Source organism: Callithrix jacchus, chromosome 13 (assembly GCF_049354715.1).
Source record: "Callithrix jacchus isolate 240 chromosome 13, calJac240_pri, whole genome shotgun sequence".
Taxonomy (NCBI): domain Eukaryota; kingdom Metazoa; phylum Chordata; class Mammalia; order Primates; family Cebidae; genus Callithrix; species Callithrix jacchus.
In genome coordinates this window covers 62,570,605-63,147,320 of record NC_133514.1, presented here as the reverse complement: position 1 = coordinate 63,147,320, position 576,716 = coordinate 62,570,605, and the positions used below count along the sequence as shown (strand labels likewise).

The following is a 576,716-nucleotide window of genomic DNA, read 5'->3' as shown; positions in this document are numbered from 1 at the left end:
TCAGCTCACTGCAACCTCCATTTCCTGGGTTCAAGTGATTCTGCCGCAGACTCCCAAGTAGCTGGGATTACAGGTGTTTGCCATCACACCCAGCTAACTTTTATCTTTATATTTTTAGTAGAGATAAGGTTTCACCAAGTTGGCCAGGTTGCTCTTGAACTCCTGACCTCAAGTGATCCACCTGCCTTGGCCTCCCAAATTGCTGGGGTTACAGGCGTTGAGTCACCATGCCTGGCATAACAACTGTATTTAGATGGTGGATGGATGATTATTTATTGTGCTTGTTCTAGTTGTGTTTGAAAAACTCAAAATAAGAAGTTAAACCCAAAAGGCACATTTGAGAAATCATACTTGGAAAGGGAAATAGGAATTGGGGGTGGCTGTAAATCCTTCCCAAAATTCAGGTCTGCACTTCTTCCCAGGCAATTCTTGGACACTTGGCAAAAGTCTTGATTGAGTAACCACTCAAGGGAAGGCAGAGGGGATTCTGATCAGAGGACAGAGCAAATGTAGAGAGAAGGAGGAAAAGGTGTCGTTCATTTGGGAGTTACTCGCTTATATATTCAACAAAAATTATTGGCCTCTATTATGTGGTCATCGGTGCTGGGAATTGAGTGGTGAACGAGTGAGACAACATTCCTGCCCAACTGGAGCTTACATTGGAGTGAAGGGAGACAGGTACTAACAAATAAACAAACAGGTGAGCAGAGTATATGGAATATGGGATAATCAGGAGTGGATCTGCGTTTTGTGAGGTCTGAAGCTTACACAGATTTGGGGCACATGTCAAGAAAATTAAAACCAAAATTATCTTCCATGGCAAATTTTGCAAAATGTATGACCATGAGAACACATGACTAGGGCCAGTGCCAGGGCCGTGGAAGGAGCCTCCGTGAGTGAGGGCTCTGGCTTGAAGCATCAATAGCTTTGCACTGAATCTGCTCAAGTGTCTTGGTTTGAATTTCTCCAGAAGAAGAACTGGGATGAGGATTTCAGTGTTTGTGGTTGATATGGGAAGTAACTCCAGGAATCACTAGTAGGTGATGAGGAAGTGAGGTAGGAAAGGAAAATGAGTCAATGCACATGCTTAATCCTAAACGGAGACTGGAAGACAGCACAGAACAGGAAGTTCAGTTTTTTTTTTTTTTGAGACAGAATCTTGCTCTGCACCCAGGCTGGAGTGCAGTGGCATGATCTCAGCTCAGCTCCTGAGTAGCTGGGATTATGGGCCCGTGCCACCATGCCTGGCTAATTTTTGTATTTTTGGTAGAGACGTGGTTTCACTATGTTGGCCAGGCTGGTGTTGAGCTCCTGACCTCAGGTGATGTGCTCACCTCAGTCTCCCAAAGTGCTGGGATTACAGGCATGAGCCAGTGCACTGAGCCAGGAAGTTCAGATTTATCTCATTTGAAAGTCAAGGACCCTGGGCATAATTGTGTATGCTTCCTTCTGTTAGTCACTGGTTGAAGTTTGCCTCCATGGGCATATTTTGGAGGCATTCCAGCCTGCATTCAGGGGTATGGGTGCTAGCAGCTGGAAGTCAGACTGGCTGCATTAGGAGGCCGGAAATACGGGTGTCGCACTGGGGGCATTGCTGTTGTCCAGCATTTATTTGCACCACTTGGATCCATTCATGCCCATGATTGGTTCATGGCATTGTGTCACCAATTCCTCTGGGATGACCAGTCAAAATTCTAAAAACTAGACTTACAACAGGAGGCAGGAAGTTCACGCTACAGCTTCCTCTGCTGCAGTTGGTACCCAGATTGGAACTGATATTCACCATTTCCCTTGTCCCCCAATCTAAATTCCCCTCACCCTTGGCTAATCTTTATGCTAGTCTCCATTGCTTGTCCAGTGGGAAACCCAGACCTTTTGCTGTGAGGGACCTGAGCCCTTAACTCCTGTGTTCTTGCCAGGCATAGTTGCTGTGTAGGGAAACAAGGGATGGCCTAGGAATCCCTGAGTTCCAGACATACTCTCCCCTGACTCCATTAGGTAGAACAATCTTACTTCCTCAGGATAGCCAGGGGAAACTGCTGCTGTTAGTATATAACTCCCACACTGCTTTCTGATTCACTAGCATTAGAAGCCCCAAATGGCAGTCGAAGCTCCAGGTTCAGTGGAACCTTACTTAGTCCTTTGGAAGAAGTGTAACCCTTTTAGGGGACAAGGACCTGAGGTCCAGCAGAGTCTAAACTTGCAGGGACAGCCACTGCTCCTATGCTTTGAGTTCCAAGACCTGTGAACTCAACCTAACGGTGACATAGCACTACCTCATGACCATTGGTTTAGTGCAATTTTACCCCTTTGCATGTATAGAGAAGAAATATGGTGCCACAAAAGCCCATGCAGATAAAAACAGGTTGCCTAGAAGGAATGAAACAGAGGCTTAGACCTCTGTGAATGCTGGAAGAAAACCAGATCAATGCCCAATGCCATCACTGCTTGTAGAGAAAAGTGTCCAGTTAGAGAAGGTTATGCTTGGCCAAACTGTTGTCTGAGAAGATTAAAGAAATATGTAACCATATATGCAAAAGCTCTGATATAGCTCATTCATAAAGTGATAAATCAAAATTGGCTGGGTGCTGTGGCTCAAGCTTGTAATCCTAAAACTTTGGGAGGCCAAAGTGGGCAGATTGCTTGAGTTCAGGAGTTCAAGACTGAGGGATCTGTGGGGATCACTCCTGTGTGAGGCCCCTAGGAAATGGGCCTTGCCATACGGTGAGCTTGAGTCCGGACACAGATTCCTGGTTGGGGGAGTCGAGCTGAGGGAAAGCAGGAACCAAGAGAGGGACTATGCTATTCAAAATAATTAACAGACATTACTTTATGGATATGAGGACTTGGGAGGCATTGTGTCCACTTTCAGCTCCTTATGGTTTATTGCTTCATTGTATTCATATTGGACCCTTGTTACATTCGCTGTAAAATATTATCTTAAGTATTTATACTTGTTAACTTACTTGCTGGGTGTAACTTACTTACCTTGACTTACTGGGCGTAACCGACTTACTGGGCGTAACCTACTTACTGGGCGTAACTTACTTACTGGGCGTAACTTAGTGGGCTTAACTTGCTTACCTTGTGACTTAAGTATTTTGATCTGATGTAAACAACATTAAGCAGAAAACTATATAAGGGAACCTATTGCAAAAATAAAATTGCTGCATGGGCATAGCACATGTAGTCCTCCAGACTTCGCTCTTTTCCTTTCTCCTTTTTTTCCGCACATGCTCTCTTCCAGGTTTGGTACCCTCTCGCTGGACGAGATTCCCGGGCTTGCGTTCAGTTCACAACACAAGACCAGCCTGGGCAACATGGCAAAACCCTGTCTCTACTAGAAGTACAAAAAATTAGCCGAGCTTCATGGTGAAGCCTGTAAGCCCAGCTACTTGGGAGGCTGAGGCACGAGAATCGATGAACCGAGGAGGCAGAGTTTGTAGTGAGCCGAGATTGTGTGACTGCACTCCAGCCTGGGCAACTGAGTGAGACTCCATCTCAAAAAAAAAAAAAAAAAAAAAAAACAATTAGATGAAATGTAGAATTTAAGAAATGAGAGACGGTGAGATGGTGGCATAAAGGACTGATGTGGATTTGTCTCACAGAGTTAAATTTTTCTTTTGATTCAGCAGGTTGGGAACACTTATTTTGTAGAATCTACAAAGGGACATTTCAGGGCCCAGCATGAAACCCAGTTACATTTAGAGTTAGCTACAAAACCAAATACACACCTTATTGAAAACATTGAAGAACTAAGTAAATGGAGAGATATATTACATTCAGAGACGGAAAAACATTTCCAGAGTGAAGAGTCTAGGCATGTTTTTGCTGGGTCCTGGGCTCAAGGTCTCCCAAGACTGAATTCAAGGTTTCAGCCAGGTCTGTGCTCTCACCTGGAGCCCAGGGTCTTCATCTAAAGCTCATTGGTTGTTGGCAGAGTTCAGTTCCTCAGGGTTGAGGTGGTGGTCCCTGCTGTCTTGTTGCCAGCCTTCTCATGTCCTGGGTGCTGCCTGTGGCTGCTTGTCCTGTGGTCCTCTCTCCAACACGGAGTTGCCCCTGTGAGGCCAGCAGAAGAATCTCTCTCATACTCTGAATCTCTCCTTCAGGATGGGCCCAGGGACTTTGAAGAGCTCATCTGATTAAGTCAGGTGCACCCAGGATAATTTTCCTTTTTTTTTTTTTTTTTTTCTGAGACGGAGTCTCACTCTGTCGCCAGGCTGGAGTGCAGTGGTGTGATCTCAGCTCACTGCAACGTCTGCCTCCTGGGTTCAAGTGATTCTCCTGCCTCAGCCTCCTGAGTAGCTGGGACTACAGGTGTGTGCTACCATGTCCAGGTAATTTTTGTATTTTTAGTATAGATGGAGTTTCACCATGTTGGCCAGGATGGTCTTGAACTCTTGACCTCGTGATCCACCCAAAATGCTGGGATTTCAGGCACAAGCCACCACACTCGGCTGATAATTTTCCTTTTGATTGATTCAAAGTCAGCTGCTAAGAGCTACTTGAGTCAGCCTACATGCACCAGTTCTTGGGCCTCAATCCCCTCTTCCTGCTGTCCCAGGACTGGGTGGCTGAGTTCCCCATGGAGTTGGAGTGGCTGCCTGCCAAGGACTTTCAGACCAATGTCTACATCAAGCACGCTGTGTCCCTGGAGCCATACCTAATGGAAGGCGGCTACAACAGGGTGTTCCTGGCCAAAGGTAACATCCCTGCCAAGAGTGACACCTTCATCCACATCCTGCTTGATGCTATCAGGGATAAGATGGCTAGGTGCATTTGAGAAGACCTATGAGAAAACCCTTTTCACCAAGGCCACCTGGATCCTCTTCTTCAACACACCCAAAAAGATGACAAACTACACCAAGATTTGAGGGTGGGTCCTGGGCCCCAACAACTACTACAGTTTTACCAGCCAGCAGCAGAAGCTGGAAGACACCACCCTTCCCTCTATGGAACTGGCCAAACAGGTTGAGGATGCCTGGCAGCCCACCGGGCACTAGGGCGGGGCAGGGCATGCGTTATTTAAAACAGTTACAGTGCAGGGTTTCCTCTAATAAAGGTGGATTGACATTCTGTTGTTCAGACCCTTATCTCCCCAATTAGGATGGTGGAGAGCCAAGTTCTTATCTCTGAAGAACTTAAAAGTTTTGGGGCCCTCAGGGGGTGGAGTTAACACCCTCCCACAGGGTCAGCCTCTGTCTGGTGGCCACTGATCAGGGTCTCAAACACTGACGTCACTGTAGGGCCCCAGTAGCACTGTGGCCTGCCGGAAAGCATGGCCCCAGGTAGGGGGACTGTTCCAGTCAGCTGTGGACACACAGGAATGCTGGGCCAGGGTACCAGATTTTTTTCAACAAAGTAGATGAAGTGTCCCATTTGAAAAAAATGAATTAAACAATTTTTCTTTTTTTTTTTTTTTCTGAGACAGAGTTTTGCTCTTGTTGCCCAGGCCAGAGTGCAATGGAGCAGTCTTGGCTCACTACAACCTTCCCTTCCATGGTTCAAGTGATTCTCCTACCTCAGCCTCCTAAGTAGCTGGGGTTACAGGCATGTGCCACCATACTTGGCTAATTTCATATTTTTAGTAGAGATGGGGTTTTATCATGTTGGTCAGGCTGATCGTAAACTCCTGACCTCAGTTAATCTGCATGCCTTGGCCTCCCCAAATACTGGGATTACAGGCATGAGTCACTGCACCTGAGCACAATTTTTAAAAAAACAAAAACAAAACACAGACCAGATGCAGTGGCTCACACCTGTAACCCCAGCAGTTTGGGAGGCAGAGGCAGGTGGATCCTCTGAGGTCAGGAGTTTGAAACCAGCTTGGCCAACATGGCGAAACCTCGTCTCTACTAAAAATACAAAAATTAGCTGGGCATGGTGGCAGGCACCTGTAATTCCAGCTACTCAGGAGGCTGAGGCAGGAGAATCACTTGGACTCAGGAGGCGGAAGTTGCAGTGAATCGAGATAGTGCCACTGCATTTCAGGCTGGGCAACAAGAGTGAAACTCTGTCTCAAAACAAAACAAAACAAAACAAAACCAAAAAACTCTCCAAACGCGCGCACACACACACACACACACACACACACACACACACACAAAGTAACCTGCTAAGGGGCTTTAAGGGGCTTTAATTCCATCTGCAAAATCCCGTTGGCCACTGGATGTCACATAATCATGAGAGCAACTGTCCCATCATAGACTCAAATCATAGTCATATTCAAGGGGAGAGGGTAATATGGAGTCTGTACACCAGGGAACAGGAATCTTGGGGGGCATCTTAGAATTCCACCTCCTGCAGCAACATTTCTTCTCACCGTGAACCCACAGCAGATTTTCTGTCTATTCCATAAATACATTTGTGGTTAGAATTTGAGGAATTTCATACAAAACTATGTTGTCGGTTCCCCCTGCGTCCTTTGGAAAAGAGTAGCCTTGAACAGAATGGAGAGGAAAAGTGAGATTATTCAGGAAGGAACCCCCAGAGAAGCCACAGAGGATCAGGATAGGGCCATGGAGTGCTAAGTCTTCCTCTTGGGTTGAGTGTGAGGCTGAAACCAATAATAAAACTTGTGACAGACTTTGGCTGCTCTATTCATTACACAGAAGAATAACATTTCATTAGGTGTTGTCATTCACAGTGGAATAAGTCTTCATTCTCTTTAGGGCTTTTGGCAGTTAGATTTTTGAGTTACTTTGTAAAAATTTAAATTAGCTATTTTTAGTGATGACTGGTAGAAGGAAGATAAATCATCAGTCACAGAATTTTTAATGAGAAAAGTAATTTCAGTATTCTTTTTGGGGAAGCACTTTTGGGCAAAAGTTATTCATACAGCCCTTTTGTTATTTTTTTTATTTTATTTTTTAAATTTTTTATTGCATTTTAAGTTTTGGGGTACATGAGCAGGACATGCAAGACAGTTGCATAGGTACACACATGGCAGTGTGTTTTGCTTCCTTTCTCCCCTTCACCCACATTTGGCATTTCTCCCCAGGCTATCCCTCCCCACCTCCCCCTCCCACTGGCCCTCCTCTTTTCCCCCCAATAGACCCCAGTGTTTAGTACTCCCCTCCCTGTGTCCATGTGTTCTCACTTTTCATCACCCGCCTATGAGTGAGAATATGCGGTGTTTCATTTTCTGTTCTTGTGTCAGTTTGCTGAGGATGATGTTCTCCAGATTCATCCATGTCCCTACAAACGACACAAACTCATCATTTCTGATTGCTGCATAATATTCCATGGTGTATATGTGCCACATTTTTCCAATGCAGTCTATTATCAATGGGCATTTGGGTTGATTCCAGGTCTTTGCTATTGTAAACCGTGCTGCAATGAACATTCGTGTACATGTGTCCTTATAGTAGAACGATTTATAGTCTTTTGGATATATACCCAGTAATGGGATTGCTGGGTCAAATGGAATTTCTATTTCTAAGGCCTTGAGGAATCGCCACACTGTCTTCCACAATGGTTGGACTAATTTACACTCCCACCAACAGTGTAAAAGTGTTCCTTTTTCTCCACATCCTCTCCAGCATCTGTTGTCTCCAGATTTTTTAATGATCGCCATTCGAACTGGCGTGAGATGGTATCTCAATGTGGTTTTGATTTGCATCTCTCTGATGACCAGTGACGATGAGCATTTTTTCATATGACTGTTGGCCTCATATATGTCTTCTTTCGTAAAGTGTCTATTCATATCCTTTGCCCACTTTTGAATGGGCTTGTTTGTTTTTTTCCTGTAAATCTGTTTGAGTTCTTTGTAAATTCTGGATATCAGCCCTTTGTCAGATGGGTAAACTGCAAACATTTTTTCCCATTCTGTTGGTTGCTGATTCACTCTAGTGACTGTTTCTTTTGCTGTGCAGAAGCTGTGGAGTTTCATTAGGTCCCATTTGTCTATTTTGGCCTTTGTTGCCAATGCTTTTGGTGTTTTGTTCATGAAGTCCTTGCCTACTCCTATGTCCTGGATAGTTTTGCCTAGATTTCCTTCTAGGGTTTTTATGGTGCCAGGTCTTATGTTTAAGTCTTTAATCCATCTGGAGTTAATTTTAGTGTAAGGTATCAGGAAGGGGTCCAGTTTCTGCTTTCTGCACATGGCTAGCCAGTTTTCCCAACACCATTTGTTAAACAGGGAATCCTTTCCCCATTGCTTGTTTTTGTGAGGTTTATCAAAGATTGTATAGTTGTAGATATGTTGTGTTGCCTCTGGTGCCTCTGTTTTGTTCCATTGGTCTATATCTCTGTTTTGGTACCAGTACCATGCTGTTTTGATTACTGTAGCCTTGTAGTATAGTTTGAAATTCGGTAGTGTGATGCCCCCCGCTGTGTTCTTTTTGCTTAGAATTGACTTGGCTATGTGGGCTCTCTTTTGGCTTCATATGAAGTTCATGGTGGTTTTTCCCAGTTCTGTGAAGAAAGTCAATGGTAGCTTGATGGGGATAGTGTTGATTCTGTAAATTACTTTGGGCAGTATAGCCATTTTTACGATATTAATTCTTCCTAACCATGAACATGGAATGTTTCTCCATCTGTTTGTGTCCTCTCTGATTTCGTTGAGCAGTGGTTTGTAGTTTTCCTTGAAGAGGTCCCTTACGTTCCTTGTGAGTTGTATTCCAAGGTATTTTAGTCTTTTTGTAGCAATTGTGAATGGCAGTTCATTCTTGATTTGGCTTTCTTTAAGTCTGTTATTGGTGTAGACGAATGCTTGTGATTTTTGCACATTGATTTTATATCCTGAGACTTTGCTGAAGTTGCTTATCAGTTTCAGGAGTTTTTGGGCCGAGGCGATGGGGTCTTCTAGGTATACTATCATGTCATCTGCAAATAGAGACAATGTGGCTTCCACCTTTCCTATTTGAATACCCTTTATTTCTTTTTCTTGCCTGATTGCTCTGGCTAGAACTTCCAGTACTATATGAATAGGAGTGGTGAAAGAGGGCATCCTTGTCTAGTGCCGGATTTCAAAGGGAATGCTTCCAGTTTTTGCCCATTCAGTATGATATTGGCTGTTGGTTTGTCATAAATAGCTTTTATTACTTTGAGATATGTTCCATTGATACCGAGTTTATTGAGGGTTTTTAGCATAAAGGGCTGTTGAATTTTGTCAAATGCCTTCTCTGTGTCAATTGAGGTAATCATGTAGTTTTTGTTTTTGGTTCTGTTTATGTGGTGAATTACGTTTATAGACTTGCGTATGTTGAACCAGCCTTGCATCCCGGGATGAATCCTACTTGATCATGATGAATAAGTTTTTTGATTTGCTGTTGCAATCAGCTTGCCAATATTTTATTGAAGATTTTTGCATCTATGTTCATCATGGATATTGGCCTGAAGTTTTCTTTTCTTGTTGGGTCTCTGCCGGGTTTTGGTATCAGGATGATGTTGGTCTCATAAAATGATTTGGGAAGGATTCCCTCTTTTTGGATTATTTGGCATAGTTTTAGAAGGAATGGTACCAGCTCCTCTTTGTGTGTCTGGTAGAATTCGACTGTGAACCCGTCTGGACCTGGGCTTTTTTTGTGTGGTAGGCTCTTAATTGCTGCCTCGACTTCTGCCCTTGTTATTGGTCTATTCATAGTTTCAGCTTCCTCCTGGTTTAGGCTTGGGAGGACACAGGAATTTATCCATTTCTTCCAGGTTTACTAGTTTATGTGCATAGAGTTGTTTGTAATATTCTCTGATGATGGTTTGAATTTCTGTGGAATCTTTAGTGATTTCCCCTTTATCATTTTTTATTGCATCTATTTGGTTGTTCTCTCTTTTAGTTTTAATCAATCTGGCTAGTGGTCTGTCTATTTTGTTGATCTTTTCAAAAAACCAGCTCTTGGATTTGTTGATTTTTTGAAGGGTTTTTCGTGTCTCAATCTCCTTCAGTTCAGCTCTGATCTTAGTTATTTCTTGTCTTCTGCTGGGTTTTGAGTTTTTTTGATCTTGCTCCTCTAGCTCTTTCAATTTTGACGATAGGGTGTCAATTTTGGATCTCTCCATTCTCCTCATATGGGCACTTATTGCTATATACTTTCCTCTAGAGACTGCTTTAAATGTGTCCCAGAGATTCTGGCATGTTGTGTCTTCATTCTCATTGGTTTCGAAGAACTTCTTTATTTCTGCCTTCATTTCATTGTTTACCCAGTCAACATTCAAGAGCCAGTTGTTCAGTTTCCATGAAGCTGTGTGGTTCTGGGTCGGTTTCTGAATTCTGAGTTCTAACTTGATTGCACTATGGTCTGAGAGGCTGTTTGTTATGATTTCAGTTGTTTTGCATTTGCTGAGCAGTGCTTTACTTCCAATTATGTGGTCAATTTTAGAGTAGGTGTGATGTGGTCCTGAGAAGAATGTATATTCTGTGGATTTGGGGTGGAGAGTTCTGTAAATGTCTATCAGGTTTGCTTGCTCCAGGTCTGAGTTCAAGCCCTGGATATCCTTGTTGATTTTCTGTCTGGTTGATCTGTGTAATATTGACAGTGGAGTGTTAAAGTCTCCCACTATTATTGTGTGGGAGTCTAAGTCTCTTTGTAAGTCATTAAGAAGTTGCCTTATGTATCTGGGTGCTCCTGCATTGGGTCCATATATGTTTAGGATCGTTAGCTCTTCTTGTTGTATCGATCCTTTTACTATAATGTAATGGCCTTCTTTGTCTCTTTTGATCTTTGTTGCTTTAAAGTCTATTTTATCAGAGATGAGAATTGCAACTCCTGCTTTTTTTTGCTCTCCATTTGCTTGGTAAATCTTCCTCCGTCCCTTTATTTTGAACCTTTGTGTATCCTTGCATGTGAGATGGGTTTCCTGGATACAGCACACTGATGAGTTTTGGCTTTTTATCCAATTTTCCAGTCTGTGTCTTCTGATTGGTGTATTTAGTCCATTTACATTTAGGGTTAATATTATTATCTGTGAATTTGATACTGCCATTTTGATGCTAAGTGGCTGTTTTGTCCTTTAGTTGTTGTAGATTCTTCATTATGTTGATGCTCTTTAGCATTTAGTGTGATTTTGGAATGGCTGGTGCTGGTTGTTCCTTTCTATGTGTAGTGCCTCTTTCAGGAGCTCTTGTAAAGCAGGCCTGGTGGTGACAAAATCTCTGAGTACTTGCTTGTTTGCAAAGGATTTTATTTTTCCTTCACTTATGAAGCTCAGTTTGGCTGGATGTGAAATTCTGGGTTGAAAGTTCTTTTCTTTAAGAATGTTGAATATTGGCCCCCACTCTCTTCTGGCTTGTAGTGTTTTTGCCGAGAGATCTGCTGTGAGTCTGATGGGCTTCCCTTTGTGGGTGACCCGACCTTTCTCTCTGGCTGCCCTTAGTATTTTCTCCTTTATTTCAACCTTGTTGAATCTGACGATTATGTGCCTTGGCGTTGCTCTTCTTGAGGAATATCTTTGTGGTGTTCTCTGTATTTCCTGCATTTGAGTGTTGGCTTGTCTTGCTAGGTGGGGGAAATTTTCCTGGATGATGTCCTGAAGAGTATTTTCCAGCTTGGATTCATTCTCTTCGTCCCCTTCTGGTATACCTATCAAACGTAGGTTAGGTCTTTTCACATAGTCCCACATTTCATGGAGACTTTGTTCATTCCTTTTTGCGTTTTTTTCTCTAATCTTGGTTTCTCGTTTTATTTCATTGAGTTGATCTTCGACTTCAGATATTCTTTCTTCTGCTTGGTCAATTCGGCTATTGAAACTTGTGTTTGCTTTGCGAAGTTCTCGTATTGTGTTTTTCAGCTCCTTTAATTCATTCATATTCCTCTCTAAGGTATCCATTCTTGTTATCATTTCCTCAAATCTTTTGTCATATCTTTTTTCAAGGTTCTTAGTTTCTTTGCATTGATTTAATACATGTTCTTTTAGCTCACAAAAGTTTCTCATTATCCACCTTCTGAAGTCTAATTCCGTCATTTCATCACAGTCATTCTCCATCCAGCTTTGTTCCCTTCCTGGTGAGGAGTTTTGGTCTTTTCTAGGAGGCGAGGTGTTCTGGTTTCGGGTGTTTTCCTCCTTTTTGTGCTGGTTTCTTCCCATCTTTGTGGATTTATCCACCTGTCGTTTGCGTAGTTGCTGACTTTTCAATTGGGTCTCTGAGTGGACACCCAGATTGTTGGTGATGAAGTGTTTCTGTTACTTGGTTTTCCTTCTATCAATCTAGCCCCTTCACTGTATGACTGCTGAGGTCCACTCCAGGCCCTGCTTGTCTGGGGTGCACCTATAGCAGCTGCGGAAAAGCGAGGGATGCTACCAGTTTCTTTTCTGCTATCTTTGTACCAGAATGATGCCTGACAGATGTTAGTCTTTTGGATATAGAGGGGTCAGGGAGCTGCTTGAGGAGACAGTCTGTACTTTGTAGGAGCCTCATTGCTGAGCTGTGAGCTCTGTTGTTCATTCAGGGCTGATAGGCTGAAAAAAACCCTTTTTTTCTCAGATGCTCTGTCTGGGGGGGTGTTGAGGCTTTCCTTGTGAGTGTCCACCTCGCTGTCCTGCCCAGCTAGGAGGCAGTCAAGTCACTATTTGCCTGCCGAGGCTCCACCCTGCTGGTGTGAGGTTCGCCCTGTTGCTGCAGGCTCTGCCCTTCTCCTGCCGTCTCTGCCCTGTTGCCACCGGCTACTCCCTGCAGCGGAGTCTCTCTGTTGTACCGGGTTGCCTCGGCAACGGCAGGCTACGTCAGCAATGGGCATGTACCTCAGTGAGGGCTGATTGCCTCGGTAATGGTGGACACCCCTCCCCGACGGAGCTGCGCTTTAAGAAAACCTCCTCAGCGGGAGGATTTGGAACCGCCTTTTTATTTTATTTTATTTTTTTTTTTGAGACAGAGTTTCGCTCTTGTTACCCAGGCTGGAGTGCAATGGTGCGGCTCACCGCAATCTCCGCCTCCTGGGTTCAGGCAATTCTCCTGCCCCAGCCTCCCGAGCAGCTGGGACTACAGGCAGGCACCACTGTGCCCAGCTAATTTTTTGTAATTTTAGTAGAGACGGGGTCTCAATCTGTTGACCTCATGATCCACCTGCCTCGGCCTCCCAAAGTGCTGGGATTACAGGCTTGAGCCACCACGCCCGGCCTGGAATCGCTGTTTTGTCGCACTGCGCTAGCCCAAAAGCTTTGTCCCTGGGATTTCCTGATCTGGCTCACTGCCCAAGTCCCGTTCAGTCTCAAGTTTAGCCCTCCCAGGTCTCAGTTTGCCGGTTCAACAGGGCACCAGTAACAGTGCACTTTTGTATGGAGCGCTGTGGAGAGCCTCTGCGCTCCAGCGTGGGCTGGAGCCTCAGCGGCTGCCGGCTACACCAGCCGAGACCTCTGCCTGGCGTCCCGCATCTCTTTTATACCTGGGAATTTCCCCGTTCTGCGGGCAACTAAGATTCGTCTGGAAATGCGTCCCCGACTCATCCTCTCCGCGCATCCAGTGAGAGCTTCAATCCTGGGTTGTTCTCACAGCACCATCTTCGTATCATCGAAGCCCTCTTGTTATTACTTCAAACATTAACTTGGGTTAGAAGAAGGAAGATTTGCTGCTGAGTTTTGTGTTTGGAATTGTGTACCTGAAGCATGGGGAGTGTCCGATTTACTTGTGTGTGTGTGTGTGTGTGTGTGTGTGTGTGTGTGTGTATGTGTGTCTGAGACAGAGTTTTGCTATTGTTGCCCAGGCTGGAGTGCAATGGCATGATCTCAGCTCACTGCAACCTCTGCCTCCCAGGTTCAATCAATTCTCCTGCCTCAGTCTCTCGAATAGCTGGGATTACAGGCATTTGCCACCAAGTCTGCCTAATGTTTTGTATTTTTAGTAGAGATGAGGTTTCGCCATGTTGGTCAGGCTTGTCTCGAACTCCTGATCTCAGGTGATCCACCCACTTTGGCCTCCCAAAGCACTGGGATTAAAGGCATGAGCCATTGTGCCCAGCCTGATTTATCATGCATTATAATTTACCTTTTTGGTAATTCATTTTCTCATTTATTAAATTAATGAATACATTTTTTGAAGTGTGGTTTACTATTATAAGTAATACAGTGATAGTAGAATGGGTCAAGCCTACTAATCCTGGGTTAAGTGAGAACACCTTCATTTTCATAATCTCCTTTTCTATGGACATTGAGCTAAATGCCAGGCTTCTTGAATTCCCCCAGAATAATTAGCAGGCTGGTTTGTAAAAGATGAGATATACCGAGTTTTGCTGAAAGTAGCAATTTATTAACAAATTTATTTTTATCTTTTTAAAAATAGAGACAGGATCTTGCTATGTTGCCCAGGCTGGTCTTGAACTCCTGGGCCCAAGTGATTCTCCTGCTGTGGCCTCCCAAAGTGCTAGGATTACTGGCATGAGCCACCACATCCAGCTTGAAAGTAGAAATTTAGGAAAAAAGCTTGGGAAGCTTTTAGTGACTGAAAAATGAATTGGTTTCATGCTTCTGAGAATTTATAAATGAACTAACGGAAAATGAAAACAATGGTTATAAAGATTGTCGATAAAAAGAAAAATGAATTAGAGTTATTGAGAACTTAGAAACTTTTCTGCATCTTTGTAGTCAGGAGAAAAAAAGGACTTAGAGACTAGTTTTGATTATATATATGGTGTACGTGAAATAACAAACATATTCCATTTTTATTCTTATAACTGTCTATAAGTATAGAACTAACTGTAAATAACACACCTGGCTTTTATGAAACATAAAATTCATCAATAAGCTTTAAAAGAAAGAAAATCATGCTTGACATCGACCTCATGATAGCGTAATATCACCTGATGCGCACACGCTGACAATGCAGTTGTTTACTGACATTCCATCTTAAAAACGAATCATAGAGGATTCATTTCTGGAGGGATTAAGCATAGTTTGATTAGATTTCACCTCAGCAGAGGAATCCTATGTGGAAGCCTCCAGGAGGCATGTCTTTGAAACTTTTGAAAAACAGCATTAGTTTGTTCTAGTTTGTCGGGGAGTGGGGGGCCACAGCTCTGTCAGATTCCTTCTCACTGCCAGCAGGTTCGATTTTTTTTTTTTTTTGAAACAAGGTCTTGCTGTGTTGCCAAGGCTGGAGTGCAGTGGTGAACTCGTGGCTCACTGCAGCCTTGACCGCCCCTGGCTCAAGCAATCCTTCCGGTTTAGACTCCCAAGTAGCTGGGATTACAGGTGTGCACCACAACACCCAGCTAAGTTTTGTATTTTTTTTGTAGAGATGGGGTCTCACTATGTTGTTCAGTCTGGTCTTGAACTCTGTGACTCAAGTGATCCACTTGCCTTGACCTCCCAAAGTACTGGGATTATAGGGGTGAGCCACTTCGTCTGGCCTCTCATTTTAATAGAAGCAGGAAATCTGGGCTTTGTTTTGTATAAGATGTTATGATTTTTAAATGTTGGCTCGATTTTTATTAAAAGTGTTTCTGGGCCCCAAGGAAGCCTGTGGGCGGCCCACTGGGGGCTAGATGGAGAGAGGTGTAGTTGAGGCCTTGATACTGATGTGAAATGGAAAGGTCTGGATCTGTGTTGCTGTGCTCCTGACCTGCCTGGTCCCATGGAGGGAAGCCTCTACCTCTTCTGGACCCCGACTTCCATTATTCAAGAGGGGTTCTAATGACATCATCTTGAAAGCACTCTCCTCTGTAACACTCACACTTTGAAGAATCATTTTTTTTCTATTTTGTATTCGAGACATACTGTTCAATATTTGTGTATGTGTGCGTGTGTTGAGAGACAGGGTTCCCCTCTGTTGCCCAGGCTGGATTGCAGCTGCTTGGCTAATTTTTTTTTTTTTTTTGAGACGGAGTTTTGCTCTTGTTACCCAGGCTGGAGTGCAATGGCACAATCTCGGCTCACCGCAACCTCCGCCTCCTGGGTTCAGGCAATTCTCCTGCTTCAGCCTCCTAAGTAGCTGGGATCACAGGCACGCGTCACCATGCCCAGCTAATTTTTTTTTATATTTTTAGTAGAGACGGGGTTTCACCAGATGGTCTCGATCTCTTGACCTTGTGATCCACCTGCCTCAGCCTCCCAAAGTGCTGGGATTACAGGCTTGAGCCACCGCGCCCGGCCCTTGGCTAATTTTTAAAATTTTGGAGAGACAGAGTCTTGCGATGCTGCCTAGGCTGGTCTGAAGCTCCTGGCCTCAAGTGATTCTCCTACCTCCTCCGAAAGTGCTGGGATTATAGGTGTGAGCCACTGCGTCTGGCTCAATGTGTTTCTTGATGAATCTTTTATTTGATACGTGAATCTCATGAGTTATGCGATTTCTCACATTTTTCTTATGCCCGTTTTCTTTCACGTAGATGTTCTCAGAGAAGTAGCACGCTCTGTGAGAGCTGTAACTTCTTATTCTTTTGTTTTGACAGTTTTCTAATAAGCTACTAGTTGTAGCTTGTTACTCTTTTGTTTTGACAATTACAAGGATTCATTTCTCATAGTCTAAGAAATGAAGTCCATATGCTGTATACAAAGAGAATTAGCATTGTAATTATTTTCTCTCCTCTCTTCCTTTTCATTTTGTGTGGAATTATCTCTTAGGCCATGGCCAGGCAGCAGAAAATGAAGCTCAGGTTAGCAGGATATAGTGAATTTTAGCTTCTCAGGCAGTCAGTGTGGTAATTTCAGTCCCCATTTTGACTTCACTTGGAACTGTATACAAACTCTAAAAATTTTAGTGTAACTGTAGTAATTCTAGTTTTGCAGGTTAGGCTGCAGAATTTGATTCATTAAGGTTGATTTATTAGGTTCTTGGAATTATTTTTGAACAATCTGGGCTTGTGATGCCATTTAAAACTGCAATACCATTTTAAAACAACACTGAGATGTAAGAAAAACAGTAGGACACAGGCAGCCTCGTTGTAAAATTCCATTCAGTGTTGCTAGTCTTTTGTCAAAGTCTGTCTACTTCACATATTTGTGGTGAAAATGTATCCATAGCAACCAAGATCATTGGTTTGCTGTATAAAAGAAGACCCCAGACTGTTCTATTTTTAGTTTTATATAGCTTTTTTTTTTTTTTTTTTAATCACACAGAGGTCAAAGCGTGACCCAGACTGTTCTAACATCTAACGATTCAGCTGCTTGACCCTGAGTTTGCTTTTCCTTCCCAATGATAAGGACTCAGATGGCAAGACACAGCGGTGAAAGTGCATGGGCCACACCATTTTTATAAGACGTGGACTGTGCTTTGGGCCCTGTGCATGGTGTCTCCCCTTCCCAGCTCTCCCTTTGTGTCTTTCAAGAGTCTATTTTTGCAAGGCTGCCCAACAGAAGGAAATCTGACATTTCCTTATGACGCTGGGGAAAATCAAGGGAAAATAAAAATGCTCCTAGATCATTTAAAAAGTTTGGAATGGGCCGGGTGTAGTGGCTCACGCCTATAATCCCAGCACTTTGGGAGGCCAAGGCGGGTGGATCACCAGGTCAAGAGATCGAGACCATGTGGACAACAAGGTGAAACCCCGTCTCTACTAAAAATACAAAAATTATCTGGGCATGGTGGTGTGCGCCTGTAGTCCCAGCTACTCGGGAGGCTGAGGCAGGAGAATTGCTTGAACCCCGTAGGCGGAGGTTGCGGTGAGCCGAGATCGCGCCATTGCACTCCAGTCTGGGTAACAACAGCAAAACTCCGCCTCAAAAAAAAAAATTTTGGAATGAAATTTGGAGTGATATTGAGTCTCACCTGAAAGTAAAATATATATTTTTATGAAGTACCATTATTGGAAGAAAAATGACAATGAGAAAGAGAAAAATGAGAAAAGAATAGTTAGCTCCTAAGATGATAGTATTTGGGCATATTTGAGAAGTAATAACAGTTGCTGGTGTCTAATTTTTATTCTGATATTTCTTCAACCAAAGGGAGTTCCCTGCCTTTATGGTGGTTCTTTTTCCATAAACTAGGTTCAGGAAATTTCCAGAATGAGGCTACCATTTTCTAAATTTCTTTGTGATACTAAATCCCTTCCCCTTTTCTCCTAAAGGAAAAGGTGGCAGCAAATGTCTCACTTTGAAGCTACCAAGGAAGCATCTATTAATTTTGTAAATAAGAAAAATAGCAATGATAATGAAGAAAAACCTTCCTTTTTTGGCTCTTAGGTTTTGCATAGCCATTTCCTGGGTCAGCTTTGGTTCTCTTTAGTGCCTGTATAATTATAGAAATTGCTTCTAGAATTGGTCATTCACACGTATATTAGAAACCTCTGCACTGACAAGTTATTTAAGATTTATTTATTTATTTATAAATAAGTTAAGATTTTTTTCACGTTTTCTTTTTTTTTTTTGAGATGAGTCTTGCTGTGTCACCCAGGCTGGAGTGCAGTGGCATGATCTCTGCTCACTGCAGCTACCACCTCCCAGGTTGAGGTGATTTTCCTGCCTCAGTCTCCAGAGTAGCTAGAACTACAGGCACACACCACCATGCCTGGCTAATATTTGTATTTTTAGTAGAGACAGAGTTTCACCATGTTTGCCAGGCTGGTCTTGAACTCCTGATCTCAGGTGATCCACCTGCTTCGTCCTAAAGCGCTGGGATTATAGACGTGAGCCACTGTGCCTGACCTCACCCTTTTTTTTTCTGACTGACCATCAAGCGACATTGGCAATTCAGGCAATGCTTTGCATTTCTGACCTGCAGGATAAGGACGAGCAGCCCAGGGAAGCTCATTCTCCACAAGGCTACCCAGAGTTCCCAGGAAACACTCTGTTCCTTCCTGAAATGCAAAAATGCCTGAGATGTGCAAGGAGTTTCTCAGAACTTCTCTTGTAGAATGAAGATCCATTTTTATAATCTCTCAATTTATGAAAGCCCAAGGTCACTTTCAACACGAGGCATCATCCAGTAACTGCTGGCAAGTGTCTGAAAGAGTAATCTACACACAGAAAGTGGGAGAGTCTTAGACTGCCAGTGTTTGCACTCATGGTTTTTGTGTTTTAAAACCCAGACACGATTTGTTGCATTCCTTTCTTGTGAATGAGTTCTTCTTAAGGCACTGACTCAAGCAGTTCTTTTTAATTTTTTTTTCCTGCCTGAAATTACCAAATTCACTCTTACGCTAATCAAATAAAAGTTTGTTAAAAATTACTTTCTGCTTTTTTTTTTCCCTGTGGAAAATCATCGTGTAGAAAACTGCAGGCTACTCTTATGCAGAATAAAATGCATGAACGACTTGGGAGATAGAGTGTAAAGAGCAAAGTTTGGCCATTAACTTGGGATCCACCAATCAACCAAGACTCCTTCAGGCTTCATCCCTCCACCATCAGTCCTCAAGGATAAGGAGATTCTTTTTAAAAATGTCACTTTGGGCCAGGCGCAGTGGCTCCTACCTGTAATCCCAACACTTTGGGAGGTCCAGATAGGTGAATAAGTTGAGGCCAGGAGTTCGAGACCAGCCTCGGCAACATAGCAAGACCCCTGTCTCTTCTAAAAACACAAAAAGTAGATGGTGGTGGCGGCATGTGCCTGTAGTCTCAGCTACCTGGAGGCCAGAGCAGGAGAATTGCTTGAATCTAGGAGGCAGAGGTTGAAGTTAGCTGAGATTGTGCCACTGCACTCCAGCCTGAGTGAAAGAGCGAGACTCTGTCTTGGAAAAGTAATTTTGGCTTACATCTAAAGAACATGAGTCTAAGTAAGCACAGCACAAGAACAGGTTTTTTGTTTTTGTTTTTGCTTTTTTTTTTTTTTTTTTTAAGATGGAGTCTCACGAAGCTGCCCAGGGTGGAGTGCAATGGTGCAATCTCGGCTCACTGCAACCACCATCTCCTTGGTTCAACCAATTCTCCTGTCTCAGCCTCCCACCATCGTACCCTGCTAATTTTTGTATTTTAGTAAAGACCGAGTTTCACTGTGTTGGCCAGGCTGGTCTTGAACTCCTGACTTTAGGTGATCCACCTGCCTCGGCCTCCCAATGTGCTAGAATTACAGGTATGAGCCACCACAGCCGGCCAAACAGGCGCTTTTATAAAGTTCAAGTTCACATACCCCTAACAGCCAAGCAAACCTGGAGAAGAATATCTGGTATTCCCTTTTTCTCTAACTATATTCAGAAATAATCAAGTTCCTCTTTGGTGCAAGATGTTGATTTTAGTATATACAGACTGGTCAAATAAATGCTGTATTTTCTCATTTCATTTTTGTGTTATGTTTTCTGTCTCATAAAGGTTCCTGTAAAACGCTGCACTTCAGATTGCTGCTATAAATTCTAATTTTGTCACCGTTTACACAGGAAGCAGCTGAAAAAACACCCAATAGTGCAGTGTAAATAATTGAGATGCTTATTTAAAGTGAAAGATATAAAGGTTGAGGTTTCTTTTCAACAAAATAAATTGTTTCTGGTCCCAATTGGCTTTATCACAGATGATTCCTCTGTGCTAGATGGAGTGTAATCTGTGGATCAGACGCGTCCTTGTAGTAAGGTAGAAGTAATTTCAGGACCGCATCTTGGTCCCTCCCGATCATCTAAAAAGATCCGCCAACCAGAAAGGCCAAGGACTGAGCTTTTGGCCGCGTGAGTCCTTCAAAAGGCCACTAGGTGGCAGTGGTACACCGTAAGTGCCAGAACACGGCGCGTCCTGATGCTTTCAGGGCTGGGAAATGTTACTGTAGAGAGAACTCTGGTAACTGGAGTTTGTCTCCAGGAGCGGCCCAGCAAAGGCGGTCTCTCTGTGTTATAGATCTTGTAACCGAATTTTCTATTTAGCTTTTGTTGAGGCTGTAATTCATCAAGTCATCAAACTATTGTTTGTCTTTCTAAAAGCTGTGATGGCTTTTTTGAAAAATTGGCAAGGAACTTGTAAAGCCAAAGTTCAGATTTTGTAAAGATTATTAGCAACATTTAATTTCATTTGAATTTATCTATCATCTATCTATCTATCTATCTATCTATCTATCTATCTATCTATCATCTATCTCATCTATTTTTGAGATGGAGTCTTGCTCTGTCATCCAGGCTGGGATGCAGTGGCACAATCTTGGCTTGCTACAGCCTCTTGGGTTCAAACCATTCTCTTACCTCAGCCTCCTAAGTAGCAGGGATTATAGGCACACACCACCATGTCTGGCTAATATTTGTATTTTTAGTTGAAACAGGGTTTCACCACGTTGACCAGGCTGGTCTCAAACTCCTGACCTCAGGTGATCCACCCACCTCTGCCTCCCAAAGTGTTGGGATTACAGATGTGAGCCATTGTGCCAGACCTACAATTTTTTGGGGGGAGGGTCTTGCCCTGCCACACAGGCTGGAGTGCAATGATGTGATCTCAGCTCATTGCAACCTCCCGCTAACAGGTTCAAGTGATTCTTCTGCCTCAGACTCTAGAGCAGCTGGGATTATGGGCATGTACCACCATGTCCAGCTAATTTTTGTATTTTTAGTAGAGACAGGGTTTCACCATGTTGGCCAGGCTGGTCTCGAGCTCCTGACCTCACATGATCCACCTGTCTTGACATCCCAAAGTTCTGGGATTACAGGCATGAGCCACTGTGACCAGCCAATCTAATTTTTTTTAATTAGCTGGGTGTGGTGGTGCACACCTGAGGTCCTAACTACTTGAGAGAGGCTGAGGCAGGAGAATCCTTTGAGCCCAGGAGGTCGAGGCTGCAGTGAGCTTAGATTGGGCCACTGCACTTTAGCCTGGGTGACAGAGTGAGACCCTTGTCTCAAACAAACAAACGAAATGCCATTTGTTTTTTGTTGAATGAATAAAATTTTGCTAAAACTGAAGACACTTGATGGCTGAATGGAAAAGTAAAAATCTGGTGGCCCAACTGGCATTCAGGTGGCCTAGGCTCCCCCACGGAATCTGAATAAGGAGCTGGCAGGTTGCTGGGTGAGACACCTGCCTGCTGGGCCTCTTCTAGCTGCAGTATGAGAGATTTGAACTGGAGACTCCAAGGTCCCTTCTAATTCTGGAAGCCTTTGATTATCTTATTTTAAGCAGTTGCAAAATAATCAAGTATAGGAAATCTTGAGCGCCATCTAATTTGATTTCAATGTCTTCATTTCATAAGATGGTATACACACAGACACAGACACACACAGACACACACACACACACATACACACACACATGTGAATAATGTTCTTTTTTAATACCAGAAGTGATTTTTCATTCCTGGAATTCCAAGACACAGAGTGAAAACTCTGAAGTTTTAGTTAAAGAAATAACTAAATAGTTCAAGAGTTAAAGAGTCTGGGCTGGGCACTGTGGCTCACCCTTGTAATCCTTGCACTTTGGGAGGCTGGGTTGATCACTTGAGTTTGAGACAAACCTGGACAACATGGTAAAACCCTGACTCTACTAAAAATACAAAACTAGCTGGGAATGGTGGTGGGTGCCTGTAATCCCAGCTACTCAGGAGGCTAAGGCAGGAGAATCGCTTGAACCCAGGAGGCAGAGGTTGCAGTGAGCTGAGATCGTGCCACTGCACTCCAGTCTGGGCAACAGAGAGAGACTCTCTTTCAAAAAACAAAACAAAACAAAACAACAACAAAAATAACAGACTTTTTCATGCCTTTTTTTTTTTTGACACTGAGTCTCGCTCTGTTGCCCAGGCTGGAGTGCAGTGGTGCAATCTTGGCTCACTGCAACCTCTGCCTCCTAAGTTCAAGGGATTCTCCTGCCTCAGCCTCCCAAGTAGCTGGGATGATAAGTGCCCGATAATTTTTTGTATTTTTACTAGAGACGGGATTTCACCATGTTGGCCAGGCTGGTCTTGAACTCCTGACTTCGTGATCTGCCCCTCTCGGCCTCCCAAAGTGTTGGGATTATAGGTGTGAGCTACTGCGCCAGGCCAAAGAATCTATTATGATAGCATCTTAGTGCTGTAAATGTTTTAGAAACATTAGCCTTCTACTCACTATATTTGAAATCACTACAGAATTTCTGTATCACATATCTGACCTTGAAGAATTTGTATACAATTTTCTTTTGGAAACATGATATATTTTGCAAATGTCATATGTATTCCCTTTGAATTAACATCATTGCTTTTCTCTTATATAACTTACTTATTGGGAGAACCAGTTATGGGCTCTGCCTTCATGTAGATTACATTTTTCTGGTCAGACAATTAGCCAAGTAATTATAAGAATGTGTAGTAAGTGATCTAAGTGGAGAAATAGAAGAATCTCTGTGAGAACATAGCAATGGAGATGAAAATTACTATTTATAGCAGCTTCATAAGGAAAGAACTGTATGTTACATTAGATTGTACACAGATGTTTATAAAAACTCCTTTAACAGAAAACAGAAAAAAAGCATTTTGTGTCTGTGCAAAAAAATTTTTTTTGTTTGCCTTTGGAAACCTGGAAACATATATAAATTTTTTTGAACAAATCACTCATAGTCTCTAGTGTAAAGTTATGAAAATAAATGCTAGGGTTATATTTTTCTTTTAGCTTTTAAGGCATGTAAGTAGTTGTATCTAACAAAGCTTTGTTTTATTCTAGCAGGTGTAGCTAAAAGAAAAACAACTTTAAAAACTAAAAAAATTTAAAAAACTCTAAATATCAGTAGGCTTTTCATTCTCTGCAGAACCTTTTCCCCCTGTTCCTTATGGAGAATATCCTTCCTTTAGGAGATTTATGATCCTAATTAGAAACTCATAGTTACCCCCAAATTGACATTTAAAAAGCAACAGTTTGCATTTGCAATATAGACCATTTCAGGTTCATGGTAACTTTTGCTTATTTAAGAAATAAATATATGGAGATTTGTCATTCACACTGAAAAAAATAAGGGAGAAAATATTCACAGAATGAATGATTCATAGTTATTTTTGTTAGGGTGAAAAACCATTTCTTGAGAAGGACAATAGTTCAATGAACAAATGCCACAGTGCATGGGATGACACAGGCTATACTTTTATCTGAATGGAGGAGGAAGTAAATTTTTTTTGTTCAAGGACAGTTTTGATGCAATTGAAATATTACAAAGTCCTACTCATTGTTCATGAGTAATTTGATTTTAATAATGATTCTTTGTGTGAGATGTGCATATTCTGACAATGAACTCCCCTTTCTACTCCCCAAATAGAATGTGTGAAGTTTCCTATTATTCCTTTTCTTTTTTTCTTTCTTTCTTTTTTTAAGACAGAGTCTCACTGTGTCTCCCAAGCTGGAGTGCAGTGGCATGATCTGTGCTCACTGCAACCTCTGTCTCCAGGGTTCAAGAGATTTTCCTGCCTCAGTCTCCCAAGTAACTGGGACTACAGGTGTGCATCACCATACCTGGCTATTTTTTTAAATTTTATTTTTAGTAGAGATGGGGTTTCACCATTTTGGCCAGGGTGGTCTCTAACTTCTGGCCTCAAGTGATCCTCCCGCCTTGGCCTCCCAAAATGTTGGGATTACAGGCATGAGCCACTGTGCCCAGCCAAAATCTCCTATTATTCCTTATGAACATTTCTGTATTACTTCCACAGCTTGGCCTTCTTCTAAGTGCCAAATTCACTTTTAGAAATCACAATCTACCCTGACCCTTTCTCCCAGGGACAATTTTCGGGGTGTTAATATTGAATTGGAGGAAATTTGAGGTAAACACAGCAGTGAAAATCATCTAGTCCTTTATTCTACAGGTGGAAAACTGAATCTTGAGAAGTTTAGTTCCATATCTGACAGGTTCAGTGCTCCAGCTAGAACTCAGGAAAGACGAGAAGGAACAAGAAAATGTCTGTTTATGAAGACTTGACTGTGACAGCCATGGACACTCCTGGCTTAATTTTTGTCCTCACAATAATCTTATGTTTTTGGCAAATTCCTAATCTTATTCCACCACAGCATTATTGAGAAATAATTGACAAACAAACTTGTGGAAGTTTAAGGTGTACAACCACTGATTTGATATGCATATGCATTATGAAATGACCACCACAATCAAGTTAGTTAACACATCTGTCACTTCACCTGCCTACCATTGGTTTTGGTTTTGTTTTGTGGTGAGAGCATTTGAGATCTATCTCTCAGCAAATTTCAGCTATACAAATTCCATGCATTAAGTACATTTGCAATGTTGTCCAACCATTATTGCTATCCATTTTCAGAACTTTTTAATCATCCCAAATGGAAGCTCTATGCCCACTAAATAATAACTTCTTATGCTCCTTCCCACCAGCCCCTGGTAATTTCTATTCTAGTTTCAGTCTCTATGAATTTGCTTATTCTTGATGTTTAATATAAGTAGAATAATAAAATATTTGTCTTTCTATGTCTGGCTTATTTCACTTAGCATAATAGTTTCAAGATTTGGTTGATAGCATATACCAAGATTTCATTTCTTAATTATTATTTGTAGAGACAGGGTCTCACTATGTTGCCCAGGCTGGTCTCGAACTCCTGGGCTCCAGCTACCTTCTTACCTTGGTCTCCCAAAGTGCTGGGATTCCACATGTGAGCCACTGCACCCAGCCTCATTCTTTTTTTATGGCTGGAAAATATTCTGTTGTATGCATGTACCACATTTTGTTTATCCATTCATCTGTCAGTGAGCATTTGAACTGTTTCCACCTTTTGGCTACTATGAATAATGCTGCCATGAACATGGATGTACAAGTATCTGGCATGTAGTTTTATCACACCCTCAGAGAGTGTATATTTCCTCCCATTATTCTTCTCTTCAAACTTTTTTTTCTAGCAATTCTTTCATGTTAGTATTTTCTGGTTAATCTGAAAATAGTTTGCTGGGTTTCTGCCCTTTAATTTCCAATGCTTTCAATATTTTGTTTTGCATAATATCAGAATTAATATTGGTTCAGTATTGATACTCCCCATTAAAGTATTATGGCTTTCCTTTCCATTATTCAGTTTTAAATAATTGTGCCCTCAAGGGAGCTTTCAGCATGTTAATATTGCTCTGCTGCATTCTTTTTTTTTGAGACAGAGTCTTGCTTTGTTTCACAGGCTGGAGTGCAGTGGCAACATTTTGGTTCACTGCAACCTCCATCTCCCAGGTTCAAGCAATTCTCCTGTTTTAGTCTCCTGAGTAGCTGTGATTACAGGCATGTGCCACCACACCCAGCTAATTTTTGTATTTTTAGTAGAGACGGGGTTTCACCATGTTGGACAGGCTGGTCTCAAGCTCCTGACCTCATGTGATCCACCTGCCTCGGCCTCCCAAAGTGTTGGGATTACAGGTGTGAGTCACCGTGCCTATCCCCTCTGCATTCTTTAACATTATTCTTAGGTATGTCCTTTGATGGTTATTTATTTGTATTGAGACAGGGTCTTGCTCTGTTGCCCAGGCTGGAGTACAGTGGCGCGCGATCTTGGCTGACTGCAACCTCTGCCACTTGGGTTCAAGCAATTCTCCTGCCTCAGGCTTCTGAGTAGCTGGGATTACAGATGCATGCCACTACGCCCACTAATTTTTGTATTTGTAGTAGAGATGGGGTTTCCCCATATTGGCCAGGCTGATCTTCAACTCCTCAAGTGATTGACCTGCCTTGGCCTCCCAAAGTGCTAGGATTACAGGCGTGAGCCACCGTGCCTAGCCTTTGATGGTTATTTTTAGTGGAATATTTACCATTTTATTTTCTACTGCTTATTGTTGGTACACAAGCCATTAATTCTTGCATAGTAATGTTGCTGCTGATACCATACTTTAATGATATTTATATGATAAATTCTAAACTGTTAGTTAATGTTTTAAATTGGTAGTATGCTTAGGATCCTTTTCTTCATCGATTGCTTTTGTACTTACTAAATATATATATATTTAACAGAAAGAACATTTGCTTTAAAAGATTAAATTGTTTCTGTACATTATCCATATGTAGGGAGTAGCAGCATTTATCTTAGAGGCAGATGGTTTGTTTTTTTCTTTAGGCAAAATCTTAGTGGATCTTTTGGTTATAGAAGTCTTAGGCTGGTAAAGATTGAAACAAGGAAAATGAAGCCGTTCTGTCTAATAAAATAATATCATGAACATTCTTAAATTCCTTTGCTACATAAAGAGGGAGGTATGGGAAACCCCAAGGTTGAGAAAAGAAAAACCATGGGGAAAAATGGCCCCAGTGGGGAGCAGAGTCCCATGCAAATATGGCTGCTAAGAAATTCCCTTTAAGGGAATGTCTGAGTGACAGTGATATCTACTATTAAGTTATAAGTTGGTTCCTGTTCTGTGCTCTGTTGTGGTCTGTTCTAAAATAAAATACATTAGTAGAAAATCTGAGGTAGAGTAAGGACGACAGATTGGGAAATGATTGCACTGAAAGATAGTTTATTACTCATAGTTCCCAAGAAGAAGGGGGCAGGGGCAATGAGGAAGGCAGGAGGCCTAGGCAGGGTGACTCAGGCATGTTATGCCCCAAACGAGGCACGCTCAGCATATGCACATAGGACAGATATGACAGCAACAAGTTCACAGGAGCTAGAAACATGGTCAGTACATAGTCCTTCTCAGTCGTTCTAAACCTTCAATAAAGTTCTATCTATGTAACTAGCTTATGTTAATAGTACTTTGGAGAATAAAGGAAACAGGGCTGTTTTTCAGGTTGCAGATGTTGCTACAGGAAGTGAGTAGTAGAAAATCCAAGTGAGAGGGGACCAGGAGCAATACAACCACTTCCCACCAAGCACTCTTACAAGTACTGAGGAAGGCTGCAGACATCATGTGGGATGGAGGCCCAAGTCAACTTATTTGGGGAATAAATACCTCGAGAAGGCTGGAGAAGTTGGAAACACCCAGTTTCAGGCTCTTGGGTTATGAGGGCAGAAATTCTAGCTTTAAAAGCTTGGGTAACTTTAGGAGATGGCTTGAGGGATGGTATGTTCTTAAAGGAGGGATCCTTTACAAAACTGATTCTGAGGTCATGGGCATGAATTTTGGGAATCAGATGAAAATGATGCATTTTCTCTCCATAGAAACGTATAATACTTTATATATCACATCAACCGCTAACGGAAGCTCTAGAGCCCATCTATAGATGTTGGTCCATGAACCTTGAGCGAAATATCTCTGCCTTAGAAGTTACAGTAAAAGAAACAAACATGATTTATTCGCTTTAAATTGGTCACGACACACATGGTTCAGTTATGCATCTTTACTAGCACTACATGTTTTGATTGAGATAACTACTTTTTCTTTAATCAACTCTATCATCTGGGTTCTTACTTATAATGTAGTAAGAAACTAGGTTAACTTAAAAGTTTGTTGTAAATGCCAGGACAGTTTTCTAGTATTTATTATTAAGGAGTTATTATTTCTTTCTAAAATAAGTTGAGACTCATTTTCTTATCCTTCCTTCTATTTAAGAGTGTGTATCATATTAGAAAATGTGGTTCCTTAAGTTCTGAGAAGAATCAAAGGAAATAATTACCAAAATGGAAACTTTGCCAGGTGCAGTTTTGCACACTTGTAGTCCCAGCTACTTAGGAGGCTGTGGCAGGAGGGTGGCTTGAGTACAGGAGCTCTGAGCTGAAGTGCGCTATGCTGAATGGGTGTCTGCACTAAATTTGACATCAATGTGGTGACCTCTTCAGAACAGATCAAAACTCCTGTGCTGATCAGTAGTGGAATCACACCTGTGAATAGCCACTATACTCTAATCTGGGCAGCATGGTGAGACTCTGTCTCTGAAAAAAAAAATTAATTAAAAAATAAAAAAGATGGCTGTCACTGTGGCTCACGCCTATAATCTTAGCACTTTGGGAGGCTGAGGGGGATGGATCCCTAGGTCAGGAGTTCAAGACCAGCCTGGCCAAGACGGTGAAACCCCGTCTTTACTAAAAATACAAAAATAGCTGGGTGTGATGGCAGGTGCCTGTAGTCCCAGCTACTCAGGAGGCTGAGTCAGGGGAATTGCTTGAACCCAGGAGGAGAAGGTTGCAGTGAGCCGAGATCTTACCACTGCACTCTAGCCTGGGAGACAGAGAGAGACTCTGTCTCAAAAAAAGAAAAAAAGACAAAGGGAGATTTTATTTTGAAGTAATGGAAAAGTTTTTTGAATAGTTCAAAGGAGAAATAAAAATCACATAATGAAATAGTAAAAGATGGCTTGACATTTCTCTTAAAATTTTAATAAGTAATTTGATAATTTAATGTTGGTTAATACCTGCTTTGGGACCATAGTCATTTCACTGGTAAAATGATACCAGAGGGACTAAAACAAAGCAGTCTACAAGAGTTTCATAAGACACATTTAAACAGTCTCCATTTATCTAAAGGCGTCATCTTAAGTCACATTAGGTATTGTATAATAAAGAATTTGTCATGGCATTAAACATGCACAGTATGTTGGGAAAAAAAACAAAAAGAATTTGTCTACTGTTTGCCCCAGGTTCCTGGGACAGAGCTTTTAAACCACTGGAATCTTCTCAGTGATAGGAGTGTCTACTTTTCCTACTGGGCCCCTCAGACCCAGCCTGAGTTTACACTAATAAGGTGACTTACGGTGGGCCTGTAGTTTTGGAATGGGAACTGGCCATGCTAGAAAGATGAACTATGTGGTTAGAGAGTTGGAGCTCTGAGCCAAGTGGTATCAGTCCAGCTTCCAGGAAGGGGAGTGGGGCTGGACGTTGAGTTCAGTTATTTGCCAATGATGCAGTCAATCATCCCCAAATAATGAAACCCCAATAAAATCTATAGATGCTGAAGCTCCAGTGAGCTTCCCAGTTGGTGAACAAACACATTGATGGGCCAGGAGGGTGATACATCCTGATTCCACAGGGAAAGGACCTGGGAGTTTCATGTTTGAGACCCTCCCAGCCCTCATTTTACAGGTCTCTTCTTTTGGTTGGTCCTGATATGTACCTTTTATAATAAAATGGAAGACAATAAGCTAGGTGTGGTGGCTTACACCTGTAATCCCAGCACTTTTGGAGGCTGAAGCTGGTTGATCACTTGAGGCCAGGAGTTTGAGACCTGCCTGGCCAACATGGTGAAACCCCTTCTCTACTAAAAATACAAAAATTAGCCAGGTGTGGTGGCACATGCCCATAATCCCAGCTACTTGGGAGGCTGAGGCATGAGAATCACTTGAACCCAGGAGGTGGAGGTTACAGTAAGCTTAGATCATGCCACTGCACTCCAACCTGGGTGACAGAGCAATATTCCATCTCAAAAATCTCCTCCACATTTCCCCCAAAACCCCCAAAACTGAAGATAATAAATACAGTGCTATCCTGAGTTCTGAGAATTGTCCTATTAAATGATCAAATCTGAGGGAGATGAAGAACTTCCAGGTTTTTAACCAGGTGGACAGAAGCATGGGTGGCTGTGGGACTCTGGAGCTGGTGGCTGGTGTCTAAGTGGGGAGGTTCTTGTGGAGGACTGTGTTCTCAGCCTGCGAGTTCCATGTGATCTCCAGGTAGCTAGCATTGGAATTGCGCTGCAGAAGGAGTTCAGATGAATGAAGAAAAACTTCTCAGCTGGGTGCAGTGACTCATGTCTGCAACCTCAGCTTTTTGGGAGGCTGAGGCAGGTGGATAACTTGAGGCAGAGTTTGAGACCAGCCTGGGCAACATAACAAAACCCTGTCTCTACAAAAAATAAAAAATTATCTGGGAGTGGTGGCACACACTTGTAATTTCAGCTATTTGGAAGGCTGAGGTGGGAGTCACTTGAGCCTAGGAAGTAGAGTCGTGATTGTGCCACTGCACTGCAGCCTGGGCAACAGAGCAAGACCCTGTCTCAGAAAAAAAAAAAGGAGAAAAAAGAAAAGCTTCTTAGCTGTTTGAGGTGGCTCATGCCCGTAATTTCAGCACTTTGGGAAGCTGAGTCAGGAGGATCACTTGAGTTCAGACCAGGTGGGCAAGATAGGGAGACTCCATTGCTACAAAAAATAAAAAAATGAGCTGGGTGTGGTGATGCATGCCTGTAGTCCCAGCTACTCTGAAGGCTGAGGTGGGAGGATCACTTAAGCCTGGGAGGTTGAGGCTTTCATGAGCCATGATCATACCACTGCACTCCAGTCTGGGTGACAGAGTGAGATCCTGTCTCAAAAAAAAAAAAAAAAAGGAAAAGAAAAGAAAAAAGAACTTCCCTTGGTGAGGTAGTTAGATACTGAGACTGGCTACACACTGAAGAGACAGTCATATGTCATGTTCAGGAGGATTGTTTGAGGCTACGAATTCTAGACCAGCCTGGGCAACAGTGAGACCCCCGTCTTTATAAAAAAGAAAATACTAGCTGGGTGCAATTGTGTCTACCTGCAGCCCCAGCTACTTGGGAGGCTGAGGAAAGAGGATCATTTGAGCCCAGGAAGTTGAGGTTGCAGTGAGCTATGATCATGCTGCCACTGCATTCTAGCCTGAGTGACGAAGTGAGACTGGTCTCCAAAAAAGAAAAAAGAAAAGAAAAAGAGTATTTGTTTTGTGTGCTTGGGTAGTGGGTGAGATGGTTTGGCTGTGTTCCCATCAAAATCTCATTTTGAATTGTGTTTAGCGCCCCATAGTTACCATGTGTTATGGTAGGAATCCAGGGAACATAATTGAATCATGGGGGTGGTTTCCTTCATACTGTTCTCATGGAAGTGAATAAGTCTCATGAGGTCTGATGGTGTTATGAGGGGAAACTCCTTTCACTTGGCTCTCACTTCTTTCTTGTCTGCTGCCATGTAAGATGTGCCTTTCACCTTTTGCCATGATTGTGGGGCCTCCCCAGGCACGTGGAACTATGAGTCTATTAAACCTCTTTGTCTTTATAAATTACCCAGTCCTGGGTAATTTATCAACTTTATCAGCAGTGTGAAAATAGACTCATAGAATGGGTAAATACAAAGCATGAAAGAACTCCAGAAAGCATAGAGCAAACAGAATCTCTGGAGATTGATTGCCATGAATGCTAAGCCAGCTCTAACCACATATATGAACTAAGTGAAGTTTGTCTTCAGTGCCATTTGGGGACCTGGCCTTCACTCAAACCACCATCCTCCCTCTGTTCAGTTTCCCAATGCCATCAAGCTATCCAGGCAGACCAGAGTCCTCCACACAGTTGTCTTCCCAACTTTAAAATATGTTCTTTCCCTTCCCTGCATCAGAAGTAGCTTTCAGTTATCATACTGGGAAGATCTGATAAACTAACTCTCCCTAAGCTCTACTCACTGATGAGTGAAAAACATGATTCTTCCATGAGTATTTCTCCAGTCCCTTTTATGAGAGTTAAGCTGTGATTGAGAGATTTCCTTTTCATTACCTGTTATGTTTCCTAAAATCCTACCATTAAGCTGATTCCTAAGCATGTGAAGATTTTTGGCTTTTAATAGACCTCTACTAAAATATACTTTGGCACTCTACCAGCCAAAACCAGCTAGTTGAAGAGGTGGGAAAAGAATGGGTAATAAAGATTGAAGGAGGGCATGGGTGATGTGTGGCTGTGGAAGCAGAGGCAGAAGCCTGCCTTGTTGGGTGGAGTTAATTTCTAAAACTTTGATTTTTATGGTCTTAGACATGGCCATGTGGAAGGAAATCTGGAGAAAAAGATACAGGTAACTGTGTGACTGCCTCATCCACCTAGAGGAAGGTGGTCTTGGTCCAAGATATAGGAACAGAAAAGCAGTGGGAATGAGGCACAGTGGAAAAAGCAGGGGCTGGTTCTGGTCTCACCTTTGCCATCAGGCAGCCGCATGAACTTGGTGCAGTCATTTAACCTTCCTGGGTCAGAATCTTCAAAGGTGACATACGGGGGTCAGACTAGATGACTGATTTCTAAGGCACCTCTGGGTAGAAACCCACTTTTTGATAATCATGGATGCAGTGAATGGGATTCATTTCTTCTTTGCAAGGACGGTACAATACTGTAGGGTTTGAGGTCCTCTGCCTGTGAAATCCCTCATTTCTTAAAAGATCCCATCTCAGTCTCCTGTTGCCAGTCATATCTTCTTCAAGGGCCACCAAACTTAGCATATGTCATCTTTCTTTTACTTTGATAGTGATCATTTTGCCTTAAACCTTTCAAATCCCTTTTATTGCCTTTGGCTTTAAATTTAGTACAGCTTCCATGGGACTTTGGACTTAGGTCATCTCCCAGGGAGGGACACTGTGGGCAGCAGTGAATCCTGGAAGCAGGATCAGAAGCAAGACAGAAATAGCAGAGGTGAGTCTGGGGTTTAGATTGAGAATAGATCAAGTGAAAAACTTCACCTTAGGGGTGAAGAGCAAGTAACAAATCAGGAGCAAGCATCGATTCAGAAATGCAGGCACAGACACAATATCCATAGATCAAGGAGCCTCTAAACCACAGAAGACTTCTCACATAATCCCAGATGCACCAGGACCCAGTGTTTGGCCTTTTCAGGACATGGCCAAGCTGATGTTGAAAGGCTGCAGAGAGCTGGGGGCCATTATCCTAAGTGAATTAATGCAAGAACAAAAAACCAAATACCACATGTTCTCACTTATAAGTGAGATCTAAACATTGGGTACTCATGGACATGCAGATGGCAACAATAGACACTGGGGACAGAGTGGGGAGTGGAGAGGGGGAAAAGGAGTGAATAATGAACTATTGGGTACTATGCTCCCTACCTGGGTGATGGCATCACTTGTATCCCAGACCTCAGTATCACACAGTATACCCATGCAACAACCTGCATGTGTACCTCCTGAATCTAAAAGTTGAAATTATAAATAAAATAAAATGTTTTTCTAATTTCTAGATCAAAAAAAAAAAAAAAAACCCAACCACCGACCAAACAAAAAAATTGAACGTAAAAGAAAAGCTGCTGCAATGTAAGAGCTGACACTCTGGGTACATTCTGCTCTGCTGGTTGTGAAATAGAGTTTATAGAGTAGATATAATGTATGTGTGCTTGTGTGGAAAGGGGTAGGGAGGGGTGAGTGACTGGCCTATGTGGTCATCGTATCCTGAATACTTAGATATTAAAATATCTTCAAAAGTATCCTGAATAGATGGTTATTTTATCATAATTTCTTTTGTAAAGTGAAAGCAAGTTTATTGAGAAAGTAAAAGAATAGGCAGGGGGCAGTGGCTCATACCTGTAATTCCAGCACTTAGGGAGGCTGAGGTGGGTGGATCATCTGAGGTCAGGAATTCGAGACCAGCCTGACCAACGTGGAGAAACCCTGTCTCCACTAAGAATACAAAATTAGCTGGGCATGGTGGCAGGCACCTGTAATCCCAGCTACTTGGGAGGCTGAGGCAGGAGAATCGCTTGATTAAGGAATTTAATCTTGCGATGAGCCAAGATTGTGCCATTGCACTCCATCCTGGGCAACAAGAGTGAAACTTGGTCTCAAAAGAAAAAAAAAAAAAGAAAGTAAAAGAATAAAGAAATGACTACTCCATAGAGCACTTCAGAGGGCTGCTTGTTGCTCATTTTTATGGTTATTTCTTGATGATATGCTAAACTAGGGGTAGATAATTCATGCCTCCCCTTTATAGAGCATATAGGGTAACTTCCTGACATTGCCATGGCATTTGTAAACGGTCATGGTGCTGGTGGGAGTATAGCAGTAAGGATGACCAGAGGTCACTCTCCTCATGGCCATTTTGGTTTTGGTGGGTTTTGGCTTGCTCCTTCACTGTTTTATCAGCAAGGTGTTTATGACCTGTATTTTGTGCTGACCTCCTGTCCTATTCTGTGACTTAGAATGCCTTAAGTGTCCGGGAATGCAGCCTGGTAGGCTTCAGCCTCATTTGACCCAGCTCCTATTTAAAATGAAGTTGCTCTGGTTCACACATATCTGACATTTCTGCCCTTCTTTTTATAAGAGAACCCTTAATCCTAAGGATTGCAAAAGGATGAAGGTCCTTCTTCTGTAACTTCTTCAGGCTGAATAGGGGCGATGATATTCCTGCCAAACTATGCGTCTCTTTAGGGTAGATTGAAGCTCAGTCAGAAAGCATCAGTATGGTAAGGTCCATTCATAAGTCTTGAGTTTCAACAAAAGGTGATATCTGGAAGATTAATAAGTGTTTAAGAAAACATTCAGTAAGCTTGTCCTGTATTCCTACACAGAGTGTAACAGCAATATATCCCACAAGAGTAAAGCAAATAAGTAAAATTATTCCAGGTAAAGTAAATTAGAAATCTTTTTCATGAACTGGGCAACTGTTGGAACTAAGCTGATGTGGGGGTTGCTAGATGATTCCAATATGTGCCCAGGATTATCTAGATTTTTACATTACCAAACCTCTTGTTTCTTCTGAGTTGCAGTCAGAGATAACTGGTTGGTTCACAGGAATAAGCAGGGTTGGCTTAAATTGCAGAAACAAACTTAAAAACAACTAATGAGACTAGAATTTAATAACAAGTGTACCACAGTTCTTGAAACATAATATTTCTCTCTCCAGTTTCCCATTTTGACTAAAGACAAATCATGGGAAGACTGATTGGCTTTATTATACTTGGCCTGATTATTCATATAAAATGCAGCAAGAATACTTATTTTTCACATAAGCTCTTTTTAAATTGGCTTCGGTGGATCTCTATTCCACAGAAGAAATTTCAGGTAAGACTTTTTGAAAGCTGAACCCATGGGTCTGTACCCTCAAATACCTATGAGATAGGTAAATTTCTTTCCGCTTGAGGTCCCAAGATAACTTGGGGCTCCTGGACTTGCTAGAAAGTGACATTCTTTACTTTCCACAGGTTAGAAACCCTGTACAGAAACTGTTGTAGGCAAGGTATGAGGCTAATTCCCCATGAGGCTTTTATTGGCTCTATAAGTTAAGTTTAATTCCTTAAAGGAAAACACACCATTACAGTCAAAGCCTTGGTAAAATAACCAATTTCTCCAATTGTGTCCTGTTACAAAAGAAAACAGATTCTTACTGCACTTATGCAAATAACTATATTGTCATAAGTTAAGAATATTCACAACTAGCTTCCAAATTTTGGAGAAATTAGGTAGAGAGAAACAAATATGCTCCAAATTTTGTTCATGGCTGTATAATTTACTCACTTGCTACAAGCTGTAAATAGCTCAAAAGAAAAGTTTCCTTGACTCTGAAAACCAAAACAAAAGATTAGAAACATTTTAAGAAAAGTTAAACAGATTTACTTCAGTTTTCTCTTTAGCTAATCCTGTTCACTTCTGTTCTATTTGATATTCAGGAACATTCCACCTCTTCATGAGAGTTCTGAAAGTTTTTTCCTCTAATGTTACAATTTGCAAAGGTATTAGAAACCTGCATTTAAGAACACCTGCTAGAGTTCTATAGTTGTTTATCATGATTTTCATCATGATTTTCTTACAAAGGAATTTGTATGATTTAATTTACAAAGGAATTTAACATTTATACCATAGTTTATGTCAACATTGTGCCAATTGGGGCTTTCAAATTTTGCCTAATTGGATTATGAAACCAACATTTTTGGGGATAACAAGAGTAATTCATTTAACTCCCACAAGAATCTATGAGATGGGTAAGGGGAATGAGGAAAATGAATTTCAAAGAGGTTAAGTAACTTGTCCAAGAGCAATTAGAGGAAACATAATGGAACTGGGATTCACATATAAGCCTGTTAGACCACCTAAAACCCAAGAAAATTTCTCTATTATATGTGCCATTATCAATGGGGAACTAAAATGGTTTTCTGTTAGAATATTGTAGCTATTGCAGCATGAAAGGACAAATCAAGGTTTTCTTTATTTTCATTTTCTGCCAAAACTCTCAACTCATTATATCTGTGGAACTTTTTTTTTTCTGGTGAGGGGGTGATACAGCCAAAATAAACAACAATCTTTATGCAAAACTGTCTTTAGCATTTCCCTAAGGTAGGACATAGGTTAGAGAGAAAAGCCTATGAATACTAAGAGGCAGGGGTCTGTGTGTGAAACTCTCCCCTATCCAAGAGAATGATCTAATGGAAAAAGTATGTTTGTTCAGTGACAGTAGAGCGTAGAGTTGAAAAGGGTCCTAGTGTTCTGCCTCCCATCTGTGGGCTGTGTGTGTGTGTGTGTGTGTGTGTGTGTGTGTGTTATATAATAACATTTGACTCCAGGTAAGCAAGTGGTGTGTGAGTGCGTCCTTTCCCAAGTAAGGCCTAGGGGAGACCCAAGCTTTGCAGAGGAGCCCTTTCCCACCAAAGCTTGGCATGGCGGTGGCAAATGCCTGTGATGGTAGTGGCCAAGATTGGCTGAGAGAAGACAGATGGAGTAGAAGTGGCTGCCAATCATGATGAAGGGGCGCTGTCAGCAAAAGCTGCGTGGCCCGTTTGAAAGAAAAACCACAGCTGGCATAATGTCCCCGACTAAAGACCCAGCAAGGTAAGTGCTAGTAGCTCCGTGGAGGCACTGGATACTGGAGAGCCATCAAGAACCAGAAGCTGCCTGCCCTGGGGCTCATGCCTGCAATCACAGCACTTTGGAAGGCTGAAGGCTTTGAGACTAGGAGCTCATTTGAGCCCAGAAAATTGAGACCAGCCTGGGCAACATAGTGAGACACTGTCTCTTAAAAAAAAAAAGCCAAGTGTGGGGGCACATGCCTGTAGTCCCAGCTACTCAGGAGGCTGAAGCAGTAGAATCGCTTCAGCCTGAAAGGTCAAGCCTGCAGTGAACTGTGATCACATCAATGCCCTTCAGCCTGGGCGACAGAGTGGGACCCTGTCTCAAACAAAAGAAAAAAAACAAAGAAAACACAAAAAAACCCAGTTGCTTCTCCCACTTAAATATAGGCACTACCACAAGCTCTCTAAAACTCACACCCTTAGGTGAAAGTGGAAATATGGTCCTTGGGTTTTCCCGGGAAAAAAATTCTGACTTAAATAATAACATCAATGTTTTGTAATCATTGACTTTACTGAATTTACCTAGAAATTATTAGATTAAACTTTCTGCTAATAGTAATGGAAGCTCAGGGAAGCAATTAATTCTGTTATAAGAAAATAAAAATACAATTTTATGTACTTTAGTCCTTGATTCTAAAAACCCATTCCTCTATATATAATAATGCAAAACATATCCTAATATTTTCCGCCTGCCTCCGTGTTTTCCCACAGTTTTTTTTTTTTTTTTATTTCCTCCCACACGGGTTGAATTGCTAGGCTGCCCCTGTCAGCTTTCTTGGGTTTAGAGGTCAGGAGCTCCAGGGGACTGCAAAGGTGTCAGATTGTTAGTTATTATTGTAATAACTGTTCAGTTAACTAAAAGCTTTATGAATTTGTATATTGAAAAGTTTCAGATGGTTGCTATTTATTTTAGCTTGCTCCTTTTGCAATAAAAGCTTTCTATTTAATTATTAATTTAGCTATTATTCCTGGCAATTCTTGGCTATAAATAAATGTTTTCAAAACACTATCCACAAAGCACTAAAGGGTTTTTTCTAGTGGTAGAGCTGTTCTATTTGAGACTGTTGATGCTGTAAGTAGTGTTTAACCATGAATAAATATTACTGATATAAATTAAATTTAAATAGTAGTTTCTTCATGATTTTGGGAGGGTTGGGAGCAAATAATATAATTTAGACAAAACTTGTGATGCCTTAATTGTAATTGGAGGACCAAAAGAATTATGTTATTTACCAATCATAATGAAAGCAGAAATAACCATTGGAGATTGTGATGGCTAGTTTTATGTGTCAACTTGGATAGGCTATAGGATTTAATTATTCAATCAAATACTAATCTAAGTGTTGCTGTGAAGGTATTTTGTAAATGTGGTTAGCAGCTACAATTAAGCGGGTTTAGGTAAAGGAAACTATTCTTGTGTGTGGGCCTCATTCAATCAGTTGAAAGCCGAAGAGCAAAATCAAGGTTTCTCTGAGAAAGAAGAAATCCTGCCTCAAGGCTGTAGCATTAACTCCTGCCTCAGTGTCTCCAGGCTGCTAGCCTGCCCTGTGGATTTTGAACGTGCCAGCCCTCACACTCTTCTGGAAACCTCTCCCTGTCACTCCTGCCTCCGTGTCTCTGTCTCTGTGTTTATGTGTGTACGTATGCATGTATGTACCCATCCATTCTACTTACTGCTCTCCTACTGGTTCTGTTTTTCTGGAGAACTTTGCTGGATTGGTACAGAGTTTTCTTATTGAGAATGGCTCTAGAGGAACACATTTTAATAATGAGTTTTCCGGATTGGTATAGAATATGATTAGGTTTAAATGCAGTGGTAAAAACGACATTGATAATCTGTGGCATAATGTGGCAATAGAGATATGCAAAATGTTACCACTGGATACTCCTAATCAAATAGTTACAAGAGGCAAGGTTGTGGGTGGCCATGTAATTGAAGCCTTAGAGTATTTTTGTCAAAGGTAGCAAATTGAGATTGGTTGTGTGAGGGATGACTTTTATGGGTCAACTTGACTAGGTCAATGTCTAAACATTGTTTCTAAGTGTGTCTGTGAGTGTTTCTGGATTAGATTAACACTTGAATCAGTTGACTCAGCAAAGCAGATTACCCTCCTCAATGTTGGTGGGTATCATCTAATCTGTTGAGATCCTGAATAGAACAAAAGGCAGGGGAAGAGAGAACTTATTCCTTCTTTGCTTGGTTGTTGAGCTGAGACTTCAGTATTCTGCTGTACGTGGACTGGAATTTACACCATCACTTCCCGTGGGTCTCAGGCCTTTGAATTCACACTAAACTACATCACTAATTTCTGGATCTCCAAGTTGCAAATGGAAAATTGTATGACTTCTCAGCTTCCATAATTGCATTAGCCAATTCCTTATGACAAATATCTTTCTCTTTCTATTTCTCTCTGTGTGTGTGTGTGTGTGTGTGTATGTGTGTGATACTCCATACAGTGATGTTTTGGCCAATGATGGACTGCAAATACAGTTGTGGTCCTGTAAGATTATAACACCATTTTCACTGTGCTTTTCTATATTTAGATATTTTTATATGTATTGCTATTATTTGAGATGGAGTTTAACTCTGTCACCCAGGCTGGAGTGCAGAGGCACGATCTCAGCTCACTGCAACTTTTGCCTCCCAGGTTCAAGTGATTCTTGTGCCTCAGCCTCCCAAGTAGCTGGGATTACAGGTGTGTGCCACCACACACAGCTAATTTTTGTATATTCAGTAGAGATAGGGTTGGCCTATTTGGTTTCAAACTCCTGATCTCAAATGATCTGTCCACCTTGGCCTCCCAAAATGCTGGGATTACAGGTGTGAGCTACTGTACCTAGCCCATATTTAGATATTTTAATATACCCAAATCTTATCATTGAGTTACAGTTACGGTACTTAGTATACCAACATGACCTGCAGGTTTGTAGCCTAGGAGCAATAGGCTATGCCATGTAGCCTAGGTGTGGAGTAAGCTATATTATATAGGTCTATGTCAGTAAGCTCTATGATGTTCACACAATGTCGAAATCACCTAACAATGCATTTCTCAGAACATATCCCTGTTGTTAAGTGGTGTACATCTGTGTATATATATATCCTATTGGCTCTGTTTGTCTGGGGAATGCCAATACAGGCTGCTTGCTCTTAATCGCACTGAAGAAAGTGGAGAAAGAAGAGGATGAGGTCAGGGCTTTAAATTCCCAGCTCAAGTTCTGCATAAATGACCTGAAAGTTTCCGTGTCCTGAAAGAAACCCGTATCTCTTGTAGGCTCAGAGCTGAGATTTCTGAAAACCAAGCTCACAATGTCATCCTGCAAGTGGCCAAACTACATCACAAATTGAATTTCAAACCTTGCCAAGTGTCTTCTGTTGAAGTGACTGCACTGATTGGGAAGAAATGGGATCCTGGAAATGGGAATGGAACATAGGGAAAGATCCTGATGAAGCTGGGAACATTGAACTTCTACCTTCTTCTGAGTTTTCTTTACCAGGGTAAGCAGCCTCTCACCCCTCTCAGAGGAGGCTGGACCTGCTTTGCCTGAAGAACCTGTAATGGTCTCCCTTGAGCTTGTTGACTTGCAAGACACTGCTGATTCTTCTGCATGTTTTTTGCAATTTATACAGACAGAAATCAGGTGAATAGATAGTGAACGTGTAGGATAATTATTGTGAAAGGAACAGAAAGCTGAATCAGGATGAATTTATTGCCATGGGCCCACTAAATAGAAATTCTGAATTCAGTATTGTAACTCAGGGAGTTAGAAAGAGCTCTAACAGTTTGGTATGTTGGTGACTGAAACATGAACTGAAAGGCGAGCCTACTCTAAGTGAAGATGAAATGCCAGAACTACCTTGGTACACGGCAGAGGAAGGCATCCAAGGCTTAAGGAGATTGGGATGTATATTAGTCAGGGCTCTCTAGAGGGACCAGACTAATAGGTTGATGTACATGTGAAAAGGAGTTTATTAAGGAGTATTGACTCATAGACAATAAAGTGAAGTCCCACAATAGTCCATCTGCAAGTCGAGGAGAAGGAAGCCAGTCAGAGTCCCAAAATCTCAAAAGTAGGGAAGCTGACAGTGCAGCCTTTAGTCTGTGGCTGAAAGCCCAAGAGCCCCTGGCAAACCACTGGTGTTAAGCCCAACAGTCCAAAAGCTGAAGAACTTGGAGTCCAATGTTTGAGAGCAGAAAGCATCCAGCACAGGAAGAAAGATGGAGGCTGGAAGACTCAGCCAGTCTAGTCCTTCCACTTTCCTCTGCCTGCTTTTATCCCAGCAGCTGATTAGATAGTGCCGACCTAGATTTTTTAAAAAAATTTTTTATTGCATTTTAGGTTTTGGGGTACATGTGCATAACATGCAAGACAGTTGCATAGGTACACACATGGCAGTGTGTTTTGCTTCCTTTCTCCCCTTCACCCACATTTGGCATTTCTCCCCAGGCTATCCCTCCCCAACTCCCGCCGCCCTGCTGGCCCTCCCCTTTTCCCCCCATAGACCCCAGTGTTTACTACTCCCCTCCCTGTGTCCATGTGTTCTCATTTGTCATCACCCGCCTATGAGTGAGAATATGTGGTATTTCATTTTCTGTTCTTGTGTCAGTTTCCTGAGAATGATGTTCTCCAGATTCATCCATGTCCCTACAAATGACATGAACTCATCATTTCTGATTGCTGCATAATATTCCATGGTGTATATGTGCCACATTTTCCAAATCCAGTCTATCATAGATGGGCATTTGGGTTGGTTCCAGGTCTTTGCAATTGTAAACAGTGCTACAATGAACGTTTGTGTGCATGTGTCCTTAGAATAGAACGATTTATACTCCTTTGGATATATACCCAGTAATGGGATTGCTGGGTCAAATGGAATTTCTATTTCTAAGGCCTCGAGGAATCTCCACAGTGTCTTCCACAATCGTTGATCTAATTTACACTCCCACCAACAGTGTAAAAGTGTTCCTTTTTCTCCACATCCTCTCCAGCATCTGTTGTCTCCAGATTTTTTAATGATCACCATTCTAACTGGCGTGAGATGGTATCTCAATGTGGTTTTGATTTGCATCTCTCTAATGACCAGTAATAATGAGCATTTTCTCATATGATTGTTGGCCTCATATATGTCTTCTTTTGTAAAGTGTCTGTTCATATCCTTTGCCCATTTTTGAATGGGCTTGTTTGTTTTTTTCCTGTAAATCCGTTTGAGTTCTTTGTAAATTCTGGATATCAGCCCTTTGTCAGATGGGTAAACTGCAAACATTTTTTCCCATTCTGTTGGTTGCCGATTCACTCTAGTGACTGTTTCTTTTCCCGTGCAGAAGCTGTGGAGTTTCATTAGGTCCCATTTGTCTATTTTGGCTTTTGTTGCCAATGCTTTTGGTGTTTTGTTCATGAAGTCCTTGCCTACTCCTATGTCCTGAATGGTTTTGCCTAGATTTTCTTCTAGGGTTTTTATGGTGCCAGGTCTTATGTTTAAGTCTTTAATCCATCTGGAGTTAATTTTAGTGTAAGGTGTCAGGAAGGGGTCCAGTTTCTGCTTTCTGCACATGGCTAGCCAGTTTTCCCAACACCATTTATTAAACAGGGAATTCTTTCCCCATTGATTGTTTTTGTCAGGTTTATCAAAGATTGTATGGTTGTAGCTATGTTGTGTTGCCTCCGGTGCCTCTGTTTTGTTCCATTGGTCTATATCTCTGTTTTGGTACCAGTACCATGCTGTTTTGATTACTGTAGCCTTGTAGTATAGTTTGAAATTCGGTAGTGTGATGCCCCCCGCTGTGTTCTTTTTGCTTAGAATTGACTTGGCTATGTGGGCTCTCTTTTGGTTCCATATAAAGTTCATGGTGGTTTTTTCCAGTTCTGTGAAAAAAGTCAATGGTAGCTTGATGGGGATAGCGTTGATTCTGTAAATTACTTTGGGCAGTATAGCCATTTTCACGATATTAATTCTTCCTAACCATGAGCATGGAATGTTTCTCCATCTGTTTGTGTCTACTCTTATTTCGTTGAGCAGTGGTTTGTGGTTTTCCTTGAAGAGGTCCCTTACGTTTCTTGTGAGTTGTATTCCTAGGTATTTTATTCTCTTTGTAGCAATTGTGAATGGCAGTTTGTTCTTGATTTGGCTTTCTTTAAGTCTGTTATTGGTGTATAGGAATGCTTGTGATTTTTGCACACTGATTTTATATCCTGAGACTTTGCTGAAGTTGCTTATCAGTTTCAGGAGTTTTTGGGCTGAGGCGATGGGGTCTTCTAGGTATACTATCATGTCATCTGCAAATAGAGACAATTTGGCTTCCATCTTCCCTATTTGAATAGCCTTTATTTCTTTTTCTTGCCTGATTGCTCTGGCTAGAACTTACAGTACTATATTGAATAGGAGTGGTGAAAGAGGGCATCCTTGTCTAGTGCTGGATTTCAAAGGGAATGCTTCCAGTTTTTGCCCATTCAGTATGATATTGGCTGTTGGTTTGTCGTAAATAGCTTTTATTACTTTGAGATACGTTCCATTGATACCGAGTTTATTGAGGGTTTTTAGCATAAAGGGCTGTTGAATTTTGTCAAATGCCTTCTCTGCGTCAATTGAGATAATCATGTGGTTTTTGTTTTTGGTTCTGTTTATGTGGTGAATTACGTTGATAGACTTGCGTATGTTGAACCAGCCTTGCATCCCCGGGATGAATCCTACTTGATCATGATGGATAAGTTTTTTGATTTGCTGTTGCAATCAGCTTGCCAATATTTTATTGAAGATTTTTGCATCTATGTTCATCATGGATATTGGCCTGAAGTTCTCTTTTCTTGTTGGGTCTCTGCCGGGTTTTGGTATCAGGATGATGTTGGTCTCATAAAATGATTTGGGAAGAATTCCCTCTTTTTGGATTATTTGAAATAGTTTCACAAGGTATGGTACCAGCTCCTCTTTGTGTGTCTGGTAGAATTCGGCTGTGAACCCATCTGGACCTGGGCTTTTTTTGTGTGGTAGGCTCTTAATTGCTGCCTCGACTTCTGACCTTGTTATTGGTCTATTCATAGTTTCAGCTTCCTCCTGGTTTAGGCTTGGGAGGACACAGGAGTCCAGGAATTTATCCATTTCTTCCAGGTTTACTAGTTTATGTGCATAGAGTTGTTTGTAATATTCTCTGATGATGGTTTGTATTCCTGTGAAATCTGTGGTGATTTCCCCTTTATCATTTTTTATTGCATCTGTTTGGTTTAGCTCTCTTTTCTTTTTAATCAATCTGGCTAGTGGTCTGTCTATTTTGTTGATCTTTTCAAAAAACCAGCTCTTGGATTTATTGATTTTTTGAAGGGTTTTTTCTGTCTCAATCTCCTTCAGTTCAGCTCTGATCTTAGTTATTTCTTGTCTTCTGCTGGGTTGAGTTTTTTTGATCTTGCTCCTCTAGCTCTTTCAATTTTGACGATAGGGTGTCAATTTTGGATCTCTCCATTCTCCTCATATGGGCACTTATTGCTATATATTTTCCTCTAGAGATTGCTTTAAATGTGTCCCAGAGATTCTGGTATGTGGTGTCTTTGTTCTCATTGGTTTCAAAGAACTTCTTTATTTCTGCCTTTATTTCATTGTTTATCCAGTCAACATTCAAGAGCCAGTTGTTCAGTTTCCACGAAGCTGTGTGGTTCTGGGTTGGTTTCTGAATTCTGATTTCTAACTTGATTGTACTATGGTCTGAGAGACTGTTTGTTATGATTTCAGTTGTTTTGCATTTGCTGAGGAGTGCTTTACTTCCAATTATGTGGTCAATTTTAGAGTAGGTGTGATGTGGTCCTGAGAAGAATGTATATTCTGTGGATTTGGGGTGGAGAGTTCTGTAAATGTCTATCAGGTTTGCTTGCTCCAGGTCTGAGTTCAAGCCCTGGATATCCTTGTTGATTTTCTGTCTGGTTGATCTGTGTAATATTGACAGTGGAGTGTTAAAGTCTCCCACTATTATTGTGTGGGAGTCTAAGTCTCTTTGTAAGTCATTAAGAAGTTGCCTTATGTATCTGGGTGCTCCTGCATTGGGTCCATATATGTTTAGGGTCGTTAGCTCTTCTTGTTGTGTTGATCCTTTTACCATTATGTAATGACCTCTTTGTCTCTTTAGATCTTTGTTGCTTTAAAGTCCATTTTATCAGAGATGAGAATTGCAACTCCTGCTTTTTTTTGCTCTCCGTTTGCTTGGTAAATCTTCCTCCATCCCTTTATTTTGAGCCTTTGTGTGTCCTTGCATGTGAGGTCCGCCCTGTTGCTGTAGGCTCTGCCCTGCTGCTGTTGTCTCTGCCCTGCTGCCATGGGCTATGCCCTGTGGCAGAGTCTCTCTGTTGTGGCGGGTTGCTTCAGCAATGGCAGGCTGCATCAGCAATGGAAGTGTACCTCAGTAGGGGCGGATTTTCTCAGTAATGGGGATGCCTCTCCCCCACCAAGCTGCACCATCCTGGGTTCAGCTGTGCCTACAGTGAAACTCTCCACCTGGAGTGTTTGGAATCGCCGTTTTGTTTGTTCCACTGCGCTGGCCCAAATGCCTTTTCCCTGGAATCTCCTGGCCTGGCTCACTGTCCAAGTCCCGTTCAATCAGATGGATATGCCAATCTGCTGTCCTTTCTCAGATTGCTGGTTCAACAGGGCACCCAGACCAGTGCCGCTGTGCTGCGGCACTGGCCACCAGCTGCACCAGCCAAAACCACTGCGCTGGCATCCCGCATCTGTCCTCTACCTGGGAATTTCCCCGTTCTGTGGGCAACAAAGATCCGTCTGGAAATGTGGCCCTGACTCACCCTCCTCGCGTTCACCGAGAGCTTCAATCCTGGGTTGTTCTCACCGCGCCATCATGAGTCAGTCCGCCTGCCCACCTAGATTGAGGGTGGGTCTGCCTCTCCCAGTTCCCCAACTCAAATGTTAATCTCCTCTGGTAAAACCCTCACAGACACACCCAGGAAGAGTACTTTGCATCCTCCAATCCAGTCAAGTTGACACTCAGTATTAACCATCACAGGATATTAGAGTGGATTTATCATGTAGGACCGCCTGCCCTTCTTGTGGGGAGGGATTCCGAGGGCACACCTTTCATTATAACTGTGAGAAACAAATTTGTGAAGAGAACCCTAATGGCTTTGAAGTATTCTGTTAGGTGACAAAATCACCTAGCAATGCATTTCTCGAAACTTATTTCTGTCATTAAGCAGTGCGTGACTGTCTTTCTTCCACGTAGGTCAGAAATTGCAGTGGAGATTACTGCCACTCAACTGGGATCCTTAAATGAAATGGACTTTGGAAGAGCTGAGACCAAGCTGTGGCAATTAATGCCAAAGACAAGATGGGTTTAGTTTCTATAAGGGACGGCAAATTTCAAGCAGGAATCAGAATAGTCTGATTCATGGAGACCCATGGCATTGGCTAGCTGGACATGCCATTCCTAAATACAAAAAATAGAGGCCAGGTGCAATGGCTCATGCCCATAATCCCAGCACTTTGGGAGGCCGAGGCGGGTGGATCACCTGAGGTCAGGAGTTCAAGACCAGCCTGGCCAGCATGGTAAAACCCTGTCTCTACTAAAAATACAAAAAATTAGCCAGGCATTGTGGTGGGTACCTGTAATCCCAGCTACTTGGGAGGCTGAGGCAGGACAATTACTTGAACTCTGGAGGTGGAGATTGTACTGAGCTGAGATAGCTTGCATTCCAGCCTGGGCAACAAGAGTGAAACTCCATCTCAAAGAAAAAAAAAAAAAGATGGGCAGTCTACTAAATTGCTACGTGATCTGTATAAGTGCAAGGGTTCTAGGTCAACATAACAGAAGTTTCATTTGAATCTCTGAAGCAGAGAGTCAGAGTCCCTCAGTTGATTCCCAGATTTGAGCCAGTTTATAGAGTAGAACCTCTTGAATGAAGAGCGAGCAGGTCCCTTTGAGGAAAAACCTCTACATGTGACGAATATCTACACTGTTACTGTTTCTCCCAGCCTTCCCAAAAGAGATGCATGCCTTTTACAAGGGTAATTGTACACTGAAGAAAAAGAAATATCATACTTTTTCAGGACTACTGGACACGGACTTGAAACTGACACTAATTCTAGGAGGCCCAAAATATCCCTGTGGTCCACCAGTTAGAGAAGTGACTTATGGAGGTCAGGTGACCCATGGAGTTTTAGTTTTGGTCCATCTCACAGTGGATTCAGTGGGTCCCAAACCTATCCTGTGGCTACTTCCCTAGTTCGGAATGCATAATTGGAATAGAGATACTCAGTAGCTGGCAGAAACTCCATATTGGTTCTCTGACCTGTGAGTGAGGGCTCCTATGATGGGAAAGGTCAAGTGGAAGCACATACAGTTGCCCCTACCTAAAAAAATAGGAAACTACAAGCTATACTACTTTCCTGGAGGGACTGCAGGATTACTGCCAGCATTCAAAGTTCTGCCCACTGGGGATTACCCTTCGCTACTCTTTTTCGGGGTTGTCCTAGGAAGGGGCTCTAGTGCTGCAGCTGTCCCCACTTTCATATCTGCATATCTGTTATTTCCTGAGTTTTTAATGATGGTCCTTTGAAGACTCAATTCCAGCATTATCTTGGTGGCATTACCCTGCAGGACTGGAGTAATGTTCTCCAGGAGGCTATGTATACCGTAAATCAGCATCCAACATACAGTACCATTTCGCCTATAGCCAGAATTCGTAGGAATCAAGAGGTGAAAATGGGAGTGGCATCACTCACTCTTAGCCCTAGTGTTCCACTAGCAAGTTTTTTTTTCTTCCTTTTCCCATGACCTTATGCTCTGCTGGTCTAGAGGTCTTAGTTTCAAAGGGAGGAAATCTTTGACCAGAAGATGAAACAATGACTCCGTTGAACTAGAAGTTGGGACTGCCTCTGGGTTACTTTGGACTTCTCATGCATTTGAAACAACAGACAAAGAAAGGCACTACTGTACTGGATGGAGTAATTGATCTTGATCATGAAGGGGAAATCGGGCTGCAACTACACAAGGAGTTAAGAAGGAGTATGTCTGGAATACAGAACATCCCTTGGGGTATCTCTTAGTACTATTGTGCCCTGTGATTAAAGACAATGGCAAATTACAACCCAATTCTGTCAGGTTGCTAATGGCCCTGACTCTTCAGCAATGAAGGCTTGAGTCAGCTTACCAGGCAAAGAACCATGATTAGCTGAGTTGTTTGCCAAAGGTAAAGTGAATATGGAAGGGTAGTGGGAGAAGGTAGTTATAATTACCAACTATGACCACGTGACCAGTTGTGGAAATGAGTACTGTGTTAAGAGTATTTGTTCCTTATTTTGTTATGAATGTGTTTGTGTGTATCTGTCTGTTTATCTACATCTATAGCAAATATCTGTGTTTTCTTTCCTCCCTTATTCCCTTACTGTACAACATTAAGATGTGTTAATAGTAGTTAAGTTAAAGGATATCAAGGAAAAGAGTGAATATCACCCTAAGGACTTTGCTTCCTTTTCTGAGGAAGGGATAGCGCATTTTTAATGGTATGTTTTGGATAGCTGTATCATGTTAGGCAAAAGTATGTCTTTGTAGTTGTCCTTATTTGGGGATTAAGTATGGGTTAATGTGTATGAATGCCAAATAAAAAAGGGATAAATGGCTTAATTTAGTGTGTCACTTGAATAGACTATAGTACCCAGTTATTTAATCTGATGTTAATCTATGTATTGCTGTGCAAATATTTTGTTGACATAGTTAACATATATAATCATTGGATAATGTGGGTAAGCCTCATTTAATCGGATGTCAGGGGAGCAACTGTAGTTTTCCAGAGAAGGAATTCTGCCTGAAGACTGCAGCAGCAACATTTGTTCAGGAGATCTCAGCCTGCCAACCTGCCTTACTGTGGATTTTGGACCTATCAGCTCCCACAATTACATGGGCCAATTTATTAAAACATAGTGTATTGTTTGGGGACTCTGGAAAACTCTGAGTGATACAGTAGAAGGGCATTTTTTCTCTATTAAGAGTTAATCTTTAATGTTGTCATTTATGAACAAATTTTTAAGAATACATTATTTTAAGGGAGTAAAAGTCTTTATGAACAAATTTTTAGGAACACATTATTTTAAGGGAGTAAAAGTAGTTGCTATGCATATTTCACATGCAAATTCGTCATTTAAAAAATGCACTTCTAAGGCAAGGCGTGGTGGCTCATGCCTGTAATCCCAGCACTTTGGGAGGCCAAGGCAGGCAGATCACTTTAGGCCAGGAGTTCGAGACTGGCCTGGCCAAAATGGAGAAATCCTGTCTCCTACTAAAAATACAAAAATTAGCTGGGCATGGTGGCACATGATCATAAACCCAACTACTTGGGAGCTGAGTAACGAGAATCGCTTGAACCCGGAGGCAGAGGTTGCAGTGAGCCGAGATCGTGCCACTGCACTCCAGCCTGGGTGAAGGTGTGAGGCTCTGTCTCTCTCTGTTTCTGTCTCTGTCTTTCTCTGTCTCCCTCTCTCTCTCTCTCTCTCTCTCACACACACACACACACACAAACGCACACACACTATAAATGCACTTCTTTTTTTTTCTTTCTGCAATGGAGTTTCTTGTTGTCCAGGCTGGAGTGCAATGGCACATTCTCGGCTCACTGCAACCTCTGCCTCCTGGGTTCAAGAGATTCTCCTGCCTCAGCCTCCTGAGTAGCTGGGATTACAAGTGCCTGCCACCATGCCCGGCTAATTTTTTATATTTTTAGTAGAGATGGGGTTTCACCATGTTGGCCAGGCTGGTTGCAAACTCCTGATCTCAGGTGATCCACCTGCCTAGGCCTCCCAAAATACTGGGATTACAGGTGTGAGCCACCATACCTGGCCTTAAAAATGGACTTCTGTACATACACAGGCTTTGACATTTTGGGGGTATTGAAAGATGATTTGGGCTTATATCTGCTACAACTAGCTCTTGCTGCTTGAAAAGAACAATTTTATAAAAGGGTCTAGGCCTAGGATAGAAAATAAACTTCATTGATATGACAACTTTGATGGATTTCAGATGCCTAGAATGCTGTATTGAGAAGGTTTATGACTCTGAGGAGGAAAGAGTGCCATGATTAATCACCTATGTCTGCCATAAGACGGTGAGGGGAAAGAGTGATAAATGATTCATTAACTTATTAGTATCTGAAATTCTCTTGTTAATTTATTTGTTTGCTTGTTTACTTCTGCCAACCTACTTCTAGGATGTAAGCGCCATGAGAGCATGGGCCTTGTCTGCTTTCTGTATGGATCTGTCTTCAAAACCTAAACATGTATCTAGATTACAAAATGTTCAAAAATATTTATAAATAAATATTCAAAAAATAGTTGTTGAATGTATTTTCTTTTCTTGATCTGGCTTATGCTTGTTTTAATAAGCAATTTAAGTAAGAGCCAATATTTTGTAAGCTCTTGATTCCAGGGTTGGCTTTATGAACCTTTTCTTTTTTGTATGAATTTAAGGGTTACAAGTACAGTTTTGTTTTGTGAATATATTGTGTAGTGAAGTCTGGACTTTCAGTGTAGCCATCACTTGAATAATATATGTTGTACACATTAAGTAATTTTTCATGTCTCATCCCCTCCCACCATCCCACCATTCTGAGTCTCCAACATCTATAATTCCACACTGTATGTCCATGTGTACACGTTGTTCAGCTCCCACTTATAAGTGAGAACATATAGTATCTGACCTTCTGTTTCTGAGCTATTTCACTTAAGATAATGGCTTCCAGTTCTGTCCATGTTGCTTCAAAAAACATGATTTCATTCTTTTTTATGGCTGAGTAGTATTCTATTATAGAGGCTATATGAATCTTAATAAATATTGATTAAATGAGATAAAATACATGAAATCACGGTAGCTGAGTCATTTTAAGGTACTCATTAAATAATACTTGAATCTGAAATCTGCAGTGTTGCTGCATTCTGATCATTCAGATAGAATGGTTTATTAAATGTCTATTACTTCCAAACATTGGCTTCAGTAATCCCACATTTTTATTTAAGGGGAATCAGGAAAATGAATGTTGCAAATCAATATGATAACTGCTTTAATAGAGCTAAGTTTATGGTGATTCCAGAGATAGTACAAAAGAAGGAATAATCAACTTTGCCAAATTTAGGGAGAATCAGTTCTTAGGGAAGTTTTCATAGAAGAGAAGATAACTTGAGGGATGAGGAGCGCACTCTGATAGGGGAAGCATCCTTTGAAAGAGCACAGAGATGTAGAATGAAATCCTAGGTTTATGAAATGCTAATATATTGCAGATGCCTAGCTAGTAGAACGGGGTGGTTGGGGACTGGGTAAGGACTAGATCTGTTCTGTTCAAGGTAGTAGTCACTAGCCTGTCAAGTGTTTGAAATACGGCCAGTTCACATTGAGACGTGCCATAAATAAAGTACACATTGAATTTGAAGAGTTAGTGAAAAAAGTATAAATGACCTCATTAATAACTTTTCAATTTTTTCAGATTTTAAATGGTAAGTGATGGTGGCATGGTGGCTCACCCCTGTTACCCCAGCACTTTGGGAGAACAAGGTGAGAGAATCACTTGAGCTCAGGAGTTCAAGACCAGCCTGAGTAACATGGTGAAACCCTATCTCTACTAATTAAAAAAAAGAAAAAGAAAAAGAAAAAAATAGTAAATGAAGATTGTCTAGGCTAACATTTGAGGATTGGCTCTGCTGCAAAAGGACCCTGAATTTTTCATAGCAGTGAACCAACTTCAAGGAAATTATTTCCAGCTTCACAGTGGTGGGAATGGAGAGAGTTGGATCCTGGGAACCTGGACCACATCTGTCAATTATTTTTCCCTTTCCTGTGATTTGCATATAAGCAGAAGGCTAGAAACCGGAATGGTATTATCTTTCATGTGGAGCCCTCTTTTTGGCCTCTGGGAAGGGTGTTTCTCTTAGTGTGTTCTGTGGCTGAATTCAGTATTCAGGCCCTGCCTGATGGGCTGAGAAACTGCAATTCATTTTTATGAATTGCATAATTCATAAAATTTATACTGCCCCTGGGGCCTCAGGTTCCAGGAGCCAGTTACAGGTGACTTTAAAGGTAACGTGAGTCTGGTGTTCAACAGGGGTTGGTCTTGCGCTCTCCCTGTGCTCATTGTGCTTTCACAATAGAAAGGAATTAGGTTTTAGGAAACAAACTTTTTCCACTCTGTTGATCCTACAGATTCAACTATTGCCAACAAATACTTAGGCTTGGTTTTATGGCTAATCTATAGTCATGGCCATGTGGTGGATATTTAACCATTGCATATAGGCTTCGAGGGATTTCATAACTTTTTTTTTTTTTTTGAGTCAGGGCCTTACTCTGTGGCCCAGGCTGGAGTGCAGTGGTGCTATCATGGCTCACTGCAGTCTCAACCTCCTGGGCTCAAGCAATCTTCCCACCTCAATCTCCTGAGCAGCTGGAACTATAGGTGTGTACCAACATCCCCCACTAATTTAAAAAACAATTTTTTTTTTTTTTGTAGAGACAAGATCTCACTGTATTTCAACTTGGCCTCAAGTGATCCGCCTGCCTTGGCCTCCCAAATGCTGGGATTATAGGCATGAGCCACATTGTCTGGCTGATCTCATGACTTGTAAAATACAATAATTTTATTAATTCTTATTAATCTATAGGTTATTACTACTATAACTTGACATAATATTGATTTATCTAATTTTGAGTAGGAATACATTTAACAGGCAGAAATAAAAATTTTTATTGTGGTATAACTTAAGGTGCACAAATCTCAAGTCTACATGTTGATAATCTTTTACTTATGTTTAGGTATGTGACACCATCAACCAGATTAAGGAATAGCACCATTCCAGAAGTTTCCTTCCTGTCTCTACCTTGTCAATATCTTTCCTTTAAAGGAAACCACTACACCTTTGTCATTGTAGGTTAAAGGCAGGCATGATTTTAGCAACTTTTAAAGCATTGTAGATTTTTCGGTATCTGGTCAATTGTGTGTTGTTAATTTCAGAGTGGCGTGGCTTTAAAAAAAAAAACAGTGAAAGCAAGGAGATAGCAGTCATAAAATCATCTTTTGTATATGTGTTCATGCCCTATAAGACTTTGGGGGAAACTCTAAGAGAAATAACATTGTAAGTAGAATGACATTTGATTTCTGCCTCTTCTATGTATTGCAATTTAATTGTTGGGTGGAATCTGCTATGTGGTATGAGAGTAAAGTAAATGATGTGTGTGTGTGTGTGTGTGTGTGTGTGTGTGTGTGTTATGTTATTTGTAACAGAAAGATATATGCTATTTTTTCTTTTTTTTTGGAGGCAGGGTCTCAGTCGCCCAGGCTGGAGGGCTGTGATGTGATCGTGGTTTACTGTAGCTTCAACTTTCTGGGCTCAAGTGATCCTCCCATGTCAACCCCCTAGTAGTTGGAACCACAGGCATATGTCACCGTGCCCATTAACTTTTGTATTTTTTGTAGAGATGGGGTTTCGCCAGATTGCCAAGGCTGGTCTTGAACTCTGAACTCAAGCAACTGCCTCGGCCTCTCAAAGTGCTGGGATTAGAGGTATGAGCCACTGCACTCAGCCTATTGTGTTATTTCTATTGTGGAACTGAAAGAGAATAGTCTGGGTAAAATCTGTATTAGGAAAATGCACGGTTTGCAGGCCACACAGTCTTCACAAGCACAGTGATTTTTTTTCTTTTTTTTTAATTGTGAGCCCACAACGAACATCGTAGGCACAGTAATTTTTAAAAACAATTTGCAAAGCTGCTGAAGCTACCATTCATACCTACTGCCTTAGGTAACAACACAGCACTTACCTACTGTGAGTGGCAATATCTTACCTACTGAATCAGTCTTCTTTAATTGGGATACTTGCTAGAAGTTTCAAAATAAAATATTCCTGGGAGCTGTGTGCATCTGCAGATATTTTCTGAATGAGGGCAGTAGCAGATAAGTGGAGTGGATCTGACTTAAGGAACTCAATAGACCACTTATGAAAATGCATGTTGATGTTAGTTATTTTGATTGCAAACTTCTTGATGGCAGGGATGTTTCTTTCTTCCCTTCCTTCCTTTCTCTCTCTTTCTTTCTAACTCTCCCCTCTCCTCCCCTTCCTTTCCCTTCTCTTCTTTCTTTTTCAGAGTTTCACTCTTATTGCCCAGGCTAGAGTGCAATGGCACGATCTTGGCTCACTGCAACCTCCACCTCCCGGGTTCAAGCAATTCTTCTGCTTCAGCCTCCTATCTGGGATTACAGGCATGAGCCAGGAAGCCTGGCCTGATGGCAGGGGTTTTTTAAGTCTTATGCTGCTTCTCTAGCCCCTTCAATACTTGATGTTGTTAACTGACAAATGCTTGCTGATATTTGTATTTTGACTTGGCTTTAGAAGATGTAGCAGAGGTCTACTGACTACAGTTGTACATATAGTGCTGAACTGTTGACCTCAACCTTCCAGTTGCTCTATGTGCAGCCTACACATAATATTACTGTATTTAGAGTTCTACCTAATTCTGGGCTCAAGAGATGGGACGTTTGTTTCATGTTTTTGGGGAGCTTGTTCTAAATGTAAAAGTTTGCACAGCATTTAGGCTGCATTAAAAGAGGACAGTTAAAATTATTTCCAACTCTAAAATACGTATTTGTTTCTAGAGAGGGTGCATTTGGAGAGGAAAGATGAATGGTCCTGCCTTCAGAATGAGGCTGACATGAGGCTGACTTTTTTAGAGTGGCGTCTTTCACTGAATTTAGAACCTGTGTATTTTGAGACACCTTCAAGATGCTTCATCTTAAAGGTACCGTGATCTCCTTCTTTTATTCTCTATTACTCTCAGTCATGCAGTTTTCCTAGAGAGATTTTATTTGTTTTGCAAATAATAAAATCTTGCCTTTCGGGGACAGCCTTATTTATTAGGTGTCTGTCCTGTGAATCTCTAGGGAATGACCATCACACACTATTGCCCAAGAGTACGCAAACCATACAGACAGCTCCATGCAGATCCACTCAGCCTGTGCCACTACGAGCTGGTGCAGTGGTTTGTTGTTTTAACACACTAGAGAAGCATAGTAAAATTGCAGACCATTCAAACAGTATGAGAGTTAACAATTGGCCTAATGCATGACGCCCTGTAGCTACTGCTGTTCAGCATGTTTAACACAGTTGTCATCTGACTTGGTTCTGTTGTATTTGTGTATTCCCTTTTTTCCCAAAGTGCTTCCTAATATGTTTTAAAGTATTAATTCTGTGCAGTAATCTAGTGAGGATGATCAACCCTTCTTTTCTGTTTAATAAAAAATAATGAAAGGCCAGCATGGTGTCTCAATGCCTATAATCCTAGCACTTTGGGAGACTGAGGTGGGTGGATCATCTGAGGTCAGGAGTTAGAGAGCAGCCTGACCAACATGGCAAAAGCCTGTCCTTACTACAAATACGAAATCAGCTGGGTGTGGTGGTGGCTACCTCTAATCTCAGCTACTCAGGAAGCTGAGGCAGGAGAATCACTTGAACCCGGGAGGCGGAGGTTACACTAAGCCCAGATTGCATCATTTGCACTCCAGCCTGGGCAACAAGAGTGGAATTCTGTCAAAAAAAAAAAAAAAAAGACAGAAAATGGAAGTTGAGGGTGAGGGTGTGTATATATAGAGGTTTTGCCTACGCATGCAGGCAGGAGACTGCCTGTGCTTTGATGAGCTTTACAGCAGCCAGACTGGCTGGGCACAGTAGGGGGCTCTTGAGTATTTCCCAGCATCCCTTGGGATGCCCTTCTTTTGGAGAGGGGAAGACTCTATCACCCGTACTCATTTCCTAGGGCTGCCCTAACAAAGAACCACAAACTGGGTGGCTCAGAACAGCAGACATTTACTGTCTCAGTTCTGGAGGTTAGAAGTCCAAGATCGAGGTATTGGCAGGGCCATGCTCTCTCTGAAACTTGTAGTCAAAGAATCCTCTTTTGCCTCTTCCAGCTTCTGGTAGCCCAGACGTTCCTTGCCCTATGACAGCACAGCTCCAATCTTCGCATAATCTACTCTTGCACCTGTCTATATCTGTGTCCAAATTTTCCCTTTTTAATCTTTTAAAAATTTTTTTGAGGTGGGGGTCTGTCACCCATGCTGGAATACAGTGGTGAAATCTCCACTTACCGCAACCTCCACTGCCTGGGCTCAATTAAGCCTACCCCCTCAGCCTCCTGAGTAGCTGGGACTATAAGTAGGTACCACCATCCCTGGTTAATTTTTGTATTTTATTTGCAGAGTCAGTGTTTTGCTATGTTGCCCAGGCTAGTCAAGAACTCATGGGCTTAATCAATCTACCTGCCTTGGCAACCCAAAGTGCTGGGATTACAGGCTTGAGCCACTGCACCCAGCCCAAATTTCCCTTTTTTATAAGTACACCAGTTATACTGAGTTAGGGTCCACCCTAATGACTTCATATTAACTATGTTTGCAAAGGTTTTATTTCTATATGTGACCACATTCTGAGGTATTGGTGCATAAGACATCAACTTGTCTTTTTTTGGAAGACATTCAACCCATAATACTACCTCTTGGAACTTCTAACTAATGGCCTCAACATGGCCCCTGACCAAGCATGCTTCTAAATATTGTTCAGCCCTGGGAACAACTAGCCCTGAAACCTGGCATGGAGGAGATGTACTTTATAGTGTGTGTGTGGGAGTCAGGAGAGAGTCACGAGGTATCTGGACCTCCTTGGTCCCACAAAACATAACAAGAGAATTGGATCATAAAGGAGCCAAACACTGACTAAACCACAGGCTAGATGTTCTGCCTCTGAATAATGTGGGGTGAACTGTGCTTCCAAGATACAGCTTAACCTCATTCAGCACAAATTTGATTTCACACATTCAATTAATTTTATCAGTAAAGATTACACATGAGATGATTCAATATCTATGCTGGAAATGGCCGCTGCTTAGAGCCAGGTTGCTCGCCTCTCCCTTCTGCTGTTTCCTCTCGCACTTGCTTTGCTCAGCTTGCTTCCTTAATATGTTGGTTTGGTTCTCTTTTTTCTGTCCTAGTTTGCTCTCAGCTTTCCTTCCAAGTGGAGGTCAAAAATCAGCATATGAAAAGAATTCATAGATGCTTAGCTCCATGTAATAAAAAGAAACTTTCACAAAGAGGAAGTATGTCTTTGTTGGAAACATAATAAAAAGAAGTCATGCACTATATTAAAAAATAATTTCCATACATTTTTTCTCTTATAAAAATATACATTTAAAAAGCTTTCTGAAAAAATGAATCAACATAGAAAAATAAAAACAAACCGTATTCCTCCTCATAGTTCCAACACTAGTCATGGACATTGTTAATGTTTTGGCATAGACCCAGAGGCACAGTATGAATGTTTTGCTTTTAAACAATTTGTATTGTATTGTACATGTGGGTTTATCTGCTCTCTCTCTTTTCAGTAACATATTGTAAATATTTTCTTTTGTCATTAAAAATTTTTTACAGCATCATGCCATTTTATCATTCCACAATAGAAATTATCTTCCATGATAGGAAAGTACAAAGAATCTAATAAATTTAATCAATGCTCTTACAGGACATTTCATGATTGTTTTAAAATATTCTTTATTATCATCAATGGTGCTATGCATAGAATTGTAGTTAATCTTTGAACAGATTCATGCTAACTTATTTCTTCAGTGTAAATTCATAGAAGTAAAATCAGTGGGTTAAATTTATGCATAATTGAAAGACTGCTTTCTGGAAAAGTTGGATCAATATACACTCCTACCAGCAGTGCTTGAGAATGCATGCTTCCTAGCACGCGTGACAGTATGACACAGTAGAATATAAAACATTGTTTCAATGTGATAGATTAAAAACTGACATCTTGATTTGTACTTATATGACATTTGGTGCTACGTCAAATAGATCAAATGAATAAATATTAAGTACATAAATACAAAGAAATAAAAATGCTATTATGCAATTTCCAATGGAAAGAGTAAGGTACTGGGAGAACTGATCATCCCTTTGAAAACAGAAAAAAATTCTCTCGAGGATTTTTTGCAAATTTGTTGGCCATTCATATTTCTAATTTTATGAATTGCCTGTTTATGTCATTAACCCATTTGGCATTTAGGTGTGTTTGTCTTTTCTTTATGGATTTGTGTTCTATTTAAAAAACTCCGTTTCTTGATTTTTCATAAATGGTACAATTTCCCTCAAAATTTCATTTGTTATTTAAGTTTGTGAATTTTCTTCTAATATAAAGACATGAAAAACATTTTAGTCAATTTATCAATATCTCCTTTTATGGTTTCTTTTTAACTAGCAGTCTTAAAGTTTCCTTTACAATCCTAAAATTACTATTTTTTCTAGTACATTTGTGGTTTTTACATTTAAGTCTTAAATCCATTTGAATATATTTAAGGTTGTAGGATAGGAAGTAGACATCTAAGTTCTCTCTTTTTTTTCAAATGAATAGTCAGTTGTCCCAGCATTCTGCCCTTTTCATTGGGGATTATAAACTAGTACTTAGTTTTGTTTATATTTAACTACTTTATATTTATTTTTTATTCTATTATTTCATCAGAATCACACTGTTTTAATTGCTGCAACTTTACCACATTTTAAAATACCCGTTAGTGCAGCTTTATTTGTTACTCCTCTTTTGAAATGTTTTTGGAAATGATACTTACATGTAACCTCTGCATCTATTTTAAGATTTTTTGTTAAAATAGATGATTTTTTTTCTTAAATGACTGACTTAAAACTGGTGTTCAGTTAAAAAATCAAATGCTGTTGGGGAAAACTATGCTTCCTCTCCCCTTCCTGATGATTGCAACAGTACAGCAGTTCCAAGGAGGCCAACTGGGAAGAGAAAGCATGCTAACTTTGGAAACAGCTAGTCCCAGCTTTGAAACCCGGTTTTGTCATTTGCTAGCTGTGTGCTCTGGGCAAATTAATTAATCTTTAAGAATCCCAGTTTAACTGTGAATAAAAATAGGGATAGTAATACCAAATCTATCTCACAGGGCAATAAGAGGATTAAATGACACAGTGTTTGCTAATACAGAGTGTTTCATTGTCATCAAAGAAAGAGTTTAATACATGTTAATTTCCCTTTCCTTCTACAGACCTAGGATGTTTTGTTTGTAAAACATTTTTATATATATCATCTCATTTGACTCACAAAGGTCTTGACTCACTGGTAATCATATGGTTTCTGTCCTATTAAATTATGTGATGATTTAATAAGATACGATGATGATATAATGGATATTAAATGATGAACCTAGAAAATATTGAGTTTTTTATTATAATTTTTTGTACTAATATAAAAGTTTATTCAATATATTTTGTTAATTTTTAAACATTGCAGAACAATGCAAAAATATATATTTTCATTTGTATCAAAAAACAAAGGAAGGAGAAAAACTGCACATTTGAATGTTTAGAAAATTTTGAAAGCTACATAAGAAAACTATTCATATTGCTTTTTTCTTTCTAAAGATGATGAGAAGAAAAATTTCTGTTTTATTATAGTTCTGCTGCTTTACTCCTTGGAAAAAAGTGTACAGTTTCCGTGTATTTATTTTCATTATAATTGAAACTAATTATTTAAAATTGCCCATTTACTTTTTTTTATATTATAAAAAGTTTTTATATTTACGTTCTTGGGTACATGTGCAGAACGTGCAGGTTTGTTACTTAGGTATAAACGTGCTATGGTGGTTTGCTGCACCCATCAACCTGTCATCTACATTAGGTATTTCTCCTAATGCTGTCCCTCCCTTAGCCCCTCCATGCCCCAACAGGCCCTGGTATGTGATGTTCCCCTCCCTGTGTCCATGTGTTCTCATTGTTCAACTCCCAGTTTTGAGTGAGAGCATGCGGTGTTTGGTTTTCTGTTCTTGTGTCAGTTTGCTAAGAATGATGGTTTCCAGCTTTATCCATGTCCCTACAAAGAACATGAACTCATCCTTTTTAATGGCTGCATAGTATGCCATGGTATGTATGTGCCACATTTTCTTTATCCAGTCTATCATTGATGTGCATTTGGGTTGGTTCCAAGTCTCTGTTATTATGAACAGTGCCGCAATAAACACGTGTGTGCATGTGTCTTAATAGTAGAATGATTTATAATTATTTGGGTATATACCCAGCAATGGGATTGCTGGGTTAAATGGTATTTCTAGCTCTAGATCCTTAAGGGATCACTACACTGTCTTCCACAGTTATAATATTTTTAATTAATTTTAAAAAATAGAGATGAGATATCATTATTTTGCCCAGGATAGTCTCAAACTCTTGAGCTCAAGGAGTTTCTTTTAAGCACATAAATTAATTTTTAATTTTTTTAATTTTAATTGTTAGAGATTCAGGGGTATGTGCAGGCTTGTTAATAAAATCATTTTAAATAATGACTTAGGGTGGCAATAGTTTTTACTTTTTCAACAACCTGCTATGTGTAAACAAGAATACATGGTACATTGTTGATGCACATATTTTTAGAAGCATACTTTGTTTATAAAGCAAAACTCATGAGTATGTGATATGTTTGTAGTCTAATTTACCCAGTTTCAACTGTGTTAATAGCTTTGATCCCTATTACATTAAACATGATTTTTAATTAAAAAATTAATAAGAAACTGACTTTATTCTCAAGTCATAGATTAAAGCTAATATTAAATTAGTAATTTGTATTTATAACTATCCTAGAGAAAATAAATATGCCAGTATAACATACTATGGTCATTAAGACTGTCTGGAGTCATTGAGACTTGAATTTGAGGCTCAGCATTACAATGTAGCAGTGGTGTTTGGATAAGGTACCTGAGCTCTTTTAGCCTCAATGTCTCATCTGTAAAATGGAGGTAATAATGGTGCCTACAAAGAAGTTCGTTGTGAGGGAAAGGAAATAAGTAGTCAAGCACTCAGCCCAGTAAGTGTTTATTAAACAGTTATTGCTGTTGCTGTTATTCATTGGTGAGTAGAAAAACCATACAGTCCCTTTGGAAGGAAGGATTTAAAATAATTTAAAGAAATAATTGTTAAAAATTTCAAGCAGTACATTCATGACAAATGTAATAGTATTCCAAGCAGACGATAGTTTAAAAAAAATTATGCCTGTGTTTATTTGGGTTGAGACAAAGGATTATTTAAAAAGTATTTGCAGGCTGGGCATACTGGTTCATCCTCGTAATCCCTGAACTTTGGGAGGCTTGAGTACAGGAGTTTGTGACCAGCCTGGGAAAACAGGGAGACCATACCTCTGCATAATAATAATAATAATAATAAATTAACCTGGCATTATGGTGGCATGTGCCTATAATCCCAGGTTCTCAAGAGACTAAGGCAGGAGTTTCACTTGAGTCCAAGAATTTGAGATTGTTGTGAGCTATGAATGCACTACTGCACTCCAGCATGGGTGACAGAGGAAGACCATGTCAAAAACAAACAAACAAGAAACAAACAAAAACCCACAAAAAAACTTCAAAGCTATGATTACTGTACACTGCTAGTAATAATGATAATAAAAAACAAAGGCTCCAAAATTATTACAAGTAAACCTATATTCACAGGTAGAATGCCAAGTCTGAGCTCAAAAGGCAGAGGGATGCTAGGAGCTCACAGAGCAAGATCCTCTTTTGATTTTACACTCAAAAACCTTGTTTTATTTTGCATACAAATTTCTCTTTCAATGTTTTCAGAAGTGATCTCAAAAGCTTGTTTAAGATGTTGGTTAAATATCCTAACCAATAAGATACTGGTTTCTGTCCAAGCTTTTCCTTCTGCATTTAAGCCTTATATGAGTAGAGGATTTAGATTCAAGCAGAGAGAAGATTTTCTTCTCCCTGGCTTTTTAGAGGAGGTGCTCTGGAAGTCTGGGGAGAATTTGGAAGTTGCTACACAGTGAAGTCTGGGGTATAGCTTTTCGGTACCTAGTAAACTAATGTTCAGAGGATAAGGCTTTAGTAGAGCCATATATGTAAGATATTTGGAATCATCCAAACCTGTAGCAAAGCTTAAATCCTGGTTTCTGTTTCTTGAGTGTCTGCTTCATGTCTTAAAACAACTGGCAAAATTGCTTGGCCTTGTGAATATGCAATTCTGTTCTTGGGTTAGAGAGAGAAGCTTTACTCGTGGTTTGGAAATGCTTCGTTTCTTAATTGTTTTCAGTGTGTGTGAAGCACTACATTTGGAAGGTCAGCGAAGTCACAACACATTATAGGTAAGCTCATCAGCTTCTTACTTCACAGTGAGTTCAGAAAGGCATGATGCATGCAGTCCAGTAAGTGATGGTCATGATGTTCTGGTTCAGAACATTTGGGTTTCCCTACAGGTGTAATCGGTATGGAGTGAGTCATTAGTCATTGCATTTTCTGGAAGAGTCAGAAGAGAAAAGTTCAAGTGAAATGAAATACAGTGTTATAATTCATTTTTGTCACTCACAGGAGAGGACGATGTTTTGCATCAGGCTTGTTCACTGAAAAAGCTTATTATAGCCTGGTTCTTATACTAAGTACTGGCTAAAAAAGAATAGAATGAGCTGGGTGTGGTGGCTCACGTCTGTAATCCCAGCACTTTGGGAGGCTGAGGTGGATGAATCACAAGGTCAGGAGTTCAAGACCATCCTGACCAATATGGTAAAACCCTGTCTGTACTAAAAATACAAAGGTTATCCAGGTGTGGTGGTAGGTGCCTGTAGTCCCAGCCACTGGGGAGGCTTAGGTAGAAGAATTGCTTCAACCTGGGAGGCGGAGGTTGCAGTGAGTTGAGATCATGCCACTGCACTCCAGCCTGGGTGACAGAGTGACTACATTTAAAAAAAAAAAAAAAGAATAGAATGAGAATGTACAACTTTTCCAACCTTGATTTAGACTATTTATACATTTATACTGGGAAGGTGTGAGGATGCCTTGAGCAAACATGTCCTTTTATATGGCTGAGAAAATCGAATGTTGTAGGACATAGAGATAGTGGTGGTAAAAGGTAATGGTATAAGGTATGTACCTAAGGAAAGGGAATGTGATGGGAAGACCCTGGGTACTATGGGTGACTGAGCAGAAAGAAAAGTAGTGGAAATCTCATCCAAGTGACCAGGAGCTGCACTTCACTGGGCTGCTTAAAGGCAAAAATACATTTAGCTCACCACTGATTTGCAATATGGGGGTGGAAGGTAGCAGCATTTAAAAGATGTTGAAGATTCCTATGCAAGAGAGGCAAAGCCAACTTCCAGGTGGTGATGGTTCAAAGGCAGGAACCTGGCACATACACAACAATACAAACACTATAGTATTTGCTAATGTTGTGAAGCCATCTGCAATTCAAACTCCCAGTAAATATACTAGACATATTCCTCCTGTTTAATACAAAAACCCACTTCTTTAAAGACTAGAGTTCTTTAAATCAAATGTTGATTCAAGGTTCAAGGTTCAACAAAGACTGATGTGTTAGCAACCAGGAAAAACAATTTGGGGAAGTGTTAGTTTGGCTTTTAACTAGTATTTACCATTTCTAACCAAAACCTGTTTTAACATCTGAAGAACCATCAGGATAAAAGTTGATACATTAGCGACTTGAAATTCAGAGTTTTATTAATCATTTCCAACAAATATATCTAAACAGTATCTTTGGGCAGGTCAGGGGCTTAGCACCGTTACCTTCAGTTGCTGTGCCTCAGGGAGGATGCTGGTTAGACCTCCCACCCTAAGATTTCCATTGTTCTTCTAACTTTCTAGCTGAACATGATTCCCATTAACATAACAATCTCATAGCCTGGAAAGAAACTTTGCCAGCCTGGGAAATCTACTTTGCTGGCCTGGGAAGTCTTCTGGTGACCACCAAGGGGAGGGAGTGGAGGAGTTGGAAAGATGACTTGAAATTCCTCTGTGTTATCTGTAAATAGACAGTTCAAACTCTTCATTCAGTCTCTTCTTCCTCCCAGCCCTCTTTTTCATCATTTTCAATTATATATAGGAGATTGGAAGGTTTCTCTTGTGCTTTTAACCCCACTCACCTAAAATCCCTTTGTGAGGGAAACTGGGTAAGAACAATAAAACTGGAAGGCTCTGCTGCCCTTGTCTTGCTCTTCCCCAATTTTCCTCTAGCTCTTCCTCCCTTTCTCTCTCTCTCCTCCCACAAAAGTGCTTTAGTTGGGGGTCCCTGGGATCCACCCTCCAGCTCCTATCTGCTCCTGAAGCCAGGCTGGGATCTGCACTTGTAATTAGCATGTCTGTTCCACTGAGCCACAGTCTCCCACCTGGCCACTGCCTCAAGCCTCCTCTGTGCTAGCCGGGGCGGTCTCTGGGCTTCGGGCTAAGTGCCCTCCTCCTCGATACTCTCCCAAAGTCGCAGACACAAATGCCTCCAGGACGCTGTGTTAATGCTTGGCTGGAGCCTCTCAAGGTTAGAATCAAAGGGGCGTTTGGTCTTTGAGACTTCAGTCATCCCATATTCCCCCTACCCAATAGGAAGCAGAAGGGGCCCCTACTCTCATCTAGCAGCTTCTAGTTCCTCCTATCCATTGGTCTTTTCCCTTGGCCCAGGGGCTCAAGGCCAGATTTTCATGAATAGAAAAGCTCCCCTGCCGAGAGATGTCAAGCACACCCAACTAGAGACAGCCTTGAGCAACAAAAGATCGGCGGGTGGTCCTGTGGGAGTTTGATTCACCTAGGCAGCTATAGGAGGGATTGGGTGGGTCTTTTGATTGTGTTGAGCAATAGGTGGGTCTTGAAGCTTGATTTTCTGGAGTTCAGTGACCAAGAATCTCAAGTTCTCTGTTTAGTCTTTTGTTCTGGGGAATGGGTTCAGGTCTGAAGGCCTGTGATTTTTGGGTGCTAAGCCCCAAGTTCTGAGTCGAGAGTATCTAAGCTGAGAAGATCACAGGGGTCACAGCCTTGGTAAGTCAGAGGCACAGTTCAGCCTCAGTTGGCCCAGGGAGCCAGCAGTTAGTCATCCTTCCCAGATATTTAATCGTGTTTGTGGTTTTCCCCCTTTAATAGGCCGTGAAGTCAGCAAACTCCCCACATGGTGGCTCCCTTTACTAAAGTTGAGTAGTGAATCGTACAAGGAGTCTTGGAAATTTTCAAATATCTCTACAGATGGAACTTATTTCAGAATTCATGTGGGAGGAAAGAGTAAGGATTTTAATGGGGTTCACCTTTGACGTGAAGCAAGGTGGAAGACAGGAAAGCCACAGTGGGGAATAGCTTTGGGCGCTTTAGTAAGAAAGACATCTCTGCTTGATTATCCAGCAGTGTTCACTGCAGGCTCTTTGTGTGCGAGCTTGCTGCAGAGGCAGAGCTGAACATGGAACACACGCATGTAAACATGCCAACATAAATCAGCAAGCATATGTATCAGAGAAAAAGAGACACATTCCCATGTAGATGTAGTTTGAAGCTTTATTAAAGGCAGGCAATCCGAAGCACAGCCAGGAAAAAACTAAGAGGAAGCAGACAGTTTTCGGTCATTCATGGCCAGGAATAAACAAAACTTAGTGTTCTTAAGAATGAGGAAGTATTAAATCTCAAATAAGAGCAGGAACAGCATTTAGAATGAGAAACATTATATCTTGGAAAAGCATGCAGAACTAATATAGCTTATTTAAATGTTAGATCCAAATCATAGTAACAGGAAACTCTCCCATTAAACTAGAATTTTCCCTAATTTTTGTGTAAGATCCAAATAATTAAAATGCACACTAATGGTTATTGATGGCTCTATTTCCTTTTAAAAAAAAAGAAACAGACTTGAGTTCTCTTACTGGAGTAGAAATATATGAATCTTCTTAAATTACCCAGGAACTTGGAAGCCTCTGAGTGGATATGGTCTTCCCTTATTGCTTTCCTCTTCCCACATCATTTTCAGTCAAAACAAGTCTAATCGTTTCCAGTGCAGGGATTCCTGTTAGAAACCTTCAGCAAGTGAACTTGTACTGGGAACCTTCATGCTTTCCCAGTCTGTCTGTGGTTCCCAAACAGAGCTCAAGTTGTAAACAAAGTGGAAAAAGATATTTCTCACCCCCAAATTCTTAAAATTTCATTTTTTGTGGAAAGCACAATTTTACAACATCAATTTTTAGGATCTGTAAGAGCCACAGAAGGGGTGAAGGTAGCCAGTCAGTCAGTCTAGAGATCCAAAAGCCAGCACTAATGGGGAACAGAATGCTTTTTCCTCAAATCCAGACAGGGATGGAGAGCATTCTCAGTATTAGGGCATTTATGGACACTACAAAGGGAGAAAGGATGTATCTGAATGGTGGGGTGATTTAGGCAATGAATTGCCTCGTTAATAGTACTACTGCCAAATCTTCAAATTTAGAGGCTCTGGTGAAAAATTAAACCAGTGGTAATTTTCAACGTTTGTAGCATCTGTGACGGAACTCTTCAGCACCCGGAGTCTGGACAGCTCCGCAGGCCGCGCTCCGGAGGCAGCTTGAGCTCTCATCAATCTACTCATAGCTGGACTGTCAACGGCAGCCAGACTCGGGAGAGATTTACTGAAAAATCCTCCAAGACTTCCCTTTAAAAACAAACGACTTCTACATTTAATGGTCTATCTGAAAGAACATACGCAAGAAATTGGGAGATCTAAATTAAATTTATTAATAGGAGCGCTTGATGATGCTTAATTCCAGAGGCCAGAGCTCTGATTGCTGGGGCTTGATGAAAAAGTAAAGAGAAATTGTCATTACATAGTTAAAAAAATAACTTCTACCATCTTCAAAATTCTGTAAATTCTTTACCAGTCCTTGAGAAATGAGTGAAATCGAAAACCATCAAAATAACTGGACTTCTTAAAAATTGAATTGTATGAGTGAAAGGTGTTTATGAGAAGTCGATGACTCCGGATCTTATCATCCAAGAGGACAGCACAGAATAGTTAATATGTTCCTTGAGGGACTAGGATGCTGACGTCTTTTTCTGATACCCGATCATTACGTGCCTGAAAAAAAATAGGAAGTCATTTCATGAATAAAAATCGGAGCGCAACAGTGCAACAAAATATTCTGTACTTAAAGGCAACAGGCAGACAGGTGTTGACAAAGAAGTCTTTCCAAAAACCGTGTTCGGATAGATTTTTGCTAACTGCACGGATAAATACGAGCAGAAGGCCGGTCAACTCTGTAACCACCGGCAGCAGCAGAAGAAGCCGCAGCTTCAGAGGCAGCCTGAGAGACCTCAGAGCAGAGAAGGCGCTGCCGACCCCCGCAGCTGCTTGACCAGCGGCTCCCAGGAAGGCAGGCTAGCCACGGGCCCTCTCCCTCTCTTCTCTCTCTCCTCCCCCTCTTCTCTGACATTCCCTCTTTTTCTTAATCACCTGTTTCTTCCTCCCGGTGGACTTACGGCCACTTTGCTAGTCCGCCCTTTACCTCATCGCCCCCTCTTTCTTTCTTCTATATCTCTCTCTTCGCCCCCTTCTCTCCGTGTCACGCTCTCTCCTAGTTCTGCGCGTCTACAAACTTTTGAACAGAATACAAGCCTCGGCAAACAAGTCCTGCAGCTCCTCCTGCTGCTCCTGCTCGTTCCTGCGGCTTCTGCTCAGACACCGACGCCAGACGGTGATGCCTCTCGGGTTGTGACTCCAGCGCAGAAACTTGAAGGAGCCCTTTGCCCCCCGTCCTACTTGGCAGCACACCCTCTCCTGACAGCGGTAAGAGTTGAAGGATAAGGGAAAGAAAATCTTATCAAACCGACCGTCTCACTCGACCGCTGATTCTTTCGCTGGCATCGCGTCAGGGTAGTTAGTTTTCCTTCAACCAGGTCTGGCTAGTTATTGGGCTCTGGGTATATACATCTATATATTTTTCTAACTATAGCAAGCAAGAAGTGGCAGGGCGCGCGCTGGCTGTCGTTAAGTGGTGTTCAACACTGGGAGCCGGGGCTTCGCTCCGTCCCTCCCCCAGCTTCGAGAGTTTTTTGGGGGTTGGAGGGTGGAAGGCTAGGAGCTTTCTTACAGTTGTGTGCCCTCTTTCCCATCCTGCGCAGAATGACCATGTGTAGCGGAGCGAGGCTGGCCCTGCTGGTCTATGGGATAATCATGCACAGCAGCGTCTACTGCTCACCTGCCGCCTCCGGACTCCGGTTCCCCGGGATCAGGTAGGTGCTGGCTTCCCTGCCCGAGCAGGAGCTGGGGCTTTCCTGTCACAGACATTTCCTCACGGTCTCCCTCCTGCAGTCCTGTGGGTCCAGACTACTAGCGTCGCCGTCTGCGCCCCCAGTGCGCCCCCACCAGCCTCGGATGGACTGCGGGTCCCCATTCTAGCCGGAGGGTCTGGCAGGTTTCGCGACGGTTCGGACCCCTCCCCTAGCCAAGGGCCGCTCAGGGTCCAGGGTAGAGCCCTTGAGCTTCTGGTCACTGGAGAAACCTCCCCTCCCCCAACCTGGCCTGCAGGAAGGGGGCAGGGCACAGCCCCTGGCTTGGTTTGTTTGACCTATTCTTAGGATGAGTTAGTAGAACTTCTGCGCTGGAGCCTGGCCGGGGGTTGAGCGTTAAGCTCCCTCGGACTTTGCTTTGTTACTGCTTGTTCTGCACTATCCAGGCGGGTTCTCTCTCTCTCCTCCGCCCTTTCTCTTAATTTGATTCCAATTCTTTCCCCTGAAGAGGTTTCTTTCAATTGATCCGTGTTCCAACTGCATTTTGAATCCCAGGCTCTCTTGGGGGGCGTGGGGGGGGGGGAGGGTGTTGGCCCGGTGTGATTGAGGAAAAGCGACTTAACAGAGGGAAGAACAAGATCGAGACTGCGAGGGAGGGGGAAAAACTGACGCAAGGGAGGAGGAAGAGAAAGTCAGCAGGCAGGCAGGGCCAGGAGAGCAGCCCTGCCCGGCCCAGGATGGAGGAACCTTGGCTTTTTTCTTAACCCGGGGTTTCTAATGGGCAGGCGCTGCCCAGGTTCCCGGAGGCAGCCCCAGAGTCGCGGGCGGGTGTGCCGGACCTTAGAAGCGCCTTAGGCAGGGCAGGGTCCGCACTCGCGGCGCCTGGGGCAGCGAGGAGCGCGCGTTCTGCAGGCGAAGCTGCCTGTCTTCTGCGAACCGCGCCTAGTGACATTAGCCTTGCAGGGCTGCTGACCATTGATTTGCACGGAGAGATGGGTTCTGGCTTTTGTATTAGGATTCCAGCATCTGGGCTCGGGGCAGGGCAATATCCAAAAAGACCCAAAGATCGGGGTACCCGGGACAGGGCTGAGACGCAACGCGGAGGAAAGGCTGGGTGCGGGAAGTGCGGAGGGATGTGCTTGCTTAGCCCTGGCTTCTCCGAGGATGGAGAAGAGGCGAGTGAAGTAACGAAGTACGACTTCAACCCCGCCTAGAGAGTGCTACTAGCGCTGGCTGCATTCCAAGTCTCCAGGGGTCCAAAGCGAGAGGGATTTGTTTTAACCCATCTCTACCCGTCCTGTATAAAGAATGGAGGCTGAAGATAAGGGCGACTGCGAAGTCGCCGGGCACTCGCTGGCTCTCAGTACCCTGTTGAACCCCTCCTTGTGCTCCGAGGTTGAGATGGGTCCCCGCCATCGCTAACAGATTAGCACGAACTATTCTTTTAGTGGCCTTAAAACACCCTCGTTTCACCCTCAGCTATTTTCAAATTCCCGTGTGCCTGGCACTTTCTCCGGGCGAGAGGCACCGGAGGGCGCGGACATGCCTCAATCTGAGCCGCCGCCAAACCCGCTAAGTTTAGGGGCATCTATTATTCATGTTCCTGCCAGATCCTCTCCTGCCCAAAATAGAAACTGAGGTTCTCCGTGACCTACATCTGCGCCGGGAAGGGCTCCCCTGGGCTCGAAGGCTGGGGTGGGGGTGGCTGCAGAGTTGGCCGCCTCACACCCCATCCTCTCCTCTGCTTTCTGGGCCTCCCTGTTTGGGTCTTCGCTTGGGTCAGCGCCTAGTCTCGTAGGACCTTTCCCGTCCCCGCCCGTTGCTACTTTGGGGAAGCTTGGACGCCAGGCGGGGAGGGGGGCGGTCCTTTTCAGTAGCCAGGTTTGTGCGGTCGGTGGAGACGCCTCTGTTTCCTAGTGCTCGTTGAGGCCGTGGCCCTGCAGGAAGACGCTGCAGTGGCACCCGCGAGAGGAGGGGTCGGAGAGCCGCCTGGCGGGGTAGGAATGGTTGGGTATGTTTCCCTTCTCCTTACTTCTGCTCCCACCTCCCGTCCTGGGAGAAAAGACAAATTTTCGTGGAAGACTTTACCAACTGTGAAAATCAGTGAGAGCCCATTTCTTTTGGTCCTCGCCGAGCTGGGGAGGGACTTGTACTGACCACTCCTTCTGTCCCCGGCCACCCCGCAGGCCAGAGGAAGAGGCGTACGACGAGGACGGAACCCCGCTGCAAGACTTCTACGACTTGGAGTCGCCTGGCGCAGGGAGCCCCGCCTCCGCGCTGCGCGACGCCTTCACGCTGTACTACCCGGTGGAGAGGAGGTGAGATTCGCGCGGCCTCGCGCACACCAGCGGCTGGGCGCTTGGGACGGCGGTGGCGGGAGGGGTAGTGTGGTGACCCACCGAGGATTTTTTTTTTCCCATTACCTCAATCCTCTCCCTGGCCATATTCTATTGTAGCTGCAGAAAATTAGCTGCGGGAGGGTCTTTGTGGACCTGAGGGCCGCATGGGGACCGAGGGGGCTGTGGCCCAAAGAGTGGCGGTGAGTGGCGTCAAGGAGCCCACACTCCACATCTGCCATTCCTCCAGCCAGGACTAACTCCCGATCCTAGCAGTCACTCTCGGGATCATCCCGGGAGTTATTCTCGAGTTCTGCGCCTCTGGAGGTTTCTCTGTCAACCTCCCTGACAGCCGAGGGGGCGCGCACACCCAACAGGGGGGTCTCGAGCCCACCTGGGGGCAGAATCAGTGACCCAGGGCCGCACACTTTGCCTCCTGGTTAGAGATGTCGCCCACGGGATTCTTAACAAGGCCTACCGCAAAGTGCTGGACCAGCTGTCCGCCAGGAAGTACCTGCAGTCGCTCGTGGCCAAGGGCGTGGGGTAAGATTTGCGGAAGGGTTAATCCGCGCAAGGTGGCTCGCGCGCGCCGGGGTGGGTGCCTGAGCGGGGCGCGCGCTGGGCGGGCGGCGCGGCTTCCGCGGCCGTGTGTGCACGTGGGTCCCAGGGTGAGTCTGCGTCCCAGGATCTGGGGTGGGTACCGGCCGAGGGTCGCTGGCGAGGTTTTGAAGTGGCACTTTAAATTTGCCCAGAGAGCTCTGGAAGAGGGAAAAAGGGAACGCGTGCCAGGGTGTTTGATCCGTTTTGAATGAAAGGAAAGAGAAACCAAACCAAACCTCTCAGTCATTCAAAACCTTCAAGCTTCCAGGGAGGGAGGTTTTGCTGTAATTTCCTCTAAGCATGATTTTTTTTTTGGCCGAGGGAAGGGGAAAGGGGTGGTTGTATTTACAGAAAATTCAAATCGAAAAAATAAATCGCCAAATTTGGACACTTAGGAACCAAACCGTTTTGGCTCACGCCGGACAAACCGAGAGCATAGGGCTTGCGTGAGGAGTATCGCAGCAGAAGGCAACATTTTAATAAAGCCCATGGGAAAACATTACATTTTCGCTGTGAATAATTCATGCAGTGAAAAATATTGCCTACAGCCTGTCGACTTATATTATTATCACGTTTTTCAACTTGGCGTGAGGAGGGATAGGAGTGGTCATGTTTGACTAGGAATTGCAGGATCGATGCAAACTCCAGGGCAGCAGCCAGCCTGGCGTATTGAGGGTTCTCTGGTTATTTTCTCTGTACGTCGAGGGAGAGGAAGAGTGAGGACAATTTGGCGCAAACGCACGGATGGTCACATCTCAAGGGGCAGCACTGGGAGAAGGATTAGGCTTAAAACACGTGTCGTCTGCCTGGATCTCATCCCGGGCCCCTTCTGTAGGGTTTCGTGCCAGGAAATCCTGGGGAGGGAGGGAGGCATTGAGGGGCTTCGATCTCAGCCCTCCCTACGACAGCTTCCTGGCAGAGGGAGGCGGTGAGGTGGGCAGTGCAAGCCCCGTGCTCTCCCCAAGGCTCCCGCGTGGGATGGGGCCCGCCTGCTCCCCGCAGCGATTGAACCTTTGTCTCCCGCCCCGCCACCCTCTTCCCGACCCCTTTGCTTGCAGTGGGAGCCTAGGCGGCGCGGAGGACGACGCGGAGCCGCTCTCCAAGCGCCACTCGGACGGAATCTTCACGGACAGCTACAGTCGCTACCGGAAACAAATGGCTGTCAAGAAATACTTGGCGGCGGTTCTAGGGAAAAGGTATAAACAAAGGGTTAAAAACAAAGGACGCCGAATAGCGTATTTGTAGCGCTGAGTTACCAACTGCCCTGTGTATACAGCCCCGACGCAATGAAAAGTCCTTTTCCAACTGACTGAATAGTCATCGCTCATGTGTTCTATCCAAACATGTATTTATGTAATGAAGTAAAGCCATTAAATGAATATTTTGATAATAATATTGTTTTTCTTTTACAAAGCACTAGAGAATGCACAGATATACTTTGTGGACCAATTATTGATGTATATTATAAATATATATAAAGAATATATATATAGAGAAGTATAGAGAGCAGTTCATACAAAGTGTGCACAAGGATTGAAAATTCGCCTGAGCTGTTTATGTTTTTATAAAAAGAAATAGAAAAATAGACAATCATTGTTTTGAATATTACTCCTATTTTTGTAAACTGGAATTAAAAGGATAGTATTTTTATCCATGACAGGCCTGAAGATATTAATACTGACCATTTGCTACTGTACATAAACAACAATGCCCTGCTCCAGGGAGATTTTGGGGAATGATTTGGAGAATTGCTGAAGGACATTCTTTTCCAGTGAGTCTCTGGGGCAGGCTGCTTCAATCTCAGCCTAACTCAACTGGGCACTGTCCCCCTGGTTGGGTGGCAATTCCAATATTTCTGCTTTCTTTGATTCTCCTTTTATGTGTAGTTGTCTCTCTTCAGACTCAGCCCAGAAGAAAATTCTCCTGATAAAACAACAGTTCCATCCAAATTGTGCTTCTCCTCAGAATCCACACCACTCCCTGGGAGAAGAGTTGAGGAACTGTACAGAAAAGGGAAGCTTCGATAGACCGCTCTATTTTCTGTACTTCCTGAGTTGCCAGGGAACCTAGTATCCCCAAATTAGGGCAATTGGAACTAAGTGAAGGAAATAGAGGTAAATTGGAAGTGGCAGAGCATCAGGCTGTAGGAGGAGGACCCGGGAAAGGGACTGGTTCTAGGCTGCCCCAGGTCTGGGAAGCTGAGGGCAAGTCCAGTCCCAAATGGTCCTGACTGACTTTGCGCGCTGGGTATTGGAAATGGATGCAAAGTACAATGTGTTTTTCTCCAGTGCTGTCCATGCTTCTCATCTTGTGAAATGGCCAGGATCCTCCCCTTTGAAACCTGCTCTGTAGGAGCCACCCCTTTCCTTTGTGGTTTTATGGGGACCTCTCCTTCCTACCCTCCTGCACTGTTTCAGTACTGTTTACCATTTTTCATTCACTTCTCTTAAACTTGTGAAGCTTTTCACCTTTTTTTTTGTTTGTTTGATGCAGGCACTTATTGTAAAGTTTAGGAACCCCTGTGTAGCTACTAATAAGTAATTATGCACTAAATATGAACCCGTTGTTTCTTGTTTATTGAGTTTGTAGGTAAAATGTATTTTTCTACATTATTGCTTATTGCTTAGTAAAATTTATTTCATAAAACCAACCTTTGTCATATTAGAATGTGTAGTGTTCACATGTTGCTCAGTTTTGCTAACTGATAAATCATTTAAACCTCTTCTTCATATGTATGAGTACTATCTTATATCTGTGGTCAAGAGTGAGGTAAGCAAGCTCCAACAGACCCTGAGAATCTACCCCTGTATCCTTTCTTTGGCTAAAGAAAGCATGTCTATTTCCTGTCAATTCTTTGAACATATAGAGTAATCTTTATAAACAAAAGAACCTTCACCCAGCAACCAGATCAAGCAGCAACAGACAAACCAGCGAACCAGTCTCCCAAATTTCAGGCACAAGTTTTTGTTTTTTAAAAAGATGAAGAAAAAAAGAACAAGATAAGATTAAATATTAGCTTGTAAAGTTTAAAGGACCTTTCCTTTTCCTTTATGGATTTGATCAGTATGAAGTCATAAATCAAAGAAAACAGAATTGGATTTGCATTCCCAGGCGGGATGGATGCTGCCAGGAGATCACATTGCAAATAGCGAAAACAGAGGCATTCGATCTATGCCTGAGTCCTGTGTATAGGATCAATCTTCCTTTAATTCTGCAGTCTCCTCAGGCAATGTGACACGGGATGCAGTTTGCAGCTTTAGTGCCTTTCTTCGCCTTTTAAATTGCCACGAATCACAGATGGCTATTTAGTGGCCCTACAATGCTGCAACACATCAGCTTGCATTTTAGTCTTAATTATTTGTTTCTTGGATAATGGGCAGAGTATTCTGTATTTGTGTCAGCTGTTAGTGGTGAAATAGGGCTCTAGTTAACCTTTTATTTATGAAGTCCAATTTAGTGTTCCCATGGCTAGTTGCAAGCATTTTACAGTGATCACCCAGTTTAATCTTTTGTATACTTTTTAGAAATGCCAAGAGCCTTACTAAACTTAAGCAGATTTATGATATAGTGATCATTTAGGTAGATGTTAGTCTTGAAGCTCTTATTTTGTGTGCAACTGATTATAAAAACATCTTAACCAAGTATTATTACACACATGATATCTATAACTAGGACTTTGATAACTGTTATATAAAGTGTGTAAAATTTGTATGAATAAATTTTTGTAAACAATGCAACTTGGTCTAATGTTTGGGAAAAAAGATATTCAGGAAATAACTACTTTAAAATCTCTTAAAGTATTATATTTCTTTAGCAACCATAAGGTTTTTTTAATGTCTGGAATATTTATCTAAGACACCTTGAATTTTCATGAACTGCGCTTTAATACTTGATGGGCTTCTGGATTCTGCTAAAAATTTTAAGTAGCTACTTAGAAGGAGATGCCTAAGAAGATTTTAAGCTCATAAACAGGCATGATATTGCAACATTATAAAACACACAATTTAGATTAATTTCCAATCCCTAGTGTGTATGTACATTGCTCAACATTCAGAAAGTTACTAGGCAGTAGTGGGAGACAATACTGGAGCATTAGTTATACATCTAAAATAGCAATCTAACACTGTTCTTTTATTTTTTATTTTAGCAGCCGGGTCTCTCTATGTTGCCCAGGCTGGTCTGAGTCTCGCTCAATTGATCCTGCACCTCAGCCTCCTCCCAAAATGCTGAGATTACAGGCATGGACCACCATGCCCAGCCTAAAATAGGGATCTAACATTGGTCTTATACATAACTCTGCAGACTAAACTGATCTTGATAACATTTTGTAGAAAATGATCTAAATAATCAGATTCGGAGGTTTTAAAATGTGTTTAGAGACATACAAACAACTGTCTCAGATTAACATGCTTTAGGTAGAAGGAACATGAACATGAGAAAGTAGAGAGTTAGATAGCTTTAAAAGAAAATGTATTTGAAGCCCAGGACAAAACACAAAAAGTCATGTGTGGATAATATGCTTTCTTAGTTCATATTTACAAACTTTAGAGCAAAGCTTTGGTTTGAAATTCCCTCAAATTCCCTAGTGGGGTGTGTTTTGGTGCCCTTGACTATTTCTGGCTTAGAAAATGTATAGAAAGTCACATAAGTGACATATCACTTAATTTAAAATGCCAGGGTTTCTTCCTAAAAGCTAATGGGCTCAATTATTAAAGATGTCACAATAGAATTAAAGGATAAGTGAAGATTCTAAAATTATCTTCAGAATTTAGCTCAGTATTTAAGGCTCAGAATCAAATAAGGAGGAGCCCACAGTCTAGAAATCCTATTTGTAGTCAATGAAAAAATGAATCTAGTACAGTTCATATTTACATTGGATTTTACTGGGTAAGGAGTTTTTCTTCTCCATCTTTAACTGTCCCTTATTGTCCTTGAAGACACTGGTGTGATAAGTGGAAAAAGGAAGAATAATAATTTATTTGGTCAGGGCTAGGCTAATGACTTGTCAAGAATGTAAAAACATACCCCAGACTTGACTGACTTCAAGTGAAGTTCACGTATTTAGCAACTTGCTGTATTATCTTCTGTGATAACTCAAATTACAGCTTTCAAAAGGAAGACTTCATCTATTTGGGTATGCAAGAAGCCATAACAGGTGCCTTAATGCTATTAGGGCTGGGAACACACTGATTCAGTACAATATACACTTATTGAATACCTGAAATCGACCACCACACTGGTCGAGAGAGCTTGACTAACACCTGGGAGCTCAGGTAGTATTTTTTTCAGAGTGTTTTTCTGAAATGGGATCATTTGGCGGGGCTTAATAATGTAAATTGTAGGGCTCTGCCAGATCCAGTGAATCTGCATTTTAAATAAAAACTTAGATTACTGTGCACTAACATTTGAGACTGCCTAGACTTAGAACTGGTGACATATGTAGGCATATATATGTGCTGGGCTGAATTTTTTTTTCGTATTAAATAGGCAACCACTCATGTTACCTGCACACAGTAATAAATACATCATTATGCCATATTCTTTCAAGATGGTCATTAAGCGCTTTGACAATTGCAGTATTTCCTTTAGGTCACTAAAGCCACTAGTCAGCATTATTTTACTTGTACAATCTGGTTGGACCTCTCCTACAAGAGCTTGCGGAAAGAGAGTGATACTCTAAGTTGGGTCCAAAATACTCAATCACAGGACTAAGAGATTATTGCCATAATGAAGAGAACTTGTGTAGCTAGCTGGCCATAATTCTGGGGATCCAGAAGTCAACTTTCAATTGCATTATATCCCAATTTGGTTTGAATATATTTATCACTCCCTAACTGTTTACAAGATGATTTCCCTTTGATGGCTCACTATAACCTCGAACCCAGCCCTACTGTTCACATGATTATAAGATTGGAACCCAAGATCAAGTCATTCCTCTTTTCTTTTTTTTTTTTTGAGATGGAGTTTCGCTCCCGTTACCCAGGCTGGAGTGCAATGGCGCGATCTTGGCTCACCGCAACCTCCGCCTCCTGGGTTCAGGCAATTCTCCTGCCTCAGCCTCCTGAGTAGCTGGGATTACAGGCACGAGCCACCATGCCCAGCTAATTTTTTGTATTTTTAGTAGAGACGGGGTTTCACCATGTTGACCAGGATGGTCTCGATCTCTGGACCTCGTGATCCACCCCCCTCGGCCTCCCAAAGTGCTGGGATTACAGGCGTGAGCCACTGCGCCCGGCCCATTCCTCTTTTCTTTTGTTGCCAACCTTTTTTGTAGAAGGGAGATGCCAGCTGCCCCTGCTGCTGCAGATTGCATCACTGCTGGATTCTTACACTGGTTTGTAGTTGGTCACTCTGGTCATTTCCCTTGCAACCATATAGTTTTAGCTCCATCTTAGTATCATGTCCCTCTGATCAGATGCTCCGGAGTAGCTTCCATTGTCAAAAGGTTTAAGGTAATCAGTAGTCAATTTTAACCCTGTGTTCTGCAACACTATCTTTCCTTTTTTTTTTTTTTTTTTTTTTTGAGACTGGGTCTTACTCTGTCACTCAGGCTAAAGTGCAGTGGCATGATCTTGGCTCATTGCAACCTTCACCTGCCGGGTTCAAGCGATTGTCCTGCCTCAGCCTCCCTAGCAGCTGGGATTACAGGTGCCCACAATGTGCCCAGCTAATTTTTGTAGTTTTACTGGAGACTAGGTTTCACCATGTTGGCCAGGCTGGTCTTGAACTCCTGACCTCAGGTGATCCACTGCCTCGGCCTCCCAAAGTGCTGAGATTACAGGCTTGAGTCACCATGCCTGTCTATTTTTTCTTTTTTTGAGATGGAGTTTCACTTTTTTTCTTTAAAAAAAATATATATATATATATTTTTTAAATTGCATTTTAGGTTCTGGGGTACATGTAAAGAACATGCAGGATTGGTGCATAGGTGTGTACATGGCAATGTGGTTTACTGCCTCCATCCCCATCACCTATATCTGGTATTTCTCCCCATGTTTTCCCTACCCAACTCCCTACCCCACACTGTCCCTCTCCTGGTCCCCCTCCACAGACCTCAGTGTGTGAGCCTCCCCTCCCTGTGTCCATGTGTTCTCATTGTTCAACACCCACCTATGAGTGAGAACATGCGGTGTTCGATTTTCTGTTATGGTGTCAGTTTGCTGAGAATGATGGTTTCCAGGTTCATCCATGTCACTACAAAGGACACAAACTCATTGTTTCTTATGGCTGCATAGTATTCCATGGTGTATATGTGCCACATTTTCCCTGTCCAGTCTATCATCAATGGGCATTTGGGATGGTTCCAAGTCTTTGCTGTTGTAAGCAGTGCCACAATGAACATACATGTGCATGTGTCCTTACAATAGAATGATTTATAATCCTTTGGATATATACCCAGTCATGGGATTGCTGGGTCAAATGGAATTTCTATTTCTAGGTCCTTGAGGAATCACCACACTGTTTTCCACAATGGTTGAACTAATTTACCCTCCCACCAACAGTGTAGAAGTGTTCCTATTTCTCCACATCCTCTCCAGCATCTGTTGTCTCCAGATTTTTTAATGATTGCCATTCTTTTTTTTTTAATTGCATTTTAGGTTTTGGGGTACATGTGCAGAACATGTAAGATAGTTGCATAGGTACATACGTGGTAGTGTGTTTTGCTGCCTTCCTCCCCTTCACCCACATTTGGCATTTCTCCCCATGCTATCCCTCCCCAGATCCCCCAGCCCCACTGTCCCCCCCAATAGATCCCAGTGTGTAGTGCTCCCTTCTTAATGATTGCCATTCTAACTGGCATGAGATGGTATCTCAATGTAGTTTTGATTTGCATTTCTCTAATGACCAGTGATGATGAGCATTTTTTCATATGTTTGTTGGCTTCATATATATCTTCTTTTGAAAAGTGTCTGTTCATATCATTTGCCCACTTTTGAATGGATTTGTTTGTCTTTTTCTTATAAATCTGTTTTAGTTCTTCGTAGATTTTTGATATAAGTCCTTTGTCAGATGGGTTGATTGCAAAACTTTTTTCCCATTCTGTTGGTTGCCAGTTCACTCTAATGATTGTTTCTTTTGCTGTGCAGAAGCTCTGGAGTTTAATTAGGTCCCATTTGTCTATTTTGGCTTTTGTTGCCAATGCTTGTGGTGTTTTAGTCATAAAGTCCTCGCCTATGCCTATGTCCTGAATGGTTTTGCCTAGGTTTTCTTCTAAGGTTTTTAATAGTGTTAGGTCTTATGTTTAAGTCTTTAATCCATCTGGAGTTAATTTTAGTGTAAGGTGTCAGGAAGGGGTCCAGTTTCTGCTTTCTGCACATGGCTAGCCAGTTTTCCCAACACCATTTATTAAACAGGGAATCCTTTCCCCATTGCTTGTTTTTGTGAGGCTTGTGAAAGATCAGATAGTTGTAGATGTGTGGCTTTGCCTGCAAGGCCTCTGTTCTGTTCCATTGGTTTATATCTCTATTTTGCTACTAGTACCATGCTGTTTTGATTACTGTAGCCTTGTAGTATAGTTTAAAGTCAGGTAGGTTGATGCCTCCAGCTTTGTTATTTTTCATAGAATTGACTCGGCTATGTGGGCTCTCTTTTGGTTCCATATGAAGTTTAAGGTGTTTTTTTCCAGTTCTGTGAAGAAGGTCATTGGTAGCTTGATGGGGATAGCATTGAATCTATAAATTACTTTGGGTAGTATGGACATTTTCACTATATTGATTCTTCCTAACCATGAACATGGAATGTTTCTCCATCTGTTTGTGTCCTCTCTTATTTCATTGAGCTGTGGTTTGTAGTTCTCCTTGAAGAGGTCCTTTACGTCCTTTGTTAGTTGTATTCCTAGGTATTTTATTCTCTTTGCAGCAATTGTAAATGGCAGCTCATTCTTGATTTGGCTCTCTTTAAGTCTGTTATTGGTGTATAGGAATTCTTGTGACTTTTGCACACTGATTTTGTACTTGAGACTTTGCTGAAGTTGCTTATCAGTTTCAGGAAATTTTGGGCTGAGGTGATAGGATCTTCTATACATACGATCATGTTGTCTGTGAATATAGACGATTTGACTTCCTCCTTTCCTAATCGAATACCCTTTATTTTTTTTTCTTGCCTGATTGCTCTGGCTAGAACTTCCAGTACTATATTGAATAGGAGTGGTGAGAGAGGGCATCCTTGTCTGGTGCCTGATTTCAAAGGGAATGCTTCCAGTTTTTGCCCATTCAGTATGATATTGGCTGAGGGTTTGTCATTAATGGCTTTTATTATTTTGAGATATATTCCATCCATACCTAGTTTATTGAGAGATTTTAGGATAAAGGGCTGTTGAATTTTGTCAAAGGTCTTCTCTGCATCTACGGAGATAATCATTTGTTTTTTGTCTTTGGTTCTGTTTATGTGCTGAATTATGTTTATAGCCTTGCATATATTGAACTAGCCTTGAATCCCTGGGATGTAGCCTACTTGATCATGATGGATAAGCTTTTTGATGTGCTGTTGCAATAGGTTTGCCAGTATTTTATTGATGATTTTTGCATCTATGTTCATCATGGGTATTGGCCTGAAGTTTTCTTTTCTTTTTGAGTCTCTGCCGGGTTTTAGTGTTAGGATTCTGTTGGTCTCATAAAGTGATTTGGGGAGGATTCCTTCTTTTTGGGTTGTTTGGAATAGTTTCAGAAGGAGTGGTATCAACTCTTTGTATGTCTTGTAGAATTTGACTGTGAACCCACCAGGACCTGGGCTTTTTGTGGTTGGTAATGTATTAATTGCTGCCTCAACTTCAGCATTTGCTATTGGTCTATTCAGGATTTTGATTTCTTCCTGGTTTAAGCTTGGGAGGATGCTAGTGTCCAGGAATTTATCCATTTCTTCCAGATTTACTGGTTTATGTGCATAGAGCTGTTGGTAGTAATCTCTGATGGTGATTTGTATTTCTGTGGAATCTGTGGTGATATCACTTTTATCATTTTTTATTGCATCTATTTGATTATTCTCTCTTTTCTTTTTTATTAATCTGGCTAGTGGTCTATTTTGTTGATCTTTTCAAAAAACCAGCTCCTGGATTTATTGATTTTTTGAAGGGTGTTTTGTGTCTCTATCTCCTTCAGTTCTGCTCTGATCTTAGTTATTTCTTGTCTTCTGCTAGCTTTAGAGATTTTTGATCTTGCTCCTCTAGCTCTTTCAATTTTGACGATAGGGTGTTGATTTTAGATCTTTCCTTGCTTCTCATGTGAGCATTTCTTGGTATATATTTTCCTCTAGACCCTGCTATAAATGTGTCCCAGAGATTCTGGTATGTTGTGTCTTCGTTCTCATTGGTTTTGAAGAACATCTATATTTCTGCCTTCATTTCATTGTTTATCCAGTCAACATTCAAGAGCTGGTTCTTCAGTTTCCACTAAGTTGTGCGGTTCTGAGTTAGTTTCTGAATTCTGAGTTCTTTTTTTTTTTTTGAGATGGAGTTTTGCTCTTGTTACCCAGGCTGGAGTGCAATGGTGTGATCTCGGCTCACTGCAACCTCTGCCTCCTGGGTTCAGGCAATTCTCCTGCCTCAGCCTCCTGAGTAGCTGGGATTACAGGCACATGCCACCATGCCCAGCTAATTTTTTTTTGTACTTTTTTTAGTAGAGACGGGGTTTCACCATGTTGACCAGGATGGTCTTGATCTCTTGACCTCATGATTCACCCGCCTCGGCCTCCCAAAGTGCTGGGATTACAGGCATGAGCCACCATGCCCAGTTTGAATTCTGAGTTCTAATTTGATTGCACTGTGGTCTGAGAGACTGTTATGATTTCCATTCTTTTGCATTTTCTGAGGAGTGATTTACTTCCAATTATGTGGTCAGTTTTAGAGTAGGTGTGATGTGGTGCTGAGAAGAATGTATATTCTGTGGATTTGGGGTGGAGAGTTCTGTAAATGTCTATTAGGTTTGCTTGTTCCAGGTTTGAGTTGAAGTCCTGGATATCATTGTTAATTTTCTTTCTGGTTGATCTGTCTAATATTGACAGTGGAGTGTTAAATTCTCCCACTATTATTGTGTGGGAGTGTAAGTCCCTTTGTAAGTCATTAAGAACTTGCTTTATGTATCTGGGTGCTCCTGTACTGTGTGCTTATATATTTAGGATCGTTAGCTCTTCTTGTTGCATTGCTCCTTTTACCATTATGTTATGCCCTTCTTTGTCTCTTTTGATCTTTGTTGGTTTAAAGTCTATTTTATCTGAGACTAATTGAAACTCCTGCTTTTTTCTGCTCTCCATTTGTTTGGTAGATCTTCCTCCATTCCTTTATTTTGAGCCTATGTGTTTCCTTCCATGTGAGATGGGTTTCCTGGATACAGCACACCAATGGGTTTTGACTTTTTATCCAATTTGCCAGTCTGTGTCTTTTGATTGGGGCATTTAGCCAATTTACATTTATAGTTAATATTGTTATGTGTGAATTTGATCCTGCCATTTTGATGCTATCTGGTTGTTTTGCCCATTAGTTGATGCAGATTCTTCATTTTGTTGATGCTCTTTACCATTTGGTATGTTTTCAGAGTGGCTGGTACTGGTTGTTCCTTACTATGTTTAGAGCTTCTTTCAGGAGCTCTTGTAAAGCAGGCCTGGTGGTGATGAAATTTCTTAACAATTGCTCGTTCATAAAGGATTTTATTTCTGCTTTGCTTATGAAGCTTAGTTTGGCTGGATGTGAAATTCTAGGTTGAAAGTTCTTTTCTTTAAGGATGTTGAATATTGGCCTCCACTCTCTTCTGGCTTGGAGGGTTTCTGCTGAGAGATCCACTATGAGTCTGATGGGCTTCCCTTTGTGGGTAACCCGACCTTTCCCTCTGAATGCCCTTAGCATTTTTTTCTTCATTTCAATCCTGATGAATCTGACGATTATGTGCCTTGGGGTTGCTCTTCTTGCGGAATATCTTTGTGGTGTTCTCTGCATTTCCTGGACTTGAATGTTGGCCTGCCTTACTAGGTTGGGGAAGTTTCCTGGATAATATCCTGTACAGTGTTTTTTCAGCTTGGAATTATTCTCTCCATCACATTCATGTACACCTATCTAATGTAGATTAGGTCTTTTCACATAATCCCATATGTCTTGGAGTCTTTCTTCATTTCTTTTTACTGTTTTTTTCTCTAATTTTGCCTTCTCATTTTATTTTATTGAGTTGATCTTCAGTCTCTGATATTGTTTCTTCTGGTTGGCCAATTTGGCTATTGAAACTTGTGTATGCTTCGCTAAGTTCTTGTGTTGTGTTTTTCAGCTCCATCAATTATTTTATATTCCTCTCTAAGCTGTTATTCTCATTAGCATTTTGCTGAACCTTTTTTCAAGTTTCTTTGCATTGGGTTAGAACATGATCTTTTAGCTCAGAGAAGTTTGTTATTACCCACCTTCTGAAGCCTATTTATGTCAATTCATCATACTCATTTCCCATGAAGCCTTGGTCCCTTGCTGGTGAGAAGCTGTGATCCCTTGAAGGGGAAGAGGCATTCTGGTTTTGGGTATTTTCATCATTTTTGCACTGGTTTCTTCCCATCTTTGTTGATTTATCTACCTGTGGTCTTTGTGGACTTTCAGATGGGGTCTCTGAGTGGACATCCTTTTTGTTGCTGATGAAGTTATTTCTTTCTGTTTTATAGTTTTCCTTCTAACAGTCAGGCCCCCCTGCTGTAGGACTACTGGAGGTCCATTCCAGATCCTGCTTGCCTGGGGATCACTTGCAGAGGCTGCAGAACAGTAAGGGTTGCTGCCAGTTTATTCTTCTGTTATCTTTGTTCCAGAAGGATGCCTGCCAGATGTCAACCTGAACTCTCACTTATGAGATGTCTCTTTGGTTATATGAGGGTCTGGGAGCTGCTTGAGGAGTCAGTCTGTCCCTTATGGGAGCTCAAGTGCTGAGCTGTGATCTCCATTGTTCTGTTAAGAGCTGCTGGGCAGGTACATTTACGTCTGGTGCAGTGGAACTCATAACCACCTTTTTTCCCAGGTGCTCTGTCCTGGGAAGGTGCCAGTTTATTTATAATTTCCTGTCATTCTGATGTCTTTTTTCAGAGATGCCCTGCTCAGCGAGGAGGTAGCCTAGTCACAGTCTGCCAGCAGAGGCATTGCTGAGCTGCCATGGGCTCTGCCCAGCTGCTGCGTGAACTTCCTTGCAGTTTTGTTTATAGGGGTATAGTTAGAACTGCGTCAGTAATGGCAATCTGCCTCAGTAATGGCAGACTGCCGCAGTAATGGTGGACTGCCTTGGTAATGGCGGACTGCCTCAGGAATGATGGACTGCCTCAGTAATGGTGGAGTGCCTTGGTAGTGGTGGACTGCCTCAGTAATAGTGCCTTCCCCCTGCAGAGCTGGACTATCCCGGGTCCAGTTGTGCGTGCTGTGAAACTCTCAATCCAGAGCGTTTCAGATTGCTGGTCTTTGTAGGGGTGGGACCAGTTGAGCCAGATCACCTCGCTCCCTGTTTCAGCCCCATGTATTTCAGTTGAACAGATGATTCTGTCTCCTAGGCGTTCCAGTAGCCAGTTGAAACTGCACCCGGGTTTGTGTGAGTTTTTGTGTGGAGACCCGCTGTGCAGGCTGAAACAGCTGTGCTGGAGACTCATGGCACTTTTCCTCCCAGGAATCTCCTGGTCTGTGGGCAGTAAAAATTCATTTGGAAAAGCGGTGATCACTCACCCTCCGAGTTTTCACTGGGAACTGCAATCCTGAGCTGTTCCTGTTCGGCCATCTTGGATCATCCCCCAAGATGGAGTTTCACTCTTGTGGTGCAGTGGTGCAGTCTCGGCTCACTGAAGCCTCCACCTCCCGGTTCAAGCCATTCTCCTGCCTCAGCATCCTGAATAGCTGGGATTATAGGCATGCACCACCACATCTGGCTAATTTTTGTATTTTTAACAGAGATGAGGTTTCACCATGTTGGCCAGACTGGTCTCAAACTCCTTACCTCAGATGATCTGCCCACCTCCTGCTCCCAAAGTGCTGGGATTACATGTGTGAGCCACCATGCCAGATCAATCTTTTCTCTTTAAAGAAACAGGTTCTCATCAGTTTTTGAAACACAAATGCTCCCTATCTGCTCCCCACAATCCCCCCCATGACCACAACGTCCTTTCTCTATCATCCAATCTCAATATTCTGTAATGTCCAACTCAAGTTCTCCTTTCCTAGGCACCTCCTTTAGCCTCTCAGAGTCACGGTCATCTTCACTCCCCTTTCCTGAGACCCCACACTGTTTTTCCATGACTGTTATACTCTGTATTTCCACTTCTGGTTTTTATTCCACACTGCTCTGTCCTGTTCCCTAACTGTTTTATAAGAGCATGGCTTGTCTCCCAACTGGATGACCTTCTAGAGGGTGTGGATGATAAACTGCACTGTAATGCCAACACACTTCTGGGAACATAAAAAATATCTTTTTTGAGTGATTGGAATAACTAGAAGACCTGTAGAAATCACCATGATATTTCTCCCTTATTATAATAGGACAGCTGCAAAGCATATATAGGAGTAAATTAACTTTTTTTTCTTGTTAGTTTGGAAGAAGCAAAGATCTGAAAAATTAACTTATCAATTAGATGATAATTAGATGCTCTAGTTTCATCATGAACGAAACTATATCTGCCTCTAGGAAAAGCTACATAGAAAAGAATGCCAAATTAGTGTGTTTCTATTAGTTAGGATAAGCTACTAAATTAGTTAAGTTAGTTAAAATTCACATACAGGCAAAAGGCCATAATAGAGTCAAGCCACACAGGCTTTTACTTTTTTCATTCTCGTAGAAAAGAGAAGAGTCATATTTTCAAACTAAAAGAGAATTCACCTTATGCTTCAAGACAATAATACATTTTTTCTAGAATGAAGGAAAAGGGATATATTGAGAGGCACACTGGAAACCGGACTGCTCTCAAAGTGATAATTAACAGAGCAGTTATCTACAGCTGCTGAATAAACTTCCCGCATCAACTGAAATGTAATTTGAAACATGAGTTCATAGATAGGAAAAAGAACATAATGAAAAAACATTTTTAAACAGTTTAGCATTATAGCAGGTGATGTCATCTGGTCCAAGTTAAATTTTTTCTTAATTATGTCTTTGCTGTATATTACAGAATCCTAATTCAGAGAGGAATATTGCCCATAAACTACAAAGAAAATGCTATTATGTGTATCTGTGCGTATTTCCCTTTTTCTTGTTAACTACCCTGATTTTTGCTTGGTTAACCACACCTACCTCATGAATGATATGGATTTTTACAGGGACAATAACTCCCCACTTTTAAATATAACTAATTGAAATAATTGCATCTCCTTCCTGGCCAGAGTTCCTGGCGTGGCATGTAATCCATTGTAGAATAGTGGGGTTAGAAATGATTTTTTTTTTTTTGATGCTTCTGGAAAAGAAGTCTGGAATTTCCTCTGGAATGGTGTGATATGTAATGTAGTGCACCATATAAGAAGCCAGCCTTACAATGGACCTGTCACCATGTAAGACACAGAGGAGTAACAGGAAAAGTCAGATTCCTGATGACATCATTGAGTCCCTGAATCAGACTAACCCTGAAGCTAAAACTACCAATGGAATTTCCTGTTAAATAAGTCAGTAAGTCCCCTTCATTGCCTTAGTCAGTTTTTTGTTTGTTATTTGTAGTATTACTTAGGACCCATGTTGCAAGTAGCGGAAAACATAACTCAAACTGGCTTAGTATGGTTTTCTCAAAACACAGAAGAGAGTTAAGGTTCCAGCCGATAGGAATCTCTACAAGTTCCAGTGCCACAGTGTTCCAAAGATTTCACATCTTCCACTAATATTTTACTCTGACGTTCAATATTAAAATATTGCAGAGCACCTGGAAGTAAACCCTAGTCACTGATTTTAACTATAGTAAGAAATATCCTTTGAAGCGCTTTCACCATCTTTTGCTGTCAACTGTACTACTTCTTTGAACCACAAGTACCTTAGAACAGCTCTTCTCTGAAACATTTTTTGAAATTCTGCTGAGTAGAAACTACTATCCCGTCACTGCTGTCATTCCTTAACACCCATGAAAATTGTGACCAAGCTCGAGGCTCCAGTCTTTCAATGTCCTGCCTACCACTTCCCCAGGCTCCCTGCCCCTTTCTCTCTTCACTGTTTCTCCTCTCATCCCAGATCAGTTTAATGACCCTGCCTGCCCACCCCCATCCCGACCGTTTTTGCCACACTCACGTTAACACGCCTCAAAGTTGAATCAACCCAACCATGTGCTTTCTCCCAGTTGATGAAGGCTATTGAGGAAAGTCTTGGTTCTGTTGTGATCCCCGCTTACTACAAATTTATGATTACCTATGTCTGTAGGATCCATAAAGCGCTCCTTGCTAATCAGTCTTATTTCCTATTCCTGTGTTTGTTTGCTTCACTCTTCAGTATCCTTGGCCCATCCTGCCCTGGTGACCTCATTGTTAGCTTTGCCTGCCATTTTCCAAAAACAAACAAATAAAAAACAACACTTCCCTATTTTCCTTTCCTCTAGCTCCAAGTGTTTTTTCCCTTCAAATTCCCACCTCAATTGCCGAGGTTTGTATTTCCTCTAACACTAAATTGCAATTTCTTTATATTCAATTGTCCCATACTTGCCAAATGCAATATATTTGCAGTTCCCGTCTTATCTTATAATTATATAAAATATTTACATTATAATTATATAAGTAAAATATTTATATTTGTAATTTATAGAAAATATATGTTATATAATATATAATATATTATATATAAATCTATAAAAAATTATCTTATATATTATATAAGTATGTATTTTTATATTGAATAAAGAGATAAATAATTTATATAAAATATACAAATTATATATTTATATAATAAATTTATATTTATTTTATATATTTATAAAATATATAAAATATTATCTTATAATCTTTTTATAGCATTTCTCATTCCTAAAACTTTCTTTTCATTTATTCTTGAAACTTGGATTTTTTGTCTTTTCCCTCTCATACCTTTTTGCCTCTTTTTCAATCTTTTATATTGCCTCCTGTAGAAAGTAAGAAATTCCTCTTCAAAGTTTCTCTTTTGGTTAAAAAATAATAATAGTTCCTTTTCTTTCTTTTTTTTTTTTTTGAGATGGAGTTTCGCTCTTATTACCCAGGCTGGAGTGCAATGGCGTGATCTTGGCTCACCGCAACCTCTGCCTCCTGGGTTCAGGCAATTCTCCTGCCTCTCAGCCTCCAGAGTAGCTGGGATTACAGGCACATGCCACCATGCCCAGTTAATTTTTTTGTATCTTTAGTAGAGACGGGGTTTCACCATGTTGACCTGGATGGTCTTGATCTCTTGACCTCGTGATCCACCCACCTCGGCCTCCAAAAGAGCTGGGATTACAGGCTTGAGTCACCACGCCGGGCCCTTTCTCTTTTTTTTTTGAGAGGGAGTTTCAATCTTGTTGCCTGGCTGAAGTATAGTACTGTGATCTCAGCTCACTGCAACCTCTGCTTCTCAGGTTCAAGCAATTCTCCTGCCTCAGCCTCCCCAGTAGCTGGGATTACCGGCATATGCCACCATGTCCAGCTAATTTTGTATTTTTTTTTAAAATTTTTTATTGGATTTTAGGTTTTGGGGTACATGAGCAGAGCATGCAAGACAGTTGCATAGGAACACACATGGCAGTGTGCTTTTCTTTCCTTCTCCCCTTCACCCACATTTGTCATTTCTCCCCAGGCTATCCCTCCCCACCTCCCCCTACCACTGGCCCTCCCCTTTTCCCCCCAATAGACCCCAGTGTTTAGTACTCCCCTTTCTGTGTCCATGTGTTCTCATTTTTCATCACCCGCCTATGAGTGAGAATATGCGGTGTTTCATTTTCTGTTCTTGTGTCAGTTTGCTGAGGATGATATTCTCCAGATTCATCCATGTCCCTACAAACGACACAAACTCATCATTTCTGATTGCTGCATAATATTCCATGGTGTATATGTGCCACATTTTTCCAATCCAGTCTATCATCAATGGGCATTTGGGTTGATTCCAGGTCTTTGCTATTGTAAACAGTGCTGCAATGAACATTCGTGTACATATGTCCTTATAGTAGAATGATTTATAGTCTTTTGGATATATACCCAGTAATGGGATTGCTGGGTCAAATGGAATTTCTATTTCTAAGGCCTTGAGGAATCGCCACACTGTCTTCCACAATGGTTGAACTAATTTACACTCCCACCAACAGTGTAAAAGTGTTCCTTTTTCTCCACATCCTCTCCAGCATCTGTTGTCTCCAGATTTTTTAATGATCGCCATTCTAACTGGCGTGAGATGGTATCTCAATGTGGTTTTGATTTGCATCTCTCTGATGACCAGTGACGATGAGCATTTTTTCATATGATTGTTGGCCTCATATATGTCTTCTTTCGTAAAGTGTCTGTTCATATCCTTTGCCCACTTTTGAATGGGCGTGTTTGTTTTTTTCCTGTAAATCCGTTTGAGTTCTTTGTAAATTCTGGATATCAGCCCTTTGTCAGATGGGTAAACTGCAAACATTTTTTCCCATTCTGTTGGTTGCCGATTCACTCTAGTGACTGTTTCTTTTCCCGTGCAGAAGCTGTGGAGTTTCATTAGGTCCCATTTGTCTATTTTGGCTTTTGTTGCCAATGCTTTTGGTGTTTTGTTCATGAAGTCCTTGCCTACTCCTATGTTCTGGATAGTTTTGCCTAGATTTCCTTCTAGGGTTTTTATCGTGCCAGGTCTTATGTTTAAGTCTTTAATCCATCTGGAGTTAATTTTAGTGTAAGGTGTCAGGAAGGGGTCCAGTTTCTGCTATCTGCACATGGCTAGCCAGTTTTCGCAACACCATTTATTAAACAGGGAATCCTTTCCCCATTGCTTGTTTTTGTCAGGTTTATCAAAGATTGTATAGTTGTAGATATGTTGTGTTGCCTCCGGTGCCTCTGTTTTGTTCCATTGGTTTATATCTCTGTTTTGGTACCAGTACCATGCTGTTTTGATTACTGTAGCCTTGTAGTATAGTTTGAAATCTGGTAGTGTGATGCCCCCCGCTGTGTTCTTTTTGCTTAGAATTGACTTGGCTATGCGGGCTCTCTTTTGGTTCCATATGAAGTTCATGGTGGTTTTTTCCAGTTCTGTGAAGAAAGTCAATGGTAGCTTGATGGGGATAGCGTTGATTCTGTAAATTACTTTGGGCAGTATAGCCATTTTCACGATATTAATTCTTCCTAACCATGAACATGGAATGTTTCTCCATCTGTTTGTGTCCTCTCTGATTTTGTTGAGCAGTGGTTTGTAGTTCTCCTTGAAGAGGTCCCTTACGTTCCTTGTGAGTTGTATTCCAAGGTATTTTATTCTTTTTGTAGCAATTGTGAATGGCAGTTCGTTCTTGATTTGGCTTTCTTTAAGTCTGTTATTGGTGTAGACGAATGCTTGTGATTTTTGCACATTGATTTTATATCCTGAGACTTTGCTGAAGTTGCTTATCAGTTTCAGGAGTTTTTGGGCCGAGGCGATGGGGTCTTCTAGGTATACTATCATGTCGTCTGCAAATAGAGACAATTTGGCTTCCACCTTTCCTATTTGAATACCCTTTATTTCTTTTTCTTGCCTGATTGCTCTGGCTAGAACTTCCAGTACTATATTGAATAGGAGTGGTGAAAGAGGGCATCCTTGTCTAGTGCCGGATTTCAAAGGGAATGCTTCCAGTTTTTGCCCATTCAGTATGATATTGGCTGTTGGTTTGTCATAAATAGCTTTTATTACTTTGAGATACGTTCCATTGATACCGAGTTTATTGAGGGTTTTTAGCATAAAGGGCTGTTGAATTTTGTCAAATGCCTTCTCTGCGTCAATTGAGATAATCATGTGGTTTTTGTTTTTGGTTCTGTTTATGTGGTGAATTACGTTTATAGACTTGCGTATGTTGAACCAGCGTTGCATCCCTGGGATGAATCCTACTTGAACATGGTGAATAAGTTTTTTGATTTGCTGTTGCATTTGGCTTGCCAATATTTTATTGAAGATTTTTGCATCTATGTTCATCATGGATATTGGCCTGAAGTTTTCTTTTCTTGTTGGGTCTCTGCCGGGTTTTGGTATCAGAATGATGTTGGTCTCGTAAAATGATTTGGGAAGTATTCCCTCTTTTTGGATTGTTTGAAATAGTTTTAGAAGGAATGGTACCAGCTCCTCTTTGTGTGTCTGGTAGAATTTGGCTGTGAACCTGTCTGGACCTGGGCTTTTTTTGTGTGGTAGGCTCTTAACTGCTGCCTCGACTTCTGACCTTGTTATTGGTCTATTCATAGTTTCAGCTTCCTCCTGGTTTAGGCTTGGGAGGACACAGGAGTCCAGGAATTTATCCATTTCTTCCAGGTTTACTAGTTTATGTGCATAGAGTTGTTTGTAATATTCTCTGATGATGGTTTGAATTTCTGTGGAATCTGTGGTGATTTCCCCTTTATCATTTTTTATTGCATCTACTTGGTTGTTCTCTCTTTTCTTTTTAATCAATCTGGCTAGTGGTCTGTCTATTTTGTTGATCTTTTCAAAAAACCAGCTCTTGGATTTATTGATTTTTTGAAGGGTTTTTCGTGTCTCAATCTCCTTCAGTTCAGCTCTGATCTTAGTTATTTCTTGTCTTCTGCTGGGTTTTGAGTTTTTTTGATCTTGCTCCTCTAGCTCTTTCAATTTTGATGATAGGGTGTCAATTTTGGATCTCTCCATTCTCCTCATATGGGCACTTATTGCTATATACTTTCCTCTAGAGACTGCTTTAAATGTGTCCCAGAGGTTCTGGCATGTTGTGTCTTCGTTCTCATTGGTTTCGAAGAACTTCTTTATTTCTGACTTCATTTCCTTGTTTACCCAGTCAACATTCAAGAGCCAGTTTTTCAGTTTCCATGAAGCTGTGCGGTTCTGGGTTGGTTTCTGTATTCTGAATTCTAACTTGATTGCACTATGGTCTGAGAGGCTGTTTGTTATGATTTCAGTTGTTTTGCATTTGCTGAGCAGTGCTTTACTTCCAATTATGTGGTCAATTTTTGAGTAGGTGTGATGTGGTGCTGAGAAGAATGTATATTTTATGGATTTGGGGTGGAGAGTTCTGTAAATGTCTATCCGGTTTGCTTGCTCCAGGTCTGAGTTCAAGCCCTGGATATCCTTGTTGATTTTCTGTCTGGTTGATCTGTGTAATATTGACAGTGGAGTGTTAAAGTCTCCCACTATTATTGTGTGGGAGTCTAAGTCTCTTTGTAAGTCATCAAGAAGTTGCCTTATGTATCTGGGTGCTCCTGCATTGGGTCCATATATGTTTAGGATCGTTAGCTCTTCTTGTTTTATCGATCCTTTTACCATTATGTAATGGCCTTCTTTGTCTCTTTTGATCTTTGTTGCTTTAAAGTCTATTTTATCAGAGATGAGAATTGCAACTCCTGCTTTATTTTGCTCTCCATTTGCTTGGTAAATCTTCCTTCATCCCTTTATTTTGAGCCTTTGTGTATCCTTGCATGTGAGATGGGTTTCCTGGATACAGCACACTGCTGGGTTTTGGCTTTTTATCCAATTTGCCAGTCTGTGTCTTTTGATTGGTGCATTTAGTCCATTTACATTTAGGGTTGATATTGTTATGTGTGAATTTGATACTGCCATTTTGATGCTAAGTGGCTGTTTTGCCTGTTAGTTGTTGTAGATTCTTCATTATGTTGATGCTCTTTAGCATTTAGTGTGATTTTGGAATGGCTGGTACTGGTTGTTCCTTTCTATGTGTAGTGCCTCTTTCAGGAGCTCTTGTAAAGCAGGCCTGGTGGTGACAAAATCTCTGAGTACTTGCTTGTTCGCAAAGGATTTTATTTTTCCTTCACTTCTGAAGCTCAGTTTGGCTGGATATGAAATTCTGGGTTGAAAGTTCTTTCCTTTAAGAATGTTGAATATTGGCCCCCACTCTCTTCTGGCTTGTAGTGTTTCTGCCGAGAGATCTGCTGTGCGTCTGATGGGCTTCCCTTTGTGGGTAACTCGACCTTTCTCTCTGGCTGCCCTTAGTATTTTCTCCTTTATTTCAACCTTGTTGAATCAGACGATTATGTGCCTTGGGGTTGCTCTTCTTGTGGAATATCTTTGTGGTGTTCTCTGTATTTCCTGCATTTGAGTGTTGGCCTGTCTTGCTAGGTGGGGGAAGTTTTCCTGGATGATGTCCTGAAGAGTATTTTCCAGCTTGGATTCATTCTCTTCGTCTCCTTCTGGTACACCTATCAAACGTAGGTTAGGTCTTTTCACATAGTCCCACATTTCATGGAGACTTTGTTCATTCCTTTTTGCGTTTTTTTCTCTGATCTTGGTTTCTCGTTTTATTTCATTGAGTTGGTCTTCAACTTCAGATATTCTTTCTTCTGCTTGGTCAATTCGGCTATTGAAACTTGTGCATGCTTCGCGAAGTTCTCATATTGTGTTTTTCAGCTCCTTTAATTCATTCATATTCCTCTCTAAGTTATCCATTCTTGTTATCATTTCCTCATATCTTTTTTCAAGTTCCTTAGTTTCTTTGCATTGATTTAATACATGTTCTTTTAGCTCACAAAAGTTTCTCATTATCCACCTTCTGAAGTCTAATTCCGTCATTTCATCACAGTCATTCTCCATCCAGCTTTGTTCCCTTGCTGGTGAGGAGTTTTGGTCCTTTCTAGGAGGCGAGGTGTTCTGGTTTCGGGTGTTTTCCTCCTTTTTGCGCTGGTTTCTTCCCATCTTTGTGGGTTTATCCGCTTGTCGTCTGCGTAGTTGCCGACTTTTCAATTGAGTCTCTGATTGGACACCCAGATTGTTGATGATGAAGTATTTCTGTTACTTGGTTTTCCTTCTACCAGTCTAGTTCCTTCGCTGTACGACTGCTGAGGTCCACTCCCAGCCCTGCTTGTCTGGGGTGCACCTCTAGCAGCTGTGGCACAGCGAGGGATGCTACTCGTTTCTTTTTCTGCTATCTTTGTCCCAGGATGATTCCTGCCAAATGTCAGTCTTTTGGATATAGAGGGGTCAGGGAGCTGCTTGAGGAGACAGTCTGTACTTTTTAGGAGCCCAATTGCTGAGCTGTGAGCTCTGTTGTTCATTCAGGGCTGTTAGGCTGCTATGTTTGATTCTGCTGCAACAGAGCTCATTAAAAAAATTCTTTTTTTCTCAAATGCTCTGTGTTGGGGGGTTCGGGCTTTATTTTTCGATGTCCATTGAGGTGTCCTGCCCAGCTAGGAGGCAGACTAGCCACTGTTTGCCTGCCGAGGCTCTGCCCTGCTGTTGTGTGATTCGCCCTGTTCCTGCAGGCTCTGCTGTGGTCTCCACCATGCCCTGTGGCAGAGTCTCTTCATTGTAGCGTGTTGCCTCGGCAATGGCAGGCTGCGTCAGCAGTGGGCGTGTATCTCAGTAGGGATGGGTTGCCTCGGCAATGGGAGGCTGCATCAGCAGTGGGCGTGTATCTCAGTAGGGACGGGTTGCCTCGGCAACGGCTGGCTGCGTCAGCAGTGGGCGTGTATCTCAGTTGGGGAGGGTTGCCTCGGTGGTGGTGGACGCCCCTCCCCCACAGAGCGTCTCGGACCATCTGCTCGGGATAGTTTGAAATCACGGTTTTGTTCGTCTCACTGGGTACCCCAAACGCACTGTCCCTGCAATCCCCTGGGCTGGCCTACTGTCCAAGTCTCGTTCAGTCTCAAGTCCAGCCCTCTCAAGTCTCAGGTTGCCGGTTCAACAGGGCACCCGGACAAGCACGCCCTGTGGGGATTGCTGGGTAGGGCCGGCTGCTGCTGCCCCGGCTGCCGGCTTTGCCAGGCAGACCTACTGCCTGGCGTCCTGTGTCTTTTTTATACTTGGGAGTTTCCCCGTTCTGTGGGCAACAAAGATCAGTCTGGAAATGCAGCTCAGACTCACCTATTTGCGGATTCAACGAGAGCTCCAATCCTGGGTTGTTCTCACAGCGCCATCTTGAGAACCCCCTCAATTTTGTATTTTTTTACATAGCAGAGATGGGATTTCTCCATGTTGGTCAGGCTGGTCTTAAACTCAGGACCTCAGGTGATCCACCTGCCTCAGACTCCCAAAGTGCTGGGCTTATAGGCATGAGCCACTGTGCCTGGCCAGAAATAATAATTTCTTTTAAAGACCAACTTTATTCAAAGCCTTTTTGCTTTTTGCTAGTAACTCTTTGTTAAGCCCTATCCTATGTGGCTGTTAGATATAAAAGAATAAGTGCATTCTATGTCCTTGTACTTTAACCAAGATGTTTGTGCTAGACATGCTCACAGGCACATAGTACATTCTATGCCCTGTATTTTAAGTTTTTTTTTTTTTTTTCCCAGTTTGGCTTTATCTTTCTTTCTTTTCTTTTTTTTTAAATTTTTTATTGGATTTTAGGTTTTGGGGTACATGAGCAGAGCATGCAAGACAGTTGTGTAGGTACACACATGGCAGTGTGCTTTGCTTTTCTTCTCCCCTTCATTGTGGAAGACAGTGTAGCGATTCCTCAAGTTTTTTTTGTTTAATGGATATGAGATTTCTATGTTGCCCAGGCTGGCCTCCAACACATAGCCTTGCCTCCTCAAGCACTAAGTCAAATAGCCTGAGCCACCACAGCTCCCTGTCTTTGTACTTTAACCAAGATATTTTTGCTAGACATGCTCACAGGCATGTCCCAGCTTGTAGCCTATGCCCCTTCCTTATTTAGAAATGTTATTACTTTTCTAAGTCCTTTCACAAGCAACTTCCTCTTTTCCTTTGTTCTCCACTGTCTTTACCTTAAAAAGAATTTTAAGTTGTTAGCCAATCAAGTTTAGCTTAGACTGTGAGATCCAGCTCCAATCAACACAGATAGGGCACAGCAGTAAAGACTCAATGTGTAAGGAATAAGTATTCCTGCCTTTCCTTTGTTCACTGTGCTTTTGCAGCAAGATTGCTGATGGACAGCATCCTTTCTGCAGAAAGTAAAATTGCCTTGCTGAGGGATCTTTTGTCACAATGCTGATTTTTCTTTGTGGCACTGAGCATCTGTTTCTAACACCTCCTCTTCCTTCCCTAATGTAGATGGCCTCAAGTTCTGTCTTTCTCCTTTTCTCCTAGGGCTATACTTTCACCCTGAATAATCTTATCTATTATGATCTGATGGTTTGATGACTTACAATCTTACAGGCTTTGTGAGAAAGTTCAAATGCCCAATCGATGTATTTACTTGGATGTCTAGTGAATATCCCAAATTAATACAATTATCCCTCAGTATCCATATGGAATTGGTTCCAGAACCCCTGCAGAACCCCAAATCTGTGGATGTTCAAGTCCTTAATATAAATGGTGTGGCATTTGCATGCAACCTGTGCATATCCTTCTGTATACTTTATTTATTTATTTCTCACTCTGTTGCCCAGGCTGGAGTGCAGTGGTGCGATCTCAGCTCACTGCAACCTTTGCTTCCCAGGTTGAAGCAATTCTTGTGTCTCAGCCTCCTGAGTAGCTGAGACTATAGGCATGTGCCACCATACCTGGCTAATTTCTGTATTTTCAGTAGAGATGGGGTTTCACCATGATGTCCAGGCTGGTCTTGAACTCCTGGCCTCAAGTGATCTGCCTACCTCAGCCTCCCAAATTGCTGGGATTACAGGTGAGAGCCACTATGTCCGATTTTAAAAATTATCTCTATATTACTTATAATACTTAATAGAATGTAAATGCTGTGTAAATAGTTGTTACACTATATTGTTTAGGGATTAATGACAAGAAAAAAGTCTGTACATGTTCATACACGTGTAATTTTTTTGGAATATTTTCCATTTGCAGTTTGTTGAATTCACAGATGCAGAACCCATGGATATGAAGGGCAGATTGTATGTTCCCAGATGAAATTATTGCCCACATTTATTCTTCTTCTTTGTTTTTGGCATCATATCCACTACAGTTCCCAACTGATGTATTGCAATGTGCCCTTCCTTTTCCTCCCCTTTACTCCATTCATTTAATTGGTTATAAAATTTTAGAATTTTTCAATCCTATTTTCTGCAGAACTCTACATTCACATAATTTTTGGCTGTTTTTGCAATAGCCTCTCAAAACTTGGCTCTAGTTATTCTCCCCTGATTCAGTCTTCTTTGCTTCCAGACAGATCTAAAATAAGACTCTGGTCATGTTACCACCCTATGCTGGCTTGATAAATGTTTATGGCTTCCTATGACCTACTGGATGAAGTCCAAAGTCTTTAGCATGTATTTAATAGTTCTCCTCACTCTAGCTTCTTGCTCTCATCTAACACTTTTTGTATGTGGCCTCTCTCTCTAGAATGGTCCTCTATTCCATAGAGGAAGAACCAGCTCCTTTCTCTGTTTTTCTGTTGCATTTCTTCTTACTCCTTGTTTAGCATATAGCTGCAGGCATGTATTTTGCTGATAGGATGAGGACCATAATTATGGTCCTATTCTTAGGGCCTGTAGCATTTGGCAGGTAACAGGCTCTACATCACTATTTGTTGAATTAAAATTAATTCTATGAAAGTTGGTAAATAGTAATCTACACAGACAACAGAAAAAAATTTAATTTAAAATACGGCATAGAGAGTTTTTTTTTGGTTTGTTTGAGACACAGTTTCATTCTGTTGCCCACGCTGGAGGGCAGTGATGTGATCTTGGATTACTGGAACCTCAGCCTCCTGGGTTCCAGTGATTTTCATACTTCAACCTTCCAAGTAGCTGAGATTATAGGCATGTGCCATCGCACCCAGCTAATTTTTGTATTATTAGTAGAGACAGGGTTTCACCATGTTGGCCATGCTGGTTTCAACTCCTGACCTCAAGTGATCTACCTGCCTTGGTGTCCCGAAGTGCTGGGATGAGAAGCATGACCCACCATGCCTGGTTGCATAGAAAGATTTTGGTAAGATATTAGGAAGGATTTGGGCTACAACAAATGCTTGTTGAATGATTAAGTCAAAGCATATTCCTTTGAATACTCAAAATGTTTGCAGAGGTTGTCTGAGTTTTGAAAGATTCTTTTCTTTTCCATTTTTCTTCTTCTCTTCTGATCTAAACAGGTGACAAATTTTATGCTGTCCAATGACAGGCAGGAATGGTAACATAGAACTTGCATGTAGCAGGTGCTTATTGAAAGTTGTAGATTGACCAAATGAGTTTTTTTTCTAAGAAAATACAGAGCATTAATATAAAACTCAAATTCCTTGGAGGGACTCAAAGACCTCAGGTATATTTGTCCTGTCCATTGCCATGGGTGTTTCCAAAATGTAGGCTTTGATGAGAAGCGGTAAAGAAAAGAAGGCATTCAAACAATAGATATGAGACTCTCTTGAGTGGTTAGGAATTTTCCATCTCACTTGTAGATGCAGATGTTACTGGATGATCCCCTGCCAGGATCTCTTCTGGCTATTCCACTTTGAGTGTAAACAGGGTTCATCAGAGAAATGTAGTCTGATTTATTTATTGTCATAAACTTTCTTAGATGTGCAAGCCAGATGCTTGGTCATGGAGTGAGCTGGGGAAAGAAATGATGCTCTTAGCGTTAATTAGATAGAACCTGTCTTCGGAGTGTGATTTTGTAGGGGGCACATCTTGCTCACATAGTTTTCATAATTATGTAAGGAGCTGATGATCCCATTATCAGACTCTTTCTTCTAATCATGAGATTATTTAATTGTGCTTCAATTAGAGAGAAGGAAGGAGAAGAAACAAAAATGCAAGCCGGTTCAATCTGCTGATTGCAAGGCATCCTGGTAGAAGAGCTGATGAAAAAGGAGATTGAAACTACCAAAGCAAGGCCCCTTGATTTTTCATAAATTAATCAGTGCATATCATCAGTAATGGAGAGAAGATCTTTCCCCCCCTCCTTTTTAGTTTTGGAGACAGCTTCCAGGGTCTTACTCTGTTGTCCAGGCTGGAGTGCACTGGCATGATCGTGGCTCACTGTGGCCTTGACTTCCCAAACCTCCCACTTCAGTCTGCTGAGTAGCTGGGACTACAGACGTATGCCACTACAGCCAGCTAAGTTTATTCATTTTTTTGCAGAGAGGAGGTCTCACTATGTTGCCCACTCTTATCTCGAATTCCTGGGCTCAAGCAATCCTCCCACCAGTGCCTCCCAAAGTGCTGGGATTATAAGCATGATCTGATACACCTGGTGCAGGATTCTGTCTTGTCTTATGGGATCTTGTTTGAGATGTAGTAAGGAAGGACCTCTCTCTCTCTATTTTTTTAAAAAATAATTTAAAGTTGTTAATTAGTGTTAATGAATAGTTTATATCCCTGACATTACTATAAAAGGCATCCTACAATAAGATTTAAAAAAAAAACACTTAAACAAACTGAGGGAGTAAGGGTTTGTCTGATTATACCTTGAAATAAATATATTTTTAAGTCATTCTTAATCAATTATCTCTGTATAGATCACAGTCATTTAGGCTAGACTTAAGTCTCCATTTTCATTTAAGTTATTTAAAAACTACATTCAACTTTATTGCCAAGTTGTTGCAAGGATACTCAATTCAAGTCTCTGAAAGCATCTGTTTTTTCTGATTCCTTTAGATGATCCTGAAAAATTTCTTCAGCGAACTGAGGTGGTGGCTTGGTAAAAAAGAGCAGTCATCACTTACAGTTTCTAGCAGTCACCATTACTGTGACAAGCACAAAGGATCCATTTTTAGCAAATAATATCAGGAGACACCAGCCTAGAGGAAATTTGATGAGCATAGCTTTCCAGGTCTTCCCAGTTCCTTGAGGGAGATGTATTTTGGTGGGCAGCAATGGTAATTTGCCTGCCCACAGGTACATCCTGGGTCCTGTCGGGTAGAGGAAAGCCCAAAGTGAGGGATTTCCAAATCTCTTTTACCCTCAAATACAATGCCCCAACCTCCCAGCTTAATTTCTTTATATGGTTATAAAAGCAGCTTTTAGCAAACCACCTGTGTCTAACATCCTGACATTTTCTTATTTTATTACATTTGCTCCATCATGCGCAGATTATATAATAATGATTGGACACCACAAATTATCCAGTCAAATAGAGTGAACTATGTATGTGTGTAAACAGACACAATTAGTTCTGGGAAGGACTAGCTACATAATTTGTGGAGACCAGCACAAAATGAAAATTTTAAAAAATTATTAAGAATTTCTAGATAGGAACAGCAGAGTATTAAATGAAGTGTGTGCCTGTTCTTAGCACAGGGTGTGGTTCATACAACCATCAAGCTGGCCTTCTTTCTAGGTGTAGGGATGGTGAGCACAGCAGACCTGTCCTGAGCCTATACCAGAACCCTGTCTTCATTTGCTCTTACTTTATTCTCATTGTGTGTTTGTATTATTCTTTTGACGTGCACATAATTTTACTGTCAATTCAGTTTTCCATTTGTAAAGCAGTAGAGGAGAATCAGGTTTAAAAAACTGTGGTTAAAAACATGACATGAGATCTCCCTTCATCAAAATTTTAAGCATACCATATGTACAGTGCTGTTTACTATAAGAACAATGCTGCACAATAGATCTATAGAACTCTTTTATCTTGCATAACTGAGGTTTTATATCTTTTGAACATCTCCCCATTTTGCCCTCCCCTTAGCCCCTGGCAACCACTTCTACTTTCTGCTTTGGTGAATTCGACTACTTTAGATACCTCATATAAGTGGACTCACATGGTATTTGTCCTTTTGGGTCTGGCCTATTTTATTTGTCATAACGTCTTCAAGACTCATCCATGCTGTAGCACATTTTTCTTGTTTTTCATGGCCGAATAATATTTCATTGCATGTCTATGTCATGTGCTCTTTATCAGTTGATCTGTTGATGGGCATATCAACATATTGTTTCTGTATTTTGGCTATTGTGAATAGTGCTGCAATGGGCATGGAAGTACAGGTATCTCTTATCTTCACTGTGTTTTTAATAGGTCTGTATTATCACAAACAGTGGTCCATCCTTTTGGAAATAGAATTCAATTATTAAGTGAATATAATTGGATTTACAGGTTTTGCAGGCGACTCTCTATTAAAATGTCCACCTTAGGTTACCTAGCTTACACTTTGGGCATTAAACCAACATTACAGAGAACAGAACTCACTCTGGGGCTATGTGAGATGGTGCAGGCCCTGTGGTGGATGCTCTGCGAGGGTCAGTGACACATGACCCTGGTGCTATCTCTCCCACCTCCAAGGGCTGTGTTTCATCAGCACCGTAAAGAAAAATATCACTCTGGAAGGGATGTTTTGAGACTGAGTAAACATTTGCCAGCAGGGCCTCAGCCCCTCCAGGCACAGAGAGGCCTGGGGCATTCAGCTGTGGACATGTCTCTATTAAGAGCTAAGGCTTTGGTGAGTGTGTTAGCAATGCCTCCAGCAGCAGGAGCAGCAGGCTCTGTGCTGATTCTGAAGTCTGTTTTCTTCTTTGCCTAAATCGTAGTTGTTGGGTTTTAGTTCTCATTCTTGATTAGAACGTTTCCTGGGCTTTCACTTCCACAACCTTGTTTCACTTCAGGGAGAAAAAAATGGAAAGTTCAGGTTGCAGTAGTTTGTCTTTGTGAGGGGCAAGCAGCTTGATTTTATATGCACATGGAAAGCAAAAGCAAGAGTGAAAACCGGACGAGTGATTCCTGCCCCTGCTGTGATAAGTTTTCTAACAAGCTCCGGGTACTTCTGGCTTTCTGTTGGTCTTTTTGCTTATCAACCCTATGAACTGGTGAATGAGGATGATGCTTACCTTTATACAGATGATAGTTACCTTTATACAGATGCTTACCTTTATATAGATGCTTACCTTTATATATGTGTGTGTGTGTGTGTGTGTGTGGAGATTTTATATATATATATATATCCTCCTTTCTTGTTGTGGTGCTAGATTGAGCATTCTTTCTGTACTAAACTTTTGTGATGCTCTAGTCATCTGTGATAATGAGAACTGGCTGCTCTTACTGCATTTTAAACTTGTGAACTCCTGTGGCTCTCTCTTCTCCAGCAGTGCTGTTCAGGAAGGTCAGTACAAGGTTACGAGCAGGAGCAGTCAACACAGCCCACAGAGATACACCAGGGAGGTGGGCAGCAAATGGAGCGCACACTGAATGAATCAGCAACGCGGGGCTGTTATATATTAGTGATATTTTGGCATGAACATGACCCTGGCTTTTATTGTGTGGTCTTCTTTCAGAAGCTGGGAAACCAGCCTTTTATTGGTCTGTTCCTCAGAGTATTGAATCCAGCACATTGTACTGTGGTCTTTACATCTTAAGGTGAATATGGCAAAATTGGAAAGGGACCACAGATGAGCAATGGAATTGATTAAAGCCGTGAAAAATGGGACTTAAATCTTAGGAGATGTCTGAGGAGTTGGGGCTGCTTTAATAGGGGAAAAAAAACCTGAAGGAGTTCTTAGTAGGCGTGAAAATATAAATACATTGTTTAAGTGCCACTGATGATCATTTTTTGAGCAGATATAAGGAAGTGGATGGAAAACATTTAAATCAGACACAAAAGAACCCTTTTGGTTTTTTTTTGGAAGGAGTTTTGCTCTTTTGCCTAGGCCAGAATGAAGTAGTGTGATCTTGACTCAATGCAACCTCTGTCCACGGGGCGGAGAATCAAGCAATTCTCCTGCCTCAGTCTCCCAAGTAACTGGGATTATAGTTGCTTAACACCACACCCAGCTAATTTTTGTATTTTTAGTAGAGACAAGGTTTCGCTATGTTGGCCTGGCCGGTGTTGAACTCCTGACCTCAGGTAATCCACCAGCCCTTGGCATCCCAAAGTGCTAGGATTACAGGTATGAGCCACCATGCCTGGCCAAGAATACCTTTTTAATAGGAAAGATTACTGAACACAGAATGGGTTTCTTAAGAGAAGTGAAGAATGCCTCTTTTTCACTATTTACCGACAGACTAGATGACCACACAGACTGGGTATTTGATGTGTAGGCTGAGACTGAGTAAATATTTGCCAGCAGGGCCTCAGTTCCTCCTGGCAGGAGGCACCCTTGAGACCTCTCCCACACTGTATTTTCTGTAGTCTCAGCTCACCCTCTGACACATAGGAAGATTTCAGCAATGTACTCTCCTGATTTAGAGGGGTTCAGATACTTTGCTTACCTGTCTTAATATCGGCCTCCCTCTTCAATTTCTCCTTTAGCCATTTGTTCCATGTTTCAGGGTATACCAGTTTTCCTGATAGAAGCAGCCTGGCTGACTACTGCTAGGTTTCTTGGGTCAGTTCTGGCCACAGTAAGTGGAAACTCAGTAGTGGTATATAACTATGATTGTGTGTATTGCAGGGGACAGAGTCATTTGGCATAGCCACTGACACACATAGGTGGGAAAATATGATAAAGAGACTTACTGACACCAGCCATGGTGGCTCATGTTTGTAATGCCAGCACTTCAGGATGCTGAAGTGAGAGGATCATGTGAGGCCAGGAGTTCAAGACCAGCCTGAGCCACACGGTGAGACTCCATCTCTACAAAAAATAAAAAGATTTAGCTGGGAATGTTGGCACATGCCTGTAATCCCAACTACTCAGGAGGCTAAGGTGGGAGGATCTCTTGAGCCCGAGAGGTCGACACTGCAGTGAACCATGATTATGACCCTGCACTCCAGCCTGGGTCAAAGAGCAAGACTCTATCTCTAAAAATCAACCAACCAACCACCCACCCACCCACCAACAAACAAAACCACTGGAGTTCGAAGACCATGGTTCACAATCCAGTTCTGCTGCTTACTAACTGAGTGAGCTTAGATGAGCCACTCAAATTTTTTGAATCTCATATTTGTCTCCCATAAAATGAGAATGAAAATATTGATGCCCAGTTCACTGGAATTTTATGAGATTCTAAGAAGATGAGGAAGTGCTCTGTGAACTGTAAATTCCTGTGCAATGGTCCATTTTGCTTGGCTGATGTTAGCCTTTAATCCCACTTCCCTGGCTTCTGCTCCCTGCTCCCTGGCACCTGGGATCAGGCTGATGGACTGTCCAGGTATCTGATTTCTTCCTCTCAAGCAAAATTCAGGGTTTTTCAGGTCTCCCTGTATGTAGTCTTTCTTCTCATCATTCTTTCAGGCTTCTAATCACAAAGGGGTGAGCATAGGTAGGCAGTAGAGGGCTGACCAGATAAATGAACCTTTCCAGTCACTCATTTTAAATGGGCAACCTTTGCCAGGTACCACAGTGTCCTGATCCAGGTAAAATGCGTGTGTTCATTAAGAAGGCTCTTAAGGACTGAAGGTACTGCTGGTAATGACTGGAAATTCAGGCTTATGTGGGAAGCTTTTCGGGGAGCGTTTCTGGTCAACAGGCCCCATCACTCTCCAAGTTACACCAGGCAGTACTTGCCTGTGAGGCTCAATGTGGATGGAACTGCCTGAAGAGAAGCCAGGGCCTGAGAGAGGGTGGGTCTTCCTGTCTTCCCCTCAACATGTGTGCATGCACATGCATACACAGTCTTTCTGAGGAGAACGATCCATCCATAGAGGTTGGGCTGGGGGCAAGTCAAAGAGTTCAATTCTGAACATTTGTCAGTAAAATAATGCTGCCTCTTAAAATAGCTCAAGGATGTTTCTGTGCAAGGTGCTATTCGTGGATATTTGCATATATATATATATATATATATATATATAAAACCTATGTCTATGCAGAAGGTATATCTTTAGCTGCACTATGTATATAAACACATATTCAAGCACATGCCCAAATATAAGTCATCATGAAACAAAATGATTGAAGTCACATAAGTTATAATATTTATGTCCTGAGGATGGCTAAACTTAGCTACAACATCTAATTTGCAGTGACGTCTTTCTTTAACAAGTTTTATAAGAGGGATGATTTAAGTCAAGGAAGAGCAGTGACTCATTCACATGGTGGGCCAGTGGCTGAGCTATGTTTAGAATAGAAGGGATGCTAGGATCTTCTGGGACTTAGATTTTTACCATTAAGTCATTTTGCTCTTCCACACTGTTTTTATCATTCACTTAGGTAAAACCAGGAACTTGTAATGCAATAGTAAAATTCTCATTTTCCTTATTTAATTAGTTCACTTTATATAATTCTCTGTTTTAGGTTCTTCTTTTAAGACTCCATTCAAATAGTTTGGGCTTACTTTGGTTGTTTTGCAATTTCTGGTATGAGATTTTACCAAGTAGTTTTTTACCTTTCAATTATGACAAAGGCAAAGGCCTTCAGAAATTACATATGGAAACGTCGAGACAGGTGGGAAAAGTAAGAAATTCTCTTGCCCCAAAGGAACAAAAGAGTAAATTCTTTTGCCCCCAAAGGGAGGAGTTAATGATCTGAATAATACAATGCTTGACATTCATTCAAAAAACATTTAAGGCAGTGCATGGCGGCTAATGCCTTTAATCCCAGGACTTGGGGAGTCCAAAGTGGGCAGATCACTTGAGGTCAGGAGTTTGAGACCAGCCTGGCCAACATGGCGAAACCCCATCTTTCCTAAAAATACAAAAAATTACCCACGCGTGATGGTGCACACCTGTAGTTCAAGCTATTTGGGAGGCTGAGGCAGCAGAATCACTTGAACCCAGGAGGTGGAAGTTACAGTGATGTAGTGAGACTTTGTCTAAAAAACAAAACAAAAACAAAAGCAAAAACATTTAATACCTGAAGGAGTTAGGTACTAGGGCTACCAGTGAGAGAGAGATTACCCTCAAGGAGCTCACATTTTTTTTTTTCTGTGAGAAAGATGGAAATGTAAACAAGTAATTATGAGGTAAAAAGAGAAAAAAGTAGTTATAAAAATTGCTGTGGGAACCAGGATGAGGGACTAACTAAATTAAAGAGGCTGGGATCTAGACAGTGTCAGAGAGGAGCAGATTGGGGTTTGCAGAAGTCAGGGTAGGGGAGCCATTCCAAGCAGTCACTCATATGTGCAAACACTTGGAAACAGGTGTGTGTGGAGCAGGCAGGCTGAAATGAGTCTTCTTTGGATTTTAATAGCTAGGACTGTTTAAATGAACCAAGATTGCCTCCACCTGGAATTGTTCCAAGGGAGGTGGGGTGGATGGGGTAGAGGGAAGGTGTCTGAAGGCCATAACCATGTACGATGTTAAAACTTCTCTGATTCTTAAGGTTTTCCAAAAATAAGGATTCAGATACTCTTGCTTCTAGTAAGGTGATGGGTAGGTCAAGACTTAACAACTTAAGTGTCTAATGTGCCATGGTGTAGGGCAGTGGTTTACAAACTTGACTATACTCTGGAATTACTTGAGGGAACTTTAAATAAATCTTTACAGCCAGACTGCAATGTAGACCAATTAATTAGAATACTAGGGAAAGGGAGGACCCACCCTTAAAGCTCTCCAGGTGATTCCAATGTACAGTTAAGATTGTACAAAAGTGGTATAGGGCAAAGTGGTTTGCAAAGTGTGGTCCTTAGACCAGTGGCATCAGCATCACCTGGGACCTTATTAGGAATGTGGCTTTCTGGTTCCTACCTGATGCCTAAGACATTAAAAAATCTGAAGGTGAGTCTTAACCATTTGTGTTTTAACAAGGTTTCCAGATGAGCATGCTAAACTTGGAGAACTCTTTGTCTGCGGAGATCATTTATTCCAATAACTTCATTTTCCTAATCAACTCAGCAACTTCAAGCTTCACTGATTTTTCAATTGCAACTACTGCTGTCATAACCTTACCTGGCAACAAAAGGCCCTTTTCTTTATGACTCCCTTGTCTGGGTAAGAATCAACGATTTTCCACTTGTTCCACTTGGACAGATTGAAAGTTTCAAAAGGACCTTTACTGAAGGAAAGCAAAAAAGGAAACAAATGCTATTTGAATGCATAAAAACCATTGATTGCTTAGTGTATTGAGAACTGAACATTAAAGTCCTTCCACTTATTAATTCATTAAAAAATGTGCATTGAACATCAGAGACACAAAGATAAAATTAGAAATACCTCTAACATGAAGGGGCTCAGGGTTCTCCGGAAAGACAGATATAAATAAATGTGTGTAAAGAAACATGAGAGGTGCCACTGTGGAAATCTCTTCTTCACAGGACTCATCAACAGAGTTGAGGCCAGGTTTTGTGGGATCCAAAGTTTGCTCATTTTTTTTGATGGAATTTTTTGAAGAAAAGAATAGAAAGTTATGAAAATACATCAGCTGCAGGCCTTGAAATGGGGTCTGAACCAGCAGCTTCTAGAGCTTCTGAATAAATGTGCCTCTGGTGTCACAGTTGAGGTGGCAGCCTCTTCAGGACGGGGACTGTGTTGATCTGTCTCTGAGTTTAGCACTGTATCCTCTGCATTTAGCACTGTATCCTCTGCATTTGACGTTGGTCTTGTGAAAGGCCTGGAGAGACTTCCTTTTTCCAGAGTTCACTCTTCTCTTCGACGTGGTTTCCATGAGACCTGGACTGTCTATACTGATGTAATTACCTGGTTCTGTCTTTCTCACTAAAGCCTGGACCACTGGGTGAGAAAGTTCTAACTTCAAGATCCCTAATCCGAGTATTATGTTTCTGTGTTGGAATGTCACTGGAACATCTTTCAACCATGGAGAAGCTTCTGGACTCTGAAACGCTTTCACTTTCTTTTGATCTAAACCTCACGGTCATGTTTAATTTAGTGACACTTGTTCATAAACCAGGTGGTGATAGTTGGTTACACCAATTTGTTAAGCTTGGCTTTCTCATTAGTGTCTTTGTAATCTGGCTTGATGTTCATATTCACTGTATGACTCAAAATGGTGAACTCCATTTCTTCTCAGCACAGAGGATTTATGTCCATTTTTTCTTAATTGTTTAGTTTTGATTATTATGGCTACATAATAGTTGTATACATTTATGGGGTACCTGTGATGTTTTGATACAGGCATGCAATGTTGTAATGATCAAATCAGGGTAATTAGGATATCCATCAACTCAAGCACTTATAATTATGTCTGTATTTTTCATCCTCATTCAGAGGATGCTACCCGTATCTGCTTCTCCCCTCTGTGATTGCCTAGTCACTTTCAGCATTTGGTTTAGGGAGCATATCAATTTAGACCTCCTTTGCATAACCACAATGCATGATGTGACCCATGATGCTTGACTGAGCCCAACTTATACTCAGAGCCTTTGCTTCTGTCATTTTCCCAAGCATTCCTCACAAAGGCTACTTGGTATGATTTCCCATTGCACCAACCTCACCTCTAGGAATATAGTTCTTTAACGGCAGAGGCATGGTTCTCTTGCAAGTTTGGAACTGTGGTCCACTGGGATCTTCATATTTGCTTGTCTTATTGCTTTGGGATTTTTAGATAGTTTTGCTTAAATTGCTTAAAATTTGCTCTGTTTGTCCCACTTCACATTTTTTCTGTATTAAACATTAATTTGTTTCTACTTTAAAAACAATTACATTCTGAGGTGCTGACAATATTCTCCTTTATTTAGGTAATGGTTACATGGGTGAATTCAGTTTGTAAAAATTAATTGAACTGTAGGGTTATGAAATGTGCACTTCTCTGAATATAATACTTTAATAAAAGTAGAAAATCTGTTTGTTATAAAATATCAAAATGTGCATATTTGTACACAAAAGATTTGTAAAATTTAGTTTTATAAGCATAGAACTATTGTATTATAAAATTTTTAAAGGTTCTCTCTTAAATTGCTTTCAAAGGAGTGTATCAGCTTATATTTCCACCATCAGCACTAAATCTTTTTTTGTTTTTGAGACAGAGTCTTGCTCTGTTGTTCAGGCTGGAGAGCAATGGGACAATCATAATGCTCACTGCAGCCTCTAACTCTTGGGTCTTGCTATGTTGCCCACGCTGTTCTCAAACTCCCGGCTTCAAATGATCCTCCTGCCTTTGCCTCCCCAGGTGGTAGGATTACAGGTGTGAGCCACTGAGTCTGGCCAGTACTAAATCTTATTATTAAAAAAAAATACTTTGATAATATATAAATAAAACTTACATTATTCTAATTTAAATTTCTTTAAGTATCCATAGAGTTGAACATGGACCAATTTAGAAATTTTAAATTATAAAAATAATCTCTCTTTGTGTATGTACATAAACACATATATATGCAGACTTGAAGTAGATATAAATATACATATGTATATGTAAATGTTTATGTTGTCCATATCCATATACCCATTGTAAAAAAATTGGAAATGTAGAAGACTAGAAAGAAAAAAATTAGGCCAGATTAACTTTAGGCCCTGAGTGCTATGACCATAATATCAGAAATTTCATATTTAAGATCATGTAGTCAAAGTCATGATAAGGAAGCTGGGCTCAAAATTATCTCTAATTAGAACCACCTTATTTTTATCCTTAAATAGAAACATAGGTACTTTTTTTTCAGATATGGGGGTTTGCTCTGTCTCCCAGGCTGGAGTGCAGTGGTATGATCATAGCTCACTGCAGCCTCAAACTCCTGAGATCAGGCAGTCCTTTCACCTCAGCCTACTGCGTAGCTAGGACTACAGGCATGTACCACCACCCCCCGCTAAGTTTGCATTTTTTACTTTTTGTAGAGATAGAGTCTCATTACATGACCCAGGCTTCTGGGCACATTTTAGTCTAACTGAAAGCCATCCTGAATGAGTGGACACTACTATTGTGTGTCTGTAAGTTATATCTACAAACAATTACAGCTCTAAAGATGAAGTGATTCTCTTAGATATAATTTCTCTATCTGGAATACCAGTGCTTTGGGGAGGCTGAGGCGGGAGGATGAGCTTAGGCCAGGAGTTTGAGACTCTGTCTCTACAAAAAAATTAGCTGATGGGAGAGTATGTGCCTTTTGTCTTACCCTCTCAGAAGGTTGATTAGAGAGGACCACTTGAGCCCAAGAATTTGAGGCTGCAGTGAGCTATGACAGCGCCGCTGCAGTGAGCTATGACAGCGCCACTGCACTCTAGCCTGGGTGATAGAGCAAGACCCCGTCTTTAAAACAAATAAAGAAATGGTTAAATGAAAAGTGCAATACAATTATAAAAAAATTCCATTAAACACTCGATGTTGAATATTTTACTTATACTTTTAGTTGTATCTTACCAAAAAGGTTACAATTTCTCTGTTATTTTGAGCACCTCAGAAAGCCTTCCATGTTATTACACATTCTGAATTTTGTTTATAAAACATTTCTTTTTTTTTTTTGAATGACTCTTCATTCCTTGGTCACTTCTTCAACTGTTAGAAAACATTTCCTCTGGGAACAAGCAACAATGGAAAGTCTGATGACTCTAATTCAGGAGTGTTTGCGTCCCAGGAGGCGCATCTTATCCCAGGATGTATCACTGTGTTTACACTTTTCAACCTTAATTGTTCTCCATCTTTCATATAGAAGGACACAATGTCTATTGCTCCCTCTCAAAGTCTCAGAGAATACTAAAGCTATGTGTGTCAAGCCTTGCTAAGGCTGGAACATTTCTCAACCAAATGTTTATTCCCAACCATGCTTTTAAAGCAAGTTCTTGGGCCAGTTAACACCAGCCTATCTTAGGTTGGTTCCCCAGAAGCAGACCCTGGAAAGAGGATTCTTGGAAGATGATGTAATTACTAGGAAGTGTCCCCTTGTGAGGTTTTGAGGAGTGTGACTCGGAAACTAAGCAAGGGCACAGTGTGAAATAAAATCCTACAAAGGGGAACACTGGAGTCTGTCTCTTTCAGGTTGCCAAGAAGTGCAGTTTTGCGCTCTGCACCTGACAGTCATGGGTTAAGGGGTCTCTGCCAACCCCTCACAACCTCTGACACAGATTCCCAGGCACTTGTGACAATCTCTGCAGGCAGCAAAGTGGGTTGACAAAGGAGACACAAATGCTTGCAGTTGGGAATCAAAGTGCACTGGGAGCTAGTGAGCATGAAAACGGTAAAGGGATTTGAAGACAGATGAGAGGGTCATGGACAGCCTCTGCAGCTTCAGCCTGCAGATCATATGTGAAGGAAAGGAGCTGGGAAGTGTATGTTTTCATTCAGATGAGCTGACTCTCCATAGTTTTAGTTCCACAATCTCTAGAGACCACTATCTCCCATTGCCGTCATAGACAACATCTGGGAGGACTTTCGGGTGTGGGAGGGAAGTAATGACAATGATAATATAATTGAAACTCATATTTATGTTATATGCCAGGTTAGTGCTTGCACATCTTTCTTCATTTGCTGAAGCCCATGAAGTTTTAAGTAGCTTCTTCCAGGTCATTCGATTAGGTAGTGGCAGAGTTGTGTCCTAAGTGGTGGACTGAAAGGAAGTTCATGTTCCTAGTCTCTGTGCAAAGCTGCTCCTGACATACCCTCAAAGGCCTGTGGATCAAGGCTCTGCCTTTGTCTTGCAAAGGAGAGGATCCAGAGGACAGGATTTTCAATAATGATGATGACACAATGCTTTCTTAAGGCACCATTTCCTTAACAACACTTACTATGACTTGTAATTCTATGTATTTTTGTTTACTTGTCTGTGGTCTCAGTTGCCTCAGTGTGTCAGCTACATGAGGGTAGAGATCAAGCTGCTAGGCCACCGAGGATCAGCATGTTGGGAGTCAGTGAGTGGACAGCTCAATCTCTCCCTCCTACTCTTAGACTGTGGTCAACCTGAGACAGTCAGGCTCCTTGTGACTGTAAACAGAGACAGGGACAGGCTCCTTCCTCTATTTACCTAAGTGAATTTAAAGATTAGATTTTCTACACGATGGCTATATGAACCAGGCCATTTAATTTATTTAGTTTTCTTGAGACAGGTTCTCAGGGTCTCACTCTGTCACCCAGGCTGGAGTGCAGTGGTGCAATCATCACTTACTGTAATCCTCAACTCCTGGGGTCAGGTGATCTTCCCACCTTGGCCTCTGAGTTACTGGGATTACAGGCATATTCTACTATGCCTAGCTATTAAATTGCTTTTTTAAAAAATTTTTATAGAGATGGGGGTCTCACTTTGTTGCCCAGGCTGGTCTCACAAGAGATCCTCCCTCCTCAGTCTCCCAAAGTGCTGGGATTACAGGCATGAGCCACTGAGTTTGGCCCCTGGACACATTATTTAACCTCTCTGAGTATCAGTTTTCCTGGTGAAAAGTGGGGATAGTTGTACTTACTTCAAAAAGATGTTGAGATGACTCAATGTGATAATTATAGAGAGGGTCTGGCCTATAATAGGACATACTGAATGTCCATATTGAATGGGGAAAAACACAACTGCTGTGAGGGTGGCTGGAAGAGGGGCTTTGTCATTTTCCCTTTGAATTAGAACCGGAGATTCAGACTTTACAAAGGGCTCCTGGCTTTGTGTCCCACAAACGTTTTTGTGTCTGGACTGTTGGTTAGGCCTAGGTAGGCTGTAGACGTGTCTGAGCCCCATGTGGAGGCACAGGGCTCAGATGCCCTAGCTGCATTGAGAGTTGACAGAGCCCTACCCACTGCCATTCTTTGGATAGACGGGTTTCACTGAATGTGTTGTACCTCAGCCCCATGACTTAGATCCTGGAGAGAAGCAGCTTCCTGAAGGCACTTCTATTAACCACTTAATATGCTTAGGAGCCAGTAACACTGGCAGCATCAGGTTATTAACCAGAAAGTATTTCTCAAGTAGGTTGAAACATATTTGTTTCGCTACTCTTCCTGTCCATTCAGAGCTGATGCCTGTTGTCATGGTAACAGAAACAAGAGCAAGTAAGAGTTTTGAGTGCCCTAAACGCTTTTGTGCAAGAAGAAGGCTGAGGTTGATCTGAAATGTGGACTTGAAATATCATTTTCATCTCCCTCTATATATAGAGGGCAGATGTCATGATTGTTTCTGAATCTATTCCCTCAAAATAAGCACACTCAGTTACTGTATTTGAAGATTAAAGGAGAGAGAATGGGAGATGGAGAGAAAAGAGGTTCTCCTTTTTCCCTCTTGTATTTTCTTAAACTATTTCATCCAGGGATATGCTTCGGGAAAGTTTTTCCCTCTCTCTTGGGCTCAGGGATTCTTAACAAACATACACAATCAATTCTGAGAATATTTATAAGTTTTTCTTCCTGTGGTCTCTGTATTTTAAAAATATGTAGGCTAGATTATATTTTTTAGAACATAGATCTGATTTAACTAAACAAACGAAAATATGGGATTTGGTTTGAAGTTTAATAAAAAGCGAATTTTACTTATTTTTTTTTTTGATTGACTCAAACAATGCTCCATGTTCTAGGAATCTCTCCCTCAGTCTAAACCCCTTTTGCCCCCTTTAAGCAATGAGGTTCATATCTTGTGCCTTCTTAGTTCTGTCCCTTTCTGTCCTTTTCTTTTCAAGGTGCACAGACACAGCCGATAGTCCTTTACAAAGTACACCCCGGTCCTGGCATGGTGTGCACCTCCCCGGCCATACACTCGATCTTCACCCATATCCCTATGCAGTCTTTAGGACTCAGCCTGCTTCCCTCAGTCCCATCATGGGGTTTAGACTCCCTGATTTCAAGTTATGCCCTCACTCCTGTGTGTCTGTTGTGGGTTTGTTTGTATGCATGCATGCACGTGTGTGCTGAAAAACATCAGTTCCTCCTATTGGTCATCTCTATGACTAATAAAATAAGAGACTGCCACAGAAAACCTAAGGTTGGAGACCTGAGGGTAAGGTGGGGCTGGGCAAAGGTAAGAACTAAGAGCCTAAGACCCAGAGGAGGTGGAGCTTGGGGGAGGACTGTGGTGCTGGAGGCAGGAGAGCTCAGAGGCAGAGACCAGGCATTGTGCGGGCTTCTGAGCCCGCTGGCAACCAGGATTCCATCCTTCCCAGCTGTGGAAACTTGGACCATTTATTGAACTTCTTTAAGCTTCAGGTTCCTCATCTGTAAAATAAAATAATTTTAGTACCTATCTGATATGGTTTGGCTGTGTCCTTACCCAAATCTCATCTTGAATCACAGCTCCCACAATTCCCACCTGTAGTGGTATGAATCTGGTGGGAGATAATTGAATCATGGGGGTGGTTACCCCTACTGTTCTCATGGTAGTGAATAAGTGTCACCAGATCTAATAGTTTGATGAGGTTTCCCCTTCCTTGGCTCTCATTTTCTCTTGTCTGCTGCCATGTAAGATGTTCCTTTCACCTTCTGCCATGACTGTGAGGCCTCCTCAGCCATGTGGGACTATGTGTCCACTAAACCTTTTTTTCTTTATAAATTACCCAACCTTGGGTGTGTCTTTATCAGCAGTGTAAAAATGGGCTAATCCACTGCCATAGAGTTTTTTGAGTATTGGTTGAAATAACATGCATATAAATTACTTGATGTTATACCTGGCCCATGATAAATGCTCAATATTATTATTATTTGTTAACAGTACTACCCGTGTAGATTAACTTTGTCAATTTGTATAGGCTGCCTTTTAAGAGAACCTTTTCATCTGGACCGAGTATGTCTCCTGGTAAAGTCTGAGAGCATAAGAAATTTCAAAGGTTTAAATAGGCAGTTCTTACTCATGATACTTTATTAAGCACATTTGGTATATGTGGATTTTTGAAGTTCAGGAAAAAAATTTGAGGAAAAAATGCCTAATATTTGCAAAAGCCAGGAGCATGAGTATAAATGAAGGTTCACAAATCATAGCTCTAAATACTGATAAGTCATCCCTCAAGGGACCAAAATGTAACTCTGTTGTAACTTCCCATCTTGACACATGCATCTTCATGACAACCTAGAAGTCAGCTTCAAGTTGAGAGTTTTTGGACTCCTTGGTCTGTGAAGGAATGTGGTGGCACAGTGAGAGCAAGCCCTGATTCTCGGCCTGAGACCAGTCCCTTCCCTCCCTATCCCTGGCTCTGTCCTACATGCAATGGTGTGGGCCTCCCTCCCGACCATGTAGAACACTCCTCAGGCTTAGTTGGGAGCACTCTAGCCACGAGCTCCACCCTCTGGAGGAAGGACCCCGGAAGTGGTGTTGCACAGGCTGCAAAAGCAGGCTTTGGGTTGTTTGACCTGGGAACTTTGGGGTCCTAGATACTCAAAGCATAGTCTAGGAGAAGGTGTCGGCTTCAGGCCTCGTGGACTCCCCATGAGGAGGGGTACAGCTGGACAAGCACCAGAGTGGTGACAGCTCTTGCCTGGGCCTAAGGGATGCACTTTCCTACCTCTACTGATGGAAAAGAAGTCTAGTAACTTAAACATTAAAAAATTCCTGCACAAACATAATGAAGGGCTAATAAATGTACATTAATAGTCTACATTTAACAAATAAATCTAGTTATGTATTACTATGATTTTATTCTGGTACAGAGTTGCTTTTGTAGTATCAGCATCTCAGTGCTTGCTTGTAGTTTAATAAAGCATATTTAAAATCAATTCCATATGTTGCAGAATTAATTAAAAACATCATTTGTATTTCTGCTGTCTAAAACATGAGTCACAGATTCACAGATTTTAGCAGTTCATTCATTCAGGCAACAAATATTTATAGGGTGCCTGTTCAATGAGTACTTGCCAGGTACTGTGCTAGGCACTCTACGTATTATTAATAAAATAGAGAATGACTGGATTTGCATTTTATAAACAATTGACACAGGCATTAAATTGGAGATTCAGGCTCAGAGATGGAAAAGTTTTTTTCTCTGGAGAGTATGAGGGTAAATATCTGGTTAGGAAACATTTCTTCATTTATAATATGTTCTTATTTTCCAACAACACCACTTTATTTCCACTTGCTTAAAAAATATGAATTATAAAGTTTAGAAGTATTCTTCTTAAAAATGGCTCTTCTCTGTGGATCTCAAAACCCGCCCATCTGCACTTGTGTTATGTCTCTCTGGGTCATATTCTAAGCATGTAGACCTGGGATGACTCTCCTATTTGTTCCATGACCAGACTGCGTGATGCAAGGGCACAGGTGGGGAGAGGTGGATCCATAATGGTGGCCTTATCACAGGCATTTAGGTGAATGCCAGTGTCTCTCTCCAGAGGTGAAGGAACTGGGATATGGCAGTAACTTTGAAGGTAAATTCTTTTGATTTGTAATGTTTGGGGGTACATAGTAAGTGTACATATTTATGGGGTACATGAAATGTTTTGATATGTGCATGCAATGTGAAAGAGTACATCATGAAGAATGGGGTATCCATCTCCTCAAGCATTTATTCTTTGATTTACAAACAACCCAATTATACTCTTTAAGTTATTTTATTTTGTTTTGTCGAGACAGAGTTCTGCTCTTGTTGTCCAGGCTGGAGTGCAATGGCACGGTCTTGGCTCACTGCAACCTATGCCTCCTGGGTTCGAGCAATTCTCCTGCCTCATACTCCAAGTATCTGGGATTACAGGCGCCCATCACGCCCAGCAATTTTTGTATTTTTCATAGAGACGGGGTTTTATCATGTTGACCAGGCTGGTCTCAAACTACTGACCTCAGGTGATCCACCCTCCTTGGCCTCCCAAAGTGCTGGGATTACAGGTGCAAGCCATGGTGCTCAGCCTCTTTACTTTAAAAAGTATAGTTATTATTGACTGTAGTCATCCTGTTGTGCTATCAAATAGTAGGTCTTATTTATTCTAACTATTTTTGTACCCATTAACCATCCCCTGAGGGCAGATCTTAATGCTTGACACTTAGATGATGCTCAATAAATGTTGGTAGGGTATTGTAACCCCACACTGCGCCAGAGAGTCTATCATCAAGGTTTAATCCTTTATTTACTGTAACATCAGACTACCAACATTCTAATGATCACAAATCTCGTTCCTGCTTTGTTTTTACTTTGTGATTGTGTGTGTACATGGGAAGCATTGGTAGTGAGAAGAAAGAAATAGTCTTAAAATGAGTATTTGGAGGTAAATAAGAAACTGAGTATGGACTTTCATAGAAATCATAGCCTTATATTCTAGCCAAGTTGGAATTTTTACACTACTTATTTGACATGAGATTTGGATAACATCTTGGTGTGACGTTTGAAATATTACCCGCATAAATGTATGCCTCTAGTTTATTGAAATCCTGTTGATCTAGCTATAGGAGAAAAAGGCCTGAAGATCCAACCACCTAGGGGGTCAATGACATCATCCTTAAAGCATCTCCTAGGAATGAGGAGTCAGTTGAAGGTCTTTGTATCACAGGTGGTAGCCACCTTCTTTAAACAGTGTCAGTCTCCCCACAGTACTAGAATTCTTTCATTTCTTTTGGTACACAGGCTGAAATCTGTATTTCATCTATTAGGAATATATGTGGGCAAATAAGTTCTGCTTTAAAAATATGACTACTCTGGAAAATTGATCTTAGAAGGAACACTTTCAACCCTATCACTTTCTTTCTGATACCTTGCAGACATCATCCACACTGGAAGAGGGAAGTTTGGTGGGAGACAGGGAGGGTTATTGGTTTCTTGGTGAGAGAGAGAAAAGCAGGTCCAGGAGAGGTCCTGAGTGCAGGATTCTGGGATGGACCAGGATGACTTAAGGGAGACAAAGGAGAGAAGGGGAGAAAAAGAGAGGCAGGGGGGCAGTAAAATTTTTCCAATTTTGATATTTTGTCATAAACCAAATTATCTAAAAGGGTTTAAAGTCATTCAATACTTTTTTTCCAGTAGAGGAAGCATACGAATGAAATAGAATATTATACATCATCTAAGGCAATCACAATTCTCTGTGTGTAAATTAAAACAACAACAAATTTATTCAGTGTGTATGTTACAGTGGTCTCATTTAGGTAAAAGAACAGAGTAAGCCCCAAAAAGATCCCATGGCTGTACCCAAGGCCACTCAACTAACTGAACCAGACAAGACCCAGACCCCTGTTCTTGTCCTTGACTGGGCAGCCTTTTTTCTCCATCACCCTGAGTCTTTGCCATTTAAATAGGGTTCCTGGAATGCATACACTCAGTGTTTGTGAGTCCTGTGTGTGTGTTTATGGTAGTAGCTACTGCACTGTCTTGTGGTTGAAGAGAATCTTTCAGATACTGAGAGTTATTTTAAATCCTTGAGAGGGAATGGTTCATAAGAGAAGAGTTTTCTTTTCAAGTACATATCATGTGATGAGCCAAGATGGGCCAAGTGCCTCTATAACTTCCTACTCAGTGAGTAACTTCCTACTGCAGTGAGGAACGACTGCAAGTGTTGAACCTTGCAGAGGGTTTCAAACTTTGGGAAAGTAGTTTTCTAGTCTTCCCAAACTATTTTTGTGCGTAAGAACTCAGAACTAAAGATTTTTTTGAAAGAAACCCAAAATTGTAGTGATTTGCAGCAAGGTGAGGTGGAAAGAGCATTACAGACCTCGGCAGGCAGACCCAGCTTTAAGGCATGGCTGCATTGCTCACCTGCTGCATGAGGTGAGCAAGTCTCTTACAGTTTCTGAGACTCAGCTTTCTCATCTGTAAAGGCAGACGCTGGATGCTATTTCACAGCCTGACTGTGAGAATAGAGATAGGATATGTAATATACATAGCAAAGTGCCTGGCACTTGGTAAATGCTCAACAAATGTTCATCTGCTCGCCTCCCTTTTCTCCTTTTCTTCAGGTGGTTGCAGCACCGAGTAAAAGGAAGAGTTTGCAGTTACTTCGTGAATTTGAGGATGCACCATGATTTGAACCATTGAACAGATTTTTAGAAAACAACTTTTAAAATGAGGCATAACATAATATCTCATAATACCTTTGCATAATAAAAGTGTGCAAAGCATAAGTCTACAGTTCAATGAATTGCCACCAAGTGCTCAGATACATTTAGCCAGTGCACAGATGAAGAAATGAGCAGTGCCCCAGAAGGCCTTCTTCCACTAACTTCCAAAAAGATAGGTTGTTTTGTCTTTTTTTGAATTGTATATCTATATAATCATGCAGAATGTGTTCATTTTTATGAGGTTTCTTCATTCAATGTTGTATCTGTGAGTTTCATCTGTGTTTTTGCAGGTAGCCATAGTTTGTTCTGAATCATTGAATTTTCAAGCTGTTAGAGATCTTAGAGTTTCTAATCTTTCTCCATTGACCAGAACAGGGAAGAGAGGGTCAGAGATGTTGGATAATTTGACTAGCTAATAGCAGAGTTGTAATTGGATCCCAAGTTTCCCAATGTCTAGCCCAGGGTTCCTTCCTGAAGTAACTGTAGCAGTAGCCTACACAGTTTAAATTCATAGTTCAATTATATTTAATTGTGGCATTCTCTGTCAGGGTGAAAAAAAAGATGCGGGGAAACTATTGTTGGCATGTGTGGACATGTACAAGTCCTACAGCTGGTAACTCACCATCATCTTTGGATCTGATTCTCCTTTACTAGACTGATCTTTGTTCTCAAGGTGTGAACCAAGTGTCCCTCTTAGGGCATCAGGGCCAGGAACAGACAGTTAGAAATATCTATACCTAAATCTTCCTGTATTAATAAAATGTTATCCAAATTTTCAAAACTTCTGTAAGTCTATAATTACTATTGCTTTTTATAGACATGGATTGAATCTACCTATCTAATGCTTTGCATCTGCATCTACTGTTTAAAGCTAACTTACTTTTGTTTAAGCCTAAAAGTTTATTGACATGACTTTATAATGCCATATATTTTCATATTTATAGCACCATAAATTATATAGTATGCACACATCAGTATCATTCAGGGTGCCCCTAATTTGAAGCATTCTTCTAGAGGCCCACCATTCTTCATGCAGCTCCCCAAACCTGCCATGATGCTCACAACCGTAACACTTGCCCAACTAGGATCAAGCAGTATTTAAAAGTCAAAGCTAAAGTTCCTATGTGTTGGCCGGGCATGGTGGCTCACATCTGTAATCCCAGCACTTTGGGAGGTCGAGGTGGGTGGATCACCTGAGGTCAGGAGTTCGAGACCAGCCTGGTCAACATGGTGAAATCCATCTCTACTAAAAATACAAAAAATAGCTGGGTATGGTGGTGAACATCTGTAATCACAGCTACTTGGGAGGCTGAGACAGGAGAATTGCTTGAACCCAAGAGGTGGAGGCTGCTGTGAGCCGAGATTGCATCACTGCACTCCAGCCTGGGTGACAAGCAAAACTCTGTCTCAAACCAAACCAAACAAACAAACAAAGAAAAAAATATATATATACACACACATATTTCCTATGTGTTGACTGTGTGCGGCGTGCCTTGTGTCATCAGCACAGTTTGCTGCCATAACTTAGAGAGGACAGATCTATTTGATTGGCATGGGGAAGTAAAGGGAATTTCCAGCTGGAAGCTGTATTGCGGTGGAGGAAGGACAGTTTTCTCTGAGCAACAGAATAGACTAGACTGCATCTTTTATAACACAAAATCCTATTCAAAACCAGCTTCCTTTCTTTAATCACTGTCATTCCTTACTAGAGAAAAGGTCATGAGCCCTTGTGCTATGGAAAATGTGGCAGTGGGAAGAACAGCCAGGGGGACCTTAATTTCCCCCACTCATTAGTAATTGAAAGCCTGGCCTCTGGAGTTGGAATGTTGGCTCTTCCATTTACTCACTATGAACTTGGGCAAGTTATTTCTCTGTGCCTCAGTTTTCAAACCTAAAAATTCCTCATGGGATTTTTTTCTGAGGGTTGAGTAAGTTACTTTGCGTAAAGTGTTCGAAATAGAGCACTAAATAATAATCATCTTAATAACAATTATTCCACCTAAATAGAAATGCCCCCTCCCTAAAAACAAGAGCAAAGGAAAGGAATAACTTCTACTTGACTCTAAATATACAATTTGATTTACTTGATTATATAGTAAAGTAAAATTGGGTGTCAGTTCTGTTTTATTTTCAGGTCTAGTAGGCTAGAAATGTCTTCTATCAGAATAATGAAATATAATTTTACTATAACAAAATACAGTTGTGCATTGCTTAATGACAGGGATATGTTCTGAGAAATGCATCATTGGGAGATTTTGTCATTGTGTGAACATCAGTGTGCTTACACAGACCCAGATGGAAGAGCCTACTTGACACCTAGGCTACATGGTATGGCCTTCAGCTCCTAAGTTATAAACTTGTACAGTGTTTTTCTGAATACTGTAAGTGACTGCAGCACAATGGTAAGTATTTGTGTATCTAAACATAGAAAATTTACAATAAAAAATACCTTATTATAATAATCTTTTGGGACTACTATTGTATATATGGTGTGTCATTATACAGCTCATGACTGTAATAGGGAACCCCTTGGAGTGCCTTACTTCAAGATATTTTGTTGGGTTTGGCTTCTATTTATGTTTTATTAAAGAGGCATTTAGTAGCTGTGTGCCTTTGAGCAAATTACTTCACCTTCCTGAATCTCAGTTTCCTTATTTGCAAAATGGCAATAGCAATATTCACCTTGAAGGGTTATAATTGGGCGTAAGTGAAATGACACATGCAAAACACTCATCTAATTCTTTGAATCTGCCACGTACAGTTTAAAGCTAACTTATTATCAAGCATTTATTGAGCTTATATTGAGAGCACAGGCTGGCTTCAACAACAATTTACCTGATGATGTTGAACATATAAACGTTCAATTGTATGTATGTCGGTGAATGTATGTAAACATATATACTAAATACAACTTTAAAAAATATATCTAGATGAGGTCTCACTGTGTTGCCCAGGGTGATCTCAAACTCCTGGGCTCAAGTGATCCTCCTACCTCAGCCTCCCTAAGTTCTGGACTGCAGGTGTGAGCCACTGTGCCCAGCCAAAACATATATTCTGGGTTTGGAAGGCAGCTCTGATTTTACACACTCTGGCCCCATTGTCTAACCCTGATGTGTCCTTATTTTTAATTCAAAAACCTTTTACCACATGTGAATTACTGCTTAATCAAAGGACAATTTTATATACCACCCTAGTAATTAGCTCAAAGTGTTCTGGGAATATCTTGAACTTGGTAGATTGGATCAGGGAACTAGAGGCTATTGAACTAGCAACCCAGACTGTGGAACTAACCCCTGAAGAATTATCAAGTCACACACACACACACACACACACACAGTGGAACTGACCCCTGAAGAATTATCAAGTAAAATATGTACACACACACACACACACACACACACACACACTGTGGAAATGACCCCCGAAGAATTATCAAGTAAAATATATGCACACACACACACACAGTGGAAATGACCCTGAAGAATTATCAAGTAAAATATGTACACACACACACACACACACACACACACACAATGGAGATGACCCCTGAAGAATTATCAAGTAAAATATGTGCACACAAGCACAAGCACACACACACACACACACACAGACTGTGGAAATGACCCCTGAAGAATTATCGAGTAAAATATGTACACACACACACACACACACACACACACACTAGTTACTAGTTATATAGAAGAAAGAGGTTTTAGAGTAGTCTAATCTGTCTGACATTTACTTTATGGTTCTGGGTAAGTCTAACCATAGACCCACAGTCCTAGGTTTTAGTTTTCCACCTATAATTCAATGATAATATTATTGTTGTGAGGATAACTTGGTAAAATGAGTGGAGTACTCTACGAACCCAAAGGGGAAAAGCTGTAAAGCTCACAGCAAGTTTAAAAAAATTACTATAAGAATTTACTATAAGAATGCATCAGAGGCTGGAAATACCTAATCTGAACTTTGGATTATATCCTTAGAATTATCAAATGAATAGTAGACCTACTTGATACAACTAGAAACATTTTATTACTCTAGGCAGTGAGCAGTGAATCACAGGATCTTGCTTTGTTCCCCAAGTGCTAGTGGTTTAAGCAAAATCATTAACACCGTGCCAAGTTCATGGCCTTCTGCCAATGCCATTATGCAGTCCCTGAGAGAAATAAGGAGAAAGCTCCTTGGGATAATAAGGTTAGTAAGACAGGCACATCACCAGGCAAATAAAACAATTTAGTTATCTGCTTCAACAAACACTTAGGGGACTGGGTCTATGATTTTGTCCTCCCCACTCCCATCTGTTTGCTATAGTTCTCTGCCCAGCTCTTCTGCTTCCATTAGGGGTAAAAGGATATTTCTCGAGCTGGAGAAAACTGAGAGACCTTTTCTGTCTCCTGCATCTGTACCCCTGGACTCATTATAGCCCACTGCGTCTGGTTTTGTGTGCTTCTGCGGTGGGCCCTGTATTAGTTTACTGTTGCTCTTCAACAAGTTACTCCAAAATTACATTTACTATTTCACGGTTTCTGTGGGCTAGGAGTCTAGATGCAGCTTGGCTGGTTCTCTGCTCAAGATCTCACGAGGCTGTAATCAAGGGGTCATTAGGGCTGTTTTCATCTGGAGTTCTGAGACTTCTAAGTTCATTGGTTGTTGGCAGAATTCACTATTGTGTGGTTGCAGAGCTGAGGCCTCCTAGGGACTGCCCACTGTTCTCTGCCACATGGCCCTCAACAGGTGGCATATTTCTTCAAGGCCAATAGGAGGTGTCTGCTGCTGCTTTGATTCTTCTTATTTTCTTTAAAAAAATTTAAAAATTATGTTAAAAGTTTTAAAAAGTTGCCTCAGTTTAATTTAATTTTTTTTCCAGTTTCAGTGGGTACATGTGCAGGTTTGTTATATGGGCAATGTGTGATGCTGAGGTTTGGGCTTCTAATGAACCTGTTGCCCAAGTAGTGGACATAATACCCAATAGGTAGTTTTTCAACCCTTGCCTCTCTTCCTCATTCCCATCTTTTCAAATTCCCAGGATTTATTGTTCCCATTTTTGTGCTCCCAATTTTCTAATGGCTTGTCTGATTTTACATTATACCCATTTAGGATAATCCCCCTAGTTTAAAGTCAACCAGTTCAGGAATAATTACATCTGTGAAATCTTTCTACAGAAACACCTAGAAGATGTGTATAGCGGGGGTAGGAATCTGGGGCTGTCCTAAAATTATCATACCACAGGATTCTTGTTGAAGTCTGTCTACTTGCAATGACCCTCTTTCTTGGAGAATGCTCGAGTATCGATGTTGATGACATCCTTGGCCTCAGATAATTGGGTCCCAGATAGTTCATAGTGTGACCTGCCTCTTAAAGTAGTAAGGGAAAGATACAGGTCTTTATTTTTCTGGGATCACCCCTATTTCTCCTTATATTACTATAAATTCCAGTTCAAAAATATTTGGTTTTCTTTGCATGTGAGCACTTACCTTTTAAATTTCTTTTTATTTATTATTATTATTATTTTTGAGACAGCATCTCAGTCTGTCACCTGGGCTGGAGTGCAGTGGTTCAATCTCTGCTCGCTGCAACCTCTGCCTCCTGGGTTCAAATGACTCTCCTGCCTCAGCCTCCTGAATGTTTGGGACTATAGGCCTGTGTCACCATGCTTGGCCATTTTCTGTATTTTTAGTAGAAACAGCGTTTCACTATGCTGGCCAGGCTGGTTTCAAACTCCTGACCTCAGGTGATTGGCCTGCCTCAACCTCCCAGAGTGCTAGGATTACAGTCATGAGCCACTGTGCCTGGCCACATTTTAAATTTCACAGTTTGAAAAAACCGGAGGAATCCACTCAGGGTTATTTTATGTTTAAAAGTAACGGTTTATTACCAAGAGATGCCCCAGTAACACAGAGCATTAACATCCTCTGTTAAAAAGGCTCCTTTATTCCTGGAAGTAGGTTATGCACCAGGACAATCTGGTATATCTTCAGGAGTAGCTTCTTTTCCTGCTGCTCCTGAAGCATGAGGCCTTTTATTGGATGCCTTTTATTTCCTTCTCTTGCCTGATTGGCCTGGCTAAAACTTGCAGTGCTCTGGGGTTTTTTTTTTTTTTAAATTTGAGACAGTCTTTCTGTGTCACCCAGTCTGGAGTACAGTGGCACCATTTTGGCTCACTGCAACCTCTGCTGCCAGGGTTCAATGATTCTCCTGCCTCAGCCTCCTGACTAGCTGGGATTGAAAGTGTGCACCACTATGCCTGGCTAATTTTTAGTAGAGATGGGGTTTCACCATGTTGGCCAGGCTGGTCTCAAACTCTTGGCCTCAAGCAATCCACCTGCTTTTGCCTTCCCAGAGTGCTGGGATTACAGGTGTGAGCCACCGCGCCCTGCCTTGTTGAATAGGAGTTGTGAAAGTGGGCATCCTTGTCCTGTTCCAGTTTTTAGAGAAAAGGCTTTCAGCTTTCCTTGTTTAGGATGTTAGCTGTGGGTTTGCCATACATGGCTATTATTATGTTGAAGTATGTATCTTCTATGCCTAGTTTGTTGAGAGTTATTATCATAAAGGGATGTTGAATTTCATCAAATGCTTTTCCTGTGTCTATTGAAATGATCATATGACTTTTGTCTTTCATTCAGTTGATGAGATTTATCACATTAATTGATTTGCACGTGTTGAGCCATCCTTGTATCTCTGGGATAAGTCCCACTTGATTATGGCATATTATCTTTATAATGTGCTGCTGAATTCAATTTTCTAGTGTTTTGTTGATAATTTTTTCTGTCTATGTTTAGTCTATGTTTATCAGGGATTATTGGCTTGTAAGTCTCTTCTTTCTCTTTCCCTCCCTCCCGCCCGCCCGCCCTCCCTCCCTCCCTCCCTCCCTCCCTCCCTCCCTCCCTTCCTTCCTTCCTTCCTTCCTTCCTTCCTTCCTTCCTTCCTTCCTTCCTTCCTTCCTTTTTTCCTCGTGTGTGTGTCCTTCTCTGGTTTTGGCACCAGGATAATGCTGGGCTTGTATAATGAGTTAGGGAGAATTCTCTTCTCTTCAATATTTTGGAATAATTTTAGGAGAATTATTCTTAGTTCTTTTTAATAAGTTTGATAGAATTTGGTAGTGAAGCCATACACTTCTAGGCTTTTCTTTTTTGGGAGATTAAAAAAATTACTAATTCAATCTTGTTACTCATTATTAGTCATTTAGATTTTCTATTTCTTCTTGGTTCAATATTGGTAGGTTGTAAGTGTCCAGGGATTTATCTGTTTCCTCTAGGTTTTCCAGTAGTTGAGCATACAGTTGTTTCTAAAAGTGTCTGATACTCTTTTGTATTTCTACGGTGTGAGTTATAATGTCTCTTTTTTCATTTCTGATTTTGTCTATTTGGAGTTTCTTTTTTTCTTGGTTAGTCTAACTGGTGGTTTATCAATCTTGTTAACTGTTTCAAGAAAATAACTTTCCATTGTGTTGATTCTTTATATTGTTTTCTTTTTCAGTTTCCATTTCATTTAGTTAGGCTCTGGGCTTTATTACTTCTTTCCTTCCATTAATTTTGGGTTTGGTTTGTTCTTGTTTTTCTCTTTCCTTGAGGTGCATTGTTAGGTTTATTTGAAATCTTTTTACTTTTTTGAAGTATGTATTTGTTGCTATGACTTCTCTCTTAGCACTGCTTTTGCTGTATCCCATAGGTTTTGATGTGTTGTGTTTCCATTTTTCATTTGCTTCAAGAAATTTTTGATTCCCCTCTGAATTTTTTCCTTTACTCCACTGTCATTCAGGAGCATGCTGTTTAATTTCCATGTATTTATAGAGTTTCCAAAGTTCTTCTTATTATTGATTTCTAGTTTTATTCCATTGTGGTCTGAGAATATACTTAGCATGATTTTGATTTTAAAGAAATTTGTTGAGACTTGTTTTTTGGCCTAACATATGGACTACCCTGAAGAACGTTCTATGTTCTATGCGCTGATGAGAAGAATGTGTATTCTACAGCAGTTGGATAAAATGTTTTGTAGATGTTTGTTATGTCCATTTGGTCTAAACTGCAGTTTAAATCCAATGTTTCTTTATTAATTTTCTGTCTAGATGATCTAGATAATGCTGAGAATGGGATTTTGAAATCCTCTGTTATTATATTGAAGTCTCTCTCTCCCTTTAGATTTAATAATATTTGCTTTATAGCTGGTGCTCTGATGTTGGATGAATATAGATTTAGAATTGTTATATCCTCTTGCTGCATTGATCTCTTTGTCACTGTATAATGATCTTCTTTTTCACTTTTTACTGTTTTTGACTTAAAGTCTGTTTCATCTGATATAAGTATAACTACTCCTGCTCATTTTCAGCTTCCATTTGCATGGAATATCTTTTCCCATCCATTTACTTTCAGTCTATATGTGGCTTAACAGGAGAACTGAGTTTCTTGTGGGCAGCAAACAGCTGGCTCACTTTTCTTTTTCTTTCTTAAAAAAAAATTCAGCTTATCTATATTTTTCAAGTGGGAGAATTTAATCCATTTTCATTCAAAGCTCTTACTGATATATGTGGACTTATTCCTGTCATTTTGTTAATTGTTTTCTGGTTGTCTCCCTCTTTCCCTCCTTACCTCCCTCCTTTTGTCCATTCCTCACTTCCTTTCTCTCTCTTTCTCTTTCTGTTTATCATTATGGTTTGGTGGTTTCTCTAGTGGTAACATTTGAGTTCTTTTCCTTCTTCATTAGTATGTTTACTCTACCTGTGAGTTTTACACTTTTGCACATTCATGATGGTAGACATTATCCTTTTGCTTCCAGGTGTAGGACTCCCTTAAGCATTTCTTGTAGGAATAGTCTGGTGGTGATGAATTCCCATAGGTTTTTCTTGTTTGAGAAAGACTTTATTTCTCTTTATTTATGAAAGCGAACCCTGCTTTATCTATAAGCCTTATCTGGAAGTTTCCCCCCACACCAGCATTTTGAATATATGATCTCATTCTTTTGGGCCTGTAAGTTTTCTGCTGAGAAATCTGCTTTTAGGTTGATGAGGGTTCCTTTATATGTGACTACATGACTTTTCTTCTGCTGTTTTTAGAATTCTCTCTTTGTCTTTTGATAGTTTGACTATAATGTGCTATGAAGAGGCCTTTTTAAATGGTATGTATTTGGTTATCTCTGAATTTCCTGTATCTAGATGTCTAAATCTCTTGCTAGACTTGGAAGTTTTCACCAATTATTGTATTAAATAGGCTTTCTATGCCTTTGGGCTTCTCTTCACCTTCTGAAACACTAAAAAATTAGAGTATTTAGTAATTTTATGGTGTCCCATATGTTATGCAGGCTTTGTTCATTCTTTTAAAATTCTTTATTCTTTTTTTCTGTTTGATTTGGTTATTAAAAAAAAACACTGCCTGTAATCCCAGCTACTTGGGAGGCTGAGGCAGGAGAATTGCCTGAACCCAGGAGGCGGAGGTTGCGGTGAGCCGAGATCGTGCCATTGCACTCCAGCCTGGGTAACAAGAGTGAAACTCCGTCTCAAAAAAAAACCCAAAAAACCTGTCTTCAAGATCTGAAATTCTTTCTTCTGCTTCATCTAGTCTATTGTTAAAACTCTTGAATGAATTTTTTTCCAATGTTTATTTTAGTTTCAGGGAATAAATGTATAGGTTTATTACCTGGATATGATGCTGAGGTTTAGGGTATGAATGATCCCATCACATCATTGGGTTACTGAGCAATAGTTATTCAACCTTAGCCCCCTTTCTACCTCCCCACTCTAGTAGTCCCCAGTTTCTACTGTTGCTATTTTGTTTTTTTTGCCCATAAGTACCCAGTGTTTATCTCACATTTATAAGTAGAAACATGTGGTATTTGGTTTTATCTTCCTGCATTAATTCACCTAAGAGAATGGCCTCCAGCTGCATCCATGTTACTGCAAAGGACATGACTTCATTTTTTTTAGGGCTGTGTAGTATTCCATGATGTATATGTACCGTATTTTCTTTATTCACTTCATTGTTGATGAGCACCTAGATTGATTCCACATCTTTGCTATTGTGAATGGTGCTGCAATGAGTATGCAAATGCATGTAACTTTTTGGTAGAAAGATGTTTTTGGGGGAAATATACCCAGTAATGGGATTGCTGGGTCAAATAATAGTTTTGTTTTAACTTCTTTGAGAAATCTCCAAACTTCTTTGCAGAGTGGCTGAACAAATTTACATTCCCACCAACAGTGTACAAATGTTCAATTTTCTCTGTAGCCTTGCTGGCATCTGTTGCTTTTTGACTTTTTAATAATAGCCATTAAATGGATTTTTAACTTAATTAATAGAATTCTTCAGTTCCAGGATTTCTGTTTGGTTCTTTTAATGATAGTCATTGATGAATTTCACATTCATAAGTTTTTTTCTGATTTATTTGTATTATTTGTCTGTGTTCTCTTATAATTCACTGAGCTTCTTTAATATCATTATTTTGAACTCCTTCTCTAGTATTTCATAAATTTCTTTTTGATTGTAATCTATTAATGAGAATTATTGTGTTCCTTTTGAGTGACACATTTTCTTGTGTTTTCATGTTTCCTGTGTCCCTACATTGATATCTGCACATCTGGTGTAACAGTTGCCTTTTCGTATTTTTAACTTTCCTTTAATAGGGTAGTACATTTTTGTGAAGATCATCTATGTTGTTGGTTAGGTGGGGTACTTTAGCTTTGATTCTAGGTGCATACACCAGAGTCATTTCTTCAGCTGCAAGCAGTATCAGTGGTGTCTCTGATTTCCTCAGTGGCTGAGTCTGCAGTTATTAGTGAAGGCTATGATGAGGTTTTGTTGGAGATGAGAAAGCCAGGTAGGTTAGTTCTTGGGCCCTAGCTGTAGCAGTGGCAGCCAGCCTGCGACCGCCTGTTTTTGGGCTCCCAGTTGATGCATGTGGACACCAATGTTAGCAGGTCTAAGTGGGAGATTCTTGGATCTCCAGGTGTCTTGCTTAGGTGCTGGCAGTGGCAGTGGTGGGCTGGACCTCACGGTGGGTTCTGAGGCCTCTGGGCAGTGTGTTTGGAGTAGCAGTGGCTATAGAAGTGGTGGGACAACCCTGGGGCTCCCAAGAGGCCCAAGCTTGTGTTGCCAGTAGTTGTGATGGGCTGGATGGGCCAGTCCCCAGGTCCCCAAAGTGGCACATGAGGGTGGATGCTACTGTTTTGATAGTGGCAGGCTGGGTTCACCCAGCCTCAGACCCTTGAGAGGAGTGCACAGATGCCAGCAGTGGTGGACAGAGCGGGGTGATCCCTAAGCCCCTGGAGGATGTGTTTGGGCACTGGAAGAGCAGTACCAGGCCAGGTGGGCCTGTCCTCTCTATGGGTTGTGGTGGGCAGGGCAAAGAGATTCCCAGACCCCTCAGTGGAGTTTGTGGGTGGTGGCAGCAGTGGTGGTGGTTGGTGGGGAAAGCCTGCCTTCAGGGCGTATGCAAGTGCATGGCAGCCCTGCTGCTGGGGAGGGTAGGGTTGCTATTAGTAGCAGCAGCTGCAGGCAGTTGGCTCAGGCTCTGGGGAGAATGTGCTTTGGGCCTTGGTGCTGGCTATCATGGTGTCAGTGGTAGCAGTGGGGAGTGGCAGCAGCAGGGAGAGCCAGTCTTCAGGGTGTGTGCAAGTGCACTGTGGCTCTGCTGCTGGGGGTGGGGGTGGGGTTGCTGTCAGTTGTATTGGCCCCAGGCGGGCAGTTCAGGGCTCTGTGGAGCATGCACATTGGCTCCCTTTGTTTTGGAGGAGGACTCCTGAAGGTGCTACACTGCCCATTCTCCAGGTGCAGGACACTGTGTGTGCTAGAGTGCTAGGGACCCAGCCACTCCACAGAATCCAACCAGTGTCACACTACTGCAGACCTCTGGGTGGATGTGTGGGGATGCCAGTAGAGCTCCAAAGATGTGGAGATGCAGTGTGAGCCCCCTATCTGGAGCAATGTCACTGCACAGTCCAGGCAGCTCCCTATACTAGTCTCAGGGCCTTGTGAGGGCAGGGGATTCTCCCATGGCTAGGGCTGCAGGATTCCATGGAAATGTAGACTCCTGGGTATCTGTCACTTACCGTTTCCCTGCAGTGGAGACCCTCTATGGGCTCCCAACCAATCCCACTCAACAGGCTGTCTAGCTTCCATCTCCTTCCATGCCTTGAGTATTTTCTGTCATTTCTCTGTTGAACTCCAATGGCCTCCCTTCAAATAGATGCTCTATTTGAAGTGTAATTTTCTTCTTGCCATTTTTGTTCTTCTTTGTGAAGGAGGTGAATGCCGATGCCTTTCTTCAGGCATCCTGAAGCCCCTTGGTTATTTATATTCTTTAGCTTTTAATTGTTTTCAACTAGAAATTGAGGCTAATGATAACACAGTAAAGACTGCATGAGAATATAATAGCATAAGTGTGGAAATCACTTAGCCCAAGTCCTGAAGTTTGGTAAGCCCTCAATAAATCGTTGCTATTGTGATGATTCTAGGAATTTTATAAGACACAACTTTGGGGTATATAAGCATTTCCCCCTGGGAACACAGGAGAGTGGAGTGGCAGTTTATGTCAACAGTGGATGAAAAAGGGCTGTGCTTCAGTACTCACTGTTGAGGCATTTATAAGCCTGCCCCTTTACTTCTCCTAATCTCCCTGTTTCCTCTGGCAGAAGGGCCCAGAATCAGGATAAGCTGAATTGGAAAATCCAGCAATAGGAACAAGAGCTGGCTGCTGCTGTTCCTGGATGTAGAAAGGAGAGAAGCTGTTCAGGGAGCTCTTGCTCCTATGCTCAGGGGGAAACATACCCAGGAAATTACAAGTGGGTTGCTCATTTATGTTCGGGTTAATGATGTAACCCTTAGAGATTGCTTGAGTTGCCTTCTCAACTCAAGGTACACACTCCCCTCAGTTCATAATCACTTTTTCGGAATGTTGATTGTATAAAGCATAAACATAACCCTTTGCCACTTTCAAATATTCCACAAATGTTAACTAATCCATTTTATGAAAGAAGAGATTTTTTTGGCTATGTCTTCGTAGCCTAACTTTCTGGAATCAATAACAGTTAGTCACAGAGCCAGGAGACACATTTTGTTAGGCTTATTAGCATACTTTTCTAAGGCCAGAATTCCAGATGTAGAAAGGAACAGCTGCCAAACTCAGCTCACCTCAACTGACCACCAGCTGGGGGCTTCCACCTCCGCTCTTGTAATAGCATTAGGAGAGCTCTTCATCTGCTAATCCCCAGAGAGAAGGCATTGTGGTGTGAAGCAGAGAATCCCAGACTTGGATTCCATAGAGAAGCAGATTTTAAAAAGGAAAAATTAGTTTTCTAAGTGAGGTATGTAAAATCCTCTATTATCTTTTGTCACTATCATTTCATAAAAAAGGCAGGAAATTTTAACAGAACAAAATAAGGAAGTTATTCTTGGGGTATAGGACACCTTTAAAAAGAGAGTATGTTCAACTTCATGGAATTCTACACTGTGTTTTCTACTGTTTGCCTCCAACAGGCTCTCATAGACTGGGCCTGGGAGGTGAGCTAGGAGTGGACCATTGCGAGAGGCCCATACCTTAGTGGTTGTGGTACTCAGCCCTAGAAGGACAGGGGTCAGGGCTATTTTATCACTATGCCTTGTGCTTCATATAATGCTTATCACATATTAGGGACTTAATAAATGTTTGTTGAACAAAGTAACAAATATGATTATCTGCCTGTGACCTTGGCCAAGTCACAGAATCACTGGGGCTCCAATCTGTATAATTATCTGTACAATCTTATCTGTACAATTGGAGAGTCATATTACATGGCTTCCAACTTCCTTTCCATTCAAACAAACAAAAATCTAGGTTTAGAAAGCATTAGTAGGGTGTTTTTGGTTCCACTTCTGTTTTTAAGGATAATTCAACTTTTTGGACCACGATGACTTTTTTGGAGGTCTTTTGCAATGTTTATCTACCAAATGAAGGCATTGACTCTTTACAGGAAAATCTTGCTTTTCACCGGCCACAGTTGAGGAAGGAATCCTTGATAACTGAGTTGTTACTTTAAAAAAATAAGTGTTGCGGGATGAGGGAAGCTTGCTATAATTTTTATTTAGAGGATTAGGAATCAATATTAAATAATTGTTTTGTTTTTTTTTCTTTTCCTAGAGAGCATTTCTGAAAAAGATAATTTCATTACCCATTTTGTTATTATTATTTCTAAGTGTCCCATGGTCACTATATGTAACTGAGTTTGAAGGTCTGATAAATCTTTGATGAATAATACAACAGTCCCCCTAGCTTATACATATTTCAAAGCCAGTTAAATCCCAGGAGCCGGCAGTGGGTGAAGGGTTGAATACACATTATGTGTTTCCTTCCGCATTCCTACTCAATCCACTTTCTTTAGTGGAAAGCTTCTTTCTGTCATGATCAGCCAGAGGTGAGGAAGAAAGGAGAGATGGATTTTCATTAAGAATAGAGCTTTGTATAAAATTTCTTTATCTGTTTGAACATCTGATAGAAGCAGGGCTTTGAAAATGATCTCAGATCAGATTCTATATGCATTTTGATTTTGAATGATGCTGAGTTATGCAAACGTCTTCCCTAGTTACAGCTAATGTTTAGCTAAAAAAGAATTCTTCAGACAACATTAATATGGGTTGTCTGCTTCCTAAAACAATAACCATGGTCTGCATCCTGTGTGTTTCTTTGGGAATATAGCTAATTCATTTTTCAATTAGGAAATTTCATATTCCTTAAAGGTTTTTTTTATTAACATTTCATGGCATTGTTTCTAGCTCAGATATGGATAGAACATAATGACACTCTTATTTGACATTAGAGAATTTAACTAGATATTATGATATCTTTAGCCTATTGTTTCAAGTGGAAGTACTGTTTATTTAGACACTGACAAATTAAGAGTATTTTTTAAAAGTGCAATCTATCATTTTTGATGCTATTTCTTTCTTTTTCCTTTTTTTTGCCATTTTAAAAAATTTTGTTTATTACTGTTTACCAATGGGAAAATGCAGTTTATTTACACCAGCAGCCATAGGGGAAAGGGAAATACAGTTAGTTAGCTATCTGTATAGGATGGACTACTTATGCAAAAATAAGAATCTCCAAAACAAAGGACAGTGGTGAGCTTCACTTCCCTCCCTCAATGATCCCAGCATGCAATAGATAATGCCAGGCAGTGGTGTCTGGGCATGCGATGGTGGGAACAAATGTATGGAAGAAAAAGCCACAAACCACAGAAATTTTAAAGAACCCCTTTCCCCCATAACACACACACACATGCACACACACACACTCAGATACATAATATGGACTGCAGGGTGATCAACATACTGAAGCAAGAAGGGGAAAACAGGAATTCTGCTGTTGAAAGGAAGGTAGATGGGGAAAGGGAGAGTTCCTAACCACTGTCAACTATATGGTAGGGAGCATCCTCTCCCCAGAAAGGAGTCTGTATCCTCTGGGCACCTGTTGGATGAGGCCCACCTTATACCCATGCAGGGCAGGGGGCTATTGCCCTATTGGTAGAGGGGCCAAAAACAAACAAACAAAAATACGAAAAACAAAAAGGGAGTAATGTGAATAAACTATTACTCCAAACTACTTCCTACTTCCTCCTCTAACCAGGAGAAAAGGCCAGAAAGAAAACAGTAATTTCACGATTTGAATTCCCTATCTGAAGGTAGAGGGATTGGACCATGGCCTTTCTCCATCATCCCACTTCCAAGACATTGTTAGGAAGTAGGCCACAGTCTCATTTAAACTCAAAGAGATCCCCTCTGGGCTTTTTTCAAATCACAGCCTCCTTCCAGCACAGCCATGATGCTTTTCTATAGTTCAGTCCCATCCCCAGGGTGGGAGGCAGCTAGTGACCTGGCTTAATGACCAAGTCACACCCATGGACTGGCTGGGTAACCAGTAACCCAGAGTAGGAAATGACCACCCTCCTAAACTTATGTCCACAACATAATACATCCAGACATGAATCTTGCAGTTTGAGAGATTGTGCACAGTTGCAGAGGTCCTCTCTACCTCCCCAGGGGAACATAACCGAATCCTCAGCCTGACTGGACAACCAAGTTGTCCATGTGCCAAACTTATGCCACCAGTTTGGAGGGCAAGGAAGAGGGCACTGCTTAGCCAAATGCGAGGCCTTCTCCTCAAGTCAGTTGAAATCATTGCAAAGGCTGGATCTTTGCATGGGAAAGAGGTGGGAAACAGGTGGTTTGGACCATTTCTTCTTGCTGGAGTCAGAGCTACAGAGCTTCCCTACCAAACCTGAGAATTCTTTTTCTTGGATTTCCCAAATTGAAATTGTTAGTATCCAGATCTTGCACCTGACATTTACTTGTCTCAGAGAAGCCCATATCAGAGGCTCAGATATCAAATGAGCAGTTCCACTGCAGGCCACTGATTATGGCCTGATGAACTGCAATGTCCAAACTGTCCAGGAAGTCCTTGACATCAGACAGACAGAAAAGCTGAGGAACCAAAAATTTTATATGCTGGGCACACACTGCTCACCCGTGCACTGGGGGAACTACAGAATCTTGCGCATATCCTGGTATGTTAGGAGATCAACAGGCACTGCATGGCCCGCAGGCTGTGCAGCTCCTCCTGCCCAGGGCTTCAGAGCTGGCTCCAAGTGATACGCTCCAGGTGATACACTTTAAAAAAGGATTCCTGTGGCCGGGCCGCGGTGGCTCACGCCTGTAATCCCAGCACTTTGGGAGGCTGAGGCGGGTGGATGACGAAGTCAAGAGAGCGAGATCATCCTGGTCAACATGGTGAAACCCCGTCTCTACTAAAAAAGAAGTACAAAAAATTAGCTGGGCATGGTGGCGCGTGCCTGTAATCCCAGCTACTCAGGAGGCTGAGGCAGGAGAAGTGCCTCAACCCAGGAGGTAGAGGCTGCGGTGAGCCGAGATCTCGCCATTGCACTCCAGCCTGGGTAACAAGAGCGAAACTCCGTCTCAAAAAAAAAAAAAAGGATTCCTAAATTATCCTCTTTGGGTTTTTAAACGCTAGGATCTTCAAGGGGAATTAGAACTTTTGTCTGATTTTTTTTTTTTTCTACTTTTTTCTCCTTAGCTTACTCCTCCAAGCCACAGGACCTGTCTATGTTATTGTCCTGGCCACTCTCAGAATCTCATTTTGCAGCTACTGGAATTCCGGAGGTGAGCGCTGCAGCTGCCGATCAGGCCCATTCCCAGGTTCTCCCGGAAGGGAGCAAAGTGGAAGGCGGCATGCGCCTTTGTCTTCTGCTGGCTGAATGCCAAAATGCTCCATGCTACCAGCCTCTGCGAACTCCAGGTAGGAGTAGCCACACTTAACTGCTCGGTGCACCTCAAAGTAGAATCCCAAACAAGAATCCTCTATCAGGTCTACGTAAATCTGAGCGATGGCCTCTAGCTTGTTAGTATCCAGGTTGGCCAAAGAAATTTCCTCCATTTTAATTTGTAAAGGACTGCATAGAGGGTGCTCGTTTTACTCACAGCAGCAACACGGCTGGCCGCGCCTAGTCCTAGAGGCCTTTCAGGGCCGAGTCCTCTGGTGGCGGGTAGGTGGCGTCTGCGGCGCAATCCCAAGTCCTCCGGTTTGTTTTGGCATCTCCCGGGTTGCGGGGTCTTTAGCTGTGCCTGGCCCAGGACTCTCCGCTAAACCGTCTCAGCGCCTCACCCAGCCGCCGGCCCCCCCCCCGCCACCCCCCACCTTTTTTTTAAGATGGAGTCTCGCTCTGTTGCCCAGGCTAGAGTGCAATGGCGTGATCTCAGCTCACTGCAACCTCTGCCTCTCCAGTTCAAACAGTTCTCCCTGCCTCAGCCTCCAGAGTGGCTGGAGGCGCCTGCCTCCATGCCTGGCTACTATGGCGCCTGCTACCATGCCTGGCTAATTTATGTATTATTATTATTATTATTATTATTTTTAGTAGAGACGGGATTTGGCCATGTTGGCCAGGCTGGTCTTGAACTCCTGACCTCAGGTGATCCACCTGCCTCAGCCTCCCAAAGTGTTGGGATTACAAGTGTGAGCCACTGTGCCCAGCTGGTGCTATTTCTTTAAGATGGAATGAGGCTTACTGTTTGCAAAGAATGTCCAGCCTATCTTGTGTCACTCTACTCCTAAGGGAAGTCTGTCTCCACCTTTGATGGCTTTCACTTGGCTTGGTGCTAGACTACTCTTGGACACATTTTCCTCAAGCTGGAATTAGAACCCAGTCTCTATTGATGTCACCATAGACTCTGATCTGTGTCTGTGAGGATATTTGTGAATGGGAGGGAGACAGAAAATCACCACTGGGCTTCCCTCACTTCTGCATCCACACACCTCTCCTCTATTCTTAACGTGAAAACTATGACTTGCTGGCTCTTTGATGCCCCGCCCCTGGGAGGACCTGCAGGCTGCATGCTAGAATTAAGACAGCCCAGCAGGAGGATGGAGTTTTTAAAATGTCCCCATCGAGGAGGTCTCACTGATTTCATTTACAGTCTGCTCAAGCAATCTGGAGCTGGGAGAAACTTCTTCTTTACTAAAGATTCCCATTCAACCCAGCCTAAAGCAGAAAGTTCTGTATTAATTTTTCCTTGCTGCTGTGAAGTGTGGCACAGCCTTGGGTGGGAATAGACCAAAGAAAATGAAAGCTGGAAAATGCTGTTCTTATCGATGTTCAGGCACAATTAGGTTTGTTGTTCGCCATCTCTGCCATGGGGCTTCCTGGGCAACACTTTCCTCACCTTCTTCCGCCACTGAGAAAGTCCTGACAGGGTTGAAGCAGGTGGAAAGGTGAAATGAGCTTTTATTTTTATTAAAAAATAGCTCTAGGTGAATTATTAAGGTTGCGAAATAATTAATTGAAAGTTCTTCAGAATTCCTTTTGGTATTATATGAAAAAAATGATTAAAAGGCTACGTTTTCTTCACAGATGACAACTTAAAGTATTTGTTTATTTTCGAACCCATACTGGCCATTACTCCATAGAACAAAATATCATGGCATTAACCCCACATCTGCAAGCCTACACCCACTGTTTGGGTAGTTCCAGCTACAAATGGAACCCCAGGCCTCTCGGGATTATTCAGGCAGATTTGGCGTTTTGAGTACTAGGAATTTAATGGACTGGATGGCTAACGTGGGGAAGGTAGCTATTTGGTCTTCATGGTGTACTGGGTGTTATTTTGTGAGATAAGATTATTTAGACAACAATATATTTTTGCCTGTTATAAGCAACAGTAATAACTACCAATTTCAATGGCAAATAAAATGGCAGCTAAAAGTACTTACTTTGTGCTAGGCACTGGTGCTGACTGCTGTGTAATATTTTTCTTTCTTGCTTGCTTTCTTTTTGAGACAGGGTCACACTCTGTCACTCAGGCTGGAGTGCAGTGGCACAGTCATAGCTCCTTGCAGCCTCAGACTCCTGGACTCAAGGGCTCCTCCCATCTCAGCCTTCAGAGTAGCTAGGACTATGGGTGCATGCCCTCACACCAGGATAATTTCTTATTTTTTAATCTTGTAGAGATAGTGTTTGGCTATGTTGCCCTGCCTGGTCTTGAACTCCTGGCCTCAAGCAATCTTTTTGCCTCAGCCTCCTGTAGTGTTGCGATTACAGGTGTGAGCTACTGCACCCAATCTCAATACTTTATTTCTAACAGTTCATTATAGTAATTCATTTAATTCTTCTAGTAACTCCATTTTTTAATCCCCATTTCACAGGTGAAGAACCCTAGGTTTGGAGATGCTAAGTTACAGAGCTGTAAATCACACAGCCAACCAGTGACACAATTTGGGCCCTGGCAGTGTGCTGTCATACCTACATTCTTTAAGTACTAGGTAGGTTTCCAGACATTTGATGTAAGCTGGCTTGAATTAATTTTCCCTAATGTTGTCTGAATAACTTTTACCCATTAGCTAAATTTTATTGTAGATTCCCTGGTATTTCCTAGTGTTCAATCCTCCAGATTCTTAAATGTTATTGTTATGTGTAGAAAAATAGATACTGATTTAGTCATCCCATTAGACCTGCAACTTTCATAAAAATTTCATCTTGATCCATAGCTAGAATTACATGTTTTACAATATGATCTAGTACAGACATACCTATATATGTAATGAAAACATGACTGCTGCTTTACCCTTACTAAGTGGGACATTTCTGTTCTATTTTACTAAAAACAGGTCTCTAGAGAGAGACTAAATTTCATTTCTCACTAGTGGGTCAGAGCCCACACTTTGGAAAAACAGTTCTTTAGCTGGATAACTTTTGCCATTCTTTAGAAATTGTCTGCACAGTGCTATGAGTCTCAGCATGCCTCTAGGTAATTTTTCAAATTGTGAGGAATTGCCAAGGTGAAATCGGCAGTAGGGGCCCTGAGGAATGTGGCGTTCTCTCTGTGAAAAAGTCAAGACTATAAACCTGCCTTGATTTGGAGCCCTGAGAACTTCAACCTTAGAATCGGGGTCCCAGCTAATTCTTAGCATGGCACAAAGTCCCACGAGCCGGTGAATAAAGGCTTGGAAGCCTGTTCTATGTGGGGCAAGGGTTCTTTAAGAGTGTTCGAGGATCTTGGATTTTTAATAGTTCCTTAAGCAGAAACACCTCTCACCCTTCAGCAGTATGTTGAAGAGAACTCAAGTGTCTCATGAAGCTTGCAGGCTTGAATTCAGCTGCTGAGAAATGCTGCAGTTGTTGACTTGCTAGCTGTCATGGCGTCATGGGCCAGCTGTCACTAGCAAGCATGATCAAAGTGAGGCATAAAAGTGAAAGTTAGGAAAAAAATATAACAGTTGGGCACAGTCTTTTTTTGAAATTCTCAGGCACCAGTATTTTTTTAAAATTTATTTCTTATTTCCCTGTTTGTATGTAATGAAAAAGGGTTTAATAGTACTGGCAAGTTAGCATTTATCTAGTGTCAACTGTAGCCTCAGTGCTTCCTCATTACCTTATGTGGATTGCCTCATTTAGGACTTAGAGAAACCTGATGGGGTAAATGATTATTCCTGCCATTTTAACAAGGTGAATGTTGAGGTTTAGAAAGGCCAAGTAACTTTCCAAAGATTACATAGTTAGTAAGTGGTGGACATGGGATGGAACCAAGACAATCTGAATCTAAAGTTTGCACTGTGGACAACCAAACTTCAATCTGGTGATTTGGATTCTCTTCACTGGTGTCTGGGAGGTGAGTTTCACAGGAATGGAGGAGAGATTGGTGTGGGATGTGTCTGTCTGAGGTGATGGGGACTCAGTCTTTCTATCTGTATGTGTGCATCGTCTTTTCTGTGGGTGTCTACTGGCCTGCTAGTGAAACTTCCAGTATCTTGTTCTTCCAGATTCTCAGTGTCGGTAGAACAGGTGAACATTTTTGGATGCTGATACTCAAGTGCTTGGAATTAGTAGTACTTTGATGGACTGTAGAGGTGGCCAAGGAGAGACCGGGAAAGCAGACCGGTTTTTGAGGAGCATGTCTAGAAGCTGGCAAAGGGAAATGATGGGGATGATCTGGCAAAGCACAGGGACAGAGCAGTGGGTGACAGGTGATGGAAATATGCCGGAAAGCTTGAAGACAGGGAGGGCTACTGGGAAGGCTGAGCAGCCAAGAGCCGAAGAGCCCAGCCCTGTGTGATTCTGGGACTAGACTTCAGTTCCTAGGAGGCATGGCAAAGGCAGGTGAGTACCAGGGATAGAAGAACTGAACATTACTCCAGATTGAATATTGGTCTACGGATTCTTAAATTCTCTGAATAGTAACAGAACTGGCCAAGAATCAGCCTAATCCTACAGCCGAGGGCTAATTGGTTCCAAATGTGGAAATGGAAACTTCGGAGATAGGTTGCTTTATTGTCATTATGTTGAAAATGAAGACACCAAGGACTTTGCCCAAAGAAGCATTTCTGCGGAGCAAAGTGCACCAGGAGGCAAGGTTAAATGTTAAAAGCAAAAATATTATGAAAGAAAAAAAAATCCAATAGTTTCTTTTCTAGATTTTTATTTTTTGAGACAGAGTCTCAAGTTGGAGTGCAGTGGTGCAGTCTTGGCTCACTGCAACCTCTGCACCCTGGGTTGGAGCAGTTCTTACCTCAGCGTCCCGAGTAGCTGGGATTATAGATGTGTGCCACCCTCTTGGCTAATTTTTGTAATTTTATAGAGACGGGGTTTAACCATGTTAGCCAGACTGGTCTTGAACTACTGACCTCAGGTGACCCACCCGCCTCGGCCTCCCAAAGTACTGGGATTATAGAAATGAGCCACTACACCCGGCTGATTGTTTTTCCTCATGCAATTCACTAAGTTACCATATTCTTTTTTTTTTTTTTTTTTTTTTGAGGAATGACAATGTCCTGGCAGGGACTGAAAAATAAATGTGTGTGTGCGTGTGTGTGTGTGTTTGTGTGCGTGTGTGTGTGCGCGCCTGCGCTCAGGTGCAGGAAGACATAAAGAACTTGGAAAGTGATTAGGAAGCTTTTCCTTAAAAGGCAGCCTCCAAACAATTTGAAAGTGAGAACAGTAACAATGATTTAATAATCATTAACTCTTTTAGGTATACTCAATGAATGCAGAAGATTAAATTATTTTAAGAGACTTGAAATTATTTCAACTTATTTGGCTGCAGTGTATTTCATTGTGTTGCCTAGGGCAAATGACTATGCAAATTCCAGTTGTAGCTTTTTGAAAGGAGGACACTTTTTGACTAGTTGGACACTGATGATTGATACTAAGGTCTTTGGCTGTGGGGGGTGCTCCCTTAGCTTCTTATCAGAATCCTGTAGGAAAAATCCTGGATCAAATATTTCTATTGTGGAGGAGATTTCATCGATAGTGCTTTTCACTTGTTCTTTATTTTATTTTATTTTATGTTTTCTCAAGAAGATGGCCACACACAGAGAGAATTCTACTTTTAATTCATAGAGGAACATTGCCATCTGGATGAAAGATTACATTCTGAAGGCTTAATAAGTGAGTTTTATTTCCAACTTTGCTTGTGACTCAGTCTCTATGATGCTTTTCTACATCTGTGAAATGCAACAATTAATCTCCACCTGTGTCACAGTAGTTAGAAAAATGTGTTACAAAATGCCTGCAGTATACTTCCAGCTTCTTTTGGAGAAATATAAAATATTACCCTTGTGTGGAATTGATAAAGCTTAGTATATGAGTGTGCATTTTTATAGCATTACAGCATGATATGTGGAGATGAAACTGACACATTTGGATTATAATATATACTGACATAGATTCTCTGGATAATAAAATAGTTTCCCAAGGGAAATTGTAAGAATCAAGAACAAAATAATAATAAATATTTATATGTAGCATTCACAAATTCTTAAATATTCTTTGCATGAATATCCTAGGCCTGTTTTTTCCAAACTATATTTATAATGCTATTTTTATTGTTTATGGTAATACATTTCATGAGAAATTAAAAGGTAGTCATTGAAGAATATGTTTGGGCCAAATAAGTTTGAGAAATGCTAGGTTGAATAAACCAAGTTCAACAGATTTCTCTCTGCGCATTTTGCTTCTCCAAAAGCGCAGAATGATTTGTAGCATTTCAAAACTTCTTTGACAAGGGAATACAGTTGGGAAAAAGTTGTTATGGACCAGAAACAAATTAAATATGCTTATGTTAAAAATAACTGCTCAGTTTTTGGTTAAGTGTCCTTGGCAATTAGTAATACTGAAATTAAATTATCTCATACTTATGTAAGTTAAGATAGTTTTAAAATAATATGTCAGTATCTTAATAATTGTGAGATTTTTAACAGCCTGACTACATACATATGTGAGGATACTGACTATATGCTATATAATTCTATGTTCACAAATATTCTATATATTTGTATAAATTATATATATTCTATTTATATATACATATATAATTATATTCTATTTATGATTATATATGATTCTATTCATATAGATTATATGTGTGTATACATGCATATATGAACAGAGTATAATCCTAGTGAATTGTTTTCTGGGCCTTCTTTCTGTCCATGTTGAAATTCATCCTTCCTTTTTCTATGTGTTGTATAGAAATGGAAAGTAGAGGATTTTAGGGGAAGAAGCAATAAATATTATTAATGGAGGCCTCATAAGTCATGCAGGTTATGTGAATTTCTTAGTTGTGAGGTATTAAAAGAAATCATTTTTTGCTCCTTGAAATTAAAGAAAACTTTGTAGAAAGCCATGATATTCAAGGTTGGTTCAGAAAGTAATAATAGACTTGTCAAGGAACATTAATATATCCTAAAATATTCTGTCATTAGTTGTTGTTTGTATCTGGCAAGGGTTATGAAAGCTCTGGCTGGAGAAAAATGTTTTTGACTTGGCTCTTTGGAGAGTTGCTGATTGAAGTTGCTACGGAATTTAATGGCGACCCCTGGAGGCTAGCATCGGAACTGTCACTGGCATAATTTTATTGTTTTTAACTTCTCAAAAAACTTTTAACTTTTTATTTGAAAAAGAAAGCAAGGGTTCTTTGGCTGTCTCTGTGACGGATGCAGAGGGTACAACTGCTCGGTGGCCCAGCCCCCTGTGATCTGCAGCCGCGTGAGGGTCCTGTCATCTCGTCTTTCCGTTGCTTCTTCCTTCAGGGCACCAGGGACACCACCGAAATGGTTCCATCTGATGATTGTGTTGCTGCAGTCTCTTGGGTTGTGCAGGGATTGTTTTGAGTAGGATGAGAAAGCTCTTCTTCTCAAATGAACACTATTTCACTAATGAGAATGTGGTCAACATTTAAAATCTCTCCCGGGGAAGGAACTGGGAAGAAAACATTTTTTTTCCTTGGGAGTTTTGTGACTTATCTGCCAGGAATGTGAAGTGTGGGGGAAACTCAGACATTTTACTCCAAAAGCCATTTCCGAAGCCCTTATTTTGGAAAAACATTTTCTATCTGACAGTTCGTGCTGCTTTTGTCTTTTCATTTCAAAATATGAAATGAGGAATAGTTTATGTAAGTGCCACTGCCGTTCACTCCACAGAGAGCTTTTAATAAGAATAAATTGTTATTTTTGGAAATATTTTGGATTCTTTATCCAAAGGAGATAAATATTTTTTCTTCAAAATAATATGTATGTATTAAAGACAAGCATTATATATCCCGGAAAGAAAAAGCAATCAAGGCCGTAAACTTAAATAATTTTTATTATTTGCTAGGTTTCTTTGGTATTTAGATTTTTTTTTTTCTTTTCAGAGACAGGGTCTTTCTCTGTTGCACAGGCTGGAGTGCTCATAGCTCACTGCAGCCTTGAACTCCTTGGCTCAAGGGATTCTCCCACCTTAGTCTCTTGAGTGTGCTACCACCAGTATGCTCCGCTATGCTTATTTTTAATTTTTTTTTTTTTTTTGGTGGAGATGAGAGTCTTGTTATGTTGCCCAGGTTGGTCTTGAATTTCAGGTATCCAGCATAGATCTTTATAATGTTTGCCTTCTTATTCGAGTATCATAGGCATGATGCATGGAGTCTGCATGTAGGACAGAGTCCTGGCTCTGTCACTTTCAGTCCAGTGATCTTGAACAAGTTATTTGTGCTCTCTGTTATCCGTAAAAGGAGAATAAAACTATCTGTCCAGTCCACATTTTAGAATTCACATTGTGTTAAAATCATATATACTGAGACAATGGTTAAGGACCAAGCCACTGTGTGTTTGTATTGTTGTTATTTTTCTAATGCTTTGGGTAGTGTGGAAACTGACTTGGTTTCTAGTGTATTTGGCAACAGCAATAAGTAGTAGAACGGTGAAAAAGGAGCATTTATGCTGTTGGAGATGAGCATGCGGGTAATTTGGAGCCGTGTCCCAGAGCGAATTGTCTTTGCTGATGAAGGAAGCGTTTGCACCTGGCAAGAGAAAAGGATGGGGGACAATTTAAAAAATCCTGCAGACAACAATGCTAGAGAGTAACACCTTGTTTTAGCTGCACAGATGAACAGAGTTAAATCCATTCCTGAGGAGCTATTGCTGGCAGAGTATGTATAGGCATTTATCTTAAGATGAGTTTGGCATGGGGCTGCAGGGGGGCTGGTGTCCTGGGGCATGCCAGAGAGCACTGGGGAGCAGCAAGTTGACAACAGATTGGGAAGTGTGCCCCGTTGAGGAGCATCCTGACTGAACCAGTCTCTTCTTTTGCCCCCCAAATACAAGACTGCAGGTGATCAAAAGCAGGCTATATTTAAATAATTGGCAAACAAAAATTGTAAAGTTTTTGTATTGAAAGGTCAGTGGTGGTAAGACAAAATGTCTTGTAAATTAAGATTTTAAGAAGTGCATTAAAATGTTTTAAGAAGCCCTTTGAGGACTTCTGTATATGACACTAAAATTTTTTATATCATGTTAATAAAAGTTATTGACTTGGTAAAAAAATAAATAATTGTCTTTAGTCAAAGCCTCTTTGGACTTACAGAAGAAATAAAGGCAAGGAGATTTAAAAAATAGCACCAAGCAACCAGATTTCATTGTCTATACTGACTATCCAGTGATGCTGCTTAAGAGAGACACAGTTCTTAGCTGTTGGCTAAGCAGGGATTTAATTTGATAAGAAATGGGCAGTTAAATAGTTGATTTCTTCCTTGTCTGGCAACTGCTCTCTATTTGCCCACATTTTATAAAAGAATTTTGTGCTACTGGAAGTGTGAGGAACTTGGCACAGCCTTTACTACGTATTAAGCTCTTAATACATACTTATTAGCAATATTATTAATTATAAGCATTTCCTGTCATTACCAGTGCATGTAAGCTGAAGTGGAAGGGCAAGGGGAGCTGGCTTTGGGGACAACTAGATCCAGCATATCAAACACCATCTCTCTCATATCTGCCCTGCTTAGCAACTTTATTCTCTCCTGCCAGCTGCTTTTCAGCTCGTCTGGGGACATGGCAGCAGGTAGCTCTGTCTTCTCACTTTGGTTGTAACCAGACAGATAGAGACACAATTCTCCATCAGCTCAGATGAAAATATAGTCAGGCAGGGAAGAACCCTGATTGGTCTGGTGCAGCTAATGTGCTCATGTTTTGGACCAATTACCAATCAGTTTCATTGCAATATTTTATAAGTTGTAAAGACACATGAGAATACATAGCATTTAAATTTTTAACATCATTATTGTTTCTATCATCTTCTCTTGCTTCTGTAACTGGCTCACCACTACTTCAAAATTTGGTACAGATGTGCCCTTTCCAAGAGACCTCCTTTTGCCCACCTCCTCAGGAAGGGTGGTGTAGTCCTTCTTTGTGTTCCATAATACTTGGTGTTTTCCCTTGTCTTTGCATTTATTGTGCTAGGTTCACTCCTCTACTCTGAGCCCTTTGAGGGAAGAAAATGCTTCTTCATCTGTAAAATAATAATTTTGTCAATAAATATTTATTAAATGCCCATTGTGTGCTAGAAGACAGACATTTTTGTGACAGACACACAATTAATTATTAAGTATTATTGGGTACTTAATAAATATCTATTGATAAAATTATTATTTTGTAGATGAAGCATTGAACTAAATTCATACTGAACCAAGGATGCCCCTTGGAAGAAATTATTTAAAATAAACCCATGAACAGGGTCTGTTACCCTATAATTTGTCTCTGCCAATCCTATGACTATATACTAACTGCACTGAGGCAAAATTATCTGAAGAACAAAGCCAGAGTTAATGTTAGTTGAACACTTATGTGTTGGACTCTGTTCTAAGTGCTTTACATGTTTTAACACACAGTCTTCACAAGAGTACCTTGTGACTATTATTATTCCCATTTTACAGAGAGGTAAATGAGGCCCAGAGAAATTAAGTAATGTGCTTAGGGGTACCTAGCTAATACATAAATGATGGGAAAGGACTTCAAGTGTAATTAGTATGGTTCGAGAGCCTAGTCTCTGAATTACAGGCTACTAGTGTGTATTGTTTCCTTAAATGAATTTTACTCATGTAATATCCATACAGGCACACCTTTTTGTTGGTGGTAAGGGGGTAAACTCTCAAATTCTTGCTTCTCTACTTTGAACCAATCTCAATCACTCTCTCACATTGGCACCACCACCATCAGTATTAAAAGAAACCTGCTAGCTTATTAAGTGTAGAATACAGTGCTAGGTACAGGAACAAGAGGTTCATGACATAGCCTTTGCCTTCAAAGAGCTTGAAATCCTGGTAGAAATATGGCCAATATACATAGGAAGATAAATACTTTTCCAGATAGTCTGTGCTAAGTGCAAAATGAAATACAGATAATGAAGTGTTTTGGAGTAGTTATGATACTTTAAAAAACGGCAGAAAAATCTGGATTGAAACCCATGAGATGAGGTACACCCCAGTAGACTCTTAATTCCTCAAGGATCATGGCAATGTCTTAGTAATCTTGGGATAAACACAGTGTCTGCTGCTGTGCAGAGCAGACCCTCGTCTGTGTTGTGAAGCGAATTGGATCCTAGCTGTGTTACTTACAACATGGTAGCAAGCCAGCTACCCTATCTGTGCCGCAGTCGACTCATCTTCCTATTCTCGCTGTGTTAGTATGAAGCAAGCTAATCTTGTGAAAGTTGGTAGCAGAGTTCTTAGCACCCAACAGTGTGTGCCCTCACTAAGTATTTAGCACAAATCTAGGAGCTGAGGAGGGGGACATAAGCTTAGGCCCGTTCCAATGGCTTTGGGAAGTAATCCTGTGGTCATTTGATGAGGAGTACACTAGGGCTTTTCTTCAGAAGCTGCAATATGGTATACTCTATGGTGATTTCTCTAGTGACGAAAGTCTTTACAGGGAGGCTTGTGGGTGCAGTTGCTGACTCAGCTGGGTTGTCGGAGGGCCCTGGAGATGTAAGCTGCTGGGATGAACCCAGACTTACATTCAAGACAAGCCACTGTTAAGTCAGCTGCCAGTTCTTCACACTTCTCCAGCCTGAGCAAAGCATTGCACTGAAAAGTTGGCCCACAAAGCATTTCTGGTGAATCCCAACTGGTTCATAATTTGTATATGAGACTGCAACCAAGAACATTTCACGTTCTCTTACATTCTGTTCTTGCAGGCTCCTGCGCTCTGTTTTGCTTTTTCTCACATTGTTGAAGTTATGACACCCACCTTTTTTTAAATTTTCTGCATGAGATCCTCTTCTTATAGGCATCCATAGAGTCTGGAGTTATGATTAGTGACAGGAAACAGACTCACTGCATTTTTCACTCTCCTGCCACTCCGTGGGGTGGCAGCAGGAGGGAGGCATGCTTTCTCTTTGTGGGCTGAAGCCTCCTGGTTGATAATTTTAGACCAGAGACCTTAGCCTCCCACCTCTCAGTTTCATGGTCAAGTTCACTGAGTCTGGAGAAGTCTCTCATGGTGTCTCTGGAATATGAAGTGACCCCAAGGACCCTTATCCTCATGTTTCTGTTGAGGCACACAGCTTCATTTCTACTCTATGCTTGGCAGACTCACTATCTTTTCTGCCTTCTCTGTTGCTTGTGTTGCAGACAGAAGATAATATTGGAGAGGTGGAAGAGTCAGTTCTGAGTCTCTGACAAGAGGGCTGCCACTGCCAAACTGTTGAACTATTTTAGGTTTTGTCTTCTGGGAAGCACAGTTGCATCATGGTCAAGCACAAGGGCCAGAAAGCCTGAGAAGTGTGAGTTTTCATTTCACCTCCACTTATTAGCAACACTTTTGGGCCTCAGTTTCCTTATACATAAGATGAGGCTGGTAATCTGGTCAAACTTTCAGGATGAGGATTATAGGCATTTAAGAAACTCAGGAAACTGTCCGGCACATATGAAGCATTGATACTACTGAGGGATAGCACTGAACAAGTAAAACCTAGATAGAAGTTGGAAGATAGAGCACAGTGTTCTTGTATCTTCTGAGCAGATGGGTAAAAATACTGGGTAAGAATTCAGTGTGGTGGCTGTTGGAAAGTCATCACTGGATCTTCTTGGTCCAGCCATTCCCTTTGCTTTCTGTTTTTGGTCTGGACCACCATTTTGCCTCCATCATTCTTAGATACAGCTGAAGCAACAGGCTTATGGTCAGGAAGTGATAAGGTGCAGAGAATTATTTGTAACCTCTGAAACACTGCAAAAGGCACTGCCTCATCTCCATTGGAATCCTCAAATATTAAGAAGGGAAAGGAGGCATTTGAATGACATTTTAAAGAAAACCTGTTTTGCATCTGTAGATTGTAGTCTCCTAGACGGTGGAGATTGGGCCTTGGGGCCCTGGGCTGCCCTATTTGTGGAGTGATTGGCATGTTTTGTAGGCACACAGCATGATGATGACGGATTAAACTGGAGCCCTACCTGTGTCTACATCCTCTTTCATTGCCAAGACTGAATCTAAGTGTGCATGGATTCCTTGACATGTCCTCTCCCACCGATGATGAGTGAATGGAAGGCTTTGGTTCTCCTGATTACATTATAGGATTAACATCTGTCCCGAGAGCCCTGGCTAGCTTGGCAGACAGTGACACAAATTACAGTTATGGCATCTTGGTAGCTTCTAGCACCTATTGCTTGAAAGAGGAATGGAAACTAAGTAAAATATGTAAATACTGAAATCATAGCCATCTTCCTGAGAAGCGAAAATGTTTGGTGGGTTTCCTGCAGGCAGGGACTGACCCACGTATGGAGGCATTCTAACACACCACTCATATGCTGAATCAGACCAGACTGAAATCTTGGACTTCACACACTGCTATTTTTAGAAATATGACATCATTACAGAGCAAGTTCCTCTGGTTTGATTGCTGGGCTTTTATCTTAGCCTTTCCACATTTCTTTATTATTATTATTGTTAATTATTATTATTTTGAGATGGAGTCTTGCTCTGTTGTCCAGGCTGGAGTGTAGTGGTGCGATCTTGGCTCACTGCATCCTCTGTCTCCTGGGTTCAAGTGCTTCTCCTGCCTCAGCCTCCCAAGTAGCTGGGATTACAGGCATGCACCACCACACCTGGCTAATTTTTTGTATTTTTGGTAGAGAAAGGATTTCACCATGTTGGCCAGGCTGGTTTCGAACTCCTGACCTCATGTGATCCACCTGCCTTGGCCTCCCAAAGTGCTGGAATTACAGGCATGAGTCACCATGCCCAGCCACTTATTTATTTATTTATTAATTATTTAAAAAATTATACTTTAAGTTCTAGGATACATGTGTGGAGTGTGCAGGTTTGTTATGTAGGTATACACGTGCCATGGTCATTTGCTGCACCCATCAACCCGTCATCTACATTAGGTATTTCTCCTAATGCTATTCCTCTGCTAGCCACCCTCACTGACAGGACCCTTCCTGTGTCCATGTGTTCTCATTGTTCAACTCCCACTTATGAGTGAGAACATGCAGTGTTTAGTTTTCTGTTCCTCTGTAAGTTTGCTGAGAATGATGGTTTTCAGCTTCATCAGTATCCCTGCAAAGGACATGAACTCATCATTTTTTATGGCTGCATAGTATTCCATGGTGTATATGTGCCACATTTTCTTTATCCAGTCTATCATTGATAGGCATTCAGGTTGGTTCCAAGTCTTTGCTATTGTGAATAGTGCTGCAATAAACATACATGTGCATGTGTCTTTATAGTAGAATAATTTATGATCCTTTGGGTATATACCCAGAAATGGGATTGCTGGGTCAAATGGTATTTCTGGTTCGAGATCCTTGAGGAATCACCACCCTGTCTTCCACAATGGTTGAACTAATTTACACTTCCAGCAATGGTGTAAAAGCATTCCTATTTCTCTACATCCTCTCCAGCATCTGCTGTTTCCTGACTTTTTAATGATCACCATTCTAACTGTTGTGAGATGTTATCTCAGTGTGGTTTTGATTTGCATAAAAAATAACCAGTGTTGATGAACTTTTTTTCATATGTTTGGTGGTTGCATAAATGTCTTCTTTTGAGAAGTGTCTGGTCATATCCTTCACCCACTTTTTGATCGATGTCAGATAGATAGATTGCAAACATTTTCTCCCATTCTGTAGGTTGCCTGTTCACTCTGATGATAGTTTCTTTTGCTATGCAGAAGCTCTTTAGTTTAATTTGATCCCATTTGTCAATTTTGGCTTATGTTGCCATTGCTTTTGGTATTTTAGTCATGAAGTCTTTGGTCATGCCTATGTCCTGAATGGTATTGCCTAGGTTTTCTTCTAGGGTTTTGTGGTTTTAGGTTTTACATTTAAGTCTTTAATCCATGTTGAGTTAATTTTTGTAGAAGGTGTAAGGAAGAGGTCCAGTTTCAGTTTTCTGCATATGGCTAGCCAGTTTTCCCAACACCATTTATTAAATAGGGAATCCTTTCCCCATAGCTTGTTTTTGTCAGATTTTTCAAAGATCGGTTGTAGATATATGGCATGATTTCTGAGGCCTCTGTTCTGTTCCATTGGTCTATATATCTGTTTTAGTACCAGTACTATGCTGTTTTAGTTACTGTAGCATTATAATATAGTTTGAAGTCAGGTAGAGTGATGCCTCCAGCTTTGTTCTTTTTGCTTAGAATTGTCGTGGCTATATGGGCTCTTTTTTGGTTCCATATGAAATTTAAAATAGCTTTTTCTAGTTCTGAGAAGAAAGTCAAGGGTAGTTTGATGGGGATAGCATCAAATCTATAAGTTACTTTGGGCAGTATGGCCATTTTCACAATATTGATTCTTCCTATCCATGAATATGGAGTGCTTTTCCATTTGTTTGTGTCCTTTCACAGTGGTTTGAAGTTCTCCTTGAAGAGGTCCTTCACATCCATTGTAAGTTGTATTCCTAGGTATTTTATTTTCTTTGTAGCAATTGTGAATGAGAGTTCACTTATGATTTGGCTTTCTGTGTGTGTATTATTGGTATATAGGAATGCCTGTGATTTTTGCATATTGATTTTGTATCCTGAGACTTTGCTGAAGTTGCTTATCAGCTTAAGGAGATTTCGGGCTGAGATGATGGGATTTTATAATTATACAATCATGTTATCTGCAAATAGAGACAATTTGACATCCTCTCTTCCTATTTGAATACCCTTTGTTTCTTTCTCTTGCCTGATTGCCCTGGTCAAAACTTCCGATACTACGTTGAATAGGAGTGGTGAGAGAGGGCATCCTTGTCTTGTGCTGGTTTTCAAAGGGAATGCTTCTAGCATTTGCCCATTCAGTGTGATATTGACTGTGGGTTTTTCTTAAATATCTTCTATTATTTTGAGATAAGTTCCATCAATACCTAGTTTATTGAGAGTTTTTAGCATGAAGTGGTGTTGAATTTCATTGAAGGCCTTTTCTGCATCTGTTGAGATAATTGTGGTTTTCGTCATTGGTTCTGTTTATATGATAGATTACATTTATTGGTTTGTGTATGTTGAATCAGCCTTGCCTCCCAGGGATGAAGCTGACTTGATTGTGGTGGATAAGCTTTTTGATGAGCTGCTGGATTTGGTTTGCCAGTATTTTATTGAGGATTTCACATTGATGTTCATCAGGAATATTGGCCTGAAATTTTCTTTTCTTGTTGTGTCTCTGCCAGGTTTTGGTATCAGGATGATGCTGGACCCATAAAATGAGTTATGGAGGATTCCCTGTTTTTCTCTTGTTTGGAATAGTTTCAGAAGGAATGGTACCAGCTTCTCTTTGTAGCTCTGGTAGAATTCAGCTGTGAATCTGTCTAGTCCTGGGTTCTTTTTGGTTGGTAGGCTAAAAATTACTACCTCAATTTCAGACCTTGTTATTGGTCTATTCAGGGATTTGACTTCTTCCTGGTTTAGTCTTGGGAGGGTGTAAGTGTCCAGGAATTTATCCATTTCTTCTAAATTGTCTAGCTATTTGCATAGAGGTGTTTATAGCATTCTCTGGTGGTAGTGGTATTTCTGTGAGATCAGTGGTGATATCCCCTTTATCAGTTTTTATTATGTCTATTTGAGTCTTCTCTCTTTTCTTCTTTATTAGTCTGGCTAGAGGTCTGTTTTATTAATCTTTTCAAAAACCAGCTCCTGGATTCACTGATTTTTTGAAGGGTTTTTTGTGTCTTACTTTCCTTCAGTTTTCCTCTGATCTTAGTTATTTCTTGTCTTCTGCTAGCTTTTGAATTTGTTTGCTCTTGCTTCTCTAGTTCTTTTAGTTGTGATATTAGGGTGTTGATTTTAGGTTCTAGCTTTCTTCTTTGGGCATTTAGTGCTATACATTTTCCTCTAAACTCTGCTTTATCTGTGTTCCAGAGATTCTGGTGTGTTGTTTCTTCATTTTCATTGGTTTCAAAGAACTTAGTTATTTCTGCCTTAATTTTGTTATTTACCCAGTAGTCATTCAGGAGCAGGTTGTTCAGTTTCCATGTGGTCATGCAGTTTTGAATGAGTTTCTTAATTCTGAATTCTCATTTGTTTGCACTGTGGACTGAGAGATTGTTTATTATGATTTTAGTTCTTTTGCATTTGCTGAGGACTGCTTTACTTCCAGTTATGTGGTCAATTTAGAATAAGTGCGACGTGGTGCTCAGAAGAAAGTATATTCTATGGATTTGGGGTGGAGAGTTCTGTAGATGTTTATTAGGTTCACTTGGTCCAGAGCTGAGTTCAAGTTCTGAATATCCTTGTTAATTTTCTTTCTCATTGATCTAATATTGATGGTGGGGCGTTAAAGTCTCCCACTATTATTGTGTGGGAGTCTAAGTCTCTTTGTAGGTCTCTATAACTTGCTTTGTGGATCTGGGTGCTCCTGTATTGGGTGCATATATGTTTAGAATAGTTAGCTTTTCTTGTTGCATTGATCCTCTTACTATTAGGTAATGCCCTTCTTTGTCTTTTTTGATCTTTGTTGGTTTAAAGTCTGTTTTATCAGAGACTAGGATTGTAGCTCCTGCTTTTCTTTTCTTTCCATTTGCTTGGTAAATATTCCTCATCCCTTTATTTTGAGCCTATGTGTGTCTTTGCATGTGAAATGTGTCTCCTGAATATAGCATACCAATGGATCTTGACTCTTTGTCCAGTTTGCCACTCTGTGTCTTTTAATTGGGACATTTAGCCTGTTTGCATTTAAGGTTAATATTGTTATGTGTGAATTTGATCCTGTCATTATGATGCTAGCTGGTCATTGTGCCTGATAGTGGTTGCTGTTTCTTCATAGTGTCAATGGTCTTTAGAATTTGGTATGGTTTTGCGGTGGCTGCTACTGGTTGTTCCTTTCCATGTTTAGTGTTTCAGGAGCTCTTGTAGGGCAGGCCTGGTAGTGACAAAATCTCTCAGCATTTGCTTGTCTGTAAAGGATTTTATTTCTTCTTCACTTTTGAAGCCTAGTTTGGCTGGATATAAAATTATGGGTTGAAAATTTTTTTCTTTAAGAATGTTGAATACTGGCTGTCACTCTCTTCTGGGTTGTAGGGTTTCTGCCAAGAGATCTGCTATTAGTCTGATGGGCTTCCCGTTGTGGGCAACCCGACCTTTCTCTCTGGCTGCCCTTAACATTTTACTCTTCGTTTCAACCTTGGCAAATCTGATGATTATGTGATTTGAGGTTGCTCTTCTCAGTGAGTATCTTTGTGGTGTTCTCTGTATTTCCTGAACTGAATGTTGGCCTGTCTTGCTAGGTTGGGGAAGTTCTCCTGGATAATATACTGAAAAGTATTTTCCAACTTGGTTTTATTCTTCCCATCACTTTCAGGTAGGTTTGGTCTTTTCACATAGTCCCATATTTCTTAGAGGGTTTGTTTGTTCCTTTTCATTCTTTTTTCTTTAGCCTCATCTTCATGCTTTATTTCATTACATTGATCTTTAGTCTCTGATATCCTTTTTTCTGCTTGATCAGTTCAGCTATCGATACGTGTATATGCGTCACGAAGTTCTCGTGCTGTTTTTCAGCTCCATCAGATAATTTATGTTCTTCTCTAAACTGGTTATTCTAGTTAGCAATTCATCTAACCTTTATTCAAGGTTCTTATCTTCCTTGCATTGGGTTAGACATGCTCCTTTAGCTTGGAGGAGTTTATTATCCACCTTCTGAAGCCCGCTTCTGTCAATTTGTCAAACTCATTCTCCATCCTGTTTTGTTCCCTTGCTGGTGAGGTGTTGTGATCCTTTGGAGGAGAAAAGGTGTTCTGGTTTTTGGAGTTTTCAGTCTTTTTGCACTGGTTTTTCTTCATCTTTGTGGATTTATCTATCTTCGGTCTTTGTTGTTGGGGGCCTTCAGATTTTTTTTGAGTGTGGATATCCTTTTTATTGATGTTGATGCTATTCCTTTTTGTTTGTTAGTTTCAGGCCCCTCTGTTTCAGGTCTGCTGGAGTTTGTTGGAGGTCCACATCAGACCGTGTTTGCCTGGGTATCACCAGTGGAGGTTGCAGAACAGCAAAGATTGCTGCCTGTTCCTTCCTCTGGAAGCTTCATCCCAGAGGTGCACCAGCTGCCAGTGGAGGTCTCCTCTATGAGGCATCTGTTGCACCCTGCTGGGAGATGTCTCCCAGTCAGGAGGCATGGGAGTCAGGAACCCACTTGAGGAGGCAGTTTGTCCTTTAGCAGAGCTTGAGCACTGTGCTGGGTGATCTGCTGCTCTCTTCAGAGCCAGCAGGCAGGAATGTTTAAGTTTGCTGAAACTGTGGCCATAGCTGCACCTTTCCCCAGGTGCTCTGTCCCAGGGAGATGGGAATTTTATTTATAAGCCCCTGTCTGGGGCTGCTGCCTTACTTTCAGAGATGCCCTGCCCAGAGAGGAGAAATCTAGAGAGGCAACCTTGTATAGCAGTTTTGCCAAGCTGTGGTGGGCTCCCCCCAGTTCAAACTTCCTGGTGGCTTTGTTTACACTTTGAGGGGAAAACCACCTACTCAAGCCTCAGAAATGGTGGACACCCCTTCCCCCACCCAGCTAGAGCATCCCAGGTCAACTTCGGACTACTGTGCTGACAGCGAGAATTCCAAGCCAGTGGTTCTTAGCTTGCTGGGCTTCATGGGGGTGGAATCCTCTGAGCTAGACCACTTGATTCCCTGGCTTCTGCCCCCTTTCCATGGGAGTGAATGGTTCTGTCTCATTGGTGCTCCAGGTGCCACTGGGGTATGAAAAAAAAACAAACAAACTCCTGCAGGTAGCTTGGTGTCTGCCCAAACAGCTGACTAGTTTTGTGCTTGAAACCCAGGACCCTGGTGGTGTAGACACCTGAGGGAATCGGTCTGTGGGTTGCAAAAACCATGGGATAAGCATAGTGTCTGGGTGGAATGCACCATTCCTCATGGCACAATCCCTCATGGCTTCCCTTGGCTAAGGGAGGGAGTTCCCCAACCCCTTGTGCATTCCAGGTGAGGCGACGTCTCACCCTGCTTCAGCTCACCCTCAGTGGACTGTGCCCACTGTCCAACCAGTCCCAATGAGATGAGCTGGATACCTCAGTTGGAAATGCAGAAATCACTCACCTTCTGCATCGGTCTTGCTGGGAGGTGCAGACTGGAGCTATTCCTATTTGACTATCTTGCCAGCCACCTCTTTATTTTTAATACTGATAAGTTTCAAAATTGAAAATTGAAGAGAATGGGAAGGGAATTTATGGTAAAGGAGAACCAGTTTACCTCTACCCTTGTGCCCTGGGGAAAGTAGGAAGACAAATCCCTGAGAATTGGAGAATTTCATGCCAGTGTGAAATTACTGTGCTCTGTCCAGGCCTGAGGTTTCTCTTAAAACCAAGATTGTCCTTAAGAGCCTAGCATACATGTTTAATCCCTTTACTGTTATGTAAGATAAAGTGACCATATATCTGACTCATGCTTGAGAGGAAAGAAGATGATAAGGGATTCTATCTTATCCTTTCTTTTTTGTCCTGGTCTCAGCAAGTGAGGGAAGATTGGTCTGTTGGCTTAGTCTGGACATTTTTCTCATTCCAGGTCAATAAATATTGAAGAGCTACTATGCATCAGGCACAATGTTAGACTTAGAGAAAACAAAAATAAATGTGATAACCATTTTTAAGAGTTTGTATTGCAGGAAGAAAGAGAGGGAAAGGAAAAGATGGGGAGGGAAGGGATCAAGGCCAGTTCTTTCCTTAAGGATACAGAGTGATATGTATCTTCACCCGAAGTGGCTGTCTGCAATATCTTCAATACTCTCCCCTTAGTCCATAGAATAAAGCCTTTTCCAAGATCCCTTCAGATATAAAAGCACTGTGTCCTTAACAAGCCCTCAAGAACATTTCAATAAATGGGATCTTTCCTGCAGGTTATGGCTTCAGCTCTTCCATTTACTGCATATATGACTAGTGCAAGTTACTTTAACCTTCAAAGCTTCAGTTTCCTTGTTGGTAAAATGGGAATAATAATGGTTTTTAAAAATTAAAACATAAAATATTCTTAGCACATTCAAAAATTTTGAAGTTGTTATTGCTATGATCCTTGAGGCACTTTTGGGTAGAGGCTGTTTTTTCACATTTAATGTATTTAAGGATTAGATAGTGTGGTAGGTGTCTTTCTTCCTCTCTTATGACATAGTTAGACTGTAACTACCCTTTCCTTTTATAAATATTGCAGTCCTTTGGGGCTAAAATCATCCAGGTGTGCCACTTTCTCCCTCTCCTCTTCATTGTAATTTTCTTACTTTTTGGGAAGTAAATATCTCTCTCTCTCTCTCTCTCTCTCTCTCTCTCTCTCTCTCTGTCTCAAGACTTTAGAATCTGGCTCCGAATCTTTCTACTTCAACATCTGTTTTCATCCTAGTTGACTTAAACATCCACAATGAAATCTATTCATCATTCCAACCCTTTAGTTTTTGAGCACTTCATCTACAAGGACTTCCTCTTCCACTCTTAGGTTGAGCAGGCCTCTCCCATGGCTACACTCTGATGGCTGTCATCACTGGAGGCTCCCACATCTGTAGAATCTCTAAATTGAATACTCTACTCCTGAGAGTCCTTGTTGTATCTTCCCCACTCTCCTGCTCACATCCTCCCTGCATCTTCAGTCCATTGACCCTTCCACTTTCTCTCTCCCCACCAACCCTTCTAGTGTCCACATTCTCTTTGTCCAGCTTAGACTTCATTATTCACATGACCATTTCTTTTTTGCAGATATTCTCCTGTTTGTGTTTCTGCTCAGCTGACAAAACCCCAGCTCTGGATGAACCCAGCCACCAACCTTCTCCAGGTATACTCTCCCTAGTCTTCTTTTTTGAAACAGAATCTTACTCTGTCACCTGGGTTGTAGTGCAGTGGCTCAATCATAGCTCATCGTAGCCTCAAACTCCTGGACTCAAGCAATCCTCCCACCACCTTCTGAGTAGCTGGGACTGTTGGCATGTGCCACCATGCCCAGATAATTTTTTTTTTTTTGTAGAGATAAAGGTCTCACAACGTTGTGTAGGCTGGTCTTAAACTCCTGGATTCAAGCAATCCTCCCACCTTGGCCTCCCAAAGTGCTGGGATTACAGGAATGAGCCACGGCTCCCAGCTCAGGTCTGCTCTTGAATGGCTTGACATGGTTGGAGAGTATCTCACGGCCTAGCAGATGATAACACTGTGCATTCACAATCACCAAACATAACTGGCTTCTCCTCATGGCATGGCAAGCTCAGTACTACTACTTTTTTTTAAGTAAACTCCATCTTGCTTTCCTGAAAGATTATTTTATACCTTTTTCATTCTCCTTAAAACTGCCCACTCTCCCTTGATCTCATAACATGTTCTTGCCTCATATTTAGAAGCTCTTAGATGGAAATGCCCTCATGTTCCCTTCACATAATCTGCCCAGCAGCCTGTGTCTACACCCTCTTTTCCCAACAGTTCTGATGGAGGACATGCCCCTCTTCCTCTCCAAGGCTAATTGCTCCACGTGTGTTTTGAATCCCATTCCCTCTAGCCTTTCCCATCTATTTGGATCTATCCGATCAGTATCAAAATATTTTGTTTTATCTCCCATGAGGAACAATCACAAAGACAGCAGCAACAAAGACAACAGTGACAAATGACAACCGCGGCCGCCCCCTCCTATCACCCTGGCCTCTCTCCTGTGACTTCTTCCATAGCCATCCTTGCCCAAGCCTGGTCTACTCCTGCCACACACTTCCTCACCTCTGTTTTTCCCACCCTCCCTCTGCAGCCTGGCTTCTATCCTCACAGCTCCATGACATCACTACTTCCTATGGTTACTTGGGTGTTGTTAAATCCAATGGACTCATTTCAGCTCTCATTTCTCTTCATTTGGAACAACAATTCAACATGCCTTTATGGATTCTTTCTTACTTCCCTGCTACAAAGCACTCTTTGTTTTCCTCCCATCCCATGGTTTCTCCTTCCCAGGCTTCTTGACCTCCATGGGAATGTTAAGCCGTCTTGTTCCTCTATATGTTCCCTGGGCAATCTCAGTCACTCCTGTGGTTTTGCTCACAGTTCATATATGTCTGTACCTTCCCAGTTTGTGTTGTAGTTCAGACTTCTCTTTTAAGCCATAGACACATCCACTTTAGTGGCTGCAGACATTTTAAACTTGAATCACCTAATATTAAGCTCTTGATCTTTTTCTTTTTCTTTTTTTTTTTTTGCCAATCAGTTTGAGCTTATGAGGTTGCTCAGGTTAGCCTTGAACTCATGACCTCACCTTCACAAGTGCCACGACCTCCGGCAGGAGCCACTTTGGCTCCCAACTCTTGATCTTTTTCTACTGCCCCTTTTCCCACCCCCGATATACTCTTATTTTGGTGTACTCCTTTCTGTAGGTAGTACCCCTGTCTACTGTTGCCCTGACAGCCACTTGAATTTCAAGTTTGTCAAATCTACTTCAAAAATACATATAAAATCCATCTCTACATCCTAGTGTAAGCCAATAGCATTTCACGTTAGAGTTGCTGCAATAGCTTCTCAATAGCTCCCCATGTCTTCTTTATAGGTTTCTGATTTATTCCACACACTGTAGTCAGAATGACTTTTTAAAAGCAAAAGTGTGATCATGTTATGGTATCCCACTGCATTTAGAATAAAATACAAAATTAATAACATAATAAGACTCTGCCAGATTAGGTTCCTGCCAACTCTTGCCAGTCTTTGCTTCGCGTCTGCTATTCCAGCTACTGAGACCTTCTTCCATTTCTGAGAATGTGCCCAGCTCTTTCCTGCCTCAGAGGTTTCTCATGGGCCGTTCACTCTGGTTGGTGCTCTCTTTCCCTGACTGGTTTCTACATATACCTCAGGTCCCAGAAATTAGGTTTGCATAATATAAATATTCTCATAGCACTCTCTGCTCTTCCATTATTGCACTTATCATGATTCCTATCTTCATTTAAGTGGTTATTTGTTTATCTATCTCCCTTCTAGACTGTGAGTTCTAGGAAGGCAGGGACTACTCAGTGTTCCCACCCCTTTATCATCAGCCCCTAGCACAGTCTGGCACATGGCAAGGGCCCAATAATTTATTCTGAATCCATGAATGGTTCATTAAAATACTCAGGAGGTGGTTATATAAATATTTGTTTGTTTTCTCATTTATTGACTCAATTCATTCATCACATAGCTGGGTATTTTTGGATCCAAGGAGAGAATAAATTGTTCTCTTCAACTTCCCTCAACTCTTTTCTATCTTAACAACTTTAATCTGGCTCCTCAGGGAATCAGTCCCCGGCAGTGGTCACACTTGTCACGTCTGTCTGGTTCACTGGATGGATTAGGTTTCAGGAAAGCATTCTCTTCTCGCCGTGTCTTGCACTGCTCTGTTCTTGAATGTTCTTACTGTTCTTAATTCTGTCACAAATAATATGAACTCATCTGCCAAAGGCAAGATCAGATGGGTCTAGAGGGTCATTTAGATGATCTTTGCATATTTTGTTAAACAAATATTTACCAGACAACGACTATGTGCTAGGCTTTCCTAGACTTTTAGCATGACAATCTTTTATTCTCATAACAACCTTTTACATAGGGTTTTGCTATTTCTACTTTATCGATAGAAAAATTGACTCTCAAGGAATTAAATTGCTCCTTATTGCAGAGCTAGAACTGTTTTTTTTTTGTTCTGGTATGATGTTTGTATTTTTCAAAATTGAATTTATGTTTAAAAATGAGCACAGCCAAGTATTGAATTATACTTGATAGTTCTTTCAGAGGATTTAAACACACATACTAAAAGATTCTATTTACAGGAGTGAGATGCTAGTGACCCAGAGATCCAGCCAATTGTCCAGAATTTAGCTATGCCCTGTGTTTTGGAGGGAAATGTACAAGATTCATTCTGTACCAAGTCAGGCAGAAACATGGTACCGCCCTTCTAGACAGACATCTGTTCAAATATAAATTTCCTGTTTATTGAGGCTTCTGCTCTATTGAAGTAAAGGTCTTGATACGGCTGAACAAGTCAATCATTATAAACCTTGTTAGTGTGACAGCCCCTTGTGTATTGTTTAACTGGAAATGAAACACAAATACAACCAAACCCCTGCAGTATCCGCTTCACGGTGCATAAATCTACTGTGCATCATGTCATTTGAAATTTGATGGCAATCTACCAAATGGCAGAAGAGACTTCATCCTCAGAGGGCCATGCAAATGATTCCAGGCTCTGAACAATAAGGTGAGAGGACACAGGCTGTCCTTGGTTCCCCTCCCCCATATCCTTCCCAGAAAGCATTCCCCAGGGTAATTTCTTAGTGGCAACTGGTGAATTATCTAAATACAAATGACCAGTGTTCAGTTCCACATGTAGATCTGGCTTCAGATGTACTAAATAGGATTGAATCGTTCTTCCTGCCTTCCACTACCCAAGCTGAATTATTATTGCTTGCAGCAAAACCTTCTCAGACCCTTATTAAGCCATCTTAATTGCTTTCCTCAGCTTTCTTTCTCTTTTATTCAAACCTCAGAGGTGAGAGATAATCTGCTCTTAGTTATGCTAAGATAAAGATGCTCATCTTGCCCTGCTTTCCCTTCCCCCATCCCCCATTTATCACACATGTATGCCATACAGAAGACTGCATTTTCATTTTGGAAAGGTTTGCTGGTAATACTCCTGCACTGAGGTTAAATTATTTTCATACTGATAATCTTTTCTTGGGCCATGACCCAGAAGGGCTGATTCAAACAGCTCTTCTGGGTCATGGCCCAGCCTTGTCAGGACTGCTCCTGAAGGCTGGGCCCAGGTGTAGGAAGGCTGGAACAAGCTGGTGCAGCTCCATTAGCAGCTCATGGGAGGAGGCGGCTGGCTGCAGTCTGGAGAGGTTGGGCCTAGTGAGTACATAAATGGGGTTGCCAAGCCAAGCAGTCAGAGCGCAGAAGGTGGCAATGAAGCAGAGTTAGGAATGTGGCCAAATTGTGGAGGGTCTGCTTCCAATAAAGCCATTGTCTACTTCACCAATTCTTTCAGGAGCATCTAAGGAAAGTTATTAGACCCTTAAAGTGTGTGACAATCTTTTTATGTTCAATGGCTTTCTTGGAAACATTTAATGATCTTTTTGCCCCTTATCAAACATAACTTCCCCTTTATCATTGAATACCTCATTTTTGAGGAAAAGAGTGATGCTGGTGGGCTGGAGAGGTTCGCAGACCCCAGTGGGACCTTGACCCAGTCAGCATCAAGGCTCTTGACACCATTGTGAGAAGGAATTCAAGGATGAGTCAGAGAATAGAGAAAGGATGGAGATTTATTGCAAAGTGAAAAGCACACAGGAAAGGGAAATGCATGTGTACTCAAGAGAGAATTGCACAATGGGGCTTGAGGTTTCTATATTTATGGGTTTTTTAACCAAAGGGTGGAATATTCATAAAAATTCCTGAAAAAAGTAGAGATTTCTCGGAACTGTGGTGCCACACATTTTTACACCAAATATCAGTGTTCTTGTGTAATAGTCTGTTTTTGCATTGCTATAAAGAACAACCTGAGACTGGGTCAATTATAAAGAAAACAGGTGTAATTGGCTCATAGTTCAGCAGGCTCCATAGGAAGTAAGGCTGGAGAGGCCTCAGGAAACTTACAATCATGGCAAAAGGTGAAGAGAAAGGAAGCACATCGTACATGGCAGGAGCAGGAAGAAGAAAGGGGGATGGTGCCATACACTTTTAAACAAGCAGATCTCGTGAGAGCTGACTCATTATCATGAGACCAGCAAGGGGAAAGTCTGCCCTCATGATCACCTCCCACCAGGTTCCTCCTACAATATCGGGGATTACAATTTGACATGAGATTTGGGCAAGGACTCAAGTCTAAACCATATCATCTTGGAACTGTCATGGCACTTCCAAACTTCCAATTGGTTTTCTGTTTCTGTCTTAATTTGCTTAGGATAATGGCCTCTAGCTGCATCTGTGTTGCTAAAAAGCATATGATTTCATTCCTTTTTATGGCTGCATAGTATTCCATGGTGGATGTGTACCACATTTTCTTTACAGACCACTGTTTATGGGCATCTAGATTGATTACACATCTTTGCTATTGTGAAAAGTGCTGTGATGAACATGTGTGTACATGTATCTTTATGGCAGAACAATTTATATTCCTTGGGGTATATGCACAGTAATAGAATTGCTGGCTCAAATAATAGCTCTGTTTTAAATTCTCGGAGAAATCTCCAAACTGCTTTTCACAGTGACTGGGTGTGTGATTGAGTCACTCAATGTGTAAAATGAGGACCTAGGTGAAACCTAGGTCAAATCCAGTGTCATGTTGGGTCCAGTTGGTCTTTGCCAGCTGATCCACACCGTGTTTTTCATGGTTTTACCAACCCATAGCTTCTGCAGCTATTTCAACAGTTTCCTTTTGCTTAGTCATGTGAAACTGCTGCCTGGAATTTTCTATTTTCTTGCAACCACTCTGTATTATTCTTGTCTCAGAAGGAATTTATCAAACACAGTCTATTCTTATTTCTCCTTAAGAAAACATCTATGTAACTTTTGAGGGAATAAAACACGGAAAAGCATATTCTATACAACTGTTTGATTATATTTTAAAATATATTCTTATGATAAGCTCTTGAAACATCAAAGCAATGTATGAAAACATTCTTGAACCATTTTAGGTTAGGCATACCTTATGAATTAAAAATAGCAGTTTCTATCTCTTGTTGATGAAGAGAGAAAATAGTCTCTCTTTGGAAGGCAAACAGTTTTTGTCCTGGAGAACATTTGGTTTTATAGGAAAGCTGTTGATGTCTCAGAAGAAACAGATTATTTTTCTCTCAAGATGAGGAAATTGCTTGAAAAGTATTTTTTATGATATAGGAATAGGTGAATCTTTGTAGATTTCAAAACCATAGTATTCTATAGGAACATACATATGCTGTGTAAGTTTACACAACAGCAAGATGTCCTATAGATTTAGTAATCTTTTCATTATTCTTGGGGCCAGAGAATATGTTATTTCAAGTTGAGGATGGTTTTCATTAAACAGGGGGAAGAACAGAGCATTAGGCTTTCGTTTTGAGGGTGCAGCAAGACTTTGCAATTATGATGATCATTAGTTTATAAGTCTTGCTTCTCATGTCACTCCATTAATTCTTCCTCTGCAGCATCATTACCTATAATTCTTGGCTATGTAATTTTCTGGTGTTTTTCTTATAGCTTGTCTAGGACACTGATGTGGGACACATTGTAGGCAGCTATAAAGAGTTGCAGGATACCAAAGAAAAAGAAGACATGGTGTCTGCCCTGATGAATATTCATCTCTCGCTGGGAAGGCAGAATATATGCTCATGAAGGACATTTAAAGGCAAATATATAAGGATATGTTTTCAGCATTTATACGTTAACATCAAATAGTTATAGCTACCATTTTCAAGCAATTATTATGTACAAGCTAGAAACTTTACAAAACATTATGTAGGACAGATTACTATCTCTGTTTTGCAGAGGAGGAAGCTGAGGCTCCGAGAGGTCACATGACCTCTCCAGGATCATCCTAAGAAATGATAGAATTGAGATGGGACTATGGCTGGGTCTGACCCCCAAGCCTGGTTTTGTGCCCAGTACTGCATCTCCACAAGCAGCAACAGTGTCTGTTTCATCCACGGCCTTGTGTCAGCGTCTTGCACAATGCTGAGCACAAAGTAGACACTCAAGAATGATTTAGCAGATTCAGTACTGCTGAAGCACACACAAGATTTATCCTGCCTGAAAGCTGTAAACTTGTCATTGAATCATATTTTTTTTCCCCTAAAATAGCCTTTATATGGTTGGGTACAAGATTTATTTCTCCTTAGGAGATATGTTTCTGTTTTCTCTGTTTAGCATCTTTATTTTATTTATTATTATTTTATTTGTAGAGATTGGGTCTCACTGCATTGCTCAGGCTGGTCTCAAATTCCTGGGCTCAAGTGATCCTCCCATCTTGGCCTCCCAAGGTGTTCGGATTACAGCATAAGCCACTGCACCCAGCCAAGCTCCTTGATTTATACCTGTCTTTAGCAAACTGTGAGCAAATTTTGGACTTAGGGAGGGTAGTGTTTGGATGGTACTGTCTGGAGCACCCCCAGCTCTGTGGACATGAAGTGCCTGGCTCTGCAGCCAGAAGCTTGGCTGCAGTGAGGCTAGGAGTGCTATTCACTGGATGTCTGACCTCCTCAGGGGCTCTGGCATGGAGGGAGAGAAAGGGGGGGCCTTTATCCCCTGAGCCAGAGAGTTGCACTGCTTGTGCCTTCTTAAGCACAGGCTGGGAAATGCGACTTATTATTCCTCATTAGAAGATCACTCTAATTTACAGGCCTTAGAATGAAGTTATGTGCATGCTGCACTTTTGAACTCATTACTGAGTATATTAAATCATATCAAAATGCTGTTCCTGCAGCAGGTGTACTGGTGGCTCAGAGCTCAGACAGAGCTTTGGGTATGAAATGTCAGTCTGGCAACTTTATTCCCTCTTCTTCTATTGTCATGTTCCTCCCCAATTTGGAACATCTGTTCATATTTGTTTATTGAGCCCTTGGGGCTCACTTATCCAAAATCATGCTTAACTTCATGAAAATGCCATTTTAAGGATAGTTTTTTGCCACCCTGTGAAAGATGAATGACATATCATGAAAAAGAACTGGGGTGAGAGGAATCACATTTTAGCCCTTTTCATTTGCTGCAGGTGATTAGAGGACACAGACTGTACTCAGAGAGGGAAAGTCATCTTGGATTCTTGTGGGTTTTGCTGCTCCCTGTTGATGGGCTGGACTTTCAATGTAGTTTTAAACTCAGCTTCTGGTATGAGGAAGCCAGAACTAGAAAATAGCAATGATAGCAAGGGTGGAGAATGCTGCTGCTGGGGGTGGTGCATAGAGTGTGCTAGTCTGTTACAACTGCCATAACAGAGTCTTATGTATCGAGTGGCTTCAACAGCAGATATTTATCATCTCCAGTTCTGGAAGCCAGAGTTGGAGATCAAGGTGTCTGCAAAGTGAGTTCTTTCTGAGAGCTGTGAGGGAGAATCTATTCCACACCTCTCTCCTAGCTTCTGGTGGTTTGCTGGTAAGGAACATTGGTGGTGTTCTTGGCCTTGTAGTTGCTGCACTGCAATCTCTACCTGCATTTTCACATGGCATGCTCCCTGTGTGTGTATCTGTGGGCAAATTTCCTCTTCTGATAAGGACACCAGTCATATCAGATTAGGGACCATCCAATGACCTCATTTTAACTTGATGATCTGCAAAGACCTTTCTCCAAATAATGTCACATTCTGAGGTACTAGGGTCAGAACTCCAACATTTCTGTTTTTGGTGGGGTGATAAATTGAACACATAATATAGGGGTAGGAAAATGTAAAAGTAAACATTTTTTTATAAGGGGAAAAATTATAATGAGTGCCTACTCTGCCCAGCACTGGTCTGAGTACTGTAAATGTTGGAATGACGTGCCTTCTGCAGGCTTTGTTGACATTATTTCTGATGTCATTCTTTTGTCTCTGTTCTTACATGGTTTGAAAGCCAGCACAGACTTCTGTTGTCCCTCCTTCCTTCTTCCTCCTTCCCTGGAACTGCAGGTTCCTGTCCAGTGGCCTCTGCCAGCCACTGGTGCATGAGCAGTATTGACCAGCAGTGTTTATATTCACTCAGCTGGGCAATTGGAGTTTATCAGCCATTATTGTTTTTTTTTTTTCCAAAATAACTTATCTAACAGCCGATAAAACTCAATATAGAATGTGTGGGGTTCACTTTTCTACCTCCCAGGGACAAATTGGCTATGATCCACAGTAAGCTTTCTCTGAAAAGGTTAGCATTTGCTGATTAGCTCAACCTCAGGTACAAAGATAGGCTTAATAAAGGCTTTGCAAAGATTTGTTTGTTAATGTGTCCTCTAGGGATTTGTTGACATTTATCTGTTAATAGAGTGACTTTTTACATAGGGCAAGATACATAACATGATATAGAATTTATAAGATAGTCTAATATCAAGTGCAGTGTATGAATTCCTTCCGTAACACCTCTGCTAAGCCTATCTTGAATAATCCCTGAGATAGGCAGTTTGCTACCTGAATAAGGAATTTATTTCCATAGGTAGGCATATCAATTTCTAAAAGTAGAATTTATTTCCATAGGTAGGCGTATCAGTTGTTTAAATTTGAATTTAAAAAATTGAACCACAACTCACTCAATATGAAATAAATAGTTTGAAAGATATTATAACTATTAAGAAAATTGAACTCATCATTTAAAAACTTCTCTTAAAAGCATCTCCAAGCCCAGATGGTTTTGCTGGAGAATTCTATTGCATGTTTAAAGAAAAATTAACATGAACTCTACACAGTCTATTCAAGAAAATAGAAGAATAGGTAACACTTCCCAATTTATTTTATAAAGTTAGTGTTACCCTGATACCAAAACCAGACAGTACAAAAAAGAAATTTACACACCAATATCTCTCATGAATACAGATGCAAGAATTATTAACAAAATGTTAGTAAGCAGAATTGAGCAATATATGAAAAGAAATTATGCCCCATAACCAAGAGAAGTCTATTTCAGGGATACAAGATTGGTTAAATATTTGAAAATCCATCAATGTAATCCACCATATTAACAAGCTAAATTTAAAAATCACATGATCGTATCAGTCAATGTACAAAAAGCATTTGACAAAACTCAAACCCAGTAATGATAAAAAGTACTCTAAAAAAAAAAAAGTATGAGTAGCAGAGAACTTCTTCACTCGAAGGGCATCTTTAGAAAGTACAGATAACATTTTAATTAGTGGCCATTGTTTTCCTAGTTAGATTGGGAACAAGGCAAAGATGTTCACGCTCACATTTCTGATTCAACATAGTGTTGGAAGTTCTAGCCAGTGCAATAATGCAAGAAAAGAAAAAGCCTTAAGGTTGGAAAGGAACAAATAAAACTGTTCCTATTTATATATGGCATAATTATTTACATTTTTTAAATCCCAAGGGACCTATTAAAGAAAAAAAAACACTTGTAGAAAGTGGGAGCTAAACGATGGGCACTTATAAACCCAAAGAAAGAAACAACAGACACTGGGGTCCACTTGGTGGGGAGGGTGGGAGGATAGGGAGGAGCAGAAGGGATAATTACTGGGTGCTGGGCTTAAGGCCTGGGTGATGAAATGATATGTACAACAGACTCCCATGACATGTGTTTACCTATGTAACAAACCTTCACATGTACCCCTAAACCTAAAAGTTAAAAACAAACTAAAAGAAAAAAATTGAAACGAAATTTACTTAGTATTTTATAATTTATCATGACAGAATGCCCACCTAATTGTTCTAATTTTTCTAAGGATCCTTAAAATTTGAGGTCTAATTCACATACCAAAAAAATTCACCTTTTAAAAGTATACAGTTCAGTGGTTTTTAGTTTACTTGCAAAGTTGTGCAACCATTATCACTGTCTAATTCATCTCTCTCACAAAACTCTGTACTCATTAGAAGTCACTCCTCATTCTCTCCTTCCTTCAATCCTTGAAAAATGACTAATCTCCTCTTTGTCTCTATGAATTTATCAATTCAGGACATTTTGTATAAATGGAATCATATAATATATGGCAATTTGGGTCTAGTTTCTTTTACTTAGCATGGCATTTCAAGGTTCATCTAGGTTGTAGCATGTAGCATTTAGCATGTACTACATTTCTTTTTATGGGTGAATAATATTCCACTGTATGGATATACATTGTTTATCCATTCATCAAGTGATGGACATTTGGGTTGTTTCTACTTTTTGGCTATTATAAAATAACGTTGCTTTGAACATTTGTGTACTACAATTTTTTTGTGAATGTATATTTTCAATTCTCTTGGGTATATACCTAGAAATGGAATCACTGGGTCATATGATAACTCTATGTTTAACTTTATGAGGAACTACCAAACTTTTCCCACAGCAATGTTGCCATTTTACATCCTTATGAACCTTGTCTAAGGGCTCTGATTTTTCCACATCCTTGCCAACACTTACTATTGTTCAGCCTTTTAATCATAGCCATTGTAGTGAATGTGAAATAGCTTCTCATTGTGGTTTTGATTTGCATTTCCTGAATGGCTAATAATGTCAGACATCGTTTTATTTGCTTATTGAGCATTTGTATATCTTTTTTGGAGAAACGCAATCATTTAAAATTTTCCTCTTGAAAAACATTTCCTTGTTTATTCATTTAGTAAACATTTACCGAACACACATTTATGTGTCAGGCATGTACTACACAGTAGGAACACAGAGAGACATGAAAGAAATTTCAGACTGAAAGGTGGAGTAATCAGATATCTATCTGCATAAGGACTTCATCCTAAAGAAAGATTGTCAAGGTCCATGAGGCCTCTGGTGAGAAAGCCCATTCTGAAAGAAGGAGGATGTCTACAGCTCATCTGCCTTCTGGTTAATTCTCCATGGGTTTGGGTTCTCACCCAGAGGACAGGAAACCATCAAAAATGCTTAGAATCATTTAACCAAAATTTCGGTGATGAGCCTACAGAAATACTGCCTGTCTAAAGCAAATGGCAATGAAGAGTTCAGTTCTCTTTACTTTTGGAGCTCATTGAACAAAATCCAGAATGAATGCTGAGGATTGAGCAGAAGGCCAAGCCAGCAGGAAGCTATAACTGGCCTGACCCATGGGTGAGGGCATGGGAATTAGCTCCTTTGGTGGATTCTAGAGGATTCTACAGGTGATCTATGTGGTAGCTTCAGTGAACAGCACAGCACTGTTCTCTTTATACTAAGAAAGGCATAAATAAAGTGCCCATTAGTTGGTATCTTGAATAGCTCTCTCTCTACACATGCCCAAGGTTGTAACTGTAGCCCCAACTTGGATCAGACAGTTTATCTGGACTCTTCTCATTCTCCATGTCAGATGTTGGTTCTCTCCTAAACCGCACCAGCACTGTTCACTGAAGCTACCACACAGATCACTTGTAGAAAGGATCCATATTCTTTTCTTCTTTCTACTCTGTGGACCTCAGAGGCTTAGTTTCATGTTTGTGGCCTCATGGTTTCAAGATGGCTGCCACAGTGCTAAGCATTATGAAGGGCCTTATAAGCCACAGAAGGTATTACCCCTTGAGCTGGGCAGGATCACAAGAGAAGGAAAATGGTGGAGAGCACAAGGTGACAAAACTTGCTGAGTGTCCCGAAGGGACTCATGAGTTAGGAAAAACTTGAAGGAATATGGAGGATCTCTGAAGAGTGTAGGAACAGAGGCAGAGAAATATTAGTTTGAATTGTTAATTTCACCCTACTTTTACTCCTATGCTTGGGGAAGTACAGGTTAAAAATGAATAAGACTGAGGAAGGTGGATCACGAGGTCAAGAGATCGAGACCATCCTGGCCAACATGGTGAAACCCCATGTATACTAAAAAATCTGGCACTAGACAAGGATGCCCTCTCTCACCACTCCTATTCAATATAGTACTGGATGGAAGTTCTAGCCAGAGCAATCAGGCAAGAAAAAGAAATAAAGGGTATTCAAATAGAAAAGGAGGATGTCAAATTGTCTGTATTTGCAGATGACATGATTGTATATCTAGAAGACACCACAGTCTCAGCCCAAAATCTCCTGAAACTGATAAGCAACTTCATCAAAGTCTCAGGATACAAAATCAATGTGCAAAAATCACAAGCATTCCTCTACACCAATAACAGACTTAAAGAGAGCCAAATCAAGAATGACCTGCCATTCACAATTGCTACAAAGAGAATAAAATACCTGGGAATACAATTAACAAGGAATGTAAAGGACCTCTTCAAGGAGAACTACAAACCACTGTTCAATGAAATAAGAGAGGACACAAACAGATGGAGAAACATTCTATGTTCATGGTTAGGAAGAATCAATATTGTGAAAATGGCCATACTGCCCAAAGTAATTTATAGATTCAATGCTATCCCCATCAAGCTACCAATGACCTTCTTCACAGAACTGGAGAAAACCACCTTAAACTTCATATGGAACCAAAAGAGAGCCTGCATAGCCAAGTCAATTCTAAGCAAAAAGAATTAGGAGGCATCACACTATTGGACTTGAAACTATACTACAAGGCTACAGTAATCAAAACGGCATGGTATTGGTACCAAAACAGAGATATAAACCAATGGAACAGAACAGAGGCCTTGGAGGCAACACCACACATCTACAACCATCTGATCTTTGACAAATCTCACAAAAACAAGCAATGGGGAAAGGATTCTCTGTTTAATAAATGGTGTTGGGAAACCGGCTAGCCATATGCAGAAAGCAGAAACTGGACCCCTTCCTGACACCTTACACTAAAATTAACTCCAGGTGGATTAAAGACTTATGACATAAGACCTGGAACCATAAAAACCCTAGAAGAAAATCTAGGCAAAACCATTCAGGACATAGGCATAGGCAAGGACTTTATGACCAAAACACCGAAAACATTGGCAACAAAAGCCAAAATAGACAAATGGGACCGAATCAAACTCCACAGCTTCTGCACGGCAAAAGAAACAGTCATTAGAGTGAATCGGCAACCAACAGAATGGGAAAAATTTTTTGCAGTTTACCCATCTGACAAAGGGCTGATATCCAGAATTTACAAAGAGCTAAAACAGATTTACAAGAAAAAAACAAAAACAAGCCCATTCAAAAATGGGCAAAGGATACGAATATACACTTTACAAAAGAAGACATAAATGAGGCCAAGAAACATATGAAAAAATGCTCATCATCACTGGTCATTAGAGAAATGCAAATCAAAACTACATTGAGATACCATCTCATGCCAGTTAGAATGGTGATCATTAAAAAATCTGGAGACGACAGATGCTGGAGAGGATGTGGAGAAATAGGAACAGTTTTACACTGTTGGAGGGAGTGTAAATCAGTTCTACCATTGTGGAAGACAGTGTGGCGATTCCTCAAGGACCTAGAAATAGAAATTCTATTTGACCCAGCAATTCCATTACTGGGTATATATCCAAAGGACTATAAATCGTTTTACTATATAAATCGTTTTACTATTGTAAACAGTGCTGCATGAATGTTCATTGCAGCACTGTTTACAATAGCAAAGACCTGGAACCAACACGAATGCCCATCGATGATAGACTGGACAGGGAAAATGTGGCACATATACACCATGGAATATTATGCAGCCATCAAAAACGATGAGTTTGTGTCCTTTGTAGGGACACGGATGAACCTGGAAACCATCATTCTCAGCAAACTTACACAAGAGCAGAAAATCAAACACTGCATGTTCTCACTCATAGGCGGGTGTTTAACAATGAGAACATATGGACACAGGGAGGGGAGCACTACACACTGGGGTCTGTTTTGTTGAAATAGGGGAGGGACAGCGGGGGGTGGGGAGTTGGGGAGAAATAGCATGGGGAGAAATGCCAGATATAGGTGATGGCGAGGAAGGCAGCAAATCACACTGCCACTTGTGTACCTATGCAACTATCTTGCATGTTCTTCACATGTACCCCAAAACCTAAAACGCAGTTAAAAAAAAAAAGCAAAAAAGTTAGGCGGGCGTGGTGGCATGTGCCTGTTGTCCCAGCTACTCGGGAGGCTAAGGCAGAAGGCGGAAGCATCACTTGAACCTGGTAAGCAGAGGTTTCAGGGAGCCGAGATTGCACCACTGCATTTCAGCCTGGAGACAGAGCAAGACTCCATCTCAGACAAAAAAAAAAAAGAATAAGACATGGTCCCTTCCTTAGACAATCATAGAAAACAGAGGGGAAACCAAAAAGCAATACACAATTTCAATGCAATGAGATAGTTACTATGAGAGGTATAAATAAAGTACCCATTAGTTGGTACCTTGAATAGCTCCCTCTCGACACATGCCCACGGTTATAGTTGCACCTCCCAAATTGGCGCAGATAATTTATCAAGACTGTTCTCATTCTCCATGTCAGATGTTGGTTCTCTCCTGCTTTCTCCCATTTCTATCCTATTGAGTTTTACCCAGATTTTATCTTTCTGTCTGGTTCCATGTAAGTGAAGTCTCATTTACATAATTTATCTGATTTTTTGAATCTGGCCCCTCCAGTCTCTGGGGTGGTCCTCTCTACTGCAGCCCATGCTTTTCCTGTTCTCCCACCTGGCCTAGGGTTTTGGGATACTTTATGTATGCTAGTGTCCCTGAGGAGGAGAAGTTTAAGGGCTCCAAAGATGAAGGAGAATTTTGAGCAAGCTTTGAAGGGAATGTTGGTTTTTTTCTTGTGGATATGGAATGAGAAGATAGTCACAGAAGCTTGAAACAGTTTGGTATGTTTTAAAGAGCCAGCATATACCTTGGGATAAGCAAAGGGTACTTGCAGGAAAGCAATGGGATGGGGGTATTAAAAAATGGACATGGGCCAAATTATGAACAGTTAAGAATATTGGATTGTACACTGAATGTAAGTGGAGAGGACTGAAAGAGTTTTAGTAGGGGAGCAATTAGGTCAAGGTTGTGTTTTAGAGAGCTCATGTTGGAAATGCTGTGGAAGCTGTGCTGGGAGTCATGAGACTGAAGGGAGGCTACTGCAATTGTCCAGGGGAGAGATGATGGTGGCAAAGATGTGACATTAGAAATGGAGAAAAGTATAGGGATTTGAGATACCCTAATAAAATAGAGCCATTGGCAGTTGGGAGTATGGTGTAACTATATAAAGATACAGAATGTGGGAGGAGGAATTTTGCGGCAAAGTGGGCAGAACATTTTGTTCTCTTGTCTATACTGCATTAAGAACCTTCAGATGTTTGAATTAGCCATCATAATTATTTTTGCCTTTTATTACACAGTATAAAAATAATTTTTCCATTCCCTTTGGACATGTCTATATTTATGTTCCTTCTCATTTTAGTTGCTACTGCTACTTGACTTTTCCGTGTGCCTCTTAAAATGTAAGACCCTGACCTGAGAAAAACCTACTAAATAAGGTTGGGTGTGGTGGTTCATGCCTATAATCCCAGCATTTTGAGAGGCTGAGGTGGGAGGATTGCTTGAGTCCAGGAGTTTGGGACCAGCCTGGCCAACATGACAAAATCCCATCCCTACAAAAAATACAAAAATTAGCTGGGCATGGTGGTGGGAGGCTGAGGCATGAGAATCACTTGGACCTGGGCGGGAGGTGGAGGTTGCAGTGAGCCGAGATTGCCCCACTGCATTTCAGCCTGGGTGACAGAACAAGACTCCATCTAAAAAAAAAAAAAAGGCTTCTGACTCACTAGGTACAATTCCTTGTTTGAAATATTTCTTTTGATGTCCATGTAAAAACCATTGTTAAGTCTGTGCAATTTAAAATAATAATTACAATCACATTTTGTGTAATGCAAACTTCTATTCATGCTGAGTTAAAGAAATGACATTATTATGCTTATTTTTATGTTGAAACACCTGATATTTTTCCTTAAAATGGTAACTTTCTAGACACCAGATTCAGGATAGTGCTTACCTCTTGGTGGGGGCAGGGTGGAGGTGGGGATGAGGGAGAAGGGTACAAGGACCGCTCCAGCTATATTGGTAATGTTTTTTTCTTAAGAAAGATGGCAGCTTAGGAACAGAAAACCACATACCACCTGCTCTCACTTATAATTGGTGAGAACACCTGTACACAAAGAGAGAAACAGCAGACAGTGAGGGCTACTTGAGGATGCAGGGTGGGAGGAGGGAGAGGACCCAAAAAAATAACTATTGAGGCCAGGCATGGTGGCTCACCCCTGTAATCCTAGCACTTGGGGCCAAGGCAGCCAGATCACCTGAGGTCAGGAGTTTGAGACCAGCCTGGCCAACGTGGCAAAACCTAATCTCTACTAAAAATACAAAAATTAGCTGGGCATGATGGCAGACACCTGTAATCCCAGCCACTCAGGAAGCTGAGGCAGGAGAATCACTTCAACTCAGGAGGTGGAGATTGTAGTGAGCCGAGGGCTGCAGCCTGGGTGACAGAGTGAGACTCTGTCTCAAAAAAAAGAAAAAAAAAAAAAAAAAAGAAAAAAAGGAAAAATAACTATGGAGTACTAGGCTTCATATCTGGGTAGCAAAATAATCTGTACAACAAACATCTGTGACACGAGTTTACTTAACAAGCCTGCACATGTGCCCCTGAACCTAAAACAAAAGTTAAAAATTTAAATTTAACTTAAAAAATAACCTAAAAAAACTAAAATAAAAGTTAAATAAGAGCTCTTTTTAGATCTAAAGAAAGAGCCTTTAGATTGGATTTGCCAGATTTTTCTATTTTATTGGTTCTCTCAAACAGTCCTTGGAATAAAAAAGGTGCCAGCTTAATGTTAATTGTGCTAGTCTTTATAACTTTGTGTCTATTTAATATTTCATAACTTACCATGAGTATTTCTATACACATACAAACTTCAAAAAATAGGAGGAATAAATTGGCTGAACAATCTTATTTTTAAAAAAGTTTTAATCAGGAAATCCTGAAAGATTCTTGCATTTTTAAATTCACCTATTCATCAAGAAACACCGAACACTTATTGTGCTATGTGATGGAGCTATAAAGACTGTTAACATGTGGCTCCAGGCCCCAGGAGATCTCCCCTTAGAGTGGGGTAAATAAACATGTAAACATATAGCTATATAATACTATGACCAGCAATACAACAGTTATTTAAAAAGGGGCTATGATAGTTAAAGTTTCGTGTGAGTCACACATGCAGCTAAGTATGTTAGAGCAGTCGCAGATGGCTTCACAAAAAGAGTCTCTAAGCCTCCCTTTTTCTTAATGATTTCAAAAGCGTACTTCCAAGGAGCCTCAACTCACTCTCTGCGTTGGGAGCTTATGGGAATTGTTTATTCTGAGGCCCCAAGGGTTGATGGGAGAGGAGATCTTAAATAGTACAGATGCTGGTCTTGTTTTCATGCTGACTGTGTGCCTCTGAGGCTTTGTTTTTTTTTTTGATGCATCTTTTTGTAAATTTCTCTCATCCAAGGTGGTTTACCTTGAGGAGGCCTTTATTCAAGTCACATTGGAAGACTGAGAGGACAGTAGCTGCTGACCTGGGGTATGTAAAGAGGAAATATCCGCTTCAGTGATTGATTTCTGCCTTGCCTTGTTTCTATGTTTTCTACTTTAGTTCAGAAATACAGAGAAGGGGTAGAGAGTGGAGGAAAGGGAAAATCACTTCAGGGATTCGGTTAGACTCATCATGGCACTTGGACGTGACTTGCCTCCAAAACGTTGTCTGAGCATTTTCACTGGAGGACGTAACACTTGAGGGTTTCATAAATTGAATTTGGTACTGATGAAAGACCTGGCTTAGAATCTTGGTGTTAGGTTTGTTCCTCAGAGGCGGAGCTGGCCAAAGGGCTGAGTGAAAGGATAAGTTAAATGAGAGGAGTGCCCTGGGGCTGAGGTCCCCTGGACATAATGAATGTCCTATGCATCTTAATAGTTGCGGATTGCATTACAAAATTCACTTACAAGGAGGCAGGGATAGGGACAGGAGCTGATCACAGGCTGAATTGAAAACATTCACTCTTGCTTCCTCAACGTTATTTGTGCGTTTCCTTTAACTTTCATTAGACTGTTTTGCTTGTCTGCCTTCCCACCACCAGAAATTCCTCATTCCTTTCCCTGCAATCTCCAGGTTAGAGAGCAGTTTGGGGACCTCATTAAATGTCCAAGACTTAAGAATTTGAGATGCTTGACTTGAATAGTCTTGGAAAAGTAAAGCTGATGGTAATTCAGAACTTTTCTACTGCACAATACTCAGGGCTACTATCTCATTCTTGGAGATTATTACAACTATTCCTTAGCTTCTGTTTTTCTTGACCCACTAATAATTTTCCCAACAACTACCAAGGCTGTTCTTTGTAATTGACATTGTATAACTGCCATGGAAATAACAGGTGATCATTCTTAACAATTTAAATTTGATAAGTAGATACCGTTTCTTTTTAAAATTGCTGAAATTTGAGCAGAAGTCCCAAATAATACCTTCACAGTTAAAGAGAAATGCAGTTTAAGAGGCAAATATGTAAGGATTTCAGCAAAAGCAATCAAGAGAAAAAGATGACTCATTACTTCTCCCTGCTTCTATTTGTCTATCCATTTGTTCATTAGATAAATATTTATTGAGTACCTATTATGTACTAAGCATTGAGAGAGGTTTCAGGGATAAAATGGTGAACAAAAAAATGTCTGAGCTCTACCTAGTGAGAAAGACAGATGTGGAATAATCACCTACATTCATCATTGCAAAATGTAATAAGTGCTATAAGGAAAATGTTTGCAATACTAGTGAGAAAGACAGATGTGGAATAAATAATCACCTACATTCATCATTGCAAAATGTAATAAGTGCTATAAGGAAAATGTTTGCAATACTATGAGAACTTGTCATACCAGGACTTGATTTAGCCTGGGGGTCAGAGAAGGTTTTCCTGAGAAAGTGTTTTTTGAGCTGTGGCTTGAAGAAAAACTAGGCGGTAACTAGGCAAAGAAAATGGAGTAAAACTCTCTGCAGCTGCAGAACAATATGTGCAAAGGTCCTGTGGATGGAGGGAGCATGTGCATTTAAAGAGCTTGGGGAGGCCAGTGTGGCTGGAGCTCCAAGAGAGGCATGAAGCACTGTGTTGTGAAGCTGGTGCCCGATCATGTAGGACCTTGTAGTAAGAGTCAAGGATTTTGAGATTATACTAAAAGACTAGAAAAATCATTTGAGGGTTTTAAGCAGGGAATGGCATGATCATATATACATTTTGAGATATTGCTAATTGTAATATAGAGAATGGATATTGGACAAGAGAGAATTTCAGGGGGCCAGTAAGAAGGCTACTGCATAATACAGGTGAGAAGTCGCAGTAGATTGGAATAGGTAGTGGGGATAGAGACAAAGATTGGTAGATGGTTCAAGTTATTTAGCAATAAAATTGGGGCCAGGTGTGGTAGCTCACACCTATAATCCTAGCACTTTGAGAGGCCAAGGTGGGCAGATCATTTGATGTTAGGAGTTAGAGACCAGCCTGGCCAACATGGTGAAACCTTGTCTCTACTAAAAATACAAAACTTAGTCAGGTGTAGTAGTGGGTGCCTATAATCCCAGCTACTTGGGAGGCTGAGGGGTGAGAATTGCTTGAACCTGGGAGGCGGAGGTTACAGTGAGCCAAGACTGTACCACTGCACTCCAGCCTGGGTGACAGAGTGAGAGTCTGTCTTCGTGGGGGGGGGGTGCAGGGGGGTAAGACAGGAGTTGGTGTAAATTCGTAATTGAAGATGAGGGAGGTGGAAGGTATTAAGCCTTACTCCGGTTACCTGGTTTGTTGTACTTATTAGATGGTCATACTTGCTGCTATGATAAAGATCACTGGAAAAGCATCAGATTTGGGGTGAAAGTTGTGAAGCTTGTTTTGCATATGGCCATTTGCCGTATCTTTGAGACAGCCAAATGTATAATATATGGAGTAGACAGTTGTATGCAAGTCTGGAGCTCAGAGGAGAGGTCTGGCTGGGCCATGTCAAATTGTTGATGTACAGCTTGCTATCGAAGCCATATTTTGGTGAGATATGGTTTGGGGTTGATAAACTAGCTAATGAAATTTAGCTCAACATGGTCACATGGAAGTTTACACTAGTTTAACATTTGATGGAAACTTACAAGTTACCTTTAAAGTTTTGCTTCAAACAGTAAAATAATTTTTATTATTTCCAATATAACACCCTTACTATTAAAATTTTTTGGAAAGGCTCAGCCTCTCTTGTCCCTCCCTAGTTTTGTAAACAGATGAGAAAAAGTAAGACCTCAGTAGATGAAAGTGGGTTTTCTTTAGTAGCAGAGCTGGGATAACAACCTTAAATGCCCTAATTATTTATTTAATATCATGGTCATAAGTTGTTTTTAATCTAGGACTTTTTTTTGACATGGAGGAGTAAGATCTGGAATAACAGAGAACCTTTCTATTACTATTATTTTAATTATGAACAGGACCATTTAAAAATATATATTTTATTGCGTTTTAGGTTTTGGGGTACATGTGAAGAAGATGCAAGATTGTTGTATAGGTACATACATGGCAATGTGTTTGCTGCCTTCCTCTCCATCATTTTTCCCCATGCCATCCTTCCCCAGCTCCCCACCACCCACCTGCTGTCCCTCCCCTAGCTCCCCCCGACAGGCCCCAGTGTGTGATGCTCCCCTCCCTGTATCCATGTGTTCTCATTGTTCAGCACCTGCCTATGAGTGAGAACATGCAGTGTTTCATCTTCTGTTCTTGTGTCAGTTTGCTGAGAATGATGGTTTCCAGGTTCATCCATGTCCCTACAGAGGACACGAACTCATCGTTTTTTATGGCTGCATAGTATTCCACGGTGTGTATGTGCCACATTTTCCCAGTCCAGTCTATCATCGATGGGCATTTGTGTTGGTTCCAGGTCTTTGCTATTGTAAACAGTGCTGCAATGAACATTCGTGTGCATGTGTCCTTATAGTAGATTGATTTAAAATCCTTTGGATATATACCCAGTAATGGGATTGCTGGGTCAAATGGAATTTCTATTTCTAGGTCCTTGAGGAATTGCCACACTGTCTTCCACAATGGTAGAACTGATTTACACTCCCTCCAACAGTGTAAAACTGTTCCTTTTTCTCCACATCCTCTCCAGCATCTGTTGTCTCCAGAGTTTTTAAATGATCACCATTCTAACTGGTGTGAGATGGTATCTCAATGTGGTTTTGATTTGCATTTCTATAATGACCAGTGATGATGAGCATTTTTTCATATGTTTATTGGCTTCATATATGTCTTCTTTTGTGAAGTGTGTTCATATCCAGTTGTGAATGGCAGTTCGTTCTTGATTTGGCTCTCTTTCAGTCTGTTATTGATGTATAGGAATGCTTGTGATTTTTGCACATTGATTTTGTATCCTGAGACTTTGCTGAAGTTGCTTATCAGTTTCAGGAGATTTTGGGCTGAGATGATGGGGTCTTCTAAATATACAATTATGCCATCTGCAAATAGAGACAATTTGACTTTCTCCTTTCCTAATCCAATAAATTGAATTTGTTTCTTCTTTTTGCCTGATTGCTCTGGCTAGAACTTCCAATACTATATTGAATAGGAGTGGTGAGAGACGGCATCCTTGTCTGGTGCTAGATTCCAAAGGGAATGCTTCCAGTTTTTGCCCATTCAGTATGATATTGGCTGTGGGTTTGTTGTAAATATCTTTTATTATTTTGAGATATGTTCTGTCAATACCTAGTTTATTGAGAGTTTTTAGCATAAAGGGCTGGTTGAAGTTTGTCAAAGGCTTTCTCTGCGTCTATTGAGATATCATGTGGTTTTTGTCTTTGGTTCTGTTTATGTGGTGAATTACGTTTATAGACTTCTGTATGTTGAACCCGCCTTGTATCCCTGGGATGAAGCCTACTTGATCATGATGGATAAGCTTTTTGATGTGCTGTTGCAATCGGTTTGCCAGTATTTTCTTGAAGGTTTTTGCATCTGTGTTCATCATGGATATTGGCCTGAAGTTTTCTTTTATTGTTGAGCCTCTGCTGGGTTTTGGTATCAGGATGATGCTGGTCTCATAAAATGATTTGGAAAGGATTTTCTCTTTTTGGATTGTTTGTAATAGTTTCTGAAGGAGTGGTACCAGCTCCTGTTTGTATGTCTGGTAGAATTCAGCTGTGAAACCATCTGGGCCTGGACTTTTTTTGGTGGGTAGGCTATTAATTGCTGCCTCAACTTCAGCCCTTGTTATTGGTCTATTCAGGGTTTTGACTTCTTGGTTTAGGCTTGGGAGGATGGAAGTGTCCAGGAATTTATCCATTTATTCCAGATTTACTGGTGTATATGCATAGAGTTGTTTGTAGTAATCTCTGATGGTGGTTTTTATTTCTGTGGAATCTGTGGTGATATCCCTTTTTTTGTTTTTTATTGCATCTATTTGATTATTCTCTCTTTTCTTTTTTTACTATTCTGGCTAGTGATCTATTTTGTTGATCTTTTAAAAAAACCAGCTCTTGGATTTATTGATTTTTTTGAAGGGTTTTTTTTTGGTCTCTGTCTCCTTCAGTTCTGCTCTGATCTTAGTTATTTCTTGTCTTCCACTAGGTTTTGAGTCTTTTTTTATCTTGCTCCTCTAGCTCTTTCAATTTTGGTGATAGGGTGTCAATTTTAGATCTTTCCTTGGGCATTTATTGCTATATATTTTCCTCTAGACACTGCTTTAATTGTGTCCCAGAGATTGTGGTATGTTGTGTCTTCGTTCTCGTTGGTTTTGAAGAACATCTTTATTTCTGCCTTCATTTCATTGTTTATCCAGTCAACATTCAAGAGCCAGTTGTTCAGTTTCCATGAAGCTGTGCGGTTCTGAGTTAGTTTCTGAATTCTGAGTTCTAACTTGATTGCACTGTGGTCTGAGAGACTGTTATGATTTCTGTTCTTTTGCATTTGCTGAGGAGTGATTTACTTCTAATTATGTGGTCAATTTTAAAGTAGGTGTGATGTGGTGCTGAGAAGAATGTATATTCTGTGGATTTGGGGAGGAGAGTTCTGTAAATGTCTGAGTTGAACAGGACCATTTCTTAACAAAGGATTATTAACAGCAGTACAGTGTAGACCCTGTGTGACATAAGTAGTATAGCACATGAAATCATCCTTTTATCTTCCCTTCTTTTGTCCTCTAAAGTTACTAAGTTACCTAATTTCCCTAATAACATTCTAATATGGAGAGGGCCGGGTCATACTTGGAGATTTCTGTTATTTTGGACAAATTTGTAGTTTCATATCTAGTTGAATTACTTATATGCATCCATGTACTTCTACAGTTGGAAAAGAGCAATGTTTTCTATCTTAGTGCCATGTTAGGGAAACAGGAGTTAAAGACAGTAGTTCCCTTGCTCCTCCCTAGAAATTAAAGGGTTCCAGAGCACCTAAATGAGCTGCTACAAGCCTAAGTAATAGGAGCATACCTGGTAGGAAAAAACGAATTGAGAAGAAAGATGAGTTCTTCAGTGCTTTTTGTTTTTCTGGGACAGCCAAGGTGGGAGTTCTTAGAGCAAGGAACTTCCAGAAATCACAAGCAATGATCTGACCTCAAGTATTGCTGCTGAAACCAGGGAACAACCTGGTCATGGAAAAGGCTAGCTCATTGGAAGTGTAATTAATCTTTCTGGCAGTTTCTTGCTTTCAAAACAAGAATGAATCAGGGATTTTATCTGAGGTTAGCAATGAGTCATCTTTAAAGAAAAAGTCGAACCAAACTCTGGACATCTGGGGCCACCTTGAAAGATGGGATTCTGACCTTTTATAATAAGTTGTGTCTCATCAATATTCATATTTAATGAGGAGAAAGTAGATCAATTCAATTATATTTTTGCTTATCTATTAATAGATAATGATGCATGCAATTTAGATGGTAAATGAATTAGCATTTATCAAGTACCATTCCAAGGAGAGAACTTATCCAACAGACACAAGTATTTCTGATGCCCATATTTTGGTGCATATCATAGGTTGGATTACCTGTGAAGCAGATACTGAGATGAAGATGAACAGTCAGGGCTCATTAGGGAGTGCCCTTGTGATCGACATCTGTAGAATGAAGGTAGCAGCCTTGGGTGGTAGGTGAAATTGAGTTATGAGACAGTTTCAGCAGAGGCTTCAACCAACTCTTTGGGGAGACCTGAAGCTGTGATGACCCTTTGAAATTGTCCTGCGTTGGGCCAGAGCCCAGGCCATTGTACTCCCATGTCAATCAGTCATTGGATGCTGCCCATAATAGAATAAGGGTGTGACCTTAGGTGAGGCGGTTCTCTTCAGCCAAAGTAGTCCACATAGTGGCCTGATAGCTGAGAGCTTCTGCCTTTGGCACTCCCAGAAGGTGAGAGTGAGTTTTTTGTTCCTGATGGAGGATAGGCAGCATATCACAGTGGCCAACACAGTCCGCTCCTTGGGCCATGTCTTAGTCCCTTTGCATTGCAATAAAGAAATATCTGACTGGGTAATTTGTAAAGAAAAGAGGTTTATTTGGCTCACAGTTCTTCTGCAGGCTGTACAGGAAGCAGATGGCACCAGCATCTGCTACTGGTGAGGACCTCAGGAAGCTTCCAATCATGGTGGAAGGGAAAGGGGAGTTGGTGAGTCACATGCAGAGAGAGGAAAAAAGAAGAGAGAGGTGCCATAATTTTTTAAACAACCAGCTCTTGAGTGAATAAAGAAACGACTCATTGCCATGGGAATGGCACCAAGCCATTCATGAAGGATCTGCTTCTATGATCCAAACACCTCCACAAGACCCCACCTCCAACACTGAGGATCAATTTCAACATGAGATTTGGAGGGGACAAACATCCAAACTATCAGGTTATTTTGATCCACTTCTTTGTATAAGTTCTAGAAGCAGACACTCTAAGATTCCAGGGGGCCTCTGTCTCTTGCAAATTTAGAAGAAAAGGGTAGTTGGAAAACTATAGTCCCTGCATTTGTAGCATGTCTTGGGGCACAACTGACACTTATACTTACTCTCCTCTCCTCTTCATTCTAGATTACCATCACCCTTCGTTAACACCTCGGCTGAATTAGGGCCTGACTTATTGGTGTGACCCAGACCTTCCTTCCTGAAGGATCTAAGCCCTTGGTCATCATGTCTTCCTCTGGTTGAGGTTCCTGCACTTTTACATTTACCATCAAAATAGGGCAAGGAGGAACCAAGCAGCACTCAAGTGGATCATCCAAGTGTCAAATATATTCCTTCCTCCTTATGGTGTAATAACAGCCCTACATTCTTCTAATAAGCAGGGCCAATTGCCCCTACTAAGATGACGGTCTTTTTTGGTGCCTGCTAGTCCCTCGGTGTGAGAACCTAAAGTTGCCCAGGTTGAAGCTGAGCTATCATTCAACGAGACTCTTGTTATGTCCCCTGGAAGAAGCATTTTCTCTTTGGGTACCAGGATTTTTAAAACCACAGAGTCCCAAGTTGTGGGGGCAGGAAGCACAAAAAGCCCTAAATGGGACTTTGAGAACAGTAGTATTTGGGACTCCTGCTCCTAGTCTTTGGTTTTCAGACCTATATATTCTGCCTCCTGGGGACGTGGTAGGTAGACTATATACCTATGAACATTACTTATTTAAAATGTAAACTGCACACTGGAGGATAGCCCCCTATCCTTATAAGGTAGTATTTGTGAGTTGGCACTTCCACTGTTCTTTCAACAGGCTGTTCCATCATTTCATCAGTCTGTCAGCTTCTAGGTGTTACAGCATTTTATATGAGAAGTAGATTTTATGGTTGTTGCCCTCTCCTATAGCTCCTTGGCTGTACTATGGCTATCTTAGTTGGATGCAGTATTACGTGGGATACTTTGCCAGTGGATGAAATACTCAGTAAGCCTTCAGACAGTAGTGCTGGCTGGGGCCTCACGGTAGGAAAGGTAAACCCCAGACTCAGAATAGATACCTATTCCTATGAAAAAGAGTAACTGCTCCTTCTATGGAGAGAGGGGTCCTATGTAGTCAACTTATCACCAGTGGCTGGTGCTGGACTGGGGACTCAGCATTGTCTTCTGCTGTTGGCAGGTTAGACATTCAGCTGTTGCAGCAGCTAGATCACCCTTGGTAAGTGAAAATTCATTCTGTTGAGGCCACACATAGTCTCCATCCCTGCACCATGGCCACTCTTTTCACGTGTCCATAGTGCCTGCCATGGGTGGCTATTGAGAGAGGCCAGCTACTTGGTTATTTAGTGCCTCGTCTGTGATGAATTACCTCTGATGGGCATAGATATGTGATGTAAAGACCTTCATACTTTGCCCCATCCTATATGTCCATCCACATGTCACTACCTAGACCTCCCGATCTTCTACCCTTTCTTCTTCCAGGTTCCTGACCAATCAGCTAAGTCATTTAACATTGTCTATGAGTTCATGTGTAGTCTCTCCTTGGGACACTTCTCTTCTTACAAAGTGGCTGACCATGTCTACCACCCAAAGCTCTGCTTGTGGGAGGAGCTTCCCTTGCCACTGTATTTCAAGGCAATTCTTGAGCAAGTTGTAGTGCAGCCACCATCCATTTTTGTCTTTCAGCCATATATTGAGCTCACCCATTTATGAACCAAGCTAGGGCTTTTTCTTCTTCTATCAGCTGGTCAAAAGGGATCACCCATGTGAGCACAGGTGTGTGCTGAGGGACAGACTCTGATACAACAGTGGTGGATGACCTACCTGCTTGTACAGCTTGATCATGCTCTCTGGTGCAACTGTGTTGAATCACACAAGTACCATTTTCATGTTATAGTGAATTGCTGCTGGATCTGTCCAACCTATGGCTGGATGATTCAGACATATGCAGTCACAAGGGGGCAGTTCTGACTACATGGTCACTTGGTGTCCCATGGTCAGACACTCCATCTCCACCAGTGCTTAATTAATCATTTTCCAAAAGGTGCATAATCAATTCTGTGACAGGTGGCAAGCCCCAGAACCCTATGGATCTGTGTTATGATTCTTTCACTGATACTGGCCATAAATGCACATGGTATCTTTGCTGACCACTGAAGCATCTATTACCATAGGGTCTGCTAGAATATATGGCTAAAAGATAGGTTGCTTGACCTCCAGCTTGGACCTTCTATATACTGTATATCCCTTTCCTGCTCCAGTCCCAATGAAAAGCTGACAATTCTTCCTGCTCTGGACTTGGTAGATGTTTTGAAGCAATATTCTCAGGAATAGAATATGCTGCCTTCATAACCCAGAGACGATGGTCTTTTCTGATCAGGCCTGTGCTGCTTCTTCATGGTGGGAGATGCAAGTTATTCATATTTGTCTTTTACTTTGCAGATGATGTCCTCATCTGCCCCAGTCCATTAGACATCTAAAAGTTTTAGTGATATGTTGGGGTTCTGAGTCATTGGAGGGCATATTTCTCACACCTGAGAGTTCATGTGTCTTACCATGGCCTCCGGTGTACCTGCTGTATCTTGTCATCTGCTCTGGTTTGAACATGCTGTCAATAGAATGGGGCAGTGCCATGCTATCTCAGAAATCCAGTCAGTCCAGGTTTGTGAGCTTATACTATGGCAGAGGGAGGGTGGGAGAATTAATGTAATTCTGGAGTAAGGTAGTAAATGTTTATTGTTGTTCATTTTAGAGGAATGCAGATGGTTTCTGATATTCTTTTCTAGTAGGAATGGAAAAAACGCCAGATTAATGGCCACATCCTATGTGCCTGAAGCCGCTCTAGCAAAGATTTCACTCGTGCCACAGTACACAATTGGGGCTATTACTTGGATGAATTTATGGTAATCTGTGTAATATTTTGGGATACTTGTAGTTTTTGCAGGAACCAGAATGATCAATTAAATGCGTAGATGATGAAGTGGGAATCCTTATCACCCTTCATCTTTCAGTTCTCTCAGTATAGCACTAATCTCTGCCATTATCCCGAGGAGAGAGTGTTATTTTTGATTTTCTGTCTTAGTGGTAGTGGAGACTTGCAGTTTCAAAGGTAACCTCTTGGCGTTCCACACTGCCCTAAGTCTCACTCCACACGTGAAGGAGCAAATGTAAGGGTTCTGCTGATTAGCAAGGGTGTCCATTCTAGTAATGCATCTGCGGACCAGGAAAATGACACCGGTTGGGTCAGTGAACCAACTGTGCTCACTATGAACTGGACCTGGGTTAGGACTCCATTTATCACTGGATCCTATGTGCTTCTACATGGGGGGTCATGATGATATCTCAGTTTTCTGGATTTCTATATCAATCTCATAGGATGCTACAGGAAGATGGTGTGTGACTTTCTTCGGCTGCCACAAATCCCTGTAGGAAATACCAGCTGAGGGCATACTCTTTGCAGAAACCCTACCAGTGGGGGAGTAAGTTCTTCATTCCTGAAGGGAGACCTGGGAAGTGCATCACAGTGTTCCCACTAAATTCACTCACCCTCCATCCCCACCATCAATATTCTCCTTCTGTATTCTGCTAGGAGTGTATAGAGAGTAGTTAGTGAGGCTGAGCTTTGGAGCCCCTCACTTGTATGGGCCCCTTCCAAGGCTTTGAACCTAATTCTGTATTCTTCTTCTTGAAAAGAGTCCCCCAAATGTAGATGCTTCACAAAACTCAATTCTTCCCATGATTCTGCTTTATTTGCTTTCAGTTTGAGAAGAGGAAGAGAAAGGACATTGACATTTGAGTGCTTATATTGTCCGAAGCGCCAGGCTTGGTGTTTTGCAAGTATTGTATCATTTAAGTTTGGGAATGTTATTGCATTTCTCCAGGGTTCACAATCTTTGACTTGACTGATACATATATTTTTCTTTTGCCTGGAAGGTCCCTCCTCATTTTGCTTATATTTGGAAATCTTTCTTCTTCTTTTGTATTTAACTCAAATACTGTCTTCTCTGTGAGTACTTATTCATCCCTAAAAAGGGCTGGGTGTTTCTCATTGCACCTTGTGGATGTCCCTCACTAAGCTCTGCTCTTGGATCACAATTGCTGTTTACACCTGTGCCTCCCATGCTCCTTGCTGAGTTCTGAAGTGGCAGATGTCGTGCTGTTCACTGTTGTGTCCTCAGGGCCCAGCACAGCTCTTATTATAGTGCATTAAATATCAGTTGACTGCTTGAAATGGCATCGATTCTCTAGTCCAGAAAAGAAAGTCTCAAGAGCATCAAATTCCCTTTCTTTTGAAGTCTGAGCTCATGAAGCAACTTCTGTCAAAGAAGCTTGATTTCCTTGTGTCTTGATAACAGGGTGAACATGTTCTCAGAGAAAAGAGACAGGCATATTCTATAGTAAGGGGCATACTTTCACTGCAAAAGGACAAATCAGCATTCCAGTTTGTCAGTCAGACTTTTGAGAATATTTTACCAGAGTTAGTCCTTCAGAACTGGCACATTTCTAAGTTAATAGATAAGATTGTATTTTAGAACCTAAAATAAAAGTTATAGAAGCTGGACTCTATATGTTGTATTACCAGTCTATATATTCATTAGAATTTCTTGTTACAAAATGGGATCATCCTATGTATTCTGGTTTATAAATTTAATCACAATCAACAAACAAACATAGCATCATTCTTGATGGTCAATATTATTCCATTAAATAAATATGTCTGAATTTATTTGATCAATCTGCTTAATTTTTATTTATTTTTTATATATATTTTATTGCGTTTTAGATTTTGGGGTACATGTGAAGAACATGCAAGACTGTTGCCTAGGTACATACATGGCAATGTGGTTTGCTGCCTTCCTCCCCATCATCTATATCTGGCATTTCTCCCCAGGTTATCTCTCCACAACTCCCCATGCCCCGCTGTACCTCCTCTAGTTACCCCCCCACAGACCCCAGTGTGTGATCCTCCCCTCCCTGTGTCCATGTGTTCTCATTGTTCAACAGCCACCTGTGATTGAGAACACGCAGTGTTTGATTTTCCGTTCTTGTGTCAGTTTGCTGAGAATGATGGTTTCCAGGTTCATCCATGTCCTTACAAAGGACGTGAACTCATCATTTTTTATGGCTGCATAGTATTCCATGGTGTATATGTGCCACATTTTCCCTGTCCAGTCTATCATCGATGGGCATTTGGGTTGGTTCCAGGTCTTTGCTATTGTAAACAGTGCTGCAATGAACATTTGTGTGCATATAGTAGAACAATTTATAATCCTTTGGATATATACCCAGTAATGGGATTACTGGGTCAAATGGAATTTCAATTCTAGATCCTTGAGGAATCACCAGACTGTCTTCCACAATGGTTGAACTAATTCGCACTCCCACCAACAGTGTAAAAGTTCCTATTTCACCACATCCTCTCTAGCATCTGTTGTCTCCAGATTTTTTAATGATCACCATTCTAACTGGCATGAGATGGTATCTCAATGTAGTTTTGATTTGCATTTCTCTAATGATCAGTGATGATGAGCATTTTTTCATATGTTTGTTGGCTTCTTTTGAAAAGTGGCTGTTCATATCCTTTGCCCACTTTTGAATGGGCTTGTTTTTTTCTTGTAAATCCCTTTTAGTTCTTTGTAGAGTCTGGATATTAGCTCTTTGTCAGATGGGTAGATGGCAAATTTTTATCCCTTTCTGTTGGTTGCCGGTCTACTCTAATGATTGTTTCTCTTGCTGTGCAGAAGCTCTGGAGTTTAATTAGGTCCCATTTGTCTATTTTGACTTTTGTTGCCAATGCATTTGGTGTTTTAGTCATGAATGCCTGTGCCTATGTCCTGAATGGTTTTGCCTAAGTTTTCTTCTAGGGTTTTTATGGTGTTAGATCTTATGTTTAAGTCTTTAATCCATCTGGAGTTAATTTTAGTGTAAGGTGTCAGGAAGGGGTCCAGTTTCTGCTTTCTGCACATGGCTAGCCAGTTTTCCCAACACCATTTAATAAACGGGGAATCATTTCCCCATTGCTTGTTTTTGTGAGGTTTGTCAAAGATCAGATGGTTGTAGATGTGTGGTGTTGCCTCTGAGGCCTCTGTTCTGTTCCATTCATCTATATCTCTGTTTTGGTACAAGTACCATGCTGTTTTGATTACTGTAGCCGTGTAGTATAGTTTGAAGTCAGGTAGTGTGACGCCTCCAACTTTGTTCTTTTTGCTTAGAATTGACTGGGCTATGCGGGCTCTCTTTTGGTTCCATATGAAGTTTAAGGTGTTTTTTTTCCAGTTCTGTGAAGAAGGTCATTGGTAGCTTGATGGGGATAGCATTGAATCTATAAATTACTTTGGGCAGTATGGCCATTTTCACAATATTGATTCTTCCTAACCATGAACATAGAATGTTTCTCCATCTGTTTGTGTCCTCTCTTATTTCATTGAGCAGTGGTTTGTAGTTCTCCTTGAAGAGCCCTTTACATCCTTTGTTAGTTGTATTTGTAGGTATTTTATTCTCTTTGTAGCAATTGTGAATGGCAGTTCATTCTTGATTTGGCTCTCTTTATGTCTGTTATTGGTGTATAGGAATGCTTATTATTTTTGCACATTGATTTTATATTCTGAGACTTTGCTGTAGTTGCTTATCAGTTTCAGGAGATTTTGGGCTGAGATGATGGGGTCTTCTAAATATACAATCATGTCATCTGCAAATAGAGACAATTTGACTTCCTCTTTTTCTAATTGAATATATTGAATTTATTTCTTCTTCTTGCCTGATTGCTCTGGCTAGAACTTCCAATACTATATTGAATAGGAGTGGTGAGAGAGGGCATCCTTGTCTAGGGCCAGAATTCAAAGGGAATGCTTCCAGTTTTCACCCATTCAGTATGATATTGGCTGTCGGTTTGTTGTAAATAGCTTTTATTATTTTGAGATATGTTCTGTCAATACCTAGCTTATTGAGCATTTTTAGCATAAAGTGCTGTTGAATTTTGTCAAAGGCCTTCTCTGCATCTATTGAGATAATCATGTGGTTTTTGTCTTTGGTTCTGTTTATGTGGTGAATTACATTTATAGAGTTGTGTTTGTTGAACCAGCCTTGCATCCCCGGGATGAAGTCTACTTGTTTGTGATGGATAAGCTTTTTGATGTGCTGTTGCAATCGGTTTGCCAGTATGTTATTGAAGATTTTTGCATCTATGTTCATCATGGATATTGGCCTGAAGTTTTCTTTTCTTGTTGAGTCTCTCCCAGGTTTTGGTATCAGGATGATGTTGGTCTCATAAAGTGATTTGGGAAGGAGTCCCTCTTATCGGATTATTTGGAATAGTTTCAGAAGGAGTGGTACCAGCTCCTCTTTGTTTGTGTAGTAGAATTTGGCTGTGAACTCATCTGAACTTGGACTTTTTTGGTGGATATGCTATTAATTGCTGCCTCAAATTCAGCCTTTGTTATTGGTCTATTCGGGGTTTCGACTTCTTCCTGGTGTAAGCTTGGGAGGGTGCAAGTGTCCAGGAATTTATCTATTTCTTCCAGGTTTACTGGTGTATGTGCATAGCATTGTTTGTAGTAATCTCTGATGGTGGTTCTTATTTCTGTGGAATCTGTGGTGATATCCCCTTTTTTGTTTTTTATTGCATCTATTTGATTATTCTCTCTTTTCTTTTTTATTCATCTGGCTAGTGGTCTGTCCATTTTGTTAATCTTTTCAAAAAATGAGTTCCTGGTTTTACTGATTTTTTTGAAGGGTTTTTTTGTGTCTCTATCTCCTTTAGTTCTGCTCTGGTCTTAGTTATTTCTTGTCTTCTGCTACGTTGTTTTTTTTTTTGATCTTGCTCCTCTCGCTCTTTCAATTTTGATGATAGGGTGTCGATTTTAGATCTTTCCTTGCTTTGCATATGTCATTTATTGCTATATATTTTCCTCTAGACACTGCTTTAAATGTGTCCCAGAGATTGTGGTATGTTGTATCTTCTTTCTTATTGGTTTTGAAGAACATCTTTATTTCTGCCTTCATTTCATTGTTTATCCAGTCAACATTCAAGAGCCAGTTGTTCAGTTTCCATGAAGCTGTGCAGATCTAAGTTAAGTTTCTGAATTCTGAGTTCTAACTTTATTGCACTGTGATCTGAGAGACTGTTTGTTATGATTTCTGTTCTTTTGCATTTGCTGAGGAGTGATTTACTTCCAATTATGTGGTCAGTTTTAAAGTAGGCCTGATGTGGTGCTGAGAAGAATGTATATTCTGTGGATTTGGTGCTTAATTTTTAAAGGTTATTTCTACTCTTTTGTTATTAAAACATATATCATTTTTATACATCTGTATTTGTATTTATACATATGTATCTTTGCCCACATATGTATTTACTTTAGATACATTTTTTAAAGTGGATTTGTTTGGTCAAAGACTGTAACTATTTTAAAAGACATAGATGTATGTATGTATGCATATTTATTTTATTATTTTGGCAGAGAATTTCATGACCCACGTCTGTAGTGGAGATTTGTTTCTTGGAAGCAGGTGCCCCCAGCTCTCCTCAGTGGGCCCATTTGCTTGATTCTCACCCATGGACTCAGAGCAGTGTGTGTCACTTCCAGGACAATGTTGTTAAAATGTAGGTGTGCCTTTTCAAAGGCCTCCGTCTTCTCTGGTCTCTCAGCTGAGTGCTGAATTATGGGTTAGCACTGGAAGCCACACTCAAGGTGGTGGAGGCTGTCAGTCAGGTTCTACCATCCTCTCTGTCAGTAAGAGAATGAGGGACCCCTACCACTAATTGGAATTGTCCACCTGGGACCCTAGGTAACTGAGAAAGAACTTACTGTGTTAAGCTCCTGACATTAGGGGTTCAGAGAAACCATTGTTTCTTATCAACTGTAGCTACCTTGTCCTCCAAGAGAGTTGCTCCTTCACCAATAGTGTAAGAAGATCCCATCCTTGTTCCCTTCAGTCTCACTAATACTTTTGTAGCACTTAAAAATTGGCAGCTTCATAGCCAGTGAGTGGTATATCTCAATGTTATTTGATCTTGTAAGTCTTGAGTCCTAGTAAATTTGATGTATTTATTGATTACTTGTATTTCTTCTTAGCCCAGACACCTGTAACTTCAAAAATTCCTGGAAGGCCAAAGAAAATAAAAAAAAAATCTGAGTTTTAAAAGTTCTTTTACTTTAATATCTATGAACACTTGAAATACCACTTTAAGCCAAAAAGAAATCTAGGCTGAATAAACATGGAGTAAGAGAGTAACTTCATTATAGTTCATTTGGGGATGACAACAGTTTCTCAGTGGGATTGTGAGCCAATCTGATGGGATGTGTATAAATAGAAAGAAAAAAACTTAACATAAGTTGTTCAATTGTTTTAATGAGTCTTGAATCCACTGGATTAAGTGAAAATTCATATGATTTAATTGAGTGACTCTAATTGGTGAAGAGAAGGGAATCAAATAGGCTGTGCAGTGTAGTTATTCAAGGTCCTTTTTTTTTTTCTCATTTTCTTCTGATGGTTTGCTCTTCTTCCTTGGTGCTCTGTGGGCAGATTCTAAAAATAGTCTTGTATTTATGGAAATATACTACAACAGATTTAGGGACTGATCTGTGTATTTGGATTTGTTTTTATGTTTTTAAACCAAGGTTTATTTTGTTCTTTGAGTTAGATCATTGAAAACAAAAATAGCCTATGATAAATCATCATGTTTGTTGTTAAAAACCTAAGTTTATAAGAGGATGAGATTGTCTGCAGAGGTAATAGGAGGGAGAGGAGAAAGTCTGGAGGAAGAATCAGACTGGCTTGGAAGAAGCAATGTGCTTCTGCTGGATGGAAGGTGCAATTCTCCCATCTGGGCCCTGTGGGTCTAAAACCAGGCCCACCTTCATGGTGGTAACTGATAAGGCAGCCAGATGGATCTCAAAGAGATGGCTGCATGGCACACTGTAGAGGTCCTGACTTCAGGCTTGGGATTTCTAGCCTTCCATTTATCTTCCTATTTTCCTACGTCTGGGAAAGCACAGAAGCCACAAGAATTTCCTGGATCTGAGAGAAGATGTAAATCTGGGACAGTGGGTATCTCAGCAATAATTTATGAAGACAGATGACCTTGACATGACCCAGGAGACAGGGGCATCACCACCAAGCTGCAGGATGGTGACTGAGCAAGAAATTATGTTTGTTTATTAAAACCTGAACCACTGTGCACACCTGAGTCAGTAGACAGAGATTAATGTCCATTCTAACTGCATTACCTGGGGCCAAACATCTTAGATCATTATGTGCTCATGAGGAGTCATAGTTTTATTTAATCGCATTTGTTCATTTACTATAATTCGATAATATTTCCTATGAGCACACATTTAAATAATTATTCAACTAAAATGATGTTTTCGGAGTTAGTCTGGCAAAGGGGCTTTGGAATCAGAAGACTCCAGTGATATATGATCCCTCAGCACATGGTTCAGATTTGAATTTCATCATGACTCAGCAGAAATCAGTGCAGATTTATTATGCGTATTTAACTCTGGGTGGAGTTACGTGCAGAATATATTTCTTAAAGTCATAGAAAGTAGTACAAAGTGCCATTGAGCTTCAGTCATAGAACACTAGATCTCAGATTTTAGAAGACCCTGGAGTTTCTCCCTGAATCTTTGTGTAGGAGTGATGAAATTTCAGTGGTTGTATTCAGCTTCAAGTTATTATACTTTGAAGAGGAGAAGTAAGAGGGGATGTTCCTGGGGATAGGAACTGTGCTGGCCCTGGTTTGGCCAAAGCCTGGATTCTGGAAGGCTGAATATCTTATGAGAATGGACCTTCCCACCAAGTCATCTTCTCTATCTAGTTCGATTTGAGAGATAGAGCCACACGGGTGATGGCAAGGCTCTCTCAGTGGTTTCTGAGTTGCTGCCTTCTTTTCTGTATAGCTGATTTTGATAAGTATTTGGGAACTGAGTCTACTAATGCAGATCATGTTACCAGGCAGAAAAACCAATCTCTGGTTTGTTCCCCATTAATGGTCTGCAACATTTTCCGAGTCATGGCTGTTGTCAATATTTCCTGTGAGTGAGGGTGGCTAAAATCCTGATGTGATTCCAATTGTTAGGAAAGCAATTTATGGGAGTAATGTGAATATGTTGTAGCGAGTTTGTAAACTCAGATGTCTGTGAAATGTCTGGAATGCCTAAACTTGATTAGACCAACTGTGTTGGGGTGTTCTGAGGCAGGAAGACATCACATGCTAGCTTTCAAGCTATGTAGACATAGGTGGATACCCATAAAGGGACTGCAAAAAGAGAAGCCCTCAGTCAGCTCTGCCTGCTCCCCTGAGAAACAGACTCACGAGGATGAGATGCTGCCACTCAGAAAGGGACCTGGAGCCAGCCATACTGTCTTTTTGACTGGACGCTTTGGCCTTAGTGTTACAACCTTGATGCAGGAGGAACTTATTCCTGGATACCCAAGGACCTCTATGGCCAATTCTGTGCCATTCATGTAAGATTGGTTGGTCATAGAAGGGTAAAAAATGTTTCCTAACAAGGTAAAAAATAGGAGTTGTGTGCAGTGGGAATGGGAGTAAAGTACCTATATTTGTTAAGAATTTGCATGCCAATAAACTGTGTGATTCGAGCATTCAGTTACAGTGTCTTTCATCCTTTGCAGCTGAATCCATTGCACGTGATACCAGACCATTCTGACTATGATTGCATGGAAGCCCACCTTGACCGAGGTCCTTCTCACCTCTTGGATGACCTCTATGTGGGCTCTGCTGCTGTAGCAGCTTCTGCCAGGTCATGGTAGTGCCAAGGGGCTTGAAGTCCTGCTTCAGATCATCTTGGGAGTGTTTGTCTTGTATGAATTGCAGTTCTTTTGCAAAGATAACCACACAGTGACTGTAGAGGCATTAACCACCTTTCACACAGGTTCTGCCTGGCTGGGCTAATTGCAGCACACACCCCAGGCTGCACAGAAAATCACCTTGTTGGTGTAATTTTGCAAGGAGATCAGTGTACCTAACCTTTGTTTCCCTGAAAGGCCACACCTAAGGCAGGCATAGGTCTATTTGGGAGTTCCCCTTGATGCAGGGGAATTCTGTTAATCACCATTGCAAAGGGAGAGGAGAATTACCTAATATTGTCTTGATCATCTCTTTGCATGCATCTGCTGTGAAATTAAGGATTTTAAACTGACCTGGGGAACTGGGTTGATTTGGAGCAGCTCTGAGCTCTACTCTGATCCTTGAACTATGTTTTTTTTTTTTTTTTAAAAAAACAAACTAGAGTCCAGGAGTTTGAGACTAGTATGAGCAACATAGTGAAACCCTGTTGCTACAAAAAAATTAGCTGGGCATGGTGGCATGCGCCTGTAGTCTCAGCTATTCAGGAGGCTGAGGTGGGAGAATTGCTTGATCCTGGAAGGTTGAAGCTACAGTGAGCTGTGTTCGTGCCACTGCACTCCAGCATGGGTGGCAATGCATACTCTGTTTTAAAAAAAATCAGTCTTGCATTTGACCCTAAAACCAGAATTTTAATATTAGGTCTTCACAGGGACCTCTGTGTTTTTTACATTCTTATTTCGTCCATTTACTGATTAAAGCAGGTATTTATTCTTAATTTTTAAAAATATGTCTCAGCAGATAATACCACAAAGCAGATGATCCAATAATACTTCAGACCCTAATTCTTTAAGAGGGTTTCAGAGGAAGCTGGTTAGTGAGAGTAAAGCCCCTATTTCTGATATAATAGATGTGGTGAGATTCCTGGGTAGGCAGCAATTCTTGTTCTAATAGACCAGGGAGTGGTAGGTGTGGGAGGGGAGGAGCTGAGTCAGGAGAGGCTAAATTAACACTGCAACCTCAATGGCTTGTTGCAGTGAATAATTATTTCTTGATCTTACATGGTATTTTTCAGGCCCTGATGCTCTACAGAGCAATTCCATTCCAAGTAGTAATCTAGGAATCCCATCTTCTTTTTAACATCTTTGTTATCTTGGCCTGTGGATTCCAGTCCACAGAGCCAGGGGAAGGAAGAGCTGGAGGCTTGAGCCTGAGTTTTTTTTACCACTTTGCCTAGAAGTTACAATGGTACCTCAGGTTATTGGCCAGGATTTGTTACCTGACCCTTCCTAATGGCAAAGATGCTGGGGGGAGTAGACTCATCCCAGGAATGAGAGTGGATCCTGGTATTTGTGATCAATAGTAATGTTTACCCAGTGGAAGATATACCATAAGGTGAAGGCTCCTGCTGTGAGGTGGAGCAGCTGCAGGGGCATCTGCCTACAGTTTCCTTCCCACCAGGGACCATGCTGCTGGTTTGGCATCTCTAGCAGGGGATGCCCACCTTGCATGTATGACCAGCTACATCTCTCCATGAGAGCTTCTGCCACGGAGCAGAGGGAAGTATTTGGTGCCACTCTGTCTCCTGCACCCAGGAAGTTTGTTTCTTATTTCTAAGATTCCTTAAATGTTCTCGTTTTGCTTAGACCATTTGGATGGGTAAGCAGGATTCTGAAAAGCTGCTGCTGATTCCTCTGGCTCATTTAGAAGCCATCTGGAAGAGGCCTTAGGGCCAAGGCAGAAGTGTTGTTTCCCCAGCCTCAGAGAGCCGTCCCTGGGGAGCAAATACACATATACTCAGGCTATAAATCACTTCTCTGTTGGTGCTAAATTAACTTTTAAGCCTTCTAAACTCCTGAACCAGCTGATACCAGGAACCTGGTAGCAGGATGCTGAGCCCTGTGCTCAGCATTGATTAAATATAAATTGCGTTTCTTGCAAGATTTAATGCATACATTAATACAGACGGCAGTGGTTCCTAAATGCTGGCCTGTGACTGGCTGAATCAGAATCACCCAGGACACCAGGTAAAAGATTTTCAGGCTCTATCTCAGACCTGCTGAATTAGAATTGTCTGGACTGAGGCCCAAGAATCTTTAATTGAATTAAGCTCGTCACTTACAGGTACAGTGCGGTTTGTAATGGACTCACTACAGATATGGAAAGGGCATTGGAAGGTTGAAGCTCTGTTAGCTGAGTTCCAGTCTTCATTCCGATGCTGTGTGATCCTCAGCAGGTCTCTGAACCTTTCTGGTCTGTTTTGTCATATGCATCATGAGGGGATTGAACCTATTTTATTGAGTGAAATAATACTCAGAGCCTCAGTATATAAGCAGATAAAAATAGGGCCGCTCTGGTGGAAGGAGTGGTTAAGTTAAACTTTTGTTCTCAAAATGGTCCTGCAGGGCTGCCAGGAATCCTAGGAATTTCTGTGATGTAGTCTGAAATACTTCTGGGAGTGGGGTCATTAAGACTTTTTTTAGTGCTGGAAGCTTTGAGGTTATGGGAGTGGGGAATATCTCTCTGTCTCTGTTCCCTGTCTCTCTCTATGCCTGTGCCTTTCTCTGTTATTATCCCCATCTCTGTGTGTCTCTCTTTCTCTATTCTTGTCTCCTTTTCTCTCTGCTTCTGTCTCTACTTTCGGTATCTGTTTCTCTGTTTCTATCCTCTCTGTCTTTGCTTCTGTATCACTCTCTTAGAAGAGATGAAAGCTCAGGATATACATTTCTTTCCAAGTTCTCAGGTGATACACGGTAGAGATTTGAGAGACTGTCTGAAACTCATCTGAAGGAGCAAAGCTGTTCTTGTCTGTAGATTTAATTAAAAAAAAAATCTTTAATGGAATTTTCAGGTCCAGGTCATGATGTTTTTGAAGTTGAATTTTTCAACTTACAGGTTTTAACATTCTTAACAGATTTGACCAAAGTCCTGGTTGGTAAAATAGGCATTTGCTTAATAAAAATGTATGATGTGGTATAGACTGTGAAAGCAGGCTTTTGTTTTATTATTGCATTTAACCACTCAAATGCCCACTGGATTCCTGATTATTTCTGTTTTGGGGATGCCAGGTATTTATTATATTAGAATTATATTAGATTAGGCATGACAGAACTCCTTTAGTAAGAACCTTAATTAGGCTCCAGAATTGTCCTGGTTTAGCACAAGACTGGATCCTACAAGATCTGAATTTAGCACATTTAGCAGTTTAATTTTAAAAATAAAGTCACTATTTCCAACATCAGCAATAATGACAACTATCATGTGACTTCTAGCTTACTTAATATTTTCACTCGTAAATACTTTAGGATACAGTTTCTAAACATTCTGACAGTATAAGCACATGTCATTCTAAAACATAACTATAATAAAATTGAGCAAAGTTAATTGACATTAAGATAATACTGTTTTCGATTATTAGTCCAGATTCAAATTTTGCCACCTGCTATTCGTTTGTTCATAATAATACCAATGTGAATTTTCATATTCATTTTTGAACTTGAATGTAGCAGCCCTGTAGTTGTAGTAAGAATAAAGTGCCATGAGATAATCAATCTATATATTCATCCATCATTCCATACGATTAAATAATAATACTTGGGAATATAGGAAAGTAATTTCTAGGGGTGTAGATAAAACATTCTTTACCCTGAAGATAGTCCAGAGGTATGCATGGAAGTGAGGCAGAAAATCACAAATAGAACATGTTATGGTGCAGAAAACCACAGACTAATATAAAAAGAAGGGGCCTGATTAACAGAAATGAGGTGATCAGAAGGAGATGGCTTATGGATGCTAAATTGAAGCCTGTCTTTTTAGTGTACAAAATAGATGGAGACTTCTTATGGGCATGTGGATTTGTGTATCTGGAGAGAGATTAAGACTAAAACCATAGTTTGGCAAGTATCATAGAGAGGGGAAAATAGAAATCTTGAAGGGGGTACATTTTTTAAAGGGATAGACATAAAAAAGTAAGGATAGAAAGTTAAAAAGAAGACAAAAAAGAACCAGAAAGACCAAACACAGAGTCTTATATAGGAGCTACTCTTCTCATCTAAGAAATTTTTTAAATCAAATTATTTGTTTATTAGAAGATTGGGTAATTGCAATTCATATTTTGCTATGCCTGAAAACTTTCTGTAATCCATATTCTGCTTTGGACTAGAGGATCTGAAGAAAACAGTCCATGCACAAATTTAAATAGAAAGTTAAAAATTCATAGTGGCCTTTTTCTGTTGAAATTACTATATGAATCACTATTATTTGAGAAGTTTTTTCTGCCTAAAATAGGTAACATCCTGTAGACTTGCTTTCACTATTCTATTAATTGAACTGCTGGCATGTTTATGTTTTGAGATCTATTCTAGCACTATTAGATTTGCCAGATGAAAAATACAAAGACCAGTTCAACCTAGGAGATAATCAATTTTTCATGCTCATTATCATTTAGATGAGTCTCTTATAAGGGAATGGTTTCAGCATGACGCATTTTAATGCTGAGTAACACCTCTTTCCTCTGGTAGTGAAGAAGAAGACTTATATATGCTCTCAGCGAAAATGTTAAGATCTTAAATTACAGAATAAAGAGGAAATCAAAAGGAAATTTGTGAAAATAAAATGAGAGCCAGAGAAATGATAAAATTTATTGCCAGAAAACTTTTCAGTTTCATCAATGTTTTTATAGTTCCTTAACCTTCATCATTCTTTGTATACCTTCTGCCTGTCCTGAAGGGAAAAAGAAAAGCATTCAAAGCTTAAGCACTTTATTAAACCTTTTATAGCTTGACACCATTTGGAACCATTTCAGTATTTCATTTTGAAAACAAAGATATGTCTTTCTGAACAATTAAAATGAAAACAGACCCAATTACAGTGGTTTCAGTAGTCTTGGCTGAAGGTGAGGTTCTGACAGCTTCATGACACAGGGCTTTATCCACATAACCAGTGAATGGCCTTAGAGACCTGTTATTGGAAGGGTAGAGGGTCCTGTGTTTCCAGTGCTCTGATGAATTAATTTACTAACACTTACTAGATCTTACACTTACAGTGGGAATATTCCAAGTAATCTCCCCTTCTCTCATTCTGAAATATTTAAGAAAGGTGTTAATATTGCATGGCCTGTCCCTTAAGGAGTATGATTTAAAAGTTACTTCATAGCAGTGCTTAATTCTTATTTTTTCACATGGATTTTGGGCTTTGGCTCTGGCTACCCAGACTATAAGCTTAAACTCATATTGCTTCTTTTACTGTGAGCTCACACTGTTCCATCTCATGGGGAGTTACCCAGCGAGGTACGTATGCATGTGGCTTGCAATGCATGTGATCCCATCAGACATATGTGCCCATATAAGGGAATATGGAACAGAAGAAATGACTTTTTAGAAATGTGAGGACCGTAATGGGGGAACAAACAAATACTGCTGTCTTCCTCCAATATCAGTTGGACTTTCTTTTTTTTTGAAGTATGGAAACTTTATTCTTTTTGCCATAAAAGCCTCTGGCAGTGATAAGCATTATTTCCAAGACGGTACATAGCTCCAGCTAATGTGCTCAGCTTCGATTTCAGCATTGCTCATTAGAACAACAATGCAAACCAGCTGTCCCCTGGTGTTTGGAGAAGAAAGATCCAATTAACTGGCCATCATCCACCTGGTTCCAGATTTAGCCTTCTCCTTGAGTCTGTAAGAGCAGCCAGTTTGCATGAATTTTTGTCATTAAATGCAAGCTGGGGGTGAGGAGCCATGAGGAGGATGCATATTCTCTGGACTGCTGTGGAGGGTTAAAATAAAGCATAAGGCCCTCTAGAGCTTGGACATGTGGAAAGGCTGCAAGGAATTAATTTACCAAGGTGTCGACCTTAAAACTGTTCCTTATTTTGTATATGTCAATGTGAAGTCTGGAAGTACACAAGGTCTCAATGAATGTGAACATAAAACCATTTTGGGATGTAATAACCTTTGCTTGGTTTTCCTCTTTAGTAAGAGTGACGTTTAAAGTGTGAATCACCCATCTATATTATAAATTAACCAAGTACCTATGCAGGAATATCCAGATTTTCCTTGGTGTATTTGTCAAAAATATCCTGATTAACTCAGAAATAAAAGCAATGACTGGAGCCCTTAAGTCATCATTATTTTATCTTTTGGAGTAAAGCACCTAATTGCTGTCTGACCATTTAGGCCCTGGAATAAAACAGCTAATGATATGGCTGCTGGAAATGCTACAGGCCTACGTCTTTCTAGAGTAATATCACATTCTCAATAGAGCCGTCAATAAAACAATCATTTCTCAGCACTGAAGACCGAAAAACCTGTTGCATTACACTTTCCAATCTCTTCAAAATCACATTTTAAAAATCCATTTTGTTGCAAGAAGATGAATCTCATCTGATTTATAAGCTGTGGCCTCAGAGGAAATATGGAATACTTGGAGTTGGAGCCAAGGAACAAATGTGCCCAGTTGGAAGCAGACACTTCCTGAATTTCGAGCAGCTCCTGGGACGTGCTTTAGGATGTGTCAGTTTACAATTTTCAAGTCATGTGGCAAACCATCATCTATTTGGCAGCCCAAGTACAAGGTATAGACCTTGTATCTTCCATTGAAGGCTTATATTTTAGGTTTACCTATACCTACCCTTCCTCTGTGGTCAAGAAAGCATATGTGTGGATGATTATCTAAAAATCTCCTTCCTTACCACTTCTAATTTTTAAAAAATTTGTGAATTTTGACTTTTCAGACTGTCAAATGATCTTAAAATGGTCTGATTTTAGATAGGTGTTTAGCTTCCGTCTCTTTCCTCACTCTTAATAAAATTACAGTGTATTTTAGAACAAAAATCAAGATCCCTCTGATGTAGAAGTTGTTGCAACCTGCACAGTACACCAGGGAGAGAGTTCTTCCTGAAATATACTGAGTGGAGACATTGCTGGAGAATTGCAGAATTCAGTCCCTGTGATTTTTAAAGTTAGAAATTTACATCCTTCCCCTGACCAAAAGCAAAGAACTTGTTGATACGGGATTTCTATGACCTTAAAAAACTGAATAAAGAAAATGAAGCTCCCCAAACTATAATCAGAATCTTAATGTTAAAAAAATTATTCTTCTAAAAGAAGTTAATTATTAGGCATTGTGAATTAATGGCCTAACATTTGGTTTGAGTAGGTTTGATCAATATCTTAAATACCTTTTGGTAATTCTCAAATATTCTTTTCCTGCCCCATTCTTACTACTCAAACCTTTTGATCTTGAAGATATTTTCATCATGTTATTCAGTGACTTCAGCATCTATCTGAAAGTTGTCCTCTTTCACACCTCAATCCTCTTCAGTGGCTCTAATTTCTACATAACCAACCTTTTTAAAACCATGCCTTCGTATTTTCTTGATGTTCTTATCTCTCGTCACCTTCATATCCACCTTAAGCTTCTCAAAACAAAAACTATTCCAAAGCTTGAACCTTAAAGTCTGAAATTTTCTTTTATTTTAATCATTTTCTTACTATCTTAACTACCTCTGGTTATTCTTTGATTTTTTTTTTTTTTTTTTTAATAGAGACAGTCTAACTCTGTTGGCCAGGGTGGTCTTGAATTCCTGGCCTCAAGCAATCCTCTGTCTTAGCCTCTGTAAGTGCTGGAATTACAGGTGTGAGCCACTGTGACTGGCCTGCCTATTCTTACTGGTGGAATTATTTCTGCTCATTGTGATGGTTGATGTTTTGTCTGTTCCTCATTACCTGATGTTTTAGACTTAATTTGTTTTTCCCTATCAGCTCCAATCCTATGTTTAGCCTTAATGACTATGTCCTCACCAGTATCCCCAAATTCCTCACTTCATGTCACCAGCCTCATTTTTGTCTTTGTTTTGGATTGTTCCTTAACAAAAATTGCTAGAGAAACTCAGGATGTTAACTCTGAGTAAACTCACACTTATTGTTGGCAGGACAGACCAATATCCTTAGTAAGGTCTACAGGATGCTTTGTGAGCTGCTCCGTCTGGTGTTCCCAATTTCTCCTGTTAGCCTTTGATTCTGGCCACACTGGCCTTCTTTTCAGTCCTCAAACATATTTCTCTTCCTCTGGGTTAAGGACCTTTGCTTAGAATAGTCTTTCCTTTATCTTCCCCTGGTTAACTCTTTTTTTTTTTTTTTAAATTTTTTATTGCAGTTTAGGTTTTGGGGTACATGAGCAGAGCATGCAAGACAGTTGCGTAGGTACACACATGGCAGTGTGTTTTGCTTCCTTTCTCCCCTTCACCCGCATTTGGCATTTCTCCCCAGGTTATCCCTCCCCACCTCCCCCTCCCACTGGCCAAATATTATGCAGCAATCAGAAATGATGAGTTTGTGTCGTTTGTAGGGATATGGATGAATCTGGAGAACATCATCCTCAGCAAACTGACACAAGAATAGAAAATGAAACACCGCATATTCTCACTCATAGGCGGGTGATGAAAAATGAGAACACATGGACACAGGGAGGGGAGTACTAAACACTGGGGTCTATTGGGGGGAAAAGGGGAGGGCCCTGGTTAACTCTTAATCAGCCATTAAGTGTTGGCTTAAGTATCACTTTCTTAGGTTAACTGGCAGTTGAGATTAAGCCCCCACTTCCATCTCACCGCTCTAGTATATCCTAGACCACATACCTCTATTACAGTTATATTACATTTACTTTTGTGATTATAGATTTGATGCCACTTGGATGAACACATGAGCTATGAGTGTTTTGGCTTTTCCTTGTGCCCTCAATGATTGTACCGTATCCAATAAATGTCTTCTGTGGGGTAAGCATAGGAAATACTTTACAGGTGACACTTTTGTAAGTAGTCACTCCTGAAGTAAGTGATATTTAGACATCTTAAAATATTAGAATTTTTTTATATTGAAGTAAAATCTCTTTTTCTAATTCTGTTCCTTGGGGTCATTCAAATAAGTGAATTTCTGACATGCCATCAAACACTTTAACAGAGTAGAAATAAGATTGCTTTGGTGTAAAATCTAGTCGTAGCTACCGTATTTGGGCGAGTTTACCTCGTGCCTGGCACTCTGGTCATCTGTAAAGTAGAAATAATAATAATTGCTTTACCCAGTTTACTTTAAAGAGCATTTGAGCACCTATTATGTTCCACTTAGTGCATTAATGCCTGGGATAAAAGATGAGTAACAGTATGCTATACATGGAGGAGTTTACAGCTTACTGGAGAAGTCCAAGAAAAGATCCCAGGCAGCCTCTTACTGAGAAATTGACTTGAGTTTGCCCATTCTCATAGTAATATACACTCAGGAATGTGTTGGGATTCAGATTCTTCCCAGCTGCTCACTCAAAGTGAGCAGACAGGCATTAGCCAGAGCTTCCAAAATAATTACGACCCAGAAATTTGTCAAGAATCTCTGAAGATGGGGTATGTGGATGAACTTCTTGGAACAATCTCAAGTTGTATCACTGGCTGCTGGCGGCTTTGCTGGGGACTTCACTGGGGACTCATGGCCATGGAAACCTGCCTGCCTCCCCCTCCCACACCTAGGACTGTACTGTTTCTCCTATTCTGTATAGCCATCCGTGCACTGACACCTTTCCCTTTTTATATAAATAGACTAAATATTATCTTTTGCCTGTACTGATAGTGTCTTTCCATCATTCCCTTCATCCTTGTATCAACAACATAAGGAGATGCACATGTGTGTTGATTATTTTTACAAGGTAAGTGATATGACAGGGAATGGCAGTGGGAATATAACTTAGTACAACCTTTGTTTGTAAATTGGTGTTACCTACTCAAGTTGAAGATTTAAAGATGTGCATTTCTATGACTACATTTCCACACTTAGCTATATACCTAAGAGAAGTGTGTCCATATGTTCACTGAAAGGCATACTAGGACGTTCATTGCAGCACTGTTCCTTATAGCCCCAAAGCAGAAACTGCCCAAATGCCAATCAACAATAGACTTAATAATCAACTGTGTTGTATTCATACACTGCAATACTACACAGCAATGAGAACTCACACTTTACAACAAAAAACTACAATATGGGTGCCTGTCACTTGCATCAGATGCAAGACTAGGCAACATAAATCTAGGTGTTAGAGGGCAGGATAGTGACTACCCTTGTTGGGACTCGTTACCAGAAGAGAGAGCTCACGATGGGACTCGGTGGGTGCTGATAATGTTGTTTCTTGATCTGGGATAGTTCGTGAAGATTCATTGAGCTTTACATTTCTGACATGTACACTTACTTGTGTGTAAGTTTCTATTTCAATGTAGTGTTTAAAAAGAGTTGGTTCTATTTTGTCTACTTATTGAACTAAAACCAGCTTGGAATACAAGAATAAAACATGGAAAATTACCATCTAGGTAAAGGCACTGTCCTGTTACACATTTCAAATTGGCTCTTAGTTTGAAAAGCAATCATCAAGCTAGTAGGGGGTGTCTTTGAACTGATGTTTCACAGATGATACATCTTGTAATTGCCCAACTCTTGGGATGAACTGACCTGGAATCTATTTTCCTCTTGTTATAGTTGTTATTTTTCTTTTAACATGGATTTGATAATCTTAAATAGAAAATGTTTCACTTTTTATTGTGTAAATTACTCTTTAGAAAGGACAGGTTAGCCATAGGATTGTTATTGCTGCAGAAAATTGCTGGCTATTCCTTGAAAATCCTGTAAAATGAGACACTGGAGAATGAATAAGCTTTTAAATGTAACAATTATATTTTTAACTTTAAAATTGTTGCACTGTCACATTTTTCAGGACATGGAATATTTAAAAAGTCCAAGTAAAATTAGGACATTCCAGATATTGAAGATAGCTTTAAAAAACATGCAATGATTTTTTCTTTTTATCACACATTTTCTTCATCATTTACCTACAGTAGTTAAAAAAAAATCTTGTCCTAATAACCATCACCAACAGCCTTCACAGGAGACTGGATTAACACAGTGGTATGAACATGAACTCCAAACCATAGTCATAGAGAGGTTCTTTATACATAGACCAGTGGTAAGTTCTTGGCAAGAGAACTTGTTCCCTTGTTCTTCTTCACCTCTTGCTATATTCCTATCTAGGGGATTAGGTTTTCACAGGGCCAAGGAATTATGGTTTCTTCTTCTGGAACCATGTCCCAGATAGGAGGGGCCATGGAATTCCCAGCACAGCCCTGAGCTGCTTCCAGAGCCTGCACTGCTCTTCCCAGTCTGTCCTCCTGTACTTAGATGTCACTGATCTGTTGACTTCTAGGTCCAAAGGATGGACAAGGAGCAGCTATTTCCCTGGGGTGGGTTGGTATGGACTGAGCTTGGATATTTATTCTGGGAAAGCCACAGGCCTGTGTTATGGCCCTTGAGCATAGAGACAGGAGTAGAAATAGAATGTTGGGAAGCCCACTGATGGGTTATTTGGGGGCCAAGGCCTGGCTCTCACTATACCCACCACCTCCTATTGAGGAACTCCAGGGACTTGGAGATTTCTTCTGTATTTTGATCTGGCCTTCGAAGACATGAAGTTATGTATGCTAAGGTATGAGGATAGAATGCATTTTATTTAAGTTTGCCAGCTTGATTTGTGACATGTATGTAGTCTGCACATGGTATATGGACCTGCATGTGTAATCTTGTCCTGAACCCTCTGAATGTTAAAAAAGAGTCTGCCTGGACACAACTCATGAACTAAAGGAGAAACAGTTTCAAAATCCACATTCAATGGTAAATTTTCACAACAAATGTCTAACTTCCTTTACTAATGTAGAGCACTTTTAATGATTTTAGAATGTATACCTATGTTGATCAGATCAATTAGGTTGCAATATTTGACCATTGAACTTGGCACAATTAACTGACCCACTATGTGCACCATCAGCCCTGTTGACCTGATTGGAGAATGGCAAATGAGACCCTCTGGACAAACAGAGCCAACGACTGCAAATGGATCTTCATTTGGATAAGATTACACAAAGCCCTTTTCAATTTAGAGCTAGAATGATCTGTCACTCATAGATTTCCCATCATTCAAGTAATCGTGATTTAGCAACAGGTATATGAATGTCTACTCTGTATGAGGCACTGGAATCCAATGATGAACACTACCTCTGGCCTCAAAATGCTCTCAGTCTGAGGGAGAAAGGCTATCTCATGAAAAGCATGTTAATTGCTGTGGCCAAGACGGATCCATCAGGCCAGGAGAGCACTCACTGACGGCTGTGTGCTCTGTGTGCTTCAGAATGTTATGTTCCAGCATCATTCACAAGACCGAGGACACAACATCAAAACTCTATGCCAACAACTTTTTACAGCAGCAGTCTTATTTTAAAAATCTACATTTTGTCTCTTTATGTTTGGAAATCTCTTTTTCCACATCAATTAGACCTTTAATTTGACTCCTACTCTCTATTTCAACAAAAGTACATAATGTTGGGTAAATGTCTCCCTTTCTCCACTAATTTCACCTTGTGGTTAAAATACTTGAATAGTCAGAACAAGCCCATTGCTTTAAAAGGATACTTTTTGGTTTATCAGTGCTTAAATTAATTTCTTAATCTGGAATAATAATATAGTATGCCCTACCTAATACAAATGTGCCTTACCATGATAGGCAATTGGCTAATGGGTAAATTCAGGTGTATGAAAATACATTAAATAGTCCTGAGATTTAGGTCTCTCAGAATGTTATAGCCATGATAGTGGCTATAGTCACATTTTTTTCCTTAATTGTTCCCAAGAGAAGGAGTGAATGGGTACGGTTTGCTTTTCATGAATCTGAGTGCTTGCTGTTCTTAAGCTGTGAGAGTTTTCCGTAAGGGCTCATGTCATCTGAACAGAGGACCACCGATTTGAGATGAGTACATTTTGTGTTTGAAAAGAATGAAACTGAAGGATGGTGGATTACATTCTTTATCCACTTTGACTGTTTTGAGAATGCTGAGTGTATACATCCTGCTTTTCCAGAGGAAGCTGTGACACAGTTATGAAGGAGGGTAGCAAGCAACCAGCTTGTTACCACCTACCACCCTCTCAACTGCAAGAAATGAATGTCCATAGTTATTTGACTTAATCCAAAATTGTTTTGAGGGTAAAATATAATGAAGTTCAATAAGCACTTGTGCCTTGAGTTTTAATAAAATGTATGGATTTGGGCTGGATGATTATTCAATCGATTTGGATGAGGAGTTTCCTTGAGGAAAAATAGATATTTAGAATCATGCTGTGTATACCAAGCTGAATCCTACTATTTTCACTTAACATTTATAATAAGTGTCTCTCCATCCCATTTAAAGCTTTTGAAAATTAGTCAGGGGTATGTCATCATTTGATCACTTTATAATTGATAATTGTCAGCTATAGAAATTGGAATTCTAAAATATTTTCTATGACTTTCTATGTAGATTTATCTGCATCTTTTATTTTTTTTCTTTAAGATATTTTCTTAAAGGAGAAATTGCTGGATCAAAAACATGGCATTTTACTGTATGTTCTCATTTATAGTGGGAGCTAACCATTAAGTGCACATGGACACAACGATGGTGAACAGACACTGGGGCCTACTTGAGGGTAGTGAGTAGGAGGAGGGTGAGGATAGAAAAACTACCTGTTGGGCATGGTACTGGTACCAAAACAGATATATAGACCAATGGAACAGAACAGAGGCCTTGGAGGCAACACCATACATCTACAACCATCTGATCTTTTACAAACCTGACAAAAACAAGCAATGGGGAAAGGAGTCCCTGTTTAATAAATGATTTTGGGGAAACTGGTTAGCCATGTGCAGAAAGCAGAAACTGGACCCTTCCCTGACACCTTACACTGCGATTAACTCCAGATGGATTAAAGACTGAAACATAAGACCTAACACCATAAAAACCCTAGAAAAACATCTAGGCAAAGCCATTCAGGACATAGGCATCGGTAAGGACTTCATGACCAAAACACCAAAAGCACTGGCAACAAAAGCCAAAATAGACAAATGGGACCTAATCGAACGCCACAGCTTCTGCATAGCAAAAGAAACAGTCATTAGAGTGAATCAGCAACCAACAGAATGGGAAAAAATTTTGCAATCTACCCATCTGACAAAGGGCTAATATCCAGAATCTACAAAGAACTAAAATAGATTTACAAGAAAAAAACAAGCCCATTCAAAAGTGGGCAAAGGATATGAACAGATGCTTACAAAAGAAGACATACATGAGGCCAAGAAACGTGAAAAAATGCTCATCATCACTGGTCATTAGAGAAAAGCAAATCAAAACTACATTGAGATACCATCTCATGCCAGTTAGAATGGCCATCATTAAAAAATCTGGAGAAGCTGGAGAACATCATTCTCAGCAAACTGACACAAGAACAGAAAATGAAATACCGCATATTCTCACTCATAGGTGGGTGATGAAAAATGAGAACACATGAACACAGGGAAGGGAGTACCAAACACTGGGGTCTATTAGGGGGAAGAGGGGAGGGACAGCGGAGGGGGGAGCTGGGGAGGGATAGCCTGGGGAGAAATGCCAAATGTGGGTGAAGGGGAAGAAGGCAGCAAAACACACCGCCATGTGTGTACCTATGCAAATGTCTCGCATGTTCTGCAAATGTACCCCAAAACCTAAAATGCAATTAAAAAAAAGTATATTCACTAAAACAGCATGGCACTTGTATAAAAATGGGCACACAGACCAATGGACCAGAATAGAGAACCTAGAAATAAAGCCAAACACTTAGATCCAACCAATCATCTACAAAGCAAACAAAAACAAAGTGGGATTTTGGGAATTCTCTGTACCTTCATTTTATCTGTAAATCTAAAAGTATTAAAAATAAAATTATATTATTAAGAAAAATCTGGAGACAACAGATGCTGGAGAGGATGTGGAGAAATAGGAACACTTTTACACTGTTGGTGGGAGTGTAAACTAGTTCAACCATTGTGGAAGACACTGTGGGATTCCTCAAGGACCTAGAAATAGAAATTCCATTTGACCCAGCAATCCCATTACTGGGTTTATATCCAAAGGATTATAAATCGTTCTACTATAAGGACACGAATGTTCATTGCAGCACTCTTTACAATAGCAAAGACCTGGAACCAATACAAATGCCCATCGATAATAGACTGGACAGGGAAAATGTGGCACATATATGCAGTGGAATACTATGCAGCCATAAAAAATGATGAGTTCATGTCCTTTTTAGGGATATGGATGAACCTGGAAACCATCATTCTCAGCAAACTGATACAAGAACAGAAAATCAAACTCTGCGTGTTCTCACTCATAGGTGTGTGTTGAACAATGAGAACACATGGACACAGGGAGGGGAGCATCACACACTGGGGTCTGTCGGGGGGGGAATAGGGCAGCGACAGCAAGGGGTGGGGAGTTGCGGAGAGATAGCATGGGGAGAAATGCCAGATATAGGTGATGGGGAATAAGGCAGCAAATCACACTGCCATATGTGTACCTATTTAATAATCTTGCATGTTCTTCACATGTACCACAAAACCTAAAATGCAATTAGAAAAAGAAAAACTACCTGTTGGATACTCTGCTTATTACCTGGGTGATGAAATAATCTGTATAGCAACCCCCTATGACATGCAGTTTGCCTATATAACACACCTGGACATATATCCCGAATCTAAAAGTTAAAAACAAAAAAACCCCCAAAATATGGAATTTTAAAGATATATGTTACTAGATTGTTCTCAGTAATCATGCCAATTATGTTGCTGCCATGGATCACCTGAGGTCAGGGGTTTGAGACCAGCTTGACCAACATGGAGAAACCCGGGCTCTACTAAAAAAATTCAAAATTAGGCAGGTACAGTGGTGCATACTTATAATCCCAGCTACTCAGGAGGCTGAGGCAGGAGAATTGCTTGAACCCTGGAGGCAGAGGTTGTGGTGAACCAATATCTCACCATTGTACTCCAGCCTGGGCAACAAGAGTGAATCTCTATCTCAAAAAAAAAAAGTATAAAATCTAATCCTGCTTTGTGTGTTATCATTAGAATTCTTTTCACTCTTTTGATAGGTAAATATATTTTGTCATTTGCTTTTATATTTCTGGGGTTACCAATGAGGTGCATGGGTTTTTATATTTGTTAATATCTGTGGTTCATTTTGTGACTTGTTTCTGTTCATGTTCTTTGTCTCTCTTTTTTGTTTCAGTCCTGTTTTTTAAAAATCATCTTTTGTAAGATATATATTGGGCACCATTTTGATAGTGTTTCCTTTTAAAAGCCAGTTTTATTGAGGATAATTTATATGCAATGAAATAGTACAATGAATTTGATCATTGAATGGTAACTATCACCATAATCAAGATACAGATTTTGTTCACTCCAGAAAGTTTTCTCTTACACCTTTACAGTGAACTCACCCTATGCCTAGCCTCAGGTAGCCTGGGATCCTATATCTGTCATTATAGCTTCATTTTATCTGTTACAGAGTCAGAAAGTATATTTTATTTCGAATTGGCTTCCTTTGCTCAGCATAGTGTTTCTGAGATTCATGCATGCTGTAGTATATACCAGAAGTCTGTTCTTTTTTATTGCTGAGTAGTATTCCATTGTATGGATATACCACAATTTGTGTATCCATGCACTTACTGGTGGGCATTTGAGTTGTTTCCAGTTTTGAGTTATCATGAATGAATCTTTCATGAGTAAATCTTTGTGTGGACATATATTTACATTTCTTTAAGGTAAATGCCAATGAATGAAATTATTGGGCCATGTGGTAAGTGTGTGTTTACCTTTATAAGAAACTACCAAACTATTTTTCAGTACCTGAACCATTTTACACTTCCATCACCAATGTTTGAAGATTTCAGGTTGTGCTACATCTTGTGCTACAAGTGTGCCAACACTTGTTATTTCCAGAATTTTAGTTAATATTTTAGTGAGTGTGTAGCGTATCTCATTCTTGTTTTAATTTAATGCATTTCTGTGAAGACTAATGATGTTGATCTTCTCATGTACTTATTGGCCATGTGGCATTAACTTTAGCAATTCTTGATTCAATTTTATTTTTGATATGCTTAAAATTTCTTTATAGTAAGTATTACAAATATGTGATAAAATTTTAGGTAATATGGAAAAGTCTATGATAAAAAATATATTAATTTCATTCAAGCTTGTCTTAGTTTTCTCAGTTTTTTTCTAAAGGCAACCACTATCACAAGTTTATATGATGCCTTTTGTTTTGGAATATTTGTAATACTTATAGACTCTATCATATCTTATAAATACACAAGTGATACATTTTTAACCTTTTACTTGGATATAACATGTAGAAAAATACACATATCCTAAGTATACAGCTTGAGAAATTTTTACAAACTGAACACAGCTGTATAACCAGCAACCAGATAGAACATCACCAGCACTGTGTATGCCATGCCAGTGGAATACACTTCATCACTTCTCCAAGGGTAGCTACCATCTTGATTTTAACAGTATGAATTATTTTAACATTTTTAATACTTTATATAGATAGAATTACTGCATACACTCTACCTTCTTTTACTCAACATTTTGTTTTTGTGACTCAACCATATTGTTGAGTGTATTTGTAGATTGTTCATTCATTCCTACTGTCATTTTGTATTGCAATGGAAGGATATATAACTACCTATTTATGACTACCTATTTACTAATTTTATTGCTGATGGATATCTACTTGTTTAAAGATGTCTTGCACATATTCTATTGCACATCTTTTGGTGAACATCATGTGCACTGTATGCAGTTGGGTATGTATGTAGCAGTAGAATTTCTGAGTCATAGGTAACATAACCATACAGATATACCAACTCCCACTCACAGAGTTCTGGTTGCTTCTACATCTTCAAAATCCCAATGTATTTTTCCTTCTTAGTATTTTGTGAATGTTTTAGCTCATTCTGTTTTTTGTAGTTTCTCATGAGTTTTTCTTATTGTAATGTTAATTTGAATTACCCTTAGGAGTAATAATATTGAGAACCTTGTTGCATGCTCACAGGCCAGGTAGATACCCTCACTTGTGAAGCCGCTATTCAAGTCTTCTGCCAATTTTGTCTACTGGATTGTCTGACTTTTATTTATTAACTAACTTGTAGTGCTTTAACTCTAAATATGAGTCTCGTGTCATGAGTTATATGAATATCTCGGTCTGGGCTGTTTTTCACTCTTAATGGTATTTTGTTCATGAATAGAAAGCCTCAATTTTTTTATATACTCCAATACATAAATATTTTCTTTTATGCTTTAGTGCTTTCTCTCTCTTCTTTAAGAAGTCTTTTTCTCTAAGTTTGCAATGATCCATGTTTCCTCTAAAAGCTTACTATTTAAGCTTTCATATTTAGATCTGCTATTTTTCTTCTTTCCAAATTTTGAATTAACATTTTGTTGACTTATTAAAAATAATTAGTGTTTATTATTTTTCTATTCTTTGGAAGAAGTTTTGCTAAATTGATGTTTTCCTCCTTAAATGTTAGGAAGAATTCAGTGGTAAAACTATTTGGGCCTAGGTTTTATGTGAGTGTGAAAGTTAAAATAATGGATTCACTTTTGTTAATGAATATCAGGTTATTCAGATTTTTCTCTTTCTTTTGACAGTTTTAATAAATTATATTTTCGGAGAAATTTTTTTTCTCCTCCAAATTATCAAATTTCTTGGCATGAAGGTTTTGAACATTGCTGTCTATATGTTTTTCATATCTGTAGGATCTATAATGCTGCTTCTTTTTCATTCCTGATATCAATAATTTGTATTTTTATGTTTTATTCCTGGATCAGTCTTAGTTTTTTTTCTATATTATTAATATTTTCAAAGAACTGACTTTTGGCTTTGACAATTGTCTGCCTTTCATGTTTGTTTTTAATTTTATTCAAATTAATGTTATTAATTTCTGCTTTTATTTTCATTATTTCTTTACCTCAACCTTTCTTAGGTTGGATTTGCTATAAGATTATATATTTTTGAGGTAAGTTTTTCATTTACCTGAAATCATTTGCAATGTATTTACAAAAATATATTACAAACACACTCTTGCTCTCTCTCACATGTATTTCTCTTTCCAAACTCAGTGACAGTGAATTTCTTTCACAACCCAAATGTAAATGTGGGAGATGAACAGAATGGAATATTTTTAAAAGTTGCCACTGAGGAATACAGCTCCTGGTCAAAAACCTCTGCATAACCTTTCAGGCCCAACCTTAGACAATTTACAAATACCTTATCTGGCAGGCCTCATAGGGGACAGCTGCCATCCCCTGAGACTTGGTGACACCCAGGGTACTGCAGTCTGAGAAAGCAGTGACAATCAAGGACTCAATCCTGGCTAGCCATGCTGTTATACACAGCTGCATTCCTAACCCAGATGCCTCCTTTTGGAAGCCTCTTTATCCAAGGCCTTCAGCAGGACTTCTTTATTGGGGAGAGGGAGGAAGAGACCCTGAACACATTTCCTCTACTCTGAGTCAGTACTTAATGCTTTTCTACTGTCCCGCCTAGTTTCCCCTATTGCCCAGGTTTGTAAGACTTCAGGGCCTTTTGTGTGGGACTCCCTTGGCAGAGAAGTGACCATCACATTTATGCTGATCCTCCTGACCCTGAACTGGTGCTATTCTGAGGGAGAAAATTAAACAGGGGAGTCAACACTTTCTTTGATTTAACCTCTTGCTTAGGCTATTGTGATATGAAATGAAAGGCTTGCCTATTTCTTTTTTAAAAAACAGTTTTTTAAAATTTCAATTTAATTTTTAAATTTTAGATTCAGGGGGTACATAGGTAGGTTTGTTACATGGGTATTTTGCATGGTGCTGAGGCTTGTGCTTCTATTAATCCCATCACCCAAATAGTTAACATAGTCTCCAGTGGATAGTTTATAAACCCATTAATGTTATTAATTTCTGCTTTTATTTTCATTATTTCTTTACCTCAACCTTTCTTAGGTTGGATTTGCTATAAGATTATATATTTTTGAGGTAAGTTTTTCATTCACCTGAAATCATTTGCAGTGTATTTACAAAAATATATTACAAACACACTCCCCTTCCTGCCTTTAGAAGTTTCTAGTGTCTATTGTTCCCATTTTTGTGTCTGTGTGTACTCAAATGTTTAGTTCCCATTTATAAGTGAGAACAGTCACTATTTTATTTTCTGTTTCTGCATTAATTCACTTAGGATAATGGCCTCCAGCTACATCTATGTTGCTGCAAAAGACATGATTTTGTTTTTTTTGTGGCTGCATAGTATTCCATGGTGTATATGTACTATATTTTCTTTAACCAATCCACTGTTGATGGGCATCTAAGTTAGTCCCATGTCTTTGCAATTGTGAACAGTGCTATAATAAATATAACAATTTATTTTCCTTTGGTTATATGCCCAGTAATGGGCTTACTGGGTCAAATAGTAATTCCATTTTTAGTTTTTTGATAAATCTTCAAACTACTTTCCATGGTGCCTGAACTAATTTATATTTCTACTAACAGTGTGTTAAGTGTTCTCTTTTCTCTGCAACCATGCCAACTCCCTGTTGGGTTGCATGTTACTTTCACTTGAAATTGTGTTAGCTGGCTGCTCTGAAACCTGACTCAGCTCTTTCTAGCTCAGGTCAGCGCCTAACAACTACTCTAATAATCTTGGAATGTTTTAGAACTTTTCATGCAGACAATTTGAAATCATAGGTACATGCTGAAAAGTAAGCTGAATCAAGCTAATTTGGTAGAGATTGACAATATTCATCTTGTTCTTCTGGTACAGATATCAAATTTCTCTCCAGAGAATTTTCCCCCTCAAATAAAAATATCTCCAAAATCTTTTCGTATTCAGGCAAAGAATTAAGAATTTTCATTAGCTCTTTTCTTCTCCTAAGGAATGGAAAAATTTAAAAAAATATTTTTCCTGAATATTGATTTGAAGTCTTGCTTTAAATGAAAAATGTCCTGGTTCTCAAACTGTGTAAGATTTAGGTGGAAGGGGTTTGGTGCTACACAGAGTTCTGAAGGGAATTAGACAGCAAGAGGAGACATACTTGACTGTTCCTCATAGTACTAATCTGCTTTATAATATTTGGGCATTTATACAATGTTTAAGCTGTGTTTGTGTAGTATAACTGATTGTTTTAGATTTTCAAGATATATATCTCTAAGTTGGTTGTTATTAATATCATGTATACTTTTCTACCAAACTTTGTTTTGTTTCTAGCTTTGCTTTGTTGTTATTACAAAATCCCATAATAATATTTCGGTAAGAAATGATCTAGTTTGCCTACTGTTCAGAATTTTACATTGTACCACTATCATTTTTAGATGAAAAATATGGATGAAAAATGGTGCTCCTCTTTGCCCCCTCCTGTGCAGCTGTTTTTTGTTGTTTAGAGCCTTGCCTTGAGGATCTAGAATATTGTTGCTCCATCCTGTTCATTCAGCATCCCTTGAGAGGAACTGAGGAAACACTGAGGAATGTTTTTTGTGGGAGTAAATTAGTTGAACCATTTTAGAAGACAGTGTGATGATTCCTCAAGGATTTAGAACTAGAAATACCATTTGACCTAGCAATCCCATTATTGGGTATATACTCAAAGGATTGTAAATCATTCTACCTTAAAGACACATGCATACGTATGTTTATTGCAGCACTGTTCACAATAACAAAGACTTGGAAACAACTGAAATGCCCATGAATGATAGACTGGGTAAAGAAAATGTGGCACATATACCCCATGGAATACTATGCAGTCATAAAAAGGAGGAGTTCATGTCCTTTGCAGGGACATGGACAAAACTGGCTTTCCTCGTTCCCCAGCCTGTGGAGTCTGCCCATTGGATTCACACCCTCCCCTGAGTTCTGACCAGGAGACTTCTCAGTTAGCTCAAATTGTTACAAAGTTCAGCTGGAGATTTCCTTCTCCCTGCGGCCTTTTCCCATCACCCCTGGCCACTGGAACAGGTGCTAGTATCCATGGCTGAGAGACCCACAGACAGTTCACATCATAGGACTCTATGCAGACAACCCCCAGTACCAGCCCAGATCCTGGGTAGACTTGCTGGGTGGCTAGACCCAGAAGAGAGATGGTAATCACTGCAGTTTGGCTCTGAGGAAGCCACATCCATAAGAAAAGGGGGAGAGTACTATATCAAGGGAATACCCCATAGGACAAAAGAATCTGAAGAACAGCTTTCCACCCTAGACCTTCGCTTTGACAGAGGCTACCCAAATGAGATGAAACCAGAAAACCAACTCTGGTAATATGACAAAACAGGGTTCTTTAACACCTCCAGAAAACCATACTAGGTCACCAGCAATGGACCCAAACCAAGAAGACATCCCTGATATGCCTGAGAAAGAATTCAGGAGGTTAGTTATTAAGCTAATCAGGGAGGCACCAGAGAAAGGTGAAACCCAATGCAAAAAAAATCCAAAAAATGATATTGGATCAAAAAAATCGAAAAAAGTGAAGGGAGAAATATTCAAGGAAATAGATAGCATAAATTAAAAAAATCAAAACTTCAGGAAACAATGGACTCACAGGCATGCAAAATACTCTGGAAAGTCTCAGCAACAGAATTAAACAAGTGGAAAAAAGAAATTTGGATCTTAAAGATAAGGTTTTTGAATTAACCCAATCCAACAAAGACAAAGAAAAAAGAATAAAAAATAAGAACAAAGCCTCCAAGAAGTATTGGATTCTGTTAAATGACCAAACTTAAGAATAATCAGTATTCCTGAGGAAGAAGAGAAATCTAAAAGTTTAGAAAACACATTTAGTGGAATAATCAAGGAAAACTTCCCTGGCCTTGCTAGAGATCTAGGCATCCAAATATAAGAAGCACAAAGAACACCTGGAAATTCTTCACAAAAACATCATTGCCTAGGCAAATTGTCATCAGGTTATCTAAAGTTTAGGCAAAGGAAAAAATCTTAAGAACTCTGAGACAAAAGCACCAGATAACCTAAAAAGGAAAGCTTATCAGATTAACAGAAGATTTCTCAGCAGAAACCCAAACTAGAAGGAATTGGGGCCCTATCTTCAGCCTCCTCAAATGAAACAACTATCAGCCAAGAATTTTGTATCCATAGTAAGCTTCACATATGAACATAATAAGCTTCATATATGAAGGAAAGAGACAGTCTTTTTCAGAAAAACAAATGCTGAGAGAATTTGCCACTACGAAGCCTCCACTAGAAGAACTACTAAAAGGAGCTCTAAATCTTGAAGAAAATCCTGGAAATATGTCAAACAGAACCTCTTTTAAGCATAGATCTCACAGGACCTATAAAACAAAAATGAAATTTCAAAAACAAAAAACAAGAAACAAAAAAGCAAGATTACAGGCAACAAATAGCATGATGAATGGAATGGTACCTCACATCTCAATACTAACATTGAATGTAAATGGTCTAAATGTTCTACTTAAAAGATACAGAATTGCAGAATGGATAAAAATTCACCAACCATCTGCTGCCTTCAAGAGACTCACCTAACACATAAGGACTCATGCAAACTTAAGGTAAAGTGGTAGAAAAAGACATTTCAGACAAATGGACATGAAGAGCAAGCAGGAGTAGCTATTTTTATATCAGACAAAGCAAACTTTAAAACAACATCAGTTAAAAAAGACTAAGAGGGGCATTATATAATGACAAAAGACCTTGTCCATCAAAAAAAAAATCACAATCCTAAACATATATGTACCTAAGACTGGAGCTCCCAAATTGATAAAACAATTACTAATATACTTAATAAATGAGATAGACAGCAACACGGTAATAGTGGGGGACTTGAATACTCCATGGACAGCACTAGACAGGTCATCAAGACAGAAAGTCAATAATGGATTTAAACTATAACTTGGAATAAATGGACTTAATAGGTATATACAGAACATTCCATGCAACAACTGCAGAGTATACATTCTATTCAACAGTGCATGTAACTTTCTCCAAGATAGACCATATGATAGGCCACAAAATGAGCCACAATAAATTAAAAAAAAACTGAAATTATACAAGCACACTCTTAGACTGCACTGAAATAAGACAGGAAATCAACTCCAAAAGGAACCTTCAAAACCATGCAAATACATGGAAATTAAATAACCTGCCTTTGAATAATCAGTGGGTCAAAAACAAAATCAAGATGGAAATTAGAAAATTTTTTGAACTAAAGAACAACAGTGATGCACTGACACAACCTATTAAAACCTTTGAGACACAGCAAAGGTAGTGCTAAGAGGAAAGTTCATAGTCCTAACTGTCTACACCTAAGAGTCTGAAAGAGACAAACAGACAATCTAAGGTCACTCACCTCAAGGAACTAGAGACACAAGAACAAACCAAATCCAGACACAGCAGAAGGAAGGAAATAACCAAGATCAGAGCAGAACTAAATGAAATTGAAATAAAAAAATACAAAAGATAAATGAAACAAAAAGCTGGTTCTTTGAAAAGACAAATAAAATTGATAGACCGTTAGCAAGATTAACCCAGAACAGAGAAAAATCCAAATAAGCTCAATAAGAAATAAAGCAGGAGCTATTACAACTGACCCCAAAGAAATACAAAAGAGCATCCAAGGCTACTATGAACACCTTTATGCACATAAACTGGAAAACCTAGAAGAGATGGATAAGTTCCTGGAAATATACAACCCTTCTAGCTTAAATCAGGAAGAATTAGATACCCGGACAGACCAATAATAAGCAGCGAGCTTGAAATTGTAATTAAAAACTTACCAACAAAAAACAGTCCAGGACCAGACAGATTCACAGCAGAATTCTACCAGACATTCAAAGAAGAATTGGTACCAATCCTTTTGACACTATTTCACAAGATAGAGAAAGAAGGAACCCTCCCTAAATTATTCCATAAAGCCAGTATCACCCTAATACCAAAACCAGGAAAGGACATAAGCATAAAAGAAAACTTCAGACCAATATCCCTGATGATTGTAGATGCTAACATCCTTAACAAAATACTAGCTAACTGAATCCAACAACATAGCAAAAAGATAATCCACCATGATCGAGTGGGTTTTATACCAGGGATGTAGGGATGGTTAACAAATATGCAAGTAAATAAAAGTGATACACCACATGAACAGAATTAAAAATGAAAATCACATGATCATCTCACTAGATGTAGAAAAGCATTTGACAGAATCCAGCATCCCTTTATGATTAAAACTCAGCAAAATTGGCATATCTCAGTATAATAAAAGTCATCTATGACAAACCCATAGCCAACATAATACTGAATTGGGAAAAGTTGAAAGCATTCCCTCTGAGAACTGGAACAAGACAAGGATGGCCATTCTCACCACTCCTCTTCAACATAGTCCTGGAAGTCCTAGCCAGAGCAATCAGACAGCAGAAAGAAATAAAGGGTATTCACATTGGTAAAGAGGAAGTCAAACTGTCTCTGCTTGTGATGATATGATCGTTTACCTAGAAAATCCTAAAGACTCCTTCAGAAAGCTCCTAGAACTGATAAAAAAATTCAGCCAAGTTTCTGGATACAAAATTAATGTACACAAATCAGTAGCTCTGCTATAGACCAGCAGCGATTAAGCTGAGAATCAAATCAAGAAATAAACCCCTTTCCAATAGCTGCAAAACAACAACAACAAAAACAACATAGGAATATACCTAACAAAGGAGGTGAAAGACCTCTACAAGGAATACTACAAACCACTGCTGAAAAAAATTATGGATGACACAAATAAATGGAAACACATTCCATGCTCATGCATGGGTAGAATCAATATTGTGAAAATGACCATATTGCCAAAAGCAATCTACAAATTCGATGTAGTCCCCATCAAAATACCACCATCACTCTTTACAGGATTAGAAAAAACAATCCTAAAATTCATATGGAACCCCAAAAGAGCCTGCATAGCCAAAGTAAGACTGAGCAAAAAGAACAAATATGAAGGCATCACACTACCTGATTTCAAATCATACTTTAAGGCCATAGTTACCAAAACAGCATGGTACTGGTATGAAAATAAGCACATAGACCAATGGAATAGAATAGAGAACTAGAAATACACCCAATTACTTTAGCCAACTGATCTTCAACAAAACAAACAAAAACATAAAGTGGGGAAAGGACACGCTTTTCAATAAATGGTGCTAGAATAATTGGCTAGCCAGATGTAGGAGAATGAAACTGGATCCTCATCTATCACCTTATGCAAAAATTAACTCAAGATGGACTAAGGACTTAAGTCTAAGTCCTGAAACTATAAAAGTTCTAGAAGATAATATTGGAAGAACCCTTCTAGACATTGGCTTAAGCAAGGATTTCATGACCAAGAACCCAAAAGCAAATGCAATAAAAACAAAAAAAAAATAGCAGGGACCTAATGAAACTAAAGAGCTTTTCATGGCAAAAGAAACAGTCACCAGAGTAAACAGACAACCCACAGAGTTGGGTAAATCTTCACAATCTATACATTTGACAAAGGACTAATATCCGGAACTTACAATGAACTCAAACAAATCAACAAGAAAAAAGAAACAATCCCATAAAAAATGGGGCTAAGGACATGAATAGACAATTCTCAAAAGAAGATACACAAATGGCTGACATATGAAAAAATGCTCAATATAATTAATGATCAGGGAAATGCAAATCAATACCACAAAGAAGTACCACTTTACTCTTGCAAGAGTGGCCATAATAAAAAAATAAAAAAATAGAAGATGTGGGAATGTAAACTAGTCCAACCACTGTGGAAAACAGTGTGGAGATTCCTTAAAGAACTAAAAGTACAACTACCATTTGATCCAGCAACCCGACTCCAGGGTATCTACCCAGTGGAAAAGAAATCATTATATGAAAAAGATACCTGCACATGCATAGAAGCACAATTCACAATTGCAGAAATGTGGAACTGACCCAGATGCCCAGCAATCAGTGAGTGGATAAAAGAACTATGGTATATATCATATATATATATATGGTGTATATATATGATATATATGTGTATATATATCATATGGTGTATATATATGATGTATATATATAATATACATGATATATTTATTATATATGTGATATACATGATATATATCATATATATATTATGGAATACTACTTAGCATTAAAAAGAAAAGAATTAATGGCATTCGCAGCAACCTGGATGTTATTGGAGACTATTATTCTAAGTGAAGTAACTCAGGAATGGAAAACCAAACATTGTATGTTCTCATTTATAACTGGTAGCTAAGCTATTAGGATGCAGGCCTAAGAACGACACAATGGACTTTGGGAACTCAGGGGAAAAGGGTGGGGAGGAGTTGAGGACTACAAATAGGGTGCAGTGTATACTGCTTGGGTGCTGGGTGCACCCAAATCTCACAGATCACCACTGAAGAATTTACTCATGTAACCAAACACTACGTGTTCCCCAATAACCTATGAAAATAAAAAACAAACAAAACAAACAACATTAACCAAGTTGTAGGTGTCAGTACCCTTCTCCCAGGCCACTTCAGTATACATGTTTTTCATTTAGTATATTCTTGGTTTCTGAAAAATTTAATGGACATCCATGTTAGGAAAATGGATGTATGTATTTCTGAGAGACAAGATGAAAATAATTGGACTGTAATGCTTGATTTTAGGATTCCCCGTTCTAACATTTCATAGTTTGGCTTTCAATATTTCGTCTACAGGGGTAGGAGTTGAGGGAGCAAGCAGTCTTGATTTGTAGCTTGTTTTTCTTTTGGGGCTGAAAGAATAATGGGAGCCCTATGGATCCCACAGGGAGAAGGTGGGAGGGTTTCAGAATTCACACTGGAGAAGGACGGGCTGCAGCAATGCAGGGAAACAGGAATGAGGTCTAAGCTGTTATTTTCTCATTTGAGAAAGGAAGAGACAGGAGCTGCTTCTCTCATTTAACCCTTAAGTTTGCTCTGGCTAAGTGCCTTGTTTAGAGAAAACACTGATGTTGTTTAGTCAAAGCATAACAAATGTGCATATAGAAAGTTATTGAGCATGGAATAATTGTTTTTTTGGTTTTTACTTTTAAGGTGGGTAGCCAAGGCTGTGAAAAACATCTCCAGAGGAGGAGAATATATAATGAATTTCTAAAATGAAGGAAGATTTAAAGAGACTTTAGAGACTACTTGGCCTCAACTCAAATTAGAATACTTTGGGGAGCTTTTAAAAAAACCCAGCTAAGATTTCCGATCTAATCGACCTGGGGTGGGGCTTGGACGTTGTTGTGTTGTGTGTGTGTGTGTGTGTTTTTTAAGTCCCTTAGGTGATTCTAATGTGTAGCTGATTTGAAAACTACTGATGAAGTTCAAACTTTTGGTACCTACCTTTTGCTGATACTTTTAAGGTTTGGATGTAGGAAGATAAAGTGACACTTGATGCATGTTTCTTGGCTATTCTGGGCACAATTAAGGTTGAAGCACAAACTCGAAAGTATTTGTCACGAATTACCACCCAAAGAGGAACCTCTCCATGAGTATTCTGTGCTCGGAGGAATTCTTTCTATAAATGGCTTGCTTTTCTGATGTAAAACAGAAACGATTTGGAACTTTTTAATTTTCTAACTTTTTTTTTAGAATTTTACTTTAAGTTCTGGAATACATGTGCAGAAAGTGCAGGTTTGTTACAAAGGTAACAAAATGTGCCATGGTGGTTTGCTGCACCTATCAACTTCATCATCTAGGTTTTAAGCCCTGCATGCATTTGTCCTAATGCTCTCCCTCCCCTTGCCCCCAACCCCTGACAGGCCCCAGTGGGTATTGTTCCCCTCCCTGTGTCCATGTGTTCTCATTGTTTAATTCCCACTGATGAATGAGAACATGAGGTGTTTGGTTTTCTGTTCCAGTGTTAGTTTGCTGAGAATGATGACTTCCAGGTTCATCCATGTCTCAGCAAAGGACATGAACTCACTCTTTTTTATGGCTGCATAGTATTCCATGGTGTATATGTGCCACATTTTCTTTATCAAGTCTATCATTGATGGGCATTTGGGTTGGTTCCAAGTCTTTGCTATTGTGAATAGTGCTGCAGTAAACATATATGTTCATGTGTCTTTATAGTAGAATGATTTTTAATCCTTGGGTATATACCTGGTAGTGGGATTTGGAACTTTTTTCTATGTGAATTGAAGTGATCATATATAGACTCCATGGGGGTGGATTATACAGAATCTAATAATAATTGAAGAGGTCTGTTTTCTTGCACATGTATGAATTGCCATCTGTGGTGGTGTTATGTGCTGATATTGTGTTGTTAGACAAAAGCAGCCCTCTATGGAGGGGACTGTTGATATATATTGAATACCTGCTTTGAGAGCATTTAGCACATACAAAAACTTTTCTGCAGTCAGTCACATGGATCATTTGAGGGTCCTGGTGATCCATTCTGTTCAGGATAGCAAGGCGATATTTAACAAACATATTTTTAAATATTTGTATTTGGATCCCCAAATCAGTTGTAAATATATATCGTGAACTGAGCCGGCTTGACATCTATTTATGTAAACAAGATTTGAGTTGATCGCAGCTAATTGAAGCCAATGGTATAGTGATCCCTCTAGTCTATCCCTAAACCAAATAGGAATGAGTGGGAGCTAGAAATAATGTCATATGAAGAACAGCAATAAAAATGGAATGACTCTGAAGGGCTTCATTGCCATATGAGAATTATCCTGTGTTTTCCCAGAAAGCCAAATAACATGAGTAAGAACCAGTTAGAGTGAAGCTAATTTTGACTCTTTGCAGTAATTATAGCTAACATTTATTAATACTTGCTATGTGCCAACCCTGTGCTAAACATTCTAGGTAGTTTATTTCCTTAAATTTTAACAGTAACGATATTTATCTAAATATAGTTTGCAGATGAGTTAGGAGACTGAGGCTTTTAAGAGGTACCTGGATTTTGGAGTCAGGACACTTGGGTTTAATTCCCAGCTCTCTCACCTCCTGGCCTTCTAAACTTGAACAATTTATACATTTTCAGGTTTCTGTACTTTAATTTATAAAATAGAGATACAAATTTTTACCTTCTCATCATTTGCCATGCATTAAATAGTTATCATTATTATTCGACCTAATTTGGCGCAGCCTGTACTATGTGGTTGGGGATGACCAGCACAGGCCTGATTGTTATGATTTGATGAAGGTTGATTAAGGAAGAAGAAATCCGACTTTTAATTAGGCTTTTGGCTAAACTGAATCATGTGTGAGGTTTTACCAGGTTTTCATCATATCCTTAAATGAATAGGAAGGGTCATTTTTGGTTGGCAAAACTGATTTAAAAATCAGTTTAGTTACTTTGAAAGGTGTCCTTATTTTCATCAAGGCGAGGGTATACTTACTATCTGTAACTAGGGGGCTTGTCCTCTCAGAAAAGGAGCCCATTAGTCTACAGATTTCATACCTTAAAACTGCCCTTTGAGTCAGGAAGCTTGTTTACAAATGCACATTATTTTGGCCACATTAGAAAAAATTGAAATTTGATGTGTCCCTGAGACTAGATTCTAAATCCCTGATGCCTTCTTTAAAATCTTATGTGCACAAACAGGGGCCAGGACTCCTACTTTCTAGTTATAAATGAGGAGCTTCCTGATTATCTCAGTGAAAAGAGATTGCTTAAGGATGATTGTACAGTTTATACCACTGTATATTTTAGCTTTTAAAATGAGTTTTTAATAATAAGCTTAGATACATTAGATAACTTTTCTTACACATTATATACCTTTATAAAATAACAAAAAAAAAATAGCTGTCATTTCTGCCAAGGTTGATGGATTTCAAGTACCAGTATACATCATGTAATGATCAAGTAAGGGTAATCAATATATCTATTGCTTCAAACATTTATCATTTCATTGTGGCGAGAACATTCAAAATCCTTTCTTCCAGGAATATAGGAACATACGAAACATCATTGTTAACTATAGTCATTGTGCAATGGGACACTGGAACTTATTCTATCTAGCTATAGCTTCGTATCCATTGACTAGTTAATCTCCCCCCATTTTCCCCCTCTTTATACCTTTCCCACTTTATGATATCCACTGTTCTGTTCTCTGTGACGTCAATTTTTTTAGATCCTCCCTATGACTGAAATCCCGCAGTATTTGTCTGTGCCTGGCTTATTTCACTTAACACTGTCTTCCAGGTTCATCCATGTTGCTGTAAATGACAGGATTTCATTCTTTTTTAAGGCTGATTAATATTCCACTGTGTATATATATATATGCTAAATTTTCTTTATTTATCTGTTGATGAACAATTATGCAGATTTTATATCTTGGCTATTGTGAATAGTGCTAAAATAAATGTGGGAGTGTAGATGTCTCTTCAACATACTGATATCATTTCCTTTAGATACATACCCAATAGTGAGATTGATGGATCATATACTTCAATTTTTGACTTTTTGAGTAACCTCTATACCGTTTTCCATAATGGTTATACTAATTTGTATTCTTGCCGACAGTGTGTAAGTGTGCCCTTTTCTCCACATGCTTGCCAACACTTGTTATCTTTTGTCTTTTTGATAATAGCCATTATAACTAGAGTAAGATGATATCTCATTGTGGTTTTGACTTGCATTTCTGTAATGATTAGTGATGTTGAGCATTTTTTTATATACCAGGTTAGGCATCTGTGTGCCATTTCCTCATTTTAAAAATTGGATTTTTTTTTTTTTTTGCTTTTGAGTTTTTTGAGTTTCTTCTGTAATCCAAGGGATATATTTCTTTTGAAGACATTATTTTTCCATAGAATATTTCTGACTCTTAGGGAAAAAAATCAATTGAGAAGCTTTTAAATAAAAGAAAGCAATTTTATTGAGTTTTCCAAAAAGAGATAAAATGCTCAACTCCCTTGCTTTAAAAAGACAGATATTAGCTAAACCTTTATGAACACAAATAAATATATAAATAATTACATTTAATATTCTGGTGAAATAGGAAACAAGAAAATTGAGAGGGGAGCAGGAATAACGAAATGGAGACAGCAGCAGAAGATAGAGAGAGGTGAAGAGGAGAACACCCTCAGATAAAGAGAGTAGGGCACAGAAAGGGAAAAAGAGATAGAGACAAATAAATGGGGAAACATGTCAGGCTTGGAGGTAAGTATGTGCATGACTTGGTAACTATTGAGCTCCATCGTGAGTATGCATTTTTGTCTAGGGAAAAATCATGGTAGTTGGAATAATATAATTGTATTTCAGGGAAAGGAGGCGCTAAATCCCTCCAGACCTGTAATTTAGGGCCTCAGTATCCAAGTTAGCATCATTGATGAATTTATAAGTCATTAAAAAGACAGAAAATAAACTCAGTCCTAAAGCCTACCCTCTTTACTCAATGGATGGCCTCATTGGAGTTGGAAAGAGTGTTACCTGAACAGAGTCAGGGTTCCACTAGAATGAAGGAAGCAAGCAGTGGATACTGGTGGGCAATTCACAGTGTTCACTACGAATAACTACAATGGGCAGAGTGCTGGGTCTGACACCAGAGGAAAAGAGAAACACAATTTCTTCTATAGGTTTGGAGAGAGAGACAAATACCTAAGCATGGTAAAATGTCATGAATGTCAAACAGAAGTGCAAACCATGACCACACCTTTTTTGGGCGGGAGGTGGGGTTTGGAAGGGTGGGAGAGTTAGGTTTTCGGTTGTCTTGCAGAGTCCTCTTCCATGGCTTATACTCTTTGCTGCTCAGTGACCCTTAGTGGGGAGCCCAGTGAGATGACCATGGTAAGGGTATTTAACCTTCATTGTCTTGGTTGCTGCCTCCGTTGGAGGGCTGTCCCACACAGCCATTCCTCTGTTCCCTGATTCTTTCTTCTCCTTTCTGTTTTCTCTTTAACTTGTTCCCTGTAGGTGTCCTCAGTGCCCTTTTGTTGTCCTGATTCTATCTTGGGATGTTTCATGAATTGCGCTTCCATTCATCCATCTCTCATATAGATTAATTTCGTTCCACATATTCTCTCCTTTAATTTTGCTGATTTCACTGCCTCACTTGTCTGATGGATGCCAGACTTTTTCTTCCACTCTGTTCTATTGGCCTTGCTGAGAAATGAGGTGAGGAGGATCCCATAAATGGCCCAGTGGTGAGGGCAGGAGGGAAATCATAAGGGATTTTTACTTGGTTTGGCAGCTGGCTTCCTCCCAGAGCCTGATTATTGGCACCACTTTTCAGATATTTGATATTTTTTCTACATTTAAACAAAAAATTCATATTTCAGCATTATTAATATTTTTGTATTAATTAGAACATTTGAAACATTTCTTCCTGATATTTCTCAGGAATGACCTAGCTTTATGATATTAAAGTAGCATTTACCTGCCCTTCTTCTCTGGCTTATAATATAAAGTACCTGTCCACAGGCTCTGAATGAATACCTCACACCCAAATTACTTCTCTCCAATTCCTACACTTAATGCATGACCAGTGACAGATGGATAGGAGTGGGAACTAAAAAGAATGACCTGCCGTGTGGCGACACAGGACTTTTCTAGGAAGGAGGAAGCAACTGGACTGGCCTTTAAAAAATGAGGTATGTAGTTAACAAAAAAGTGTGGGGAATGAGGAGTTGTGGAGATGAGGAAACAGCTGGATCTGAAACATGGAGGCATAAAAGTGTATATTCTGTGCAGGAAAAGTTACACTTGAAAACTGAAATGCGTTTTTACAAGTTGGTGATTGTCTCATTAAATCTTTTATTCTTTATCCTGGTATAAAATACTTCCTCATGAAAATATTTTTAAGTCTAGTAGGGCAGGGATCCCCCAATCTTATTTTTAATTCTTGACTTGATTCTGTAGTTAGGAGCAACAAATGAAATTGGGTTTAATTATATTGGTTCTTTCAGTTTAAAAATAAAGGTAAGTGATGTAGTGAATCAGCACCTCAGAGTGGAGATAGGGGTTGCTGGGTGGGCGTACAAAGTAATTTTTGCTAGGGAGAATTATGGCTAATAAAGGATATTTGATTTTAGTTATGTCTTAATTCTTCATGTGCCAAATTAAAGTTCCAGGCTAAGAAATTAATTTTATATCCTGGTGATTTCCCCAAAGTATCCATCATTATATGGTAATTCTCTTAAAGCCTAGTGATATAAAACTACAAGTCATCCTAATTCTACATATTAAAATCTGATTGTGTTTCTCTGCTGTCTTTTATTGCTTCTCATCCTTCTCTCTTGCCTATCTAATATTTTACTGCTAAATGAAAGGAAAGGAACTAATAGACACCTTGCCCTTATATTTCATGGAAAGATCAATTAAGATGCTCGTGGGAAATTTGCTACAACCCTTAGGTTTGGAGACAACTACAAATTTGTTCCTCTGTCCTGCCTTTTAATGATTATAGAATATTTAAAAGATATGTATCTAAAAGCAAAGGGACACTACCTTAGCTCAGGATAGTTTCTTGGTTCCATGTTTTGTGTGTGCAGCATCTCACTGGGGAAAGAGATGCCAAAAATAATGTGAAGCCTATGGGTGTTTGTGGTCAATCAAAGACTAGCCAGTATTGCCTTCATGTTCTTTGAAATCTTCAGAGGAACTTTTATCAAATATGACAGGCAACATTTCTTATTCCCTTGACCTTCTTGAAAAAAATGTGTTTATATTCTACCTTTACATCAAAGGTCTAAGTCATCAAATATTATAGTTGGAAGAAATCTTAGACATCATTCAGACCAGATCATGTGACAAGCTTAGTGACTTGGAGGGAAATTCAGATTTGATTTTGCATAATGAATTTAGAAAAAAAAAACTCCACAGAAGTCAGGAAATGGAATCATAGATATAAAAATAAGTTGCTCTCAGTGTAAAGCACAGCTTTTCTCCAGAGAGGCTTCGATTTGGAAAGGCCAAAAAGAACAGTGAGAAGACCTGGAACCAGAGGAAGTCTAAAATCATGGAAGCTTTTCAATTAAATTTTAGTTTTAATTTAGAACATAGCCGTAGGGGTGTCAGGTTAGGTATCTGATATCCTAATATGGATGGCTCCAAGGGATGACTGGGAGAAAGTGGCGACCACAGTAAATGCCACAAAGGTAGAAATGAGTTTTCAGAAATATTTCTTTTTCCTATTAATCTGTTTCACTACTGAAATTCAAGAATGCTCAATTTTTTATCTTTAGAAAGATAGCCATGTTCATGTGTGCCTTATTAATCATATTGGTTTATTTCCCCCTCCCCCAAATTGACTGTATAACAAATTTTAGGTTATGAAATTATTTTCATCGTGACTGGTGCATTGGGAAGGCAATATTCTCTCAGGGGAATTTTTTGGGCTCAACATGAAATGCAAAACAAAGCAAAAACTCTAAATATAAAATATTTTATTGTCCTTTGGAATCATGGACTACACTGAACTAAAATCATGTAAAACGTTGATGACCTCAAGTCTCCAAATGCAAATATGCTGCCAGAAATTTTATTCTCTTGGAACTAAATTTATTGAAGGAAATGCACCTCCAAATGACCCTGCCTGGATTCAGTCTTAGTGACAGAACAGTACGAAGGGATGTTGCTGTGTAACAAATTGCTATAAACTTAGAAGCTGAAAACAACACTGATTTGTTATCTCACTGTTTTGTGGGTCAGAACTGGGGATGGGCTCTTCTGCTCAGGGTCTCACATGACTGAGATCAATGTGTTCATGGGCTGAGCTCTGGGGAAGAATTTGCTTATAAGCTCATTCGGGTTGTTGGCAGGAACTGGTTCCTTGTGGCTGCAGGTCTTAGGTCCTCGTTTCCTTGTTGGCTGTTAGCCATGGCTTCTTGCTGTTCCCAGGGCTACCTACATTGCTTCTCATGTGGTCCTCTCCATCTTCAAAGCCTTAACAGTGCATCAAGTCCTTCTCACTCTCAGACTTTCAAACTTCCTTTCTCCCATCATCTGGAGAAAACTCTTTACTTTTAAAGGGCTAATATCATTAGATTGAGCCCACCAGATTAATCCCTCTTTTGCCATATAAGGTAATACAACCACAGGAGTGATGTTTAATTGTATTCATGGGTTCTACCTATACTAAAAGAGAAGGAGATTAAGCAAGAATGAGGATCACTGGAGGCCATTCTTATAATTCTGCTTACCACTGCAAGAGGTAAGCTTGGATCCCTATAAACCAAATAAATATTTCCTCCAAAAACCCTAAGAAATAAGTTAAAAATAAAAGTGTTAGTTTCTGCATTATGTCTGTAGCTAAGGCATTTTCAGAAGATCTATACTTTAAAAAGCTTTAAGCTTTTAAATTTGTAACCCAATTTAATTTTAGTTTAATGTATATGGCTTTCTGATTACAAATGGCCTGTAGTCATATATGTATGTATGCATTGATGCATAAATAGGATTTGTTGTTTGCTAGGATTTGTTAATGCATATATATATGCATAAATATTTAGGAACAACATATAATAGTAACATCAATAACTACTGCCAATGTTTTGGGCATATTATCTTAATGCTTTTTTCCTGTGCACATGTATTATATTTAATTTTTAATCATAGTTGTAGTCACACTATATTTTTGCATTCTCAGTTTCCAGTTTTTAATATTTCTAAAAATTGATACATAATAGTTGTACATATTTGCAGGATATTTTGTTACATGTGTAGTATATGTAATGATCAAGTCAAGTATTTGGGATATCCAGCACTAGTTTTCATTGTTTTTACAATTATTTCTCTTACCATTTAACACATTACATACATGTACTATTAATATTTGCCTACTAAATGCTTCTTGTTATTCTGTTTATATTTTTAACAGCTTTATTCAGGTATAATTGACAAAAATTATGGATATTAAATGTATGTGCTATGGTTTGTATGCTTGTATCTTCTAAAACTCATGTTGAAATGTAAGGCCATTGTGATGGTATTGAGATGTGAGATCTTTGAGAGGCGTTTAGGTCACAAAGGCTCTACTCTCATGAACTGACTAATGCTGTTATGGTGAGGGTGGGTTCACCCTCTTTTACTCTGCCGCTTGCCTTCTCTTTGCCCTTCTGCCATGTGATACCTTCCACCAGGTCATAACACAGAAAGAAGGCCCGTGCAAGATGCCGCTACTTTGATACTGGACTTCTAGCTTCCTGACGTTATAGCATTACAAAATGAACAGTTTGCGACATGATGATTTGATATACATTGTGTAATGATTACTACAATCAAGTTAATCAGTGCATCCATTACTACACAGTTACCCTTTGTGTGTGTGTGTGTCTGTGTGTGTGTGGTAAGAACATGTAAGACATACTCTTAGCAAATTTCAAATAATACAATATTATTACTATAGTTATGCTTTACATTAGGTCCTCAGAACTTATTCATCTTATAACTGAAATTATAAACTTATAATTCATCTTATAACTGTTTGTACTCTTTGACCAACATTTCCCCATTTACCTCATGCTCAAGCCCCAGGCAACTACCATTCTACTCTTTGCTTTTATGAGTTTAAGTTTTTTAGATTCTACATATAAATAAGATCATACAGTATTTGTCTCTCTGTGTCTGGTTTATTTCACTTAGCATAATGTTCTCGTTCATCCATGTTGTCCCAAATGGCAGGATTTTCTTCTTTTTTAAAGGCTGAATAATATCCCACTGTATATATTCATACTACATTTTCCCTACCATTTGTCTGTCAACGGACAGTTAAGTTTTGTATCTTGGCTATCATCATAATGCTGCAATAAACTTGGGGTGCTGATATCTTTTTGAGATATAGATTTTGCTTCCTTTGGGTATATCCTAGTAGTAGGACTGCCATATTATATAATGGTTCTATTTTTATTGTTTTGAGCAAACTCCATATTGTTTTCCATAAGAGAGGTACTAGTTTACATCCTCACCAACAGGGTACAAGGGTTTTATTTTCTTCACAGCCTTGAAAACTCTTGGTATATCTTATCTTTTTGATAATAATCATCCAAGCAAGTACGAGGTGATATGGTTTTAATTTGCATTTCTCTAATGTTGAGCCCCCTTTCATATATCTATTTGTCATTTTTATGTCTTCTTTGGAAAATTATCTCTTCAGATCTTTTACTTATTTAATTTGTTTGTTTTGACTCTTGATTTGTATGAATTCCTTGTATAATTTGGGTATTAACATTTTTTCAGCTACATGATCTGCCAATGTTGTCTTGCATTCTATGGGTTGCCCTTTCATTTTGTTGATTGCTTTCTTTGTTGTGCAGAAGCCTTTTGGTTTGATTTAGTCCCATTTGTTTATGTTTGCTTTTGTTCCTTTGTGCTTTGGATGTCATATATAAAAATTTTTGCCAAGGCCAATGTCAACACGCTTTTCTTCTAAGTTCTGGTCTAGAAGTTTTATGGTTTCACATCTTATATTTAAGTCTTTAATCTATCTCAAGCTGATTTTGTCAAGTTTTATTTTTTTTTGCATGTAAATGTCTAGTTTTCCTAGCACCATTTATTGAAGAGACTTTCTTTTTCCCTATTGTGTATTTTTGGTGTCCCTGTTAAAGATTAGTTCACTATCTATCAGTGAATTTATTTCTGGGTTCTCTATTCTGTCCCATTGGTCCATTTGTCTGTTTTTAATGCAAGTACCATACTGTTCTGATTACCATAGCTACGTAATATAGTTTGAAACCAGGGTCTGTGATGCCTCCAGCTTGTTCTTTTTGCTCAAGATTGCTTTTGCTTTCTGAAGCTTTTTGTTAATCCATATACATTTTTAGAATTGCTTTTTCTATTTCTGTGCACAATGCCATTGGAATTTTGGTGGGGGCTTCATAGAATCTGTGAACTGCTTTGGGTAGTATGGACAATTTAATAATATTAATTCTTTTAACCCCTGAACATGGGATGTCTTTTCATTTATTTGTGTCTTCTTTAATTTCTATCATCAATGTCTTAGGATTTTCAGAGCACAGATATTTTACCTCCTTAGTTAAAATTTATTTCTAGGAATTGTAATGCTTTTAATGCTATGAAAATTGGATTTTCTTAATTTCTTTTTAGGTTGCTGTTAGTGTATAGAAATGCAACTGATATTCGTGTGTTGATTTTGTTTAATAACTACTGAATTCATTTATTAATTCTAACAGTATTTTGGTGGAGACTTTAGGATTTCTATCTATGTGATGATGTCACTGGAAACAGAGACAATTTAACTTCTTCCTTTCTCATTTAGATGCCTTTTATCTTTTCTTTCTTGCCTAATTACTCTGGCTAGGAATTTCAGTATTGTGTTGAATAAAAGTAATGAAAGTGGGTACCTTGCCTTGTTTCTGATCTTAGAAAAAAATTTTTAGCTTTTCACCATTGCATATGATGTTAATTTTGGGCTTATCCTATATAATTTGTATTATGTTAAGATACATTTTTTCTGTGTCTAATTTATTGATGGTTTTAAAATCATAAATAGATGTTGAATTTTGTCAAGTGCTTATTCTGCATCTACTGAGATGATAGCATTTTTTTTACCCTTCATTTTGTTAATGTAGTATATTATACTTATTGATTGTGTATGTTGACCATCCTTGCATCCCAGGAATAACTCCAACTTGGTCATGGTGTATAATCTTTTTTACACAATCCTGTTGAATTCTATCTGCTAGTAATTCTATTGAGGATTTTTGCATCTATGTTCATCAGCAATATTGTCCTGTAGTTTTATTTTCATGTAGTGCCCTTATCTGATTTTAGTGTGAATGTGATGCTAACCTCATACAATGAATTTGGAAATGTTCTTTTCTTTAGAATTTTTTGAAAGAGTTTGAGAAAGATTAGTCTTAGTTCTTTAAATGCTTGGTAAAATTCATCTGTGAAGCCATCTGGTCCTGTACTTTTCTTTTTTGGGAGGTTTTTGGTTACTGATTCAATCTTCTTACTCATTATTGGTCTGTTCAGATTTTCTATTTTTTCATGGTTCAGTCTTGGTAGGTTGTATGTGTCTAGAAATTTGCCCATTTTTCCCAGGTGATCCAATTTGTTGGCATATAATTATTCATAGCAGTCTCTTATAATCTTTTATATTTCTGTGATATTAGTTGTAGTATCTCCTGTCTCCTTTATAATTATATTTATTTGAGTCTTTTTTCTTTTCTTCTTGGTTAGTGTAGCTAAATATTTGGCAATTTTGTTTTCATATTAAAAAAAAACCCATTTTATATTAAATTTTATATTAAAAAAAAACTCATCATTTCTGATTGCTGCATAATATTCCATGGTGTATATGTGCCACATTTTCCCAATCCAGTCTATCATCAATGGGCATTTGGGTTGATTCCAGGTCTTTGCTATTGTAAACAGTGCGGCAATGAACATTCGTGTGCATGTGTCCTTATAGTAGAACGATTTATATACCCAGTAATGGGATTGCTGGGTCAAATGGAATTTCTATTTCTAAGGCCTTGAGGAATTGCCTCACTGTCTTCCACAATGGTTGAACTAATTTACACTCCCACCAACAGTGTAAAAGTGTTCCTTTTTCTCCACATCCTCTCCAGCATCTGTTGTCTCCAGATTTTTTAATGATCGCCATTCTAACTGGTATCTCAATGTGGTTTTGATTTGCATCTCTCTGATGACCAGTGACGATGAGCATTTTTTCATATGATTGTGGGCCTCATATATGTCTTCTTTCATAAAGTGTCTGATCATATCCTTTGCCCAATTTTGAATGGGCTTGTTTGTTTTTTTCCTGTAAATCTGTTTGTGTTCTTTGTAAATTCTGGATATCAGCCCTTTGTCATATGGGTAAACTGCAAAAATGTTTTCCCATTCTGTTGGTTTTCTATTCACTCTGGTGACTGTTTCTTTTGCCGTGCAGAAGCTGTGGAGTTTGATTAGGTCCCATTTGTCTATTTTGGCTTTTGTTGCCAATACTTTTGGTGTTTTGTTCATGAAGTCCTTGCCTACTCCTATGTCCTGGATGGTTTTGCCTAGATTTTCTTTATGGTGCCAGGTCTTATGTTTAAGTCTTTAATCCATCTGGAGTTAATTTTAGTGTAAGGTGTCAGGAAGGGGTCCAGTTTCTGCTTTCTGCACATGGCTAGCCAGTTTTCCCAACACCATTTGTTAAACAGGGAATCCTTTCCCCATTGCTTGTTTTTGTCAGGTTTATCAAAGATTGTATGGTTGTAGATATGTTGTGTTGCCTCCGATGCCTCTGTTTTGTTCCATTGGTCTACATCTCTGTTTTGGTACCAGTACCATGATGTTTTGACTACTGTAGCCTTGTAGTATAGTTTGAAATCCGGTAGTGTGATGCCCCCCGCTGTGTTCTTTTTGCTTAGAATTGACTTGGCTATGCGGGCTCTCTTTTGGTTCCATATGAAGTTCATGGTAGTTTTTTCCAGTTCTGTGAAGAAAGTTAATGGTAGCTTGATGGGGATAGCGTTGATTCTGTAAATTACTTTGGGCAATATAGCCATTTTCACGATATTGATTCTTCCTATCCATGAACATGGAATGTTTCTCCATCTGTATGTGTCCTCTCTGATTTCGTTGAGCAGTGGTTTGTAGTTTTCCTTGAAGAGGTCCCTTACGTTCCTTGTGAGTTGTATTCCAAGGTATTTTATTCTTTTAGTAGCAATTGTGAATTTTTTAAAAGTTTATTCAACCACTGTGGATTTTTTGATTGGAGATTTTAATACATTTACATTTAAAGTAATTATTGATAGGTAAGGTCTTATTCTTTCCATTTCTAATTGTTTTTTATTTATTAAATCTTTTATTCATTTTCATATCTTTTGATATATTTCCTTGTGAGTTGTTGATTTTTTTGTAGTCGTATGCTTGGATTCCTTTCTGTTTATCTTTTGTGTGTCTACTAGTGGTTCTTTCTTTATCTCTCTTCCCTCTCTCCCTCTTCTTTCTCTCCCTCCTTCCTTCCTTCCTTCCTTCCTTCCTTCCTTCCTTCCTTCCTTCCTTCCCTCCCTCCCTCCCTCCCTCCCTCCCACTTTCTTTCTTTCTTTCTCTTTCCTTTCTTTCTCTCTTGCTACCTTTCTCTCTTTTACTTTCTTTTTCTTTTCTTTCTTCTCTCCCTCCCTTCCTTCCTCCCTCCCTTTTTCATTCCTTCCTTCTCTCTTTCTTCTTTCTTTCTTTCTTGCTTTCTCTTTTTCTTTCCCTCCCTCCCTGCCTCCCTCCTTCCCTCCCTCCCTCCCTCCCTCCCTCCCTCCCTCCCTCCCTCCCTCCCTTCCTTCCTTCCTTCCTTCCTTCCTTCCTTCCTTCCTTCCTTCCTTCCTTTCTTCCTTCTTTTTTTTCTTCCTTCCTTTCTTTTGAGACAGGGTCTCACTCTGTTACCCAAGCTGGAGTGCAGTGGTGCAATCTTGGCTTACTGCAACCTCTGCCTCCCAGGTTCAAGCATTTCTCCAGCCTCAGCCTCCCAAGTAGCTGGGACTACAGGTATGCATTACTACACCTGAATAATTTTTGTAATTTTAGTAGAGATGGGATTTCACCATGTTTCCCAGGCTGGTCTTGAACTTCTACGCTCAAGCTATCTGCTGGCCTTTAACTCCCAAAGTTCTGGGGTTACAGGTATTAGTCACTGCACCTAGCCATGGCTTTTTCTTTATGGTTACCATAAAGTTTACATAAAACATATTACGTTATAACATTGTATTTTAAGCTGATAAGAATGTAAATACAATTTGCATTAAATGACTCAACACTCTTACTTTTCCTTCCACATTTTATGCAATTGATATCACACTTTAAATATTTTTACATTGAATATCCATTCACAAATTATTGTAGCTATAGTTATTTTTAATACTTTTGTCCTGTAACTTTTAATCTAGACTTACAAACTGATATACACACTAGCATTAGAGTTCTGGATTTGACTGTGTATTTACCTTTATCAGTGAGTTTTATCTTTTTAAGTGTTTATCCTTTTTATGTTATTATTATGATGTTTAGTACTAAGTGTCAACTTGATTGAATTGAAAGATACAAAGTACCGTTCCTGGATGTGTCTGTGTGGGTGTTGCCAAAAAAGATTAACATTTGAGTCAGTGGACTGGGGAAAACAGATTCACCCTTAATCTGGTGGGCAAAATCTAATCAGCTGCCAACAAATATAAAGCAGGCCAAAAAAAAAAAAAAAAAACACTGTGAAAAAGAGAGATGGGCCTAGCCTCCCAGTCTACATCTTTCTCCTGTGCTGGATGCTTCCTGCCCTTGAACGCTGGACTCCAAGTTCTTCAGTTTCGGGACTTGGTCTGACTGTCCTTGCTCCTCAACTTGCAGACAGCCTATTGTGGGACCTTGTGATCATGTAAGTTAATATTTAATAAACTCCCCTTTATATAAAATAGGAGAGATATGTATATCCCCTTTATATATATAGGATATACATGTGTATATATGTGTGTGTATATATATCTCCTATTAGTTCTGTTCCTTTAAGAGAATCCTGACTAATATAGTTACTTAGCATTTTTCCATTTATGTGAAGACATCTCTTTAGCATTTCTCCTAAGACACATCTAGTAGTGATAAACTCCCTTAGCTTTTGTTTGTTTGGGAATGTCTTTATCTCTCCATTTCAGATGAACAGCTTTGCTGGTGGTATTCTTGGTTGGATTTTTATTCTCTTTCAGAACTTTGAATATACCATCTCACTCTTTCCTGGCCCCAGGTTTTTGCTGAGAAGTCTCCTGATATCCTTATGATGATTCTGTTGTATACGATGAGTGCCTTTTCTCTTATTGCCTTCAAGAGTGTCTCTTTGTCTTTGACTTTTGACAATCTAATTATATGTTTTGGCATATATTTCTTTGGGTTGATCTTACTTGAGATCTTTTGAGTTTCGTTAATGGGAATGTTCATATCTCTCCTGAGATTTGGGAAGTTCTAAACAATTATTTCTTTAAATGAGCTTTCTGCTCCATTTTCAGTCTCTCTTCTTCTTTTGAAATTCTTATAATTAGCATATTTGTTTGTTTAATGATGTCACATTTGTTCCTAACGATTTTTTACTAATTTTATTTTTTTCTTTTTGTTTCTCTAATCAACTAATTTTTAATGCCCTAACTTTGATTTCAGTGTTTTTTCTTCTGCATGATTGAGTTTGCTCTTGAAGTTATTTATTATATTTTTTAGTTCTCTTATTGTATCACTAGGATTTCTGTTTGGTTCTTATTTATGGTTTCTATTTCTTTATTAAAATTTTTATTTCATTCATGTATTGTTTTCCTAGTATTGTTTAATTATCTATGTTCTCTTGCATTTCATTGAGCTACTTTAAGATGATTATTTTAAATTGCTTGTAAGGCAATTTATATATGTCAATTTCTTTGGGGATGGAGCTTTATTTGTTTCCTTTGGTGGTGTATGTTTGCCTGATTCTTTATCATTCATGAAGCCTTGTGTTGGTATCTGTGTATCTGAAGTAGCAAACATCTTTTTCAGTCTTTTGGCCGGTTAAGATCTTCTGTCAAATGTCTAGGCTGTTGGGATTATCTTTGGGATCACAGTTGAGTGGAGTTGGAGTTGAGTCACATGGCTACTGCTGGTTCTGCACTGGGTCCATGTTTGACAGGCCTGTTACTAGGGGCTCCAGCAGGTGTGGGTCCTGTCTGGTTCTTGGGCAGACTGACCTGCCTCCAGGTTCTTGGTCAGTAGGGTTGGTGCTGAGACCAGGCTCTGTTTCAGGGTCCGCAGTTGATTTTGCTGATGGTGGACCTGTTACTAGATATGTAGAAAGGTATGCTTTCCTCTGAGTCTAGGGGAGTTTCTACTGGGTCTCTAGGTAGGTACTTGAAGAGACAGAGCTGGCTCTGGATCAAGGCTGAGAGGGGTCAACTAAGTTACACAGCTGCTTTAGGATCCAGAGGTGACTCTGAGAGCTTCAGTCCTGCCTCCAGAGGCAGAGAGGAGTGTGCCTCCAGGGGTTTCTTGGGCAAGCAGGATTGCCCCTGGACCAAAGCCGAATGAGGCTAGAGCCAAGTTACAGGGCTGTTTCAGGATCTGATGTGGGATCGAGGTTGGCAAGCTTGTTTATTGGAACACAGATGAGTGTGAGTTCAAGCGGGTTCCTGAGTGGGCATGAATGCTCTCAGACTACAGCTGAGAGGGTCTGGATCCAAGTTACAGATCTTTTTCAGGATCTACTGTGGGACCAAGGTTGGCAAGTCACAGAATAGTCTGACTACCAGTGGGTCCCAAGGAGGGCACCACTGCTTACAGACCAGAGCTAAGAGGAGCTGGAGCCAAATTACAAGGCAATTTCATGGTCTGCTGCTGAGATCATGGGCCTACCATCTGAGACTCATGTGGGTATGACCCCTCTCGGATCCCTTGGCAGTGGTTCTAGTGGCAGGACCAAGGTAAGTGAGGTTGTATTTGATACATAAGGAGATGAGGCTGTTTTTTTCACATCTGTAGCCTGTATTATGGTGAGTGACAACCTGTTCTCAAGGCAGCCATCTTAGGTCTTGGGCTCCACCAGGGTTCTCAGTCTCCTACCAGGGATCTCACAGTGACACTTTTGTCTACATATGGCTGAAAATTCTTGTTACTGTAGGGGGTAGGGGATATAAGCAGGGGACCTGCTATTCCATCATCTTTCTGACATTCCTATTAATCCATTTAATATATGCACTTCTTGATGTAGAGTAATACTTTTATAAAGTTGAAAAAACCTGCTATATTTTAAAGATTTATATACCTAAATTATTTCTATGATAGTAAATTTTTGTGTAATGTGTTTAAGCAGATGTATACAACTGCTTTGTCAATCACTTATCTGTACAGAGGGAGGAAATTCCCAAGTGAAGATTTAAACTTTCTTCTTTCAAGTTTTAAATTATGTTTTTCTTTAGGATGTTATGGTTAAAAATTTAATCAGTCTTTGATCTCTCCTTGGATGAAACAGATTCATCCAATAATAGCACAGTGAAATATGTGGTTTAGTATAATCTCTGCTTGTACTGCAAACAGAAGAGAAATAAAGGATCTCTAGACACAAAATTAACTGCTCTGTATCAGGTTGCATTGCCACTTAAAGTGAATTTATCTTTGCATTATGACTGTATTTTCCATTATTTGAAAACTTGAGGCATGTTCATTTTTAGTATTGGGAGTTTCTATTTTCAAGCTGACCACCATTATTTGTTATTTGTTGAATGTTAACTTCAAACAAAGGCATTGACTCTTTTTGGGGAAAAAGACTGATTCCTTGTAATAGAGATAGGCTTTTATTTTCATTTTCAAAACACCTCTATGCTCCAGATTTAATTTTGAAAATGCTATAAAGATATAGCTCATGTTACTGATTATTTCACTAAATGGTTAAATGTTAGTGTTCCAATTTGGCAGTATAAACATTTGTGAATCCTAAAACTGATTCAGAAAATTTCATAGAATCACAATTTTAATTGGGCTACCTGATCTTATTAATTCCATTTCACTTCATCTTCTTAATCTACCTAAGTATATTCCCAGTCCTTAATATAGATTTCCAATTAAAAAGAGGGAGAATGTTTTGTGTCTTTTATATTTATTCCCTAATTGCTTTTAGCCTCTCCAAAGGTTCTGTTTTGTCCAGGTGGTTGTTTTGAAGCATACTGTGCTTTCAGAATCTCTTGAAATATTTACGGATGATGAATCTGCAGCCAAAACACTCAATAAACAGCACCTGCAGAACTTAGACTTTGTCTAAATTTGGAAGTCAGAACTGAGGACTGGTGATTTTGATAGTTCTAGGGAATACGACTTTTGGAAGAGGATTTCAGAAGTTTGAAGTAAAAGCTTAAATCATATTTATAAGCTAACTGCTGGAGTTCTTATATAATGCATTTTTTCATTTTATTATGGTTACTTCTTTTGAAATTTAACACGTTAGGTTGCCAATCTTTTTGGTAACTAAGAATTTAGTAAATGTTATAAATTTGCAAAACTGTAGCTTGAAGTTAACTTGGGGCTGAAAGTAAGGATCTCCTGTACTCATTATCTGGTAGGTTTGGGCCTTGCCTACGCTACTGTCACCCTCCATCCAGGTGTAATGATAAGTGTTTAACAATTGCCTCACCAAAAATAGGTGAATAAACTTTTAAAAAGCCTGATTTGTAGCATTTGCTGATATTCATGTAAATATGTCCTCTGGCTGATAGAAAGGTATCAAAGATTTAACTGCTGGCTTTCACAATTTCTGAAAATTTAGTAACTGACTCTCATGAGCTCATATAAACCTGCTACAGCATACTACTACCCAAATCACCTGTCTCAGGAGTCCACAGTTCCAAGAATTTTCATCTTTATTTGTGTATAACTTGGTATTTTTCCCCATGTTGTTACTATATTAGATTCATGAAAATGCTGAAACTTTAAGAAAGTTCTCACTCTTCTAATTTGTATGCAATAGAAACTGCCAATAGCAACTTCCCATAAATACCTTAGAATGGCTCCTTTGCATTGAAAGCAAGAAATTCTATTTATAAGGAAAGCATGATTCCTTATCTATTTCTCTCTCCCCTGAAAGAAAGAAATGAACATGCATATGCGTGAGAGAGGAAAGAGGAATTTTAATATAAAGATAAAATTTAGTCTGATGCTGTTCATTTGTCTTTATAGCCTTATATGAACTTCTGAAGTATAGGCACTTTGTATCCTGGTAGAGTAGCAGAAACTTCTCAAAAAGGTTTCCTGGAGGAATGACAAAGCTGCTTGCCTAACCTGAAGACAGAGAGTCACTTAAACTCTTCTAGAAGTTGCAAGAGCTCTCTGAGGCTGTTTTACCTAGAGATCTTAAGATAGTGATTCATAATAAGATTAAAAAAATGATGGGAAAATGGCCTTATCAGCTCTCTTCCATTCTGTCATCTCCCACCACTCTTGTAATGAAGTGGACCTCCTATAGATTTGGGGCTGCAGTCTTCTGCTGTGAATAATCAGGCCATAATCAGTAAAGAAGCTGGGGGATAAGAAGTATGGAGCCTTTTTGGTCAATACTGGTTATATTAATCAGAGCTTTCTAGAAGGACAGAGCCAATAGGATAGATATAAATCTATAGGGGAGTTTATTAAGGAGTCTTAACTCACATGATCACAAGGTTCCAAAATCGGCTGACTGTAAGCTGAGGAACAAGGAAGCCAGTGTGAGTCCCAAAGCTGAAGAACTTGGAATTTGATGTTCAAGGGCAGGAAGCATCCAGCAAGGGAGAAAAATGTAGGCTGGGAGGCTAAGCCAGTCTAATCTTTAAATGTTTTTCTACCTGCATTATAATCTGGCCATGCTGGTGGTTGATTAAATGATGCTCACCCAAATTAAGGGTGGGTCTGCCTCTCCAAGCCCATTGATTCAAGTGTCAGTCTCCCTTGGTAACACCCTCACAGACATACCCAGGATCAATACCTTGCATCCTTCAATCCAGTCAAGTCGATACTCAATATTAACCATCACACTGGTTAAGTCAATTGAGGGGAAAGAATGAAGACTACCCGAGACTCTAAAAATAAAGTGTCTGTTCTCTTGGCTTTGTTTGTCATTTATTTTCTAGTATTTAGAGGATTGTGACTTATTTCACCTGGGCAAATAATTCCATTGTGATTACTTTGTCAGGAGCATTCAGATTTCAGTGATCATCAGAGCCATAACTACAGTCTTTAAAATAATAAAAAATAATAAAAATATGAATATCTTTGATTATATTATCTTGGACAAAAATTCTTGGGTGTACGGGTATGCAGATAGTTTCTCAAGTTGTGCTTTCACCATGAACTATCTATTTTCTTTTGTCAAATTAATATACAAAGAAAGTGGATTTTTTTGGTGCATTTAGTACAATTTGGGGAAACTTGGAGTTATATTGGCATAAAAAATTTTAGAAATTCCTATTTCCTTATTTTCAGAAACCATTGCATGTACCATCAGAGTTGAATTAATTCATGATTATTGAGATGAGAAATAGTCTAATTTCTCTGTTCTTCAGGCATAGAGTCCTGTCAATTTAAGGCAAGGTAATTCTAATTAAATATGAGGGAATAATTAGGTAGGTTGTTGTGAACTAGTTAGTAAAGGTTGGATAAGTTGCAGTTTGAACAGAAACCAAAGTTAATCATATGGGAGATTGAGATTATTGGTATGTATGAAGTATTCTTACATTTAGAGTAAATTTGGTACAGTCAAAATTCATAAATATGAATAGTTTGTAACACTGTCCTCAGGCAAATTTTAAGGTTTGAATATGGTGGTCGGGGGGGCATGGGCACAAATATTTATTCCTCACAGTTTGTTAATACAGGGAATTATTTTGATTGATTCAAAAAGGTTAAACCAGTTTTGCGTTCTGGAGATAATCCTCCCTGGGTCATGATGTATTATCTTTTTTATATATTATTGGATTCAGTTTGCTCAATTTTAAGAGTATTTACGTGTACGTTTGAGAGGAATACTGATAAATAATTTTGTTTTCTTGTAATGTTTTTGTTCTTCTAGCAGAATGACGCTGGTTTTACAGAATCCATCAGAAAATACTTCTGAAAGAGTTTGGGTACAGTTCATAATTGTACCCATTGATAATTGTACCCAAATTGTTTCTTTTTAAAATGCTCATAAGAATTCATTAGTGAAATCACCTGGGCCTGGAGTTTTCTTTGTGATGCAGGTGATTTCTGCATTTCTAACTGAGGTACCTGGTTCATCTCATTGGGAACTGGTTAGACAGTGGGTGAAACCCACAGAGGGTGAGCTGAAGCAGAGTGGGGTGTCACTTCACCCAGGAAGGGCAAGGGGTCGGGGAACTCTCTAGCTTAGCCAAAAAAAGCCCAGAGGGACTGCACCATGAGGAACGGTGCACCCTGGCCCCGATACTACACCTTTTCCATGGTCTTTACAACCCACAGACAAGGAGATTCCTTCCGGTGCCTATGCCACTACCCCGGGTTTCAAGCACAAAACTGGTGCAGATACCAAGCTAGCTGCAGGAGTATTTTTGGTCATATCCCAGTGGCATCTGGAATGCCAGTGAGACAGATCCATTCACTCCCCTGGAAAGAGGCTGAAACCAGGGAGCTGAGTGGTCTAGTTCACCAGATCCCACCCCCATGGCATCCAGCAAGGCAAGATCCACTGACTTGAAGTTCTTTCTGCCAGCACAGCAGTCTGAAATCATCCTGGTATGCTCGAACTTGGTGCAGGGAGGGGCGACCACCATTACTGAGGCTTAAGTAGGGAGTTTCCCCCTCACAGTGTAAACAAAGCCACAGGGAAGTTCCAACTGGGAGAAGCCCTCTGCAACTCAGGAAAGCCAGTGTAGCCAGACTGCCTTTAGATTCCACCTCTCTGGGCAGGGCATCTCTGAAAAAAATGGCAGCCACCCCAGTCAGGGCCTTACAGATAAAACAGCCATCTCCCTGGGACAGAGCACCTGGGGGAAGCGGGAGTTGTGGGTGCAGCTTCAGCAGACTTAAACTTCCCTTCCTGCTGCCTCTGTGCAACGGATCTCCCAGCAGAGTGTTTGAGCTCTGCTAAGGGACAGACTGCCTCCTCAGGTGGGTTCCTGATCCCTGTGTCTCCTGACTGGGAGACATCTCTCAGGAGGGGCCAACAGAAATCTCATACAGGAGAGCTCTGGATAGCATCTGGTAGGTGCCCCTCTCTGACAAAGCTTCCAGAGGAAGAAACAGGCAGCAATCTTTGATGTTCTGCAGCCTCCACTGGTGATAGCCAGGTAAATGGGATCTGGAATGGACTTCCAGCAAACTCCAGCAGACCTGCAGCAGAGGGGCCTGACTGTTAGAAGGGAAACTAACAGAAAGTAATAGGCCTTCAATAAAATTCAGCACCCCTTCATGGTAAAAACTCTCAATAAACTAGATATTGATGAAATGTATCTCAAAATAATAACAATTTATGAAAAATCCACAGCCAATATCATACTGAATGGGCAAAAACTGAAAGCATTCCCTTTGAAAACTGGCATAAGACAAGGATTTCCTCTCTTACCACTTGTATTCAACATAGTATTGAAAGTTCTGGCCAGAGCAATAAGGCAAGAAAAAGAAATAAAGGGTATTCAAATAGGAAGAGAGGAAGTCAGATTGTCTCTTTTTGTAGATGACATAATTGTGTATTTAGAAAAACCCCATTGTCTCAGCCCCAAATCCCCTTAAGCTGATAAACAAAGTCTCCATGAAGGCATGAAGATTTCTCATTCTTTGTGACCTCAAAGAATGGTGCTTTGCATACAGTAGGGGTCTAATAAATCTTGGTTGAATGTATTTAGTAATCTTAGGTTTGTTATGTTTCCTTTTGGATCAAATGTTTATTATATCAGGTATTACTTTTGCTTTAAAAATGTAGTCAAATCCTTTAAAAATTTTATTACTAATTTCTAATTTTATTGCATTATTGTCAGTGTGGCCTATATATATTACCTATTAAAAATTTATTGTTTTTCTTACAGCTGCCACTGAAATTAGAAAAATACATTTTCTAAAGTTTTAAAAATACAATTTATTTTTCATAAACATTCTAGAGACAGTTTAAAGGATACTATATTCTTTGCAGGAAATGAAATGCTATGAACCCATAAGAATATATCTCTCACTATGCTTAGTGTTCTGCTGATTTCTTCTTATATTTGCATTAGGCTTTGTTTGATGTGTTTTAATTATATGTTACTTAGTGCATAATAGTTCATGTCTCATGCCTTTTATCAAAACAAAACAACCATATGTATACTATTTACTTACTGGCTTTTATTTTTTGGCCTGAAACTCATACTTTTATATTAATATGATCATTGATTGTTTTTAGGCAAATTTCTGCCTGGTACTTGGGTGATAATGAGAAATTGTCTGAACTTGAAGATAAGATTGGTTTATTAAAGCTTTAAAATACTCATAAGAGTACAAAGTGATAACACAGAATGTTAATTTAATGAAAGAATAACTTACAAAATAGAACGTCTTTATTTTTTGGGCTGTTAATTTAGATTCATGTCTTATTATCAGACTTTATGAAACAGTGACATGCACAATAATTTACTCCAAAAAAGATGTTTTAGTTTAGTAATGCCCCTTCTTGTGCATCTCTGTATTTCACAGACCTTTAGCAGAAAAGCCTAGAAATGAAATGTTAGAAAACAATCTTAGTAGAAAAGCCTAGAAATGAAATGTTAGAAAACAATCAATTTTTCACTGAAAATGAAATTGAAGGATCTCAAAAATCAAAATAAATATATTGGAAAATATGTGATGAACATATAATATACTGTTTTTATAGGGCAAGATATGTTTGCACTTGATTTAATGGAGGGGTTGATGTTTGCACTTGATTTAATGGAGGGGTTGATGTTTGATTTGGCTGATTTTATTTCTACCGACAGTTCTAAACATAAAAATAAATGCTCATAAAAGTGCAATATTAGCACCTTATATTACTTCCTAGCAGTTCTTAGAATATTCTGAGACTTAAAATTTTTTTGACTTAGAATGAATCAGGCCCAGTGCAGTGGTTCATGCCTGAAATCCCAGCACTCTGAGAGGCCGAGGCAGGTGGATCATTTGAGGTCAGGAGTTCAAGACCAGCCTGACTGACATGGCAAAATCCTGTCTTTACTAAAAAAATACAAAATAGCTAGATGTGGTGGTGCACATCTGTAATCCTACCTATTCAGGAGGCTAAGGCACAAGAATTTCTTGAACCCTGGATATAGAGGTTGCATTGAGCCAAGATTTCACCACTGGACTCCAGGCTGGGCAACATAGCTAGACTCTGTCTCCAAAAAAAAAATGTGAATCAAATAACCTATTTTTGTATTGTCAATAATCTCTAAACAGAAAGTGATGGAAGTATATGTATTTCTCTAACACTGACCAGTAATTTTTATGAGCACTTTCTCTAAAGTTAGAAAAACTGTAAATGTAGTAAATAGCCATTTTTGAACACAAATGGCTATTTACTATCTACCGCTCTAAAAATACTACTGTGAACTCTTTCAATAATTTGTAGTCCTACTCTGTGTATTGGTTGTTTTTAAAAAGCTTATACTTGTCAAGAATAAAAAGGCTCAAAAATGAGAAGGGATTTAAAAGATATAAATTGATTAAAGGAACAGATATATAAATATAGTGGCAATACAGTAGCTAGTAATCATATTTTAACCACCTCAATTCTGAAATATGATTATGGTTCTTAGAAAGAATAGAGGGAAAAAGTCCATAAATGAAAAAATAGTTGATACAGAGTTCACATATTCTATCAAATTCAGAATAGTTGATACAAAGTTCACGTAGTCAAAGTCTATGTATTTGACTCTACAGAGTCCTCATGCTTCTATTTAGGGTCTGTTTTTACTTTAGACAAAGCACTAACAAGCATTTCAGAAATTGATAGAGCCAATAGTATAAACAATTAAAGAGAGTTGGTGGGTAGCTTGACAGCAAGAGAAGATATTGAAACCTATAAAGCACAATACACACATTTTTTTCAGTGTGTTGTATTTTTATTTAAATAGTACTTGGCATATATACACCATGCCCCACATTATTAATCAGCACATTTTTATTTTCACTGTCTTGAGATTTAAAAAGATATTGATGTATCTGTTTTATATTTAGAATATAACTTGATCAGCATCTATGTTTTACAGAAAACAAAAGAAGTTTGGATACATTTAGGAATGGTATTAAGACAATGGAACATTCACAACAGAAAAGTCCCACGAGTTAGTAACTCACAAACTGGTCCTCCCCTGGTTCTAGAAAAGAGCAATAAAGATATCTTATTGGGGAATGATCCAAGACGGCTGATTACTAACATCCCGGGATTGCAGCTCTCAGGGAAGGAGCGGAGAACTAGAGGACGCCACACTTTCAGACAAATTCTGGTCGCTCACGGAGCAGAAGATCCCCCAGTGGAGGAAACACATGGGTGGCCAGCGCGACTCTCGTGGCCGGCACAGCAGTTCCGCGGGCACCTCGGCACGGCAGCTCTTGGAGCAGAGTAAACAGGTTCGGAGGACCCACAAGGGCCCCCAGCACGACACCAGAGCCTGGCTCAGCGGCTGTGATGGCACCTTGGTGCGGCAGTGCTCGGCTCAGAGTAAATGGGACCGGTTCCCCTTCTGACCGAGATTTGGAGCCCCGGGAAGGCAGAGTCACCTACTACGGACACAAGAAGGAAGCCAGACAGGAGAATCCTGGGCAGAAAAGCACCATCAGTTTTAACGCTGCTGCTCTGGCCCTGGGAACTAACAACCTGGATGCCCACTCAAGAGACCTAATCTGAAAGTTGGTAAATTCAAAGAAAGCAGGAGGATAAATTTATAATGACGGGAAGAAACCACCGTAAAAAAGCTGAGAACACTCAAAATCAGAATGCCTCTCCCTCTAAAGATGATCACAGTTCCACATCAACAATGGAACAAGGCTTGATGGAGAATGAGCGCATCCTGATGACAGAATCACTCTTCAAGGAATGGATAATAAAAAACTTTGGTGAGTTAAAAGAACACGTTGTAGCCCAATGTAAAGAAACTAGGAACTTTGAAAAAAGGTTTGATGAAATCCTATTGAGAATAGACAACTTAGAGAGGAGTATGAGTGAATTAATGGAACTGAAGAATACAATACAGGAACTCCGAGAAGTATGCATAGGTTTAAACACTCGAATTGTTCAAGCAGAAGAAAGGATATCAGAGGTCAAAGTCCAACTCAATGAAATAAAACGTGAAGAAAAGATTAGAGAAAAAAGGATAAAAAGAAATGAGCAAAGTCTCCAAGAAATGTGGGACTATGTGAAAAGACCAAATTTACGTTTGATAGGTGTACCTGAATGCGACGGAGAGAATGAATCCAAGCTGGAAAATACCCTTCAGGATATTATTCAGGAAAATTTTCCTAAACTAGCAAAGCAGGTCAACATTTAACCCCAGGTAATACAGAGAACACCACAAAGATATTCCTCAAGAAGAGCAACCCCAAGGCACATAATTGTTAGATTCACCAGGGTTGAAACGAAGGAGAAAATACTAAGGGCAGCCAGAGAGAGAGGTCATGTTACCCACAAAGGCAAGCCCATCAGACTTACAGCAGATCTCTCAGCAGAAACTCTACAAGCCAGAAGAGAGTGGGGGCCAATATTCAACATCCTCAAAGAACAGAACCTTCAGCCCAGAATTTCATATCCAGCCAAACTAAGCTTCACAACTGAAGGAAAAATAAAATCTTTTATGAACAAGCAAGAACTCAGAGATTTTATTACCACCAGGCCTGCTTTACAAGAGCTTCTGAAAGAAGCATTACACACAGAAAGAAACAACCAGTATTAGCCTTTCTAAAAATACACCAAAAAGTAAAGACCACCAACATAAAGAAAAATTTACACCAACGAATGGGTAAAACAGCCAGTCAACATCAAATGGCAGTAACCCTAAATTTAAATTGACTAAATCCCCCAATCAAAAGACACAGCCAAAACCCAATGGCATGTTACATCCAGACCTGTTTCACATGCAAGGATACACAAAGACTCAAAACAAAGGGATGGAGAAAGATTTACCAACCAAATAGAGAGCAAAAATAAATAATAAATAAATAAAAAGCAGGAGTTGCAAATCTCGTAGCGGATAAAATCGATTTTAAAGCAACAAAGATACAGTGGTAAAAGGATCAATGCAACAACAAGAGCTAACGATCCTAACACCCAGATACATAGAGACTTAGACTCAATGAGACAGAAAATTAATAAGGATATCAAGGACTCAAACTCAGATCCAGAACAAGTAAACTTAATAAATTTTTATAGAGCTCTCCACTTCAAATACACAAAATATACATTCTTGTCAATACCACATCACACCTACCCATAAGTTTAAATGAAACATTGATTGGCCATTAATAATACCCAATTTTTTTCAAAATAAAGCAATATTTCCATTTATTCTCCCTCTTTCTCTTCCTCTTTCTTCCTCTCCTTTACTTATTTTTTTTTTCTTTCCTTCTCTAAAAAAAAAAAAAAAGAAATCAACTTGTAAACCTCTAGATCCAGGTCGGCAATGTCTCTCTCATTGCTTGATTTCCTTCCTTCCCTTCCCTCCCTCCCTCCCCGCTTCCTCCCTTCCTTCCTTCCTTCATCCCTTCCTCCCTACCGTCCTTCTTCCCTCCCTTCCTGCCTTCCTCCCCCCCTGAAAAAAAAAATCTTATCATAGGCAGGGTATGGTGGCTTATGCCTGTAATCCCAGCACTTTGGGAGGCCGAGGAGGGTGGATCATGAGGTCAAGAGATAGAGACCACTCTGGCCAACATGGCGAAACCCTGTCTCTACTAAAAATATAAAAATTAACTGGGCCTGGTGGCACATGCCTGTAGTCTCAGCTACTAGGGAGGCTGAGGGAGAAGAATCATTTGAACCTGGGAAGCGGAGGTTGCAGTGAGCTGAGATTGCGCCACTGCACTCCAGCCTGGCGACAGAGTGAGACTCCATCTCAAAAAAAAAAAAAAAAAAAAAAAGATGTCTATCATATTAGGGTCCAAATGCAAATCTAGTCTAAAACCTTTTAACAATTAATTGGTTCAATGATAGTGTATTTAATGAGCAGAAAAAATTCAAGAAGACAGAAGTACTCAATTACAGCTTGAGAAATCTGACAGGATTCAAGGACCAAGGGCAAATATCTATTTAAAAAATTCCTTTGTGTTGGAATACTGAGAGTTGAATTTATTAAGTAAACAGGCCACCATTTTACAAATATGAATACAATATGATTCTAACTCAGGCCTGAGTTAGATTTTTGGAGCTGGAAAATTGTACCTTTATATTTCAATATGTCTATTAAATAGCATGATATTCTTAATAAATGTTTCATGATCTAAGAGAAGTATGATTTTCACTCAAATCTGGTATTTCAGTTTTTGATCATATGAAGATGTCAGAATTAAAAAAATGCTTTAAAATATTAGATACATAAATTAAAGGCATTGTCCTTTGAGAATATCATATTATTTCACATGTTACTTTATGTTGTAACAGTTTTTAAGGACTACTCTGAAACATAGAGAAAGGATGAAATCAACCTTTAGCATAATCTGGGAAATCTACTTTTGTGGAATACTTCACTTTATGATGGTAGACAAATTCACATTGTGCCTCTCAGAATAATGTGCTCTCAACTCAGCTGTCATTCCATTATGCTTTAGTATGCAGATTTTCCTGTTGCCTTCACCCCTTTGAAGCCCAGTCAGGTAAAAACAAACTGGGACTTGGAGACTCAATTAATAGAGATAGTTTGACAAATTGCACTAACAAAAGAGCTGTGGTAAGTCTTTGCCCAGGACTCAGACTAAATCATAATTTCGATTTGTGAATGTGGACAAATGTGAGCGCTAAAATAAAATTAAAAACGTACATTTTACATTCCTAACTATAGAAGGAACAGAGAATTTATTTTTTATATCTGTAATTTTACTCAAAAATGTATTTCATGATACAGTTCTTTGTGTTATATTGATTTATAATTTTTTAATAAATTTTTGATTTATAAAAACTGGTTTATAATTTTTTATTTTCGGTGATACAAACATCTTAGTGAGCTTTCTTGAACCACTGGATATGGAACATCACAGAGGTGTAATTCTGTATCTAAAAGCTAAACTGACTAGATTTTCAAATCAGAAAATCTAGTCATCAATTTATTCTCTGATTTTCAAAAGAGAATAAAATCTTATTAAATGTTAGGACACATTTTGAGCATAATGAGGAATGCTTTCTTTTTTTAAAATTTTTTATTGCACTTTAGGTTTTGGGGTACATGTGCAGAACATGCAAGACAGTTGCATAGGTACACACATGGCAGTGTGTTTTGCTTCCTTTCTGCTCTTCACCCACATTTGGCATTTCTCCCCAGGCTATCCCTCCCCACCTCCCCCTCCAACTGGCCCTCCCCTTTCCCCCCCAATAGTCCCCAGTGTTTAGTACTCCCTTCCCTGTGTCCATGTGTTCTCATTTTTCATCACCCGCCTATGAGTGAGAATATGTGGTATTTCATTTTCTGTTCTTGTGTCAGTTTGCTGAGAATGATGTTCTCCAGATTCATCCATGTCCCTACAAACGACACAAACTCATCATTTCTGATTGCTGCATAATATTCCATGGTGTATATGTGCCACATTTTCCCAATCCAGTCTATCATCAATAGGCATTTTGGTTGATTCCAGGTCTTTGCTATTGTAAACAGTGCTGCAATGAATATTCGTGTTCATGTGTCCTTATAGTAGAACGATTTATAGTCCTTTGGATATATACCCAGTAAGGGAATTGCTGGGTCAAATGGAATTTCTATTTCTAAGGCCTTGAGGAATCGCCACACTGTCTTCCACAATGGTTGAACTAATTTACACTCCCACCAACAGTGTAAAAGTGTTTCTCCACATCCTCTCCAGCATCTGTTGTCTCCAGATTTTTTAATGATCGCCGTTCTAACTGAAGTGAGATGGTATCTCAATATAGTTTTGATTTGCATCTCTCTGATGACCAGTGATGATGAGCAATTTTTCATATGATTGTTGGCCTCATATATGTCTTCTTTCGTAAAGTGTCTGTTCATATCCTTTGCCCAATTTTGAATGGGCTTGTTTGTTTTTTTCCTGTAAATCTGTTTGAGTTCTTTGTAAATTCTGGATATCAGCCCTTTGTCAGATGGGTAAACTGCAAAAATGTTTTCCCATTCTGTTGGTTTTCTATTCACTCTGGTGACTGTTTCTTTTCCCGTGCAGAAGCTGTGGAGTTTCATTAGGTCCCATTTGTCTATTTTGGCTTTTACTGCCAATGCTTTTGTTGTTTTGTTCATGAAGTCCTTGCCTACTCCTATGTCCTGGATGGTTTTGCCTAGATTTCCTTCTAGGGTTTTTATGGTGCCAGGTCTTATGTTTAAGTCTTTAATCCATCTGGAGTTAATTTTAGTGTAAGGTGTCAGGAAGGGGTCCAGTTTCTGCTTTCTGCACATGGCTAGCCAGTTTTCCCAACACCATTTGTTAAACAGGGAATCCTTTCCCCATTGCTTGTTTTTGTCAGGTTTATTAAAGATTGTATGGTTGTAAATATGTTGTGTTGCCTCCGATGCCTCTGTTCTGTTCCATTGGTCTATATCTCTGTTTTGGTACCAGTACCATGCTGTTTTGATTAATGTAGCCTTGTAATATAGTTTGAAATCCGGTAGTGTGATGCCCCCCGCTGTGTTCTTTTTGCTTAGAATTGACTTGGCTATGTGGGCTCTTTTTTGGTTCCATATGAAGTTCATGGTGGTTTTTTTCCAGTTCTGTGAAGAAAGTCAATGGTAGCTTGATGGGGATAGCGTTGATTCTGTAAATTACTTTGGGCAGTATAGCCATTTTCACGATATTAATTCTTCCTAACCATCTGTTTGTGTCCTCTCTGATTTCGTTGAGCAGTGGTTTGTAGTTCTCCTTGAAGAGGTCCCTTACGTTCCTTGTGAGTTGTATTCCAAGGTATTTTATTCTTTTTGTAGCAATTGTGAATGGCAGTTCATGCTTGATTTGGCTTTCTTTACGTCTGTTATTGGTGTAGATGAATGCTTGTGATTTTCGCACATTGATTTTATATCCTGAGACTTTGCTGAAGTTGCTTATCAGTTTCAGGAGTTTTTGGGCTGAGGCGATGGGGTCTTCTAGGTATACTATCATGTCGTCTGCAAATAGAGATTATTTGGCTTCCACCTTTCCTATTTGAATACCCTTTATTTCTTCTTCTTTCCTGATTGCAATGGCTAGAACTTCCAGTACTATATTGAATAGAAGTGGTGAGCAAGGGCATCCTTGTCTAGTGCCGGATTTCAAAGGGAATGCTTCCAGTTTTTGCCCATTCAGTATGATATTGGCTGTTGGTTTGTCATAAATAGCTTTTATTACTTTGAGATACGTTCCATTGATACCGAGTTTATTGAGAGTTTTTAGCATAAAGCGCTGTTGAATTTTGTCAAATGCCTTCTTTTCATCAATTGAGATAATCATGTGGTTTTTGTTTTTGGTTCTGTTTATGTGGTGAATTATGTTTATAGACTTGTGTATGATGAACCGGCCTTGCATCCCTGAGATAAATCCTACTTGATCAGGATTGATAAGTTTTTTGATTTGCTGTTGCAATCGGCTTGCCAATATTTTATTGAAGATTTTTGCATCTATGTTCATCATGGATATTGGCCTGAAGTTTTCTTTTCTCATTGGGTCTCTGCCGGGTTTTGGTATCAGGATGATATTGGTCTCATAAAATGATTTGGGAAGGATTCCCTCTTTTTGGATTATTTGGAATAGTTTCAGAAGGAATGGCACCAGCTCCTTTTTGTGTGTCTGGTAGAATTCGGCTGTGAACCCATCTGGACCTGGGCTTTTTTTGTGTGGTAGGCTCTTAATTGCTGCCTCGACTTCTGACCTTGTTATTGGTCTATTCATAGTTTCAGCTTCCTCCTGGTTTAGGCTTGGGAGGACACAGGAGTCCAGGAATTTATTCATTTCTTCCAGGTTTACTAGTTTATGTGCATAGAGTTGTTTGTAACATTGTCTGATGATGGTTGGAATTTCTGTGGAATCTGTGGTGATTTCCCCTTTATCATTTTTTATTGCATCTATTTGGTTGTTCTCTCTTTTCTTTTTAATCAATCTTGCTAGTGGTTTATTTTGTTGATCTTTTAAAAAAAACCAGCTCTTGGATTTATTGATTTTTTGAAGGGTTTTTCGTGTCTCAATCTCCTTCAGTTCAGCTCTGATCTTAGTTATTTCTTGTCTTCTGCAGGGTTTGAGTTTTTTTTTAATTTTGCTCCTCTAGCTCTTTCAATTTTGATGATAGGTTGTCAGTTTTGGATCTCTCCATTCTCCTCATATGGGCACTTATTGCTATATATTTTCCTCTAGAGACTGCTTTAAATGTGCCCCAGAGATTCTGGCATGTTGTGTCTTCATTCTCATTGGTTTCGAAGAACTTCTTTATTTCTGCCTTCATTTCATTGTTTATCCAGTCAACATTCAGGAGCCAGTTGTTCAGTTTCCGTGAAGCTGTGTGGTTCTGGGTTGGTTTCTGAATTCTGAGTTCTAACCTGATTGCACTATGGTCTGAGAGACTGTTTGTTATGATTTCAGTTGTTTTGCATTTGCTGAGCAGTGCTTTACTTCCAATTATGTGGTCAATTTTAGAGTAGGTGTGATGTGGTGCTGAGAAGAATGTATATTCTGTGGATTTGGGGTGGAGAGTTCTGTAAATGTCCACCAGGTTTGCTTGCTCCAGGTCTGAGTTCAAGCCCTGGATATCCTTGTTGATTTTCTGTCTGTTTGATCTGTCTAATATTGACAGTGGAGTGTTAAAATCTCCCATTATTATTGTGTGGGAGTCTAAGTCTCTTTTTAAGTCATTAAGAACTTGCGTTATGTATCTGGGTGCTCCTGTTTTGGGTCCATATATGTTTAGGATTGTTAGCTCTTCTTGTTGTATCGATCCTTTTACCATTATATAATGGCCTTCTTTGTCTCTTTTGATCTTTGTTGCTTTAAAGTCTATTTTATCAGTGATGAGAATTGCAACTCCTGCTTTTTTTTTGCTCTTCATTTGCTTGGTAAATCTTCCTCCATCCCTTTATTTTGAGCCTTTGCGTATCCTTGCATGTGAGATGGGTTTTCTGGATACAGCACACTGATGGGTTTTGGCTTTTTATCCAATTTGCCAGTCTGTGTCTTTTGATTGGAGCATTTAGTCCATTTACATTTAGGGTTAATATTGTTATGTGTGAGTTTGACACTGCCATTTTGATGCTAGCTGGCTGTTTTGCCCGTTAGTTTTTGTAGATTCTTCATTATGTTGATGCTCTTTAGCATTTAGTGTGATTTTGGAATGGCTGGTACTGGTTGTTCCTTTCTATGTGTAGTGCCTCTTTCGGGATCTCTTGTAAAGCAGGCCTGGTGGTGACAAAATCTCTGAGTACTTGCTTGTTCGCAAAGGATTTTATTTTTCCTTCAGTTATGAAGCTCAGTCTGGCTGGATATGAAATTCTGGGTTGAAAGTTCTTTTCTTTAAGGATGTTGAATATTGGCCCCCACTCTCTTCTGGCTTGTAGTGTTTCTGCCGAGAGATCTGCTATGAGTCTGATTGGCTTCCCTTTGTGGGTGACCCGACCTTTCTCTCTGGCTGCCCTTAGTATTTTCTCCTTTATTTCTACCTAGTTGAATATGATGATTATGTGCCTTGGGGTTGCTCTTCTTGCGGAATATCTTTGTGGTGTCCTCTGTATTTTCTGCATTTGAGTGTTGACCTGTCTTTCTAGGTGGGGGAAATTTTCCTGGATAATGTCCTGAAGAGTATTTTCCAGCTTGGATTCATTCTATTTGTCACATTCTGGTACACCTATCAAACGTAGGTTAGGTCTCTTCACATAGTCCCACATTTCCCGGAGACTTTGTTCATTCCTTTTTGCGCTTTTTTCTCTGATCTTGGTTTCTCATTTTATTTCATTGAATTGATCTTTGACTTCTGTTATTCTTTCTTCTGCTTGGTCAATTTGGTTGTTGAAACTTGTGCATGCTTCGCGAAGTTCTCGTGTTGTGTTTTTCAGCTTCTTTAATTCATTCATATTCCTCTCTAAGTTATTCATTCTTGTTATCATTTCCTCGAATCTTTTTCAAATCTTTTTTTGAGGTTCTTAATTTCTTTGCATTGATTTAAGACATGTTGTTTTAGCTCACAAAAGTTTCTCATTATCCACCTTCTGAAGTCTAATTCCGTCATTTCATCACAGTCATTCTCCGTTTAGCTTTTTTCCCTTGCTGGTGAGGAGTTTTTGTCCTTTCTAGGAGGCAAGGTGTTCTGGTTGCGGGTGTTTTTTTCCTTTTTGTGCTGGTTTCTTCCCATCTTTGTGGATTTATCCACATGTCATCTGTGTAGTTGGTGACTTTTCCATTGGGTCTCTGAGTGGACACCCAGATTATTGATGATGAAGTATTTCTGTTACTTGGTTTTTCTTCTACCCATCTAGCCCCTCCACTGTACGACTGCTGAGGTCCACTCCAGGCCCTGCTTGTCTGGGGTGCATGTATAGCAGCTGCGGAACAGTGCGGGATGCTACCAGTTTCTTTTTCTGCTATCTTTGTCCCAGAATGATGCCTGCCAAATGTCAGTCTTCTGGATATAGAGGGGTCAGGGAGCTGCTTGAGGAGACAGTCTGTACTTTATAGGAGCTCAAGTGCTGAGCTGTGAGCTCTGTTTTTAATTCAGGGCTGTTAGCCTGCTATGTTTAATTCTGCTGCAGCAGAACTCATAAAAAAACCCTTTTTTTCTCAGATGCTCTATCTCGGGGGTTTGGGACTTCTTTGTGAGTGTCTGTTGTGCTGTCCTGCCCAGCTAGGAGGCAGTCTAGTCACTGTTCGCCTGCCGAGGCTCCGCTCTGCTGGTGTGAGGTTCGCTGTGTTTCTGCAGGCTCTGCCGTTCTGCTGCGGTCTCCGCCCTGCTGCCACCAGCTATGCCCTGCGGTGGAGTCTCTCTGTTGTAACGGTTCGCCTCGGCAATGGCAGGCTGTGTCTGCAATGGGCGTGGACCTCAGTAGGGGCTGATTGCCTCGGTAATGGTGGATGCCCCTCCTTCATGGAGCTGCACCATCCTGGGTTTAGCTGTGCCTTCAGGGAACCTCTCCACCTGGGGTGTTTGGAATTGCCGTTTTGTTTGTCCCACTGCGCTACCCAAAACGCTGTTTCCCTGAAATTTCCTGGCCTGGCTCACTGTCCAAGTCTTGTTCAGTCTCAAGTTCAGCCCTCTCAAGTCTCAGATTGCCGGTTCAACAGGGCACACGGACCAGTGCACATTGCACGGAGTGCTGTGTAGCGCCACTGTGCTACAGCACCAGCCAAAGCCTCTGCCTGGTGTCCCGCATCTCTTTTATACCTGGGAATTTCCTTGTTCCGTGGGCAACAAAGATCCGTCTGGAAATGCCGCCCTGACTCATCCTCTTAGCGCATTCACCCAGAGCTTCAATCCTGGGTTGTTCTCACCACGCCATCTTGAATCCCCTCTGGAATGCTTTCAAATTACGTTCCTATTCTGTGAAACCAATAGTGTAAAGTGCCATTGTAGTGCATTTTATTAAGACAATAAATAGATTCTCTTATCTGAAACCTTAATTCAGTTTACTACAGAATGTAACTAAGTAAGAATTATAGGTTATACAACACACACAGTCACACACACTTGAAAATAAAAACCCAGCATCCTTTTGGATTGCATTGTGTTTAACTGGTCTGTCTTCCCTAGCAATGAACATAGTTAGCACCCAGCTCTTACTAAGAGTTCCTTAAAGGTTTGCTAAGTTATTTTATTTTATTCTTGAAAGCATTTTTTCCATGGGATAGGTAAATATTTGAGTACATTGAAATATAATTTTAAATAATGATAGCTGGGGTGGGATGTTTGCGATCAACTAGCTCAGTTGCCACTTAATCGTCCAGTTCAAGTGCCATAATTTCGCCAGTAATTTTAGAAATTTTAAACTCTGTATGGCAATTTTCTCTACCTAAAAAAAAAAATTCTTCCAAATGTGATTATAGTTAGGTTGAATTACATAAATAAAATAAGATACTAATTTATGTGGACAGACTCCCTTGTAAACCTTTGTAAAAAAATTGACTTTTTCTTTACACCATTGTATAGTATTATGTTATCATAAGCACTTTTACAGATATTTGTTAAAATTCAAGGAGCCATAAGAGTTAATAGTCTGAACAGTTTCCCCAACCAATAAGATTCATTTCCATTTCCTGTGCATATCATGATGACACTGAGCTCAGCCTGCCTACTGATTGAGTTAGTTATTTAAATGCTGAAATGGCTTCTTAATAACTTCTTTAATTATTTAGCTATTTAACAGAGCTCTATCTTGTCTAGAAAATGATGACATTAAAACTGTTAACGTGATTCTGAGTGCTGGCATTATTTCTGGTTAATGATAATAACTCATATTTTTAGTAATGCTTTCTTATTTATATTTAACTCATTTTCTTTGCCTTTGTGTTACCTCAGTTCAAAAATCACAGCCTTGTCATGTTGACACAGGCCATCTTTAACCACCAAAAGCACAGCTCAGCCCCCAGACTCATTAATTTTGAATTAGGCAAGGTTGGCAACATCCCTGCACAGATGAATGGCTTTTGACTAAATGTGCTGTGTTCTCCTCAATAGGAAACAGCTTCCCCCACTGAACAAACACTGCCACTTTTATTACTGATCATTAATGGTTAGACATGAAGCTGGCTGTCCTCTTGATGTTACCCTAGTGATTACATATTCATTTAGTACATGCACTGTTACAGGCTCTGTGTCTTATCTACTTGTGATCATTTCTAGATAACAATATGCAGCCAGATTGTTCCTGAACCCTGACTCTCTGATATTGCTTGTTTTGTGTCACCTTGTTTGTTAACTCACTCCTTGATTACACGGCTCTTATGCCTAATACATTTTTATCACCTTGCAGCAAATTTCTAGTATCCTTATAGCCAAAGCTCATGTATCTGCTTTGTCAGAATCAGAGTCAGTTTGGTAGTGACTTCATCAGCATCTAGCAGTACAGTAACAAGTTTCTTCAACAGGATTGGGGAAGGAAACGTTTGGCTATATTCTTAGTATTTTTTTTTTTTTTTTGCATTCCAGAGACTTGGCAAAGGGAGAAGCTATGCCCACTAAGTCTGTTTACAGCCAAGTGTTTTTAGAATCTTAGAATTTTCTTTTTTGGAGTTCTTCATACTCTGGACCCATTGGAAAGCTGATAAAACAGATTGTCTGTAAGAGAGTCAATATAAAAATAGTCTGCAAGGATGCATGCCACCATCTGTGTTTTCTTATCTAGAAATTGTATCCCTGTCTCAGATTGACTTCCAAATTAATATGCTTATAAATATTAATTGATAGGGACAAATAGAAAAAATGTAAATGTGTGTGTGAATGTTTTACACACACACACACACACACACACGTTCTAATATATACAGAGTTTTGGATGAGAATTTCTTCTGAATTGGCAGATGAATTCAGTCTGCAGTTTTCTTTTCAATCTGTATTAATTAAAGTACATATAAGAATTTAAAGAATATTATCTTCTTGACTGGCATAGTGGCTTATGCCTGTTAGTCTCAAAAGTTTGGGAGGCAGAGGTGGGAGGATTCCTTGAGGCCAGGAATTTGAGACCAGCCTGGGCAACATAGTGAGGCCCTGTCTCTAAAATAATACTACTAATAATTATCTTTCATGATAGCAGTTTTGTAAGTTGTAAGTCAAAGGTTAATGATGGAGACATATATCAACCCTGATATCCTTGGTGAATCACAAAGCACTCAGAATTGCATTTACTTCTGGATTATGTATGAATGTGTAAATGATATACAGCTACCATGTACCAGAATGCTAGCTACTCCTAAGCATAGAGGGAGTACAGAGGGGAAAATTATTCATTAGGCAAAGCAGAAAATGTTAGGCTGACATGGCATTTAGGAAAAAGCTGTACTTGACCAAATAAGCTAATATTTGAAGGAAAACAAATAGGCAAATATGATCACATTTGGCTCAAATTATTGTTCTAGTAAAAATGAGTAACATTTCTCCTTTAAATGCTCCCGCCCCCCCCCGCTTTTGGTAAGAAATCAGTAGCAGAACATCCCAGAAGTTCTCTTTGTCTTGATTTATTGACATTGAAGCTCCATGCCTGGAGCAAAATCTCTCTGCAAACCTTGTTACATAGAGCTTATTATAAGTTTTTTTCATGTGTTTTTCTAATTAAAAATGGTTTTCCTTGGTCTAATAGTTGTAGGATGAAAATATCTAAAAGTGAAATGTGATAATCTCCTGGACCTTGTTTCATTTCTTACATTGTGTAAAGTACTTTTAATTGGACAATTTAGGAAAGATGTTTCTGGTAGCTGTGGAATGAAGCAACTAGAACATCCACAGAGTCTTGTTCAGTTGTCTAGATGGAGGCAACCAAATTAGATTAAAGGCTAATGTCTTCCCTTGTTTTATCCTTCCAATTTAATGTTATGGGTTTAGTGCAAAGTTAGCTTACAAGTAGACCTAGCCTGGTGTGGAGGAGTCAACAGCTCTCTATTGGGTGTTGATGCAATCATGTTAGAAGCACTATCCAACCAAGAGGAATTTCTGCTTGCATAGAGTCCTTTTAAAAGAAGGATAAAACCCTGAGTTCCAGAATTGGAGTGGAAAACTTTTTTTTTTTTTTTTCTGAGACAGAGTCTCACTCTGTGGCACAGTCTGGAGTGCAGTGGCATGAATTGGGCTCACTGCAACCTCCGCTTCCTGGGTCCAAGCGATTCTCATGCCTCAGTCTCCCGAGTAGCTGCAATTATAGGTGCACCACCATGCCTAGCCAGAGTTGAAGTCTTAAGAGGCAACAGAGCAAGCTCAGTACATGGTAGTGGGTAAATTACTCTCATCAAGTCACCTCTTAAGAACAGGTTTAGGCCAGGCGCGGTGGCTCAAGCCTGTAATCCCAGCACTTTGGGAGGCCGCGGTGAGTGGACCACGAGGTCAAGAGATCGAGCATTGCACTGGTAACAAGAGCGAAAACTCCGTCTCAAAAAAAAAAAAAGAACAGGTTTAGAGAAAAGAGATATAGTGAGAGTAGGAAAACCCTGACTTCTGGAAGGGGAGCAGCTAAGGGGTCCATACTGAGGGAGGTGCTAAAAAGAGCCTGAGATACACTAAGAGTATTTCCATGTATATGTTTATTCATATTCAAATATAGCAACTTCTAATATGTATTCTCTGGTCAGAAAAGTAACTGAAAAAATTCTATCAAGTAGGTTGATGTGTGTGTGCGTGCATGCGCGAGTGAGAGAGACAGAAAGAAAGAGAGAGAGAGAGAGATCCAGGTAGGATATCTCTGTGTAAACAAGTTAAGGAAATGGTTCTGCAGAACAAATTCTACCTCCTCTTGTAAATGCAGGACATAAGACATACAGGTGGACAAGCCATTTGAGAACCTGCAATGCCATCTCTGAACGAGCACCCCAAATTGTGCAGCTGGGGCCTGGTGCCTCATATACATACAACTGACACTTGTTCTGGAAAATGTCCCTAGTCTCTCCCCATGGATATGCCCAAGTCTGCAGAACAGCCCAGAGTTTACTTGTGCAGAAGCTGGAGCAGTAGCTGGAGCCCAGTCTGTGGTCCTTCTTAAGGCTTGCTTTAAGCAGTTTTTTTTTTTTTTCCAGTTGCTGTGTTCTTCCTGAACTATCTCACACCTAATCTTCAACTTGATGCCTGTGACCACACTATGACAGCAGTCTCCAGCCTGTTGCACATTAGAATCACCTGAGGAGTTTTCAGAAATGCTAATGCTTGGGTTTCACCCCGGAACACTTGAATCAGGGTTTCTGGTGGTGGGCCTAGGATTTGGGTCTTTAAAATCTTCCCAGGTAAGTCTAATGTGTAGTAAGGTTGAGAATCATTGTGTGTATGCCTCTAAAAATTCTGTAGGCATGGGTGAAACTAGTTACTAGTATTCAAGGATAAGGTCTTGGTTACTGAAAGGAGAAAAAAGTATATTAACATTTTGAAATTATGCCTATAAATGGTATTTTTGTACTTAAACCACTAAAATTTGTTTTTAAATTGTGGGAAGTTTTATTAAAGAAAATTAATAGATAACGAGTGGTTAATTGCTCATAGAAGGAAAAAACCTACATATAGCTTTTAGATAAATATTTTATAAGGAGATTTATATATCATAGCTAAAGAAGGGGTAATGATTTTATATTTAGATTAACTAAAGATGCCTTACATTGAATTCATTAAATATTAACAGTATCAAAGTGACTAATTGCCATAAAACTACATATTTTACACTGTATGAATGGGATGTGCACACAAACCGATTTGTCTAAATGACTTTATTATGTAAAAAAAAATCACATTATGTCTGGAAAAAACTTGCTAAGACATTTATTTAAACTTTCTTATATTCCTGTTGTTGCTTAAATGTCTTTAGAAAAAAAAGTGTTTAAAACTACATTTAATAGGCTGGGCACAGTGGTTCATGCCTGTAATTCCAGCACTTTGGGAGGCAAAGGAGGGCAGATTGCTTGAGCTCATGAGTTCAAGGCCAGCCTGGGCAACAGGGTAAAACCCAACTCTGTCTCTACAAAAAATATAAAAAATTAGCTGATCATAGTGACACATGCCTGTAGTCCGAGCTACTTGGAAGGCTGAGGTGGGAAGATCGCTGGAGCTCAGGAGTTCGAGGCTGCAGTGAGCTGTGTTCAAGCCACTGTAATCCACCTGGGGCAACAAAGTGAGATCCTGTCTCAATAACAAATAAACAAAAAACAAAAACCAAACCTTTATTTAATAAAGCATGGAGTTTGTTTTAAAGGCAATAAACGAATACCATAATCATATCATAATCTGTTTATATTAAATTTAAGTATTACACCAATATAAAATGTTCAGAGGTATTGTTCGACATAGGGCAATGAAGTAAAGTAGGTTGAGAGTAACCATTCTAGTAATTTTAGGAAAAATAAAAAATTTCGAACGTGTCTAATGTTGAATGAATTCTTTTTGGAGGTCCATATGTAAGAATATTCCTTTCTTTATGAGATGTCTTATGAGGTGAGGAGAGGAGTCTGCAAGTCTTCTGGTTCCTCTTGGCAAAAGGAGTTGGATGGGAAGGGGAAAGGAGTGAGAGGTCAGTTGGGGGCTCATTATCCATGGAACAATGGTAGGAGTAGGGAGCTGTGTAGGCCTGCCAAGAGCTGGCAAGGTACAGAGCCTAACAGGCAGCTCAGCTGTGAGTGAGCAACCACTGACAGAGTTTTTACTCAGGGCTCAGGCTGGGGACTCTAATGTTGTCAATCCAGGCTGGAAGTGAACACAAGAAACAATGGACAGGTGACCAGGTTAGAGTTTACAGATGGGGCTCCAGTAAATGACAATATAAGACTGCTTAATGGGAACTGAGGCAAAAGCCCAGTCTTGGGACTGCAGCATACGAAGTGGGCAGAAGTCCTCCTCTGGAAGTGGTGGGGTCCTATTGGAGCAATGAATGGACAGCAAAGGGTGCTTACTGAGCAACAGCTTGTACTTTGCCAAGATCAATGGGAGGCAACTAATACTGTGCTCGAAGGTGGGCAGATTGTTTTTGAGGAACACAGAATGGAGCCTTCATGACCTGAGGACAGATGTGCGGGTCTGGAGAGGCCGGCTATCAAGGAATTGAGGCAGGGCTGATATGTCCATGACATCTGGCTTTTGGCTCACAGCTGAAGCTGCCTTTAGCAGCTGGTCCTTATCGGCTACTTGACCCAAGGCTCTCCCATGCCTTTCCAAGGGCCAAACCATTTTTCTGACTGCAGGTCGCCAGAGGAGTCTCTACTTTGTGTTTTCCAGGTTTTCTTAGACATGCTACATATTATTTGAAGAGGGAATGAAATAAATTTTCCTCTGCTCCCCTTTTATCTCGTAACAGTAATTTTCAGGGGCTCATGAGAGACATGAAAGCAAATAATGAGAACATCCGTGCAACATGTATATTGAATAATTACTATGTGCTGTCCCTGAGACTATAAAGATGAGCAAAACAGATGTAGTTTCTGCCCCCTACAGAGCTTGAAATCTCATCAAGACACAGACAATTATCAAATAAACACTCAACTATATAAAGTCCTTATTACAATCCATGGTAACTGGTAACAGAAAAGCATCACCTAATATGAATATATATTCTTTTTTTTTTCTTTTTTTTTATTGCATTTTAGGTTTTGGGGTACATGTGCAGAGCATGCAATACAGTTGCATAGGTACACACAGGGCAGTGTGTTTTGTTTGCTTTCTCCCCTTCACCCACATTTGGTATTTCTCCCCTGGCAATCCCTCCCCACCACCCCCTCCCACTGGCCCTCCCCTTTTCCCCCCAATAGACCCCAGTGTTTAGTACTCCCCTCTCTGTGTCCATGTGTTCTCATTTTTCATCACCCGCCTATGAGTGAGAATATGCGGTGTTTCATTTTCTGTTCTTGTGTCAGTTTGCTGAGAATGATGTTCTCCAGATTCATCCATGTCCCTATAAACGACACGAACTCATCATTTCTGATTGCTGCATAATATTCCATGGTGTATATGTGCCACATTTTCCCAATCCAGTCTATCATTGATGGGCATTTGGGTTGATTCCAGGTCTTTGCTATTGTAAACAGTGCTGCAATGAACATTCGTGTGCATGTGTCCTTGTAGTAGAACGATTTATAGTCCTTTGGATATATACCCAGTAATGGGATTGCTGGGTCAAATGGGAATTCTATTTCTAAGGCCTTGAGGAATCGCCACACCGTCTTCCACAATGGTTGGACTAATTTACACTCCCACCAACAGTGTAAAAGTGTTCCTTTTTCTCCACATCCTCTCCAGCATCTGTTGTCTCCAGATTTTTTAATGATCGCCATTCTAACTGGTGTGAGATGGTATCTCAATGTGGTTTTGATTTGCATCTCTCTGATGACCAGTGACGATGAGCATTTTTTCATATGATTGTTGGCCTCATATATGTCTTCTTTCGTAAAGTGTCTGTTCATATCCTTTGACCACTTTTGAATGGTCTTGTTTGTTTTTTTCCTGTAAATCTGTTTGAGTTCTTTGTAAATTCTGGATATCAGCCCTTTGTCAGATGGGTAAACTGCAAAAATTTTTTCCCTTTCTGCTGGTTGCCAATTCACATTAGAGACTGTTTCTTTTGCTGTGCAGAAGCTGTGGAGTTTCATTAGGTCCCATTTGTCTATTTTGGCTTTTGTTGCCAATACTTTTGGTGTTTTGTTCATGAAGTCCTTGCCTACTCCTATGTCCTGGATGGTTTTGCCTAGATTTGCTTCTAGGGTTTTTATGGTGCTGGGTCTTATGTTTAAGTCTTTAATCCATCTGGAGTTAATTTTGGTGTAAGGTGTCAGGAAGGGGTCCAGTTTCTGCTTTCTACACATGGCTAGCCAGTTTTCCCAACACCATTTGTTGAAAGGGAGGCCTTTCCCCATTGCTTGTTTTTGTCAGGTTTATCAAAGATTGTATGGTTGTAGCTATGTTGTGTTGCCTCTGATGCCTCTGTTCTGTTCCATTGATCTATATCTCTGTTTTGGTACCAGTACCATGCTTTTTTGATTACTGTAGCCTTATAGTATAGTTTGAAATCCGGTAGTGTGATGCCCCCCACTGTGTTCTTTTTGCTTAGAATTGACTTGGCTATGCAGGCTCTCTTTTGGTTCCATATGAAGTTCAAGGTGGTTTTTTCCAGTTCTTTGAAGAAAGTCAATGGTAGCTTGATGGGGATAGCGTTAATTCTGTAAATTACTTTGGGCAGTATAGCCATTTTCACAATATTAATTCCTCCTAACCATGAACATGGAATGTTTCTCCATCTGTTTGTGTCCTCTCTGATTTCGTTGAGCAGTGGTTTGTAGTTTTCCCTGAAGAGGTCCCTTACGTTCCTTGTGAGTCATATTCCAAGGTATTTTATTCTTTTTGTAGCAATTGTGAATGGCAGTTCATTCCTGATTTGGCTCTCTTTAAGTCTGTTATTGGTGTAGATGAATGCTTGTGATTTTCGCACATTGATTTTATATCCTGAGACTTTTCTGAAGTTGCTTATCAGTTTCAGGAGTTTTTGGGCTGAGGCGATGGGGTCTTCTAGGTATATTATCATGTCGTCTGCAAATAGAGACAATTTGGCTTCCACCTTTCCTATTTGAATAGCCTTTATTTCTTTTTCCTGCCTGATTGCTGTGGCTAGAACTTCCAGTACTATATTGAATAGGAGTGGTGAGCGAGGGCATTCTTGTCTAGTGCCGGATTTCAAAGGGAATGCTTCCAGTTTTTGCCCATTCAATATGATATTGGCTGTTGGTTTGTCATAAATAGCTTTTATTACTTTGAGATACATTCCATCGATATCGAGTTTATTGAGGGCTTTTAGCATAAAGGGCTGCTGAATTTTGTCAAATGCCTTCTCTGCATCAATTGAGATAATCATGTGGTTTTTGTTTTTGGTTCTGTTTATGTGGTGAATTACGTTGATAGACTTGCGTATGTTGAACCAGCCTTGCATCCCTGGGATGAATCCTACTTGTTCATGATGAATAAGTTTTTTGATTTGCTGTTGCAATCGGCTTGCCAATATTTTATTGAAGATTTTTGCATCTATGTTCATCATGGATATAGGCCTGAAGTTTTCTTTTCTAGTTGGGTCTCTGCCGGGTTTTGGTATCAGGATGATATTGGTCTCGTAGAATGATTTGGGTAGGATTCCTTCTTTTTGGATTATTTGGAATAGTTTCAGAAGAAATGGTACCAGCTCCTCTTTGTGTGTCTGGTAGAATTCGGCTGTGAACCCATCTGGACCTGGGCTTTTTTTGTGTGGTAGGCTCTTAATTGCTGCCTCAACTTCTGACCTTCTTATTGGTCTATTCATAGTTTCAGCTTTCTCCTGGTTTAGGCTTGGGAGGACACAGGAGTCCAGGAGTTTATCCATTTCTTCCAGGTTTACTAGTTTATGTGCATAGAGTTGTTTTTAATATTCTCTGATGATGGTTTGAATTTCTGTGGAATCTGTGGTGATTTCCCCTTTATCATTTTTTATTGCATCTATTTGGTTGTTCTCTCTTTTCTTCTTAATCAATCTGGCTAGTGGTCTGTCTATTTTGTTGATCTTTTAAAAAAACCAGCTCTTGGATTTATTGATTTTTTGAAGGGTTTTTCGTGTCTCAATCTCCTTCAGTTCATCTCTGATCTTAGTTATTTCTTGTCTTCTGCTGGGTTTTGAGTTTTTTTGATCTTGCTCCTCTAGCGCGTTCAATTTTGACGATAGGGTGTCAATTTTGGATCTCTCCATTCTTCTCATATGGGCACTTATTGCTATATACTTTCCTCTAGAGACTGCTTTAAATGTGTCCCAGAGATTCTGGCATGTTTTGTCTTCGTTCTCATTGGTTTCGAAGAACTTCTTTAATTCTGCCTTCATTTCGTTGTTTATCCAGTCAACATTCAGGAGCCAGCTTTTCAGTTTCCATGAAGCTGTGCGGTTCTGGGTTGGTTTCTGAATTATGAGTTTTAACTTGATAGCACTATGGTCTGAGAGGCTGTTTGTTATGATTTCAGTTGTTTTGCATTTGCTGAGCAGTGCTTTACTTCCAATTATGTGGTCAATTTTAGAGTAGGTATGATGTGCTGCTGAGAAAAATGTATATTCTGTGGATTTGGGGTGGAGAGTTCTGTAAATGTCTATCAGGTTTGCTTGCTCCAGGTCTGAGTTCAAGCCCTGGATATCCTTGTTGATTTTCTGTCTGTTTGATCTGTCTAATATTGACAGTGGAGTGTTAAAATCTCCCACTATTATTGTGTGGGAGTCTAAGTCTCTTTGTAAGTCGTTAAGAACTTGCCTTATGTATCTGGGTGCTCCTGTATTGGGTCCATATATGTTTAGGATCGTTAGCTCTTCTTGTTGTATTGATCCTTTTACCATTATGTAATGGCCTTCTTTGTCTCTTTTGATCTTTGTTGCTTTAAAGTCTATTTTATCAGAGATGAGGATTGCAACTCCTGCTCTCTTTTGCTCTCCATTTGCTTGGTAAATCTTCCTCCATTCCTTTATTTTGAGCCTTTGTGTATCCTTGCATGTGAGATGGGTTTCTTGGATACAGCACACTGCTGGGTTTTGGCTTTTTATCTAATTTGCCAGTCTGTGTCTTTTGATTGGTGCACTTAGTCCATTTACATTTCGGGTTAATATTGTTATGTGTGAGTTTGACACTGCCATTTTGATGCTAGCTGGCTGTTTTGCCCGTTAGTTGTTGTAGATTCTTCATTATGTTGATGCTCTTTAGCATTTAGTGTGATTTTGGAATGGCTGGTACTGGTTGTTCCTTTCTATGTGTAGTGCCTCTTTCGGGATCTCTTGTAAAGCAGGCCTGGTGGTGACAAAATCTCTGAGTACTTGCTTGTTCGCAAAGGATTTTATTTTTCCTTCAGTTATGAAGCTCAGTCTGGCTGGATATGAAATTCTGGGTTGAAAGTTCTTTTCTTTAAGGATGTTGAATATTGGCCCCCACTCTCTTCTGGCTTGTAGAGTTTCTGCCGAGAGATCTGCTGTGAGTCTGATGGGCTTCCCTTTGTGGGTGACCCGACCCTTCTCTCTGTCTGCCCTTTGTATTTTCTCCTTTATTTCAACCTTGTTGAATCTGACGATTATGTGCCTTGGGGTTGCTCTTCTTGCGGAATATCTCTGTGGTGTTCTCTGTATTTCCTGCATTTGAGTGTTGGCCTGTCTTTCTAGGTGGGGGAAATTTTCCTGGATAATGTCCTGCAGAGTATTTTCCAGCTTGGATTCATTCTCTTTATCACATTCTGGTACGCCTATCAAACGTAGGTTAGGTCTCTTCACATAGTCCCACATTTCTTGGAGACTTTGTTCATTCCTTTTTGTGCTTTTTTCTCTGATCTTGGTTTCTCATTTTATTTCATTGAGTTGTTCCTCGACTTCTGATATTCTTTCTTCTGCTTGGTCAATTCGGGTATTGAAACTTGTGCATGTTTCGCGAAGTTCTCGTATTGCGTTTTTCAGCTCCTTTAATTCATTCATATTCCTCTCTAAGGTATCCATTCTTGTTATCATTTCCTCAAATCTCTTTTCAAATCTTTTTTCAAGGTTCTTAGTTTCTTTACGTTGATTTAAAACATGTTCTTTTAGCTCACAAAAGTTTCTCATTATCCACCTTCTGAAGTCTACTTCTGTCATTTCGTCACAGTCATTCTCCGTCCAGCTTTGTTCCCTTGCTGGTGAGGAGTTTTGGTCCTTTCTAGGTGGCGATGTGTTCTGGTTTCGGGTGTTTTCCTCCTTTTTGCGCTGGTTTCTTTCCATCTTTGTGGATTTATCCACCTGTCGTCTGTGTAGTTACTGATTTTTTGATTGGATCTCTGAGTGGACACCCAAATTGTTGATGATGGAGTATTTCTGTTACTTGGTTTTCCTTCTACCAGTCTAGCCCCTTCGCTGTATGACCGCTGAGGTCCACTCCAGGCCCTGCTTGTCTGGGGTGCACCTGTAGTGGCTGCAGAACAGCGATGGATGCTACCAGTTTCTTTTTCTGCTATCTTTGTCCCAGGATGATGTCTGCCGAATGTCAGTCTTATGGATATAGAGGGGTCAGGGAGTTGCTTGAGGAGACAGTCTGTAGGAGCTCAAGTACTGAGCTGTGAGCTCTGTTGTTCATTCAGGGCTGCTAGGCTGCTATGTTTAGTTCTGCTGCAACCTAACTCATAAGAAAACCCCTTTTTTTTCCTCAGATGCTCTCTCTGGGTGGGGGTTGGGGCTTTCCTTGTGAGTGTCCGCCTCACTGTCCTGCCCAGTTAGGAGGCAGTCTAGTCACTTTTTGCCTGCCGAGGCTCCGCCCTGCTGGTGTGAGGTTCGCCCTATTCCTGCAGGCTCCGCCCTTCTGCTGTGGTCTCCGCCCTGTTGCCTCTGGCTACGCCCTGTGGAGGAGTCTCTCTGTTTTACCGGGTTGCCTCGGCAGCGGCAGGCTGCGTTAGCAATGGGTGTGTACCTCAGTAGGGGCTGATTGCCTCAGTAATGGCTGACGCCCCTCCCCCACAGAGCTGCACTTTAAAAAAAAAACCTATTCATTGGGAGCGTTTGGAATCGCCGTTTTGTTTGTCACACTGCGCTCCCCCAAACGCTGAGTCCCTGGGATTTCCTGGGCTGGGTCACAGTTCAAGACCCGTTCAGTCTCAAGTTCAGCCCTCTCAGGTCTTAGTTTGCCAGTTCAACAGGGCACCCGTAACAGTGCGCTTTTGTATGGAGCGCTGTGGAGTGCCTCTGCGCTCTGGCGCGGGCCGGAGCTGCACCGACTGCCGGCTATGCCAGCGGAGACCTCTGCCTGGCATCCCGCGTCTTTTTTATACCTGGGAATTTCCCCGTTCTGTGGGCAACTAAGATCCGTCTGGAAATGCTTCCCCAACTCACACTCTCTGTGCGTCCAGCGAGAGCTTCAATCCTGGGTTGTTCTCACAGTGCCATCTTGAGTCCTCCTGAATATATATTCTAACTGGGGATTAAAATGTCATAGTCAGTAGTAGGGCTATTAGTTTTCTATTGCTGTGTAACAAATAATCACAAATATAGTGGCTTAAAACAACTTATGTATTATTTCAGTTTCCATGGATCTAGAGTCTGGACATGTTTATGCTGGATCCTTTGTTCAGAGTCTCACCAAGGTTTGGAGATGTGGGAGCTGCAAGGTCCTCTTTTTGGAGCTTGAGGTCCTCTTTTCTGCTCATTGTTTATTGGCAAAATTTAGTTCGTTGAGGTTATAAGTTCTTGCTTTGTTGCTGGCTGTCAACTGGGGGCCATTCTCAGATCCTAGAAACTGCCTGCTGTTTGCTACATGGCCCTTTTTACAATATGGCACTGTGCTCCATCAAGGTCAGCAAGATAATCTCTTTCACACTTCTAATCTCTCCAACCTCTTTTAGGGGCTCACCTGATTAAGTTAGACCTACCCAGGATAATTTTCCTTTCGATGAACTCAGTGTCCAATGATCAGGACCATAATTCATCTGCCAAATCCTTCTGCCATTTAAGGTAATGTAATCATGGGAGAACTGTCCCATCATATTCACAAGTCCTTCTCACACTCATGGGGAGGGTATTGTACAGGTATGTGTAATAGGGGGCAGGATTCTTGGGTCTGTCTTCGAATTCTGCTAACCACAGTGGAAAAGAGTTTGATTGGGACTTCATGTTGAAAAATAAAATGAAAACAAAATAAACCTTATAAACATTTCAAAATTCATGTTAATTCCACCTATGAGCTCATTCTTAATGAAAAATAAGAAATCAGTTGTTTTAGATTAGTGTGTCTGACAAAATTGTCAGCTGTCATACAATTTTTTACTTCTTAAATACAGGCATACTTCATTTTATTGCACCTCTATTGTGCTTTGCAGGTACTGCCTTTTTTACAAATTGAAGATGTTGATCAAGTCTACTGCCATCGTTTTTACAATAGCACATGCACACTTTGCATCTCTGTGTCACATTTTGGTAATTCTAGAAATATACATATATATATATATTTTTATTTTGAGATGGAGTTTCACTCTTGTTGCCCAGACTGGAGTGCAATGGTGAGATCTTGGCTCACTACAACCTCTGCCTCCTGGGTTCAAGTGATTCTTCTGCCTCAGCCTCCCTGGTGGCTGGGATTACAGGCACCTGCCACTGTGCCCAGCTGTTTGTATTTTTAGTAGAGATGGGGTTTCACCATGTTGGCCAGGGTAGTAGTATTATTATATCTGCTATTGTCATTTGTGATCAGTGTTCTTTGATGTTACTATTGTAATTGTTTGGCGCACAATAAACACTGACCATATGACTGTGAACTTAATCTATAGGTGTGTGTGTTTTAACTGCACTACCAACTGGCCAGTCTTTCATCTCTTTCCCTCTCCTTGGGCCTCCCTATTCCCTGAGACACAACCATATTGAAATTAGGCCAGTCAATAACTTTACAATGGACTCTAGGTGTTCAAGTGAAACAAAGAGTCATGAGTCTATCTTTTTAAATCAAAAGCTATTATAGAAATGATTAAGCTTGGTGAGGAAGATATGTAAAAAGCCTAGGTAGGCTGAAAACTAGACCATTGTGCCAGTTAGCCAAGGATGTGAATGCAAAGGAAAAATTCTTAAAGGATATTAAAAGTGCTACTCCAGTGAACACACAAATGGTACAAAGGGCATCTGCCTTATTGCTGATAAAAAGAAAGTTTGAGTGGTCTGAATTGAAGATAAAACCAATTTGGCTGTTGAAACTTGTGCATGCTTCACAAAGTTCTCCTGTTGTGTTTTTCAGCTCCATCAATTCATTCATATTCCTCTCTAAGTTGTCCATTCTTGTTATCATTTCATCAAATCTTTTTTCAAGGTTCTTAGTTTCTTTGCATTGAGTTAGAACATGTTCTTTTAGCTCACAGAAGTTTCTCATTACCCACCTTCTGAAGTCTGATTCTGTCATTTCATCACACTCATTGTCCATCCAGCTTTGTTCCCTTGCTGGTGAGGAGTTGTGATCCCCTGTAGGAGGAGAAGTGTTCTGGTTTCGGGTGTTTTCCTTCTTTTTGCACTGGCTTTTTCCCATCTTTGTGGATTTATTCACCTGTCGTCTATATAGTTGCTGATTTTCAGATTGGGTCTCTGAGTGGACATCCAGGTTGTTGATGATGAAGTTATTTCTGTTTCTTAGCTTTCTTTCTAACAGTCTGGCCCCTCTGCTGTAGGACTGCTGAGGTCCACTCCAGGCCCTGCTTGCCTGGGGATCACCTGCAGCAGCTGAAGAACAGTAAGGGTTGCTACCAGTTCCTTCTTCTGCTATCTTTGTCCCAGAATGATGCCCGCCAAATGTCAGTCTGATCAGTCCTTTGTGAGGTGACTCTTTGGATATACAGGGGTCAGGGAGCTGCTTGAGAAGACAGTATGTTCTTTATAGGACCTCAAGTGTTGAGTGAGCTGTGAGCTCTGTTGTTCTTTCAGAGCTGCTAGGCAGGTATGTTTAAGTCTGCTGCAGCAGAACTCAGAAACTGCCTTTTTTTTTTCTAGGTGCTCTGTCCTGGGGAGTTAGGGCTTTATGAGTGTTCGTTGTGCTGCTGCCTTTTTTTTTTTTCAGGGCTACCCTGCCCAGCAAGGAGGCAGCCTAGTCCCTGTCTGCCTGCAGAGGCTTTGCTGAGCTCCGCCCTGCTGCTGTTGAGCTTCCCTGTAGTCCTGTTTATATGGGTGTGGTTAGAACTGCCTCGGCAATGGTGGCCCGCCTCTGTAAGAGTGGACTCTCTCTGGTGTGGTGGGTTGCCTTGGCAATGGCAAGCTGCCTCAGTAATGGGGGAATACCTCTGTAGGGGTGGAGTGCCTCGGTAATGGTGGACGCCCCTCCCCCACTGAGCTGCACCATCCTGGGTTCAGCTGTGCTTGCTGTGAAACTCTTAACCCCGAGAATTTCCAATTGCTGTTTTTTTTGTTCGTTTTTTTTGGGGTGGGACCCACCGAGCCTGATCACCTGGCTCCCTGCCTCAGAGCCTTTTTTTTTTTTTTAAGTTGAATGGTTGCCTCTATCCTAGGTGTTTCAGTCGCCTGCTGAAAGGGTGCCAGGATCTGTTTGATTTCCCGTGCGGCGACCCATTGCACCAGCTGAAACAACAGCACTACCCAGGAATCTCCTGGCCAGCTTAAAAGGGCAACCAGACCAGTGTATTTTGTATGGAGAGCCACCAAGCTATGGCGCTGGCGAAACAGCTGCGCCAGCTAAAACAGCTGTGCTGGCCGAAACAGCCACGCTGGCGACCCATAGGGCTTCTCTGCCTAGGACTCTCCTGGTCTGTGGGCAATAAAGATCTGTCTGAAAATGTGGCATCCACTCACCCTCTGCAGTTTCACTGGGAGCTGCAATCCTGAGCTGCTCCTAAAAGGGCCACCAGAAGACAAGAAATAACTAAGATCAGAGCTGAACTGAAGGAGATAGAGACAAGAAAACTCTTCAAAAAATCAATAAATTGAGGAGCTGGTTTTTTGAAAAGATCAACAAAATAGACAGACCACTAGCCAGATTAATTAAAAAAAAAAGAGAAAATAACCAAATAGATGCAATAAAAAATGATAAAGGGAAAATCGCCACAGATCCCACAGAAATTCGTACCATCATCAGAGAATATTACAAACAACTCTATGCACATAAACTAGTAAACCTGGAAGAAATGGATAAATTTCTGGACACTTGCATCATCCCATGCCTAAACCAGGAAGAAGTTGAAACCATGAATAGACCAATAACAAAATCTGAAGTTGAGACAGCAATTAAGAGCCTACCACACAAAAAAAGCCTGGGTCCAGATGGGTTCACAGCCGAATTCTACCAGACACACAAAGAGGAACTGTTACCATACCTCCTGAAACTATTCCAAATAATCCAAAAAGAGGGAATCCTTCCCAAATCATTTTATGAGACCAACATCATTTTGATACCAAAACCTGGCAGAGACTCAACAAGAAAAGAAAACTTCATGCCAATATCCATGATGAACATAGATGCAAAAATCTTCAATAAAATACTGGCAAGCCGATTGCAACAGCACATCAAAAAGCTTATCCACCATGATCTAGTAGGATTCATCCCAGGGATGCAAGGCTGGTTCAACATACACAAGTCTATAAACGTAATTCACCACATAAACAGAACCAAAAACAAAAACCACATGATTATCTCAATTGATGCAGAGAAGGCCTTTGACAAAATTCAACAGTACTTTATGCTAAAAAACCTCAATAAACTCGGTATTGATGGAACGTATCTCAAAATAATAAAAGCAATTTATGAGAAACCCACAGCCAATATCATACTGAATGGGCAAAAACTGGAAGCATTCCCTTTTGTCTCAGGATACAAAATCAATGTGCAAAAATCACAAGCATTCCTCTACACCAATAACAGACTTAAAGAGAGCCAAATCAAGAATGAACTGCCATTCACAATTACTACAAAGAGAATAAAATACCTAGGAATACAACTAGCAAGGAATGTAAAGGACCTCCTCAAAGAAAACTACAAACCACTGCTCAACGAAATAAGAGAGGATACAAACAGATGGAGAAACATTTCATGTTCAAGGTTAGGAAGAATCAATATCGTGAAAATGGCCATACTGCCCAAAGTAATTTACAGATTCAATGCTATCCCCATCAAGCTACCAATGACCTTCTTCACAGAACTGGAAAAAGCTACCTTAAACTTCATATGGAAAAAAAAGAGAGCCCACATAGCCAAATCAACTCTAAGTAAAAAGAACACAGCAGGAGGCATCACACTACCAGATTTCAAACTATACTACAAGGCTACGGTAATCAAAACAGCATGGTACTGGTACAAAAACAGAGATATAGACCAATGGAACAGAACAGAGGCATCGGAGGCAAAACAGCATATCCACAACCATACAATCTTTGACAAACCTGACAAAAAAAAGCAATTGGGGAAAATATTCCCTGTTTAATAAATGGTGTTCGGAAACTGGCTAGCTATGTGCAGAAAGCAGAAACTGGACCCCTTCCTGACACCTTACACTAAAATTAACTCCAGATGGATTAAAGACTTAAACATAAGACCCAGCACCATAAAAACCCTAGAAGCAAATCTAGGCAAAACCATCCAGGATATAGGATTAGGCAAGGACTTCATGACCAACACACCAAAAGCATTGGCAACAAAGGCCAAATTAGACAAATGGGACCTAATGAAACTCCACAGCTTCTGCATGGCAAAAGAAACAGTCATTAGCGGGAATCGGCAACCAACAGAATGGGAAAAAATTTTTGCAGTTTAACCATCTGACAAAGGGCTGATAACCAGAATTTACAAAGAACTCAAACAGATTTACAAGAAAAAAACAAACAAGCCCATTCAAAAGTGGGCAAAGGATATGAACAGACACTTTACAAAAGAAGACATACATAAGGCCAACAAACATATGAAAAAATGCTCATCAGTGGTCATTAGAGAGATGCAAATCAAAACTACATTGAGATACCATCTCACTCCAGTTAGAATGGCGATCATTAAAAAATCTGGAGACAACAGATGCTGGAGAGGATGTGGTGAAATAGGTACACTTTTACATTGCTGGTGGGAGTGTAAATTAGTTCAACCATTGTGGAAGACAGTGTGGTGATTCCTCAAGGACCTAGAAATAGAAATTCCATTTGACCGAGCAATCCCATTTCTGGGTATATATCTGAAGAATTATAAATTGTTCTACTATAAGAACAGATGCACATGTTATTCATTGCAGCACTGTTTACAATAGCAAAGACCTGGAATCAACCAAAATGCCCATCAATGATAGACTGGACTGGGAAAATGTGGCACATATACACCATGGAATATTATGCAGCAATCAAAAACGGTGAGTTCGTGTCCTTGGATGAACCTGGAGAACATCATCCTCAGCAAACTGACACAAGAACAGAAAATGAAATACTGCATGTTCTCACTTATAGGCAGGTGTTGAACAATGAGAACACATGGACACAGGGAGGGGAGCCCTGGACACTGGGGTGTTTTTGGGGGAATAGGGGAGGGACAGCAGGGGGTTGGGAGTTGGGGAGAGATAGCATGGGGAGAAATGCCAGATGTGTGTGAAGGGGAGGGAAGCAGCAAATCACACTGTCACGTGTGTACCTATGCAACTATCTTGCACATTCTTCACATGTACCCCAAAACCTAAAATGCAAGAAAAAAAGAGATAAAACCAGCCACAACATTCTCTCAAACCAAAGCCTAACTCAGAGGAGACTCTATTCTCTCTTCAATTCTGTGAAGGCTGAGAGGTAAAGAAGCTACTGAAGAAAAGTTGAAAGCTAGTACAGATTTGTTCATGAGGTTTAAGGGAAGATGCCATCTCCATAACATCAAAGTGCAAGGGGAAGCAGCAAGTGCTGATGTAGGAGTTGCAGCAAGCTATTCAGAAGATACGTTCATTGGTAAAGGTGGCTACACTAAACAACACATTTTCAATGTAAATGAAGCACCATTCTATTAGAGGAAGATGATATCTAGGACTTTTGTAGCTAGAGAGAAGAAGTCAATACTTGCTTCAAAGGACAGGGTGACTGTCTTGTTAGGGTCTGATGAAGCTTGTGACTTTAAGTTGAAGCCAATTCTCTTTTATTATTCTGGAAATGCAAGAGCCCTTAAAAATTATGCTAAATCTACTCTGCCTGTGCTCTAGAAATGGAACAACACAGCCTGGATGACAGCACATCTGGGAACGTGGCAGCATAATCTTAAGCCTCTCTCAGTAACCCTTTCTTCTTCCATTTTTTCTTACAGATATTTCCTGCAATACATTTCTTACATTTTATATCCTATCTTTGTGCTTTTTTTCTGAGGTACCCAGACTAAGTGGAATGAATTAATATGTGGAACACTCTTAGACTAAGGCTTGGTGTATATTAGGTCTAGATAAATTTGATATGTTATCATTAACTTGTGAAAGCAGAGCATTGCCAGCTGGAAGAACAATAAATGCCAAGGCCCTGACCTGGGAAGGAACTTCACAGATTGAAAGGACAGAAGGCAAAATTGTGTCTGAATCATAGTAAGAAGAGGAAAGATGGAAGTGGTACCAAATGAAGGAGGTCCTTGTAAAGAGGCTTTAAATGACCTGAAGTCGGTAGGAGATTCACAGGATCTTATATTGCTTTAGAAACATCACTCTGGCTGTTATATGGAGACTGGACTACAGGGAGTAAGAGCAGAGGCAGGAAAACCAGTTAGGAGACAGTTTCAGCAGTTCAGGTGAGAAAGAATGGTGGTCAGGACTAGGATAGAGGAGAGGAGCTAGTGAGAAGTGGTCAGCCTCAGCATGCATTCTCAAGGTTAATATGAGGAAACTTATTGATGAATTGCATTTGAGGTTGAAAGAGAAATCAAGGTATCTTCTACATTTTGGACCTGAATGCTTAGATAACTGTCAATGCCATATCCTGAGACGGAAAATGTTTGGGGGTAAAGGATGGGGATGTAGTTACCGAGGTGGAAATTAGTAGTTTTATTCTCACCGTGTTGCACTTGTGATTCCTACCAAGGAACGATAACCAGGTTGAGGTTTATTTTGGGAAAGGCTAAGAACATTTCTTAAAAAGTCTTGTGAGACATATTGCTAGATAAATTTCCACAAGGGGTTTCTAATTTATGCTTTTATCAGTAATGAGTGAAAAAGTCTGTTTTACAACAACTCCTCTGTGGGCTACTAAGTCCAGAGGTGAGGCAGGAAAAGCAGATGGTTTTTTGTTTTTGTTTTTTTGGCAATCTCTAGCTAATGACTCTACTTGTTGGAGACATTGGAGGAGTTGATGGAGGCTGCCCCTTACTTGCCTCCCACTTGTGTAGTTTTAGGGTGCAGACTTTCGGATAGATATTAGTGCTTTTTCTAAATCTTTTTTGAATCAATATGGAAGTTTGTTGGAAAGTTGTGTGTGATTCTGGACTATATTGAATTTTTATTATTTATTTTGGGAAGTATATTTGTATGGGCATCTAAACATATACATACACATAGATTTTGAACATATTAAAAAATAATTTTAGAAAGAACTATCATTTGACCTAACAATCTAATTACTGGGTAAATACCCAAAGGAATATAGATTTTTTCACAAAAAGGCACATGCATATGTATGTTCATCACAGTACTTTTCACAATAGCAAAGACATGGAATCAAACTAGACGCCCACCTGCTGAGGACTGGATAAAGAAAATGTGGTACACATACACCGTGGAATATTACACAGCCATAAAAAGAATAAAATCATGTCCTTTGGGGAAGCTGGAGGCTATTATCCTAAACAAATTAACAAAGGAACACAAAACCAAATATCTCATGCTCTCACTTATAAGTGGGAGGTAAAAACTGACACAGAGAGGGGAACAATAGATACTGGGGCTTACTTGAGAGTAGAAAATGGGAGCAAAAGACTGTTTATCAGATACTATGCTCACCACCTGGATGATAAAATTATTTGTCCACCAAACCCCAGTGACATGAATTTACCCTGCATATATACCCCTTGAGCCTAAAATAAAAGTTGGAAGAAAAAAACAAAAAACAAACAAATAAAGTTACCCCTTAACAAAACGAGGGAAATGTTAAAAAACTTGGGAGAAAGGATTTTTGGTGTTTAATCCCTCTATTTTATATTTTTAAAATTTTTATTTATTTATTTATTTATATATTTTTTATTATTCTACTTTAAGTTCTGGAATACATGTGCATAACATGCAGGTTTTTTACATAGGTATACATGTGCCATAATGGTTTACTGCATCCATCACCCCTTCATTTACATTAGATATTTCTCCTAATGTTATCCCTCCCCTGGCCCTCCATCCCTCAACACGCCCTGGTGTGTGACATCCCCATGAAGTGTTTGATTTTCTGTTCTTGTGTCAGTTTGCTGAGAATTATGGTTTCCAGCTTCATCCATGTCCCTGCAAAGGACATGAACTCATCCTTTTTAATGTCTGCATAGTATTCCATGGTGTATATGTGCCACATTTTCTTTATTCAGTCTATCACTGATGGGCATTTCGGTTGGTTCCATGTCTTTGCTATAGTGAACAGTCCCGCAATAAACACATGTGTTCATGTATCTTTATAATAGAATGATTTACAATCCTTTGGGTATATACCCAGTAATGGGATTGCTGGTCAAATGGTATTTCTAGTTCTTGATCCTTGAGGAATCATCACACTGTCTTCCTCAACGGTTGAACTAATTTACACTCTCACCAACTATGTAAAAGTGTTCCTATTTCTCCACATCCTCTCCAGCATCCCTTGTCTCCTGATTTTTTTTTTAATTTTAATTTTAATTTTTTATGGCATTTTAGGTTTTGGGGTACATGTGCAGAGCATGCAATACAGTTGCATGGGTACACACATAACAGTGTGTTTTGTTTGCTTTCTGCCCTTCACCCTCATTTGGCATTTCTCCCCAGGCTATCCCTCCCCAGCTCCCCTTCCCACTGGCCCTCCCCTTTTCCCTCCAATAGACCCCAGTGTTTAGTACTCCCCTCTCTGTGACCATGTGTTCTCATTTCTCATCACCAGCATATAGGTGAGAATATGCGGTGTTTCATTTTCTGTTCTTGTGTCAGTTTACTGAGGATGATGTTCTCCAGATTCATCCATGTCCCTACAAATGACACGAACTCATCATTTCTGATTGCTGCATAATATTCCATGGTGTATATGTGCCACATTTTCCTAATCCAGTCTATCATCAATGGGCATTTGGGTTGATTCCAGGTCTTTGCTGTTGTAAACAGTGCTGCAATAAACATTTGTATACATGTGTCCTTAGAGTAGAATGATTTATAGTCCTTTGGATATATACCCAGTAAGGGAATTGCTGGGTCAAATGGAATTTCTATTTCTAAGGCCTTGAGGAATCGCCACACTGTCTTCCACAATGGTTGAACTAATTTACACTCCCACCAACAGTGTAAAAGTGTTCCTTTTTCTCCACATCCTCTCCAGCATCTGTTGTCTCCAGATTTTTTAATGATCGCCATTCTAACTGGCGTGAGATGGTATCTCAATGTGGTTTTGATTTGCATCTCTCTGATGACCAGTGATGATGAGCATTTTTTCATATGACTGTGGGCCTCATATATGTCTTTTTTCTTAAAGTGTCTGTTCACATCCTTTGCCCAATTTTGAATGGGCTTGTTTGTTTTTTTTTCCTATAAATCTGTTTGAGTTCTTTGTAAATTCTGGATATCAGCCCTTTGTCAGATGGGTAAACTGCAAAAATTTTTTCCTATTCTGTTGGTTGCCGATTCACTCTAGTGACAGTTTCTTCAGCCGTGCAGAAGCTGTGGAGTTTCATTAGGTCCCATTTGTCTATTTTGGCTTTAGTTGCCAATGCTTTTGTTGTTTTGTTCATGAAGTCCTTGCCTACTCCTATGTCCTGGATAGTTTTGCCTAGATTTCCTTCTAGGGCTTTTATGGTGCCAGGTCTTATGTTTAAGTCTTTAATCCATCTGGAGTTAATTTTAGTGTAAGGTGTCAGGAAGGGGTCCAGTTTCTGCTTTCTGCACATGGCTAGCCAGTTTTCCCAACACCATTTGTTAAACAGGGAATCCTTTCCCCATTGCTTGTTTTTGTCAGGTTTACCAAAGATTGTATAGTTGTAGATATGTTGTGTTGCCTCCGGTGCCTCTGTTTTGTTCCATTGGTCTATATCTCTGTTTTGGTACCAGTACCATGCTGTTTTGATTACTGTAGCCTTGTAGTATAGTTTGAAATTCGGTAGTGTGATGCCCCCCGCTGTGTTCTTTTTGCTTAGAATTGACTTGGCTATGTGGGCTCTCTTTTGGTTCCATATAAAGTTCATGGTGGTTTTTTCCAGTTCTGTGAAGAAAGTCAATGGTAGCTTGATGGGGATAGCGTTAATTCTGTAAATTACTTTGGGCAGTATAGCCATTTTCACGATATTAATTCTTCCTAACCATGAACATGGAATGTTTCTCCATCTGTTTGTGTCCTCTCTGATTTCGTTGAGCAGTGGTTTGTAGTTCTCCTTGAAGAGGTCCCTTATGTTCCTTGTGAGTTGTATTCCAAGGTATTTTATTCTTTTTGTAGCAATTGTGAATGGCAGTTCATTCTTGATTTGGCTTTCTTTAAGTCTGTTATTTGTGTAGATGAATGCTTGTAATTTTTGCACATTGATTTTATATCCTGAGACTTTGCTGAAGTTGCTTATCAGTTTCAGGAGTTTTTGGGCTGAGGCGATGGGGTCTTCTAGGTATACAATCATGTCATCTGCAAATAGAGACAATTTGGTTTCCACCTTTCCTATTTGAATACCCTTTATTTCTTTTTCTTTCCTGATTTCTCTGGCTAGAACTTCCACTACTATATTGAATAGGAGTGGTGAGCAAGGGCATCCTTGTCTAGTGCCGGATTTCAAAGGGAATGCTTCCAGTTTTTGCCCATTCAGTATGATATTGGCTGTTGGTTTGTCATAAATAGCTTTTATTACTTTGAGATACGTTCCATCGATACCGAGTTTATTGAGGGTTTTTAGCATAAAGGGCTGTTGAATTTTGTCAAATGCCATCTTTTCATCAATTGAGATAATCATGTGGTTTCTGTTTTGGGTTCTGTTTATGTGGTGAATTACGTTGATAGACTTGCGTATGTTGAACCAGCCTTGCATCCCCGGGGTGAATCCTACTTGATCATGATGAATAAGTTTTTTGATTTGCTGTTGCAATCGGCTTGCCAATATTTTATTGAAGATTTTTGCATCTATGTTCATCATGGATATTGGCCTGAAGTTTTCTTTTCTTGTTGGGTCTCTGCTGGGTTTTGGTATCAGGATGATGCTGGTCTCATAAAATGATTTGGGAAGGATTCCCTCTTTTTGGATTATTTGGAATAGTTTCAGAAGGAATGGTACCAGCTCCTCTTTGTGTGTCTGGTAGAACTTGGCTGTGAACCCGTCTGGACCTGGGCTTTTTTTGTGTGGTAGGCTCTTAATTGCTGCCTCAACTTCAGACCTTGTTATTAGTCTATTCATAGTTTCAGCTTTCTCCTGGTTTAGGCTTGGGAGGACACAGGAGTCCAGGATTTTATCCATTTCTTCCAGGTTTATTAGTTTATGTGCATAGAGTTGTTTGTAGTATTCTCTGATGATGGTTTGAATTTCTGTGGAATCTGTGGTGATTTCCCCTTTATCATTTTTTATTGCATGTGTTTGGTTGTTCTCTCTTTTCTTTTTAAACAATCTGGCTAGTGGTCTGTCTATTTTGTTGATCTTTTCAAAAAACCAGCTCTTGGATTTATTGATTTTTTGAAGAGTTTTTCGTGTCTCAATCTCCTTCAGTTCAGCTCTGATCTTAGTTATTTCTTGTCTTCTGCTGGGTTTTGAGTTTTTCTGATCTTGCTCCTCTAGCTCTTTCAATTTTGACGATAGGGTGTCAATTTTGGATCTCTCCATTCTCCTCATATGGGCACTTATTGCTATATACTTTCCTCTAGAGACTGCTTTAAATGTGTCCCAGAGATTCTGGCATGTTGTGTCTTCGTTCTTATTGGTTTCGAAGAACTTCTTTATTTCTGTCTTTATTTCATTGTTTACCCAGTCAACATTCAGAAGCCAGCTTTTCAGTTTCAATGAAGCTGTGCGGTTCTGGGTTGGTTTCTGAATTCTGAGTTCTAAGTTGATTGCACTTTGGTCAGAGAGGCTGTTTGTTATGATTTCAGTTGTTTTGCATTTTCTGAGCAGTGCTTTACTTCTAATTATGTGGTCAATTTTAGAGTAGGTGTGATGTGGTGCTGAGAAGAATGTATATTCTGTGGATTTGGGGTGGAGAGTTCTGTAAATGTCTATCAGGTTTGCTTGCTCCAGGTCTGAGTTCAAGCCCTGGATATCCTTGTTGATTTTCTGTCTGTTTGATCTGTCTAATATTGACAGTGGAGTGTTAAAGTTTCTCACTATTATTGTGTGGGAGTCTAAGTCTCTTTGTAGGTCATTAAGAACTTGCCTTATGTATCTGGGTGCTCCTGTATTGGGTCTATATATGTTTAGGATCGTTAGCTCTTCTTGTTATATCGATCCTTTTACCATTATGTAATGGCCTTCTTTGTCTCTTTTGACTTTTGTTGCTTTAAAGTCTATTTTATTAGAGATGAGAATTGCAACTCCTGATTTTTTTTGCTCTCTATTTGCTTGGTAAATCTTTCTCCATCCCTTTATTTTAAGCCTTTGTGTTTCCTTGCATGTGATATGGGTTTTCTGGATACAGCACACTGATGGGTTTTGGATTTTTATCCAATTTGCCAGTCTCTGTCTTTTGATTGGTGCATTTAGTCCATTTACATTTAGGGTTAATATTGTTATGTGTGAATTTGATACCACCATTTTGATGCTAAGTGGCTGTTTTGCCCATTAGTTGTTGTAGATTCTTCATTATGTTGATGCTCTTTAGCATTTAGTGTGATTTTGGAATGGCTGGTACTGGTTGTTCCTTTCTATGTGTAGTGCCTCTTTTAGGAGCTCTTGTAAAGCAGGCCTGGTGGTGACAAAATCTCTGAGTACTTGCTTGTTCGCAAAGGATTTTATTTTTCCTTCACTTCTGAAGCTGAGTTTGGCTGGATATGAAATTCTGGGTTTAAAGTTCTTTTCTTTAAGAATGTTGAATATTGGCCCCCACTCTCTTCTGGCTTGTAGTGTTTCTGCCGAGAGATCTGCTGTGAGTCTGATGGGCTTCCCTTTGTGGGTGACCTGACCTTTCTCTCTGGCTGCCCTTAGTATTTTCTCCTTTATTTCAACCTTGTTGAATCTGACGATTATGTGCCTTGGGGTTGTTCTTCTTGCGGATTATCTTTGTGGTGTTCTCTGTATTTTGTGCATTTGAGTGTTGGCCTGTCTTGCTAGGTGGGGGAAATTTTCCTGGATGATGTCCTGGATTTAGCTTGGATTCATTCTCTTCGTTTCTTTCTGGTACACCTATCAAACGTAGGTTAGGTCTTTTCACATAGTCCCACATTTCTTGGAGACTTTGTTCATTCCTTTATGCGCTTTTTTCTCTGATCTTGGTTTCTCATTTTATTTCATTGCATTGGTCTTCGACTTCAGATATTCTTTCTTCTGCTTGGTCAATTCGGCTATTGAAACTTGTGCATGCTTCACGAAGTTCTTGTATTGTGTTATTCAGCTCCTTTAATTCATTCATTTTCCTCTCTAAGTTATCCATTCTTGTTATCATTTCCTCAAATCTTTTTTCATATCTTTTTTCAAGTTCCTTTGTTTCTTTGCATTGATTTAATACATGTTCTTTTAGCTCACAATAGTTTCTCATTATCCACCTTCTGAAGTCTAATTCTGTCATTTCGTTACAGTCATTCTCCATCCAGCTTTGTTCCCTTGCTGGTGAGGAGTTTTGGTCCTTTCTAGGAGGCGAGGTGTTCTGGTTTCGGGTGTTTTCCTTCTTTTTTGCTCTGGTTTCTTCCTATTTTTGTTAATTTATTTACTTGTCATCTGCGTATTTGCTGACTTTTTGATTGGGTCTCTGAGTGGACACCCAGATTGTTGATCATGAAGTATTTCTGTTACTTGGTTTTCCTTCTACGAGTCTAGCCCCTTCTCTGTACGACTGCTGAGGTGCACTCCAGGCCCTGCTTGTCTGGGGTGCACGTATAGCAGCTGCGGAACAGTGAGGGATGCTACCAGTTTCTTTTTCTGCTATCTTTGTCCCAGGATGATGCCTGCCAAATGTCAGTCTTTTGTATATAGAGGGGTCAGGGAGCTGCTTGAGGAGACAGTCTGTACTTTATATGAGCTCAATTGCTGAGCTGTGAGCTCTGTTGTTCATTCAGGGCTGTTAGGCTGGTATGTTCGATTCTGCTGCAACAGAGCTCATTAAAAAAACTTTTTTTTTCTCAAATGCTCTGTGTTGGGGGGTTCAGGCTTTATTTTTGGATGTCCGTTGAGGTGTCCTGCCCAGCTAGGAGACAGTCTCGTCACTTTTTGCCTGCTGAGGCACCACCGTGCTCTTGTGTGGTTCACCCTGTTACTTCAGACTCTGTTCTTCTGCTGTGGTCTCTGCCGTGGGCTACGCCCTGTGGTGGAGTCTCTCTGTTTTAGCGGGTTGCCTCAGCAATGGCAGGCTGTGTCAGCTTTGGGCATGTATCTCAGTCAGGGTGGGTTGCTTCGGCCACGGTAGGCTGCATCAGCAGTGGGCGTGTATCTAAGTAGGGGTGGGTTGCCTCGGTAATGGTGGACAGCCCTCCCCCATAGAGCATCTCTGGGACCATCTGCAGGGAAGCGTTTGGAATCACGGTTTTGTCCATTTCACTGGGCTACTCCAAACGCTGTGTCCCTGCAATCCCCTGGGCTGGCCCGCTTTCTGAGTCCCATTCAGTCTCAAATCCAGCCCTCTCAAGTCTCAGGTTGCCAGTTCAACAGGGCACCCAGACAAGTGCGCCCTGTGGGGAGTGCTGGGAAGGGCTGGCCGCCGCCACCCTGGCTGCTGGCTTCACCAGGCGGTAACTCTGCCTGGCGTCCCGCGTTTCTTTTATACTTGGGAATTTCCCCGTTCTGCGGGCAACAAAGATCAGTCTGGAAATGTAGCTCAGACTCACCTCTCCATGGATTCAACGAGAGCTTCAATCCTGTCATGTTCTCACAGCACCATCTTGAGTCCTCCCCCGTCTTGTATCATTTTTTAGATTTCCTTGCACTGAGCTTCACCTTTCTCTGGTCTTTCCCTGATTAGCTTAACAACTAATCTGTATTCTTTTCAGGTAAATTAGGGATTTCTTGGTTTGGATCCATTGCTGGTTAACTTGTATGATTTTTGTGGGGGTGGGGGGCATTGAAGAGTCTTGTTTTGTTATGAGGGTTGGTTTTCTGGTTCCTTCTCATTTGGGTAGGCTCTGTCAGAGGGACGGCCTAGGCCTGAAGGTTGTCGTTCAGATTCTTTTGTCTCATAGAGTGTTCACTTAGTGTAGTACTCTCCTTCTTTTCCTATGGATGTGGTTTTCTGTGAGCTTAACTGCAGTGATTATTATCTCTATTTTGGGTCTAGCCACCAAGGGAGTCTACCTGGCTCTGGGCTGGTACTAGGGGTTGTCTGCAATGAGTCCTGTGATGTGAAGTATCTGTTGGTCTCTCAGCTGTGGATACCATCACCTGTTCTAGTGGAGGTGGTGGAGGGTGCAATGGACTTTGTCAGGGTCTTTATCTTTGGTGGTTTAATGGTCTATTTTTGTGTTGGTTGGCCTCCTGCTAGGCGATGGTGCTTTCCAGAAAGCATTAGCTGTAGTAGTGTGGGCAGGGCCTAGGACTCCCAAGGTTATATGCCCTTTGTCTTCCACTACCAGGGTGGATAGGGAAGGACCATCAGGTGGGGGCAGGTCTAGGCATGTTTAAGCTCAGACTGTCCTTGGGCAGGTCTTACTGAGATGGGGTGGAGTGGGATTTCCAAGTCACTGGAATTGTGTGCCTAGGAGGATTATGGCTGCCTCTGCTGAGTCTTGTAGGTTGTCACGGAAGTGGAGAAAACCCTGTAGTCACAGGCCTCACCCAGTTCCCATGCAAACCAGAGGGCTTTCTGTATTCTGCCCCACAACAAATCTGTCCTGAATCTGTTTTTAGGCAGAGGGCATGATAGACTTGAAAACTTGCCTGAGGCTGTCCGCCTATCTGCCTCTCTGCTGTGACACAAAAAAAAAAAGGACTTTAATTCTTCCCCTGCCTATGAAATCTGCAGTTCAAATTGTTACAAAGTTCAGCTAGAGAATTTCTTTTTCCTGTGGAGTTTTACCATCTCTTCCTCTGGCCACTCTCCCAATGGATCCCTGTGGTCTGCTTGGGAACCCAGGGAGCTCTCATGGCCTTTCAGCTGCTTCCTCTACCCCTGTATTTTACTTGGCCCTCTAACTTGACTCAGCTCCAAGTAAAGCCAGAAACGTCTCCCTCAAACAGACCTTCAGTTTCTTTCTCCATTGGGGTTGTGTGTTTGGAAGGGGAGGATCTCCCTTTCTCACCTCTGCAGTTGGGGCACCCACAGTATTTGAGGTGTATCCTGGATACTGCAGAAGAAGTCTACTTTCTTTAGAGGGTCTTTGGGTCCTCTTAGGGTTGCTGGTTTGTTCTTGCAGTTGATCTGGAGCTAAAATTCACAATGCGAGCCTCCGAATGCTGCTCTGTCTGGAGGCAGTCTAATCCTGCCTCCAGTCTGCCATGATCCTTTGAAATCCTCAATTACTTAGCTTTTTGATGAAGTAAAGGTTTTTTAGGCTTCCAGTTCCTGGGTGGAGTTAAGAAGTAAAATATATTTGAAAAAGAATACAAATACTAATGGAGTTATAAAGGTTTCTATTCTTTTGGAAGTAAAAAAACAAGAAAGAAATCCATATATCTTAGTACAAGTTTAGATGGGACATTTAGTGATTGGTTTGTCCAAAATTGTGGTAGGTTTTTTTTTTTTTTGATACATCTACATAAGAATGGTTAACCTTATCTAAAAGATGTCTAGAAATATAAATTCTGTATGAAATAGTACAGTATAATAGAAATCACATTCTATTTGTAGTCTGATATGTTTCAATTTTGCTTGTGCAACTTCAGAAATGTCATTTGATATGTCTGGGCTTTTATTGCTCATCTGCAAAGTGAAAGGTTATTCCATGTGAGCATTATGGAACTTTCATGGAAAAATTCCGTAAATGTGTCCCAGATGGAAAGGAAGGTGTTGTTGGTGGGAGACACCACTGACATCTCTGACCTTTTACAGGAAAACACAAACAGCATGAGGGCAATTATTCCCTGGCTGGGGGTTGACATCTAAATAACACAACATTCCAAATAATTTGCTTATTGTACTTGAGTTTCAGCCAGAAGATGAAATATTTTTCCTCTTAAATACTCATTTTCTTTAAAGAATCCCCCAAGCTTCCTATAATTTATATTAAGAACGTCAGATATTCTATGCTAATTTTGGTATCTGTATACTTCTGCTAACAATAGAAGGTATATTATGTATTCACAAGTAGCACCAAACTTTTGTAAATGCTAATTATAAGTGCAGAGCTGTGGTCATTAGGGTAAACCCATCTGCAATAAAATACCCAGCTTATGACCAGAATAAATTGTTATGCAGTGAGAAGGATGATCATGGAATGACTCCCACTGTACTATTGTAGAAAAAAAAATGGTAAACAACTTAAGGCTATAAATACCTGGCTATCAAGGGGGCAATTAGTTAAATAGATTTAAATGTATTTATGCACTTGCTAGGTTGATATCATGCTGGTACATCATTTTTTTTAACTCGCTTTAAATTTTCTAATTTAAGATGGAGGCCAAGCTGCTGCAATGTCACAGTGTATAATTATTGGACAACCAGCAGCAATTTTTAAAGCAAATTTCACACTGTCTCCCAGACTAGTGTCATACTTTGTTAGTATGAATTACTTGTGATAGGTATTTATATACCAGACACTTTAAACTAATGAGACATAACATTCTATTAATAAGTTAGGTCTGGGAATTTATATTTGTAAAGATTATATAGCTTCAAATATGTATTTTCAATAAAGATAAAAATATTTAGATTTTTATTTTCTTTTGCAAAAGCCATTTATTATTTTCCCTCTTTTATGTCTTTTTATTAGGATCTGAAGCTCAACTTCCGATATCCACTAGCAAACAGGTAGCATGATTTAGGGTTAGCTTCCTCATAGCCTCTTCCCTGTTATCTCTTGCTCTCCACCTCAGCCAAAGTCAATTCTATCCGTGTCTCTTATGCTGTTTTCTTCCTTCTCACTTTAATACTTCATTTCTCAAGACAACTTTCAAGTAACACTTAGCTGGGGGCTTTGTGGTTTCCAGAGGAACCCCTTCCCCATTTCTTCCCTCCATGCACACATCCTAAGCAATATAAGAAGGGACAAATGAGAAGAGTAATCTTAATAGTCTTATTATTTGTTAAGTATTTTTATTTATATTTCTCTCTCTCTCTTTTTTTTTGAGATGGAATTTTGCTCTTGTTGCCCAAGCTGGAGTGCAGTGGTACAATCTCTGCTCACTGCAACCTCTGCCTCCTGAGTTCAAGTGGTTCTCCTGCTTCAGCCTCCCGAATAGCTGGGATTACAGGTATAAGCCACTACACATGGCCAATTTTTTATTTTTAGTAGAGACGGGGTTTCACCATGTTAGTCAGGCTGGTCTTCAACTCCTGATGTCAGGTGATCTGCCCGCCTTAGCCTCCCAAAGTGCTGGGATTACAGGCATGAGCCACCACACCTGGTCATTTTTTTACTTCTTAAAGAATACCTCAGATTAGACAGTGGTAGGCTGATCTATTGAGAATCCAAGCAAAAAAATGAAGCCAAGGTGGAATCATGGCAGCACAGACAGAGCTTAGGGCTTAGACAAGCTGCATGGCCAGTAGGCAGGGATGCGAATAGAGCGAGATAAGTAAAAGTTTGCTAATAAGCAGAATATACAGACAAAGAAGATGGGTTTTGTCAGCCAGCAGAATCTGAGCAGAAATAAGGAAAAGCAAACTGGAGCCAGTATTTTTTTTTTTTAAGTTTTTTTCTAGCTAGCACCAAGGACAGCTCCCAGAGACCATCTGAGCACAGGTGTTTGCCCTGGCAGTTGTCTCTAGCAGCCCAGGTATGGGCAGTGGTTGGAGTTCTTGGCCCAGTGACTATGAGCTTGCTAATATGCCAATAACACAGTGTCACAGTCTGAAGTGGATTTGAAGTGAATTATAGCTAGCTGATGCTTCTTTGTATGCATTTTTAAAAGTGCAGCAGTCAATATACTATAACTTGTGCATAACTTGCAGTTTTAATGTTGAACAATTAAGCCTAGCTTAAAGGACTGGACAGGCATGATAATATCTGGTAGACCTCTATGGAAATTGGGAGGCAGTAAACTATGATGGTAAGAGCACAGGCATTTTTTGGCTTTGAATACAAGCTCTACTTCTTAGTTATCTGAATCACTAAATCTTTCTAAGGCACAGTATCTATATCATGAGTATACTCCAGTAACACATGGATAATAATAATAGTACTGACACTATAGGATTGTTGAGAAGATTAAATGTTAATGTGTATTATTACTATACTAATACTTAGAGTAGGATATGATATTTACTATATAATGCTACTTATTCCATCAAAAATTTCAAAACTGGCCACGCCATCACATGATACTTAAGATTCTGATGAATCTCTTAAGCCTGCTAGGCTTATATAAAAGGCTTTATGAAAGTTAGTGAATAATATTTTTGTATCAGAGAAACGTGTTTCTCTGTGTTTTGGCCTGAATGAAAATCACTGTTAAAAATACTTTACATTACAAATTTAAAATCAGGACGGCAAATCTAGAGATATAGATGTGCCTAAATCCTTTGTGACCAAAGCTAATTGGCAGCTTCAACTTAGGGATGTGTACAGTAATCTCAGGTTAATTTCGTTTAGTCTTGGATGCTTCTTAATCACATAAGAAACTGACCTGAAACAACCCTATTTAAGTCTACTGACCAGTAGCAGAATAAAGGTATTTGAGTAAGTTGGGTGGAAATAATAGCCAGTTGCTATAAAAAATACATACATTTTAATGGCTAGTGTGTAAGCCTGTGGAATGTGTGTGTGTATGTGTGAAAGAGAGTGAGAGAATGAGAATTTTCTTGCTGATACAGAGCATACAATTCATGATATTTATTTTGAATGCTCACAATATATTTATATATACATATTTTTTAGAGATGGGGTCTCACTATGTTGCTTAGGCTAGTCTTGAACTTGTGGGCTCAAGCGATCCTCCCACCTCAGCCTCCCAAAGTGCTGAGATTACAGGCATGAGTCACTTCACTGCACCCAGCCCTGAAAGCTCACAATATAAAACCCATTGCTTAGGGTACAGACAGGCTTCAGATGTCTTAGGGAAAGAGTATTATATAGAGGAGAATTGTCAGGATTGTTTTAAAACCAGAATAGCTTAAGTTTGAATTTCAGAACAGAGACTTACTTCACATTGGACAAGTCACTAAACTTCTTCAAACCTCTGACACCTCTTCAGTAAAATGCAGATAATATTTACTTTGAGGGTTTTTATAAAAATCCAGAGATGGTACAAAGTAGACATTCAATAAATGTCAGATAATATATTCATTAAATTAAACATACCAATTCAGCCAATTATTTGTACTAAATTTGTTTATAATAAAATTTCTTCTTTTGTGATTTTGCCAAAGGTTAACATTATTCTTTAAGATATTCTTCTTAAATGATATTAATATTGATATTCTGTTTAGGCTTTTAAAATTAAAAACATTTTAAAATCCTGTTTCATGGAAATATATTCGAGTGTACATTTTCTTACTTTTTGATGATTTTAACATTATCAAGGGATATGAGGCAATGGATATATTAAACTTGATTTAATCATTCTAAAATGCATATATATCAAAACATTGTATACCATAAATACATACAGTGCTTCCTTTGTCAACTAAAACAATTTTTAAAAATTTTTGTAGTTCTTTCAGATGTTTCCATGAACAATGTTCATACTTTATTTCTTTTTCATATCATGTGACAATACATATTTGTATGTTAAGACTGAAAAGCTTACATGGCTATTGAATTTAAACAGTCTTTTGTTTTCATTAACTTTTACATTTCTGTATAATTATGTTTAAAATGAACTACTTCATCTCAGGGAAAACACATTTTCCTTGGTGAGATGAATCACTGTTGACTGATTCATCTCCCTCTCAGGGTGGAAGCTCGGTCTAGTGGTTCAAGCTGTGAGGTGTGAGTCAGCTGTTCTGGTTCTATTCCCCTTTTGGCTCTTCAATAGTTGGTTAAATCCCTGTCCAAAGGAGATGGTACCTCCCGATGTATGCTGCACAGAGGGACTGTCAGACATGATACATTTGTCCACGGAAGAGTAGAGAATTAGGAGGCTGGGGAAAGTGAAAAAATATCAGTCTTCCATTTAAAGCAATGCATTTGGTATTCATCTTTTTTTTTGGATCAGCATTGACTTCAGGGTTTAGTGGTAAATCAGAAGTGGTTGGATAATGGGACTTCAGTTGCAGACCAGGGGAGATAATTACCTGTATGGCCTCTTCTCCAATAGCAACACTGGAGTGACTGAAAAGGAAATGGGGATTGATTGCCACCCTGAAGATAGAAGCCCTGTGAAAGCTTTTGTTATAGTGGTGTTTTACTTTAAACCACCATTTAACTGAAGATTTTCTCAGTATGATTTTATTCTCTGACAGAAAGGGTACACAGGGCTAACAACAACCACAGTGTTGCTACTTTATATTACTCAGTAAACTTCCAGTTCTAAACAGGCTATAGATATTCTATTTAGCATATAGAGTAAGGAGATCTTTAAAGCAAGCTGCAGTGGTGTCTTGTCATTGTACATTTATTTTAAAGTAATACATAAAAAGAATAGATTTTTATTTCAGAATCTACCAATAGAATTATAAATTAAGCATTAGGATAAATCAATAATCTATTTAGTAAATAAGGATATGCTAAAGCACTCTTGTAAGTTTCATGGTTCAATATGTTGTTTACTTACAAGTATAGGCCAACCAATGGACATCAGCTTTTATGTATATACTTTTGTGTCAAATTATTGCTAATTTTTTCTCCAAATCTGAAGCCCTTGGATGTTTAAAATGAACATTTTTTTTCCTCATGGTACTTTCCCAACTGTGCTGTTTGTGGGGGCATGCTCATCAGAGCCTTGAATTTTTATTTTGTCTTAGTTTGAAATTATGCAGAAGACCTAAGACAAGGATTTGAGTGCAAGCTGTTTATTTGGGAGGCGATTCCAGGGAACACTGGTAGGGGACCGAGAAAGGGAGACAGAGCAGAAGAGGAAGGCAATCATGTGTTGTCAAGCAAGTTACTGTTTGGTGATAGCTTTGTCTCATGGGGAACTCTGGGTTATGTGGAGAACATGGAGTTACCCTTGTAGAGCAGCAGGGATGATGAGGTGTTGATCCTCATCCAACAGTGGCCCAGGGCTATTTCTGGGGGAAGTACTTCACTTCCAGCTTGCCCTTGCCAAGGTCCAGCAAGAAAAATGCTCTCAGGCAGGAAGACACTGGTGTTCCTGGTAAACAGGCTTCAACATATAGATAGACATGGGTGCCGGGGGCTACGAGCAGGCATTGACAGTGTTTTTCACACATTCTTTCCTTCCTAGTTATTTTTTTCTGGTAGACATTTTCCTTAGTTCTTTGGTCTGTCTTGCTTCTTTCTTTTCCCATGGCAAATATTGCCATATTAGGGTGAAATATACATGACAAAATTTACCATATTAACCATTTTCAGCATACAGTTCAGTGGCATTAAGTACATTTATATTGTTGTGTAACCATCACTACCATCCATTTCCAGAATGTTTTCACTTTGCAAAACTGAAACTCTGTACCCATTAAATAATAACTCCTCTATTTCCCCTCCTCTCCAAGGCCTGGCAGTCACTTTTCTATTTTCTGTCTCTAAGAGTCTAAGTACTCTAGGTACTGCATGTAAGTGGAATCATAAAATATTTGTCTTTTTGTGTCTGTATTATTTTACTTAGCCTTTCTTTAAGGTTCATCCATATTCTAGGATATGTCAGAACTTCCTTCCTTTTTAAGGCTTAATAATATTCCATTGTATGCATATACTACATTTTATTTATCCATTCATCTATTGATAGACACCTGCATTGTTTCCACCTTTTGATACTGTAAATAATGCTGCTTTAACATTGGTGCACAAATATCAGTTCAAGTCTTTGCTTTCAATTCTTTTAGGTATAAATCAAGACTTGGAACCATGAGTAATTCTATTTTTAACTTTTTGAGGAACTGCTATACTGTTTTCTGCAGAAGCTGTACCATTTTATATTCACACCAGCAATGCACAGGCATTCCAATTTCTCCACAACCCTATCAATAGTTTTGTTTTTTGATAATAGCCATCCAAATGGATGTGAATTGTTACTCTGTTTCTTATAACTCACTTTGACCTTAATTTATCTCTGTTCTTCAAACGTGTTCAGTTCATACCAAAGCATGCCTTAAAATATTTGTGTAAAGTTTAGTTGAGCACAATGCTTTTTTTAGGACAAAATGTACTTATTCTGTCATAAACTGTCACATCATTTTAGAAAATTTGGAAAATAAAAATGTACAAAGCAGATAAAAAATTCACCTATAGTTTTATGAGTTAAATACAACTGATGGAAAATAGATTTTAATAATTTATTCAACAAATGCTTAGATGATGATGACTTTTAAAGTTTGGGCTCTATAACCAGACACTGTATTTAAATCCTGACTCAGTACATGGCTGACTTTGGGAAAGCTATGTGACCTTTCAAAACCTCAATTTATCTACCCATAAAGTAGAATAGTGAAAACAACTTAAAAGTTGTGGGATTAAATACTCATTACGCAATGGTGAGCAAAGATAGACCCAAGGATTACCTATGTATAATAGTCTAGCGAGGAAAGAGATATTATTAGAGAGTACTGTAATGAATACATAATTGCAAACTAAGAAAAGTTCTGGGGAAAAAAAGTAAAAGCATAGTATTCAGTTTATTTTAAAAAGGCCTGACAGGGGTTTCAGAAGGCTTCCTTACCAAGTGGTGGTTGGAAGGATCTGAAGATTGAGGAGGAATTAGATGAACAAAGAAATTGGAGTAAGGTTTGTTGTGGGAGGTATTGTAGACAGACGGAACAGTTTTATAATGGAAGGAAGTAGAAAATAAAGGAAATGCATTAAATTAAATCTTGGGGTGTCAAAAATGATTTACAGAAGAGGAGGTATTGAGTTTCTTTTTTAAGGAAAAGAAAGATTTTGCTGGATAGAAATTTGAGGAAGCAGGTGATACACTCCAGGCAACAGGAACACTTCAGAGGCTTTATTTCAACTCCATAGAGGTCTACTTATCATTTGGTGTCACGGAAAAGGATAGCAGTGATAGGTTAAGATGGAGAAGTAGGCAGACGCCTGACAATGAGGGATATCTGAACCATGCAGAATTTAGACTTTTATCTGTGAGCAATGGTAAACTATTTGAAAGAGTCATGGAGGAATAGGATCGGATTTGCATTTTTGAAATTTCACTATGTAGTAAATGTGAAAAATGGATTGGGAGGTGAAGTGAGTTTGGATGTAGGGAAACCAATTAGGGGAATAGGGCAATTATTTTAATAGTCATTTCAGAAAATGACGAGGACCTGAGTTACAGCTGTGACTGTAGGGATGAGCAGAAGGGAGAGTTTTGAGAGACAGAGAATTAGAATAACATTTGATGACCCATGGGAGGTAGATAATGAGGAAGAGAAATGTAGAATAAGGCAGGCTTTCTGTCTTGGTGATTGGAAAGATTGAAAGTATGAAGTAGGCATGTCCTGTTTTTTTCTTTTTGAAGGTAGTGGGGGAATTGGAGACAAAGGATTTCAGTTTGGACATGTTGAGTATTCGATGGTTGAAGGCTCTAAGGGAACATGGAGGTAATGAGAATTTTCTGGGCTGGAAATGAAAATCCGAGAGATACCAGTACGTAGATGGCAGTTGAAGCCCATAAGTTGTTTTTTCCTTCCTGGATTTCTCCTCTTCTCTTGTCAATGTGAATAGCATATACATTGTGTTTCAGTTGAAAAGTTACTTCTCCCAAGAGGCTTTCTGTCATCCCAGAATAGGTTAGGTGCTCTCCTCACACACTGAACTGAACCTTATTGATACTCAGTACTCTCCTTAAATGCTTGTCTTCCCAGAAGTGACAGTGAGGGTAGGGACTGTCCCATCTGGGTATCCAATGTCTAGCAGACTGCTTGACACACCGGAGACTTTCAACTATATATTAGGTAGTACATGTTGATTGATTCATTGAAGAAATGAATAAAGAAGATTGTTCAGGGAAAATGAGTGCAGTGAAAGAAAAACTCTCATTTCCAAATTGGGAAGGAGATTAAATAAGATGGTCATTTAAAGTGTATTTTAAGAGGAAAATTCTGATCTTTACCAGTAATATTTGTTGTATTTCCTTTTGACCTTTTTATTGGTATGTAGTTAAAAAAATTCAACATAGTTATTCTAGATTATACAAAATGTATTGTTTCCCACTTAATATTTTAATGAGCATTTTCCTCATTGTTGAAATATCTCTATTTTAAATTTAGGTTTTATTTTATTTTTACAGGTTAAGTGGTAACTTTATAGGCATTTTCTTTTTTGCTATAAAGCAGTAAATTTTACTCACACAGGGATGGTTTGAGAATTACCATCACCTTGTCCTTATACCCTTGCTCCTTCACATGTGCAGAGTCATTTAATGATGTGAGGTTAGCATAAAAGATTCAGATGTCAACCTCTTGGAGCTGATCATAGGATGGAAGACAGACATGCACACAATTAATTAAAAAAGAATAAAAAGTATTCTAACAGAGGTGTATGCTAAGTATTATGAGTCTAAAGTGAGAGAACACCTTAATTTTTGCTAAAGCTAGATTCCTGCATCAGGATGATATTTTAAAAATTAAAGACCGGTATATTCTTTCTTGACTTACATAAAGTAACATTTATTTTTGAATGGGTAATGATCTTTTGTTAATACCTTTAACTGTAAGCTTCAGACCATATGTTTTCTCATCTCTGAGCTTGCAAGGAAGGGAAACTGGAATTTATTAATTAATTGTGATGTGCCTGGTGCTGTACTAAGTGAACTTCTTTATATCATTTACTTTTTAAATTTAAGTGCAGACTCATATATATTCTTTTCTTTTTTTTTTTGTATTCCTGGGTATTTTATTCTTTTTATTTTTTTACATTATACTTTAAGTTCTGGGGTACATGTGCAATCTTGCAGGATTGTTACATATACACACCATGGTGGTTTGCTGCCCCATTACCCCTTCACCTACATTAGGTATTTCTCCTAATGTTATCCCTCCCCAAACTCCCCAGCCCCTGCTATTGCTTCCCTAGCCTTCCACACCCCAACATACCCCAGTGTGTGATGTTCCCTTCCATGTATCCATATGTTCTCATTGTTCAACACCCACTTATGGGTGAAAACATGCAGTGTTGAGGCAGCAATTATTAGCCTACCAACCAAAAAAAGCCCAGGTCCAGATGGGTTCACAGTCGAATTAGACCAGAGGTACAAAGACAAGCTGGTACCATACTTTCTGAACTATTCCAAACAATACAAAAAGAAGGAATCCTCCCTAACTCATTTTATGAGACCAACATCATCCTGATACCAAAATCTGACAGACACAACTAAAAAGGAATTTCAGGGCAATATCCATGATGAACACTGATGCAAAAATCTTCAATAAAATACTGGCAAACCAAATGCAATAGCACATCAAAAAGCTTATCCATCACGATCAAGTAGTCTTCTTCCTGGAGATGCAAGGCTGGTTCAACATATGCAAGTCTATAAACATAATTCACCACATAAACAGAACCAAAGACAGAAACCACATGATTATCTCAATAGATGCAGAGAAGGCCTTCGACAAAATTCAACAACCTTTATGCTAAAAACTCTCAATAAACTAGGTATTGATGGAACGTATCTCAAAATAATAAAAGCTATTACGACAAACTCACAGCCAATATTATACTGAGTGGGCAAAAACTGGAAGCATGCACTTTGTAAACTAGCACTAGACAAGGATGCCCTCTCTCACCATTCCTATTCAACATAGTATTTGAAGTTCTAGCCAGACCAGTCAGGCAAGAAAAAGAAATAAAGCATCTTCAATTAGGAAAAGAGGAAGTCAAACTGTCTCTATTGACAGATGACATGATTGTATATTTAGAAGACCCCATTGTCTCCACCCAATATCTCCTTAGAATAATATTTATTTTCTTTTAATACTTTGGGTTATAAATTAGTACTAGATTATTTATTTTGTTGCTTAGATTGTTCTGGCTTTGGCCATTCAGGGTTCTTTTAGGTTGGCTCCTGAATGTCCTTGACATGCCCCCATCCTTTTTTCATTTGTTAGTTTTGTCTTTCTTTTCAACTTTTATTTTAGATTCATAGGGGACACAGGCAGGTTTGTTATATGAATATATTTCATGATGCTGAGGTTTGGGGTGCAAATGATCCCATCACCCAGATACTGAGCATAGTATCCAACAGTTAGTTTTCAAGTTTTAGCTCCCTCCCAACTTTATCCCCAGTCCCTAGTGTCTATTGTTGCCATCTTTGTTCATGAGTATCCAACATTTAGCTTCCACTTATACATGATAATGTGTCGTACTTGTTTTTCTGTTCCTGCATTGATTCACTTAAGATAATGGCCTCCAGCTGTATCCATGTTGCTACAAAGGACATGGTTTCATTCTTTTTTATGGCTGTGTAGTATTCCATGGCATATGTGTACCATATTTTCTTTATCCAGTCTACCACTGATGAACACCTAGGTTGATTCCATGACTTTGCTATGGTGAACAGCACTGTGATAAACATGTGAGTGCATGTGTCATTCTGGTGGAACAATATTTTCTTTTGAATATATACCCAGTAATGGGATTGCTGGGTTAGATAATATTTTGTTTTAACTTCTTTGAGAAATCTCCAAACTGCTTTCCATAGTGGCTGAACTAATTTACATTCCCACCAACAGTTTATAATCGTCACCTTTTCTTTGAAGCCTCACCAGCATCTGTTGTTTTTTGACTTTTTAGTAATAGCCATACTGGCTGGTGTGAGATAGTATCTCATTACGGTTCTGATTTGTGTTTCTCTGATGAATAGTGATGCTGAGCGTTCTGTTTATATGTTTGTTGTTGTCCACTTGTACATCTTTTCAGAAGCATCTGTTCATGTCTTTTGCCCATTTTTTAAATGGGGTAATTTGGTTTTTTTCTTATTCAATTGTTTAAGTTTCTTATAGATTCTGGATATTAGACCTTTGTTAGATCCTTATCATGACTTTGTTTCTTTCTTATTCAATTGTTTATGTTTCTTATAGATTCTGGATATTAGACCTTTGTTAGATGCTTATCATGAATTTGTTTCTTTCTTATTCAATTGTTTATTATTCTTATAGATTCTGGATATTAGACCTTTGTTAGATCCTTATAATGAATTACTTTGACCAGTTGTTTTTCTCCCAACACTTAGCTGACTAAGTTCCCTAAGGCAAAAAGGGAATAAAGAAGTAGCTCAAAGGGGACATTTTGAAAGTTGGGGTAGAGGGCATGTCATGGAGCAAGCATCAGATGGCCCTGTTGGCTCTGAAGAGGCATGTGGGGGCCTGGAAATTCCAGCTGCAGAGGGAAGTGCCAGGAGGAGGGTATCTTGAAGCCAACAACACCCCTCCTTTGTAACATCCTTTATAATATCACTTGAGTTGTGTTCTTCAATTGTTTTTCATACGTACATCTGATCTTCCCTACCAAGGTACTGTTTTCTTTCTCTGCCTCCCACTGAGCATGTCAGTGGAGTTCTATGTATAGTGTAAGACCTTAATAAATACATGTTTAGTTGACAGGAGCAGGAGCCAGGGGCTGGGCTGATCTTACAGTGTAATGTCAGCTCCTGAATAATTGAGCATGGTCTGTGTGATTAATGTATTTATGTATTCAGCTGGTATTAGCAATATCCTCCCTGCCACTTTCCTGCCTGTGTCTGTCATCTGTCAGGCATGCATTTGTAGAAAGACTTTATAATGGGTGCTTGTTAATAAAACAAGGAAGAGAAAGTATTTGTTGGAATAAATGTGTTAGGGAGTTACTGATTTGAAAATATTTAAACAATTCATATAAATGTTCTGCTTCATAGGTATACATATGATGGACTATCAGCAGCTAAGATTTTAAAATGATATGCTCATGAGATGGTAACTTTACCAATAACCATACCAGCCAGGACTAGCTTTTGTTGTTGTTGTTATGTTTCTTAGAAATGTAACACACAGCTGGGTGTGGTGGCCCCCGCCTGTAATCCCAGCACTTTGGGAGGCTGAGGCAGGTGGATCACCTGAGGTCAGGAGCTCCAGACCAGCCTGACCAACATGGAGAAACCCCATCTCTACTAAAAATACAAAATTAGCTGGGCGTGGTTACACATACCAGCTACTTGGGAGGCTGAGGCAGGAGAATCGCTTGAACCAGGGAGGCAGAGGTTGCAGTGAGCCAAGATCATACCACTGCACTATAGCCTGGGCAACAAGAGAGAAACTCTGTCTCAAAAAGAAAAAAAGGTAAAAACAAAAAAAGTCTCTGTTCAAGGTCATAAATGATGTCTTATTTAATGGAAATGCATTGTGAAAAGAAATAAGCAATAATTTCCTGTTAATGAACATAATGCCACCTGGAAAACATCACTAGAAGAAATGATAAGTAACTCTTCTTTAGTTACTAGAAAGAGAGACAAAACATTTTCTTGGATAACTCTTCTATATTTTTTAAGCCCAGGAGGTGGAAGCAGAGGTAGCGCCAATTAGGATTATTCAGTTTTTACATGCACACCAATATATAAAGAATCCTGTTGGTCAGATCCACTTAGATTTAGCTAGATTATGTACAATACCTAAGAAGATACTCAAGGCAGCACCTTTTAGCAAAAGGGTTTGTATGAGAATTGCTTTATTTGCACACAATGTTGAGGATAATAAGTAATGTTAATGAAGCAGATACTGTAATCTGTTCTTACATTGTGAGCGTTTTAGACCATATCTAGAAATTTGGCATTTGTCTACTGGCTAGAAGTAGTTAGTCATCCTTAATGGAGCCCATTTTGTTTTGTTGGTGCAGTTCTCTGGGGTCCTACATTATCCTGATTTTTGGATTCATCCCACAATGTCTTGATCTATTTCTTCTGAATCTCTGGCTGCGAGCCTCTTGGCAATTGTGGTTCTTATTGCTAGAAACATTGTTGGGATTTTAATGTTCTCACTGTGGGTTCTTTTGGGTCATGTCCTTACTGGTATGGGCCTTGCTAAACTCACCCTTCTAAGTTTATTGTGGGGGCTGTCTTTGCCTTTGCTGGTGTCTATCTCTACTCCATCCTCAGCTGTCTGGAGTGTCTTCTCTCTGTGTACTTGTGAAATAGAAGGGGCAATATTTAATTCTTATGTGAAAGATTTTTTTTTGGAGAGAAAGATTTGCTGGAAATATCATATGGAAGACTAGTTCCTTCAGAAAATATTTGTGAGTTAGTCTGGTACCTGGGAACAGGGACTCCTAGTTTTCTTTACTTTCACACATTCATAATCATAGCTATACTATGCTACTAGGATCAAAGGACCTTTCACCAATCCTGTACTTTGAGCAATATCAGTCAAGCTACTTAACGTGTGAGTTACACTTTCTAATAAGATATACTATATTCAACCTTGTTCATTCATTCAATTTTAGGGTTACAGTTCAAAAGCTTTCCCTTTTTGTCACTCCTAACTCCTTCTGCAATTTCATCATTCAACTCAAGACTGGACCAAGATGGACACCTGACTCAAAGGCACTAAATACATTCACTGGCTAACAGTAAGATTCTCTTTCTGGGAACTTCCTAAGGGATTCAGAACAATTATTTGGTAGTGGCCAGTGGCTGTACATATAGCCACGAAGTCATCACGCTAGTGGTTATGTTGGAACTTTGCTTGGCTTAGCATTGGTCAGATTCCAACTCCATTAAAATGACCCAAAGGGTCTGGTACTATGATCGATACAGTGTGCAATTCGTTTCTGCACCAGAAATAGGGAATGAAAAACAGCAATAAATGTCACCTCACACTTGCTACTATTAGAGAATTTGATGTATTATTTACCTATTTACTGACTTTTCTTCCCTGTGTTGACAGTTATAAGTCAAAGAGGCTAAGTTTATTTGAGTAAATAACCTGAGTGATTTTTAGATGCAAGAATCATGTACTCATTTCTAGAAAAATTACAGAGAAGTCTCAAGGTAGGCTAATTTTGCAGTATACTTAAAATGAAACTGTACTTGGGATGGTGACTATACCTAGCATTATAAAGCAATTTTGCTGAGCTCATCTACTGTTCAAGAAAAATGAGCTGCAAGACAATGAAAAAGCACTGGGAATCTTTGGAAGAGCAGAGTGTAGTTGTTTGGAAAACGAACACCAGGTCAGTTTGGAAGAACATCTTGGGTAAATCATGCCTTTCATTTGACATCTAAATAGTGGTGCTGGCAGTCCTGTTCCTCAGGGCAGAAGGCAAAAGCCTGAGGAATGAAAGGCTTCTATTTCCCTATCCTCACAGTAAATATGCAGCATAGGTATTGTTATGTCTATTTAACAGACCAGGAAATTAACGCTTAGAGAGATTGTCTCATTATTTGTTAGTAAATGGGATGAAAACTCAGGCCTTTTGATTCCAATGAGAGTCTTGAAACAACTTCACTTTGTTAGACTCGGAAAGATTTCTTATATTTTCCAGTAAAATACAGAACAGAGGATAGATCATCTGTACTTTATTTTTGGATAAATGGGAAAGTATGTAACTGGGTCCCTTAGATATATCCTAAAACAAACAATAACAAACAAAAATACCATTTATTGACTATCTTAATAGTGGATTTCATTATGCTTCAATCAAAAACATTCAGTGAGTCAGTCTCCTAATGGAGGAAGTCTGTACTATTTAGATTGGCATTCAAAATCCTTGGCCTGAGTGGCCTGTGAAATTCTCAATGTAGACCTATCCTATACTATCCTGTCCTGTCCTGTTCTATCCTATCCTTTTTTGTCCTATCCTATCCTCCTTACCCTACCCTACCCTACCCTACCCTACGCTACCTACCCTACCCTGTCCCATCCCGTCCTGTCCTGTCCCATCCGGTCCTGTCCCACTTTTCTACATACTTCCCTAGAAAACCACTTCATTCAGATCTGTTTTTCTTATTTTCTCTTTCCTATTTCTTTCCACCCCCGGGCATCACCACAGCCTCCACTACTGTCTTACATTCTTCATTTGCTTCATTTTTGCCCAAGCTGGCATGGCTATTCTGTGGCACAGCTGGTATTTAACTCCAACTTCATCTGATCCCAAATTCTGTTCTTTCTGCTCTGTTTCAGGAGCTCTGCTTTTATTGAAGGATGCTGTTGAATTTTCTCTTGGATGATAGCTATAGGTTTTGGTTTCCTGGTTTTATTTCCAGCATTTTCTTCTCTTATATTCTGATTTGTTTACCTCCAAATGGGAGAAACAGTTTCCACCTACTGTCATGCCTAGCAGGGAGATTTCCTCGGGTTTTTTAGATGGAGCTTAGAAGTGAAATTACTCTAAATATTAATTTGAGCCATTGGGGTAAGAGTAGTTCTAGCGCAGGAGTCATATAAATGAAAGATATTTGCAAGTCTTATAAAGATTTATTACCTGCTCAAGTTAAAGAAAGTTAAGTTTAAGTTATACAAGCATATTAGTGGCTTTAAATGATGTCTTATGTCAGGAACAACTTTTACTGTTTATGAGATTAGATAAGAAGCGTTTGGAGTCAGAAAATATTTGTTTACACTCAAGTTTCTATTTACTTGTGTGATCTTGGATCAATTATCTCTGAGCTTCAATTTCCTGATTTTTAAGGTGGGGATAATATAGCTAAGTAAGGTTCAAATGAGAATTCATGTGGAGCACATTGTGATTCATAAAACACGATACAAATATAAGGTGTAGTAATTATTACAGCTAGGAGATTTGAGAGAGAATTATGAGTCTGTCTGAATGCATTTCACTTGTATAAAAAGTTTGGCTGATTATCATACCCCTAAGGAATTATTACTGTCAATTTTGTTTGAACAATTACTGACCGATCAAGGAAAAATTATGAATTAATTTCAATAATACATATTATTATTAGCTTTCCCAAACTAATTAGAGCACAGAGGACCCTCATGTTCAGAACTCATCACATTTATTGTTTATAACTGTGGTTCACAAAATTTGACTACACCTCAAAATCATAGAAAAAATTAAAAAGAAATCTTGGATTCCATGCTGAGATACTGTGAATCCATGTTTTTTCTTCTTTAAATACCTGATGATCCAATTTAATAAACAGGTTTGGCATATACGAATAGTATATGCAAATCGTTTGTTAGCCAGTGATGCTATTTAACTTGGACATGGTCATTTTTTATGTTTTAAAACTGTTCTCAATTATGTTATGAGCTTTGCACCTCCATATAAAGTGGCTTGCCCTGAGTATTATTGCTGATGATGCTTACATAGGGAGAAGTACTGGATTGTTCACAGGCCACAAGTGGTGGTTATTTGAAGAGATAATAGCATATTTTTAATTATTCATGACACAAACTTAGAAAACTTGGAGCTTGAAGAAACTGTAGAAATTATCTGGTTCAATTTGTCTTTTTTTTTTCCTGGATAAGGAAACTTAGGGCAAGAGAAGTTAAAAGCCTCCTTATGGTGACTGTACTAGTCATCTAGGACTAGAATTCCATCTTCTTGTCTTTTTCTTTGATTCATGGTAATTGTAGAAAGAATAATTAAAAGGTACAAATAGACAAATCCCCAATCTTGGAAGGACCTTGATCTTCTTTTTTACTAGAATTCATAATAAGTGGGAAAATGCACAGAGTATTTAAATTTTCTTCTCAGTGGATTGCTATGCAAGTATCTTCAAAATTCAATAGTGAAGGAAAAATATTCTGAATCAAGTGTTCAGACCCTCATTTTTTTTTGTTCTCCTGTATGTTACTCAGCATGGAAATTACTGTAATATTAAAGCCCTCTAATGTCATTAATGAGACCAATTCCTACTAAAGTGATCAAATTGGGTATTAGATACCTAATAAATAAAATTGGGTATCAGATACACCCAGAAGCAAAAGAAAATATTAACCTTGCTAAATAAAAGATTTGAGGTTTCATGCATCCATCCATATGTAGGAAGAAATTTCTCTTGTATACATTTTTGAAAAATAGACTAGTGATGTTTCAGGGCTACATTTTATTTCTAAAATGTGAAGTTCCTCTTAGCATAAATAATCTGTTTCTTTGTTTGTTATTCCTACTAGACTCTGCATCATTTCAGGCATGGATCATTTACATATTTGACCTTCTAGTACCTACCTCATGATTGACTGTCAAGAGATAGTCTGTTGATGAGGGAAGAAAATAAAAACCCTGAGAGCCAGAGCTAAGCAATATTTTTTTTAACTTTAAAACTTTTATTTTCAGCAGGATACTGCTGAAAATAAAAGTTTTAAAGTTAAAAATGTTTTTGTACTAAACTGTATTTAGAAATTGGTTTGCTTTTTAAAAAATTAAGCTAAATTTGGGATATGAACAGATACTTTACGAAAGAAGACATATATGAGGCCAACAATCATATGAAAAAATGCTCATCGTCACTGATCATCAGAGAGGTGCAAATCAAAACCACATTGAGATACCATCTCACGCCAGTTAGAATGGCGATCATTAAAAAATCTGGAGACAACAGATGCTGGAGAGGATGTGGAGAAAAAGGAACACTTTTACACTGTTGGTGGGAGTGTAAATTAGTTCAACCATTGTGGAAGACGGTGTGGCGATTCCTCAAGGCCTTAGAAATAGAAATTCCATTTGACCCAGCAATCCCATTACTGGGTATATATCCAAAAGACTATAAATCGTTCTACTATAAGGACACATGCACACGAATGTTCATTGCAGCACTGTTTACAATAGCAAAGACCTGGAATCAACCCAAATGCCCATTGATAATAGACTGGATTGGAAAAATGTGGCACATATACACCATGGAATATTATGCAGCAATCAGAAATGATGAGTTTGTGTCATTTGTAGGGACATGGATGAATCTGGAGAACATCATCCTCAGCAAACTGACACAAGAACAGAAAATGAAACACCGCATATTCTCACTCATAGATGGGTGATGAAAAATGAGAACACATGGACACAGAAAGGGGAGTACTAAACACTGGGGTCTATTGGGGGGTAAAGGGGAGGGCCAGTGGGAGGGGGAGGTGGGGAGGGATAGCCTGGGGAGAAATGCCAAATGTGGGTGAAGGGGAGAAGAAAAGAAAGCACACTGCCATGTGTGTACCTACGCAACTGTCTTGCATGCTCTGCTCATGTACCCCAAAACCTATAATCCAATAAAAAATTAAAAAAAAAAAAAAAAGAAAAAAAAAAAAAGAAAAAAAAAATTAAGCTAAATTTGATTTGATTTTTGACAATGAAATACATAATGGTCAAGATATGTCAATTGGAAGATTAGAAATTTGGTGATTTGAAAGAGGTTATACTGAAAAACAGGCTACAGGTGGGAGCCGGTCCCAAGATGGCCAAGAGGAAACAACACCAGAATGCAGCTCCCAGCAAATTAGATGCAGAGGGCTAGAAGACTTCATGATTCCAAGTGAGGTGCCAGGTTCATTTTGGGACTCTGAAAGTAGCCCAGGGAGGGAGCCAAAGCAGGGTGACAGCAGCCCAGGGAGAATGAACCAGGAGAGGGCAGGGTGTGTGCCCTCCTGGAACATGCAGCTGGCTTGGAGGGTTGGGGGATTTCATCCTCTTGGTGCTCCAATTCGGATCCTGTGCTTACCTCATCCCTTCTGCAACCCAAGGTTCACAATAGCCCCGCCAGACTGAGGGGCACTGTGGGTTGTCAATGCAAATCTGAGCGATGGCTCCTGCCCAGTGCTGAAAGTTGTCAGCCGGACCAGGGTGGAAGTTTGGACTAGCGCCAGTGGGACTGAAGACTGAATGACCCGTCCCACAGAAAGAGGCAGAGTTGAAAGCAGGGAAACAGGTGATAAGGCCTGGCAAGGCCTCCCCTCCCCCAAAACTCAAACTGAAGCCCACCTGTGAGAGAGTTTGGCAACAAATACACCAGTTAGACCCCAACCAGGAAGATCAAACTCAGGGAAGGAGAGACGCCATTGGGAAGGCAGGGCTAATTTCACCGGCAAGCAAATCTCAGGGGAAGACCACTCACCCAGCAACCTGACTGAATCCGAGGCAGCCCAGTAGCGCCTCTATAGACCAAAAATGACATAGCTCTAACTGCAAGAGAAAGGACGTCCAGTCAGAGATTTCTCCCAAAAGCACCAACTCAAAGATCAAAGGGAGATAAATCCAAGAAGAATGGAAAAAACCAGCACAAAAAGGATGAAACTTTCAAAGACCAGAACACCTCTTCCCTTCCCAGGGATCACAACTCCTCACCATCAAGAGAACAAAACAAGACAGAAAATGAGTGTCATGAATTGACAGAAGCAGGCTTCAGAGGTGGGTAATAACAAACTTCTCTGAGTTAAAAGACCATGTTCTAACCCAATGCAAAGAAACTAAGAATCTTGAAAAAAGGTTAGACAAAATGCTAACTAGAATAACCAGCTTAGAGAAGAACATAAATGACTTGATGGAGCTGAAAAACATAGCACAAGAACTTCATGAGGCATGTACAAGTTTCAACAGCCTAATCTTTCAAGCAGAAGAAAGGATATCAGAGATAGAAGATCAAATCAATGAAATAAAATGAGAAGGCTAGATTAGAGAAAAAACAGTGAAAAGAAGTGAACAAATCCTCCAAGAACTCTGGGATTATGTGAAAAGACCTAATCTACACTTGATCGGCATACCTGAATGTGACAGGAAGAATGAATCCAAGTTGGAAAACACTCTTTAGGGTATTATCCAAGAGAAATTTCACAACCTAAAAGGCAGGCCAACATTAAAATTCAGGAATCACAGAGAGCACTACAAAGATACTCCTCAAGAAGAGCAACCCCAGGGCACATACTTGTCAGATTTACCAGGGTAGAAATGAAGGAAAAAATCCTAAGTGCAGCCAGAGAGAAAGATCGGGTCACCCACAAAGGGAAGCTCATCAGACTCACAGTGGATCTCTCAGCAGAAACTCTATAAGGTAGAAGGGAGTGGGGGCCAATATTCAACATCCTTAAAGAAAAGAACTTTCAACCAGAATTTTATATCTGGCCAAACTAAGCTTCATAAGTGAAGGAGAAATAAAATCATTTATAGACAAGCAAATGCTGAGATATTTTGTCACTACAAGACCTGCCTTACAAGTACTCCTGAAGGCAGTACTAAACACGGAAAGGAACAACCGATACTAGCTACTACAAAAACCTACCAAATGGTAACTAACCATAGAAAGGAACAACCAGTACCAGCTACTCCAAAAACATACCAAAGGGTAAAGAGCATCAACACAATGAAGAAACTGTGTCGTCTAATGGGCAAAACAACCAGCTAGCATCAAGATGGCAGATTCACACATAACAATATTAAATTTAAATGTATATGAACTAAATGCCCCAATCAAAAGACACAGACTGGCAAATTGGATAAAAAGTCAAAAACCATCAATGTGCTGAATCCAGGAAACCCATCTCACATGCAAGGACACATATAGGCTCAAAATAATGGATGGAGGAAGATTTACCAAGCAAATGGAGAGCACAAAAAAAAAAGGAGTTGTGATCCTAGTATCTGATAAAATAGACTTTAAACCAACAAAGATCAAAAGAGACAAAGAAGGGCATTGCATAATGGTAAAAGGATCAATGCAACAAGAAGAGCTAATGATTCTAAATATATACACACCCAATACAGGAGCACCCAGATACATAAAGCAAGTTCTTAATGACCTACAAAGAGACTCAGACTCCCACACAATAATAGTGGGAGACTTTAACACTCCACTGTCAATGTTAGATCAAAGAGACAGAAAAATTAACAAGGATATCCAGGGCTTGAATGCAGATCTGGCCCAAGCAAACCTAATAGACATATACAGAACTTTCCACCACAAATTCATAGAATATACATTCTTCTCAGCACAACAACACACCTACTCTAAAACTGACCACATAATTGGAAGTAAATTTCTCCTCAGCAAATGCAAAAGAACAGAAATCATAACAAACAGTCTCTCAGACCACAGTGCAATCAAATTAGAACTCAGGATTAAGAAACTGCACTACTTCATGGAAACTGAACAATTGGTTCTTGAATATTGACTGGGTAAACAGTGAAATGAAGGCAGAAATAAAGATGTTCTTCAAAATCAATGAGAATGAAGACACAACATACTAGAATCTCTGGGACACATTTAAAGCAGTGTCTAGAGGAAAATTTATAGCAACAAATGCCCACATGAGAAGGAAGGAAAGATCTAAATCAACACCCTATCATCAAAACTGAAAGAATTATAGGAGCAAGATAAAAAAACTCAAAAGCTAGCAGAAGACAATAAATAACTAAGATCAGAGCAGAGTCAAAGAAGATAGAGACATAAAAAACACTTCAAAAAAATCAATAAATCCAGGAGCTGGTTTTTGAAAAGATCAACACAATAGACACACTGCTAGCCAGATTAATAAAAAAGAAAAGAGAGAAGAATTAAATAGATGCAATAAAAAACAATAAAGGGGATATCACCACTGAATCCACAGAAACACAAATTACCATCAGAGATTATCACAAACAACTCTATGCACATAAACCAGTAAACCTGGAAGAAATGGATATATTCCTGGACACTTGCACATTCCCAAGCCTAAACTAGGAAGAAGTCAAAACGCTACATAGACCAATAACAAGTGCTGAAGTTGAGGCAGCAATTAGCAACCTACCAACCAAAAAAAGCCCAGGTCCAGATGAGTTCACAGCTGAATTCTACCAGACTTACAAAGAGGAGCTGATACTACTTTTTCTGAAATGATTCCAAACAATACAAAAAGAGGGAATCCTTCCCAAATAATTTTATGAGACCAACATTATCCTGATACCAAAACCCAGCAGAGACTCAACAAAAAAAGAAAACTTCAGGCCAGTATCCATGATAAACATAGATGTAAAAATCTTCAATAAAATACTGGCAAACTGATTGCAACAGTACATCAAAAATCGTATCCATCACGATCAAGTAGGCTTCATCCCAGATATGCAAGTCTGGTTCAACATATGCAAGTCTATAAATGTAATTCACCACATAAACAGAACCAAAGACAAAAACCACGTGATTATCTCAATAGATGCAGAGAAGGCCTTTGACAAAATTCAACAGCCTTTATGCTAAAAACTCTCAATAAACTAGGTATTGACAGAACATATCTCAAAATAATAAAAGCGATTTATGACAATCCCACAGCCAATATCATATTGAATGGGCAAAAACTGGAAGCATTCCCTTTGAAATCTGGCACGAGACAAGGATGCCCTCTCTCACCACTCCTATTCAATATAGTATTGGAAGTTCTAGCCAGAGCAGTCAGGCAAGAAAAAGAAATAAAGGGTTTTCAATTAGGAAAGAAGGAAGTCAAATTGTCTGTATTTGCAGATGATATGATTGAATATTTAGAAGACCCCATTGTCTCAGCCCAAAATCTCCTGAAAGTGATAAGCAACTTCAGCAGTCTTAGGATACAAAATCAATGTGCGAAAATCACAAGCATTCCTATACACCAATAACAGACTTAAAGAGAGCCAAATCAAGAATGAACTGCCATTCACAATTGCTACAAAGACAATAAAATACCTAGGAATACATCTAACAAAGGATGTAATGGACCTCCTCAGGGAGAACTACAAACAACTGCTCAAGGAAATAAGAGAAGACACAAACAGATGTAGAAACATTCCATGCTCATGGTGAGGAAGAATCAATATTCTGAACATGGCCACACTGACCAAAGTAATTTATAGATTCAATGCTATCCCCCTCAAGCTACCAATGACCTTCTTCACAGAACTGGAAAAAACCACCTTAAACTTCATATGGAATCACAAGAGAGCCTGCATAGCCAAGATAATTCTAAGCAAAAAGAACAAAGCTGGAGGCATCACACTTCCTGACTTTCAAACTATACTACAAGGCTACAATAATCAAAACAGCATGGTACTGGTACCAAAACAGAGATATAGACCAGTGGAACAGAACAAAGGCCTTGGAGGCATTGCCACACATCTACAACCATCTGATCTTTGACAAACTTGACAAAAACAAGCAATGGGGAAAGGAGTTTCTGTTTAATAAATGGTGTTGGGAAAACTGGCTAGCCATGTGCTGGAAGCAGAAACTGGACTACTTTCTGACACCTTACACTAAAATTAACTCTAGGTGGATTAAAGACTTAAATGTAAGATCTAACACCATAAAAACCCTAGAAGAAAACCTAGGCAAAACCATTCAGGACATAGGCATAGGCAAGGACTTCGTGACTAAAGCACTAAAAGCATTGGCAACAAAAGCCAAAATAGACAAATGGGACTTAATTAAACTCCAGAGCTTCTACACAGCAAAAGAAACAGTCATTAGAGTGAACTGTCAACCAACAGAATGGGAAAAAAATTTTGCAATATACCCATCAGACAAAGGGCTAATATCCAGAATTTACAAAAAACTAAAACAGATTTGCAAGAACAAAAACAAACCCATTCAAAAGTAGGAGAAGGATTGACCAGACACTTTTTGAAAAAAGGCATATATGAGGCCAAAAAACATGAAAAAATGCTAATCATCAATGGTCATTAGAAAAATGCAAATCAAAACCACACTGAAATACCATCTCATGCTAGTTAGAATGACAATCATTTAAAGATCTAGAGACAACAGATGCTGCAGAGGATGTGGAGAAATAGGAACACTTTCACATTGCTGGTGAGAGTGTAAATTAGTTCAACCATTGTGGAAGACAGTGTGACAATTTATCATAAAAACCCAGGAAGGGCAATCAGCCAACTAGAGGCTCAGCTTGTTCATATTATGTCAATTGTTTCTGCTTTAACCTTCAGATTTAAATGTATGCGGGGCACATGAATCTATGCTAATTGGCAGGATAAATTGGACATTTTCTTCTTCATAGTGTAATTTGCTTATATTTCTTTGAATGTCATTAATACCAACATATCATTAAAAGAAAAAAGATTAATGAACTCAAGTAGTTTTGGATTAAGTCAGACTAATGGGATTTTGTTGTTGTAGTTCTCATTCACTACATTGTCTATAAAAGCATATTTTGACACCTTCACCTGTCTACTAGGAAGAAGGGCAAGGACTTGTCTTAAAGTTGCTTTTTCATAGCAAATAGATTGCTTTATCTTACCCTGTAAATTTATTTTACCTGGCTTGATTCTGTGTTTGCATAAAAATCATCCTATTATTATTATTATTTTTAAATGAATTGTCAATGTAGCATAGTTGTTCACATGGTTTCTAGTGCCATATTATGTCTGTTCAATTCCAGTTGTATTTTATGCTAGAAGTTTGACCTTTGGCAAGTTTCTTAAGTTCTCTGTGCCTCAGTTTTTTTTTTTATAATAGAGACAATAGTATTATTTATTTTGTGCAAATGTTATAGAAATACATGGAGTCAATATATGTGAAGCACTTAGATCAGGGCCAATGAAAATATTTCTAATGAATATTGGAAATTTTCATTTTGTCTGAGGTTGTTGGTAAGCTTATTGTGGGAGGACAGTACTGAACTAAAGGTGGCAGGTAAGCTCTTTTCTCTGGCCACAGTTTATGCAAATTTTTTGAAAATGAGTTTTATTGTGTATCTAAGGCATATAACATGATATTATAAGAGACATATATAGCAAAATGCTTATTCTAGTGAAACAAATAAAGGTATCCATCATGTCACATAGCTACCTGCTATGATCTACTCATTTAGCAAAAATCCTGGATAAAATACACTATTCATAACTATAATCCTCATGTTGTACATTAGCTCCTTTACATCTTACATATTTTCTACTTGTATCTTTTGACCCAAATTTTCTGATTTTCTACCTCTAACCCTGACTCTTGTAACTACTGTTTGATTTTCTATCTTAATAAATCTTTATATTTGACCTTTTATTTTATTTTTTAAAGATTCTACATGTAAGTGTCTTTCTTTCTTTGGCTTATTTCATTGGCATGATGTCATCCAAGTCTGTTTATGTCATGGTAAATAGCAGGATTTCCTCCTTTTTTAAGGCTGAGTAACAACATTCCATTTTATATACATCACAGTTTCTTCATTCATTCACTGATGGACACCTAAGTCGTTTCCATATATTAATTATTGTGAATAACACTGCAATGAACATGGGCATGCAGATATCTTTAGGAGGTGATGATTTCCTCTACTTTGGGTATATACACAGAAAAGGTATTAGTGGGTTATATGGTAATTCTCTGCTTAATTTCTCTAGGAACCACCATACTGTTTTCTATTATGGCTGCACCAACCTATGGTGCAACAACAATGGCCTGTAAAAATTAAGAACAAAATCTTCTTAAATTTTCCACATGGGGTAGCCCATGTGGAAAATTTTGGGACTGGATATGGAAAACAGGGCAGAGTTTTTTGATCTAGGTACATGTAAGAATAGTGAAGGAAGTGAGAACAAGTAGGAACAAGATGAATATAGCCTCATCTGGGTTGAAGACATTAGGGGGACCAAATTTTTAGGTAGATTTTTAAATGTTAATTGATGCCAAAGTACTCAATGAATGTAATTTTAAACTTTCTCATTACTGGGAGGGTTCTGCCCTTTGATGTGTAATGCATAGCATATGCCATAGTAAGGAAATTATTAATTTTTTTGAAGAAAGAATTTGGGATGTTGCACATTGCTGAGCTGCAGGGATTTATATCTTTAACTGAGATATGAATATAAAAAGGAAAAGAGCTGTGATGGACTTTTGGTAATGTGCTTAAAAATTATTATTAATTTTGAGATGGAGTCTTGGTCTGTCACCCAAGTTGGCTCACTGCAACCTCTGCCTTCCAGGTTCAAGTGATTCTCCTGCTTCAGCCTCCCAAATAGTTGGGATTACAGGCGGATGCCACCACACCCAGCTAAATTTTGTATTTCTGTAGAGACAGGGTTTCACCATGCTGGCCAGAATGGTCTCAAATTTCTGACTTCAAATGATCTGCCTGCCTTGGCCTCCCAAAGTGCTTGGATTGCAGGTGTGAGTCACACACCTGGCCTGTTTTTAAAATTTTTAAAGTTTCAATAGGTTTTTGGGGAGCAGATAGTGTTTGTTTACATGAATTAGTTCTTTAATGGTAATTTGTGAGATTTTGGTGCATCCATCACCCAAGCATTATACACTGTATCCAATGTGTAGTATTTTATCACTCATCTCTCCCACTCTTTCCTCTGAGTTCCAGAAGTCCCTTGTATAATCATTACACCTTTGTGTCCTCAGCGTTTATTTCCAACTTATGAGTGAGAACAGATGATGTTTGGTTTTCTGTTCCTGAGTTACTTCATTTAGAATAATGGTCTCCAAATCCATCCAGGTTGCTGTAAATGTTATTATTTCTTTCCTTTTATTGCTGAGTAGTATTCCACCCATAAAATGTATACCAGGTGTAAAATATATACCACGTTTTTTAATCCACTCATTAATTGATGGGAATTTGGATTGGTTCCACGTTTTTGCAATTGTGAATTGTGCTGCTACAAACATGCATGTGCAGTATCCTTTTTGTAGAATGACTTCTTTTTCTCTGGATAGATACCCAGTAGTGGAATTGCTGGATTAAAGAGTAGATCTACTTTTAGTTGTTTAGGGAATCTCCAAACTGTTTTCTATAGTAGTTGTACTAGTTTACATTCCCACCAGCAGCATAAAAGTGCTCCCTTTTCACCATATCCATGCCAACATCGATTATATTTTGATTTTTTGATTATGGCTATTTTTGCAGGAATAAGGTGGTATTGTGTTGTGCTTTTGATTTGCATTTTCCTGATCATTAGTGATGTTGAGCATTTTTTAAATGTTTGTTCAGCATTTGTGTATCTTCTTTTGAGAATTGTCCTTAGCCCATGTTTTGGTGAAATTCATTGTTTTTTTCTTTGCTGACTGGTGTGAATTCCCCATAGATTCTGGGTATCAGTACTTTATGTTACATATAGATTGTGAAGATTTTCTCCCACTCTGTGGGTTGTCTGTTTACTCTGCTGATTGTTTCTTTTGCTGTGCAGAAGCTTTTTAGTTTAATTAGGTCTCATCTATTAGTCTTTGGTTTTGTTGCATTTGCTTTTGGGTTCTTAGTCATGAAGTCTTTGCCTAAGCCAATGTATAGAAGGGGTTTTCCAATATTATCTTCAATAATTTTTATGGTTTCAGGTTTTATATTTCTTTTACCCATCTTGAGTTGATTTTTGTATAAGGTAAGAGATGATCCAGCTGCATTCTTCTACATGTGGTTTGTCAATTATCCCAGCACCACTTGTTGAATAGTGTGTCATTTCTCCACCTTATGTTTTTGTTTGTTTTGTTGAAGAGCAGTTGATAGTAAGTATTTGGGTTTATTTCTGGATTCTCTATTCTGTTCCATTGGTCAATGTGCCTGTTTTTATACCAATACCATGCTGTTTTGGAAACTATGGCCTTATTGTATAGTTTGGAGTCTGGTAATGTGATGCCTTCAGATTTGTTCTTTTGCTTAGTCTTGCTTTGGCTATGCAGGTACTTTTTTTGTTCCATGTAAATTTTGACATTTTTTTTCCAGTCCTGTGAAGAATGATGGTGGTATTTTGATGGGAATTACACTGAACTTATAGATTGCTTTTGATAGTATGGCCATTTTCACAATATTTATTCTACTCATCCATGAACATGGGAAGTGTTTCCATTTGTTTGTATTGTCTATTATTTCTTTCATCAGTATTTTGTAGTTTTCCTTGTAGCAGTCTTTCACCTCCTTGTTTAGGTATATTCCTAAGTGTATGCCTTTTCAGTTATTGTAACGGGAATTAAATTCTTGCTTTGAATCTCAGCTTGGTTGCTGTTGGTGTATAGCAGAGCTACTGATTTATGTACATTAATTTTCTACCTAAAATTTGCTGAATTCATTTATCAGTTCTAAGAGCTTTTTGGAGTCTTTAGGATTTTCTAGGTATACAATTATATCATCAGCAAACAGTGACTGTTTGCCTCCCTCCTTACCAAATTGAATGCTGTTTATTTATTTCTCTTGTCTGATTGCTTTGGCTAGGACTTCCAGCACTATGTTGAATAGAAGCAGTGAATGAGGTCATCCTTGTCTTTTTTCCAGTTCTCAGGGGCAATGTTTTCAACTTTTCCCCATTCAGTATAATGTTGCCTGTGGGTTTGTTTTCAACTTTTCCTTATTAGTATTATGTTGCCTGTGGCTTTTATTGTGTTAAGGTATGTTTCTTCTATGCCAGTTTTGTAGAGGGTTTTAATCATAAACAGATGCTGGATTTTGTCAAAGGTTTTTTCTGTGTCTATTAAGGTGATCTTGTGATTTTTGTTTTTAGTTCTCTTTATGTGGTGTATCACATTTATTAACTAGGGTGTGTTAAACCATCCCTTAATTCCTGATATGAAACCCACTTGCTCATGGTGGATTACCTTTTTGATATGGTGTTGGATTTGGTTGCTCATTTTTTTTTTAGGTTTTTTGCCTCTATGTTCATTAGAGATATTGGTCTGTAGTTTTCTTTTTTTGTTATGTCCTCTCCTGGCTTTGGTATTAGCGTGATACTTGCTTCACAGAATGATTTAAAGAGCATTCCCTCTTTCTCTATCTTGTAGAAAAATGTCAATAGAATTGGTACTAATTCTTGTTTGAATATCTGATAGAATTCAGCTGTGAATCTTTCTGGCCCTGGGCTTTTTGTGTTGGTAATTTTTAAATTACCATTTCAATCTCACTACTTGTTTTTGGTCTGTTCAGGGTTTCTAATTCTTCCTCATTTAAGCTAGGAAAGTTGTATCTTTTCAGGAATGTATTCATCTCCTATAGGTTTTCTAGTTTATGTGTGTAAAGGTGTTCATAGTAGCCTTGAATGATCTTTTGTATTCCTGTGGTGTTGTTTGTAATATCTCCCATTTAATTTTTAATTTATTTGGATATTCTCTCTTTTTTTCTTGGTTGATCTCACTAATGGTTTATCAATTTTATTTATCTTTTTTTTTTTTGTCTCACTTTGTCACTTAGGCTGGAGTGGAGTGGCATGATCTCCACTCACTGTAACTTCCGCCTTCCAGGTTTAAGTAATCTCATGCTTCAGCCTTACAGGTAGCTGGGATTACAGGTATGATCACCACGCTTGGCTAACTTTTGTATTTTTAGTAGAGATGGGGTTTGGCCATGGTGGAAAGACTGGTCTTGAACTCCTGGCCTCAAGTGACCCACCTACCTCAGTCCCCCAAAGTGCTGGGATTATAAGCATGAGCCCCTGCTGTCAGCATTATTTTTCTTTTCAAAGAACCAGCTTTTTGTTTCATTTATTTTTTTGTAATTTTTTTGTTTTTATTTCATTTAATTTTGCTCTGATCTTTTTTCTTTTTCTTTATTTTTATTTTTTATTGCATTTTAGGTTTTGGGGTACATGAGCAGAGCATGCAAGACAGTTGCGTGGGTACACATATGGCAGTGTGTTTTGCTTCCTTTCTCCACTTCACCCACATTTGGCATTTCTCCCCAGGTTATCCCTCCCCAGCTCCCCCTCCCACTGGCCCTCCCCTTTTCCCCCAATATACCCCAGTGTTTAGTACTCCCCTCCCTGTGTCCATGTGTTCTCATTTTTCATCACCCACCTATGAGTGAGAATATGTGGTGTTTCATTTTCTGTTCTTGTGTCAGTTTGCTGAGGATGATGTTCTCCAGATTCATCCATGTCCCTACAAATGACACAAACTCATCATTTCTGATTGCTGCATAAAATTCCATGGTGTATATGTGCCACATTTTCCCAATCCAGTCTATCATCAATGGGCATTTGGGTTGGTTCCAGGTCTTTGCTATTGTAAACAGTGCTGCAATGAACATTCGTGTGCATGTGTCCTTATAGTAGAACGATTTATAGTCCTTTGGATATATATGCAGTAATGGGATTGCTGGGTCAAATGGAATTTCTATTTCTAAGGCCTTGAGGAATCGCCACACCGTCTTCCACAATGGTTGAACTAATTTACACTCCCACCAACAGTGTAAAAGTGTTCCTTTTTCTCCACATCCTCTCCAGCATCTGTTGTCTCCAGATTTTTTAATGATCGCCATTCTAACTGGCGTGAGATGGTATCTCAATGTGGTTTTGATTTGCATCTCTCTGATGACCAGTGACGATGAGGATTTTTTTATATGATTGTTGGCCTCATATATGTCTTCTTTCGTAAAGTGTCTGTTCATATCCTTTGCCCACTTTAGAATGGGCTTGTTTGTTTTTTTCCTGTAAATCTGTTTGTGTTCTTTGTAAATTCTGGATATCAGCCCTTTGTCAGATGGGTAAACTGCAAAAATGTTTTCCCATTCTGTTGGTTGCCGATTCACTCTAGTGAGTGTTTCTTTGCCGTGCAGAAGCTGTGGAGTTTCATTAGGTCCCATTTGTCTATTTTGGCTTTTGTTGCCAATGCTTTTGGTGTTCTGTTCATGAAGTCCTTGCCTACTCCTATGTCCTGGATAGTTTTGCCTAGATTTCCTTCTAGGGTTTTTATTGTCCCAGGTCTTGTGTTTAAGTCTTTAATCCATCTGGAGTTAATTTTAGTGTAAGGTATAAGGAAGGGGTCCAGTTTCTGCTTTCTGCACATGGCTAGCCAGTTTTCCAAACACCATTTGTTAAACAGGGAATCCTTTCCCCACTGCTTGTTTTTGTCAGGTTTATCAAAGATTGTATAGTTGTAGATATGTTGTGTTGCCTCCGGTGCCTCTGTTCTGTTCCATTGGTCTATATCTCTGTTTTGGTACCAGTACCATGCTGTTTTGATTACTGTAGCCTTGTAGTATAGTTTGAAATCCAGTAGTGTGATGCCCCCCGCTGTGTTCTTTTTGCTTAGAATTGACTTGGCTATGCAGGCTCTCTTTTGGTTCCATATGAAGTTCATGGTGGTTTTTTCCAGTTCTGTGAAGAAAGTCAATGGTAGCTTGATGGGGATAGCATTGATTCTGTAAATTACTTTGGGCAGTATAGCCATTTTCACGATATTAATTCTTCCTAACCATGAACATGGAATATTTCTCCATCTGTTTGTGTCCTCTCTGATTTCGTTGAGCAGTGGTTTGTAGTTTTCCTTGAAGAGGTCCCTTACGTTCCTTGTGAGTTGTATTCCAAGGTATTTTATTCTTTTTGTAGCAATTGTGAATGGCAGTTCATTCTTTATTTGGCTTTCCTTAAGTCTGTTATTGGTGTAGATGAATGCTTGTGATTTTTGCACATTGATTTTATATCCTGAGACTTTGCTGAAGTTGCTTATCAGTTTCAGGAGTTTTTGGGCTGAGGCGATGGGGTCTTCTAGGTATATTATCATGTCGTCTGCAAATAGAGACAATTTGGCTTCCACCTTTCCTATTTGAATACCCTTTATTTCTTTTTCTTGCCTGATTGCTGTGGCTAGAACTTCCAGTAATATATTGAATAGGAGTGGTGAGCGAGGGCATTCTTGTCTAGTGCCGGATTTCAAAGGGAATGCTTCCAGTTTTTGCCCATTCAGTATGATATTGGCTGTTGGTTTGTCATAAATAGCTTTTATTACTTTGATATACGTTCCATCGATACCGAGTTTGTTGAGGGTTTTTACCATAAAAGGCTGTTGAATTTTGTCAAATGCCTTCTCTGCATCAATTGAGATAATCATGTGCTTTTTGTTTTTGGTTCTGTTTATGTGGTGAATTACGTTGATAGACTTGTGTATGTTGAACCAGCCTTTCTTCCCCGGGATGAATCCTACTTGATCATGATGAATAATCTTTTTCATTTGCTGTTGCAATCAGCTTGCCAATATTTTATTGAAGATTTTTGCATCTATGTTCATCATGGATATTGGCCTGAAGTTTTCTTTTCTTGTTGGGTCTCTGCTGGGTTTTGGTATCAGAATGATGTTGGTCTCGTAAAATGATTTGGGAAGTATTTTCTCTTTTTGGATTATTTGGAATAGTTTCAGAAGCAATGGTACCAGCTCCTCTGTGTGTCTGGTAGAATTCGGCTGTGAACCCGTCTGCACCTGGGCTTTTTTTGTGTGGTAGGCTCTTAATTGCTGCCTCGACTTCTGACCTTGTTATTAGTCTATTCATAGTTTCAGCTTTCTCCTGGTTTAGGCTTGGGAGGACACAGGAGTCCAGGAATTTATCCATTTCTTCCAGGTTTACTAGTTTATGTGCATAGAGTTGTTTTTAATATTCTCTGATGATGGTTTGAATTTCTGTGGAATCTGTGGTGATTTCCCCTTTATCATTTTTTATTGCGTCTATTTGGTTGTTCTCTCTTTTCTTTTTAATTAATCTGGCTAGTGGTCTATTTTGTTGATCTTTTAAAAAAACCAGCTCTTGGGTTTATTGATTGTTTGAAGGGTTTTTCGTGTCTCAATCTCCTTCAGTTCAGCTCTGATCTTAGTTATTTTTTGTCTTCTGCTGGGTTTTGAGTTTTTCTGATCTTGCTCCTGTAGCTCTTTCAATTTTGATGATAGGGTGTCAATTGTGGATCTCTCCATTCTCCTCATATGGGCACTTATTGCTATATACTTTCCTCTAGAGACTGCTTTAAATGTGTTCCAGAGATTCTGGCATGTTGTGTCTTCATTCTCATTGGTTTCTAAGAACTTCTTTATATCTGTCTTTATTTCATTGTTTGCCCAGTCAACATTCAAGAGCCAGTTGTTCAGTTTCCATGAAGCTGTGCGGTTCTGGGTTGGTTTCTGAATTCTGAGTTCTAACTTGATTGCACTATGATCTGAGAGGCTGTTTGTTATGATTTCAGTTGTTTTGCATTTGCTGAGCAGTGCTTTACTTCCAATTATGTGGTCAATTTTAGAGTAGCTGTGATGTGGTGCTGAGAACAATGTATATTCTGTGGATTTTGGGTGGAGATTTCTGTAAATGTCTATCAGGTTTGCTTTCTCCAGGTCAGAGTTCAAGCCCTGGATATCCTTGTTGATTTTCTGTCTGTTTGATCTGTCTAATATTGACAGTGGAGTGTTAAAGTCTCCCACTATTATAGTGTGGGAGTCTAAGTCTCTTTGTAAGTCATTCAGAACTTGCCTTATGTATCTGGGTGCTCCTGCATTGGGTCCATATATGTTTAGGATCGTTAGCTCTTCTTGTTGTATCGATCCTTTTACCATTATGTAATGGCCTTCTTTGTCTCTTTTGATCTTTGTTGCTTTAAAGTCAATTTTATCAGAGATGAGAATTGCAACTCCTGCTTTTTTTTGCTCTCCATTTGCTTGGTAAATCTTCCTCCATCCCTTTATTTTGAGCCTTTGTGTATCCTTGCATGTGAGATGGGTTTCCTGGATACAGCACACTGATGGGTTTTGAATTTTTATCCAATTTGCCAGTCTGTGTCTTTTGATTGGTGCATTTAGTCCATTTACATTTACGGTTAGTATTGTTATGTGTGAAAATTGATACCGCCATTTTGATGCTATGTGGCTGTTTTGCCCGTTAGTTGTTGTAGATTCTTCATTATGTTGATGCTCTTTAGCATTCAGTGTGATTTTGGAATGGCTGGTACTGGTTGTTTCTTTCTATGTGTAGTGCCTTTTTTAGGAGCTCTTGTAAAGCAGGCCTGGTGGTGACAAAATCTTTGAGTACTTGCTTGTTCGCAAAGGATTTTATTTTTTCTTCACTTATGAAGCTCAGTTTGGCTGGATATGAAATTCTGGGTTGAAAGTTCTTTCCTTTAAGAATGTTGAATATTGGCCCCCACTCTCTTCTGGCTTGTAGTGTTTCTGCCGAGAGATCTGCTGCGAGTCTGATGGGCTTTTCTTTGTGGGTGACCCGACCTTTCTCTCTGGCTGCCCTTAGTATTTTCTCCTTTATTTCAACCTTGTTGAATCTGACGATTATGTGCCTTGGGGTTGTTCTTCTTGCGGAATATGTTTGTGGTGTTCTCTGTATTTCGTGCATTTGAGTGTTGGCCTGTCTTGCTAGGTGGGGGAAATTTTCCTGGATGATGTCCTGAAGAGTATTTTCCAGCTTGGATTCATTCTCTTCATCCCCTTCTGGTACGCCTATCAAACGTAGGTTAGGTTTTTTCACATAGTCCCACATTTCTTGGAGACTTTGTTCATTCCTTTTTGCACTTATTTCTCTGATCTTGCTTTCTCGTTTTATTTCATTGTGTTGTTCTTTGACTTCTGTTATTCTTTCTTCTGCTTGGTCAATTTGGCTATTAAAATTTGTGCATGCATCGCGAAGTTCTCGTATTGTGTTATTCAGCTCCTTTAATTCATTCATTTTCCTCTCTAAGTTATCCATTCTTGTTATCATTTCCTCAAATATTTTTTCATGTCTTTTTTGAAGTTCCTTAGTTTCTTTGCATTGATTTAATACATGTTCTTTTAGCTCACCATAGTTTCTCATTATCCAACTTCTGAAGTCTAATTTCGTCATTTCGTTACAGTCATTCTTCGTCCAGCTTTGTTCCCTTGCTGGTGAGGAGTTTTGGTCCTTTTTAGGAGGCGAGGTATTCTGGTTTTGTGTGTTTTCCTCCTTTGTGTGCTGGTTTTTACATCTTTGTGGATTTATCCACTTGTCGTCTGCGTAATTGCTGACTGTGATTGGGTCTCTGAGTGGACACCCAGATTGTTGATGATGAAGTATTTCTGTTCCTGGGTTTTTCTTCTACCAGTCTAGCCCCTTTGCTGTACGACTGCTGAGGTCCACTCCAGGCCCTGCTTGTCTGGGGTGCACGTATAACAGCTGCGGAACAGTGAGGGATGCTACCAGTTTCTTTTTCTGCTATCTTTGTCCCAGGATGATGCCTGGTAAATATCAGTCTTTTGGATGTAGAGGGGTCAGGGAGCTGCTTGAGGAGACAGTCTGTACTTTATATGAGCTCAATTGCTGAGCTGTGAGCTCTGTTGTTCATTCAGGGCTGTTAGGCTGCTATGTTTGATTCTGCTGCAACAGAGCCCATTAACAAAACCTGTTTTTTCTCAAATGCTCTGTCTTGAGGGGTTCGGGCTTTATTTTTGGATGTCCATTGAGGTGTCCTGCCCAACTAGGATGCAGTCTAGTCACTATTTGCCTGCCAAGGCTCTGCCCTGCTGTTGTGTGGTTCACCCTGTTGCTGCAGGCTCTGTTCTTCTGCTGCAGTCTCCACCACGGGCTATGCCCTGTGGCAGAGTCTTTCTTTTGTATCCGGTTGCCTCGGCAATGGCAGGCTGCGTCAGCAGTGGGCGTGTATCTCAGTAAGGGTGGGTTGCCTCGGTAATGGTGGACACCCCTCCCCCACAGAGCATCTCAGGGACCGTCTCCACAGTGAGCGTTTGGAATCGCAGTTTTGTCAGTCCCACTGGGCTACCCCAAACGCTGTGTCCCTGCAATTTCCTGGGCTGGGCCCCTTTCCAAGTCCCGTTCAGTCTCAAGTCCAGCCCTCTCAAGTCTCAGGTTGCTGGTTCAACAGGGCACCTGGAGAAGCACGCCCTGGGGGGAGCACTGGGTAGGGCCGGCCTCCACCACCCTGGCTGCTGGCTTCGCCAGGCGGTACCTTTGCCTGGCGTCCCACGTCTCTTTTATACTTCGGAATTTCCCCATTCTGTGGGCAAGAAAGATCAGTCTGGAAATGCAGCTCTGACTCACCTCTCCGCGGATTCAATGAGAGCTTCAATCCTGGGTTGTTCTTACAGCACCATCTTGAGTCCTCCCATCCTGATCTTTTTAATTTTTTTTCTGCTGTGTTTGGGTTTATTCTTTTCTTGTTTCTCTAGTTCCTTGAGGTGTGACCTTAGATTGTTTATGAGACAATTTTGATGTAGGTATTTAATTCTATGAAGTTTCTTCTTAGCACCAGTTTTGTATCCCAGAGGTTTTGCTAGGTTGTGTCACTGTTATCACTCAAAAATTTGTTAATTTTCATTTTGATATTGTTTGTTGACCTAATGATTATTGAAGAACAGGTTATTTAATTTCTATATATTTGCATGGTTTTGAAGGTTCCTTTTGGAATTTTCAATTTTATTCCAAGGTAGTCTAAGAGAGTACTTGATATAATTTAGATCTTTTGAAATTTTTTGAGACTTGTTTTGTGGCCTATCTTATGGTCTATTTTGGAGAATGTTCCACGTACTGATGAATAGAATGTATATTCTGTAGTTGTTGGGTACGATGTTCTGTAAATATCTTTTAAGACTATTTGTTCTATGGTATAGTTTAAGTCCATTGTTTCTTTATGACTTCTGTCTTGATGATGTGTCTAGTGCTGTCAGTGGAGTATTGAAGTACCCCACTATTACTGTGTTGCTGTCTGTCTCATTTTTTAGATCTAGTGGTAATTGTTTTATAAATATGGGAGCTGCAGTGTTAGGTGTATGTATGTTCAGGATTGTGATATTTTCCTGTTGGACAAGGTCTTTTATCATTACATGATTTCTCTCTTTGTCTTGTTTAATTACTGCTGCTTTGAAGTTTGTTTTGTCTGATATAAGAATAATTATTCCTGCTCACTTTTGATGGCTGTTTGCATGGAATATCTTTTTCTACCCTTTACCTTAAGTTTATATGAATCCTTATGTGTTGGATTAGTTTCTAGAAGACAGAAGTTACTTAGTTGATGAATTCTTATCCATTCTGATGTTCTGTATTTTTTTAGTGGAGTATTTCTGCCAATTTACATTCAACATTAGTATTGAGATGTGAGGTACTATTCTATCCATCATGCTATTTGTTGCCTGAACACCTTGGTTTTTATTATTTGTGTTTTTGTTTTATAGGTTCTGTAAGATTTGTGCTTTAAGGAGGTTCTATTTTGGTATATTTCAAGTATTGTTTCAAGATTTAGGGCTCCTTTTGGTAGTTCTTGTAGTGCTGGCTTGGTAGTGTTGAATTCTGTCAGCATTTGCTCATCTGAAGAAGACTGTATCTTTCCTTTGTTTATGAAGGTTAGTTTCACTAGACACAAAATTCTTGGTTGATAATGGTTTTATTTAAGGAGGCTAAAGATAGGGTTCTTGTCCCTTTGAGCTTGTGGGATTCCTGCTGAGAAATCTGATGTTAGTCTGATAGGTTTTCCTTCATAGGTTACCTGATGCTTTTGCCTCACAGCTCTTAAGATTTTTTTTCTTCATCTTGACTTCAGATAACCTGATGACTATGTGCCTAAGCGATAATCTTTCCGCAATGAATTTCTCAGGTATTCTTTGAGCTTCTTGTATTTGGATGTCTAGGTCTCTGGCAAGGCCAGGGAATGTTTACCTTGATTATTCCCTCAAGTATATTTTCTAAACTTTAACATTATTCTTTTTCCTCAGGAACACCAATTATTTTTAGATTTGGTCATTTAACATAATCCCACCACAGACAAGATGGCCAAATAGGAACAACTCTGGTGCACAGCTCCCAGTGAGATAGACACAGAAGGTGGATGATTTCCACATTTCTAGCTGAGGTACCTGGTTCATCTCATTGAGACTGGTTGGATAGTGGGTGCAGCCCAAGGAGGGCGAGCCAAAGCAGAGTAGGGTGTTCCCTCACCCAGGAAGAATAAGGGGCCATGGAACTCCCCCTCCTAGCCAAGGGAAGCCATTAGGGACTGTTCCTGCACTCTGATCCAGATACTGTGCTTTTCCCACAGTCTTCACAACCTGCAGACCAGGAGATTCCCTCTGGTACCTACATAACCACCAGGGCTCTGGCTTTCCAGCACAAAACTGGGTGGCTGTTTGGGCAGAAACTGAGCTAGCCACAACACAGCAGTTTTTATTTATTTTTAATACCCCAGTGGTGCCTGGAATGTCAATAAGACAGAACCTCTTATTCCCCTGGGAAGGGGGTGAGAGCCAGGGAGCCAAGTGGTCTGGATCAGTGGGTCCCACCCCACTGAGACCAGCAAGCTAAGATCCACTGGCTTGAAATTCTAAACAGCCTGCACAGCAGTCTGAGCTTTACTTGGGTCATTCAAGCTTGGTAGGGGGAGGGGCATCCACCATTGCTGAAGCTTGAGTAGGTGGTTTCAGCCAAATAATGTAAGCAAAGCTGCCAAGAAATCCAAGCTGGGCAAGGCCCACCACAGCTCAGCAGCTGCAGGCACTGTCTCACTAGATGTCCTTACTGGGCAGGGCATCTCTGAAAAAAGGCATCAGCCCATCAGGGATTTATAAATAAAGCCCCTATTTTCCTGGGACAGAACACCTGGGAATAGGGGTGGTAGTGGGTACAGCTTCAGCAGACCTAAACATCCCTTCCTGGCAGCTCTGAAGAGAGCAGTGGATTTCCCAACACAGTGTTCAAGCTATATAAGGACAGACTATCTCCTTAAATGGCTCCCTGACCCCCGTGTATCCTGACTGGGAGTTACCTCCCAGTAGGGGCTGACAGACACCTTATCCAGGAGAGCTCTGGCTGGCAACTGGCAGGTAGCCCTCTGGGATGAAGCTACCACAGGAAGGAACAGGCAGCAATCTTTGCTGTTCTGCAGCCTATGCTGGTGATTCCTAGGCAAGCAGGGTCTGGAGTGAACCTCCAGCAAATTCCAGCAGACCTGCAGCAGAGGGGTCTGACTGTTAGAAGGAAAACCAACAAACAGAAAGAAATAGTTTCAACATCAACAGAAAAGAGGTCCCCTTAGAGACCCATCCAAAGGTCACTGATCTCAAACACTAAGGGAAGATAAATCTATGCAGATGGGAAAAAACCAGCATAAAAAGGCTGAAAACTCCAAAAACCAGAGTGCCCCTTCTTTAAGGGATCACAGCTCCTCACTAGAAAGAGAACAAAACTGGATGGAGAACAAGTTTGACAAATTGACAGAAGCAGGCTTCAGAAGGTGGGTAATAACAAACTTCTCTGAGCTAAAGGAGCATGTTTTAAGCCAATGCAAGGAAGCTTCTTGAATAAAGGTTAGATGTCAGCTTACTAGAATAACCAGTTTAGAGAAAAACGTAAACAACCTGAAGGAACTGAAAAGCACAGCATGAGAACTTCATGAAACATACACAAGTTTCAATAGCTGAATGGATCAAGCAGAAGAAAGGATATCAGAGGTTGAAGATCAACTCAATGAAATAAAGTGAGAAGACAAGATTAGAGACAACAGAATGAAAAGAAATAAACAAAGCCTCCAAGAAATATAGGATTACTTGAAAAGACCAAATCTACATTTGATCAGTGTACCTGAAAATGAGAAGAAGAGAATGAAACCAAGTTGGAAAACACTCTTCAGGATATTATCCAGGAGAACTTCCATAACCTAGCAAGGCAGGCCAACATTCAAATTCAGGAAATACAGACAACACCACAAAGATACTACTTGAGAAGAGCAACCCCAAGATACATAATTGTCAGATTCACCAAGGTTGAAATGAAGGAAAAAATGCTAAGGGCAATCAGATATAAAGTTGGGTTACCCACAAAGGGAAGCCTATCAGACTAACAGTGGATCTCTTGGCAGAAACCCTACAAGCCAGAAGAAAGTGGGGGCCAATATTCAACATTCTTTTTTTTTGTGTGTGTGTGAGATGAAGTCTTGCTCTGTCACCCAGGCTAGAGTGCAGTGGTGCAATCTCAGCCTACTGCAACCTCTTCTTCCTGGGTTTAAGTGATTCTTCTGCCTCAGCCTCCCGAGTAGCTGGGACTACAGGCACGTGCCACCTCACTCAGCTATTTTTTTTTTTTTTTTAGTAGAGGTAGGGTTTCACCATATTGGCTGAGCTGGTCTTGAACTCCTGACCTTGTGATCCACTAGCCTCGGCCTCCCAAAGTGATAGGATTACAGGCATGAGCCACTGCACCTGGCCATAGTCACCATTCTTAAAGAAAAGAATTTTCAACCCAGAAATTCATATCCAGCCAAACGAAGCTTCATAAGTGAAGGAGAAATAAAATTCTTTATGGACAAATTAATGTTGAGAGATTTTGTCACCACCAGGCCTGCCCAACAAGAGCTCTTGAAGGAAGTGCTACACATGGAAAGGAACAACCAGTACCAGCCGCTGCAAAAACATACCAAATTGTAAAGACCATTGATGCTAGGAAGAAACTGCATCAACTAATGGGCAAAATAACCAGCTAGCATCATAATGGCAGGATCAAATTCACACATAATAATATTAACCTTAAACGTAAATGGGCTAAATGCCACAATCAAAAGACACAGACTGGCAAATTAGATAAAGAGTCAAGACCCATTGGTGTGCTGTCTTCAGGAGATCCATCTCATGTGAAAAGATGCACATAGGCTCAAAATAAAGGGATGGAGGAAGATTTACCAAGCAAATGGAAAGAAAAAGAAAAAAAGAAAAAGGGGTTGCAATCCTGGTTTCCGATAAAATAGACTTTAAACCAACAGAGATCAAAAGAGACAAAGAAGGACATTACATAATGGTAAAAGGATCAATGCAACAAGGAGAGCTAACTATTCTAAATATATATGCACCCAATGCAAGTGCACTCAGATTCATAAAGCAAGTTCTTAGAGACCTACAAAGAGACTTAGATTCCCACACAATAATAGTGGGAGACTTTAACACTCCACTGTTGATATTAGACACATCAATGAAACAGAAAATTAACAAGGATATTCAGGACTTGAATTCATCTCTGGACCAAGTGGACCTAATAGACATATATGGAACCCTTCACCCCAAATCAACAAAATATGCATTCTTCTCAGCACCACATCACACCTATTCTAAAATTGACCACATAATTGGAAGTAAAACACTCCTCACCAAATCCAGAAAGACAGGCGTCATTAAAAACAGTCTCTCAGACCACAGTGCAATCAAATTAGAACTCAGGATTAAGAAACTCACACAAAACCACACAACTACATGGAAACTGAGCAACCTGCTCCTGAATGACTACTGGGTAAACAATGAAATGAAGGCCCAAATAAAGATGTACTTTGAAACCAGTGAGAATGAAAACACAATGTATCAGAATCTCTGGGATACATTGAAAACAGTGTGTAGAGGGAAATTCAGAGCATTACATTTACAGCACTACATGCCTAAAAGGGAAAGTGGGAAAGATCCAAAATTAACACCCTAATGTCAAAATTAAAAGAACAAACAATTTCCAGCAGAAGACAAGAAATAACTAAAATCAGAGCAGAACTGAAGGAGATAGAAACACAAAAAACCCTTCAAAAAATCAATGAATCCAGGAGCTGGTTTTTTGAAAAGATCAACAAGGGATAGCATTAGGAGAAATACTTTATGTAGATGACAGGTTGATGGCTGCAGCAAACCACCATAGCACATGTATACCTATGTAACAAACTTGTACATATGCACATGTATCTCAGAAATTAAGGTATAATAAAATAATTATTCAGATTTGTGCATATTAAGTAAGACTACCACTTGCAAAGGAAACAATTAATCTAATTATGAGAATAATTTCATTCCAGCCTCTGCTTTTATTGTCTATGGGATTAAGTGAACATAGGCCAAATTAGAAGTATCTTATAGAGATTAGTTATCTAACTTAAATTTACCTCTTTTTTTAAAGGAATTTGAAAGATCTTTTATAGGCATATCTATTAAAAACAGGCTATGTCATCCTGATGGTACCAAGGTCTTACATCTTCAAAAACCAGACATAGTTTGTGGTCTCCCTTTCTCTTGAAGATAATTTTGGAACACTGTAGATGGGAAAGAGAGTCATAAAGTATCTCAACTATATCCATTTTCTAGCATTATGGCCTTAGGAATTTTCTTAGAAGACAGGAACTCTCTTATGATAAAGGTAGAACTTTCAAGACATGGCACTTAGTAGCATTATCCTGTGTGCTGTGAGTCAAATTGTGGGCAGCTCTCATGCCTAGTATTCTGATATTCAAGTCTTCCTTTCTCTTGTAGCCTTCAGGGGAAATGGAAATAGCTTGAGATTCTTTCCTAAATTCATGAAGTTACCACTGACCTTCTATTTTCTTAAAATCTCCACAGATTCTGTAGTTCACTGACCCTCATGAATACTCACGCCCCTCAGGACTTTGAGATTTGGAGAAAAAGCAGCTATTCCCTGGTTCTCTGATTAGAAGTAAATGCATGCATGTAATATGCAAATATTCAGGGGAGTAAATGCATGCACATAATATTCAGATACTCAGTGTTTACAAAAGCTCTTTTGACACCAGTTGCAGTTTTTCCATCCAGAGTATAGACCTGAAGATATATTTCCTGAAAAGGTACACATAAAAAATAGGACTCAAAACCAAAAACAAGAACAATCCATGCCTTGTGGCAAGTGGAGTTAAAGCTGAAAGTGTCACATCTTTAGGATGTAAAATAGTTTAAAGTTAATACAACCATGCTGTGTAAAGCTTGTCTGAAAGGTAGCCAAGGAGTGGTTATTTGTAATGATTTTTAAAGCATGTAGGCTGTGATGCACCACTGGATTGGGTCTTATTTCCAATAATGGCTTGATCAAGATAGTGACGATATTCTGTATAACACTACTTCTTGATGAAAAAGTGACTCTGAACGTTCTCAGACTCTTTGTATGTTTCCATAGAACTCTTCTGTAATAACAAAATGCACCGAAAGGAAAATGAACAAGAGTTGTTAAACTACTTTTGATGGAGTAACAAAAGGGCCTAGTTTCTTTCCTTTTGTCCTAATTTAGAAATCATTTTATGAAGCATTTGTTAAGTGAAACATATATGCACAGTGTGGTAAATGAATTTAGTGGAATGTTGCAGTGTGGGACTGATTACAATCAGAAGAAAGCTGAACTAAAAATCAAGTGACATAGAATCAAGTACTGATAATTTCTGACCTTGGGCAAATCATGTGAGCCTTTTATCCTCAGGTTTTTCAATGGTAGAAGAGGTATGTGTATATATGTGTATGTGTGAAGAGGGTAATCTCTGGGTTCTCAAATAAGGTGATACTGACCTCCAAGGGAGTGTTTGGAAAACTATAGGGGCATTTTTTTCGTCACAATGATTTGGAATATTCCCAACATTCACTGGTTGCCAGGCTAGGTTAGGAAACATCTTACAATGCACAAGATAATCTTTCCCAGTGAAGAATTATCCTTCATCAGATGCCAGTCATCAGTTGTCCTTCCTACACCTTGAGGAAGCTGTAGATGATTCTCTGGAATCTCTTCCAGTTCTACATCCAAATTACACAGTTGGTAAAAACAATATTAGGTTAAACAAAAAGCAAATTCCATGAATCCATAAACACAAGAACCACTTCAAATTTTTACAAAATGCTTGGGGCAAAGGTCATATATGTACTTATTTACTAGGAAGAAAAACCATCATTTATTGAATCTTTCTGTACAAGCCATTTTCCTAATGGAGTCACAGACATTTTATTTTATTTTATTTTTTGAGATGGAGTCTCACTCTCTCACACAGGCTGGAGTGCAGTGGCATGATCTCACCTCACTGCAACCTCCGCCTCCCAGGTTTAAACAATTCTCTTCCCTCAGCCTCCTGAGTGGCTGAGATTACAGGTGTATACCATGATGCATGGCTAATTTTTGTATTTTTAGTAGAGATGAAGTTTTGCCATGTTGGCCAGGCTGGTCTTGAACTCCTGACCTCAAGTTATTTGCCTGCCTTGTTCTCCCAAAATGCTAGGATTAGCCACCATGCCTGAGCCACCATGCCTCACCAAATTGTAGACATTTTAATGAGCTCAATTTAGATGTTATTATGTTGCTGAAAATTAGCCTGAAGCTTAGGGAGGATGGGCAACTTGTCTAAGATCAGATTGCAAGTGGCAGAACCAAAATGTTAATTTGAACCTGGCTGGCTCTAAATCTGGAACTCTTTCCCCACATTATGCTCCCTTGAAGATAGAAAATAGAAAAGATGAGGATAGAAAAGTATGTTGTGTCAGTGACCATGATGAACTTTTCTAGTTCCTTGGATGTACGTTAGTTACTCTTTTGCCTCTGACCCTTTGCAGAGGCTGCATCCTTTTTTTCTGAACTCCTCCCCCACCCTTGGCCAACTTGTCTTCATCCTTAGATCTTACTTGTGCTTTGCTTCCTCTGGGAAGATTTCCCTGACTACGAGGAATGGATTTTAGGAGCCTGCTTTGCTCCAGGAGTCTCTGGTACCTCTTCAGTCATCGACATTCCACCTTAGTGTAGTTGTTTGATTGGCTTCCATGCTGGCAGTGAGCTTCATGAGAATGAAGCGCAAAGGTTCCCCATTTCCTAACACTGTATATTGCACATTACTAAATATTTGTTGAAGAGAGAGATAGAAAAGGTGAATATAGCAATTTAGTTTAAGAAACACAGTGACATTAATTTGAACACTTGTTCTTTGAATACTTAACACTGAATAGCATGTGTTTTATGTAAATATATACTTTTATATGTATATTGCTATAATTCTTTATCATATGCATTTCTAAAATTTATTTCTCATATTCATGTGTTTCCTCTTCTGCCTTTACTATTTAATATCCTTATTTTATGTATCTTTGTTTTCTTTAGACATGCTGTGTCTCAGTTAAATGCATGATGATAATATATCCTGGGGACAGAATAGCAGAAAAGGCAGAGCGAGGACAGTGGAGTCAGGTGGCCTGAGTTTGAGAATCTTGGTTCCACCAGTTACTAGCTACATGGATTTTGTTGAATCACTTGGGCTTTATCCATAGCAAAAAAAAAATCTTATATATGGGAGTACTTATCCCTGCTGATTGTTTTGGAGTATTAAAAAAGGTAATAGATGTAATACATGTAGTAAAAGTAAAGCACTTAAGGGACATGAGAAAAAGTGTTAGTACATGTGCAGTTATTATCATTCTTATCTTTCTCTTTGATTGGGACATTTTAAAGTATTACAGATTTTTAAAAATTGTATGAAAAAGGAGAAATGATTAAACCTGATTGTTTCCATTCAGGGGAGGTTAAATAGAGCCATCTTTGATATAGAAAACTCATGGTAACTTATGCCAATCAGTACTAGTGCGAAGAAGCAAGGAACACGTTGCTTGTCTTAGAATAGATTTAGAGGGGAACACTCTGGAAGAGACAATCAGCCATCTGGTGTCATGTTATTACTCCAGTGAAATTTTGTTCTTATACACCTCCTTTGTGCTGTTACTGTAAAATGTAGGCTCTGTCATTTCTGTAGATTCTTTTCTGAAAGGGTGACATTGAAGCCTGTTGAGCCTATCAAAGAACAGGTCCTTGTGGCTAATTTTGGTGATGGATTTTTGCAGTATGGCTGTACACAACCTTAAGACTCTATGTTAGGAATCTTCTAAAGCTCCTTGATGATATTTAACAAAAGTCTCACATGCACCTCAAGGATTTAATTACCAAAGCTATTCTCTCTTTTCTGTGCTAGGCCCCAAAATAAACAGGCCCCACAATAAACAGTTTGAGACACATCTAAAACCAACAGTTCCAAGTTTTCTCACTCTTATTTTAATGTATGGATCACTGTGAATCTCTAGCTTGCAAATACTTCATAGAGGACAATTATGCTGCTTTCCACAATAATATTTCCTGTTAATCTTGGCTGGTTATGTGACTTGTATGAGGAGTCATTTTAAATCATAGCAATAAATCCTAATTAGTCAAATGTGCATAAAAATTCTCAAAATATTGTACTGTGAAATGCTGGATTAACAAATGCATATTTGTATAATCCTCATCAGTATTGAGATTTGGTCTGAGGGGTAGGAATTTTATTTTAAACAGTGTCATTTTTTCTCACTTTTGGAAGTCTAGAGAGTTTGTATTTTAGTTATTTATTAAACCATGAATAGTGTAAACTGTCATCCTATACTATAATGTTTGACCTTCTTAGAAAACTAAGAAGGTCAAAGTTATTGAAGACACAATGTGGCAGATTTTGATAATAGGGAATATGTAGTGCACTGTTACAAAATTCAGATCTTGGAAGAATATCTGCTTGGTGGTAGTAATGGCATTTTCCATTTCCCCTGAGAAAGCTCATTTGCTCCACTGGAGAGCTTCTTATATCTTTAAATGGTATGCATGTGTGGGAAAATACCAGAATTTTGTTTTGAGAAATGGGGCATATTTGTACCTAAAACTGGTTGGGTTTTGCTTTGATACTTACCAAATCAATATCATTCTAAGGCTATTTATATTGTTAATTACCTGGTATTTTTATTTGATTATTTTTGCTAATTAAGACTTGGGTAGATAATGTGGGACAAGACATAATATCTATTTTGTACACTTTTTTGTTTTTTTTTGTACACTTTTCTGTGAACATATTTTATAAGACTTTATGCAAATAGTAAGTTTTCTCAGGTGTAGCAGGTAATATGGTCATGGCAGTTCCAGGAATATATTGGAATACCTCTTTGTTCTTATGTTGTTAAGGAGAAACACAAATAAATTAAAGAAGCCGAGAGAAGAAAGGAAGACATATATTTATAAAGATTGCTATATTAACTTTCTTATTTACCATTTCTGGGTTTCTTCTTTTCTTCTTACAGCTTGAGTTATCATACCATGTCATTTTCTTATTCCAATGTATTTTTCTTTTTTCCTGTCTATTTTGTGTTGCTGTTGTCAAATAAGTTTCATTTCCATGTGTTATAGACTCTGCAAAGCAATTATATATACGTTGTTCTGTGTAATTGCTTTTTAAGTTCATTAAGAGAAGAAAAGAGAAGAAATGTACAATCATATTGTCTTTTATAATTATCTACAGAAATACCTTTCTTGGTACTCTTTTTGTTTTATATGTGTGGATTCAAATTACTGCCTGTTATCTGTTTCTTTTTTTCAGTCTGAAGACTTTCCTTTTAGTATTTAAGTGGGTCTGTGAGCAACAGATTATTTCAGTTTTTGTGTATATGGAAGTGTATTCATTTTGCCTTCATTTGAAAAAATTGAGTATAATTCAGAAGCTATAAAATTATCTCCTTTAACATGTATACTTATGTGGTTTCTATAAATCCACAAGGTTGTGGTTTTTTATAAATCCACAAAATGTCCTGAAGTTAGGTGGTAACCATCATCATTATCTAACTTCAGAACATTTTAATTACCTCACAAAGAAACCCTACATCGATTAGCAATCATTACTCATACCTCCCACCCCCTGGCCTTTGACATCCATTTTCTATTTCTATGCATTTGCTTCTTCTGGGCAATTCATATATATGGAATCATATAACATGGATTTTTGTCTGCTTTCACTTGGTGTAATGTTTTTAAGGTTCACTCATGTTGTATTATAATCAGTATTTTATGGCAAATAATATATCTATGAGTATATCACATTTTATTTACCCATTCATGATTTTTTTGAACATTTGAGCTGTTTCCACTTTTGGGGTATTTTGATTAATGCTGCTATGAATATATGCATAGATATGTTTTTGATTCACTTGCGTATGTACCTAGGAGTAGAATTGCTGGGTCATATAGTAAATCCGTGTTTAACTTTTTGAGGAACTGCCAAAGTAGTTTCTATAATAGCTGCACCATTTTACATTCTCAGTAACAATGTATGGCTTCCAATTTCTTTACACCCTTTCCAAAATGTGTTATTTTCTCCTTTTTGAGTATAGCCATCCTAAAGGGTATAAAGTGGTGTCACTCCAGCTGTAAATTTAAATATGTCATTTCATTGACCTCTGGCTTTTAAGGTTTCTGATGAGAAGCCAGCTGTTAACCTTGTTCAGGTCCCCTTAACATGATGTATCTTTTCTTCCCTTGCTGCTTTCAAGATTTTCTCTTTGTATTTCAATATTTTGACTATGATGTGAGGATAGTGGCTCTTTGCATTTATTCTGTGAACTTTGTTGAGCTTCTTGGATGTGTGGATTAATGATTTTCATCAAATTTAGAAAATTTTCAGACACGATTTCTTCAAATGTATTTTCTGTTCTTTTTTTTTTCCTCCTTTTTCCCCTCCTGGAACTCCCACTGTGCGTATGTTGGTGTGTTAATGGTGTCCCACCTTTTTCTGAGGTCCTGTTCATGTTTCTATTTTTTTCTTTCTGTTTTTGAGATTGCATAGTCTCTATTGGTCTATCTTTGTTTCCTGGTTTTTTCTTTTGACAGCTCAAATCACTGTTAAGTCCCTCTGAGTATTTTATGTTTGGTAATTTCACTTTTCAACTCCAAAATTTTTGTTTTTGTTATTTTTATTTCTTTGTCATTTTTATAATTTCCATCTCTTTGCTGATATTCTCTATTTGATGAGACACTGTCATTATGCATTCCTTTAACAGTTTAAGCCTGGGTTCATTCAGATCCTTGAACATACTAATTACAGTAGTTTGTCTTGAAGTCTTTGTCTGATAAGTCCAATATCTAGGCCCCCTAAATAAGTTCCTTCCTATTGTCTACCTTCCCCTTTCCTGTTTCTTTACTGTTTTTTTTTTTTAAAATAGACATTTAAATTAATACATTGTAGCTACTCTGGATACTGATCTCTCACTGCTTGGAGCTTATTGTCTGCTTCCCTGTTTAATGACTTGGCTGGACTGCTTTAATGAGATATTTTCCCCTGTAATGTGCAGCCTATGATGTTCCTTCTGAGAAGGGACTGCCTTGGGCACTCACACTGTCTTCCTGATCACCAGAGATAACTGTGGTTTTAACCAGGCTCTTTTTGACTATTTCTTTTCCCTTTCAGCTTCTGGTCTTTCTCTATTCATAGCACATTCATCTGCAGCCTCCATGAATTGCTAGCTGATTGCTCTATTTTTTTTTGACAACACCCCATGTATGGCACTAATTGTTCCATAGTTTGATACAATTAAAATTCAACCCGTTGAAAGAGGCATGTTGTTGCCAGTCATTGAGGCTGTCTGGATCCTCTCCTGAGTAGAACCTCTATGCAACAGAGTAAGAGCTAGGGATGAACTAGAATTTTATCGGCTGTCCCACCTGTATCCTCCCTGGAGAAATGGGCCTGTGTGTGTATGAGGATGGAGGGAGGTAAGGGCTGGTATCACCTCTTAGTTGTGGGCACCTGCTAGCATGGATCTTCTGTAACCCAGTGCCGTAGAGTATGGGAACTGCTGACATTCATCACCTGCCACATGGTCTTTGCCTTAGGAAGCTGGTCGAGGTGGGAGCCGACACTTGGCTGCCACACCCACTAGAGCACTCAGAATTGTGTAGGAAAGGGGTCTGGATTCTTCAACAGCTGTCCTGCCTGAGTCCTACCTAAAGAGCAGGAGTTGATGTGACAAAAGATGTTTCCCTGTTGTTGCCAACTGCTTGATTAAGGTCCTCTGTATACCAAGATGTGGAAAGTGGGATCTGCTGATATTCACTGGCTGCTGAAACCACCCAGAATAATAATTGAATCCCACAGAGCTGAGGGAGATGGGAACTTTCAGTTGGCTACCAAACCCGCTGGGCCCACTGAAACTCTTCTGTAAGGGAGAGGTGTTAGTGGATGGGTACAGTCCCTAGTTCGAATTTTGCAGGCTTCCACAGTTCTTACTGAGTTTCCAGATATTTTGTTGAATAAGGGCTTTTCAGTTTGCTATAAGTTCTTTGATTAGTCTTTAGACACTTTAATTGTTTTTTGCTAATTTTGACGAGCGTACTTGATATTCCTCTAGTGGAGAGGTTTTACTGAACTCTCAGTAAAACATCATCACAACATCATCTCAGAAATCATGCCTCACAAAATTAAACTATATAATTATAAAAACCCTGCTATATATTTTAAAGCAATTTTTACTTATTGAAAAAATTTTCAGCTAATTAGCTCATTTCACCTCTGCTAAGATATGGCCCTTCAAAACCTTGAACTAGATGTTCTTACATGGGACCAATTTATTAATGTGTTCAGATCACAGTACTCATATTACCAAAACCATGACTAGTTATATTTTAATTTACTCCAAGAAGCACAAAATCTATTTACTGGGCCATTCTACTGGCACTTTAAATACCAGGAAGATAAACTCTATTTTTAATATCCTCATTCACTTGGTTATTTTATCTTTCCATTTTGAAAAAGACATCCAAAAAATTTCTTTCTTCATATAATTATTATTTTCCTTGCCTTGGGAAGTGGTGGCTGGTCTCTCTGGGTATCCTGGAAGCCTTGGCTTCCAGTAGTACCTTGGCTACTCAAAGCTGAGAGCTAACTAGTATTTAAAGTATATGCTGGAGTATTAGTCTCTGCTAAGGAGTATACTAGAGCCAATAGAGGAAGAAGCCCAATGAAGATTGGGCTCTGGATCCCAAATCTACAGTTTTATTTCTAATAGTCAAAGACGTAAGAGTGTTTCCAATAAGTTTCTTTAAAAGGAAAAAAACACACACACATAATTATATTTCATTATTGTAAAAATTATTTTCACTTTTGTGTATTATTGTATTATTCTTGTCCATGTGCAAACAATTCTCTTACTATGTGAATCTTAATTTTTAAAAAACTTTTTTTTTTAAATGTTGTACCTTTCTTTTTAGCTCCTTAGGCTTTTCAGGCTAGAAGTGGAGATATAAAAAATTGTTGCTCATCTTTAAAAAATTTACTTTTCAAAGTTTAGATACTATTTTAAAAATTAACTTTTGTAGTTTGTACCATTTTTGATCTGGAAGGAAAAGACCATCTGTTTAATATTTCTTTTTACAAAAGAGAAAACGGGGGCCCAGATAAGTTATCTGACCTACCTAAAGGGAAAAGTAGCCAAATGGCAGAATTAAGAGGATTTTTCTGACTCCTAGGTGGTTCCTTAAGTCTCACTATGTTCCCTTGGCTGGCCTCAAACTCCTGGGCTCAAGCGATCCTCCTGCCTCAGCCTCCTGAGTAGGTAGGACTACAGGCCTGTACCATCACACTTGACGTTTTTTTTTTTTTTTTTTTTTTTTTTTTTTTTTTTTTTACATTTTTAACAACACGCTTTATACTATTCAACATCAGCAAATAAAGCTAAACAAGTTATTTAGTTAAATCATTTATTTTCCCCACAACTGGCACATAACTCAAATAGTGACTTTTGGGCTTTAAACATTTGCTCTTTGAAAACCTAACTTGGCACACAGTAAGAATATAAAGATGATTTCTCTTTCCTGGAAATTTTAGTTTGTCTGGGATACAAACAAAAGGGCTGCCAGGTCGCCCAAAGCACATGCTGAAGCATGCCAAGGAAGGCTTCTGATTGGTCTCAGCCTTTTCAGGTCTCTATGGGCCTCATTAATTTGATGTGCCTTTCTTCTATGACAATAGAACACTGGCCTAGTCAATTACTTGCACCTGCATTTCTTAGCTTGTCACAATCCCTCTCTCTTTTAGGGTCTGGTAATAACTGGGAAAGAAAAGCCTTGTTGAAAGTAGACATCTCCAGATTTGTTTGCTTCTTGCACCCAGTAAAAGGATATGGACTTTTCCTCAAATAAGTACAGGTGAATTTATTTACTTAAAAACATAGAAACTGTTTTAATTACAACATATGGAAACATCCAAGTTTTAAAAACAGTCAACTCTTAAATACACACTTATCTCATAAGTCTCTCCTATTTAACAGAGAATTTCTTTGTTATTTCCATGTGTAAAGGTAAGCAATGCAGTTTCTCTGTGCTTGACAACATTAGATCACCAAATATTGCTAATCCCAATATTTTTAAATAGCCATTGTATGGAATAGATTTATTCCAGACTGACATGAACATTCACATATTTCTTGTTTTTAAGACAATGCAAATTGTAGCCCTTTCACTTGCCATGGTGGGAAAGGACTGTAGTGAAAATAAGGACTAGCAAAAACTAGACTTCCTGCTCTATTATGTTACTGGAAAGTCAAAATTGCAGTTTCCTTCAGTCTTATAAAGGGGTTGAGGACCTCTTATGTAAGTCACAAGCCTTATGTTGACTCTGTTTTTAGTAAGACAACTTTCACCATGAAAAAGGAAAGAATCTGCCATTAACTTAGTTTTTCTACTCACATGCCATCTATTTAAAATGTAGAATTTTTTTTTAGAAAATTTATGATTTTCTTTTTTTCTGATTTTTCAGAAGTTCAATTCCATCTGTTTTAAAATTCTATTTCCTCTATTTTCCATTAATTGGTTTAATAGATATTTAGTAAGCTCAAATTCAGGAAACACAGCAGCATTAAAAATGTTAAAATAATCTCCTTCCATCTTAGGGACAAGGAACTGATTCTGAAGAGCTTAAAGAACATGTGCAAAGTCTTATTGGAGTACGTGAGTTAGGACTTGAACCCAAGACTGACACAAAGCCTTGAGCTTCTATTCATAGCACTAAACAATCAATTTTAGTGCTTTCATCATCTCTGTCACGTTCTTTATCCTAACATAAATATATGCCAGTGTCTCCTTCCTTAAACCAATAGCAGAGGTTTATTTTCTAGATCCAAATCCTCAAGCCTATCTTTTTTCTTCCTTTCATTGTTCAAGATTTTGAGAGATTAGTCTTCACATACAGACTCCACTTCTTTACCTTTCTATCCACTCCCCAACTCACTACCACCTGTTTTTTGCCCCTGTCATTGTAAAAAATCCTTTCATGAAGGTGAACAATTATTTAAGTGCTAACTCTTGGAACCTTTCCTTTAAACATTTTAAACTTGAAGAACAAGTGCACAGATTTAATTTTGATGAATTTTTGCATATTTATACATAACTCAGATCAAGTTATAAAACATTTGTAGCACTCCAGAAGGTCCCTTGTGTTTCTTTTCTTTTTTTTTGAAAAGGAAAGTTAGAAAGGAAGGACAAAAAAAGGAAGGGAGGTTTTATCATTTTGTTAAAGGTATTATCTGTAACACTTTTTTATGTAACATAATAGTCTTTTTTTTCGAGGAAAGTAGGTCTGAATGGTAAGCAGTATACTCTGCAGCTTTTTTTTTTTTTTTTAGAAAGAAAGAGAAAGAGAAATGGGGAGAGAGAACAGGAGTCTTGTTCCAGTACAGGCTGGAATGCAATCTAAAAATGGGTATAAAAAACCTCTTTTATGCCAATAATTGTGCTTAACAGCAGAGACAGGAAGGAATAAGGGAAGAAAATAACAAACAAACAGCCAACCAATATTTCATTTAAGTCTGTGAAATACTGTGCAGATGCTGAAGAGTGATTCACTTCCAATTATGTGGTCACTTTCAAAATAGGTGTGATGTGATACTGAGAAAAATGTATGTTCTGTAGACCTGGGGTGAAGAATTCTATAAATAGTCACTGAGTTTACTTGTTCCAGGTCTGAGTTCAAATCATAGATGTACCTGTTAATTTTCTAACTCATTGATATGTCAAATATTAACAATGTGGTGTCAAAGTCTCCTACTATTATTAAGTGGGAGTCCAAGTCTCTTCATAAATCATTAAGAACTTGTTCTATGTATCTGGGTGTTCATATATTGGGTGCATATATATTTATGATCATTGACTCCTGTTGTTGCATTGATTTTTTTTTTACCATTATGTAATGTCCTTCTTTGTTTCTTTTAGTCTTTGTTACTATTAAAGTCTATTTTGTCAGAGATGAAAGTTTCGACTCCTGTGTTTTTTTTCTCTCCATTTGATTGATAAGTCTTCCACCAACCCTGTTTTGAGTCTTTGTGGGTCCTTGCTTATGAGATGAATCTGGATACAGTGTACTGATGGGTTTTGACTTTTATTCAATTTGCCTGTCTGTGTCTTTGATTGGGGCATTTAATCCATTTAAATTTAGGATTAATATTTATATTTGTGAGTTTAATATTGTCATTTAATGGTAGCTGGCTATTTTGCCCATTAGTTGATATAGATTCTTCATTATGGAGATACTCTTTACCTTTTGGTAAGTTTTTGAGATGACTGATACTGGTTATTCCTTTCTGTGTATAGTGCTTCTTTCAGAAGCTCTTGTAAAGCATGCCTGGTGGTGATCAAATCTCTGAGTGCCTGCTTTTTCAGGAAAAATTTTATTTTTCCTTCAATTATGAAGCTTAGTTTGGCTGGATATGAGATTCTGAGTTGAAAACTCTTTTTCTTGAGGATATTGAATATTGACCCCCACCCTCTTCTAGTTTGTAGGGTTTCTGCTGAGAGATCTGCTGTGAGTCTGATAGGCTTGCCTTTATGGATAACCTGACCTTTCTAGATGCCCTTAGAATTTTCTCCTTTATTTCGACCCTGGTAAATCTAAAGATTGTGTCTTGGGATTGCTCTACTTGAGGAATATCTTTGTGGTGTTCTCTGTATTACCTGGAGTTGAGTATTGTCCTGCCTTACTAGGTTAGGAAAGTTTTCCTGAATTGTAAGGCCGGTTGCCTTGCCGGGAGTAAAACGGACACATTCATCACTCTCCATGCCTGATAACTGCGTCATCACCTGAGTTCATTATCTGGCTTCCTCACAAAACTTCCCTGCACCCACCTCTGCATACCATGCCCAAGCCCACACTCAGCACTAAATTATGCATCCAACCTCCAGCCCACTGTTAAAAAACCCTGCAGAGAAATTTTTTTTAAAGAAGCCCTACTGTTCCCTGCCCAGCAACAGCCTGCCCCATATGCCCCCAGCAGGCCTGCATACCCTAGGTCCGGCCCGCCTACCAATGGCAGCTAGTTTCATGTACTTCCTACTTTAACTCCATGTTTCCTACTCCTCAACAGCCAATAGAAATGCCTTCTCTTTGTTTCCCCAGTGACCAATGAATTGCCTGCACTCCCATAAAACCCCATGCCCTGAACAGCCGGATGCGACTTCTCTGGCCCCGACTTGGGCCGCTGAAGCTTGCCCGGGAGCTGAATAAATTGGCTTCTCACTTTTTTATACTTGCCTCAGTTTCCTCATTTTACCTCAGCAATAAATCTTACATGAATAATAACCTGAAGAGTATTTTCCAGCTTGGATTCATTCTCTTCATGACATTCAGGTACACCTATCAAACATAAATTAGGTCTTTTCACATAGTCCCATATTTCTTGGAGACTTTGCTCATTCCTTTTTACTCTTCTCTAATCTTGTCTTCTCATTTCATTTCATTAAGTTGGTCTTTGACCTCTGATATCCTTTATTCTGCTTGATCAATTTGACTGTTAATACCTGTGCATACTTCACAGAGTTCTTGTATTGTATTATTCAGTTCCATTAATTCACTTATATTCCTCCCTAAATTGTCTATTCTCATTAGGATTTCATCAAACCTTTTTTCAAGGTTCTTAGTTTCTTTACACTGGGCTGGAACATGTTCTTTTAACTCACAGAAGTTTCTTATTATCCACCTTCTGAAGCCTAATTCTGTTAATGGAATGCACTCGTTCTCCATCAGGCCTTGTTCCCTTGTTGATGAGGAACTGTGATCCCCTGTAGAGGGAGAGGCATTCTGATTTTGGGTATTCTCAGCCTTTTTACGCTGGTTTCTTCCCATCATTGTAAATTTATCCACCTGTCATCTTTGTAATTACCGACTTTCAAATTAGGTCTCTGAGTGGACGTCCAACTTGTTGATTCCCAGCGCCACAATCTGAGCAATCCACTGCACCAGCTAAAACAGTGGTGGTAAGATTCATGGTGCTTTTCTACCTGGGAATCTTTGGCCTGGCTTCCTTCTTAAGTCCCTTTTTCAGTCAGCTGAATAGGCGACTCTGCCTTCCCTGAGCTTCAAATGTTGACTAAAAGGGGACCAAGTCCCATTTACTCTGCACCGAGAACTGCCATGTGAAGCACTGGCAAAACCACTGCGCCAGCCACAAGAGTCGCGCTGGCGACCCGTGGGGCTCCTCCGCTGGGAATCTCCTGGTCCTTGAGCAACAAAAATTTATTTGAAAGTGTGGCGTCCTCTCGTTCTCTGTGCTTTCACTGGGAGCTATAATCCCGAGCTGCTAGTATTCAGCCATCTTGGATCTCTCTTCTCCCTTGTGTTTCTTGAAGGTCTTAGGCTTAACCCCACTCACAGGTGCCTCCATTCTGACTTCCATCACCACAGACTAAGCTTAAACTGATTTTGAATACTCTGTACACAGAATCATGTACTTATCTTTTTTTGGATCTGGTTTTGTTTACTCAATATTATGTCTAGTAGATTTATACAAACATCTATATGTAGTTTATTTTTAAAAATTTGCTGAGTATTCAACATTTAAGCAAGTCACAGATAACTTATTCATTCTACTCTTGATAAACTATGGTTTATTTTTAAATTTTGCTATTTTAATAAAGCTGCTGTGAACAATATTGTACATGGCTTTTGGTAGACGTGGCACTCCAATTACACAGGAATGGATTTGTTGGCTCATAGACTAAGCATTTACAAAGTTTTGGTAGATTCTGTCAAATAGTTTTTGAAGGTATTTTCACCAATATATACCCTTACTGGCAATATATGAGGGTTTTAATAATTTTACATCTTCACCATCACTTGATATTGTCAATCTTCTTTTACATGGTATTGTTTTCAAAAACTTCATTTTCCAGTTGTTCATCGTCAGATTAGAAATACAATTGATTCTTTAAAAGACTTATTGAAATATAATTTACAAACCATACAATTCACCTGCTGAAAGTATAAAATTCATACACAAAGTATAATAAAAATTCAAAGTATAATAAAAAGTTCCAGGAGGTGGAGGTTGCAGTGAACTGAGATTGTGCCACTGTACTCCAGCCTGGGCAAGAGTGAGACTCTGTCTCAAAAAAAAAAAGTTGCATGACTATCACCACAATCAAGTTTAGAACATTTTTATCACCCGAAGAGGCAACAGTCCCCAAGCCCCAATTCTCTGTCTCTACTCTAGAAAAACCACAAATCTGCTTTTTATCTCTAGATTTACCTGTTCTGGCCGTTTAATATAAGAGGAATCCTACACTATGTAATCCTTTCTGATGACTTCTTTCACTTAGGATAACATTCTTAAGGTTTATGCATATTATAACATTTTTCTGTATTTAAATCTTTTTCATTGCCAAATAATACTCAATTTTATGTATGTACCATGTTCTATTTATTCATTCATTAATTGGTAGACATTTGGATCTTTTTCATTTTTGATTACTGTGAATACTGCTGCTATGAACATTTGCATATATATTGTGTGGACATACATTCCATTTCTCTTGCAAATATATCTAGAAGTGAAATTTCTGGGTCATATGATAACTCTACATTTAGACTTTTGAGGAAGTGCCAGACTTTTCCAAAGTGGTTTATCATTTTAAATTTCCTATAACAGGGTATTAAGTTTCTGATTTCTCCATATCATTGACAACACTTATTATTATTTTTTATTACACTGTACAATGTGTGTACAGTGATATCTTATTTTGATTTCATTTCTCTGATAGTTAAGGATATTGACTTTTTTTCATGTGCATATTGGTCTTTATGTATCTATGTATGTATGCACATATGCATACATAGCTACACACAAATACACACATATATCTGGGAAAATGTCTACTCAGATCCTTTGCTCATTTTTAGCTGATTTATGTTTTCATTATTAATTTATAATATTTATATTAAAAGTGCACATCTGGTATATTATTTGCAAATTTTTTTTTGGTATACTTTAGGTTGTTTTTTGCTTTCCTGAAGGTGTCTCTGAAGCACAAAACTTTTCTATTTCTATGAAATCTCATTTACCACCTTTTTTTTTTTGGTTGCTTGTGCTTTTGATGTCCTATATAAGAAACCATTGCCTAATCCAGGGCCATGAGCATTTATGCCTCTATTTCTTTTCCCAAGAGTTATATAGCTTTAGCCCTTACATTCAGGATTTTGATCCATTTTGAGTTTTTTTTTTAATAAATATATGTTGTTAGTTAAGGATTTAATGTCATTCTTTTGCATCCAATTGTCCCAGGGCCATTTGTTGAAATAGCTATCTTTTTACCATTGAATTGTCTTGGCATCCTTGTCAAAAATAAATTCATCATAAATAGGAGGATTTATTTCTAGATTTTCAATTCTATTCTATTGAGTCACATATCTATCCTCATTCAAGTACCATATTGTCTCAATTACTGTGGCTTTGTACAAAATATTGAAATCAGTAAGTATGACTCTTCCAACTTTGTTCTTTTTCAAAATTATTTGTTATTATGGGCTCCTTTAATTTCCAAATAAATTTTATTTATTTGGATAAGCTTGTCAATTTCTGCAACAAAGTCAGATACTGGGATTTTGATAGAGATTATGTTGACTCTGCAGATTTATTTGGGAAGTAATGATATCTTAACAATATTAAGTCTTCTAATCCTTGAATATGGGATTCTTCCATTTATTTAGGTCTTTTTAAATTACCTTCAACAACGCTTTGTAGTTCTCAGAGTTTTAGATACTTCTTTTTTTAAACTTATTCATAAGGGTGTTATTCTTCTTGATGCTATTACAAATAAAATTGTTTCTTAATTCCATTTTTGTTTGTTCATTGCCACCATTTAGAAATACAATTAGTCGTTGTACATTAATCTTCCTTCCTGCAATTTTACTATCTTAGTCTGTTTGTGCTGCTACAAAAAATCTGAGACTGGGTAATTTATAGAAAACAGAAATTTATTTCTTACAATTCTTGAGGCTAGGAAGTTCAAGATCAAGGTGCTGGCAGTTCTAGTATCTGGTGAGGGTTTGATCTCTGATTCCAAAATGGTGTCTTGAATGCTATGTCCTCAAATGGTGAAAGGAACAGAAAGGCAAAAGAAAACAAACATTATTTTCTTATATCATGGAAGAACAGACAGGGATGACAACTAGTTCCCACCACTGCTTTTATAGGTTCCTCCCACAGGACTTAATCATCTTCAAAGACTCTCACTTTTTAATACTAACATTGACAATTAAGTTTCAGTACATGAATTTGGGGGGACATTCAGACCATAACATTTGCTGATTTTTTTTTCTTAATTCTAATGGATTGTTAGTGGATTCCTTGGGAATCTGTAAAACCATCTCTATTTGCATTTGGTCTGACTACATATATATTACATAACAATATCCAAATTATATATATGTATATACACACCACACAAATATACATATATATGTATACACACATACATACATATATGCATATACACATATATATGTACATATAAAATTATATATGTATGTATGTATGTGTGTATATATATACATATATACACACACACACACAAAATTTCCATTGAATAGAATTATTGAGAACAGATATACTTGTATTTTTTCTGATCTTAGAAGGGAAGTATCCAGGCTTTCACCATTAAGTATTATGGTAGTTAGGCAATTTTTTGTTGATGTCCTTTGTCAAATTGAGGGCATTTCCTTTTATTCCTAGTCTGTTTAATTTTTTAAAAAGTCATGCAACAGTATGGAATTTTGTCAAATGTTGCCTCTGTCTATTGTAATAATTGTGTGGTTTTGTCTATTATTCTATTGATGACATTTATTACATTAATTGATTTTGAAATCTTAAACCAACCTTGTATTCCTGGGATAAGTTTTATTGGGTTAGGACTTTACTTGCTATAGGTCTGTTCAGATTTTCTATTTCTTCTTGAGTCTGTTTCTCTAACATGACATTCTAACTATTTGTTCGTTTCATCTAGATTATTTAATTTGTTGCATACAGTTTTTTAAAAAATAGGATTCCCTTATCATCCTTCCTATTTCTGTAATGTCTGTAGTGATGTTTCACTTTTTATTTCTGATTTTATAATTTGAGTCTTTCTGGTTTCCCCCATCAGCCTTGCTAAAGTTTTGTAAAGTTGTTGATCTATTAAAAGATTCAGCTTTCATTTTTGTTAGTTTTGTCTGTTGTCTTTCTATTCTCTATTCTCTTTATTCTTGTATTCTTTATGATTTCTTCCAGTACCCTTGCTTCAGATATGGTTTGTTCCTCTTGTTTGAATTTGTTATGGTGTAAGGTTAGGTTATTTCTTTAAGATCTTTGAGTAAGCATTCACAGCTGTAATATTTCCAGTAAGCACCTGCATTTATTGAATCCAGTAAGTTTTAGTATTTTGGGTTTTCATTTTTAGTTTTTCATAGTTTTAAACATTTTCCTTGTTATTTCTTCTTGGACTCATTAGTTGTTTAGGAGTATGTTCTTTAACTTACACATATTTATAAATTTCCTCAATTTTTTGTTGTTGAATTTTTTGTTATTGCATTTGAGGATTGGGGGTAAATGTGAAGAACGTGCAAGATTGTTGTGTAGGTACACACATGGCAGTGTGATTTGCTGCCTTCCTCCCCATCACCCATATCTGACATTTCTCCCCATGCTATCTCTCCCCGACTTTCCACCCCCCACTGTCCCTCCCCTATTTCCCCCCAACAGACCCCAGTGTGTGGTGCTCCCCTCCCTGTGTCCATGTGTTCTCATTGTTCAACACCCACCTATGAGTGAGAGCATGTGCTGTTTGATTTTCTGTTCTTGTGTCAGTTTGCTGAGAATGATGGTTTCCAGGTTCATCCATGTCCCTACAGAGGACACAAACTCATCCTTTTTGATGGCTTCATAATATTCCACGGTGTATAAGTGCCACATTTTCCCTGTCCAGTCTATCACTGATGGGCATTTGAGTTGGTTCCAAGTCTTTGCTATTGTAAACAGTGCTGCAATGAACATTCGTGTGTATGTGTCCTTATAGTAGAACAATTTATAATCATTTGGATATGTGCTCAGTAATGGGATTGCTGGGTCAAATGGAATTTCTATTTCCAGGCCCTTGAGGAATTGCCACCCAGTCTTCCATGATGGTTGAAATAATTTACACTCCCACCAACAGTGTAAAACTGTTCCTATTTCTCCACATCCTCTCCAGCATCTGTTGTCTCCAGATTTTTAATGATCGCCATTCTAACTGGTGTGAGATGGTATCTCAATGTAGTTTTGGTTTGCATTTTTCTAATGGACAGTGATGATGAGCATTTTTTTCATATGTTTGTTGGCCTCATGTATGTCTTCTTTTGTAAAGTGTCTGTTCATTTCCTTCACCCACTTATGAATGGGCTTGTTTTTTTTTTTTTTTGTAAATCTGTTTTAGTTCTTTGTAGATTCTGGATTTAGTTCTTTGTTAGATGGGTAGACTGCAAAAATTTTTTCCTATTCTGTTGGTTGCCGATTTATTCTAATGACTGTTTCTTTTGCTGTGCAGAAGCTGTGGAGTTTGATTAGGTCCCATTTGTCTATTTTGGCTTTTTTTGCCAATGCTTTTGGTGTTTTGGTCATGAAGTCCTTGCCTATGCCTATGTCCTGAATGGTTTTGCCTAGATTTTCTTCTAGGGTTTTTATGGTGTTAGGTCCTATGTTTCAGTCTTTAATCCATCTGGAGTTAATTTTAGTGTAAGGTATCAGGAAGGGGTCCAGTTTTCCCAAAACCATTTATTAAACGGGGACTCCTTTCCCCATTTGCTTTTTTTTGTCAGGTGTGTCAAAGATTGAATGGTTGTAGTTCTGTGTTGTTGCCTCCAAGGCCTCTGATCTGTTCCATTGGTCTATATCTTTGTTTTAGTACCAGTACCATGCTGTTTTGATTACTGTAGCCTTGTAGTATAGTTTGAAGTCTGGTAGTGTGATGCCTCCAGCTTTGTTCTTTTTACTTAGAGTTGACATGGCTATGCAGGCTCTCTTTTGGTTTCATATGAAGTTTAAGGTGTTTTTCTCTAGTTCTGTGAAGAAGGTCATTGGTAGCTTGATGGTGATAGTGTTGAATCTGTAAATTACTTTGGGAAGTATGGCCATTTTCATCATATTGATTCTTCCTAACCATGAGCATGGAGTGTTTCTCTGTCTGTTTGCATCCTCTACTATTTTGTTGAGCAACCTTTTGTAGTTCTCCTTTAAGAGGTCCTTTACATTCCTTGTTAGTCGTATTCCTAGGTATTTTATTCTCTTTGTAGCAATTTTGAATGGCAATTTGTTTTTGATTTGGCTCTAAGTCTGTTATTGGTGTATAGGAATGCTTGTGAATTTTGCACATTGATTTTTTATCCTGAGCCTTTGCTGAAGTAGCTTATCAGTTTCAGGAGATTTTGGGCTGAGACAATGGGGTCTTTTAGATATACAATCATGTCATCTACAAATAGAGACAATTTGACTTCCTCCTTTTCTATTCGAATACCCTTTATTTCTTTTTCTTGCCTGATTGTTCTGGCTAGAACTTCCAATACTATATTGAATAGGAGTGGTGAGAGAGGGCATCCTTTTCTAGTGCCAGATTTTAAAGGGAATGTGTCCAGTTTTTGCCCATTCATTATGATATTGGCTTTTGGTTTGTCATAAATAACTTTTGTTATTTTGAGATATGTTCCATCAGTAGTTTATTGAGGGTTTTTAGTATAAAGGGCTGTTGAATTTTGTCAAAGGCCTTCTCTGCACCAATTGAGATAATCATGTGCTTTTTGTCTTTTCTTGTATTTATGTGATGAATTACGTTTATAGACTTGCGTTTGTCGAACCAATCTTGCATCCCTGGGATGAATCCTACTTGATTATGGTGGATAAGCTTTTTGATGTGCTGTTGCAATTTGTTTGCCAGTATTTTTTTTTTGAAGATTTTTGCGTCTATGCTCATCATGGATATTGGCCTGAATTTTTTTTTTCTTGCTGAGTCTCTGCCAGGATTTGGTATCAGGAGAACGTTGGTATCAGGAGACCGTTGGTCTCATAAAATGATTTGGGAAGGATTCCCTCTTTTTGGATAATTTGGAATAGTTTCAGAACGAATGGTATCAGCTCCTCTTTTTATGTCTGGTAGAATTCGGCTCTGAACCCACCTGGACCTGGGCTTTTTTTTGTGTGTGGTAGGCTCTTAATTGCTGACTCAACTTCATACCCTGTTATTGGTCTATGCAGGGTTTTAACTTCCTAGTTTAGGCTTGGGAGGAGGCAAGTGTCCAGGAATTTATCCATTTCTTCCATGTTTACTAGTTTATGTGCATAGAGTTGTTTGTAATAATCTCTGATGGTGGTTTTAATTTCTGTGGAATCTGTGGTGATATCCCCTTTATCATTTTTCATTACATCTATTTGATTATTCTTTCTTTTCTTTTTTTACTGTTCTGGCTCATGGTCTGTTTTGTTGATGTTTTTAAAAACCAGCTCCTGGATTTTTTTGGTGTCTTTTTCTTCTTCAATTCTTTTCTGATGTTAGTTATTTCTTTTCTTCTGCTAGGTTTTGAGTTTTTTTTAATCTTGCACCTCTAGCTCTTTCAATTTTGACTATAGGGTGTTGATTTTAGGTCTCTCCTTGCTTCTCATGTGGGCATTTATTGCTATATATTTTCCTCTAGAGACTGCTTTAAATGTGTCCCAGAGATTCTGGTATGTTGTGTCTTCATTCTCATTGGTTTTAAAGAATACCTATATTTCTGCCTCCATTTCATTGTTTATTCAGTCAACATTCAAGAGCTGGTTGTTCAGTTTCTATGAAGTTGTGCGGTTTTGAGTTAGTTTCTGAATTCTGAGTTCTAACTTGATTGCACTGTGGTCTGAGAGACTGTTTGTTATAATTTCCATTCTTTTACATTTGCTGAGGAGTGATTTACTTTCAATTATGTGGTCAATTTTAGAGTAGGTGCAATGTGGTGCTGAGAAGAATGTATATTCTGTGGATTTGGGGTGGAGAGTTTTGTAAATATTTATTAGGTTTGCTTTTTCCAGGTCTGAGTTCAAGTCTTGGATATCCTTGTTAATTTTCTGTCTGGTTGATCTGTCTAATATTGACAGTGGAGTGTTAAAGTCTCCCACTATTATTGTGTGGGAGTCTAAGTCTCTTTGTAAGTCATTAAGAACTTGCCTTATGTATATGGCAGCTCCTGTATTGGATGTTAGCTCTTCTTGTTGCATTGATCCTTTTACCATTATGCAATGGCCTTTTTTATGTCTTTTGATTTTTGTTGGTTTGAAGTCTGTTTTATCAGAGGTGAGAATTGCAATTCCTGCTTTTTTTTTTTCTCTCCATTTGCTTGGTAAATCTTCCTCCATCCCTTTATTTTGAGCCTTTGTGTATCCTTGCATATGAGATGGGTTTCCTCAATATAGCACACTGATGGGTTTTGGCTTTTTATCCAATCTGCCAGTGTGTGTCTTTTGATTGGGGCATTTAGCCCATTTGCATTTTGGGTTAATCTTGTTATGTGTGAATTTAATGCTGCCATTTTGATGGTAGCTGGCTTCTTTGCCCATTAGTTTATGCAGTTTCTTCATTTTGTTGATTCTCTTTACCATTTGGTATGTTTCTGGATGGGCTAGTACTGGATGTATTTTTCTATTTTTAGTGCCTCTTTCAGGGGCTCTTGTAAAGCAGGCCTGATGGTGATGAAATCTTTGAGTACTTGCTTGTTTGCAAAGGATTTTATTTTTCCTTCACTTATGAAGCTTAATTTGGCTGGATATGAAATTCTAGGTTGAAATTTCTTTGCTTTAAGGATGTTGAATATTGGCCCCCATGCTCTTCTGGCTTGTAGGGTTTCTGTGAAGAGATATGCTGTGAGTTTGATGGGCTTTCTGTGTGAGTAACCCAACCTTTCTCCCTGGCTGCCCTTAGCAAATATTTCTTCATTTCAACCCTGATGAATCTGACAATTATGTGCCTTGCGATTGCTCTTCTTGAGGAATACCTTTGTGGTGTTCTCTGTATTTCCTGGACTTGAATATTGGCCTGCCTTTCTAGGTTGGGGAAGTTTTCCTGGATAATATCCTGAAGAGTATTTTCCAGCTTGGATTCATTCTCTTTATCACATTTAGGTACAGCCACCAAACGTAGATTAGGTCTTTTCACATAGTCCCACATTTCTTGGAGATTTTCTTCCTTTTTCTGCTTTTTTCTCGAATCTTGCCTTCTCATTTTATTTCATTGAGTTGATCTTCGACCTCTGATATCATTTTTTTCTGCTTGGTCAATTCGGCTGTTGCAATTTGTGTATATTTCACAAAATTTTCATGTTGTGTTTTTCAGCTCCACCAATTCACTTATATTCCTCTCTAAGCTGTTTATTCTCGTTAGCATTTCATCAAATCTTTTTTCAAGGTTCTTAGTTTCTTTGCATTGGGTTACAACATGTTCTTTAAGCTCAGAGAAGTTTGTTATTAACCACCTTCTGAAGCCTGTTTCTGTCAATTCCTTATACTTTTTCTTCATCCAGCCTTATTTCCTTGCGGTGAGGAGTTGTGATCCCTTGTAGGAGGAGAGGCATTCTGGTTTCGGGATTTTTTATCCTATTTACAATGGTTTCTTCTTTTTGTTTCTTAGTTTTCCTTCTAACATCAGGCTCCTCTGCTGTAGGACTGCTGAGCTTCACTCCAGGCCCTGCTTGCTTGGGGATCACTTATAACAGCTGCAGAACAGTAAGGGTTACTTCCAGTTTTTTCTTCTATCTTTGTCCCAGAAGGATACCTGCCAGATGTCAGTCTGAGCTGTCCTTTATGAGATGACTCTTTGGATATACAGGGGTCAGGGAGCTGCTTGAGGAGACAGTCTGCCCCTTATAGGAGCTCAAGTTCTGAGCTGTAAGCTCTGTTGTTCATTCAAAGCTGCTGGGAAGGTACATGTAAGTCTGCTGCAGCAGAACTCATAACCCCCCCCTTTTTTTCCCAAGTGCTCTGTCCAGGGGAGTTAGGGCTTTATTTATGAGTTTCTGTTGTTCCGCTGTGTTTTTTCAGGGCTGCTCTGCCCAGCAAGGAGGCAGTCTAGTCACTCTCTGCCTGCAGAGGCTTTGCTGAGCTACTGTGGGCTCTGCCCAGCTGCAATGTGAACTTCCCTGCAGTCCTGTTTATACGGGTCTAGTTAGAACTGCCTCGGCAATGGCGGCCCACCTCTATAATGGCAGACTGTCTCTGTAATGGTGAGCTGCCTCAACAATGGCAAACTACCTTTGTAGTGGTAGACTGCCCCAGTAATGGCTGACATCCCTCCCCCACAGAGCTGGACCATCCTGGGTTTAGCTGTGCTTGCTGTGAAACTCTAAATTCAGAGCATTTCCCATTGCTGTTTTTTTATGTGGGGGTGGGACCAGCTGAGCCTGATCATCTGGCTCCCTGCCTCTGAGCACCCTTTTTTTTTTAATTTTTATAGTTGAACAGTTGACTCTGTCTCCCAGGTGTTTCAGTCACCTGTTGAAAAGGCACTGGGATCTGTGTGGTTTCCCATGCAATGACCCACCGCACAAGCTGAAACAGCCACACTGAGATTTGTGGCACTTTTTTGCCTAGAATCTCCTGGCCTGGCTTCCTGTTTCAGTTCCATTTTTAATCAGATGAATGGGTGACTGTCTTCCAGGAGCTACAATTTCCAGCTGAAATGGCGCCAAGACCCATGTATTTTGTAAGGAGAACCACTGCACCGGGGTGCCAGCAAAACAGCCAGGCTGGCCAAAACAGCTGTGCTAGTGACCCATGGGGCTCCTCTGCCTGAGAATCTCCTGGTCTGTGGGCAATAAACATTTTTCTAGAAATGCGGCTTCCACTCACCCTCCACACTTTTGCTGGGAGCTTCAATCCTGAGCTGTTCCTAATTGGCCATTTTAGATTCCTCTACTTTTGTTTAATTTTTATTTTATCTCCTTGTAGTTGAAGAACATACTTTGTATGAGTCAATCGTGTAATTTATTGAGGTTTGTTTTATGCCCTCAATATGGTCTAACCTGGAGAATGTTTTATGTGTGCTTGCTGATAATGCATGTTTTTTTTTTTTGTGCATTGCTTTATATATGTCTCTTAGATCCAATGTTTAACATTTTCTTTTTTTGTTTGTTTGTTCACTAGTAGTTTTTTTAATTGCATTTTAGGTTTTGGGGTACATGTGCAGAACATGCAAGATAGTTGCATAGGTACACATATGGCAGTGTGATTTGCTGCCTTTCTCCCCTTCACTCACATCTTGCATTTCTCCCCATGCTATCCCTCCCCAGCTCTCCAACTCCTGCTGTCCCTCCCCTATTCCCCCCATAGACCCCAGTGTGTAGTGCTCCCCTCCATGTGTCCATGTATTCTCATTGTTCATCACCCGCCTATGAGTGAGAATATGCGGTATTTTATTTTCTATTCTTGTGTCAGTTTGCTAAGAATGATATTCTCCAGATTCATTTATGTTCCTACAAAGGACGTGAACTCATCATTTTTTATGGCTGCATAGTATTCCATGGTGTATATGTTCCACATTTTCCCTGTCCAGTCTATCATCAATGGGCATTTGGGTTGGTTTTAGGTCTTTGCTATTGTAAACAGTGCTGCAATGAACATTCGTGTGCATGTGTCCTTATAGTAGAATGATTTATAGTCCTTTGGATATATACCCAGTAATGGGATTGCTGGGTCAAATGGAATTTCTATTTATAGGTCCTTGAGGAATAGCCACACTGTCTTCCACCACAGTTGAACTAATTTACACTTCCACCAGCAGTGTAGAAGTGTTCCTATTTCTTTATATACTCTCCAGCATCTGTTGTCTTTAGATTTTTCAATGATTGCTATTCTAACTGGTATGAGATGGTATCTCAATGTAGTTTTTCTGCGTACTTTTATTTATTGTTGAATGTGGGGTACCTAAGTCTCCAACTAGTATTGTTGAATTGTCTGTGTTTCTCTTCAATTCCATTGTTTTTGGATATATGTTATTAAGTGGATATATTTTAATATTTTCTTTCTGATGGATTCACTTCATTGTCATGAAAATATCTTTTTCTCTGACTGCTATTATTGTTATAAGACTATTTTGTTCAGTATTATTAAAGCCATGCTGCTGGGTGTGGTTGCTCACACTTGTAATTTCAGCACTTTGGGAGGCCAAGGCAGGCAGATCACCTAAGGTCAGGAGTTCAAGACCAGCCTGATCAACTTGGAGAAACCCCTTCTCTACTAAAAAATACAAAATTAGCCAGGTGTAGTGATACATGCCTATAATCCCAGCTACTTGGGTGGCTAAAGCAGGAGAAAATAAATAAATGGGGGGGAGGACTCAAGATGGCACTGTGAGAACATCCCAGGATTGAAGCGCTCGTTGAATCTGTGGAGAGGTGAGTCTGAGCTGCATTTCCAGACTGATCTTTGTTGCCCACAGAATGGGGATATTCCCAAGTATAAAAGAGACGCGGGACGCCAGGCAGAGTTACCGCCTGGTGAAGCCGGCAGCCGGGGTGGCGGTGGCCGGCCCTTCCCAGCGTTCCCCACAGGGCATGCTTGTCCAGGTGCCCTGTTGAACCAGCAACCTGAGACTTGAGAGGGCTGGACTTGAGACTGAACGGGACTCAGAAAGCGGGCCAGCCCAGGGCATTGCAGGAACAGAGCGTTTGGGGTAGCCCAGTGGGACGGACAAAACTGCGATTCCAAACGCTTCCCTGCAGACGGTCCCAGAGACGCTCTGTGGGGGAGGGTCGTCCACCATTACCGAGGCAACCCGCCTCTATTGAGATACACGCCCACTGCTGACGCAGCCTACCGTTGCCAAGGCAACCTGCCCCTACTGAGATACACGCCCACTGCTGACGCAGCCTGCTGTTGCCGAGGCAACCCACTACAACAAAGAGACTCCGCCGCAGGGCGTAGCCCAGTGGAGACCGCAGCAGAAGAACAGACTCTGCAGTAACAGGGCGAACCACACTACAGCAGGGCGGTGCCTCAGCAGGCAAACAGTGACTAGACTGTCTTCTAGCTGGGCAGAACACCTCAACAGACATCCAAAAATAAAGCCCAAACCCCCCAAGACAGAGTATTTGAGAAAAAAAGGGTTTAATGAGCTCTGTTGCAGCAGAATCAAACATAGCAGCCTAACAGCCCTGAATGAAAAACAGAGCTCACAGCTCAGCAATTGAGCTCATATAAAGTACAGACTGTCTCCTCAAGCAGCTCCCTGACCCCTCTACATCCAAAAGACTGACATTTGGCAGGCATCATCCTGGGACAAAGATAGCAGAAAAAGAAACTGGTAGCATCCCTCACTGTACTGCAGCTGCTATACGTGCACCCCAGACAAGCAGGGCCTGGAGTGGACCTCAGCAGTCATTAAGCAAAGGGGCTAGATGGGTAAAAGGAAAACCAAGTAACAGAAATACTTCATGATCAACAATCGGGGTGTCCACTCAGAGACCCAATCCAAAAGTCAGCAAATACGCAGACAAGTGGATAAATCCACAAAGATGCAAAGAAACCAGCGCAAAAAGGAGAAAAACACCCAAAACCAGAACACCTCGCCTCCTAAAAAGGACCAAAACTCCTCACCAGCAGGGAACAAAGCTGGACGGAGAATGACTGTAACGAAATGATGGAATTAGACTTCAGAAGGTGGATAATGAGAAACTATTGTGAGCTAAAAGAACATGTATTAAATCAATGCAAAGAAACTAAGGAACTTGAAAAAAGATATGAAAAAAGATTTGAGGAAATGATAACAAGAATGGATAACTTAGAGAGGAAAATGAATGAATTAAAGGAGCCGAATAACACAATATGAGAACTTCGCGAAGCATGCACAAGTTTAAATAGCCAAATTGACCAAGCAGAAGAAAGAATATATGAAGTCGAAGACCAACTCAATGAAATAAAACGAGAAACCAAGATCAGAGAAAAAAGCACAAAAAGGAATGAACAAAGTCTCCAAGAAACGTGGGACTATGTGAAAAGACCTAACCTACGTTTGATAGGCGTACCAGAAGGGGACGAAGAGAATGAATCCAAGCTGGAAAATACTCTTCAGGACATCATCCAGGAAAATTTCCCCCACCTAGCAAGACAGGCCAACACTCAATTGCAGGAAATACAGAGAACTCCACAAAGATATTCTGCAAGAAGAGCAACCCCAAGGCACATAATCGTCAGATTCAACAAGGTTGAAATAAAGGAGAAAATACTAAGGGCAGCCAGAGAGAAAGGTCGGGTCACCCACAAAGGGAAGCCCATCAGACTCACAGCAGATATCTCGGCAGAAACACTACAAGCCAGAAGAGAGTGGGGGCCAATATTCAACATCCTTAAAGAAAAGAACTTTCAACCCAGAATTTTATATCCAGCCAAACTCAGCTTCAGAAGTGAAGGAAAAATAAAATCCTTTGAGAACAAGCAAGTACTCAGAGATTTTGTCACCACCAGGCCTGCTTTACAAGAGCTCCTAAAAGAGGCACTACACATAAAGAGAAACAACGAGTACCAGCCATTCCAAAATCACACTAAAAGCTAAAGAGCATCAACATAATGAAGAATCTACAACAACTAATGGGCAAAACAGCCACATAGCATCAAAATGGCAGTATCAAATTCACACATAAGAATATTAACCCTAAATGTAAACGGACTAAATGCACCAATCAAAAGACACGGACTGGCAAATTGGATAAAAATCCAAAACCCATCAGTGTGCTGTATCCAGGAAACCCATCTCACATGCAACGATACACAAAGGCTCAAAATAAAGGGATGGAGGAAGATTTACCAAGCAAATGGAGAGCAAAAAAAAGCAGGAGTTGCAATTCTCATCTCTGATAAAATTGACTTTAAAGCAACAAAGATCAAAAGAGACAAAGAAGGCCATTACATAATGGTAAAAGGATTGATACAACAAGAAGAGCTAACAACCCTAAACATATATGGACCCAATACAGGAGCACCCAGATACATAAGGCAAGTTCTTAACGACTTACAAAGAGACTTAGACTCCCACACAATAATAGTGGGAGACTTTAACACTCCACTGTCAATATTAGACAGATCAAACAGACAGAAAATCAACAAGGATATCCAGGGCTTGAACTCAGACCTGGAGCAAGCAAACCTCATAGACATCTACAGAACTCTCTACCCAAATTCACAGAATATACATTGTTCTCAGCACCACATCACAACTACTCTAAAATTGACCACATAATTGGAGGTAAAGCACTGCTCAGCAAATGCAAAACAACTGAAATCATAACAAACAGCCTCTCAGACCATAGTGCAATCAAGTTAGAACTCAGAATTCAGAAACCAACCCAGAACCGCACAGCTTCATGGAAACTGAACAACTGGCTCTTGAATGTTGACTGGGTAAACAATGAAATGAAGGCAGAAATAAAGAAGTTCTTCGAAACCAATGAGAACGAAGACACAACATGCCAGAACCTCTGGGACACATTTAAAGCAGTCTCTAGAGGAAAGTATATAGCAATAAGTGCCCATATGAGGAGAATGGAGAGATCCAAAACTGACACCCTATCATCAAAATTGAAAGAGCTAGAGGAGCAAGATCAAAAAAACTCAAAACCCATCAGAAGACAAGAAATAACTAAGATCAGAGCTGAACTAAAGGAGACTGAGACACGAAAAACCCTTCAAACAATCAATAAATCCAAGAGCTGGTTTTTTGAAAAGATCAAAAAAATAAACAGACCACTAGCCAGGTTGATTAAAAAGAAAAGAGAGAACAACCAAATAGATGCAATAAAAAATGATAAAGGGGAAATCACCACAGATTCCACAGAAATTCAAACCATCATCAGAGAATATTACGAACAACTCTATGCACATAAACTAGTAAACCTGGAAGAAATGGATAAATTCCTGGACTCCTGTGTCCTCCCAAGCCTAAACCAGGAGGAAGCTGAAACTATGAATAGACCAATAACAAGGTCAGAAGTCGAGGCAGCAATTAAGAGCCTACCACACAAAAAAAGCCCAGGTGCAGACGGGTTCACAGCCGAATTCTACCAGATGCACAAAGAGGAGCTGGTACCATTCCTTCTAAAACTATTCCAAATAATCCAAAAAGAGGGAATTTTTCCCAAATCATTTTACCAGACCAACATCATCCTGATACCAAAACCCGGCAGAGACCCAACGAGAAAAAAAAACTTCAGGCCAATATCCATGATGAACATAGATGCAAAAATCTTCAATAAAATATTGGCAAGCTGATTGCAACAGCAAATCAAAAAACTTATTCATCATGATCAAGTAGGATTCATCCCGGGGATGCAAGGCTGGTTCAACATATGCAAGTCTATCGATGTAATTCACCACATAAACAGAACCAAAAACAAAAACCACATGATTATCTCAACTGATGCAGAGAAGGCATTTGAAAAAATACAACAGCCCTTTATGCTAAAAACCCTCAATATACTCGGTATCGACGGAACATATATCAAAGTAATAAAAGCTATTTATGACAAACCAACAGCCAATATCATACTGAATGAGCAAAAACTGGAAGGATTCCCTTTGAAATTCAGCACTAGACAAGGATGCCCTCTCTTACCACTCCTATTCAACATAGTACTGGAAGTTCTAGCCAGAGGAATTAGGGAAGAAAAAGAAATAAAGGGTATTCAAATAGGAAAGGAGGAAGCCAAATTGTCTCGTTTTGCAGACGACATGATAGTATACTTAGAAGACCCCATCGCCTCAGCCCAAAAACTCCTGAAACTGATAAGCAACTTCAGCAAAGTCTCAGGATATAAAATCAATGTGCAAATATCACAAACATTCGTCTACACCAATAACAGACTTAAAGAAAGCCAAATAAAGAATGAACTGCCATTCACAATTGCTACAAAAAGAATAAAATACCTAGGAATACAACTCACAAGGAACGTAAGGGACCTCTTCAAGGAGAACTACAAACCACTGCTCAATGAAATCAGAGAGGACACAAACATATGGAGAAACATTCCATGTTCATGGTTAGGAAGAATTAATATCGTGAAAATGGCTATACTGCCCAAAGTAATTTACAGAATCAATGCTATCCCCATCAAGCTACCATCGACTTTCTTCACAGAACTGGAAAAACCCACCATGAACTTCATATGGAACCAAAAGAGAGCCTGCATAGCCAAATCAATTCTAAACAAAAAGAACACAGCGGGGGGCATCACACTACCAGATTTCAAACTATACTACAAGGATACAGTAATCAAAACAGCATGGTACTTTTACCAAAACAGATATGGACCAGTGGAACAAAGCAGAGGCACCATAGGCAACACAACATATCTACAACTATACAGTCTTTGATAAACCTCACAAAAACAAGCAATGGGGAAAGGATTCCCTGTTTAACAAATGGTGTTGGGAAAACTGGCTAGCCATGTGCAGATAGCAGAAACTGGACCCCTTCCTGACACCTTACACTAAAATTAACTCCAGATGGATTAAAGACTTAAACATAAGACCTGGCATGATAAAAACCCTAGAAGGAAATCTAGGCAAAACCATCCAGGACATAGGAGTAGGCAAGGACTTCATGAACAAAACACCAAAAGCATTGGCAACAAAAGCCAAAATAGACAAATGGGACCTAATGAAACTCCACAGCTTCTGCACAGCAAAAGAAACAGTGACTAGGGTACATCGGCAACCAATAGAATGGGAAAAAATTTTTGCAGTTTACCCATCTGACAAAGGGCTGATATCCAGAATTTACAAAGAACTCCAACAGATTTATAGGAAAAAAACCAGCCCATTCTAAAGTGGGCAAAGGATACGAACAGACACTTTACGACAGAAGACATATATGAGGCCAACAGTCATATAAAAAAATCCTCATCGTCACTGGTCATCAGAGAGATGCAAATCAAAACCACATTGAGATACCATCTCACGCCAGTTAGAATGGCGATCATTAAAAAATCTGGAGACAACAGATGCTGGAGAGGATGTGGAGAAAATGGAACACTTTACACTGTTGTTGGGAGTGTAAATTAGTTCAACCATTGTGGAAGACAGTGTGGCGATTCCTCAAGGCTTTAGAAATAGAAATTCCATTTGACCCAGCAATCCCATTACTGGGTATATATCCAAAGGACTATAAATCGTTCTACTATAAGAACACATGTACACGAATGTTCATTGCAGCCCTGTTTATATTAGCAAAGACCTGGAATCAACCCAAATGCCCATTGATAATAGACTGGAGTGGAAAAATTTGGCACATATACACCATGGAATATTATGCAGCAATCAGAAATGATGAGTTTGTGTCGTTTGTAGGGACATGGATGAATCTGGAGAACATTATCCTCAGCAAACTGACACAAGAACAGAAAATGAAACACTGCATATTCTCACTCATAGGCAGGTGATGAAAAATGAGAACACATGGATACAGGGAGGGGAGTACTAAACACAGGGGTGTATTGGGTCCAAAAGGGGAGGGCCACTGGGAGGGAGAGGTGGGGAGGGATAACCTGGGGAGAAATGCCAAATGTGGGTGAAGTGGAGAAAGGAATCAAAACACACTGCCATGTGTGTACCTACGCATCTGTCTTGCATGCTCTGCTCATGTACCCCAAAATGTAAAATGGAATAAAAAAAATAAAAAAAAGAAAATAAATAAATAAAACCATTCTAGCAATTTTTTTTTTTTTTTTTTTTACTGTTTGCATCGTATAAATGTATTTTGTCTTTTACTTCAACCTGGTATGTTTTTGAATCTAAAGTGTATGTTTTGTAGGCAAAATGTAATTAGATTATTAAAAGACCTATTTTGCCAATCTCTGCCTTCTGATTAAAACACTTAATCTATTTATATTTAATGTATTTCCCAATTAAGTAGGTTTTATATCTGTCGTTTTGCCATGTTTCCTACATGTCTTAATTCTGTTTTTCTATTTGTTCCCTCTATTGTACAAATAAATATTTTTCAAATGGACATTTTAAATTATTATTTTTTGTTTCTCTGCCTATATATTTTCAGTTCTTCTGTTAATAGCTGCCCTGAGATGACAGTATCATAATTAAACTAATTTAGTTTGTATTAACAATAATGTTATTTCAGTAGCTTATCAACACTTTGTTCTAATTTACCACAGTTTTCTCTCCTGTCATTTTTAGTCTTATTGTCATACAAATTACATATGTATACATATAAGACCATCAACAGTGTTGTATTTTTTGCTTTATGCAGGTATCTTTTAAAATACATTAGAGAAGAGTTTCATTCAACAGTACATTTATATTATATTTCAAAAGACCTACATTTTTATCTTTATTGTTGCTTTGTGGGAATTACTTTGTGTGAATTCAAGTTACTGTCTAGTGTCTTTTAATGTCAGCCTAAAGGACTGCCTTCAGTATTCTTGTAGTGTAGGTATGCTAACAACAAATTATCTGTTTATTTTAATCTTGGATCATGCAATTTCTTCATGTTAAGGAGATAGTTTAGATGGATTATAGAATTCTTGGTTGATAGTCTTTTTAAATTCTATTTTTTGATATATAATAAGTGTATATATTATTGGGTCAGATATGATATTTTGATACTTTTATACCATGTGTAATGACTGAATCAGGGTAATTGGGAGATCTGTCACCTCAATGACTGTTTTTTTCTTTTAATACTTTAAAGATGTCATTATGCTATTGTCTGGTATACATGATTTCTGATGAGAAGTCAACTGTAAATGTTATTGAAGATCCTTTAAGTGTGATAAATTGTTTTTCTTTTCTATTTTCTGTTTTTTGACTATGGTGCATTTACCACTATCCAATTACTATCTATTTGACTATAATGCATTTAAGTGTAGGTTCCTTTGAGTTTATTCTACCAAAATGTATTCAGCGATTTGAATATTTAAATAAATATTTTAACATTTAATTTTCAGCCCTGTGTAATTTTTGTATGTTAGTAACTTTATATAAAATAATATTGTGGAGTGAGTTAAATGATATTTACCTTATAAAAGGAGCATATCTTTTCTTAGGTCAGGCCACCATTGTGTGGAATGAGTCAATCTAAAGTTTTGTTTCCCTAAGTCTGGGCTTTATCTAATTGATTTCACTACTGTTTTTCATGCAGTATAAGCAAGGATGGAATAAGAACTTTGGTTTACCAGGCCTGGGACTTAAACATTGGCAATATTTCAGAAATCTGCCTTTGATTCACAGTTAAGTGGTCAACTTTTGAAACTGAGAGATCTTTTCTTGCTTTACAACCTTGCCCTCTGTTTTTTGGGTTACTGCATTCAATCTCAGTGTGCTTTTTGAACTACAAGAGATTACTTTTTAGTGCTGCTTTTCTGCCCTTAGATATTTGGAAGGTGGAAACTACCATCTGTAAAGGCTAATAATGCCTTGGTATGAGCACTCTCAGCTGGCTTCTCCCCCAGTCTTTGGCATTTGAAAGCCCAGGTGGCTTGGAACATTTTTAACTCTCTTGCCTGGCCCCTTCCATGAATGAAAGTACCTATGGGTGACATTCTTTCAGCCATCTTACTCTTTCTGTTTTACCCCACTTTTGCCATACTGAAATACTGATGATTTGTGAGGAAGAATTTGCAGGCAGTTGGAGACATGCTTTGTGTCTGGAACTCATAAGGATTCTAGCCTTTTATGACACTACACATGCAACAGTTAGAAATTAATTGTTTTTCTCCCTATCTCCTCCTCTTCTGCAGGGATAGGAACAGTCTTTTTGTTCTTCTGAATGTTCTTCATTTTTTGGAGTTTGGGTCATTTGAGTTATTTTGGTTCTTTAGGTCTCTGATGTGTTTCTAAAAAATCCATGATTTTGTAGCTTATATGGTTTGTTATGTCATTCAGATGTGACTAACAGTATTTTATGATTTTCTGCATTCAAACTAGAAGTGAAATAATCCCTAGGATTTTAAGATACTATTTACTTTTCTCATGATGGAAATCCTTTGAGCTATAAGGTCTTTTTATGCCCACTTCATAGATAGGGAAACATATTATGTTCAGCGTTTAATACTCTGTCCAGTGTTAGGTAGTCAATGAGTTTCAGATTTTTTTTTTACTGTAAATTCATTTATTGATTTTCTCATTCACTATATCTTGTGAGACCAAGAGAGGAAAGAATGATTCATACCCCAGAGTTGAATTGAGAAAACCATCATTTGGTGTTGTATAGTCAGGTGTTCTATTCCCAGGAAGGTAGATTTTAAAGAAGTCTATCATTCATATATATATATTTTTAATTGCACTTTAGATTCTGGGGTACATGTGCAGAACATGCAGGACTGTTGCATATGTACATACATGGCAATGTGGTTTGCTGCCTCATCCCCCATCACTTATATCTGGCATTTCTCCCCATGTTATTACTTTTTAATTCCCCACTCCCCATTTTCCCTCCCCTAGTTCCCTACAACAGACTCCAGTGTGTGATGCTCCCCTCCCTGTGTCCATGTATTCTCATTGTTCAACACCCACCTCTGAGTGAGAACATGTGCTGTTTGATTTTCTGTTCTTGTGTCAGTTTGCTGAGAATGATGGTTTCCAGATTCATCCATGTCCCTACAAAGGACTTGAACTCATTTTTTTTGGGGTGGCATAGTATTCCATGTTGTATATGTGCCACATAGTCCTTTTCCAGTCTGTCATCGATGGGCATTTGGGTTGGTTCTAAGTCTTTGCTATTGTAAACAGTGTCACAATGAACATACCTGTGCATGTGTTTTTATAATAGATCAATTTAAAAACCTTTGGGTATATACCCAGTAGTGGAATTGCTGGGTCAAATGGAATTTCTATTTCTAGGTCCTTAAGGAATTGCCACACTGTCTTCCACAATTGACAAACTAATTGAAACTCCCACCAACAGTGTAAAAGTGTTCCTATTTCTCTACATTCTCTCCAGCATCTGTTGTCTCCAGATTTTTTAATGATTGTCATTCTAACTGGCATGAGATTGTATCTCAATGTAGTTTTGATTTGCATTTCTCTAATGACCAGTGATAATGAGCATTTTTTCAGATTTTTTAATGATTGTCATTCTAACTGGCATGAGATTGTATCTCAATGTAGTTTTGATTTGCATTTCTCTAATGACCAGTGATAATGAGCATTTTTTCATATGTTTGTTAGCTTCATATATGTCTTCTTATGAAAACTGTCTGGTCATGTGCTTTGCCCACTTTTGAATGGGTTTGTTTGCTTTTTTTCTTGTAAATTAGTTTTAGTTCTTTGTAGATTCTGGATATTACTCCTTTGTCAGATGGGTAGATTGCAAAAATTTTTTCCCATTCTGTTGGTTGCTGGTTCACTCTAATGATTATTTCTTTTGCTGTGTGGAAGCTCTGGAGTTTAATTAGATGGAATTTGTCTTTTTTCGCTTTTGATACCAATGCTTTTGGTGTTTTTGTCATGAAGTCCTTGCCTATGCCTATGTCCTGAATGCTGTTGTCTAGGTTTACTTGTAGGGTTTTTATGGTGTTAGGTCTTATGTTTAAGTCTTTAATCCACCTAGAGTTAATTTTAGTGTAAGGTGTCAGGAAGGGGTCCAGTTTCTGCTTTCTGCACAGGGCTAGCTAGTTTTCCCCAAACCATTTTTTAAACAGGGAATTCTTTTCCTATTGCTTGTTTTTTTGAGGTTTTTCAAAGATCAGATGGTTGTAGATATGTGGCATTGCCTCCGAGGTTTCTGTTCTGTTCCATTGGTCTATATCTCTGTTTTGGTAGCAGTACCATGCTGTTTTGATTACTGTAGCCTTGTAGTATAGTTTGAAGTCCAGTTGTGTGATGCCTCTAGGTTTGTTCTTTTTGCTTAGAATTGACTTCTATGCAGGCTCTCTTGGTTCCATATGAAGTTTAAAGTGGGTTTTTTTTCCCAGTTCTGTGAAGAGGGTCAGAGGTAGCTTGATGGGGATGACATTGAATCTATAAATTGCTTTGGACAGTATGGCCATGTTCACAATATTGATTCTTCCTAACCATGAGCATGGAATATTTCTCCATCTGTTTGTGTCCTCTCTTATTTTGTTGAGCAGTGGTTTGTAGGTCTCCTTGAAGTGGTCCTTTACATTCTTTGTTAGTTGTATTCCTAGCTAGTTTTTTTTCTTTTTTAGCAATTGTGAATGGCAGTTCATTCTTGATTTGGCTCTCTTGAAGTTTGTTATTGGTGTATAGGAATGGGTGTGATTTCTGCACATTGATTTTGTATCCTGACACTTTGCTGAAGTTGCTTATCAATTTCTTGGGATTTTGGGCTGATGGAGCCTTCTAAATATTGAATCATGTAATGTGCAAATAGAGACAGTTTGATTTCCTCGTTTCCTAACTGAATACTCTTTATTTCTTTTTCTTGCCTGATTGCTCTGGCTAGAACTTCCAATACTATATTGAATAGGAGTGGTGAGAGAGGGCATCCTTGTCTAGAGCCAGATTGCAAAGGGAGTGCTTCCTCTTTGGCCCATTCAGTATAATATTGGCTTTTGGTTTGTCATAAATAGCTTTTATTATTTTGAGATACATTCCATCCATACCCAGTTTATTGAGTTTTTAGCATAAAGGCTGTTGAATTTTGTCTTTGGTTCTGTTTATGTGGTAAATTATGTTTATAGACTTGTGTATGTTGAACCAGAATTGCATATCCTGCATAAAGCCTTCTTGATCATGATGTATAAGTTTTTGATGTGCTGTTGCAATCATTTTGCCAATATTTTATTGAAGATTTTTGCCTTTATGTTCATCATGGATATTTTCCTGGTTTTCTTTGCTTGTTGAATCTCTGCCACGTTTTGATATCAGGATGATATTGGTCTCATGATTTGGGAAGGATTCTGTCTTTTTGGATTGTTCGGAATAGTTTTTGAAGGAGTGGTACCAACTTCTCTTTGTATGTCTTGTAGAATTCGGCTGTGAACTCATCTGGACGTGGGCTTTTTGTAGTTGGTTGGCTATTAATTCTGCCTCAATTTCAGCCCTGGTTATTGTTCTGTTCAGGGTTTCAACTTCTACCTGGTTTAGGCTTCAGAGGATGCAAATATCCAGGAATTTATTTATTTCTTCCAGGTTTATTGCTTTATGTGCATAGAGTTGTTTGTAATAATCTCTGATGGTAGTTTGTATTTCTGTGGCATCGTTGATGATATTCCCTTAACTTTTTTTATTGCATCCATTTGATTATTCTCTCTTTTCTCTATTATTAATCCGGCTAGTGGCCTATTTTGTGGATCTTTTCAAAAAACCAGCTCCTGAATTTATTAATTTTTTGAAGATATTTTTCTATCTCTATCTCCTTCAGTTATTTTCTGATCTTAATTATTTCTTGTCTTTTGCTAGCTTTTGAGAATTTTTTATCTTGCTCTTTTAATTTTGAGAATAGGGTGTTAAGTTTAGATCTTTTCTTGCTTCTCACGTGGGCATTTATTGCCATAAATTTTCCTCTAGACAGTGCTTTAAATGTGTCCCAGAGATTCTGGTACATTGTGTCTTTTTTTCCATTGGTTTTGAAGAACATCTTTATTTCCGTCTTTATTTTGTTATTTATTCAGTAGTTGTTCAGGAGGAGGTTTTTCAGTTTCCATGTAATTGTGTTGTTTTCTATGAGTTTCTTAGTCCTTAGTTCTAATTTGATTACACTTTGGTCTGAGAGACTTGTTATAATTTTCATTTTTTTTTGAGATGGAGTTTCTCTCTTGTTACCCAGGCTGGAGTGCAATGGTGCAATCTCAGCTCACTGCAACCTCCGCCTCCTGGGTTCAGGCAATTCTCCTGCCTCAGCCTCCCGAGTAGCTGGGATTACAGGCACACACCACCATGCCCAGCTAATTTTTTGTATCTTTAGTAGAGACGGGGTTTCACCATGTTGACCAGGATGGTCTCGATCTCTTGACCTCATGATCCACCCGCCTCGGCCTCCCAAGATTTTCATTTTTTTTTTGCATTTGCTGATGAGTGATTTACTTCTGATTATGTGGTCAGTTTTAGAGTAAGTACATGTGGTGCTGAGAAGAATGTATATTCTGTGGATTTGTGGTGGAGAATTCTGCAGATGTCTATTAGGTCCACTTGGCTCTGATCTGAATTTCAGTAATAGATATCTTGTTAATTTTCTGTCTCATTTTTTAGTCTAATATTGACAGTGGAGTGTTACAGTCTCCCACTATTATTGTTTGGGAGTCTAAGTCTCTTTATAGGTCATTAAGAACTTGCTTTATGTATCTGTGTGTTCCTGTATTGAGTGCATATATATTAGGATAGTTAGCTCTTCTTCTTGCATTGATCCTTTTACCATTATGTAATGCCCTTCTTTGTCTCTTTTGATCTTTTTTGGTTTAAAGTCCATTTTATCAGAGATTAGGATTGCAACCCCTGATTCTTTTTGCTCCCAATTTGCTTGGTAAATCTACTTCCATTCCTTTATTTTGTGTTGATATGTGTCTTTGCATGTGAGATGGGTCTCCTGATTACAGTACATTGATGGGTCTTGACTTTTTATCCAATTTGCCAGTCTGTGTCTTTTGATTGGAGCACTTAGCCCATTACATTTAAGGTTAATATTGTTATATGTGAATTTGATCTTGCCATTTTGATGCTAGCTGGTTGTTTTGCCCATTAGTTGATGCCATTTCTTCATGGTGTTGATGTTTTTACCATTTGGTACATTTTTGGAGTTGCTGGTACTGGTTGTTCCTTTCTATGTTTAGTCCTTTCTTCAGGAGCTCTTGTAAGGCAGGCCTGGTGGTGATGAAATCTCTGAGGAATTGCTTGTTCATAAAGGATTTTATTCCTCCTTCACTTTTGAAGCTTAGTTTGGTTGGATTTGAAATTCTAGGCTGAAAGTTTTTTTCTTTAAGGATGGTGAATATTGGCCCACACTCTCTTCTGGCTTGTAGGGTTTCTGCTGAGAGATGCAATGTGAGTCTGATGGGTTTCCCTTTGTGGGTAACCCAATCTTTCTCTCTGGCTGCTATTAGCAGTTTTTCCTTCATTTCAACCCTGGTGAATCTGACGATTATGTGCCTTGTGGTTGCTCTTTTTGAGGAATATCTTTGTGGTGTTCTCTGTATTTTCTGGACTTGAATATTGGCCTACCTTGCCTGATTGAGGAAGGTCTCCTGAATAATATCCTGTAGAGTGTTTTCCAGCTTGGATTTATTCTCTCTGTCACATTCAGGTACACCTATCAAACGTAGATTAGGTCTTTTCACATAATTTTCTATTTCTTGGAGGCTTTATTCATTTCTTTTTAGTCTTTTTTCTCTAATCTTGCCTTCTCATTTTATTTCACTGAGTTGATCTTCAATCTCTGATACTCTTTTTCTGCTTGTTCAATTCTGCTATTGAAACTTGTATATGTTTTGCGAAGTTCTTATGTTTTGTTTTTCATGTTACATTTTTCAGCCCCATCAGGTCACTTATATTATTCTCTAAGCTGTTTATTCTCATTTGCATTTCATCAAACCTTTTTTCAATGTTCTTTGTTCCTTTGCATTGGGTTAGAACATGTTCTTTTACCTCAGAGAAGTTTGTTATTATCTACTTTCTGAAGCCTGTTTCTGTCAATTCATCAGACTCATTCTTCATCCAGCCTTCTTATTTTGCTGGTGAGGAGTTGTGATCTCTTCAAGGAGGAGAGGTGTTCTGGTTTTGTGCATTTTCATCCTTTTTGCTCTGTTTTCTTCCCATCTTTGTGGATTTATCTACCTGTGGTTTTTGTAGTTTGTGACTTTTGGTTAGAGTCTCTGATTGGGTGTATTTTTGGTTGACGATGAAGTTATTTGTTTCTGATTTTTAGTTTTCCTTATACCAGTCAGGCCCCTCTGCTTTGGGCCTGCTGGAGGTCCATTTCAGATTCTGCTTGCCTTGGCATCACCTTTGGCAGCTACAGAGCAGTAAGAATTGCTGCATGTTTATTCTTCTGTTTATTTTGTCCCAGAAGGATACCTGCCAGTGTCAGCCTGAGCTCTCCTTTATGAGGTGTGTCTTTTGATATACAGTATTGGGGAGCTGCTTGAGGAGACAGTTTGTTCCTTTTAGGAGCTCAAGTTCTTAGCTGTGAGCACTATTGTTTTATTCAGAACTGCTGGGCAGGCACGCTTATATCTGGTGCTGTGGAACTCATAACCTTTTTTTTTCCCGGGTACTTTGTCCTGGGAAGGTGGGGCTTTATTTATAAGTTCCTGATGTGCTGCTGCCTTTTTTCAGGGATGTTCTGCCCAGCGAGGAGGAAGCCTAGTCACAGTCTGCTGGTAGAGGCATTGCTGAGCTGCCATGGGCTCTGCCCAGCTGCTGTGTGAACTTCCTTTTTGTTTTGTTTATAGAGGTATACTTAGAAGTGCCTTGGTAATGGTGGTCTGCCTTTGTAATGGTGAATTGCCTCGATAATTGTGGAGTGCATCAGTAATGGCAGACTACCTTGGTAATGGCGGACACCCTTACCCCCACTGAGCTGAACTGTCCTGGGTCCAGCTGTGCTTGTTGTGAGACTCTCAACTTATAGCGTTTCACACTGCCGGTCTTTGTGGGGTGGGACCCACTGAGCCAGGTCACATGGCTCCCTGTTTCAGCCCCCTTTTTATCCATTGAATGGGTGACTCTGTCTCCCAGGCATTCCAGGCATTATTTGAAACCACTACCCAGATTTGTATGAGCTCTTATGCTGAGACCCACTTCCCTAGCTGAAACAGCTGTGCTGGAAACTTGTGGTGCTTTTTTTCCTGGGAATCTCCTGGTCTGTGGGCAGTAAAAACTTATTTGGAAATGTGGTGATCACTCACCCTCTGCATTCTCAGTGGGAACTGCCCTCCAGAGCTATTCCCATTCGGCCATCTTGCATCCTTCTCCTAAAGAAGTCTATCTTAATGTAAATTAGTAAGCATTCCATAAATTCTTCTGTTGAGAATTCTGACTGTGATCTAATTTTTTTTGCTTTTCTCGGCAGCTGGATAAATTAACTTTAGAGCTTACCCAAACCAGATAGACAGCATCTGTTCTGGTGTCCATCACTCTGGCGCATATATTCTGAGGTGACTCAGTAGCCTGTTAGCAGCTGGCTTAGTAGAATTTCGAAGGAACCTGTGCTTCTCAACCCAAATGCCTGAGACCCAGAGAGAGAACACTCAGCTACTGATACCTGAAGAATAAATTACCTCCATTTTTAGGGAAGAATTTATTGTGAGATGATAAAAATGAATACAAATATAATAATATTCCTAAGGAATATGCATGCACCTGAGGTCCCCCAAAATTTGTATTTTGAGACTTCTAAGATGATAATCCTTTGTTTGCTAAAGAAAATAATTAACACAAATGGGTGCCCTGTGTTTTCTTTGAATTTTCAGGTGGTATGATTTTCCAGTTTGAGATTAATTTAAAAGAAACAGGCTGATGTGTAGAGTTAAAGGCATCATGTCACCCAAAGTCATGTTTTAGTTTGTTTCCCCTCCCCCCAGCTCTTCTCACATTTCCTTCTTTGTGGCTGCAATTGTGCATCCTGCTTTGACTTTAAGCATCTCTATATGTTAACTCAAAAGGAAACATGGTTTTGTCCTGCCTGACTCTTAGATAATTCTACAGTCTATATGTTGGAAGGAAACATACTCATGGGTGAATCCTATCATCTTCATTTTTTTCTCCCTCTAATCTATTTTTCCATTAGTTCCCATCTAGTTAGAACTTAAATGAAAAAGAGAAAGATAACATTATTTGTTGTAACAATATGAGAGTAAACAGGAATGAAAAACCAAACATCTTAAGTTCTCACTTATAAGTGGGAGCTCTGCTATGAGGATGCAAAGGCATAAGAATGACACAACGGACTTCGGAGACTCATGAAAGAGGGTAAGAAGGGGGTGAGAGATAAAGGAGTACAAATTGGGTGTAGTGTATACTGCTCAGGTGATGGGTGCACCAAAATCTCATGAATCACCACTAAAGAACTTACTCTTGTAACTAAATATCACCTCTTTCTGAGAAACCTGTGGAAAAAAAATATAGGAGTGAAGATTCTGTGGTCTGTGCAGTCACAGTGATACTTTTAAAGTGCAGATAATACAGATCTGAATGGACAGTCCCCCTACTAGGAAATACTTCAATGGCTCTCCACTGATCTGAGGAATCAACCCTCCCTTTTTATTTGATTTATACGAATCTTCGTGGTCTGGCATGGTTTACTCCTTAAGTCAGACTCTAGGCTTATCCTCACTGGGCTTCTCACCCGTCATGGTTTTGCTGATTATACTGGTGATAGCACAATTAGGAATTGATCTGTTATCCTCTTTAACTTTTCTCCAGCATTTCATAAAACTGTCTCCACTCTCCTTTTGGAAACAGTACTCCCTTTGCTTCTGTGACAATGGTTTCTTCTTGTTACCTCTGAAAGTACTGCTATTCAGTCTCAGTTTCAATTTTGGACATGTTAATTTTGAAATTCATATGAGAGAGCCAAGCAGGGATCCTCAGTATCTAAGGCATTTGGATATATGGGTCTGGAGATCCTTCTGGCTCCTCTTTTGAATTATCCTTCAACTGAGGTTCTAACATCTCAGTCCTGGGTCCTCCTCTTTTTGTCCCTCTCTGTTCTCCTTTCATATTCCCTTTCCCTTCTCCCTGCTATCTTTTATTCTCTTTGGCAATGACTTTTAAAACCTGTGACAATTCTCATAAATCTCTAGCCAATAGTTCTTTGTGAGATACAGGCTTTCATACACAAGCTGTTTGGAAGCATGCGTGTTTCTCAACAAAAATATGAGCTCCCTAGGAACAGGACCTTATCTTTCTTGTCCACTATTGTATCTCTCTATTCTCTATAAAGAGTGCTTGGGACAGATTCAATATATGCTAAAAAATAGTCAAATAAATAGATGTTAAATTTTATCAATCTATTATGCATATAAGGTCTTTTCAGACTTTTTTAAGTGAAAGCTATCAATTTTCCATTCCCTAGTAGATGTGTGGTTTGATGTGTGAATGGTGCAGTGAGAAAAGTTATGTATAAGCCAAGCCTTGAGGTCAACATTGAAAGGGGTTTCATTTTGTAGGTGCTTATAAAGATGAGATAGCAAATATGCCATTAAATTTAATTCAACTTACTGAATTCTGTGAATACAGCACAGTTTTATTTGTTCATTCTTTGTCAGTGAACATATGAAATGTTTCTACTTTTCTGTGATTAATAACTTGGATCCTATTCAAATTACTAATGATGTCAAATTAAATAAAAATGTTGTGAAGACATGGGGTCATGTAATTAGTGGAAGAATCTGCTTTAGCAGACAAAATGTCCTGTTGCCTTGGAAATATTTTCTGAACAACTGAATATGGCTAAATTAGGATTGGGATTTTCTTTATTATCTTTCATAATCTATATTAATTAGAAAAAGTATTCTTTATAACACCTATGAGTTATAAATAATAATTGTATAAGGAACATTTTTGAGCCCACTTCTAAATACAAAATTACAGCATTAAAAAATTTTCAGTTCCCTGTTAATTCTTTTCTCTCTACTCACCTCTCTGCCTTTCTGTCCTGTACATTACTGTATGCCACAAAGAAAATCACTATTCCCAAACTTATGTTTATGATTAATTGTTTCTTTATCATTTTATCATATAGATGAGGATGCCTAAGTATGTCAATTGGCTTTATTTGTTATTGAACTCTACCTACCCTCTAGTTTATTGCGACATGCATTTTTGGCTAACGTTATTTTTTTAAGCATATCTATGTTGTTTCAGGTAGTTGTAATTCATATTTGTATGAATATATTACAATTCAACTTGTCTGTTCTCAGTCAGTGGATATGTGTGATGTTTCTACTTTTCTGCCATTAAGGACTCTGCTATTATGCAAATGTTCAACAAAATAATGTTTGTTTTTAAATACATCATTTTAATATACTGTTTTAAAACACATATTTAATGTCACTGTAGTATTTTTCTTTAATAAGATTTTGCCTATAAAAACTTTATCAATGCCTGCACTTTTTAGACCTGTTGTGTGTGATTATCATTCTTTAACTTCCTAAAGCACCTTATTTTCTTTTACTTCTGGCCTTTGCAGATACTGGTCTATCTTAAAGGATTTTTTTTTTTTTAAATTTTTTATTGGATTATAGGTTTTGGGGTACATGAGCAGAGCATGCAAGACAGTTGCGTAGGTACACACATGGCAGTGTGCTTTCTTTTCTTCTCCCCTTCACCCACATTTGGCATTTCTCCCCAGGCTATCCCTCCCTACCTCCCCCTCCCACTGGCCCTCCCCTTTTCCCCCCAATAGACCCCAGTGTTTAGTACTCCCCTTTCTGTGTCCATGTGTTCTCATTTTTCATCACCCACCTATGAGTGAGAATATGCGGTGTTTCATTTTCTGTTCTTGTGTCAGTTTGCTGAGGATGATGTTCTCCAGATTCATCCATGTCCCTACAAACGACACAAACTCATCCTTTCTGATTGCTGCATAATATTCCATGGTGTATATGTGCCACATTTTTCCAATCCAGTCTATTATCAATGGGCATTTGGGTTGATTTTAGGTCTTTGCTATTGTAAACAGTGCTGCAATGAACATTCGTGTACATGTGTCCTTATAGTAGAACGGTTTATAGTCTTTTGGATATATACCCAGTAATGGGATTGCTGGGTCAAATGGAATTTCTATTTCTAAGGCCTTGAGGAATCGCCACACCGTCTTCCACAATGGTTGAACTAATTTACACTCCCACCAACAGTGTAAAAGTGTTCCTTTTTCTCCACATCCTCTCCAGCATCTGTTGTCTCCAGATTTTTTAATGATCGCCATTCTAACTGGCGTGAGATGATATCTCAATTTGGTTTTGTTTTGCATCTCTCTGATGATCAGTGACGATGAGCATTTTTTCATAAGATTGTTGGCCTCATATATGTCTTCTTTCGTAAAGTATCTGTTCATATCCTTTGCCCACTTTTGAATGGGCTTGTTTGTTTTTTTCCTGTAAATCTGTTAAAGGATTTTTGCCTCACTACTTCTCACCCTCATTTGCCTGTGTACCTCCTATTTGTCCTTCAGATCTCATCTTAGATGTTACTTTTCCCAGGAAGCTTTCCAGACTGCCCCATGTTGTGGCAGGTGGCTCCATCCCCTGCCACCCCACCTCCCTATACTACTCTGTATTTTCTTTTACAAAGTGCTTACTATGCTCACATATATCATAGTTTCTGGTTTACCTCTTTGTCTTCACCACTAGCATGTCAACTAGGGATGTAAACACTATGCCTTATTTTATGATACATCTCCAGAATCCAGACCAGGACCTGGCATTAGACAAATATTAAAAAAAAAATGTTAAATAAATATATGAGAGAAAGTGGTGGAGCAAGATGGCAGAACAGATGGCTCCAACAATTGTTCCTGCTGCAAGGACACCAATTTAACAGCTATTTACCAAAAAAAAAAAAAAAAAAAGCACCTTCATACTAACCCCAAATCAAATGAAAACTCACAGTACCTTGTTTTAACTTTATATAGCTCAAAGAGGCACTGAAGAGGGAAGGAGAGAGTCTTGAATCATGGAAACCACTTCTTCCCTATTTCCCAGGAGTGACCACGTGACTCAGAGGGATAATTTATGAGTCTGGGAGAGGGAGGGTACAGCAATTGTGAGACATTGCATTGAACTCAGTAGTGCCTTCATCGCAGAAGGCCAACTGGCTGAAACTTGCTCAGAGAGGGAGTATTTAAGCCAGTCTTAGCCAGAGGGGAATTGCCCATTGCAGTATGTGGAACTTGAGTTCTGGCAAGTCTCACCACTGTGGGCTAAAGAGCTTTGGGGCTCAAAATAAACTTGAAAAGTAGTGTAACCGCAAGGACTGTGACTCCTAGGCAGTTCCTAATGCTGAACTGGGTTCAGAGCCAGCAAACTCGGTGGCAGGGGGTGATGTGACCTACGGAGACACCAGCTAGGGAAGCAAAGGGAGAGCTTATGCCATTTTTTCCCTAAACCCAGGCTAAACAGCCTGAGGCTCCAAAAGAGAACCTTACCTTCTGCTTGAGGAAAGGAGAGGAAAGAATAAAGAGGAGTTTGTTTTGTATCTTGGATATCAGTTCAGCCCCAGTAGGATAGGGTGCCAGTAAGAGTCATTAGGCTTTATTTCCAGGCTCTAGCTCCTGGATGACAGTTGCTAGATACACGCTGGGCCAGTAGGGATCATACTCTTTGAAGGGAAAGACCCAGTCCTGGCAAGACCCATCCCCTGCTGACTCAAGAGCCCTTGGCCCCTGAAAAACCAGCAGTGGTACCCAGATACTACATTGAGGGTCTTGGGTAAGATTTTGAGACATGCTGGCTTCAGATGACATCAGCACATTCCCATCTATGGCTACAGGGAGAGACTTCTTGAGAAAGGCAGGATGGAAAAGTAAAGGGGACTTTGTCTTGCACCTTAGGTGCCAGCTCTGCCACAGTGGGAGCACCAAGCAGGCTCTTGGAGTCCCTGATAATGGCCTTGGTTCTTGGTTGGCTTTTCTGGACCAGAAAGGCTTTCAGGGCCAGAAGGGAGCCCATTTCCTTGAAGGGTGACTCCAAGGCTAGGCAGCATTCACCACGAGCTGAATAAAGAGCCCTTGGGCCTTAAGGGAACATCAGTGGTAGCCTGGCGGTACTCCCCTCTGTTTGTGGTGGTGGTGGCCACAGGGTGAAGCTCCTCTGCCTTTGGAAAGTGGAGGGAAGAATGGAAAGGACTGCATGGTTTGAGGGCCATCTCAGCCACTGTACAATACACCAAGTAGACTTCTAAGGTTTTTTGACTCCAATTTCTGGCTCCCGGATGGCACCTCTGGACTGGGGGATCTCACCACTGTGAAAGGAAGGACATAAGCCTTGCTGGCTTTGCCACTAGCTGATTGTAGAGCCTCTGGGCCTTGAGTGAACATAGGCAGTAGCCAGTTAGTGGTTACAAGGAGGTCTTGGATGAGATCCGATGCTGTGTTGGCTTCAGGTCTGACCCAGCACTGTCCCCAATAGTGGCCCCAGGGGTGCTTGTGTCACCCAACTCCCAGCTTGGTGTCTCAGAACATAGGCAGAGATTCCATTTGTTTGATGGAAAGTAAGGGAAGAGAATAAGAGTCTCTGCCTGATATCCAGAATATTATTTTTTCTTCTATTTTTCTCATTTCATTTTAATTTTTGTAGGTACATAGTAGTTATATATATATTAACAGGGTACCTGAGATGTTTTGATATAAGTACGCAATGTGTAATAACCACAGCATGCAGAATGGAGTGTCTGTTGTGTTACAAGCAATCCAATTATACTCTTAGTTGTATAAAAATGTATAATTAAATTATTATTTACCATAGTCACCCTGTTGTGCTATCAATCATAGGTCTTATTCATTCTTTCTACTTTTTTGTATCCATTAACCATCCCCACATCCCCTTTATAGATGTTGATATTCCCCTTCCTTCTACTACTCTCCTGGCACTTTCCATCCTTCTATTGTCCTTGAGTTCAATTGTTTTGATTTTTTGATCCTACAAATAAGTGAGACCCTGCGATGTTAGTGTTTCTGTAGCTGACTTATTTCACTTAATATAATAATCTCCAGTTCCATTCATGTCGTTACAGATGACTAGATCTCTTTTATTTTTTATGGCTGTTGAGTGCTCCATTGTGTATATGTATCACATTTTTTTTTCATCTATTCACCTGTTGATAGACACTTATGTTGCTTCCAAATCCTGTCTATTATGTCAGTGCTGCAGCAAACACGGGAGCGCAAATATCTCTTTCATATACTGATATTGGTGGGGTGGGGGGAGTATATACCCAGCAGTGGAATTGCTGAATCATACAGTAGCTCTATTTTTAGCTTTTTGAGAAACCTCCGAACTGTTCTCCATAGAGGTTGCACTAATTTACATTCCTACCAACAGTGTACAAAGGTTCTGTTTTCTCCACATTCTTTTTTTTCTTCTTCTTCTTCTTTTTTTTTTTTGAGATGGAATTCACTCTTGTTGCCCAACCTGGAGTGCAATGGTGCAATCTTGACTCACTGCAACCTCCACCCCCCAGGTTCAAATGATTCTCCTGTCTCAGCCTCCCGAGTAGCTGGGATAACAGGTGTGCACCACCACACCTGGCTAATGTTTTGCATTTTTAGTAGAAATGGGGTTTCACCATATCAGCCAGGCTGGTCTCAAACTTCTGACCTTAGGTGATCTGCCAGCCTTGGCCTCCCAAAATGCTGGGATTACAGGCATGAGCCACCACACCTGGCCATTTCTCCACATTCTTGCTAGCATTTGTTATTGCCTTTCTTTTTAATATAAGTCATATTAACTGGGGTGAGATATCTTATTATACTTTCAATTTGCATTTATCTCATGATCAGTGATGTTGAACATCACTTATCATGTGCCTTTTTATGTGCCTTATTTGCCATTTGTATGTCTTCTTTTGAGAATTGTTTATTCAAATATTTTTGCCCAGCCATTGGATTGTTGGATTTTTTTCCTATAGAATTGTTTGAGTTTCTTTTGTATTCTGGTTATTATCCTTTGTCAAATGAATAGTTTGCAGATGTTTTCTCCCATACTGTGGGTTGTTTATTTGTTTTGTTGATTGTTTCCTTTGCTGTGCAGAAGCTTTTGACCTTAATGTAATCTCATTTTTTTCATTTCTTCTTTGGTTGCCTGTAGTAGTACGGCATTGCTTAAGAAGTTTTGCCTACACCAATGTCCTGGAGATTTTCCCCAGTGTTTTCTTTTAGTAGGTTCATAGTCAGAGTTTTAGATGTAAGCCTTTAATCCATTTTGATTTGATTTTTTTATATGGTGAGAGATAGTAGTCTTGTTTCATTACTTGGCATATGGATATCTAATTTTTCCAGCACCAGTTTTTGGAGAAACTGTCCTTTCCCAGTGTGCATTTTTGGCTCCTTTGTAAAAAATAAGTTCATGGTACATGTATGGATTTGTTTCTGGGGGCTGTTTTCTGTTTCATTTATGTGTCTGTTTTTATGCCCGTTCCATGTTCTTTTGGTTGCTATAGCTCTGTAGTACAGTTTGAGCTCAGGTAATGTGATTCCTCCAGTTTTGTCATTTTTGCTCAGGATAGCTTTGGTTATTCTGGGTCTTCTGTGGTTCCACATAAAGTTTAGGATTTGTTTTTCTACTTAAGTGAAGAATGTCTTTGGTATTTTGATAGCAATTACAATGATCCTGTTGATTTCTTTGGATAGTAAGGACATTTTAACAATATTGATTCTTTGAATCCATGAACATGGAATATTTTTCCAGTTTTTGGTGTCTAATTTCTTTTGTCAGTGTGTTATGGTTTTCATTAAAGAGATCTTTCACTTCTTTGGTTAATTCCTAGGTATTTAGTTTTATATGTGGCTGTTATAAATGAGATTACTTTTTTTTTTTTTTGAGATGGAATCTCACTTTGTTACCCAGGCTGGAGTGGAGTGGCATCATGATCTCGGCTCACTGCAACGTCTGCCTTCTGGGTTCAAGCAATTCTCCCACCTCAGCCTCCCAAGTAGGTGGGATTACAGGCAGGCACTACCATGCCTGGCCTGAGATTACTTTTAAAATTTCTTTTTTAGATTGGTTATTCTTGGCATATAGAAATGCTACTAATTTTGTGTTCAAATGTTGTTGATTTTGTATCCTGCAACTTTACTGAATTTCTTTAACAGTTCTAATAGTGTTTGGTAAAGTCTTTGGGTATTTCTAAGTAAAAGATTACATAATCTGCAAATGAGGATGATGACACTTCTTCCATTTCAATATGGGTACAATTTATTTCTTTCTTTTGTTTGATTGCTCTAGGTAAGAATTCCAGTACTATGTCAAATAACAGTGGTGAAAGTGGGTATGCTTACTATGTTCCAGAACTTAGAGAAAAGTCTTTTAGTCTTCCTCCAATTCAGTATAATAATAGCTGTGTATCTGTAATATATGGCTTTCATTGTGTTCCTTATATACCCAGTTTTTAAAGGGTTTTTATAACCATGAATGGATATTGAATTTCATCAAATGCTTTTCATTTATCTGCACTTGATAAATATATTGTTGAATTTGTTTTGCTAGTGTTTTGTTGAGGATTTTTGCATCAGTATTCATCAGATATTTTGGTCAGTAGGTTTTTTTTTTTAATGTGCCTTTGTCTGGTTTTGGTATCAGGATAATATTGGCCTCATAGAAGAAATTTGAAAACAATCCCTCCTCTGTTATTCAGAATAGTTTGAGTAGAATTGGTGTTAGTTTTTCTTTAAATGTTTGGTAGAATTTAGTAGTGAAGCCATCAGGTCCTGGACTTTTCTTTCCTAAAAGACTTTTTTATTATGGCTTTCATCTCATTACCAGTTGTTGGTTTGTTTAGGTGTTGAATTTCTCATGGTTCCATCTTAATAGGTTGTATTTGTCAAGGAATTTGTCCATTTCTTCTAGATTTTTCAATTTACTGTCATATAATTGTTCATAGTAGCTACTAATGATTCTTTGAATTTTTGCAATATCAGTTGTAATGTGTCCTTTTTCATTTCTGATTTTATTTATTTGTGTCTTTCTTTTAGTCTGGCTAAAGATTTGTCAATTTTGCTTAACTCTTCAAGAAAAACAACTTTTTTGTTTCATTGATCATTTGTATTTTTTCATTTCCATTTTATTTATTTCTGCTCATATGTTTCTTATTTCTTTTTTCTACTAATTCTGGGTTTCATTTGCTCATGCTTTTGTAGTTCATTAAGACTCATTGTTAGATTGTTTATTTAAAGTTTTTCTGCTTTTTAAATTTAGGCACTTATGTCTATACCTCATAGGTTTTGGTGGGCTGTGTTCCATTATCATTTGTTCTAAGACATTTTTCAATTTTCTTCTTAAATTTTTCATTGACCCACTGGTCATTCGGGAACATATTGTTTAATTTCTATATATTTATTTAGTTTCCAAACTTTCTCATTGTATTAATTTTCAGTTTTATTCCATTGTTGTCAGAGAAGATACTTCATATTGTCTGAATGTTTTTAAACATTTAAGACTTGCATTGTAAGCTAACATATGGACTATCCTTGAAAATGATACATGTACTCAGGAAAAGAATGTGTATTCTGCAGCCATTGGATAAAATATTCTGTAAATAACTTTTAGATTCGTTTGGTCTTTAGTACAGATTTAGTCTGATGTTGCTTTGTTGATTTTCTGTCTGGAAGATCTGTCCAGTGATGAAAGTGGGATGTTGAATTATCCAGCTATTATTGTATTGAGGTGTATCTGTCTCTTTAGTACTAATAGTATTTGCTTTATATATCTGGGTGCTCCAGTGTTGGGTGCATATATGTTTATAATTATTATATTATTTTGCTGAATTTATCCCTTTATTATTATTATTATTTTTTGTTTTTCTCTGTACATATTATTTATTTTTTATTTTTTTTATATTTATTTATTTTTATTTTTTTTATTGCATTTTAGGTTTTGGGGTACATGAGCAGAACATGCAAGACAGTTGCGTAGGTACACACATGGCAGTGTGTTTTGCTTCCTTTCTCCCCTTCACCCACATTTGGCGTTTCTCCCCAGGCTATCCCTCACCACCTTCCCCTCCCACTGGCCCTCCCCTTTTTCCCCCAATAGACCCCAGTGTTTAGTACTCCCCTCCCTGTGTCCATGTGTTCTCATTTTTCATCACCCACCTATGAGTGAGAATATGCGGTGTTTCATTTTCTGTTCTTGTGTCAGTTTGCTGAGAATGATGTTCTCCAGATTCATCCATGTCCCTACAAACGACACAAACTCATCATTTCTGATTGCTGCATAATATTCCATGGTGTATATGTGCCACATTTTCCCAATCCATTCTATCATCAATGGGCATTTGGGTTGATTCCAGGTCTTTGCTATTGTAAACAGTGCTGCAATGAGCATTCGTGTACATGTGTCCTTATAGTAGAACGATTTATAGGTCCTTTGGATATATACCCAGTAATGGGATTGCTGGGTCAAATGGAATTTCTTTTTTTTTTTTTTTTTTTTTTAATGCCAAATTGCAGGGTTTATTGCCGGCGACCACAGAGGACTAATGTCTCTCCAACCCGTAGCCCCGAATGAAAAGAAACAAGACCTTTTTATACCCGCAAAACCACCTTGGGAGTGGGGGTGGAGATGGGAATGAAAGCTGACAATCACCTTCCAGGCTAAGACGAGGGTGAGGGGCTTCAGACATTCCGAGGGCCAGTGGATTCAAATCACCTTCTGGGCGGAAAGGAGGGTGAGGGTTTCTAAGGCCTTGAGGAATCGCCACACCGTCTTCCACAATGGTTGAACTAATTTACACTCCCACCAACAGTGTAAAGTGTTCCTTTTTCTCCACATCCTCTCCAGCATCTGTTGTCTCCAGATTTTTTAATGATCCCCATTCTAACTGGCGTGAGATGGTATCTCAATGTGGTTTTGATTTGCATCTCTCTGATGATCAGTGACGATGAGCATTTTTTCATATGACTGTTGGCCTCATATATGTCTTCTTTCGTAAAGTGTCTGTTCATATCCTTTGCCCACTTTAGAATGGGCTTGTTTGTTTTTTTCCTGTAAATCTGTTGGAGTTCTTTGTAAATTCTGGATATCAGCCCTTTGTCAGATGGGTAAACTGCAAAAATTTTTTCCCATTCTGTTGGTTGCCGATTCACTCTAGTGACTGTTTCCTTTGCCGTGCAGAAGCTGTGGAGTTTGATTAGGTCCCATTTGTCTATTTTGGCTTTTGTTGCCAATGCTTTTGGTGTTTTGTTCATGAAGTCCTTGCCTACTCCTATGTTCTGGATAGTTTTGCCTAGATTTCCTTCTAGGGTTTTTATGGTACCAGGTCTTATGTTTAAGTCTTTAATCCATCTGGAGTTAATTTTAGTGTAAGGTGTCAGGAAGGGGTCCAGTTTCTGCTATCTGTACATGGCTAGCCAGTTTTCCCAACACCATTTGGTAAACAGGGAATCCTTTCCCCATTGCTTGTTTTTGTGAGGTTTATCAAAGATTGTATAGTTGTAGATATGTTGTGTTGCCTCCGGTGCCTCTGTTTTGTTCCATTGATCTATATCTGTTTTGGTACCAGTACCATGCTGTTTTGATTACTGTATCCTTGTAGTATAGTTTGAAATCCGGTAGCGTGATGTCCCCGGCTGTGTTATTTTTGCTTAGAATTGACTTGGCTATGTGGGCTCTCTTTTGGTTCCATATGAAGTTCATGGTGGTTTTTTCCAGTTCTGTGAAGAAAGTCAATGGTAGCTTGATGGGGATAGCATTGATTCTGTAAATTACTTTGGGCAGTATGGCCATTTTCATAATATTAATTCTTCCTAACCATGAACATGGAATGTTTCTCCATCTGTGTCCTCTCTGATTTCGTTGAGCAGTGGCTTGTAGTTCTCCTTGAAGAGGTCCCTTACGTTCCTTGTGAGTTGTATTCCAAGGTATTTTATTCTTTTTGTAGCAATTGTGAATGGCAGTTTGTTCTTGATTTGGCTTTCTTTAAGTCTGTTATTGGTGTATAGGAATGCTTGTGATTTTTGCACATTGATTTTATATCCTGAGACTTTGCTGAAGTTGCTTATCAGTTTCAGGAGTTTTTGGGCTGAGGCGATGGGGTCTTCTAGGTATATTATCATGTCGTCTGCAAATAGAGACAATTTGGCTTCCACCTTTTCTATTTGAATACCCTTTATTTCTTTTTCTTCCCTGATTGCTCTAGCTAGAACTTCCAGTACTATATTAAATAGGAGTGGTGAGAGAGGGCATCCTTGTCTAGTGCCGGATTTCAAAGGGAATGCTTCCAGTTTTTGCCCATTCAGTATGATATTGGCTGTTGGTTTGTCATAAATAGCTTTTATTACTTTTAGATACGTTCCATTGATACCGAGTTTATTGAGGGTTTTTAGCATAGAGCGCTGTTGTATTTTTTCAAATGCCTTCTCTGCATCTATTGAGATAACCATGTGGTTTTTGTTTTTGGTTCTGTTTATGTGGTGAATTACCTTTATAGACTTGCGTATGTTGAACCAGCCTTGCATCCCCAGGATGAATTCTACTTGATCATGATGAATAAGTTATTTGATTTGCTGTTGCAATCGGCTTGCCAATATTTTATTGAAGATTTTTGCATCTATGTTCATCATGGATATTGGCCTGAAGTTTTCTTTTTTTGTTGGGTCTCTGCCGGGTTTTGGTATCAGGATGATGTTGGTCTCATAAAAAGATTTGGGAAGGATTTTCTCTTTTTGGATTATTTGGAATAGGTATAGAAGGAATGGTACCAGCTCCTCTTTGTGTGTCTGGTAGAATTCAGCTGTGAACCCGTCTGGACCTGGGCTTTTTTGTGTGGTAGGCTCTTAATTGCTGCCTCGACTTCTGACCTTGTTATTGGTCTATTCATAGTTTCAGCTTCCTTTTGGTTTAGGCTTGGGAGGATACAGGAGTCCAGGAATTTATCCATTTCTTCCAGGTTTACTAGTTTATGTGCATAGAGTTGTCTGTAATATTCTCTGATGATGGTTTGAATTTCTGTGGAATCTGTAGTGATTTTCCCTTTATCATTTTTTATTGCATCTATTTGGTTGTTCTCTCTTTTCTTTTTAATTAATATGGCTAGTGGTCTGTCTATTTCGTTGATCTTTTGAGAAAACCAGCTCTTGGATTTATTGATTTTTTTGAAGGGTTTTTCGTGTCTCAGTCTCCTTCAGTTCAGCTCTGATCTTAGTTATTTCTTGTCTCCTGCTAGGTTTTGAGTTTTTTTGATCTTGCTCCTTTAGCTCTTTCAATTTTGACGATAGGGTGTCAATTTTGGATCTCTCCATTCTCCTCATATGGGCACTTATTGCTATATTCTTTCCTCTGGAGACTGCTTTAAATGAGTCCCAAGATTCTGGCATGTTGTGTCTTCATTCTCATTGGTTTCAACAAACTTCTTTATTTCTGCCTTCATTTCATTGTTTACCCAGTCAACGTTCAGGAGCCAGTTGTTTGCTTTCCATGAAGCTGTGCAGTTCTGGGTTGGTTTCTGAATTCTGAGTTCTAACTTGATTGCACTGTGGTCTGAGAGGCTGTTTGTTATGATTTCAGTTGTTTTGCATTTGCTGAGCAGTGCTTTACTTCCAATTATGTGGTCAATTTTAGAATAGGTGTGATGTGGTGCTGAGAAGAATGTATATTCTGTGGATTTGGGGTGGAGAGTTCTGTAAATGTCTATGAGGTTTGCTTGCTCCAAGTCTGAGTTCAAGCACTGGATATCCTTGTTGATTTTCTGTCTGGTTGATCTGTCTAATATTGACAGTGGAGTGTTAAAATCTCCCACTATTATTGTGTGGGAGTCTAAGTCTCTTTGTAAGTCATTCAGAGCTTGCCTTATGTATCTGGGTGGTCCTGCATTGGGTCCATATATGTTTAGGATCGTTAGCTCTTCTTGTTGTTTCCATCCTTTTACCATTATGTAATGGCCTTCTTTGTCTCTTTTGATCTTTGTTGCTTTAAAGTCTATTTTATCAGAGATGAGGATTGCAACTCCTGCTTTTTTTTGCTCTCCATTTGCTTGGTAAATCTTCCTCCATCCCTTTATTTTGAGCCTTTGTGTATCCTTGCATGTGAGATGGGTTTCCTGGATACAGCACACTAATGGGTTTTGTCTTTTTATCCAATTTACCGGTCTGTGTCTTTTGATTGGTGCATTTAGTCCATTTACATTTAGGGTTATTATTGTTATGTGTGAATTTGATACTGCCATTTTGATGCTAGCTGGCTGTATTGCCCTTTAGTTGTTGTAGATTCTTTAGTATGTTGATGCTCTTTAGCATTTAGTGTGATTTTGGAATGGCTGATGCTGGTTGTTCCTTTCTATGTGTAGTGTCTCTTTCAGGAGCTCTTGTAAAGCAGGCCTGGTGGTGACAAAATCTCTGAGTACTTGCTTGTTCGCAAAGGATTTTATTTTTCCTTCACTTCTGAAGCTGAGTTTGGCTGGATATGAAATTCTGGGTTGAAAGTTCTTTTCTTTAAGAATGTTGAATATTGGCCCCCACTCTCTTCTGGCTTGTAGTGTTTCTGCCAAGAGATCTGCTGTGGGTCTGATGGGCTTTTCTTTGTTGGTGACCTGACCTTTCTCTCTGGCTGCCCTTAGTATTTTCTCCTTTATTTCAACCTTGTTGAATCTCACGATTATGTGCCTTGGGGTTGCTCTTCTTGCAGAATATCTTTGTGGTGTTCTCTGTATTTCCTGCATTTGAGTGTTGGCCGGTCTTGCTAGGTGGGGGAAATTTTCCTGGATAATGTCCTGAAGAGTATTTTCCAGCTTGGATTCATTCTCTTCGTCACATTTTGGTACACCTATCAAATGTAGGTTTTGTCTCTTCACATAGTCCCACGTTTCTTGGAGACTTTGTTCATTCTTTTTTGCGTTTTTTTCTTTGATCTTGGTTTCTCGTTTTATTTCATTGAGTTGATTTTCGACTTCTGATATTCTGTCTTCTGCTTGGTCAATTTGGCTGTTGAAACTTGTGCATGCGTCGTGAAGTTCTTGTGTTGTGTTTTTTAGCTCCTTAAATCCATTCATATTTGTCTCTAAGTTATTCATTCTTGTTATCATTTCCTCGAATCTTTTTTCAAGGTTCTTAGTTTCTTTTCATTGATTTAAAACAGGTTCTTTTAGCTCCCAAAAGTTTCTTATTATCCACCTTCTGAAGTCTAATTCCATCATTTCGTCACAGTCATTCTCTCTCCAGCTTTTTTTCCTTGCTGGTGAGGAGTTTTTGTCCTTTCTAGGAGGTGAGGTGTTCTGGTTTCTGGTGTTTGTCTTCTTTTTGTGCTGGTTTCTTCCCATCTTTGTGGATTTATCCACCTGTCGTCTGCATAGTTGCTGAGTTTTTGATTGCGTCTCTAAGTGGACGCTCAGATTGTTGATGATGAAGTATTTCTGTTACTTGGTTTTTCTTCTACCATCTAGCCCCTTCTGCTGTAGAACTGTTGAGTTCCACTTTAGGCCCTGCTTGTCTGGGATACACCTATAGCAGCTGCGGACCAGTGAGTGATGCTACCAGTTTCTTTTTCTGCTAACTTTGTTCCAGAATGATGCCTGCCAAATGTCAGTCTTTTGGATATAGAGGGGTCAGGGAGCTGCTTGAGAAGACATTCTGTACTTTATAGGAGCTCAAGTGCTGAGCTGTGAGCTCTGTTGTTTATTCAGGGCTGTTAGGCTGCTATGTGTAATCCTGCTGCAGCAGAACTCATTTAAAAAAACGCTTTCTTTCTCAGATGCTCTGTCTCGGGGGGTTTGGTCTTTCTTTGTGAGTGTCCGTTCTGCTGTCCTGGCCTGCTAGGAGGCAGTCTAGTAACTATTTGCCTGCTGAGGCTCTGCTCTGCTGGTGTGAGGTTCACCCTGTTGTTGCAGGCTCTGCCGTGCTTTTGCGGTCTCCACCCTGCTGCCATGAGCTACACCCGGCGGTGGAGTTTCTCTGTTGTGGCGGGTTACCTCGACAACAGCAGGCTGTGTCAGTAATGGGCGTGTACCTCAGTAGGGGCTGATTGCCTCAGTAATGGCGGACACCCCTCTTCCATGGAGCTGCACCATCCTGGGTTAAGCTGTGCCCACACCCGGAGCATTTGGAATAGCCGTTTTGTTTGTCCCACTGTGCTACCCCAAATGCTGTTTCCCTGAAATTTCCTGGCCTGGCTCACTGTCCAAGTCCCGTTCAGTCTCAAGTTCAGCCCTCTCAAGTCTCAGATTGCCGGTTCAACAGGGCACTTGGGCCAGTGCACTTTGTGCTTAGCGCTGTGGAGTGCTGCTGTGCTACAGCGCCGGCCGTTGGCTGCACCAGCCAAAACCTCTTCCTGGCATCCCGCATCTTTTTTATACCTGGGAATTTCCCCGTTCTGTGGGCAACAAAGATCCGTCTGGAAATGTGGTCCTGACTCACCTTCTGCGCATTCACTGAGAGCTTCAATCCTGGGTTGTTTTCACCGCACCATCTTGAGTCCCTCTCCTGACTGTTTTTTTTGCCATGCAGAAGCTGTGGAATTTGAATAGGCCCCATTTGTCTATGTTGGCTTTTGTTGCCAATGCTTTTGGTGTTTTGGTCATGAAGTCCTTGCCTACTCCTGTGTCCTTTATGGTTTTGCCTAGATTTTCTTATAGGGTTTTTATGGTGTTAGGCCTTATGTTTAAGTCTTTAATTTATCTGGAGTTAATTTTAGTGTAAGGTGTCAGGAAGGGGTCCAGTTGCTGCTTTCTGCACATAGCTAGCTAGTTTTTCCAACACCATTTATTAAACAGGGAATCCTTTCCCCGTTGCTTGTTTTTGTCAGGTTTATCAAAGACTGTGTTGTTGTAGATATGTTGTTTTGCCTCCAATGCCTTAGTTCTGTTCCATTGGTCCATATCTCTGTTTTCGTACCAGTACCATGCTGTTTTTATTACTGTAGCCTCATAGAATAGTTTTTAAGTCTGGTAGTGTGATGCCTCCTGCTCTGTTACTTTTATTTAGAATTTACTTGTGTATGCGGGCTCTCTTTTGGTTCCATATGAAGTTTAAGGTAGTTTTTTCCAGTTCTTTGAAGAAGGTCATTGGTAGCTTGATGGGGATAGCATTAAATCCATAAATTACTTTAGGCAGTATGGCCATTCTCACGATATTGATTCTTCCTAACCTTGAACATGGAATGTTTCTCCATCTGTTTGTGTCCTCTCTTATTTCATTGAGCAGTGGTTTGTAGTTCTCTTTGAAGAGGTCCTTTATGTTCCTTGCTAGTTGTATTCCTAGGTATTTTATTCTCTTTGTAGCAATTATGAATGGCAGTTCATTCTTGATTTGGCTCTCTTTAAGTCTGTTATTGGTCTATAGGAATGCTTGTGATTATTGCATATTGATTTTGTATTCTGAGACTTTGCTGAAGTTGCTTAACAGTTCAGGAGTTTTTGGGCTGAGACGATGGGGTCTTCTAGATATACTAGCATGTCATCTGCAAATAGAGACAATTTGCCTTCCTCCTTTCCTGTTTGAATACCCTTTATTTTTTTTTCTTGCCTGATTGCTCTGGCTAGAACTTCCAGTACTGTATTGAGTAGGAGTGGTGAGAGAAGGCATCCTCTTCTAGTGCCAGATTTCAAAGGAAATGCTTCCAGTTTTTGCCCATTCAGTATGATACTGGCTGTGGGTTTTTCATAAATAGCTTTTATTGTTTTGAGATATGTTTCGTTGATACCTAGTATATTGAGAGTTTTTAGCATAAAGGGCTATTAAATTTTGTCTAAGGCCTTCTCTGTGTCTATTGAGATAATCATGTGGTTTTTGTCTTTGGTTCTGTTTATGTGGTGAATTATGTTTATGGACTTGCATATGTTGAACCAGATTTGCATCTGTTGGATGAAGCCTACTTAATCGTGATAGATAAGGTTTTCTGATGTGCTATTGCAATCGGTTTGCCAGTATTTTGTTGAAGGTATTTGCATCTTTGTTCATCATGGATGTTGGCCTGAAGTTTTCTTTTTTTCGAGTCTTTGCTGGGTTTCGGTATCAGGATGATGTTGGTCTCATAGAATGATTTCAGAAGGATTCCCTTTTTTTGGATTGTTTGGAAATTTTTTGAAGGAGTGTTACCAGCTCCTGTTTGTATGTCTGGTAGAATTCAGCTGTGAACCCATCTGGACCTGGGCTTGTTTTGGTTGGTAGGCTATTAATTGCTGCCTAAACTTTAGCCCTTGTTATTGGTCTATTCAGGATTTCAACTTCTTCCTTGTTTAGGATTGGGAGGGTGCAAATGTCCAGGAATTTATCCATTTTTTCCAGGTTTACTGGTTGATGTGTATAGAGTTTTTGTAGTAACCTCTCATGGTAGTTTGCATTTCTGTGGAATCTGTGTTGATATCCCCTTTATAGTTTTATACTGCACCTATTTGATTCTTCTTTCTTTTCTTTTTTATTAATCTGGCTAATGGTCTATTTTGTTCATCATTTCAAAAAACAAGCTCCTGGATTTATTGATTTTTTGAAGGGTTTTTCGTGTCTCTGTCTCCTTCGGTTCTGGTCTGATCTTAGTAATTTCTTGTCTTCTGCTAGGTTTTCAATTTTTTTGATCCTGCTCCTTTAGCTCTTTATATTTTCACAATAGGGTGTCAATTTTGCATCTCTTTTTTTTCTTATGTGGGCACTTATTGCTATATATTTTCCTCTAGAGACTGCTTTAAATGTGTCTCAGACATTCTGGTATGTTGTGTCTTTGTTTTCATAGAACTTTTTTATTTCTGCCTTTATTTCATTGTTTATCATTAACAGTCTACATTCAAGAGCCAGTTATTCAGTTTTCATGAAGCTGTGCGGTTCTGAGTTAGTTTTTGAATTCTGATTTCTAACTTGATTGCGTTGTGGTCTGAGAGACTGTTTGTTATGATTTCTGTTCTGTTTCATTTGCTGAGGAGTGATTTACTTCAATTATGTGGTCAATTTTTGAGTAAGTGTGATGTGGTGCTGAGAAGAATGTATGTTCTGTGGATTTTGGTGGAGAGTTCTGTAAATGTCTATCAGGTTTGCTTGTTTTAGGTCTGAGTTCAAGTCCTGGATATTTTTGTTAATTTTCTATCTGGTTTATCTGTCTAATATTGACAGTGGAGTGTTACAGTCTCCCACTGTTACTGTGTGGGAGTCTAAGTCTCTTTGTAAGTCATTAAGAAATTGCCTTATGTATCTGGGTGCTTTTGTATTGGGTCCATATATATTTAGGATCATTAGATCTTCTTCTTGTATCGATCCTTTTACCATTATGTAATGTTCATCTTTGTTTCTTTTGATCTTTGTTTCTTTAGAGTCTGTTGTATCAGAGACGAGAATTGCAACTTCTGCTTTTTTTTGCTCTCCATTTGCTTGGTAAATCTTCCTCCATCCCTTTATTTTGAGCCTTTGTGTATTCTTGCATGTGAGATGGGTTTTCTGGATACAGCACACTGATGGGTTTTGGATTTTTATCCAATTGCCAGTCTGTCTCTTTTGATTTGTGCATTTAATCCATTAACATTTAGGGTTAATATTGTTATGTATGAATTTGATACTACCATTTCAATGCGAGCTGGCTGTTTTGCCGATTAATTGATGCAGATTCTTCATTTTGTTGATGCTCTTTACCATTTGGTATGCTTTTGGAATGGCTGGTACTGGTTGTTCCTTCCTATGTGTAGTGCCTCTTTGAGGAGCTCTTGTAAAGCAGGCCTGGTGGTGACAAAATCTCTGAGTACTTGCTTGTATGCAAAGGATTTTACTTTTTTTTCATTTGTGAAGCTTAGTTTGGCTAGATATGAAATTCAGTTCAACTGTTGTGGATGACAGTGTGGCAATTCTTCAAGGACCTAGAAATAGAAATTCAATTTGATCCAGCAATTCCATTACTGGGTATATATCCAAAGGACAGTAAATCATTCTACTATAAGGACACATGCACATGAATATTTATTGCAGCACAGTTTATAATAGCAAAGACCTGGAAACACTCCAAACGCCCATCAATTATGGGACTGGACAGGGAACATGTGGCACATATACACCATGGAATATTATGCAGCAATCAAAAACGATGAGTTTGTGTCCTTTGTAGGGACACTGATGAACCTGGAGAACATCATTCTCAGCAAACTGACACAAGAACAGAAAATGAAATACCACATGTTCTTACTCACAGGCTGGTGTTGAACAATTAGAACACATGGACCCAGGAAGGGGAGCACTACACACTGGGTTCTGTTGGGGGGAATAGGGAAGGGGCAATGGGGGGAGTTGGGGAGAGATAGCAGGGGGAGAAATACCAAATATAGGTGAATGGGAGGAAGGCAGCAAATCACACTGCCACATGTGTACCTATGCAACTATCTTGCATGTTCTTCACATGTACCCCAAAACCTGAATAGCAATAAAACATAAAACATAAATAAATAAATAATAATAATAAAAGAGTTGAAAGAGAGAGAAAAGCTGTCTTCTGTAGAGGGAGGGGTCCTAAGTAGGTCTTCCAATTTGTCGTGAAGTGCAGGAAGTTTTATAGATGAACTTGAGGAGGCAGTGTCTGATTTACATAAGACACAAAAGATTGGTTGGATTAGGTGTGCCATTTGCATAGGATGCGAAGAGGCTGGCCACACCACCCAAATTTTTTATTAGGCAGATGGGTTCTATATCTGGCTCCCATGTTGCCTGCTTTTTTACTTTACATGTGGTGACAAAGAAAAGGGAAGATGGAGCCTCCATGTGGAACATGCCTGGCTCTCAGGTAGCCCTTTTTTCTTGGCACAGATGCCAACAGTCACCCGTGCAAGCTTCCAGCTTGCTTATCTATGTCTGCCGCTTAATTTTTCTTGCTGCTCTTCCTTAGAAAAGAAATTATTTTGGGGCTACTTTTTGTTAAAAGGAAAAATTCTGCCGAGGACTCTGTTGTTCTTACTATCGGCCTAAATAATTTCTTTTTATCTCCTGTATCAACAGCACTGAATTCAGTGCCTCACAATTGCTGTGCTCTCTCTCCCCCTGCACCCAGGGATGCTCTCTGTACCAAGCTGCCACTTCTGGGGGTTGGAAAGGGGTGGTATTGGCAAGTCAGGACTGTTCTCTTTTCAGTGCCTCTGTCAGCCATGTGGAGTTAAAACTGATTATTATGAGAGCTCACTTGATTTTCAGTTCTTATGCCGGTGTGTGTGTGTTTGTGTTTGTGTGTGTGTGTGTGTAGATTGTTGTTAAATTGGTGTCCTTGCAGGGGTTATGATCAGTGGAATCTTCTCTTTGACCATCTTGCTCTGCCTCCAGTCCTTGTATTATTCTGTTGATATTTTGTTTTAGAGGTTGATATAAAAGCTCTCAGCTGTGACTTCTTTCAAAGCTGAAGAAATTAGTGAAATCATCTTTGCCCTGGCTTTCTTATTACCTCTGTATCATCTCCTAATTATTCTCTAAACTAAACATTTTTAACTAATAAGTCACAGTGTAGGTTTAATTTAATTCTCTGTCAACTATCTGAAAATAAAATGTCTTTTGATTTTTTGCCACCTTAATTACCTATATCTTCCAGATAATATTTGGCTCTGTTTGCTACATTCATTTAAGAATATTGTGAATTTTTTTTGTTCCTTCAATGACTAACTCTTTTATCATTAATGTTTATAATATTGAGAATAACCTTTCACAGACACAGAAAAAAACATTTGATCAGGGCCAGATTCTATTGTCAGGGTTGCACATGGCTTCTGTTGTTTTAGGTGAAGGACTCCTGCTAGCTCATTTGAAACTTTTTAGTTCACTCTACCAATTAATGGATATCTTCAGATATGTACTAACTTTTTAAGGCACTAAGAAGTATTCTCATTTTTTAACTTTTTTCTTTTGTTTTAATAGGGCCATATTTATTTATATTTTATTCTTCTTGAAAAAAGTAGATAAATCTTATAAAAATCTCATATAGGCTGGGCGCAGTGGCTCAAGCCTGTAATCCCAGCACTTTGGGAGGCTGAGGCAGGTAGATCACGAGGTTAAGAGATGGAGACCATTCTGGTCAACATGGTGAAACCCCATCTCTACTAAAAATGCAAAAAAAATTAGCTGGGCATGGTGGTGCATGCCTGTAATCCCAGCTACTCAGGAGGCTGAGGCAGGAGAATTGCCTGATCCCAGGAGGCAGAGGTTGTGGTGAGCTGAGATCGCGCCATTGCACTCCAGCCTGGTTAACAAGAGTGAAACTCCATCTCAAAAGAAAAAAAAAATCTCATATAGTGTGTCAGTAAGTTTTAGGAAACTTCATAGGGTCTTTCTAAAAAAAAATAGGAATTTGATAAGTGACAAAACTGGAACATTTGATGGTTCATCAACAGAAATCAGAATGTTCAACTCTAAAAGTAGTTCTCTCCTTTTGAAAAGGCCTTAAATCTCAAACTTAGTTCTTTCTAAGTATTTTCAGATTTAATATAACTAGCTAAAAAAAAAGAAAAACTCATTTTTTTATATATATATACTCCACACTTCTGACACTATACATGTGAGTTTTCTACTCCAAGCAATTCTCCAGTTCTCCTGCAGGCACCTTCTGAGTGTTCTAGAGTTTAATTCAGTCATGACACAGACCCCACATATTACGGGCTCACTACCACAAAAATGCCCTCTTCTCCCCTTTCAGATGCCAGTGGCAAACTCAGGTAGTCTCCTGTGCTTCTGATTGGCTATAAGTCAGAAGTTCCCATAATCCTTCCTTAGGTTTTATAATTTACTAGAATGACTCACAGAACTTAGGAAAACAGTTTACTTTATAGATTACCAGTTTATTGTAAAAGATATAATGGAGGAACATCCAGATGAAAGAGATGCGTAGGGCAAGGTATGAGGGAATGAGCGAAGCTGCCATGCCTGCTCTGGGTATGCCAACTCCCAGCACCTCCTCATGTTCACCAAACCTTTCCTTTTTTTTTTTTCAAATTGACAAATAAAGTTGTGTATATTTATCATGTACAACATGATTTTTTGAGATCTATATATCTCTGAAATATGTATATCTCAATATATATATATAACACTGAATAACATCTCCCCTAATTAGCTACATATATCAAATGCCATATATTATATATATTCTAATTAGTCTATCTAGCTGAAATTTTATAACCTCTGAATAACATCTCCCCTAATTAGCTATATATTCAGGAGATCTATTGTACATTATGGTGACTATAGTTAATAACAACACAGTATATTCTTGAAAAATGCTAGCATAATAGATTTGAAGTGTCCTTTTGGGTTTTCTTGGAGGCTTCATTACTTAAGCATGATTGATTACATCATCAGCCATTGGTGATGAAACCAATCTCCATCTCTTCTCCCTGCCCTGGAGGCTGGAGAGGGGGATGAAAGTTTCAACCTTCTTATCCCAACCCTGGCAGCCAGGCTCCTATCCTTAGGAGCTTTCCAAAAATTACCTCATTAACAAAAACTCTGGTGCAGTTGAAAGGAACTTGATATGATGCTCCTTTCATCTTTATGGCACATAATCATTTAAAAATTTTAGGAAATCTGGCCAGGAACCAGGCACAAAGACAAAGTATATATATATTTTATTATATTACAACATCATACTAGCTTCAAATAATTACCGAATCACAGATAAATCATGGAGAGTTAGTTTATTTCAACAAATAAGCCCTTGCCTTAAGCAAAGGTAATACCAACAGCTATATCGGGAACAGGACGTTTCCTATTTGTCAAATTTATAAATGTTACTTTTAAAATTTTCTCAACACTGGCCAGCAAGCAATTCAGTTCACATTTGCTTTGATTTATTTCCTCAGGGAAAGCATGCTGCTTCTTCAAAGACTCCAATCTCAGATGGCAAAATACAAGGAAGCTGAGGTAGATCTTCTGGAGTTTTAGATAGACCACTGTAGCTCAGTCAGAGGTCCAATTATGATAATACCCACATGGCCCTGGTCTCCCACAGCCTACATCCAAGCCTCTGGAGAAGCTGAGTAGCACTGCCTTGATTCACCACAGATGCTATAGAATCAGCAGGTGAGAGACAATAGCACTCCCAGCTGTGTAACCTGCTTCAAATCCTACAACCATCTATTCTATTTTTGGACATTTATTTCTGGGCTTGAAAAGCAACAGATGCATTCCATACATCAGTGGTATATCCAAAGCAATTGACTTTTATTGTGGTGTATAGTTACCTGTTTCATTCATGAGGGACCATCTCTCTTTGTTTATACCTTTTGGAAGTAGCATCCCTCAGATCATTAGCAGGCCCTGGCTTGGTTTGAAATTCTACCTCAGTAGCTTCCATTGGAGCCAGGGCAAAGTCAGTAAAATAAAAGTCTTTTGCGCTGAGAGAGGGAGCAAAATAAAATTTGGTGCATCAGAGACACATATTCTCTCTGAACATGCTGCAGTAAAAATTTTCAAGGACTTTTTTTTTTTTGAGATGGTGTCTTGCTTTGTTGCCCAGGCTAAAGTGTAGTGGCATGATCTTGGCTCACCGCAACCTCTGCCTCCTGGGTTCAAGTGATTCTCATGCCTGAGCCTCCTGAGTAGCTGAGATTTTAGGCACCAGCCATTATGCCTGGCTAATTTTTGTATTTTTAGTAGAGACAGGTTTCACCATTTTGGCCAGAGTGGTCTAGAACTCCTGACCTCAAGTGATTCACCTGCCTCAGCCTCCCAAAGTGCTGTGATTACAGATGTGAGTTACTGTGCCCTGTTTCGAGGGCTTTTAAAAGCTAAACTTATAATGTCTCTGCATAGCATGGGCAGTAAAAATGGGAGCTCATCTATTAGCCACACCGGGAACACTATCTTCTTAACTGTACTGAAAATGTTAAAAATGGCCTTGTACATTGAACAACTCATCGACACATGACATTTTGCTAAACCCAGGTATGTAACAGTGAGGTGTCTTTGCATAATTTAAAAGCTACTATGGTAATTAAAACTTAAGGGAGCCATAATGACAGCTATATTCTTCTGGAATGTCAGGGACTAACTTGAGGGAGTAGGGGAGTGGTCCAAGAGCCCTGAAAATGATGGTCGGGTGGGCCTCAGGACTCATCTCCACCAGCTGCAGGCATTTTGAGAGCCTGAAGATGGAGCACCACAGATGGAGCATTGTCTCCCTAAGATAGCCAATACCCAGTTGCCCCCATTTTCTCTATTTGTCAGTTCTTACACAGCTATAAAGAACTACCTTAGACTGGGTAATTTATGAACAAAAGAGGTTTAACTGACTCACAGTTTTGCAGGCTTAACAGGAAGAATGACTGAGATTCCTCAGGAAACTTAGAATCATGGGGAGGGTAAAGGGGAAGCAGGAAGCAAGCACCTACTTCACATGCTGGCAGGAGAGAGAGCACGCGAGAGAGAAGAGGGAGGTGCCACCCATTTTAAATGATCAGATCTCATGAGATTTCACTCACTATCATGAGAACAGCAAGGGAAGTATCTGTCCCAATAAGCCAATCACCTTCTATCAGGCCCCTCCCCTGACACATGAGGATTACAATTTGACATGAGATTTGGGTGGGAACACAGAGCCAAATCATGTCAGCTACTCTGCAGACTGTGGCCCATGACTAATTTTATTTTAATCATGGTAGTACTATCACCTTGGGAAAGAAATTTGGGTTGGCTTGTAGTAAGAAAAGGAAATGGCACTTATGTAACTAAAATTTATTCCTCTCTGATATGACTTCCTACTCTCCAACCTAACCCTGAATTCCAGCTAGAAGCCTCTTTCTGCAGCTCTGGAGTAACCAAGGCCTATTTTCAGCCTCATAGACTATCTTTATCACATAGTCCTCCCTCCATTCCTGCTTCCCTCCTTCTTAATCTACCTCATTGATGTCCAGATGTACAAGTCTTCTCAGCTCCATTAGGATCTCTGTCACTCCTATCTCCATCACTTATTTGTCCCTCTTTGCATCCTACCTTTCTCTCTCCTGTAACTACCTCCTGTATGTGCCCAATCCTTGCAACCCAATTCCAAGTTGCTGGAGAGTGGAAGCCATTTCCTGTGTCTTTTTTCCAGAAGTATTTGATAAATTAATACATGAAGGTAAGATGCCAGGAAACGATATACTTTTAAAAAAACCTTGCTTAAGATAGTACTTAAAGAAGAGTTCACCTTTTTAGAGTGACTGGATATTTTGTCTGCTCATTTTGCTACTTGAATGTGGGCCAATCATGATCCTGACTTGGAAGAATTATAAGCCTTGTCCAGTATGCAACATGTCTGTGAATCAATAATAAGTCACATTAGTGATGTTTGCATTCTCATTTTATATACCAGTTTGAGTAACTGGGTTCTTATTCTTACTGCTATGTTTAAGTTCCTCTTCTGTGTCTGTACCTGTCCTATTCAACCCAACTTGTTTCTGGGACTAATTCCTATAGTATTTCCTTTGTAACACTGTCAGCCCAGCTGTATTTCTTCCAATTGACTTGTTTTTCTGTTAAACCCAGTCACCTCTAATCTGGTGTAGCAGTAATATTCTGATGTATAGCAAATCCTCCCACAGTTAGGGCATAAAACAACAATGTGTTATGACTTACAATTTTGTGGGTTGACCTGGATCCACTGGCTGGTTCTTCTGCTGACCTCACCTGGTTCACTTATGCATCTTTAATTAACTGTTTGTTTGACTGGGACTAAAGAGTCTAAACGAATTTCCCTTACATTTCTTACTTTTAGACAGAGTTAATTACTTTCAGATAAAAACTATGGTAACACCAAAGTGTCATAGCTTAGGGTGTCATATTCTGGTCCCCTCCATTTGTTTAGGTTTTCATCAAAGAAGCTTGGTGGAAGTGCCACATTAAGGTTTGTTACATATTAGTTTAGCCCATCTTACCAGGCCTGACAAGACCACCAGAATTTAGAAAAAGAAGTCTTATTTATAAAATAAGCATGTGTCCAGGGCAGCTCATAAGTGGTATCTTTCAGGAAGGTGACATGGTAGGCAAGGTTCAACAGAATGTCACTGGGGAAACTGCAAAATATGGCCTAATCAAGAGACTGGTCAGAATTACAAGTGCAGGAAAACTCTGATTTTTTAAATTTATGTGTGTTTATGCAAGTAAAATATTTTGCATCTGGAAAGCCTCAAATGAATTATATTTCTTTGGAGCCCTTTCTTTGCTCTACAATTTAATTATGAATATATTAAACCACTACTTGCATCCTCTGTACCTAGAATGAGTACCTGTTATATAGCCCATAATTCTCCCTAGATGTTGGGTATTTTAAGGAGAAATTTAGTCATCCTAATTGCATAGTTTCCAAAGTCAATGATTTCCTAAAACAAGGGAATCATTAGTTTATATTACTTTTTTCTAACATCTTTCCCAAGTTTAAATGAATGTGTATACTAATGGGTATTAAAAGTAAATTTTTCAGAAGCATTTTCAGGGCCAGCATCTGACTCAGATATTTATGTTACCTTTCAGAAAGGAAGACCGTGAAAAAGAAAAATAGAATCTTTTAAGGTAAATCTCAGTGAGTAGATGTATTAAGCACATGTGCTAGTGAAGCAATCAACAGAATATTTACATTAATTAGAATATAAATGAAACAAACCAAATTTCTTTATTGTGTTATTTGTATGTCAAATTTGGCATGGAAACATAGAATCTGGGGAGATTCTGTCTCAACTTGAATGCATAAACAACACAAGAATAATAGGAGAAAATCTTTGGAAGGAAATTAGAGCAATATGATGTATGAACTTATAAAATTGAGACATCTTAAGAGGGAGAAGTTTGCTTTGGTAAGAAAGATGCAGCAAACTTTTCTCTACCATGACTAAGGGAATGAAATAAACCAGAGGATTTTGATACTATTATTTTTTCGGATTTCATTTTTACTTTTTGGCAGAGGTGGAAGGTAGGGAGAAGGTTTTCTAATAAAAATGTCCAAGGCCTGTTGATTGTAAAAACACATCTCTAATATGAGTGAATGCATTATTGCATAATTATCTAGGCCTTCATACAAACTCCATGGGTAATTCCAGTCCCCAAACGAATATTTGTCTAAATGATTTAGATCACCTGTATTCACTCTGATGAGTTCAAGGCAAGTAAGAATAAAAAATCAGGGACTTTTAAATAACTATGTTCTAACAAAGTTGAAAATTTATTTTTGTGCAGCTTTGCCATATTTTCTCAAAATCTAAAGATTGCAGAGCAAATTTCAGGATTTCAGAGCAAATTAAAATCAAGGACAAAAATCTGTTCTATTTGTTCCCTTGACATTGCATAGTCTTTTAAATGCCCCTGGTTAGAGGAGTTAGGTCAGTTGATAATAGAAGTGTGAAACAAAATCAGAGGAAGCATAAAACAAGAGAAGATCACTATGAAACTTTGTACTAGAAAAAAAAATCCAAAAGACATAGCTTATGTGAATACAGAACATTTTTGAAGTAAGTAACTAAATTACAAAGCAAATTCAGCTTCTAGTAGTTGAAAATAAGGATTTTAGGGAAACTCTTAAAACCATGCTCTACACTTCAGCTCATATCGTGCTGACCATAACTAGATCCCACAACCAGACTAAGGGATCAGAGGATAAGAGACACAGACTATGCAGGTGTGGTAATTCACCCAGCAAATAAGCCAAAGTTCTACAACAGAGCAGGGGGAATATGTGTACTAGGAGGCAGCTAACAGTCTCTCCTATTTTCTTTTCCATAGCTATTCTTAAGATATGTTTCTTTTTTTGACTCCTAAAATGTAGCTGTAGGAGAGTAAGAGTAACATCTTTTCTTTACTGTCACTAGGTTCATGGCTGAGACCTCCATAACAATAAACAGGTTAGCAAGAAAAAAAGCATACAAATATATTTAATGTAAGTTTCACATGACACAGTGTATTAGTCCATTTTCAAACTGCTGGTAAAGACATATCTAAGCCTGTGTAATTTATAAAAGAATGAGGTTTAATGGATTCACAGTTCCATGTGGATGGGAGTCCTTACAATCATGGCAGAAGGCAAAAGCTATGCCTAACATGGAGGTAGACAAGAGAGAATGAGAACCAAGTGAAAGGGGTTTCCCCTTATGAAACTATCAGCTCTCATGAGACTTATTCACTACCATGAGAACAGTATGAGGAAAACTGTCCTGATGATTCAATTATCTCCCACTAGGTCCCTTCCACAACAAGTGGGAATTATGGGAGCTACAATTCAAGATGAGATGTGGGTGGGGACACAGCCAAATAATATTATTTATCCCCAACCCTTCCCAAATCTTATGTCCTCATATTTGAAAATCAATTATGCTTTCCCAAGAGTCCCCAAAGTCTTAAATCATCTCTGCGTTAACTCAGAAGTCCACAGTCCAAAGTCTAATCTGATTCAAGGCAAGTCCCTTCCACCTATGAGCTTGTAAAATCAAAAGCAGGTTAGTTACTTCCTAGATACAATGTGGGTACAGGCACTGGGTAAATACGCTCATTCCAAATGGGAAAAATGAGCCAAAACAAAGGGCTAAAGGCCCTATGCAAGTCTGAAATCTAGTGGGGCACTCAAATCTTAAACCTCTAAAATGATCTCCTTTGACTCCATGTCTCACATGGGCTCATGGCCTTGGGCAGCTCTGCTCCTGTGGCTTTGTAGCCCTCTTCTTGGCTGCTTTCATGGGCTTTCACTGAGTGTCTGTGGCTTTTCCAGGTGCAGAGTGCAAGCTGTCAGTGGATCTACCATTCTGTGGTCTGGAGGATGGTGGCCCTCTTCTCACAGCTCCACTAAGCAGTGCCCCAGAGGTGACTCTTTGTGAGGGCTTCAATTTCACATTTCCCTTCTGCACTACCCTAGCAGAGGTTTTCCTGGAGGCCTCTGCTCCTGCAGCAGACTTCTGCCTAGACATCCAGGCATTTCCATACATCCTCTGAAATGATCTTCTTTCACAGGCTCAACACAATGTGGAAGCTGGCAGGGCTTGGGGCTTGTTCCCTTTGAAGCAATGGCCTGAGCTATACCTTTGCCCCTGTCAGCCATGGCTAGAGTAGCTGGGAAGCAGGGCATGACGTCCCTAGGGTGCACATGGCAGGGGGCCATGGTCCTGGCCCATGAAACCATTTTGTCCTCCTGGGCCTCTGGGACTGTTATGGGAGTGGTTGCTGTGAATGTCTCTGACATGTCCTGGAGACGTTTTCCCCATTGTTATGGAGACTAATATTTGGCTTCTTGTTATTTATGCAAATTTCTACAGCAGGCTTCAATTTCTTCTCGGAGAATGGGTTTTTCTTTTCTATTGCATCATCAGGCTGCAAATTTGCTGAAGTTTTATGCTCCATTTTCTTTTAAAACTGGGTGTTTTTAACAGCACCCAAATCACCTCATGAATGATTTGCTGCTTAGAAATTTCTTCCACCAGGTACTCTAAATCATCTCTCTTAAGTTCAAAGTTCCACAAATCTCTAGGGCAGCAAAATGCCACCAGTCTCTTTGCTATAGCATAAAAAGAGTCACTTTTGCTCCAGTTCCCATCTCCATCTGAGACCACCCAAATTTTATCTTGAATTATAATTCTCATAATCTCCATGTGTAGATGGAAAGACCTGATGGGAGGTGATTGGATCATGGGAGTAGTTTCCATACTGTTTTCATGATATTGAGTGAGTTCTCACAGGAACTGATAGTTTTATAAGTGTTTTAACAGTTCCTCCTGCACACGCATACTCTTTCTTGCCTGTCACCATGTAAGATGTGACTCTTCTCCTTCCACTGTGATTGTAAGTTGTCTGAGTCCTCTCCAACCACACAGAACTGAGTCAAGTAACCCTTTTTTCTTTCTTTCTTTCTTTTCTTTATCTTGAGACAGAGTATCACTCTGTTTCCCAGGCCGGAGTTCAGTGGCATGATCTTGGCTCACTGCAGCCTCTACCTCTGCCACCTGAGTTCAAGCAATTCTTGTGACTCAGTCTCCTGAGTAGCTGGGACCACAGGCATGCACCATCATGCATAGCTACATTTGTATTTTTAGTAGAGATAGGGTTTCACTATGTTGCCCTGGCTGGCCTTGAACTCTTGACCTCAAATGATCTATCTGCCTTGGCCTCCCAAAATACCTTTCAATATATGTCTACTTTCTTAGAAGTAATAAATAATTGGATAGATATTCAATTTAAACAATTATAATTATTCCAACAAATGGTGTATCTATTCACCTAGTAGTTCTTAGGCCTAACTTGAAATTCAGATGTTGAAAGGATAGATGGTTATTAATTGGCAGGGGATCACACAAATTTTAGGTAAATTATATAGATAATAGAAGATTCCAATATTTAATGTTTGAGAGCAAAGACAAATGTTAAATCTGGCAAAGTTCAAAGTTTTAGCATATTTCTATTGTTCTAACCATAAGCAAGCAGTAGAGGCACCTTTTTTTTGAAGTTACATGAAACTTCAAAAAAAGGCCAGTGTTCTCACATGTCAGTTTGAATACCTACCAAAGAAGAGAGAGCTATGAATGAGTAACAATGGGAGATGGAATGATGACCTCCCAAAGAGGATCATATCCTAATCCCTGAAATTTGTGAATATATTACATTACATGGCAAGGGGGAATTAAGGTTGCAGATGGAATTAAGGCTGCTAATTAGCTGACCTTAAAATAGGATGACTATCCTAGGTGATTGGAGTGGACCTAATATAATCTCAAGGACTTTAAAAGTGGAAGAGGAAGGCAGAAGAGTCAGTGTTAAGAGCGATGCAATGTGAGAAAGACTACTGGCAATTGCTGGCTTTGAAGATGGGATGGGGCCATGAAATGTACATGGCCTCTGTTTTGGAAAAGATGAGTAGTGGAATTTTCCCCTAGAGCTTTCAGAAGGAACCAGCTCAGCTGGCAACTTAATTTTAGCCAAGAGAAACAGATTTTAGATTTTTGACCTCTAGAAGTATAAAATTATAAATTTGTATTGTTTTAAGATGCTAAGTTTGTGATACATTATATCTTCACTTAACGTTATTGATAGGTTCTTGGAAACTGTGACTTAAGCAAAATAACATACAGCAGGCATTCAAATTATATTGTTTAGTTCCATATCATTTTGTTATAATGTTGGTGAGAAAAAAATTGGTTTTGTTACATGTAATTTCTCTTAAAGTCAGCTTCTAAGAATGTACTGACATTGTTAAGTGAAGAAACTTGTTACAGCAGCAATAGGAAACTAAAAGGACAACCAAGGTGAGATTCTGAATAGAAATACACCACGAATGGAAAACAACAAAATTTCCAACTGCTAACATGAATACAATGACATCACCATTGAAATAATTAACTTCCACACCCTCTGATAATAATTTCATCAGACTGAACATCTAGTAGCTATTTGGAGTAATTAATAAGATATAGAAGAGAAGACAGAATAGATGACTGATCAGCATTCTTAAGCCATTTACATCTGTTTAAAAATGAATGTAGGAAAGAAAGAAAGCCTCATTCCTTGGAATTTTATTAGTGTGTTTCAGCTGATGAGAACCTAATGATTCCTTCATGAGTAATGAATGGGAATCTGAATGTAGACAAGACTGTGTCTGTGGAATTGCTTTGCAGTTCCTGTGGAAATGCAGTTATCATATGGGTGTCCAACATCCAAACTTCCATTCCTATTGACACCCTTATCTTCATTTTACACAATTCCTCATCTATGTAGTCTTAGAAGTTAGTGCTTTCCATAAAGACCAGGAGTCTGTATCCTGGCAGCATCAACTGTGGTCATAGTAGGTCTCAGCGGTCAAACCTCCAAAGTTCACATCTTCCTACATATTTTCTAATCCTGGCCCTCAAACTTTCTTTCATTCATTGAGGCCCTGATATTGGTCCAGTAACTTATCTTCAGTTTACATAAATGAGTCTGTTCCTACAGGTTCTACCCAGGAACAAAGAAGAAACCCACACCAAGAAACAACTCTGAACTTCAACCGGTAAATAGTGTATAAATTTCAATAGCATAATATTTTGGTCTGTTTCTAAAACTACCAACTGACTGATGAAAGCCATCCTAATAAACAATTATAACTGCATAAACAAATATTATTGCCTAAATTTATTCTCTGCAATCAACTATAAAGTTTATGTATAAAATAAAAAATTCTTTTACAATGGCAAAATCATGAAGAGAAGACTAAAATATTTGACTATCAAAATATTTCTATAATTTTAAAAAAGAAAGACAGCATAAATATTTACAAAAAATCAGTTTGGGAAAACGCTTAAGTACAAAAACAAGGTATATGCACCCATACAAAATAAAGAGCTTATATAACTGTCCCCAAAACATTCAAAATCCAAGAGACAATTCATACTCGATAAAATGCAAAAAGTTTCAATATTTTTGAAAAATATTCAGTTTTGGTTTGACATAATCAAAGGTAAAAAAATTAAAGCACCAGCCGGGCGCGGTGGCTCAAGCCTGTAATCCCAGCACTTTGGGAGGCCAAGGCGGGTGGATCACGAGGTCAAGAGATTGAGACCATCCTGGTCAACATGGTGAAACCCTGTCTCTACTAAAAATACAAAAAAATTAGCTGGGCATGGTGGTAGATGGCTGTAATTCCAGCTACTCAGGAGGCTGAAGTGGGAGAATTACCTGAACCCAGGAGGCGGAGGTTGCAGTGAGCCGAGATTGCACCATTGCACTCCAGCCTGGGTAACAAGAGTGAAACTCCGTCTCAAAAAAAAAAAAAAAAAAAAAAAAAAAAAAAAAAAAAAATAATTAAAGCACCTTTAAGATAGAATTTTGTATCCATTAAAATGAAAAAATGTTTTAAAGTATTGACATAATTTTGATGATGTGGTGAAACATATTTATATACAGTTACAGAACTATAAAATCGTGTCTCTGGCTATTTCTGCCTGCAATAAGATAGATAATTTTTAAAGTCATAAAATATTTATAAGTAGTTAATTCAATAGAGAACAGCTATCTGGACAAAGATATTTATAACACAATTATTAAAAGTACTAAAAATCTATAAAATCATAGTATACCTAAGAGAATACTATGTAGTTATTGACAATAATAATTGTGGAAACATTAAGACGATAGGAATCTTAAAAAGAATAAAAATTATAACCATATAAGTTTATTCATTAAAAATGATTAAAAAGGAATATTTTTAAAACTGTTTAATTATCAAGATTGTGAGTTTTTTTTTCATTAAAAGTGACTTTAATGTGAGCCAGGCACAGTGGCTCATTCCTGTAGTCCTAGCACTTTGGAAGGCTGAGGCATGTGCATCACTTGAGGTAAGGAGTTCAAGACCACTCTGGCCAATATAGTGCAACTCCGTCTGTATTAAAATACAAAAATTAGCAGGGCATGGTGATGTGTGCCTATAATTCCAGCTACTTGGGTGGCTGAGGCAGGAAAATTGCTTGAACCCAGGAGGTGGAGGTACAGAGTGAGACTCCACCTCAAATTTAAAAAAAAGTGAATTTAATATGAACACAGTTTTGTAAGAACAAAGGAGAAAATGATAGATCAGTGATGAAATTAATGTAAAAATTGAGAACTTCAAAAACATAATCAAAATTTTAGAAGAGTTGTTTCCTCTTTTATTAGGTCAGTCAAAAGCCATGGATTAAACATAACAATAAAATAACTCTACCAAGTTCATTCTCTTGAAAAACGTTAAACTCAGAGTCTTATATTTATTTCCCAAAGAATTCCAAGTTCATGATTACTCCAAATCCAAAAACATTCACAGTGTGTACTAGTATACTGAAATTAACTAAATATAAAACATCCTGTCTCCACAATTTAAAAAGTCTTGTTTACATTATATTGCAAACATAATGTAGATATAGAGAAAGAAAGATCATATAGAGATACAGAGAAAGAGAGACAAGCAGAATGCAGAGCATATACTACAAGTGTAACCATCAAGAACGGGTAAGTTATCTTTTGAGGGACTTTCAGTAACAGGCATTTTCCTTCTTACAAAGCAGATGTAATAAGCAAGTTCTCTAGTTAGCTATTAATAAGGAGAATGTAGAGGAGGTGAAAGAATGGTGAGATCTATGCTCTCATTTGACCTGGACATGTGTCAAATGTAAAATGGTGGCATTTTAAAAACATAGTAAATGTGCATCTACAAGCTGTCAGATCACAGATGGAAAGCTGACCACAAAGAGATCATTCATATGTAAATTCTGAATAATATACTCAAGAACATGGCTTGTGCTAGAAGATATTACCAGTCAGGCCTCTTTATACATTTTTATGTACCAAGCCTGACAGCCCATCTGTCTGTATTTCCTTTCCTTATCCCAATAACATTCTATACATCTCTCAAACACAAAGAAGATTAGTAAGGAAAATTATCCAGGCAGGGCTTAACTTTAAAAGCCTATTTTTTCCACATATAATACCAGTGATTTATAACAAGATGAAAATCAGCCGGAGAGAACAAAGTATGTTCTTTCTCATGGGTCAGTTAGACCAAGGTTTCGAACATGTGGATCAGCCCAGTGGTCAATGCAATTAAATGACCAATATGAACACCTGTGTGCCACTTGGCCTTCTAAGGGCTGACACTACAATGCATTCACTAGGTCTGAGTGGTAACCAAGTGCATAACAGGTACAAAGCTGCACTGTGGAATAAGTTCAGAGACCATTAAGAATATCCTAAGAATCTCAAATTTCAGATTCTATTTAACTTTTAACTCATGAATAGTAGGATTACTACAGCACAGTATTGTACTTAAAACAATTTAAAAATATATATGAAAACTATATTTTCTTTTTTATTATACTTTAAGTTCTGGGGTACATGTGTAGATTGTGCAGGATTTTTACATAGGTATACACATGCCATGGTGGTTTGCTGTGTCCATCCCCCTGTCATCTACATTAGGGGAATGGGGAGGGATAACATTAGGAAAACTGTATTTTCTTTAAACAGCATTCCAGTATACCTTCTGACGCTCTCTGCCATTTATTACTGAGTAGTAGGAAGTTCAAACAAAATATTGAGCAAAACAAGGAAGTAATTGGATTGTTTTATATGAAGGATTTTCTATACCACTGCATACATCTCAAAGTGTTTTCACCTGTTGTCTGTAAAAATACTTGGGCAAGTATTAAGGACCTAGACTGTATTTCCAAATAATGAGGAGGAATTAGGCATCAAGACTTGAGGGAAATGTCCAGTCACAGAAGCAGAGGAAAATAGAAGCTGTCACAATTCAAGGATCCCTTTACTTCATACTTTGATATTTATGTAATATTTATTATATTGAATAATATGTAATAATTACAATTTAATTATCTTAAAATATATAAAGATATTCAGCATTTATATGTAATACTAATCAAAGGTATGTTAACCAGTAGGTAACCTCCAAGAGGCAAATAATCTGTATTGAGTCACCAAATCACAGAATCTAGAATTTATAAATAAATTTATCCAACCTCACCTCAAAAATGTAAATTCCCTCAGTACCATACTTGATACGTAACCTTTTTTGAAATCTGTTTCCTTAAGTCTGGATACCTGTTTGACTCAGTTATAATAAACTCAGTAAGGATAAGTCCACTTTCTCCCACAGTTCCTTCAACTGCCACTTAGCTATTCACTGCTTGTGCTGGTTAGACGTAAGTTCACCATAATGCTTCTTTTAATGTTTTATTTTCTCTCTTAAAAAAAAGTACAGAATTACTGTAGCCTTGTAGTATAGTTTGAAATCCGGTAGTGTGATGCCCCCCGCTGTGTTCTTTTTGTTTAGAATTGACTTGGCTATGCAGGCTCTCTTGGTTCCATATGAAGTTCATGGTGGTTTTTTCCAGTTCTGTGAAGAAAGTCAATGGTAGCTTGATGGGGATAGCATTGATTCTGTAAATTACTTTGGGCAGTATAGCCATTTTTACGATATTAATTCTTCCTAACCATGAACATGGAATGTTTCTCCATCTGTTTGTGTCCTCTCTGATTTCGTTGAGCAGTGGTTTGTAGTTCTCCTTGAAGAGGTCCCTTACGTTCCTTGTGAGTTGTATTCCAAGGCATTTTATTCTTTTTGTAGCAATTGTGAATGGCAGTTCGTTCTTGATTTGGCTTTCTTTAAGTCTGTTATTGGTGTAGATGAATGCTTGTGATTTTTGCACATTGATTTTATATCCTGAGACTTTGCTGAAGTTGCTTATCAGTTTCAGGAGTTTTTGGGCTGAGGCGATGGGGTCTTCTAGGTATACTATCATGTCGTCTGCAAATAGAGATAATTTGGCCTTAGAAATAGAAATTCCATTTGACCCAGCAATCCCATTACTGGGTATATATCCAAAATACTCGTTCTACTATAAGGACACATGTACACGAATGTTCATTGCAGCACTGTTTACAATAGCAAAGACCTGGAATCAACCCAAATGCCCATTGATAATAGACTGGAGTGGAAGAATGTGGCACATATACACCATGGAATATTATGCAGCAATCAGAAATGATCGTTTGTAGGGACATGGATGAATCTGGAGAACATCATCCTCAGCAAACTGACACAAGAACAGAAAATGAAACACCGCATATTCTCACTCATAGGTGGGTGATGAAAAATGAGAACACATGGACACAGGGAGGGGAGTACTAAACACTGGGGTCTATTGGGGGGAAAAGGGGAGGGCCAGTGGGAGGGGGAGGTGGGGAGGGATAGCCTGGGGAGAAATGCCAAATGTGGGTGAAGGGGAGAAAGGAAGCAAAACACACTGCCATGTGTGTACCTACGCAACTGTCTTGCATGCTCTGCTCATGTACCTCAAAACCTAAAATGCTATAAAAAATTTTAAAAAAAGTACAGAAAAAATGAGGTTTAAGTTCATTTAACAGACCAAATGTTCATCAACAAGTTTATAGTTCAGATAAACTTCTAGTTAATGCCAAGTAATCTATAGTGACAGAAAACAGAGCAGTGAAATCTGTGTATAGGGCAGGGAATAAAAACGAGGAAGGAATTAAAGTGTCATGAGAAATTCGGGGAAGAATGTTTGTGGCCATTATATTTCATAGGCGATTATATGTCAAAACTTGTCAAACTGCATACGTTATATATGTGTAGTTTATATGTAAATTACACTTCAATACAATTGTAAAAAATGAAAATTTGTGCTTTTTGTTTTTAAGAAAAGGTGACTATCAGCAAGGTCTCAGAAAGTAAAAATTTCTCCTTCTGGACCTGATTTTTGTGTTGTTATCAGTGTGGAATCTATATCTTTCATTTGACTTGGCCATTTACAGTATACTGACCACAGTAAATTATTGCTTATTCCCTTTAGCCTGTTTCCTGATATGCTGTGTAGAGAGAAAAATAGACTAGATGTCACAGAAAGTGACAAATTCATGTGTAATAAGTCATTCCTGCTCTCAGGAAATATGGTAGCCCTATGCCAATGGAGTATCTCCATACTAAAGACCCACAGAGATTGTCTCTTTCCATCTTGCCCTTAAAAGTTTGCCAGTTTGGGCTGGAATGGATATTAGCTTTTTTCATTCTCTAAGATTCCCTAAGAAGAAAACTCCACCAACAAAACAATAACTTTTTATTTTTTCTACTAACTCTATGCATTCTCTGTGTGAAATTTTCCTAAATAGTAATTCCCAGGATCCAGACTTTGAGACACGGCACATTTGCTTAACACATATTCTTGTGCAGGGGCATATTTCTCCTCAATTTATTATGGTTCTCTGTTAACATAAATCCCCACTGCCTGTAAAAATGGGACCCAACAGCTTTAGTCTCCATCAAGCCGGTTATCAGATACACTCTGCCTTCTTTTATCCCTCATTCACCAAAGAAGGCTTGTGTTAAGCAATTTTTGCACAGAACAGGGTTGACTCTTAGGTAATTATCACAGATATCAATTGTGAATAATCTTTACCAACAGTTGTGAACAGATACTTTCTAGAACTAGAGACAGGAGTTTATTAACTGCATATACATGTGCTTGTGCTGCTGCCTAAAGCAAATATAAAGGCTCCTGTAAGTAAGATCCAAAATATCCTAACCTTACCAGATCTTCAGGAAGTTGAGGAAAAAAAGAATTCTTCATAGAGAATTCACTTAGTATTTTCCAACAGGTGGATAAATGCCTCGGGAATGATTTTGGAGGCATTGAGTGTTTTGGCTTTGAGACTCATATGTAATTATGTACATGGAACAAGATATTGACTTCTTTTTACCATTTAAATGATGTACACTTGGTCACAGTATGGTCTGACTGAGAGAACCAGTCCAGCACTAAGGTTTACTTACAATGTGAATAAATGTATATAGTGATTCTCGTCGTCATTTAAGCAGCACTACTCACATTTGGTACTAACATACAAAAATAAAACAGTTCCAAGCAATAATAGTAGAAAACAGTTCCAAAACATAATAAAATCAGAAACAAATAACATCTCTGTAATACATTACAGTTTATGTGAGTGTTTTATATTTATTATGCTTCTCAAAACAAATCTAAGCTGTGTAATAATGACTATTCAAATCTTACAGAAGATGAAATTGAGTTAAAGAAGAACAAATGCCAAATGACTTGACAAAACCTACACAGCCAGAATTTGAAGTTAAATGTTCTTGGTTTCAAAGACAGTACTTCTAACGTTTTTTCTTACTTTAAAGAAGTTATTGTTTTATTCTTATTATGGCAATAATATATGACCATTGTAGAAAATCTTGGAAAAGCAGAATAACATAAAATATACAATTAAGGCTGGGCACTGTGGCTCATGCCTGTAATCCAAGCCCTTTGGGAGGCTAACGTGGAAGGATTGCTTGAAACCAAGAGTTCAAGACCAGCCTGGGCATCATAGCAAATATGTTGTCTCTAAAAAATAAAATTAAAAAAATACCAAAAATTAAAATCATCCAAAATCCCATTACCAAGGCAGGCACTGGTAAATTCCATGTATTTCATATTTATAGGATTTAAAACATACTCCTAGGCTCAGTTATCCTTCCATCTCAGCCTCCCAAATAGTTGGAGCTATGGGCATGTGCCACCATGCTTCACTATTTAAAAATTTTTTGTAGAGATGGGGTCTCACTATATTTCCCAAAATGAACTTGAACTCCTGGGCTCAAGCAATCCTCCCACCTCAGCCTTCCAAGTTATTGGGACTATATAGGTACACACCACTGCGTTCAGCTAAATTTTTGTATTTCCATGGACATATAATACATTTACATATCTACTATCTCATAATTTTCTGTAAAATAGACTCTGAGTTGGAGATTTGCACACAGGAAGTTTAATGGGTTATCCTCTGGAACAATATCTGTAAGAGAGGGAGGGAAGCAGGATTGTTCTAAGGGAAAAGTTGAAGCGTGATGCAGTTACAACAGAGGCATGCATTGGTTAATTCCACATGGAAATTTAGATCTTGGGTACCCCTTCCAACTGCTCTTGATTTGAGATCAGGAGTCCCTCTGTAACCACAAATTGACTAGTCACAGGATATAAGCTGCCTCTTGGGGAGAGGGCTGGACATTAGATAAAGCAGCTCCATGGAAATTCTAAGACAGTGACTCAAATGTGGCCTGTCAGCAGACAATCTTCTATGCAGTTGATGGAATAACTGCCTCTGTCCTGAGGAGGTGACTGCAACTTTCACTACAGTTCATCTCTGTGCCACACAGATTTACTTCTGTTGTAGGATGACCAATAGGTGGGTTGTAGACCCCATGAAAATATTCTGAGTCAAAGCTGTGTCTTCATTTATTTATTAAAATATTCTGAATCAAAACCATGTCTTCATTATTATTTGGCATCCATAAGTCTCACTTGAATAGTGGGCCATCATGCACTTGAGGACCCCACAAAAGTCCTTGAAATAACTCATTATTCTCCATGCCCGGTACTCTCTATTTCCATTTTACAATTACCCAAGTAAATAGGCATAGGTTTTTTTTTTTTAAATGAAAGTACTGAGAAAATCATTACTGTAGACCCTTGACATGATGTTGTAGAATTTTTCCTCCTAAAAACTCAGATTCTCTTTCTATCAATGGTTTCTGGTTGTGAAAATTGGTCCAGGTCCTGAAATACAGTTTATTGTATAAATACACCACATTCTAGGTTATAGATATTGAGATTATTTCTATTTTTTGGCTATTATGCATAATGATGTTATGAAGTAGTGTGTTCATGTATTTGAACATATGTTTTTATTTCTCTTGGGTAGATATCTAAAGATGAACTTGCTAAATTTTATGTCAAGAATAGATTTCATTTTTAATAACTGCCAAACTGTTTTGCAAAATGGCTGTACCATTTTACATTTCTACCAATGATGCATGAAGGTCTGTGTCCCCCAGATCACCAACAGTTGGTTTCAGCTGTTTTGATATTAGCCATTCTAACTGAGTTTAGCTCATTATAGTTTCTATTTCCTTAAAGAATAACAATATTTTTAATGTACATTCTTTTGCCCTTAGTGTATCTTCATTTGCTGAAGTTTCTATCCAAATATGTTGCCCATTAAAAAAAAATTGGGATGCTTGGCTTCTTACTATTGAATTATGAGAATTCACTGTAAATTCTGATATAATTCCTTTGTCTGTTATACATATTGAGAATTTTGTTAATCGGTCTTTAGCTTATCTTTTCATCTTGTTATTCTTTTGCAGAGCAAAATTTTTCAATTTTGATGAAGTCCAATTATCAATGTTTTCTTTTACCGATTTTGCTTTTGGTCTTATAACTAAGAAATATTTGCCTAACCCCAGTTCAGAAATATTTTTCTCCCAAGTTTTCTTATACAAGTTCTATAGTTTTTGTTCTTACATTTAAATCTATGATTCACTTCAAGTTAATTTTTGGGCACAGCATTATTTAAGAATCAAATTTTAACTTTTGTATATGAATATCCAATTAGTTGAAGACTGTCCATTCTCCATTAAAGTACCTTGGCATGTTTGCCAAATGAGTTGATCGTAAATGTGTGAGTTTATTTCTAGACACTTTAATCTGTTCTATTGGTCTACATATTTATTCTTATGCATATACCATAGTGTCTTTTATTACTGTGGCTTTAAAAAATTGTTAATTATTTATTTATAAGAGAAAAGATTTCTTAGCCCACATATTTATATTTCACAGTTCAGGAACACAAGTGACAAACTTCTAGGTAATTCAGCCTGAAGAAGTTCTTTATATTTCAAGATCACTTCACACTCTGAAAGACACCAGCCTTCTCATCTTTTCACAATCTTTCATGGAATCATAATTTCTGTAAAAATCTGTGTATGCCTTCTTTCTTGGTTCAGCCACAGCAAATTTATATAAAGCTGTAACCCCCAGGGATACCATGAATACTCCAACAATATGAAATTGCAGATGCTTGGCCAGAAGGCCAGGCATCTGAGGTTTTGTCAAAGCACTGGAAGCCATAGTAGTTACTATCCTTGATAGGTATGTCAAACTCAACACCAATTCCTGACTTCTTGACTGATGGAGAAATGGTTGTAGGTTTTTTTGTTTTTGTTTTTGTTTTTTTTGAGATGGAGTGTTGCTCTGCCACTAGGCTGGAGTGGAGTGGCATGATCTTGACTCACTGCAACCTCCGCCTCCAGTGTTCAAGTGATTCTCCTGCCTTAGCCTCCTAAGTAGGTGGGACTAGTGGGTGTGCGACTGAGCCCAGCTAATTTTTGTATTTTTGGTAGAGATGAAGTTTCACCATGTTGGCCAGGTTGGTCTTGATCTCGTGATCCACCTGCCTCGGCCTTCCAAAATGCTGAGATTACAGGCATGAACCACCATGCCCAGCCAGTTGTGGCTTTTTAATAAGTTTTGAAATCAGTGTGACTCTTCCAACTTTGTTCTTCTCTTTCAAAATTACTGTGGCTAAGTTCTTTGATTTCCATATAATATGTACAATCAGCTCCTCAATTCCTACAGAAAAGCTAGCTGGAATTTGATAATATTGAATTAAATTAGTATATGACTTTAAATAGAATTGTCATCTTAATAATATTGAGTCTTCCAATTCATGGTATGTCTTCCTACTTATTAACGTCTTCTTTAGTTTATCTCAGCAGTATTTTATAGTTTTCAGTTTGCTACGATGATTCCTAGGAATCACATTTTTTAGTACTAGTGTAAACTAACTTGCTTTCTTAATTTATTTTTTGCTTGTTCATTGCTACTACATAGACAAACTATTGATTTTTATATATTTATGTTCTATCATTTATCTTTGCTAACCTCCATTACAAAGTCTACTAGTTTTGTTTTTTGGTATACTCTTTAGAATTTTCTACTTATAAAATTATGAGATCTGAGAATAAATGAGACTTTAATTTTACTTTTTCAACATGTGCTTCTTTAAGTTTCTTTGGTTGCCTTATTACAAAGGGCAGGATTTTTAGTATATTGAATAGAAGTGAAGAGAATCATTGCTTTCTTCCTCATCTTAGGAGAAAAGCATTGCCTTTCACCAGTAAGTATCATACTGGGTCATTAGTCCTCATTATTAATTCAGGAAGCTCCTTTCTATTGCCAATGTTTTGAGAGTTTTTATTTTTTGGGGGTATTGGATTTTATCAAATTATTTTTCTTCATCTGCTGAGGTGACCATATTGTTTTAACTTCTTAATATATTAAACTTAAATATTAATCATTAACCAATTTTACAGTAATGGATGCTGAAGTTGGTCTCACTAACATTCGTCTTCTAAGTTTCCCATCACATAGAAAGGCCAATGCAAACTAAAGCACACATGAATTTTTAAAAAGTTGTTAGATAGAATTTTTAATTCCTGTGTAATATACCTCTAAATGGGTATTCCATGATTTATATACTCACTGTCATATTTTGGACTCTTAGAGAGTTCTAATTTTAGTATTACATAATCTTGAAAAGGTATTAATATCTGTTAACAGGTATAGATTCATACCTACAAAATGAATTTTACTGATTTCATTAGGACACAAATTAAGGAAACATGAAAAGAAAGCATACACAAAAAGCCATTGGATTCAGAAGCCAGAATTTGGAAATCATGTTCAGTAATGTTTATTAGTTTTGAAGTATTTAGAAGATGTGGGACAGTAATCTAAAAACAGTGCTGAGAAATGCAAGAACAAAGTTGAATTTTCACTTTGAACTGCTAACTGTCATCCAGGTGATTTACTCTTTAAACTGTGGTTAAAAAATAAAAATACCATCAGCCCTGTCTCTCTCTTTTTTTTTCTCCTTATTTTTTTATTGCATTTTAGGTTTTGGGGTACATGTGCAGAGCATGCAATACAGTTGCATAGGTACACACATGGCAGTGTGTTCTGTTTGCTTTCACCCCTTCACCCACATTTGGCGTTCCTCCCCAGGCTATCCCTCCCCACCTCCCCCTCCCACTGGCCCTCCCCTTTTCCCCCCAATAGACCCCAGTGTTTAGTACTCCCCTTTCTGTGTCCATGTGTTCTCATTTTTCATCACCCACCTATGAGTGAGAATATGCGGTGTTTCATTTTCTGTTCTTGTGTCAGTTTGCTGAGGATGATGTTCCCCAGATTCATCCATGTCCCTACAAATGACACAAACTCATCAATTCTGATTGCTGCATAATATTCCATGGTGTATATGTGCCACATTTTCCCAATCCAGTCTATCATCAGTAAGCATTTGGGTTGATTCCAGGTCTTTCCTATTGTAAACAGTGCTGCAATGAACATTCGTGTGCATGTGTCCTTATAGTAGAATGATTTATAGTCCTTTGGGTATATACCCAGTAATGGGATTGCTGGGTCAAATGGAATTTCTATTTCTAAGGCCTTGAGGAATAGCCACACTGTCTTCCACAATGGTTGGACTAATTTACACTCCCACCAACAGTGTAAAAGTGTTCCTTTTTCTCCACATTCTCTCCAGCATCTGTTGTCTCCAGATTTTTTAATGATCGCCATTCTAACTGGCGTGAGATGGTATCTCAATGTGGTTTTGATTTGCATCTCTCTGATGACCAGTGACGATGAGCATTTTTTCATATGATTGTTGGCCTCATATATGTCTTCTTTCGTAAAGTGTCGGTTCATATCCTATGCCCACTTTTGAATGGGCTTGTTTGTTTTTATACTGTAAATCTGTTGGAGTTCTTTGTAAATTCCGGATATCAGCCCTTTGTCAGATGGGTAAACTGCAAAAATTTTTTCCCATTCTGTTGGTTGCCGATTCACTTTAGTGACTGTTTCTTTTGCCGTGCAGAAGCTGTGGAGTTTCATTAGGTCCCATTTGTCTATTTTGGCTTTTGTTGCCAATGCTTTTGTTGCCAGTGATGTTGGTGTTTTGTTCATGAAGTACTTGCCTACTCCTATGTCCTGGATAGTTTTGCCTAGATTTTCTTCTAGGGTTTTTATCGTCCCAGGTCTTATGTTTAAGTCTTTTTCCATCTGGAGTTAATTTTAGTGTAAGGTGTCAGGAAGGGGTCCAGTTTCTGCTCTCTATACATGGCTAGCCAGTTTTCCCAACACCATTTGTTAAATAGGGAATCCTTTCCCCATTGCTTGTTTTTGTCAGGTTTATCAAAGATTGTATAGTTGTGGATATGCTGTGTTGCCTCCGGTGCCTCCGTTTTGTTCCATTGGTCTATATCTCTGTTTTGGTACCAGTACCATGCTGTTTTGATTACTGTAGCCTTGTAGCATAGTTTGAAATCCGGTAGTGTGATGCCCCCCGCTGTGTTCTTTTTGCTTAGAATTGACTTGGCTATGCGGGCTCTCTTTTGGTTCCATATGAAGTTCATGGTGGTTTTTTCCAGTTCTGTGAAGAAAGTCAATGGTAGCTTGATGGGGATAGCGTTGATTCTGTAAATTACTTTGGGCAGTATAGCCATTTTCACGATATTAATTCCTCCTAACCATGAACATGGAATGTTTCTCCATCTGTATGTGTCCTCTCTGATTTCGTTGAGCAGTGGTTTGTAGTTCTCCTTGAAGAGGTCTCTTACGTTCCTTGTGAGTTGTATTCCAATGTATTTTATTCTTTTTGTAGCAATTGTGAATGGCAGTTCATTCTTGATTTGGCTTTCTTTAAGTCTGTTATTGGTGTAGACGAATGCTTGTGATTTTTGCACATTGATTTTATATCCTGAGACTTTGCTGAAGTTGCTTATCAGTTTCAGGAGTTTTTGGGCTGAGGGGATGGGGTCTTCTAGGTATACGATCATGTCCTCTGCAAATAGAGACAATTTGGCTTCCTCCTTTCTTATTTGATTACCCTTTATTTCTTTTTCTTGCCTGATTGCTCTGGCTAGAACTTCCAGAACTATATTGAATAGGAGTGGTGAAAGAGGGCATCCTTGTCTAGTGCCAGATTTCAAAGGGAATGCTTCCAGTTTTTGCCCATTCAGTATGATATTGGCTGTTGGTTTGTCATAAATAGCTTTTATTACTTTGAGATATGTTCCATCGATACCGAGTTTATTGAGGGTTTTTAGCATAAAGGGCTGTTGAATTTTGTCAAATGTCTTCTCTGCATCAATTGAGATAATCATGTGGTTTTTGTTTTTGCTTCTGTTTATGTGGTGAATTACCTTTATAGACTTGCGTATGTTGAACCATCCTTGCATCCCCGGGATGAATCCTACTTGATCGTGATGAATAAGTTTTTTGATTTGCTGTTGCATTCGGCTTGCCAATATTTTATTGAAGATTTTTGCATCTATGTTCATCATGGATATTGGCCTGAAGTTTTCTTTTCTTGTTGGGTCTCTGCCGGGTTTTGGTATCAGAATGATGTTGGTCTCATAAAATGATTTGGGAAGTATTCCCTCTTTTTGGATTGTTTGAAATAGTTTTAGAAGGAATGGTACCAGCTCCTCTTTGTGTGTCTGGTAGAATTCGGCTGTGAACCCGTCTGGACCTGGGCTTTTTTTGTGTGGTAGGCTCTTAATTGCTGCCTCGACTTCTGACCTTGTTATTGGTCTATTCATGGTTTCAGCTTCCTCCTGGTTTAGGCTTGGGAGGACACAGGAGTCCAGGAATTTATCCATTTCTTCCAGGTTTACTACTTTATGTGCATAGAGTTGTTTGTAATATTCTCTGATGATGGTTTGAATTTCTGTGGAATCTGTGGTGATATCCCATTTATCATTTTTTATTGCATGTATTTGGTTGTTCTCTCTTTTCTTTTTAATCAATCTGGCTAGTGGTCTGTCTATTTTGTTGATCTTTTCTGAAAACCAGCTCTTGGATTTATTGATTTTTTGGAGGGTTTTTCGTGTCTCAATCTCCTTCAGTTCAGCTCTGATCTTAGTTATTTCTTGTCTTCTGCTGGGTTTTGAGTTTTTTTGATCTTGCTCCTGTAGCTCTTTCAATTTTGATGATAGGGTGTCAATTTTGGATCTCTCCATTCTCCTCATATGGGGACTTATTGCTATATACTTTCCTCTAGAGACTGCTTTAAATGTGTCCCAGAGGTTCTGGCATGTTGTGTCTTTGTTCTCATTGGTTTCAAAGAACTTCTTTATTTCTGTCTTCATTTCATTGTTTACCCAGTCAACATTCAAGAGCCAGTTGTTCAGTTTCCATGAAGCTGTGCGGTTCTGGGTTGGTTTCTGTATTCTGAGTTCTAACTTGATTGCACTATGGTCTGAGAGGCTGTTTGTTATGATTTTAGTTTTTTGCATTTGTTGAGCAGTGCTATACTTCCAATTATGTGGTCAATGTTAGAGTAGGTGTGATGTGGTGCTGAGAAGAATGTGTGTTCTGTGGATTTGGGGTGGAGAGTTCTGTAAATGTTTATCAGGTTTGCTTTCTCCATGTCTGAGTTCAAGCACTGGATATCCTTGTTGATTTTCTGTCTGTTTGATCTGTCTAATATTGACAGTGGAGTGTTAAAGTCTCCTACTCTTATTTTGTGGGAGTCTAAGTCTCTTTGTAAGTCATTAAGAACTTGCCTCATGTATGTGGGTGCTCCTGCATTGGGTCCATATATGTTTAGGATCATTAGCTCTTCTTGTTGTATCGATCCTTTTACCATTATGTAATGGCCTTCTTTGTCTCTTTTGATTTTTGTTGCTTTAAAGTCAATGTTATCAGAGATGAGAATTGCAACTTCTGCTTTTTTTTGCTCTCCATTTGCTTGGTAAATCTTCCTCCATCCCTTAATTTTGAGCCTTTGTGTATCCTTGCATGTGAGATGGGTTTTCTGGATACAGCACACTGATGGATTTTGGCTTTTTATCCAATTTGCCAGTCTGTGTCTTTTGATTGGTGCATTTAGTCCATTTACATTTACGGTTAGTATTGTTAGGTGTGAATTTGATACTGCCATTTTGATGCTAAGTGGCTGTTTTGCCTGTTAGTTGTTGTAGATTCTTCATTATGTTGATGCTCTTTAGCATTTAGTGTGATTTTGGAATGGCTGTTACTGGTTGTTCCTTTCTATGTTTAGTACCTCTTTTAGGAGCTCTTGTAAAGCAGGCCTGGTGGTGACAAAATCTCTGAGTACTTGCTTGTTCACAAAGGGTTGTATTTTTCCTTCACTCCTGAAGCTCCGTTTGGCTGGGTATGAAATTCTGGGTTGAAAGTTGTTTCCTTTAAGAATGTTGAATATTGGCCCCCACTCTCTTCTGGCTTGTAGTGTTTCTGCCGAGAGATCTGCTGTGAGTCTGATGGGCTTCCCTTTGTGGGTGACCCGACCTTTCTCTCTGGCTGCCCTTAGTATTTTCTCCTTTATTTCAACCTTGTTGAATCTGACGATTATGTGCCTTGGGGTTGCTCTTCTTGTGGAATATCTTTGTGGTGTTCTCTGTATTTCGTTCATTTGAGTGTTGGCCTGTCTTGCTAGGTGGGGGAAATTTTCCTGGATGATGTCCTGAAGAGTATTTTCCAGCTTGGATTCATTCTCTTCGTCCCCTTCTGGTACACCTATCATACGTAGGTTAGGTCTTTTCACATAATCCAACATTTCTTGGAGACTTTGTTCATTCCTTTATGTGCTTTTTTCTCTAATCTTCGTTTCTCGTTTTATTTCATTGAGTTGGTCTTCGACTTCATATATTCTATCTTCTGCTTGGTCAATTCGGCTATTGAAACTTGTGCATGCTTCACGAAGTTCTCGTATTTTGTTTTTCAGCTTCTTTAATTCATTCATATTCCTCTCTAAGTTATCCATTCTTGTTATCATTTCCTCATATCTTTTTTCAAGTTTCTTAGTTTCTTTGCATTGATTTAATACATGTTCTTTTAGCTCACAAAAGTTTCTCATTATCCACCTTCTGAAGTCTAATTCTGTCATTTCATCACAGTCATTCTCCATCCAGCTTTGTTCCCTTGCTGGTGAGGAGTTTTGGTCCTTTCTAGGAGGCGAGGTGTTCTGGTTTTGGGTGTTTTCATCCTTTTTTCACTGGTTTCTTCCCATCTTTGTGGGTTTATCCACTTGTCGTCTGCGTAGTTGCTGACTTTTCGATTGGGTCTCTGAGTGGACACCCAGATTGTTAATGATGAAGTATTTCTGTTACTTGGTTTTTGTTCTACCAGTCTAGCCCCTTTGCTGCACGACTGCTGAGGTCCATTCCAGGCCCTGCTTGTCTGGGGTGCACCTCTAGCAGCTGTGGCATGGTGAGGGATGCTACCAGTTTTTTTTCTGCTATCTTTGTCCCAGGATAATGCCTGCCAAATGTCAGTCTTTTGGATATAGAGGGGTCAGTGAGGTGCTTGAGGAGATAGTCTATACTTTATAGGAGCTCAATTGCTGAGCTGTGAGCTCTGTTGTTCATTCAGGGCTGTTAGGCTGCTATTTTTGATTCTGCTGCAACAGAGCTCATTATAAAAACACTTTTTTTCTCAAATGCTCTGTCGTGGGGGGTTTGGGCTTTATATTTGGATGTCGGTTGCGGTGTCCTGCCTGGCTAGGAGGCAGACTAGCCACTGTTTGCCTGCCGAGGCTCTGCCCTGCTGTTGTGCTGCAGGCTCTGCTTTTCTGCTGTGGTCTCTGACATGCCCTGCAGTGGAGTCTCTCTGTTGTAGTGGGTTGCATCAGCAATGGCAGGCTGCATCAGCAGTGGGCGTATATCTCATTTCTGGTGGGTTGCCTCAGTAATGGTGGACGCCCCTCCTGCACAGAGCATCTCGGACTGCCTGCACGGGGATTGTTTGAAATCGTGGTTTTGTTCGTCCCACTGGGCTACCCCAGACGCTCTGTCCCTGCAATCACCTGGGCTGGCCCACTGTCCAAGTCTCGTTCAGTCTCAAGTCCAGCCCTCTCAAGTCTCAGGTTGCCAGTTCAACAGGGCACCCAGACAAGCGTGCCCTGTGGAAAGCGCTGTGTAGGGCCGGCTGCCGCCACCCCAGCTGCCGGCTTCACCAGGCAGAGGTACTGCCTGGCGTCCCGCGTCTCCTTTATACTTGGGAATTTCCCCGTTCTGTGGGCAACAAAGATCAGTCTGGAAATGCAACTCTGAGTCACCTCTCCGCGGACTCAAGGAGAGCTCCGATCCTGGGTTGTTCTCACAGCGCCATCTTGAGTCCTCCCCACCAGCCCTGTCTCTCTTATGTGGTAAAGTGAATATCAAATAAAATCATTTATGTGCAGGGGTGTTGATAAAATGTAAACATCAATACAAACATGATATAATAAAGAAGATAGCAATGAAATGCAAATATTTTTTTTTCTATTCAGCAGTGAGTAGTTTGGTTCATATTATATGTCCACACACATTTTTAAAAAATTGTATTTTGTATTTAAAACTAAAACTTAAAATTTATACAGATTCTTTTTGCCAGTCAGAAAATGTAAAGGCCAAACATTAGTAAAACCACCGCATTCAAAAATATTAGGAATAACAAGGAAAGTTTAGGATACTAATCAATAATTATATTAATGTCACAAAATCACACTTATACATTTACAGTAAACCCAAAATAGATTGAACTTTTTTTTTAAGTTTTTAATTAATTAATTAATTTTTTTCCAACATCAGAATGGTTGGCATTCATCATCACTCGGATTGAACTTTTTATGTAGCCTTTAAAATAAATAGATTTAGAACCTCAAATACACCTACTTTTATATTTCCCTTTTATTATTTATAAAAATATTCTTTTACAATACCTATTACTCATAAGAGCCTGTAAGTTCACTAACAGAGTCAAAACTTTGAAAAATAATTCTTTACTAAAATGAATAAATAGCACATTTACATGATTAGGCACTTAGTGATTAAATCATTGAGTATGTGTTATAGATTTAATATTAAAAAAAGTAATACTATAGTTGCTGTCTTAGCACAAGTCAATGTCTGCTACATTTTAAAAACCATGCTGTTAACATTTCTTTGAAGTTGGCTTTTTTTTTTCTCGACAGCAAGACAAAATGTGCTGGTCGTGATAGTCTTTACATTCCTTTAGTTTTTAAGATAATGTATCTTGAATAATGTATTCTTCATGTGCTAGGAGAAAAAGTTTTTAGTTATTAGCACAGTGAGGTTATTGATCTATAGTTTATTTTTAATAAAGCAAACTTAAAGAATGTTAGTATTATTATTTCCGATTCTTGGGAACTATAAAGCAGCAGTCTTCTTCCCTCCCCTCCTCATGCACATTGTAATTGGTAAGCTGCAATGTTATGCACTCTCACACCAAGATCTTGTACAAACATTTAGAGACTACCTCCTAGGAGCTAGGGAAGAAAGCAAATTTCCTTACCAGACAGTTTATTAATGTTAAGATACCTCCACATAGGCATCCATCTCTTAAACTTTTCCCCAGCCTGAAGTTCCAGACAATTATAAAGTCTGGAAAGGTATAGAACCTAGAAAAAAAAAGGAAAGAAAAAACTCAAAAGTTCAAAATTCTAGAGGTTATGTTAAATTTTGTTAAAAATCAAAAGTTGAATTTGTAAGGGAAAAAGGTGAATAAGAACTAAAGGTGGCCGGGCGTGGTGGCTCAAGCCTGTAATCCCAGCACTTTGGGAGGCCGAGGCGGGTGGATCACGAGGTCAACAGATCGAGACCATCCTGGTCAACACGGTGAAACCCCATCTCTACTAAAAAAATACAGAAAATTATCTGGGCATGGTGGCGCATGCCTGTAATCCCAGCTATTCAGGAGGCTGAGGCAGGAGAATTGCCTGAACCCAGGAGGCAAAGGTTGCGGTGAGCCGAGATCGCGCCATTGCACTCCAGCCTGGGTAACAAGAGCGAAACTCTGTCTCAAAAAAAAAAAAAGAACTAAAGATTTATAAGCAATATGAAGCATTAACTTGCAAAAGGATAAATCACATTGAAGAAAGTTTGTTAACTTGTAGATTTGTCATAGGGCTCAAGAGTATACAATTATTGGATTAGAACATAACCTTCATAGACAATTTCAAATGAAAAGTAAAATGTTAATTGTACAATTTCCAATGTTTCTAAATATCTCTTGCTTCACAGACAAAATCCTGAGTAGGATCTTCCAGAATATAGGCTAAGCATGTAATTGTAGTATTGGAGCTTGACTTTTGTCTATAGTGTGACCTCTGTCTACAATGTGTTGGAAAATTATAATAACATAAAAAATATAGAAAAGTTATGGAAAAAAATCATATCAAGAATTTTAGAGTGCTTTTATTAAATGAAACAAGATTATTCAATAATTACAAACAGTAAGTTTGGTTACCCATTCAGGAGACATTACTGATAAAAGAAAATCTACTTCACAAGCATTTTGCTACCACCCCTAATAGGGTGCCTGGGATATTATAGACATTCAAGCAAAATAATAGCATATAGTACTTATATAGTAGGTACTTATAAATGCCAGGCATTATTCTAAGCAACTTGTTTTTACCATATCATTTGATCCTCACAACAAGCCTAAGAAATATGCTTGTTCTCACACCAACATCTGGTACAAACATTTAGAGACTACCTCCTAGAAGCTAGGGAAAAAGGCCAAATTTTTTCATAATTTTTTAAACTCGATTTTATAGTTCAAAAAACTGAGTTTTGGAGAAAATAAGGAAAATACTAAGGTCATACAGTTAATGAGAGGCACCTTTCAAAATTCAGACCCATATGTTCTGACCCTAGTGCCCAGCCTTTTAGGCACTGAGTGCACAGATCTTTGTATCTCATGTTAGTACCCAACTAGAGCAACCATAGCAAAGGAGGCTCTTAATAACCATGTGAATAGAATGCTTCATTTAATGGATGTTGGCCAGCCTCTTTCCTTAGCCACCCCATGTGTGAGGAACCCATCGTGGGTTTGCTGTCTCTGCATATAGTGCCTTTGTCTGCATTATTAACTGAAGACTTATAGAATACTCAGTTTTAGTTTTTTTTTGTAAATTCCTTAATGTCTAGATAAAAGTCAGCTAAGCCTCCATCTGCTTCTGCATTCAATTTGCTGTAAGATCATATGTTATATAGCCTCTGGAAAGCTCAACTGTATATTTTGAAGAGACTGAGAATTGAAAAAAGTAAACACTATCTTAATATAAAAATGGTTTTGACCTTGTAGAGCCACTGATAGGGTATCAGAAACTCCCGGGGTCCAGCACCATGCTTTGGAAACTTCTTTTCTGATCCAGTGTCTCATATTTTAGGATTGAGTTGCAATACTTTCTTCTGGTAGTATTGTCTGTTTTATCTAGAATAAGCAATGATTTTTTTTTAATGGAGAGGAAGTAGTAGAGTGACTTCAACAAAATGGCAGAATAGGAAGTTTTGGATCCTCCTTCTCTCCAAGAACACACCATTTGAATAACGATTTACAAAACAATTTCCTTGTGAGAAACCATAAACCAGTTGAAAGGTTCCTTCACCCTGGGAAACTACAAAACCAGACACAACAAAGCTGGTAGGGAAATTCCAAGACACCCTCTTAAAAGAATCCCTAGCCCCCAGCACAATGCCATATGATCAAGAAAAAACTCCTCAAAGGACTGGCTTCTCTTCTTCCTGTCTTGGAGCATTGAAGAGACCTGGCAGAATCAAACCATCCAGGGTGACTGAAAACAAAGATGGCTCTTTGGACTGGCAGTCACCATAGCCCCTCTTCCCAGCTCATTACAGAGCAAGTGGATAAAAAAATGCCATGTCTCATCTTCTTCCTGGGGAGGAAACAGTTGAATCACATGCCCAATGCCCTAAATTTTATGAGAGTTTACCAAAGTATTGGCTGTCTTTCCTGTCCCAGAATACTGATGGGATCTGGCATACTCTAATCACATGGGGGCCTGTGTGAACAAATTTGATGGTTTGACCTAGCATGCAACTAGTTGCCATCCCACCCCCTAATCCATGTTCAGCACACAATGAACAGACATACAATCATAGATTCCATTTTCTCCTTGGGGAGGAAAAGAGGTGGGCAGAACATACAATCTAAGTTTTCTGAAGGCTTCTCAAAAAACTGGCTTCAGTTTCACTTGTCTCAGAGCACTGATGGAACCTGGCCTGTCCTAAATGTCTGAGAGCCACTAGGAACAAAGAAAGCAAGTTGGACAAGGACAAAGGTCTGAGAATTACTGGGTGAGTTGATTGGTGAGGAACTTATATTGGAAGAGTCTAGTTTGTGAAGACTGGAAGAGGTAGCTCTTTTGTCTGTTGTGCAGACACCAACACAGGTTGTCAAGGAAAATGAAGAAATTTTAAAAGTGTTTCAACAGAAGGAGCAAGATTAATACCTAGAAACAACCATAGTGAAAAGAGATATGTAATTCACTTGACAGAGTTTCAAAATAACCACTATAAAGATGTTCTTTAAGGTCAGGAGATCCATCCATGAATAAAGTGAGAATTTCAACAAGAATGTAAAATATTAAAAAATAGCAAATAGATATCATGTAACTGAACAATACAAAAACAGAGCTGAATAATTTACTAGAAAGATTTAACAGAAGCATAGATAAAACAAAAGAAAATATAGAAAACACAGAGAGGTTGCTGGAAATTGTTGAGTCACCAGAGGAAAAAAGAAAAAAAATGAAGAGTAAAGGAAGCTTAAGGGATTTATGGGCCACAGTCAAGTGAATTGATATACATATAATGAGAGTCTCAGAAGGAGAAGAAAGAGAGAAAGTGTCACAAAGCTTATTTGAGGAAATACGGGCAGAAATCTCAAATCTGGTGAAGAGGATGAGCATCCAGATTCAGGAAGCCCAAAGAAACCCAAATAAGATGAATCAAAAAAATTCACAAAGAGACATAATATAATCAAGTTGTCAAAAGCCAAGGCCAAAAGGGAATTTTGAAAGCAACAATGGAGAAGCAACTTGTCACATACAAGGGAACTCTGTTGGGACTATCAGTGAATTTCTTAGCAGAAACCTTGCAGGCCAGAAGACAGTGGGATGAAATAGTCAAACTGATGAAGAAAAAACCCCCAAAATTGTCAACCAAGAGTACTTTACCTGGCAAAGCTGTCTTTCAAAAATGGAGAGATAAAGACTCTGCTAAATAAATAAAAGCTAAGGGAGTTCATCATCATTAGACCAGCCTTGCAATAAATGCTGAAGTGAGTTCTTCAAGTTAAAATGAAAGGATACAAAACAACAACACAATGGCACAAGAAAATATAAAACACATTTGTCAAGTATAAAGACAAATATAGAGTGCTGTTACTGCAATAATGATAAATCACTTTTCATTCTAGTATAAAACTTAAAACACAAAAGTATTAAAAGTAAATATATTCTAAAAATATTAAAAGAGACAATATAAATAGACATAAATTGTGGCACCAATAAGATAAAATGTGAGGGGATAAGTATAAGTATGGTTTTTATAAGCAACTGAACATAAGTTTTTCGCAGCTTAAAATAGTTATGAGATATTTTGCGTAAGCCCCACATCAACCATAAAGAAAATGCCTATATAGGTGACACAAAAGAAAAGAGAAAGAAAGCAAAGCATATTGGTTTTTAAAAATAAATGAAACACAAAGATAATAAGTGAGAAAAAGATAGACAACTACAAGACAAATAGAAAGCAATTAGCAAAGAAGGTCTTCGAAACCAATGAGAACGAAGACACAACATGCCAGAACCTCTGGGACACATTTAAAGCAGTCTCTAGAGGAAAGTATATAGCAATAAGTGCCCATATGAGAAGAATGGAGAGATCCAAAATTGACACCCTATCATCAAAATTGAAAGAGCTATAGGAGCAAGATCAAAAAAACTCAAAACCCAGCAGAAGACAAGAAATAACTAAGATCAGAGCTGAACTGAAGGAGATTGAGACACGAAAAACCCTCCAAAAAATCAGTAAATCCAAGAGCTGGTTTTTAGAAAAGATCAACAAAATAGACAGACCACTAGCCAGATTGATTAAAAAAAAAAGAGAGAACAACCAAATACATGCAATAAAAAATGATAAAGGGGAAATCACGACAGATTCCACAGAAATTCAAACCATCATCAGAGAATATTACAAATAACTCTATGCACATAAACTAGTAAACCTGGAAGAAATGGATAAATTCCTGGACTCCTGTGTCCTCCCAAGCCTAAACCAGGAGGAAGCTGAAACTATGAATAGACCAATAACAAGGTCAGAAGTCGAGGCAGCAGTTAAGAGCCTACCACACAAAAAAAGCCCAGGTCCAGACGGGTTCACAGTCGAATTCTACTAGACACACAAAGAGGAGCTGGTACCATTTCTTCTGAAACTATTCCAAATAATCCAAAAAGAAGGAATCCTACCCAAATAATTCTATGAGACCAATATCATCCTGATACCAAAACCCGGCAGAGACCCAACGAGAAAAGAAAACTTCAGGCCAATATCCATGATGAACATAGATGCAAAAATCTTCAATAAAATATTGGCAAGCCGATTGCAACAGCAAATCAAATAACTTATTCATCATGATCAAGTAGGATTCATCCCGGGGATGCAAGGATGGTTCAAAATATGCAAGTCTATAAATGTAATTCACCACATAAAGAGAACCAAAAACAAAAACCACATGATTATCTCAATTGATGCAGAGAAGGCATTTGACAAAATTCAACAGCCCTTTATGCTAAAAACCCTCAATAAACTCGGTATCGATGGAACGTATCTCAAAGTAATAAAAGCTATTTATGACAAACCAACAGCCAATATCATACTGAATGGGCAAAAACTGGAAGCATTCCCTTTGAAATCCGGCACTAGACAAGGATGCCCTCTCTCACCACTCCTATTCAATATAGTACTGGAAGTTCTAGCCAGAGCAATCAGGCAAGAAAAAGAAATAAAGGGTATTCAAATAGGAAAGGTGGAAGCCAAATTGTCTCTATTTGCAGATGACATGATAGTATACCTAGAAGACCCCATCGCCTCAGCCCAAAAACTCCTGAAACTGATAAGCAACTTCAGCAAAGTCTCAGGATATAAAATCAATGTGCAAAAATCACAAGCCTTCCTCTATACCAATAACAGACTTAAAAAGAGCCAAATCAAGAACGAACTGCCATTCACAATTGCTACAAAAAGAATAAAATACCTTGGAATACAACTCACAAGGAACGTAAGGGACCCCTTAAGGGAAAACTACAAACCACTGCTCAACGAAATCAGAGAGGACACAAACAGATGGAGAAATATTCCATGTTCATGGTTAGGAAGAATTAATATCGTGAAAATGGCTATACTGCCCAAAGTAATTTACAGAATCAATGCTATCCCCATCAATCTACCATTGACTTTCTTCACAGAACTGGAAAAAACCACCATGAACTTCATATGGAACCAAAAGAGAGCCTGCATAGCCAAGTCAATTCTAAGCAAAAAGAACACAGCGGGGGGCATCACACTACCGGATTTCAAACTATACTATAAGGCTACAGTAATCAAAACAGCATGGTACTGGTACCAAAACAGAGATATAGATCAATGGAACAGAACAGAGGCATCCGAGGCAGCACAACATATCTACAACCATACAATCTTTGATAAACCTGACAAAAACAAGCAATGGGGAAAGGATTCCCTGTACAACAAATGGTGCTGGGAAAACTCGCTAGCCATGTATAGAAAGCAGAAACTGGACCCCTTCCTGACTCCTTACACCAAAATTAACTCCAGATGGATTAAAGACTTAAACATAAGACCTGGCACCATTAAAACCCTAGAAGGAAATCTAGGCAAAACTATCCAGGACATAGGAGTAGGCAAGGACTTCATGAACAAAACACTGAAAGCACTGGCAACGAAAGCCAAAATAGACAAATGGGACCTAATAAAACTCCACAGCTTCTGCACAGCAAAAAAAAAAAAAAAAAAAAAAAAAAAAAAAAAAAAAAAAAAACAGTCTCTAGTGTGAATTGGCAACCAACAGAATGGGAAAAAATGTTTGCAGTTTACCCATCTGACAAAGGGCTGATATCCAGAATTTACAAAGAACTCAAACAGATTTACAGGAAAAAAACAAACAAGCCCATTCAAAAGTGGGCAAAGGATATGAACAGACATTTTATGAAAGAAGGCATATATGAAGCCAACAATTATATGAAAAAATGCTCATCGTCACTCGTCATCAGAGAGATGCAAATCAAAACCACATTGAGATACCATCTCATGCCAGTTAGAATGGCGATCATTAAAAAATCTGGAGACAACAGATGCTGGAGAGGATGTGGAGAAAAAGGAACACTTCTATGCTGTTGGTGGGAGTGTAAATTAGTCCAACCATTGTGAAAGACGGTGTGGCGATTCCTCAAGGCCTTAGAAATAGAAATTCCATTTGACCCAGCAATTCCATTACTGGGGATATATTCAAAGGATTATAAATCGTTCTACTACAAGGACACATGCACACGAATGTTCATTGCAGCACTGTTTACAATAGCAAAGACCTGGAATCAACCCAAATGCCCATCGATGATAGACTGGATTGGGAAAATGTGGCACATATATACCATGGAATATTATGCAGCAATCAGAAATGATGAGATCGTGTTGCTTGTAGGGACATGGATGAATCAGGAGAACATCATTCTCAGCAAACTGACACAAGAACAGAAAATGAAACACCGCATATTCTCACTCATAGGCGGGTGATGAAAAATGAGAACACATGGACACAGAGAGGGGAGTACTAAGCACTGGAGTCTATAGGGGGGAAAGGGGAGGGCCAGTGGTGGGGGGAGGTCGGGAGGGATAGCCTGGGGAGAAATACCAAATGTGGGTGAAGGGGAGAAAGCAAACAAAACACACTGCCATGTGTGTACCTATGCAACTGTATTGCATGCTCTGCACATGTACTCCAAAACCTAAAATGCCATAAAAAAAAGAAAAAAGAAAGCAATTAGCAAAATGACAACAGTAAATTTTTCCTGATCAATATTTCCTTATAATGTATGCAGATTCACTTTCCCTATCAAGACATAGAGGGCCTGAGGGCTTTTTTTTTTTTTTAAAGATCCAACTATATGCTGTCTACAGAAAACTCACTTTATATTTAAGGACACAGGCTGAACAAAATGTATGAAAAAATATATTCCATGAAAATAATAACCCAAAAAGGACAGCCATGGCTTTGCTGATAAGATATATAGCAAGTCAAAATTATCACCAGAAACAAGAATATAATCTAATCATTGAAGGATGAATTCATTAGAAAGATATAACAATTATAAATATATATGCATCCAACAGGAGAGCACTTAAATATATGAAACAAGCATCGATAATACCAAAGGGAAAGATAGATAATGCTGCAATAAGAGTAGAGTTTAGCACCCTACTTTCAATAAGTGTTAGAAAAGCAACCAGATAGTAAACTAATGAAGAAGCAGTAAATGCACACAACACCACAGATCAAATGGTCCTAACACATTTTTTTTTTTGAGATGGAATTTTGCTCTTGTTACCCAGGCTGGAGTGCAATGGCATGATCTCGGCTCACTGCAACCTCCGTCTCCTGGGTTCAGGCCCTAACATATTTTTATAAAACATTCCACTCAACAGCAAAATCATATTTATTCTTCTCAAGTGCATACAGAACATTTTTCAAGATAGATTATGTAAAGTAACAAAAAGTTTTAACAAAGTTAATAATATTGAAAAAATACCAAGTATCTTTTCAACTAAAATGTAATAAAACTAGAAATCAATAACAACAGGAAAACCAAAAAAGGTGCAACCATGTGGTAATTAAATATATATGTTTGAACAACCAATGAGTCAAAAAATCCAAACAAATAGAATGTATCTTGAAACAAATAAAAATATTAATAGAACATAACAAAATGTTCTGAATGCAGCAAAAGAAATACTAAGAAGGACATTTACAGTGATAAATGCTTATGTTAAAAAAGAAGAAAGATCTCAAACAACCCCATTTTATGTATCAAGGAAATTGAAAAATAGGAGAAACTAAATGCAAAGTCAGCAGAAACAAGGAAATAATAAAGATCATAGCAGAATAAATGAAGACCAGAAGAACAATAAAAAAAAAATGAAACAAAGAGTTGGTTTTCTGAGAAGATAAATTGAAAATATTAAGCTAGAATAACTAAGAAAAAAGAGACAACTCACATAAAATCAGAAAAGAAAGAGGAGACATTACAACTGATATCACAAAAATGCAAAAGATTATAAGAGACTGCTATTAACCATTATATAACAGAAACCTGGGAAACCTAGAAGAAACACACAAATTCTTGTAAACATACAACCTACCAAGACTGAATAATGAAGAAATAAAAAGTATGAACAGGCCTATAACTAGTATAGATATTGAATCAGGAACAAGAGATCTCCCAATGAATAAAACCTCAGGACCAGACACCTCACTGATGAATTGTATGCAACACTTGAAAAGTTAATACCAATCTTTCTCAAATTCTTTCAAAAAATTGATGAGAAAGAAACACTTCCAAACTTATGAGACCAGAATTACCCTGATAAAAAAGCTAGACAAAGGCACCACAAAAAAAGAAAACTGCACGTCAATGTCTCTAATGAATATAGAAGCAAAAATCATCAACAAAATATTAGCAAACCAAATTCAACAGCACATTAAAAGAATCACCATGACCAAGGGAGATTTATACCCAGGATGCAAGGATGATTCAACATATGCAAATCAACAACTGTGATACATCACATTAAAAGAGTGAAAGATGAAAAAAGCCATATGATCATCTCAAAAGACATAAAAAAGAATTTGATAAAAGTCTACACATTTTTATGATCAAAATTTCAACAAACTAGGATCAGAAGGAAAGAACCTCAACATACTGAAGGCTACCTATGAAAAACCCTCAGCTAACATTCTGCTCAATAGTGAAAACTTGAACACTGCACCTTTTAAGGTCAGTAAAAAGGCAAGGATGCCCGCTTTTGCCACTTCTATTTAACATAGGACCAGAAGTCCTAGCCAAAGCAATTAGGCAAAAAAAAGAAATAAAATCATCCAAGTTGGAAAGGAAGAAGTAAAATTATCTCTATTTGAAGATGACAGAATAATATATATAGAGAAAACACTAACAACTCAACCAAAAAAGATTAAATAAATTTTGTGAGTTGCAGATACAAAATCCACACAAAATCAGTGGCATTTCTGTACACAAACAACTATCCATCATAAAAAAAGAATTCAATCCCACTTATTACTAGCAACAAAAGTAATGAAATAGTTACAAATAAGCTTACCAAAAAAGTGACACTTTCACACTGAAAACTATAAAACACTGATGAAGACAATTAAGACACAGATAAATGGAAATACATCTTGTTTGCATGGATTGGAAGAATGAATATTATTAAAATATCCATATTTCCTATGGTGATCTATAGATTCAGTATAATCCCTATCAAAATCTCAGTGCCTAATTTTTAATATTAACAGAAAAGACAATCCTACAATTCACATAGAACCACAAAGCTGGAGGCATATAACACTTTCTGTTTTCAAAATATGTTACAAATATATGGTAGAAAAATTATAACACATGCATAAAAGACATATAAACTAATGGAACATAATAAAGAGCTCAGAAATAAACTCATGTGTATTAGTCTGTTCTCATGCTGCTAATAAACGCATACCAAGACTGGGTAATTTATAAAAGAAAGAAGTTTAATTGACTTATATTTTCACATGGCTGGGGAGGCCTCACAATCATGGCAGAAGGTGAAGGGGAAGCAAGATACGTCTTACATGGCAACAGGCAAGAGTTTGTTCAGGGGAACTCCCCTTTATAAATCCATCAGATCACATGTGACTTATTTACTTTCACAAGAACAGCACAGGAAAGACCCACCCCCATGATTCGATTACTTCCCATAGGTCCCTACCATGACACGTGGGAATGATGGAAGCTACAATTCAAGATGACATTTAGGTGGAGATACAGCCAAATTATATATCATGCATATAGGGTTAACTGATCTTCAGCAAAAGTGTCAAGAACACACAATGGGAAAGAATCTCTTCAACAAATGGTGGTAGGAAAATTGAATATCCACATGTAAAAAGTAAGAAACTGGGTCTTTATCTTACAACATAGACAAAATAAAAACCCCAAAATGGATTAGTGATTTAAGCATAATGCCTAAAACTATAAAACTTATAGAAGAAAATATTAAAAACTTTATGACATTGGTCTTGCCAATGCTTTTATGGATATGAAATGAAAATAAAAAAATGCAAAAGTAGACAAACAGGATGATATTAAACTAAAAAGTTCCTTCACAGCAAGTAAAATAATCAACAAAATGAAAAGGCAGTTTATGGAGTGGGAGAAAATATTTGCAAGCCATATGTCTGATAAGGAGTTAATTTCCAAAATACACAAGAAACTTAGCTCATTAGCAAGAAAGCTAACAACTTGATTTTAAAATGAGCTAAAGACTTGATATGCATTTCTTTAAAGAGGACGTGCAAGGGACCAAAACTGATAAGAAAAGATGCTCAATATTACTAACCATAGTGAGATACTACCCCACACCTCTCAGGATGGGCATTATAAAAAAAGGGACATTTGTTCAATTGTTGGTGAAGATGTGGGGAAATGAGAACCCCTGTACACTGTTGGTGGGAATATTAAATGGAGCAGTTGGTATCAAAAACCAGAATGGCATGTAAATGGTTAATATTTCATGTCAACCTGACTAGGCCAAAAGATACCCAGATAGCTGGTAAAATATTATTTCTAAGTATGTATGTGTGACAGTCTCTTAAGAAGAGATTAGAATGTGAATCAGTAGACTGAGCAAGGAAGATTGCCCTCACCAGTGTGGGTGGGCATCATCCAATCCATTGAGGATAGAACAAAAAGGTGGAGGAAAGGCAAATTTCTTTTTGGTGCTTGAGCTGGGATAAACATCTTCTCCTGCCTGACATATTCTTCTGGTTCAGGGGCTTTAGGACTCATATTGGGATTTATACCATTGGCCTCCCAATTCTCAGGTCTTTCGTCTCAGACTGTATTATAACACCATCTTTCCTGGTGGGATGCCATCATATATAGCTGGGACTTCTTGGCTTCATAACTGTATTAGCTTATATATATGCTAATTATATATGTATAATTAAATATAGAATTAGTATATGATCTAGCAATCCTGCTTCAGGATATTTATTTGAAAGAATTAAATTCAGGATCTGAAAGATACTTTACTCCCATGTTCATTTCAGTACTATTCACATTAGCCAAGAAATAGAAACAACCTAAATGTTCATGGAAAGATGAATGAATAAAGAAAATGAGATATATACATATAATGATTATTATTTAGCCTTAAAAAAGAAGAAAATTCTGCAAAATGCAACATTGATGAACCTTGAAGACACTATACTGAGTAAAATAAGCTAGTCACAGAAGGACAAATGCTGTGTGAGTTCACTTACAGGAAATACCTAAACTAGTCAAACCTAGAATCACAGGAGAGAATGTGGCTTGCCAGGGACTTATGGGGAAAGAGAAACAGTTGCTAATCAGTGGGCACAGAATCTCATTTATACAAGATGAATACATTCTAGAGATATGCTATACAACATTGTGCCTACAGCTAACAATGCTGTATTGTACAATTACAAATTTGTTAAGAGGATAGACCTCAGGTTAGGTGTTCTTAGCACAATAAATATGTTTTTAAAGAGAGCCAACATCATGGGGAGAAATGCCAAATGTGGGTGAAGGGGAGGAAGGCAGCAAAACACACTGCCATGTGTGTACCTATGCAACTATCTTGCATGTTCTGCACATGTACCCCAAAACCTAAAATGCAATAAAAAAATAAATGCTTATTACATGGGAGTTTATTTCTCATTCCTTCTACATGCATATCCTGAATTGGCTATAAGCTTTAATTTAGGCCTCTATATTCACAGGCTGATAAATGGCCATCATTCCAAATTTGCCTAACTGTGGAAGAGAGAAGTGGCAAATAGACACAGCTTCTTAAAACTTTCACTAATAGTGATGTAAGTCACTTTTACTCACATTTCTTTATCCAAAGAGTAGTGGTGGAAGGAGTGCAATCTTACTATGTTTCCAGAAAGAAAACTGGAAATATTTTGTATGACCATCATAGTGCAATGGACTGAATGTGTCCTCCCAAAATTCATATGTTGAAATCTTGACCCATTGTGTGATGGTATTGGGAGGTGGGGCCTTTGGGAGGTAATTAGGCAGCTTTGAATCATAAATTTAGCATATCTTATAAAAACTAAAATAAGAAGTGAAAGTAAGTCAATTAGACTACAAATCTGTCTCCCACACTCCTAATAAAACTCTTTAGTGGAGAACACTTCTAAAGACAGCAATACACTGAATGGAATTAATGCCCTTATAAAAGAGATCCAAGAGCTCCGTCACTCTTTCTGCCAGGTGAAGACAAAGTAAGAAGACAGGCCATCTGTGAATGAGGAAGCAGGCCCTCACCGGACACTACATCTGCCAGTGCCTGGATCTTAAATCTTCTGGTGCCTTGATCTTGGGTTTTCCATTCTCCAGAATTGTAAGTAATAAATTTCTTGTTTATAAGCCATCTGGTATTTTGAACTGGGTGGTATTCTGTTAAAGCAACTGGAACAGTCTAAGACAATCATATTATTTTCTTTAAAAGTATAAAATTCAACCAGTATTATTAATGTCCATAAGTGGAATTCACAGCTACAAAATTTAAATAAATGTAAGCATATAAGGTCAAGGTAATTATCTTACTCGCTGCTCATATAGAATAGAATCAGTGTCAGAATTCAAGCCTATAGAGTTTCAGCAGCTCTGCCAGTTTGCAAATCCTTGAAGCCTCTTTGCTAATCTAGGGAGACTCTCTTCTGGGAAGAGAAAGCTCTTGTTTGACATAAAACAGTCTTTGGGTACATGAACATGTTTTCTTTTTAAAACCCTAAGAAGTGAATAGCAAAGGTCAACTTAGCTACCATTTTTCCAGTGAGAGAAATGATACTCTCAGAACACAAGTGACTTCCCCAAGATCGACTCTGGGTAACAGGTTCTGATTCAAGCCCTCTGATTAAAACATCCAATACTCATGTTATGTCTTGGAACACATATGCATTATTTAGGAAACCACAGGACTCTGAGGATGAGTAAGAAACATAGGAGCAATTATAAGGATGTTGGGGAAATTAACAGTGGCTTTAAGTTCACCAACTCTGGTTTAAACATTTCTTGAAATAGGAGTTTTTTAAAAAGCTCTGCAAAATTATAGCATATTCATATAATTTATCATCTTTTTTTCTCCACCCTAATCACAGTTGTTAGACTTATGTGCCTAAAATGCAGACCGCTTTTGAGTGCAAATTTGCGTGGCACATACCAAAAAGTGATCCAAATTGGATACAAGGCTGGGGAGATGCAGTTCGAGCTCACATTGCCATTTGCCTCACCAGCTGGCACTGGCTCACAAGATGCTACCAGATGGGCCTTCATGAGCCTTCTAAATCAACAAAGAAATTCAGAGTGGAGACATTAAATATGCCATTACTGCTAAAAGCAGGAAAATGATATTACATACCTATTTGATACACTGAAACAGCCTTGAATCATAAATTGAGTATCTCTTATGAAAACTGGAATGAGAAGTGAAGTAAGTACATTAGACTACAAATCTGTCTCCTATACTCCTAATAAAACTTTTAGTGAAAAACACTTTTAAAGACAGCAATAGTCTTTTCTCCTCCATTTATAAGGACCCTCAATGTGTTTGGATAAAGGAGAGGGATATGATGATGTACTAGGCAGAGACCTCAAAAAGAAAAAGTGTGGCAGATCTGGGAACTGGTAAATAGAGGAAATGGTATCCTCTATTTAGCCACTTTGGCTAAAAATGCCACTCTTTCTAATCTATAATCCTAATTTCATAACATAGCAGTCATCACACATCACTTTGAAATGTAACTTTTGTTGTACATATGTCATTGTCCTTACCATAATAGTGTAATGAAAAGATGCATGACCCAGAACCTGATCAGCCTGATTTGAATTTAAAATAACAAGTATCTGCATTGCCTTGAGTAACTTACTAATTTCTCTGGGTCTTGCTTCCTCATATGAAATAAGGCCAACATAGTTATCCCTCATAATCTGTGGGGGTTTTGTCCCAGGACCTCCTTCCAATGTCAAAATCCAAGCATGGTCAAGTCTCTTTTATAAAATAGCATCATATTTGCATAAAACCTGTGCACATAGAGTTTAAATAATCTCTAGAATTCTTATAATACCTAATATAATGCTATGTAGATAGTTGTTATTGTATTTTTAGGGGATAATGACAAGAAGGAAAGTCTATGCATGGTAAGTACAATAGCAATTGTTTCCAAGTATTTTTGATCCCTAGTTGGTTTAATCCATGAATGTGGAACCCACAGATACAAAGAGTCAACTGTACCTATATTTCAAGGTTGCCAAAAAAATTAAATGAGAATATACATACACATATATAATGCCTGGCACGTAATAGGAATGTAATGACAAGTGTTATTTTTATTGTTGTCATACAATTTTGAGATTTATGCAAAGGCTAGGAATTTTATGGAAAAGATAATAGAGGTTTTCTTGATAGAACAATAAATGAATGAATAAAGACATAAAAATACAGAAGTTATATAAAGAGATGCAGGCTGTGTGCCATGCTAGCTCAGTAGGGTGGCAATACCATGTGGAATTTGTAAAGGGTCAAATGCTAATGCTGTGCTTTGTTAATAAAAAAATAACAATATTTTGTTTATTTAAAAATGTTTCCCAATTAATAGCTCCCAGAAAGTTTATGAGTATGCATATTTGTCATAATTCATTTCATTTTTTTCTCCAAATTTTCTCAGGACATAAATAAATACACATGCAGCAAGGTCTTTTTTATACTTAATATGAAAGTAAGATTTATGTTGCTTTATCTTCATAATATTTCTCAGTTTGCAACTATGGACTTATTTGTATTAGTACTATTAATGATGTTTTATTCTACTAGAGTTAAAGCTCCACATGGGAAGGCACTGGGTTGTGTTTTATTTATCTTGGTGGCCTAAGTTTCTGACACAGAGACTGATGCATAGTAGGTATTTAAAATAATTATTTAAGAAACAGAAATTGTCTACAGCCATACCACCCTGAAAGTGCCTGTTCTTGGAAGCTAAGCAGGGTTGGGTCTGGTTAGTACTTGGATGGGAGACTGCAGGGTAATACCAGGAGCCATAGGCTTAAAAAAAAAAAAAAAAAAAAAAAACAGAAATTATCCTTTTCACTTCCTGAAAGTATGACAGGAAGGTTTAGTTTTTATTTTAAACAACTCGATTTTAAAGGAATTGTGAAGAATTAATAATTAATTGTTTTAGACCATTTTAGACAATCAGGTACTTCATTACTTGCATGTGTTGGAGAGCTTTCAAAATCAAGTGTCAGAGGTGGAAACCTAAAATAGCATTCTGCTTTCAACTAGTGACACTACAGAGACTGTGCTCTGACTCAGCATCATATAGAATAATCTCTCCGGATGCTCTTCCTTGCTCTAGTGGCACACTCAGAAAAGATGCCAATGTTTATGGAAACTGGGATCAGAGCTAGCACAGTCTTTGCTCCAGGCCATATGTTCTAAATATAGAAGAAAATTTCAAAAGTAAAAATTCCATTCCAGGATCCCTGGACTCAGCTATAATTACCTGCTCTTGACAGGTTCTGGCTTCTGACATCCAGATCAAGAACCATATGCAAAAGAAAAAAACTTATAAAAGAAAGAGAGTGTGGTTAGTTTTCAAGTAGAATAGAACTTGTAGAAAGGATTCAACATCAAACTCCTGGTAAACACACATGCAAACATACAATTTTATCTGTTTACAAACAACCCTGAATATCTATAATGTAGAACAATATTAATAGGAGTAAAGATATTCACTTCATATGACTATTTTAAGGAGTAAGTGAAATCATATATGAAATGTGCCAACCAAAATTGGATTCTGAATGCCATCTGGTAAGCAAGGTGAGTACTCAATCAATGGGGAGTAAAGGAGTTGAGCTGATCACTCAAGAGCCACCTCAACCACATATATTCAAGAGCTGAAGATTAGTTTTCAGTAATCACTTTCCATGACCTTTACTACTCCCTTCTAGTACTGGCCACCAGTATGTATCCTTCAGACTTCTGTCTTTACCTAGCCGTCTCACCTCCCCTCGCCTCTTCCACTTTACTTTCCCACCTACCACCTCCTAGTTGGATGTATTATCTACAAAGCAGTCACAGTGATCCCTTTACAATAAAATTCCAATCTGGTCACTCCTCTACTCAAAGCCCTCCAGAAACTTCCCCATTAAATCTAAATTCCTTGCCAAAGCCAACAGTAGCTGGCCACTGACCTAACCAATCATCCTTTCTTACGCTTCACAGTGGCTGATGTTATAGTTTATTTGATAATTACTTGTTTTATCTGCCAGAATGCAAGCTCCATGAGAACAAAGACAATATTTGTTTCATTATTCTACTCCCAGATATGTGCATTAGTGCACATAATAGGCACTTAATGACTGTTTATAGAATGAAAGAATGCATGACTATGTCTCATCCATATTAAATATCAGATGTATCATCTATCATTGGGAGATGAAGTCAGCAGAAAAAGAACTCCTAGTCACAACTATAAGGAAGACAGAATACAGCTTTCAGTGGTAAAAGCAAAGGAGTCAAAACAGGAATAAATACAATGTAGAAACATAAATGTAGATAATAGCATATGAATTTTCTATTGCTTTGTAAAAATAGCCACAATCTTAGTAGCTTAAAATAGCACCCATTTATTAGCTCATAGTTCTATAGGTCATTGCAGGCAAGCTTAACCAAATTCTCTCGTTGGGGTCTTACAAGGCCAAAATCAAGTTGTTGACCAGGAGGGGCTCTTACCTAGAAGATCTGGGGAAGAATTCACTTCTAAGCTCCTTCTGGTTATTGGCAGGATTCAGTTCCTTGCAGTTGTAGGATGGAAATAGAAGCTTCCTTGCTTGCTGTCGGCTGAGGCCACTTTCAGATTCTAGAGGCCACCTGCATGTCTTGCCACATGACCCCTCCACCTTCTAAGATAGCAGGGCCATGTTAATCTATCTTTTACTTGGAATCTCTCTGACTTCCTCTTTTGCTGCCCATCAGAGCAAATTCTCTGCATTTAAAGGGCACAAGTAATTGATTAGCTTAGGCCTGCCTAGGCCTGATTAACTCTCTTTTGACTAACTCAAAGTCAACTGATTAGCAATATTAAGCACATTCATAATAGTAGGCACGATATCTCATTATACTCACAGTCGCAAAGATTAGGGCAGGAAATCTTGAAGTGGGGTAGGGCAGAGAACCATTTTAAACTTTGCTTATTACAAAAAGCCTATCCTAAACTAGATACCTCAAACTAAAAAATTTAAGTGTTGCTCTCTGGGATCTCTTTCTTGCCCTTGACAATTAGCTTAAGCCTCATATTTCCAATTTGGAAGTATAGCATGTACCTTTTGCTTTCATCCTGGTAGCACAGCCTTTGCAAAGAGGCCTGCAATCAACTGAGCTGAAAACCAAACCTCTAAACAAAATGTCACGCTATAAAGATTAGAGAGAAAAAGGCAGATTTCTCTAGAACCTGTTCTCAACCTTATTTCCTGTAGTCATCAGGATCTTCTTGCATAGAAAGGGCGTGCAAATACACAGCTCCTGGACACTGATTGTATTTCCTATAAGCCTCATTGTTATGCTTGTGCTGCATGGAAATATCATATACTTCCACATTTTGTTTGTGTGGTGCCTTCTAGTTTTCAAAATTCTCTAAGATGTTTAATCATCCCCACTTTGTAAAGTTGGAAAATAACTGTTATCTCTGTTTACAAATGAGAAAATTGGTGCCCATAGTGATTAATGTGCAGTTCCATGAGAATCTACTCGGACACTCACACACTAAAGTCCTAATTCCTAAACCTGTGTTCTTTTACTATATTCTAGACTAAAAGCAAGAATGTCAGTAGACCGAGTTCTGTTCAGAATTTCCTTCTTTGCTGTTACCTGCTAGTCTTGTGCACCTGTCTGCTCTTGTTTATTTTAGGTAGCATTTAAGAAGGTCCCCATGAATTGTTTGGCTAGTGGACTCACTGCAGTGCCAGGTTTTAGCACAGGACAATAGAGGATAACCCTCAGTGTAAAGGAGGAAATATAAGAGGAACTGCCCCTTGAATAAGAAGGAGGTATCCTGAAAAATAGCAAAAGGAACTGTTTTAGGATGCCATCTCTGACTACAAGTAAAATAGGCCATTACATAGCATCAGAGCCAGGGATGCAGGTGGTGGAGGTTCCAGCTTGCTTATAAAGCTGTGGCCTGCTACGGTGAAGTGAATCCACATTTAGGACCCATTGGAGCAGTTATATAGCAAAAGGGGAAATGAACAAAATTACCTACTATCAGTAATACTTGTTAGTAATACTCTGTAAGATAATTGGATTACAAAAGTCCACTTTCATCCACAATGATTTATTTCTTAATATGTAGCTTCCAGCCAACTTAAACAAGAAAGAAATACTGTCTATATGTAGAATTACCAAATGATAGAACACTTACAGCTTAAGAGTACTAGCTCTGAGAGCAAACAGATTAGGATACCAGTTTCATATCCATCACTTATTAGCTATGTGACCGGGAAGTTTATTTAACCTGTCTTGATTTACTCATCTCATAGAAAAATGTGGAATGAGAATATTACCTACCTCAGAGTGTTCTTGTATTAAAGCACTTTGCTCATAGTAAGCACTAATTAAATGTTTGCTATTGTCACTATAACTCAGTATTAAAGAATATGTCATATTTTTTTCTAATATTCACTGGCATAAATATGAGTCTCTTGCATTATGATTATGAAGACTCATAATTATTAAAACAAGGAAGGTGATCTGTGAGACAATTTGTGTTTAAATTCATACTTTAAAAAAATGGTATGTAGTAAGATTTACTTCAGAAATAACAAACCAAATTGCCAGGCAATTGTATCTGTTTGTAAACATAATTGCTGGAATACATATGAATATATTTAGTTATTGTGTCTCACCCAAAACAGCTTCTGCAAGAGAAAAAGAGTCGGTGGAAGATGTGGTAGGAAACACTCATTTTTAATATTAAGTGTGAAATGTGTTGGAAATCACCATGGAAATGGTGTAAACAGCCCAATTACCCGAAATCCAGCAAAAGTTTGAAATTAGAATTCCTCTGAATTCTAAAGCAAGATAACCTTAGTGCGCCAAAAATAATGAATAGTGTTTTCAGGGATAATTCTCCCTTCCCAAATGTTGAAATTAAAATGCCACGCAATATATCAAAATTGTTAAGTCAATGGATAAAAGTTTTAGAGGACAAACATAAAGTCCCACCTTTTACAGTTTTTTTTTTTTTTTTTTTAAATACAGTGTTGCTCTTTTGCCTAGGCTGGAGTACAGTGGCGTCATCTTGGCTCACTGAAAACTCTGCCTCCTGGGTTCAAGCCATTCTCCTGACTCAGCCTCCCAACTAGTTGGGACTACAGGCAGGTGCGACCATACCTGTCTAATGTTTTGTATTTTTGGTAGAGACAGGGTTTCACCATGTTTGCCAGGATGGTCTTGGTCTCCTGACATTGTGATCCACCTGCCTCAGCTTCCAAAAGTGCTGGGATTGCAGGCATAAGCCACCATGACTGGCCACCTTTTACAGTTCTAACAAGATGTTTTATATTTAATTATCCTGGCAGTCAGAAAATGGAAGGAAGAGATTTCTTTCAAGTAAACTGGCTACCACTTCTGTTCCAGGGCTTCCTCATATCATCCATAGTAACTTTGAGAGATTATAAACTGTTATTGGGCATTCATTGTCTAAGGTGGCAAACTACTAACCTTCCTTATGATAATAAAATCATTCCACATTATGTTATAAATAGAAAATGAGTTTGGCCAATAACAATAGTCTTCAGCTGATGTTTGATACCCAGGAGAACCAGCCACCTTAATTGTCTTAAAATACATCAAGATTTTTGTTCCCGTAAACATTGTATCTCCACAAATTATTTTAAGTAAAACCCATGGAGCCAAAAGTTAATGTAGAGAAATAATGTTATTTTAAAAACTGAGAAAGAAAGATATAGGGTATGCTTCAGACGGAAAGTAAATGTCCAGTTTCTTCCTGCATTAACCCAAACATAGATTCCAAAATATCATACGAGTAGAAACCGACACTAGAATCCAGTTCTAAAGTGTACACATCCTGACAATGAGTCAATTCCTAGTTCTTCAGCTGCCACTCTCCTGGTCATCTGTGTGCATTCAGTGTAAACCCCCCTTCACATGACTTTTAGACCTTCAAGTCAGAAATTCTCCTCCATTTGGCACAAATGTGGTCGGAGTTTCCAAATGAAAAGTCTAGGACCATTCGTCTTGAAGTTCTTAACTTAGCTCCCCTGTCTGTAACTGTAATCCCAAGACACCCGAGGTAACACTGTGCCTCACACAGAGATTTTGGAGACTTGAGTCCTGTTGGTGGCAACACCGGCATCATCTTCCTTCTCTATAGCCTCTATCACTTACCCCACAACATGTTACTGGAGCACTAAAATGGTCATGGGCACCACCAGATAGGGGAGAATAAGGGATGTAGAGATAATCTTTACATACATTTTCTATCTAGTGGCACAAGATGTTTATAGGGTGTTTTAACACACACTGGAACCTATCAGAAGGTGAAGGGTGGCAGGAGGGAGAATATCATGAAAAATAACTAATGGGTACGAGGCTTAATAGCTGCATGATGAAATAATCTATACACCAAACTCCCATGACAGAAGTTTACCCATATAACAAACCTGCACCCCTGAACTTAAAATAAAAGTTCATTACAAAAACCAAGGTAGATATTTTATTCATTTTGCTAAAAAGCTAGAAAAAAAGTAAGCATAGGAATCAAGCCAGGAAACAAATAGATCCAACTATTCTTTTTTTCTTGAGACAGAGTTTTGCTCTTGTTGCCCAGGCTAGAGAGCAGTGGTGTGATTTTGGCTCACTGCAACCTCCGCCTCCCAGGTTCAAGCTATTCTCCTGCCTCAGCCTCCTGAGTAGCTGTGATTAGAGGCATGTGCCACCATGCCTGACTAATTTTTGTGTTTTTAGTAGAGAAAGGGTTTCTCCATATTGGTCAGGCTGGTCTTGAACTCCTGACCTCAGATGATCTGCCCTCCTAGGCATCCCAAAGTACTGGGATTACAGGTGTGAGCCACCGCACCTGGCAAGATCGAACACTTTAATGGCTTCCGGATTTTCTGAGAAGGTGAGAGGCCTCTGAGATGCTGTTTATTTTTGGAACAAAACAGGGACCACTTTGTGAGTTCCTGTTTTGACCCACAAAGAATGGGTTTTTGACCCATTCTTTGGATGTAGACCACCCCTTCTATCTTAGGAAAACCTTTTAAAAGTAGAGATAACTTGAAAGCAGATAGTGTTTTGCACGAATAACAGGAACATTTAACTTGTTTGAATGCCCAAATATTAATAATCCAAATCTGCATTGTTTGACTTCAGGAACTCTAATATCTCTGGAAATCCTAGAATGTGTATTCTACAAATATGTACTGTCTCTTGTTATCTCAGTAACCTGCAACTGTCCCTAAGCAGGTCACCTCTCAGCCTCTTTCCTATTTTCTCAGTATAGAAACAGACACAAGGCCCTCCCACAAAGCACAGCTAATTAGAACCTTTAACACTTAGCACAATGTTACTAAAATCTGTGGATAACAAAGCAGAAATAAAAACTTGATTAGTGCATCATACTGAGCACTACATATGACTGCCCTGGGCCATTCCAACCCCTCAAATCTCCTGACCAGTTTTCATTCCTCAGCGACTGAGCTCGAGGGACCAATGAGGCAGCTCACAGAGGGAGTGACATTCCACCCACACTTCACACCATCAGGCTACTCACAGTGTATGTGGGGCTTCCTTTCTGGGGATGGTGGTTATTTCTCCCATAGCTACAATAGGTACCATGTGCCAGTTAAAATATAGAATAGAAAAAGGGACAATGCTACAAAGAAAGCCAGCTATTAAAGTATGTTCTCATGTAGAGCAGTTGAGCTCCTCAAATGTCAAAATCTCCATTCCAGAATAGGACCTGGCTTTTCCATTTATAGAACCAAAAAGTAAATAGAGACTTTACCTAAACAAACAATATTATCATCTCTCAAACAAAAACGGAAACACTACTGGCGACTTTAGCATAGCAATCCCTTTCCACACACTTCTATTCCGGGGCATAAAAATTGTCAAAAAATAGTGGACCTTTTTCCTAGCTAGAGCTGCCTGCAATAAAAGGATTATCCAATTTAATCCTAACAAGAAGCCTATGAAGTGGGCATTATTTCACATCTTTTAGAAGAGAAGACTGGTCTGAGGAAGTCCAGTAGTTTTACCCACTATTTCCCAGGCCCATCTGATTCTAGCACCTGAAAGACAGCTAATAAGAATGTGGCTGTGGTAATGACATGAGAAATAAGGTCTAGCTAGAAGGAAAAGAAGGGATCCACACAGGGGCCACAGGAAAACACCAAAGGAATAGGCTGCCTCTTGCTGGGCCTGCACATTCCATCTTCAGACCTGCATCTGGGAGAGATGGCATAACTCATGCTACCAGCATCCTCAACTTCCTGGCTTGAGTTAGCGCTGACATGCTAATTAGTTCAAGTTGCCTCTTGAGTCATGAATATTTGGCATTTAAGATTTATTCATCCTTCCTAACACACTCATTTTCTGAAATCTCTTTTAAAAAAATTTTATTGGTTCATGTTGAAGAAGCCTAAAGTCAAAGTTCTAAAGTCATTTACCCTGCTATATGAAGGCAACCAATACTATTATCATTTTAGAGCCCAGTTTATGTCTTCCGTCATTGCTATTGGCATACACTGATTAGAGAGTCTCCAGAGACAGGCCACAGAATGTAATTTAATCACATGCATTTCAGGCATTTGTAGTGCAGCAGCAACTGTATTCATCTATAACTATGACTGTGAACCTCTCAACAGAGTTAACTAACAATATCTCAAATAAAGAAGTGGGACCTAAAATTCAAGCCATAATTTTTTCACAGAGACAAATGATAAAAGCACAATAATTGCTCTTGTATGGAAAACTCCCCTTACATACAATTCTATTTAACAAATCTAAATTTCTGATGAAATATAGAATACCAATCAGAAGCCTATTCAATATAACTCTAAATTAAAATAATATTGTGATACTGGTTTTGACTTTATAATGATGCTGTCAAACTCCAAAAGTTGTGGAGAGCTATTGTTGAATAATACACTTTAAAGATAGTTTACATGGTAAATTTTATGTTATGTATTTTTCACAACATATATGTATATATATATATATATATATATTTTTTTTTTTTTTTTTTTTTTCTGAGGTGAAGTCTAGTTCTGTCTCCCAGGCTGGAGTGTGATGGCATGCTCTCTGCTCACTGCAACCTCTGCCTCCTGGGCTCAAGCAATACTCCTGCCTCAGCCTACCTAGTAGCTGGAATTTTAGGTGCCCACAACCATGCCCATCTAATTTTTATATTTTTAGTAAAGATGGGGTTTCACCAAGTTGACCAGGCCAGTTTTGAACTCCTGACCTTAAATGATCTGCCTACCTTGCCCTCCCAAAATGGTGGGATTACAGGGGTGAGCCACCATGCCCAGTAAAATTTAAAAAAGTAAATTAAAAAAACTCTAAACTCTAAAATTAAAACTAAAGTCAAATTACAATATTACATGCATTGAATAATAATAGTCATAACAAATGATAATAATGATAATTATAAAAGATTGATTTGAGGATTTTACAAGTTGTTATGTTGGGTAATGTGTAAGTATTATCATTAAATTATGTTATAGACATTTTGGTTTAAAAGGTGGGGATAACAATAACATTTAACAAATATTTCCATTAAATTTAAAAGTAAAATTTATTGTTTAACAGTATATACTTCTTGTGCTGAAAATTTACATGCTAGAAAAGCTTTTCCTCTGGAGACATTGAATAATGTATTTATACTATGCTAAGTCTCAGTGAGGAGGAACTCATTGAAGATAAATGCAAAGTATAAAGAGCTCTGAGGGAGCAATAATGATTTTTGTAAAATTTTGCAAACAACATAAGAATATGTAAAATCCTAAATATTTAATTATGATGTATTGGTTATGTGACAATATAATCAATCAGATTTAACCAGTGATCACAGGGGTCACAATAGTTTATACTACTTTCACAGTTAGCAAACTCTCCTATGTTCCAAGTTAATTATTTAAAAGATTATAAAACAATAGAGACAACATTTTTATAAACTTTAAACAGATGGACAAACACGGTGTAGTCTTCTGAAGATTAAAATTCCAAGGAATATTTTGAAGGTTAAAATCACCTCATAGCATCATAATCTAATTAGTGACAACGTTTTTCACAGGGCTCTTCCTCAGCTGAGGTCTCATGATTACTCAGTCAACTCCACACAGTAATAGAGTAGTATTCACGTTCTAAACAAACTCTTATGCTGTTTTGCTTTGTTTTTATTAACTGTGGATTAATACCTGAGAAAAATTATTCGGCCCAATTGTAGCCCAAATACAAAGAAAGAAAGCAAGGAGCAAAGATAACATAGATTCTGTTTATAAAAGGAAACTGAATGAGTTACAAGATTTGTAAAGTTTTAATATGCTAAGTAACTATTGAATCTAACAGGTAAAAAGATATATAATTTGATTGTTTTCTAAAGCTGAATTAACTAATTCATTTAACACTTATCACTAGTAAAGAATATTTAGATCTGTACCTAATATTAATCTCCCATTGATGTAGCTGCCATCGTTTGCTCTGACAGGGCATTCATGTGAAAAGAATAGAAACATCAAAAGAAAAATGGTGAACTTTCATGAACAAAGTAGAATTCCTTGAAAATGTGGTGCAGGTTGACATTATGTAGTGAGAAATTAATACATTTCTCAAAGATTCTCTGCATAATCATTCCATGAAAGCATGTGCTAGTACATTGGTACTTGACTGAGGGGAATGTTGTAGAAAATAAATACAGACATCCAAATACCTTAACACAGCAGCCCTCAATCTTTTTGGCACCAGGGACCAGTTTCATGGAGGACAATTTTTCCGTGGAAGAATGGGGATTGGGAGGGTGGGAGGGTTGGTTTGGTATGAAGTTGCTCCAATTCAGATAATCAGGCATTAGATTCTCATAAGGAGCTGCGCAATCTAGATTGCTGGCATGCACAGTTCACAAGATTTGTGTTCCTGCTGCTTATCTGACAGGAGTCAGAGCTCAGGTTTTAATGCTTGTTAACCCAGGCTCACCTCCTGCTGTGCAGCTGGTTCCTAAGAGGCCATGGTCCAATACCCATTCTTGGCCCAGGGGTTGGGGACCCCTGCCTTAACATGTAATCTCTCTCTGTCTCCTTTATATTTTTTTGAGAGAGTCTCACTCTGTCACCCAGGCTAAGGGCAGTGATGTGGTCACGGCTCACTGCAGCCTTCATCTGGGAATGAAATCATTGTGTTATGTTAAGTAAGGGTATGTTCACTTACTAGAAAACATCAAACTATTTCCTAAATGGTGGTAGCGTTTCACACTCTTAGCAGCAGTATATGGCATGTCTACTATTTGACATTCTTACCCACATTTGCTAGTAATTTGTAAACTTACAGCCATTAAAATAGGTATATAAAATATCTTATTGTGGGTTTCAATTTGCATTTTTCTGTGACCAATGATGCTTAGCACCTCTTATGTGAAATAGCATGAAATGTTTTATATGGTTTTTGTATAGTATTTGGTCAATCTTGTTTCCCAATTTTCATATCGAATTGTTTACCTTTTTAACATTAAATTGTAAAAATCTCTTTTTCAGACCTATATATTGCAAATATTTTCTCCCTGTGACATTCTAATTTTAATGGCATTTTTCAGTTTCTCATTACAGTGATGGATTTAGCATGGGGTGTGTGTTTGTGTGTGTGTGTGTGTGTGTCTATAATCACATTAAGGAAGAATATATCCATTTTTATTTTCTTGAAATTTTTATTAGGAATGAGGGTTGATTTCATCAAAGGCTTTTCTAGCATCTGTGATAAAATTATATGATATTTCTTTTTCACTAATTAAAATGGCAAATTATATCAGTAGATTTCCTAATATTAGCCATTCTTACATTGTTAGTATAAATTCCACTCAGTCATAGTGTATTAGTTTCTTTTTTTTTAAGTTTTATTTTTATTATTTTTTATAGCATTTTAGGTTTGCGGGTACGTGTGAAGAAAACACAAGATAGTTGCATAGGTACACACATGGAAGTGTGATTTGCTGCCTTCCTCCCCTTCACCTATATCTAGTATTTCTCCCCATGCTATCTCTTCCAATTCCCTACCCCCCACTGTCCCTTCCCTATTCCCCTCAACAGACCCCACTGTGTAGTGCTCCCCTCCCTGTGTCCATGTGTTCTAATTGTTCAACACCCACCTATGAGTGAGAACATGTGGTATTTCATTTTCTGTTCTTGTGTCAGTTTGCTGAGAATGATGTTCTCCAGATTCATCCATATCCCTACAAATGACATGAACTCATCATTTCTGATTGCTGCATACTATTCCATGGTGTATATATGCCACATTTTCCCTGTCCAGTCTATCATCAATGGGCATTTGGGTTGATTCCAGGTCTTTGCTATTGTAAAGAGTGCTGCAATGAACATTCGTGTGTATGTGTCCTTATAGTAGAATGATTTATTGTCCTTTGGATATATACCCAGTAATGGCATTGCTGGGTCAAATGGAATTTCTATTTCTAGGTCCTTGAGGAATAGCCACACTGTCTTTCACAATGGTTGAACTAATTTACACTTCCACCAGCAGTGTAAAAGTGTTCCTATTTCTCCACATCCTCTTCAGCATCTGTTGTCTCCAGATTTTTTAATGATCGCCATTCTAACTGGCGTGAGATAGTATCTCAATGTAGTTTTGATTTGCATTTCTCTGATGACCAGTGATGATGAGCATTTTTTCATAAGTTTGTTGGCCTCATGTATGTCTTCTTTTGTAAAGTGTCTGATCATATCCTTTGCCCACTTTTGAATGGGCTTGTTTGTTTTTTTTCTTGTAAATCTGTTTTAGTTCTTTGTAAATTCTGGATATCAGCCCTTTGTCAGATGGGTAAACTGCAAAATTTTTTTCCCATTCTGTTGGTTGCCGATTCACTCTAATGACTGTTTCTTTTGCCATGCAGAAGCTGTGGAGTTTGATTAGGTCTCATTTGTCTATTTTGGCCTTTGTGGCCAATGCTTTTGGTGTTTTGTTCATGAAGTCCTTGCCTACTCCCATGTCCTGAATGGTTTTGCCTAGATTTTCTTCTAGGGTTTTTATGGTGTTAGGTCTTATGTTTAAGTTTTTAATCCATCTAGAGTTAATTTTAGTGTAAGGTGTCAGGAAGGGGTTCCAGTTTCTGCTTTCTGCACATAGCTAGCCAGTTTTTCCAACATCATTTATTAAACAGGGAATTCTTTCCCCATTGCTTGTTTTTGTCAGGTATATCAAAGATTGTATTGTTATAGATATGTTGCGTTGCCTCCAATGCCTCTGTTCTGTTCCATTGGTCTATATTTCTATTTTGGTACCAGTACCATGCTGTTTTGATGATGGTAGCCTTGTAGTATAGTTTGAAGTCCGGTAGTGTGATGCCTCCCACTGTGTTTGTTTTACTTAGAATTGACTTGGCTATGTGGGCTTTCTTTTGGTTTCATATGAAGTTTAACGTGGTTTTTCCAGTTCTGTGAAGAAGGTCATTGGTAGCTTGATGGGGATAGTATTGAATCTGTACATTACTTTGGGCAGTATGGCCATGTTCATGACATTGATTCTTCCTAACCATGAACATGGAATGTTTCTCCATCTGTTTGTGTCCTCTAAAGAAAGGACGAATACGAAACGAAATGAAATAAGTTTCGTTGAGCAGTGGTTTTTAGTTTTCCTTGAAGAGGTCCTTTACATTCCTTGCTAATTGTATTCCTAGCTATTTTATTCTCTTTGTAGCAATTGTGAATGGCAGTTCATTCTTGATTTGGCTCTCTTTAAGTCTGTTATTGGTGTATAGGAATGCTTGTGAGTTTTGCACATTGATTTTGTATCCTGAGACTTTGCTGAAGTTGCTTATCACTTTCAGGAGATTTTGGGCTGAGACAATGGGGTCTGCTGGATGTACTATCATGTCGTCTGCAAATAGAGACAATTTGGCTTCCTCCTTTCCTATTTGAATACCCTTTATTTATTTTTCTTGCCTGATTGCTCTGGCTAAAACTTACAGTACTACATTGAATAGGAGTGGTGAGAGAGGGCATTCTTGTCTAGTGCCAGATTTCAAAGGGAATGCTTCCAGTTTTTGCTCATTCAGTATGATATTGGCTGTCATTTGTCATAAATAGCTTTTATTATTTTGTGATATGTTCCATCGAACATCCAGGAATTTATCCATTTCTTCCAGGTTTACTAGTTTATGTGCATAGAGTTATTTGTAATATTCTCTGATGATGGTTTGAATTTCCAAGGGATCTTTGGTGATTTCCCCTTTATCATTTTTTATTGCATCTATTTGGTTATTCTCTCTTTTCTTTTTTATTAATCTGGCTAGTGGTCTATTTTGTTGATCTTTTTGAAAAACCAGCTCCTGGATTTATTGATTTTTGAACGGTTTTTCGTGTCTGTATCTTCTTCAGTTCAGCTCTGATCTTAGTTATTTCTTGTCTTCTGCTAGGTTTTGAGGTTTTTTTGATCTTGCTCCCCTAGCTTTTTCAATTTTGATGATAGGGTGTCAATTTTGGATCTCTCCTGTCTTCTCATGTGGGACCTTATTGCTATATATTTTTCTCCAGACACTGCTTTTAATGAGCCCCAGAGATTCTGGTATGTTGTGTCTTTGTTCTCGTTGGTTTCGAAGAATTTCTTTATTTCTGCCTTCATTTCATTGTTTATCCAGTCAATATTCAAGAGCCAGTTGTTCAGTTTCCATGAAGCTGTGCGGTTCTGAGTTTGTTTCTGAATTCTGAGCTCTAACTTGTTTGCACTGTGGTCTGAGAGGCTGTTTGTTATGATTTCTGTTCTTTTGCATTTGCTGAGGAGTGATTTACTTCAAATTATGTGGTCAATTTTAGAGTAGGTGTGATGTGGTGCTGAGAAGAATGTGTATTCTGTAGATTTGGGGTGGAGAGTTCTGTAAATGTCTATCAGGTTTGCTTGTTTTAGGTCTGAGTTCAAGTCCTGGATATCCTTGTTAATTTTCTATCTGGTTATTCTGTCTATTATTGACAGTGGAGTGTTAAAGTCTTCCACTATTATTGTGTGGGAGTCTAAGTCCCTTTGTAAGTCATTAAGAACTTGCCTTATGTATCTGGGTGCTCCTGTATTGGGTCCATGTATATTTAGGATTGTTAGCTCTTCTTGTTGTATCGATTGTTTTACCATTATGTAATGGCCTTCTTTGTCTCTTTTGATCTTTGTTGCTTTAAAGTCTATTTTATCAGAGATGAGAATTGCAACTCCTGCTTTTTTTTGCTCTCCATTTGCTTGGTAAGTCTTCCTCCATCCCTTTATTTTGAGCCTTTGTGTATCCTTGCATGTGAGATGGGTTTTCTGGATACAGCACACCGATGGATTTTGGCTTTTTATCCAACTTGGCAGTCTGTGTCTTTTGATTGGGGCATTTAGCCCATTTATATTTAGGGTTAATATTGTTATGTGTGAATTTGATACTGCCATTTTGATGCTAGCTGACTGTTTTGCCTGTTCGTTGATGCAGATTCTTCATTTTGTTGATGCTCTTTACCATTTGGTATGTTTTTGGAGTGGCTGGTACTGGTTGTTCCTTTCTATGTGTAGTGCCTCTTTGAGGAGCTCTTGTAAAGCAGGCCTAGTGGTGACAAAATCTCTGAGTACTTGCTTGTTTGCAAAGGATTTTATTTTTTCTTCACTTATGAAGCTTAGTTTGGCTGGATATGAAATTCTGGGTTGATAGATCTTTTCTTTAAGGATGTTGAATATTGTCCCCCATTATCTTCTGGCTTGTAGGGTTTCTGCCAAGAAAACTGCTGTGAGTCTGATGGGCTTCCCTTTGTGGGTGACCGACTTTTCTCTCTGGCTGCCCTTAGTATTTTCTCCTTCATTTCAACCCTATGTTTCTGACAATTATGTGTCTTGGGGTTGCTCTTTTTGAGGAATATCTTTGTGGTGTTCTCTGTATTTTCTAGACTTGAATATTGGCCTCCCTTGCTAGGTCGGGGAAGTTTTCCTGGATAATATCCTGTAAAGTATTTTACAGCTTGGATTTATTCTCTTCGTCACATTCAGGTACACCTATCAAATGTAGATTAGGTCTCTTGACATAGTCCTACATTTCTTGGAGACTTTGTTCAATTCTTTTTGTGCTTTTTTTCTCTAATCTTGCCTTCTCATTTTATTTCATTGAGTTGATCTTCGACCTCTGATATCCTTTCTTCTGCTTGGTCAATTTGGCTGTTGAAACTTGTGCATGCTTCACAAAGTTCTTGTGTTATGTTTTTCAGCTCTATCAATTCACTCTTATTCCTCTCTAAGTTGTCCATTCTTGTTTTCATTTTGTCAAATCTTTTCCCAAGGTTCTTAGTTTCTTTGCATTGAGTTAGAACATGTTCTTTTAGCTCACATACGTTTCTCATTACCCACCTTCTGAAGTCTGATTCATTCATTTTATCACACTCATTCTCCGTCCAGCTTTGTTCCCTTGTTGGTGAGGAGTTTGACTCCTTGTAGGATGAGAGGTATTCTGGTTGCGGGTGTTTTCCTCCTTTTTGCGTGGTTTTCTCTTCATCTTTGTGGATTTATCCACCTGTCGTCTGTGTAGTTGCTGATTTTCAGATTGGGTCTCTGAGGGGACATCCAGATTGTTGATGATGATGTTATTTCTCTTTCTTAGTTTTCCTTCTAACAGTCTGGCCCCTCTGCTGTAGGACTGCTGAGGTCCACTCCAGGCCCTGCTTGCCTGGGGATCACCTGCAGCAACTGCAGAACAGTAAGGGTTGCTACCAGTTTCTTCTTCTGCTATCTTTGTCCCAGAATGATGCCCACCAATTGTCAGTCTGATCAGTCCTTTGTGAGGTGATTCATTGGATATATGGGGGTCAGGGAGCTGCTTGAGGAGACAGTCTGTTCTTTATAGGAGCTCAAGTGCTGAGCTTTGAGCTACGTTGTTCATTCAGAGCTGCTAGGCAGGTGCCTTTAAGTCTGCTGTAGCAGAACTCATAAACCCCCTTTTTTTTGTCCCCAGGTGCTCTGTCCTGGGGAGTTAGGGCTTTATTTATGAGTATCCATTGTGCTGCTACCTTTTTTTTCAGGGCTTCCCTGCCCAGCAAGGAGGCAGCCTAGTCCCTGTCTGCCTGCAGAGGCTTTGCTGAGCTGCTGTGGGCTCTGCCCTGCTGCAGTGTGAACTTTTCTGCAGTCCTGTTTATATGTGTCTGTTTAGAACTGCCTTGGCAATGGTGGCCCACCTCTGTAGTGGCAGACTCTCCCTGTTATGGCAGGTCGCCTTGGCAATGGCAGTCTGCCTCAGCAATGACGTACTACCTCCATAGGGGTGGAGTGCCTCAGTAATGGTGGACACCCCTCCCCCATAGAGCCGGACCATCCTGGGTTCAGCTGTGCTTGCTGTGAGACTCTCAACCCTGAGTGTTTTTAATTGCTGGGGTTTTTTTTGTGGGGGTGGGACCCACCGAGCCTGATCACCTGGCTCCCTGCCTCAGAACCTTTTTTTTTTTTTTTTTTTAAGTTGAATGGTTGACTCTCTCTCAGGTGTTCCAGTCACCTGCTGAAAGGGCACTGGGATCTGTGTGATTTCCTGTGCTGCGACACACTGCACCAGCTGAAACAACGGTGCTGCCTGGAAATCTCCTGGCCTGTCTCACTGTTTCAGAGCCCTGTTTAATCAGATGAATGGGCAAATCTGCCTTCTTGGAGCTCCAATTGCCAGCTTAAAAGGGCAACCAGACCAGTGTATTTTGTACAGAGAGCTGTCAATGCTGGGGCACCGGCAAAACAGCTGCACCAGCTGAAACAGCTGCACTGGCCAAAACAGCCACCTGGCGACCCATGGGGCTCCTCTTCCTGGGAATCTCCTGGTCTGTGAACAATGAAGATCCATCTGGAAATGCAGCATCCACTCACCCTCTGCGCTTTCACTGGGAGCTGCTCCTAAAGGGCCATCTTGGATCTTCCTCCATGTATTAGTTTCTTAAAGAAGTAAGTTGCTCTATTTATATTTTATTTAGGAGTTTTTCATTAATATTTATAAGTAATATTTATCTATTAGTTTTTTTGTGTTACATTTAACATAATTAAGCCATTGATGTTCTACTTGTTTTGTAAAAATACTGTTTACTTCTAAGAACTTTATCTGAGTAATTTATATAGCATTAACACTAATTGGTCTCTAAAGTTTATAAAATAATTTTGCAAAACTATCTGGCCCTGTTTTTTTTTTTTTAAAACATTGTAGTTCCTTGATAACTCTTCTATTTCTTCTACACAAGTAAGTCTATTTAAGCTTTCTGTTTCTACTGAGATCAATTTTGGTAAACTGTCTCTTCCTTAAAAAATACTCATCTAAGTTTTCCATATTGTTTGCATAAAGGTATACAAGTAGTATCTTGTCATTTTTTTAAAAAAAATTATCTGTATTAATCATCATTTCCACTTGTTATTTGTTATTTCATGTTTTTCTCATTTTTCTTGAATAAATTTGCTATAAATAGTAATTTGTTTGCTAATTTTTCTAAGGACCCAGAGTTTTTGCTTATTGGTTTGATATGCTTTTCTATTCTCTAACTTATTAATTTCTATTTTTAAAATTATTAATATTTGTTTTCTTGTACTTTTTTGGGGATTCTCTTGTTTTATTTCTAGCATTTTGAGTTGGAAATTTTATTTTTAATTTTTGCTTTTTTTAAGATTTGCTATGCTTTTTGGTGCATAGATATTTGTGAAGAGGAAAATTAAATAATAACAATGGTTGTAATTGCTGCATAATAAAATAAAATTTACTCTGTTGTTTTCAATATAAAACCTAACCCCCAGCTCTGCTCTAAATTAACTAACTCCCTGTAAAACCTACCTTATCTATTCTCCCTACATTCTCAGCAAAGTTCCCAGGCATCTCAAAACTCCTGTTTTTCTTGCTGACCAGCTGCAAGGTCGCAGGGCAAGATAACACCAAAAAAGTGTACAATGTGTTTCTCAAAATTCTGTATTTCAAATGTAATGTATGTCGCAAGACAAGTTAGTTAACTGTTTTACGTGGACACAGGGTAGGGAGCATCACACATTGGGGTCTGTTTGGGAGAAATAGGGGAGGGACAGTAGGGAATGGAGAGTTGGGGAGGGATAACATGGGGAAAAATGCCAGATACAGGTGATGGGGAGGAAGGCAGCAAACCACACTGCCATGTGCATACCTATGCAACAGTCTTACATGTTCTTCACATGTACCCCCAAACCTAAAATGCAATAAAAAAAACTAACTGTTCTTTCTTCTGGCTTCTGTAAATCTGTTAGTTGCTACGTCATCCTGGATACATCAAATGTACCCCATTTTCTTTCTCCTTTACTCATCCTTGAGATGCTAATCTGCTGAGATGGTGGCCATCTTAATAAAATCCTCCTGTTTCACCCATTGGTCTCTCCAGTGTCCTGAATATTCTGCAATATTTGTAACTTATCGCTATACAATGCATTGTAGCTTTTAGCATTAGGTGTCCTATGTCTCATTTAATTTTTATTGCTCAGAATTCTACTTTATCTGATATAAGAGTCTGCTGTCTTATTATTTTCACCTTACTGTATCATTGTTCTATCTGTTGTGCCTTTGTCCATGCCTTTAGTTTTAGCTTTTTAATGCTGTGATTTGGCTATATTTCTTGTATACAGGCTTAACATAGGCTTTTCCTTCATAACCAGCTATAAAGTGTTTTTTTTTTTAATAGGCAAGATAAGCACTTTCATCTTTATTTATATAACAAATATATTTGGTCTCAACTGGATCATATCGTTGTACTTTATATGTGCTATGTATATTATATTATGCTGTGTTTCTCTCTTTGGTGTATCTATTATATTTTTAAAAAATTTTGAATATTAGGAAGGTTTGTATTTTTATTCTATTGGCTGTTTTTACGTGTATCTTTTTTGTTAGGCCCTTAAGCCCCTTCTTTTCTTTTTTAAATTAATTAATTAATATATATATTTTTTAATGCACTTTAGGTTCTGGGGTACATGTGAAGAACATGCAGGATTGTTGCATAGGTACATACATGGCAATGTGGTTTGCTGACTCCATCCCTGTCACCTTAATCTGGCATTTCTCCCCATGTTATCCTGTCCCAAATTCCTACCCCCTGTTGTCCCTTCCCTAGTCTCCCCCAACAGACCCTAGTGTGTGATGCTCTACTCCCTGTGTCCATGTGTTCTCATTGCTCAACACCCACCTATGAGTGAGAACATGCAATGTTTGATTTTCTCTTTTTATGTCAGTTTGCTGATAATGATGGTTTCCAGATTCATCAATTCCCTACCAAGAAGCAAAGTCATTGTTTTTTGTGGCTGCATAGTATTATACAGTATATATGTGCCACATTTTCCCTGTCCAGTCTATCATTGATGGGCATTCGGGTTGGTTCCAGGTCTTTGCTATTGTAAACAGTGCTGCAATGAACATATGTGTGCATGTGTCTACAATATAACAATTTCTAATTCTTTGGATATATACCCAGTAATAGGATTGCTGGGTCAAATGGAAATTCTATTTCTAGGTCCTTGAGGAATCGCCACACTGTCTTCCACAATGGTTGAAATAATTTACTATTTCACCAACAGTGCAAAAGCATTCCTATTTCTTTACATACTCCCCAGCATCTGTTGTCTCCATATTTTTTAATGATCACTATTCTAACTGGTGTGAGATGGTAACTCAATGTGGTTTTGATTTGTATTTCGCTAATGATCAGTGATAATGAGCAGTTTTTCATATGTTTGTTGGCCTCATATGTGTTTTTTTGAAAAGTGTCTGGTCATATTTTTTGCCCACTTTTGAATGGGGTTGTTTGTTTTTTTCTTGTAAATCTGTTTTAGTTCTTTGTAGATTCTGGATATTAGCTCTTTGTCAGATGGAGAGATTGCAAAATATTTTTCCCCATTCTTTTGGTTGCCAGTTTGCTCTAATGACTGTCTCTTTTACTGTGCAGAAGTTCTGGAGTTTAATTAGATCCCATTTGTCTATTTTGGCTTTTGTTGCCATTTCTTTTGGTATTTTAGTCATGAAGTCCTTGCCTATGCATATGTCCTTAATGGTGTTGCCTACATTTTCTTTTAGGGTTTTTATGGTGTGAGGTCTTACATTTAAGTCTTTAATCCATCTGGAGTTAATTTTAGTGTAAGGCATCAGGAAGGGGTCCAGTTTCTGCTTCCTGAGCATGGTTAGCCAGTTGTCCCCAACACCATTTATTAAACAGGGAATCCTTCCCCCATTGCTTGCTTTTGTCAGGTTTGTCAAAGATCAGATGGTTGTAGATGTGTGATGTTGCCTCTGAAGCCTCTGTTCTGTTCCAATGGTTTATATCTTGTTTTGGTACCAGTACCATGCTGTTTTGATTACTGTAGCCATGTAGTATAGTTTGAAGTCAGGTAGCTTGCTGCCTTCAGCTTTTGTTCTTTTTGCTTAGAATTGACTTGGCTATGCAGGCCCTCTTTTAGTTCCATATAAAGTTTAAGGTGGGTTTTTCCAGTTCTGTAAAGAGGGTCATGGGTAGTTTGATGGGGTGGCATTGAATCTATAAAGTACTTTGGGCAGTATGGCCATGTTCACGATATTGATTCTTCCTAACCATGAGCATGGAATATTTCTCCATCTGTTTGTGTTCTCTCTTATTTCATTGAGTGGTGGTTTGTAGTTCTCCTTGAAGAGGTCCTTTACATACTTTGTTAGTTATATTTTTAGGTATTTTTTTTTCTTTGTAGCAATTGTGAATGGCAGTTCGTTCTTGATTTGGCTTTAAGTTTGTTATTGATGTATAGAAATGCTTGTGATTTTTGCACATTGATTTTATATCCTGAGACTTTGCTGAAGTTGCTTACCTGTTTCAGGAGATTTTGGGCTGAGACGATGGGGTCTTCTAAATATACAATCATGTCATCTGCAAATAGGGACAATTTGACTTCCTTTTTTTCTAATACCATTTATTTCTTTTTCTTGCCTGATTGCTCTGGCTAGAACTTCCAATACTATATTGAATAAGAGTGGTGAGAGAGGGCATCCTTCTCTAGTGCCAGATTTCAAAGGGTGTGTGCCCACTTAGTATGATATTGGCTGTGGATTTGTCATAGTTTTATTATTTTAAGATATTTTCCATCCATACCTAGTTTATTGAGAGTTTTTAGCATAAACAGCTATTGAATTTTGTCAAAGGCCTTCTCAGCATCTATTGAGATAATCATGTGGTTTTTCTCTTTGGTTCTGTTTATGTGGTAAATTACATTTATAGACTTGTGTATGTTGAACCAGCCTTGCATATCTTGGATGAAACCAATTAATTATGATGTCTAAGCTTTTTGATGTGCTGTTGCAATTGGTTTGCCAGTATTTTATTGATGATTTTTGCATCTATGTTCATTATGAATATTGGCCTGAAGTTTTCTTTTCTTGTTGAATCTTTGCTGGGTTGTGGTATAAGGATGAAGTTTGTCTCATAAAATGATTTGGGAAGGATTCCCTCTTTTTGGATTGTTTGGAATAGTTTCAGAAGGAGTGGTATGAGCTCCTCTCTTTATGTCTTCTAGAATTTGGCTGTGAATCCATCTGGACCTGGGCATTTTTTCGTTGGTAGGCTACTAATTGCTGCCTCATCTTCAGCCCTTTTTATTGTTCTATTCAGGGTTTTGCCTGGTTTTGGCTTGGGAGGGTGCAAGTGCTAAGGAATTTATCAGTTTCTTCCAGGTTTACTGGTTTATGTGCATAGAGTTGTTGGTAGTAATCTCTGATGGTAGTTTGTGTTCCTGTGGAATTGGTGGTAATAGCCCCTTTATTATTTTTTATTGCATCTATTTGATTCTTCTCTTTTTTTAATTAGTCTGGCTAGCAGTCTGTCTATTTTGTTGATCTTTTCAAAAATCCTCCTCCTGGATTTATTAATTTTTTGAAGTTTTTTGCATCTCTATATCCTTCAGTTCTTCTCTGATCTTAGTTATTTATTGTCTTCTGCTAGCTTTTGAGATTTTTTGATCTTGCTTCTCTAGCTCTTTCAATTTTGAGGGTAGGTTGTTGATATTAGATCTTTTCCTGCTTCTCTTGTGGGCATTTATTGCTATAAATTTTCCTCTAGACACTGCTTTAAATGTGTCCCAGAAATTCTGGTACATTGTGTCTTTGTTCTCATTGGTTTTGAAGAACATCTTTATTTCTGCCTTCATTTCATTGTTTATCCTCAACACTCAAGAGTCAGGTGTTCACTCTCCATGACGTTGTGCAGTTCTGAGTTAGTTTCTGAATTCTGAGTTCTAATTTGATTTCACTATGGTCTGAGAGACTGTTTGTTATGATTTCTATTCTTTTGTATTTGCTGATGCGTGATTTACTTCCAATTCTGTAGTCAATTTTAGAGTAGGTGTGATGTGGTGCTGAGAAGAATGTATATTCTGTGGATTTGGGGTGGGGAGTTCTGTAAATGTCTATTAGGTTTGTTTGGTCCCGATCTGAGTTCAAGTCCTGGAAATTCTTGTTGATTTTCTGTTTCGTTGATCTGTCTAATATTGACAGTGGAGTATTAAAGTCTTTCACTGTTATTGTTTGGGAGTCTAAGTGTCTTTTTAGGTAGTTAAGAACTTGATTTATGTATCTTATTGCTCCTCTATTGGGCGCATATGTATTTAGGATTATTAGCTCTTCTTGTTGCATTGATCCTTTTACTATTATGTAATGTCGTTCTTTGTCTCTTTTGATCCTTGTTGTTTTAAAGCCTATTTTATCAGAGACTAGGATTGTAACTCCTGCTTTTCTTTGCTTCTCCATTTGCTTGGGAAATTTTCCTCCATCCCGTTATTTTGAGCCTATGTGTTTCCTTGCATGTGAGATGGGTTTCCTGGATACAGCACACTGATGGATTTTCACTTTTTATACAATTTGCCAGTCTCTGTCTTTTGATTGGGGCACTTAGTCCATTTACATTTAAGGTTAATAGTATTATATGTGAATTTGATTCTGCCATTTTTATGCTAGCTGATTGTTTTGTTCATTAATTGATGCAGTTTCTTCATTGTGTCAATGCTCTTTACCATTTAGTACATTTTTGGAGTGGCTGGTACTGGTTGTTCTTTTCTATGTTTAGTACTTCTTACTGGAGCTCTTGTAAGGCAGGGCTGGTGGTCATGAAATCTCTGAGAACTGCTTTTTCCTAAAAAATTTTATTTCTCCTTTGCTTATGAAGCTTAGTTTGGCTGGATATGAAATTCTAGGTTGAAAGTTCTTTTCTTTAAGGATGTTGAATATTGGTCCCCATACTCTTCTGGCTTGTAGGATTTCTATGAAGAAATATGCTGTGAGTTTGATGGGATTCCCTTTGTGAGTAACCCAACTTTTATTTCTGGTTGACCTTAGCAAATATTCCTTCATTTTAACCCTGGTGAATCTGATGATTATGTGCCTTGGGGTGCTCTTCATGAGGAATATCTTTGTGGTGTTCTTTGTATTTCCTGGACTTGAATATTGGCCTGCCTTGCTAGGTTGGGGAAGTTTTCCTGGATAACATTCTGAAAAGTGTTTTCCAGCTTGGATTCATTCTCTCCATCACATTCAGGTACACCTATCAAAGGTAGATTAGGTATTTTTACATAATCCCGTATTTCTTGGAGACTTTGTTCATTTCTTTTGACTCTTTTTTCTCTAACCATGCCTTCTCATTTTATTTCACTGAGTTGATTGTCAATCTCTAATATCCTTTCTTCTGCTAGGTCATTTCAGCTATTGAAATTTATGTATGTTTCGTGAAGTTCTTGTGTTGTGTTTTTCACCTCCATCAATTCACTTACATTCCTCTCTAAGCTGTTTATTCTCATTAGCACTTTGTCAAACCTTTTTTCAAGATTCTTAGTTTCTTTGCATTGGGTTAGAATACATTCTTTTAGCTCAGAGGAATTTGTTATTACCCACTTTCTGAAGCCTATTTCTGTCAATTCATGAGACTCATTCTCCATCCAGCCTTGTTCCCTTGCTGGTGTGGAGCTATGATCTCTTGGAAGAGGAGAGGTGTTCCAGTTTTGGGTGTTTTCATCCTTTTTGTGCTAGTCTCTTCCTGTCTTTGTTTATTTATTCTCTGTGGCCTTTGTAGTTGGTGACTTTTGTATGGGGTCTCTGAGTGGATGTCCTTTTTGTTGATGTTGAAGTTATTTCTTTCTGTTTTTTAGTTTTTCTTCTACCAGTTAGGCCCTTCTGCTGTAGGCCTGCTGGAAGTCCACTCCAGACCCTGCTTCCTTGGGAATTATCTGCAGTGGCTGCAGAACAGTAAATAAGGGTTGCTGCCAGTTTATTCTTCTGTTATCTTTGTCCCAGGAGGATACCTGCCAGATATCAGCCTGAGCTCTCCTTTGTGAGGTGTCTCTTTGGATATACAGGGCTCAGAGAGCTGCTTGAGGAGACAGTCTGTCCCTTATAGGAGCTCAAGTGCTGATCTGTGAGCTCCATTTTTTCATTCAGAGCTGCTGGGCAAGTACGTTTAAGTCTTCTGCAGTAGAACTCATAACCACCTTTTTTACCCAGGTGCTCTGTCCTGGAAAGGTGGGGCTGTATTTATAAGTTCCTAACGTGCTGCTGCCTTTTGTCAGAGATGGCCTGCCCAGTGAGGAGGTAGCCTAGTCACAGTTTGCCAGCAGAGGCATTCCTGAGCTGCCATGGGCTTTGCCCAGCTGCTGTATGAACTTCCTTGCGGTTTTGTTTATAGAGGTATAGTTAGAACCTGGTAATGGCAGTCTGACTCAGTAAAGGTGGACTGTCTCTGTAATAGTGGACTGCCTTGGTAATGGCAGACTGTCTCGGTAATGGTGTACTGCCTCAGTAATGACAGACTGCCTCGATCATGGTGGACTGCCTCAGTAATTGCAGACTGCCTCGGCAGTGGTGGACTGCCTGGGTAATGGCAGACACCCTTCCCCTCACAGAACTGGACCTTCCCAGGTTCAACTGTGCTTGCTGCGAAACCCTCATTCCAGAGCATTTCAGATTTCTGGTGTTTGTGGGGGTTGGACCTGCCAAGCTAGAGCACCTGGCTTTCTGTTTCAGCCCCTTTTTTTCCTGTTGAATTGGCTAGTCTCTTTCCCAGGTGTTCCAGGTGTCAGTTGAAATGGTGCCCAGATTTGTGTGAGTTTTTGTGTGGAGACCCACTGCACCAGCTGAAACAGCTGTGCTGGAGACTCATGGTGTTTTTCTTCCCAGGAATCTCCTGGTCTGTGGGCAGTAAAAATACATTTGGAAATGCAGTGATTACTCACCCTCTGCATTCTCTTTGGGAACTACACTCTAGAGCTGTTCCTATTTGGCCATCTTGGATTGTCTTCTTTTCTTACTTGACATTTTACTATCTGGGAAGCCAATTTAAATGATATCCTTTGACTCCTACCTCCTACCTACTCAGTAGTCAAGGGTGATCTATTTTCCCCTTTCTCTCTACATTTACTTCCTAGTCATTTTGTTGCATTATTTCTACTTTGTCAAAACATACACTATCTACACATTATTTTTTTCCAAAGAGGCCCTCACTTTTGGTTTTAGTCTTAGCTCTACATTTAAATGTAGTAAATGCTCATTATTTTTTATTTTGCTGGTGTTTCTTTGGCTATCTTCAAGCTGGAGGAAACATTCATTAGATGCCTTATGAGGGGCACATGTGGACAATATTGTCTTAATTTCCCCTCTTTTCTTCTTACCCTTCCTGTCATACATTCTTTAGTTAATCTACGTTCCCCATAAACAATGTTTCTGTGAGGCTGTCACTTCTGGTCACTTCCAAGTTCCTTTTTTGTAGTTGGTGCTGTGAATTACTAAGTCTCAGATGTCTGTTGAGTATTTCACTCTTAGTGTTGGACTTTCTCATTGTAAGGGTGATTTTGTTTATGCCTCATCCATGTCCTCTGTTCCTCTCTCTTCATTTACTTTCAGACTGCTACATCTCCTTTTCTCACTTCACATATCCATGGGTTTATAGCAATAATGCAAGCTCTTTTGGAAGTTGTTCATTTCTCTAGGTAAAGGAAATACAGAGTTTATGGTAGTCTCTGCCTCCTGGTTAACACTAAATGTGTGGCTCTTGTGCTGTTTTATTTGCACCCATTGATCTTATGATCTGAGGGGAGAATATAAGAGGAGAGTTGGATTTAGGTGGCTATCATTATTCTCCAATCTTTCTCTACTGTTATTGATGTAGACTGTTAGATCATTAATTTTTAGTCCTGCTTTTTTTCCCTAATATTTGTTCTTGTAAGCATTTCTCTGTTTCATCCACAAAATTTGATGTTTGCTTATTGTGTATGTATGTATTTATTTTTTAGAGACAGAGTCTTGTACTGTTGCTTAGGCTGGAGTGTAGTGGCAAGATCTCAGTTCATTGCAGGCTCTGCCTACTGGGTGCAGATGATTCTGCCACCTCAGCCTTCTGAGTAAGTGGGATTACAGGTGTATGCCACCATGCTTGGCTAATTTTTGTATTTTTGGTAGAGACAGGGTTTCACCATGTTGGTCCCACTGATCTCCACCTCCTGACCTCAGTTATCTGCCTGCCTCGACCTTTTAAAGTGCTGGGGTTACAGGCATGAGCCACTGCGCCCAGCTGATGTTTATTTTTGTTATAATTTAGTTCAACATATTTTCTAATAACCATTATGATTTTGTCCCAGATCCATGAATTATATATAAGTGAATTATTTTTAAATTTCCAGACACATGGTGAGTTTCTAGTTATCTCTATGTGACTGGCTTCCAGCCTAATTCCACGATGATCATAGAACATTTCTTCTTATTTTAACCCATTGAAATTCATTGAGACTTTATGGCCCAGATTATGGGCAATTTTGGTAAATTTTCTATGCATACTCTATTTGTCAGCATCAGTGTTTTATAATGCCAATTTTTCTAAATTGTTTTGTTCAAGTATTCTATAACTTTACTGATTTGTAAACTACTTTTTTTATCTGGTACTGAAATAGGGTTATTAAAATGTCCCACTCTGATTACAGATTTGTTTTTCCTATATTTCTTTATTATATATATCATGAGATTATGTTATTAAATACATTCAGATTTAGAACATTTGTTTTTTTCTGGTGAACTAAACCTTTTAGCCTTGCCTTATGGAGTTGTAAGTTATTAATAATTTTTTTTACCCTTAAGTACATTTGGTCTAATATGAATATAACTGAACTAACTTTATTTAGATAATATTTGCATGCTATTCCTTTTCCATGGTTTTACTTTCAGCCTTTCTAATATGCTGTTATTTACAGTACTCTTCTAACCAATATGTCATTAAACTTGGTTTTATTATTCTTTATGATAGTGTCTGTCCTTTAATTCCATTCAATTATGCCCATTACATTTTAAATCTATTATCTTTTTGTTTCCTATTGGTTACGTGTAATTAATTATTTCCCTTTCTTTCCTTTCTTGTAGCAATTGTTACTATTATTTATTCATTGTCTTAGAAGTTATACTAATCTTTTACCTATGATCTCTAAGGTTATAAAATACATCCTTAACTTATTAAAGTCTAATATATATATTGATACTTCTATCTCTTTCCAAATAATGTAAAAACCTTAGAATTCTTTCATTTACTCTCTCTTTCTATTTATTGTGGTTTATTTTAATTCTATGTCTTTAAAGTGTATAAAGATACAGCTTTTGGTTACACTGTCAATTTTAGCATATATGTACCTACTTTTATCAGTCTTCCAGGAATCTTGCAGGAATGTCAGACTTTGACAGCTTCTCTATTTATTTTTGGTCCAAAATATATTTATGTCATCATCCATTTTTGAAGTTTATTTTAATTGGGTATAAAATTTGAACTCAGCAGTTAATTTATCTCAGCAATTCAAGGAGTCAATTGGGTTTTCATTGTTGATTTTTAGAAGGCAGCTGTCAGTTCTGTTGCCCTTTAAAGATAATGTGTCTTTTTCTATTTGGCTGCTTTTAATATTTTTTCTTTTTCATTTTTTAAGGTTTTATTATTATATCTCTACTTGTAGCTTTCTTTTAATTTACTCTGCCAGAGTTTGTAGGGCTTTGTTAATTTGTAGTTTTCTACTCTCGATCATATTTAGAAAATTTTCAACCATCAACTTTTCAAGTATTACCTAAATTCTTTCTGAGGTTCTTTTCACTATATTTCTTATGCTCTTACACATTGTTTCTTTTTTTTTTTATTTTTCATTCTTTGGTCTGTCTATGCTTCAGATTGATAATTTTTTTATTTTTTGACTTATCATTTAGTTTTGTAATTCTCTGTCCAGTGAATCTGTTGCTAATCTCGTCGATTTAATTCTGAATTTCAAATAATGATTTTTATAGTTATAGAATTTTGTTTTTGTTATTTTTACTATTTGCAATCCTCTGCAAGAGTTCTTAAACTGTTTTCTATTTTTATAAATATATTTGGTATTATCATTTAAAAATCTGTGTCTGGTAACATGGTTATCTGGATGATCTCCGAACTTTTTTTTTTTCTTATTTGTATTCCTAGTTTTCTACAGTTTATTTTATTTATTTATTTATTTATTTATTTATTTATTTATTTATTTTCACAGGTTATTGGGAGAACAGGTGGTATTTGGTTAGATGAATAAATTATTTAGTGGTGATTTTGTGAGGCTTTGGTGCGCCCATCACCCAGGGAGTATATGCTGCTCTCAATAAGTAGTCTTCTACCACTCACCCCTTTCCACCTTTCCCCCTAAGTCCCAAAGTCCACTGTGTCATTCTTATGCTATTGCATCCTCATAGCTTAGCTCCCACTTATGCATGAGAATATACAATGTTTGGTTTTCCACTCCTGAGTTACTTCAGTTAGAATAATAGTCTCCAATCTCATCCAGGTTGCTGTGAATGCCGTTAATTCACTCTTTTTATGGATGAGTGGTATTCCATCATATATGTGTATATCACAGTTTCTTTATCCACTTGTTGATTGATGGGTTTTGGGTTGGTTCCATGTTTTTGCAATTGTGAATTGTGCTGCTGTAAACATTCATGTGCAGGTATCTTTTTTATACACTGATTTCTATTCCTCTGGGTAGGTACGCAGTAGTGTGATTGCTGGATCAAATGATAGTTTTACTTTTAGTTCTTTAAGAAATCTCCACAATGTTTTCCGTAGTGGTTGCACTAGTTTACATTTCCACCAGCAGTGTAGAAGTGTGCCCCGTTCACTGCATCCATGCCAACATCTACTGTGTTTTGATTTTTTATTATGGCTATTCTGGCAGGAGTAAGGTGGTTGTGCATTGTAGTTTTGGTTTGCATTTCCCTAATTATTAGTGATGTTTAGCGTTTTTCCATGTGTTTGTGGGGCATTTGCATATGTGCTTTGGAGAGTTGTCTATTTATTTTCTACTCCACTTTTTGATGAAATTATTTGTTTTTTTTTCTTGCTAATATGTTTGAGTTTGTTGTAGATTCTGGATATTACTCTTTTTTTCAGATGTGTAGATTGTGAAGATTTTGTCCACTCTGGGTTGTCTATTTACTGTGCTGGCTGTTCCTTTTCCTATGCAGAAGTTTTTCAGTGTAATTAAGTCCCAGAAATTTAGCTTTCTTTTTATTGCATTTGCTTTGGGTTTTTGGTCATGAAATCCTTGCCTAAGCCAATACCTAGAAGGGGTTTTCCAAAGTTATCTTCTAGAATTTTTATACTTTTAGATTTAAGTTCTTGACATATCTTGAAGTGATTTTTGTATAAAGTGAGAGAAAAGGATCCAATTTTATTGGATTGGATTGCTTCCAATCCTTGGGTTGCTTCCAGGTCTTTGCTATGGTGAAACAGTAAGAGAACCTCTTTTGAGATTTGTTACGTTGTTCTGAGAATTAGAACTTTTCTTTCTTCTTCTTTTTTTAATACTTTAAGATCTTGCAGGATTGTTGCATAGGTATATACATGCCATGGTGGTTTGCTGCCTTCATTCCGCCCGTCACCAACATTAGGCATTTCTCCCAATATTATTCCTCCCCAACCTCCTCACCCCGTGCTATGCCTCCCCTAACCCCCAAACTCTGAACAGATTCCAGTGTGTGATATTGCCTTCTGTGTGTCCATGTGTTCTCATTGTTTAACACCTACCTATGAGTGAGAACATGTGGTGTTTGGTTTTCTTTTCTTGTGTCAGTTTGCTGAGAATGATGGTTTCTAGATTCCTCCATGTTCCCGCAAAGGACATGAACACAGCCTTTTTTATGGCTGCATAGTATTCCATGCATCCATAATAGGCATATATGTGCCACATTTCCTTTTTTCAGTTTATTATTGATGGGCATTTGGGTTGCTTCCAGGTCTTTGCTATGGTGAACAAAACCACAATAAACATACATGCGCATGTGTCTTTAAAACAGAACAATTTATAATCCTTTACCATTATGTATATACCCAGTGATCGGATTGCTGAGTAGAATGGTATTTCTATTTCTATCCTTGAGGGATCACCACGCTGTCTTCTACAATGGTTGAACTAATTTACACTCCCACCAAGAGTGAGAGTGTAAATAATTTCTCCACATCTCTCCAGCATCTGTTGTGTCCAGGTTTTTTAATGATCACCACTCTAACTGGCATGAGATGGTATCTCAATGTGGTTTTATTTGCATTTTTCTAATGACCAGTGATGATGAGCATTTTTTTCATGTTTGTTGTCTGCATAATTGTCTTTTGAAAAGTGTCCATATCCTTTACCCACTTTTTGATGGGATTTTTTTTTTTTTTTTTTTTTGTAAATCTGCTTTAGTTCTTTGTACATTCTGGATATTAGCCCTTTGTCAGATGGGTAGCTTGTGAAATTTTTTCCCATTCTGCTGGTTGCTAGTTTACTGTCATGATTGTTTCATTTTCTGTGCAGAAGTCTGGAGTTTAATTAGATCCCATTTGTCTATTTTGGCTTTTGTTGCCATTGCTTTTGGTGTTTTAGTCATGAAGTCCTTGCCTATGCCTATGTCCTAAATGGTGCTGCCTAGGTTTTCTTCTAAGGTTTTTATGGTGTTAGGTCTTATGTTAAATCTTCAATACATCTGGAGTTAATTTTTGTGTAAGGTGTAAGGAAGGGTTCCAGTTTCAGCTTCTGTACATGGCTAGCCAGTTTTCCTAACATCATTTATTAACCAGAAAATCCTTTCCCTGTTGCTTGTTTTTGTGAGGTTTGTCAAAGATCAGAAGGTTGTAGATGTGTGGCCTTGCCTCTGAGGTCTATGTTCTGTTCCATTGGTCTATATCTCTGTTTTGGTACCAGTACCATGCTGTTGTGATTACTGTAGCCTTGTAGTATAGTTTGAAGTCAGGTAGTGTGCTGCCTCCAGCTTTGTTCTTTGTGCTTAGGAATGTCTTGGCTATGAGGGCTCTTTTTTGGTTCCATATGAAGTTTAAGGTGTTTTTTTTCCAGTTCTGCAAAGAAGGTCAATGGTAGCTTGATGGGGATAGCATTGAATCTATAAATTACATTGGGCAGTATGGCCATGTTAATGATATTGATTCTTTCTAACCATGAGCATGGAATATTTTTCCATCTATTTGTGTCATGTTCTTTCTTATTTTGTTAAGGAGTGGTTTGTAGTTCTCCTTGAACAGGTCCTTCACATCCTTTGTTAGTTGTATTCCTCAGTATTTTATTCTCTTTGTAGCAACTGTGAATGGGAGTTCGCTCATGATTTGTCTCTCTGTTTGTCTGTTATTGGTATGTAGGAATGCTTGTGATTTTTGCACATTGATTTTGTATCCTGAGACTTTCCTGAAGTTGCTTATCATCTTAAGAAGATTTTGGGCTGAGGCGATGGGGTCTTCTAAATATACTATCATGTCATCTGCAAAGAGACAATTTGACTTCCTCTTTTCCTAACTGAATACATTTTATTTCTTTTTCTTGCATGACTGCTCTGGCTAGAACTTCCAATACTATATTGAATAGGAGGGTGAGAGAGGGCATCCTTGTCTTGTGCCTGTTTTCAAAGGGAATGCATCCAGTTTTTGCCCATTCAGAATGATATTCACTGTGGGTTTGTTGTAAATGGCTTTTAGTATTTTGAGATATGTTCCACTGATACCTAGTTTATTGAGAGTTTTTAGCATAAAGGCGGTTGAATTTTGTTGAAGGCCTTCTCTGCATCTATTGAGATGATCATGTGGTTTTTGTCTTTGGTTCTGTTTATGTGATACATTATGTTTATAGATTTGTGTATGTGGAACCAGACTTGCATCCCCAGGATGAAGCCTACTTGATCTTGATGGATAAATTTTTTGATGTGTTGTTGCATTTGGTTTGCCAGTATTTTATTGAAGATTTTCGCATTGATGTTCATCATGGATATTGGCCTAACCTTTTCTTTTGTAGTTCCTGATGGCCTTCATTGGGCAGGAAGGGAGTCCTCTGGCCAGTTGCATTTCCTGGGTGAGGCAGCATTCCCCACCTCAGTTTGCCCTCCTTAGGCTACACTCACTGTCCAACCAGTCCAATTGAGATGAATCCCATTACCTCAGTTGGAAATGTGGAGATCACTTGCCTTTTGTGTTCCTCTCACTGGGAACTGCACTCCAGAGCTGTTCCTATTCAGCCATCTTGGTGGAAGTCCCCTTATGTGTCTATTTTTATACAAGTACCAGGCTGCTTTAGTGACTATGGTCTTAGAGTATAGTTTGAAATCAGGTAATTTTATGTCTCCAGATTTCTTTCTTTTTGCTTAGTCTTACTTTGGTTATGTGGGCTCTTTTTCATTTCTTATGAATTTTAGGAATTTTTTTTCTAGTTTTGTGAAGAATGGCGATGGTGTGTTTATGGGAATTGCATTGAATTTGTAGATTGTTTTCCGGAGTATGATCATTTTTACAAAATTGATTCTATCCACCCATGAACATGGGATGTGTTTCCACTTGTTTGTGTCATCTATGATTTCTTTCAGCAGTGTTTTGTACTTTCCCTTGTAGAGGTCTTTTGCCTCTTTAGTTACGTATATTCTTATTGTAAAAGGGATTAAGTTCTTGATTTGATTCTCTGCTTGGTTGCTGTTGGTGTATAAGTGAGCTACTGATTTGTATACATTAATTTCATATCCAGAAATTTTCCTGAATTCTTTCAACATACCTAGGAGCATTTTGACAAAATCTTTAGTGTTTTCTACATATACAATCATGTCATCAGCAAACAGCAACAGTTTGACTTCCTCTTTACTAATTTGGATGCGCTTCATTTCTTTCTTTTTTCTGATTGCTCTTATCAGGACTTTCAGTACTAGGTTGAATAAAGTGGTGAGAATGGAGATCTTTGTCTTGTTCTGGTTCTCAGTGGGAATGCTTTCAACTTTCCCCATTCAGTATTATGTTGGCTGAGGGTTTGTCATAGATGGCTCTTGTTACATTGAGGCATGTCCCTTGTATTCTGATTTTGCTGAGAATTTTAATCATAAAGTGATGATGGATTTTTTCAAATGCTTTTTCTGCATCTATTGAGATGATCATGTGATTCTTGTTTTGAATAATGTTTATGTGGTATATCACATTTTTTGACTTACATATGTTAAATTATCCCAGCACCCATGGTATAAACTTACTTGATCATGGTAGATTATCTTTTTGATATGTCGTTGGACTCAGTTAGCTAGTATTTTGTTAAGGATTTCTACATCTATTTTCATCAGGGATATCAGTCTGTAGTTTTTTTTTTTTGGCTTTGTCCTTTCCTGGTTTTGGTATTAGGGTTATACTGGCTTCATAGAATGATTTAGGGAGGATGTTCTCTTTTCCTATCTTTTGGAAGTGTCAGTAGGATTGGTACCAATTCTTCCTTGAATATCTGGTAGAATTCTGCTATAAATCTCTCTGGTCCTGGACTTTTTGTGTGGGTAACTTTTTTATTACGTTTTCAATCTCACTACTCTTGATTGGTCTGTTCAGTGTATCTAATTCTTCCTGATTTAAGATAGGAGTATTATATCTTTCCGGGAATTTATACATCTCTTCTTTATAAGCTAGGTTTTCTAGCTTATACTTGTAAACGTGTTTATTTTTAATGATTGCCATTTTAACTGGCATGAGATGGTATCTCAGTGTAGTTTTGACTTGCATTTCTAGGGATGATGAGCATTTTTTCATATGTTTGTTGGCCTCATGTATGTCTTCTTTTGTAAAGTGTCTTTTCATATCCTTCACCCACTTTTGAATGGGCTTGTTTGTTTTTTTCTTGTAAATCTGCTTGTAAATCTGTTTTAGTTCTTTGCAGATTCTGGATAGTAGCCCTTTGTCAGACAGGTAGATTGGAAAATTTTTTTCCCATTCTGTTGGTTGCTGATTCACTCTAATGACTATTTTGCTGTGCAGAAGCTGTGGAGTTTGATTAGGTTCCATTTGTCTATTTTGGCTTTTGTTGCCAATGCTTATGGTGTTTTGGTCATGAAGTCCTTCCCTATGGCTATGTTCTGAATGGTTTTGCCTAGGTTTTCTTTTAGGGTTTTTATGGTGTTAGCTCTTATGTTTAAGTCTTTAATATATCTGGAGTTAATTTTAGTATAAGTTGTCAGGAAGGGGTCCAGTTTCTGCTTTTCGAACATGGCTAGTCAGTTTTCCTTAACACCATTTATTAAACAGGGAATCTTTTCCCCACTGCTTGTTTTTGTCAGGTTTGTCAAAGATGAGATGGTTGTAGATTTGTGGTGTTGCCTCTGAGGCCTCTATTCTTTTCCATTGCTCTGTATGTCTGTTTTGGTAAGAGTACCATGCTGTTTTGATTACTGTAGCCTTGTAGTAGAATTTGAAGTCCAGTAGTATAATGCCTCCAGCTTTTGTTCTTTTTGCCTAGAATTGACTTGGCTACATGGGCTCCCTTTTGGTTCCAGAAGAAGTTTAAGGTGTTTTTTTTCCAGTTTTTTGAAGAAGGTCATTGTTAGCTTGATGGGGATAGCATTGAATCTATAAATTACTTTGGGCAGTATGGACATTTTCACAATATTTATTCTTCCTAAGCATGGAAGATTCTTCCAAGCATGGAATGTTTCTTCATCTGTTTGTGTCCTCTCTTATTTCATTGAGCAGTGGTTTGTAGTTCTCCTTCAAGAGGTCCTTTATGTTCCTTGTTAGTTGTATTCCTAGATACTTTATTCTCTTTGTAGCAATTGTCAATGGCAGTTTGTTCTTGATTTGGCTCTCTTTAAGACTGGTGTATAGGAATCCTTGTGATTTTTGTACTTTGATTTTGTATCCTGAGACTGCTAAAGTTTCAGGAGATTTTGCGCTGAAATGATGGAGTCTCCTAAATGTATAATCACATTGTCTGCAAATAAAGATGATTTGACTTTCTCCTTTCTTATTTGAATACCTTTATTTCTTTTGCTTGCCTGATTTCTCTGGCTAGGACTTCTCTGCATCAGTTGAGATAATCATGTCATTTTTGTCTTCGGTTCTGTTTATGTGGTGAATTACGTTTATAGCCTTGTGTATGTTGAACCAGCCTTGCATCCCTGGGATGAAGCCTATTTGATCATGGTAGATAAGCTTTTTGATGTGCTGTTGCAATCGGTTTGCCAGTAGTTTATTGAAGATTTTTGCATCTATGTTCATCATGGAGATTGGCCTGAAGTTTTCTTTTCTTGCTGAGTCTCTGCTGGGTTTTGGTATCAGAATGATATTGGTCTCATAAAATGATTTGGGGAGGATTCCCTCTTTTTGTATTGTTTGGAATAATTTCAGAAGGAATGCTACCAGCTCCTCTTTGTATGTCTGGTAGAATTCAGCTGTGAACCCATCTGGACCTGGGCTTTTTTTGGGTGGCAGGCTCTTAATTGCTGCTGCAACTTCAGACTCTGTTATTAGTCTGTTCAGTGTTTCAACTTCTTCCTGGTTTAGGCTTGGGAGGTGGCAAGTGTCCAGTTAGCTCTTTCACTTTTGATGACAGGATATCGATTTTAGATCTTTCCTTGCTTCTCATGTTGGCATTATTTGCTATATATTTTCCTCTAGACACTGCTTTAAATGTGTCCCAGATATTCTGGTATGCGGTGTCTTCACTTTTGTTGGTTTTGAAGAACATCTTTATTTCTACCTTCATTTCATTGTTTATCAAGTCAACATTCAAGAGCCAGTTGCTTGTTTTTGATGACGCTGTGTGGTCTGAGTTAGTTTCTTAATCCTGAGTTTTAACTTGATTGCACTGTGGTCTCAGAGACTATTATGATTTCCATTCTTTTGTATTTGCTGAGGAAGGATTTACTTCCAATTATGTGGTCAATTTTAACGTAGGTGTGATGTGGTGCTGAGAAGAATGTATATTCTGTGGATTTGGGGTGGAGAGTTCTGTAAATGTCTATTAGGTTTGCTTGGTCCCAGTCTGAGTTCAAGTCCTGCATATGCTTGTTAATTTTTTGTCTCATTGATCTGTCTGATATTGATAATGGGGTGTTAAGGTCTCCTGCTATTATTGTGTGGGAGTCTAAGTCATTTTTAGAGTCATTAAGAACTTGCTTTATGTATCTGGGTGCTCCTGTATTGGGTGCCTATATATTTAGGATTGTTAGCTCTTCTTGCTGAATTGACACTTCTGTCATTATTTAATGTAGTTCTTTGTGTCTTTTGCTCTTTGCTGGTTTAAAGTGTATTTTATCTGAGACTAGGATTGCAACTCCTGCTCTTTTTTTTTTTTTTTTTTTTTTTGCTTTCCATTTGCTTGGTAAATCTTCCTTCATCCCTTTATTTTGAGCCTTTTTGTATCCTTGTGTGTGAGATGGGTTTCCTGGATTTAGCACACCAAATGGTTTTGGCTTTTTATCCAATTTGCCAGTCTGTGTCTTTTGATTGGAGTGTTTAGCCCATTTATATTTAAGGTTAATATTTTTATGTGTGAATTTGATCCTGCCATTTTGATGCTAGCCAGCTGTTTTGCCTGTTAGTTGATGCAGTTTCTTTATTTTGTCGATGCTGTTTACTATTTGGTATGGTTTTGGAGTGGCTGTTACTGGTTGTTCCTTTCTATGTTTAGTGCTTCTTTCAGGAGCTCTTATAAAGCAGGCCTGGTGGTGATGAAATCTCTGTGTAATTGCTTGTTTGAAGGGAATTTTGTTTCCCCTTCACTTATGAAGCTTTGATTGGCTGGATATGAAATTCTGGGTTGAAAGTTCTTTTCTTTAAGGATGTTGAATATTGCCCCTCCTCTTTCTGGCTTGTAGGGTTTCTGCTGAGAGCTCTGTTGTGAGTCTGATGGGCTTCTCTTCATGGGTAACCCGACCTTTCTCTCTGGCTGCCCTTAGCATTTTCTCCTTCATTTCAACCCTAGTGAATCTGATGATTATGTGCCTTGGGGTTCCTCTTGTTGAGGAATATCTTTGTGGTGTTCTCTGTATTTCCTGGACTTGTATATTGGTATGCTTTTCTAGGTTGGGGAAGTTTTCTTGGATAATACCCTGAAGAGTATTTTTCAGCTTGAATTCATTCTCTCTGTCACTTTCAGGTACACCTATTAAATGTACATTAGGTCTTTTCACATAGTCCCATGTTTCTTGGAGACTTTATTCATTCCTTTTTACTCTTTTTTCTCTAATCTTGCCTTCTTGCTTTATTTCATTGAGTTGATCTTCAACGTCTGATATTCTTTCTTCTGCTTGGTCGTTCTGCTGTTGAAACTTACGTATGCTTCGTGAAGTTCTCATGTTGTATTTTTCACCTCCTTTAATTCCCTTATGTTTGTCTCTAAGCTGTTTATTCTCATTAGCATTTCATCAAATCTTTTGTCAAGGTTCTTAGTTTCTTTGTATTGGGTTAGAACATGTTCTTTTAGCTCAGAGAAGTTTGTTATTACCCACCTTCTGAAGCCTGTTTCTGTCAATTCATCATACTCATTCTCCATCCAGCCTTGTTCCCTTGCTGGTGAGGAGTTGTGATCCATCACCAGCTCCACGTAAACAGCAAAGCTGTTAACTTGGCAAGGTATTCTGTTATTGGGTTTTTTCATCTTTTTTGCACTGGTTTTTCCATCTTTGTGGATTTATTTTCCTGTTGTCTTGGTAGTTGTTGACTTTTCAGATTGGGTCTCTGAGTGGACATCCAGTTTGTTTATGATGAAGTTATTTATTTCTGTTTCTTAGTTTTCCCTCTAATAGTCAGGCCCTCTGCTCTAGGACTGCTAAGGTCCACTCCAGCCTCTGATTTTCTGGGGCTCACCTGCAGTGGCTACAAAACAGTAAGGGTTGCTGCCAGTTTCTTCTTCTGCTATCTTTGTCCCAGATGGATACCCACCAGATGTCAGTCTGAGCTGTGCTTTATGAGGTGACTCTTTGAATATACGGGTGTCAGGGAGCCGCTTGAGGAGACAGTGTGTCCTTTATTGGAGCTCGAGTGCTGAGCTGTGAGCTCCATTGTTCATTCAGAGCTGCTGGGAGGGTACATTTAAGTCTGCTGGAGCAGAACTCATAAACACCTTTTTTTTTTTTCTGCAGGTGCTCTGTCCATGGAGTTAGGCCTTTATTTACAAGTTTCTGTCATGTTGCTGCCTTTTTTCAGGGCTGCCCTGCCCAGCAAGGAGGCAGCCTAGTCATAATCTGCCTGCAGAGGCTTTCCTTAGCTGCTTTGGGCTCTGCCCAGCTGCCATGTGAACTTCCCTGCAATCCTGTTTATACAGCTATAGTTAGAACTGCCTCAGCAATGGTGGCCCACCTCTGTAATGGCAGACTCTCTTTGTAATGGTGGGCTGCCTCAGCAATGGTGGACTACCTCCATAGTGGTGGATTGCCTCAGTAATGGCTGACACCCCTCCCCCACAGAGCTGGACCATCCTTGGTTCAGCTATGCTTGCTGTGAAACTCTCAATCCAGAATATTTCAGATTGCTGTTTTTTTTGTGTGGGTGGGACCAGCCAAGCCTGATCACCTGTCTCCCTGCCTCAGACCCCTTTTTTTCCCCAGTCCAATGGGTGATTCTGTTTTTCAGATATTCCACTTGCCTGTTGAAAAGGCCTCAGGATCTGTGTGATTTTCCATGTGGTGTCCCACTTTGCCCACTGAAACAGCCGTGCTGAATTTTGTGGCACTTTTATGACCAGGAATCTCCTGGCCTGGCTCCCTGTTTCAGTCCCCTTTTTTATCAGTTGAATGGGTGACTCTGTCTCCCAGTAGCTCCAATCGCCAGCTAAAATGGTGCCCAGACCATTTTATTTTGTGTGGAGATCTCTCACGCCAGCCAAAACAGCCAAACTGGTAACTCGTGGGGCTCCTTCACCTGGGAATCTCCTGTTCTGTGGGCAATAAAAATCCATCCAAAAATGCAGCATCCATTCACTCTCTGCACTTTCACTGGGAGCTGCAATTCTGAGCGGCTCCTAATTGGCCATGTTGGATCCATCCCCCATCTGTCTCATTTCTTAGGTCTATTAGTAATTGTTTTATAAATTTGGGAGCTGCAATGTTAGGTGCATATATATTTAAGATTGTGATATTTTCCTTTTGGACAAGGCCTTTTATCATTATGTAATGTCCCTCTTTGTCTTTTTTAATAATTGTTGCTTTAAAGTTCACTTTGTCCGATATAAAAATTGTTGACTCTCTTCGCTTTTGGGTCTATTGCATGGAATGCCTTTTTCCACCTCTTTACCTTAAGTTTATGTGAGTCCTTATGGGTTAGGTGAGGCTCTTGAAGGCAGCAAATAGTTGGTGAATTCTTTCTGTAATTCCGTATCTTTTAAGTGGAGCGTTTGGGCCATTTACATTCAATGTTAGCATTAAGATGCAAGGTATTATTTCATTCATTGTGCTAATTGTTGCCTGTATACCTTTACTTTTTCTTTTTTTGTATTTTTGCTTTATAGGCCCTTTGAGATTTACACTTCTAAGAGGTTCTGTTTTGATGTGTTTCCAAGATTTAGAGCTCCTTTTAGTAGTTCTTGTAGTGTTGGCTTAGTAGTGGTGAATTCTCTCAGCATTTGTTTGCCTGAAAAAGACTGTATTTATGAAGCTTAGTTTTGCTGGATACAAAATTCTTGGCTGATAATTGTTTTTTTTTTTTTTCAGTAGGCCAAGATAGAGCCCCAGTCCCTTTTAGCTTGTAGGTTTTCTATTGAGAAATCTGATGTTAATCTGATAGGGTTTTTTTTTATAGGTTATCTGGCACTCACCACTCTCAAGTCTTTTTCCTTCATCTTAACTTTAGATAACCTGATGACTACATGCCTAGGTGATGATCTTTTTGTGATGAATTTTCCAGGTATTCTTTATGTTTCTTGTATTTAGATTTCTAGGTCTCTAGCCAGGCTGGTGAAGTTTTCCTGAACTATTCCCCCTGATATATTTTCCAAACTTTTAGATTTCTCTTTTTCCTCAGGGAATGCTGATTATTCTTATGTTGGTCATTTAACATAATCTCAGCCTTCTTGGAGGCTTTGTTCATATTTTATTATTCTTTTTTCTTTGTCTTTGTTAGACTGAGTTAATTAAGAAACCTTGTCTTTGTTGGATTCAGTTAATTAAGAAACCTTTTCTGTGAGCTTTAAAGTTTTTTTTCTGCTTACTGGATTCTGTTGCTAAGACTTTCTGGAATATTTTGCATTTCTCTAAATGTATCCATTGTTTCCTGAAGTTTTGATTTTTAAAAAATTGATATTATTTATTTCACTGAAGATTTTCCCCTCATGTCTTGTATCATTTTCTAAAATTTCCTTAAATTGGGCTTTGCCTTTCTCTGATGCCTCCTTGATTAGCTTAATAACTAACCTTCTGAATTGTTTTTCAGGTAAGTCAGGGATTTTTTTTTGTTTTTATTCATTGCTGGTGAGCTAGCGTGATTTTTTTTGAGGATGTTAAAGAACCTTATTTTGTCATATTGGCAGAGTTGGTTTTCTGGTTCCTTCTCATTTAGGTAGACTCTGTCAGAGGGAAGGTCTAGGGCTCAAGACTGTTGTTCAGAGTCTTTTGTCCCATGGGGTGTTCCCTTGATGTAGTACTCTCCCTGTTTTCCTAGGGATTTGGCTTCCTGAGAGCTGAGCTGTAATGATTGTTATCTCTCTTCAGAATCTAGCCATTCAGCAGGTCTACCAGGCTCCAGGATGGTACTGGGGGTTGTCTGCACAGAGTACTGTGATGTGAACCATTTGTGGGTCTCTCTGCTGTGGATATCAGGCCTGCTACAGTGGAGGTTGTAGGGGGGTGAAATAGACTCTGTTAGGGTCTTTAGTTTTGGTTGTTTAATGCTCTATTTTTGTGCTGGTTGGCCTCCTGACAGGGGGTGCTGCTTTCAAGAGAGCATCAGCTGAGGTAATATGGGGAGGATCAGGTGGTGGCTGGGGCCATAGAACTCCCAAGAGTATATGCCCTTTGTCTTCAGCTACCAGGGTGGGTAGGAAAGGACCATCAGGTTGGGACAGGACTATGCATGTCTGAGCTTATACTTTCCTTGGGGGCATCTTGCTGTGGCTGCTGTGAGGGATGGGGTTGTGGTTCCCAGTAAATAAAGTTATGTTCCTAGGGGGATTATGACTTTCTCTCCTGTATCATGCAGGTTGTCAGGGAAGTGGGAGAAAGCTGGCAATCACAGGTTTCATCTCACTTCCATCAAACCCAAAAGGCTTCATAGCCCTCACCCAAAAGGGTATTGGGAAGGGGGCCAGTCAATAGAGCTCTTGCTCCATTTCCACCCTAGTCCTATGAGGTAGCCAAAAGTTCTATTCATTGTTTAACCCCCATAGCCATGTCTTTAGGAGTTGGCAGATAGCCTGTAAAGAAAATATTCTTAAAGTCTAGAGTTATCAGGCTCACATCACCCAATTTCAATGCTATAATTGTCAACTGCATTACATGCTTTAAAATATGTACATGGAAGACAAGCTTATAGCAATGGTAAACAGTGTATTTCATGAAAATCCTCTTTTAGTGAACAACTAAAGAAGCTATAAAACATTTTCAAATCTATTTTGGTATTTGAGCTACAAAAAACTATAAAACATATTTTCAAATCTATTTGGTATCTAAGAGCCAACAACTTGCTCCAATAATCACATCTACTAACCCAATTGCACCTATGCTGATATACTCTGCCTTTCTTCTTGTCATAAGGGATATGCTCTCCTAGCTCCTATAGCAAAGCCTTTCATCTAGGTTACTGAATTTCATTCCATTTCACCTACTCCAGAACCTAGCTCTCAAAATTATTGCTTCTTTCCCTTGGAATTATATATATATTAATCTTTGATATAGACACTTTAAAGTAAGTGAACAAACATGCCTTCCTCTATTCCATTAACATTTTCTGCCAGCTTTATAGTAAAACTCTTCCACATCATTGTTTATACTCATTTTCTTTATTTATTTTTATTTCATTTTGCTTGAATCCACTGTAACAGCACTGTTTTTCATTATTCCAGCAAACTTTTTACAAAGTATATAATCTCTTATTTCCAAATCCAAAAGTCTCCAATTTCAAAATCCTGTGATTTCTTTTTTTATTCCTTGATAGTATTTCTTTGTATATACAGACCACATTTACTGATCCATTCATCTGTTATTGAACATCTAGATTGATTTCTTATCTTGGTTATTGTAACTAGTGCTGCAATAAACATGGGGATGCAGACATGTCTCTAATATACTGATTTTCTTTTCTTTGGATGAATGCTCAGTAGAGGAATTGCTGACTCATATAGGTGTCCTCTTCGTAGTTTTTTTAAGGTATGTATTATGCATAGTATCCATACTACTGCATAATAGTATCCATACTATGCATAGTATCCATACTAGTTTACAGTCCCACCAAGAGTGTATAAGAGTTTACTTTTCTCTGTATCCTCATCAGCATATGCCATTTTTTGGTCTTTTTGATAATCATTATCCTGACTGGGGTGATATATCTCATTGTGGGTGGTTTGCATTTCCCTTATGATGAATAATGATGATCATTTTTTATACATTTTTGGCCATTTGTATGTCTTCTTTTGAGAAATCTTTATTCAAATCATTTGTCAATTTCTTAATCTTTTTTTCTTTTTTCTGTTGAGATGTGTGAGTTCCATTTATATTCTGGGTATTAATCCTCTGTCAGATGAATAGTTTGCAAATATTTTTCCCCATTTTGTAGGTTGTTATTTCACTCTGTTTATTGTTTTCTTTGTGCATAAGATTTGACATAACCTCATTTGTTTATTTTTGCTTTTGTTCTCTGTGCATTTGAGGTCTTATTTATAGAATCTTTTTCCCAGACCAATGTCATGAAATATTTCCCCTATGCTTTCTTCTAGTAGTTTAATTTTTTGTTTCTTACATTTAGGTCTTTGATCCATTTTGAGTTCATTTTTGGGTAAGCTGAGAGGTGGTAGTCTAATTTCATTCTTCTGCATATGGATATTTACATTTCCCAAAACCATTTATTGAAGAGAGTGTCCTTTCCCCAATGAGTGTTCTTAGTGCCTTTGTCAAAAATCAGTGCCTTTGTGTAGATTATTTCTTTGTTCAGATTTTTTCTGAGATCTCAATTCTGTTCCATTGGTCTATGTCTCTGTTTTTGTGCCACTACCAAGCTTTTCAGTTAATATAGATTTTTAGTACATTTTCAGTTTGGCAATGCCAGATTTGTTCTTTTTGCTCAGCATTTCTTTGACTATTTGCATGTTTTTTGGTTTTATATGAATTTTAGGATTTTTCCTATTTCAGTGAAAAATGTCATTGGTATTTTGACAGGGCTTATACTAAACTTGTAGTATGCTTTGGGTATTATGGTCATTTAAATATTACTTCTTTTGATCTATAAGCATGGGATATCTTTCTATTTATTTATATACTCTTCAGTGTTTTATACTTTTCCTTCTAGAGTTCCTTTACCTCCTTGGTTAAACTTATTCCTAGATATGTTATATCTATTGTTAATGATATTGTCTTAAAAATTTTTTTTTCGGCTGGTTCATTGTTCATGTATAAAAATCCCATTGATTTTGTACCCTGAAACTTTATGGAATTCATTTATTCATTATAAGAGTATGTTAGTAAAGTGTTTAGGTTTTTATACATATAAGATCATATCATTTGCATACAAGAATAATTTGACTGTCTTTTTAAAATTTGAATGTTCTTTATTTCTGTCTCTTGCTTAATTGCTCTGGCTAGGACTTCCCATACCATATTAAGTAAAAGTGTTGAGAGTGGGCATTTTTGTTTTGTTCTAGGTCTTAGAGGAAAATCTTCCAGATTTTTTTATTCAGTATGATTTTAGCTGTGGGTTTGTCATATATGGCCTTTATTATTTTGAGTTACTTTTCTTTTATGCCTAATTTATTGAGAATTTTTATCATAAAGGAATGTTGAATTTGATCAAATTCCTTTTCTGCATATATTGAGGAGATCATATGATTTATTTTTATCCTTCATTCTGTTGCTGTGATGAATTACCATTATTGATGTGCATATGTTGAACCATCCTTGCATTCCTGAGCTAAATTCTACTTGATCATACTATGTTACCCTTTTGATATGTTGTTGGGTTTGGTTTGCTAGCATTTTGTTGAGGAAATTTAAGTCTGTAGTTATCAGGAATACTGGCTTGTAGTTTTCTTTTCTGCTTTTGATAGCAAGGTTATCCTGGCCTCACAGAATGAATTAGGAAATGATAATAATATTAGGAAAGGAATGATAAATGTTTGAGATGATGGTATGTTAATTACCCTGACCTGATCACTATACAGTATATGTATCAAAATATCACTATGTAACTCATAAATATATACAATTATTATAAGTCAATTAAAAAATGTTAAGCCTCCAATCCCATCTCACTTCACAAATCAGAATAAAATCTAAAGCTTTATCCTTTTCTTCAATTATTTGGAATAGTTTGAGAAGAATTTGTATTAATTCTTCTTTAAATGTTTGGTAGAATTCAGCAGTGAAGCCATCTAGTTCTGGACTTTTTTTTTGTTGGAAGACTTTTTATTACTGATTTACTATCATTAATTGTTATTAGTCTTCTCAAGTTTTCTTTCTTTTCCATTCAGTCTTGGTAGGTTGTAGGTATCCAGCAATTTATCTATTTCCTCCAAGTTTTTGAACTACATGATAAAGCTGGAGGATATTATTTTAAGTGAAATAAGCCAGGAACAGAAAGTTAAAAATCGCATGTTCTCATTCATAGGTGGAAGCTACAAAAAGTCGAAATCATAGAAGTAAAAAGTGGAACAGAAGATACTGGAAGCTGGGAAGAGGAGAAAAGGGAGGGCCTAGGGAGAGATCTGTTGAAGGATATAAAATCACAGCTACATAGGAGGAATAAGTTCTAGTGTTCCATTTCAGTGTAGGATGACTATAGTTAACAATAATATATTATATAGTTTTATATAGCTAGAAGATAATATTGAATTTTCCCTTGGCCGGGTGCGGTGGCTCAAGCCTGTAATTCCAGCATTTTGGGAGGCTGAGGCGGGTGGATCATGAGGTCAAGAGATCGAGACCATCCTGGTCAACAAGGTGAAACCCCGTCTCTACTAAAAATCCAATAAATTAGCTGGGCATGGTGGCGTGAATCTGTAGTCCCAGCTACTAGGGAGGCTGAGGCAGGAGAATTGCTTGAACCCAGGAGGAGGAGGTTGTGGTGAGCCGAGATCATGCCATTGCACTCCAGTCTGGGTAACAACAGCAAAACTCCATCTCAAAAAATATATATATATATTGAATTTTCCCAACACAGAGAAATAATAAATGTTTGAGATGATGAATATGCTAATTACTCTGGTCTGATTACTATACATTATATGTATTAAAACATTGCTATGTACCTCATAATTATCTGCAATTATATTATGTCAATTTAAAAAAATTGAAAGCCTCCAATCTCATCTCACTTGACTGACCAGAATAAAATTTAAAGATTTATCATGGCCTCTATGGTTAGATCTGCTCTCTTCCTACCTCCTATTCCCCTTTTCTGCATCTATCATGCTACCCTCTTTAACTCCTCTTCAGCCACACTGAGTTCTTTGCTGAACCTTCACTAGGACAATTACACACCTGCCTCAGAGCCTTTGCTCTTGCAGTTTCTGTCAGCAGCATTTTCCCACAAGATATATATATGACTTTCTTGTTTGATTCTTTTAAGTTTTGGCTCAATTGACAAGTTATCCAAGAGACATTCCTAGGTGACCTTTTTCAAATTAGCACACACTGCATCATTCATTATCTAATTTCTTTGCTCTATTTTTTATTCTTGGCATTTATCACCTCTTGACATGTATGATTATATGTTTATTGTCTCCCCCACCTAAATGCACCTCCACTGGTATAGTGACGTGGTCTGTTTTTGTTTGGAGTTTTATGCCCACCTCTTAGAAAAGCACCTAGCACATTTTAAACCTCAATAACTATTTACCTAATACATTTTAAAAACAGGAATAATTCGAGCTAGTCATGAAAATGTGGCCAGAAAATTTACTGCTTTAAATTCATCAAATTTGGTTATACTAACTAGGTTAAAGCAATAGAGCCCAATTTTAATTAATTTTTCACTTCGCCAACAAAATCCTAATAATAAACAGTTGACAAGAAAAAAAAAACAACTAGTAATGACTTAGCAGATTCAGGGAAATGGAACAGTGAAAAGGAGACCTACAACTGGTGGGCATGAGTCTGGGAAGAACTCTGTAACACATCTGAGCTCCTGAAAAGTATGGGCTTCTGTGATGCTCACTTGCTAATTCAGCTAATATTGTGAATTCTAGCTTGAACCTTAATAATTTATCCAGCAAATAAATTATAGAAGACAAGTTGTGGTGATTGGGTCAAGAGAAGGCAGGTCATACTCATCACCAAAAAAGAGAACCTCTCCATCCCTGCCAACAATGAGAATATTTTATTTTGTATGCCAGGGTGTGAAATGAAGGGAATGGTAATTGATGCAAGTTTTGTTTTTCCTGACTATAAAATCTGAATTAAAAGTCTTCATTTAAGAGGAAAATCATTTTAGTTTGCTGTAGCTTTGCAATTATATGGGACTTATTTCTTTGGAGATGATTATGGGAGGACCTAACATAGCACCCATGAAACTTTTTTCTACTCATACAGATAAATGGAGATTTTCTAAGACAAGAAAAAAATGTGGGGTTAGATAAACCCACATTTATCTTTCTTAACATACAATTTCCTTACTCTAAAATGTATAATTTCTATGTAATGTCTTGGCCTTATTTATCTGACATAAAAATAGTTCTTTTTTCTTTCTTTTAAGTATCACTCTTAGGAAATCTCCTAAGCATTCTCAGTATGAAGTACTAGGTTAATAGCACCTACCAAAAGTGTTACAGGATGAAGGGGCAGGAGGATTAGTCTAATGATAGAAGAAATCATTGTCACCCAAATTCATTTTATTTCAATTTCTAAAGGAAACTAGTGTCTCAATACTTGAATACATATTTTAGGTGAAATTTAAGTGTGTATATAATTCATTGCAGTGCATAACATTCTTTTGCAGGATGTTGAAAATTTTGGTTAAGCTAGAAGTACTCCAAATACAATAAATATTTACATTTGTTGCCTTAAGTCTCAATACAAAACTCCTCATGGAAACAGAAAAGCAATACATAAAATATCAGCACAAGAAATCTCCTAAGTTAAAATATAAAAATATATTCCTTGCACTAAAATTTTCTCTGGAATTGGGGAAACAGTCAATCACAGGGTTCTTTTAAATTCCATCTGCATCATATAATGAAGGATAATGTTTCTCTTAATTATCATGTGTGGAACATTCAAATGTATCTTATAATAATCTAATTAATGGTTTCTGTACATACAATAGTGTATTGTATGTTGTTCTGAGAACAAACTCTGTCCTCTACTCTGTCATTCTTATGTGCTCTTGAAAGACTCTCTAGAGGCTCCTAACCTTTACTGGAAAAAAAAATCTATAACAGACCCCCAGAGGGGTTCTCAAAAGAAAACAGAGAAAAAGAGGGATAAGAGTTGCAAAGATTTCTAAAGCCTAGGGAAAAATATATCAGTGTCATAAAATCAATGACCTGACAAGACTAAAAGTTTTATTTCTCTCTGTTGAGTCCCAATGCTAGGTTAGCTTTTGTATTGTAATTCTTGAGCTAGGTAGAAAGGATCCTGGAAATGCTAAAATACAAATACAGTAGTCCCCTCTATTCCATGGGGGATACATTCCAAGACCCCCAGTGATGTCTAAAACCTTAGATAGTACCAACCCTATATATATGTTTTTTCTTTTACACACATACCTATGATAAAGTTTAGTTTATCATAATTAAGCAGAGTAAGAGATTAACAACTAATCATAAAATAGAATAATTATAACAATATATTATAATACAAGTTATGTAAATGTGGTCTCTTTCTCTCTTCCTCAAAATATATTATTGAACTGTACTCACCTATTTTCAGACTACATTGAAACCACAGAAAGCAAAACCATGTATAAGTGGGGAAAACTATAACTGTAATTTCAGAATATTTCATAGATTCTCCAAACTGAATTTCTGCCTGAAAATTCAAGGTTGACTTCGCTCATGTCACTTGAAAATATGCCACACTTCCTGGAAATAATTTTGTGTTTGCAATATTCACTTTCAAATAAATTTTATTCTACAGGTCTATGCACTGTTTGTAGTATCCCTATATTACTACTGCAGTTTGGAGACCAGACACTTAAAGAGCTTCACATTCTCTGGCACTCCTTTAATCTCAGCTGAATGAAATCCAATTAGAATTTAGGCATAGGGGGTGGAAGGTGTAAATATATGTGGCATATTTGTTTCCTCCTGAAACCCCATCAAAGCAACAGTAAATATACATATTTAAAAGGATAAACACTCAAAGATAATATAAGTAGGGAAGAGAAAAACACTGAAGCTGTCACATTTGTTTCCAGGTATATTCATACTAAAAGAAAACTCCTCTAGCCAGAGCAATTAGGCAAGAAAAAGAAATAAAGGGTATTCAAATAGGAAAGGTGGAAGCCAAATTGTCTCTATTTGCAGACAACATGATAGTATAAGTAGAAGACCCCATCGCCTCAGCCCCAAAACTCCTGAAACTGATAAGCAACTTCAGCAAAGTCTCAGGATATAAAATCAATGTGCAAAAATCACAAGCATTCGTCTACACCAATAACAGACTTAAAGAGAGCCAAATCAAGAATGAACTGCCATTCGCAATTGCTACCAAAAGAATAAAATACCTAGGAATACAACTCACGAGGAACATAAGGGACCTCTTCAAGGAAAACTGCAAACCACTGCTCAATGAAATAAGAGAGGACACAAACAGATGGAGAAACATTCCATGTTCATGGTTAGGAAGAATTAATATCGTGAAAATGGCTATACTGCCCAAAGTAATTTACAGAATCAACGCTATCCCCATCAAGCTACCATTGACTTTCTTCACAGAACTGGAAAAAAACCACCATGAACTTCATATGGAACCAAAAGAGAACCCGCATAGCCAAGTCGATTCTAAGCAAAAAGAACACAGCGGGGGGAATCACAATACTGGATTTCAAACTATACTACAAGGCTACAGTAATCAAAACAGCATGGTACTGGTACCAAAACAGAGATATAGACCAATGGAACAGAACAGAGGCATCGGAGGCAACACAACATATCTACAACCATACACTCTTTGATATACCTGACAAAAACAAGCAATGGGGAAAGGATTCCCTGTTTAATAAATGGTGTTGGGAAAACTGGCTAGCCATGTGCAGAAAGCAGAAACTGGACCCCTTCCTGACACCTTACACTAAAGTTAACTCCAGATGGATAAAAGACTTAAACATAAGACCTGGCACCATAAAAACCCTAGAAGAAAATCTAGGCAAAACCATTCAGGACATAGGAGTAGGCAAGGACTTCATGATCAAAACACCAAAAGCATTGGCAACAAAAGCCAAAATAGACAAATGGGACCTAATCAAACTCCACAGCTTCTGCACAGCAAAAGAAACAGTCACCAGAGTGAATCGGCAACCAACAGAATGGGAAAACATTTTTCCAGTTTACCCATCTGACAAAGGGCTGATATCCAGAATTTACAAAGAACTCAAACAGATTTATAGGAAAAAAACAAGCCCATTCAAAAATGGGCAAAGGACATGAACAGACACTTTACAAAAGAAGACATACATGAGGCCAACAAACATATGAAGAAATGCTCATCATCACTTGTCATTAGAGAGATGCAAATCAAAACCACATTGAGATACCATCTCACGCCAGTTAGAATGGCGATCATTAAAAAATCTGGAGACAACAGATGCTGGAGAGGATGTGGAGAAAAGGGAACACTTTTACACTGTTGGTGGGAGTGTAAATTAGTTCAACCATTGTGGAAGACAGTGTGGCGATTCCTCAAGGCCTTAGAAATAGAAATTCCATTTGACCCAGCAATCCCATTACTGGGTATATATCCAAAGGACTATAAATCATTCTACCATAAGGACACATGCACACAAATGTTCATTGCAGCACTGTTTACAATAGCAAAGACCTGGAACCAACACAAATGCCCATCAATGATAGACTGGATTGGGAAAATGTGGCACATATACACCATGGAATATTATGCAGCAATCAAAAATGATGAGTTTGTGTTGTTTGTAGGGACATGGATGAATCTGTAGAACATCATCCTCAGCAAACTGACACAAGAACAGAAAATGAAATACCACATATTCTCACTCATAGGTGGGTGATGAAAAATGAGAACACATGGACACAGAGAAAGGAGTACTAAACACTGGGGTCTACTGGGGGGAATAGGGGAGGGACAGTGCGGCGGGGAGCTGGGGAGGGATAGCCTGGGGAGAAATGCCAAATGTGGGTGAAGGGGAGGAAGGCAGCAAAACACACTGCCATGTGTGTACCTATGCAACTATCTTGCTTGTTATGCACATGTACCCCAAAACCTAAAATGCAATAACCAAAAGAGGAGTAAAAAAAAAGTTAAATATATACAACAACAACAACAACAACAAATAAATAAATTAGAATTATCTTTTCAGCAAAAAAAAAAAAAAAAAGAAAACTCCTAGCTAACAAGGGTATTTTATGTAAGAAGTGTCAACATATTTTGGGCAGAATGAAGGCAGCTAATGAAGCAGTAATTGACACCGCAGAGGTTGAAGCCCCTTCCTTAAAGCATTGGTGATTGTCCTTTGGAATCAGGACACAGAGTGGTGGGGAGGACTCTGTTTTTAAAAATTATTTATTAATTATTTTTAATTATACTTTAAGTTCTGGGTACATGTGCAGATCTTGCAGGGTTCTTACATAGGTATACACATGCCATGGTGGTTTGTTGCCTCCATCCCCCATCCCTGTCACCTAATTAGGTATTTCTCCTAATGTTATCCCTCCCCAATCTCCCCATCCCCTGCTATCCCTCCCCTAGCCCCCAACCCTCAACAGACCCCAGTGTGTGATGTTCCCCTCCCTGTGTCCATGTGTTCTCATTTTTTAACACCCACTTATGAGTGAGAACATGTGGTGCTTTTCTTACAAGTCTTTTAGCAACACATACTTTATAGAAATTCATTACTTCATGAAAGTAAAAACTAATGTACTAAATTAACATTAAAGGAACTGATCGGAAAGATAATAGCACTTCTCATGGGATATGAAGGTTTGAAAAACATATTTGTTGGTAGGTTACTGTGCTAGTCACCAGTGCCGTTTGATCAACTATTTCCTGGTTGTCCCCCAGTGTAGCTGTATCGTTTATACTTCATGCCCCTACCGTGTGGTTAGGTGGAGTAATTTGACCACTCCTGGTTAATGATTTGTGAACAGAAGTGGTAAGTGGCATTTCTGGATCTGAGCATTTAATTATTGGTGAGAGACCCTTCCGAGCATGCTCATTTCCCTCTGACATGGGGAGCAACAACATGGAAGAAGGGTCTGCTTCATACACCAAGGTCCCTACATGACTATGATGATCCATTCCTCAACTAGTTTCTGATACATATAAACATGTATAAGAAATAAAACTGTATTATTTTAACTACTGTGATTTGAAGGTTATTAGTTCCTATTAACCATTCTAATGATGTTGACCATCCTCATATAATTAGAAATATGGCTGGATCTACAGGACAGTCAGAATCAGAGACTTTCTGTCTGAGTTTCCATCTCTCTTCTCTGTGAATGTGCAGCAGGAAGGTAGTTGTCCGTAACTTCCAGGCTTCACATCTCACAGCATCTGTCCAAAGACAATCACCAACTTTCTTCCTCATTTTTAGGTCAGAAACATGGGGAAACGCTTTTATTGCTGTGGCTACACTCCTGAGCCAGTAAATGGAGATCAGTTGTTCAGAGTCAGGAAATGACAGATAAATGCATGTTAGAATCATGTATTCACAGATTGAGAAGAGAGTAGGGCATATCCCCACAATGGCAGAGTAATGTTTCCAGGACAAAAGAAGTTGCCAAACAGACAAAATAATGAGCATCTACTCTAAGTTACTGTCAATTTAATTTATATCTTCTTAACATTTTGATATTTAAATAAAAATATTTAACATCTATGATATAATCTTTGATTACTTTTACAGTTTCACCATGCATCATTCATTAAACATAAGCAACCACTCTAGAAGGCTACGTGGAATGATGTGTAGTGTTCCAAAAAGCCATGCTCCTTCATGCCTGCATGTCTTTGGCACACCATGGAATGTCCTTATCTCATTGCATATGTACCCAAGTATACTTATCCCTAGAAACTCAACTTAAGTGTTACTACCTCTGAGAACCTCCCTGGACACAGTGTTCCTTAGTGTAAAAAGTCCAAGCTTTGGACTCAGAAAGATGCAGGCTGAACATCCATTGTGCCACTTACTAGCATGTAAACTTGGTCAATTTACTAACCTCTTAGTAGTCTAATTTTGACATCTGTAAGATAATAATAATGACACATTTGCAAGTTTTTATAGAGAAATAACAACATGCATGTATATTTCTAGAACATAATCTGTAACAGCTAGAAAAGATATATTCTGTATCTCATATTATATTGTAGTGCAACTTTCTACATGTATACGTGTCTTCCATAGTAGTCTTCAAGTATTCTGGATAAATAACATATTTTACTCATCTTCAGTGAGTACAGATGTTTCTAGCACATTAGAATTGGGGAATTAAAAACAATTCTGCTTGCTGATTCTTACCCTAGAGACACTGATTTAATTGATGTGGGATGCAGCCAGGGAATTGGTGTTTATTTAAAAATTCTCCCTTTGTGTTAATGTGCAGCCAGAATTGCGAATCACAGTATTAGGAGCTCAAATATTTGTTGACTGAATGCTGTTTGTTCTACAAGGCATTTCTAAGGCTGTACTAAATGTTTTACTTATATAAAACTTTTACCTTTAACTTTAGGGAAAGCCTATAATCTTAACAAAAGTGACAATTTAATGAGATATATTACTTTGTTGCATTTTGGAAGAAAGAAATGTAATGGACAAGGAGCTCAAGGTTCAACAAGGTTGACTAGGGTTGATCATTCCTTTTCTGTCTCATGTAGAGAGACCTTATGCTTCATCTCTAAGCAGCTGTCCCTGGATAACCAGTAGTGTGTGAGTAGCATGGGCTTCAAAATGAGAACTGCCTATCTTAAAAAGTGAGGAGCAAAGGGTACTGAAGACATGTTTGTCTTTTCTTTTCTCAACTTTCTATTTATACGTTTTAAATTTCTAGCTAGCTTTATGATTATATATTACCTCCACTATGAAAATATGCTGAATGATAAACATCTGTCCTGTTTGACCTCTTTCCTCCCTCTAGACATACTCCTGAAATGTGAAATGAGTAAATAAATATATATCTCCACTAAATTGATATAGCTGCTATATGAATTGATATAAATTGATATGAAAATATATCTCAGCTGTTTATAGCATTAAATAAACATTCAATGCAAAACATTGAATTTGCATTTCTTTTAAAGATGCATGGGGATTTATACTGTTTCTTCGTTTTTAATTAAAATGTACAATTGATGGTGAAGATTTGGAGCAGTTCCAAGTATTGCCCATTAATTAACCTTTGTTGTCAAAAGGGTATTACCATGATTAATAAAGAAAATGGATTTAGAAAACTCTAAACTATAATGGCTTTCCATTCTTTTCTTTCCTTTTTGTCTTTGATGTTCTTTAAGCAAATGTCTAATATTACCACAATGCCACCATGATTTAAAATGATTTGAAATTACAAAGAAAATCCAGGAACAACTTCTTAATCCCCTCTAGACCTTATGCCTCATCTGTAAGCAGCCACCACTGGATAACTAGTAGTGTGTAGGTAGCATGGTCTGACAAAAAAATTAGAATTAAAGAATGAATAGTTTCAAAATGATCAAATCTGGATGCTAACTTAAATTATTTGAAATACTCAGTTTTTTTTTAATTTTTTATTGGATTTTAGGTTTTGGGGTACATGAGCAGAGCATGCAAGACAGTTGCGTAGGTACACACATGGCAGTGTACTTTGCTTTTCTTCTCCCCTTCACCCATATTTGGCATTTCTCCCCAGGCTATCCCTCCCCACCTCCCCCTCCCACTGGCCCTCCCCTTTTCCCCCCAATAGACCCCAGTGTTTAGTACTCCCCTTTCTGTGTCCATGTGTTCTCATTTTTCATCACCCACCTATGAGTGAGAATATGTGGTGTTTCATTTTCTGTTCTTGTGTCAGTTTGCTGAGGATGATGTTCTCCAGATTCATCCATGTCCCTACAAACGACACAAACTCATCATTTCAAATTGCTGCATAATATTCCATGGTGTATATGTGCCACATTTTTCCAATCCAGTCTATTATCAATGGGCATTTTGGTTGATTTCAGGTCTTTGCTATTCTAAACAGTGCTGCAATGAACATTCGTGTACATGTGTCCTTATAGTAGAACGATTTATAGTCTTTTGGATATATACCCAGTAATGGGATTGCTGGATCAAATGGAATTTCTATTTCTAAGGCCTTGAAGAATCGCCACACTGTCTTCCACAATGGTTGAACTAATTTACACTCCCACCAACAGCATAGAAGTGTTCCTTTTTCTCCACATCCTCTCCAGCATCTGTTGTCTCCAGATTTTTTAATGATTGCCATTCTAACTGGAGTGAGATGGTATCTCAATGTGGTTTTGATTTGCATCTCTCTGATGACCAGTGACGATGAGCATTTTTTCATATGATTGTTGGCCTCATATATGTCTTCTTTCGTAAAGTGTCTGTTCATATCCTTTGCCCACTTTTGAATGGGCGTGTTTGTTTTTTTCCTGTAAATCTGTTTGAGTTCTTTGTAAATTCTGGATATCAGCCCTTTGTCAGATGGGTAGACGGCAAAAATTTTTTCCCATTCTGTTGGTTGCCAATCCACTCTAGTGACTGTTTCTTTTGTCGTGCAGAAGCTGTGGAGTTTGATTAGGTCCCATTTGTCTATTTTGGCTTTTGTTGCCAATGCTTTTGGTGTTTTGTTCATGAAGTCCTTGCCTACTCCTATGTCCTGGATGGTTTTGCCTAGATTTCCTTCTACGGTTTTTATGGTGCCAGGTCTTATGTTTAAGTCTTTAATCCATCTGAAGTTAATTTTAGTGTAAGGTGTCAGGAAGGGGTCCAGTTTCTGCTTTCTGCACATGGCTAGCCAGTTTTCCCAACACCATTTGTTAAACATGGAATCCTTTCCCCATTACTTGTTTTTGTCAGGTTTATCAAAGATTGTATAGTTGTATGTATGTTGTGTTGCCTCCGGTGCCTCTGCTCTGTTCCATTGGTCTATATCTCTGTTTTGGTACCAGTACCATGCTGTTTTGATTACTGTAGCCTTGTAGTATAGTTTGAAATCCGGTAGTGTGATGCCCCCTGCTGTGTTCTTTTTGCTTAGAATTGACTTGGCTATGCGGGCTCTCTTTTGGTTCCATATGAAGTTCAAGGTGGTTTTTTCCAGTTCTGTGAAGAAAGTCGATGGTAGCTTGATGGGGATAGCATTGATTCTGTAAATTACTTTGGGCAGTATAGCCATTTTCACGATATTAATTCTTCCTAACCATGAACATGGAATGTTTCTCCATCTGTTTGTGTCCTCTCTGATTTCATTGAGCAGTGGTTTGTAGTTCTCCTTGAAGAGGTCTCTTACGTTCCTTGTGAGTTGTATTCCAAGGTATTTTATTCTTTTTGTAGCAATTGCGAATGGCAGTTCGTTCTTGATTTGGCTTTCTTTAAGTCTGTTATTGGTGTAGATGAATGCTTGTGATTTTTGCACATTGATTTTATATCCTGAGACTTTGCTGAAGTTGCTTATCAGTTTCAGGAGTTTTTGGGCTGAGGCAATGGGGTCTTCTAGGTTTACTATCATTTCGTCTGCAAATAGAGACAATTTGGCTTCCACCTTTCCTATTTGAATACCCTTTATTTCTTTTTCTTGCCTGATTGGTCTGGCTAGAACTTCCAGTACTATATTGAATAGGAGTGGTGAAAGAGGGCATCCTTGTCTAGTGCCAGATTTCAAAGGGAATGCTTCCAGTTTTTGCCCATTCTGTATGATATTGGCTGTTGGTTTGTCATAAATAGCTTTTATTACTTTGAGATACGTTCCATCGATACCGAGTTTATTGAGGGTTTTTAGCATAAAGGGCTGTTGAATTTTGTCAAATGCCATCTTTTCATCAATTGAGATAATCATGTGGTTTCTGTTTTGGGTTCTGTTTATGTGGTGAATTAGGTTGATAGACTTGCGTATGTTGAACCAGCCTTGCATCCCTGGGATGAATCCTACTTGATCATGATGAATAAGTTTTTTGATTTGCTGTTGCAATCGGCTTGCCAATATTTTATTGAAGATTTTTGCATCTATGTTCATCATGGATATTGGCCTGAAGTTTTCTTTTCTTGTTGGGTCTCTGCCGGGTTTTGGTATCAGAATGATGCTGGTCTCATAAAATGATTTGGGAAGGATTCCCTCTTTTTGGATTGTTTGAAATAGTTTTAGAAGGAAATGGTACCAGCTCCTCTTTGTGTGTCTGTTAGAATTCGGCTGTGATCCCGTCTGGACCTGGGCTTTTTTTTGTGTGGTAGGCTCTTAATTGCTGCCTCAACTTCAGACCTTGTTATTGGTCTATTCATAGTTTCAGCTTCCTCCTGGTTTAGGCTTGGGGGGACACAGAAGTCCAGGAATTTATCCATTTCTTCCAGGTTTACTAGTTTATGCACATAGAGTTGTTTGTAATATTCTCTGATGATGGTCTGAATTTCTTTGGAATCTGTCGTGATTTCCCCTGTATCATTTTTATTGCATCTATTTGGTTGTTCTCTCTTTTATTTTTAATCAATCTGGCTAGTGGTCTGTCTATTTTGTTGATCTTTTCAAGAAACCAGCTCTTGGATTTATTGATTTTTTGGAGGGTTTTTCGTGTCTCAATCTCCTTTAGTTCATCTCTGATCTTAGTTATTTCTTGTCTTCTGCTGGGTTTTGAGTTTTTTTGATCTTGCTCCTCTAGCTCTTTCAATTTTGATGATAGGGTGTCAATTTTGGATCTCTCCATTCTCCTCATATGGGCTCTTATTGCTATATACTTTCCTCTAGAGACTTCTTTAAATGTGTCCCAGAGGTTCTGGCACGTTGTGTCTTTGTTCTCATTGGTTTCAAAGAACTTCTTTATGTCTGCCTTCATTTCATTGTTTACCCAGTCAACATTCAAGAGCCAGTTGTTCAGTTTCCATGAAGCTGTGCGGTTCTGGGTTGGTTTCTGTATTCTGAGTTCTAACTTGATTGCACTATGGTCTGAGAGGCTGTTTGTTATGATTTCAGTTGTTTTGCATTTGTTGAGCAGTGCTTTACTTCCAATTATGTGGTCAATTTTAGAGTAGGTGTGATGTGGTGCTGAGAAGAATGTGTATTCTGTGGATTTGGGGTGGAGAGTTCTGTAAATGTCTATCAGGTTTTCTTGCTCCAGGTCTGAGTTCAAGCCCTGGATATCCTTGTTGATTTTCTGTCTGGTTGATCTGTCTAGTATTGACAGTGGAGTGTTAAAGTCTCCCACTACTATTGTGTGGGAGTCCAAGTCCTTTTGTAAGTCGTTAAGAACTTGCGTTATGTATCTGGGTGCTCCTGCATTGGGTCCATATATGTTTAGCATCGTTAGCTCTTCTTGTTGAATCGATCCTTTTACCATTGTGTAATGGCCTTCTTTGTCTCTTTTGATCTTTGTTGCTTTAAAGTCAATTTTATCAGAGATGAGAATTGCAACTCCTGCTTTTTTTCGCTTTCCGTTTGCTTGGTAAATCTTCCTCCATCCCTTTATTTTGAGCCTTTGTGTATCCTTGCATGTGAGATGGGTTTCCTGTATACAGCACACTGATGGATTTTGGATTTTTATCCAATTTGCCAGTCTGCGTCTTTTGATTGGTGCATTTAGCCCATTTACATTTAGGGTTAATATTGTTATGTGTGAATTTGATACTGCCATTTTGATGCTAAGTGGCTGTTTTGCCTGTTAGTTGTTGTAGATTCTTCATTATGTTGATGCTCTTTAGCATTCAGTGTAATTTTGGAATGGCTGGTACTGGTTGATCCTTTCTATCTGTAGTGCCTCTTTAAGAAGCTTTTGTAAAGCAGGCCTGGTGGTGACAAAATCTCTGAGTACTTGCTTGTTTGCAAAGGATTTTTCCTTCACTTCTGAAGCTCAGTTTGGCTGGATATGAAATTCTGGGTTGAAAGTTCTTTTCTTTAAGAATGTTGAATATTGGCCCCCACTCACTTCTGGCTTGTAGTGTTTCTGCCGAGAGATCTGCTGTGAGTCTGATGGGCTTCCCTTTGTGGGTGACCCGACCTTTCTCTCTGGCTGCCCTTAGTATTCTCTCCTTTATTTCAACCCTGTTGAATCTCACGATTATGTGCCTTGGGGTTGCTCTTCTTGCGGAATATCTTCGTGGTGTTCTCTGTATTTCCTGCAATTGAGTGTTGGCCTGTCTTGCTAGGTGGGGGAAGTTTTCCTGGATGATGTCCTGAAGAGTATTTTCCAGCTTGGATTCATTCTCTTCGTCCCCTTCTGGTACACCTATCAAATGTAGGTTAGGTCTTTTCACATAGTCCCACATTTCTTGGAGACTTTGTTCATTCCGTTTTGCACTTTTTTCTCTAATCTTGGTTTCTCATTTTTTTTCATTGAGTTGGTCTTCGACTTCAGATATTCTTTCTTCTGCTTGGTCGATTCGGCTTGAAACTTGTGCATGCTTCGTGAAGTTCTCGTATTGTGTTTTTCAGCTCCATTAATTCATTCATATTCCTCTCTGTGTTATCCATTCTTGTTATTATTTCCTCGAATCTTTTTTCATGTCTTTTTTCAAGGTTCTTAGTTTCTTTGCATTGATTTAATACATGATCTTTTAGCTCACAAGAGTTTCTCATTATCCATCTTCTGAAGTCTAATTCCATCATTTTGTCACAGTCATTCTCCGTCCAGCTTTGTTCCCTTGTTGGGGAGGAGTTTTGGTCCTTTCTAGGAGGCGAGGTGTTCTGGTTTCGGGTGTTTTCCTCCTTTTTTCGCTGGTTTCTTCCCATCTTTGTGGATTTGTCTGCTGGTCGTCTGCGTAGTTGCTGACTTTTCGATTGTGTCTCTGAGTGGACACCCAGAATGTTGATAATGAAGTATTTCTGTTGCTTGGTTTTCCTTCTACCAGTATAGCCCCTTCACTATACGACTGCTGAGGTTCGCTCCAGACCCTGCTTGTCTGGGGTGCACCTCTAGCTGCTGTGGCACAGCAAGGGATGCTACCCGTATCTTTTTCTGCTATCTTTGTCCCAGGATGATGCCTTCCTAATGTCAGTCTTTTGGATATAGAGGGGTCAGGGAGCTGCTTGAGGTGACAGTTTGTACTTTATAGGGGCTTAATTGCTGAGCTGTGAGCTCTGTTGTTCATTCAGGGCTGTTAGGCTGCTATGTTTGATTCTACTGCAACAGAGCTCATTAAAAAAACCCTTTTTTTTCTCAAATGCTCTGTGTTGAGGGGTTTGGGCTTTATTTTTGGATGTCCGTTGAGGTCCTACCCAGCTAGGAGGCAGACTAGCCACTGTTTGCCTGCAGAGGCTCCGCCCTGCTGTCATGAGGCTTGCCCTGGCTCCGCTGTTCTGCTGTGTTCTCCGCCACGCCCTGCGGTGGAGTCTCTCTGTTGTAGCGGGTTGCCTCGGCAACGGCAGGCTGCGTCAGCAGTGGGCGTGTATCTCAGTTGGGGTGGGTTGCCTCGGTAATGGTGGACGCCCCTCCCCCACAGAGCTTCTCAGGCTGTCTGCACGGGGCTTGTTTGAAATCGTGGTTTTGTTCGTCCCACTAGGCCACCCCTAACGCTCTGTCCCTGCAATCCCCTGTGCTGGCCCATTGTCCAAGTCTAGCTCAGTCTCAAGTCCAGCCCTCTCACGTCTCTGGTTGCCGGTTCAACAGGGCACCCGGACAAGCGCGCACTGTGGGGAGCACTGGGCAGGGCCGGCCGCCGCCACCCTGGCTGCCGGCTTCGCCAGGCGGAGTTTCTGCCTGGGGTCCCGCGTCTCCTCTTCACTTGGGAATTTCCCCGGTCCGTGGGCAACAAAGATCAGTCTGGAAATGCAGCTCAGACTCACCTCTCTGCGGACACAACGAGAGCTCCAATCCTGGGTTGTTCTCACAGCGCCATCTTGAGTCAATATCATTACTCAGTTTTTAAACTAATTGCATGTAATTGTTTTGACAATGACTCATTTTAATGGATTTCAATATTATATTTTAAAACATGTAGCTATCCGGAACTATCATTAAGACTTACATTATTATTTCTTTGGACCTCAGCTTTCAGGATTAAACAGTGAATAATTAAAAATAGTTGAATTTCAGATTCCCTTAAGTTTCACCAGTTCTGTGATTTAAAAAAATACACTGGTTAAATAAAAGGCAAAATAAAAACAACAGCAACAAAACACATTTATCAATCAATGCTTTTTTATTCTAATTAAACTGTTCGCCATTTTTCTTTAACGCAACATCCATAGGTGACTGTTACAGCTAATGTCCATGTTTGTTTCACTTTTTAGTTAGCTATTACCGAGAGTAGTTGTTATCAAAGTTCTCCAGAGACCACTGGGGCCCCCAAGACCCTTTGAACAGTACATAAGGTCACAATTATTTTTATAATAGTACCTAGCTGCTTTTGCCTTGTTTGTTCTTATTATCTCCCAAGTGTATAGTGGAGTTTCCCAGAGGCTATGTGATGCATGCTATTACAACAAATTAGATGCAGAACCGGAGATGAGCCCAAGCTGCATCTACTAAGTCAGAGATTTGTTAAGAAAGAACAATGCCATTTGATACTAAACATTTTTTGTTTGAGAAATAAAGTTGTATTTCATAAGAAGTATGCTATTGATAAAAACATAAATAATGTATAATGGGTTTATTTTTAAGTTAAAAACATTTTAAAATGTATTGATATTAATTGTTAATATTTCAATGTCAGTAGATACAACCCACATAAACAAAAACTCCGTGGGCCTTTAAAATTTTATTAAGAGTATGAAAGGGTCCTGAGATAAAAGTTTGAAGTCTTTTGACTCCAGATATTAGAAATCAGGGTGTGTCGTGTAACATCTTTGTACCTACAAATAACATTTTCAAAACAGTTACTCATTTTCCAGTCTAAGTGGATTGTCCCTGTCTTCCACATGCCAAACCTATGTCATCTAGGCTTGCTAGCCTTCCTTCTACAAACATTAATTCACATGGGCTAGGTGTGAACTCCCTGGGCAAAAACCATGGAGTCTGACACTAATAGTTATTGAATGAATAGAAAAGTTGATAGCATTCAAAGCACAGTGTGTGATACATCAGATAATAACTCTAAAAGTAATAAACACATACATAAAACCCCATTCTTGGTTAAAATCCACTGCTTTCTGTGCCACAATGCTCTACCAGAGAGCTGGAGTGGCTGAAGAAAGGCACACAAAAATGCTGACTAGTCCCACTTGAAATTTGTGAGTATTAATTTGAATTGTGTCCTTAAGGAAACCTGGGAATTATATTAAATTTCCTTGGATGACTATTAAATACCTTCTCCTGTCTTCTCAAACATACAACATCTGTTCCCCTTTCCCTACTCTCAGCTGAAGACCCAATTTCCTATTTCACCATAACTATTATCTACAAGTCCCTTCTCTTCTCTGCTCTGTACTATAGATGGACTGATTGTACCCCACTAAGGCCAATGCCCCCACTAGAGCCCATCGCTATTGCTTACTCAAGGACATCCTCCAGAAATTCCTCCTTGATCAATTGTCTCCAGCAATAGTTTCTATTTAGCATAAAAATCAGCTGAGATTCCTCCAATATTAATTTTTTTTCTCCTGGCCCCATCCCTATCCAGCTATAACTCCATAAGCCCACCTCTAAAACATAACTTCCTTCAAGGTTGTTAATATTTATCACTTCCAATTCGTTTTCTCTTATTTTCTCTTAACCTCTCTTCAGGCAGGGTTTTCTCCCATTTGTTTTTAATCATTGTCACAATGACATCCACACTGCTAAATCTAATGGTTAATCCTTAGCTCTCCTTTTACTTGACCTTTCAGATATATTTGACACAACTGATAACAATTAATCAAAGAATAAAGAAACTTGTTCTAACTCAAAACCCCTCACATATATAGGATATTTGGGCTTTCTTGATCTGTATACATTGGGCATTTAATTTACATTAGATACATGAATAACAATAAACAGTATCACTAAAATATATTGAAACAATTACTATCAGCATTAACAATTGTACTATAAATTGATATCCTCAAAACCTCTTGGTTAAAAAAGTAAACAGATTTATCTGTGGATATAATGTCCTGAGAGCATTCTTTATTTATTGATTGCACCATATTCACTTTTTTAAAAACTCCGGGAGAAAAGGGCTGAATGGTCTCAGCAACGAGATTAATTGTGCATCTCCTGAAAAATTACTTTGATATTTGTCATGTGGTCCCTGTAAATTGTGTACCTAACCAGGTTTACTTTTAAAAAAAAATTGTCTCTTTAGAATCAAATTAACAGCTCGCTTATTAACAAATAAGTAAGTTATTAGGTTAAACATACTGTTATCACTATAAGCTCCAATTTATGTCTCATATTTTATTTATTCTTTCATTGCCATTATTAACTGCTATAACTTTGGTACATTTTCTATATTATCACAAGCCAACTTTTATTCATTCCAGAATAAAGCAGGATATAATAAATAGTGAAGCCACTAAATAAATGCATATGCACATACATATATACACATAAATGTAAACAAAACAAACTAAAAAGGAAACTGTCTAAAGATTAAAGATGGCTCATCTGTGTTTCAATGTCAAAGAAAAATCTGAGAGAAGGTTGCGAAAATTGGTATCAGTAGGAAACAAGAATGGCATTTATTTCTTATTCTAGGGTTAGTTCAGAAATAAGCAGGTTCTTTCTTTAAAAGATTTCTGAACATAAATATATTAGATTGCCTGCCAAAAGTTCTTAAAACCAAAGAACTGGTGTCATATTATTCAAACAACTAAAATATAAGCAATTGTAAATGTACATGATCTTTCTGGTTATACTATTTCTGCTTTTCTACCAAGGTCTGACTTTAAATCTATTAAGCACAAAAATTACAGCAACTGAATTGGACCAAACTGCAAGACAAAATTTTAGTGTGGACATGAATTATTTCACTTTGTTTCACAGGGTTATCCAGTCTTTTTTTTTTTTTTTATAGGAAAAGATCCTCTGTGTCATCAGATGAGCCAGAGAGAGTTAGAAAAAGATTAGACATTCAGAACACAAACAGGGATGAAACGCCTTTCCTATGCAAATTTATTATTTAGTGCCAGTTGTTTTGGTGACTAATTTTGTTCTGTTTTGTTGAATAATTATACTGTATGATTTCCAGTCTGCAAATGTGTTTTCTGAGGCTCTGGGGCAAATGAGGTACATTGGAGCACATAGAGAAAGAGAGGAGGAGTGGCAGCTGCCTGCCATGGCTGATGGCAAGAATACATCATTTATACCAGGAATTGGAAACAGAGTTAGTTTCTCTGTATTGAGTTACCCGTTTTTCAAGCCAAATGTTAGTAAGAGAAGGATTTTCAGCTTTCAGCCCAAGATTCCAAGTTAGAGAACAATGAATCCTAAGCACAACGGGAAAGTATACACAATACTTACCCTTCTTTTAAAATTCAGTAATTTTAGTCCCCACTTTATGTTTCATAATGAAGTGAAACAGAAGCACTATGCATCTCTTAAAATGTGTACAAATTGGTATCAACTTTATAAAATATATTCCTAAAACATTTCATAAATCTTGGATGAATTTTATCTCTAAAAATGTAAAGTTTGGGACTCACGTATGTGTTTTCCAATACTCATCATACATCTTCATCCTTTAAATGAAAGTTCCTTGGAAACAATGGACTGGAGTAGGTTTTATTTTTCCTCCCAGGAATTACAAAAAGAAAAATCATTATTAGCTTGTAGCTCACAATCATTTTGATGGCAGGATAAAAAGCGAAACCATTTTCAAGAAGCAGCTGATAAAGGACTAGACTCATTAAAGTGAATTCAGAGGCTCATGGCTAAGTGGTAAAATATTTCAAAGGATCAAATCTAATAAACTAATAAGAAAACTCAATGACTGCCATCTCTACTGTGCGCCAATTTAATTCAATGTTGCACACATGGTAAACCTCTTAGCCCAACACTTGACAGAATAATTACCTCATTAAAGGAAGAATATAAGTGTAGTGTAGAAATCTTCATGGACTTAGGTTTTCTTAAGGAAATAAAAGCTTTATAGAATTTATTTTCCACTTGATAAAAGAACATTTAAGCTTGAAAATGTCATCAGGTTTTTTGGAGGGAAATGAAAAGGAACTCTTTTGTTTTTGGGTGAATATAATGAAAGCACATACATATGGAATTAGAAAAACATATGACTATCTATTTCTTTGGTTTCTCTTATTCCCTGCTGTTGTTTTATTCCCTTTGCTACTATAGTAGCAGCAGAGTTTCAAGCTTTGCTTTTCTTGTGGAGTAAAACATATATTATCATAAAATAGAATAAAAAGTTTCAGTTAACATTGAAGTAGATGAAAAGTTCTTCCAGGTAAGGGAATCTCAACACCTGTTGCATATTAGAATCACATGGTAACCTTTCAAAATTACTGATGCCTGCATCTCCTCCCCAAGATTCTGGTTTTATATGATGTGGGAGCCACGTTTAGTTATCAGTACTGCTAAAAAGATTTCCACATTACTGTAATATATAACCAAGGGTGAGAAAAGACTGTTCTAAGTCAACACGTCATGTGCTGGAACACTTTTGAAACTAAAAAGAGCCCTGCAAATAATTACAACTGGATTAAAGAGTAAATTGCCACTGTCATGGGCAAACTAGGACATAGGGTCACCTACCTCATTTCCAATGCTGAATATATCTACAGTGTTTCTGATAAGAGAGTTCAGTCTACACATTATTACCTACACAAAAGAAAATTCCTTCTTTCCCAAGACAACATCTTGTATTTTTTTTGACAGTTAGAATATCCTCTATATTAGTTCTACCCATTATTTCCTGAGTTCACATAAAAGGGATTAATTTCTCTTCAGAGACAGGCCCTTAAGATGTTTGAAGATGTGTTTTATGTTCTCTCCTTAGCTTTTTCTCTTCTGAAACCAGATTTTTCACCTCTTGATTAAATATTCTTCAGTTTTTCAGGACTTGTCTCATGTTATAATTTTCAGTTTTCTTATCCTATGGTTGCTCACATCTGAAGATTTTCAAGTTTGTTTATTCCATCTTATAAGGTAGAGCCAATGTAACGATCATGTAATAATTATTATATATATAATAGTATATATATAAGAATATATACACAACATTTAAGTAAAGATTTGTTGGAAGAATAAAGGCTGTATTATTATCTGAGCTGCTCAAACCTCTTCTCGACCAAACAGCAGAGTTGTAGACACTATAATGAATAGGCCTTATGGGGCTTAAGAGGAAGAAAAGGGCTTATAAGTTTGTAACTCGTTATCCTCAGGGATGCCTAAGGCAATTTTGATGCCAACCAGAACTCCTTGCTTATTGACTGATAGAATTTACTAGCAAAAGAATGAATGAGAGACCTGGGGAATTGCTTAGTAATAATTTCTTACTAGGGCTGCCTTTAGCTACATTATCTGGGCTGTATAGATTTTTAAAAATAAATGATTCTACAATTTATGGCAGAATAATAGACAGTTATTTGATTAAACAGGGCTATGGACTTACAAACCATAAAAAGTAAGAGATTCCAAAAATCAAGGACTTTCCTCTACCAACTTGCTTTCTATGCAGTTATTATTCCTCCCCAAACTAAACTGCATCCAGGAACTGGAAAAGAAGCTCAAAGAGCTATGTCTGAGAGAGTCAGGCCTCCCAGGTATCTTGTTGCTCATGGTTTATTTTTTTTGCTAATTATTAGTAGAACTCAGTATGCTGTAATTTCCTCTATGTCTAACAGTTTTCATATTTGGGACTTCAGTTTTGCTTCATTCCCTGGGTATTCTTTTTAGGCTCTTAGTGACCATTCTGACCAGTGTGCTGTCTTCATTGTCTTTGGTTCAAGTTTCTCTGACTAACCTCTTTAGATTAACATTTTCTTTTAAATGAAAATTTGGCTTTTGATTCCAAATTTCTCTCTGGACATGGCTCTTTTTGGAAAAAAAAATAGCTTTATTGAGATATAATTTACATACCAAACAATTCACCCATTTAAAGTATACAATTCAACGTCTTTTAGTATGTGCAGAGTTGTGCAACCATCATCACCACAATCTAATTTTGGAACATTATGTTGTTCCATTATGTCACCCTAAAAAGAAATCCTGTACCCACTCCTCCACTTTCCACCCACCAACTTCACCAGCCACCTAACATAGCAACGATGAATCTACTTTGTTTTTTATAGTTTTACCTATTCTGGATTTCCATATAAATGGAAACACACATTTGTGACTAGTTGATTTCACTTAGCATTATGTTTCCAAGCTTCATTCCTGTTGTAGCACATATCAGTACTTAATTCCCTTTTATTGCTTAATAACATTCCATAGAATAGACCTCCCACAATTTATTTATTTATCCATTTGTCAGTGATGAATACTTGGCTTGTTTCTTCTTTTTGGCTCTTCTTATTGGTTATGATGAATAATACTGCCATACACATTCATGTATCGGTTTTTGTGTAGATATACGTCTACATTTCTCTTGGGTGTATGCCTAGGAGTGGAATTGAGGGACCACATGGTAATTCCATGTTTAACATTTGAGAACTGCCAAGCTGTGTTCTAAGCATGTGCACCATTTACATTCCCACCACCAGTTTATGAAGGTTACAATTTCTCACATACTTACCAACACTTTTTTATTTGTCCTTTATTATGATTGTTGTATCTCAGGGTGATTTTCATTTATATTTCTCTAATGGCTAAGAGGTTGAGCATTATTTCTGGTACTTACTGGTTCTTTATGTAAGAGCCAATGTCTTGAGAAATATCTTTTCAGATTCTTTGTTCACCTCTAATTTTTTTTTTTACAACTGAGATGTAAGAGTTATAAGAGTTTGTTCATATTGTAGATACATGTAACTTATCAAATATATAATTTGCAAATATTTTGTTTTATTTTGTGCTTGTCTTTTCCCTTTCATGATAGTTTCCTTGGAAGTACAAAAGTTTTCAACATTATTGCAGCTCAGTGTTTCAATTTTTTATTTTGCTCTTACACTTTTGGGGTCATATCTCAGAAGGTTTTCTTAATCCAAGGTTGCTAAGATTCACTCCTCTCTTTTCTTCAGAGTTTTACAGTTTTAGATCTTTTTTTTTTTTTTGAGACGGAGTTTCGCTCTTGTTACCCAGGCTGGAGTGCAATGGTGCGGCCTCGGCCTCCTGAGTAGCTGGGATTACAGGCACGTGCCACCATGCCCAGCTAATTTTTTGTATTTTTAGTAGAGACGGGGTTTCACCATGTTGACCAGGATGGTCTCAATCTCTTGACCTCGTGATCCACCCACCTCGGCCTCCCAAAGTGCTGGGATTACAAGCGTGAGCCACTGCACCCAGCCTAGATCTTATATATAAGAATACAATTTACATGAAGTTAATTTTTGTTTAGAGTGTAAGGAATGAATCCTTCTGCATTATTTTGCTTGTGGATATCCAGTTGTTTCAGCACAATTCTTTCCTGTGTTAAGTTGTCCTGGAACCCTTGTTGACAATTTATTGATCTTAAATGTTCTCACATTTAAGTTCATTTCTAGACTCTGAATTATATACCACTGATGTATATGTGTATCTTTATGCTAATACCACAGTGTCTTGACTATTGTACTTTTCTAGTACATTTTGAAACCAGGGAGTGTGAGTCCTCCAACTTTTTTCTTCTTTCTCAAGATTGTTTGGGCTATCCTGGTTGCTTCCATTTCCAAATGAATTTAGGATTAGTTTGCCAATTTCTGCCTAAGAAAAGCCTGTTGGACAGCTAGAATTTTGATAGGGATTGTGATGAGTCTGGAATCTGTAGATCAATTTGGGGACTACTGCAATCTTAACTATTTTAAGACTTTTGATCCATAAATGTGGGATGGGCTCCTTTTACTTAGGCATTCTTTAATTTCTTTCATTGATGTTTTTCAGTTTTCAGTGTACAAGTTTTGCACTTTTTTGGTTAAATTTATTCCTAAGTATTTATTATTTTTGATGCTGTTGTAAACATTGATGTTGTAAGTTTATTTTTGAATTGTCCATTGCCAGTATAGAGATATGCAACTTATTACTGCACATGGATCTTATACCTTGCAATCTTCCTGAATTCACTTATTTTCTGTGTCCCTTTAGTTGATTCTATTGTTTGTTATTTTACTCCATGCATATGGTAGATTATGTTAATTTATTTTCAGAGGCAAAACCTACTTTACATTCCTTAGACAAATTGCCCTTGATCGTGGTACATAATTCTTGTTAAATATTGCTTTTATTTGCTAATATTTTGTTGTGGATTTGTTTTGCCTATATTCATAAGAGATATTGGTATGTAGGCTTCCTTTTTTATGATTTGTCTGTTTTTGGGTATCAGGGTAATTCTAGACTTATAGAGAAAGTGAAAATGTGCTCCCAAATATTTTTTGGAAGAGCTGTTGAGTAATTGATATTAATTCTTCTTTATTTTTATTTTTTAATTGTACTTTAGATTCTGGGGTACATGTGCAGATCATGTAAGATTGTTGCATAGGTACATTCATGGCAAGGTGGTTTGTTGCCATCATCCCCCTACCATCCATACCTGACATTTCTCCCCATGTTATCCCTCCCCCACCCTCCCTACCATTATCCCTCCTGTAGCCCCCCACAATGGACCCCAATGTGTGATGTTCCCCTCTTTGTGTCCAAGTGTTCTCATTGTTCAGCACTCGCCCTGAGTGAAAACATGTAGTGTTTGATATTCTGTTCTTGTGTCAGTTTGCTGAGAATGATGGTTTCCAGGTTCATCCATGTCCTTACAAAGGACATAAACTCATTGTTTTTTATGGCTGCATAGTATTCCATGGTGTATATGTGCCACATTTTCTTTGTCCAGTCTATCATTGATGGGCATTTGGGTTGAGTTTACTAATTATTACTAATAATTAATAAATAATTTAATAATTAATAATTTAAATGATTAGTAAATCTGGGCTGGGCTCATCTCCTTAGAAAGATTTTTAATGACTAATTAAATATATTTGCTTGGTGAGTATATATTTAAATTTTTTATTTCTTCCTGTGTATATTTTATTAGTTTGTGTCCTTCTAGGAGTTTTCCTATTTCATTTAAGTTAGTAAATTTGTTGGCATACATGTGTAGTATTCCCTTGTAATCTTTTATTATTTTTGTAAGGTTGGTAGTAATGTCTCCTTTTTTAGTATTGATTTTGGTGACATGAGACATCTCTCTTTTTTTCTTGGTCAGTTTAGCTTTTAGTTTGTTGATCTTTTTGAAGAGCTAACTTTTAGTTTGACTCTTTTTTTCTTTTCTGTTTCATTAATTTTCATTGTAATCTTTACAGCTTTTTTGATGCTTGCAATGAGTTTAGTTTTTTCTTCTTTCATCAGTATCTTAGAAAACTGTGTGATTGATTTTTTTATGATAGATATTTACAGCTAAAAATGTCCCTCTATGACTGCTTTAACTTCGTAAGTATTGATATTTAAAAACATTTAATTAATCTCAAATAATTTTCTAATTTAATTTGTGATTTTTGGAATTTGACCTATTGCTTATGTGAGAGTGTGGTGTTCAGTTTCCAAGTATATGTGAATTTCCCAGATTTCTTTGATTATTGATTTCTATTTCACTCAATTGTGGTTGGATAACACCTTTGTATTATTGCTATCCTTTTAAATTTGTTGAGGTTTATTTGTTGCTTTACGCCTTAGCATAAGGTCTGTAGTAGATAATTTTTTATCTACTCTTGAAAAGAATGTACATTCTGCTTTCTCAGGTAGTATCTGTAAAGGTAGTCTATATTTAGTGTTTATAGATGTAGTCTATAGATAGTCCTAGTTGTTTTACTGTTTTTCAAGTTTTGTATATTCCTGTTGATCTTATTCCTAGCTGATATATTACTTAAAGTGAGATTATTGAAATTTTCAGCTGTCATTGTTGAATTGTCTATTTCTCCCTTCTATTCTGTTAACTTTTGCTTTGTGTATTTGGGGATTGTTTTTTAGGTACATATGTTTATAATTGTTAAATCTCCCTGGCTGTTTGGCATTTTTATCATTTTAAAATGCCCCTCTTCATCTCAAGTAACAGTTTTTTGTTTTAAAGCTTTTTGTGTGTGATATATTACCATTCAGCTTTCTCATTATTGCTGTTTATATGTATCTCCTTATCCATCCTTTTACTTTCAATCTATTTGGATGGAATTTTTGTGGGATCTTTTTTGTTGATGCTGTTGTTGCTGCTTTGTTTGTATTTTTGTTTTTAACAGGCAAGTCCCTCTTCTGCAGGTCTGCTGCAGTTTGCTTGGGTCCACTCTAGACCATGTTCACCTGGGTACTGTGTTGATTTTTGTATATGGTGTAAGGAAGGGATCTAGTTTCAGTTTTCTGCATATGGCTAGCCAGTAATCCCAGCACCATTTGTGGAATAGGGGGTCCTTCCTCCATTGTTTGCTTTTGTCAGCTTGGTCGAAGATCAGATAGTTGCAGGTGTGTGACTTTATTTCTGGGCTCTCTATTCTGTTCCATTGATCTATATGCCTGTTTTTGTACCAGTACCATGTTGTTTGATTATACAACATGGTACTGGTACAAAAACAGGCATATGGCTCAATAAAGTAAGATACATATAGTAAGATATATATCTTACTATACTACAGGCTATAGTATAGCCCTGAAGTTGGGTAAGACGATGCCTCCAGCTTTGGTGTTTTTTCGCTTACGATTGCCTTGGCTATTCAGCCTTTTTTTAAATTCCATATGAATTTGAACATAGATTTAAAAAAAATTATATGAAGAATTTCAATGGCAGTTTGACAGGAATAGCATTAAGTCTATAAATTGCTTTAGGCAATATGGCCATTTTAATGATGTTGATTCTTCCTTTCCGTAAGCATGGAATGTTTTCTCATTTGATTGTGTCATCTCTAATTTCTTTGAGCACTGTTTTGTAATAATTATTGTAGAGATCTTTCACCTCCCTAGTTAGCTGTATTTCTAGGCATTATATTCTTTTAGTGGCAGTTGTGAATGGGAGTTCATTCCTGATTTGGTGCTCAGGTTGGCTGCTGCTCTTGGTTTATAGAAATGGTAGTTATTTTTGTACATAGATTTTGTATCTTGAGACTTTGCTGTAGTTGTTTAACAGCTTAAGGATTTTTTTTTGGCCGAGACTATGGCATTTTCTAGACACAGAATCATGTAGTCTGCAAACAGTAATAGTTTGATATCCTATCTTCCTATTTGGATGCCATTTTTTTCATTCTCTTGCCTGATTTCTCTGGTCAGGATTACTAATACCATATTGAATAGGAGTATTGAGAGAGAACATCCTTGTCTCATGTCAGTTTTTGCCTTCAATATGTTGTTAGGTGTGGGTTTGTCACAGATGGCTATATTATTTTGAGGTATGTTTCTTTAATACCTAGTTTATTAGAGTTTTTAGCATAAAGGGATGTTGAGTTTTATGGAAAGCATTTTCTTTCATCTATCGAGATAATTGTGTAGTTTTTGTCTTAAATTTTGTTTTTGTTATGAATCACATTTACTGAATTGTGTATGTTGAACCAACCTTGCCTCCCAGGGATAAAGCCCACTTGATCATGGTGGATTAGCTTTTTGATGTGCAACTGGATTTGGTTTGCTAGTATTTTATTGAGGATTTTTGCATCAATGCTCATCAAAGATGTTGACCTGAAGTTTTCTTTTGTTGTTGTTTATCTGGAAGGTTTTAGTATTAGGATAATGAAAGCCTCATTGAATGAGTTGGGAGGGCATCCCTCCTCTTCAATTTTTTGAAATAGTTTCAGTAGAAATAGTACCAGCTCTTCTTTGTATATGTGCTAGAATCTGGCTGTGAATCCGTCTGGTAATGGGCTTTTTTTGGTTGGTAGGCTATTTCTGATTCAAGTTTGGAGCTTGTTCATTTCTGTTCAGGGATTGAATTTCTTCCTGGTTAAGTCTTGGGAAGATGTATGTTTCTGGGAGTTTATACATTTCTATTAGATTTTCTAATTTGTTTGCATAGAAGTGTTTATAGTAGTCTCTGATGGTTATTTATATGTTTTTTGAAGTGAATAGTAACATCCTCTTTGTCATTTCTAACTGTGTTATTTTTGGATCTTCTTTTTTTAATTAGTCTGGCTGGCCTTATATCTTATTAAAGTTTTTTTTTAAAAAAAACAACTCCTAGATTTGTTGATCTTTTGAATCGTTTTCTGAGTCTCAATCTCCTTCAGTTCGGCTCTGATTTTGGTTACTTCTTGTCTTCTGCTAGCGTTGGGATTAGTTTGCTCATGATTCTCTAGTAATTTTTGTTGTAATGTTAGGTTGCTATTTGTGATCTTTGTAACTTTCTGATATGAACATTTAGTGCTATAAATTTCCCTCTTAATTCTGCCTTAGGTGTGTGCCAGAGATTCTGGTATGGTTTATGTTGGTTCTCTTTAGTTTCAAAGAATTTCTTGATTTTTGTCTTAATTTCATTATTTACCCCAAAGTCATTCAGAGCAGGTTGTTTAATTTGTATTTAATTCCTTGGTTTTGAGTGATTTTCTTAGTCTTGATTTCCATTTTTATTGTGCTGTTGTCCAAAAGAGTGGTTGGCATGATTTTGGTTCTTTACATTTGCTGAAGAATGCTTTATGTCCAATTGTGTGTTCAATTTTATATATAATGTGTGCCATGAAGTGATGATAACAATGTACATTCTGTTACTTTTGAGTGGAGAGTTCTGTGGATTTCTATCAGGTCCATTTGGTCCAGTATTGAGTTCAGGTCCTGAATATCTTTATTGATTTTCTGCCTCAGTGATTTGTCTAATACTATCAGTGGGGTTGTGTTGGAGCCTAAGTCTCTTCAATAGTTTCTAAGAACTCCCTTTATGAATCTGGATGTTCCTGTGTTGAGTGCACATATATTTAGGATAGATCTTCTTGTTAAATTGCAGCCTTTACCATTGTGTAATGCCTTTTTTGTCTTTTTTGATCTTTGTTGGTTTAAGGTTTGTTTTGTGTAAAATTAGGATTGCAACCACTGCTTTTTTTTCTGTTTTCCAGTTGCTTCTTAGATTTTTATCCATCCCTTTATTTTGACCCAATAGATATCACTGCAAGTCAGACAGGTCTCTTGAAGACAGCATACCACTGGGACTTCCTTCTTTATCCAGATTCCACTCTGTGCCTTTTAATTGGAGCAGTTAACCCATTTAAATTCAAGGTTAGTATTGATATGGGTGGATATGATCCTATCTATTATTATGTTGTTTTCTGTTTGTTATGCAGATTTCTTTGTGTGTTGCTTTACAGTATCACTGGTTTGTCTACTTAAGTGAATTTTTGTAGTGGCTGGTAACAATATTTCTTTTCCATATGTAGTGCTTCTTTCAGGAGCTCTTGTGAGGCAAATCTGATGGTAATGAATTCCCTCAGCATTTGTCTAAAAAGAATATTATGTCTTCTTCATTTATGTTTAGTTTGGCTAGATACAAAATTCTATGTTGGAATTTCTTTAAGAATGTTGAATATAGGACCCCAATATCTTCTCACTTGTAGGGTTTCTGCAGAGAGGTCCACTGTTAGTCTGATGTGCTTCTCTTTGTAGGTGACCTGACCTTTCTCTTTAGTTGGCTTTAAGATTTTTTTTTCTTCTTTTGACTTTAGGGAATCTGATGATTATATGTCTTGGGGCTGATCTTCTTGTGAAGTATTTTGCAGAGGTTTTCCACATTTCCTGGTTAAATCTGGCCTCTAGCTAGGTTAGAGAAATTCTCATAGATGATAACCTGAAATATACTGTCCAAATTCCTTCTATTCTCCCCATCTCTTTCAGAAATACCAGTGATTCATAGATTTTGTCTCTTTTTGTAATCCCACATTACTCAGAAATTTTGTTCATTTCTTTTCATTCCTTTTTCTTTATTCTTGTCTGACTCATTTCAGAAAGCAAGTCTTCATGCTTGGAGATTCTTTCCTCAACTTGGCCTACTGTGATATTAACGCTTGCGATTGCATTATTAAATTCTTGTTGTGTGTTTTTCAGCTCTATCAGGTTAGTTATGTTCTTTCCTATACAGGCTATTTTGTCTGTCAGCTCCTGTATCATTTTATTGTCACTCTTAGCTTTCTTGGATTGGGTCTCAATGTTTTGAATCTCTATGATCTTCATTCTTATCCATATTCTGAATTCTATTTTTGTCATTTCGGCATCTCAGCATAGTTCAGAACTCTTGCTGGATAACTAGTGCAATTGTTCGAAAGAAAGAAGACACTGGCTTTTTGAGGTGTCAGATTTCTTGTGCTGGTTCTTTCTCATCTTTGTGGGTTAATGTTCCTTCAATCTTTCAAGTTGCTGTCCTTTGAATTTTTTAAAAATTTAATTGTGTGATGACTTTGGGGATTTGATTATGGTATAATGTGGGTTCAATCAAATGGCTTCATTTCTGACAATCTTAGGGGCCCAAGGCTCAGTTCAGGACCCCTGGACTATATGCTCTAACTTTGGGGACTGGTATTTGTCCCTGGCTTTATCCTCTGGATCCCTGAGGCTAGGAACTAGCTGCACTGAAGAGCCCAGGGTGTTCTTGGACTGCTGGTCACAACAATCTGAAAGGTAGAGCCAGCCAAAGCCAGGGTAGTGGCTGCAAGATCCATCCTTGTTTGCATGTGCCTGCAGCAGTGGCAGTAGCACCATGTTGGGATACTTGCTTGTTGACTATAGCAGAGTCCTATCAGGTGCCAGGATGCTGTCCTCCTTGTAGGAGTTGCAGCACCAATGATGGGAGCACAGCTTGTGGGTGCAGGGAGTCCCCTCTGGCATCCATGCATGTGTTCATGCTGGTAGTGTTGTTAGCATGTGGGCAGGGTGGTCATGGGCACCTGACTGTTTACATCCTCTGTGTGTATTCACACAGGTGGTTGTGGCTGCTCAGGGTGGTAGTGGGTCTATTTTTCTCTGCCTAGTTTTGTGCCTGTGGCAATGTAGCATAGGGGCAGGATACTGCCAGGGGTGGGGCTAGCAAGCTCCATGCTCACCAACACTCCCAACAGCAATAGTGATGTGGTAAGGGGAAGGGTGGCAGTGTGTACTCATGCTGGCAGCAGTGACATGGCAGGGTACACACACACAGGCACTCGGGTGGGGAAAGGAAAGCAAAGTATACCCACAGACATGCACTAGCAAAGTGATGTAGGGCTGACAATGGGCAAGTGTGTGCAGGCAAAGTGACACAGGGAGGCTACAGTAGGGTAAGGGTGTAGATAAGCTAGTGACACAGGGAGGCTACAGTAGGGTAAGGGTGTAGATGAGCTAGTGCATATCCATGAGGGCTACTCTGCTGGGGCCCTCTGCAGTCAGATTGGGTTCACCAGCACAGCAGCTATAATGTGGGCACCTAGGAGGTACTCCCTCTGGGCACCCAGGGCTGCCCTGCAAGCAGGTGCAGCCAGTCTGAAGTCCCAGGAGAGGTCAGGAGACCAAGGAATGTTCAGGTCAGAACAGCTTCATCTCATGGGCAAGACCACCCTGCAAAGTTCAGATCTGACAGTTTCCCTAAGGCTAAAGTCTGCCATAGGAGCAAGTTGAGCCTAGGGGGATGAGTATCTCTGGCTGTGCTCCACTACAGATGCTCTAGCACCATACCCTCGGCTCCACACTGGCTGGAGTTCTGCCCCTACCACTTCTCTAAGCAGCTCTCCCTGCCAACTCAGGTGTCCCTTGTGGTCATGGCATGTCCTCCTGCCAGGATTCCATAGGCCCAAGGTGAGAGAAGATTGCTCCTTGCCTGTTCAACTCAACTCTTTCCCAGGATTTGTTGGGGGCGAGTAATAAGTACCATTGTGTGGTAGTCCTGGGCAGGGCTCCAGCTTCTACTTTCTTCAGCCCTGCATGCATGTCCTCCCTCTGTCCACTCTACTCTCAGTGCCTTCCTGCTGAAGATCCACTAAAAGTGTTCCAATCTTCTCAATGTCCTGGTTCCTCAGTGGCAGATGTTCCTCTTGGCTAGATCTAGTTGACCATTTTGCTGACAGTCTTGAGAAGCTTATATATACCTCTTAAATTATCAGATTCTGTTTCAGATTTCTATTAACCTATATTAAATGGGACATAGAACTTATTCTTACATATAGCTCTATTCTTCTGCTTCTTTGTACCAAATTAGTGTTATGTAGACTATATGTGTTACAAACCTAATAATATATTGTTATAATTATTACTTTAGACAGCTTTATGTCTTTTAAAGAAGCTGGGAAAAGACAGAAGAGCAATTATATATGTATACCTGGTTATATTAACCTTCTTATTTATCAATGTTTATTCTCTTCCTTTGTTCCAGTGAATTCCAGGTACTATTGGTGTCATTTAATTATTCCAATACTGTTTTTCTCTAATTCACCTAATTTCTGATATTTTCTAATTTATAACATTTCTACTTGTTACAGCCCCAATAATACAATTATATACATATTGTTCATATGATTGCTTTTAAATAAGTTAGGAAAACAGAATAAATTTGCAAATATACTTTTTAAAAATAATTACATAAATAAGTATCTTTACTGGCATTCTGTATTATCGTGTAGATTTGAACTACTGTCTGAGTTCACTTTAAATTTGCAAATATACTTTTTAAAAATAATTACATAAATAAGTATCTTTACTGGCATTCTGTATTATCATGTAGATTTGAACTACGGTCTGAGTTCACTTTCATTCAGAAATAATGATTTTTGCAAGGCAGATCTTCTAACAACAAATTCTCTCAATTTTTATTTATTTGAAGTTGTTTTTATTTCACCTTCATTTTTTAAAGTTAGTTTTATTGGATATATGATTATTTCTTGACAGGTTTTTTTCCTTCCAATTTATTACTTTACTTTTAATTTGACTTTCCACTGCTTCTGTGCTCCATTGTTTCTAATAAGAAGTCAGCTTAATTGTATTATTGGGGCTGTAACAACAAATTCTCTCAATTTTTATTTATTTGAAGTTGTTTTTATTTCACTGTTTACTTGAAGTGATGGGTTATTTTTCTCTTGATGTTCTCAGAATTTTCTCTCTGCCATTGTCTTTCAACATTTTGGACATGATTTTCTGGGTGTTACTATTTTTTGCATTTATTCTACTTGAAGTTTCCTGATCCTTGGATGTGCAGATTAATACACACACACACACACACACACACACACACACACACACACATATTTTTTACCAAATGTAGAAAGTTACCAGACGTTATATCTCCATTATGTCTTTGAATATTTTTGTACCCCTTTCTTCCTCTCCTCTCCTTCCTATAGTCCTACTACATCTATGTTGTTGCACTAAATGTTGTCTGACATTTCTTTGAAAGTCTGTTCATTTCTATTCATTTTATTTTTTTCATATTCTTCATATTTCATATTCTCTAATAATCTTCAACATCACAAATTCCTTTGTCAGATCAAACATACCAGTGAGCCCCTTTATTAAATTCTTAACTTTGTTTATTGTAGTTTTCAACTTCAGAATTTTCACTTAGTTTTTAAAAAAATAAATTTTCTCTTTATTTACATTCTTTATATAATGAAACATTGTTATCATACCTTCTTTTTCTTCTTTAGGTATGGTTTCCTTTATTTCCTTGAACATATTTATAATAATTGTTCTGAAATTTGATGAGTCTAACATGTAGATCCCTTAAAAGGTATGTTCTGTTGCCTTTTAAAAATTTCTCTACAATTCACAGTTTTTACTTCTATGCATATCTCATAATTTTTTGTTGAAAACTGGTCATTTTTTATAATATTGGACTCTAAATATCTATTTTTTCTTTCTTAGGGCTATGGGTTGTTGTTATTTTGTTTGCTTGTTTATTTGTTTAGTTACTTAGTTGGAGTACTTTAGCGAGTTTTGTTTCCCCCACAGTATGCATTCCCTGATGTCAGCTCAGGGGGGAATCTTGCGAATACACATGTACCTCTTAGGATGAAAGTTCTTTTAGAAAGCCATTTTTAAAAAAACTATCTCTTTCTCTGATACTTCTAGTAAGCTACAGATTTCTTTCAGTGGCACACTGAGTGGTTAGCTTCCACTAATTGATGGCTGATCTTATTATTATTTTCATTGATTCCCTGGACATAAGTTGCTCCATAGTTTGATCCAATTAAATTTGGTCCCCCTTGCCAGGTTAATCTTTGAAGGCAGTCTATGAGGTTTATTCCAACCCAACAACTATCTCTTTCCCTGATTCTTCCTGTTCATCTTCTGGTTAACTATAGTTTAGCTCTCATGATACTACCAGCCTCCTCTTAATTGCTTACAGCTGGCATTAACCATGTCTTTCTGTATTCTGATGTTTTTATTCTTGGGGCTTTGCTAACCCTATAGGTTATGCGCATACCAGGGTTAATCAATTACTAGAGATAGTAAATAACTCATGTGGGAGCACACTTTTCTAATGCAAACCAACTAATTGACAGCCCATACCCCTAATCATCTGTCTTATCAGGCTCTCATACTGACTCTACTATTTACCTGTCCTGATCACTCCAGAGCCAAGTATCAACTATAGGGACATTTTTAATATACCAGAGTTCACTAAAATTATTTAAACCAGCCAATTTTAAGCCTGTTTACCATCCCTTACTCTTTTTTCCCATAAAAAACACAATAAAGGTTCTTAGTCCCACTTTCCCCTGCTTCTTCAGGTCTTGAACAACTCCAGTATTTCCCTGTGTGGCCCCATTGTTTGGTGTACCATGCCTCCTATTTCCAGGAATCTGTACATGTAATAAACTTATTATTTTATGACAATCGCTTCTGGTGTCTTCCCCTCTTACTATACCTGATTAAAACAAATCCAGGATACTCTTAAAATACCACCAAATCACCTGTTTTTTCAATAGTGCCCAGAATATCGAACTGTTCCAAATGAAGTCAGTTCCCTTCCAATGAGCTATGGAACTCCCTGCTTTTTACAGAATGCCTCTCCACCTGGGAAATACCTCCATGGTCCTGCTCTACAGGACAATTTCTAAAGTCTTTAAGTGCTTGAGTAATTTTTCCTTTATAATTTTTATCAGTTATGGTTGTTTCATTGGGGAAAGGATTCAGAGGTTTTCATGCACCATTCTGGCAGTTGCTCCTCAGGCAGTCTTTGAGTTTCCTTGGCTTCAGGCTTTGAGCTTATGTATTACACTATTCTTGCACTGCTATAAAGAAACGATTGAGACTGAGTAATTTATAGAGAAAAGAGATTTAATTGGCTTATGCTTTTACAGGCTGTACAAGTATGGCACTGGCATCTGCTGGGCTTCCGAGGAGGCCCCAGGGAGCTTTTACTCATGGTGGAAGTCAAAAGGGTAACAGGCAAGTCACATGTCAAAAGCTGGAATAAGACAGGTGAGGAGCCACACACATTTAAACAACCAGATCTCATGAAAACTTCTCAGTATTGTGAGTATAGCACCAAGAGGATGATTCTAAACCAATCATGAGAAATCTGCCCCCATGATCCAATCATCTCCTATCAGGCTCTGCCTCCAACACTGGGGATTACATTTCAACATAACATTTGGGCTGGGACTGTTTCACCAAACAGATTCCAAACTGTTTCACCTTGCAATCTAGCTTATACCTGCTTATGGTTCTTAGAAATCTGTCTAGTCTAGAAGTCTGTTGTCTACTTGTCCAGAAGAATAGTTTGACACACAGTCATCCTAAGTCAGGTTGGACTGCTGTAACAAAATATGACATATAGGGTGGCTTACACAGGAGACATTTACTTCCCACAGTTTTGGGAGCTGGGAAGTCCCAGATTGAGATGCCAGTATATTCAGTTCTTAATGATAGCCCTCTTCTTAGCTTGCATATGGCCACCTTCTCACTGTGTCTTCACTTGTAGGGCAGGGGGAGAGAGAGCTTTTGTGTCTCTTCCTCATCTTATAAGGACAGTCGTCCTACAAGGCTCCATCCTCATCACCTCATCTAAACATAATTACCTCCCAAAGGCCCCACCTCCAAATAAAATCACATTGGAGGTTGGGACCTCAACATGTAAATCAAGGGGGGATGGGTACAAACTAGCAGTCCATAGCATCTTTAATCAGAAAGATATACATTCAAGACCCATTATAACTGTATAACTAAATATAATATTTGGCTCTTTCTTTTGAAGTCTTCACAATCAGTGAGATTTGAGAATACTTCAGACTTATTTTGATATATGTACTTCCAATGTTCACTATAAATTTAAGACTGCATTTGAAAATTGCTTACCTGATATTTTAAAAATAAATTTTATTAGTCCTGGCATATGCTCACTATATAAAAGGTTGGGAGCATCACCACAGATTTATGAGATTAAATGCTGGATTCAGAAAAATAAAGACAAGCAAACTATTTGGTCCTATATTATTGCTTATTGACTTTAATGTACATAAGAAACTCAATATTATAGAACAATATTGTCAAATTATAGCATATGCCATATAAAATAGTATTGTATTTGCAGAATGTTAAGTAAATAAGTAGAATGTATCAAGTAAAATGTGTGATGAGGATAAGGGCAGTAGAGACAGAAATTAATTATGAAAAGAAAGAAGAAAACAAATGCCTTAAGTATAATTTTAGTCTTAGTCTATCAAATCCTATTTCAGCTCTTAAAAATTATTATTTAAAAAATCTCAACAGTCCACAAAATTGAATAAGAATAAGAAAACCCAAACATGCCCATGCCTTTTTTTCATCATTTCTTCAATTCATCATTTCTAAATATAACCAGTGAGCAGGTGCTGTTCCTAGTAGCCTGAAAAAGCCAATGCCAATTCCAAGAACCAACTTCACACTCACCAATAAGAATCCATTTGAATAGGATCTGATAATCAATTGGCTGAGCTCCAACTACATGTCTATCATGGTACAGGGAAGTATGGAAGATATGGTAAAAGCGTGATACAAGGCCTTTAGTCTTAAAATTTTTATGTTCTATTTGAGAAGACAATTTTAATAAAAAAGTATTTAGTCATATAGAATATAATGCAAATATGTTATACATTTAGTAATGAAGATCATTGTATGCTGAGGTAGCTAAGAAATCAAATCTTAAATTACCCTGTAAATCAGAAGATGTTGTTTTAAATCTGGCTTCCACTACTTCCCAGTGGTATGATTTTAGGGAAATCACTTCATTTCTCTGACTCTTGGTCTCCTTATCTGGAAAGGTAAACGATAATATGTCAGAGGTTTCTTTGGAAGATAAAAGATGAGGCACTAGAAATGTAATGCGTGACATAAATAAGCCTTGTGATCAGCATTAGTTGAATTATAAGACGAGAAGGATCTGGACAGGCTAAAATAAAGCTGGTGGATATTTCTAGGAGAAGCAAAACAGAAATGTAAAATGTCAAACTTTAGGATATAAATAAATAACTTGTTTTCTCTTTTGTTTTAGACTAAGGTATATCGAAAATTTTGGTCATCTTGTTAATTTGAGTCACCAGCACATTAATTTCTCAGTTGTATCAGAAATATTTTCTCTGGAAATATTTACTAAATCTATACCAGTTCCAAATATTTTTTTGGCAGGAAGGATGGAGACTATTTAGACCATTGTATCTTTTCAGATCTTAGCACTGTGTAAAATATTACATACTCAAAATGGAATTCAATTATGTATCAGCTCATAAGTAATTTTCTGAATTGATTGTCACCTTTTCCTAATTTTGGATTGTGTTTTCTATTTCCAAATGAAATGTTGGCATGCCTACTATTTTTTTCTTCTTCAAATCTGGATGCCCAACTGTCGAACTTCTAAAATTTTACTTCCTACAGCAGAATGAACATGTTTTTAAATCCACTTTTAAATTTTTGTTCTGAGTTATTTTGCCAAAGCAAGGGAGTCTTTATGACGGAAGAGAGTTGCTTGCAACAAACAAAGAAGGAAGAATGAATTTTTCCAAGCACAGGCATTTTATAAATTACCTAATACATGGAAGGGGTTGCTGAAGCTGTCTCTTCAAGAGCTTACACAATCTCTTTGGCTTTTTTTATATTTCACATTTTAAATTTTGCTACTGTCATCTGTGTTTAGAGTCACATTATTTAAATGCAGCCACAAATAAGCAGCTTTTGCTAAAGATTCAAATCTGTAGCATTTTTAGCTCACAAACAGTTCTGATAGTGGCGTATAATTGAAAGACTGAATTCTGGTACTATTTTGACTTAGTTTAAAATATGGGTCTTCCATTCATTAACTGCATGGCTTTGAAGAAGTCACTCTCATCCCAGAGTCTGTTTCCCAATCTGTAAATTGGAGATAATAAATAATGATCACATAGAGTCTATAAAGGTCATTTTTGATAATAAATGTAAAGTTAAATGGAAAAACATAGCAGAGTAGGACTTTCCAGCAATTGTCTCCACACACACAGAAAGGACATTTAAACAAATGTCCACAGATGAAAATACCTTCACAAGAGCTAAGAAAAAAGAGGCGTTGAATAGGGAAGAAACGACAATTTTACATTACCCACATTACCTTTTCCCCAGAGCCAGGCAGTACAGTGTGGAGAGAGATACCATCTGCTTGGGGGAAAGAAAGGGAAATGAGTACAGGATTGTGCCTTGGACCCACATTGGGCCCACCAGAGTAAAATCCAGCACTGGGCAAACTCCCCCAGGCCTCATGTACTAGGCCAGTATCACAGACTGAGCCCCTAGACCCACCCGGGCACAAGTTGGAATCATATAGCCCCAGGCTTCAAGCTCATATGGTGAACTCAATCTCTGGCCTGTACCAACACCAGACCAATATCAGCAGCTTTGGGCTCTGGACAGCTCTAAGTGGCCTCTGGCTATAGGCACCTCAGTATTATACAAACCACAGCTGCCTCAGGCTTATCATCTGGTTTAGCACACATGTGTCATAGTAGGCCACAGGCTTCTGGCAATACTAGGACAGCTACATCTGCCCCAGGCTTCCAGCATATACTACTACTGTGCCTGCTGCAGGCCTTTCCAAGACAAAGCCAGTCCATGAAAACTGGAATAACCCAGTTCTGTACCCACTTCTTCAAATGTCCAGACATCAGTGTACAATAACAAGGATCAAGAACAATCAGGAAAACAAGACATCACCAAGTATACAAAGTAAGGTGCCAGTGACCGACCCTAAAGAAATGGGTATGTATAAAATGACTAACCAGTAATTCAAAATAGCTATTTTAATGAAGTTCAGCAAAGTTTAATAAAATAAACAATTTAATGAAATGAAAAAAGCAATAAGTGGCCAGAATGAGAAATTTAATAAAGATACTAAAAGGAGCCCCTTAATAATATCTATTATTATTTTTATTAGAGAAAACACTGATCATCAGAGCATATTAAAAAGTTGTGGCAGGGGGATATGAAGAAAATGTGGTCAATTTTAGCTTATAGACCCTGAAATATGTAGGTGGTATCACAAAATAATATATAATAGAGAAAAAAGTGTATAGGACAGGCAACAGGTATATAGGAGAAACTGTTCATAATATACAGTTATCAGTGCTTTACTGAAAGTCAGTTATTCCCTCGTTTTCTCTAGAAAGATTTCATAGAGGCAGATGTCAACAGAAGGGATTCTTTTGCCAATGGTCAATGGGAAATCAAATCATTTTTGACATCAAAAAGACAAGCCCAGCTTTAAAAGTCTAAATATTCCTCAGTAAATGTATACTGGAGAAATCCCTTCCTACATTTATTTTCTCTCTCCCTGCTCTCTTAAGAACTTTAAAAAGGCAATTTATATGGCATTCAAAACGGTCGATGTGGTAGACTGAATAACGGCTCTACAAAAGATAGCTTTTAATCACCAGAATTTGTAATGGTACATTACATGGTGAATAAAATGACTAAGCATGTGTAATTAAATTCAGGATCTCAAAATGAGAAGATTATCCTAGATTATCCAGGTGGGGTTTAATGCAATCACAGGAATCCTTATAAGGAGAGGTAGAGAGAGAGACAACACAGAATAGAAACGGGTGAAAGAAGCAGAGGGAAATAGAATCTAAAGAGAAGATGTTTTGCCCACTGTCTTTGATGGTGGAGGAAGGGGCCATGGGGTAAAGAATACAAGATATGCAGTTCTAAGCACTGGAAAAAAATCAGGACATAAATTTTCACCTTAATCCTCTTGAGAGAGCATGAACCTGTTGACGCCTTCATTTCAGCTCAATAATCCTTACTTCAACTTTCTGTCCTCTAAATTTGTGAAAAAAAAAAAAAAAAAGTTTGTTGTTCTAAACTATCAATATTTCCAGCCATAGGAAATTAACACAGTGGATAAAACATATGTGTCTATATCTTTTTCTCCTTAATCCCCATTAAACCTAAGAAATTTTAGTTTTTCAACTATAACAACTAAAATAGGATGGAGAACATGGACAAAAAATGTCAACAGATTTCTGGTAGATAATAAAAGGGACAAATATAAGCAGAGGAGGCTGAATTGTGAAAAGGCATGAGTGCCAAGAAGAACATAAGAGAAACTCGAGAATCTGAGAGGGAAACGGTGGTGATGGATGGAAAGAAGATGTGATACACAGGACTAAGGAGATGAATATGTACCGAAGATTTCTACATTGTTCACCTAGGCTCCTCAAGCCCCTCTTGCTTCTACATTCAGAATGATCTCCAGCCAGACATTTACACCCAGTTTCCAAGAAAGCACAGTTCTTTTTAAAACTAAAATTGAATAAACTGTTTAGAGAGAACCAGGCAAATTTATTTGGATGCTGGTATCTGGAAGAAAGTCTTGCATTTCGGCATGTTGGGGAACTCTGGCATAACAACTTCCTGCCCTTTGAAGCTGAAACAAATCCTGCTGTTGGCCCAGAGGATAGAGTTAGCCATCTATCTTATTTCTTCACACTTAAGTTTGAATAGACAACAACACATTAGAGCCTTTTGAGGAAAGCGTGCATGAGAAAATCTAAGATAGAGAAACTGATCCAAGAAAAAAGTATTTATCAGGAAAGGTAAAAAAAAAGTTACATTACAATTCTAATTAGATCCACTTTGATTTTGAAGATGTTTCATGCCTGAAGTAAGAAAAGAATGTCACAAATAAGGAAGAGAAGACAGAATATATGATTATAAAAAGGACATCTAGAATTGGAGTATAAAAATGAATAACAGCTTCCAGAACCTATCATAAAATAACAAAGACAGAAATATGAGAAGGGAGAAAATAAAATGTATAAAACAGGAGTTCTAACATCAAATTAATAGATATTTTTTAAAAAAGAAATGGTAGAAAGGAAATTAGGAAAGTGAAGAAAATCTTCCAGAATTAAACAAAGCAACCAATTTACAGACTGATCAAGTACTGACAAATTAAATGTACTTAGAGAGGTAATTGTGAAAATTTCTCACGTTAAGTATTCTTAAGATTTCTGGAGAGAAACTCACTTTATAAATTTTTTTTTACAGCACTCTGGAAGGCCAAGGCGGGCGGATCACGAGTTCAAAAGATTGAGACCATCCTGTCCAACGTGGTAAAACCGCGTCTCTACTAAAAGTAGTCAGGCATGGTGGCACGTGCCTGTGGCCTCAGCTACTCGGGAGGCAGAGGCAGAAGAATCACTTGATCCCAGGAGGCGGAGGTTGCAGTGAGCCAGGATTGCGCCACTGCACTCCAGCCTGGCAAGAGAGCAAAACTCCATCTCAAAAAAAAATAAATAAATAAATAAATAAAATAAAGTTTTTAAAAAGACATACAATCAAATTGGTGTCAGTTTTCCCATAAGCAGCATGCAGTGCTTAGACAACAATGCTCTGAAGGAAATGATTTTGAACCTAGAAAAATATACTTAGTAAAACAACCAATCTACTGGGAGAGAGACAACTTGCATACATTTTCAGCATACAAGGATTTAGAAAATTTACCTCCCACACTGACTTTCCTAGGAAGCTACTTGAGGGTGTATTCTAAAAAATAAGACAGAATATAAGAAAGAGGAAGTCATGAGATTCAGGAAACAGTGGCTGAACGCCCAGGAGAAGAGTGGATGGAAGTGCCAGGAATGCAAGTGCATAGCAGATCTAGAAAGCAGCCAGTCAATATTGGAGCAGAAAGATGCAAAGCTCTGCAAGGAAAACTTCTAGGAAATAAAGAGAACACCATAAAATAATAGTTACTGTGAGAGACAGATTAGAAATATCAAGAACTGTATAAAAATTTTTAAAATCCAAGAAAAAAATCAAGGCTAGTCAAATTTCAGGAAACAGAAGTCAATGAGAGTCAAATAGAACAGCATGGGCTACAGGCAATTGAGAGAATAAATATGAATTGGAAAAATATTGTGATTTTCTATTACCAGTAATAGTAAAAATAATATAACCAGAAACTATAGAAAACCAATTAAAATTCAAGAAATACACTGTCAAAATATGAAGTAAATAAATGCTATACCACGGTTTAAGCATAGGTTGGGTATGAAGAGAGATTAATCATTTGAACATGATGCAAAGAGTAATTTGCTTTGGATATCTCCAAAATAGTGAGTAGTATCTATAATAGAAATGTAGATGGAAATGATAGCATCTCATTAAATAGCCCTAGAGTAGTACGATCATAATAACTTAAACAAGGCTTGCCAATTTACCCTCTAGAATCAACCTATATACAGAACATGAAAGGCTTAATTATGGTCACAATAAATGAAAATATAAATTTTCATAAGGTAAAAGTAAAAATGACAGAATAGGGAGGTTGTTGGTATGGGGAGACATTAAATGAGAGGAAGGATAAGGATACTAATAGCATTATCTTAAAGAATTATGGTTCTAATCAAAGGAACAAATAGAGGTTTAATTGCATTATTTAATGGGGTTTGATATAAAATTTAAAGTGAGTTGGAGTAATATTTATGAAAACAAAAGATGATACAATGATATTGGTAGAGAAAGGATTGATATAACTGAATTAAATTCTAGTCTATCATATTAAAAAGCCAATGTTTGTTATTTTAAATGTATAAATAAAAAACTATAGTATTTTACTTAGCAATATATTAATGCTTAATAATATGCTAACATTGAATATTGTTGGACATAGAAATATATTAATGCTGGATATTACCAACAAAAGATCTTTTTTTTAATGTTAAAAATTAAATAAAAGCTCTAAAGAAGAAAGAGACCAGCTGTTAATACTTACTGAATCTCTATGGTCAATACACAATCCTTTGGATTTCTCTATACTTACACATGCACACACACACACAAAATTATGGAATAAAAAAGACTCATTCAAACACAAATACCAGAACTAGCTATGTGACTTACGGCATTTTCCATTCTCCGAACATTAGCATCCTGATCTGAGAGGCAGAGAGTATTATCTATAATACAGTATTGTAAGAATTAAATTAGTTTGAATATTCAGAGGACTCAGTGTAGTTTCTGGCACCAGGAATCTAAATAAATGAAAAAACAAACAACTAACCCTTGCTCACCAATAATATCATAATGTATAGTTCTTTAACAATCCTTGTTTACTATGTTATAAACTCCATGACTGTATAGTGTTAGTACCTAATCAATCAATTATTACATCTCTGTTGAACACTCATTAAATTCTGGGTACTATAAAATAGTATTTTCTCCAGGTTCTTAGGATATCATAGGAATATATACAAAAAGACACACTAGGCAGTATTTGATAAGCCCTAGACTTGTCCATGAGAATTATAATTAAGATCTCCACCACTACATATAAAAAACGATGTTGCAACAGAAATAGCACTAGCATTGATGTCAGGAGACCTGGTTGATAAGCCAGCTCTTTTGGGTAACTGTTACAGTGTCACTTAATCTATCTGAGCCTCAAGTTATTCACTTGATATACCACCTAGCCTGACTACCCCAAGCACTGTTGTGAATGTTAAAATGAGTTGACACATGAGAAATTGCTCTTGAAGGACATATAAACTCTTGCTGTGAAGCTGCTTCCAGCTGTGTCCAAAACAGTGACTAAATGTTCATCGATTTCCCTAGAACAGATCTTCCAGTTTTTCTGCTCTCATTTCAAAAGCTAATTTTAATCTTCTTTGCTTTTCCTGAGACCCTCTCTCCTCCTGTAGCAGTTACAGAAAACAAGATCAAATCAGCAGAACAGCTTTCTTTCCATGGGGACAAAATTATCCTTATTGTATAAATTTCTGAGGCCAGGAAAAGGGCAGATATAGCTTAGGACTGCCAACTCCTAGCCCATTACATTTTCAATGTCATATTGCATATCTGTCTATCTATTGAAAGCTAAAGCAGGGAAAATATGGGTACTTACAATTGGAAATTAAACAGCCCACTATCCAGCATTGCCACTGCCTCTACTTACCCACTAGTTATTTGTCAAGAGGTCCAAATTATAATTCTGTTATTTTGACAAGACAGGTTTCTCAAATGCCAAATATCAAATTTCCCCCATTTTTCCTTTCCCCTACTCTCCAATGTTTAAAGTTATTGTTTCAGTCTATTTTGTGTTGCTATGAAGGAATACCTGAGGCTGGGTAATTTATAAATACAGATAGTTTATTTAGCTCATGGTTCAGCTGGCCATACAAGAAGCATGGCACCAGCATTTCCTTCTGGTGAGGGCCTCAGGCTGCTTGTTCTCATGGCAGAAGGTAAAAGCCAGCGCGTGCAGATATTACATGTTGTGAGAGGAAGTAAGAGAGAAAGAGGGAGGTGCTAGGCTCTTTTTAACAGCCAGCTCTGGTGGGAACTATAGAGTGAGAACTTCTTCACCCCTGAGGGACAGCATTCATTTATTCTTGAGGGATCCATCTCCATGACCAAGTACCTCCCATTGGGCCCCACCTCCAACACTGAGGACCAAATTTCAACATGAGGTTTATGGGGAACAAATATCCAAACTACAGCAATCATTATGTAAAATCTGAAAGTATTTTCTCCAGGTTCTGTTAAATATCAGTAAATTTAGAGTAAATTTGTGCTTCCTCTCACAACATATGATATCTGCACACACTGGCTTTTACCTTCTGCCATGAGTACAAGCAGCCTGAGGCCCTCACCAGAAGGAAATGCTGGTGCCATGCTTCTTGTATGGCCTGCTGAACCATGAGCTAAATAAACTATTTGCATTTACAGATTACCCAGCCTCAGATGTTATTTTATAGCAACACAAAATAGACTAAAACAATAACTTTAAACATTGGAGAGTAGGGGAAAGGGAAAAATAGGGGAAATTTGATATTTGGCATTTGAGAAATTTGTTATTGACCAATATTGTTATTGGTCTGTTGTGGATACCTTAAATGAAGAATTATTTTCTTTAGTTAATTGGATATGCTGGTACTACCATGAAACAAGCAAAACTTTGCAAACTTGCAACTGTGAAGACCGCATTGTTGTCTGAAGCTCTTCAGAATCCATTATTTCCAAACCCAGAGAGGCAGGCTGAACTTTGCATGGAATATCTTAGAGTACAAACTCTTATTGCTGCATACAACTTCACATTTTTGTTTCTAGGCAACCAGAAACACAGAAATATGGCAACCTTATATTTGTAATACAGAATTCTGCTGTCTTCAAGATTATTTAATGTAATAATTTTTGCATTTCATATAAACTTATAGGCTTAAATTAGGCCCTGGTTGATTAAAGAAATGTAAAGGACTGTAATTTGCTTTCCATAGGGTTCTAACTATGAGTCAGGCACCATTTAAAGGATAAAACTAATGCAAGATCCCTTCCTTAAAAAATCTTACAATCTAACAGAAAACTAAAACTTTTGTAAATATCTAAATCAAACTGTTACAACAAATGTTATCCATTTTTACAATAGCTATTTTCTTTCTTTTTTATTGTAATGATTGAGTGCCTGTTATTTATGCCAAAGACCTTATGAGGAATTAGGACTCAGACATGAGTGACATATTATTTCTGCCCTCCAAGCTTGCAATTTAGAGAAAGAAGCAAACAGTAAGAAACTGATTTCACATCATCAAATGATAAATACTATATAAATGTGCAGATACAATATATGACACCTAAGGAAGACATTTGGGCCCTGTTCTAAATAACTCCCTCTACTTAAAATGTATTTCTCCATTCCTTACTTTGCACATGTATTCCTTTATCGTCCCAATAACTTAGTCATTGTAAAGAACTAAGCTCAATGCTAACATTCTCTGGCACCACCTTTGCTATACACCTCAGGCAAATGTAGCTGCTATATGCCCTCTATGCCCATGTTAGCCCATTGCTATAAAGAAATACCTGAGGCTGGGTAACTTTGAAAAAGAGGTTTAATTGGCCCACAGTTCTGCAGGTTGTGTAAGCATGGTTCCAGCATCTGCTCCTGGTGAGGGCCTCAGTAAGCTTCTTTTTTTTATTGCATTTTAGGTTTTGGGGTACATGTGCAGAACATGCAAGATAGTTGCATAGGTACACACGTGGCAGTGTGATTTGCTGCCTTCCTCCCCTTCACCCACATCTGGCATTTCTCCCCATGCTATCCCTCCCCAGCTCCCCCCGATGGCTGTCCCTCCCCTATTCCCGCAATAGACTCCAGTGTGTAGTGCTCCCCTCGCTGTGTCCATGTGTTCTCATTGTTCATCACCTGCCTGTGAGTGAGAACATGCAGTATTTCATTTCCTGTTCTTGTGTCAGTTTGCTGAGAATGATGTTCTCCAGATTCATCCATGTCCCTACAAAGGACACGAACTCATCATTTTTGACTGCTGCATAATATTCCATGGTGTATATGTGCCACATTTTCCCAGTCCAGTCTTTCATCGATGGGCATTTGTGTTGGTTCCAGGTCTTTGCTATTGTAAACAGTGCTGCAATGAACATTCGTGTGCATGTGTCCTTATAGTAGAATGATTTATAGTCCTTTGGATATATACAACAAACATGAAAAAATGCTCATCATCACTGGTCATCAGAGAAATGCAAATCAAAACTACATTGAGATACCATCTCATGCCAATTAGAATGGTGATCATTAAAAAATCTGGAGACAACAGATGCTGGAGAGGATGTGGAGAAATAGGAACACTTTTACACTGTTGGTGGGAGTGTAAATTAGTTCAACCATTGTGGAAGGCAGTGTGGCTATTCCTCAAGGACCTAGAAATAGAAATTCCATTTGACCCAGCCTCAGTAAGCTTCTAATCAAAGCAGAAGGTAAAGGGGGAGCAAGCATGTCACATGGTGAGAGCAGAGCAAGAGAGAGAGAGGGAGGAGGTGCCAGACTCTTAAACAACAAGATCTCACAAGAACTCACTCGCTATCCCAAGGACAACACCAAGCAATTCATGAGAGATATGCCCCAGGACACAAACACCTCCTACCAGGCCCTGTGTCCACTGGGGATTACATTGGTGATTACATTTCAACGTGAGATTTGGAGGGGACAAACATCCAAATTTCATCAAAGCCTACACCAATGCTTAATAAGTAGTTTGAGGAAGGAAACTACGTGTTAAGCATTTTTTCCAAAGCAATGACTCTGAAGTGAAAATACTGATATCTTCCTGTATCATTAAATTTTTCTAAGACCTGTATCTTTCTTTTTGAAGATCCCCAAAAATATTGGCTACTAGCCATATATAAACGTTGACATTGAGTAGTTATTTAATTATTCATGGTCTACATTATATAAATTAAACATGACATAAGTACTGTGGGGGCTGGCACGTCTGCCGGGGGGCTCTTGGCCAGCAAGAGGGTCCCAACCTGGAAAGGGGGTTGCATGGAAGAGAAGAAGAAAGAACAGACGGGGTCTGGAGGGTTGAGAAGTCAGATGCTTCATCAACAGCTTTATTGAACTCAGGGTCTGATTATATACATTACAAGTAGAAGTGTTTACATCATGGGATCAGTGTTTCATGGGAACAGAAAGTTTTACAATACAATCACAAGTCACCATATTTTGGATAAATATGCTGGGAACAGGGAGATACATAATCAGGTTAAAGTGGGGAGTGCAATTATGAGTCACAACAGTCTGGGTGCAATATCTAAGTTTAAAATTTTAAAAGAAACTAGTTTTCTAGGGCAGGTGTTTCACAAGAAAATCACAGGCTACATTATAAATCATTAAGTCACAGGCAGTATTGTAAATACCATATCAAGGGTCCAGGTGCAGGAAAGACATAAACAAAACAATTTTTACTATCAACTTGCTTTGAAGATTTAAGTCATAACTTTAAGAAGAAACTATAATGAATAGAGAAACAAAAGTGGACACCGTGAGAACCAAAAGTGGATACTGTGCCTCCCATCACCTCAGCACAATAGAGTAATAACTCATGTTATTTTTTGTATATCACATAAGCCTTCCTGCAGTCCTTCTTTCCCATAGCTCGACTACCTCCAACAGGGGGCCTGTATCCGGGATCAAGCTCAACCATATGGTGTGACCCACTGCTTGGGGGTCTCACATGGGAGCGTTCCCACAAAGTGCAACATTTTCCAGCTTTCTAGGGGACCACTCTTAGTATATAGCAAGTTAATGCACCCCATTCATTAGCTGGAACATATTGCGTGGTGAGCCCCCACGAGAACATCAAGTAAGGCTTATGAGGTTAACACTAAATGTTTGGCTCTTTTCAGTTCTGTGCATTTTAGAGAGAACCCTATCCACACTATACACATTTGTCTGACTTACTAACACACAGGAATTTCCCCCACCCCGCTTTTTTTTGTAAACTAGATTTTATTTTTTGAATTTTTAATTTTTTACTTTAGATGCATACTATATCTGGAATTTCTCCCCATGTTATCCCTCCCCACACTCCCCAGCCCCTGCTGTCTCTCCCCTATCCCCCCCAACTGCCCCCAGTGAGGCCACATTAAACATGAGTTGCCTAAAGAAATACTAGTACTAGAGCAATATCCCCTTCACCAACCATCTTCTTGTTAAATATTTTTCTTAGAGTCTGTTTTTAGTTTTCTTCTCTCCTCTTTTTCTTTTCTGTGTAGCTTTTGAAACAGCGTATTTTTTTATGGTGCTCAAGACTACTTCTTTTATTCAATTTATGTATCTTGGTATTCCTTCTTTCAGGCAAAAGAGCTACTTTAAATGTTTGACATGTAAATACAGATCAACACCTAAACACTACAAGTAAAAGTCAGAGTGTATCTAAAATGATAGGGAGCACCTTCGTTCTCAAAACTGATTATTTGTACAATACTGTGGTTTGTATTTGACCTCCTAATCTTCTTGTCATGTAAGTAAGTTTCCTACAGGCAACCTGTAGTTATTCTTTTTCTCTTTAAAAGCCTGGCTTTATTAGCTTTAGATGTTTTTAGCTCATGCAAAGTCTCAAATTTATACTATATTACAGATTTACAGCAGAGTTGTTGTAGATCAAAATTTTGCTTAAAATATTCAGAAGCATTGCCTTCTCTCTTAGCCAATCTAGTTATTCCTCAAAACCCATTACACAATAGAGTGAAATACACACACACACACACACACACACACACACACACACTTCTCCATTTAGATTTTCTAATCTAAGTACTGTAGATACAATACAAGAACAGCAGGATTATGAATAAATTGACAAAATTGTAAGTGCAAAATTTATTTAGAAGACATGGAGTGTTATAATTAAAAATGAACCCCCAAATCAAGTAACCACTGTCTTTGCTTTGGTTGATGGCTGTGTAACAAATCACCCTCAAAATTCAGTGGCTTAGGCCAATGATTATTATCTCTCATACTTCTGTGTGTTGACTGGGCCAATATGGTGGTTCTTACTGGGATTTCTCATTTAATTCAAATAGCTGCTGGGGCTGGAGCTTGCTAAAGGCTTCACTGGCCTAGACATCCATAATAGCATCTACACTCACATGTCTTCTCCTTGGCTGGGTTGATTGAAATAGCTAGAGAATGTCCATGTATCTCCATTTTCCCCATGTGGCTCCAACTGCTTGGCTAGCTTGAGCATTTGCTGACAGTGTGGTATCTGCTGGCTTCTTTCAGAGTGCTCATTCCGAGAGACCCAGGAAAAGAGCTGCAAGGAATCTTATAATTTTATCTCAGAAGTCAGGCAGTATCACTTCTACCATGTTCTTCTGGTTAAAAACAAGTAACAGGACCATTTCAGATTCAAGGAAAGGAGACTACACAGGTGTGTGAGTACTGAGAGGCATGGCTCAAGTGTGAGCTATTTCTGAAGACCAGTGAGTCTCATGTCTAATAGTATTTGCTTAACAATAGTGAAATCTTAATTTAATTATAAATTTTATGTAAAATGGGTGTTACCAAAAGGGTTGGCAGAAGATAGAAATGGACACATCTTTCAATGGATTTTATAGGATAGTGTTTCACAAAAAGATAACTCATATTAGCAAGTGAAAAATGTATTTGATTTTTCTATTTTCTACATTTGTGAATAGTTCAAATATAAAGAAAATTTATACATAATTCATAGGTCCACCTTTCTGCCATTGTTCTTTAAAAAATACTTCTATGAAAAAGGTAATAAAAATATTTGTTTCATATTTCAATAAAAATATTGCTTTAAAGAAAAGTGTTTGATGCATTTAATTCTTACCTCATTTGCTTTGGTGCATAGTCTAACAAGCAGCAGGTGGGCAATAAAAAAAAGTATTAAACAGTAACATGCCTAAAAGACGGTATAGAAAAATGAGAAGTGCTGTTACTTCCTGTCCCTACAAGGGATGTAACTAAATAGTCTAAGGCTTGAGGGAGCCATGTACATCAAAGGAAACAACCTCTTTACCAGGACATGAAAAGGCATTCTTCAACTCTAAGCTTTTATATCTCCCTGCTGAAAAGGCCTATGTTTCTTACATTTGAGATCAGTATGACCATGCATACTAATAATATGACTTATTCCAGCAATCACTATTTGGTTAGAATTTATAACTTGATTTGGACCTGACTAGAGATACGATTCTGTTCACTAATCCACTTTAGTCTTAAAACAAGCAGATTATGTTTGTCAGTTTTTGAATGCTATTAGGTTAATTTGATTTAGGAAAGCTAATTGGTTCAGTGTGTTATTTTTAAGAGGAAAAATGATTCCAAACCTAAGATAGGCAATAGATATGCTTGCTATCCCACACAGCTAGGAATGTCTTGAAGTGTAATATAGAGTCAATAAAGCTCCTCATAGAGGTGGGTGCTTCACATGGCCCCAGGTGTGAATCAGACACCCCCTGAGTGTCTGCAGTTTTGAAAATGTAATGCAAGAACAGGGCTTATAGATTGCCTTAGAACAATGATCATATTTACTTTTTTCTGAGATCATGTTAGAAAAGGAAAAACTAGCTTCTTAAATAATTGGGTAAGATGACATGCTTCAAGCTGGTCTAGTTCTCGAGGTCTCATTAAACCCAAAGATTATTTATCATGCTGTGAGTTTGAATTGCTCTTTACAAAACTTTTTGAGATGTCAGTTTAAACATGCAAGTGTACAGTATTCTAAGAATGAGAGTTTAATAGCCTGTATTGATTCTTCTGTAAGTTTCAGGCATTCGTATGCTGCTTGTAGTCTCTAGTGCCTCAATGACCAATTTATACCTAAGCTGTATGAACATCATTTTCTTTTCCCAATAGCCAAATACTGTGTTCCAATGTTTAAAATTGGCAATAGTGTTTCAGCTGAGGAGATAAGCCACAACCCAGATAAATTGTGGCATTATGGTATGTTTTAGTTTGTAAATTGTTAGGGACAATATATGTATATTTTATCTTTTTTGACATATCCATTTTCAAAGTAAATAACAATGTTCAGATACTTCTCTGTCTTAAGCAATTCTCTCACCTCATCTCATGGATCCTTTTGTTACTGATTATTTGGGGTGTAAGATGTTGGCTAATATGGATCAGAAAACAAATATTTTTTATGGATGTAGAGAAATGTATCAGGATTTGTTTGTGGGAAGTAGAATGCATGAAACCATTGAATTCCAGTAAATATTTACAAAAATTTCTATGTCATTCTGGAGGAACAAACAATTAAGGACAAGTATATTGCAAAATATTTACTTTCATGTGACTCCATTTGAGGTAAGCCAGAAATGGAGTTGAGAATTAACAACGGAGCAGAGAATTCAGCTGACAATAAATTGTAGAGGCCAGTTCCTGGTTGTCCTGGTAACAGTACCACCTCCTTATAATACGGGATTTATTATGTGAAAAGACTTAAGCAAATGAAGCAACTGTGGTTTAGAGGTAGGGCAATACATGGTCTGGATCAAGGGTTGGCAAATTCCTGACACTGTCTTCCTTTTATATGGCCCTCAAGTTAAGAGTGGTTTTTACATTTTAAGGGGTTTTTTAAAAAGGTTTCTTTCAATGCATTAGGTATTCCTAGTAGCTACTAGGTCTGAGGAATTTGCTTAAAAATGCAATTAGTTGCTAGTTAATGTTTTGAGATTAGAAACAAAGTACTCTGATCACTTTAAAATAAATAAAACATTTTTTATATTCTTTATTTTCTGTCTCCTTGTTTATAAACACAAAATCTGTACCAGTTATAACACTTTACAGACATCTCTCTACTATATCAAATGTTAGTAGAAGTTTTATTTTCCCATTTACCTCATTAGAACTTCTAATCACCATGACTCAGAGACTGCAATTCCTAAAAGCAGAAATGGTCAAGAAGTGGCATTGTTTAATGAGAACACGTTTTATCTTGGTCAATACATCCCACAAAATGCCAGGGGTTGGATACTTCTAGTTGAATGTCAGAAGTCAGAGCTTGTTAATGCTCTTGCAAAGACAACTAGAAAAATCTAATAGACTAAAATTCTAGAGGAGAAAAAGTATTTATCATGTGAGCTTACAATCACCTAGGGGCATTTATTGATTCCGAGAGTGGGCTGGGGATCAGATTTAGCCCAGGCAAAAAGTCTCTGTGGGCAGGTGAAGGGAGGAGAGTAAAGGGGAGATGTGGGGGTGTTGGTGGGAGAGAGAAGAAAAGCATAAGCACTTTACAGACCATGTGAAGCTGGAGACATAAATTCCAAACTTGAGGAGCCTCAAATGCACTGTCTGTTTTTCCCAAAGAACATTTGCCGAGTTTAGAAGCTGTGTTGGAGGCCCAGGAGTTTGGAAGAAAGCTTCTAAAGCTTCAACAGTACAGAGGAAATACAAATGTGTTGGCAAGAAGGCCTTCCTCATCTACATACATGTTTACCCTTCAAGACATTTGTCATATTTTGAAGTTGCATGGGGTTGGAGTCTGGAGCTCTGTCCTAGGAAAATCAGGGCAGAGCTTAGTCATTTAAAGACATTCAAGAATACAGCCATAGACACTTTTAAAAGCACTTAATCAAGAGCCTGGGAGGTCCCTTGAAGAGATAAATGTAAACTGAACCTTACTAAAACTGTAACCCCTCTTCAGTCCAATTCAGTCACTGATGGGCTTGAAGTGATCAATTCCTAATTCTAAATGTCTAGCAAAGGAAAGCAAGATACCTCTCTGATGAATATCAAAATCATCTAAAATCTTTATAACTCACAATGTCTGATTTATAAATGTGAATAAGCAATATATAAAACCAACCACGAAAATAAAAACAGGCAATAGAAGTCAATCCATTGATAAGCTAAACAAGAACTTTAAAATAACTAATAATTATATATTTTTTGAATAGAGGAACTCCACTTCCAGTTTCTGGTCTGGCATTTAAGAAGATTGGAAGGCATCACTCCTATTCATGCAACAATAAAAAAGCAGAACAAACTGAAAATGAACCATTTCTTTTTATATCCATCAGAGAATTGACATCATAGGGCAAACCACTGCCTCAATAAGTAAAGAGACAGGCAGATACGGAAAATCACAACTTACTAGAGCAGAGACCCAAGAGCAGAAACCACCACTGGAGTCAGAAAATCTCAATTATATTGGAAAACTGCTAGACGGTTTGTGTGTACAAATCTGAGAGTTAAAAATCCAGTGAACTCAGTACTGGGGGGACCCCATCCTTTTATGAGTTTTACCTCTAGGAATTCTCTCAGGATCTCAAAGTGAAAATTGAGGAAAAACCTCTACTTGATTTTGGAAGAGGAAAGGGGAAAGCAGCCATTCTGAACCACAACCAGATAATTCTATTATTCTTAATAAGACCTGTTCTCAAAGGAAACTATCTCACTAGAGCCTAATTGACTTCACTTTTACCAGAGGCTATCCAACCTGGGGGAAGGAAAATACTCAGCTCTAGACAGTTCTAGTCTTTTGCTTGGGGGAAGAAGTATGCCCAGCTCTAGCCTTTCTCCCCTTTCCATCCCACTGAAGGAGGGGTGGGAACTGAGAAGCACTTATGAAGGTTATAGCCCAGGGGCAGAGATTCCCTAAAGGCCAGAGACCTAAGTACAGGAATGTTGGGATTCACTTGGTGTGGCTGGCAAAATATTAGGGAAATATTAAGGAAAATTAGAAGATTATAGTCTCAAACTTTTTGAAGGCTAAAGGTTTTTGGAATGGGCTGAAGGCAACCAGTTCATTATGTTAGAATTTTAAGTCATAGGGTAAAAGATAGGGACAATAAAGCTTCCCCAGTTAAGTCTGTTTACCCCACATCCCTTTGTCTCTACTCTAATGTGTTTGCTCCTGTTGACTTTGCGCTGGATGGTCCTCTCAGGGGGAGATCAAAGGGGAATAATCCGTTAATGGTGTTTACCTTGGGTCCCAGAACCAAGACCTTTTATTATTTGTAAAACCACTTTTTTAACCATGTTAAAAAATGTTAAAATGTAAAAAATGTTGTGTTAAACCATGTTTAACACAAGCGTGTTGATTAGAAACTCTGTTATTAAATCTATAATGAATAAATGTGAGAAGGTACAGAGAATGGTCATTAGTTAGCTGCAATCACCCTCTGAAAGAAGTTGATGACCATCCCTAACCCATTCAAAATCACTGTACTGGGTGTGAGAGTGTATTAATTAATCCGTTATTGAATCAGGGTCTTCAGGACAGACCTCCGCAGGTGGTAATCAGTGTCTCAGGTGGTGACCCCAACGTGATCGAGGTCTCATAGGAACATAGAATACTTTCCATCTCCCTATATCTTACAACCACATCAGTAGGGCTCCTGTGAAATAACAGGAAAATATGACTAAAGAACAGCATGTTAGACCTTTTTTAAGAAGTCACTAGGGAACCCCAAAGCAAGGGAGACAAAATAAGCACCAGAGGAAACTGTAGCCTCTGACATCCAAAGCTGCAGATAACAGGAAACACAACCTAACCCCTAAAAGTCAGACAAAATTAAAACTTTACACTAAGATACCTATTTACTACAGTTACTTTTGCCCAGTAATTGGAGGCTGGATGTTTACCAGCTTTTGAAATATGACCAGATAATTCTATATTTCTTAATAAGGAAACTATTTCACTAGAGCCTAATTGACTTCAATTTTACCGGAGCCTATCCAACTGGTACATTATGCCCAGCTTTCAATAAAATATTATAAGTCATAATAAAAGACAAAGACCACAGTTTTCAGAGATAGAGGAAGTACTAGAACCAGACACACAGATGGAAGATATATTGAAATTATCAGACCATGGTTTTCAGAGATAGAAGAAGTACCAGAACCAGACACATAGTTGGAAGATATATTGAAATTATCAGACAAGGAACTTCTTAAAACAACTACAATTAATATGCTAAGAGTTCTTATGAAAAAAGTGGGCAACATTCAAGAAGATGTGGGCAATATAATGAAAAACTCTAAGAAAAAAAATCAAATGCAAGAAATCAAAAACACTCGGTGGGCCCAGTGGCTCATGCCTATAATCCCAGCATGTTGGAAGGCCAAGGCAGGTGGATCACCGGGTCAAGAGATTGAGACCATTCTGGCCAACATGGTGAAAGCCCATCTCATGGCTAATACATCTCATGGGCTAAACACTAAAAATACAAAAACCAGATGGGTTGGTGGCATGCGCCTATAGTCCCAGCCACTTGGGAGGCTGAGGCAGGAGAATCGCTTGAACCTGGGAAGCAGAGGTTGTGGTGAGCCAAGACTGTGCCACTGCAATCCAGCCTGGCAACAGAACAAGACTTTGTAAAAAAAAAAAACTTCTGCCAAGATGGCCGAAAGGGAGCTTCTCTGGAGTGCAGCTCCCAGCAAGTGAGACACAGAACCAGAGTGATGATATCTGTGTCTTTGAATGAGGTACCGGGTTGGTTTCAAAGGGACTGGTTGAACAGTGGGATAACCCAAAAAACGCAATGAAAGTAGCCCAAAGAGGGCGAGCTGAGGCAAGGCAGGGCTCTGCCACACCCAGGAAGTGTATCTGGCACGGAGGATCTGGGGGCTTCACCTCCTTGGTACTGTACTCTGATTTAGACACTATGCTTCACTCTGTGACTTCGGCAGCCCACACTCCAGGAAAACACTGCCTGGCTGAGAACCACCCTGAGTTCCAGACCTGGGTGACAGCCTGGGCCAGCCCAGTGCTGTGATTTGTCAGCGCAGACCAGGGTGGAGACTTTAACACTGAGAAGGCTTGCAAGAAGGAACTGCTCATCCCACAGAAGGAGGGAGAGTTGAAAGTGGGAAGTCAGATGAAATGGCCAGCCAGGTCCCACCCCCACAAGATCCAGCAAGCGGAAGCCCTCTTGCAGGAGAGTTTCACAGTTAACACATCAGACTGAGCTCCATCCAGGATGAGCAGGCTCTGCAGAGGGAAAGGTGCCTGCCACTGGGAAGGTGAGGCTAATCTCACCGGTATAAGCAGAAACCGGGAGAATAATAAACCTGGCTGAGACCAAGGCAGCCCAGCAGTGCCTCCACAGGCAGACAAAAGACAGTCTGTCTTAGGCGGCACACTGGGCCCTGTATTAAAAAAAATTAAAAAAGCTCATACAGGAGAAATAACCCCAACACCAACAGAAAGGTTGTCCACTCAGAGATCCCACCCAAAACCACCAACTTCAAAGATCAAAGATAGATAAATCCACAAAGATGGGAAGAAACCAGTGCAAAAAGGAGGAAATCATTAAAGTCCAGAATGCTTCTCGTCTCCTGAGAAATCACAATGCCTCACCAGCAAAGGAACAAAAGAGGTTGGAGAATGAATTTAATGAACTGACAGAAGCAGGCTTCAGAAGATGGGTAATAACAAACTTCTCTGAGCTAAAAGATCATGTTCTAACCCGATGCAAAGAAACTAGGAACCTTCAAAAAAGGTTAGACAAAATGCTAAGTAGAATAACCAGCCTAGAGAAGAACATAAACAACTTGATGGAGCTGAAAAACACAGCATGAGAACTTTGTGAAGCATAAACAAGTTTCAATACTTTAATTGATCAAGCAGAAGAAAGGATATCAGAGATTGAAGATCAACTGAATGAAATAAAAAGAGAAAGCAAGATTAGAGAAAAAAGAGTGAAAAGAAATGAGCAAAGAGTCCAAGAAATATGGGATTATTTGAAAAGACCAAATCTAGGCTTGATGGGTGTACCTGAAGAGGACTGGGAGAATGAATCCAAGCTGGAAATCACTCTTCAGGATATTATCCAGGAGAACTTCCCCAACCTAGCAAAGCAGGCCAACATTCAAATATAGGAAATACAAAGAACACCACAAATATACTCGTCAAGAAGAGCAACCCCAAGGCACATAATTGTCAGATTCCCCAGGGTTGAAATGAAGGAGAAAATGCTAAGGGCAGCCAGAGAGAAGGGTTGGATCACCCACAAAAGGAAGCCCATCAGCTCATGGTAGATCTCTTGGCAGAAACTCTACAAGCCAGAAGATAGTGGGGGCCAATATTCACCATCCTTAAAGAAAAGAACTTTCAACCCAGAATTTCATATCTAGCCAAACTAAGCTTTATAAGTGAAGGTGAAATAAAATCCTTTATGGAAAAGCAATTACTGAGAGATTTCATCGCCACCAGACCTGCCTTACAAGAGCTCCTGAAGGAAGCACTAAACATGGAAAGGAACAACCAGTATCAGCCACTCCAAAAATGGTAAAGAGCATCGATACAATCAAGAAACTGTGTCAACTAATGGGCAAAACAACCAGCTAGCATCAAAATGCCAGGATCAAATTCACATATAACAATATTAACCTTAAATATAATGGGCTAAATGCCCCAATCAAAAGACACAGACTGGCAAATTGGATAAAAAGTCAAGACCCATCAATGTGCTGTAATCAGGAGACCCATCTCACATGCAAAGACACACATTGACTAAAAATAAAGGGATGGAAGAAGATTTGCCAAGCAAATGGAGAGCAAAAAAAGCAGGGGTTGCAATCCTAATCTCTGATAAAATGAACTTTAAACCAAAAAAGATCAAAAGAGACAAAGAAGGGCATTACATAATGGTAAAAGAATCAATGCAAGAAGAAGAGCTAACTATCCTAAATATATATGCACTCAATACAGGAGTACCCAGATACGTAAAGCAAATTCTTAATGGCCTACAAAGAGATTTAGACTCCCGCTCAAAAATAGTGGGAGACATACTCTCCACTGTCAATATTAGACAGGTCAACAAGACAGAAAACCAACAAGGATAACCAGGACTTGAATGCTGATCTGGAACAAGCAGACCTAATAGACATCTACAGAACTTTCTGCCCCAAATACACAGAATGTACATTCTTCTCAGCACCACATCACACTTACTCTAAAACTGACCACATAATTGGAAATAAATCACTCCTCAGCAAATGCAAAAGAACGGAAATCATAACAAAACAGTCTCTCAGACCACAGTGCAATCAAATTAGATCCCAGAATTAAGAAACTAATTCAAAACTGCACAACTTGATGGAGACTAAACAACTGGCTCCTGAATGTCGACTGGGTAAACAATGAAATAAAGAAATAAATAAATATGTTCTTTGAAACAAGGAGAATGAGGACACAATGTAGCAGAATCTCTGGGACACATTTAAAGCAGTGTCTAGAGGAAAATTTATAGCAGTAAATGCCCACATGAGAAGCAAGGAGATCTAAAATAAACACCTTATCATCAAAATTGAAAGAGATAGTGGAGCAAGATAAAAAAAAACCCTCAAAAGCTAGCAGAAGACAAGAAATAACTAAGATCAGTACAGAACTGAAGGAGATAGAGACACAAAAAAAACCTTCAAAAAATCAATAAATCCAGGAGATTTTTTTGAAAAGATCAACAAAATAGACCACTAGCCAGATTAATAAAAAAGAAAAGAGAAGAATCAAATAGATGCAATTAAAAAAAAAAAAACGAGAAATGGAATATCACCACTGATCCTACAGAAATACAAGCTAGCATCAGAGATTACTACAAACAACTCTATTCACAAAAACCAGTAAACCTGGAAGTAATGGATACATTTTTGGACACTTGCAACCTCCCAAGATTAAACCAGGAAGAAGTTGAAACCTGAATAGACCAATAACAAGGGCTGAAGTTGAGACAGCAATTGATAGACTACCCACCAAAAAAAAGCCCAGGTCCAGACAAGTTCACAGCGGCATTCTATGTGATATACAAAGAGGAGCTGGTACCATTCCTTCGGAAACTATTCCAAACAATACAGAAACAGTGAATCCTCCCCAACTCATTTTATGAGACCAACATCATCCTGAGACCAAAACCAGGCAGAGATTCAACAAAAAAAGAAAACTTCAGGCCAATCTTCATGATGAACATAGATGCAAAAAACTTCAATAAAATATTGGCAAATTGATTGCAACAGCACATCAGAAAGCTTATCCATCACAACCAAGTAGGCTTCATCCCGGGGATGCATGGCTGGTTCAACATACACAAGGCTATAAACGTAATCCATCACATAAACAGAACCAAAGACAAAAACCACATGATTATCTCAATAGATGCAGAGAAGGCCTTTGACAAAATTCAACAGCCCTTTATGCTAAAAACTCTCAATAAACTAGGTATTGGTGGAATGTATCTCAAAATAATAAGAGCTATTGATGACAAACCCACAGTCAATATCACAGTGAATGGGCAAAAACTGGAAGGATTTCCTTTGAAATCTGGCACTAGACAAAGATGCCCTCTCTCACCAATCCTATTCAATATAGTATTGGAAGTTCTAGCCAGAGCAATCAGGCAAGAAAAAGAAATAAAGGGTATTAAGTTAGGAAAGGCAGAAGTCTAGTTGTCTCTATTTGCTGATGACATGATTGTATATTTAGAAGACCCCTTGGTCTCAGCCCAAAATCTCCTTAAGCTGATAAGCAACTTCAGCAAAGTCTTAGGATACAAAATCAATGTGCAGACATCACAAGCATTACTATACACCAATAACAGACAGAGAGCCAAATCTAGAGTGAACTCCCATTCACAATTGCTACAAAGAGAATAAAATACCTAGGAATACAACTAACAAAGGATTTAAAGGACCTCTTTAAGGAGAACTACAAACCATTGATCAAGAAAATAAGAGGACACAAACAGATGGAAAAACATTTTATGCTTATGGTTAGGAAGAATCAATATTGTGAAAATGGTCCTACTGCCCAAAGTAATTTATAGATTCAATGCTATCCCCATCAAGCTACCTATAACCCTCTTCACAGAACTGGAAAAAACCCCCTTAAACTTCATATGGAACCAAAAGAGAGCCTGCACAGCGAAGACAATCCTAAGCAAAAACAAAACAAAACAAAACAAAACAAAAACAAAAAAAAACAAAGCTGGAGACATCACATTACCTGACTTCAAACTATACTACAAGGCTACAGTAATCAAAACAGTATGGTACTGGTAGCAAAGCAGAGATATAGACCAATGGAACAGAACAGAGGCCTCGGAAGTGACACCACACATCTACAACCATCTTATCTTTGACAAACCTGGAAAAAATAAGCAATGTGGAAAGGATTATCTGTTTGATAAATGGTGTTGGGAAAATTGGTTAGCAATGTGCAGAAAGCAGAAACTAGACCCCTTCCTGACACCTTACACTACAATTAACTCCAGATGGATTATGGATTTAAACATAAGACCTAACACCATAGAAACCCTAGAAGAAAACCTAGGCAACACCATTCAGGACATAGACATAGGCAAGGTCTTCATGACTAAAACACCAAAACCAATGGTAACAAAAGCCAAAATAGACAAATGGGATCTAATTAAACTTAAGAGCTTCAGCACAGCAAAAGAAACAAGCATTAGAAGTGAACCAACAGAATGGGAAAAAGTTTTTGCAATCTACCCATCTGACAAAGGGCTAATGTCCAGAATCTACAAAGAACTAAAACAGATTTACAAGAAAAAAAAAACCCATTCAAAAATAAGCAAAGGATATGAACAGACACTTTTCAAAGGAAGACATATATGAAGACAACAAACAAAAAAAAATATTCATTACCACTGGTCATTAGAGAAATGCAAATCAAAACCTCATTGAGTTGCCATCTCATGCCAGTTAGAATGGCGATCATTAAAAATCTGGAGACAACAGATGCTGGAGAGGATATGGAGAAATAGGAACACTTTTACACTGTTGGTGGGAGTGTAAATTAGTTCAATCATTGTGGAAGACAGTGTGGCGATTCCTCAAGGATCCAGAACTAGAAATTCCATTTGACTCAGCAATTCCACTACTGGGTGTATACGAAGAGGACTATAAATCATTCTCTTATAAAGACAAGTGCACACGTATGTTCATTGTAGCACTGTTTACAAATAGCAAAGGCCTGGAACCAACCCAAATGCCCATCAATGATAGACTAGACAAAGAAAATGTGGCACATATACATCATGGTATACTATGCAGCCATAAAAAATAATGAGTTCGCATCTTTGGTAGGGCCATGGATGAGTCTGGAAGCCATCACTCTCAGCAAACTGACACAAGAACAGAAAATCAAACACCACATGTTCTCACTTACAGGCGGGTATTGAACAATGAGAACATGGGGACACAAGGAGGAAACCATTCACACACTGGGGTCTGTTGAGGGGGGCTAGGGGACGGACAGTTGTGGAGGAGGGTGGGGAGGGATGATGTGCAGAGAAATGCCAGGTATAGGTGATATGGATGGGGGCAGCAAACCACATTGCCATATATGTACCTCTGCAGTCAGTTGGGGGGTACTAGGCAAGAGACGGTGAGTGGGGAGATGGGGAGGGATAATGTGGGGAGAAATACCAGATATAGCTGATGGGGGTAGGAAGGCAACAAACCACCTTGCCATGTATGTACATATTCAACAATCCTGCATGATCTACACATGTCCTCCAGAACTTAAGTACAATAAAAAAATAATAAAGATGTTAATCATCACTGGTCATTAGAGAAATGCAAATCAAACAACATTGAGATACCATCTCATGCCAGTTAAAACGGCAATCGTTAAAAAATCTGGAGACAACAGATACTCGAGAGGATATGGAGAAACAGGAACGCTTTTACACTGTTGGTGGGAGTGTAAATTAGTTCAACTATTGTGGAAGACAGTGTGGCAGTTCCTCAAGGATCTAGAAATAGAAATACCATCTGACCCAGCAATCTCATTATCGGGCATATACCCAAAGGATTATAAATAGTTTTATTATAAAGACACATGCCCACATTGAATAGTTAGAAATCTCTTAAATTAATAACCCAACAATGCGACTAGAGAAACTAGGAAAAATAATAGAACAATGCAACTGTAAAGCTAGTAGAAGAAAAGAAATCACAAAAATTAGAGAACTGAAAGAAACTGAGGCCCCCAAATCCATACATAAGATCAATAAAATTGATAGCTTGTTCTTCAAAAGAATAAACAGTGTTGATAGACTGCTTGATAAATTAACAAATAAAAAGGAGAGAAGATCCAAACAAGCACAATCAGAAATGGTAAAGATGACATTATGACCAATCCTATGGGAATACAAAAGATCCTCAGAGACTATTATGAAAAGGTCTATGAACAGAAATTAGAAAATCTAGAGGAAAGGAGAAATACTTGGACACATACATAACCTCCCAAGATTGAACCAGGAAGAAATTGAAACCTTGAACAGACTAAAAACAAGTTTGGAAACTGAATCAGTAATAAACCTAACAAACCAAAAGGGCCCTGGATTAGATAAACTCAAAACTGAATTCTATTAGATTTACAAAGAACTGATACCAATCCTACTAAAACTGTTCCAAAATTTGAGGAGGAAGTACTCCTTTCTAACTCATTCTGTGAAGCCAACATCAACCTAATACCAAAATCTGGCAGAGACACATTAAAAAAGAAAACTTCAGGTCAATTATCTCTGAAGAATGTAGATGCAAAAACCCTCAACAAAATACTAGTAAGCTGAATCCAGCAGCATATCAAAATGTTAATTCACCAAGATCAAGCAGGCTTTACTTCCAAAATGCAAGGTTGATTTAACACATCCAAATCAATAAATGTATTTTACCACATAAACAGAATCAAAACCAAGAATCATAGGATCATCTCAATAGACACAAAGCCTTCTATAAAATCCAACATGTCTTTATGATGACTTTCAGCAGACTAGGCATAGAAGGAAGATACCTTAAAATAAGAGCCATCCATGAGAAACCCACAGCCAACATCATAGTAAATGGGCAAAAGCTGGACCCATTCCCTTTGAGAACTGGAACAAGACAAGTGTGCCCACTTTCACCACTCTCACCTATTTAACATAGCACCAGAAATCCTAGCCAGAGTAATAAGGCAAGAGAAAGAAATAAAAGGCTTCCAAATAGAAAAAGGAGAAGTCAAATTATAACTCTTCACTGATGATATTATTTCATACTTAGGCTAACCCTAAAGACTCTGCCAAAAGGCTCCTGGAACTGATAAATGACTTCAATAAAGATTCAGGATACAAAATCGATGTACAAAAATCAGTAGCATTTTTTTTTTGAGAGGAGTTTTGCTCTTGTTGCCCAGGCTGGAGTGTAATGTTGCAATCTCAGCTCACCTCAACTTCCATCTCCCAGGTTCAAGTGATTCTCCTGCCTCAGCCTCTAGAGTAGCTGGGATTACAGGCACGGGCCACCATACCTGGCTAATTTTGTATCTTTAGTTGAGAGGGGTTTCTCCATATTGGTCAGGCTGGTCTCGAATTCCCAATTTCAGGTGATGGTCTGCCTCAGCCTCCCAAAGTGCTTTGATTACAGGCATGAGCCGCCACACGTGGCCAATCAGTAGCATTTTTACATACCAACATCATTCTAGCTGAGAACCAAATCAAGAACACAATCTCATTTATACTAGCCACAGTGAAAATGAAGTTTATAGAAATATATTTAAGGAGGTGAAAGATCTCTACAAAGGCAAACAAATAAACAAAAAACCTAAACACATGGCTGAAAAAAGAAATCAGAGATGACACAAGTAAACAGAAAATACTGCCTGCTCATGGATTGGAAAAATCAATATAGTTAAAATGGCCATACTACCCAAAGCAGTTTATAGATTCCTTGCTATCCTTATCAAAATACCAATGTTATTTTTCACAGAATTAGGAAACTCTATTCTAAAATTCATTTGGAACCAAGAAAGAGCCTGGATAGCCAAAGTAATCCCAAGCAAAAAGAACAAAATCAGAGGCATCATATCACTTGACTTCAAACTATATATAAGGCTATAGGTGTCAAAACAATATCATACTAGTACAAAAAAAGACACATAGACCAGTGGAACAGAATAGAGAACCTAGGAATAAACTGGCACACCTACAACAATCTTCAACAAAATTAACAAAAATAAGCAATAGAAAAAGGACTTCCTAGTCAATAAATGATGCTGGCATAACTGGCTAGCCATATGCAGAAGCATAAAACCTTACATCTCACTACATGCAAAAATTAACTAAAGATGGATTAAAGTTTTAAATGGGACACCTCAAACTTTTAAAATCCTAGAAAAACATCTAGGAAATAACCTCATCATAGGCATTGGCAAAGAATGTATTGCTAAGTCCCAAAGGCAATTTCAATAAAATAAAAATTGATAAGTAGGACTTAAGTAAACTACAGATCTTCTGCACAGCAAAAGAAATTACCAATGGAATAAACAGCCTACAGAATTGGAGAAAATATTTGCAAACTATGCATCTGACAAAGTTCCAATATCCAGAATCAACAAGGACCAAAGCAAATCAACAAGCAAAAACCAAAAAATACAATTAAAAAATGAGCAAAGGACATGAACAGATACTTATGAAAAGAAGACATACAACTGTCCAACAAACACTAAAAGATTCTAATCATTAATCATTAGAGAACTACAAATCAAAACCACAATGAGATATCATCTCACACCAGTCAGAATGGCAATAACTAAAAAGTCAGAAAAACAACAGATGCTGGTGAGGCTGAGGAAAAAAAGAACCACGTGTACATTGTTGGTGGAAATGTAAACTAGTTCAGTCACTGTGGAAAGCAGTTTGAGTTCTCAAATAACTTGAAATGGGATTTCCATTTGACCCAGTAATCCCATATAATTCTTGGATATATACCTAAAGAAAAATAATTCATTCTATGAAAAAGACACATGCACCTGTATGTGCATTGCATCACTATTCACTATAGCAAAGAAATGAAATCAGCTCAGGTACCCATCAAAGGTAGATTGGATAAAGAAAATGTGGTACATATGCACCATGGAATACTACACAGCCATAAAAAGAATGAAATCTTGTTCCCTGCAGTAACATGGATGGAGTTGGAGGCAATTTTCCTAAGCAAACTAATGTAAAAACAGCAAACCCAAATACTGGATGTTCACACTTATAAGTAGGAGCTAAACATTGAATACACACAAATGTAAAGATGGCAACAATAGATTTTGAGGACCACTGGATGGTAGAGGGAGGGACAGAAGTACAGGCTGAAGAACCATCTGTTGTTGGGTCCTATGCTTACTTTCTGGATGATGAAATCATTTGGATCCAAGTTTTAGCATCATGCAATTTACCTATTTAATAAACCTGCATATTTACTCTTTAATTTATAATAAAAATGGAAATTATTTAAAATTTGTGTTTTTTATTTAAATTTTTTTGTTGTTGTTGACACTAAGACCAAACATACACATTAGCCTGTTAGCTTAGGGTTGCATGGGTCAGGATCATTAATATCACTATTTTCTGCCTCCATACCTTGTTCCACTGGAAAGTCTTCAGGGGCAATAACACACATGAAGCTGTCATCTCCTAGGATAACAATTCCTTCTTCTGGAATCCCTCCTGAAAGACCTGCCTGATGCTGTTTTACATTTAAGATTTTGTTTTTAATAGGTAGAAGGAATACACTAAAAAATAACAATAAAAATATGGTATATACATAAACCAGAAAGAGTTGTTTATTATCATTATCAAATATCATTACCGTATATATATATATATATATATATATATATATATATATATATATATTTTTTTTTTTTTTTTTATTTGAGATGGAGTTTCACTCTTGTTACCCAGGCTGGAGTGCAATGGCACGATCTTGGCTCACCGCAACCTCTGCCTCCTGGGTTCAGGCAATTCTCCTGCCTCAGCCTCCCGAGTAGCTGGGATTACAGGCACGTGCCACCATACCCAGCTAATGTTTTGTATCTTTAGTAGAGACGGGGTTTCACCATTTTGACCAGGATGGTCTTGATCTCTTGACCTCATGATCCACCCACCTCAGCCTCCCAAAGTGCTGGGATTACAGGCGTGAGCCACATATAATTGTATGTGCTGGCCTTTGATACAATTGGCAGCACAGTAGGTTTGTTTACATGAACATCACCACAAACATGTCAATAATGTGTTGCACTACAAAGTTATGATGGCTGTGATGCCATCAGACAATAGGAAGTTTTCAGGTTCATTTTAATCATATGGGACCATCATTGTATATGTGTTTATCACTGACTGAAGCACCATTATTCAGTGTACAACTGTACATCTATCTCAGGAGTATCACAGAAGTGATGTTTTCCTTATTGCATTCTATCAGGTGACACTTGATTTTGACATATCTCATTACTTATGATGTTCGCTTTGATCATTTGATTAAAATGATGTCTCCCCAGCTTTTCTATTGTAAAAGTAAGCCTTTTCCACTTTCCACAGAAGAGGTATTTTGTGAGGAAGTGCTTTGAAACTATGTACGATTCCTCTTCTTCATCAAACTGTTAATGAATTCATTTGTATCAGTAGAAAAGTCATGGTTTTCTATTTAATTCAATGGGTTATGATCCACTGCTATCATTATTTTAAATCAACTTTGTCAAGATATAATTACATATGATGAAATATAGCTATTTTAGGTACATGAGTTATTGAGTTTTTAAAAATATGTGCACCCATGTAACCACCACACCAATCAACAGATAGAAAATTGTATTTCTTTTTCCCTTTTTTTCTTTGAGACAGTGTCTCACCCTATTCTTTAGGCTGGTGTGCAGTAGCAAAATCACAGCTGACTGTATCCTTGATCTCCTAGGCCCAAGTGATACTTCCTTCTCAGCCTCTTAAGTAGCTGAGACCACAGGTGTGTACCACCAAGCCTGGCTAAACTTTTTATTTTTTGTAGAGACAAGGATTTTATGTTTCCCAGGCTGGACTTGAACTGCTGGGCTCAAATGATCCTTTCATGTTGGCCTCCCAGTGTGCTAGGATTATACTTATACGCCACTGTGCTTGTTCCAAAAATTTTTGTCACCTTAAAAAGTTTCCTGGTAACTATTTGTGGTCAACCTACTTAACCACCTATCTGTTTTCTGTCAAAATACATAGATTTTTCCTCTTATAGACTTTTATATAAAGGGAAGCATACAGTATGTATTCTTATAACGTGTTTGAAATTCACCCTTGTTGTATGTATTCGTTACTCACTCCTTTTCATTGCTGAGTAGTATTTCAATATGTGGATATACCATAATTCATATAGTCTCCAGTTGATAGACATTTAGGATTTTCCTATTTAGAGGCAATTTTGAAAAAATTGATGTGAACATGTGTAAACAAGTCTTTGTATGAACATATGTTTCACTTGATATGTGTTTATTGAGGTTTAACACACAGCCAAACTGTTTTCCAAAGTAACTATACCATTGCTTAATCCTACCATCAATATATGAGTTCCACTTGCTCTGCATCCTCAGGAACATTTAGAATTGTCCTTTTTATAATTAGCCATTGTTAGCGAGTCTGTAGTATATCTTATTGTGGTTTTAATTTGCATTTCCCTGATAACATCTTTTGATGACCTTTTGGCTATTTGTACACTTTTGGAAGAGTCTTTTTACACATTTTTCCCCACATTTATTGGGTTGTATGCCTTCTTAATAATGTGTTTTAAGAGTTTTTCATATACTGTAGCTATATATCCCTTGGTAAATTCATCTGGGTATAAATATAGGATAAATTCTTACAGATGTAGTTGCCAAGTCAAAGAATGTACTTTTTAAACTTTTGAGAGATCTGATTAATTACCTTCTATAGAAACTGTACCAATGTATAATCCCCTTAACAAAGTAGGAGACAGAGCAAAATATCAATATTATAAAATTGAAATTAATTATCAAGTTGTATAGATATCCATCTCACTTTATTTACTACACGTATTTTCAAAAATGTGGACACAATGCATCTGGGGTAGAATTCTTCCACATTACTTCATATAATATAGATAAAGTCATTGAAATAAAGAAATGTAGGAGAAAATTTCTTAATGCAGAACCAAAAATATTTTTATGGCAAGATTTTGGTATGAAATAAATGGTCAAAAATAAAATTACAAATGAGCTTATAACAAAAATATATTATAACAGGGCATAATTTGTGAGCATATAAATTCAACTTACCTAATTAATTATATTTAGAAAAACCTCTCTTTATTTAAAATACTGCTAAAAATATGACACTGTTATTTTAAAATAATAAATATACTTGAATACCAAAGATAAATTATATGGTAGTGTAAAATAGATCAAGATGACAAAATTATTCAAAATATAACTCTTATATGAGTGTAGAGTTTTAGTTGGGGATGATGAAAAACTGCTAGAGATGGAGAATAGTGATGGTTACATAACAATATAAATGTACTTAAATATTGAACTAATAGATTTTTTTCTGTATTTTTTACAGTGGTAAAATATATGTACCGTAAAGTTTACAATTTTAGCCATTTTAAGAGTATAGTTCAGTGGCATTAAGTACATTTGAATGCCAAATATACTGTATATATTTGAATGCCAAATATACTGTATATATTGAAGTATATTTAAATGATTTCACACCAGGTAAAAGCCTTTTATTTTACTAAAGACCAACAAAAAGCCACTTCTGTCCCTAAGTTTTTCCTGTAACCCTTTGTTTTAATTCTACCTTATATCAATGCACTTATTTCATATTTCATCAGATAATATAGCTGTTGCTAAAAATATTTGAAAGCTATTAAGAGGCAATGAATAATTATGTAAAGTCATTATCCCACCACCTCTTTCCCCAAATAATCTATTTTGCAAATATGGGTTTTCATATATGGAGTTTCTTAAACACCTATGTTATTATTAAAACACTTTGAGCTTTCTTAATAGTGATGATTCAATTGTCTGTTTGTAAACTCCTAAAGCCTTCATTCACAGAGGAGACTCATCATTTTCAAAAGGAAAAGTCACTATATGAAATAGTTATGGTTCTTACTAAATAAAGATTTATAAAGATATTACAGATTTTATTTACTGCAATTATATTGAAAGCTATTTCTCACAGAAAACAAACAGAAAGGATTATATCCTTCACCAGTATAGCATTAAGCTTTTATGAGGAAATAATTGTATTTTACATAATGGCATTTATCAATGCTAACGGTTACCATGTCCAAATATAGGATAAATGATAACAATTTTCATTTGTAGGTTTTAGGTCTCCAAACTGTTTCCATTACTTCTTTTGATGAGGCAGTCTGGTGGCATAGTGTCAAGGGGTTTTATTCATATATTTTACAGATGAGATAACTGATGTTTAAAAAATTCAATGAATTACCCAAGATCTCACACTGAAAGATATCCATCTTGAACTAGGATTCTGTGTCATTCCCAGGCTGTTTCCCATGGATATGATAATAGGCTACCTTAATTCTTGGTTCATCACTAGTTACAACAAGTATCACAAGCAATAAAGAGGCTGGCAGAGTATGTGGAATTGTGTGATGCCACTGTTACCAATGTAGGAACGCCTCAAAGAATATATCTTCATGGTGTCACTGGTGTACTTTTTACAAAATAATAAAAGCTCACAAAATTCTGTAAGGTTGACCTACCATTTCTACATTTATTTTTCTATTTGATATTCAGGTATACTTACAACACATCTGCTAGGTAGCAGGTAAAGCAGATGGCTGATAAACTCATTTATTTGGTAAATGGAAAAAACAAAACTTAGGGAAGCCAACAGATTCCCGAAGCTCATACAGTCAAGTTGCACAGTTGAATTGGGATACAGTGCTAATTGTGCCCAGGTCTTCTCAGTCCAAATATTGAGTGAGTTCCATTAATGTGTAAGATAAATAAAAACATGGTGGATTTCATTACCAACATTATTTAAACTTAGTGCCTGATAACAGGATCTTATGTTTAATGAATATTTTCCAGCCTGAAGTTTTAAATTTGCACCTTTAGAAGATACTTTTTTTTGATTAAAATGTTATACCCAAATAGCTCTGTTTAAGATATTTGAGCTGAATTCAAGAAATCCTTCAGTTTCACAGCAGATATTTGTAATGCCTAAGCTCTCAAGACAGTTGGTGAGAAAAACAACTTGATTTTTTTCTTTCTTTTCTCTCTAAAGGATGAAAATGAAGGGTTTTCTCCTGAGAAAAGTCAGACACTGAAATATTTTCTGTCCAAAGAAATGTTATTAAAAAGGTGAGGCGTGTGCAACAAAATTCTGAGGTATCCTTCTATAAAATTAGAGATTGAATTCCCTCCTCAGTAATTACATAAATCATATTTATGGAATGCTGCTTTTCACCAAATGAATAAATCATAGTTGCTAAGTGCTGAGTATACCCATGTTCCATGTACAGGTCCTGTGGTCCCCTGTTGGAATCTTGTTCCCTTGAACCATGCTTTCCAGCCTCTGGCTGCCAAGTATTTTTATGTCTTCAATAAACTAAACTGAACCAAGCTATGATTACTGAATTGCAGACTATCAGAAGCCGAATGTAGCTGTTGGTGTATCACCATGGGAAATAAAAACTTATTATATTCATTTTGTATGTAACCTAGACAGTCGCATTTGCAAGCAATCGGCATTTGCAGGGACTGTTTCAGATCTGGAGAGGTTGCACAGGAGACCTCATCATGGTTTCTGTGTCTGCTTGGGATTCCTAAGCTACCTGCCACAGAATTAATTGTGCAGAAATTGAAGGATCAAGGTTGTTTCCCAGGTTGCAATGATATCTTCTTCAGTTGCTTAAAATAGTCTTGTTCTTCATGCATACAAAAGTGGGCTCTGAATAACAAAATGCAGTAATGGAGGATGAGCAAGAGCCATGTACATGAATTGCATGAGGTTAAAATCAACAATGAATTAATGCTATAGACATTCATCTCCAAGGAGATTGTAAAAGAAGTTTCCTGAGAAACATTGATTTTGAAAACATGTGTTAAACAGAAACAAAAAAATATGTTTTTCCCAACATGATGTCTATTGCATAATTACTTGACTGCTAGCTAATATCTCTACCTCCATTAAGTGGAAGCCAGCAGTAGATATAAAAACAAGCACAGATTAACGCAATTATCAGTTTAATTATTGAAGTCTCTCCTAGCCAAAAAGCTATCAAAGCCATAGCTGAGTAATCCATATAGCACAAGGTTCCAAAGCCATGTAAAGTGTTTTAGGCAATAACTCTACAAAATCTGGAGGCTTCCTCAAAATTTTGCTTACTGTCTAGTGAGATAATAAAATTAATCTTTTTATTAACTACTTACAGAGAAAAAAAAACATTTCCCTTACCCTAATTTGAAAATAAATTGCCCTACAAATTTTTTCTATTGCTATGTGACCAAATTCTACTGCTCCAAAAAGGATATAAACCTCATGCAACAAAATTCAGTGTCTTCTAAATACAAAAAGGATTGCATCCAAGCCTACTAACTCTGTTATTAGAATAATCTAAATCTATCACTTTTAGAGCGTTAAGTCCTCTCCAAAGGTCTTCTTCAAAATGACTAACCAAAAGCCAACCAATGTAAAGAAATGGGAAATTTCACTTTCTTTTTATTAGGAGGATAAACAATACTCTAAAAAGGAAGCAGACAATCATGAAGTGGAAATTTGAGTATCCAGTCCATCATCAAAAGAATAACAGCATTGTCTTGTCTGGCTTTTGCATTTACACAGAGGTCCTTCCAAATGATTTAAAAATAGCACTCCCTTTTCATCTGTGCTGGGCAAAATAATGCCCTCCAAGGATGCCCACATCTTAATACTTGAAATCCACAGATACATTACCTTACCTGAAAAAGTGGATTTAAGGTAAAATTTACCCAGTGTAAACTTCATAGAGAAATAAGACTTAAAAAGTGATCAGTAAACTCACATGTAATCTCCCATAAAAATAATTACAGAAGTGAAGCATTTCTAGATTCTGCAACTCAACTATAGCAATATTTCTGCCTATGCTCAGTGTGTAGGACTTAGAGGTCTGGGCCTCACATCCAATGGCAGGAAGGAGAAGTTTTCTTTGTTTGGTTTGTTTTTTTGAGTGAAGTGTTGTTTTTGGGGGATAAAAGCTTCCCCAGGCACCCATGTTATGACTTCTTCTTGACTGTTAAAACATATGCACATGCTCATGGTATAAGGAAGACTGTGAAAGCAAACATATAGCATTTTCAGCCTGAAAAATGAGATATAATCTCTGCCAGTAGTGAAAGAGGGGATGATGAAGGCTGGGGAATGGCTTTAGGGTCAGAACCAGCATGGCTTAACAAATTCATTTTTTAAATTGCCACTAAGTTCCTAAGGAAAAATTTCACAGATTATACCTTCCTCTTTTTCTAACGCCACGGAATTGTCTCAAACCCTACTGTTTTACCAGCCTCTGCCCCATTAGTTTTAATCTCTTTCCATCCATAGAGTAAGCTAGATTTTCAACAGTATCCTTGATTACATCATTGCTTCTTCCCAAACTCCACAGTAGTTCAATTGCCTTTTGTATCTTTTTAAGGACTTCCATCACAAAAGTGTCTTTTGTGGCATTCCCCAAAATTATTCCCCAAACTCATGTCCTTTCAAGGGTTTTACTGATAATCATAAAGAAAAGACAAAAAAACACACACACCAAATATAAACTTGGTGAAAATACAAGACTCTAAAGTTCTTATGGTTACAATCTTTTGTCTACAGCTCCTCATTACCTATGTCAATACTAACCAAAGAGTGAATCTTACCAAATGACCCCACTCTTACTGACCCAGGGCTCCCTCCACCACCATATCTCAGGTCCCAAAGTCCAACAGAGACTGTCTTCCCCAACTACAAATCTGAAGAAGAGATTCCCTCTTGTCTCCAGCAGGTAATTTCTTGAAATTCAGACTGACTGATATCAATTTCAATGAGTTATTCTGAACTGCAGAAATGTATTATCTCAGATCAAAACTTCATAAATCAACTCTTAATAAATCATAAACTTCCATGATTCATTTCCATTTTCTAAAAAATAAAAAATAAATATCTCTTTCTCATTCATCTTCCCTACTGAAACTTTTATTAATACATATGCTTTATCAAATACAAGATAAAAGTAAAAAGTTGATGCCATGAACATCATGAAGAAAAAAAGAAGGAACGTATCACATAATTATTTGTTTTACCTCAAGAATATGCCACATTTCATTTTTTGAAGTCTCATGCAAATAGACCCATATGTTCATTTATTCATCCAACAAATATTTATTAAATGTCTACTATGGATTGGCATGTGAACTTGTTCCCAGTAAATAAGTCCTTTGGGAATGGAAATTTTCATATAGTTAAGTGTCAATATTGCATGTCAATATTTGTCTGAATAAAGGTGAATCCAGTACAACCACTGTTGTCACAAAGCATCTGTATGGACAGAAAGAAGGAGACATGAGGTGGGGATGGGGCATGTGTCCACCTTTTTCCTCAGTAATTATAAAACCTCAGAACTGGAACACTGCATTCCCTTCTGTAACCCCATAAAGCTTTGAAGGGTGTTTTGAATGCATCATTCACAAAACAAATGATTTGAATTGAACTTCTGAAAATAATTTTTAAAATAAGACTTCTTACTATTCATAAGAATATTACAGATTGCAGATAATATGTAGATAATCTGTAATATTAGATTTAGGAGTTGATTTAGTAGTAAATAAAACAAAATTAAAATTCAGACAGATTATCTGATGTTTATGTATTTGAACATCACAGACAAAATAGCCTTTAAGAATATGTAAAACATCATCCACCAAATTACAGACCAAGTGTCATATAAGGGAAGCAATGTGCCAGATTACATTTACCATGTCCATGGTTTAGTTTTTAAAGAAAATACTAAGAACATTGTCAGTGTGAAGCAGCCTCAACTTGGTGCCCAGAACAGAGTTTACAATATGAGAATGATGAGTTTTTGTGATTTTCCCCCTCAGAAATATAGAACACAGTTTCCTTTTAAGAATGAATTATCATCTAACTGGAATAAAATCCTAAAGGTTACAAATCCATGTGTAAAACTGTATATTTTCTATATTTCACCATGCTCTGGCGTTTCCATGCCCATGACACCACTGGAGGAGGATAGGATGGGGAGAGGGATATCTAAACATTGCCAATTAAAAGTGATCCAGGGTCTTCCAAGTGAAAAGGGTCCTTTCAGGTAAATATTCATTCAAATCCCAGTTCAAATCCCTCTCAGAGAAAAGTTCATACCATATTTTTACTTCCTCCCATCTTCCCTGTCACTCTCTGTATGTTGGGATCTGGGTGCAAGGGAAATTATGGCAGCCAAGAAAGACTTGTGGTCTTTATTCTGCTTTTTAGGACACTACTGCATCCAGAAAGAAGTCACTCTGAGCTCTGGCCTTTGTACCATTGCCTCCCACAGCAAGGTGAATTCACTCTATCATCTTCCCATCAGGTCTCAGCTTTCCCAATTTCTTATCACATCCTCATTCTCCCACAAGGACAAAGGGAATGCTTAGGATATCCTATAAGCTGCCCCCAAGTGGTGACAAGTGGGAGTAAAATCTCTGAAGCATCTCAAACCAAACACCAAGCTACTTGGCAGTAAATGGAAATGGTGTCACTGGTCCCCTAGGAATAGTCTCCAAACTTATGAAGATATTTTAACTCTCCCTACTCACCGCCCATGATTTTCAAAAGAAGGAGGTTAGAAGTTGGAAATCTCTCTTCCTCTCTCTCTCTTCTTAAATATGCCCACTTCTAAGTCAACCCTAGATGTTCTTCTGCTCCTTTTTCTTTCTAGAAGAAACTACCCCTAAGTCACATCCTTCTCCTTCTTTAGGTTGTCTTCAACTAGAGCTAGAAGGCCAGAAAGGCTGCAGGAAAAGGAACTGGAATGGGGAAAAGAATGGGGGGAAGATGTACAAGTGATAAATTTTGATTCTATTATACCTAAATCAGAGCATGCTCAGTGAGCTTTGAAAGTCTCAAAAATGCTCTAAATAAATAGAACTATAAGTGTCCCTCTATTTTCATGGCTTGGGTTTCAAAACTGGGCTGTGTGTATGATCATTAGGGAGGATTCTTCTGGATCCACTGAAAGCAGAGGTCTCTCTCTGCATCTTGGATATTTAAAGGTTGTAAATTTTTCATTTCCTTGGAAGTTAATCCTATTTACGCTACCAAAGGGTACACCTTTACTAAGAAAACCAGTGTTCAGGAAACTGTCCAATGTGATATGGGAATTTAGTATCCTAGACTTAACTTGCCAATGTTGACTGTACCATAAACTTGGTAAAAATGAATTAGGAGGCTACATATCAAATTTCAGATGTTGCCATTTCTCATTATTTTTAGTTTAAAAATGTAGAAAATAATATAACAAGCAAAAGCACCTTAGAATCAGGAGCTATTAATAGTTAATTAGTTTTACTCTGAAGTACAGGGAAAGGTTTCTGTTGTTTCTCTCCAAAATTCAGTATCTTCAACTCCAGAGAATGTCTTGTAAATAATTTATGTAATTTTTTATAAAAATTATAATCAGTAAAAGTATAAATGAGTAGCTATATATGATTTTAAAATATTTTTAGTAAAAATTTATAATCATGTCTATAGAGCTTATTTATTCAATGGACTATTATATTTTATTATATACCAATACCACAATTATTCATTCCCTCCTGATAGGGATTTGTATTAGTTTCAACATTTTAAGCTTAAAAATTAATTCTATATCTAACAATCATATTTTTTTCTCTTGTACATCCATATACTTTCTAAAGTGTGATGGTAATTGTCACATTGTCCAATAGTATATGAGTATTTTCATTTCTGTACAACTTTGATATGGACAGATTTTTGAGTTTTGCTAATCTGAGGTAAATAGATAAAATAGTTTCTCATTATTGTTATAGAATGCAATTGTCTAATTATTAGTGAAATTATAATTTCATGCTGTGAGCTTTTCGATGTTCCTCTTCTAATGTAACTGCCCTTTTCTCATTTTTCTATTATGTTGCTTCTGATTTTCATATTGATTTAATGTTATTGTGTTTTTGATTTATGTTAAAAATCTTCTCCTAGTTGGTGAATTGTTTTTAAGTTGCCTTTGGTGTAGATATGTATTGAATCTTTAAAGCCAAATTTATCAAGTGTTCTTTATAGATCTTCCCTGTGTATCTTCTTTAAAAAATCCTTCCTTATTTGGATATCACATAGATATTCTCTACCTTTCTGTAAATAATTTAGTGTTGATTTTACATATTTTGGGCAATTATGTATCAAGGTTTTATATATATTATGTAGTTTTATATATTAATATACAGAAATTATATTTTAAATATATGATTATAAATGATATATAAATATATAAACTATATAATATATAAACATATATTTAATATATATCAAATATATATTTGTATATTTAAATATATATCCATACATATGGATATAATAAATATTCTGTATATTTATATATATATATATATCTGCTTCTTAGCTCACTTTTCTGGTTAATATATTAATTTTTCTATTTCTGCCCAATACCACACTACAGCTTTATAAATCTTAAATCTTAATATCTTATATGGCAATTATTTATTTACATTTTGTTTTAATAAGAACTTTCATTGGTGTTTGTAAACTTTTCTTTTATATAAATTTTAGAATTAGTTGGACAAAGTCTACAAAAGTTCTGTTAGGATTTTAATTGAAATGTCATTAAATTTATAGATTAATTGGGAGGGGAAGGAGCAACACCTTAATGATATTCTTCCTCTCATTTAACATATTAAAATCCATATGTCACAAAGCTTCTTTTTATATCATTTGATACTATACAATAATTTTCTCCATAAATCCTTTGGACAACTTTATTAGATCTATTTCCAGATACCTAAAGTTTTGATAACTAATATAAACAACACTTTCTTCTAATTTTTAAATTAGTTATAGTTAATGAGTAAGAATATGCTGATTTTCTATTTTTTTTTCTTATTTTTTTATTGCATTTTAGGTTTTGGGGTACATGTGCAGAGCATGCAATACAGTTGCATAGGTACACACATGGCAGTGTGTTCTGTTTGCTTTCACCCCTTCACATTTTTTACTGATCTTGTATATTTATTTTTGTATTCAACATCATTATAAAATTTGTTTAATTCTAATAGTTTGTAGATCAGCTTTGATTAAAATATAAATTAGCATAATATCTGCAAATAGGCATAATTTTGTCACTTTCTCTAAGTCATTACACTTATTTTTGTAATCCTCTAAATTGTTTACTTATGCCTTCCCTCTTATATTAGTTATCAGATGTATCTATTTTATTCCTTATAAAACTTATTATTGTGTTTTTTATTTTACAAGTTTTTTCTCTTTATTGCTTTCTTCCTTGGCATTTTTTGGTGTTTTGTTATTTTTATAAGTTGTTCTGAATGGTCAAATCATATATTTTCATTTTCTCTTGCCTTTTAATAAACATATTGAAGGATTTAATGTCTCTTTTGGTAATGTTTAGTTATATCTCATAAATGTTATATTTAGTACTTTCACTTTCATACATGCTAAAAATTTTATGTTTTTCATTGTACTTCTTTGGTTCATAAGTTACCAATTATTCAAGTCTGTGATTGTTATTTATATTTTATTTCTATTGTTTTAAAATTTTTCCAATCTTTAAGGATTTCTTTACTAAAACAACAAAAGCAATGGCAACACATACCAAAATAGACACATGGGATCTAATTATACTAAAAAGGCTTCTGCACAGCAAAAGAAACTATCATTAGAGTGAACAGGCAACCTACAGAATGGGAGAAAATTTTTGCAATCTACTCATCTGACAAAAGGCTAATATACAGAATCTACAAAGAAGTTAAACAAATTTACAAGAAAAAAAAAAACAATCGAAAAGTGGGCGAAGTATATGAACAGACGCTTCTCAAAAGGAGACATTTAGGCTGCCAACAAATATATGAAAAAAGCTTATCATCACTGGTCATTAGAGAAATGAAAATCAAAACCACATTGAGATACCTACCATCTCATGCCAGTTAGAATGGCGATCATTAAAAAATCTAGAGACAATAGATGCTGGAGAGGATGTGGAGAAAGGAAAACTTTTACACTGTTGGTGGGAGTGTAAATTAGTTCAACCATTGTGGAAGACAGTGTGGCGATTCCTCAAGGATCTAGAACTAGAAATACTATTTGACCTAGCAATCCCATTACTGGATATAGGCCCAAAGGATTATAAATCATTCTATTATAAAGACACATGCACACATATGTTCATTGTGGCACTGTTCACAATAGCAAAGACTTAAAACCAACCCAGATACCCATCAATGATAGACTGGATAAAGAAAATGTGGCACACATACACCATGGAATACTATGCAGCCATAAAAGAAGGATAAGATTATGTCCTTTTCAGGGACATGAATGAAGCTGGAAATGATCATTCTCAGCAAACTTACAAAGGAACAGAAAACCAAACACCACATGTTCTCACTGATAAGTGAGAGTTGAACAATGAGAACACGTGGACACAGGGAGGGGAACGTCACACACTGGGGCCTGTTGTGGGGTGGAGGGCCAGGAAAGGGATAGCATGAGGAGGAATACCTAATGTAGATGATGGAGTGATGGATGCAGCAAACCACCATGGCATGTGTATACCTATGTAACAAACCTGCATGTTCTACACATGTACCCCAAAACTTAAAGTATAATAAAAAAAGATATTTTTTAAGTATTGAGAAAATTGAAAGAATATAATAGCCATATTCTACCCACCTAAATTTAAAAGTTTTTAACATTTTTGTCCTAATTCTCACACTATGCAAATATTGAATTTTTTTTTTTGGTGAGCCATTTAAAAATAAGTTGTAGACATCACAACTTTGCCCCAAATACTTTATTATGCATTTCCTTAAAATAAGGATTTTTGCCTATGTAGTTATAATATGACAATTTAAAAATATTTAACAATAATTTGATAATATAACTTAATTTACAGTCCATAGTCTAATTTCCCCAATTGCCCGAATGTCTATTACATATATTTGTTTCTGATCCAGATCTCAATCAAAGTTTATAGACTGCTTTGTTAGGCTTCTTTAGTCTCTAAAATTTGAACTTTCTCCTGCTTTTTAAAATTACTTTTACTTTTTGAAAAATCTAGATTACTGTGATTATTTCCCTGTGTTATCATTTAATTATTTTCTCTAGCTCTTGTATTTTCTATAGACCAGAAGTTTGGTTTAGAAGTGTATAAATTGAAGTTAATATTTAGAGGAAAAATGTTTTATAGATAATGGAGAGTATACATCATATTGCATCATATCAGGGGACATAACATCATATCATATCAGGAGACATAACATCATATAATCTAATTATTAGAGATAGTAAATTACTCACTTTTTGAAATAGGTAGAAGTCAAATCTTGCCACTGTGAAGGTTCATTTTTATCCTTTATATTTAGTACTTTAATCAAGTAATGTGTGATGAGAGACTTTGACACTATGCATGCACATATCCTGACACTATGCACATATCCAGTCACTTTTCAGGCAATGGCTTCTGTATCCATTTTTGAGTTTCTCCTGAGTTTGGAGGAATGGCAAAATGAAGATTTTCTAATTCTATTATTTCTTCTAACACCATGGAATATTATGCAGCAATCAGAAATGATGAGTTTGTGTCGTTTGTAGGGACAGGGATGAATCTGGAAAACATCATCCTCAGCAAACTGACACAAGAACAGAAAATGAAACACCGCATATTCTCACTCATAGGCGGGTGATGAAAAATGAGAACACATGGACACAGAGAGGGGAGTACTAAACACTGGTGTCTATTGGGGAGAAAAGGGGAGGGCCAGTGGGATGGGGAGGTGGGGAGGGATAACCTGGGGAGAAATGCCAAATGTGGGTGAAGGGGAGAAAGGAAGCAAAACACACTGCCATGTGTGTGCCTACGCAACTGTCTTGCATGCTCTGCTCATGTATCCCAAAACCTAAAATGCAAAAAAAAAATGAGCTTTTCTTATTCAATATTCCTGTAGCTGTCTTTCTCCTTTCATTTAATCATTTAGACTATTACAACTGACTCATGGATTTATTTAATTCAACCAATTATATTTATTATTGTCCTAAATGCTCAAATGTTTCCAGATCTAAACAGTGGAGCTGCTTCAAGCTGGTTCCATGTCTTTAAAATAATCTCATTTGTCTTTGGACATTCCTTTGCTAATACATGTATGACACATCCCAAACTCATCCTCTACTTTCCTGCCTTAGATTTGGAATTAGTTTTCTCCAAGGGGCCCTAATTCCTTTTGGTTGAAAATTATTATTTAGAAAACAGAATTTGAGCACTATGTATGCTCATTGTCACTGGAGGATCATTGCTTTTAGGCCACTTTAGTGGAAAGAGTTGAGATGTGTATGTGTGTTTGTGAGTGAGTGTGCATGTAAGAGAGAGAGCTCATATTGTTAGTTACATACATATTTGTACCCCTTTTAGTAAAAAATCTTTTCTTACAATATCAATCTATTTACTTTATGTTACAATATAATAAAATAGTTTCAACTGTACAATATATGTACTCAATAGGTTTAATATTTAGTGCAATATATGCACTAACAATAAATGGACCCAATAAGGTTTAATGTTATTAAACATTAAATATACTAATATATTAATATGAAATCAGATTATTTTACCCATAGATTACTTAAACTCATTCTGTTCTGTTTGTATTATCAAGTTATTGTATTGTTGAGTTAGTTCATATGCCTGTATTCAATTTTAGAATTCTCTTTTCAATTTCTTTTAACTTTAAATTTATTTTGAATATATAAAGCATTAACATTATTCAAAACTGAAAACTACATTGAGAAGAATTGGTCCCATTTCCATCCTCTCTACCTGATTCCCACCTGTCACCTCAAAGTAACAGTTTTGAATAGGAGAGCTGAGACACGGCAGTGAAAACTAAAAGGTTCAAAAGGAGTAATGAATTTGCATTGATGGTCTCCAACTGCTTCTTTTTTTTTTTGGAGATGGAGTTTCACTGTTGTTATCCAGACTGGAGTGCAATGGCACGATCTCAGCTCACCGCAACCCCCGCCTTCTGGGTTCAAGCAAAGCAATTCTCCTGCCTCAGCCTCCCGAGTAGCTGGGACTACAGGCGTGCACCACCATACCCAGCTAATTTTTGTATTTTTAGTAGAGATGGGGTTTCACCTTGTTGACAAGGATGGTCTTGATCTCTTGACCTTGTGATCCACCCACCTCGGCCTCCCAATGTGCTGGGATTATAGGTGTGAGCCACCGTGCCCGGCCTCCAACTGCTTCTTTATGCTCATCATCACTGATTATTAGAGAAATGCAAATCAAAACCACATTGAGATATTGATTATTAGGGAAATGCAAATCAAAACCACATTGAGATACCACCTCATGACAGTTAGAATGGCAATTATTAAAAAACCTAGAGACACTAATGCTGAAGAGGATGTGGAGAAATAGGAACACGTTTACACTGTTGGTGGGAGTGTAAACTAGTTCAACTATTGTGGAAGACAGTGTGGACCTTCCTCAAGGACCTCAAAATAGAAATTCCATTTGACCCAGCAATCCCATTTCTGAGTATATATCCAAAGGATTATAAATTATTCTATTATAAAGACACATGCACACGTATGTTCATAGCGGCACTGTTTACAGTAGCAAAGACCTGGAACCAACCCAAATGCCCACTGATGATAAACTGGACAAGGAAAATGTAGCACATATACACCATGGAAAGCTATGCAGCCATAAAAAATGATGAGTTCATATCCTTTGTAGGGACATGAATGAATCTGGAAACCATCATTCTCAGCAAACTGACACAAGAACAGAAAATCAAACACCGCATGTTCTCACTCATAGGCGGGTATTGAACAATGAGAATGCATGGACACAGGGAGGGGAGCATCACACACTGGGGTCTGTTGTGGGGGCCAAGGGAGGGACAGTGGCGGGGTGGGGAGGTTGGGGAGGGATAACAAAGATGCTACTACACTCTTAGAGACTTTTATCAGATTACAAGAGGATATTATGAACAAATTCATGCCAATAAACATGCTAATTTGAATGAAATGTATAGCTTAATAAAACATACCAAAATTTATAAAAGAAGAAATAAATGATACTTAAAGTTTAATGCCAATTAAAGAATTTGAACATTATTTAAAAATCGTTCACACACAGAAGTCTATTTACAGTGGGCTTTAAAAGTGAATTTTTCAAAATATGTAAGAAATAATGAGTTATGCAAAATCTTACAGAGAGTAGAAAAAGAACAAATACTTTCCAACACTTTAAAGACAGCAGGTTCTTCTGAAATCTACTGATTTAGATGCAAAATCATAAAGAATTATTTAGCTAATAGAATGCAGTGGTATGTAAGAAGAAAATACATTACTACGAAATGGGTTTATTTCAAGAATTTAAGGATGATTTAACTCTCAAGATAAATGTAATTACTAATTAACTTATATGATTAAGTCAGTAGGTACCAGAAAACTATTTCATAATATTAACATCCTTTTATGATTAAAAATAAAATCTCAGAGGGAGACAAGATGTGCTGACTAGATGCCACCAGGAAGAACATCTCCCACTGAGAGAGCAGACCATCAAGAAGGTCTGCTCCACATCTTTGGAAGGAAGTCTTGAGAGTAGACACAAGGAGGAAACAGACCCTAGGCTAAGAGACAGGAAGCTGGGAACCCTGTATGGGGCTGCCACGCTCCAGGACTCATTCCTGGCCCCAAGCAGGTTGTGGGTTAAAAGTGAGTTAATAGGCAAGGAGTAATCCCCTCTCACCATGGACTTTTGGAATCCTAGTTGCAGAAGACCTCACAACCCCCATGGCCATTTCAACTTGCAGAGAGAGCTGCTTGGACAGGTAGCAGGAACAAGACTTCATCCTGGGCAGAGAAGAGGATTTGGCAGTTGAAGTAAAGCATGGCTAGAAATGCCCATCCCCAAGGCTCACCATGGTCCTCTAGATGGTTTTGGCCTCTGCTGACTCTTGGGTCTGAACAGAGTAGGGTTGTCTTGCCTGTGGGATAAAGCCAGTCCTATCTGAATGCTCCCCTGTTTGCCAGCCTCTCCTGGGATCCCTTCCTGGTAGTACTTCCATACAGTGCAGCTCAGATACCCGACCAGGGCACTTCCTGGTGGCCACTGCCACACCTCTTCTGCTGGCAGACCCTGTCTAACCATCAAGGAGCTTCAGCAAATGGGCCCCTACCAATGTATACACATCCACAATCTCCCCCACTGCTTTGATAGCACACACTTGCCTGTAGCTTTCCCTCACCACTGTGGTGGCATGTGTGCACATGTGGACCTCACCAACACAATGACGTGCTTTTGCTGAAACCCTCATCAGAATGTTGTTGCCAGCAACCTGGAAATACCTTGGCTCTTCCAGTGTAGCAGGTACTTCACTAAGGGGCTAGAGAATAAAGTTGTAAGCCTGGTTCTAGCTCCTCAGAGTTAGAGCATGCAGGCAACTCAAAAAGTCAGAGCATCTTCTTACCTCCAAACTATCACTAGCTCCCCAGCAATAGTTTCTTTTTTGTTGTTTTTTTATACTTTAAGTTCTGGGATACATGTGCAGAATGTACAGGTTTTTTACATAGGTATACATGTACCATGGTGGCTTGCTGTACCCATCAGCCCATCATCTACATTAGGTATTTCTCCTAATGCTATCCCTCCACTAGCCCCCCACCCCCTGACAGGCCCCAGTGTGTAATGTTCCCCTTCCTGTGTCCATGTGTTCTCATCATTCAACTCCCACTTATAAGTGAGAACATGTGGTGTTTTGTCTTCTGTTCCTGTTTTTTTTTTTTGTTGTTGTTGAGAATGATGGTTTCTAGCTTCATCTATGTCCCTGCAAACAACATGAACTCATTTTTTATGGCTGCATAGTATTCCATGCTGTATATGTGCCACATTTTCTTTATCCAGTCTATTTTTGATGGGCATTTGGATGGTTCCAAGTCTTTGCTATTGTGAATAGTGCTGCAATAAACTTATGTATATATGTGTGTCTTTATAGTAGAATGATTTATAATCCTTTGGGCATATACCCAGTAATGGGATTGCTGGGTCAAATGATATTTCTGGTTCTAGATCCTTGAGGAATTGCCACACTGTCTTTCACAATGGTTGAATTAATTTACCCTCGACCAAAAGTGTAAAAGTATTTCTATTTCTCCATGTTCTCTCCAACATCTGTTGTTTTCTGACTTTTTAATGAGGAGAAATCCTTTACAGGCAGCAATCATTTTTAATCAGGCTGAAATGGGTGAAATGATGGACTTAGAATTCAGAATCTAAATGGCAATGATGATCATTGAGATTCAGGAGAAAGTTGAAACCCAATCCAAAGAATTCAGTAAAATGATACAAGAGCCATTTTAAGAAATAATTGAACTGATCTGATAGAGTTGAAAAACTCACTACAAGAATTTTATAATACAAACAAAAGTATTAGCAGCAGAATAGATCAAGCTAAGGAAAAATATCTCAGAGCCTAAAGACTATTAAAATTATTAAAGACAAAATTATTAAAATCAACTCAGATAAAAATTGAGAAGAAAGTATTAAAACCATAAATAAAATATCTGAAAAACTTGGGATTATGCAAAGAGACAAAACTTATGACTCTTTGGCATCCCTAAAAAACAGTAAGAGAAAGCAAGCAATTTGGAAAACATATTTGAGGATACTATCCATGAAATTTCTCCAAACTCACTAGAGAGGTCAACATTCAAATTCAGGAAATTCAAATAACCCTTTTGAGATACTATATAAGATGACCATCCCAAGATACATAGTCATCAGATTCTCCAAATTCAATGTGAAAGAAAAAACATTAATGGCATCTAGAGAAAAGGGGTATGTCACTTACCAAAAGAACCTTATCAGATTAACTGTGGACTTTTAAGCAGAAACCCAACAAGACAGAAGACATTGAGGGTCGATGTTCAGCATCTTTAAAGAAAAGAAATTCCAACCAAGAATTTCATACTCATCTAAACTGAGCTTCATAAACAAGAAAAAATAAAATCCTTTTTGGACAAGCAAATGCTAAAGTAATTCATGACCAAAAGACCTGCTTTATGAGAGGTCCTCAAGGGAGTGCTAAATATGGAAATGAAAGGCCATTACAAGCCACCAGAAAAGCATACTTAAGTACATTGACCATTGACAGTAGAAAGCAACTACACAATCCAGTCCACATAACAACCAGCTAACAAAATGAAAACAGAATCAAATCCACACATGTCAATAATAACCCTGAACATAAACGGGCTAAATGTCCCATTTAAATGACACAGGGTAGAGTGGTAAGTTGGGAAAAGAAGTAAGACCCAACTATATGCCATCTTCAAGAGACCCATCTCACCTGCAGTGATACTCATAAGCACAAATTAAAGGGATGGAGAAAAATCTACCAAGCAAATTAAAAAGAGGGAAGAACAGGGGTTGCTACTCTAATTTCAGACAAAATAGACTTTAAATCAATGAAAGCAGGGCATTGTATAATGTAAAGGGATCAATCCAATAAGAAGACTTTACCATCCTAAAAATATATGCACCCAAAATCGGATAACCCAGATTCAAAAAGCAAGTTCTTAGAGATGTATGGAGAGACTCAGATCACTACAAAATAATGGAGATTTCCAACACCACACTGACAGCATTAAACAGGTAATTGAAGCAGGATAGTAACAGGGATATTTGGGACCTAAATGTGACACTTGACCCAAGGGACCTAACAAACATCTACAGAACAATTCACCCAACAAAAACAGAATACATATTGTTCTCATCTGAACATGGCACATACTCTAATATTGACCAGATTCTCAATAAAGCAATTCTTAACAAATTAAAAACAAACAAAACAAAATTACACCACCCATACTCTTGGACCACAGCACAATAAAAATAGAAATCAATGCTAAGAAGGTTTCTCAAAACCCTATCATTACATGAAAATTTAATGATCTGCTAATAAATGAGATTTGGGTAAACAATGGAAGTAAGGCGGAAATTAGGAAGTTCTCTGAAATTAATGAAAACAAAGATACAAAATACGAGAATCTCTGGGACACAGCTAAAGCAGTGCTAAGTTTATAGCAGTGAAAGTTTAGAGCACTAAATGTCCCCATCAAAAAGTAAGAAAGATCCCATATCGACAACCTAACATCATAGCTACAGGAACCAGAGCAAACCAACCCGAAGCTACTGAAAGGAAAGAAATAACCAAATCAAAGCAGAACTGAATGAAATTTAGATGCAGAAAGCATACAAAAGATCAATGAAACAAAACTTTCTTTCTTTCTTTCTTTTTTTTTTGAAACGGAGTTTTGCTCTTGTTACCCAGGCTGGAGTGCAATGGCGCGATCTCAGCTCACCGCAACCTCCGTCTCCTGGGTTCAGGCAATTCTCCTGCCTCAGCCTCCTGAGTAGCTGGGATTACAGGCATGCACCACCATGCCCAGCTAATTTTTTGTATCTTTAGTAGAGACGGGGTTTCACCATGTTGACCAGGATGGTCTCGATCTCTTGACCTCGTGATCCACCTGCCTTGGCCTCCCAAAGTGCTGGGATTACAGGCTTGAGCCACCGTGCCCGGCCAAAACATTATTTCTTTAAAAGAATAGATAAGATTGATAGACTGCTAGCTAGACTAATGAAGAATAAGGTAACATACAAATACACACAATCAGAAATTACAATGGGGACATTACCACTGACGCCATATAAATACGAAAAACTTCAGAGATTATTATGAACACCTCTATGCACATGATATAGAAAACCTAAAAGAAATGGATAAATTTCTAGAAACAGTACCTTCCAAAATTGAGCTAGAAAGAAATTGAAACCCTGAATAGACTTATAACCAGTTTCGAAATTGAATCACTAATAAAAAGCCTATCAACCAGAAAGACTCTACACTAGATGGATTCACAGCTGAATTCCACCAAACATATAAAGCAGAGCTGGTAACAATCCTGAATCATACTAAAACTATTCAAAAAAAATTGAGGGGAAGGGACTCCTCCTTAACATTCTATGAGGGCAGCATCATTCTGATACCCAAACCTAGCAGTAACACAATGAAAGAAAACTTCAGGCCAATATTCTTGATGAACATAGATTAAAAAATCCTCAACAAAATGCAAGAAAACAAAATCCAGCACTACATAAAAAAGTTAATTCACCATGATCATTTGGGCTTTATTCTTGGGATGCAAGGTTGATTCAACATATGCAAATTAATAAATGTGATTTATCACATAAACAAAACTAAAAAAAAAACAACACGAACATCTGAATAGATATGCAGGGAAGCCTTTTGACAAAATTCAACACCCCTTTATGTAAAAACCTCAAGAAAATAGGTATCAAAGGAATATATCTTAGAATAATAAGAGCCATCTATGTCTCACAGTCAACATCATACTGAATGGGCAAAAGCATTTCTTTTGAGAACTGGAACAAGACAAGGATGTGCACTTCCACCACTCTTATTCAACATAGTACTGGACTTCCTAGTCAGAGCAATCAAGCAAGAGAAAAAAATAAAAAGCATTCAACTAGGAAAAAAGGAAGTCAAATTATCTCTTTCTTTGCAGATGATAGAATTTTATCTAATTTGTAGGTTTTATCTACAAAACCTCACTGTGTCTGTCCAAATGTTTCTAGACTTGACAAACAACTTCAGCAAAGTTTTAGATACAAAACCAATGTAAAAAAATCAGTAGCATATCTATATACCCATAACATAAAAGGTGAGTGTCAAATCAAGAACACAATCTCAATCCCAATAACCACAGGAAAAAATAAAATATCTAGATATACAGCTAATCATGGAGTTGAAAGTTCTTTGCAATAGGAATTACAAAATGCTGCTGAAAGAAATCAGAGAAAACACAAACAAATGGAAAGACATTCCATGCTCATAGATAGGAAGAATCAATATTGTTAAAATGAAATGGCCATACTACCCAAAGCAATTTACAGATTAAATACCATTCCTATCAAACTACCCATGACATTCATTACAGAATTAGAAAAAATACTATTACAAAATTTATATGGAACACCAAAAGAGCCCAAATAAAGCAATACAAAGCAAAATGAACAAAGTCAAAGATATCACATTACCCAATTTCAAACAATACCGCAAGGCTACAGTAACTAAAACAGCATTGTCCTGGCACAAAAACAGACACATACAGCAAATGAACTGAATAGAGAACTTGGAGATAAAGATGTATATATACAACCATCTGATCTTCCATAAAGGCAGCAATAACAAGAAATAGGGAAAGGAATCCTTATTTAATAAATGGTTCTGGCATAACTGGCTAGCCATGTGCAGAAGAATTAAACTGAACCCTTTCCTATTATCATATGCAAAATCAACTCAAGATTTATTAAAGACTTAGATGTAAAACATAAAGCTACAAAAACCCTAGAATAAAACCTAGGAAATATCATTCTGGATATAGGCCTTGGCAAATAATTTATGATGAAGACTCCAAAAGCAACTGTGACAAAACTAAGAATTGACAAATGGGACCTAATTAAACTAAAGAGCTTCTGCACAGCAAAAGAAACTATCAACATAATAAACAGACAGTCTACAAAATGGGAGAAAATATTTGCAAGCTATGCATCCAACAAAGGTCTAATATCCTGAATTGATAAAGAACTTAACTAACAAGCAAAAAACAAACAACCCTATTAAAAATGGGCAAAGGACATGAACAGACACTTCTCAAAAGAAGACAAACAAATGGTCAACAGGCATATGAGAAAAATCCTCAACATCACTAATCATTACAGAAATTTAAATCAAAACCATAATGAGATATAGTTTCATACTGGTTAGAATGGCTATTATTAAAAAGTTAAAAAAACTTACAGATGCTGGTGAGGAAAACCTACAGCAGCAAAAAAGGAAAGCTGAAACACTATTGGTGGGAATGTAAATAGTTCAGTCACTGTGGAAAGCAGTTTGAAGATTTCTCAAAGAATCTAAAACAGAACCACCATTTGCCCCAGCCTTCTCATTATTGGTTATATACCAAAGGGAATATAAATCATTCTACAGTAAAGACACAGAACTGTGTAAGTTCATCTAGCACTATTCACAATAGCAAAATATGGAATTTACATAAATGCCTTTCAGTGGTGGACTGGATAAAGAATCACACACACACACACACACACACACACACACACACACACACACACTACAGAATACTATGTGGCCATAGAAAAATGAAATCATGATCTTTGCAGCAACAAGGATGAAGCTGTGAAGCTGGAGACCATTATTCTAAGGGAAATAATGCAGGAACAGAAAACAAAATACTGCATGTTCTCACTTACAAGTGGAAGCTAAACATTAAATACAAATGAATGCAAAGAAGTTGACACCAGAGACTACTAGATGGTGGAGGGTGGGATGAGAGTGAGTA

General features: G+C 38.7%; 2 protein-coding genes and 2 long non-coding RNA genes across 5 annotated transcripts; 2 read left to right on the top strand and 2 right to left on the bottom strand.

The window, feature by feature from the left end:
- Positions 1-65,458: 65,458 nt before the first annotated feature.
- On the bottom strand, positions 65,459-68,265 carry LOC103787585 (uncharacterized). Its single transcript, XR_013525315.1, has 2 exons — positions 68,136-68,265; positions 65,459-67,015 (listed from the first exon to the last, which is right to left on the bottom strand). It is a non-coding gene; the product is annotated as an uncharacterized LOC103787585 (long non-coding RNA).
- ADCYAP1 (adenylate cyclase activating polypeptide 1) lies at positions 67,033-74,839 on the top strand. 2 transcript variants are annotated; one of them, XM_002757102.4, is made up of 6 exons: positions 67,033-67,221; positions 67,431-67,736; positions 68,058-68,169; positions 70,353-70,484; positions 70,947-71,045; positions 72,161-74,839. In XM_002757102.4, the coding sequence occupies exons 1-6, from the start codon at positions 67,041-67,043 to the stop codon at positions 72,345-72,347; spliced, it is 1,017 nt and encodes a 338-aa protein (XP_002757148.1). In that variant the 5' UTR covers positions 67,033-67,040; the 3' UTR covers positions 72,348-74,839. The 2 variants fall into 2 exon arrangements, with proteins under 2 accessions (XP_002757148.1, XP_008977821.1); XM_008979573.5 differs by lacking the exon at positions 67,033-67,221 and having other exon boundaries at positions 67,542-67,723; positions 68,059-68,169.
- A 60,703-nt stretch (positions 74,840-135,542) lies between these two features.
- LOC100392485 (ataxin-7-like protein 3B) lies at positions 135,543-136,003 on the bottom strand. Its single transcript, XM_002757105.5, has one exon. The coding sequence runs from the start codon at positions 136,001-136,003 to the stop codon at positions 135,713-135,715; it is 291 nt and encodes a 96-aa protein (XP_002757151.2). The 3' UTR covers positions 135,543-135,712.
- A 39,643-nt stretch (positions 136,004-175,646) lies between these two features.
- LOC144578864 (uncharacterized) lies at positions 175,647-438,881 on the top strand. The gene is made up of 3 exons (XR_013525314.1): positions 175,647-175,833; positions 263,145-263,348; positions 438,748-438,881. It is a non-coding gene; the product is annotated as an uncharacterized LOC144578864 (long non-coding RNA).
- The last annotated feature ends 137,835 nt before the right edge of the window (positions 438,882-576,716 follow it).

Excerpts from the sequence above, each read along its gene's own strand:
- ADCYAP1 (XM_002757102.4), top strand. The coding sequence starts at position 67,041 with ATGAATAAAAATCGGAGCGCAACAGTGCAACAAAATATTCTGTACTTA. Across the intron at positions 70,485-70,946 it reads TACTACCCGGTGGAGAGGAG|AGATGTCGCCCACGGGATTC; the intron begins GTGAGATTCGCG and ends CCTCCTGGTTAG. Across the intron at positions 71,046-72,160 it reads CTCGTGGCCAAGGGCGTGGG|TGGGAGCCTAGGCGGCGCGG; the intron begins GTAAGATTTGCG and ends CTTTGCTTGCAG.
- LOC100392485 (XM_002757105.5), bottom strand. The coding sequence starts at position 136,003 with ATGGAGGAAATTTCTTTGGCCAACCTGGATACTAACAAGCTAGAGGCC.